The sequence below is a fragment of the Triturus cristatus genome, chromosome 10 (genome assembly GCF_964204655.1).
Source record: "Triturus cristatus chromosome 10, aTriCri1.1, whole genome shotgun sequence".
NCBI classification, from domain to species: Eukaryota; Metazoa; Chordata; class Amphibia; order Caudata; family Salamandridae; genus Triturus; species Triturus cristatus.
In genome coordinates, this window is record NC_140593.1 from 1,135,800,085 (window position 1) to 1,136,376,800 (window position 576,716).

The following is a 576,716-nucleotide window of genomic DNA, read 5'->3' on the forward strand; positions in this document are numbered from 1 at the left end:
AACATATTCCCTCACCTTGGGGGTGGAGTTGGCAGAGGTGGGCACACCTCTGCGTCACTTGGTTTTCCCGCTGGTTCTCCTTCCCAAAGTGGGGGTAGAACCAGTGGGGACCAGTTGCTGAAAGCAGCAAATGGTCTGGAGAGGCTCACAAATGCTTGGCACCTCAACCCAGGATGTGCATTGTTTCAGGCCCCCGAGAGCAGCAGGTTCTCGACCCAGGGGTCCAGAAACATGTCTGGTGGTGGCAGCCTGCGCAGCCACTCAGTCAGGTCACTGGTAGTTGGTCGTTTTTCAGGGGGCATCTCTAAGATGCCCCCTGTGGTGCATTTTACATTAAATCCCACGCTGGCATCAGTTTCTCAGTTTGTGATACCAAACTTCCCAGGCTTCAGTGTAGCCATTAGGGTGCTGTGGAGTTCGTAATGACAACCTCCCAGCACCATATACTCTTAATGCCAGCACTGCACTTACAGGGCCCAGGAATGGACCTGGGCACTGTAGGGGTATAGGGTACCCAGCTAGAGGGGTGACTGAGGTATGCCAGGGCAGTGTGTGTTGTGGGCATGGCACACAGGGATGTGTGCCATGTCGACTATTTTGTTCTGCACCCAGACAATCAGCCTGCAAAGGCAGTGTCTGTGTGTCGGGGTACAGGGCCTCTAAGGGTGGCAAAATAAGTGCTGCAGCCCTTAGGGGCCTTCTCTGGTCATAGTGCCCTGGGTACCTATGGTACCATTTACCAGGGGCTGACATGTGGCCAGAGATGCCAATTATGTTTAGGCTTTAATGCAGTTTTAGGGAAGGAACACAGACCCTGGGTACCTGATTGGCAGGAGCCCAGGGCACACTCAGTCAAAGCACATCAGCAATTCAGCAAAAAGTGGGGGCATACCATGCAAGAAAGAGGGCACTTTCTCAGATTCCTTGAGCTGATGGTTGAGGGCTTTTTCAAGAACTTTGGTGGGGAAGGGAGCATTAAGATGGGGAAGTAGTTGAGGAGTTCGTTAGGGCAGCGGAGGGTTTCTTGAAGAGCGGTCTGGCTTCTGTGTTTACATGCGGTGGAGAAGGTGGCTGTGGAGATTGATGCGTTGAGGATGGTAGTGAGTTGGCTGTTAATATCCTTGCTTCCAAGGTGAAGAGGCAGTGGGGCAGGGGTCCCTGGGTGCTCCAGAGTGGACGAGGTTCATGAGGGCTGTGGTATTCTGTTCTCATGTGGTGAGCGGATGGTTGGGGGTGGCGTCCTTATGAGTTAGGAGCCTGTAGAGGTCGGTGGGTTGGGGTTCAAAGTTCCTATAGATGGTGGATATTGTGTTGTGGAAATGGTTCGCTAGATTGTCGCAGAGTTCCTATGATGGGGACATGGTGTTCTCTATGGCCATTGGGCAGGAGAACTCTGACAATGCTGAAGAGTTCCTTGGTGTGGTTTGTGCTTGCTTCAATGCGGTTTGCTAGGGCATCTTTTTTGCATCTTTGAGGTGTCGGTAGTATTTGTTGAGGGCTGACTTGAAGGTGGCTCGGTCTACAGTGGCTCGGTCTATAGTGTCTCTGCTGGTGTCATCTGCTTTCCAGTTGTGTGCAGGTGCATTTCATAGTCCTGAGTTCAGGTGAGTACTAGCTGACTTGTTTGGTGGATATGCAGGTATTTCCTGGTTCAATGGTGGTGACGTGGGTGGCGCAGTTGTTGATTCAAAGGGTGAGGTTCCAGATTGGCCTGTTCTAGGTTGGTTGTGGGGTAGGCCTGGGCTTGGTGGTGTTGAGAGCGTCCTTCCTTTGGGTCTGTGCCACTTTGCTCCAGAGTTGGGAGGCCGATGTCGCTCATGTGTTGCAGGAGGTTGGCGGAGTGGTCTGCTGGATCGTCAAGTTGGAAGTTGAAGTCTCAGAGGAAGATGTAGTGCTTGAAATCGTTGGCTAGTGGGGCAATGAAGTCTGTGATTGCCTCGCAGAAATTGGGCGTGGTCCTGGGGATCTGTAGGCGAGAGTGACTCTGATGGCTTTGAAGGGAGAGTAAAACAAAAGCTAACATTCTTTGCTTTACTGATCCAGCACAACCTACACTGTTTTTGTCCGATTATGAGGGCACCCTGCAATGAGTGGTGTCTGTAATACATCTATTGGATGGGCTGGAAAAGGATATGCACTGAGGCTTACTTCATTTTATTTTGATCCTCCATTGGATTGCCTATAGGAACAGATGCCCAGACTATGCGTGTGGATTGAAGAATATTTTGAAAAACCTGTACGGCATGCTGGTAAAGCTGCTTTTATCTTCAGCCCACATGACATCAGAAAACCTATAAGACTGCACCTCATTAAACCTTTTAAATGTCCATTTTCTTGTTTTACATTTTCAGATACTACAGATTTGTGGCGGATTGCGCTTAAGCAGTTTTAGCTTTCTATAATTTGTTGAACTCCTGAAAATTTCTATTATAGGATCTTAATAGTCATGAACATTGAATATATAGACCTATGCATGGGGTAACAACACTTTTTCAAGAGTCAGCCTAATTTGACTTTGTAATCTTTTAATAAAGAAAAGCATTTTATTTTCTTATTTATAAATAGGAAATTTTGTATGAAATTGTGCGTCTAGGCATACAAATTCCCTTAGAGGAAAAACTGCATTGTGCCTTTAAAAAAAAAAAAGCACGCCATGGTCTCGGAATGCATGTGACAGTGGGGCATTTTTTTTTCTACTCTGCACAGGCATCCCTGAACACACAGATCTGCCCTCTTTATATATTTTTCACAGAAATTCTAAAGTAAATCAATTTATTGTTTCAGACTACATTGTAAATATTCAGTTGTAATCCAGCATTCTGCGAACAGGTAGGTTGTGGTTTGCAGCTTGTGCTGCTGTTGATCACATGTTGTGTAAACTCGTGCCCGCTAGTACTGGGCCCAGACTATAAAGTTGTTTTTCTTGGAAGAGGAACACACAGTGCTCCAGAACTCGTATTCTATCTCAGTTTGTTTATTTACCCTGTGTGATTAGGATACGTTTCAACTACTGTGCCTCTGCTGCAAAACAAAAATAAACTTTGATGCTGGAGGACCTGAGCACTAATTTGCCAAGACATCCAATATACTGTATTATCAGGGTGTGGGACAGAAGCTCTTTATGAATAGTTAGAGACTGGTTGCTGTGAAGGTGGTCTGAGAATGACCCTGTGTGGGGGGAAATGAACACGAAAACACCATTTAACTTTTGCCTGTGGCTGGATGAGCTTCAGATCTATAACCTCTGAGAGGACAACAAAGAAGTACCTGCTCGGCATGTAACACTTTACATTCAAAGATAATTGTTTGGCATAAAGCAATAGAAGGTGGCTGCATTGTTCAGCATGGAGTGCCAAAACTTCTGTCTGCTGCCGCCACTGAATAGACTGAAGGAGTCTACTTTGACACTTATATAACCAGTGGTAAGTCACAATGGTCCTGTCCGTCAGGGTGCCACTCTATCTCCAATTGAGAAGAATATCCTTCAGTTGATCCCAATGAGCACCAAGTTCCTCTGGTCAACGGTGATGCTACAGCACTTTGAGGCCATTAGGGAGGCCACGCTGTGCATCTCTAGTACTTTTCCAGCTCCTGGATTCACAGGGGCCTCCCTTTGCCCAACGGAGGAGAGCCTCCTTTGCTGTATTCATCAGAGGTGCTGCAGAGGACCTGGATCTACAGCTTCCTCCTGTTGAGGCTCAATCCAATGCACTTACTGACGTTCTACAACCTGGGACTGCTTCTTTGAGCCCTTACTGCTATTCAACGAAGCCACAACTGATACTCATATGAGCACTTGGTCTAATCCTTTATGTTGACCACCAGTGAACGGACAGGTGGCCAGGTCCTTCACTTTGGTGCCTGGTCTAATCCTTTATGTTGACCACCAGTGAACGTACAGGTGGCCAGGTCCTTCACATTGGTGCCTGGCGACCCTAAATTTGATTAGACTCAGCATCCTACTCCTACACTAAATTTGTTCCCTACAACACACACCCCCTGACAAGTAGTCAAAATGAATTGAGAAAACAAACGTTAAATCCGGCCAGCCGAGCCTTGAGGTTGGTCAAAGCACGTTTCCTACTTGGCTGTTTTATGCACTTCTTCTAAGAAATGGTCAGCAAGATCTTGCCAGCAGACCTGGAAGAGTTTCGGATTTCCTTGGCATTGAGTCATCTACCATGGCAAGGATATACCTATATATGTGATTCAGGCTGTGTTAGATACTATCACTTGTTTGAGTGAGCAGTTGGCCATAGTGTGTTACTCTGGCACCACACTTGAGACACAGGTTTTTCTAGAGATGTACAGACATTCCATATAGATATGCATTTTGATGAATCCTGCTTTTTTTTCAATGAGCTGATCTCCCTCTGCAGCACTTCAAGGAAAACCAGGCCATAGTACATTCTGTGGGTCTTTCAACCCTTGCCAGACAGAGGTTTGGTGTATATGCAATTCTAGGAACCCCCCACACCGACCCAGCCACAGTCACTTCACCCCTTTCATGGCCTCATGCAGGGCAGGCAATGTGCAGGTCACCAGGGGCACTGACCTTCCCTGTGCCACTCCCCTGCGGCATAAGCCTACAAACTGCTTTAATTTGCCCTTCGCGTCGCACGCCACCCTGTGGGAGACCGATTCAAAAATGTTCTCCAAAGATGACTAATCGCATCCAACCGACTGGGCCTCCAGATCATCCAGGAGGGCTATCCCCTTCTGATGGATACTTCTAACTGCATATTTCTCACATTGTGGATATCTCCAAGTGCCAGACTGGATCTGAGAAATTCATAGCCCTGCTGCTGCATGACAGCAGGTGGCGCAGTGATTCCACGTTATTGCCATTCTACTTAAGTGATGAATGAAGCTGCATAATAAGTGCCACCCAGGTACTCAAGAAGTTTCTTTCTGCACCTTCAGATGTGGATCCATACTTTTGTTCCTTCTTTTTTAGGGTCAAGCCTGTGCTAGTGCATGCGAGACACTGTTGTATACAGTAAAGAGCTTGGAGCCCGCCCATGCTTACACTTTGTGCACTTTAGCTTTACTCTTCTTTACAGGCTCCTTATTTGGACATTGCAGACAAAACTTAATGTTTGAGGCATGTGAGCTGTAGATCACACACATGCTTTGCATACTCCTGCCATCTAGTGTTGGTTCTGGATGTTTGCTCTTTTTTTTTTCTTCAAAGAAGTCTTTCCAGTCACAGGGTAGGTGACTACTCCTTTCTGTGATAGTGCGCATGGGCATAGACTCCATTGTTAGATTGTTTTTTTCCGCCATCGGGTTCGGACGTGTATTGTTGCGCTCTGGTTCGACACCGTTTCTCGGGTTCCCCTCGGTGCGCAATCCACTTACCCTCGATGGTATTGTTATTCGATCGCGTTTCCCATTTTCCACGTATCGTACAGGGAAAAACTCTTTCGATCAGAAACTTCATGGGATGCCATTAGGCCTAGCCACGTTGGGCAAGCTCGCAGTCGATGGAACGGACTCCATTTAAATGATGTCCTCGGTGCCACGCCAGGAGCCGTGCACCGACTCGCACGAAGTGTGCAACTTGTATCTGTCCCGGAGCACGACTAACAAGACTGTGACGCATGCAAGTCCTTCCTATCCAAGAAGATGCTCCGTGACCGTCGGGCTCGACGTCACGAAATGCAACATCAACAGAGCGGCTCCATTCCGGACCTCTTCAGAGAAGATTCCTAACAAGATGCCGACAACACACAAGGAGCCGAGGGAGAGCACATTTCCCTGACTGATGTCGAGTCAGACATAGATGAAGACATTCCGCAGGTTCAATGTACTGTGAGTACTAACACTCCTGTGCCCCAGACTCTACCTCTGCCCAAGAAAAAGGCTCCGGTCAGGCCTCTGCCTTCAGGCCAAGGTCGGCAAGAGAAGTTTCCAACGCCCCAAATTCAGGCATGGCACCGAAACAGACATTAAAGCCTTCTGGTTCAGGATCGAGTCGGCCCCATTCGGGCACCGAGCCCAAACAATCTGCACTGAAGCACGTTTTGGTAACAATCCCTCCATTACTGAAACCGAAATATTCTCCGGATCTGAACACTTCCACGCCGAAAATATAGGCACCGGAAATATTGTCATCAAAACAAAAAACCACTCCGACTCCGTTAAAGGAGCATAGTTTCGACGTCCCGCCTTTAAACACGGACCTGAAACAAAAGGAACTGGTTATCAATCCCAAAACTGGACATATTTATGTTAAATTGCCCTTGAAACGCAAACCAGATACAGAGCACACTTACCATACAGTCGTTAAGAGGAAACCTGTTGGGACTAACACCTCTCTTCCTCCTCTATCACCGTCTTCCCCACCTGACACAAATTTGTTAACACCCACAAATTCACCAACGCCACAATCACCTGACAACCAGGATGACTGGGATGGGAATGCAGTAGACAATACTCCTGATCCATGGGACAATTATAATACAGATCCTAACACGGATAATGACCCAGACTTGTACCCTACAAAACCCTCTCCAACCTGATAATGTTGGGTACATAGAATGAATAAATAGGGCTGCTAAATATCATGGAGTTCAGCTTCATAAGGAGTCACTTGAGGAAGATTTTCTCTTAAACATTACGTTCTTCCCAGAGATCCACTCATTCACTGATTAAGGTTAAGGGGATGCTTAAGAGTGCGGACGATATTTTTAAAGATCCCATTCGCACAAGAATCCTTACACCAAGGATAGATAAAAAATATAAATATAAATATGCACCACCAGACCCAGCTCATCAAGGGTTAATTACCATTAGATTCCCTTGTGGTTTCTAATGCCCATAAACGGGCTAACTCACAAACCTCGGGGGATGCCCCTCCTCCGGACAAAGAATTTAAATTAATAGATGCCTCTGGGAAAAGAGTGTCTACACAGGCAGCCAATCACTGGCGTATTGCCAATACTCAGGCTCTCTTAGCTAGATACAACTAAGCGCCCTATGATGAATTGGAACAATTACTCCAATTTGTACCTGACAAACACCAGGCTAAAGAACACAACCTGTTTCAGCTAGGGAAACTAATCTCAAACACTTCCATTAGATGCGCTTTAGCTGCGGCTGACATTGTTGCTCGTTCAATCAACATCAGTGTCTTGCTACGTAGGCATGCCTGGCTTCGAATTTCAGGGTTTAAACCCGAAGTCCAGGCTTCTATCTTAAATCTACCTTTTGGTAAAGAGCATCTCTTTGGACCTGTGGTAGACAATTCATTAGAAAAAATGAAGGACACAGACGTTGCGAAATCAATGGGAGCCCTGCAGTCCCCATTCAATTGGGGTTCCTTTCGTCGCCCTTTCTACAGGGGGGTGCTCCACAATCATATCTACAGACAACACCTCAACGTCATATGGAGGCAACAGTCGCCCTCTTCAAGAGGTTACTTTGGAGGCAGATATAGAGGCAATAATGGCAAGGGAAGAGTTAAAGGTTCCACACCCCGCACCTCCTCCTCAACAAATAAACAGTGACTTGCCTCCTCTTCCCCTCCGATCATTCCACAACTGTCGGGGGACGTCTCTCTCAATTCCTTCCCGTCTGGCATACAATAACTTCAGACAGATGGGTCCTAGGAATTATCCAATCTGGTTATTGCCTGGAGCTTACCAACAATCCCCCAAACATTCCTCCATGTTGACACAAAATGTCACCAGAGCATCTACACTGCCTCAAACAGGATGTTCACACTGCTGCAAAAGGGAACTATAGAGCCCGTCCCTTTACAATATCAAGGATCAGGCGTGTAATCCGTATACTTTCTAATACCCAAAAAGGACGTCTCTCTCTGGCCTATACTGGACCTCAGAGTTAAATCAATACATTCACTCAGATCACTTTCACATGGTGACACTTCAACAAGTGCTCCCACTACTACAGCAAGGCGATTTTCTGTCTACTCTAGATTTAAAGGACGCAAACTTCTATATCCCAATACAACACGCTCTTCGCAAATATCTCAGGTTTGTAATAGCGGGAAAACACTACCAGTTCAAAGTGCTTCCATTTGGAGTCACCACTGCTCCCAGAGTATTCAGCAAATGCCTGGCAGTAGTCTCTGCACACCTGCAAAGACAGCAGATTCATATCTTCCCATACTTGAACGACTGGCTCATCAAAGCCAGCACTTACTCAGTGTCTCCAAAACGCTCACATAACACTGCAATGACTGCACAATCTAGGATTTATAAATGTGTTGAAGTACCATCTTCAACCCTCCAACACATAAACATATTTGGGAACACTACTCAAAAAGCTCTAGCCTGACCCAATGCATCCAGAATCTGCAATATCCAGGCTCTAATTCCACAGTATCAGACCAACCTGTCATTACCAGCTCGAGTGTATATGCAACTACTGGGAATGATGGTCTCTTGCATCATGATAGTTCCCCATGCAAGACTTCAAATGCCTCCCCTTCAAGAATGCTTGTCACGTCAGTGGAATCAGTCTCTGGGTTAATTGTCCGATCTAGGGTTGGTAGACGGCCGCACCCATCACTCTGCAGTGGTGGATTCCACAAAACCTATCCAAAGGGTGGCCCTTTATCGACCCACTTCCAAACACCGTGCTAAGAGCAGACGCATCGCTCAGTAGTTGGGGAGCTCATCTCCAGACTCACAACATTCAAGGGTTGTGGAGTCAAAATCAAAAGCAACTTCACATAAATCATCTAGAGCTGCTAGCAGTTTTTCTAGCGCTTAAAGCCTTCCAGACTCACCTTGCAGGCAAAACTGTCCTGATACGCACCGACAACATGACAGCCATGTATTACATACAGAAACAAGGGGGGACACTACTCCCTCCAGATGTCACGCCTTGCACAAGTCATTTGGAGGTGGCCCATACATCACAGATTTGATCTCCTGGCAGAACATCTCCCAGGAGTGAACAATCGTATCGCAGATAACAGATTCATGAGTGGGAACTTCACCCTCAACTTCTCCTCCCATTCTTTCTAATGTGGGGTTTTCCACAGATAGATTTGTTCCCAACACACGATAACGCAAAATGCCCAAACTTCGCCTCCATGTATCCACACCCATTGTCCAAAGGCAATTTACTAGGGGTGAATAGGTCAGGGAAATTTGCCTACGCTTTTCTGCCTCTCCCACTCATTCCGCTAGTGGTTGGGAAGCTCAGGCATACATCCCTCACACTGATCCTAGTAGCTCCCACATGGGCCTGTCAACCTTGGTTCACTACCCTGATGGAGCGCTCAGTAGTCCTCATCAAAAACTACTTCTCACACCCAGTCTCCTCACTCAGATCCATGGAGAGATAAGACCTCCAGATCCCAAACAGCTCCACCTAGCGATCTGGCACCTAAATCATAAGAGTTTGGCTACCTGAACCTTCCGCCAGACTGTATGAATATCATTAAAGAGGCCAGAAGGCCTACTACAAGGGCTTGCTATGCAGCTAAATAGAAGCGGTTTGTTATATATTGTAATAACCATATCCATCCCCTAGATGCCTCCATTCAAAATATCATTTGTTACTTACTACACTTGCAGCAGTCAGGATTAGCCTAAACATCCATACGCTTACATTTCGCTGCAATAACTTCATACTTTCAAAACAGACAGCACCTGTCCCTTTTCAGAGTACCCGTTATTAAGACTTTTATGGAAGGACTCAAAAGAGTTATTCCACCAAGACTTCCACCTGCTCCAGTGTGGAATCTTAGCATTGTCCTTACCAGACTAATGGGTCCACCCTTTGAGCCATTGCACAAATGTGAAATGCAATTTTCCACTTGGAAAGTTGCTATTACATCACTGAGGAGAGTCGGTGAGCTTCAGGCACTAACAATAGAGGAACCATTTTGTCAAGTCCACCAAAACAAAGTGGTCCTTCACACTAATCCCAAATTCCTACCCAAAGTGGTATCTGCCTTTCCTTTCAATCAATCTGTTGAGTTGCCTGGGTTCTTTCCTCAACCGGATTCAGTGGCAGAACGAGCTCGACACACATTAGATGTTAAACGAGCATTATTGTATTACATAGAAAGAACAAAACCTTTCGTAAAATTAAACCGCTCTTTGTGGCTTTTGCTCCACCACACAAAGGCAATCCTATCTCGGGTATTGCTCGGTGGATAGTTAATGTATTTAAACATGTTATGCAAAAGCAAAGAGGACTTTGCTAATACCCCCATTCCACCCGCAAAATAGGGGCAACTATGGCTTCCTTAGGAAACATCCCCATAGCTGACATCTGTAAAGCTGCAACATGGTCTACACTGCACAAATTCACCAAGCACTATTGTGTAGCTGTGTTAGCGAGACAACAACCTAATGTAGGCCAATGTACTTAGGACACTCTTTCAGACAACTGCAACAACTACAGGTTAGCCACCGCTTTGGAAGAATACTGCTGTATAGTCTATGCTAAGCAGTGATCTACAGCTCACATGTCTCGAACGGATACTTACCCAGTAAGCATCTGCTCTTGGCATGTAGAGCTGTAGATTCACATGCGCCCACCTGCCTCCCCGGGTACCTATACCTGTTGCAGTTCTCTTACTTTATAAACATACGTATGGACATCTCTATTCTACTCTTACTAACTCCATTCTCGCCCTCTGCAGGAAAACAATCTAACAATGCAGTTGATGCTCCTGCGCACTATCACCGAAAGGAGTCACCACCTACCTTGTGACTGGAAAGACTTCTTCGAAGAAAAACCATCCGGACCCAACACTAGATGGCAGGAGTATGCAAAGCATGTGAATCTACAGCCCTACATGCCAAGAACAGATGCTTACTGGGTAAGTAACATTTTCCTTCTGGTCATTTTTGTGGTGCAGGGTTCAAGCACAGATTATTTAAAGTTAATCCGTGCCCGTAAGCTGCTCCAGATGTGATTGAGGTGCCTTTTTTTCCACCCTCCTATTCACCCCCTGCCTGCTATGCTCTCCATAGCCCTTGCGCTTTTTTCTTGTTTTTTTAGGGCAGTGAGACATATGTGACTTGTATGTATTTTTGATTCCGGAATATACTAGGCTTGGGACACCCAGTGTACGTCGGACTGATCACTACCGAACTTCTGTCTCGAGCATTGACTTGCTCGCCTACCTCTGCCACTCACTGGCTTTTCTCTGACGCTCACAGGATTGCTTTTCTCTCACTCTTTTTTTCTCATGGCTTGCTTCTCTTCTCATTCACTGTCTCGCTTCTCTGTTTCGCTTTATCCCTCGCTTGTTTTTGTGTCTATTTCATCTCTGCTTCTAGCATTGTGCTTTAGGGTCCTCCAGTAACGCTCTTCAAGCGAGACTCACTAACTTAGAGGTCAGATATACTTGCCATCTTTCTCAGGAACAAAATGTATCTGTGTGTCTTGCTCCTTTTGGAAGGGCCATGTGCTGGTAGATGAAAAATAATTTGCGTAAATTCTTCCATTTTCTTTGGTAAAATGACGTGTTCAAGGCATATGAGTTGCAGATTACACACTGTGCATAGATCGCCATCTGGTGTTGGGCCCGGATGTTGCAGTTGTTTTTCTCTTGGAAAGTCTTTGGAAGTCACGATGTATGTGACTCCTCCTTTGAATCATATTGCGCATGGGCTTCGGCTCCATCCTCAGATAGTTTTTTACTGCCATCGGGCTCGAATGTGTTCTTTGCGCTCCAGTTCGGAACCGTTCCAGTTTTCCTGTTCGGCGCGCAATCCTCCCCCCTTCGACGGTATTGTCTCGATCGCGTTCTCCACACTCGACGCGACTCAACAATCGAAGTCTTCGATTCCGGTCGTCGACTAAGACCTTTGGGCCTACCTGGGCTCCGGTCCTGGCTGATGGAAAGGACGCCATTTAAAAAGTGTCCTCGATGTGGGTCGAAGTTTCCCCACACCGATCTCCATGAGGTGTGCAACCTCTGCCTCTCTCCAGAACACGAGGCAAGGGACTGTCCAGCTTGCGCCTCCTTCCGATCGAAGACTACGATCCGGGACCGACGAGCAAGGAGAACAATGGCTCACTCGTCGACTTCGATCCCCGGCGACATCTTCGAAGAAGGCGTCGATGTTCCGGAACAACAGCACACCGAAGAAGGCCTAGTCAGCACCTCCGAAGGGGACGACTCTGATGTCGACGACATCACTCCGACACAGAGGGGCATGAGTACAGACATAGACCACGACCCCAAACCCCCCTCCACGCTATTGAAAAAGGCTTCGGTCACGCCTTCGGGCCTAGGTATGCACCAAAAGACTGCTTGGCTAATAGCATTATATTGGTTGGACTGCATCGCTTAAACAACTTGAATGTAATGCCTACGCTAATTCACCATGGATTAATATCGCAAACAATTGTTTTAGGGATTATGCTTAATTTAATTATTTTCTCATGTTTACAGTTCGTTTCATTTTGTTTGCAACATGTATTCACAGTTTGTTTGATTTGGTGGGCATCAGGTTCTGTTTATGGGTTATTATTGACACGGGCAATGTATTATGGGACAATGAGGCATCTATCTCTTTGATGAACACACAGAGGGTATGGGAGGTCACGTGGTCATTTGCAATTAGGGAGAACATTAAGAAAATGTGTGTGACAGACGGCTTTAAAATAAGTGCAGTGTAGACGGGAAGTCGATGACTCCCTGAATGCGGAGAACTACGGGCGCACCCGAAACCGTGGGTTACGGATCACGAGGTAAACGCACTAAGTGGGCTTTCTTGGGAAGTTGGTCAAAGCGATGGGTGATTATGTTTGGTTGTTTTCTTTGGTTACATTGTTATGTTACTTTAGTCACAATCACTAGGGGAGAACGGGGGCATGATAAATGTGGGGATCTGTTTTTTTAGTTAAGTCCTGAAGTATTTGTAGATTTTGCTAATGCAGTATGGTTGCTCATGCAGTTTTTTTCGATTTATTGCAGTACCCCTGACGAAGAACTTTTATGGTTCGAAATGCATTGGGTTTTTATAAGGGCCAGCTCGAAGGAATGTTTGAAGCACATGTTCATGTTTAAGCATTCGCAGCATGAGACATTTGAAAATGCTAAATAAAACATTCTAAACCTGTCATCAATGTCTCTGGAGTGACTACAAACGATCGAATAATTTGGGACTTTCAAGTAACGTTGTACTGAGTACTATTGAGTAAACTGGAGCACTTGGATTAAAAAGAAGCGCAGTATTGAGAGGAAAGTTTCCTCAGTGCAGCAGCCGGGGGCGCAACAGTCGCCTCCCTTGGTAGATTGTATCCAAAAGACTGCTTCCCATACCTCGCTTCCGGTTAAGAAGCCCATCAAGCCTTCAGGCAGCTCGGGCTCGAGCCAGCCTACCTTCGGCACCGAAAAAGAAAACGCCCCTTTCCTCATCCGCGCCGAGCTTGACACCGAAGCACTCGGCGCCGAAGACTGGCACTGGCTCCTCGGCACCTTTAACATCCTCAGAGCCGAGCAAGAAGCCGAAAAGCCGCGACTCCCAAACCTCGAAGCCGAAACCCACCTCGGAACCGAGCAAGTCAAGACACTTCTAAACCCCACGGTTCCAAACCAAGAACCAGTGCCGAATCGACGCCTAAAAAACCCCACGGCTCCGACACCATCGGCACCAAAGGATCTGCCCCTTACAGAGGAACTGTTTCGACCCGATCCTTACCAAAAAACCCTCGTAAAGGATCCAAAGACTGGGCATTTGACGCTTAGCACCAGAAAAAGATTACTGGACAAGCCTGCACCAGCTACACCACCAAAAAGGAGAGACTTTGCCACCTCCCCTTTGAGGATTCCTTCACCTCCTCCTCCTCTTCCTCCTCCACCTCCTCCTCCCCCACCCCATCATTCTCCCACACCAGCTCCAGATGAGGATGATGATGATGACATTATCTATGACACAGGGGACCGGGCGGACAACCAACCAACAGGGGATCCTACTCCTACTCCTACAGGCTCCCCAGACCCATGGGACGACTACAACATCTCAGACGTCCCTAACGTCCCGCAGGACGATCTTTACCCTTCCAGACCCTCCCCCAGAGGACACAATGGGCTTTAACCAGCTACTCCATAGGGCTGCCCACTACCACGGGGTTGATCTCCACACAGACCCCGTAGAGGAGGATTTCCTCTTAGATACATTTGACACTGCACAGAGGTCCACCTCAATTCTGCCCATGCTTAAGGGGGTTATTAAGCACGCACCAGAGGTCTTTTAAGACCCGGTTAGGGCCAGGGTCATCAACCCTCGCATTGAGAAAAAATATAAGGCTGCCCCAACAGATCCAACCTACATTAAAGGTCCCGCACCACTAGACTCCCTGGTAGTCTCCACTGCAAGGAAACATGCCAATTCCCAGGCATCAGGTGAGGCTCCACCGCCAGATAAGGAGTCTAAACTCCTAGACGCCTCTGCCAAGCGGCCAACATATGGCGCATTGATAACACCCAAGCGCTCCTAGCCAGATATGACGGCACATTATGATGAGCTGGAATCAATAATGCAACACCTCCCTGACCAATATAAATATAGGGCCAACGAACTAATTCAGGAGGGTAAAACTATCACTAATACCTCCATCCGTTGTGCCCTCGATGCAGCTGACACCGCCTCCAGGGCAATAAATACTCGCGTCCTTCTGCGTAGGCATGCCTGGCTACGCATTTCAGGGTTCAAACCTGAGGTTCAGAGTTCCATCCTCAACCACCCCTTTGATGAGAAACACCTGTTTGGCCCGAATGTTGATGTAGCCCTCGAAAAAATGAAAAAGGACACAGACACGGCAAAAACTATGGGAGCCTTGCAGTCACAAGCTCCCAGGCGCTCCTTTCACTGTTCCTCCTTTAGAACCACCACCAGAGGCTACTCCTTCGACAGCACCTCCACTTCCTACAAGGCCCCTACCCAATCCACCTTCACTAGGGGCTACCAAAGAGGCAGTTACAGGGGTAACAACAACAAAGGCAGAGGCAAAACTAACACCTCCCGCTCTGCCTCCACCCCCACCCAGTGACTTCCCTCCACTCCCCCCAGACTATTCCACTCCAGTCGGGGCAGACTCCACAATTTCCTTCCTGTCTGGGCTACCATCACCTCAGACAAATGGGTGCAACAGATAGTTCTAGACAGTAGCCTGATTGAACTAACATCTACCCCCCCCCCCCCCCCCAACCATTCCACCCAAACAGCGCCCAATGTCACAGGAACATTTGTCACTTTTAAAGCAGGAGGTGATCTCCCTCCTACAAAAAAGTGCAATAGAACCAGTTCCTACCCACCAACAAAACTAGGGAGTTTACTCCCTATATTTTTTCATACCAAAAAGCACGGCTCTCTAAGACCCATTCTGGACATCAGACCCCTAAACCAATACATACACTCAAACCACTTTCACATGGTCACACTCCAGCAGGGGCTTCCTCTGCTCTCCCAGAACGGCTTCCTGGCCACCATAGACCTCAAGGACGCCTATTTCCACATTCCCGTTCACACCGCTCACAGGAAGTTTCTCAGATTCGTAGTGGACGGTCACCACTACCAATTCAAAGTACTCCCCTCCGGAGTCACCACAGCACCACGAGTGTTTACCAAGTGCCTAGCAGTAGTGGCAGCACACCTGAGAAAACAACACATCCACGTCTTCCCATACCTAGACGACTGGCTCATAAAAGCCAGCTCATACAACCAGTGTGTACAACACACTCACGCCACTATCCAACTACTTCACGACCTGGGCTTCACAGTAAACAACGCCAAGTCCCATCTGCCTCCGTCCCACATACAACAATACCTCTGTGCCACCATAGACCTCTCAAGAGCGTTAGCCTACCCCAGTCCCGCCAGGATAGCAAGCATACAGACTCTTCGCGCCAATTTTCAACCACAACACTCTTCCTGCCCGAGTGTTTATGCAACTTATAGGGATGATGGCCTCTTGCATATTCATAGTACCTCATGCAAGACTCCAGATGCGTCCTCTCCAAGAGTGCTTAGCACGCCAATGGAACCAGGCTCAGGGTCCATTATCAGATCTGGTGTTGGTAGACGGTCATGCCCATCGCTCTCTGCAGTGGTGGACCACCAAAAACCTTTCCAAAGGGTGACCGTTCCTAGAGCCGGTTCCTCAAATAGTTCTAACTGCGGACGCATCGCTCTCCGGCTGGGGAGCTCACCTACTACATCACACCATGCAGGGCAGGTGGACACCTCAACAAAAGTTACTCCACATCAACCATCTGGAGTTACTGGCCATATTCCTAGCCCTAAAAGCCTTTCAAACACACGTCTCGGGCAAGGCTGTCTTAGTCCGCACAGACATGACAGCAATGTACTACATCCAAAAACAGGGCAGCACACACTCTCTGCAGCTCTCTCAGCTAGCACAGACCATATGGAGGTGGGCCATACCTCAAAACATTTTTCTCCTAGCCCAACATGTCCCAGGAGTCCAAAACACCATTGCAGATCTGTTGAGCCGTCAAACACAACAGATCCACAAGTGGGAACTTCATCCACAAGTTCTTCAACCATTCTTTCAAATGTGGGGGCAACCACAGATAGATCTCTTCGCCACCCACAAACGCCAAATGCCCAAGCTTTGCTGCCAGATATCCACACCCATTGTCCAAAGGCAATGCGATATGGATGAACTGGTCAGGCAGATTTGCGTACGCTTTTCTGCCTCTCCCACTCATTCATTAGTGGTGCACAAACTACAGCAACATTCCCTAACTCTTATCCTAGTTGCTCCGACTTGGGCCAGACAACCGTGGTACACCACATTGCTGGAACTCTCCGTAGTTCCGCACCAAAAGTTACACCGCTCCACGCCTCTTAAACCAGAACCATGGAGAGATCAGACTTCGGACTCAGCTCAACCTTGCGATCTGGCTCCTGAAATCTTAGAATTTGGTTACCTTAATCTTCCCCCTGACTGTATGAACATCATTAAAGAAGCTAGACGACCTACCACTAGAGCTTGCTATGCAGCCAAGTGGATAAGTTTTGTGATTTATTGTCACAACAATAATGTCAATCCCTTAGATGTGTCTATCCAACACATCATAGGCGACCTACTACACCTACAAAGATGCAACCTAGCCTACACGTCTATTAGACTACACCTTGCTGCCATAGCAGCGTATCTACAAAATAGACAGCATCTATCACTCTTCAGAGTACCTGCCATAAAAGCCTTCATGGAAGGACTTAAGAGAATAATTCCCTCCAGAGTGCCACCCTCACCTGTGTGGAACCTAAACATAGTTCTCACAAGACTAATGGGGCCTCCATTTGAACCTCTACATAAATGTGAGCTTCAATTTTTAACATGGAAAACTGCTTTCCTTGTAGCAATTACTTCGCTCAGAAGGGTCAGTGAGATACAAGCACTCACCATTCAAGAACCTTTTCTGCAAGTGCATCATAAGGTTGTTCTCCGCACTAATCCAAAATTCCTTCCTAAAGTCATTTCTCCCTTTCACCTCAATCAATCTGTGGAACTGCCCGTATTCTTCTCGCAGCCACAAACCATTGCAGAAAGAGCTCTACACACCCTAGACGTCAAAAGAGCTTTACTCTACTACATTGAGAGAACACAACCTTTTCGCAAGACCAAACAACTATTTTCGTCTCTCACCACCACACAAAGGCAATCCCATCTCCAAATCTGGGATAGCTAGGTGGATTGTTAAATGCATACAGATTTGCTACCACAAAGCAAAACGAACGCTATCTGTTCCCCCTAAAGCCCACTCTACGCGTAAGATAGGGGCTTCCGTGGCATTTTTAGGGAACATCCCCTTAGATGATATCTGCAAAGCAGCTACATGGTCTACACCGCACACTTTCACTAAACACTATTGTGTAGATGTGCAAACTAAGCAACAGGCTAGTGTGGGCCAGGCTGTCCTCAAAACACTGTTTCAAACAACTGCAACAGATACTGGTGGTCGCCGCTAGGAGGGGATACTGCTATACAGTCGATGCACAGTGTGTAATCTGCAGCTCATATGCCTCGAACGGAATATGCTACTTACTAGTATGCATCTGTTCTTGGCATGTAGAGCTGCAGCTCTACACACACCCACCCACCTCCCCGGCTACCTTTATCTGTTCCAGTTTTATCTTATTTAGATACAGCACACATGGACATTTTTCCTTTTTCTTAAAAAGCTCCATCATTTCCCCGCTGGCGAAAAAAAAATCTGAGGATGGAGCCGAAGCCCATGCGCAAAATGATCCAAAGGAGGAGTCGCATACCTCGTAACTTCCAAAGACTTTCCAAGAGAAGAACAACTGCAACATCCGGGCCCAACACCAGATGGCGATCTATGCACAGTGTGTATATCTGCAGCTCTACATGCCAAGAACAGATGCATACTGGTAAGTAGCATATTCCTTATCCTTCATACTTGCTATAATCATTTATCATTTTTTACGCAGCTCTCATGTGATTTCTTCATCTGTTTACTTTATTTGGAGTACATTTCAAAATGGAAAACTCATCGATTTCACTGCTTTTCCATTTATTTTTCTTTACTGGCATGTTCATAAAATCACAGCCCATGCTAGTAAAAAAAAACGATCAGGTCACAACTTTAAGGTCAGGGTGAGCGCTTGCTCAACAGGCTCGATCTCACACCTGATAAGGGGGGCTAGTGACAGAACTTCAAACGCGCCTTTGCTTAGACCTCTACTTTGCACTAAGCTCTTTTTTGACCGCAGAAGAGCCCGCAGGATGTTATTTAATCACAGAATCATGGAGTCCAGCCCACCTGCAGCATAGCTCCGGACGTTTTCTAGCTCCATACATGGTTAGTTATCCCAGTACCAGTTTTTTTTATTTTACATTCCGCGGTTTGTAGTGCTAATAGATCAATAGGACCCCAAATCATAGAATGCAAAAAAAAAAAACCTGACACGCAACTAAGGCATGGTCTTGGAAACGTCAGCGCTCTCTACCCAAACATGTAGCATACATATGCTACACATTTTCCATATTTTATCTGGGCACATGTGGTTATGATCTATTCAGTGTTATTGTCATTCTGTTCTAATGAGGTTTTGATATTACCTCACCTATCACATTTAGCTTTTTTTAAATCATGTTAGTGGTGTATTGCAATACATTTTATAGCCCTTTCTACCTCTGTGAAGGCATAAAAGCGTTTTATGGTGAGTACCATGCTACTCCGAAAGCCAAGGTTAGTAATTCATTTGGTGTTTTGTTTATTTGAGTTAGGTATGTGTTTTCAAAATACAACCTTCTATGTATTTACCACTGTTAGTGGTAGCATGAACAGTTAAATGTGATTGCTAGGGGTCAATTTGGGGGTATGTTAGTTTCTGTGAATGATTGGTAGGGTGAAAGGGCAATTTAAAGAAGGATTGGAGTATTGTTAGATTGCAAGCAATCAATTATCACTTTTCAAATAAATGAGGTTTAATGGACAATGGAATAGGATGTGGCCAAATTACAGAAATATAAATGGAATGAAAAATCAGAGGACATGCAGTATTTAGGTTGCAGCCTGTTTGCTAAAGACATATTGGGGACATTCAGAAAGTTGACCTAGGAAGGCATTTTACCCGTTGCTTATCATTGGCTTTGTAGTTTGTAACTCACATTTTCTGGCTTTCTATTTGCTGGCTTTCCTTGCTTTAGGCTGTCCAGATACAGTTCGTCCCACCATTACACATACCTTGTTTACCCTATTCTTCCAAAGAAATCGCTTTCTGTAAACAGGCCTTTGAATCTTGCTCTTATTTGGTCACATTTTCTGTGCATTTAAAGCTGGAGGTCAAATATCAGGCTGTATCTTCCAGGGAACGTGGTGTTTATTTTTCTTTCTCTGACTTCAAAGTGAGAGGATTTATGTGACAATCATGTTGGCTAATGGCCATTTCCATTGAAGCTCTGTTGTCTGTAATTCAGTATGCTACCATACCATGCATGCTCCATTATCCCCCCCCCTACTCTGTACCACTCCATGCCACTACACTACTCTACTCCACACTACACCACTCCATACTGCGCCACTCAGGTCTTATCTGCACCACTCTGGTCTTAGCTGCACCACTCTACTATACGCCAATACACTCTACCCCACACTACTCTACTATGCACCACTGCACTCTTCACTACACTCTACACCACTCCACTCTACCCCACGCTCTGCCACCATCTACTCAACGCCACTGCACTGAGCGTCACTCCACACCACTGCACTCTATGCCAATGCACTCTACACCACTTTACTCAAAACCAATGCACTCTACATTTTACTCTCACTGCACTCTATGCCACCCTATTCTACTCTGCATCACTGTACTTGACGCCACTGCTCTTTACACCAATTTACTACTCTACGCCAATTTCACTCCACTCTACAATACACCACTGCACTCTACAACAGCATACTGTGCAACACTGTGAGGAAATATGAATTTTATGATCCGTTATGTCCCCTATCTTAGACCCCAACGACTCCATGTACATGCTACAAGTACATGTATGTTCCCTCCAGTTCCAGCTATGAGGACGCAAATACATGTGCGTCCAACGTCAACATGCCCTCTTTCAGATCCGCCATGAATGGGTCGAATATTCCATTCCTAAGTATGATTGGCCACCGACTTTATATGGTTCACTTTTCTAGTTTTACAGTTCAGGCGAGTAGGCCCTGAATTCTGTCATCAAGCCTTTTCCTGCTTCTGCCTCTGAAATGCTCCAGCCTGGACCTGCATCCGTGTCCATGAACTTTGTCTTACTCCCTGCGCGGCTAGCGGTGCCTGACGCGGCCGGTTGCCTGCCAAAAACTGTATTCAGCCTTCAAGTTATCTGCTCCGCTCCTCATCCAATGCATTCCTGTCTAGTAGTTTAGGTAAACATCCTTCCAGCTACCGAGCAAAAGGCTCGGCCTCGCTATCTCTATGCAAGTAATTCATAGCCCCTGTCACCATGGAAGATTCCTGCCCCCTCGCATCTCATGTAGACACATAGACGCTCGTACATGCACTAACAGTCAGTATAGAATAGATTTCGTCCGAGAGACCTTTCCTTTTGGATAAACCAGTTCCTTAAACAAAGATATTAGATACAATTTGGGATTAGGTTGACCTGACCCCCCAGACTTCTGTCTCCATATGTAGAGCTAAATGTCAATTCCCCTTCACCCTCTAGTTGCACGTCAATCACACGTCAATCACACGTCATGCGGCTGCGCGCGCATCTCTGCCAAATATTTCTGCTGACACTGCAGGATTCTCTTATGGATCCACCCACTTGTGACATCATTTTAAATGACGTCTCTAGTATACGCCTGTATTTACGCCTATTTTCATTACGTATGTGTATTCTTATCTGTATTATCAGCTGTTACGCCTCCTGCATCTGTCTTAATGCAATGCTTTTCATATATATATTGTTACTTGTCAATAATGTATTGCCTATCCCTTCCTGAACCTTCGTGGTGATGGAATAAGATTGCCTGGTTCGAACTATAATTCCTTTGTAAGGAATAAAGCCCTTTTCAGAACCTCTAATGCCTCGGATTCTGCCTCTTATTTTGACTGAGTTATTCTTACTAGACTTTACCGCATAAAAAATAGTACAGGTAATTTAAATATTTACCACATAAATTGGCGCCCGAATAGGGACACTTTCTCATCTCACGCGCCGGAGGTGCGTTGCAGGCCCGGTCTCCTGCCACAGCCGGACGGACAACAACGCGTACCCGCAGGATTTCCTGTATCTCCCTCCGGCCAAGCGGGGGTGACTGAGGCTGCGATCAACACCCAGACGAGGCGGTGAGAAGTGCGAAGTATCCCGACCAGAGCCTAGCTGAGAGAGCAAGATCCGAGGTATACAGAGGCCCACCAGGTTCCGAAGTTCCGAGTCGAGTCGAGTCCAGTCCGGTCCAGTTCAGTTCAGTTCCGAGGCCTTCCGTTCCGTGCTACCCGGTGAGTACCGTTGCTGGGGAGGCAGTTAGACGTGCACATTAATTTGTGCCGGTCCTGACGGGTTTGGGTACACAGATCCGGTCTGCACTGTTTTAGCAGTGTATCTGTACTGTTTAGCAGTATATCCAGTATGTTCATGTATATAATTCAATATTATCTAGTATTAGTATTATGTCAGTAACTAGTTTTCTTCTAATTATCATTGTTCGTTAAAAGTTAAATGTTAAATGTTAAATGTTTTACTGTGTTCAAAAATTGTGGTATGAATGAGTGTTCATTATTGTGTTTATTGTATTAATTGTGTTCAAGTTCGGTTCAAGTAAGAATCAAGTAGGAAGGTTTAAAGATGCCGTTCTTTTCAAAATTAAGACAGATCAAAACTAGAAAAGGAGTACTCGAAGAAGCTGTTCCCATTCCACCTAGGGACACTCCAGGGTATTTTATGTATCATAAACATGGCCTAGATGCCGTATTATATCTTGACTTATGGGTGGACTACACCAAGGATCTAGCAGAAAGTCAGAGGTGGCCCGCAGCTGGGACATGGGATGCAGATTGCATCATGAGAGTAGAAGAAGAATTATGGAAAAAGAAAGCCAGACAGTCACAGAAAGATGCCATTGAGTTATGGCGTAAAGAATCGCATAGGCGCACAGAGAAAGCGCTCAGACTGGAAGAGAAAAGTAGGGAGAACTCAAATAGAGCCCGAGAAAACGTATTAGTTGAGGAAGGTATCCGAGTAAAAACAGAACAAGTAGACAGACAACGAAATGCTCTTATGAATGGTATGTATCCTCTTTTAGCCGAAGGTTTACCTAAGGCCACCCCGGGAATACCGAAAGATTTGCCACCCCCATTACTCCCGATTAAAGCACATCCCAAGACCGCAAAAGATATTTTCCTTTCCTCCTATTTAGACGATGTAGCTCCGGAATATGTTAATGTTCCACCACACACGCCACCTGTCGATGGTGCTCAACGCCGAGAACAAACGCCCCCAACTCCGCAACCATAAACTCCTCCGCACAATCCCACGGGTCCATCTGTTTCCGCCGCTTTTCCTGCATCCACAGTCTCTACCTTACATCCCACGAATCCTTTCGTGCCTAGCACCTCAGAAGGTGCGACAGCAATTTTTGCCACGCCACCATCACGAAGTAAATCGTCTCTTAGAGATTTAGCAAACCAACGTACACCCCAAATAGCAACGTCCGACATGTTTAAAGAACATCTTGTAGATTGTAGATATGATCCAGTGCCCGGTAAAAATGACAGAATGCTGCTATCATCACTACGTATACGACGAGCTTCAATATATTTAACGACGCTACCAGGAATGATTAAACATTTAGACAATATATATCGCTTTGTCCAAACAGGGCAAGGCCCTGAAAGTATTGACGAAGCCATGGAATACCAGAAAGCGGACATACAGAGACAACTGTTACGTTTCTTCATAAACTGCTTGATCAGAGACAGAGATAGGTCCGAGGTAGACCAGGATGAAATGCAAGTACTTACCCGATGGGGTCAGAATATATCAGAGGGAAAACATGATAAACAGACATGTATAGTAGCTATGTGCCGAAAGATCCGCAAAGAAGTAGAACGAATACATAAAGCCAGATTGGAGGCAGACAAAACCGAATCAGAGGGAGAGGAGGAGGAAGAATCAGAAATGCCCACAGGACAATTAGAAACGATAGCCTATGTAGGTAGGGGAAGACCTTGTAACAATACCAGATACTTTAATGACCCGATACGTCCGATACGTCCAGAATGTAACAGACATTTTCAAGCCCCTATGTTAAATACGAAGTCCCCTGAACACTTATTCCAGGCTGCTGATAAATTACTCCGAGACCGAAGGGGGTATCATATGCTCGATTCTATGGATGAACAAGAATTAGCCAGGTCAGCAGTACAATGGGCTGACAGTTCTGAAAAATACAGTGATGATGCGTTAGCACACGCGTTTTTTAATCTTACCCCAGACGAACAGCGTTTAGCTGGTATATACATGATACAACACCTCGTTATATTATATAGAAGCCAACACTCCGATCCTGGTCCCCTACCTGATATACTGATAGAATTACTCACGAATAAATGGAGAGGTTCAGGTACTGATTTAATTAAGGAAATTCTAGAATATCGACACCAGTACATTGTCTTCGTATGCCCAGAAAATGTTTCAGTTCCCCCCAAGTTGGAAAGAAAAACGTATCACATAGACAGACAGAATCCCTTACGCGAAGTACACCCAATCAGAGGTGAGGACAATATTTTTAAAGTAAGTAGTACCTAGCCATGACAAAGACCCAGCAGGTTTCCACCGTGAGATAAAAGACATGTTACTCATGGGAGAGTATACTTACCCGGACATTATGAAAATATTAAAAGTCCTATTACCCGCCGGTATTTATGAGAAACTCAAAGAAAAGGAATGGGAGGTGGGAGACCAAAAGATAGATTGGACAGCATTAGAAAACGAAGAAAAGGCCCGAGCTGCAGGTTCAGGGCTTGGGGAAAGGACTACAGCATTACCAGGATTATTAGTGCAGGTACTACCACGTTTATTAACTACGAAAAAGGAAGACTGGGGTGCAATCTCAGCCTGTAAACAAAAACAAGATGAAGACACTAGTGATTTCTATTCCCGATTTGAAAAATGTTTTGGTATTAATAGTGGCATAAAAGCAAGTAGTGAGTCATATCCACATCTGTTTGTGACAAAATTAGTTGAAAATTCTCTGCCCCAAGTTAAGAGTAGAGTATTAAAATTTGAGAGTACTTGGCAAGGTAACACACCGTCACAGATGTTACAAATGTTACAATATCATCACAATAGAATTAGAGAAGAACAAGAACATGAACAAAGACGTATGAAAGACACGAAAATGAAAATGCTTGTTGCTCAGTCAGTTCCAGCTGACGGTCATAAAAAGGGTACGACACAGTCAAATGATACAGTAGGTCCTGTTAGAGGGACATGCAACTATTGTAAACAGCCAGGTCATTATATACACGATTGCGCAGTTCTGAAACATAATATCTCTACGGGTATAACGAAAGAGAGACCACGTCCGCCTAGACAGGATCAGATCCAACAACAAGTACCTCAGAATATACAGCCTATGCCAGCTGTACAACAGACCGCACCACAACCACCACAACAACTACAACAGCCACAGCCTATTGCTGCAACACAAAACACGACACAACAGATGTACCAGTATGCACAAAATGACTACCCAGAGTATCAGCGCTACACATGAAATAGCCTAGAGAGGGAAGTTGGCTTACCCCTCATTGAGGTTCCAGTAGATCAAGAGGGTCCTTATGTACAGAGTCAAGTATTGGGGAAAGACAGAAAGTTTCTACTCGATACAGGGGCAAGCAGAACAACTATCAGTCACAGCGAAGTCCCAGGGGCACCCCTCTCAGGCTCACAAAATATTTCCCTTGGTTTTTCAGGAAAGCCTACTATTAACGAAGTATCACAACCCCTTGCATTCACAGTCGGTCCGTTAACACGGACTACAGATCTATTACTTACGAAATCATGTCCAGAAAACTTGTTAGGTATAAAAACATTGAAGGCTCTAGGAGCTGTAATATGTTGTTCTCCGGAAGGAGTACGACTATTTTTGCGTGACTTTAAAGGTCACTACGTGTCTAGAGACATGGATCACCGGTTACAGAATCTACCTGCACATTTATGGGCGCAAGGCCCCACTGATGCAGGTTGTATGCACATTACACCATATCGAGTCACAATCAAAACAGGAGTGGTACTACCACGAATACGACAATACAAGTTACCCCCAGATGCTGTTGTGGCTTTACTGCAAATCATTGACGAGCTCATTGCACAAGGAGTGGTTGTGGAAACCGACTCCAATGTATGTAATTCCCCGATAATTCCGATTCTTAAACGAACTGATCCAAAAGCACCACCAGTATATCGATTAGTTATTGATCTGCGAGAATTAAATAAATGCATTGTACCACAATACCCCGTGGTCCCAGATATCTCTTCATTGCTAACAGCCATAGATTCAGAAGCAACGTTCTTTACTGTAATTGATCTCAAGAACGCTTTCTTTAGCGTCCCAATCGATCCGGAAAGCCAATATTTGTTCGGATTCAGTTTAAATGGACGAAGTTTTAAATTCGCACGCGCACCTCAAGGATTCACAGAAAGCCCCAGCATCTATAGCCAAGCACTGAAAAGAGAACTTGACAGTATCCACATGCCAGCTAACACTGCCCTGCTTCAATACGTCGATGATCTGCTGATCACCGCACGAAGCGAACCTGAATGTGAAAAAGCATCACTGACGGTTTTACATTTCTTAGCCGACAAGGGGCACAAAGTGTCCCCTTCGAAACTGCAATTCTGTGTCCAGCAAGTTGTGTACCTTGGGCACTTGCTGTCCAAGGGGGGAAGACCGCTTACACCCGACCGCATCCAGTTAATTGTTAACATGCCGCCACCCAAGACACAAAAGGAGGTACGGGCATTCATAGGCCTCACTTCGTACTGTAGGCAGTGGATCCCTCAATATGCATTTCTAGCGAAACCACTCATTCAGTTGACAACACAGGAGGCAGCGACATCGACTGTCCTCCCTTGGACTCAGGAACATACACAAGCTTTTGAAAGCTTAAAGAAAGCTTTATGCCAAGCACCTGTTTTAGCAACGCCATGTTACAGCAAACGTTTTACACTTTTTGTTACAGAACGTGAAGGTACTGCTTTGTCAGTACTCACGCAGGAACAGGCAGGATCACACAAGCCATGTGCTTATTTTTCTAGTACATTAGATCCCGTAGCTCAGGCTCTTCCTGCGTGCCTGAAATCAGTCGCAGCAACAGCTTTAGCAATCAGACAAAGCGATGCCATAGTGTTAGGACATCAATTGACAGTACAAGTACCACACGCAGTAGAGGTTCTCTTGAACCGGACCCAAACACAACACTTGACTATAGCAAGACTGACGGGTTATGAATTGACATTGTTCCAGCCACACATAGAAATCAGACGTTGTAGTACATTAAATCCTGCCACACTTTTGCCATTAAGTGGAACAGACCCATTGGCACATGATTGTATTGAAGTTATTACTATTACGACGAAACCCAGACAAGACTTGACAGATATTCCATTATCAGATCCAGACCTGACATTGTATGTAGATGGTTCATGCATGAGAACAAGTACAGGAAAGTTAGTGGCCGCTTATGCAGTCACAACAGACACTGAAATTATTGAAACAAATTGTATCGATACCTTGTCAGCTCAAGCAGCAGAGCTCATCGCTCTGACACAAGCCTGTATTCAAGCCAAAAATAAGAAAGTCAACATATACACAGATTCACGTTATGCATTCGGAGTCGTCCATGACTTCGGCGTGCTTTGGCGAGAGAGAGGTTATTTAACTTCTCACGGTGCCCACATCCAGCACGGTCCCCTTATTCAAGCTCTGTTAGATGCAATACATCTGCCGACTGCAATATCGATTATGAAGTGCAAGGCCCATACGAAAGTGACTGACATTATTTCTCAGGGTAACGACCTAGCTGACAGAACAGCTAAACAGACTGCTCAGAATCAGACTCGTCCAACTGACACGACAAAGACAATAGTTCCGACACCAACACACTGCATAACAGTTAAGGATCCCGCCCTTGATGTAATTGACATACAGACACATGCTACACCAGAAGAAATAAAGAGATGGACTGAATTAGGAGGGATCCAAACGGATCAAGGATGGATGACGAAGGGAAAATCTATATGGTTTCTCCCCGACTCAATGGTTCAGGTCATCATTAACACAATACATAGTCCAGCGCATCTAGGAGAGAAAGCTATGCTAGACAGTATTCAACACATTTGGTTCAATAAACACTTGCGAGCAGCAGCTAAACAGAAAGTACGTACCTGCATGATTTGTTGTCAGTTCAATCCAGGAAAAGGCGTACCTGTAGAACAGGGTGGATTTCAACCCCCCGATCACCCTTTTGAAGTCCTCCAGATGGATTATATCCAGATGGAACAATGTCGAGGATTCCAATATGTCCTCGTAGTTGTATGCGCTCTTTCCCGGTGGACAGAGGCGTATCCCGTCTCAGATTACACTGCCCCGACTACTGCCAAACAGTTAGTCCGAAAATTCTTCCCACGGTATGGTTTGCCCCGTATCGTGTACTCCGATAATGGCCAGCCGTTCTCATCCGAGCTAATGAAACATGTTTCACTTCTGTTAGGCTACCAATGGAAATTCCACTGTGTCCGACATCCCGAGGCAGCAGGTCTCGTGGAGCGACATAATCAAACTCTGAAAATTAGACTGTCCAAAGTATGTAGAGAAAAAGGTGTCGACTGGATAGTAGCTTTACCGGTTGCGCTCTTTTACATGAGAATGGTAGCACACTCTCGAACAGGGCTATCCCCGTATGAGGTGATCTTCGGTAGACCACCAAATATGTGGGGGTCGCCTATACCTCGTAAAATAACTGATGTTGATTGTAATATGCTGACAGATTACCTGGCTTCCTTGATGTCTGCACTACAATCTTGTCGTTCACAGGTAGCTGCAGGTTTTCCCGATAACACTGAGGTGAAGCCCCATGACGTGGTTCCGGGAGATATCGTACTTGTAAGGAACTTCGACAGAAGGAACACGCTCGAGCCTCGCTGGCAGTCGCCTAAACTCGTCTTATTGACCGCAAGGACAGCTGTGAAGATTGAGGGACGTAAAGGGTGGTTGCACTCGAGCCATATCAAAAAATTTCATGGACTATCATCCGACTTAAATTATCAGCCCTGCATTCCCTCACAGACTGACTCAAAACTCCCCCTGGTCGACAAGACAGAAAAGGAAAACTATAAACTGAAACTAAGGTCTAGCAAGTCAGACAATTTGATTGTTTAAGTCCTCTCCAAGGTGAATCGGTTGAATTTGTCTCTGACATGTATCCTCTAGACCGAAATAGAGAGAGAAATAGACAGAAACATGCGTACTGTAAATCACTTCGTAGTCACTGCATAGTGACATTGTTAATTATGTTTTTTCTAAGTCTTCTGATTATTATTTCCAGTATATTATTACACATGTATTACCCTATCTCCAAGCGTGCTTTCCATGCTACTGCCGAACATTCTTTTAGCGAATTACCCCCGCATGAGTTGTCTTATAGATTTGCGCTGCGCAACAACACATTCATTAGTATGTTACATCATTCTCATCAGACCAGCAATGCTACAAATTGTTGGATATGTGGCCGACTCCCTCCCTATCAGAAATACAAGGGAGTTTTGCCCCTCTTTCCGTATCCATTCACACACAATGGCTCCTGTGGAGCATGGTTTAGTTTGATTAATTCCCTAGATTCAAATACAGTAGTTTATCAAGACAACTGGGTATGGGGAAACCTGAACCTAGTTTTACTTAAAGTCTGCTACCCTAACAAGGAGGGACTTCCCAAAAGAACAGGGACTGATCTAGAAAATGAAGTATATGGATTAGGTAACTTTACACTTAATCTTATGATCCTGAATATTGAATCCGAAGCTACACCAATCTTGCCCACTATGTCAGTATTTCCAGTTAGAGGCGAATTATGTGTAAGAAAGAATGGTTCAATACACATGGGCCATAGTAAATGTACCACTGTAATAGAATTCAGTGATAAAGGCAAGTCTACATTTAGAGCTTCTCGTCACTCCTACTTCATCTGTGGTCACACCGCATACATACGCCTACCCCTAGATTGGGATGGTACCTGTTACATTGCATTCCTTCTACCACCTGTTTTCCTAGCCCCGCCTGATTACCATAGGAATACCCATTTAGTACACAATAGACAGCAGAGAGATCTCCCGATTGTCGACTACACCGAAACAGCATGGGAGCAATACACAGATTTCAATAAAGGTTTCTTTCCCTACATAGGTACAGTCACTAATAGTAAGCTGATACGTAGATTAACTAGAACCCTTGAAGCAGTAGTGAATGAAACTACTTCCGCCTTAGGCAACTTAACAGAGGAGCAGTCTGCGATGCGGATTGTTGTTCTTCAAAATCGTCTTGTCCTTGACGTCATTCTGGCCGATAGGGGCGGAGCTTGTAGGGTCATCGGATCAAGTTGCTGTGTTTTCATACCAGAAAACGCGCCGTCAGTATATAAGGCCATAACTCGACTTCATAAGATCGTAAGCCAGATACACCAGAATCCAGGCACCTGGACTTGGTCTGGTTGGTTCTGGAGCGTGTTGTCAGCCTGGGGATGGAGGATCCTATCCTTCCTAGGTATTGGCTTTCTCATACTATTCAGTTGCTGCTTGTGTCTACAATGTGGGCCAGCGATTTGTGGTCTGTGTGCCACATCGTGTATCCCGCCTTCAAATTTTCATTCAAGATCCCGGAAGAAGAAAGAAGAACAAATGATGCTATATGAACAGATTGATGGATTGATAAAGATGGATATTTCATAAGGGTCCGTAGGGGACAAGGAGGGAATGAGGAAATATGAATTTTATGATCAGTTATGTCCCCTATCTTAGACCCCAACGACTCCATGTACATGCTACAAGTACATGTATGTTCCCTCCAGTTCCAGCTATGAGGACGCAAATACATGTGCGTCCAACGTCAACATGCCCTCTTTCAGATCCGCCATGAATGGGTCGAATATTCCATTCCTAAGTATGATTGGCCACCGACTTTATATGGTTCACTTTTCTAGTTTTACAGTTCAGGCGAGTAGGCCCTGAATTCTGTCATCAAGCCTTTTCCTGCTTCTGCCTCTGAAATGCTCCAGCCTGGACCTGCATCCGTGTCCATGAACTTTGTCTTACTCCCTGCGCGGCTAGCGGTGCCTGACGCGGCCGGTTGCCTGCCAAAAACTGTATTCAGCCTTCAAGTTATCTGCTCCGCTCCTCATCCAATGCATTCCTGTCTAGTAGTTTAGGTAAACATCCTTCCAGCTACCGAGCAAAAGGCTCGGCCTCGCTATCTCTATGCAAGTAATTCATAGCCCCTGTCACCATGGAAGATTCCTGCCCCCTCGCATCTCATGTAGACACATAGACGCTCGTACATGCACTAACAGTCAGTATAGAATAGATTTCGTCCGAGAGACCTTTCCTTTTGGATAAACCAGTTCCTTAAACAAAGATATTAGATACAATTTGGGATTAGGTTGACCTGACCCCCCAGACTTCTGTCTCCATATGTAGAGCTAAATGTCAATTCCCCTTCACCCTCTAGTTGCACGTCAATCACACGTCAATCACACGTCATGCGGCTGCGCGCGCATCTCTGCCAAATATTTCTGCTGACACTGCAGGATTCTCTTATGGATCCACCCACTTGTGACATCATTTTAAATGACGTCTCTAGTATACGCCTGTATTTACGCCTATTTTCATTACGTATGTGTATTCTTATCTGTATTATCAGCTGTTACGCCTCCTGCATCTGTCTTAATGCAATGCTTTTCATATATATATTGTTACTTGTCAATAATGTATTGCCTATCCCTTCCTGAACCTTCGTGGTGATGGAATAAGATTGCCTGGTTCGAACTATAATTCCTTTGTAAGGAATAAAGCCCTTTTCAGAACCTCTAATGCCACGGATTCTGCCTCTTATTTTGACTGAGTTATTCTTACTAGACTTTACCGCATAAAAAATAGTACAGGTAATTTAAATATTTACCACTGCACTCTGTCACTCTACGTTATGCCAATAAACTCTACGCCACTCTAATCTGCATCCCTCCACGCTACGCCACTGCACTCTACGCCAAGCTACTCTAATCTACTCTGCACCACTGCACTCTATACTCCTACACTCTACGCCACTTCACTCTACTCCACTAAACTCCACTCTTAGACAATCTACTGTATGCTACTACAGTCTACACCACTCTATTTCACTCTGCACCTCTCTACACTACGCCAGTCTATTCTACACCACCGCTGCACGCCACTGCACTAAACCCCACGGTGTACAATACTTTACTTAAAACCAATGCTCTCCAAGCCACTGCACTCTGCACCACTGCACTGCATGCCACTATATCTACACCACTGCACTCTATGCCACTCTATACCATTGCACTCTACATCAGGGTAGAAGGAAAAAAGCGAAAGAGCAAGCAATTCAAAAGAGACAATGGGGTGGCAAACATTAAAAGAAAAACAAAGAGCTGGATCAAAAAGGAGGGGAAAAGGAGAGAAGAATGAAGAAGAATAACAGAGCATATAAACTTAGAGTGGGATGTGATAGAATTAATGTGGAGCACAGTGGACCATGCTAAATGGGTGGAAAAAATACATCCCAATTTAAGGGAAGTAATGAGAGAAATCAGAAAAAGATAGCAACCAAGGTGAGAGGAGAGGCTGTAGACAAAGGAGAGAAAAGTGAAAGTAATGAAAATAAAAAGAAAGAAGAGGGAAAATACAGAAGTCTTGTGTGCTTTAGGTAAAATGAGTGAGATACATGCAGGGGGTGATGCACCTTATGCAGAGTAGTGTGTGTAATCTACTGCCCTCCGATATTAACCCTGCTTAAATAGTTCAGTGGTTAATATGCTGACTGCAGCCATAAATGTGTAGACTGCAGGTCACTGGTCCTAAAACCCTTTACAAAGCCCGATGGGTTAATGCACATATTGTTGAGCTGTATGTTTCACATCTCCGTCACAGTCTGCAGTCATAGATCGTGTTTAATGCTCCTATTACATATTTCGGCCCTAGTGACAGGCCTTCCTCTTGGGTAGGGCACTTGCAGTGTGAGTTATGTATTAGAAGATTCCTAGGGTCAAAATAATACAGAAAATGTGCATTATTGCAACGCTGTAGAAACCAAGAAAATGCATACTTTATGGTGCACCATGAAAACTAAACAGTGATCATTGTGTGTTGGACAAATCTGTGGTTTCCTGCATGCCAGTGTTTGGGCAAATTTGCAGGACTGTAGCAGGTCTGAGACTGAGGACTAACGTAGACCTAGAGAACAATGTGCAGTGCTGCCAGTGTGCAAGTCTGGCACGTGTGTGTGGGTTTGTGTGTGTGTGTGTGTGTGTGTGTGGTTTAAATCTGTTTTGAATATCGGCCAAAAACCCACTCTGCATTAGAAACTAATGCTATTTAAAAAGGTATCTTCGGTTAAAGGTGATTTGAAAGTTCCTCTGTTTATACCATTTTTTTAAAAAGCGGTGAGGAGCAAATAGTTTTAAATTGTATCATCTGAAAGAAACACGTTGTTAGAAAGTGGCTCTGTATATACTGTTCCTTAATAGGTACAGGGTGTACAGAGTCCACAGTCCCCCAGGGTTTGACAGAGGCTAAAGTTAGATATGACCTTACTCTCTAAAGTGGTAGCTTGGTCGAGCAGTAAGGCAGTATCAGAGGACAGTGTAAAACATTTGTTGTACACACTCAGTCAGCAAATGGTCTCACACACTCAATAACTGAACTCTAGGCCAATGGTTTATATATAAAAAAGATCTGCTTGTTTTATTTTAGAACCAACACTTGGATTTAAAATATACTTTCTCAGAATGAGATGTTTCATATAAATACTTTTGCAATATGCAATTGACTTTTGTAAACAGTTACAAGTGGTGGCAATAGGCAACTCTATTTTAAACACAACAATGCATTGAGCTCAATGGAAAATTCAAGTTATTTGCAACAGATTACTTTTTAGATCACTTTTGGAATCCAGGACTGGATCCTAGATTCAGTCCTGGGTCAGTACTCAAAATCAAGTGATGAAAGTCGACTTAATTACTGTAATGATTGTTAAACAATTTTTAGCTATTTTAAAAGTTTGCACTTAGAAAATATTTCAAAGAAAACAGTCAATGATTCCCTATGTAAGAAAATTCAAGTTGCAGATACAGTTTGTTCTCGTTACTTTTGTAATCCAGTACTGGGTACCTAGACTCAGTACTGGGACCTATATCCAAAACAGGTAAGTAATTACGTTTTCAGATATTATACGATTTTTGAAGAATATTAAAAGATTGCAGAAATTGACACTTAGAAGAAATTTCACAGAAAAACAGTCAATGATTTCCTATGTACGGGTAAGTACAGTTGTAAGTATTTTTCAGAGTCTGTGCTGGGCACCAAGATCCAGCACTGGGAGCTCACCTAAGAGCAGGTGAGTACTTTTGTTTTCGTTACTCGGCTGATTCTTGGTGAATATTTTAAGATTTGAAAAGTCCACACTTAAAAGAAATTTCAGGAAAAAGCCAGTCAATGTTACCCTATGAGGAAAATAGAGTTATCGGTTTAAGGGTAAGTACTCGACTGGCAAAGTTGAGGTTCTGGGCATAGACTCAGGGGTCCCCCAGGGTCAGGTAGGTAAAGTTGGTTCACCCTCAGCGACTCTAGGGCGGCCGGGTGCAGAGAGAGTTAGACCCAATGTTATCCTATGAGGGATAGGGGGGGCCTTGGTTGGTGGCTGCTGACTGGCAAGCCACGCGGCTGTGGGAGCTGGGCTCCTAGTCACTTACTCAGGGCAAGTGGGGAAGTAGATAGGTGTAGAGGTTGCACTGCCAGAGCCACTCGGGCGGCTGGGTGCAGGGTGCTTTTGAGCCTTCAGGAGCTCTATTGATTTCAATGGGAAATCTCTGGTTTAGAATAAGACTGCAAGCTCGGGGACAAAGATTCTTCAGGTGCCACCACCACTTCGATAGATAAGTTGGGTAGTTGGAGGATAGGTAGGTACCCTGGGATTGGGCACAGGGGGCCGCGGGGCGCCGCGTGCAGGGGTGCCTTTTGGTGTTGGGAAATCTTACCCTCTGTTGATTGCGGTAGGGGGGGCACCTTGTTCTGAGGCTACAGGCTTCTTCAGGAGTGTGGAGGGAGGTCCTTGGGTGCCAGACTCGGGGTCACAGTCGCCGTGTGGTCGTCCTCGTGGTCTTTGTTCACTCCGGCACTGGCCAGGCTTGGCTGGTGCAGAGTGTGCTGGGTTTGCCGTTCCGGGCTGCTGCCAGGGATTATAGAGGTAGGTTTTGAGTAGAGCCTCTACTCATGGGAGTCCCAGGGGCTTAGAGCCAAAAGGTAGCCAGGTCCTCCGGGGTTTGTGAGGTTGCTGGCCACAAGAGATGCCGGGTTGGAGCAGGAACAGGTTCGAGGGTCGACAGGCCGGTAGGGCTGGGGCCAAAGCAGTTGGTGTCTTCCTCTTTTTTGCAGCTGCAGGGCAGGTCTTCTTTCTTCTTGCTCTTCTTTGTAGTTTTGAATCTGGAATCTGGGGAAGGAAGGTTCAGGGTGCCCCTAAATACTAGATTTAGGGGTGTTACAGGTAGGTGAAGGGCAGGGACCAATGGGTCCCTGTCCTGGGGTGGGTACACCCCTATCATGCCTCTCTCCTGTGGGAGGGGGGCAGTAGCCTTGTCCAGATAGGGTAGGGCTCCCCATCTTCAAGATGGCGAGAGCCCGGAGATGTGCTTCACCTCGCCTCCCCCACCTGAGGGGTGGGGTTGGCAGGCTGGCACATCCCCTGTCCTTATTTGGGGTTTCCGGCCAAAGCTTCCCGCCAGAGTGGGGGGTTGCAGTGGCCTGGGGAAGCTCACAGAGGCGGCATGCCTTTGAAGCTTCCCCCTGCCCATCCTGGGGGAGGAGTTTTAGCACCTCGCCCAGGATGTGCATTGTTGCAGGCCCAGGAGAGCAGGGGCTCTCCTACCCAGGGGTCCAGCAACATGTCTGCTGGGTGGCAGCTTAGGCAGCCTCAGAGCAGACGTGGATTGTAGGTTAGGTTTAAGGGGGCACCTCTAAGATGCCCTCTGGGGTGCTTGGTACATTAAATCCCACACTGGCATCAGTGTGGGTTTAATGTGCTGAGAAGTTTGATACCAAACTTCTCAGTCTTTAGTGTATCCATTATGGTGCTGTGGAGCTCGTGTTTGACGAGCTTTCAGCACCATGTACTCTTAAATGGCAGCACTGCACTTAGTGCTCAGGAATGGACCTGGGCACTGTAGGGGCACAGGGCTCCTGCTCCTGTGCCCACACCATTGGCATAAGGCACCCAGCTAGAGGGGTGGCTGATGTATGCCATGGCAGTGTAGGTGATGGGCATGGCACACAGGAATGTGTGTCATGTCGACTTTGTTTTTGTCCTGCACCCAAACACTCAGCCTGCAAAGGCAGTGTTTGTGTGTGTAAGGGTACAGGGCCTCTAAGGGTGGCAAAAGGAGTGCTGCAGCCCTTAGAGGCCTTCCCTGGTCACAAGGCCCTGGGTACCTAGGGTACCATTTACCAGGGGCTGACATGTGGCCAGGGTTTGCCGGTTTGGTTTTTATAGAGAAGGAGCATAGGCCCTGGGCACCTGATTGGCAGGAGTCCAGGGCACACTCAGTCAAAGTACATTCAGCAATTTAGCACAAAGTGGGGGCATACCATGCAAGAAAGACGGCACTTTCTCACACACGTCAGTTATCGATTCCTTACCTTAGAATTACCCCCAGGAGACAGGCTGGATCCAGCAAGTTTTTTTGTCAGCAGTACCTCTGCGTGTCGGAAGGTGGCGTCGGTTGGCTCCACATCTGTCGTTGGTATCGTGGTCGCCAGGATGATGTTGCAGCAGCTACTTAGATGCCGCACTCGCGCGCTGACGTCGGTTCTTTTTTTTTTCCGCACCAGCCAGCGCAGATCCGGAGAGAGCGGTACCTCCAGTCACTTTTTGACTGACTTTTTTTAAGCGACTTTTGTCTACGTCTTTTTTTGAGTATACGACACCTGGTGCACGAGGGATGCCTGGTTTCAAGGCATGTGGTTTCTGTCCACGGCTGATGCCAGTTACGGGTCCGCACCGCGTGTGCCTCTGTTGACTGGAGCGTGACCATGACCCCAAGTCGTCGTGCTCCGACTGCCGGTCGATGGCTCCAAAGGCTTTGCAGGAGCGGTCCCGAAAGCTGCTTGAGCGCTGGCAGTCGGCTCCGCGCCGTTCGATGTCCCGGTTGCGAGGGAGGTAGAGGGACCGGTCGCTGAGCCACTCGTCCATGTCATCAATCTTCGTACTCTGGGTCGGGAAAGTCGAAGCACAAAAATAAGTCGAAGAAGCATCGTCGCTCTTCGACTTCTCCCTGTCGGTCGGCTGACGCAACGAGGGATGCGGGTGGTGCACCTCCCGCAGCTCCGTGTGCGGACCCTGAAAAGTTGACTCCAGGCTTCCCTCCCCGGGACTCGGAGCGCCTCCCGCCCAACTTCGTATGTTTTACGAGGCAATGCATGTCATATTTTGGCGGCCCGAACATGCCGGCGTGCCTTCAGGTCCCCCGGACTCGGTTGGGGGGCCTAGGCCTTTTCTGCCGTCCGCTCCGGCCACGGCGCCGCAGGCCCCCCTAGAATCCAGGGCTGAATCCGGAACAGCGCTGGTTGACCTTATTACACCACCGGTGCTGCTTCCTCAGGCACCGCAACCGACGCCAGTCGTGACCCCGGCCTCCATCCTGATGTGGACCCGGAGCCAGACTGGCATCGCCTGACGCCGGATCCGACGCCGAGTGGCATCTGTGTGCCCCTGTTCACTCCTGAGGACGAGAAAGAGGACTGGGAGGGGTCAGGTGATTCTTGAACCGATCAGCTGGAATCTGAGCAGGACTGGGGGATGCCAGTGGTCTTGAAACATCCCCTGACCGTGGCATGTTGTTTCCCCCTACTGTGGCTACGGAGGAGGGAGCGTCGTATGCAGTGGTGTTGCGTAGGGTGGCTGAAGCCCTCAACCTCGAGCTTCCTACAGTGGCGGTCAGGACTAACTCCTGACAGGTGCTTCAGCTGGCATCGAGCTCTTCGGAGCCCCTGCTGCCGTTTAATGAGGCCCTTGCTGATGTCCTTTTGGGCACATGGTCCAGGCCCAACACGGGAGCGCCCGTGGATAGGATGATTGCGCGCTGCCACCGCCTGGCTCTGGGCGACCCCACTTTCCCCTCCCTACACCCCACTGTGGAGAGCTTGGGGGTCCAAGCTTCCACTTCCAAGAGCGAATTCCCTACCGCTCCACCGGAAAGGGAATTCAAGAAGCTGGACCATCTTTAGAAGAAACTTTTCTCTTCCGCCAGCTTGGGACTGCGGTTGGTAAACACTGCATGTCTATTGGGCCGTTATTCCCACTCTGTGTGGGATATGGTTGCGCAGGTGCTGCCTCTTGTGTCCGGAGGAGGCATGGACAGTGCTCTCCCAGGCTGTGGCCACCGGGAGGGATGCGGCTAAGTTTACTACCCCTTGTGGGCTGGACACCGCCGACTCTCTACGCAGGACGATTTCCACGACTGGCTTTTCGGGGTATGTCCAGAACACCTTGATGGACATGCTCTTTGATGGCCGTCGCCTTTTTAGTGACAAAGCGGACAATGCTCTAGAGCGTTTCAAGGACACGTGGGCTAGGGCCAAGTCCTTGGGCCTCTCTAGCCACCCAGCGCAGTCTGCTTTTCGCCCCTTTCGGGGCTACAGAAGGGGTGCTCCACTACATCCCGCCCAAAGCCACATGCCGCAGCAAGTTTCCGAACCTTCGCACGGCCGGGGACGTGGGAACCAATGCCGTAGTGCAGGGGGTGAGCGGGCGGGCCAGTCCACCAACCCCCCCCCCCCCCCTCCCCTCTGCAGCAGCCTCCAAACCCTCCTAGTCCGACCTTTCAGGCCCATCAAACGCCAGTGGGTGGCAGGATCCGCCATCACCTCCCCCATTGGCGCACCATCACGTCAGACAGGTGGGTTTTGCAAATAGTCTGAAGGGGCTACTCCGTCCCCATCGAGGCTACCCCTCCAGCCATGCCACCTCAATACCACCGCATGTCGGAGGATCACCTGGCACTTCTCCAACAGTAAGTTTTGGCTTTCTTGGCCATGGGAGCCATTGAGCGCGTTCCTGCCCCAGAAGTAGGTCGTGGTTGCTATTCCCACTACTTTCTGGTGCCCAAGAAGGTCAAGGGCCTGCATCCTATTTTGGATCTCAGGAACGTCAACCACTTCAAGATTTTGATGCTCACTCAGGTCTTGTCTGCCCTCGATACTGGATGGTAGCGTTGCACTTGTAGGACGCTTATTTTCACATCCCCATCCTGCTGGCCCACTGGCGTTCCCTGCAGTTCACGGTAGGCCCCAAGCATTTTCAGTTTACCGTGTTCCCCTTTAGCCTTACCAGTGCCCCTCGGAATTTCACGAAAGTGATGGCAGTGGTCGCTGCTCATCTGCGCAGATCAGGGGTTTCAGTCTTCCCCCTATCTCGACGACTGGCTGTTGAAGGCGGGCTCGCTCAGGCAGTCTTCTCCCACCTCCAGACTACGGCCAACCTCCTGCATTCGTTTGGGTTCTCCATCAATGTGCCGAAGTCACACCTGATTCCCTCTCAGAAGCTCCTCTTCATCGGAGCGGTTCTAGATGCGGTGCAGTTTCGGGTTTATCCTCCCGAACAGCTAGTCTGGGACATTCGGGCTATGATTCCGTTCTTGGGACACTGACGCTGCTGGGCCTCATGGCCTCCTGCTTATCGATCATGCCAGATGGCATATGCGGGCTCTGCAGTGGGACCTGAAGTTCCAGTGGACGCAGTATCGGGGGAACCTGTCCGACTATGTCCAGATCTCGGTGGGCACTGCACAGGACTTGCAGTGGTGGCTCACGAACCAGCGTTGGGTCAGTGGCAGATCCCTCTTCCCTTCCCCAACCAGACCACACAGTAGTGACGGACGCGTCCCTCCTGGGATGGGGTGGCCATATGGGAGAGGCAGAGATCAGAGGCCTCTGGTCTCAGGCGGAGTCCAAGCTCCATATCAATCTTTTGGAGCTCAGAGTGATCCTACTTGCACTCACAGCATTCCTTCCCTCTGTCAAGGGGAGAGCAGTGCAGGTGTTCAGACAACACCACCACCATGTGGTACTGCAACAAACAGGGCGGGGTGGGGTCGTGGACCCTATGTCAGGAGGCTCTACGTCTCTGGATGTGGCTGGAACGTCAAGGCATTTCCTTGGTGGTTTCAACACCTGGCAGGTACCCTGAACGTCAGGGTGGGCAAACTCAGCCGAAGGTGCATGTTGGATCATGAATGGCGTCTTCACTCTGAGGTGGTGCAAGGTCTCGTTCAGCAGTGGGGAGAACCTTGGTTAGATCTATTCGCCACCGATGAGAATGCGGAATATCAGCAGTTTTGTGCGTTGGAGTTTCCAAGGCAAAAGAAACAGTTGATGGAACGGAATGCTAGAAAATGCAAACAATCTGAAAGAAACACGTTGGTTAGATTCCTCACCTTAGAATATCCCCAGGCGTCAGGCTGGATCCGGAAAGATTTTTGTAGCAATACCCCTTGCGTGTCGCTGGGTGTCGTCTGCGGCTCCGCGTCCGTTGTTGGCGCCGTGCGCCGGAATGACGTCGTCGGAGCACTTAGACGCTGCCCTCGCGCGCTGACGTCAGTTCTTTTTTCCGCGCCAGACAGCGCCGATCCGGGAAGAGCTTACCCCTTAGTCACTTTTTGACTAAACTTTTTGACTCTTTTTGGTCTTCTGTCGACTCTACTCTGGTGCCGGTAGGATGCCTGGGTTTAAAGCCTGTGACTCCTGTCATCGACTGATGTCGGGGACTGATCACCATCGCCTGTGCCTTTACTGCCTGGGGGCCGAACACGACGCGGAGTCGTGCCCCGATTGTCAGGCCTTGACCTCGAAGGCTAGGCGGGAGCTGTCCTGTAAGCTTCTCGAGCTTCGGCATTCGGCTCCGCGCCTCTCACGGTCCCGGTCCAGGAGGAGGTCCAAGGACCGGTCGCGGAGCTGCAGTCACCATCATCGCTCGTCGGGCTCTAAGTCTTCGGGTAAGTCGAAGCGATCAAAGAAGTCCAAGAGGCGACACTGCTCTTCGGACTCCCCTCGCCGGTCGCGCGACTCGGCCGAGGGTCAGGGTGGTCCCACCCCCGCGGCTCCATCGGAGCCGCAGGACCCGCGTCCGTCTCCATACCCGCCGGTCCCTGGGACTGACGCGACTCCGGCGTAAGTCAGTGCCTTCCTCTCGGCCATGAGGGGCCTGGCTCTGCCGTCGACGCCTTCCGGCGCGCCTTCGGGCCCCGCGGGCTTGACTGGGTGACCTCGCGTGCTGGCGGCTCTGGCCCCGGCGCCGACTTCGGTCCCGACGCCGCAGGTCCCCGAGGGATCCAGGCCTGGATCTCTGCCGGCGCCGGTCGACCTCACGACGCCTCCTTCGCCGGCGCCGACACCGGTTCCACCTCCGGCGCCGTCTCCGGACGACGCCGTTCCCCGGTTTAGCCCCTGTCCGGACCCGGGGCCGCACCAGATGCCGATGTTTGAGCGTTTCATCTACCGCCCGGCTCTGATCATTCCTCCTGTTTATCAGGAATCGGATGACGGGCGACTGGGAGGGGTCTGAGGACCCTATGGCCATCCAGGGCCAACTTTCACAGGACTGGGCAGACAAACTGGGGGATGCCAGTGGTCTGGACACTTCACCGGATGCTGGTTTCATGTCTCCTCCGACTGTGGCCTCGGAGGAAGGTGCAGCTTTCTCAATTGTGTTGCGCAAGGCGGCCGAAGCCCTGGGGCTCGAGTTGCCTGCTGTGGCCGTGAGGACTAATATCCTCACAGAGGTGCTTCAACCGTCAGCAAGCTCCACAGAGCCTCTTCTGCAGTTCAATGAGGCCCTCATCGACGTTCTGCAGGGCACTTGGTCCAAGCCCTCCACAGTTCCTCCTGTGGATCGGAACGTGCCCGGCGCCACCACCCTGCTCCGGGCGACCCCAGTTTCCTGTCCCAACACCCCACCCCCGAGAGTCTGGTTATCCAGGCCTCCACTTCCCAATCCTCCTTCCCGTCCGCCCCTCCGGATCGGGAATCCAAGAGGCTGGAACAGTTCGAAAAGAAACTGTTCTCTTCCCTGAGTTTGGGCCTGCGGTCTTTGAACACCGCTTGCCTCTTGGACCGTTTCACCCACTCTCTGTGGGATGCGGTGGAGGACGTGCTGCCCCTGTGTCCGGAGGAGGCCCGGACACGTCTCTCCCAGGCACTTGCTGACGGGCGAGATGCAGCGCGACATGCCATACGGTGTGGACTTGACACCACGGACTCGCTGGGTAGGGCGATTTCCACGCCTGGCTGCGGTCCACGTCTTTTTCGGGGGATGTCCAGAGTACCCTCCTGGATATGTCCTTTGAAGGCACTCGCCTTTTTGGTGAGAAGGCGGATAGTGCGTTGGCTCGTTTTAAGGACTCACGGGCTACGGCCACGTCCTTGGGTCTCTCGGCCCCACGACCGCAAACTTCCGCCTTTCGCCCCTTTCGTGGCCAAGGAAGGGGCGCCTCCTCACGTCCGCCTAGCCACCGGCCGCAGAACCAACCTGCACGTGGTCGCGGACGTGCGTTCCGCCGTGGCGGTACTAGAGGACAACGTGCAGGTCAGTCCACATCCACCCCGGCAGCATCCGCCTCAAAGCCCTCCTAGTCCGAGCTTTCAGGCCTATTCTACACAAGTGGGCGGCAGAGTTCGCCATCACCTGTTCCACTGGCGCTCCATCACTTCGGACAGGTGGGTGCTGCAAATCGTCTGAAGGGGCTACTCCCTCCCCTTCGGGACGACCCCTCCAGCCATGCCACCGTATATCGGAGGATCTCTTGAATCTTCTGCGGGAGGAAGTTACGGCCCTCTTGGCCAAAGAGGCCGTCGAGTGCGTTCCTGGTCCAGAAGTAGGCGGTGGTTGCTATTCCCACTACTTTCTGGTTCCCGAGGCACAGGGGGCCTACGCCCTATCTTGGACTTCAGGAGCGTCAACACCTTCCTCCGGAAGGAACGGTTCAAGATGCTAACTTTAGCTCAGGTTCTGGCTGCCCTGGAGACTGGATGGTAGCGTTGGACTTGCAGGATGCCGATTTTCACATCCCCGTCATGCCGGCCCACCGGCATTACCTGCGGTTCACGGTGGGTCAGGAGCACTTTCAGTTCACCGTGCTCCCTTTCGGCCTCACCAGTGCCCCTCGGGTGTTCGCGAAAGTGATGGCGGTGGTCGCAGCTCATCTGCGCAGATCGGGGGTTCTAGTCTTCCCCTATCTCGACGACTGGCTGTTGAAGGCGGGCTCGCCCCAGCAAGTCGTCTCCCACCTCCAGACTACGGCCGACCTCCTGCATTTGCTGGGGTTCTCCATCAACGTGCCGAAGTCACACCTGAGACCCTCCCAGAAGCTCCTCTTCATTGGAGCGGTTCTCGATTCGGCGCAGTTCCGGGCTTATCCTCCGGAACAGCGGGTCCGGGATATTCAGGCTCTGGTTCCCATCTTTCGGCCTCTATCCTGGGTTTCGGTCAGGTTGGTGCTGCGGCTTCTGGGGCTGATGGCCTCCTGCATCTTGTTGGTGCATTACGCCAGGTGGCGAATGCGGGCTCTGCAGTGGGACCTGAAGTGTCAGTGGGCCCAGCATCGAGGCAACCTGTCCGACCATGTCTTGATCTCGGAGGGCACTGCGAACCAGTTGCAGTGGTGGCTCACGGACCGCGATGGGGTCAGCGGCAGATGCCTCTCCCTACCTCAACCGGAGCACGTAGTAGTGACGGACGCGTCCCTCCTGGGATGGGGGGGCCATATGGGAGAGGCGGAGATCAGAGGACTCTGGTCTCCGGCAGAGGCTCAACTCCATATCAACCTTTTGGAGCTGAGAGCGATCCGGCTTGCACTGAAAGCCTTCCTTCCCTATGTCCGGGGAAGTGTCGTGCAGGTGTTCACGGACAACACCACCGCCATGTGGTATTGCAACAAACAGGGCGGTGTGGGGTCGTGGACCCTTTGTCAGGAGGCTCTGCGCCTCTGGACATGGCTGGAACACCATGGCATCACCCTGGTGGTTCAACATCTGGCGGGCTCTCTGAACGCCAGAGCAGACTAACTCAGCCGCCGGTGCATGATGGATCACGAATGGCGTCTGAACTTGGACATGGCGCAAGGTCTCTTTCTGCAGTGGGGAGAGCCTTGGTTAGATCTATTCGCCACCGAAGAGAACGCGCAATGTCAGCAGTTCTGCGCGTTGGAATTTCCAAGGCAGCACTCGCTCGGAGACGCTTTTCGTCGCGAGTGGAGTTGCGGTCTGTTGTACGCCTTTCCGCCTATACCACTTCTGCCCAGAGTGCTGAAGAAATCAGGCGTGACCGGGCCCAAGTTATCTTAGTGGCTCCGGATTGGGCACGAAGGTTCTGGTATCCCGAGCTACTCAGTATGTCAATCGATCCCCCGATACGACTGCCTCTTCAGGAGGACCTTCTGTCGCAGCAGCAGGGGACGGTCCTCCGCCCAAACCTGTCCAGCCTCCACCTCCATGCGTGGAGATTGAGCGGCGGCAGTTGATGCCATTTTACTTGCCTCCTGAAGTCTGTGATGTCATTCTGGCAGCCAGGCGTCCCTCCACAAAGACAGTATACGCCTGCCGGTGGAACAAATTTGTGGCATGGTGCACAGCAAAGGCTGTGGATCCCCTTTCTGCCGCTCTGAGGTTCTAATCTTTTTTCTTTCTTTGGCCCAGCTGGGCTCTGCTTTGGGCACCTTGAAAGGTTATCTTGCTGCAATCTCTGCCTTCTTACGGCTTCCTGATCAGCCTTCTCTTTTCAGGTCCCCTGTTGTTTCACGTTTTCTCAAAGGCATTACTCACATGTTCCCTCCTGTCCCCTTCGTAATGCCTCAGTGGGACTTGAATCTTGTTCTGACCTTTCTGATGTGCGCTCCTTTTGAGCCTCTTCACAATTGTCCCATACGTCTTCTGACCCTGAAAACTGCTTTCCTGGTAGCTATCACCTCGGCTAGACGGGTGAGTGAGCTCCAGGCTCTGTCATCTAATCCTCCCTTTCTTTCTGTTCATCCGGACAAGGTTGTCCTCCGGACTCGTCCTTTTCTACCAAAAGTGGTGACCCCCTTTCACATCGGGCAATCTGTCACGTTGCCCACTTTCTTTCCGCCTCCTTCAAAAGAGGAAGAGAGCCTCCACCGTCTGGACCCAAAACGGGCGCTGTCCTTTTATTTGGACCACACCAAACATTTCCGGGTGGACGACCAACGTTTTGTTGGATACGTAGGAGCTAAGAAGGGAAAAGCGGTACACAAACAGACCTTCTCACGGTGGGTTGTGTTGTGTATTAAACTTTGTTACTCCTTGGCAAAAAAGGACCCTCCTATTGGGCTGAGGGCCCATTCCATCCGGGCCACAGCGGCTACTACTGCCCTGGGCCGGGGAGTTCCCTTGCAGGACATCTGTCAGGCGGCGACGTGGGCTTCACTGCACACATTTGCCAAGCACTATTGCCTGGACAGCCAAGTCCGGAGAGATGGCTACTTTGGCCGTTCTGTTCTCCAGGACTTTCTGGTGTGATCTTGGTTTGCAGACCCACCACCGGGGTTGGTATTGCTGGGGTATCTATCCTAAGGTGAGGAATCTAACGTGTTTCTTTCAGATGAACAAGTTACTTACCTTCGGTAACGATGTATCTGTAAGAAACATTAGTTAGTTAGATTCCTCACCGACCCACCCATCCTCCCCGTTCTGCGAACTGACATCTAGGGTTAAGGCTATCCTTTTCAGGGCCCTAGATTTTTTGGCACCAGTGTCGGTCTCTTGCATGGCTCTGCGTTCCTGGCGTGGAAAGCTATGTACAAGAACTGACGTCAGCGCGCGAGGGCAGCGTCTAAGTACTCCGATGTCATTCCGGCGCACGACGCCAACGACGGACGCGGAGCCGCAGACGACGCCTAGCGACGCGCAAGGAGTATTGCTACAAAAATCTTTCCGGATCCAGCCTGACGCCTGGGGATATTCTAAGGTGAGGAACCTAACTAACTAATGTTTCTTACAGATGCATCGTTACCGAAGGTAAGTAACTTGATCTTCACCCGCAGTCACAAGGATCTGGGTTTAATCCATCATTCTTTTGCTCACCACACCACCCCAGTTTGGACCCAGCCATATGCAAATCACTCTTGACCCTGTTCCTTGTGGGAACAGTCCAGCCCGAACTGCCAAGGCAGGTCCTCCCTGGACCAGAAACAAGCATCCTGGGACCGGTTTCAGGGCATCACCCTTCTTCAGCCAGGCTAGCTTGAATCCAGTGGTGTAGTGAGCACGGGACCCACGTCTGGGCATACCCTTCCCACTTATGGCGACATAGGCAAAAGAAACAATTGATGTACTGGGGTGAATGTATGACATTGTTCTGCATTCTGTCCATCAATAGTTCTTTTTGCATTTGTCACCCCGAGTGGGACGGGTATGCTCAGACGTGAGTCCCGTGCTCTCCATGCCACTGGAATCAAGCTATCCTGGCTGAAGAGGGGTGGAACCCCGAAACCGGTCCTAGGATGCTTGTTTCCAGTCCAGGGAGGACCTGGCCTGGCAGTTCGGGCTGGACTGTTCCCATTGAGCACAGGGTCAAGACTGATTTGCATATGGCTGGGTCCAAACTGGAATGGCAAGGTGAGCAAAAAAACGATGGATTTAGGCCCAGATCTCTGTACTGGGGTGAATGTATGACATTGTTCTGCATTCTGTCCATCAATAGTTCTTTTTGGAGTTTCCAAGGCGGCACTCGCTAGGCGACGCTTGTCGTCGCGAATCGAGTTGCGGTCTGCTGTACGCCTTTCCGCCTATACCACTTCTGCCCAGAGTGCTGAAGATCAGGCGCGACCGGGCCCAAGTCATTCTTGTGGCACCGGACTGAGCTCGAAGAGTTTGGTATCCCAAGCTACTCAATATGAGCGTGGATCGCTTGATCCGACTGCCTCGTCGGGAGGATCTCCTGTCGCAGCAACAGGGGACGGTCCTCCACCTCCTTGCGTGGAGATCGAGTGGCGACCGCTGATTCCATTTGACCTGCCTCCCGAAGTCTGTAATGTGATTCTGGTAGCCAGGCGTCCCTCCACTAAAACGGTATACGCCTATCGGTGGAAAACTTTTATGGTGTGGTGCACAGCGAAAGCTGTAGATCCTCTTGCTGCCCCTCTTTCTGAGGTCCTATTGTTCCTTCTTTCTTTGGCCCAGCAGCGCTCTGCTTTGGGCACTATCAAGGGCTACCTGTCTGCTCTTTCAGCCTTTCTTAGGTTGCCTGATCAGCCCTCTCTTTTCAAGTCCCCGGTTGTCAATAGATTTCTCAAAGGCATTACTCACCTTTTCCCTCCTATTCCTTTTGTGATGCCTCAATGGGACTTGAACCTGGTTCTCACGTACCTGATGTGCTCTCCATTTGAGTCTCTTCATAACTGTCCTTTGCGGTTATTGACTTTGAAAACTGTCTTTCTGGTGGCCATCAACTCCCCTTGGCGGGTGAGTGAGTTCCAGGCTCTTTCCTGCAAACCTCCTTTCCTGGCGATTCATCCGGACAAGCTTGTGCTTCGACCGCGTCCCTCCTTTCTACCAAAAGTAGTCTCTGCCTTTCATCTCGGGCAGATATATCGTTACACAAGTAAGTAACTTGTGCGTCAGGAGGCCCTCCGCCTCTGTACATGGCTGGAACATCAGGGCATATCCCTGGTGGTTCAACACCTGGCAGGTTCCCTGAACGCCAGGGCGAACGAACTCAGCCGCAGGTGCATGATGGATCACGAATAGCGTCTTCACTCGGAGGTGGTGCAAGGTCTCTTTCGACAGTGCGGCGAGCCTTGGTTAGATCTATTCGGCACCGAAGAGAACGTGCAATGTCAGCCGTTCTGCGAGTTGGAATTTCCAAGGCGGCACTCGCTAGACTACGCTTTTCGTTGCGTGTGGAGTTGCGGTCAGTTGTACGCCTTTCCGCCTATACCAATTCTGCCCAGAGTGCTGAAGAAGATCGGGCGCGACTGGGCCAAAGTCATCCTTGTGGCTCCAGATTGGGCACGAAGAGTTTAGTATCTCAAGCTGCTCAACATGGCCATCGATCCCCCGACCGGCAGCAACAGGGGACGGTCCTCCACCTGAATCTGTCCAGCCTCCACCTCCTTGCGTGGAGATTGAGCGGCGGCAGTTGGCGTCTTTTGACCTGCCTCCCGAGGTTTACGATGTAATCTTGGCAGCCAGGTGTCCCTCCTCTAAGGCGGTATTTGCCTGCCAGTGCAACAAGTTTGTAGCATGGTGCACAGCAAAGGCTGCGGATCCCCTTTCTGCCCCACTTTCTGAGGTTCTCTTGTTCCTTCTCTCTTGAGCCCAGCAGAGCTCTGCTCTGGGCACTATCAAAGGCTACCCTTTGGCCATCTCTGCCTTCCTTAGGCTTCCCGATAAGCCTTCTCTTTTCAAGTCCCCGGATGTTAATCGTTTCTTGAAAGGCATAACTCATCTCTTTCCTCCTATCCGCTTTATGCCTCAGTGGGAGTTGAATGTAGTTCTAACCTTTTTAATGTGCGCTCCCTTTGAGCTTTTTCACAACTGTCCTTTAAGTCTTCTGACGCTTAAAGCTGCTTTCCTGGTAACCATCACATCTGCCAGACGGGTGAGTGAGCCCAGGCCCTTTCCTCCAAGCCTCCTTTCCTTTCTGTCTATCTGAACAAGGTGGTCCTCATGACTCGTCCATCCTTCCTGCCCAAGGTTGTCACTGCCTTTCACATCGAGCAGACCATTACTTTGCCCACCTTCTTTCCACCTCTGCATCCTTCGAAAGAAGAGGAGAGGCTCCACCGTCTGGACCCAAAACGTGCGCTTTCGTTTTATCTGGATCGCACAAAACAGTTCCGGGTGGATGACCAGCTCTTTGGGCTACGTGGGCACCAAAAAAGATCGGGCAGTACACAAGGGGACAATCTCCCGATGGGTCGTTTTGAGTATCAAAACCTGTTATTCTCTGGTGAGGAAGGAACTTCCAGTGGGGCGGCACACCCATTCCACCAGGGCGACGGCAGCAACTACTGCTTTGGGACGTGGAGTTCCTCTGAATGACGTTTGTCTGGCAGCTACGTGGGCTTCGTTGCACACATTTACCTAACACTACTGCCTTGACAATCAAGTCTGGAGAGACAGCTTCTTTGACCGTTCTGTTCTCCAGGACTTCCTGGTGTGATCTTGGTTCGCAGACCCACCTCCGGGGTTGGTATTGCTGGGGTATCTATTCTAAGGTAAGGAATCTATAGCTAACGTGTTTCTTTCAGATGTACAAGTTACTTACCTTTGGTAATGATATATCTGTTAGAAACATTAGTTAGTTATAGATCCCTTACTGCCCCACCCATCCTCCCGTTCTGCGAACTGATTTCTAGTGTTAAGGATGTCCTTTCAGGGCTCTAATTTTGTGCACCAGTAGTCTGTGTCTTCCATGGCTCTGCGTTTCTTGGACGGAAAGTAGTGTACAGGAATGTCAGCGCACGAGGGCGGTGTCTAAGTAGCTGCTGCGACGTCATACCGGCGACCACGACGCCAACGACCGACGTGGAGCTGAACGATGCCACCTTCCGACGCGCAGAGGTACTGCTGACAAATTCCAGTTCCAATCTAATGCCTGGGGGTAATTCTAAGGTAAGGAATCTATAATGTTTCTTAGAGATATATTGTTACCGAAGGTAAGTAACTTGTTCAATTATTCGACCAATATTGACGTAGTGTAAATGTTATTCATTGACAACAGCCTTTCTTAAACATGGGTTGGATTCGCAATAATTATGCATAGTTGTAGCTTTACTGTCCTTTCTAAAGTTCTTCTCTCATGTACTCCTCCCAAACTTCTTATACTACTATGATCTCCATAATCCCTTTGCAGAGACTCTTCCCTCCTCAATCTCTCCTTTTTACTCATCCCAAATCGCATCTTTGTACTATGATCTCTCAAATAACACTTTCTAGACTCTTCCCTCTTCTAACCCTCCATTATCCTGTTACTAACAAATTCACATGCCCACCACTCAAATTAACTCCTATTTTCCTAAACTAATCCACCACTAATCCTTTTGGGTTCTGGAGTAGCGTGCTACTCGTCGAAAAGCACTTTGAAACCTCGACAGGGGTAGTAAGTGGTATATAATACAATTACAATATGCCACTGCACTCTACACCAGTGCATTCTACTACACTCTGCTGCACTGCACTCTGCCACTGACCTCTCTGCCACTCTACTCTGCACCACTACACTCTACCACTCTAATTTACCATGCATCATTGCACTCTACACCACTTCCCTCTACACCTCTCAACTCTATGCCAGTCCGCTCTGCCTCACTCTGCGGTGCTCCACTGCACGGTACACCACTCCAGTCGACTCCACTCTGCACCACTCCACTGTACAACACTGCACTGTACGCCAGTGCACTCTCCTCTGAGAGAATCTACTCTGCCACTGCACTCCGTCACTGCATTCTACTGCACTCTGCACCACTCCACTGGATGCCACTGCACTCTACGCTGTGCCACTGCACTCTACTCAAAATCAATGCGCCCTATGCCACTGCACCTACACCAACTACTTTGTACCACTGCACTTTACACCACTATACTCTACAACATTCTACTCTGTGGCACTGCTCTCTGCACCACTCTTATTATACTCTGTACCACTGTACTCTACGTCAGTGCTCTTACATCAATCTATGCCCCTGCACTCCTCTGCACCACTCCACACTCTATGCCACTACTCTTTAGCCAACTGCGCCACTGCACTCTGTACCACACTGCTCTGCTCTATTCTATGCCACTATAAACCTCTGACTCTACCTTGCACTGCTCCACTCTGCAATACTCTACTCTATGCCATTGCACTCTATGCCACTGCAATCTACCCTGACAGCTCTACTCTTAGGTAGCACCTCCCCAAGCAGGAAACCAATTGTCCAGGCCTCCCTGGCTGGGATCACTCCCAGCTGCAGGAGGTCAGACTTGTGTCGTGGCAGCAGCATCCATTTTGTGATGCTGAGGCTTTGGTCAGAGGCTAACAGTGAAGTATGATTTTAACATGTCTTTCCCTCTAGAAGGGGGGGAATAATATCCTCATGTCCAGAAATGGTATGGGGGTATTATTCCACAGTGTTAGACACCTTACACGACATGTTTCGATAAAGCCAAACCATAGTTACCATAACCGTCTAAGATTATAAGGCACTTTAAGAGTATATGGTAGGCTATATCATAGAACAGCTATAAGGACATGGTTCCGAAAGCTGCAGACAGGCTCAGCTCATGCTAGAGCACCATCTCACATGTTACCAAGCACTCTGCCTCCAGGATTGTTAAGGCCTGCCATAGGAGTGACTGATAGGTACACATGTGTCTATATGTAAGTTAGGTATAGGAATACTACACCTAAGCAAGGGGTGATTACACGACCTTGCCCCAGCTGAGTGATCAGCCAGTTGTGTCAAAATGGAAGGCCAGGCCAGGGGTGGCATAATACATGCTGCAGCCCCTGGTAGGCCTAGGGTACACCTATGCCCTGGGTACCTAGGGTACACTGTACAGGGGCCAATAAGGTGATCCTATCCAAATGGGTTATGCACCTAAAGTACATAGTATTTAATTTAGAGAGAGAACAGCAGGGCTGTGGGTCTGATTAGCAGGCCCACAGCCACATCTAAGTCGAAAACCAGTAAAGCAAAAGCAAAAAGTGGGGGTGAACATAGAAAGCAGACCCTACTCTCCTACAGCTTCCACCTCTCCACTCACCACTCTTGACCAGGGGGCGAGATGGAGAACGTTGCGGACGGCAGTGCCCAGTAACACCAGGACTGGTGTTTTCCATTGGAACTATGACTAGGCCTACTGGGCGGATGCCATAACTGTTTTTTACTTACTGCGGAGCCTGAGCAACCTTGACCGATGCCCGGTGGAGCTGTCCTATGCAGCTATATAGGAGTCTGGCTCTGGTTCACCCTCTCAGCCGTCACCAACCCAGCTGGACATCTGACATTGTTTTTCTGCGTCTCCCTGCTGTGTTTCCTTCCCTCCCCCGCCTCCTCCCAGCTCCACCAGCCCATCTCTGGACTCTAGACTTTTGGTCCCTTCCTGAACTCGTAACATGATGTTTCCTTATGTTAGCGCTAGACCTAGTTTTTTGGCCAATGCCCGGTGAAGCTAACTGATAGCTATAGAGGAGATGGCCGCCTTGGCCGTCACTTTGGGCAGACTTTCCTTCAACTCTCCTTCGCATTCTCCCTCCCACCCCTTTACCCGACCCCCTTTACCCCTCTATGCTCCATTTTCTCGGCCCCTTCATAATGTTCTTCCGTTGAGACCTAGCTATTTGGCCGATGCCCGGTGGAGCTACCTGATAGCTAAAGAGGAGATGGGCTGTGGACTTTCCCCTCGGCCGTCGCCTACCCAGCCGGACTTTCGGAAGACTCTCCCTCGTCTCTCCATCCTATTTCCCGCCTACCCCTTTACCCTACCCCCTCTCCCTTCTTAGCTCCTTTTATCTCATCTTTACGCTCTTGAAATGTTTTTCTAGTAACTGATGTAATTTTGTAACTTTGTGGAACCTTAGACTTTGGAATGCAGGGGTAGTGCTTATATGCGGCTTCATTCAGTCCCTTTTTGGCAAATGAAACCAATGCAGAGCCACATGGGAGTGCTTGAAAAAACTTCTGAAGGTGGGGAATCTGCAGTTAGAGTATCCGCCAGAAAGAGAACTACTGAGGATAAGTAACTGGTACATTGGGCGTATTTGTGGGGGCTCACCCACAGGATGACCCCTCCTTTCAACCCAATCCTGATGGGGCATGTCTTATCATTTGACATCTTTATCGTGCACTGCCCACCATAACGTGCCTACGCACATAGAAGAAGAGGACAACCACTTTCTTGTACAACCATTGTCCAAGGCTGGGCACATGAGCAGTTCCTGCCCATGTGCAAATCTATGCTGCTGTGTGATGCAGAAAATGTCATAGAAAGAGTAGACACTAGCAGGGTAGAGAAGAAATTCATACAGCCCTGCTAGACCCTTTGTGCACACAGAGAGAGCTCTCTCATGCAGAGCAGAGAGGATACTCCACCTCCTGACCAAAGCAGCAAGAGGATTGATGCTGTGGTAACATGCAGTGGTAGTACCATGTCACAACTTGAAATGATGTAACTCGAAAAACTGGGAGTGATGGAATAGAGTCTCAAACACCTACTATAGATGGCAGAGACTATGATTGTAGATAAGGGGGACGCAATTTCCAAGGATAGCATCAGGTGTGCTCTCAAAGCAACGGATACAGCATCTAGGCAAATCCATATCAAGTATCCTATCCTGGCTCCATACTTGGCTGCCCAGGACAACACTGCATCTCAGGAAACAGCATGTTTTAACACCATTGAGTTAAAAGGACATATCGTGTCACAAAGGAGAATCATCAAAACAGGTTGAGGTGAATGGCCTCGAAACAAGGTCTCAATTTCAGACAAGGTGTCAGCTTGGAATGAGGTCCAATCCCACACTTAAGATCGCCTCCAAAACGATAACAGACTTCAAGTGGACTTTCATTCTATAAGCAGTGTGTTGGAGGCTGCAGAAAAATCCCTAAAGGGGCACCAAAAAACGATACGTTCAGTTTCTGAAATTTTGCACTTTAAAAAAAAAATATATATATCTTTTTATTAAATTCAAGCAAATAGATAACATATAGTAATGTAGTTACATATGTACATGATCATATCTCTTCTCACAAAGTATGGTAGGATTCACTCTTTTGTTTATACATGACATAGTAGGGCTACATTCCCATAACTGTTTCCGTGTTTTTTTATTCTGAGGCATCTGAACCAAGGCTGGGCAAGGCTATCTCCCCCAAGGGAGGCGTACAGGGATACCCTCTATATTTATTCCATTTGTCCCATATTTCCCCCCCATTTCTTGGACATCCCCCTACTAATACAGACTGCTTTCTCTGAGACCGTACACCAGTTCATTTCCCGCTTCCATTCTCTTAGGGTTGCCATTTCACTCGACCCCCATCTACAGACAATGTTACGCTTTGCTACCATCGGGCCCAGGGTAACCTAGGTCCGGTCCAACTGCCCCAAGTCAAAGTCCTCCCACACATTCAGCAGACACAACTTTGGGTCCGGTGTTATTCCATTCCTGTTGTCCCTGTCATACAGGAAACCTTGGCTTCCTAGTAGTTTTGGATTCTTTGGCATTCCCAAAGAATATGAAAGAACAACCCTTCCCCCTCACTAGCCACTTCTTTAGGGGATGCTAGGATTTCTAGCCAGTCTTCTTTCTGTAGGTCCCTAATGTCTTGTCCCCAGCGGTCTCTCAATTTCGTCCCGGTGTCGGGCATGTTATTAATAAGCTACTTGTACATCAGGAAAATCGCCCTCCAAGTTGGATGTTCTTCGAGGAGCTGACACTCCAACGGTGAGGATTCAGGTATTTACTCTACCCAGGGAACTACCGCTCTTATGGCGTGCCGAATTTGCAGATAACGGAAGAACTCAGTGGGGGGCCAGTTTATTCGATTGTTGCAGTTGTTCGAACAATTTCATGTCTACTCCTGTGCTTAGGTCTCCCACCCTCAAGATCCCAATTAGGTCCCACTTATATATATATATATTCCTGCGAAATCCCAAAGCATCAACATCCACTGTGGCGCAACACCAGGGCACAGACTCCAAAAGCTGTTATGAAAGTAGTTAGAAGTGTATTCAAGCATCAAGGTCCAAATGACGCTTTTCGGCTGCCAGACATGCACCCTTGATCACATAGTGCACTGTGAAGTCATAGGTGAATTATATACAGGTGAGTGTAGTAGTCTTGTTACTATGTCAACTACAATGAGAAGGCATTTTACTACATTTTGCATGTGTGTTGTTTTACTGCTAGGAGGAAAGCAAAATATCTGTGTCATTGATAGGCATGGAAAAACATAGAGGACAGACTATTAAATTCTGTAGTCAAATATCCTTAAGCAGCGCTGTTTACAAATGAGGATCTCCTTGAATAATGCGAGACACTGGCTAAAGAGTTACCCCCGTTATAGAGAGATAACAAATGAGTATATATACACGCATGAAGGCACAACAGCATGTTAAATGAGTGATGGCAACAAAATGACATGCCAGACTGTCAACAAGTCCACGAGAATTCAAGCCCAAGTGGCCACGGGATGCCGGTGGCAGCCTAAAAGCACAGTGTCAAGTACGCGATGTCGTACACTATTAAAAGACTTAGATAGTCGTGAACATAGGTAAAACTATTCCGTGTAGGAGTACTCTGGGCTGCATTGTATCATATCCTTAATGCCTCAATGCGCAGTGAAGTGTGTATGGTGCCTTAAAAAGTGCTTAGTTGATTGCGAGGATAAGCGACTACTACAGTGAGGTATCTGTATTAAAATTAAAGGGTGAGAGGAGTATGGGGGAGTGCCTTGGAGAGAAAAGAGGAGACATGCGTGATAAGTGCACAATAGTAATGGTGGTGATGTTCATGCATGATAAAAGTCCCCTCCAATCTGTGGTGACAGTGATTTAAAAAGAGAGTCATACTAAATATATGTAATATATATATATATAGAGATGCTCCTAGAGCTGGACAACCTACCCAATGTGTGATGAATGTCATGGCAGTTCACTCAAAATTACAAAATATACAATAAGGTTGCAGACATGTAGAGAACAGACCGATTTCACCATCTTGAAAATACTAAAAGTGCACAAATGCAAAAAGGAAAACATATGTTCTGCTCCACTTATTAATCAGTGGGAATGGGTAAACAATGTGTTACAACTAGTGTAATGCTGCTTAGGTGGCATATTCTCATAAAAAAAATGAAAGTTTGCAAACTGACTTTTTGCACTAATAGGTCAGTTCATAAAATTCCAAATGATGGTGTCCATGCTTAATTTGTAAAAACATATATTGTATTTAGTTTTTCCTTGGGAGCTGTACCAAATATATGTATATATATATATACACACACACACACACACACATCCCCCCACCCCCGCCCCCCCGTCCGTAGCTGGTGAGGTAAGGACAACCTCACAATTATTATCAAAGCAAACTGAATAAAGTACGCCGCACTCTTCCTGGTTTATTATCAACTCTGTTTTAATGACCTTCTCTTTCTCTCCACCTACGCGTTTCGAACTTACACAGTTCCTGATCACGGTACACATATACAAACACATGTGCCAGGGCTCTCATGAGAAGACCACTGAAGCTTACACCACCCATTGCCCTTGCCAGTGACAGTACGAACAAAACTACCAATCATCATGCTCCGAGTGTGATAGTTCTGACTATTCCAGGTCCCTAAAGCACTCCGAATGGTTTTGGGCAGCATGTATTTGTCATTTTTATTCAATGTTGAAGTAATAAATAACTGCTGTCGTGCTAATTTTTAAATTAAACAGCACCACCAACATGTGGCAGGCTTATATAAGTGCCAGTGTTCACATTTAACTGCTGGTGCCATGCGCGGGGGTGACCCACTTGTGGGACACCCCCACGCCACACGGCCACCAGCTGCTGCGTGTGCCCCTTGCCTGCCCTCTGCCTCGCTGCTGCCTCGTTTGCCGGTTGCCGGCTGCCTCCGCTGCGGTTGTTTTTGCTCTTGTTTTGTCGATAATTTGTGCCTGTTTTGTTTTAATTTCATTTTGCCCTTGTTTTGTCGATAATTTGTGCCTGTTTTGTTTTTTCATTTTCCCCGTGTTTTGGTTTTCCTTCCTTGTTGTCTGCCTACCTCGCCGCCCTCCGCCCTCCCTTCCCGCCACCGCCGCTTTTCCCCGCCCCTTTTTCGATTCTGTACCCTCCCCGCTCCCGCCTCCCAGCTGCTCCGCCCACCCGCGCACTTGGCCTTAAATGGCGACCGTGCGACGCAGGTGAGTGTGACCCACTTGTGGGACACCCCCGCGCCACACGGCCACCAGCTGCTGCGTGTGCCCCTTGCCTGCCCTCTGCCTCGCTGCTGCCTCGTTTGCCGGTTGCCGGCTGCCTCCGCTGCGGTTGTTTTTGCTCTTGTTTTGTCGATAATTTGTGCCTGTTTTGTTTTAATTTCATTTTGCCCTTGTTTTGTCGATAATTTGTGCCTGTTTTGTTTTATTTCATTTTCCCCGTGTTTTGGTTTTCCTTCCTTGTTGTCCGCCTACCTCGCCGCCCTCCGCCCTCCCTTCCCGCCACCGCCGCTTTTCCCCGCCCCTTTTTCGATTCTGTACCCTCCCCGCTCCCGCCTCCCAGCTGCTCCGCCCACCCGCGCACTTCGCCTTAAATGGCGACCGTGCGAACGCGCAGCGGGCGCGCCGATTGTGCGCCGAAGGCAAGCCCGTCTGCGCCCGTCCGCGCCTGGACCGCGCCCAGTGCCAGGACCCCTGGCCCACGAGGACCCCGACCGACCCGCCTGACGTACTCCGCCGCCACCCTCACCGCTCTCAACACCGGCCGACTCCCAGATTGCCATCAAGCCACTCCACGACGTACCCACGGACCTTTCAGCTGCCACGCCTGCAAGTTCACCTGCATCCGGACCAGCCTCGCACCAGCACCCGCCAAGTCGAACACCAGCAGCACCCACCTCAAGTGCATCCTGCTCAACACCCGCTCCGTCCACAGACACGCCATCGAACTCTGGAACCTCCTAGACGCCACAGCCCCTGACGTTGCCTTCCTCACGGAGACCTGGATGAACGCCTCTTCAGCTCCCGACATCGCCATCCCAGAGGGCTACAAGATCGTCCGGAGGGACCGAAACGCCAACCAGATGGGAGGAGGCATCGCCATCATCCACAGGAGCACCATCCGTCTCACGACCAGCACCGACAACACCCTGACCAGCGCCGAACACCTGCATTTCCAGATCCACACCAACCCGAACACCACCCTCAGAGGCACCCTGATCTACCGACCCCCTGGACCACGCACGCAATTCAGCGAGGACATCGCCGACTTCGTCAGCCCGCATGCCCTCCCCTCCGCTGACTACATCCTCCTGGGAGACCTCAACTTCCATCTGGAGAACAACAACGACCGCAACACCAGCACCCTGCTCGACAACCTCGCCAACCTGGGACTCAAGCAACTGGTGTCCACCCCCACCCACCTCGCCGGACACACACTCGACGCAGTCTTCTCTTCCAGCACAGACATCGACTTCAGCCACGCCACAGAGCTTCAATGGACGGACCACAGCTGCGTCCACTTCACCTTCAAGAGAACGACGACCCACCAACACCAGCAACAGGCAGCCCGCAGAAGCTGGAACAAGATCACAGCAGACCAGCTCACCACCTCCCTGAGCCAGCACCCACCTGCCAGCTCAGCGAACCCCAGCCAGGCCGCCGACAACCTCACGAAGTGGATCAGCAACTGCGCGGACGAACTCGCCCCACTGAGGACCCCGCCTAGCAGACCCGGCAGCAAGAAGGCCCCATGGTTCACCGACGAACTCAAGAGCTCCAAGAAGAACTGCCGAGCCCTCGAGAAAGTCTGGAGAAGGGAACCGACACCGGACAACAGGACCTCCTTCAAACTTGCCACCCGGAAACACCACCAGCTGATCCGCGCCGCCAAGAAAACCGCATTCAAGGACCGGTTGGACAACAACGCGCACAACTGCAAGGAATTCTTCAACATCGTGAAAGAGCTTTCCAACCCCAGCGCAGGAAACAACGACATCACCCCATCGCAAGACCTCTGCAACTCCCTCGCTTCATACTTCCACAACAAGATCGCGGACATACACAACAGCTTCAACAACCAACCAACGCACACCATGACCGAGCAACCACCCCCCACCACCACCCTCCACGCCTGGACCCCGATCAGCACCGAAGACACCATCCGCACGATGAACTCCATCCACTCCGGATCACCGACCGACCCCTGCCCTCACCACGTCTTCAACAAGGCCGACGCTGTCATCGCACCCCACCTGCGAGACATCATCAACACATCCTTCGACGCCACCATCTTCCCTGAGAGCTGGAAACACGCCGAACTCAGCGCTCTACTCAAGAAACCAACAGCGGACCCCACCGACCTCAAGAATTACCGCCCCATCTCGCTCCTCCCGTTTCCAGCCAAAGTCATCGAGAAGACCGTCAACAAGCAGATGGCCGCCTTCCTCGAGACGAACGGATCCCTCGACCCCTCACAGTCCGGCTTCCGAGCCAACCACAGCACCGAGACCGCCCTCATGGACAATGGAGAAACAGCGGCCCTCATCCTCCTAGACCTCTCCGCGGCATTCGACACGGTCTGCCACCGCACCCTAGTACGGCGCCTCAGCAACATCGGAATCCAGGACAAGGCGCTGGAATGGATCATCTCCTTCCTCGACGGAAGAACACAGAGAGTCCGCCTACCACCGTACAAGTCAGAGGCCTCCGAAGTCATCTGCGGCGTCCCCCAAGGATCATCTCTGAGCCCCACCCTCTTCAACGTCTACATGAGCCCCCTCGCGGCCATCGTACGCAAACACAACCTCAGCATAATCTCCTACGCCGACGACACCCAGCTGATCCTCTCCCTGACCAACGACCCCGCCGCCGCCAGAGCCAACCTGCACGAAGGGATGAAAGAGGTAGCCGAGTGGATGACGACCAGCTGCCTGAAACTGAACTCGGACAAGACGGAGGTCCTCATCCTGGGCTCCTCACCCTCCGCCTGGGACGACTCCTGGTGGCCTCCCGCCCTGGGCACCGCACCCAAACCGACAGACCATGCACGCAACCTGGGCTTCATCCTGGACCCCTCCCTCTCCATGACCAGGCAAGTCAACAACGTCTCCTCGGCGTGCTTCAACATCCTACGCATGCTACGGAAGATCTTCTGGTGGATCCCCACCGAGACCAGGAAGACCGTCACCCAGGCCCTCGTCACCAGCCGACTGGACTACGGCAACGCCCTCTACGCCGGTACCACCGCCAAGCTCCAGAAGAGACTCCAGCGGATCCAGAACGCCTCAGCCAGACTCATCCTCGACATCCCACGAACCAGCCACATCTCCGGACATCTGAGAGACCTTCACTGGCTCCCCGTCAACAAAAGAATCACCTTCCGCCTCCTCACCCACGCACACAAAGCCCTACACGACCAAGGCCCGAGCTACCTCAACAGCCGAGTCAACTTCTACGCTCCCAAACGCCACCTCCGATCAGCCAACCACGCCCTCGCCGCCGTCCCCCGCATCCGAAGAGCGACTACAGGAGGAAGGTCCTTCTCCTACCTGGCCGCCAAGACCTGGAACTCCCTCCCGACCGACCTGCGCCTGACCCAAGACCACCTCTCCTTCAGGAAGAAGCTGAAGACCTGGCTGTTCGAGCAGTAGCTGCAACCCCCCCCCCCCCCCCCCCCCCCCCCCCCAGCGCCTTGAGACCCTACGGGTATGTAGCGCGCTTTATAAGTGTCACTGATTGATTGATTGATTCACCTGCTCAAATTAAGCATTGGATAGTGTGTTGCAATCTGACTTACCTTATCAATATTCATGAGGTAGGTTGCAAATTGCGACTCACTGCAATTGGCGACCATTATACAGTTGGTTGCCTGCTGGATCAGCAGACTACCATTCATTTCTGTGATTGCTTCCCCCCCCCCCCCCATATAAATGCAGTCTATTTTCCTTAAAGGAAATAGGGATGCTTTTTTGTTTTCAAATGTTTGTTTGTTTGCCTCCCCCCCCCCCTCCCCCAAACCTTTTTAGGTCTCACCTAGGCAGCGCTTGTGCTGTCTCTTCAAGACATGCTGTATTCAGGATAAGGACATGAAGCTCTGCCAACTTTCTGCTCATCTTTTTAATTGGCTCCTGTACCTGTCCTTTGTAAATGGTGGATTTTCATTTGTCAGTAGGCTTAGTAGTCCCTCCTTAGTATCACTGTTTCTCTTCTTGTAACCTCCCATAAGGACACGTCCTGTTACATGTGTTGTTACTCGGTAGGCTTTAATTACAGCCTCTGAGCACTATTTTCTTCAATCGCTTTGTTCTGCCTGCTGTTGCAGGCAGGACACACTCTTCCTCAATGCTTATATTTTCATTTATCCAGCGCAGTACACATAATGGCAGCGTGCTTTTATTTTCTTATTTGCTGGCCTAACGCAGCTGTAGGACTTTCTTTTTTGTTTAATTACTTTTGTTATTGCAATTGCTTCAAAAATAAACAAATAGGGGAAAAAATGTACACTTTTTTTCTATCTGTGTACTTTTGAAGCAATCGCTGCATCCACGCTTTAGCTTAAGATGTTGAAAGCTAAAGCACGGGTGCCACAATTGTAACAAAAGTAAATTATTAGAAGAAAAAAAACCTTGCGGACGCCGTTTTCTTCTCTATTTATTTACTTTTCTTATAATCAAGGAACCCGTGCTTTAGCTTTCAGCATCTTAAACTAAAGAGCGGGTGCTGCGATAGTTTCATATGTAAAGAAATAGAAAAAAAAATCCCCCTTTTTTTTTTTTACGCCCAACCATATCTGAATGCAGCAAGTGTCACCGTTAATCCCTTCGCATCTCTTGAATATGTAGAACTATGGGGATGTGTTTATGGTGTAGCTCACACTCCATTCGAGCTGCAAGTAAAATGTCAAAACGAGGAAGATGAAGATTACCACGATGAATCTCAATACTATCAGCAGGGCTATATGGATCCACGTCATCATTACCATCCATATGGTATTTAACCAGAACCATGTCCCAGACACATGGCCCATATTCCACTGTCTCTCATCTAAGATCTACAGGTGCTGTTGGCAGGTTACAGGCAATTGTTTCCGCCGCAAGGGGACCAACCTGACAGACAATTACAGGTACGTCAGTTTTAAAGCCTCCAGTCACACCTACAATTACTCCTCGCCCCTTAGCAACAGACCAAGTCGCAGGGGATACATCTGTTTTGGACGAAGAGAGATAAGCGGGTGAGTTACCGCACCCTATCTCTGCACCATATCCTTCGGAGGATTCTGTCATGCCAACGCCATCCCCTCCTCCAGCACCTGCTACCATATTCTTCCCCAGAGGATGACGGAGGATTTCATAATTTAATGAAGAGGGAAGCCACTGGGTTCCACTTGCCAATGATGGTCAATCAGACCGACTGCTTCTTGTACGATTTCAAAGAGGACACCAGGAAATCGGTAAGCTCCATACCCATTATTGATTACATATGGTAAGAAAGCATTACAATTATGAGTACACCAGTGACCAAACCTTCCGTACTCCCTCACACTGAGAACAAGCATTTGCAATGCACTAGGTCTCACATTTATGAGAGTTTGAGCTATTGGCATTGTAAATGACTGCCTTTTATATATGTGTCTTTTTTTTAAACGGATCAATAAAAGGCATTGTCATTTACAATGCCAATAGCTTAAACTCTCGCAAATGCGAAACCTATTGCATTGCAAATGCAAGCTTTAAAAATTAAAAGAAAGCATTGGGGGAGGGCGTGTCCTGCCTACAGCAGCAGGCAGAACAAAGCTATTTGAGAAAATAGTTCTCGGAGGTTTAATTAAAGCCTACTGAGTAACAACACACGTAACAAGGGGTGTCGCCATGGGAGGTTACAAGATGAGACAAGGCGTTACTAAGAAGGGACTACTAAGCCTTTTGACCAATGATCAGCTACAGTTTACAGAGGACAATGACACAAGCTAATGAAAAACGTGGGTGGAGCTCCAAGTCCCTACCTCAATACAGCATGCCTCGCAGAGCAGCAAATGAGCTGCCCAGACTCGACCTAAAAAGTATAGGGCTCCAGAGTAGTATTCTTCTTGCCTTATAGGACACCCCAAGCCAGATTCAGACATCTCCAGTTGATAAGGAGGGTGTAGGATGGACATTCTTGGAAAGCGCTTTTCTTCTATGGTCACAGTCACGATCAGGGTGGCAAATGCATTAACCATCATCGGCCACACTGACCGCCAGATGTGGTCTGATATGTCAGCTTTAGTGGAACTTATACCAGAGGGCAGAAGACAAGAAGCAAAGAAGATTCTGTTAGAAGTAGAACACGCAGCATCGGAAATCATTGACTATGATCTTGACGTAGCCAACACGGGCTTTCGACAAGTGGCGGGTGCCGCCGTGCTCAGAAGACAGGGATGGTTGAAGGCAACAACTTTTAGACCAGAGGTGCAGACAAAGATCTTGTATATCGCTCCTTCCCAGTCAAGTCATATCGTTTCTGGGATCAACTATAGATACCATCCACTGCAAAGCTTTCCTATCACAAAAAAGGCAAATACGATTGCCACGACTGGCAAGGAATATGTTGAAAAAAGAGGCAGTTTCAGTACGAACATACAAATTGCTCCTTGGAATGTGTTCTTCGGCATTAGATCTAGTGCCACTAGCCAGAATAAGGATGAGGTCTCTTCAAGAACTACAGAAGCAATAGTTACAAACCTCAGGACCCTTAGAGGATGTAATACAGGTCACAACACGCATGACAGAAGCCCTGCAATGGTGGTTTAACACCAAATCTCTCAAAAGGCCTTACTTTCCTCCAAACCATCGCAGATTTCATTCTGACGACAGGCGCTTCAATGGACTGGTGGGGAGGCCATCTGCAGGAGTTACAAATACAGGGCAAATGGTCCACTGCAGCAAGACAACAGCACATAAACAAGCTAGAGCTCAAAGCTATTTTTCTAACTCTTCAGGCTTTTGTGCCAAGGATAGCATGTTCCTCTGTGCTTGTTTGTACGGACAATAAGACCAGCTTGTACAAGGTCAACAAATAAGGGCGAACCAAATCCATAACACTATATACAGGTAGCGCATGAGCTGTGGGACTGGACGACGCATCACGGAATCTTGCTCAGAGCCGAACATGTCCAAAGGCTACACAACACGCTGTCGGATACGTTAAGCAGAGCGCAGTCCAGTTGCCTTGAAAGGGAATTGGTTTAGATCCAGCGCGACAAGGTGTTTTGGATGTGGGGAAAGCCAGCTTTAGACCTCGGTACCATGAGAGAGAATGGCAAATGCCAGTCCTATGCCAGCAGGTTCCCTCTCCCATGGTCATTGGGAAATACCCTTTTAATGCGATGGTCGGGGATATATGCTTACGTTCCCCCATCCCATTAATTTCCAGGGTGCTGACCAAGATGAAAATGGAAGGCTGTCATCTCATCCTGATAGCGGCACAATGGCTCAGGCAGCACCGGTTCCCGAATTATTTTTCTGTTGTATGAATCGAAACCCATAGGCCTACAACCATCTTCATCTCTCCTGACCAGAGACCAGGGCCAAGTATGTCACCCAGACCCTGAGTCTCTTCATTTGCATGCATGGCTCCTGATTTGAAGTTCAGAGACATGAAGATCTCACTGGTGTACAGGGATATCATTGCAAAATCCAAAGCTGGAAGCACTAATGAGATATATTGCCTACAGAGGGAGCGGTTCTGCGGCTGGTGCTAGAGAAACTACTTACACCCATTGCAGGCGTCTCTGGAACAGATTTTGCCATATCTCCTCTCCTTAGCAAGGTCAGGTATCACATCTTGCCTCGATTTCCCGATACAGGAGAGCTCCTCAAGTTCTGTGCCTTCAGTCTAGTAAAGCAATTCATGAAGGGACTCTTCCGTGCCTTTCTTCCGGTGCGAGCACCCCCTTGGGAATGGAAGCTCAACTTGGTCCTCGTGCAACTGATGAAACAGCCATTTGAACCAATTCACAAAGCCGAGCTGAAATTTCTAACTTGGAAAATGGCACTCAATTCCACGAGGAGAGTAAGCGAGATCCAGGCTTTTACCGTCAAAGAACAATTTCTTTATTTCACCGAAAACTATGTGGCCCTACGGACAAACCCAACTTTTATTCCAAAGGTACCAACACAGTTCCACCTTAACGAACCAGTCATACTTCAGTCTTTCTTTCCAAAACCATTTAATCCAGCAGAACAAGCGTTTAACACGCTAGATGTAAAAAGATGTCTCAAATTCTACCTGAAAAGGACTAAAGACATAAGAAAGACTGATCAGCTATTGGTAGCTTACGGACAAGGCTGAGAAGGAACAGCAGTTACGAAGGCCACTGTCACCAGATGGGTCTCTTCAGCTATCCAATTCTGCCATGACAAAGCTAACAAAGCCTTAAAAGCAAGGACACATTCCACTAGGTCAGTGTCAACATCGGCAGGTCTTTTCGCTGGAGTAACAATCTACCCAGCGTGAGGATGCAGCTGTGGGTCAAGCAGTGCTGCGTCATCTCTTCATCTAAGGTGGGCTTCTTTCTAGTAAAGAAGTATATTATACTTCCTACTTTCTTGAAATTGCATAGCATTGCTTAATATTATTTGTCAAGATTGTTTCTAACAAGTTTGAGATAGAAAGTAGCTTATTTCTCTATTGCTATAGCTAAACATTTAATTGAATGCCTCATTAACATAGCATGATATAGGTGCTTCATGTCCTATTTGATACACATGGTAAAGCTTTTAAGTTTGGAAGGGTATTTGCAGTCGTACAAATGTCTCTGTTTTGATGCACTGACTTAAGGTATTTTTGATTTGCACGTCTCCCTACATCCACTACCTACAGTACGATGTTTTGGATACTGCTTGCTGAGGGGGAGGTGTGGCGCAGCGGCCAGGGTGGCTGACTCCAGGGCACAGAGTTCACGGTTCAATCCCCGGTGCCGGCGGCAGCTCTGCTCAGCACCATGTGACTCTGGGCAATAGCTCGCTTAATCTTCCCGACGGTCCCCAGCGCCTTGAGACCCTTAGTGGTGATTAACTTGCGCTTTACAAATACCAGGGTTTTTTTTTTAAATTCTGATTCAAGCATCTGAATCTATGAAAGATACCCCAATACTGGATGAGAAAATATATGAGAACTGCGGTTATCCAGTATTGGTATCTTTCATAGATTCACATGCAACCCACCCTCCTCCCCGTAGAGGCTTCTCTTTTGGCTTTATGGGACTCTTACTTCCCACTTGTGCTTATAAAATCGGAGGGAATCTTCCTCTGGGAGTGTTCTTGCGGGTGCTGAGTTCAACACTGGGTCCTTTTTTAAAAAAAAAAAAAAAAAAAAGGACATAGATGAGCTATCAATAACATGGCCTAGGGCCATTATAGCCCATGATATTTATTAAATACTGCTTGATTATTTTAGTGTGACTCCCATTTCGACAACGGATAATCATTCAAGCATGTGAACATATGAAAGATACCGATACAGGATAACTGCAGCTACAGGTAAGTAACTTTTTTTTAATCTCTTTTGGGTAACCACTCCATGAGAGTGCGAGTTTTCCAGCTGTCTCTACTGTGTACTTCTGTCTGCCCCTCCACTGTGCTCCATGTTGCTCTTGCCCGTGTGCACCTCCCCCACATCCCTAAGTGTTGTGCTTATGTTTGTGTGCTTCTCCCCTCGTATTGCATTCTCACCCATGTGCTCCAGCCTATTCCATTTTCTCTTGGACGTGGTGTTCTGTTTCCCTACGCTCCATGTTGCTCTCTCTGTGTGTCATGTACTTCACCCGCCACCCTCCATGTTGCTTCCAACCCTGTCTTGTATGATTCCTCCCCCCTATTACCCTGCATGTCGCTTCCCCCCGCTCTCCTTGCACCCAATTCAATTAAAAAAAAAAAAACTTTGGCACTACTTTTTTGGTTCTTTCTCAATCCAACTTAGATTGATAAATAAAAAGAACCTGACCCACTAAGCATTTTGCTGCATCATGGAATTGTATTTGGTTTCCTCTTTAGCCATGCTGCACAGCATGGCTAAAATCCATTAGCAAAGTCAATAGTCCACAAAAGTGAGACCTACTGGCTTTGCCAGCTCCTGTTTGTTTTTGATGTTCTTGAAAAATGCGGCTGTCACAAATCTCAAATTAAAGTTAGTATTTTTCCAGTTTCTACTATCTACTTAGGTCTAAATCTGTGGTTATGAAAGCTTTAAATTTCATTATCTGTGGACTATCTGGTCATGGTAAAGAAATGCTTTTAGTGTACCCACTGGGTACTTGCCTTTGGGTGAGGAGAGGGGCTCACTGTGTGCGCATTCTGGGGCATCAGCCTCTGCTCATTCCTGGAATTTTGCATGAATAGTCTTCCTTTTCTCGCTACCATGGAGTCATGACATGGGGTTCCTGCTTTGCCACACTAGTGTGTTTTGGGGCCTGGAGATACAGAACCAAACTTTCAGGAACACTAGAAGGGCTGTGTGTGTCTTGCTTGGCGGTAAGAGTCTTTACAGTAGAGCCTAGAAGGCTCCAATGCTTAGAGACCTCCTCCCAATAAATGTGGGGGCATATTTTACTACCATTTCACACAATGCAGGTGAAGTTGCTGCCCTGCATTGGATAAGAAGAGCGCCAGCAAAACAGTGATATTTTCAAGGATGTTGCGCAGTTCTGCTCTCTCCTAGTGCTGGTGCACTTGTTGCGGCCTGGTGCATCATGCTGCAAGGGTGCCTGTGTTGTGTTCACACTAGATCTTGTGCAGGAAGGGTTACCTTTGAGGCCATTTCCTCTTTGAATGTGTGCTGCAGAATGCAGCTGACATGCAAACCGGAGATAACAAGAAAATATTAGAGGTTTCTCCTTATTACGCCAGCCTCAGATAGGTGCAACATTTTCTGCACAAATCCATGTTGACAAGTCTTTGCGCCTGTTTTGATGCAAAACCATCTTTACAAACATGAAATAACAAGGAAACATATTCCTCCTCAGTACGCCAGTTTCAGGTAGGTGATATATATATATATATATATATATATATCGAAATGAAAGTCCCAAAGCATCCAAAACTCGACGGCGCAACACCAGGGCACAGACTCCACAGGCAATGATATAGTTTGCGTTTATTCACACATCAAGGTCCAAATGACGCGTTTTGGCCGCCAGACATGCGGCCTTGATCACATAGCACGCTAGTGAAAAATGAGTGACTTATATACAACAGTGAAAATTGGGCAGAAAGCATTTTTGCTACACTGGGACCGGAATGACATGGATGTTTGCTTTACTGTAAGCTGTAAGTCAGGCATGTTGTGTCGACATAGTGAAAAGACTCTCATATTGTGAAACTGGCAGTGAAAACGTCATATGAGCAGGACAATTTAAATACTGATCCTGGCATTATGGGGTGTAAATTGTAGCATGTGGCTAAAATCACGCTTTATTAATAAAGGCCTAAGTGACCCTGTTACGGTAGCCTGTGCTGCTACTAGTGTACCCCAGCATGTTCCCGAAGTCAGACATTCACCTGTGACTAACAGCAGATCAAGTGCCCACAGCCGGGATAGTCGCGGGATGCCCGTCGTTTCTATGGGTTGGTACAACCATGGATTGGACAGTATTCCAGGTCGATTATAAAGTGTGTGATTATATTCAAGGTAAATGCTGCCTAATGTGTGTATACGTCAACAAGTGGTGAGAGGAGGAGCGGGAAGTGTGGATGGAGAGTGAATCGTGGTGATTACGGCACCGTTAAGTGTTTAAGTTTGTGCCCAATAAAAAGACGTTTCTAACGAAGTGTGTCTATGAAAGGTGTGTATATTTTTTTAGGTCTCGCCTGACAAAAGCAGCACATGCGCTGCTCCAGCCAGGAGAGCACCTTTTGTAATCAATTCCACGAGGGCTCTCATACACATGTCTGCAATGAACAAAGATGGCTGCTCTCGCCATTTGTCCATTGCAAACAGCATGCGCGTGTCCCTGGAACTGTGGACAGTCCCACGCCATTTTGTTGCCGTAGCAACAAAATGCCGCTTCGCAGGTTTTTTTTTTTTAAATGTCAGTCCCCCTGGGGCACAAGCAGGCATCCACTTCTGTCTTTTTGCTGAGATCAGCTGTCCTCACAGAAGTGGATGCCTGCTTGTGCCCCGGGGTAACTGCAGGGCAGCCGTTAGCATTTGCAATGCAATAGGTCTCGCCTTTATGCGAGTTTGAGCTATTGCCATTGCAAATGACAATGACTTTCATTTATGTTTCAAAAACGAAAACAAGAATAAAAGCCATTGCCATTTGCAATGTCAATAGCTCAAACTTGCGTAAATGCGAGACCTATTGCATTGCAAATGCTTGTTTTTAATAACTACCAGACAGATGTGCTATATAAAAGCGTGCTGTCCAGTTATGCCTCCAGCCGGAGGGTGATGGACAAAAATGTGTGACTAACCAAGTAGGGTTACTTGGGGAATCTAGGGACTGCCATTAGTGCACGAGTCGCTAGATGGCAATATAGGATGCTGGAAAAAAGTTTTATGCTTTTTATATACACACTAAGCTTTTCTCGCAAATGGCATATATGGGAAATAATCTTGACATTCTTACGGTTGCTAGTATGATGCATTGAATAACATTTTTATGATACAATTGACTCATTGTACATAAGTTGCAAGTGTGACAGGAAAACAGTAAAGCTACTATGCACGAATGCTCCTGTTAATCAGATGTCATCCACAAAAAGGAATCAGCAAATGATGTGAATCTCATGTTTGCAGAAGTGGAAAATGTTAACAGAAAATTGTGCAGATCTTCGCTTGTGTTAAACCCTGCAGGTGCCTCAGTGTTGAGTTCTAGTATGTACCTGCTCTCTAGTTGGCGCAGTAACTGCTCCCGGTTACCTCCTCTTCTCAGGGGGGGGGGATGCAGTCAATCACATAGTATTGCAGATGGTTAAGATCATTACTATGTACCTCCTTAAAATGTCTGGCAACTGGGTAGGAGGGATCACTATTGACAATTGCCCTTAGGTGTTGGAGGATGCGTAGGTGTACTAGTAGTTTTGTGCTGCCGATGTATCGCAGGCAGCATTTACATTCAAGTATGTACACCGCAAACTCTGTTCTGCATGTTAGCCTTTGTTTAATGATAGGGGGTTCTTTTCTAAATGTCGCTTCCACCTGCATGATGTTTCTGCCAAACTTGCAGGCCCTGCAACTGTTGCACTTAAAGAAGCTCTTAATGTCATTTAACCAATTAGATCTGGTGGTGATTTCTGGACTGTTCCTTACCAGGGCATCATGCATTGAAAAAGCACGCCTGTAGATGATATCTGGGCGTTGGGCAACCATCGGGCCAAGAATGGGGTCAGATTTGATGATGCCCCAGGGTTTGTTGATCATTGAGCGGATGGTGCGTTCTTCAGAGTTGTGTGTGATGATTAGTCTAGTGCTCACTGTGTTCGGCCTGTCTCCTACAGTATTCTCAGTGGTGTTGACTGGCATGTCCTGCAATGACCTCCCTATATATATACTTTTTTTTTCTTTTTGCACAAACCAGTGTTGACAAGTCTTTGTAAATATGGTCTTTCTTCAAAATAGATGGGTGGATGCAGAATAAGACCTAGCTGATGCAAAGTAGTGTAATTTTGTCTTTCTTTCTTCATAGCCATGCAAATCTGGATTTCCATGGCTTTGCAAATCTCAAAATGAATTGTTTCCTTTGGAACTCGTCGTAGAAACGAAACCCTGACTGTATATGGGAGTGCAGGTAGAAGTGGAAACCGTATAGTTTTTCATAAGCCTGATATAGTCACTACTATAGCAGACATGCGTCTTTAAGTGTGATTGTATATCATGAGGATTTTGTGCCATTCATTGGATTGCTGATACCACTGTTGGGGCATCCATTAGGACACCTGTTGTTGGGAATTATCTTCTTTTAAATAATCCACTAGGATCTGTTACGATCACACTTAGCGTCTTGAGAAATCCGTATTCTGCAAAACACGTCAGCTATAGCAATGACTATATCACACTTAAGAAAAACTGGACTGTTTTGACATGCATGCACCAAGATGCTCCCTAGCCAAACGCCTCCCTGTATGAAGAGAAAACTCTCTGACCAGGAGTCAGCCACCGCTTCAAACTGAAGACAATGGGAGGAAAACATAACAATGAAACCCTCAAAGTCCAGGGACGCCGGAATGTGGGGTCTATGTAGATGGGCCAGAAAGGGCGCTGGTGGAAATGCACCAAAAGCACATTGAAAAACTGGAGGCCAGGAGACGCTATACCGAGAACCACAGGTGTGCTGAAGCCAAAGGGGTGAGCCAGCAATGAAGACTGGGCCTGTCTACAGGCAGAAACACCATGCGCAGATCAATCCGGAAGTGGGAAACAAGGAAAATCCTGCCCTGGATAGAAAAAAACTATTGACACTGCGGCAGAAACCCTTGATGATTTAAGTGGGAACAGAATCCCTCCTGGCCCACTGGGGTCTTCTCTGAGGAGGAGCTTTAAAACTGCAGATAGAGAAGGGCCAGGATAGGTCAACACTTTGGGGCATATTTATGAACCCATTTGCGTCGCTCTTGCACCAAGCCATGGGGTGGCAGCACAAGTTACTGCTTTGCATCACTCTGCACAAGGGAGCTGTATCCATGGGTGTTCATATGCAACATCCATGGATTTTGACTTATTCCCAGATTTACCAGAAGTAGTAGACCTGGGAATGCACCAGAAACCTAAGCAGGGACATATGTTTATTTCTCCTCATTGTTTCCTCTTTCTATGTAAGGGACTGTACGTTAACCTACAACAGAAATTGTTGATGAAACTTTAAGCCTTATGAAATGCACCAGCTCGCATTGTTTTTAACATTCCTAAACATCATTCAGCTTCCTGGACTTTATGGGATCTTCATTGGCTACCATACAAAAAAGAATCAACTTTAAGGCCTTATGTATCGCCTATCGCGCCCTGCACAACTCTGGACCACAATTCTTTGTACAAAGGTTCAACTAGTATAGACCCTCCAAAACACTTTGATCATCTAACACAAAACTCTTGATAGTATCTACCTTTAAGAAAGCACGGTGGGAAAGGTAACAGTTTTGCGATCACCACTGTAAAGATCTGGAACTCCCTTCCTTTTAATCTCAAAGCATCTATAAATTCTTCTTCAGTTCAAGAAATCCCTGAAAATCTGTTTTTTTCAATCAGGAATCTCAGGACTTTTTGCCCCGCTTCTCTGTTCCCTAGCTTTTCTCCAAGGCAGTGCCAAGACACCCTTGGGTATTCGAGCGCTTTACAAAACATATTAACATAACATAACAGACTGGAATCCAAAGGGAAAGACCTGATTCGGGTAATACACCCCATGGATGTATAACCCTGAGAACTACTGATGACAGAACCTGGAGATAAGCATCCATGAAGTCAGTGGTCACCAGGGGAGCCCATCCAGCACCACCAGGGTGATTCACTGTAAGGTCTTAATCTTGAAAGGGAAGTGCTAAATCCAGCATTTAACTCTAATCGATAGTTATTTAATCAACTAGATCCCCTTACTCCCCCAATCACCCCCAGAGCGATGGTTCCCCCTGCGGCTCATCAAACTGGCCTTGAAAGCCCCTCCCATGGTATTTCCGACTCAACACCATTTGGGGTGGAAGCACTTGGATGACACCCCTACCCATGCAGCAAACAATAGAATCAAGCTGTGGCTGAGTACAAAACAAGCAACCTTCAAAATGAAACATGACTTTTCACATGGAGAACACCCAGAGTTCACCCTGGGTACACTGCTCATATTCCTACAGGTAGAGATCATTACACCAGCAGGCTGTGGGTATAAAGGCCAACACTAGACAGTGCTATTAGCTGGACTCTTTACAATAATAATGCACAATGTTGGAATTAAAACTTCATCTGTATGAGCATTACAGTAGACTTAGAAATACATAAAAAGTACAGTAGAAATGTAAACATCACCATTCAAAAAGTTTTTCTTACAGTTGTTAGTAACATAGCACAATGGATGGAATAATGTACAAAATAGCTATCATGAGATGTCATATAGCAAGAAACCTGTCTCAACCAGTAAAATATGAGATATGAACTATATATATATATATATAATACATACAAAAAGAAAGAAATAAAAGGGCATTATACTTGGTCACTGAAGAAAGTAGAGCTTTCAAAGATTGTGTTTGCACATCAGCAAGTACATTGCTCCAGTGTGCTAATAAGTAATAAAATGGAAAGCAGGTGATACTAGCAATGCACTTCCACCTATTTAACAGTGTCCAAAAATGACTAGCTTCGAGGAGACACATTGCAAGAAAATGCCTCTTTGTATGGTCACCCCTAAGTTGGACTGATGCTGCAGGTTTTCCGGCTCTGAAAGTGCACGGAGGCCTGCTAGCCAGACTTCAGTACCTGAGCCCTTACCCTTGAACTGGTATGTCGAATTGGCTCCAACACAGTTGGCCAAGCTAACTTACCTAAAAGTCCCTAGTAAATGGTGCCCAGAGAACCCATTGCATTTAAGTTAGAGGGATCTCCCCCCGCTAACCTCCAGGGCCTGCAGCACTAGTTGTGTCACCATGGGCGTGACATGGGTAAAACGAGGCTCCCAGCCTGCCATTGTAACCTGAAAGAGCAGTTTGAACTGCTGGGCCCGACTTTGCCATTTAAAGTATTGGAAAAGCCAGACTTCGTCTGGTATATGTGTCAGTCACCCCTGTGGTAGGCCTATCAAGTCCTAAGGCAGGGTGCAACATATCCCACTGGCAGAACATGTAGTTTTACATGTTCTGATAGTAGAAATGCTAAACTGTCATTTTTACTGTGCAAAACCTTGGTCGCCCAATTGGCATGTACAGAGTTAGCTGTGGAACGGTGCGGCCAAAGTTGGTCATCCATGGTATCAAACAACTCGTTACATTAAGCCTGACTTAACTCCCAGGTTGAAATTAATGTAAGAAGTTGCAGTATGCAACTTTAGGAAAGTTGCCACTTTGTTGCCTTTAGTCCCCTGTGCCTATACAGATTACACACAGGGTCCTGTCACCAAGGCAGCTTTCTGCCCTCCTGGGAACATGTGCTAATGACTCCTAGGAAAGGATACAATAGGGAACTGCTCTGATAGGGGGTGTCACCTCCTCCTGTGCTTTTAAGGAGAAGCTGCCTTGGACGGGCAAATTGTAACACTTGGGAGAGGGGCTGCTCCACTCTCAAGGCAGACAGGCTGGCACTTGGGACAGGAGAGGGGAGGGAACACCATTTACTTGGTTTTCCAGGGGCGTGTAGACCCCTTGGTAGCTACACCTCTTGGATGGGCTAGGGAGCTCCACATGCCAGGAAGGGGGTCCTGCCATATTGGAAGAGACCAGAATGGTACATCCTGGGATGCCCAGATGCCACACTTTGCAGGAAGTGGTTTTGAGGTGGGAGGAAACCTGGTAGACCATTGGCTACCAACCGCATCCTGCCCAGAGGGCATTTTCGGTGCATAAGTAGGGTACCCTGAACTTAGATCTTGACTAAACTGGAAGAAGGACCAAGAAAGGAGTGCCTTGCTGCACCGTAGAACTGGCAAAGAGAGGCTGCACCATCGTGGACTGCACTTGCTGCAGCACGTGGCTGGCGAAGGAGAGGGACTGTGCCTGCCGAAACCCTACTTAAGGAGAAGTTGTCTCCAGAGCGCAGCCAAAGCCAAGAGACTCCTAGGGCCAGCTGACTTGCCTCCTGTGTGCAGCACAGGGACAGAACAGCTGTAGAAACATGCTGGGACCAGTTGGTGGCCCAAAGTCTTCAGCTCTGCGCTGTGTGGCACCAGGGACCAAGACCCAATGCACAAAGATGCACCAGGCTTGCTGAGCCTGGTAGTGCAGAGCGCCGCTAGGACCTCCAGAGGATGAGTTATTGACCCAAGAAGGATTGGCATGCGACTGCAATACTAGGCAACCGGTCGTCCAGTGGCGTCTGGACTTACACCAGCACCAAGAGGACTTCCAGGATCACCTCATCCCCTTGGTGAAACGAGGAGTAATTGCAGCAAGACCCCCGTCAACGGCATCACATTCACAGCATCCTATGAGCACCTTCAGCATCCCTCCTCCCTTGCATCAGGACCAGTTCTACAGGCAAGCCCTGCAAAGAATAAACGTACCTGAACTGCCTGAAGCCTGCTTCACTTGCAGAGGTAACCGTTTCTGAGGACCATGCAGGCTCCCTGATTGGCTAAAGTGACTTTAAGTGAACGCATTACAGCTAGCTCAAACATTTTGTTGAAAATGCTTCAAAGTGTCAAATTTGTTGAATCTGCCAGTGCTAGTTCACTGTGGAGTGAAATGCTTTGATTTACTATACCTTGTAAGTTGTATATCTCTGGAACCATCCAGTGGATTTTTTGTTGTTGTGGTGTCTAAAAATACAGTCTTATTTTGTTGGATTTGTTTGGGGTCTTGTCGATTTCTTCTTCGATTGTTTTGGTGCTGTTTATATGCTTTACACTTGTTCCTTTGTGTAAGCCTTGCTGCTCAGAGCCACAGCTACCCAGGAATGAGTTGAAGGTTTGACAAACGAAACCTAAGGGTCCTAAAGGGGTTGGTAAGTATATTATATGGTGAAGTCGTACAACCACATCTTATAATACACTCCATTTCCTCACACATGTGATTTATAAGTAGAGAGAAGTTAACATGGTAAAATAATCAGCAGAGCAAGAGGTTATCTCACTCAACAACAATTTATCAAGGTTTGGCAAATTCTACTAACAACTGGAGAAATAAGGCACACAGGTTACTATGTTGATAGAAGTTTCGTGTTGATTGCACCAAATAAACTTTCTCTGATACAGAAAAAGACAGCCATTAGATTCAGAGGGCTTAGGGTGGCTGGTGGTTTCGAGTTGTTTGTTACGGAGGAGGGATCCCCATACATTGCAGACTGATAATGTACATTCTTCCTTCAAATGGAATTGCATTTTAGTTGTTGAAATCTGGGATGTGCCGGAGTGCTTAGCTGTCTCGTAGACAATCTGTTAAGAGTAAGTCATTGAGATATTTTGAGACTGGTCTTTGTACTAAGAAACTTTTCTACTTTTTCACACAAGACAGCTTCCAGGGTCACATAACTTACAACTACGAAATTGAGCCACCAAAGTAAATCTCTTCCCACAATCTGCAGTCCAGCAGCTGAGTATGCCAACCTCCTCATCCAAATCCAGTGTCTCAAATAGAAGACCCATGTCGGTCCGGGCAAGGTACCCGACCACCTTAAGAGAGATGTTCTCCTGTTGCACTGGTGTAGAAGAAAACTCTTCAAACCATTGGTTCTCTCCTCGCTGATTTCCTCTATTTATCTTTCTCCTTCAAGCTTGCAATTGGCTGTAAGGCCTCTTTGATGTTGGCTAACAAGCCTTTTGTGTAGATGTTCTGGTAATGGGCATGCTGATGATGAGGGACATGCTGTAGACATGACAAGCACCCCTGTGCCCGCGCCTTACACCACTCATTGGAGGTCTGGTTTCTGAGCAGAAGGTAGAGAACAAAGCAAGTGTAACCTCCGATCAATAAGAAGAGAATGATGAGAAATCCAAGGAGGAAGACGATTCTTGGGAAGGTCAGGAACAGATGCTAAACAAAGAAAATAAGTGCAAAGTATTTAAAAGGTCATCCCGTCAACAGAAAATCTACAAATACAAACAGCCACACAAGACTGAAATAGAGTAAACAGACAATTGTGGCAGTACAGCATGGGTGTGCTGCTTAAGGTCAGCCATTTCCGTAGTGTGTATATTGCAGATGCTGTTGACAATGGGTAGAAAGCTAGCCAAACAAAGGGATTGTTGCGAGGCTGGTGGCTGCGACATAACAGTTGACACCAGGTGACTGATTTCTTCACCTCCAGGTCAATGGTTAAAGCACTGGTAATAATAACATTTATTACCATCTTTAAATGCTTTTGTTTGGCAAACTAGAATAAATAAATTGATAGCCAACCTCTTAGTTATAAAGTACTAGTTCCTCAGTAGAGAAGCTAAAAATGGAACAAACCACACCACTTAGCTGCTCTGATTGGCTGTGTGGGGACTACTTGGAATGCTCGGGTAGACTTTCAACTCAAGTTTTATCTGCAATAATTTGAGTTAGACAAAGAAGAATAGAAAACCCAGCTGAATGCTCTAGTCAAAGGAGAAATGAAGACCCGATGCTTCATTGCAGCTCTTACAGTACTGCACACATGTAAAAAATCATTTAATTTGCTTTTACAGGGGCAAAAGAATGACATTATCACACTTTACCCCTAGACAGATTTGTGACTTATTTTTTTTAAGAGCTATGCACAACTTTGTACACAATAAAAGGTAAGTATCTTATATGTTTTGTTATACGTTTAGCCATAAGTTTCCATCCTGGATACATCGATAGAACAAGTGAATTTTGCATCCGCTGGGACATGCAATATAGTGTAAAGGAAGTGTCAAAGTTTTTCGGCTATCAAAACAAGTGGAAGGATCCTTCTTCAGGACATGGGGAAACCTTTATTATTAAGCTATTTCAGGTAGTCAGGATCGGATCTAGGAGCATAATTTGTTGATATGATTGTGGGCCAATAAAAATAAAATTTGCCACCCAAAAATAAATATATCTTGATCAGAAAGGGAACCAAATTAATATGGAAGTATCAACATGCACTGCAAGCATATGAACACCTAGAGGATATTCAGCTATTATATCCTGCTCTTCATACGATACCTACTTACGTTCCCACATTCCCACTCGTTCTAGCCTAAATCGATAGTGCAGGGTCTCTGAATCACCTGAATAATGAAAAGCATTTCCACAGCATGCTCCTGTCCTTGTGTGTCCAAGTAACTTCCCATCAACATGTTTGAAAGAAAGACCACCTTCACCAGGAAGTACGTGATGATGCCAGCGAGGTCTGCAGTCATTAGAGTTAATGTGATGAGATAGACGAGGAAATATTTAGCATTGTAAGCGCCAATGCAGTTGTTCACCCAGACACAATGGTGGTCGAATCGATGAACACATCTGTCGCACACACCTGGAGGCAAAAGAAAAAATACATGACATGTTACTCAGACGACAGGTCTTTGGGTAGAGGTATGTTTCCAGTTGAGACTGATGAAGGCTACCATGGAATTTCTTACTCTGGTGAGTAATAAAAGTGATGCCATAAATGCTACAGCCTTGATGTTTAGGAGAAATGTTTGCAAGTTCCTACGCTGATGTTAAGCAAACTTTATTTTGTGTTTTTAAGCAGCAAAATGTTGAGTAAGAATTGCAATGCTGCAGAGGTTCTTGCCATGGGGGACTCGTTGGAACTATACTAAGCAAGTCTACCACGATGAAAAATCAATAGGTAAGTTCCAACTGTATGGAAAAGCTACTGCAATGTTATTACAAGGCTGCCAGTCTTGATTAGACAAAAAGGGATTACAAAATCTTACTTTCCGGAGTATGTTTATTCTATCCACCCTTACCCCTCATATTTTTTGCCTTTGGGTTATACGTGCATTACAAACAGATGATGAAGTACTTCTCGCTGTATATCCCATGGATGAAAGCAGCATTAAAGCATTTGTTTGGTGCACCAGGAACTTTTAACGATGAATTATTCCCTTTCATATAGGTTTGTATCATCTCTGATTTATTATCTGATGTCAAAGAAAAATAATTAAGCCCAAAAGTCTCATAACATCGCTATATGTTAATTTTCGTATCAGACCTTATTCGGGTCATGTCCGTTTCAATCGAAGTAACATGTTGACATGCTGGAGAATGGGGTTATGTATCCCAGGATACTAAGTCTAAAGGTTAGATCCCTACCACTATAACAGAAGGACTTGGTTCAATGTGCTATGTATGATTTACTGCAGACCTTTATTCTGCCGTATTCCACATGAGGATAAGTGTTTTTTGGAAACTAAACAATCCCTTCGTTCTCCAGGGACACAGTGATTATTGGGAAACCCATCTTTTTTGCTCAGGTTATTACACTCAAGAACGTTTGATAATAATGACACAATGTATGTTGAAAAACATTTTTGCTGTGTTTTGCTATTTAGTACATGCATTGTGACCACAAAACATATAGAGCGTTTTGCTATTATCAGAGGGACTATAAATGTGAAAACAACATATTTCCACCATGTTTCCCAGGAATATGTTTCCTAACTCCTACACCCTATTTTTAGCACTGCCCTGAGAGTATAAAGTGAACGAACTTTGGCTGCCTGGAGGAATGTTTCAATGTTGCGCTGCATACCTGATCACAATGTGCTTCTGTTATCAGACACTCAGCTGGATGAGCAGAGGGAGAGCGCCTCTGTTTTCCCAATGAAAGTATGCACTCCGTCAACTGAACTCAGCTTCTGTGTGGGTATCCAATCTCGGTCAAGAAAGGGACACCAACCAGCAGTCTAGAATCTGACTTTTCTCTGGACAGCTCGGGTGCAAAGGCTTCTCTCGCCTGAATGATCAAATCTCAATGTTTATATAACAACCTGACCACTGCTTAAGTCTAGGTAACTATGAGTGAAAAGCAAGGCAGAAACGAGGTGGAAAAATCCAGCTGGAACCAGTGTTCCTAATATGCGTCACCTCTTGCACACACAGTTGCTCTCTAGCTTAACATGGGTACCAGGCGACGTGATGTAGGACATCTTGGCCAGATTTATGTTTCCTATTCTGCTGATAGATAAACGAGAAGAATGCGCATGCATGTTGTGAAGTGTGCAGACCGCTTGTTTGAGGTTGACAATGGAATACAACTCAATCAAGCTAATGCTAAGTGTATTTGAAAAAAATGGAGTCTGGTTCTGGAATCTATATCAATGGGAGGAGATGTTCTTACCTTGGGGCAAACTACTAGCAAAGCCAAAGAAGTATGTACCAGAGGGTGAAGCAGGGGCGGGGTTGGGGCAGTTTTTACTGTGGGTTGTGACAGATGCTCTGCCGGGGAAGGTCTTCCCACAGGATGAAGCAGAGGCAATTGCAGAGAAGTTCTTACCATGGGGTGAAGTAAAAGTAATGCAAGAGAAGATCTTCACATGAGGTGACCTGTAGGCAGTGCCTAAGAAGTTCTTACCACGCAAGTCAGGAGAAGTGCCTTACAATGGTGTTAAGCCAATAGGGTCTCTTATTGGTGAATTCTTCAGACCCCAAAATGGGGATGTTCCTCACCATGGGGTAAAGAAGGAGTTACACATGGAACATTCCCACACTGGTATTAACAGGAATAAACTTTGGAATGCTCCTAACACAATATTACACTGAACGGAATGTCAAATCTTACCACAATGCTTTGAACGAGCTGGTTTTGCAGTCTGGCAAGTGCCACATATTCTGCCCTTATGAAACATGACCCCGTCATATTTGTATACCTGGAGGTAGAATGCTTGGTTGTATGTGGTTATTGTACCTGCAGGGTGAAGAAAACATTGTTTACACATAGCCCTAATAATCTTATCACCTCCCCAGTACAGGCACAGAGAGTGGAGGGAAGGATGCAGGAGACCTTCAAGGGATCAAAACAACAACAGGCTTGAACGGCAGTGCAATCTTTGGAAGACTTTGTCTTAATGGCTATTGCTTACATAGTTTTGGATTTTCTAACAATAAAACCTGGAAAATGGCTGCCCTGCAGCACTGGGTGTCTTTGAGATTATAACTACATCAGCTGCCCCTCTTCATAGATGTTGTGGCAAAGCCATTGCGGAGTTCTATCAGTTGTAAGACCGGACTTCACACAGCAGTGTTAAGATTATTTTATATTTGTAGCATGTGTTGGCTGTAGATACATATGCGAAGCATATCCTGCCATCTAGTTTTGGGCTCTGACAGGTGCAAGTTGTTTTTCTTCGAAGAAGTCTTTGAGTCACAAGGTTTTGTGACTCCTCCGATACCAAATAAAGTGTAGCTGTTCCATCGGTAGGGGTGCTAAAAGTAACCCACTCACCCGAAGTAGAAGAAATAAAGCGGTGAAGGGAGAGTCCTAGGTCTAGAACCCACTAGTCAGAGGCAAGCACATGTCTTGTCTCTTGTTGCCCTCACACACCCCAAAGGATGTCATGCTTCATCATCGGGCAATTGCTCCTCGTCGGGCCGTCGCTGCAATGCCCTACAGGTCCCCCGAAGGGTCACTTTGGCAGAAATCTTTTGTTAGAACAGCCGTCAGATGAGTGCGGGTGTATTGGGGGTGGGGTGGGGGGAAGAGTCCTAAGTGGAGGATGAGAGGGTGCGGGACAAGTTAAAACTGGCTAAGGGATACCAAGAGTCGATTAATTTATTGTGAAGGTACCCTTGTCAGAATAAAAGACCCCGAAGGTCGTGAGTTACTCCAACAGGCGTAATGTGCCCCAGTAACTAAAAGGTCAACATGTTTCGCACTTCACTAGTCATAAAGCTCCGTGGCACTTCATCAGGACCAAAAAAGCCGTGGTGTGACAGTGAAAGTGAGTGAAGGGGTCGAGAAACCCTAATAAATTAGGGCGGGCCAAATCTGTGACTAACTGCAGTAAGGCTAAAACTAAATAGTTAAACCGCTCCTGAAGGAACCTAGGATTAAAGGAGGGAAACAAAAAAACAAAAGACAAACATGAAACACATAGGAGGAGTCATTGTGATCCTCCACAACGAGCATCAGTCAGCGCACATTGTATATAGAAACAACATAGAGCCCGACTACACAACAAACCATACGGCTTACTCCCACAGGGGTGGCTATCGTGGTGGGCAAGGCAAGCTGGCTGTAGGTCATGCCAGGCAGCTGGCAATTGCATAAGCAGTGTATGCCTGCCCCCTCACGATAATGCCCCCAAGCTGTGTGAAGACAAAGAATAATGGTGCCCATACTGTGGGACAAGTAAATGCACTGGTTACACTGACAGCGTGATGCTACACATAAGATCGAACGTGGTTCACTTAGGGCCGCATGGCAACTGGTAGGAGCGTAGGTAGTGAGCCCTTACCTAAAGGTATGAAAAGAGTTGCTCCAGAGGCTAGCTCGTGAGGTCACCTGCACCTTTACGGGCTGTGAAAAATTAAAGAAATTCGAAAGCAAAACACGAGTGAGACAAAATCATACACGCCACATAGCAGCGACTTACTGTGTTTTAGCCTGTCGGCATGGCTGGAGCCCCGGCCACGTAGGAATACTAAGTTTCCGTCGGTGTACTGGCTCTCAGCACCTACCCGCCATCATGCCTGCCTGCATATTGCATGGCCGCGGTCTGGGCACCTAAGATATAGTAGCAGGGCTGGCGATTAAGGGAGGTACCAACTTCCGGGTTGCCTTGTCATGTGGGGCTTAGCTGCACATATGCGAGGATGCAGTGGCCAGGTCGGCGCGTAATGCGCATGTGCGGGGATGTACTGACTTGTACGGCTGGTCTGCCCTTGCGCGTGGGCTAAGAATTGTGAAACGTGCCCCGGGTGGTTGCCATAGAAAGCAGAAAATGTCAACAATCATTCGAAGGCAGGTTGTACGGGTACCTCATCTGGGAGGCAGACAGGAGGTGAGAGCCAAAAGGTGCTCGTCTGCTGATGCACCGGTTTATATGTCAGGGTAACACCAATCTCTGTAGAATGTACACGACTGGGCTCAGGAAGCACCAAGAGTAAAAAAAATTAAAAGATAGTCTGTGTGGCCCGCAGTGGCCTCTAAGTGTGGGAACGACTAGTTCCATATGCATGAAATGCTATGGGCCGAATAGACCCAAAAGGGGTATGATGTGCACGTGCATCAGTGTAACGAGACGAGGTGGAGTCAAGGTATGTGATGGCAGGACCCAACCCCAGGGTGTAAGTGACCCTCATGAGCATATAGCGGTGAAACCAGAGGTCTATTAATGCACAGTGCCCCAACAGGAGAATGGGGTACCAGTCCGCCCTACAAAATACTGCGGGTGTGGCGAGTTCTTTCCAGGTAATGTCATCATTGAGGCCCCATATGTTTGCACGGAGGCGATGAACCCATCGCTGTTCCCATCTGAGGAGTGAGGTATTGCTCCATGCCTGATTCGCCTCAAGAATAGGCCACTGTAACTCCTCACAGGAGTGTCCTTTATCAATGAAGTGTTTGCACATCTTGGTCGCAGTTCGGCCACGGCGGATTGTGCTCTTATGCTCGCTGATCCTAGTTTGTATGGGTAGAGTGGTCATCCCCACATACCTGAGCTTGCAGGGGCATGTGATCATGTACACACAATTCTTGGTGTTGCAATTCGTGTGGGTACGTTGTTCCCAGGAAAAGTCCTCCATCTGTAGGGTCTAGATATGTTTTGTGGAGGCACAGGCGTTGCAAGAGCCACAGGAGTAATGTCCTCCCACCGGTGGCAGATTCCACAGGGTGCTCTCCGGTTGTTTCTTCTTGTGGTGTGGTCGTGTGTTTACCAATTGATCACGTAGGTTGGTTGTCCGCTTAAAAGCAAACCTGGGCTGCTCTATATTCAGAAAGCCGGTATTGAGGATCTTCCAATTTCGTCTGATGATATTCTTGACTTGATTTGACAGCGGGGTGAAGGTGGTGATGTAGGTCATGACGTCGCTGGTCTGGCGCTCTCTGGTTTCCAGCAAGCCCTGGCGGTTGTTGTTTCTTGCCCGTTTCCTAGCCTTATGGATGATATCTCCTGGGTAGTCCCTCTCCCTCAGGTTCTTGGCGAGTATATTAGCTTGTTGGTCAAACTCTAGGATGGTGCTACAGTTGTGCCGGATCCTGAGAAATTGGCCGTAGGGTGAGTTTTTTCTTAGTGCCCTTGGGTGGTAGCTCTTGAAGCTGAGGAGGCTGTTGCAGTCTGTTTCCTTCTTGAATGTCCTTGTGTGCAGGTGTCCATTCTCCAGTGAAATCAGAAGATCCAAGAAGGGGATTTCCTTGTTGGATGACGTTCTGGTAAAGCGCAGGTAGGGGTTCAAGCCGTTGATCCATTCATGGAATTTGATGCAGGTCTCCTCCTTGCCCCTCCAGAGGATGAGGACGTCGTCGATGTAGCTCTTCCACATCAGGAGGTTCTCCTGGAATGGGTTGGTGTCCGTGAAGATATGGGTTGCCTCGAAATGCGCCATGTACAGCCCTGCCAGACTAGGTGCAAACGTACTACCCATAGAAGTACCTTGTACTTGGTGGTAGGTAGTGGTCCTGTACATGAAAAAGTTGTTTTTGAGTGTGATGGTGATGCAGTCCAGAATGAAGTCTGCCGTTGTATTGGTGGGGAGGTCCGCCTCCCGTAGGAGATTGATGTTCGTATACAATGCCTCTACATCGAGTATGAGGAGAAGATTGATTTCCTCAATATTGTAGTCATTGATCTCTTGATTAAGATTGAGGACATCACGCGTGTCCATGAGGTATGCAGGTGTAGCTTGCACAAGAGGTCGTAGGAAAAAGTCACTGAACTGGCTCAAGGGCTCCAGTACGGAGCCAATACCTGAGACGATAGGGCATCCAGGAGAGGGACAATGCACTTATGGATCGTCGGAAGGAGGTAGAAATATGGCCCCTTGGGATTAGTGTTGACCAGAAATGCTGCTTCCTGGGGGGAGATCCAACCCTCAGTGGCCGCCTCATTCACCATGATCCTAATTTGAGTGAGAAGTTGTTCTGTGGGGTCAGTGTCCAACTCCTCATAGTATTGGGTTTTACTCAATTGCCGTGTGCATTCTTGTTTATAGTCAGTAATGTTCAGGCTCACCTTGCCCCCCTTTGTCCGCAGGCTTGATGATGATGCTGTCTTCTTCTTTGAGGGAGGAGATGGACTTAAGGTGCGGGTGACCTCACGCGCTAGCCTATGGAGCAACTCTTTTCATACCTTTAGGTAAGGGCTCACTACCTACGCTCCTACCAGTTGCCACGCGGCACTATGTGAACTACATTCGATCTTATGTGTAGCATCACGCTGTCAGTGTAACCAGTGCATTTCCTTGTCCCACAGTATGGGCCCCATTATTCTTTACGTCTTCACACAGCTTGGGGACATTATCGTTGGGGGCAGGCATATGCCGTATATGCAATTGGCAGCCGCCTGGCACGACCTACAGCCGGCTTGCCTTACCCACCACGATAGCCACCCCTGTGGGAGTAAGCCTTATGGTTTGTTGTGTAGTCGGTCTCGATGTTGTTTCTATATACAATGTGTGCTGACTGATGCGCGTTGTGGAGGCTCACAATGACTCCTCCTATGTGTTTCATGTTTGTCTTTTGTATTTTTGTCTCCCTCTTTCAATCCTAGGTTCCTTCGGGAGCGGTTTAACTATTTAGTTTTAGCCTTACTGTAGTTATTCACAGATTTGGCCCACCCTGATTTAGTAGGGTTTCTCGACCCCTTCACTCACTTTCACTGTCACACCACAGCTTTTTTGGTCCTGATGAAGCACCACGGATCTTTATGACCAGTGAGGCGCGAAACATGTTGACCTTTTAGTTACTGGGGCCTGTTGGAGTAACTCACTACCGTCAGGGTCTTTTACTCTGACAAGGGTACCTTCACAATAAATGAATCGACTCCTGGTATTCCTTAGCCAGTTTTAACTTGTCACGCACCCTCTCACCTTCCACTTAGGACCCCCCCTCCCCCCCCCACCACTCAACACACCCGCACTCATCTGACGGCTGTTCTAACAGAAGATCTCCACCAAAGTGACCCTTCGGAGGACCCGTAGGGCATTGCACGCCGGCCCGACGAGGAGCAATCGCCCGATGATGAAGCATGACATCCTTCGGGTGTGTGAGGGCAACAAGAGACTAGACATGTGCTTGCCTCTGACTAGTGGGTTCTAGACCTAGGACTCTTCCTTCACCGCTTACTTCCTCTACTTCCGGTGAGTGGGTGACTTTTAGCACTCTTACCGTTGGAACAGCTACCCTTTATTTGGTATCATGATAAATATCAGGAGCACGGGTACTGGACCACAACCAGCTCCTATTCCCCCTCTTATTGGTTGACATTGTGACTCCTCCTCCATGTTCCTCGGGTCATTTGTTTGATTGTTTTTTTCTGACATTGGGTTCGGACGTCGATATCCCAGCTCCGGAACCGAGCTCTATTCCAGCACTGAGGCCTTTCTCAGCGACCTGTTTCCTTCAAGAACGGCATATACAATGGCATACATCGGCTGGTGTTACCGAAGTTTTCAATTTGCCCGCCAGGGCTCGGGCCTAGCCTTTCACGTATCTTTTTTCCAGTCACCATGCTCCATACACTCCACGCCTATGAGGGATTGAAAAGACGCCCTTCAGCTTCTGCCCCAAGTGTCACGCCAATTACTCCAGTCAAGACCAACACAGTGTGCGTAATCTCGGTTTGTCTCCACAACACCACAAGAGCTCTTGTGAGGTGTGCCTGGTGTCCGGTTCAAAAAAGAGACTTTGGCAGCGAACAGAACGTTATTGGGTCCACTCCACCATACGACAACACAAGGAAGATACGCCTGACATTTTCGGGGGACAGTCACCAGACGCCGAAGAATTGGAAGATACTGAGGCACAAACGGTGCCAGCAGATGTTTCCATACTGGAAGTAAGCAGTGCCAACAGCTCTGACTCCGACCCCCATCCATATCTACAAGGGCACGCGAGTACATCGGCGAAAGCCTACCAAACCCCCACGCAGACTGGTAAAGCAGCTTTTGGAACTCCACTGCCCCCGGGCCATGGTGGTCTACAACAACAGGCTCAAGAGCGTATCAAACTGACTCTGCCTACAAAACAATCGACAAATGTCGAGAACTTTAAAGCCATAAAATTTTCCTTGGTACCAGCACAGATCTGGCTTGGCATCTCTGAAAAAATACACAGTATCGGGCCTGAAGCAACCTTTGGCACTGAAAGACCCTCAAGCACCACTGGCATCGAAGCACACAGATGAGCAGTCTGCACCGAAACACCATATGCAGAAATTAACAGCAGGGTCGAAAGTCGAGTCGATGTCCAAAGCACCTTCTATGTCGAAACACACTAAGACGGGCCCAGAACCTAAGCAACGGCCAGTTCAGCCCATTTTGGAAAAATTGCAGTACAGACTGGACAAGGGACAAAAGACACTGTTGTTCATCCAGACCCAGGGAAATTAGTGACAAAATCAGTGCCATATATATCCCATACACATACTAAACAGAAAAGAACTTTCAAAGAGGAGATTAGGGGACCAGAACCACCCACAGCTCCCAAGAAGAACAAGCATTGGCATAGCCAATAGGTCTCGCTTTTGGGACCTTATAAGTATTTAGTTATGCAACTGTTGCATGGCTAAACACTTATAAGGTCCCAAAGGCGAGACCTATTAGCTATAACAATACTTGTTTCACTGTGTCGACGAACTAAAGCATTTTCAATATTATGTACAACGTTGCTGCTTTAGCTTAAGCAGCTAACAAACATTGACAAAGCCAATAGTCCTGGCTTGTTTTAGGTGTAATGTTACTTGTATTATATTTTACTTATTTATTTGTTGCAGTTTTATATAGCACAGACTTTACCCAAAGGTGTCAGCGCTCTGTAAAATAGAACAGAGTACGTTACATAAGAGATTTATACAGGGCTTTAAGTGGGATGAAAAAACTGAGGGGTCTCTCAAAGGGGCGTGGCCAATGTAATTAAGGGCATGGCTTAAAAACACGTAAGGTAAATACTTGTATTTTCTGTTTCTGTCATTGCATTCAGATATATGATACAAGTAACATCATACCTACAACTCAGGACTATTGGCTTTGTCAATGGTTGTTAAATGCATTAGATAAATAAGCAGCAACTATGGCTTGTATATAATATTGAAAAATCGTCCACTTAGAGCCCTGGTGACACCACGACAATGTTGCTGCTCCTGAGTTTCAAAAGAGAAGGGAAATCAAGAGAGAAAATGACTCTCTCTAAAGGATTTCCCTTCCCCTACAACGCTCAGCTGGCATGACGTCATGCCGTAACTTCTCCACTAGTGAAAAGTGAGCAGCACATATCGATGTGCCTGCTGTCACTGCAGTCCGAGAAAAAATGGACCGCCTGTGCCAGGGCACAAAACAGAGCCTGATAGAGACCAGTTTCGAGGCCCCCTTTAAAAAACTGCCGGTGCTCAGACCCGCTGAGACCCGGACCACTTAAAGCCCTGGATTTATATATATAACTGGGTGTACTGACAAAAACAGCAAAATACTAGTCGGGCGGCACACTATATGTGTTTATAAGCCACGCCCTAAATTACAAAGGACACGACCCCTTTTCGAGACCCACCATTTTTCCATCCCGCTTAAAGCACTGTCTAAGAAACTGTATGAAACGAAAGAGCAGCATTCATTAAAGCATCTTCAATACGAAAAATGCATGAGCATTTTCGACTGTTTTATGGACAAAACCTCCGTGCCCTTCAAACTTTAAATACCTTGATATAGCCTGCGTCGTTGCACTGTACTTCACTTTGCGGCATTTATATATGCGATTTGTTTATAGCTCGAACGGTCCTAGCCAAAAAGCAGAGGAGACAGATTGTTTGATACCACAGATGCCTAGATACAGTAAAAATATGATTTTGGAAGAAAGTTTGAGATGAGGGAACCCACCACCTTCGCACAAAGCACTGCGGGGCCCCTCAGGATACATCACAGGTGTGGGTGTGCACATGACGTAGGAAGATCTGTGTGGCATCAGGCTAGTTTAATCAGTTGTTTTTTCCGGCACTGAAGTATGCAGCTAAACATATTATATGTCACCCTGGATGTGCCAAGCGCGAGCCCGGCGAAAGGTTAAACCATGAACTGACTGGAGCTCACACAATGTTCTTTAAGAGTTTTTGGAAGCGTGTGAAGAGTTTGAGCTGGGAATTGCTCCTCCAGTATGTCACGTGACGGTCGCAGTGGCAGGGGCTCAACAAACATTTGCAATTGCATCTGTGGCACAAAACACTCCGGAAATACAATGCACAATTTGTAGTTTACAGATCGCCTTAGAAGGTGATCAGAGAGTGTGTGTCTTTAATGAGCAGAGCTATTCGCATTTCATTTCATGATGATTCGCCCATCACGTACATGCCTCTGAAAAAGTCTGCACGGCTGGCTGAATCGGCACCATGTCACACAAGACATCCCCGGTGAGCCCGCTTTTAAACTAACAGCACTTGCAAATTCAAATTTGAGAGGCAATAGTAATTTAAACAAGCATTGGCCACACGGCGAAAGCGAAAGTTATCGCGATCACTCTGAAAGCGAAAGTGATCGTGATGACGCGCTAAAGCACGCTAGAGATGCGCGCGCAGAAGCGGGGGGAGGGGCGGAGATGGTGCTGAAGGCTGGCGCAGGAAAGGCAGATGGCTGGGTGAGAAGGGAGGGGGGAATGCGGGGAGCAGATGTGCGCGTGCACGCCATCGTGCACTGAAGCTTGTAGCCAGCACAAAAATGTGGGTAGCACTTTCGAAACCCACCTACTAAATGTCTCGCCAGACTAGCGCATGCGCTGGGTCAGGCGAGACCTAAAAAGGACATAGGCACAAGCCCTATATGTTCCCCTTCAAATCCTCTACCACCACCCCCTGCTTCACCTACACTGCCATTATCTCAACCTCTGCCAGTGCATTCACACTCCCCTAAACTCCTGCCCTCAGAGCAGCCACATCTCTCTCAGGGGCATTTATCCACAGATGACATAGATCCTGGGGAGGAGGCAACATACTTTCCAGACCCACAAGAGGATCCACATTGCTGCAGATCCAGTAGATGACAGAGACCCAGACCTATAGCCCTCTAAACCATCACCACCTGATATCATCACATCTTACCACAACATCATCAGTAGAGCAGCACATTACCACAAGGTGAAGCTACGTACACTTGAGCAGGATTGTTTGGTGGAAACACTAAAAAGATCACAAAAAACAGCACAGTCCCTTCCCATGTTAAAGGGCATGCCAATATCATCTCAAGAAATTTTTAAACCAGTTAAATCTAGGATTATCACTCCTAGAATAGAGAAAAAATATAAACCATGCCCATTGGACCCAGCATACATCAGAAGTCAGGTCACCCCTGCCTACCTAGCAGTACATCCTAAAAAGAGAGCAAATTCCCCAAGGCACTGAGGATGGCCCGCCCCCCACCCCAGCCAAAGAGTAAAAAACACGATGCAGCAAGTAAACACGTTGCTGCACAAGCAGCCAACCACCTACACATCGCAAACTCTGTTGGTTTACTCTCACACTACAGTCGTGCCCAATAGGAGGAAATGCAGAGGCTAGTACAACACCTCCCAGACCAATACCAACATAGAGGGACTCAGTTGGCATAAGAATGCAGGGCAATATCAAATGCCACCATACAATGTGCACTGGATTATGTGGATACTAGTGTGTGAGAGGTAAATACCAGCATACTCATTAGACGACATGCAAGGCTCGGGGTTTCTGGCTTTAAGCCAGATGTAGAACAGCACCTTTTAACCCTCCCATTTGATGGTCAGAACTTATCTGGATGGACCACAAGTGGATGAAATGCTAGAGAAACTATAGCAGGATACGGACACTGCTAAAGCTATGGGAGCCCTCCAAACTTTTCAACACAGAGGTTCCTTTCGTAGGGGTCAGTATAGAGGGGCAGCAAAAGTGGGTACATCTACCGACTCAGGCAGCGGCCTAAAACAACATGTGTCCTATCAAGAACAATTTAAAGAGCTACATACTGTAGGCCACGGTATAGAAACAATAAAGGTCGAGAGCATGGGTTCACTGCTAAAACTCCTGCACCTCCAAAACACTGACTATCGAAGCCTCCCCCCACAACATATTACACCAGTCGGGGGATGGCTACAACAATACCACCCTCAGTGGACAAACATCACCACAGATTAGTGGGTGTCCTCTATAATCAATGACGGGTATTGTTTCGAACTCAAGGACACACCTCCTACAATACCACCAAGGACACAAAACATGTAGCCCCAAAACAACATCAGGGACACAGGTATACTTACTATATTTCCTCATTCCCAAAAAGGACAAAACTCGATGGTCAATTCTAGACCTAAGACCACTCAACAGTTACATCTCCTCTAAACACTTCCACATGGCAATACTACAAGAAGAGATGCCATTGGTACAACAAGGAGATTTCATGACAGCAGTGGAGCTCAAAGACGCCCATTTCCATATTCCGATACATCCAGCGCACCGCCGCTATCTCCATTTCCAAGTCAATGAGCAGCACTATGGGTTCAAGGTCCTACCATTCGGGGTAACTCTAGCCCCCAGGGTCTTCATCAAATGCCTTGTGGCACATCTCAGAAGGGGAGGCATACATATTTCCCCTATCTAGATGACTGGCTCATCCAAGGTCCAACCAAACAACAGTGTTTTCAGGACACCCAACAAGTGATCAACCTTCTACACAAGTTAGTGTTTTCTCTAAATATACCAAAGTTTCACTTGCATCCGCAACCTCAATAGGTACAACCCTTTCTAGGAGCAACACTGAACTCAGTCACAGCGTATCCCATTCCAGAAAGAGTACAAACATTCAAGCTAGCATTACCTCTATTTCAACCACAAAGTAGTAAAAACAGTCATGGGTTTTCTAGGAATGATGGCATCATGTATAGCCATAGTACCAAATGCTCGCCTACATAAGAGTCCCCTTCAACACACTCTTCAGTCACAATGGTCTCAAGTGGAAGGGCATCGAGAAGATCTAGTGTTGACAGGGCCAGCCACCCATCACTCTCTGCAGTGGTGGAACAGCAACTATCTGTTGCAGGGTCTGCCCCTTCAAAGCCCCAATTCTTCAGTTTACGACAGATGCATCCCTTCCAGGGTGGGGAGCACGTATGCAAAGCCTCACAGTACATGGTCGATGGTCAAAATATCAAAAACAATTTCACATCAATCATCTGGAGCTTCTAGCAATTTAACTAGCTCTGAAATCTTTTCGCAGTTGTTTTCACAAGATAGTACTAATACGTACAGACAACCTGACTGCAATGCACTATGTTGAAAAACAGCATCACAGCTATGCCTCCTAGGGTGGATAACGACTTGCAGATATGCTCAGCAGAACTCACCTACAAGTGCACGAGTGGGAAAACAATATACCACTCCTACTTCAAACAGTGGGGAGCCCCACAGATATACCAATTTGCCACTCACCACAACGCCAAAGCTTTGCCTCCAGGTTTCCTCACCAACCTCCAGAGGCAATGTCCTATGGATTAACTGTTCAGGGATATGAAAACAAGTTACTTACCTGTAACTACAGTTATCCAGTATTGGTATCTTTCATAGATTCACATGCCTGAATCATTCCCCGTCGCTGAGGCGGGAGTCCCCGGTAAATAAAAAAGTAGTGCCAAAATGTTAGTAGTAGTAGTAGGCCCAAAGAAAAGGCCTAAAGCCTGTATCTTAGTAGGCTATCTACCTCATTATGCAAAAGAATTTGGTAACTACCAATCAGACACCAGCACCCTTCTAGAACCCTCTCAGCAGATTTTCGTAGCACAAGTGGGAAGTAAACGTCCCAAAATATATAGAACTGACTCTACGGGGAGGAGGGTGGGTGGAATAACCCACATATATTTACAAAACACTATTGTGTTGATGTCTTATATCTAATTAACAAGCTAGAGTGGGGCAAGCTGTTTTAAGAGCTCTCTTTCGAACATCTACATCAACCAATCTCTAGTCACCGCTTAGGGGAGCATTGCTGTACATTCGATGCTAAGCATATGTATCTACGGCAAACACATGCTAAGAATGGAATATTACCCTGTAAGCATCTATTTGTAGCATGTATTGCCGTGGATTCATATGCACCCACCCTCCGTCACAGAAGCTGTTGGTTGAAGTATATTCTTATCTAACATTATTTACTGTACTTAATTTTACTCACATGTTTATCTTTTCTATCACTATATTGCTCCTTTCCTAAAGCTCGCCCGATGAGCCAAAAACAATCTAACGAAGGAGCAGAGGAACATGTGCATTACACCATGGAGGAGGAGTCAAAATACCTCGTGACTCAGAGATCTTTGAAGAAAATCAACTTCTTTCAAGAAAATCCGAGCACAACACTAGATGGCAGGATATGCTAAGCATATGAATCTACAGCATAACATGCTATGAATAGATGCTTACAGGGTAAGTAACATATTCCTTCCTTCACGACGTCTTAGCTTACCAGGGTCAGTCGTGCAGCAGAGCCAGAAGAAGCCCATGTTGACAGAACCCAGCAAGTAGGGCAGGAGGAGATGGTACCTGCTGAACTCCAGCTCATAGCAGTAGCCATAGATCTCCAGGGTGTATTCGCTGTACACCGCAGCTTCCAAAACGACATGCAGGGCAAGAAAAACCCAGCTTCTGCAGAGCAAGAGAGAGACGTCAAGAGTGAGCTTAACAAGCAGTGTCAACGCCAACAGACAGAACTGGCATTTTGAGTCCTGAATAAAACATAGTAAAAAGCCTGATGTGTCTCTGATAAACTGTGGCTATACTGCTGCTAATTAATTAGTAGTGTCTCTCTCAGTAGCAGACACAGGGTAATTCAGTTTAGGTTCATACAGCGGTATCACTTATAGACCTGCCAGTTTACAGAAATATGGGCGGACTGCTGATGTCAGATGTACAAGATGCAATAGAGATGGGTGGACCTCAGGCACCTGGCCTGGTGGTGTCCAGGTATACAAACTTACTGGCAGAACATTTGCAATGAACTAGGCAGAATGAGGTGTCAGACTAGAGAAGTGCCCGATGCGCGTACTGTTGGGGTATGGTAAGGATGTTCCTGTTGCTATGAGGAAATGCACAGCTCTGGGGCTCCTATTAGCGCATGGATGTCCGGTGATGAGGTGGGGAAGGGACACCCTTTGTTTCACACGTGCATGGACTCAATATATTATCTATTGTAGTAAAGCTGCAGACTGATCTAATACACTCGTACCTTCTAAAGCTAGACCTAAAGACATTTGGTCAAACCTTCAGGAATATCTGCTGTTGAGATCACAAGAGATATCAGGGGCATTGGTGCAGACTATCACGATGACAAATCGGTCATCAAGTGTCTTTTTCTTGTCTTTTTTGCCGATTTTATTGAAGCACTAGACAATAGACTGAGTTGGGTTGAGGCACTTGAAAAGCAGGGGGTGAAGCAAAGAAAAACAATGAAGTTCACTGGTAAAGCTTTACACTAAGATAGCAACAGAAGTACAATGATTTTTGTTGCAATGGGTAAAATGGCATTTTATGCACCCCTGATTGTCTCAGCCCCATATGAGGGTGACATTGTTAATTTGCAGGGGCAGTCTGTGTGAGCCCTGAATAGCCACTTCGATGAGCCTTGCCCTAGCATCCAGTTTCGAAAGGACAGAGTGATGCATTTTAGAATTAAAGTGTACTGGCAGAACTGTGTCGAGATTGCACTATCAAGGTACAAGTTGTAACACCGGTTAATGTTGAGATGCATTAGAATAGCTGTGTGTTGGGCTAAGTACCATGATATTAGGAGAGCCTCTACTGTCTCTGGGTGCTATTCAAGCATGAATTAAGGCGCACTGGCAGAGCTGAGAGCAAGTTTCAGTAATTAAATGCTACATGTGATGCAGATCAGGGTCGAGGTATCTTAGCAGGGCTGTGCATGGACATTGCTATAACCGGGACAACAGACTGTAATGCAGTTCACAAATGAGGTGAGCTGGCACATCTGTGTGGGGCCATTGCAGAGGCTCATTCGCAAGGTATTTTCTGCATGTAGTTGTGTCTTACTCCTATCTTAGGTGTGCATTATGGAATTATTCCTGATTTTCTGGGAGTGATACATGTTTACCTATGGGAGAAAGCTTTGTGAATCAATCTCTGATTCTAAGCACTTTACCTGTACCTTTCCCCTCTTTGAATCCCAAAGGTTGTTTTTTTCTGTGAGTAAGCGTGTCTTCTGTAAATACATGAGTAAATCATACCTAAGGCTGGAGTAAGGCACAACTAACTACGCACAGACAAAGCTTTGTAAAGCAGGCCTTAAACGAGGACAATGGCCATGTTGTATATCTGCACAAAGCCAGCTCGGGGATCTTGCTGGGGGTGCCAAGCCTCCTTGGTGGGAAGCGAGAGAGGTTGTTGGTTCATGGGTTGTACGATAGTCCGGTTGTGCACTTGCACGGCTTACCTACCGAGCATAGAACAATCTGTGCACCTCGCGCTTTACAACCCTCTGCAGCCACTCAGGGACCACGCAGGAACACACCTGTGAACAGAATGAAAACACGTTTGTATGTACTTGTTAAGTATCTCATTCAGGTATGCTTTACACAGGATGTGTATGTAATCCAATGGCAGCTACAAAAGGCATAAATGGTAAGCATGGACACCAGAGCTACCTGATCGAGCGAGTGGCTATTAAATCTGCCTATTGCGGCGGTGAGGGATCAACAAGCCCTGCCTCGCTGCCACTCTTTTCCTCAGTTCTAATAAGGATCCTTTCCCAATACTACTCAGCCATCTTGTCTGTGTTCTTCCTCCCACCATTTCATTAGTATGTGTGACCGCAATCAATGGTGGAACAAGCGCCCTCTTGACTTGCGTCAAACAATGGCTGAAACTGGTTCTAAGAAAAATCTTAAGACCTGGCTTTTCTCTCAGTAATCACTATCTGTAGCTGCTTTCTTTTCACAGACCTTATAGCGCCTGGATACTCTTGAGTGGGCGTGCGGTTTATAAATTCTTTCACAATCACTCTCGCCAGCATGGGCTGAAGTGCCCTTCAGACCTGCATGAAGCATGGTGGGACGATGTCCTTATGCCTAACCTGTAGAGGTCTGTCATGATGTAGAGGCCACAGTCAGAGTGTGAGCAAAACATAACAGACCGGAAGTGCAAGGTAGTCCTCTACCATCTGACCCCTTACTTCTCACACACACCTACCTACACACCCCAGGTGAACACACTGCATCCCCAGCCCTCAAACGTTCCAAGTAGCATGCGGGTGGTCCCCTTGTGTCGAAATACTGCGCCGACTTGAGATTTAGGGCAAGGCCAGGTGCGCCTACTGTGCTCTGAAGTCCTTTATTTGGAAAAGACGCCACAGTAAATTCAATAACTACATTTCCCAGAAGGCTAGGAAAAGAAATAAACAATTAAAACACTTAGAAATCAACCAATACGAACCTCCTTGTAGTACTAAGTCACTCAAATGTAGCCAGCAATTTCTTTTTTCTTGCATCTCGCAGTCAAATTAAATCCTATGCTTTCGTTTCCTATATATTTGTTTAAATTATGTTTCATTAACTAAGGTGGTTACTTTAGTAAGGTTTTGCGTGGCGCAAAGCAACGCAAAAGATTGTTGATTCACTATTAAAAAGGTTTGGAGGTGCAACACAAAATGGTGTAGCGTAGTGCCAGTGTCAGTGCCCCTTGTAGTATATCTAGCCTAGAGGTTTTCTTTGTTCATATTTCAGAAGTTAGTTCTTGGGTGAGCTGTTCAGCATGCATCATTTCTCCTGGTGGCTCTCCCGGCTTCGGAGCTTGTGACAGTCCTGACCGGATCTGCAGTGCTCTGGCATGGTGCCAAGCATGGGTGCATGCATTCAGCCTTTAACTGCTGGAAGCAACATCCCCTTGGGCACACCCAGGCTTCTAGAAGATTGTATCAGTTGTCAATACTACAATCACAGCATAAAAGTTCCACGTCTCTGAAAGTGTGTTGTTGTGGACAGCAGAAGGCGTGGTACCGCCATGAGTGTGTCTACGGATTGTGGCAGAGCGTTGAGATGAAGCTACATGTAACTGGTGGGAGTGGAGTGCGGGTTGTGAGGTAGGTTGTTGACCGCTGCAGAATCATTGGAGTTTGGGGGAGGTCAAGAATGGCAAGTGGCAAAGATGTTTGGGTGGGGTTGCAGTTGCTTAGGTGATGGGTTGAGTGTTGCACACTAGGGCCGAGGGTAGTCTCGGATAAGAGTTGAACAGGAGTGTGGAGGGCTGGTGCAGCTCCTGGAGGAAGGAGTTTGTGTTTACGGGTAATGGGGTTATTGGGCAGCCCAGGAGATGCCACCAGCTGGAAAGATCTAGAGATGGTAGTTGATGCTTCCTGCTCACCAACTTGCATCCTCCCAACAGAAGCCATTCCTGCCTTGGTGGCCCACACATTGCTATAGCAACGCCTGGTCCATCCACAGGACCAACACGACACCCCATGAACCAACCTCTCCTGCGCCTCCTCTCTCGGAGGCCACCAATCATCGCAGTCCAGACTGTGTCTGTTCAGGTGCACAGCGCGAGACTGTTCATGGCAACTTGGGAGCACGAGGCACACTTCAGAAGCACGCGACGAAGTGATCTTTCACGCCTCTCTCGCGCGGCACCCTAATTATATGAAGCACTTTTTTTGTTGCCAGAACATCAAAGCCATGAAAATTCAATAGGAAGAGGACAGAGACAATAATTACTCCCGGCTGTGGCGGCCGCATCTGAGCTACTCGAGGGGATGCCCCTTTGCTTCCACGGCGCGCAGATGTTTATTCCGCAGTTTCCCTCGTCTTCTCTGCGGTGTGGTGGTCGTACAGTGATCCTGAGACACCAGGCCGGACAGTGCAGTGAGGGACAGGAAGCCGCGGTGCAGAGGCGCACGGGCCTCTATCGCCATCTGGTGGTCAGCATGAAGAGGAGTGTGGGCTGGACCCTCACCTGTCAGAACGCAAGAGACGGCTCGGGTGCAGGTAAGGGTCGCATGAACTCTTGGTCAGTGGTTTCAGGAGCACATTGCCACGAGAAGCGGCCTCTGCGCCTGTATCAGATTTCCTAAACTTCCGGCGAACGGACAGGAAGGCGTAGATGAAGTCTCCCATAGGGTAAATATGAATGGGAAAAGTGTTTTGCAACTCAAACTCCTGTGGGCTGTTCTACTTGGCAAGGGGGCATGACTTCTAGCCCCTATGGGTATTTGTATCTAGTTTATGCCAAATAACTGGATCCCCGCCAAGATAAAAGTGTCACTCCCTACTACACAAACCCCCAGATGATGGTGCGGTAACCTAGGGGTCCGAGAGCATGACTTATTCACGAGGTGTCGGCCACCCCCGAATTCAGCTAGATGGTCCATTTGGCCTGGTGCAGCCTTAGGGGGCACGGGCATCAGATTTAGACACTTTGGCACTTGAATTGCTAGTATTTTCTCCAGGGCACATAAAAGGCATGCTAAAACTAATTTAGCAGAAGCCGTATGATCACAAAAGTTTGAATAACTGATGAATTAGATAACTGCTTGCAAGGAGGTGCATCCTGGACAGGGAATGTTATAGGCTTACTTGGTAACACAGGTGATAGTAAGAGGTGTGCTTTTATAGTGCGCCTCACACACGTACTTTACAGACACATCAAGGGCAACGTTATACAATGAGACATCAGGGGACCAGTGTAAGGAACGGGGCATTACCTGAGCAGCTCCCCCTAGTATTCGTCCCGGGAAATTCCGATTTCTCCCTGCCCCCAGGCAGAGCAGAACCACACTGGCCAGAACAAAAACCAAATAAAGGACGAAAAGGCTGAAAAAGTCCATCTCCGGTCCTGAAACGAGAACGGAGAAGAGGGATTAATTTAGCTCAGCAGATGGAGTGTCAGTTCATGGCAAGCATTTCACCCTTCCTGCCAGGCCTGCACCAACCCCTGCCAGGCTCAAGTAATTCCGACTGGTACTTTACCAAAGGTAACCACACCGAGTAGTGGAAGGAAAGTGATTATATGTAACATGTTTGCTTAAATGAACAATGATTGGTTTCAATTCCCTGGTTTGTTCAAAAACATGTTTGTTGAGGTCTACTTGGCATCCTTTATATTGCAAAATACTTACACAAGAACTGTCACAGTGGACGCATGCACTATAATAATGTTACAGGAACAGCTCATGGACATGGGTCACTCAAGAAAGATTCAAGCCAAACAGAATTGACCCCCTAATAAGCCCTCCACTACTGTAGCATTTTAATGAGGGCAACCTCATTGTCGTATTAGATGCGACTGGTAGTCATGCTGGTGCGTAGGGTTTTAGCTGCTGTACTGCACCACCATTTTTCTGGGACCATTGTGGATTTACCAAGCAAACGCCACTCATTCATTTTGGCCGGTCTACAACTGTGCACTCCTTATCCACTTTTCTGACAAACGGAAGAAAATCATAAGTCTAGAGCTCTGGTGACATCAAGATGAATGGTAGTTATTTAATCTGTGGAGCTATATGGCCAACCCTCAAGAAACCAGTGAAGCCACCCCCCCCCTCCCTTTACCCCATAGCAAAAGTGAAATAAAGACAAGAGGGGTAAGAATGGACTGTCAAAACACATGGGAAAATACATTGAAAGAATGCAGGTGATAAAAGAGAATGGTGGAAAAAAGAAAATATCAAACAGCATGCCAGATGAAAAGAATTGGAAGAGAAAACGAAGTTAAAAAGACAGAAGCACTGGCAAAGCCGATAGGTTTTGCATATGCAAGAGCTATTGGCTTTGCCAATCTGTTTTAGTCATGTTCTAGCGTGAATGGAGTGTCAAAGAATGGAGTAGAGTGTCATGGAGGTAGTAGAGTGAAGTAGGATGGAGGGCCATAGCGTGGAGTAGATTGTCATACAGTGGGGGTGACTTAAAGAGGAGTAGAGTGCTGTACAGTGGAGTGGCATAGAGTGGAGCAGAGTATCGTGGAGGGGTGTAGAGTATCATAGGGTGGGGTACAGTGTTGTGGAGTAGAGCGTCGTAGAGTAGCATGACGTAGAGTGTATTAGATTGTCGTGGAGTGGCATTGAATGAAGTAGAGTGTCGTGTAGTAGAGTGGAATGACATTCAGTGGAGTAGTGTGATAAGAGTGTAGTGGTATAAAGTGGAGTAGTGTTGTAGAGCAGAGCGGCATAGAATGGAGTAGTGGAGTGGTGTAAAAGGAGTTGCATAAAGCATCATAGAGTGGAGTAAACAGAGTGGAGAAGCAGAGGACATAAGAGTAGAATAGAGTGGACTGGTTTGTCGTAAGGTACAGTGGAGTGGCATGTCATGGAGCAGCGTGTTGTGGAGTGGCAGAGTGGAGTAGAGTGTTGTACAATGGAGTGGTGCGGATTGGCATAGTGTGGAGTATGCATGGTGTGGTATTGCACTGCAATTACAGGCAACACATTTTCAATTGAAACGACCAATACAATTGCACAGCAATACAGTTTTACTGATAAAACTACACAACTCACATACGATAATCTTTGGGAATGGCATCACCTTGGTGTACTGATTTGTTTTGATCATATTAAAATATTCGTTTCCACCACACTTCAGAATGACAAAAAGTGCTTCATTTGTGCTTTCCTAATTCTGAAATATTTTGAAATATCTGCTCAGTTCATTTACAGACATCTAAATGTTGTTGTGTGCTAGACAAAAGGCTTTCCTTTCACAACCCCAGAAGATTATCACATAAATCCTCTTAGTTTGAAGTCGAAAAGTAAACACCAAACTACCTCGGAAGTTAGAGCCTTACATTTGACCTCTGGCTTTGAATGCACAGCAAATGTGACAAGATAAAAACAAAATGTAAAAGCTTGTTTACAGAACGTGAGCACTCGTGGAAGAATACAAGGAGTCAAGTACACAGGCTATATGCTCTACGCCATGGACTAACTCAAGCAGGACAGCCTAAATCGAATACAGCCTCCAAATAGAAAGCAAGCAACTATGAGTTACAAATCACAAAGCCAATGGTAAGCAATGGGCAGAATAAATTCCAGTAAAGCTTTCAGAATGTCCCAAAGAAGTCTTTAGCAAAATAGACAGCTGTGCTGTCTGGTAGGCTTCGGCCTAAAAAATGGAGATAAAGAAAAATCTAAGAAAGATGGTGAAGGAAAGATACAGAAGAAAGCAAGGAAGAAAGAAGAAAAAAGGGTGCAGAAAAAAAGAAAGCATAGAAGGGAATGAACGAAAGCATAGAAGGGAATGAACAGGGGGTGAAAGTTTAGAAAACGGATCCACGAACTACAAAGAAAACTTGGGAAGATCTTAAAACAAGCATTTGCAATGCAATAGGTCTCGCATTTACGCGTTTGAGCTATTGACCTTGCAAATAACAATGCATTTTATTTTTGTTTTCGTTTTAAAACCATAAATAAAAGCATTGTCATTTACAATGCCAATAGCTTAAACTCGCGTAACTGCGAGACCTATTGCATTGCAAATGCTTGTTCGAGAATGGGAAAAGTCCCTGCATAGGCCGTCTTAAAAGAAACTGCGAGAACGCCTCCAGTAGTCCACGAAAACGAAACTTAATTGATTGACATATATGACGTGAAGCAAAAAGCCAAATATCAGTTTGCACTACGTTGCTATTTTAATGGCGTCAAGGCAGGATTTACGACGTACTAGGCTACTAACAAGAATGTGGAGTCATTCTACTCACAAGAAATTTGTCGAAATAAAGAAGCGCGTGTTCCTTTTGAAATAAACAATTAAGACGCCGAAATCAGCCAGCAGATGTCACTGCAGCATTAAAACAGAAATGGGAAAACGCAGTATTTTGCAGGTGGAACGAGGAACAGTGAGAGATAGTGCGAAAAGAGGTGGATAGAGATTCACATAAGAGGGTATCTAGGGATGTGGAGGAAAAGTAAATTGAACAAGCATTGGCATAGCCAATAGGTCTCGCCTTTGGGACCTTATAAGTGTTTAGCCATGCAACAGTTGCATAACTAAACACTTATAAGGTCCCAAAAGCGAGACCTATTGGCTATGCCAATGCTTGTTTTAACTGCTGCAATCTATTGAAGCCTCACGGAGAACATCAAAGCGGCCGTGAAAGTAATCGCGGTAAAAGCGGCGCGCGCGCACATGCACTGTAGCTCTAGGTTGGCCTGGTAGCACTTTTTGGAGCCATCGCAAAATGTCTCGGCAGACCAGTGCATGCGCTGGGTCAGGCGAGACCTAAAAATGGAAGAGGTTGAGTGGGAGAACAGCTGAGATGAAAGGGAGACCTCTAGGTCCAAGGTGAAGAGACGCTAGCGGAGAGCATTCTAGACATTGTGTGGTCCATAGCATATGATGGTCTCCCTTGGCATAATGTCAGCCTCATGGGCATTATTCTGGCTATACTCCACATAGAGGTGGCCATCACTGGGCTATGACTGGCAAAGTTGCATAAGGTACGCATCCTTGATATGTGGTGGTTACCATTTATATTTGATTGGACTTCTATGCTCCGTGATTGCTATACAAGGGAAGAAGATGTGATGCATTCATGCATCTAAATCCTTGATGAAAATAATTAGGAGGCATGTAGGAACCCAACACACGCTTTAAATACAAAGCTGGTATTTTTGTGACAAATGTATTTATTAAAAAAATGCAAACTTTTGTTCAGGGTATATTAAATTGTTTAATCAAAATGAAAAGCTAGCAATTGTGAACAAAATGTGTGTTTTTTTTGCCAGTATCAAAATGATATTGTTGCATTTGCATAATATATTTAAATATTCTATATCTGAGTTGTTAAATTCATGCTGAGCCGGGGACATATTCCGCTGGTTTTATTTCCTTGGTGCTAGAAGATGCATCTCCCCAGGGCTGATATTTCATTACTCGAGAGAGGCATTTCATCATTCAGATGGATAATCTTTTTATGACACTATCACCAGTACTGTTGTCCAAGGACTTATGCCAATGGACACATTTACTGCCTCAACTCATAACATCTCGGTACCCTGACTGGCAGCTCTGTATCGAACCCTGTAACGTTGGTCTAATCTGGGGGCACAGCTGTGAACATGGCCTCTCCATATTTTTACACAATATTTTATTATCTGAACTGCCTACAATACTTTTGTCTTTTTCGCCAAATTTTACTGAAATGGTCTACAAAATGGTCCATTTTGCTTCCATTTTTTTGGGGGGGGGGAGGGGTAAATCCCTCCCAATAAACCTGGGTAGCTTCAGAGTCATCTAGTATACAATGACAGCACTGGAACATTTCATTAGCGACATCCCAACAACTATCTGTATAATCTAAAATACTTGAAAATTGTGCTGTAAAATTCACTATGTCGACTCATGTTTTCCAAGTTTTCTTTGGCGGTTATCCTCAATAGGCAGCCTTTGATGTTTGGGTTATTTTATTTGCGTTGCATCAGAACATTGTAAAATGCTTTAACTTTGTGGCCAACTTCAATGAAAATTGTGCAGCAAAATGCACAAATGTGTTCTATGTTCAAAATGTTCACACAGACTAAGCCCTCTGAATCCTATCACGGAGGGTAGAACCAGAGTATCGGTTAGGATTTAGTGTATTTTATTTTTTGGGCTAATCCCTTCTATTCCCTCCAAAGATGTGCTAAAGTGAATTAAAAGTAAAATCTGATGCATGTAAGAAGGCAGAAAATAATGGCTCGCTGTTCTTTGCCATGCCCCTCAGCAGTACCCTGCTGGTTCCTCGGAAGCATCGAATGGGCTCACGCCAAGCCATAGTAAACTGCAATGTCCCAGGGATGGGCACCCCGGACATTGCAGGTGCCATCCCTAGGGGGAGGCGGTCCCCAGGGCCATCATTGGCTCCAGGAGGGAGGCCAGGCACCCCCTCCTGTGTTTAATTTAGCCTTGGGGAGGTGGCAGTCCCTGGGGTTGGGTGGGGGATCCGTGTGCCCCCCCCCCCCCATTATTGAAAGTTAAAGCCCTGGAAAGGTAGGGGTCTGCAGGGGGGGGGGGGGGGGCACATGCCACCTCGCATTTATTTTGAATAAAGCCCTGTGGAGGTGGTGGGGTCCGCACCCCCCCCCCCCCATTATTGAAAGTTAAAGCCCCTGGGTAGTAGCATTTCTGGGGCTGCAAGGGTTTTAAGTTTCAAGCCCTGGGGAGGTTGCAGTCCCCAGGGCTGCGTGGGAGGCCATATGCGCCTCCCCCGCATCAGTTTACTTGTTTGCCCCAAGCAGTTGGGGGTCCCCGGGGCAAGGGGGGTGCCGCATGGGCACCCCCACATGATTATAAAACATGCCCCAGAATTTAATCCACCCGGGAGCTTAATGAAAAAAAGCATGGGGCCCGAGCATCTTTTTTTTTGCTGTGGATTCAGAGATCCACCTACGAATCTGCAGCAACATTTTTAAAAAATGCTTTAAAACCCCATATCTGGGAGATCAGGGTATTCCTAACCTACCCTTCTTTATTTTTTATTTTTTTTGTGGGACGTGGCTCAGAGCCAAGTCCCAAGATGGCTGCCAACACTTCCTGGTTGAAGTGTTGGCAGCCAATCAGATTTTAGTAGGATCCGTGAGTGCACTGCAAGGACATGCGTCCCCAGATATCTATATTTTTTCAAAAAACTACTGAACGGATTGACACCAAATCACAAAGAGCATACTTTTTGGACCCACGTCTAGCTTGCTGCCCAATATGGTGTAAATCCGTTTAGTGGTTTGGGCTGTAAGTTACGTTCAAAAAATGAAACATACCCATAGATAAAACATGGGAAAATGCATTTTGGGGGAATCCCCTATTTTCTCCGCCCGCTTAACGGATCACCCCGAAACTTTCAACACAGCAGTTGAGCCAACACATACATAAATCTATATATATATATCCAAACAAAAGTTGCCTTTTTGTGAAGGAGCCCACACAGGTAAGTTTGATTCGCCATACATTTATTGAAAGAACAGCAATGTCCATGCAGTCTCAAAGGCCTCGCCTTCATGAAAGTTTAGCCGACGCGTTTCGTGCAAGTAAGCACTTATTCATGGGCTGTGAGTCGCTTTCAGCAGGAGTCATCCGTTTAACTGCGGCACTAAATATGTACAAGTCTCCCGCCCCAGTGGACGTGGCCACCCTTGTGGCCTGCTGGTACTTGCAGTGCTTCGCTTTTTCCTTCAGTGAGTCGCCTGACTCTTGCTAAAAATAAAGCTAAGAATTGATCCCAACTGGGTCGCGGGGCACAGTCGGACCGCTGGTAATGCTGAATAACATCTTTCAATGGCAAACCCATCCTTCGTGCTACAGCGTCGGTTGGCGTGTTGCAGGGCTGCACATGTGCAGTGGGACGAGAGTATGCACTACGTTGTCCAGAAGGCCACGGGTTTGGCTACGCCCACTGGGGCGGGACTTTTGTTCATCTATAAGTGGTGCAAAGAAATGGAATGGCTGTGCGAGTTTTTACAGAGCCTTTGAATAAGTGTTCAGACACGAAATGCGTCAGGCGCTGAATGGATTCACTGCTTGCTGTGCGGTATTGCTCTCCCTGAACCTGCAATAAAAAGAACTTTGGCAGATACTCACCTGTCGTGTGGCAACTCCTTCACAGGCAACCTTTGGTTTGGATGTTTGGCGGCCTGCCTGAGCCACGGAGAAGCCCCGGTGTTGCTTGCAACACTCCAGCAGTGATGTCAACTGCCGCCACTGCTTATGGGACAAGTAGCCAGTTTGTTGCAGAAACCACGTTTTTGAGATGATTCTTTCCGCGCATCATTAACCCACTGGGGTAAAATATATTTTTTAGATTGGGACACAGCAATGTCAGCTCACTGGAGCGAGAGTATGCACTACGTTGTCCAGAAGGCCACGGGGTTGGCTACGCCCACTGGGGCGGGACTTTTGTTCATCTTTAAGTGGTGCAAAGAAATGATACGGCTGTGCGAGTTTCTACAGAGCCTTTGAAAAAGTGTTGAATGGATTCACTGCTTGCTGTGCTGTATTGCTCTCCCTGAACCTGCAATAAAAAGAACTTTGGCAGATACTCACCTGTCGTGAGGCAACTTCTGCACAGGCAACCTTTGGTTTGGATATATATATATATATATATATATATATATATATATATATATATATATATATATATATACACACATACACACACAGTTGTATGACGTTACAACGCATGCTTTTACCCCGCATGCTATTACAATGCAATTTTTTACTCCGCCTTACTGTCGGGGGTGCGCTGGAGTTTGGAATAGTATAATTTACTATTCCAACTCGTCTGTGCAACAGTAGGGAAGGTGTTGAAGTTAAATCCAACACCTTATACCCCCTACAGCAAGTCATTTTTGTTGTAATGGCATGTGAGGTAAAAGCATGAGTTGTAATGCATTCGTTGTAACGGTTGTTTCCACACACACACACACACACACACACACACACACACACACACACACACACACACACACACACGTTTTACACTTTTTCACACTAGCAATCCTCACTGGGTAGTTATGATGCAGCTGTACTTTCCATTAAAAATGCATTTTGCGATTTGCATATAACTTTGGACCCTCGGACAGATGTGCACTAAATTTGGCAATTGGTTGGCGAAGTCAGTTAAGGTCGTCATGAGAAAAAAACGTTAAAGGGGGAAAAATATATGTTTCCCATTGGAAATGTTGCTCTCGCTTACAGGGGAGGTGGGGAAAATGGAACTATACTTGTCATGAAAGTAAAACTTCACTCAGAAAACAGATTTTGTTGGTTTTGTTTAAATTCGTTGAGTAGCTTTAGTAATATGTGCATTTAAAAAAGTTGCAGAGCAGACTTTAAAATGGTTAACATTTTGTATATCTTGGCCATTTTAATTAAGGGATCGAAATCCATAAATATCCACAAATCCAAAATGTAAAAAGTAAAGGACACCAAACTGGATGATGAAGTCTTTTCTCAGGTCATCCCTTTCGGAGTCAAGTTATAACTGATCCGAGTGCTCTGAATGGCTGGCTGCAAGAGAACAATGTATCTTGCTCTTGCCATTTCTTGATGAGGTGCACAGTCCTGGGAAACAAAACATTCAAAGGCCATTTAAGGGACAGGGTGAGCACACCCTGACCCCAAGCCATGGCGAGGGAACCTCTCATAGTCCCCCACAATATAGCTTGGGGTGAGAATGTGCTTAAATTATGTTAAAAGTTGCAGGTCTGCAGATCCTTTTCGGGACTTCTGGTACCCTGACACCACAAATGGCACCTGTGATCCACTTTACCTTTCAGAGAACCGCAGAAGCCATGTGCCATTGTAGGTGTCAAGGTACTGTGAATCCTGAAAAAGATCCACAGTTTAGACAAGCTTCAAACCCGGGTGCCGCAAACCCACAGCAATGTTCACCAACCCATGTCTCACCATTCAGAGGTTTGCAGGCATGGCTTCAGAACTGCGGACGTCAGGAAGGAGAGGCATGAGTCAGAGAAAATTGCCCATGGCTCTAGGTACTCGGGCATGAAGCTTGCCCTGGGTTTGTGTGTGCGCGAAATAAAAATGTAAATAAAAACAAGGCTTGGCCAATGGCCAACCCCCAACCCCCATGGGCAACAGGGATAGGCCACATGCAGCGGTTTGGACGCAGGGTCTAGCCATCGGTCAGGCCCTGCCACCAACCAAAACCTTGCACCACCAAGTCCGTCCAGCAAGGATTGGCAACTGCGTGCATCATAATAAAACAGGAAATTAACAGAAAGGAAAAAAAAGTTTCAAACGGAGTAATGGTTCAGGCTCAAACTCGCAAAACCAATGAAATTTGCAAGTTACGGTATGCAGTGCACATCATAAAAAGAGCACAAAACAACTGCTTTCAAAACGGCACAGAAAAAAAAGACTGACTAATAATAGCAAAGCCTTGTAGGTAGTGTAAATTATGGCGTGTGCTGTATACCGCAAATAGTGAATTTCTGTGGTTTTGGACATTTCAATCAGAACCATAATTCGGTTTCTAACTTTTTTTTTTTAAATAAATTAATATATCACAGTCCTGAAAAAATTAAAGTGGTACATAAGAGACAGAGTGAGTGCACTCTGATCACCAGGCCATGCTGGAGGCATGGGTATTCAAAAGGGCCCAGTCCCAGATCTCGGATGTGCATGGCTAATGACCATTCACAGCCAAGGGGTTGGCCACCAGCAGTGTGGGTGGATGCAGGACCAGGTTTCTGGCTATCTCTCCAGTGTGCATGGCCGTCTTATGGATGACGGTGCAGAGGCTGGCTGAAAGCCTAGCCTACGGTCAACTCTCAACTACGAAGTTTAAGGTTTGGGAGCTAGTGGAACTTTTATTAAATTTTACTAGTTTTCTCTAAGTTGGAGTGAGATTTTTATTTTGTTATGTTTTTACTTTAACTGTTTTGATACTGCCAAATGCTTTGCCCATTTTCTTTAAGCTAACCCTGTATGTCCTCTACCATAGCTACCAGAGATTAAGCTTTGGTTTAAATTACTGACACCTTTGTGTGGACCAAATAGGTTAGTGATTTTATTTCTTTATGTGTAAAAAAAAAATGTTTTAAAAAATAAGAAAATGTAAAAAAAATATACAAAAGGTTAAATTGACATAGTTAGGTGGTGAAATGAAATAAGTACTGGTGATTAAAAACCACAAAAAAAACACAGAAATTTGTAGGTTATAATTTAGTGAAATACAACTTGCGCCCGGTCATGCACTGCTTGTGACCTTACATATTACATCACTCATGGCATGTTACACTACTGATATCATTGCTGACATCTCAAAATACATAAGGGATGATATCACTAATGACCTCATCCAATGATTGTGTCAGTGTACCACATGCTTTGTGGGCTAGGAGCACTTCATCAAGTTAAAAATGAAATCAAGCCTTTAAAAATGATTGACAGATAATTAACATTAGTTTTGCTACTGTGCAATTGTGATTACATAGATCAACTCACCCACATTTAATAGGTGTCACCCTCTTTTGACTTGTATCCTCTTGCCTAGGAAAATAAATGCCTCTATGTTTTTTTAATAGGATCACATACTTTTTAAAGCTTGGCTACCAACGAAAAAATTGTTAATTCTGCTTATTTGGAACACCCACCAAACCAAGTCATAAGACTCTCAATTTATAATCGAAATGTTGACATGCATGCATTACTCAATGATAAAACACCTTTGGCAAGGCACAACCCTCTATGGTTTATAAAATACATTTCATACTTTGCTGACATGAGGAGAATAGCATACATATTTACAGCAATGCTTAAAATCCCACTGCAAGTTAAAACATGCATAAGGTGATACCCCAGATTGTATGTTCTTGAACATTTTGCAGTTACTCAAAAACTTCAGGGAGATTCACATCCACACAAGAACACCTTTAAAACCCTCACTTAACATACAATTTGTCTGTAGCTCTGTATGACAACTTTTTCACTAGGCCTTGTGGCCAGACATATGCAGATGTGTAATTACATTACTGTTAACATTACAAGTAATATGACTATAGATACAGTATTCTCTGTGTGTGCATGTTGAAATTTGCATTCAAAGATATATGTCAAGTTCTATTATTGTTATAAACATTGTGAGGTAATAAGCATTGCATTTGATATGTGAGTAATGGTTAGCAGAGCTAACCAGAACTAGTGAACTTCAGAGGTTTTTTCTTTTTAATCCATAACAGTAATTGTGCTTTTTATGTGAAATTCCTTTTTTTATGTACACCAAAGTCTTATAAACATTCCTAGTGGTAACTTAACGAAATTCTAACTTTAGGTACATTAACCAAGTGAGTTTTCACCTTCCTAATTCAAAGTGAAGATATCATACGGAAATATGAGATCTCAGGGATTGGGGAGGAAGATCAACGGGGGGTATTAATCCCATATAGATAGGTTTACAAGAATCACCATGGCAGAGAGTGAACTCCCTGGTGAGAAATATCGCTCTTAGCCAGTTCCATACACAACTGCAGAAAACAAATATATGATTTAAAAAGCACTTCCAGTCGCTGCATTGCATTTCCTCAGAACAAACAGCACATCCATACCAAACATTATTTCATAGCAAGTGTGCACTACCACTCCTTAAAACAAATATCAAAGAAATTGATAATTCGCACGCAGTCGAACTAAAACCTGTCAACCCATTAACCCCCAAGGGAGGAGTACTACTGTACTGTGACCCATACAGGCAATGAATATAACCCTTTTTAGGATGGCAATTAACAATAAAGCGCCTAGATTTTGCTATTAACTTCGGAGACCCTTGCGTATTAGAACATGCACATAGACATGTTTAGAACGTGTACCTTAGAGGCTTTCTGGACGATGACCATTGGCCCGCCGTTGGAGCCCCTGCGCCAACCACTTACAGTCACCAGGAAGGAGATACACTGCTACCTTCCACGTGGCATTAGCTTTCCTAGAACCCAACAAATGTCACCTCTTGCTCCTCGCTGTAACGGAGAATCGAACTTCAGCGACTCGCCCTTTTCCCTAACTTGGTGCCTCTCTCCATGTCAAACATAGCAGTGCTGTAGACTTAAACTTCGGAGGACGGCGGCCATGTTAGAATCAGGCGGAAGCAATAGAAATCCAGAGCATTTGAACTAAAAGAAGTGACGTTCCGCCTGACTATAACATGGCGCACCCACAAGGCAGTCAAAGCTACACAGTCCAACAATCTAAATTTCGGCGGAAGACTCCAAAACGTCAAAAATTACTTTATTATACCCTCTGCGGCTTAAAAGTTCCTCGACTAGGATACAAGTTGATGGGGGTCATTACATTTCTCCGAATTTATTTTTCACACGACCTGTCCTGCAATTGCACGGATGCAATCAGTGTTAAATTCTTCGACGAGCTAGACTTTTGTGATTTGGAGCGTGTTGTCGCGGCTTCAACGAGAGAAAGGTTTAGCACTGCACAAGTTTATTTTATTTAATGCGTTTTTATATAGCGCAGACTTTACCCGAAGGTGTCGGAGCGCTTCACAATAGGAGCAGTAATGATACATAAGGAGAAAAATTACAAGTGAGCATGTTACAAAATCAAACGGTACGTTACATGAGGCAATAGTGACAATTGTGCAAGTATCAAGAGCAAACAAAATACAAGAGGTAGCAAACGATACGTTACAAAACGAAAAAGTGACGTGTGCAGGTTAAAAGAGCATACAAAGTACACGTAGAGGTAAAAAAAGAAAAATTGCAATAAATGGCAGACACTCGAAACACTAAAACAAAGGTTACGTTACATGAGGCAGTGGTGGCCGTTGTGCATGTATCAAAAGCACACAATACAAGAGGTAGCAAACAATACGTTACAAAAGGAAAAAGTGACAAGTGTGCATGTTACAAAAGCGTTCAAAATACAAGTACAAGTATAATACTGCAATAAATGGCAGACACTCAAAACACAAAAACACACTGGGAAGGCACTTCTATAGGCATGGAGAACAGAATTTCCTATAATGGAAGGACTTCCTTCAGAAAATAGAGGGCATGAATTAAATTTGGAAGTGTCTTTGGAGGAGGAGAGCTTTGAGGTCAGTTTTGAAGGCTTTGTTGGCAACCGACTTTGGCCGAGAGATCCATTGTTGCACATGGAAAATCTTTATTCCAGGGACCTACAAATTGGAAGCTGGAGTTGGAGGAGCTTAGAAGGGAGGTCAGGAAGGCGCTTCATTGGGAGCAAAGTGAACGACGCAGACAGTCCACCTATGGCGTACACGGAGGGAAACTGTCAATCACTAGTTTGTATGGATTCGTTTTACAAAGTCTGTTCCCAAACACATTTATGAGAGAATGCTATTAAAGGTATTCTAGGTCTATTGGTCACGACACCAGTCTGTGTTTTAATATAGGCACCTGTAATAAATGACTATAAAATCCGTAAGAAAAATCAGGCGATTAATGCACTCAAGTGAACTCCACACAGTTTTGAATCATCATAAAGTAGCTTAGAGGATTAACGCACCAGCTGCAGAGCAGTGCTATGTCTTCACAGTTTGAGGTCTGTATAAGATAGCTGAGCTCGCTGATTTAATGCATTTGTGATAGGGTCCAGCCCTAGTGAAATAGCTTAGAGAATTATACAGTAACTGAAAATTGCAGCACTCAATTTTACAAAGCATACATTTGAAACCCTGCAAATTTAACTTGCTTATTTTGCATGTTCACTCGTGACTTCTGTAAATGAACGCAAGCTAAAAGTAGGAAAGAGAATGATATAACCAGAAGTGTACACAAATAATTGAAAATGTTTCTGGAAGTAGATGGCCACCTGTGTTTAATGGCATGGACTGAATAATTATAACTATAAGGAACGAATGATGAGAGCACACAGCAGCGTCCAGCTGTCCAGTATTTACCAATGACGGATGGTACAGCAGGGACATCTTAAGGATTTTGGGGGCCCGGGGCCAAACGTATTTAGGTGGCCCATGTTCAGAACAGCTTTGAATAATATATTATCAATTGTCAGCTCTTTCATGCCCGGTCACTGACAGTGCACAGACACACTCGTCCAAATTCTAAATGTGTTTACACCGAATATGCAGGGAGAGTGATGTGTGTTTTTAATATTGTTACACAACAGCAGCTCACTAATGTTACTGCAAATAATCTCTGTGATGGCCCACTACCATTTCTCATATGTAAGGCCCTTTTGTGATGGATGTTGCTTTAAACATAAACACAACATTTCTCTGCAAAATGTCTGTAATAGACTCTCACATATCATCCTGATTAAAAATAAAGTTAAATGTATTTGAAACAATCTGTTTAAGAATTAATCAAGGTCCTCAGGGCAAGACACTCGGCAAAGCAGAGCCGGATCTTTCAGGGGCCCCCTGGAAGTCTGGGGCCCTGGGCCAGAGTCCACTTTGCCCATACCTTAAAACGCCTCTGTGGTACAGAAAGTGACAGCGGCCCAGGAATACCGAATGCGTAGGAGATTACTAAAAGTGAACTGCAGCCCCGTACAGAGAGTTTTAGAGGTAGCCGGAAGTGAATTATTGCTCTGTAAGGTGATTAGTAGTTGCCACCTTGAAAGCAAGCCACAGCATTTATGTAATGAATTTTCTCTTATAAGATCTTGTAAATCTGCAGTCTGTATTAGCCCAAAGCAGATAACTGGAGCTCCATTATTTGAATTCAGTGGAGTGACCAGCAAGATACGCTACAGCGGTATACACTGCCAATTTCCCTTCCCCATTGAACATGACGTTCCAGTTAGAGAAAGGGAAGGCACACCACAAGTTGCCAGCTGGTGTATATATTTTTTGGGCAGATATTGTTTACCTGTCTAAGCACAATGCTTTCAACTCAATTGGCCTTCTACTAGAAGCCAACTTTAGCAGTGTTTTAAAACACATGTTGCACAGCAGCAAAAAAAATAAAATGAAAAGCAGTGGGGGGTTGGGACATGAGGGTGGGAAACAAAATAGAGAGCGAGAGGAGGGGTGGGTTAGAAACAGCAGGAAAGCGGGGGGATTAGAGACAAAGGGAAGCGGGAGGTTGGGTTAAGGAGAGCGGGGGAGGGCGTATAGTGAGTTTGAAAAGAACAATGGCAAGAGGGTGAGTTTTAAAAATAACGGAGATCCATTAGGGAGTGGGGGTGAAAGAGATGGCCTAGAAAGTAAAAAAAAGAATTGTACCTGCAAGAGCCTGCAGTGGAAGGACACCGGCCACCAGAAGCAGTACTTGGTCCAGGCTCCATTACAGGTTAAGGAATCGAAGCCCAGGAGGAAGATGAAGGTGAGGAGAAGGCTTTGACCAATAGGAAGCAAGGAAACGAGAGCGACGCAGGGACAAGCTAATGGCGAGTAAAGGTAAGTAATGGGGTAGCTCTAAGCCCTTTCTAAGATTTTTGTTTGTTAAATACAAGAGACTTTGCGCAGGCGAAACCTAAAAATAGACTAATTGTCCTTTAACTGAGGTATTTGGATCTCAGTCCAGGTGGAGAAAAAACCTCCAATGCTTTCCTATGCCCTGTGGTCCAGCTCGTCAATCACTGAATATAGGCTGTCACCATCCCGGACACAGGATGCAGTCAAGATGATTTAAAGTGACAGTCCTGAAATCTGGTTTTGGTATAAGAGTAGCTTTCGCAACGGGACAGTAACTGATTATCGCCCTACTTCTGTAAAGTATATTACTATAAACGCGTGAGCACTGAGACTGTAATCATCCAATAATAAGCACCAGCAAAGCCAATAAGGGCCAATGCTGTATGTGGGTGGGGAGTAGTTTGAAAGCTCATGATGGAGAGACCATGGGGCGCAGGGGTTATCAAGGGAAAGAACACGATGGAGAGAGCAACACGAATCAGAGGGGTACAGGAGGGGAAGAATGTGAGGGATACAGCAACATGGAGCTTGGGGAGAAGTAGACAAGGGAGAGAGCACAAAGAGCCAAGAGTGGGGTGGTTTTCGAGGGAGAGAAGTACATGACTGAGAGACCAACCTGCAAGGCCTGAGACGGTTGCAGGTGAGAAAGTAAATTAGGGAGAGAGCAGCATGGAGCACATGGGGTATTTTCTGGGGCAGGGGGAGAGGGGAGAATCTCATGAGGGAGACAGCAATACATTGCGTGTGGGGGAAGCTCAGGAGAGAGCAGCACCAAACGTGGAGGCAAGGGGTATAGGGGAGGGAAGGCAAACCAAAGAGAGAACTGCATAACACATCCCCACTCGTGGAGTGCCTAACCATAAAGAAAAAAGAGTGCCTTAAAAGTGAGCAGTGGAAGGTGCAAATCAACAAAGCAAACGGATGGTAAAGAGGTTATGCTCCATGGGAGGGATAAACACAAGATGGAACAAGGAAAGCCTTCAAATAAGTAGCAAGCAGATAAGAGTGACAACAAAGCCAACTAATGTTAAGCAGTCAGTGAGCTGTAAATCCAATTTAAATTCTTGGTAATCTCACAATAGTGCTTTTGCAACCAGACACTGCGCAGTCTAGTAGGCGAGACTTAAAAATTAAAGTTCTTGTTTGATGACAGTAAAAATATAGTTGCAGCTGGATCATACTTCTGTCTTTGATGGCAATGCTGGTGATTACATTGTAGGGCAGGCGGCTGTCAACTTTCGGGGGTATGTTTGCTCATTTGCATGAGACTTGATTTTAAGTTAAGGCATATAAGTGAAGGTTATCTGCCTAACAGGCCTAATGAATGAATATAAAGAGTTTTGTAGAGCACGCTTATACCCTGGAATTGGGTGTCCTTGTGCTAAAAGCGGACTAAAGCAAAAGCACAGGAGTTTTATGTTTGAAAGAAGAGACGGGTTTCAAGTGATTTGCAAACAAAAAGCTGCACGGTTAGTTAGGCTATGCAGGGCAAGTGGAAGGTAGAATGGAGTTCCAAACTTTAGCAGGGAAAAATCTGAGTACAAGAAAGAAGTTAGCAGGCTCTTAATGAGTGTGTGGGGAGAGAAAACAATACACCTGCAGACATTAGGAGGTGGTGGAGTGCATAACTTTGTGGCACAGGTAAAAAGACATAAAAGACATGCTATGTGTACATGCAACCAATGCAAGAAGAGCAAATGAGAGGAGATGTGTGTGCTCCTATTAAGCCCTAGTACAAGAGCAGCAGCCTTGTTTTGATTGCGAGGTAACCTAGACATTAAGTAGGTCAGAACACTGAGGTATAGGAAGTTACTGAAACCAGGTGAGATATAATTAAGGCTTGAAATACTGTTTTACAGCAACTAGGAGGAATAGGAAGAACCTTCCTAAGAACCCTGCTTAGGAAAAAGGAAATAGAGGCGACTAAATTTGGTCCTTGAAGGAGAACTGTTTATCAAAAATAATGCTAAAATTACAGGCAGAGGTGGTCGATAGGGGAGGTGATCCAAGTGCAGAAGACCCCACTAATGTTGGTTCTAGAGTGATTCCTTATTGAAGACGCAGCAAATTAGAGTCAAGCCACATAGCAATGGCGCACATACAGTTCTACAATTGGAGTCATAATGACTCTTGGTCTCCATCAAGCCCAAGAATCAGTTAAGTACCATAGGCAAATGTTCCAACGCCCAGTCCTTGAATTAGAAAGGCAAGAGGCACCACATATTTATTGCACAAAGTAGGGATTTGGACAGAGCCTTGGGAAATGCTGCAAGAAATATGTTTGACTGGAGGATGGAAAGGTGCAGTGTAGGAGCAAGTGACACCACCTGACAGTGGTTACTCACAACAAAGTGAACCAAGGTTGCCCTTCAGACAGGCGGACATGACTGTAAGTTGCTCAAGCAGAATTGTATATGAGGCTATCGAAGGCTGATGAGAGTACCATAACATCTTGGCAAACTCTCTACCTCTGTCCAAAGTCATCCAGTCGCAATAAGCAGCAGAAACTGTTCGTCTCAGTTCAATGAGTGAAACAGGTTTAAGGTAGTCTCTGCCGCCAAGAAAGCAGATACTTGTGTTAACCATCCGCTCTTATTATTTTGGCAGAGGAAAGGAGAACAGGGTGAGGTCTATAGAGGGCCATGAAACATAGTTTTTTTAACAATGGAAAAACAGAGCTTGCCTCCTGCAGTATGGGAGCTTCCCCATCGAAAGAAAGGGATCAAAGAGTTTAAGGGAGCTAGCACCGAAGCTAGTTTTCTTTTTTCCACCCTCGTGGAACAGGGTTCAAGTGGGGATCCAGAAGAGATGCTTTTAATTTGACAAAAATATCTTCTTCAAAGATAGTTTTAAAAAAATGAAGGTAACTAAGTAAGTGATCTGCTTGCACTAAAAGGAATAGGATCTAGACCTGTAACTTTCTCAATGTTGGAGTGGAAGGTTTGAAGAAATTTAGGGAAGAAAAAGTTTGACAAATCCAGACAAAGTTGAGGAGAAGACATGGATGACACGCAGGCAATGGGATTGGAGATATTTATGCAGAAAGAAAACTCTTACTTGATGGTACTAGATTCCTCTTCAATTTGTGTTTGATAATAGGCCAATATTTTTGGATACGTCTCTCGTTGCAAGTCTTTAATTCAGTCTGATACCTTCATTTATCTTGAGACGCGTAGGTAGCATGCAACAGTCATTCTGCCTATTTGCGTTTCCTTTTAGCTTTTTTGCGTTCACTCGGGGATCTTTTCTTTGGCGATTACACAATCTGGGAGGAATGGTGGCATCAAGGATGGTAAAGATCCACTTATTAAAATCTCTTAAGTCGGCTCTATGTCCCTGTAAAGGATGATAATCGAAGCTTGTATTAAAGAGGGCACCTGTTTTTGCTGTGGTTTAGACCAGGCCCCCTCCTCCCGCCAAACAGTAGAAGGGAAATTAGTGGAATTGACACATTGCGGGTGGTGAAGAGCAGAATGCACAGATCGATGATCTATCAAAGCTAATTCTTAAATTGAAATAGCAGTGAACAGATTAGGTCAGGATAAAATGAGATGGGACATATAGCCCCTGGATGGGTGGGACGAAGAACCGGTTTAAATTAAGCACATTACAGGAGTCAGTGAAATTCTGAGTGAGTCATCAATCAAGGTGTTAAACCCACTTAACACAAGAACATTATTAAATAACAGACTGACTTATGAAATACAATCAAGGGATGTCTGTGTACAGTTACTCATGGGCCGGAGGTTGATAGGCCAAGATGGTCCTTAATTCTGCATGTAGAAATAGCTTGAAAGTTCAGAGTGAGAAACTAAGCAGAGAAATGTGAGTGAGTGACAAATAAGGTGCTAGATAAAGAATCCTTGCAGACAATTACTATCCCTCCTCCTCCATGTGTGGGTCAGTCTCAGACTAGAACTTTATAACAGGGAGGATTGGCTTCTCACGGTCAGAGCCAGAGGGATCTTTTAACCAAGTTTCTGCGAGAATAACAAATCGACGCTATAATCTAATACGATATTGTGAACTTCAATGGCAGGTTTAATAAGAGCAAGTATTTAATAAGGCACATATGAGGCACACACAATGGCGCTCGATGATGGTGTCTCTCGTTACCAGAGAAAATGAGAAGGTAGAACTGTATAAGAGGAAGGGCAATTCCATTCAACAACAGAAAATAACTTTATTCTGAATAAAGGGCCTTACCTTGCTTCCAGTGCATGTCTAAGATCTAAACGTTGCTCCCGGCTATGAAAGTGAGGTTGGGCTAGTGTCATAGCAGCATGCCCAACCTTTGCTGGGTCAGTGGTGATGGGAGCGCACAGGCCTGCCTTGGTGCACCTTCGGCTTGCCTATCTCTTCTTTTTATATACAGCTTGAGTTGCCAATTTCAAGCACACTTTTCCACTTGTTTCTCTCTCTCTCTCTCTCTCTCTCTCTCTCTCTCTCTCTCTCTCTCTCTCTCTCTCTCTGTCTCTCTCTCTCTCTCTCTCTCTCTCTCTCTCTCTCTCTATATATATATATATATATATATATATATATATGTGTGTGTGTATGTGTGAGTGAGCCGGACGAACCATTGAAGGCTCGAGCCTGGCTCGAGTCAGAATATATATATATATATATATGTGTGTGTGTGTATGTGTGAGTGAGCTGGACGAACCATTGAAGGCTCGAACCTGGCTCGAGTCAGATGGCAAGCTCTGGCTCGGCCCGAAGCCATCTGTGACTCTCGAGCCAAAGGTGAGTCTAGCCGAGAAGCTGTAGCTTCTGCCTCCTTTGCACCCCTGCATCACTCTCATGCATTCTCACATCATTTTCCAAGCCCCTCTGGGAGAAGCAGAGGGCTGGCTAATGCTGTTGGCTATTTACATTTTTGTTTAGAAAATGTGTTTATTTATTTTTCAAGTCAATACAAAAAAATCAACAGTGCAGCATAGCATCGTTCAGCAATTGCACACCACCGGTACGGTATGCACCAAAGCAAGAGCCCCAGGAGAGGAGAGCAGGCCAAGGAGAGGGAGAAGGAAAACGGGGGGGGGGAGGGGGGGGCGGGGGGCAGACATTCAAAGACAACACACCCATCTAGTCATTCTTGATCATGAGGGCTATTTGCATTTTGACCATCAAAATTCAAAAAGCCAGTTATGTCTGAGGCACACTGGGTGGCTTGGGAAGGCCGATGCAATAGTGCACGAGAGGGCTGAAGAGAAAATAGAAAGGAAAGACATTGGGACCTGTTTATGAAGAGGCCACTAGCTGGTGGCATTACCACTGAACCAGTGATCTTAGAGAGAGGCTATAGACAAAGATAGAGGGAGAAAGGCAGAGGGTAGGTAATGGGACACAGGGAGAGAGAGTGGAAGGAAGTGAGAGAAGGAAAGATAAAGGGAACGTTGGAGGAGAGAGAAAGCAAAGGAGGAAAGAGAAAGGTTAAGTGGAGTCAGAGTGAAACAGGTGAGCGAGGGAAAAAGTGGCAGAGAGAGTTAGACAGAGAAATAGGAGGAATATAGCAAGATTGAGGCAGAATGAGAGAAAGAACATTTGCATGATCATTTTCTTGCCAATTCGGCTCGTGTTTTTGCTCTTAGAGCGAAGCTGGACCCTGGCTCGACTCTTTCTATGAATTCCTTGGCTTGGCCACCTTTAAAATGTAATCCGCTTTATTTCTGTTTCAAACCTGCATCACATTTACACACTTCTTTTTTAGTTATGTCCCCATAAGTATAAGCGCTCTATGGTGTTGAATGCTACCTTTGTGTGATAGAAAGGCCACTGTCTTCCTCCTTTTTTCATCCATCTTTTTCCCCTTCGTTTTAGGTCTAGTTTGACAGTGCAGCTGTCACCAGGACTGCGATACTTTTGATGGGACAGTACTGGCTCGTGTTGCCCTGGCTGTATTGCTTTGATCGGGCAGTACTGGCACTTGTTGCCACAGCTGCGATGCTTTTGATAGGACAGTATCGGCACTTGTTGCCCTGGCTGCATTGCTTTGAGTGTGCAGTTCTGGCACTTGTTGCCAGGGCTGCAGTACTTTGATCGGACAGTACTGGCACTTGTTGCAAGGGCTGCATTGCTTTGATCGGTCAGTGCTGGCACTTGTTGCCAGGGCTGCATTGCTTTGATCGGTCAGTACTGGCACTTGTTGCCCTGGCTGTATTGCTTTGAGTGTGCAGTACTGGCACTTGTTGCCACAGCTGCGATGCTTTTGATAGGACAGTACCAGCACTTTTTGCCCTGGCTGCATTGCTTTGAGTGTGCAGTTCTGGCACTTGTTGCCAGGGCTGCAGTACTTTGATCAGACAGTACTGGCACTTGTTGCAAGGGCTGCATTGCTTTGATCGGTCAGTACTGGCACTTGTTGCCAGGGCTGCATTGCTTTGATCGGTCAGTACTGGCACTTGTTGCCAGGGCTGCACTGCTTTGATCTGTCAGTACTGGCACTGGTTGCCAGGGCTGCAGTACTTTGATCGGACAGTACCGGCACTTATTGCCAGGGCTGCATTGCTTTGATTGGTCAGTACTGGCACTTGTTGCCAGGGCTGCATTGCTTTGATCGGTCAGTACTGGCACTTGTTGCCAGGGCTGCACTGCTTTGATCTGTCAGTACTGGCACTTGTTGCCAGGGCTGGGATGCTTTTGATGGGACAGTACTGGCACTTGTTGCCAGGGCTGCATTGGTCTGATCGGACAGTACTGGCACTTGTTGCCAGGGCTGCATTGCTTTGATCGGTCAGTACTGGAACTTGTTGCCTGGGCTGCAATGCTTTTGATGGGACAGTACTGGCACTTGTTGCCAGGGCTGCATTGGTCTGATCGGACAGTACCAGCACTTGTTGCCAGGGCTGCATTGCTTTGATCGGTCAGTACTGGAACTTGTTGCCTGGGCTGCAATGCTTTGATCGGTCAGTACTGGCACTTGTTACCTGAGCCCCACTGCTTTTGATGGGACAGTACCGAACTTGTTGCCAGGGCTGCATTGCTTTGATCGGTCAGTACTGGCACTTGTTGCCAGGGCTGCAGTGCTTTGATCGGACAGTACTGGCACTTGGTGCCAGGGCTGCATTGCTTTGATCGGGTAGTACTGGCGCTTGTTGCCAGGGCTGAATTGCTTTGATCGCGCAGTACTGGCACTTGTTGCCAGGGCTGCAGTGCTTTGATCAGATAGTACTGGCACTTGTTGCCAGCGCTGCATTGCTTTGATTGGTCAGTAGTAGCACTTGTTGCCAGGGCTCCATTGCTTTGATCGGTCAGTACTGGCACTTGTTGCCAGGGCTGCATTGCTTTGATCGGTCAGTACTGGCACTTGTTGCCAGGGCTGCAGTGCTTTGATCGGACAGTACTGGCACTTGGTGCCAGGGCTGCATTGCTTTGATCGGTCAGTACTGGCATTTGTTGCCAGGGCTGCATTGCTTTGATCCGGTAGTACTGGCACTTGTTGCCAGGGCTGCAGTGCTTTGATTGGAGAGTACTGGCACTTGTTGCCAGGGCTGCATTGCTTTGATCGCGCAGTATTGGCACTTGTTGCCAGGGCTGCATTGCTTTGATCAGACAGTACTGGCACTTGTTGCCAGCGCTGCATTGCTTTGATCGGGTAGTACTGGCACTTGTTGCCAGGGCTGCAGTGCTTTGATTGAAGAGTACTGGCACTTGTTGCCAGGGCTGCATTGCTTTGATCGCGCAGTACTGGCACTTGTTGCCAGGGCTGCATTGCTTTGATTGCGCAGTACTGGCACTTGTTGCCACGGCTGCAATGCTTTTGATGGGACAGTACTGGCAGTTGTTACCAGAGCTGCAATGCTTTGATCGGAAGTATTGGGAAATGTTGCCAGGATTGCCATACTTTGGATCAACCGGTACTGGCATGTGTTGCCAGGGCTGCAATGCTTTTGATGGACAGTACTGGCTGTTGTTGCCAGGCCAAGAAAGCTTTGATCGGACAGTACTGGCACTTGTTGCCACGGCTGCGATGCTTTAATCGGTCAGTACTGGCACTTGTTGCCAGGGCTGCATTGCTTTGATCGGGCAGTACTGGCACTTGTTGCCAGGGCTGCACTGCTTTGATCGGGCAGTACTGGCACTTGTTGCCACGGCTGCGATGCTTTGATCGGTCAGTACTGGCACTTGTTGCCAGAGCTGCATTGCTTTGATCGGGCAGTACTGGCACTTGTTGCCAGGGCTGGATTTCTTTGATCGGCCAGTACTGGCACTTGTTGCCAGGGCTGCATTGCTTTGATTGGTCAGTACTGGCACTTGTTACCACGGCTGCGATGCTTTTGATGGGACAGTACTGTCAGTTGTTGCCAGGGCTCCATTGCTTTGATCGGACAGTACTGGAACTTGTTGCCTATGCTGCATTGCTTTGATCGGTCAGTACCAGCACTTGTTGCCAGCGCTGCATTGCTTTGATTGGTCAGTAGTAGCACTTGTTGCCAGGGCTCCATTGCTTTGATCGGACAGTACTGGCACTTGTTGCTAGAGCTGCATTGCTTTGATCGGGCAGTCCTGGCACTTGCTGCCAGGGCTGCATTGCTTTGATCAGACAGTACTGCCACTTGTTGCCAGGGCTGCATTGCTTAGATTGGGCAGTACTGGCACTTGTTGCCAGGGCTGCATTGCTTTAATCGGGCAGTACTGGCACTTGTTGCCAGGGCTGCACTGCTTTGATCGGGCAGTACTGGCACTTGTTGCCACGGCTGCTATGCTTTTGATGCAATAAAACTGTCAGTTGTTACCAGAGCAGCATTGCTTTGATCGGACTCTACAGGCATGTGTAACCAGGGCTGCGATGCTGTTGATAGACAGTACTGGCTGGTGTTGTCAGGGCAGGAATGCTTTGATTGGACAGTACTGATATTTGTTGTCACGGCCGCGGTCGTTACAACGACCGTGTTAGAACTAGGGGTGGGCGGAATTTGCGAAATTTACTTTCGCAAATTATCTCGAAAATGTTAAAAATCTCCGCAAACACGCGGAAATATCGCGAAGATGCGGAAGTTTTTTTCTCGCCCGTTTGCGGTATTTTCTGCATGGTCGCGGCTCGCCAACTTACCCATGTGGTTGCTCGCGGGCGCGGCCATCTTGTTTTCAGTTGTCTCGCGGTGCATGATCGCGAGAAGAAAGACGTGATCGCGTGACAAATGACGTCACTGCGGGCGCGAACTGTCGCGAGACAGCGCAAATGGCTACCAACAATCCAACATCTCATGGAGAACGCGACCGGATCGGGAAAACTTGTCGGCGAACGCGGGGATTCAGGTAAGGCGATCGCGCGCACGCGAGAATGTATTATTTTACAGCGCGAGCAAGAAACAAATTATCGCTAAGCTGCGGAACGCGAAAATGTCAAATTATCGCAATTTCCTGGAACGGAATTTTAGCCCAGGCCTAGTTAGAACGCAATACCTTTACAACGCAAGTCATTAGATCGACTTGCTGTACAGGGCGCACTGGATTTAGGAATAGTATAATTTATTATTCCAACTCCAGCCTGCGCAAAAATAGGAAAGGGGTTGCAATAGTAAATTATAATATTCCTTAGGTTAGAGCGCCCCCTACAGCAAGTCGATCTAATGACTTACGTTGTAAAGGCATCCTTTCTAACAATGCGTCCCCGTTGTAAAGGAATTGCGATGTAATGACTGCGTTGTAAACGCTGTCTCCCGGCACTTGGTGCCTGGGCTGCATTGCTTTGATCAGACACTACTGGCACTTGTTGCCAGGGCTGGCATTGCTTTGTTGCCAGGGCTGCATTGCTTTGATCGGACACTACTGGCACTTGTTGCCAGGGCTGCATTGTTTTGTTGCCAGGGCTGCATTGCTTTGATCAGACACTACTGGCACTTGTTGCCAGGGCTGGCATTGCTTTGTTGCCAGGGCTGCATTGCTTTGATCGGACACTACTGGCACTTGTTGCCAGGGCTGCATTGCTTTGTTGCCAGGGCTGCATTGCTTTGATCAGACACTACTGGCACTTGTTGCCAGGGCTGGCATTGTTTTGTTGCCAGGGCTGCATTGCTTTGATCGGACACTACTGGCACTTGTTGCCAGGGCTGTATTGCTTTGTTGCCAGGGCTGCATTGCTTTCATCAGACACTACTGGCACTTGTTGCCAGGGCTGGCATTGCTTTGTTGCCAGGGCTGCATTGCTTTGATCGGACACTACTGGCACTTGTTGCCAGGGCTGCATTGTTTTGTTGCCAGGGCTGCATTGCTTTGATCAGACACTACTGGCACTTGTTGCCAGGGCTGGCATTGCTTTGTTGCCAGGGCTGCATTGCTTTGATCAGACACTACTGGCACTTGTTGCCAGGGCTGGCATTGCTTTGTTGTCAGGGCTGCATTGCTTTGATCGGACACTACTGGCACTTGTTGCCAGGGCTGCATTGCTTTGTTGCCAGGGCTGCATTGCTTTGATCAGACACTACTGGCACTTGTTGCCAGGGCTGGCATTGTTTTGTTGCCAGGGCTGCATTGCTTTGATCGGACACTACTGGCACTTGTTGCCAGGGCTGTATTGCTTTGTTGCCAGGGCTGCATTGCTTTCATCAGACACTACTGCCACTTGTTGCCAGGGCTGGCATTGCTTTGTTGCCAGGGCTGCATTGCTTTTATCGGACAGTACTGGCACTTGTTGCCAGGGCTGGCATTGCTTTGTTGCCAGGGCTGCATTGCTTTTATCGGACAGAACTGGCACTTGTTGCCAGGGCTGCATTGCTTTGTTGCCAGGGCTGCATTGCTTTGTTGCCAGGGCTGCGTTGCTTTGATCGGACAGTACTGGCACTTGTTGCCAGGATTGGCATTGCTTTGTTGCCAGGGCTGCATTGCTTTGATCGGACAGTACTGGCACTTGTTGCCAGGGCTGCATTGCTTTGTTGCCAGGGCTGCATTGCTTTGTTGCCAGGGCTGCATTGCTTTGTTGCCAGGGCTGCATTGCTTTGATCGGACACTACTGGCACTTGTTGCCAGGGCTGCATTGTTTTGTTGCCAGGGCTGCATTGCTTTGATCAGACACTACTGGCACTTGTTGCCAGGGCTGGCATTGCTTTGTTGCCAGGGCTGCATTGCTTTTATCGGACAGAACTGGCACTTGTTGCCAGGGCTGGCATTGCTTTGTTGCCAGGGCTGCGTTGCTTTGATCGGACAGTACTGGCACTTGTTGCCAGGATTGGCATTGCTTTGTTGCCAGGGCTGCATTGCTTTGATCGGACAGTACTGGCACTTGTTGCCAGGGCTGCATTGCTTTGTTGCCAGGGCTGCATTGCTTTGTTGCCAGGGCTGGCATTGCTTTGTTGCCAGGGCTGCATTGCTTTGATCGGACACTACTGGCACTTGTTGCCAGGGCTGCATTGTTTTGTTGCCAGGGCTGCATTGCTTTGATCAGACACTACTGGCACTTGTTGCCAGGGCTGGCATTGCTTTGTTGCCAGGGCTGCATTGCTTTGATCAGACACTACTGGCACTTGTTGCCAGGGCTGGCATTGCTTTGTTGCCAGGGCTGCATTGCTTTGATCGGACACTACTGGCACTTGTTGCCAGGGCTGCATTGCTTTGTTGCCAGGGCTGCATTGCTTTGATCAGACACTACTGGCACTTGTTGCCAGGGCTGGCATTGTTTTGTTGCCAGGGCTGCATTGCTTTGATCGGACACTACTGGCACTTGTTGCCAGGGCTGTATTGCTTTGTTGCCAGGGCTGCATTGCTTTCATCAGACACTACTGCCACTTGTTGCCAGGGCTGGCATTGCTTTGTTGCCAGGGCTGCATTGCTTTTATCGGACAGTACTGGCACTTGTTGCCAGGGCTGGCATTGCTTTGTTGCCAGGGCTGCATTGCTTTTATCGGACAGAACTGGCACTTGTTGCCAGGGCTGCATTGCTTTGTTGCCAGGGCTGCATTGCTTTGTTGCCAGGGCTGCGTTGCTTTGATCGGACAGTACTGGCACTTGTTGCCAGGATTGGCATTGCTTTGTTGCCAGGGCTGCATTGCTTTGATCGGACAGTACTGGCACTTGTTGCCAGGGCTGCATTGCTTTGTTGCCAGGGCTGCATTGCTTTGTTGCCAGGGCTGCATTGCTTTGTTGCCAGGGCTGCATTGCTTTGTTGCCAGGGCTGCATTGCTTTGTTGCCAGGGCTGCGTTGCTTTGATCGGACAGTACTGGCACTTGTTGCCAGGATTGGCATTGATTTGTTGCCAGGGCTGGCATTGCTTTGATGGGACAGTACTGACACTTGTTGCCAAATGTTTTTGATGGAACGTTACTCACTTGTGTTGCCATGGCTGCGATGCTTGTGATGGGACAGTACTGGCACGTGTTGCCCGGACTGCACTGCCAGTGATCGCACAGTACTGGCACGTGTTGCCCGGACTGCACTGCCAGTGATCGCACAGTACTGGCACGTGTTGCCCGGACTGCACTGCCAGTGATCGCACAGTACTGCAACTTCTGAGCAGAAAACAGGTACTGGGAGATGACACATACCTGCATGTGTGTTTTTGTTTTTCCATTTGAGGGCCTGAGCTGTAACAGTATCGGTGCAGGCCTGTCCGTGAGTGCACCTTCCCCAGGTAGACGTCTTCTCGGGTTTCAGACCTCGCTATAGAAACACCGTGGGGCCGCAAGTAACCGATCCCAGGCGGCCGGGCTCCCATGCTTGGCCAGGCGGCCTTCAGCCTGGTCCGGAGGCGGTGTGGGGCTGCCCGCCGCGCCGACAGGTAAGGCCCGCTCTCTGCTGCCCGGGGCTCATCTCTCCTATAGGCCATGGGGGTGCTCGGCCTGTGATAACCCGGGGTGGGGAGAGGGGAGTAGACTGTCTGCGGTCGGTGTTATGATGAGGATACTTGGACGCTGCTGTACCGTAAGCCTGTCCAGTGTAGCTCCCCCACCAACCCCCAATGGTATCACCCACGGAGTCCGCTCCCAGCTCTCAATACAGGGCTCGACCATCAGTAGGTTCCTGGGTCTCTTGGGGGGAGGGCTACATGCCATTGCCTGTCAGGTGCCCCCACGTCCAGTACGCCCCACCCTCAGAATGAAATGAGGGCCCCCTACCCTCCATGCTTCATGGACATTCATTGGCCTTGGGCTGGATGGGGTCCCTTGAAGGGTGGGGCTGCCGGGGCCCATGTCACGCGTGCCCCCACTTGCCACTTGCAGCTCGGTCACTCTGGAACGTGCTGCTATAGTGGGGCTGTTTTAAGTATGAATGAGATTAAATGCCCCGTCATGCAAAAGGCGTGAAACGTCCTGCGTGGCATGTCAGAATACATACATCGTTTATGACATGTGCCCCATGATCTCTTTTATCCATCATATGTGTTATCCAGTGTACGCGGTGTATACATTGCAAGTGTGCATTCAAAAACGTGCTGGTCTTAGTTTGTGTCTCCTGTGTTGTTCTGGGTATTCGGTGTGTTGTTGTCAGCGGTTGAAGTGAAAGAAATACGGGACCTGTGATGCATGTAATGACGGCGGGTCAAAGATGTGGCTAAAAAACAAAATATTCTGTACGTTTTTTGGTTTTTCGCCGTCAGTTAGCTACAAGTAAAATAACGTTCAGCTTAAATGAAAAAGATTTTTTTTAAATGATGTTACTCAGTGGGAAATTCACTAGAGTACATTATAAAGCCACTATTAGTTAAGGTACTACAGAGGTCTGTGTGTAACCAGAGAACCACAGAATTACATCTTGGTTGGTGCAGTGGAGAATAGTGGCTTGTGTGTTTTTAGTGCTACGAAGTCACAGCCTGTGACAGAAAGCACTGTGAATATGTAAGTCATTATCTTAACCTTCTATTACACAAAGTATAAGGTAGACTGCTGCAATATGTACAAAAAGGTTTAAGATAAAATGGTGCTTCTAAAATATGGATTTTAGGCCCAGACTGTACAGAATGCAATATTTGTACCTAACTGTCCCTTCAACACCTCTTCAGGGATAGTAAGCACTATATCAATACAATTACAATGAAAAGCACGCACTTCACAGCTCAGTTGTTAACTCTTTGAACTACCACTCAAAAAAGAAGAAATATTTGTCATCGCAATACTTCGAGAGATTTTATCAATTCAAGCCCATGTGTGCGTCTATTCACGTGACAGTACTTTATAGTACTGATGGCAATTTTGTTTCACATGGTAACACCCTAAGGCACAGTTTGCATCGATGTGTACCATGGCAATACCCAGGACACAAGTCCTATAAAAAGAAGTGGGGGACTGACAATATGCTAATGACCTCATGACGTCACGTGCTGAACGTGTCCCGGTGTCTGACAATTACACCAGGACACGTTCAGCTTATTTCTGTGGGGCTCAGTTTCTTGGCAGGGGGAACGGCGTCCACCCTGTGAAAAAAGTGGGGGGATGCCGTGTACCTGCGTGTACCCCCGATTCGAGCCCTGGCAATACCGTACGGTGTCAGTGGAGCTACTTGGTGATAACAAGTGGCACTGATGGCCATAGTGTTTGGCATGAGAAAACAAGATGGCATGCATGGCAATACAGTGTGAAGTGAGAATGCAATATGGCACTGACGGCATTAACATGTGCCCCATCCATGTTCCAATTCAAGAATACGCGCTCCTTAAAGAACACTACATCACGACAAAGTAACAGCCCAGTTTTGCCTTAGATAATGTTGGACTGACCTCAGGCACTCTGGGACTGCCAGATGACCGGCTTGAAAGGGCCCGTGTGTGGGCTTGTCTCTTTAGTAGTGTCACACTCCAAGGGACCAATAACAGCCCTTTCAAGTAGGCCCATCTGGCAATACCAGAGTGCCCTACAGACCAATCCAACCCTGCTCTCACAAACCAGCTGTCTGGCAAATCACACATTGGCTCTTTATTTTCCTTTCACCCTGCTCAGCACCCGCTGCCTTTTGTCTAAGTTTGTGCAACACAATTATTGCTAGCAGTCACACGAGTTCCTTATACCAAATGACACTGACGGTAATGCTGTGTGGGTAGGTAATGACATATCTCACTGATGGCAATACGCCTGTGTTAGTAATACAACATAGGCCACTGAGTGCTGGGCAGGTTGGTAATAACCTGTGACGGTAATGATAATACTTTGTGGGCTGTTAATAACATATGACCCTGATGGCAAAACGGTGTGGGTTAGTAATACAGCATAGCAGTGGTGGGGATACTGGGTATGTTGCTTGTACCACGTGGCACAGATGGCAAAAATGTGTAGTACAGGAATCCCATATGGAATGGAAGGCAGTGGTGTGTGGCATGGCAATACCGTAATGCGTGAATCGCATTAACGCTGGCATTGAAGTAGCATATGACGCGGATGACAATAGCATGTGGGATGGGGATAACTTATATACTGATGCCAATACTGTGTGGTTTGTAATATTATACGGCATGGTGACAGTGTTGTACGGCTTGCTATGCCCTGTAGCCCTGACAGCAAAGGTGTGGCACTCAGTGATCCACATGGCCTTACCTCATAGCATTCATGAGAACAATGAGGGGTAGTGATGTCAGTGACGTGCACTCTATAAGACTCCCGTCGACTCTACAAAACCTTTTCTTCAGAGCTTTTTATTGAATTGTAGCATAAATAACAGATAATGTCGAACATTTGTATGCTTGCGAGGCATATATATTGATTAGTAATGTATCTCCTCCCATAAAGAATAGTTCCATCAGCAGAGTTGAGGAGTTCAGTTCTGAAACAATGTCTGAGAAAGTGAAAACTTTATTAGGCACAGATAGCAATGGGTCATAACTTGCAAGCGCTTCGATAGTGTAACACAAAATGTATACTCGTGTACGTTTATGATCTGTAATAAGGTCAGACTCACAGATCAGAACTAACAAACAAGCATGGTTTCACCTTCATAGAACCTTTCAAGCAAAGTAAAAGCAACTGAGGAATAAAGTGTTACTGCGCCTCGCCACAAAGAGCATTTAGTACAAAGAGGCGCTAGACCTGTTCACAACCCTTGGTGGGACAGGAAGAGGAGGCGGTGCTGAAGTTGGTGCTTTAGTGGATATTGGGAAGTGTGGGGAAGAGGAGATCGATAGGAGGGATACGCTATCAAGAGAGGGAAGCTGTCTCGGTTGTCGTGCGTGCAGCCTTTGTACTGGGCTGCATTGATGTCCTGGGTGGATATTGGTTAATTGTTTGTTATGTTATGTTATATTTAATTTATACAGCGCATGGCTACTCGAAAGTGTCCCGGCACTAGCTTCAAAAAAGGAAAACAAGGGAAGTGCTCATCAAAACCAGACTAAAAAAGCAGAGTTTTTAGTTTTTTCTTAAACAGAAGAGGATCTTGGGTGAAGAATCATGGGACTGGACGGCCTGAAAGAAAGGTAGCGATATGGGGGGACGTGCCCCCTGTATACTCAGCTTGAAGGTTGGCATAGAAGTCTCGGACGCCCTGGAAGTTTTCTGCCTGGGAGTAAATGAGAACTCCAGTGAGAACCGGGAGTTCAGTAACAGGAGTCTGAGAGGAGTCATGGGTGGCAAGTCAGGTGAGTAGCCTCCCCGCTCTTGCCCCCTCTGCATGTACACAAGCAATGTATTGCGTATAATTGAAGCGCTGCAGCCTCTCCCACACTATCTCCGTGTGGACTCTGACAGGGAGGAGGACATCCCTACAGGCTGGGTCACTGGCTCACTGCTGCTCCAAAGTTCTAGTGGCGCCTTCTGCCTGCTGGAGTTCTTTGTCTGTTTATGGGCATATGTTGCTTCGTGCAGGCAGTGGCCCCACAGAACCCCTTCGAGGGCATCCCATTCCGCGCAACAAGAGTTGGTAGAACTGGCATTTGCCTCAAAGTAGACGCCTGGCAGGAAATTAGTGATTCCCTAAAAGGGGAATCTTCCTGGGTAATGCCCTGAAGATGCCAAGTAGGAACGGGAGAGAGAAATTGCCCATACTGCAGGGAGGACACTAATGGACTATGGTCCTATATGTACCTACCTAGGTATTTGGAGTTGAAAAATGACCAGAAGAGTCTAGACACACATGGAGCTTGTGTGGAGGTAATAGGAATATAGGCGGGAATCAGGATTATGTTGTCTCCAACAATCAGTTAGCATTCAGTGACGCAGCCAGTCTGCCAGGGAGCGAGCATTGCTAGTTGTGGGGGCTTGTAGAATGAGGGGTATGCGCTGTATAGGTTTATGTCTAGGACTGTGTTGAAATCCCAACCTATTATAAATGGGAGATGGGCCCATGGCACCAAACAACCATAGAGAATAGCAGGGTCTGGGTGCCACTGCACCTGCTGTGCTAAATAGTTACCCCCTTATCCCTGCTGGATTAATGTCTTATATACTAAGAAGCAATCTACACTTTTTTGTCCGGGCCTCACACTGGTTATGTTATGTTGTATACACAGCACCTAAAAGTCATACTCAAGACTCTCCTTTTGCAATAAAAACATTTCTTTGCCTGAAATTACTAGATAGACTATTTTGCTTGGAGCACTGCTGGGCATCGTGGGCAGCACGTGCAGCACACATTCATGGGATGCATCACAGTGGTGTCGCAGGCACTCCACATAAATCACACCAACTCATGCATGGGTTCCAACATATTGTTTTACCTTTCTCATTGTTTCTTATGGCACACCCAGCTGCTGCTAGTAAATAACCTTTTTTAGTATGCAGATTTGTTTTTCCAAGAAGTGTTTATGAGGTTGGTGTCCAGGGTGAATCCAAGTGACGTGGCATGCAGTGAAAGTTGTGGTTCGAAGCTGTCAAGATTCATGTAATTGAGGCAGGTTTGTACTATATCTTGTTTATTGTTCCTGACAAATAACAGGAACTCTGTCTTGGTTGGGATGAGCTGGGGATAGGCCTTGGACATCCAACTCTGAATGGTGTGCAAGCAGTGTTTGAGTCGTTGGATGTCTTAAGCAGATGACATTGTCAAGTACAGATGGGTTTGCTTGTGTTCTGGTTCAGGGAGGACCTGGCTTGGCAATTCGGCCTGGCCATTTACCATTGGAGCAAGGTCAAGACAGATTTGCATATAGCTGGGTCCAAACTGAGGTGGCATGATGTGCTAAATAACAATGAATTGGGTTGCAGGCCAAGTAATTACCAGTGGCTGAGATTAATTGAAGCATCCCCTCTATCACGCTATGTATACTTTCGGCCAGGTGTCTCCAGACAGTCGATTGTGAGCTACCAGTAGTTCATTGCCTCCTACAGAGTAGCTCAGAGCCTAAAATTAATTTTTGGTTAAAGCACAGGGTCACATTTTTTCTTTTAAAGCTAAGGGAAGCTGTGTTTATTTTAAAATATTATCTTCAGGCTGCAGATAGCAGGGCCTGATAATGAGCAGTGCTGGAGTCAGATTTATAACCCAGGGCACAGAGGTGAACAACTGAAGCACTGAGGAATTTAACTCTTAAATAAGTCCGTGTCTACTCAATATTGGAGTATGAGAGTATTAGTTTCTGAATGCTTTTAAATGGTTGAAAATTTAAATGAAAAGTTACCTTCATGATTAAGTTAACTCTTCATTTTAATTTTTCTCCCATTTGAAAAGTGTTGCATTTACAAACAGCAGGCCTTTTGCTCCCATTAGCTAGTAGACACTGTGCAATATTTATAACTGAAAAATACAGTCCTCTTTAGGTCTCGCCTAGGCAGCACTTGCACCGACTCTTTGAGACATGCTGTATTCAGGATAAGGACATTAAGCTCCGTGTTAGACCTGGCATTTCTTGGCGCGGTTACCCCAGACTTTTTGCCTCTACCTCCTCTATTTTTGATGCTGTGATGGATTGCGTTTTACTGGCTTGGATGCTTTGGGCACTTTGCCACTGCTGATCAGTGTCGAAGTGCAAGTGCTCCCTGTATAAAGTGTTATGGTAATTGGTTGTCCATAATTTGTATGTTTGCCTTACTAGTAAAGTCCCTAGTAAAGTGCACTATGTGTGCCAGGGCTGGTAATGCAAATGCTACTCGTGGGCCTGTAGCACTAATTGTGCCACCCACACAAGTAGCCCTAAAGAGAGAACTCAGGCCTGCCACTGCAGTGCCTGCGCGCAGTTTGCAAACTGCTATGTTATCCTGACAAGTGCACCCACCTGCCAGGCCTTACCCTTCCCTTTCCATGCACATCAGACACCCCTATGGGTGATCCAGGGTACCGCCCCCCCCCCCCCCCAGGCAGGGTGTAGTGTCTGTGAAAGGTAGGACATGTACTGACGTGTGTACCATGTCCTGACAGTGAAATACTCTCCATTTCGTTTTTCACTGTTTCAAGGCCATCTTGCCCATAGGACAGAATGGGGGAGGCTGTGTAATATGTTTCCAGCCTATCTTCCCATAGTTTTAAGATGGAGAGGTGAAGTTTATTGTGCTTGAACTCACCATTTAATAACACATCTCTTTTTATGAAGGTGGTTTTTGAATTGTGTGTTTAGAAACCACACTTTTAGAAGTGGCTGTTTTTTTCCCTAACAATTCTGTGTTTCTCTGCCTGGTTGTGGATTGACTGTTTGGATTTGAATGTGATAGGATCTGGGAAATGTCTTGACCCAGGCTGACCTGCATCGGGAGTGTAGGGGGGAGGAGTAGCCCCCTGGAGGTGAAGAGGCCTGGGCTGCTGCCATAAAACATTGGCTCCATCTCCTGCTGAGTGATTGAGGATCCAGACCCCCACTATCAAAGGAAGAAGGTATCACTGGCATGGAGACACCCAAAACTGGTTTGGACAGGTGTCAGTGCCCCCTGAACACAAAGACTTCAAAGACATTTAGGGGTATAACTATGAGAGCTGAAACGCCTGGACTTTAGACTGATCAAGACTGAAAAGGATTGAAACTACTTTGCGGTCAAGAGGAACCTCTGCCAAGGAAGAACAGCTGAAGAGACTGAAGAGAAGGACTGACCCTTGCTGTGTGTTCTGGGGCTGGCCTGCAGTTTGCTGATTTAACTAAGGAGAGGCTAAGGGACTTTGCTGGGTGCTGTGTCCCCCTGCTTGAAAGGACTTTGCTGTGTGCTATGTCCCGAAGTAACATGTCTCCAAGGGCCCGAGGAGAGCTGGCTCCCTGTTGTGGAAACTCAGGAACATAAAAGATTCCAAGTGTGTCTCAGCGACGCTGTGTGTGTGTGCTTTTTGCAGCCTGAGACCTTCGTAAGAACTGCCCTGTGATCGTGTGCACCCAGAGTCCAAGTGAGTCTCAGCGACGCTGTGTGCGTGTGCTTCGTGCAGCCTGAGACCTTCGTGAGGATTGCCATGTGATTGTGTGCACCCGGAATCCAAGTGAGTCTCAGCGACGCTGTGTGCGTGTGCCCCATGACTGCGTATCCCGGAGCTGTCTTGTTCTCTGCTTCGGTCAATAGCGGGACCAGAAGTGCTGCAATTGTCATTGCCGTCGGCCCGGACCGGCATCCCCAGAGGAGCTGTGAGAATTCACCACCGTCAGCCCGAGCCTGCCTTTGCCAAGGAGAGACCTCGAACCATCACCGTCGGGGGTCCGAGTTCCACTGCCCAAGATCAACGAAGTCACATCGGAGGCCCAAGCCACGAGGAGAGGAGAGTGAGATCGTCCCCAGGTAACGCTCAGTGATCGTGTTTCGCCACCTGGGGCGGGGTGCGGGCTACGAGAGAAACGCTCTCGGCCTTTCCCATCTTTCTAGCTCGAGCCTCCGCTCAAGTCCGTATCGCGGCCCTTACTTGCCGAGGAGTGGCAGTACCGGGGCCGGAGTGTGGAGTTGACCACGAGTCAGTAAGAGTGTCAAAGAGACTGTCCAGAGCGCCACGATCGGTGCCGGAGTACATTATTTTTGTATTACGAACTGCCTGATTGTTGCATTATTTTTGCATTACGAACTGCCTGATTGTTGCATTACGAATTGCATTATTTTTGCATTATGAACTGGCTGATTGTTGCATTACGAATTGCATTATTTTTGCATTACAACCTGCCTGATTGTTGGATTATGAATTGCATTATTTTTGCATTACGAACTGCATTATTTTTGCATTACGAACTGCCTAATTGTTGCATTACGATCTGCATTATTTTTATATGACGAAGTGCCTGATTCTTGCATTACAAACTGCATAGCATTGCATTAGGACTGCATTGGATCATCAAGAATTGCTCATTAATACTGCAAGAACCTACAAGGGCTTGCTGGCCTAATAACCGGCAAGGTGAAATATTACAAATACACATATGTTGGATTTTTATCGTGTTGTCACTTCGTATATCTTTTTGTATAAACATAATAATTGTTTTTTATGAAACTCGTGTGGAGTCCATTTGTGGTGTTATCACTGAGTTACTGAGAGCGTGGTTGCAAATACTTTACACATTTGCCTTGGAGATAAGCCTGGCTGCTCGTGCCAAGCTACCGAGGGGGTGACCAGGGGCTATCTGAGTAGGTGACCTTCCTTTCCCTGACTTAGAAGCAAGGGTCCCTATTTGGACTAAGGTACCTACCTCAGCCAACTAGAGACCCTCAGTTCTAACACTCCGTCTATGTACTGCCCATGTATTTTATTGGCTCCTGTTCGTGTTCTTTGGAAACCTTTGTATTTTATTGGTTTAGTTTTGTTAGTAGTCCCTCCTTGTCCCTCTTTAGTACCTCCCTGTATTCTGTTCTTACTTCCCATAAGGACACCCCCTTTTACATGTGTTGTTACTCAATTGGTTTCATATATACTTGGTGAGCACTATTTTGTTAATGCTGTTGCAGACACAACTCTGTGGCCTGCCCATACATGGTATGTGTATTTTTTTGTAATTGGCGCAGCGTACTTTACGCTTAATATGTAATAATGGCGGCCGCACAACCCTATTTAAATTTGCGCGGCTCGCACAACTACATTTGTTAAAAAGTACATGCTTCTCTCAAAAGCGCGGCATACCGCGCTTTATCTTTATTAATGAGTGAGCAACTCGACGTGCCGCATGCTTAATGTTTACTAATGGCGGCCGTGCGACTTTCTTTGCGCGGCTCACACAACTACATTTAAAAAAAAAACATATTGCTTTCAGATGCGCGGCACGCCACACTTTGCTTCATCTTTATTAAAATGTAAGCAGCGCGGTGTGCCGCATGTTTAATCTTTACTAATGGCGGCTGTGCGACTTTCTTTTATTTCGTGCTGCTCGCACAAGTACATTTTGAAAAAATTAATATTTGCTACTCGCGGCAATTTACATCAACATTAATGGCGCCTGCACGCCTTTGTTCCGCAGCTCCCCCAGCTTTTTTATTTACATTGCACTTCATCCTTAAAAATGTCAGCCGCATGCCTTTTATTTTGAGCGGCTCGCCCAAGTAAATATTTTCCAAAAATAAGTGTTTCTCTGCTATAGGGCACGCCACGCATTATATTTGTTAATGGCAACTTTACTAAGCTAGTAAAGGTTGTAGTACTACATGCTATTACTAGGTGTCCTTGTGGTGTTGTAAAGGGACCTCTATTAGCCACATAAGGTACTGCACCCTTAATAAAATTATAAATATTGCAGCTGAAAGTGCATTAAGGGTGCAGTACCTTGTGTGGCTAATAGAGCTACCTTTACAACTTCACAGGTAAACCTAGTAACAGCCTGTGGTACTACACTCTTTCCTTGCTTCGTGAAATTTCTTTTATTACTTAATTTTTTCATTTGCAATGCCATTAGCTCAATCAGTCAATAATTCGAGACCTATTGCATTGCAAATGCTTGTTTTTAAATGGGAGAAATGTAAAGTGAAGAAAAATATTTCTATGAAACATTAAGTCTAGATGTTTTTTTCCACTTTCAATTAAGTCAATTACGTCTTAATGTTTTATGGAGCATGTTTCTTCACTTTAAATCCCTCCCATTAAAACAAATGGCTGTATTTTTCTGTGATAAATATGTCACCATGCCTACAGGCCACTGCGAGCAAGATGCCTGGCGTTTGTAAATGTGACACTTGGAAATGGATTGAATTTAAATGATGAGTTTTGTGGAATACATATACACATGAAGTTAACTCTTTAGTTAATTTTTTTCCCATTTCGAAGTGTCGTCTTTACAAACAGCAGGCATCTTGCTCCCAGTGGGTGGTAGACACTGTGCCATAAATATAACTAAAAAATACAGCCTTTATTTTAAATGGGAGAAATTTAAAGATCTGAAAAATGTTCCATATCAGGGACATTTTTGCAGAACGTTTTCTGCACTTTAAATTTCTCACATTTAAAAAAAATGGTTATGTGTTTGTATTATACATGTAACGGTGCCACATACAATGAAAATGTTATTCCAGCACCAAAAGTACAGACGACACCCATACACATTTATCCCATTCATACACACACATGTTATTACATCCCCAAAAACCACACTCTCACTGACACATAGCAGCCCTGTCATAGTGCCCCTAGTCAAAGTATTTTGTTCAAACCATAGTATCTGCTTCTATGGACACTAGGCTTAAAGTCAGTGGAGTTGTGTGTAAGGGCATCGGGTGACAATGTGTAAGTTGCTAAGCCTTCAGTAGCTCACCATGATTTTCACTGATCAGAAGTAACTCTCACTACAGAAAAGGTTGGAGACCCATGCTTTAGGCTATCTGTGAGCAGGGTACCAAGCTGGCTGCATGTAAAGGTTAAAGGTGACAGGAGACAGCATGGAACCCGAGGGACTCTACAGGTGCTAGGGATCTTTTGTGACCTGGAGTTGCCCATTTGAACAAAGTGGTGTCATCTGGAAAGTCGAGAGGAAAACCAGTGAAGGACATCGTCAGTGGATTCCGTAAGGGACTCCTGGGTGTGTATGGGGAGTGGGGTGGTCAACTGTGTAGAAGGCAGCAGAGAAGTCTAGCGATATCAGGAGTCTGGTTTAATTTAGTTTAATATTCAGATAATGGGATAAAACATTGCACAATTCTCTCATAGGTTGAGGACAAGTCCAACACAGGTAGCTAACACACTAAAGTGGGAGCAAGAGTAGTTAGACTTTGGCATGGTCTTGTACATAGAAAAACAAACAAGAAGTATGAAACTCCAGAAGACACAGCCTAAGCTCAAGCTTTCCCCACCACTTGCAAATCAGACACACCTGTGCAAGTTTTGCTTCCTAGTGAAACAGATACAGAATGGTAGTAGCGGGGCAAGCTTCTTTCTCTCACAGAAGGCACCAAGTGCAAGCTTCTGTTCCCCACAGAACAGATTGAGCAGGTCAGACTAATAGAAGTCTTTATCTTTCACAGAAAATGTACAGTTACGGCATGTGTCACATGTAGGTTACAGACAGATCCCTGAAGTGGGCTCTTAACCCACTGAGATGAATGTATAGGTGGATGACAGAATGAATGTGTGAGTTAGAACACCATTCTTGTGCATCTTGACAGTCCTGCTGCTTTCACTTGAAGACCTGCTGTATGTGTTTATTTTTTCCTTTTCCACTTATTGAAAAGGAGCCATTGTCTAGTAGGTCACTGCTGCTTGTAGTCTAGAGAAGCACACACATGCCAGCCTCTGTGAAAAGGTTTTAAATGAACATGCACCAAGCGCTCCGTAATCCCAGCCTAAGTGCTTCATGTATATTAAGTGTTAGAACATTGGAATGTTGAGCGCTCCATTGAAGACAATGGAGTGCTCCTGGCTTCTAATGGCTGGTAGAAGCCCGGAGCATCAACATTCCAATGTTTATTCACAGCTACAGCTGTGAACAAAGGCCTCATGGGGCCCAAGGAAGGCATCACGGAGCCCGAGGGGATTTCAGCCCCCTCGGGCTTGGAGTGACCTTTGTTTTACTAATTTGAACATTTTGCCCTCCAAGGGCAGAATGTTCTAATAGCCTTAGAGCCCTCTAGAGCGGGCTCTACCTGAAACACTAGAGCTGGCCATTTATGGCCAGTAGAGCCTGCTACAGTGGGCTCTAAGGCTATATTAGAAACTTTATTCAGCAGTGTTCCTTTGAACCTATGCATCATGTAGAGATTCTACTCTCATCAGTTGAGCTGTAGCTGGCGAGAGCAGGATCACGTTTCTTCAGGCTCCAACTATTAAAGTGTTAAAGACTTCAAGAGAGTCCTGACTTCCTTCACCACATTTCACCTGTTCAAAATGTTGAGGACCACCACTGGATTGGACTAACATTTTCTAGCCCTGCCAAGTTTCCCAGCTGCATGCATAACTAGCTGTCCCAGTCCATGTTTTCTGTGCATACTGGGACTTGTAGTCTTGATTATTCCATTAAAAACCTGGGCTGGAGCACCTCTGCGCGCCTGACCTCAAAAACTTAACAGCTGTGGCAAATCCACACCCCCTGAAAGTAACTGAAGTGTGCTACCAAGTTCGGCGAAAAAAACTATACTTGATTAAATGTGCGTCTATTCCTGTATCTGTCAAAATGTATGTATAACGATATTGTTGTAGTCCTTTATTAGGTCTCGGCCTGACGTAGGCAGCGCGCATGCGCTGCCTCGTCATACGAGGCTTTTTGGAATCGATACTATTCCAAAAGCCTCGTCTCAGCTCCGCCTTACGTTTTCATTCGTGTGCGTCGTTGTGCTTCACGAATTATGCCAAAGCCAGTGCAATGATTGCACTGTAGGCATGCCACTCGCTGCTTGTTGCCACCCTGTCTCCTTTGATCCACGCCCAGCGGGATTGGATCTCTTACCACGGCGTGACACCAAAGGTTTAACATTAGCTTGCCGCACTTTTTTTGTGCAAGGCTCGCTAAATTGTCGTTTAGCTTCGGGTTGGGAAAATAAACGTTCCCAAGAAAAATGTATCTTCTCTGCTGTGCTTTTAACTAGAAGGAAAGTCTCTGGTTGAGTAATGTGGGTTGGTTTGATGTTTGGAGCTTTGGACAGCCATGCTGTCGATACAATTTATTTTTTTTGTCACGTATACTGCTCACTTTTTTGGGTGCAAGGTGCACAGAAATCCTTGTGCTTAGATACATTTTTTGATGCTTGTGATGCATTTTGCTGTTGGTAATCGGTGGGCAGCATGTTTGTGAGGGTTTAGTGAGAGAGGTGGCAAGATTTTAGTTCCCTTATGGTAGCTAGGTGAATGGTTGGTTGGCGTTAGCCGTGGCATGATGTACTGGTTTTTAGAGCGCCAGGCTGCGACTTGCAGCCACAGGAGTTTGTTGAGGATGGGATGCTGACTTATTGCTCACAAGGTCGGTTGGCTCAGTCAGGGGCACCTGCGGAAGGGCGGTAAGTCTGGAATCAGCCGGCTGGAAGTGACGCAAGTATCGTGTGCTCCAGATAAAATTCTCTGGAGGTTATCACAGACAGGGCAACTGTTACTCTGCGTGCCCTTCCCTGGTCTCTGCTCCTCGTGTTTGCATATGCGATAGTCGCGGCCTCTGGCTCCAGTGTCCCTTCCTGCACAGATTCGGGCAGTCTCCTGTTGTTGTGCCTGGCCGCCGCTCCTCTTCCTGCCCCAGCTAAGGAAATAGGGGACTTTCCAGTGAACTTAGGGACTGAGGCTGCTTACAGAACGCCCGTGCAGGCGAGGAAAAGGGGGGCATTAGGACGAAACTGAAGGCTGCAGTTCTGACCAGGAGTGGGATAACTTTGACAATGTTTATCTGAAGATGCACATCACCCAGGAAACTCTGGAAACAGCCTACCGCCTAAGAGTCTCTTTCCAAGGCTTTCTATTAAACTAGCGCTGCAAAGTAGCTGTAGCACACATGGCACTCATTAGAGCACCCAAATACATCGACAAATACATGTAATACGGCGTGTTCCTTGAGAAGGGGACGTGCGTTCATAACCTGCAAGGGAGGTGAGTGAAAAGGGGCTTCTACCAGTTAATGCAGCAGTGCACAGCTATCCCTTCAGTCAGGGATGACTCAGCCCACCATTTTCCTGTGGTCAATAAAAATAATAGCCATTAAGCGTAGTATTGGTGCCATTTGGTACAAAAACTGAAGTTTTTACAGACTCCTAGCTGGAACATTTAATCGTCCACTGAAACTGTAAACACAGCTCTTAAGGACTACCTTAGCTATGACTTTTGAGGTGCGCACAGTTGTTTTATGGGGTAGGCTGCATCAAGTTGCTACAGAAAGCCTCCATGAATGTTATGCGTATTCCTGCTGGAGACAAGGTGATTGATTTGGGCACTCTTATTATTATTTTTTTTTAATTTTAATAAAGGGCTAAAATGAACCTCTGCAGCGAAAGGCTCCTTAGTTACATACCCACCTGGTTGCTTCATCATGGTATTTGCTGACATGGCCTCATGTTCGTGTTTATTTTTGGATCAAAACGGACACAGGATGCAGTGACTTTGTTGTATAACCTTCCTACGGATCTCTGCCGATTTTGCCCTGGTGATGGGAAATACAAGCCCAGTACCCATTTATATAGTTGGGTTGTAAGAAGCAATGATTCTAGCCTCTCACAACTAGAGACCAGTTGATTTTTTTTACAGAATTCGCCATTTTCAACAGTGCGGACTGCAACCAAACCTCCTATGTATATAAAAAATATAATTTTATGTTTAACGAGCGACTGATTCATCTTTGATTAAATGGATCAAAAGCAGTATGTACCCGTACAAGAAAATCATTTGGGTCTTCTGCAGCTTTCAATGTTGAGAAAAAGCAATGCGTGTGTGATTCTCCGAGTGAGAAGTGTGGCTTTTAATGACTGACATACCCCAATGCCAGAAAGTTAAAGCGCTTTAACAAAGTCATAGATGCTTTGAACAAATAATCCAGAAAGCCCATAAAATGTTCATATCCTTCAGCCTGCTTCGCTCTGTCGTATGCACTGATTTGTCTCCAGCCCTGTTTTCTTTGCCCTCGCACTGCAACTTCCCTTTAGTATGTCCCAGGTATATCACCTGCTCCAAAAAGCACTTTTTTGTGCTTGATTGCTTTCTCCCCATGCCCCCCCCCCCCCCTGGGCTCCTGTGTTCTTTCAGGACCCACTTGTCCTCTGGAATATGCTCATTTTCTTGGTGTTCTTTGTCAGTGGTCTTTGCATATCTGTCCTCGTCATCATCATCTCTCCCAAATTACATCGGTATACGTCTGTATCTCTTCATGTGATTTCTTAGCCTGACCTTGAAGCCTCTTGGTAGCTTGTATTCTGTGCTGTCTCCAATCCAAGCTCGTCCTTTTGCAGATGAGTTTACCAGACCTGGACACATCACTATAGGCAAGGCCTCACCAGTGAGTGAGCTCGTTTCACTAGCATACATTGTAAAGTGACATTTATCCAGTCCTGCGCCTCTAAAGTTTACAAACACCAGCCAATAAAATTGAACCACAAACGCAGTGCCTGGGGGGGGGGGGGGGGGCTGAGGGGTTGTTGTACTCTGCTGTTCATACAGCCGGTCCCCGCGCTTCTCAGCAGGGATCTTTTACTTTAATGGGACAGTATTGGTACTTCTCAGCAGGGCCCCATGTTCCCTTGGCATTAGTACACCTCTCAGCAGGCATTGTGTCCTTTTAATAGGACAGTATTGCCACAAGACGTTTAGGGGTTCAGAAGATGAGCTTGCTCTTTTACCGGGAAAGTGCTCTTTTGTGTCAGCAGGGCTCCTGTCCCTTTAATAAAACAGTGCCAGCCCTTCTCAGCAGGGTCCCCGTTCTTTTAATTGAATAGTACAATCCCTTTTCAGCAGAATTTCTGTTCTTTTATTGGGGCAGTACCCCATTTCTCCGCAGGACACATTTTCTTTTATGGGGATAGTACTAGAACTTTTCAGCAGGATCCCTTTTTAGGTCTCGGCCTGATGTAGGCAGCGCGCAATCGATACGATTCCAAAAGCCTCGTCCTCACGGACCTTGCAGGAAATTTGCCCATTTTTTTTCAAAAGTGTCAGTAAACACTGAAGAGGGGCACTGGAGCCTGCGCTGATTCAATATGTATTCACTATGTATGCTCCAGTGACCCTGTTCTCTGCTCGCCTCTGTGACGTCACACATGGCGGGAAGCAAAGGCCCTTTAAAAGTCAGCTGTTGTGCTTTCACAGCTGACTTTTACGGGGCATTTGCTTCTTTGTTTGCCCACGACGTCTTCTCCATACCAAGGCTTGATCTCCACTCCAGTTGATCTCCATCTGGCCACAGCTTGCGTATTACAGAACATAAAATATGTTTGTAACAAAAAAGTTATGACAAAAAAAACAAGCATTAAAAATGCAATAGGTCTCACCTTTTATTAAGTTAAAGCAATTTGCTTTACTATACAATACCATTAGCAAAGCAAATGGCTTTAACTTAATCAAAGGCGAGAACAATTGCATTTTACTCACTCTCTACTACTCACTCTCTACTACTCACTCTCTTCTACTCACTCTCTACTACTTTCTACTACTCACTCTACTACTCACTCTCTTCTACTCGCTCTCTACTACTCTCTACTACTCTCTCTACTACTCTCTCTCTCTACTACTCTCGCTCTACTACTCTACTACTCTCCACTACTCACTCTCTACTACTCTCTACTACTTACTCTCTACTACTCACTCTCTACTACTACTCTCTCTACTACTTTCTACCACTCACTCTCTACTCTCTACTACTCACTCTCTACTACTCATTCTCTACCTCTCTCTACCTCTCTATCTCTACCTCTCTACCTCTACCCCTTACCTCTCTACCTCTACCTCTCTACACGCACACATATGCACATATATAGATTAAAATATGTATATATATGCATTTATATATATGTATGTGGATATATATACATAGATACATATATAATCATATATATACATCTGCAAATCTATTAAAATACAAATATAAATGCATGCATACATATACATATAGGCATACATATGCATGTTATGTACATGAAAGTTTGAAAAACACTAATAAAAGCAAAGCTAAAAAGCCACCTAATTACAAACAGAATTGCTTTAATTTAAACAAGGGCGAGACCTATTGCATTTTTGATGCTGGTATGTACTGTTGTTATGTTGGCCTCGTTTATGAAGTCGCTGCAGTTCCAACAAGAAACCACTGGAGGGCAGAGCAGGACATATTTTGTATAGTGCACCGGCTCGCCTCTGTCGGCGCGTGGTCACACAGTGAATACATAGCACTGGAAATACAGCCAGAAATTGTAGTATTATACGACAGGGCCATTATTTCAAATAAAGACACCACTCCTGCAAAGCATAAATGTATTCTTATAAAACTCACAAGGGAGCGATAGCGTAGTAAGGTTTTGCTAAAGGAGAGATAATGCAACACCACGAGACGGTCCTCTTTTGCAAAGTAATATAGTGTTTTTTTTTTTAGATTAATGGCCTGGTGTATTGTAACTTTTATACAGCGGGACCAGTGCTTAGAGGTGTCATGGATGAAGAGGCAGCGCTGCAAAGTTTCCCAAGTCTCAGGGGCCTGGCTTGGTGGGGGGCACTGTAGATTTCCCAACAATCCTTATCACACTGGGACCTCTTGTTAAAAAACATTATATGATATCAGAAGCAGGACATGAGGAGGGGGGGGGGGGGCGGCAAAAGGGGCAGGGGAAAGAGAGAGGAGTGCGGATTGTTAGGGTACTTAAAACACTTTTTTTTTAATCAAAATGTTTTAAAACCTTCAAAACAGACGAGAGAGAGTGTGTGTGTTTTTGTCAGTGTGGACAGGACTATAAGTGGGATGAAACAAGCATTTACAATGCAATGGTCTCGGCATTGTTAAAGTTAGAGCTATTGGCATTGCTCATGACATTTTTGTTTGTTTTTGTTTTTAAAACATTTAAAGAAACGGCATTGTTATTTACCATGTCAATAGCTTAATCTCTCTCAAACGTGAGACCTATTGCATTTGCACCCACACACAGAGCCACCCACACACAGAGCCACCCACCCACATGTCGCACCACATCGCCAAGATCGAGAACGTACCCTTTGATGTCAGCACCCTCCACGAGTCGACCGCCATGGCTGCCCAGCATGGGATGGTGGACAATGGCACGGGCAAGAAGCAGGTGAGACTGGGGCATCTTTGCTGCATATCCTGGAGCAGTCAGTCCAAGCGTGGGGAGGGGAGGTCTATGGCTGGCTGCATTATAGTCCAATGTATCCTCGGCAGGTCCCCTTGCTTGACTGTGCGGTGACCTATTCGATTCCTGGTCGACTTGCTCAGCCTTTTATCCTTTCCAGGCTGATGAAATTAGCATTGAGTTGCGTAATGATAAATGCCAGCGGTAACAAAAAACATTCTATTTTGTTATGGTACTGGAAGGGCTATGATAAAAATGTGAGGATAGCAAGTGACGTATCTGTTCAGATCTTCCCCATGCCTTAAGAGTCTCTCAACTCAAACGGCAGCGAGTGTGAGAATCAGCAGCATCACTAGAATTTTATAGCATACTTTGCCTTTTCATTCCGCATTAAGAAGTCAACCTTGCCGGAGAATTTGGTACTCCCCTGCCGCATTATACCCATGGTGCCGGTTTAACTAATTGGAAGATAAACACTGGAGGATGAGGACTCCGCGCACACATACGCCCGTCAGGCAAATCCTAAGGCATTAAAGGTTGAAACCGGTAGGTGAACAGTCTGAATAACCCAAAACTGCAAAGTGAGAATGGGGCATTCTCCCCATCTCCTACTACGGTGACGCCAGTGAGCGGCAGGCTCCCAAGTACTAATTATCATGGGTGTACACATGCATTAACACCTCGATTCCATGCACTCTGAGAAAAATTAAAACACCAGTATCCACACCACCAGCATTAACCCAGGCCCATCGTTTTAAAGCTAGAACAATATATTAGCGGAGGAAGAACGTATTCATTGCTCTCGTACCTGCCCAGGTCACTGACTCCAAACCGCTCCGGGTAGCAGGCTAGAAGCCACTCGGTGCGCGAACAGGTGACGTCACTGAATGACTGTGCTAGCGTCGCTCGGTTGCCATATTGGATAGGAAATACGAGCTTCCTTACAGTGTTTGGACAATCGCTGGGTGTCATTTTGGAACGGGAAAAAGAGTGGCTCATAAATTCCATTTTTGTGGGTGCCATCTTGGAGCAGGACGTGTTTTTAAATGTAATATCGTGGCGGGACTCGACTGTGAAGCGCGAGCGTGTCCCTCAAACCCCTAAGTGTGTGCTCCTATGCCGTCTTTTTCTCCCAACTTGCATGGTAGCGCCGGCTGCCACTGCTATTGGGGTGCATCCACTGTTAGGCGCACACTGCATCTTTGTGCATCAGCAATCCAGCCTGCGTCGTTTACTTCATCGCAGCTCCGAGCTGCTCGCCTTCTCCCTGCCAAGGATGCCGACAGTCTTGTCGCCCTCGGCTGCAGCAGCTCTGCCGCACGCAATATCAGTCACAGCACAGCATTCTGCGCGGTGCAGCTCTCCGCTGCCTCGTTATTGGTGCAGGGAGTGGAGCAAGATAGGAGCGTTTCCGGAAGGTGTCGGGGGCTGGGGTGCAGACGCCGAGGAATATTCCAGTCTACGGAGGTATATGCTAATATCTGGTGCCGGCCCACGCCCGTTCAAACTGTGGGTTTCGCGCGGCATATGATTAGTAATTAAAGAGGTGAGGCGAGTTTAGTTGTTAGGTCTCGGCTAGCGAAGGCTGCGCTTGCGCAGTCTTGCTCGCGAGAGATAATGACTTGGAGAAGAGGGGCTTGAACCCGCCCCTCTTCTCCCCTGTTCTCCATTGGCTGGCCTCGTAAATGCTGGCCAGCTACTGGAGAAGAGGTCAGTCACTCCGATTAGGCCCCGTCCTTTTCGGATCGGGCGTGTTTTTTGCGAAAAGTCTCAGGGAGGAGACAACAGCAAAACACGCCCCCAAATCCGAAAACGACGCTGCCAAAGGCGGTGGTGTGCTCATCCGCTCCCCCTGCGTCCGGCTGCTGCTCTGGTCTCCTCCCCCTGTCCTAAAAAGTTTGAATGCTGTTGGTGTCTCCGTTCCCTTAGCTGCTTCCTCTCCCCTGCTCTCGGCTGCCTCGTGCTCCCGTGTCCAGTTCCCCCAGCTGCTTCCTCTCCCCTGCTCTCGGCTGCCTCGTGCTCCCGTGTCCAGTTCCCCCAGCTGCTTCCTCTCCCCTGCTCTCGGCTGCCTCGTGCTCCCGTGTCCAGTTCCCCCAGCTGCTTCCTCTCCCCTGCTCTCGGCTGCCTCGTGCTCCCGTGTCCGGCTGCTGCTCTGGTCTCCTCCCCCTGTCCTAAAAAGTTTGAATGCCGTTGGTGTCTCCGTACCCCCAGCTGCTGCCATGAATCAGTGTTAATGGCCCATCAGCGGGAGGCGCCGCTTCGCACAATGTGTACAGCCTGAAAGTCTGACATGTAAAGTTACTTCACTATTGTAACGTTCGGGATCCTGTGGTAATAGTCTTCAGGCGTGTACTCTATATTACTACTTAAATGATTTTTCTTTTGATGTTTGCTCATGTCTTTGATGTGACAACTGATAAAGTTTTTTTTTTAAAAGTATTTCAGCGAGTTACATCGGTTTGGTGAGGGGAGCGAAATGTCCTGTGCATTATTTTTACTCAAAGGGGAGCAATGTGGAAAAAGTCAGACGATCACTGCTACTGAACCGTGAGTCCTGTGGCGGACCAAGCGAGATCTACCCCCACTGAGGAGGGGAGCCGATAGGCACACCCGGGAAGCAGATGATACGATCAAACCAATCCCCGAGCAGTCCCCTCGAAAAACTAAAGTTGCACCCACCTCACTGGCACAGCCCCGTAAGCTCACGAAGAGGGTGTTATTTGAAGGGCAAGATGAACCGTCCAGGTGAGGGCTGGACGGCGGCCTCACCCTTGCTTATTCAAAGTGAACTTCAGATAGCCACAGTAAAGATGTCTATCACAGAGCAGTAAACCACTGGTGCTAGGGGAGGGGAGGGTGGCTCCTCAAGACAAGCGCATGACGAAAGAAGTGGGCCGGATGGCTTTCGGCAAAAAAAGAATACAAACCGCAGATGGAATCCAAGCTAATAAAGGCAAATTTCGAGTCTCTTCTCGCTGCGCCGATCTTTAAGCTGTCGCATTTGGCCCCGCTACCTGAGAAGATGTCGCTCAATTAAAGAGCCAGCGTCCTCGGGCAAAAGTGTTTAACAACCGCTCACAGACAGCATAACAATCGAGTACAGCAGCTATAATCTATATCAAAGTTCCCTTTTCAAACAATCATTATCAACGCCAAGTTTGGCCCTGGCACGGTAGTGCGATTTTTGTTTAGTATTAAGAAAATTTGACACTTCAGAGAGCAGTTTCAGCAGAGAGGACAAAGAAGGAATGGGCATGGAATCCAAATACACAAACTGAAACTTCTCTATCAAGGGGAAACATCACTGCCAAAGTTCAGAGCTTGTGAAAAAGCGAACAGCGAAATCACTTGCTAGTTAATGTTCGGGGGGGGGCGGAATCTTTAAACAGTAGGCAGAGTGGCGCAGATTTCGGGGGTGGGGGGGGCTGAATCTAGGCAGAGTGGAGCTGCGGGGGTTCTTACAAGGGGTGAAGCAACAGCGAGGCCTCATTAACATGCAAATGGTCTTTTTAAAGTCCTGTGAAGTGCTCAGGCGCGGTTTTGTGTCTGGCCGGGGAGCGGTCTCATCCCGGGCTGCCACACACGACAAGGGGGGCGGAAGCCCTTTGAGTTCAATGGGTGTTGCGCGCCTGATCACAGGTAAATGCGGGAGAGAACGGGGCTGTTGAGCAGGGCCGGGCTAGCTTGCCCGGGCATCGGGCGTTTCCTGTAGCAAAAGTGCTTCACAGTTAACCTCCCCCATGACCCTCCAGCTGGTCCGACATAATTGCCAGGCCTACTTTGGGGTTCCAGTTCGGCCCTGTTGTTGAGTATCCTACCCAGGGCTTTAAGTGGGATAAAAAAAAAAAGGGTGGGGGTGTGGGGCGGTGTTGCGCGGGGTCTATACGACTTGTATTTTGCTGTCTCTTTTGTCATTGCATCCAGGCATAATGATACAACAAGTAACATGATACCTACAACAAGTTAGGACTATTGGCTTTGTCAATCGTTGTTAGTTGCATAAGATAAATTAGCAGTAACTGTGGCTTGTATATAATATTGAAAAAGCATCCACTTGAAGCCCTAGTGACACCACGACAATGTTACTGCTCCTGAGTTTCAAAAAGAGACAACAATATAATCATGCAGTGGCTGAACTCGACAGATTAAGAAATATATCCCAAATTATATATAACAGTCGGTAGACGCATGCCTCTACAGTGTTCTCTTATATTTTGAAACCAGAATTGGTCAAGTTCGTATCCTTTCAAAGTTCCCTTTTCAAACAATTATTATCAACGCCAAGTCTGGCCCTGGCACGGTAGTGCGATTTTTGTTTAGTATTAATAAAATTTGACACTTCAGACAGCAGTTTCAGCAGAGAGGACAAAGAAGGAATGGGCATGGGATCCAAATACTAATCCTGCATATTAGTCTGGCCACTGGCATTTTGCGATGCTGCAGCGTTTTCCTCATAATTATGGATTTGCCAAACTTCCCAAATAATGCTCGCATAATAAATCTCGCTTTTGAGAGTGATTAAGCTATTGACATTGTAAATAATGCCGTTTCATTAAATGTTTTAAAAACATAAACAAAAACAAGCATTTACAATGCAACGGTCTCGGCATTGTTAAAGTTAGAGCTATTGGCATTGCTCATGACAATGCCGTTTCTTTAAATGTTTTTTAAAACAAACACATAAACAAAAATAATGTCATGAGCAATGCCAATAGCTCTAACTTTACCAATGCCGAGACCATTGCATTGTAAATGCTTGTTAGTATTACCAATGGAAGTTCTTTTTCTTTAGATTCCAAGTATAACATTGAACAAGTCTTACGTGCTGCCGCAGCGAGCGAGCCCAGCTGCCAGTCGTTGAGGGAATCGCCCTGAACACCACCGCCTTTCTCCGAGCTCAAGCAGAAATGCCTCGGAGAAACGCGGCATTTTCAGATTTGGGGGCGTGTTTTTCTTTCTCTCCTCTTGCCATTGGCTGGAATGTTTACATTCCAGAGGAGAGAAAGAAAGTAAAAAACACGCCCCCGAATCCGAAAAAGACGGGGCTTGTTTGGAGAGACAAAGCTCTTCTCCAATGGCTGACCAGCATTTAAGAAGCCAGCCAATGGAGAAGAGGGGCGGATTCAAGCCCCACTTCTGAAAACATTAAGGGCCTCATGTAGGTAGCTAAATACCGGTCGGTAACGGCCGAAATTCGGTAAATATCCCGTTACCGACCGGTATTTAGGCATTTGCGATGTAGGAGGCATGATTTCAGGATTCGGTAATTTACCGAATCGGTAATGGATCGGTAAAATACCGAATTGGTAAAATACAGATTCGGTAAATTACCGAATCCTGAAATCATATGTAGGGAGCACTCAAAAGAGTGAATATTAGTATTAAGAATTCGGTATTTACCACCAAATACAGGTTGCTGATAAATAACTAATACCTTGCAAACAGCTATAGTTTGCTGATTTAAAAGTACCATGTGGCAGACATACATGCCCTTAGGGCATGTATGTGCGCCACATGTGCACACATGCACGAATCAGGGGTGCAACAGGGTGTCAATGTGACACCCTGCCACCCATGATAATGCCTCCCCTATTACCAATTCGGTATTTACCGAATCGGTAATAGTAACTGGCTTCCCATTCATTCCTATGGGCCTCCAGGCCCATAGGAATGAATGGGAAGGGATGCATTATTACCGATTCGGTAAATACCGATTCATAAATATCGATATTTACCGAATCGGTAATAATTACCGATTATTTACCTACATACTATTTACCGATTCATAAATACCGAATCGGTAAAATTCGGTATTTATGAATCGGTAAATAGTATGTTACCTACATGAGGCCCTAAATCTCGCGAGCGAGACTGCGCAAGCGCAGCCTTCGCTAGCCGAGACCTAAAAACTGGGGGGCTCTCAGAGGGGGCGGTCGATGCATAACATAAATAAGCAACAAGTGTGGCTTCGTTGTACAGCACATTGAAAATGCTTCTGTTCTGAAATGGTGAGACTGTGAAACAACTATGACCAGTCTCTTTGAAGTTACATGAAAGGCAGTAAAGGGTGGCACCGCTGCAGTTAAGATTTTTGTTTTTTTATCCTGAGGGTGAGGGCAAAAATGGAGAGCCCGATAGGGACCCGTCTCAGCACCTGCTTTTTAGAACTGCTAGTGCTGAGCACCAGCAAGACCCAGCCCACTAAAAGCCCCGAGTGTTGGCATGTAAAAATCCCAGGTAAAATCCAACAGACACTGCACTTCTATCCAACTATTTCCAACTATTTACTACAGAATACATTTTTTGGGGGGTAGGGGGGTGTAACACCCCAAATACCCCCCTGGAGCTACGCCCCTGCCAGGTCCATTTGTGATGTCCACATTTCTTTCTTTGACTTCTGGGACTTATAGGCCTTTTCAGGAATAAACAAGACTACAAGTCCCCAAATTTAAAGAAAAAACCTGGTCTGGACCAGCTCATCACACGCATGGACCTGGGAAACTTGGCAGGGCTGAAGAAGTGTGACAGATAGGGACATCCTTTATAGTGTAAGCTGGCAGCTTTGAGCAGCTCTGCAGGTCCCTTTATGGTATTTCTTATAGCCACAGTCCATTAAGCTGCTTACCGCAAAGGGCTGTCCTTTCTGAGATTTGTGTTTACTTTTACAGAGCAGGCTTAGGCTGGAGGGATAGCTGGTCTGGAGATCTTCTGGGATGAACTTCATTCAATCCTCTCTTATATGAATGTCTTTGTGAGATGCCAAGCAGCGTTCATTGCATGAAGTTAGTCAGGACATGGAGTGGGGAGTAAATTAGAGTCCTACGGAGGCCATTAGTATGTGGCAGATTTCTTCCGTTCTTCCATGCCTGTTTAAAAGAGGTTGTGTGGTTTGTTGCTGTGGATTGGTTCAGTATCCCGTGACAGACATGACCTCCAGGGGTTCTGTCTTATGTGAAAGTGCGAGGGCCATGAGGTTTAAGGGAATTATTATGCAGACCGTTTGCACTAGAAATGGCTGCGTGACCGGTTGGTGTTTTAGTATTAGTGAGGGCCAGGAGGGTTTGTACAAACTTACATTACTACCCATATCAGACACAGGTCAGCCCTGGTTAACTTACCATCAGCAGTTTCAAAAGTGTTTGCCAACATGAGTAAAGTGTGCTGGGGGAGGCTGTTCCATATTTCTGTACCTTATATTGTACTTGAAGGAGCGATTACTGTTCAGGATTCTATCTCAGGTTGATGGGATGTGTGGTTACCGTGGAAATGGCCACATTTGCACCTCTTTTTGAGCTGTAAGGGCCCCAGGGCTCTTTGAATCTTGGCTAGTAGTGAGTTCCAGAGCTTGGTGGCTTGCATTGAGAAAATGGTGCCTACCATGGATTTCTTATATTAAGGTGGTGTGATGATTCATAGTGTAAGCCTGGAGGGCAGTGTCCTATGTTGTTGATATTGCTTGAATCTAACTTAAAGAGAAATAGGCACTGTGGCTTCAGAGGCTCTGTGGACGATGCAAGTATCTTAAACATTGCTCATCTAGCTACAGGCAGCCAGTGGAGTGCTTGATAAACTGATGTCAAGTGTTCTCTGAAGTGGAAAAAGAACAATTGATGGACAGAATGCAGAACAATGTCATACATTCACCCCAGTCTAAACTGGGGTGGCATGGTGAGCAAAACAATGATGGATTTAACCCAGATCACTTGACTGGGGGTGAATGTTTTGATCTGTTCTGCATTCCGTCCATCAATTGTGTGTATTTTGCTTTCTCTGAAGTGGAGGCAGAGAAGGAATCTTGCAGAAGTGTTTTGCATTAGTTGTATTTTGCTTATGATGAAACTGAGAGTGCTGAGATTTAGGCTGTTGACATAGCCGAGCTTGGAGATTACAAGTGTGAGGATCGCTTAAAGCTTTCGTTGGTATCCAAGGTATGGGAAGATGTGACACGTTTTCTTTGTATCAAATACACTCTTTGTGAACATGTGGTATCAATGAAAGGTTTGCATCCATGGTTACCCCTAAGTTTCCGACTTCTCTTGATATTGTTGGAGGGGCCTCGAGTTCCTTGGGTCATATGGCAGTAGGCTGGTATTTTTTGTCATTGTCTGCAGCCCATGATCTCTCTCTTTGCAGTTTTGAGTTTTAGGCGGTCACTCGTCATCCATGTGGTTAAGGGACAGAGGTAGTTTGAAGTTAAATAGCTACAGAAGTGTGTACTCCATGCTGCCAACACTTAGCCAGTCAGTTATTGAACAGCTGCAAGCATATATTGTGCCTGTGAGTGGTCTTTCGCCATAAGCTTTCTTTGGCATACTATGCCTGGGTGCTCTTTGGAATGGGGGGGCACTGATGGCGGGGCCCAGTCTCCTGGTCTACAGTAAGGCATGCAACATTGAAGTTTTAATATCGACCTGCACTTATGTGTACGAAGAGACAGATAAGAAATAGTGGTCAAAAATTGCACATTGACTGTGACTTCTCTGATTTTGCAATGTGACTTATGTACTAATAGGTCACAACAAAGATCCAGTCATCGGGTCACAGAATGATCTGCAAATTGAATATTAATTAGGCAGATTGCAATTTGTGACCCTCTGTGATTGGCTACAAACACAGTGGTTGTGGCCTGCGAGAACTGCAGACCTACATCCCTGCGCTTGCATTTCCAAACTAGTAAAGCAGCCTGAGTCAATTAAAGGAACTTGTGCTGCTTTAAAGAACATACGCTCCCCATTGGGCAAATCATCTAGGAGCAGACAATGGTCTCCTTGGAGACCGCCCACCACACTATCCAAAGGCAAAGCTATCTAAATGGGACAGCTTCCCCTTAGTGAATTGGTTACTACCTACTTACTTTGAAGTGTCGTTAACATCACTAGTTTATTGACTGCAGTTCAGGCACAACCCATTAATACATCTCATTGCAATTCACAATTAGGAAGGGGCGCCCCTTTTACAGCCATTCCTAATTGCAGTTCAGAATAAATCTGTAAAGGAATCTTGCAAATTTGAAAGGGCTTTCGGATTTGCAAAATGGCGCCCGTAAATAACAAAATGTCATTTTGAATTCGCAAACGCTGTCATTTCGTGCATCGCAGGGTTTGCAGCCGCAAAATGGCTTAGTACATCTGGTCCAAAACTCCCAACTGGGAGAGGAGAGGTCATGCTGACCCACTGGTGGGACTGCTCTCACCCTGGTGACCTTACAGGCGAGGTTCCCTGTCACGGTTCGTCTGCACCAGTACAACTGATCCCTGCAATCCCCTAATACCTTTAAATCCTTTTTGAGCATGTGTGTCTGTCCACATCAAGTGTCTATGAGCGAGCTGGGATCATCTCTGTTCTACACCACACACCTATGGAGGAAGTTTTGTACGGAGAGTGCACTATAATATTGTGCAAGAATGCGCCAGCATCCCGGCAAGGAGTTTGGCTAACCACGCCATAGATGGACGGAGATCCGCTGCCTTCGTAATATTTATTTCTTCTTCTCACCCGGGTCTTGGCTTCGCTTATACACATTGAAAACATGAAGTGAAATCCCGCGTGGGAGCGTCATCCGAGGGATGCTCTCGAGAGATTTCGAGGGCACTCGGCGTCTGTCGGTCGCAAGATGGCGAGCAGAAAAGACGCGACAAGGCGAAAGTTCACGAAGGTCCAAAGAGAAATGCCATCTAAGCACCAGAAGCAATCTCCTCATTCTGCCCTGGCCCGAGGTTTCTGTAAGTTTAGCTGTTCCTGATAGTAGACATGTATTACCCAGATGGATTGTTGTATTATTGGTTTGTGTTGGTACAGCGCACACTCTGCCATTGGTTTCATAGCTTCTTCGAAAGTCTGGAGGTAACTTTACAAATGGTTTTGTGGTTTTCCTCCCTGACCAGAGCCTGACTGGGGTAGTGAAGACATGCTGTTAGTGAATGGGCCTGTTGCTACGAGTGCTTAATTTGTAAAAGAATAAGTGCAGGGCCCAATGTTATGCTCAGAAGTCCGTGGCTGGCACTATCGAAGGCTGGTGTGCCAAACACCAAGGATGTGTAGTGCTGATCCCACCTCATGCTTCTTCAATCCACCCCCAGATGCCCCTGCTTCTTTCTCATTCTTGCAGGTTCTTCATCCTTGTTTCTCCCTTTATTATTATTATTATTATTATTATTATTATGTGTTCTTATATAGCGCTCAACTTACCCTTGGGCATCTTGGCGCTTGCATTGGGAACCCGTCCTGGTTTTTCCCTGTGAGATAACCCATACTGGGCATCCCCAAGGTGAAAGCCAGGCATCCCGCCGCGGGGGGGCCGTTGTGGAGATTAAGCAAGCTTGTTGCCCAGAGCTGCATAGTGTGAACTCGTGCTTAGAGTGGGCACCGAAGCGAGAATTATCGAGTCCGTGGACAATTGGGCTCCGGACCCTGCCGCGTCGGGAATTGAACCCTGGTCCCGGGTCTGACCTCTGCTTCAGGGTATGCCTTCTCTAACCAGTGAGGTACACTTCTCTTTATCACAGTGTTTCCATATTTCTCTTCCTCCTTCTTGCTTTCTTTTATGTTTTTCTCTTTCTTGCTGTGGATCAAAGTCTGTTGAGGAAAAATGTGTGCTGGTGTGTCCCACCTGCAACGACAGGATCCAACGAGAGCACTATTTGCTAAGTGAGATGAGCGCGTTTGCTTCATTGGGGTTTGGATGTCTGTTCTTGGTGATTGATGGAAGGGACTGGAGGGCTGCACCGAAGGGTCGCTGCATCTTCTCGAACCTTATCCGGCGCATTGCCCGTAATAACGCGTGCTGCAGGATGCCATAATTCCCAGTGAACGCATATTTGGGCTCTGTTGGATGTGTTATTTGGATTCTAGAGAGGTGTGCTGGCTGCAATGGGGGCACTCTTAAAAGAGGGACTTCTTAGTCCTTGGGCTCGTTGAGCGCTAAGCCTTGAGGATAAGACCTGCTTGGCAGGTTTGGAGTCCCATAGGAGACGTTGAGGGGGTGGTCGCATTATTGCGGAAGTTGAGCTCGTTCTCAGACTGGAGTTGTCTCGGCTAGTATGTCTTCCATGCCTCCAGAGATGGGAAAGAGTCCCTAGAATCAAGAGGTTTTTCGAGAAGTTTACGCCCATAAAAGGTCGTTAGAGGTGGACAAATGCAAACATTTTCATGAGATGTTAATGATTGGTGAGAGACAGCTGATATACTCACAGCCCTACTGAACTGTCAAGCTTGTCAGGGGAATGTCCTACTTTCCCTCTAAGCCGGTCTGATACTGACTACTCTTTCTTTAAGGGTTCATCCAATAAAACGACTGCGACCCACTTCTTTTTACTCAGTATTGCACCACCACCAATTCCTATTAGCATTTATCAAAAGGTAAAATAATGTCTATAGGGAAAGCTGTATAAAGTAATAAAAGTGGTAGAACCCTCAACAATCATGATTCCAGGATGTCGCTTTGTTTGACGACATCTTGTTGAGGGTTGAGACCCATTCTGACATCATTCACTGGAAAACCCTGTTAAAGTGGCAGCCATCCTGGAGAGAGAAAAAACACAGGCTTCCATACCTAGTCATGCTTCTCTAACAATCACCAGCAACAGGCGTTCTAGGATGTTGCTTTGTTTGATGACGTGTGCTGAGGTTCTGACATATGTTGTGGCATCATTCACCTCCTAGCACCAGTACGATTATGTTTGCTACAAAGTCAGTGTGGGGCAGATGCTCTCTGAAGGGATTGACATTAGACCCCAAAAAAGATTTACAGAGCAAAACCCTCCTGTCCTGTGTACAATACAGAAAACACTGACTATTTTTGAGGTCTTAAAGCGGAATGACTACAAACTCAATGATTTTATTCTGTATTCTCAAATCAAGAGATAGTTTTTCTTAAGCCAACACGTGTTTTACAACAACAATGATGCTTCATCAGGGCCATGAGGTTTATTTTATGTACAGATGCCAATTTGGACGAGATTAGCACAATGTTTTAAAGATATAGGGACAGATGTACGACCCGTTTGTACATGCAAAAACATCATGGGCCATGTACAAAGCCTATTTAGCGAGTTGCAATTTATTTGCAACTCGCTTAATAGGTTTTGCAACTCGCTATTTGGAAGGGGCGTTCCCTTACAAATAGCGAGTCTCATGCCTAAATACTAATGTTTTGCAATCGCAATTGCGGTTGCAATGCACTTGCAATTACAACTTACTTCAAGTAGGCGGTAATGCATTCAAAATTATTTTTCAGGGGCAGGCAGTGGTCCCAGGGACCACTGCCTGCTCTTACAAAATGAAAGGAAAACGTTTCATTTTTTTTTTAATGCATCCCGTTTTCCTTTAAGGAAAACGGGCTGTATTAAAAAGAAAATACTGCTTTATTTAAAAGCAGTCCCAGGTATGGTGGTCTGCTGAGCCCAGCAGGCCACCATCCCTGGGAGGGCTGGCATTCCCAATGGGTTCGCAAATTGCGATAGGCTCATTAATATTAATGAGCCTCGCAATTTGTGACCCCATTGGGAATCGCAAACAGTGTTAAACACACTGTTGTACATTTGATTTTGCAACTCCGAATTTGCGAATCGCAGTTTGTCGCAAATTGCGAGGCACAAAATCAAATGGTCGTACATCTGGCCCATAGTGATCAATGATGTATTCTTCATATGTTTCACGAATACTATTTATAAAGTGTGTTTTATGTTCTATTGTTCACAGCGGCGTAGCAAGGTCAGGTGGTACCCGTTGCGGAACATTTCTCGTCACCCCCGCCTTGACAAAATGGCAAAAATATGTGTTTAGAACACACATATTTGCCATTTTGTCTCCCCCTCAGTGATGACACCTGGGGCGGCCCGCACCCACTGCACCACCCTCCCTACGCCCCTGATTGTTCATCCGAAGTGTTATATTCACACAGTTTATCAGCATGATGGCCGATAGCCAGACTACGTCGGGGATCTGTAAAAACCAGACACCCCCAACGTAGTCAAGCTATTGCCCATTGGCATTTGTACATAAAATATACTTCATGGCCAGGAACAATTCTGTTTGGGGGTTGAGACCCATTTCATCACCGTTTCCCAAAGACTAGGGTGACCACGTGCCCCGAATTTGCCAGGACAGTCCCGGTTTTCTCCCAGCTGTCCCGGTAGATTTCAGGAAATGATGCTCATGTCCTGGTTTTAGAGAAGGTCGGCTGAAAATGGTGGGAGGTATCCAGGGCTTTAAGTGGGCCGCGTCTCACCGGTGCTGAGCACCGGCAATTTTTTGAACAGCGCCTCGAAACTGGTCTCTATCGGGCTCTGTTTTCTGCTCTGGCACAGGCGGTCTGTTTTTTTTCGAACTACAGTGACAGCAGGCACATCGATGTGCACGTGCTCACACTGCTCACTTCTCACTAGTGGAGAAGTTACGGCATGACATCATGCCAGATGGGCGTTGCAGGTAAAGGGAAATCCTTTAAAGAGAGTAATTTTCTCTCCGGATTGCCCTTCTCTTTTTGAAACACAGGAGCAGCAGGGCCGGACTGGCCATAATGGGCACCGGGCATTTCCCCGGTGGGCTGCCAGGGTTGGGGGCCGGTTTTGGGCCCCTGGGGGCCGATTTAGTTATAGGGCCATTTTTGCAGCATAGCTGCAATATCGGCCGCTGTAACGAAATAGGCTGAAACTGGCCCTGGTAAACAGCTCGGCCGCACCCCCAAACCCCTTGGGGGTTGGCCAAGCACTTTGACAGGGCCGGTTTTGGGTCCAAGTCCGGCCCTAAGGAGCAGCAACATTATTGTGGTGTAACCAGGGCTTTGAGTGGAAACTTTTTCAATATTATATACAAGCCATAGTTGCTGCTTATTTATCTTATGCAACTAACAACCATTGACAAAGCCAATAGTCCTGACTTGTTGTAGGTATGATGTTACTTGTATCACATATCTGGATGCAATGACAGAAACAACCAAAATACAAGTTGGGCGGCACACTATGCTAAGCACAGATTTTTAGCTTGCTTGTTTCCAAGGCACACCCTTAATTACATTGGCCATGCCCCTTTAAGAGACCCCCCAGTTTTTTCATCCCACTTAAAGCCCAGTAGGTATGTTTTTATGTTTTGCAAAGCAGGTATAGTTAGCAGCTGGTATAAGAAAGCAATTTAATTAACAGACATGCTGCTGGCTTTAAAATGGCATGTTATGTATGTTCTTACTGTCTCTTCTGTACTTCTCTGTTAAGGAGCACTGTCATTCTGGGCGCTGGGTTGAAGTAAAAATGTAGTCCTTCTATTCTTGGGAAATGTCCCGGTTTTTGGCTTTAAAATTTACATTTACAACAGGTACAGTCTGGACTGTTCGGCCTCCTTTGCAGTGCTGCAAATAGATGTATTTGGAGAGGTTTGAAGATGCTGGCTTTTGAAAATAGGAAAAGGAGAGTTTGCTAATACGGTGGTGCATTTAAGTGTTTGTCCAGCAGAGGCGTTGTTGGGGTACTGACGTCTTTCTTCTCTGCATACCCGAGTCCTCCTTACGTCCCTTCCTTTCGGGCATCCATAGGTGAAAGGTACAGGGGAAGAGCTTTTCTATCAGTAATGAACAAGGTCACGACTGACACCTGCTGGCAGAGTGACAGACTGCATGGGCTCTATCTGTGCGGTTTTCCACTTCTATGTGAATAAATGTATTTAAAAGAACCGCGCCAGGGAACATGTACCGATGCTGCAAGCATGGGAACAAAGTGAAGTACAGTCTGTACCCCTGCTGTGGACTGAAGCCATTTCTGGTCCGCTTCACGTGTCACTCACTCTTTAGCCCAGTTTTCAGTGCACTTGCTGTCACTCTTATAATGCAGAAAAACATTTTACCAGGCAAGGGAAATGATTCATAATGAAACAGACAATAAAAGGCAGCAACTTCATTGAATCATTCAAATACTTCGTTTTTTTAGGTAACTTATTTTATATGCTGTGCTTTATACCGCAAGTCTGCCAGGTGACCTCTAAGCGCTGTATATAAAAGTTGACATATTTATTGATGATCAATTTTCCAACCCGGGTAGGGTGGAAGGCCGAGTTCCCTTACTAGACCCACACGTGTGGCCCTCACAGAGATGATGCTAGCTGCGTTTCTCAAAGGTGAGTGTTTAGCTCACTGAGCTGTGCAGTGGTCCACGAGCCACGCACTTAACACCCAGCTCATCTCAGCTCACCCAGCTTAGATGCGACCCTTGCAGTGTGAACCAGCCCAGTGCACCTGCCAGCCTGCAGCTCGAAGGTGAGTGTTTAGCTCACTGAGCTGTGCAGTGGCGCACGAGCCACGCACTTAACACCCAGCTCATCTCAGCTCACCCAGCTTAGATGCGACCCTTGCAGTGTGAACCAGCCCAGTGCACCTGCCAGCCTGCAGTGAGTGGTCTCAGAGAGCTCGGGTCACGACCCCGCTCTGGGGCACGAGGCCCCAGCTTGCCTCTCACTCCAGGGGTTATCTATCGCCTCAGTACTTGTCCATATGTACAGGTAGGGTTGCCACCCGGCTGGGGTTTTTTACAGGCCTGACCTGCATCTTTAAGTCCAGACAGGTGAAAATATTAGGAAAAGTAGTGGAATCCGCTATTTTCCCCATCAGAAAGAGACATTAGCTTAAAACAGCAAATACACGAAGAAAAGAGTTGCAAGTATTTGAGAGCTATCTAAATGTTTCAGAACGGTTATCAGAGAAAACAGGGATAACTGCCATGTCGCCAACGAATCCTGACAATTTTACAAAAAGTATTTATCTATAAGAAAGAGGTGCCCTTGGCTATTGTAGAATAGCAAAAAGTAAACAAGTGGACTGTATTTGTTTCTAAGAAAGGTAGTAGCTCCATATACAGGCCCCATAGGGTCCTGACTCGAGAACTACATTTTGAGCTGGGCACGTGTCAGCCATCTTAAGGTCAGGCTGCTTCATCTAAAGCCGCAGCTCGTGCCGAGGGGGGCAAGCCGGCAGATGTCCAGGGAGAGATGAGCCGGAGCTGATCTAGGGTGTCTGGCTTGGCTCGCAGAGCCAAAGCACGAGTCGAGCCACCAGAGGATTCGACCTGGAAATGATACTGATGCAGCAAACACACACATGCCAGTGCACCTGGTTCAGGCAGAGCACTCCAATATTTTAAGTCCAAAACAGCTTTATTTTAGCTGTGCTCCCGCCTTAAATATGTCAGTGGAGAAAATAAATTCCCCCGATTTTTTCCCAATACCTTCTGCTTTCCTGTTTGCAAAGGTTGCTATGTATTTAAATGTGATGTAGGCATATTATTAACACTGTTTCAGATTAAAAATAGGTTATTAGTTGATCATTTGAGCTTCAGTTTAGTACATTAGATGCATCACTGCATTGACATCTGTGAAAAGTGATAGTTTTTAAACATGACCTTTTACCCTGCGCAAGGCCAAGCAGCACACCCCAAGTGAACCAAGCGATATCCGTCTGTCATGTGCATTGCATATATGGCCAGGGCTGCGGCATGTGGAGCAACGTCATTGCCTGATAAAAATACAAGAGTCTGGTTTCCATTTAGTGCATATCCTGAACCAGATTCCTTCAAGGTGGTGTCAGATTTCGCATTCAATAACAATGAGCTTCAGGGGAAGTAAAGTGATTTATGTGTTTTACACAATTTGCGACTCAAATCCCCAGAAGTCGTCATCAAACAAAGGAACATTCTAGAATGCTTATGGTTGGTGATTGTTAGCAAGACCGGGTGAAGAGAACTGTTCTTTTCGCTTCGCAGGATTTAATCTGCGGGCCCAAACCAACCACCTAGCTGTTCGTAAATATCCGAAGACCTGGCTGTCTTCTGCTGTACAGCCAGGTAACCCTCATGAAACTTTAAGATTTAGTAGATTAAATAAATAAATAAGGTATTATCAGGCTCTGGCTCTGGCTCACAGACTTTAATGATGTCTTTAAAATATCGCCCTAACCAAAATCTGAGGTGTACTGAGCCAGTGAGGCTAATCTTACTGAGGCCCCCCAAAGCAAGGCCTTGTGGTGAGACTTTCACAGATGAGTGCAAACTTTGACTATCACAAGAGCAAACAGCATCGCAGTTATTATTGCCAATGACAGCAAGGTTTATATACTCCTATATTATATAGCGCAATGCAGAATATGGACTGGAACAGCATTTATTGTGCGCGAGCCACGATGGTTTTGAAAAAGTACAATTATTCTGTAAGGGCTGGATGTTGAGTGAGATGTAGGGTCTGGGATTCAAATGGTAATGGCTGCCTCAAGTCCACCCTCTCCCTACTTGTGTATCTTAGGCTCTGCACTACTTTGACAACATACCCTGTACACAGGGCTTTAAGTGGGATGAAAAAACTGGGGGGTCTCTCAAAGGGGCGTGGTCAATGTAATTAAGGGCATGGCTTAAAACACGTAAGCTAAAAATCTGTGTTTAGCATAGTGTGCCACCCGACTTGTATTTTGCTGTTCCTGTCATTGCGTCCAGGTATATGATACAACAAGTCACATCATACCTACAAGTCAGGACTATTGGCTTTGTCAATGGTTGTTAGTTGCATAAGATAAATAAGCAACAACTATGGCTTGTATATAATATTCAAAAAGCTTCCAGTAAAGCCCTAGTGACACCACGACAATGTTGTTGCTCCCGAGTTTCAAAAAGGGAAGGGAAATCCAAAGAGAAAACTACTCTCTTTAAAGGATTTCCCTTCCTCTACAACGCTCACCACGCGCACATCTATGTGCCTGCTGTCACTGCACTACGGGAAAAAAACGGACCGCCTGTCCCAGGACACAAAACAGAGCCCGATAGAGACCCGTTTCGAGGCCCCCTTAAAACAAATGCCGGTGCTCAGCACCGGTGAGACCCGGCCCACTTAAAGCCCTGCCTGTACAGTTAAGCTACGGGAGATCACTAGGACGTTGATACATCAGTGTCAGGAGTAATGGAAGCGACCTCCTGCGCCTTTTAATCTCTGATGCCATCACTTGATTGACCACTTGTCTTACCTTTTGCCCCTCAACAACCTCCTATCTGTTGGTGATTGGGTGGCGTAGAAAAAAGGAACATGGCTGGTAGAATTCTGTTTACTGTCTGTTATTGCCGCTCCCTTCTTGGTCCCTGAGAGCCCAAGAGTAGTAAAACGAGTTTCAGGAGTAAAATACCAAAGGGCAAGCCAGGGGTAGCAGCTGTGAGTACCTGGAGGTGGGGGGGGAGCCATCCTCTCCCTAAGTGAACAGAGAGGGGCAATGCTGCTTTGGAGGGGCAGAGGAGGCGTACAGGACCTGGAACGGGGCTGGAGGGGGCCCAATGTCACACTGAAATTCCTCCAGACACGTTTTCCCAATCAACCACTGACCACGCACCAGCCTTTGGCTTCTACAATCCAGGGCGCTGCCAGGTACCATCCCTGCACAGTCACCATCTAAGGTGAACATTTACAACAGGAGCAAGTTCTCCAACACAGCAGTGGAGCAGCAGCCGCGATCAGAGAAGAAAGCTACTGTGCACACCACCAAAGCCACCATAACACACACACACCAGCCCAAAGTAAGAGAGAACAGTGCGAAGGAGCCCCCTAGACCATGAGGAAACACAGGCCGTCTGCACAGAGGGATGTCTCATCGCTTGGAAGAGTACTATTGTGCTTTATAAAAGAGTAACACGTGCAACTAATGTAGGACAAAAAAAGAAACGTAACCGGGGATGGGGGGGGGGAGTGCAATTTATGTGATAGTGGACACTTGGCACCAGTTCTTCAAAAAAGACCAGTGGCGCCTTTTTGCCCACCATTGAAGAGCAGAATTTGTGTGTTGGGTCCGCCATCTTGCCACCTCCTGGTCCCACCAGGTAGAAACGTTGCTTGCACATGTAAAGTTGGGCCTGAGGCCCACATCATACAAATGATGGACACAGACATCACAAGAGTTAGTGTAATAAATAGCCACGAGCACATGCACCCGGGCCCTTTTATTGGCGGGGCCACATCACTCGTGGCACCCGTGATGGATGGGTGTGGGATGCAAGTGTGTCCAGCCCTCAAGGAAGTGGCTGGAAGAACGGCTTCCTGCAGAGCACTAGAACGTGTCCCTCAGGACACTACAGCACAGAGAAGGCTGGCTCCTGAGATGGGAGACCCCTCCGCGCGCGACATTTTGCTCCAGTAGCCCTGTAAATGCTGTTGGGTCCTGGCGAGTTCTGTAAAACAGGATGTAATTTGGAAAGCATAGGATGGAGGCGCACAGGGGGTAACCTTTTATAGGGGACGGTGAGTGCGGGGGTGTGGTCTTACAGCATCAGAGCAGTGCTGTTCTGCTCCTGGCCGTCCGTGCCCGCCCGGGGGCAACCTCTACCTCCTCTTTGAAGACACCGGGGTGCCTCTAATTAGCGGCGCCGCTGCCTCAGCGCGGGCCCCAGGGCCGCTTCTGGGAAGAGGGAGACGGAACTGGAGCAGGAAGCAGCGCGTGGCCCCGCGCTAACCTTGTGATGCTGTGAGAGATACAGAGACGTGACGTGTGGCTGCGAGCAAGGACGGCGGGGCTTGGAATGTGCATTCACTACGGGAGGGGGTGGTGGGGAGAAAGAGACATGAAGGAAGGGTAAGATTGCATGGACGCAAGGGGGAGTGGAGAAGAGCAGGTGGAGAGTATCATGAAGGAAAATGAAGCACGTGGGAGGGAACAGAGAGTAGGGTCGGAGGGAGAGAAGGTCGGGGGAAGGGAAGGAAAGAATCAAAAGAGGTACAAGAGGAAGGGATAGAAGAAAAGAAAGAAGACAAAGGAAAGAAGAAAGTGAGGGAACAGAAAGGAGGGAAGGTGCGAAAGGAGGGAGAGTGGAGCTGGGTGCAGGGGAAAGATGGGAGATCAAAAGAGGGGGAAAAGGAAATACGGTTGGAAGGAATGGGAAGGCATTGTGGGCGAGGATGTAAGGGAGTTGGGAAGGAACAAGACGGACTGGAGACACTGAACAGGGGTGCAGTTGAGATAGAAAAGGACAGGGGAGGAGAAATGGAAAGAATGAAGGGTGCTAAGAGAAGGGAAGGGGAAAGTAAGGGAAATAGAGCAAGGGATACACAGAGAGAAAGGCAAGGGGAGATGGAAGGAAGGAGGCAAGAGAAAAGAACACAAGAAAGGGCCAGAGGGAAGGGGAGAGAAACCGTGGAAAAGGAGGAAAGGGTGAAGTAAAACTATATTGGGGAGGGAAGAACAGAGGGAGTGGAAGAAGGAAGGAAATGTCAGACAAAGGAAAGAGGAAGTAGGAAAAAAGGGAAAGGGGAACACCAAGAAAAGATCATTTAATGCAAGACAAAATAAACAGAAAGGGATGGAAGGAAAAGGAAGACCGTGGTTTATATTGAAACATAATAAAATAGAAAGGCAGCCATAAGAAAACATAAACTGTAAAACACAAACAGAAAAAACATAGATTGGTCATGAAATACGTCATGACGTAATTCATGAGATAACAAAGACTTGTTTTGTGAAGGAATGTGCACCTTCCTGCCCAAAAACTATCCTCTGAGGCATTTTCCTCTTCCTGCAAAATGCAGCACACATAGAAAGAGGAAGTAGCAAGGAGAAACAAAGATATTTCTCCTCGTTACGCCTCACCCGGGAAGGTTTAGCATTTTGGCACATTCCCATGTCTACCACTTTTCGTTAATCTGAGAATGCATCAAAATCCATGGAAGTTGCATGGGGAACACCCACGCAACGTCCATGGAACACCGCCCTGGTGCAGAGTAGCGCAACGCAGTGGTCATCGCAACATTGCGTTACTCTGGTTTATGAAACCACTCAGGGCCACATAAAGTGGTTTTGCGTGAGTTCATACATTGCATTTTGAGCTTGCGTGGAGCATGCACCAAGTTGTGTGGTGCAAGTGCGACACATTCCCACTCGCAAGTATGCCGCTAAATATGCCCCAAACAATATAGTAATTACCATACATTAATATCTTCCTGCAAAAAATATTGAACTGTTTGAAATTCCCAATTGCTGCCAAAGTCACTTTCCATTTGGTGTAAGGCTGGGATAATATATTCATCCATCAGTCCTTTAATTATTCAGGGTCAGTCTGGAAGTGGGTCGAGGCGCAGGTCGAAAATGTATTAGGGAGATGTTTGTGCATGGTATGTGATTTGGCAGATAATGTTTTTCTAAGATTGTGCAGTCAGTATTACTTCAGTGTAGACTTTCAGATGCAAACAGTGCGAGGAATCCATGATCCCTCCCTCACTTTCCAGCTCCAGGAGAAAAATGAAGAGGCAGTGTTTGCCAGATTTGTCTGTAGGACGTGCCAGAATATATATTACAAATTAGTGGTGGACATGTTTTTTTCAGATAAAAATGTTCCAATGGTGCTCTTTCTCAGCTGCTGAGATTTGCGAATGAATCTATATGAAAGTTTGAAAGAAGTGAGAAACGTTTAACTGAGAAAGTCAAAGTGACAATCTTGCAGTGAAAAAAATATATACCTGAAATGGAAAGTGGAAAGCGTTTGAAAGCATATATCCCTAATGTGTTTTTCTCCATTAAAAAGTAATACCACGCTAATTCTAATTACTTTGGTTTCCTCCAAATTCTAAATGTAACCCATAAGGGAGACCCCATACACCTGAACAACATCCCTCAGTTAATAACTTTCCCTTACTGTGAGAAAATGGGGGTCTGTTGCAGTACTCCACCCCCCTACATTTTGCCTGACATTTGATGCAACTTTGACTGTAGAGTACTGGGGCCCTGCTGTCCAGGTTCCCAGTACCATTGTTACTTTCCTAAAAACATATCCACAATTGGTACGTCTGCCCCCTGTAAGTCCCTAGTAAGTGGTACCCTGGGTACTTAGGGCCTGGAAGCTGAAGAGGGTCCCTGAGACCCCTCACAGGACCATGTCACTGTCCTTGCAGCTTGCATGCCTCTGCGAGGTGAAAAAAACGACAAAGTCGACATGGCACCTTGCCTGCGTGCCATGCCAGCGAGCGCTGCCTGAAGGTATAGGTAAGTCACCCCTCTGGCAGGCCTTACAGCCCTAAGGCAGGGTGCACTATACCATAGGTGAGGGCATATCTGCATGAGTAGATAGGCCGGTTTTGCACTGATGCTGCAATATTGGCCCCCAGTCTCAAAATCAGCAGTGCTGGGTGCCGGTTTTGTTAAATAGCAGTGTTTCATGCTTTGCCCTAGGGCTGCTTTGCTTTTCCAGTACGGCCTCGATAAGGAGAACATGGGCTGGAAACTTGATAACATGATTTTTCCAGCACCATGATGGCTCCACTGAAACCAGGAGTGTTTGGTATCAAACAACTCCTCGTAATAAATCCAAGCTGATGCCAGTGTGAGAATTATTAACCCATGTACTCAGAGGGTACCTCAGAGGTGCCCCCTGAAAACCTACTGGCCCTGATGTCGTCACTGACTGACTATAGGCAGCCTGCCACACACAGGCATGTTTCTGGACCCCTGGGTGGACAGCCTCTTCTCTCTGAGGTGAGAAACAATGCACATCCTGGTCGGAGGTGTCACACCTCCTCCCCTAGGATGGGCACAGTGCTCAAAGGGGAAGCTTCAAAGGCCTGACGTCTTTGGTAATACGACCCCAGCCTCTGCTGCTAGTAGCAGCTGGCAGCCCCCAGTTTCCACCCCCACTTTGGGCGGGTGAACTTGGAAAGACTAGGAGGTGTGCCCACCTTTGCCAACTCCACCCCTCGGGTGGAGGAGGTGAAGCTAAGCACACTTTTCAGTCCCCTCCATTTTGAAAATGAGGGGACTCCTCCAATCAGGGCTATGACTACGTCACTTCCTCAAGTGGGTTGTATAATAGAGGGTGTAGTCTCCCCAGGTGAGGTGCCCATTGGCCCTACCTGTTACTCCCCTAAAGCCCCCTAATACTAGTATTTAAAAGGCTTCGTCAGACCTTGAAACTAGATACCTGTGACCTAAGAAGAAGGACGAAGAAGACTCTGTGCAGCGAAGCCTGAATATGACTACTGACTTAGCCCCAGCCCTACTGGCCTGTCTCCAGCTTCTAAGACCCTGCGAGAAGACGGTGCCTGGCATGCATCCAGTGACTTCCAGAAACCCAAGGAAGACTGCCTGAACTTTGACAAAGACCAGAATTCCAGAGGACGGCGGTTCTGTCCCCAAGAAACCAACACAAAGGACTCCGGTGCCCTCCCAGACTTGCCCACTCTGCACCGATGTCTCCAGCCCGTGTCCAGGTGTACCACTGACCCAGAAAAGGTTCCCCAGAAATCCTGACCTCAAGTCCAGCATTGGCTGTCTTCTCCTAGACTCCACGTCGACGCCTGCATCCTGAATCCAGAGGCTCCCCCTGACCACTACCAGCTCCAGTAAGAATTCTCTGACATCTAAAGGCACCCCTGCACCCGAAGCCCCATGGCCTAGTAGAGCTGAACCGATGGTGCCCCTATGATCCCCTAAATCTCTACTTACCTCTGCTGTCATTGGTCCCCTTCCTGCAACCTCCGGTGCAACACCTGTAGCCTGTTTGTTTGAAACAAGTTCTCCATTGAAAAGCATTTGGTGCCCGACACTGATCTTGCACCCTGCACCCGGCCGCCCCGTGCGCCTGGTGGTGTATGTTTCGTGCTGCTTTGTGCCCCCCTGTGCTTGCTCTAACCCAAAAAAGCTTGACCCCTGCAACCAATTTACGTACCTGCAAGCAGTGTGGCTTTGTGCACCCCGAGCCTCAATTGAAGCGCATTGGGCCGAACTCCGATTTTGACCTCAGCATCCAGCCACCCCTGTGCTGCTGCTGGTGCAGTTTTAGTACTCACCTGACCCTTGCCCCTTGCTGACCTTTGGTCCCAAAGACTGAAACAGTAAGTTGGGTACTTACCTGTATAACCGCATTATTGTTTTCCTCCATAGGATAACATTGAACTGTTCAGAAATTGCACTGTCAACTTTTTAAAGTGAAAAGTATTTTTATTTTAAAACGTACTTACCTTATTGTGAAGATCTTGGTCTTAAAATAAAACTTGAACTAAGCTTATTTTTCTAAAATTGGTGTGAATCCCCTTTTTGAGTCGTGTGTCAGTTATTGGTCAATGTTGTGCAATAAGTGTCTTACACTCCTCTGTGTTGGGCCTAAGGCTACTTGCTCACACTACCACTAATAGAGCACTTTGGGTTTTACATTGAACACTTCTGGGTTGTCTCTGGACACTGTGCACGGTATAACCACCTAGTGGTATACCATATACAGAGGGCTCTCTGTCGGAGATCTTTTATCGGAGTAGCCGTAGTTGTGCATGCGGGTGTGTGGGGATAGATGGTGACGTGGTGAGGCTAAAAAGACCCTCTGGTACCCCAAACAGATTTATTAGTGGGTCCGTCGGGTCTGGGTAAAATCCAACGGGGAATAGTACCTAAATAGCACTGTAATGAGTAGGGGAAAAAAAGGTTGGTAATCCCACTGCTCTCAACCCGTGTGTAGTGAGAGTGAGGATGTGAAGAGGGTGGTCAACATGTTTCGCGCTGCCCGTGGTCCCTAGTGGATCCTTAGCGCTTCGTCAGGACCTTAGTGAGGAAGAGGAAAAATTGGGATTCGGGAACAGAAATATCCTATAATCCCATTTCAAAATGAGGGAAACACGTATTATTCGTGTCCCATATGTCGAACCTAGAGGGAAAAGAGAAAAAGAAGCACAATGAGAGGGTCATCGCTATATCCAGGGTCATGGTGCAAGTCACCAGTGTGGAGAGCGGAGAGCGGACCGGCTCAAAGTCATGCTGGGGAAGTGGTTGTACCTAATGCCAGGGAAAGAAGGGGGGTCGGGGTGAGTACAACCAGGCCATCATTGGGGCATGAACAAGATAAACTTAAGCTCTGTGAACTATGCAGGTGTGATGGTCATGCACGTCTGCTGAGATGGAGTACATAGCACATGGGTGACAGGAAGTGAGACGCATTGCAGTGCTATAATCGTGCGTGGTAGTGATGGATGGTGGCCATACCATCGTGCAAATGACATGGAGCAAGGTAATCTATGCAGTTATATGTATAGCGTTATAAAAACAACATCAGATTGGCTGGGAGTGTCACAGTGCCAAAGGTGCGACCGCCAAAGAAATACTGGTGCGGGTGTAATATGTCTCTATGGCAAGAGGTTAGTAGAGGTAGACAATGTCCGCGCCAAGTGTGCCGGTTCTAGGTGGCCGTGTCAATGTAACAAAATGACGCTGAAGAAATGTGGAGATGGTGGAGGAGACAGAAATCATAGGATTTATGTGGGTCCAGACTGTACCGGGATAGACCGACTGGGGCAGGGGCACCAGCTAGAGAAAAACCGTTTGTTAAGCCGAAAGTCGATCTGTAACTATGTCATATCAAACGAGGGAAACAGACACTTAAATATAGAATTGGAACATAAGTCATCTGAAGATACATAAACTCCAGAAGGATGTCAAACGGTTTGATAAGGAGAAGATCTACCCTTACACCAAGGAAGATTACGTCTTCCAAACCGTTGAAACATCGGACGATGCTAGCAGTAATCATTCATCTGGATCCCACTCTACCAATAGCAACTCGAGCTATGAGAATAGGCAACCAAGGTACCGTGGAGGGTATAGACATCCGTCCCAACCTCCCCCTTTATTTCAAGGCTTCCCGGGCCTCCCGTACCAACCACCCATGTATCAAGGACCCTGGATGGGCCCACAACCAGTGTGGAACCCTCCCTTAGGACCCAATCCACCCATGCCTCAATACCACCAATTCCAGAACCCCCCTTTACTGAACAGAGGGAGGGGCAGAGGAAGAGGCAGAAGAAGAACAGGACCCAAAACTGTTCAGTGGCAAGATCAGGAACAGATGATCCTCAGGAGCAAATCCTCCAGATCCTTGTAGTGAACCTGTCCACCAGAGTGTTGACAATGGACGAACAGAGACTTCTGGAAAAAGGCCTCGGTTTCGTCCCCACCCCTAAAGAAGACGATTTCAGACTCCACCAGGAACTCCACCAATTCTTCAGGAAGGTGCGCCTTAAGGCATTTTTCGAGGGTAAACCCGAAACACCAACGGTAGGGACTGGCCTGAAGAACAAATCCAAGTTCACCCCCACCTCGGCCATGACATCCAACGAAGTTCTCACCTTTGAACAGGCGGTTCTGAAAGATGTCTCCAATGTAACCACTCACCACCATTTTGATAACCTTTCCAAAGAAGAACGACACATCCTTACCAAGTTTACAGACGACCAGACCATCATTCTTAAACCTGCAGATAAGGGTGGTGCCATCGTTATCCTTGACAGAGGGATCTACGAAGCGGAATGCGAACGCCAACTCTCAAATACCAGATATTATCAACAAATCAACGTGGACCCCACAAAGCGTCTAATGACCAAAATACACAGCCTGACCATCGAAGCTGAAGCAGAAGATTGGATTTCACATGATGAAGCCGTGTTCCTGAACCAAACCAATCCCCGGACACCGTATTTCTACTGCCTTCCGAAAATCCATAAAGGCATTAATCCTCCCCCAGGCCGCCCCATCGTCTCAGGGATTAACTCCCTATTGGAACCACTGAGCAAATTCTGTGATTTTTTCCTACGACCCCTCGTTACCAAAACCCCTACCTACTTGAGAGACACCATGGAAGTTCTCAATCTGATACAACAGTTTGAATCCCCTGAAACTATCGATCTTCTTGTCACCCTTGATGTAGAAGCATTGTACACCAACATACCCCAGGGCGCCACTCTGACCGTCCTGGAAGATGCTCTACACAGTCTGGATCCCTGGCCATTTGTTACTCCGATACCCTTCATTTGTGAATGTGCCCAACTTGCACTCAAAGAGAATTTCTTTGAGTTCAACAACAAACTCTACCATCAAATACAAGGCACATGTATGGGGAGTACATTTGCGCCGAGCCTGGCTTGTCTCTATATGGCCAGGTTGGAGGAGGAAAAAATCCAAAATCCATCCAACCCCTTCCAAGACAACATCCTTCTTTGGCGCCGATACATCGACGACATCCTTGTCTTTTGGAGAGGGAGTGCTGACGAATGCGCAGCTTTCTTCACCTGGATGAATACGATCAACCCCTTCCTCAAATTCACGGGTACCCATTCACAAGAGTCCATTCCCTTCCTGGACCTTTCCATATCCCTCAAAAATGGCGGTTTACTAACAACGAATTACAAAAAACCCACTGATAGGAATAGTCTCCTACTCTATCAGAGCCACCATCCTAAAGCCTTGAGGGATAACCTCCCTGTGGGACAGTTTCTGCGACTGAGAAGGAATTGTAACACCCTCACTGAGTTCGAAGCCCAAGCAGCCATCCTTAAAAAGAACTTAGTTGCCAGAAAGTACCCCACCAGCATTATAAAAACAGCGCACAAAAGGGCTAGGAATAATCATCGCGATGCCTTGTTGGAAACCAAAGCGAGACCAGAGAATACTGCCCTGACGTGCGTCACTTCTTTCACCCCTCTCTCTAATAATATCCAGAGGATAGTGAAAAGACACTGGAAAATACTGAAAACGGGCACTTTTGAACCGGGTCCTCTTCCCCTTTTTGCGTTTAAACGCACCCAGAATTTGAGAGACATTCTAGTACATACCCGTCCTAGAAATAATGCTAAACCATCAGAGACCCTTTGGTCCTTACCTCCAGTTGTAGGTCATTACCCATGCGGTTCATGTACCTCCTGTCCCCAAACCAAACCCATGAAATAGCTGGATCTGGGACTACCGTGACCATGGCAGTTGAAACGTCATACGAACTGCAATTCCAAAAACTGCATTTATTTACTCACCTGCCCCTGCGGACTCCGATACATAGGCATGACCACAAGACCTGTCAAAACCCGTATCGGGGAACATAAGAGTACGATACGGTGCAAAAGAACTCAGACCAAGCTGCAGAATCACTTCCTGGAACTCAACCACCCCCCTGACAGTCTCAGCTGGACTGTGATTGACCACAATCCTTTATGGACACCGGAAACCCTGTTCAAAACTGAACAACGCTGGGTCTTCAGACTCCGATCCAATGTCACTGGTCTCAACGACGATATCCCATGGAGTTCCCTCCTCCCATGATACCCGGTAGAGCATCCCACATCCTGCCTTCCACTCCATGCATTACATTGACCCCCAACCTGACCAGGGCTGTACCTCTTTCCAGCCACCCGCCTCCAATTTATGGTAGCGAATCTTAGATTGACCGGAGACATTCACAGCAGACACTTGCCATGCTTATCATCCCTACAACTTATTACGATATGTTCACAATATGCGTGTTTGTGACTAATTTAGACTCGCAGTCTGATAACCCTTAGTTATGCCCATCCCTTGGTGGGGCCCAGTATGTCTTCCCCACCCTGTGTGCCCCCGTCACACACACACCCATTGCAGTGCTGGCTTCTGGACGCAACTATTACGGCACCTACACATTCCGCCTTTGGGTAACTCTCAGTCGGGTCACCACAGAGCCTCACCACATGGCACACCGAGACCAGCCCCACTAGTCTCCTGCTTCCAGCCTCCTCTTGATAACTACCCAGACCAGGATTTTAGCAGACTAAAACACTCATAAATCCTACTATGGACCTGTTCCATCATGGCTGCCCCCAGGTACACGATAGCCTGATGCGGGGATGCAATATAGTCTCACTTTGTGATACACTAAGACTAGCCTCACCAGTCTCTTTTTATGCAGTTATCCATACCAGGACACAAGTATATTGGAACAATCTGACATATTCATAAGTGTGATACGGACCTGTTTCATCATGGCTGCCCCCAGATACATGATAGCCTGGTACTGGGATGAGGACGCGATTTTTCGTCCAGAATTTTTAATAACTCTCAGTTGGACTTGCAATACAGTCTCACTTTATGACACACTAAGACTAACTTCACTAGTCTCTTTTTATCTAGTTATCCATACCAGGACACAAGTATATTTGAACTATCTGACATATTCATAAGTGTGATACGGACCTGTTCCATCATGGCCGCCACCACCAGGGACACGATAGTCTCTCTTTAGTCTCCTACACAGACTACCCTGACTCACTTCCGGGACTACAATTATCCAATCAACTCCCCGCATATAATGAGCTTCCACACGACACAGGCTACCGGCGACCCTGGAGGCACCCTAGGTTTACGGACCAGTATTCCCCGGGGCTCATGTAAGTACTGGCAGAACCCTGCTGCCACCCCTAGGCTTGTTTAGCTTCCTGCTTATGTATCCAATCAAATGACTTATGTTCCAATTCTATATTTAAGTGTCTGTTTCCCTCGTTTGATATGACATAGTTACAGATTGACTTTCGGCTTAACAAACGGTTTTTCTCTAGCTGGTGCCCCTGCCCCAGTTGGTCTATCCCGGTACAGTCTGGACCCACATAAATGCGGGTATGATTTCTGTCTCCTCCACCATCTCCACATTTCTTCAGCGTCATTTTGTTACATTGACACAGCCACCTAGAACCGGCACACTTGGCACGGACATTGTCTACCTCTACTAACCTCTTGCCATAGAGACATATTACGCCCGCACCAGTATTTCTTTGGCGGTCACACCTTTGGCACTGTGACACTCCCAGCCAATCTGACGTTGTTTTTATAACGCTATACATATAACTGCATAGATTACCTTGCTCCATGTCATTTGCACGATGATATGGCCACCATCCATCACTACCACGCACGATTATAGCACTGCAATGCGTCTCACTTCCTGTCACCCATGTGCTATGTACTCCATCTCAGCAGACGTGCATGACCATCACACCTGCATAGTTCACAGAGCTTAAGTTTATCTTGTTCATGCCCCAACGATGGCCTGGTTGTACTCACCCCGACCCCCCTTCTTTCCCTGGCATTAGGTACAACCACTTCCCCAGCATGACTTTGAGCCGGTCCGCTCTCCGCTCTCCACACTGGTGACTTGCACCATGACCCTGGATATAGCGATGACCCTCTCATTGTGCTTCTTTTTCTCTTTTCCCTCTAGGTTCGACATATGGGACACGAATAATACGTGTTTCCCTCATTTTGAAATGGGATTATAGGATATTTCTGTTCCCGAATCCCGATTTTTCCTCTTCCTCACTAAGGTCCTGACGAAGCGCTAAGGATCCACTAGGCACCACGGGCAGCGCGAAACATGTTGACCACCCTCTTCACATCCTCACTCTCACTACACACGGGTTGAGAGCAGTGGGATTGCCAACCTTTTTTTCCCCTACTCATTACAGTGCTATTTAGGTACTATTCCCCGTTAGATTTTACCCAGACTCGACGGACCCACTAATAAATCTGTTTGGGGTACCAGAGGGTCTTTTTAGCCTCACCACGTCACCATCTATCCCCACACACCCACATGCACAACTACGGCTACTCCAATAAAAGATCTCTGACAGAGAGCCCTCTTGAAGGGCCCGTGAGGGACTGCAGCGCCACCCCCACGAGGAGCTTCGCCCTATGATGATGCTTTGCACCCGCAAGGGTGTGTGAGGGCACTTCGAACACCGTCCAGGAGTATCTGGTCTACATCACATCCACACTCAAGAACCTTTTCCTCACATTCCCTGTTGCTCTGTTTCTTACCTTTCAGGCAGTAGACCATACCGGCACTGTCTTTCTTAGGAACTGTTACCTCTTTGTCTGTGTAGTTATTGTAGGAGCACTGGTACAGGACCTTCTCTATAATTCTTGCTCCTTGTCCCCCCTTAGTGTGTTTACATACCATATACAGAGCCAGCTTCCTACACTTACCCTAAACCTAACATAAAGCATTTCTCTTACCCAATTCCACACACATAACCCTTTTCTTATTCCCAACCCTAAACCACTCCTATACCCTTACTTTCACGTTGCCTCTATACTTAACATTTACCAAAGGTAAAGTCCGAAACTTAATCCTAGCTCTACACCTATTCTTAGGCTTCAATCTGTCTTTTTCCTGTAATTCTGGCCTTTCCCCATAAAGTTCTGTACCCTATGCCTAACCCCCATGCTTTATGTTACATTAACTCCTGCATTTGAATTTTTAATCAAACTTTTTATTGTTTTTAGGTTAAAGTTTTCAGTCTTTACTGTTTGCTCAGTTTTTCTTTTTCACTTTTTTCTCACTTGTGACTGACAAGAGTTCTAGAGAAATTTTACATGCATTATCAAGCGCCTGCTTCTCATTCTTGTGCAATGCAAAGTCCTTTCTGGAGCTGCAGTGCTTGGGGTTTTTCCATTAAGAAAGGTGTGCCAAAGTTTGAATATGCCCGATGAGCAATGCAGAGTAAATCTTTAGTGTGAGCTGTCACTCCACAGGTAACCTATGAAGGTTACATATCACAGAGGTAGATTATTGTGTCTTGGAGGATTTGTTATTACACACTGTTGAGCTTTGAAGTGTTTTTGTCCTTTTTAATTAGTTGTGTGGAATGCGCAGGTAAAATCTATTTTCTAAGCAGATTCGGGGCCTCAAGACTTTTACATACATGCCAACATTTTTTAATAGGAAAGTGGAAGATTTTAGAAAAATAACTGGGAGATTGTTTTTCTCCCATTGACTTCTATCGAGGCCTGAATCGGGTCCACTGTCCTGTATAGAACTTGGTGTGCTGCTGCAGGATCGGATATCAGAAACGCAGATACATGTTTTTTTCCCTTACCCGTCAGGGGCATGGAGAAATTGCAGGCAGTGAATACTATGAGTCTCACTAGACCAGTCCCAACTGCAGCCCGCTGAGGAATCAGGTTTTTGAATGCCGGAATCGGGAGGCGGGAGACTAGCCTTGAAATCAGTAGTCTCCCGCCTGAATCGTGAGGGTTGGAGTGTATGCTTTTATCGCTCACATTCTATAGAGATTGGTCGATACCTACACCCAGCCTTTCTCCACCTTAGGTCAGGCAGAGCAGCCTCCAACGCTGGGACCGAACTGACCTGGGATCTGGGACTGCTTTTCTGTGGGATCTTGTTCAGTTGCTAATTGTGATAAATCCGACTGTGAGGCTATGAGGGAAGAGGTTATAGGGCCTTATTTAGACTTTAGTATATAAACAAATTGTTCTATTGGATAACTCAATAATTACTCATATAGAGAGTTAGCATAGAAGAAAAACATGGAGTGATATAGTCCAACCCATACATAGTTCCATGTACAGTCCTAATGAAGACCCGCTATGATGTAGAGAAAGCAGACGCCTCCTAAGACCAATCAATTCCCGGATTCTGGGCAGTGGACTGATGTACTTGGCACATCAATGAAGAACTATAGTTTTGAATAACATGGACATGTGGATTGAAAATCATCAACCGTTTTTTGTACAATTGTTTGAGCCCTATTCTCTCGATGCACTGCACAAGCACTTTCTTTCACCTATCACATATGGAGCAACTTCAATGCTTAATTCTTGGAAATAGATGTTGCAGTATTAAACAAATATATATATAATCTTTATGTTAACTCTCTAAACCACTGGATTCAAGCTAGCCTGGCTGATGAAGGGTGATGCCCTGAAACCGGTCTCAGGATGCTTGTATCCGGTCCAGTGAGGAACTGGCTTGGCAGTTCGGGCTGGACTGTTCCCACAAGGAACAAGGTCAAGACTGATTTGCATATGGCTGGGTCCAAACTGGGGTGGTGTGGTGAGCAAAAGAATTTAACCCAAATCCTTGTGACTGTGGGTGAATGTTTGCATTGTCCAACATTCCGTCCATCAATTGTTTCTTTTGCATATTAACTAATAGGGCACATTTTTGGTGTCTCCTTACCCTGGTGCATTGTGTGCAGACTATTACCCATGCAGGCACCCTTGCACCATGGTGCAAAAGTACCTGCTTACAGACAGGATTGTTTTTGTGCAGGAAGAATTACCATCCTGCACAAAAACCAATCCTTAAAGGCATTTTTCTCTTTCTATGCATTCTGCATGGAGTTTCTTGCTTTCTTACTGTTTGTCCCAGTACTCTTGAAGAGAATGCAGGGTTTTTATTTTAAATATTTCTGGAGTCAGTTGTTTCGGTTTTGTTTATTTTCAAGAATTGTAGGATGGAAGCTTTTTACAGGTTATTTGGGGGGTTTCCTAAGGACAGATTGATAAACTGCTACATGAACAGTGCAGCTTGGAGTTTTTTGGCTAAATGTTTGAACATGGTTTGTGACGTTAGGTCCTAGGGTGAACACATTTGTAGTATTTTCTTTTGTGTGTCTAGAAGTGTGAAATGGGTCACTGTATTTGTTTTTAAATGCAATTGAAAGTGTTTATGTATTGAAATAGACATTGTTCCATAATGTTCTTTGTGAACTCACTTCCATTTCTGTCCATTTTCTTCTCAGTTTTGACCATGCCGGCTACCAATGAGGGCTGGCCTGATGCCTTTGGATTCCGGATCAGTGGATATGGACCTTGCTACATCCTGGCAGTCGAGGAGGGCAGCAGTGCCCATGCGGCTGGGTTGCAGCCTGGCGATCAGATCCTGGAGATTGAGGGTCACAACGTCTCATCGCTGCCCAGCGAAGCCCTGGTGAACCTGGCTCGGGAGTGTGCGGACGTGCCACCCAGCATCGGCGTGGTGTCCCGGATCCAGCAGCTTGAGATCCTGCCGGATGCATCTGGTCACTTTGGATTTAGCCTAAGTGGAGATAGCCCCCTCCAGGTGGAGACGGTCACCCCGGAGTCTCCTGCTTCGGACAGTGGGATCAGGCCAGGAGACTACGTGCTGGAGGTGAACGGTGTCCCAGTTAAGCACCTTGAGGCAGCAGTGTCCATGATCAAGGCTTCCCAGATTGGGACCCTGAGGTTGGGTCTGTTGAACCGGAAGCAGAAAAGAAGCAACAGTAGCGTCCGGGAGTATGTACAGAGCACTGAGGCGGTGCACCAGGAACGGAGGAGCAAGGCCCAGGAATTCAACAGGAAGGTAAGTGTCAACACCCTTTGCCTACGTGTAACCACTGAGAAGAAGAATGATCAGTCAATCATCAGAACCCGTGAAGGTCTCAGTCTCAGCAGAGGACAACCTGTGCCAGGACTGAGGTGCATCTGCAGAGCTCGAACATCATCTCAGTGTGGAATGCCAGGGCTGAGGAAAGTCAGGCTCTGCAAGTGAAGAGATAGTTACAGTGACAGACCTGAGGGTTTCCCTTTAGAATGCTTACACACACTGCTGAGGGGCAGAGATGAGGATAGTGGGTGGGGCATGGGTATATATAGGAGGGACAATAAGTGCCCTCAAGAGGCCGCAGAGACCTTAACCGGGTGCTAGATGTGTGAGGGGTTTATGTCTCTGCTTGAGGCTCAGAACCTCTGTGTGCAGGAAAGGTAGGGCAGAGTCCTCGGAGGGCGCTGCCATGAGGTAATGGCAGAATCTTGGCACTACATACTACACTGTCACTAAACCTCTGTGTCATAAAAACATGATTCAGTATATAAAAGCGAGCACTTTGTTATATACCGATCTCAAAAGCAAACAAATAAGCAACAACTATACCCAACAATCACAGTTCTACAAAACCACTGCCCTCCAGCCCAATGTGTAGGGCTGATGGAGAGCAAGTGGAGGCCCCTCAAAATGGAGGTGTCTTCCGGAAAGGGTGACGTGGTACAAATATAATCCATATATGGGTATATCATATGCAAAACAATTTTCATTTCTGTAGCCCATACAGGGGAAGGGCGAGCACTAAGTCACAAAACTATATTTTGTTTTGTAAATTTTGGTTATTTTGCTCATAAAATTTAAACAATCAACAAAAATGCTTTAAAATAAAAATAACCTGGACATTTTCTCCAAGTGTTCTCGTTCTGCTCCCAAGTCTCCCAAATCTATGCACGAGTTGTTCATTCAGACCAGGTTATTTCCTGTGTATTCTGGGACTTGTAGTCCTCACTTTATATTGGGCTAAACATGACTACAAGAAGTGGTGTAGCAAGGGAACTATGGTTCCCAATGTAAGTAATGAAAATGGGCCCGTATTGTCAGCATAAACTTGAGCAATAATTGGTTTTCAGTGGGTCCCTAACTCTACTGGCCCCCGGCGCCACTGCACCTGCTGCACCACTGAGAGCTAAGCCCATGACTACAAGTCCCAGAATGCAAATCAGAAAAACAATCCTTAATGAGCTACACATGCTTGGCCTTAGAAAACATGACAGGTCTGTTCATTTAAATAAGTGACACCTTTAGCTTCTCTCATCCGTAATATTCCAAATAATTAATTGGGTACGTATTAAACCCAGCTGGCGCCTAAACGCATACGTGTGTCATGTCTTTCATACGAAAAAATGAAGTTTGGCTTAAGTATGGTATGCTCTGGTGACGGAGCACGAGTCCTCTTTGGGGTCCATGGCAGGGCGCCAGGTGGAAGGATGCCCACCCCGGGTCGCAGGATCACCCAGCCCCATCACTAGAGCGGCCCTGTCCCTCAGAGGGAGCTGGTGACGTTTCTGAGAATGTTCTGAGGCTGGGAGCCACTCGCCCAGACTTGATGACTCTGTAATTAGTAGGAGAGAGTGGGCTACGCTGCAGAAGGAACAAGGAAGCAGGGAGGAGGTAATTATGGGATGTCAGACGTTCGCAGAGGACTCCCTCCGCGCTGTGCTTTCCCTGACAGCGCACAGGGGGAGAGAGAGATTAGTCAGGGTCTGGTAGTCTTCCAGGGTAAAGAAAGCTCTATGCATCCAGGCTGTTGTATTATGGGCCCAGCTTGCGCTGCCGGACCCGGCCCAAACTACCTCTGAGCCGCACAGAAGCCCCTGAACTCGAATGACCCTCCATGAGACAACTCCTGCTCAGAAGCCAGAGCTGTGATGGTGGCCCATGTTTTGGTTTGGTAAACTTTATTCGATAAAAAGTCATCATAAAAGTATACAGATTTACAATTCAATACAATACGATAATACAGATAAAAACATAAACCCACCAATACTAAAATACAGACAGCAACCACTATCGCTTTTACTAGTTTGGTGAAGGGGACAAAGGAACACAGTCAATGTCATAGAAGCTTACTGCCAAAGGCCTTCCAGTAGTTAGATAGAATGAGGGAGGGCCTTGACACGCCTCATACGAGTCAACCATGCACTGCCCAAGAACTTGGCAACTCTACACACCATGGCAGTGGAAGTCGTGTCGGTGCAAAGAATCCGCAGGGCCATTTTGTGACATCTGAGGCCCAGCCCCTTGCATAATGGCTTTAACCATGTTCTTCTGGCTACCCTATACGCTGGACAGGCAAAAAAGAAATGCGCTACAGACTCATTCGGGGCTGCGCAACCTGGACAAGCCTTAGATGGGGCACCTTGTTTATTCCACCTCAAGGTAAAGTCATTCACCGGGAGAATCCCGAACCTAACCTTTAAGTAAAGTGATCTGTCCAGGGGTTTCTCTATGAAATCCAAGAACGGTTCAAATCTCCTTGACCATTTGAACGTCATAAACCGCTCAGTTAGGGAACCTCCTGCACCTCTACAAAAGGTCTCCTTCTGAACCCAGTCCCAGTACAGCTGTTTAATCACTAGCTTGGGTGGTGGTATTTGGCTCTTCCATGAGTCGCTCAAACCCAGTAGAACAACCATCTGCCTCAGATTATTCAACCATTTGATCCGATTACCAGTATCAAGCAAGATAAGTTCATCTAAAACAGCTGCGTACTTTTCTAACTCCCTGGTCCTTCACAAGCGAACCCAAAAGAGTAATGGGCGCAGGCGCACTAGATCATTGAAGGGGCGTCTGCCCATATCTAACCGTAGGGGAGTTAATGTGGCGGAGACAGGAAGGGCAACCAGATCTCTCAAAAACTTATTTTCAGACATGATTAGCTCAGGAGTACTCTCGAACCCCCATAATTCGGAGCCATATAGGGCGGAAGGTAATACTTGGCCCTCATAAATTGCGAGAGTCGGTGCCACAGGCTTGCTCATGGACTCTCGATGTTCTCTCAGGACCGCCCCTGAGACTCTTTTATGGTTTAACAGCATTTTGGCCAAGTGGTCTTTCCAACTCATCCGACTATTAACCCTAACTCCCAAATAATCGAAAGAGTCTACCAACTCCAAAGGCTCACCATTAAGCGAGAGATTGTTCCTAAACCTAGTAGATGACGATAAGGCCATGAGCTTTGTTTTAGAGGTATTGATGGTAAGACCTCTGTCGATACAGAGCGCGCTAAAGCGGTTTAGGAGCTTTTGGAGGCCTGAAGGGGACTTAGAGATCAGAATGGTATCATCCGCGAAGAGGAGTGTAGGGGTTTTTTCACCTGCCAGGGATGGCGCATCGGCCGGGTCCTCTCTCAGATGGTCCACCACACCATTCACAAAGAGAGAAAACTGCGTTGGTGCCATGACACATCCCTGGCGTACTCCCCTCTTCACGGGTATCCTCTCTGTCAGTTGTCCTTGAGTGCCCCATCTAATCCTCGCATAATTCCCCTCGTGAAGTTTCACAATGAAGCCTAAGAGTGATCCTGGGATGCCCATATTCTTTAAAACTTCCCACAGCCTTTCCCGAGGGACCAGGTCGAACGCCATCCTGAGGTCTATGAAAGCTAGGTATAAACTACCTTTACTGATGGTCACTGTCTTCCAATAGATCGCAAGGAGGCGGAAGACCTGGTCCATCGTGCCCACCTTTTGACGGAACCCGGCTTGTAAGTGAGACAAGATGTGTTCCTCCTCCATCCATACACCCACCCTCATGATAATGACTCTGCCAACCACCTTTTGGATCACGTCAATCAGACTGATCGGTCTGTAGTTGGCAGGGTCGTCTCTGGCGCCCTTTTTAAACACAGTAATCACTTCGGCTCCCTTCCATGAGTCTGGCACGGGGAATCCCCTGGTGATCAAATTCATTATTTGGGCAATGAGTTTGGCCCACATTACGGGTTCTTCCAGAAGGAGATCTCCTGGGATCCCGTCAGAGCCGGCAGCTTTCTTCGGGCGTCAAGTGTCTAATGGCCAGGACCACCTCGGAAGACAAAAACGGTTCTTCAAACAGCAAAGGGGAAGGAACCATGGATGCCGAATCGGGGGGAGGAGGATGGACCGCTTCTATCCCACCATACAGTGCAGAAAAATGGCAATGCCATTGCTGGCGGCCCATGTCACATCTCACACCGTTAGCATGTCCTGGATTTTTTGCCAACACCACATTTATGCTTTGATTGTTGTTTGTTTTGTGACACTGACATAATGTTTGTATTGTATAAAGTGTATAGTCATCAATGACTATTTATAATGTTCAATCAATGCTTCTGGCTGATGCCCGGTGGAGCTACTGGATAGCTAAAGAGGAGATAAGTCGTGGTCTTCCCCTCGGCTGTCACCTACCCAGCCAGTCCTTGGACAGACATCCTTCATCTCTCTGTCGTACCTCCCTCCTTCCCCTTCACCCTACCCCTCTACGCTCCATTCATCCTCTCTTCTATGATTTTAAATGTTGGTTTGTGGAGACCTAGCTTTCTGGCTGATGCCCGGTGGGGCTACTGATAGCTAAAGAGGAGATGGGTTGTGTACTTCCCCCTCAGCTGTCACCTACCCAGCCAGTCCTTGGACAGACCTTCCTTCGTCTCTCTGGCGTACCTCCCTCCTTCCCCTTCACCCTACCCCTCTATGCTCCATTCATCCTGTCCTCTATGATCTCTAAACCTTGTTCTGGGGAGACCTAGCTATTTGGCTGATGCCCGGAGGAGCTACCTGATAGCTATTGAGGAGATGGGCTGTTGACTTCCCCCTCGGCTGTCACCCACCCAGCCGGACCTTGGGCAGAATTTTCCCTTTGGCTCTCCGTCGTATCTCCCCACTACCCCGTTACCCTACCCGTTACACGTCTATGCTCAAAGATCTTTATATATTTCCGACAACTGATGTAACCTGTAACTGATGTAAATTTGGAACACTGTGGAATTCATGTAAAGCGCTCTGATACCTTCGGGTCTAATCTGTTTTTATTCCTGAACGCTGAGGCCTGAGCAACACGGCTGATGCCCGGTGGAGCTGCTAGACAGCTAAAAAGGAGATTGGCCCTGTTATCCCCCTCGACCGTCACCTACCCAGCCAGACATTGGATATAGTTCCCCCTCGTCTCCCTGCTATGCTCTTGTAACTGATGTAACGTGTAACGCAATAATCCTAAATGTAAAGCGCTCTGATACCCCCTGGGGTCTGGTTCGCGCTATATAAAACATTAAACAAACAAACATTGCATTCAGGGACTTATAGTTTTGTAAGCATGACTATGGTGGCTAGCAGTCAAAACCAGCAGCTTTCCCTTTCATACCCCCACATCGTCCTTACTACCCATGGTCTTGGGGTTCATGTACAGGTAGCAGGAAGAGAAAGTAGCAAGTTACCAGAACCCTCTCTGCTTTCTGTAGTTTTCACTCCTTGTCCTTCTTCCAGACACTCAGGAGCAAACATGAGTCTCTTGGGACATGGGGTTAACCTTGTTATGTCATCAGGGGTGAAAGAGTCACTGGTGTGACTTCTGCTGCCCTGGCATTCTGATGACTGAATGTGTGGGCTGCTAAACACCAACATACAACATACTGTTGCTAAAAAGCCAAGACTTGCTGGAGGTGTTGCATGTCACATGGAACATGGGACCCTCAATAGTTATATTAAGCAGACTGGCTGATGGGGGAAGTGTAGAGGAAGTGTAAATTATGTTTCTAGCAGGGCTGCAACAAGGTGGGGAGCAGTGACTCCTGTTTGTCTAAAGCCCCATTCTGTAGAGCCTCACACCACCACTAAATGTATTTATATATTACATAAGGAAGCCCTACCTGTTTAGGTATGGCGTTAGATTTTTTTTAACAACAAATTTGTATTTGTTTTTTTTTCAATGAATCTGGCCGAAGCCCCACATTGGCATAAACGAATAAGTGGACAGTATATAGAGCCGAATCTATTACCACAATAGTAATCAACACCTGCCGAACATACAGGGAAAAAAAAATAAAAAACTAAAATTAAAAATAAATAAAAAACACACAGTTTGCAGACAGCGGTCAAATCATCCAATACAGTACATGATGCAGCATGTTCCGTAGAGTCATCCCAAAGAAATAATAACGTATTTAGACCCAATGGTTGGAGGCGTTGCAGGACGGGGGTCAGGGATGGCGTTAGATTTTTATTGAAATTATATATATATTTCAGCCAAAAAGCGTCCACAATTGAAGGCGCACACAGCTTCAGGTGATTCCTGCTCGAACAGGATTCTTTATTCAGGCAAACCAGCGTTTACAGTCAGGTAATGTTACATCCAGCCCAACGCGTTTCGGAGACTCTTCTCTCCTTGTTCACGGGCTACAATTGGTCAGATACGTGTAAAGAACAAGTCTCTGATTGGCCTACTATCGCCCTCAATGGACCTTGTATTTCAATGCTTTATCAGACTTGGAGTCTCTCCGTTAAAATATTACCCCAATGGGTTCTGACTCATTGCATTTTAAGTTAGTGCTCTCGATAGAGCCCCCCCGCACTGCATCGCTGGTTCTATTTTAGTCAACCTGTTTGCTCTATAAATCGATGACAGTGTATCCGTCTTCACAGCCCGCTTTTCCTTGGAGCGCGTGCCCTCCGACAATCGGCGCATGACGTGCCTGCAAGTGCACTCCATGCCCCCAGACCCAGGGGCGAATTTACAGCTGCTCTCCAGCCCTTAATCGGCAGGGCCTTCTGCCCACCTGCTGGGGCCGATGGCAGCCGAAGAGACTGGGTGACTCTTGGTGGGACATTGAAGTACAGTGAAGGGACCTTGCGAGGCTTCAGGGCAGCCTCTTCACCATCCAACAGCCCCGAATCTGTGGAGGCTGCCGACCTGCGACCCGGAGGGCACTCCGTACGAACCGTTGCCCCACAAAGACTAACCAACTAGCAGGAGCAGTAATTACCGCGAAGGGCAGACGCTGGTCAATCCGCAACCTGTGGGCTTGTACACCCGCTCATGAAAGAGGCCCCCCTCCCCAGGTCAACAAGCGCTTGCCATGATGTATTTGCTCGGCTTTCTCGCCTGCTAAAAGGTTTCTGGTCTTTATGGGGCCATGTGTTTGGCCCCATAAAGATAAGAAACCTTTTGCGACGAACGCAAAGCAGGCGAGGCCGTCCAAATGGGACAGCCGAAAAAGCCGAGCGAATACGTCACAAGGAGCTCTTTTCCAATGGCTGGCCACCGTTTAGCATAAACGGTGATGCCAGCCAATAGAAAAGAGGGGCGGGGCTTAATGCCCTTTACTAAAAAATCCCCATATCATTAAATCTCGCCAGCGAGACTGCGCTTGCGCGCAGCCTACACCAGGCGAGACCTAAAAAGCAGGTGCTGAAACGGGTCTCTATCAGGCTCTCCATTTTTGCCCTCACCCTCAGGGTGGAAAAAAAATATTAACTCTGCAGCAGTTCCACCCTTTACTGCCTGTGATGTAACTTCAAAGAGACTCCTTACAGTTCTTTCACAGTCTCATCATTTCAGAAATGAAGCATTTTCAATATGCTATACTATGAAGCCATGTTTGTTGCTCATTTATGTTATGCAACTAACAACCATTGACAAAGCCAATAGTCCTGGCTTGTTGAAGGTGTAATGTTACTACTTGTATTATATATCTGGATGCAATGACAGAAGCAGCAGAATACCTCTCCAGCGGCACACTATGCTAAGCACAGATTTTTAGCTCACTTTTTAAGCCACGCCCCTTTGAGGGACCCCCCAGTTTTTTTCATCCCACTTAAAGCCCTGGGTTTAACACATCCATGGTCCATAATACTGCACGTTTTCCTCTAGCGAGAGCCTCGAAAGGCCAGATGGGTGTTACAGCGAGATCGTGGTGGTCTTTTTAGAACATTATTTTCCCGTGACATCGCGACACTCGCTGACGCAGAACCCTTATCTTTGTTCTCCCGGTTTAACTCCGTGAACGGCTTTCTGTGCTAAAATGATCTTTTTTCAGTGGCTGCACGCGTCAAGTCACACGTTGGGTGTGAATCTTGCAGCTGAGCTGTGAATCATCACATTTCTGCTGTAACAATGGCTCTCGGTGCGACTCCGCCCTCGCAGTTCGGGCCCCCAGGGTTTGTTACCTCTGTGGGCAATGACGGCCGCTGCGCGCGCCCCATCCCTGCAGTGAGGGCCCTATGAGGCACAGACCATGGGGAGGTGGGGGGGGGGGGGGGGGGCTGCGCGCGATGTATATAATATTAGACGTTCTCCAGCAGTGGTCGCTTCAGGCAGCTTCCACGCTGTGTCCCGGCGAAGGGCCTTGTTTGACGCTCCGAGTTTCTTTGGAGACGACATGAACATTTTTCACAGAAACGCTGCAAAAAACGAGGGGTCACTTTCTCACTCAACAGAAGTACACCGAGAATCAGATATTCTCATTATTACGGCAGTGACGCACCCTAAGCTCATTCTAATTCAATGTTATAGCCCCACTGCTTAGACAGTGCAGTAACGGCTGGTGAAGGCCTGGCCTGAGGGATAGAATGTCGTAAAAGAAACCGTGAGTGGGGCACAGAAAGACAAGCATTGGACTGTTGGAGAAGAAACCTGTACCAGTCATTATTGGACCTTTGCAGCTACGTTATCGTCAGTGGAACTCTCAGCATTCGAGTGCTCTAATCTAGCATTATAGCCAGAGGGCTTTATTGGTTGTTAAAGGTCCTGAACCTGTTATAAGGAGGGAGAGGGCGCCTATCAACACATGTCTAAAGGTACGATGGAATTTCAACCACTGAGGGCTGATTTTTTTATTTTTTATTAAAAAATATGGAAATAGAAAGACAAGAACTGGAATGTTGGAGCAGAAGGCCTTTACCAGCCATTATTGGCCCACGCCCACTTCGTTTTCTTCAGTGGAGCTCGCAACAGTGGGGCAGATTTATATCAGACTTGCGCCACTTTTACGCCGCCGTTGCGTCACTTTTGTGACGCAGCGGCGGCGTAAACCCTGCGCCATGTTGCGCCCCATTTACATCGTGACGTATCTATGGAGATGCGTCACGGTGTAAAGCCCTGCGCCACATGAAACCTGCGTCAGGTTTCATGTGGGCGTTTCAACTCAGGGGGGGCGTTCCGTCGCAGGAACGCCCCTGAAAAGTGACTCAGTGAAATCTATAAGATTTCACTGAGTCACTTTCCCAATGCTGATGCGTCAAAACCCTGCGCCTGCTTGCAGCAGGCGTAAGGCTTGATGCACCATGTTAGGGATAGGAAAGGTTGGAACAGTGCTGGAGTTGCGTCGCGTCACGTATCTGCTTGTCCTTGCGCTACGATGCGCCGCATTGTAAATGCGGCGCATCTGCGGTGGCGCAAGGGCAAACTTGCGTGACGCATCTTCCCTGACGCATCCCTGCTGATTTGCAGGGATGCGCCAGGGAACATAAATCTGCCCCCTAGTTTTCAAATTAAATTTAGTGGTCTACCATTCTAGTAAGTGGAAGGACAGCTTTAAGTGGTGCCATATAAACTGGGGATAACCCACTGCGTTTAACATCTCTCTGTTCACTCCTGATCTTTTACCTTATCGAGCTATCGAACTATTGATCAACTAATTGATAAATCTATCTGTTTAACTATGTGTATATCTATGAGGGCAGACAGAAAAGGCTGCCTGCAAACACACTGTTCTGGATCGCCTATAACGGAACTGTTCACAAATGGGGTTAATGACTGATGGATATCATATGGGCCTTGGGCGCTTCTAGGCCAATTGGACTCTAACTTCCCAGTCTTCAAAACAGCCAGACTTTTACTTACGTGAAGCGCTCCAAAGTATATGAAGGGCAACATGCAGTGCTATAGAACATTCTTCAATAAATACATCTCTCTTCTCTACTCTTTCATTCTCCCAAGAGCAAGGTCTGAATCAGACCCCCCTGTTCATCCTAGTGCTGCGGGAACCTTCCAGGCGCAGGCGCTGACACTAAATGAATCACCAATCCGCGCCCTTGCAGTGTGGGCTGCTGTACTTCACCAGCTACCTGCAGCTCAAGAACTAGGTTAGAATTCCTCTTGACAGCTCATTTAAAAATAAACTCAATCTGGGGCAGGTATCAGGAGGGAAATGTGTCTCTGTGTCTGCACTCAAACTCCCCTCTCCCTGTGTTCCAGATTTCAGTACTGACTCCTGGGGCCGGTCTCACTGAGGAAGTGTATGTTTCCTTTGGGAGCCGGGCACACGTGTATTCGGGCAAATGGTTCGAAATGCACAAGGTGCCTTCGTTGGCGAGCATCAGGGGATGCAAATACGAACAGCACCTTTGTTGCCACATCCTGAAGTTGAAGAGACCACCTACAAGTTTCAAGGATGAGACTCCACGTGTTACCTTCTGATCATGTGCACTTGGTCTGGGGAGAAAACTTTATTTTATATTTTATTCAACCCTAAGGTATTAGTACACTTTACACAGACTGATGTTCACATACAGAAGAACATGTTGTGAGAACTACTTCAAGAAACGTTCAATTTGTAAGGCGTCAGAACAATTTGATTAGGGATAAGGGAGATTTTGGAGCATAAAATAAGATCTGAGTGTAGTTTATGTGTAATCGCAACAGCTGAACTTTTATTTTAGATGTTTTTTTAAAAGACAGTAGATTTGGCTGGGTCGTTGTGTCCATCGAGAGAGCGATGCAGATGGATAATGCTGCTCCAGAGAAGGCCTGGATTTGTGCAAGGGGGATCTTAAACTGTGGGATGCACACCAGAACTCACATCACCCACCATGCTGAATCCATCATTGGCACAGATATGCAGTCTAACAAGAGCAAGATGTGGCAGGAGTCATGAGTTATGGACTGAGTGTTTTTTCTATCAGCATCTGGGGATGGTGTAGAACAGCCTGACCTGCCACTGACTCTACTCTGGTCCTACAGGTGTTGGTTTTAGAATCTCCTGATTTCCCTATGGGCCACTCATTCTTTGTAAAGCAGCAGGCCGAAGGCCAGGGCACCTCTCATTACAAAACTATGCACTGTTATTGGGTACCCTTCGGACAACATCGCTTTGTACCACATGGGGGTCACTTCTTGCTGAATGGTTAGTGTATTCAATATATTGGCCCAGCTACTTCTTTGTTCTGTATGTCATGTAATAACATGAACAAGCTAATTATGGTCCCCTGGGCAGCCACCCCTTCAAACATGTGGAATGGGTTCTCAGTTTCTGGAAGCATTAGGAGGCCGTATAAATGGTGCAAGTACTTAGAACACATTCTCGCTCCTTCTTCAGGTGGATGCGGTCCTCGGGGACCAGCCGGACGTCAAAGAGAAGGTCTTCACTGTCCTGAAACAGTACGCAGCGGAGAGACGGGTGGAATACCTTGCCTACGCGCTGCCCATGATCCTCTGCCAGGAATCCCAGCAGTCGCTGATCGATGACATCAGGTAGGCGGAGCCCAGCAGATAGAGCGTGCACTGTTGCAAATCAGGTCAAAGTTTTTTTGTTCGAACAATTCTTCCCAAAACTAGAGATTATAATATAGCAATGAAGTGGGGAAAAATATAATGTTCAGAGAAAGGGTATTGTATGTGTTTAATTAAATTCTGCCTATCAAAAGGAGAACATATATATGGAGATTACTCTGGCACATGGAGTCCATCAGATTTAGTGAAATTGGCCTTATGTTTTTTAGGGCTGGAGAAGGTTTAAGGATGGCAAAACATGTGCATTAAAGTCTTAAAGAAACAGTGCTGCTTTAAAAAAAAAATCCCTGTTGGGAGTTTATACGGGGGAGAAGATGGTGGTTCCCCGGACCACGCACCACTTGTTCTCCCCAGGGTCACCTGACATGATTTCCAAAGGGTCCAACGTGAACAGATTCCAATTTGCAAATCTGTTACCATGCCCTTTGAAGAGTGGGTAACTTTACAATGGTTGCAAACCATTGATACGTAGCATTCTGCATTGTAATTAGGATGGGATGCCCTTTATTGCCCCTTAATTGCGAATTAGAATGGGACGATAAATCCCTTTGCGAGTGGGAAATGCTTTTTTACACTCAAAGTGTGGTTAGAACATAGCAAAAAGTCATTTTTTGGTTGCAAACCCTGTGATTTTTGGTGTTATTTAAACTGTTTTTAAGTATTTTGGCGAGTTAGAGAAAGCTTCGCTCGATTTTCAGGCGAGATCATTGTATTGTATTGTGCTGTATTATTTTGTTGCATGTGTGTAGTGCGCATTCCCATGAAAAGGCCCTGAAGCTCTTCAAGGTTGTTAAGAGGCGCCTCCATTTATTGCTCATGCTTGGGAGAGTGTGGGTTTATACACTGGTCTATATGTGGGAAGTACTTGCGTGTGCATGGCGTTTGAAGGGATTCTGCAAACGTATTGTGGTGCACATATTGTAGCACGCAAGCATGGAGTGGAGGGGAGCGGTGTGAGAGAGATAGCAGTACATTTGTGTAGAGTCACCATCTTTGAGTGGGAGCCTACCCTGTTAGTGGTGCATGGCTGGGGGATTGTGGGTTTGTACTGTAGCCTGTGTGACAATTGTTGGTATTGTACGTGAGGTTCATAGGTAGGGGTGATCCAACTCAGATGCTACAAACCGGTGGCTGAGTTTAATCATGCATCGACACAGAGAGATGTGAGAGTGTTAGCATCCAGTTTAAATGTACGAACCAGGGCAAGATCGCTGCCAGGAAGCAATGTCAGTGTTGAGAACTTCAGCGAAACAGATTGCAGAGGCCCAAAGCATGAGAGGCACATTGCAGCAATGGGCAGGAATGTGCACAAGCGGTCTTCTAAAATAAAAACCCCTAAGCAGGCGAGCTACAAGAGACTCACAGTGTGAAATGGGGGATCCCCTGATGGCTACCCATTGACTCCGTAAAGTAGATACTGTAAGCCGCGAAACAAAGCCATCCTCCAGAAATTCCAGGATCTTACCTCCTTCACAGGAAGAGCGATACAAAATGTTAACAGTCAGCTTGGGCTGTCCTACATATCACTCCTCCTACCTCGTCATGTCCGGTGCTGCACCTATGCTGTTTGTGACATTGCATGGGTGCCCTCTGTGTCCCATTCTTCTGGGATGTTCCCTATTTCGTTACTCCCTCATGGGCTGCAGGGGCTGATGGGGGTGCCTTAACTCCTTGGAGTCTGCTAGTGTTCTTATCCACTCAGCCCAGTCCAAAATCTCCTCCTTTGCTTTTTCATACCTTCTGGTGGCCCTCACACGTGCCTCCTCTGCCGGGGTCCACTCCAGAGTATTTGTTTTTTTAGCTCATGTCACTTTGCTTTCTAGCACATATAGTCCTGCATTTATAGTGTAAAGAAGTTAAGGCACAATTACCACACTTAAACACAGAAGTGGCTGAACAACTTGCACATGAGATTGGCCAACACATCTCCATGGTTGGTTATCTGGTACGACATTGCTTATATTAATATATAATGTATGTGATGTGAAAATGTAATCATTCTCCATATGAGACCTCTAATTTTGATGCAGTAGCTATTCTAGTTGCAATTCACCAAAATGTTAGTGTTAGCAGAAGTGAAATAATGCCTTCTTTGTCCATATGATGACATCACAGGAAGTGGCATCATGAGAACATTCAGCCTAATATCACCGGATGTGATGCCAAATAACATTGCATGCTGATGCCTACACATAAACTGATATCATTTAAGTGCTAATGTATGTGGTATCTTTGTAGCGCAAACCTAGCAGAAGGGCAACAGAGCACTGCAGAGGGTCAAAAGCAAAGATACAAGTATTTGGAGGGGTAAATGGGTTCTTCGAGTAGAAGTGGACTGTTACTGCATGGTGATGTAACATTCTATCCCGCGATCTTTGAAACAGCATCCGGTGAGGGGTTCTTCGATATACATGCATGTCTGTTGACAAGTACTAGGGAGGCACATTGAGCGAGTTGTAGTGATTTCTGCTTGTGTTGTGGGCACTTGTTTTCTGCGCATGTGATTCTGCTCAATATGTAATTGTAATTCCATTTATATAGCGCTTACTACCCCAGGCGTAGCATTGAAGCACTTTACACCGAGCAGCACGCTACTCCAGAACCCAAGGTTAGTGGTTAGTCCAGTATTATTGCTATTGTCGGCTGCTGGGATTAGTCCTGTGCACTCAAGTAAACAATTCCATGCATCCACTTCAGTTTCTTTACGGTGGAGTAAATGAATCGCAGTTAGTTGTGATTGTTAGTGTGGGAGCAGAGTATGTGTGAGCTCATGTACATGGTTGGCGGGATAGACCTGGAGGAGATTAGGCATTGCTAGGGTGCAGGGGTATGACTTTCAGAGGAAGGAGGAGAGGTTGTGATCTTTTACATAGGTTGTGAGTAATTTGCAGAAATACAATAATAGAGATTAAGGCAGACACGCTTGTGACAGTGTAGGTTGTGTTCACGGAGAGCAGGCATGGGATGTTGTGCTGCAATATTGATTACAAAGTAGAAACAACTGCGGTAGGAGGGAACTTTGTTTTGAAACCTGTCCGTGCATTGCTAATCAGTGCACTTAAAGTCGCATATATTGATGTTAAAATGAGGATTGTTAAAATCGAGTACAAATGTCCAACGTCTGGTCAGATATTCATCAGCATATTGGAATCTATTAGGGCTCATGTCTCCAGGTTTTTCATGCACCAAACTGGAATGCGAAGCGCAGCTGCAACATCATCAAACTAAAACTGCATGATGATTTATTCATTTACTTATTTATATTTGAAAGTTTTTATAAAGTGCAAACATGACCCGTCAGGGTATCAGAGTGCTGTACACAAAGCATGCAAGATGAACAGAAAAAGGTAGTCGATAAACATGTAGGTAGTGAGGTCAGTAGAAACGCGAGAAAAGAACAACCCATGTAATAGAAGGTATAAATACCCAAGATGTGCAAGAATCCCCACATTTAAACAAAAATATGAAAAATAGATTTAGCTCTGCACCGCGTGTTAAACAACGTTTATCGGTCTTTTTGAAAATGAGAAAGAAAAATGATACCCTTTTCAATGGGGTGTTTATTGGCATAGCTTTATTTTTTTTATCCATAAACGCCTTGCTTAAAACGCGCAAGGGAATGCATGAAGCCGGCTCGCCAGGAGCGACAGCGGCAGTGCCAGCAGTACCAAAGGGCAAGCAACACCTCGCTGATAGGACCCGAAGGTGGCCTACTACTATACTCTGAGAGGAAAGGTTCTCGGTCTTAGGGATTTATGGAACTGCGGGAAGCATAATGATCAACAAACCTTGGTGCCTCCACCAGGACTTGTACTGAACATCAGTGGTGTATCCGCTGTGGCCCGGAGACCCCTGGGGGTCCGCGACTACTTCAAAAATTAAATAATATTAACAGAATAATAAAGTGTATATAAATAAATAAGCTAAATGTACAACTGAAACTTTTTAAACGTACTGTAAATGTGAAGGCATTTGAAATTGGAGGCTAGAAATGAAATTAGTATCCTCCAATTGATCCGTAGAGCAGTGCAGGTGCATCAAACAGAATAAAGCATGGACAATGAGCGGCCTCAATTGAATTCAGAAAAGCTCCAACCTTTATATTAAAATGTTGAATTTTTATTTATATATGTTTGCACATTAAAGAAAATGTGTCATCATTGTGTATCTGTTTGATGAATGCTTTTTTCTGCATTTTTATGTATTGTTTTGATTTTCAAATCATCGACAATGATCAAGCCGGGGTCCCAGGTTTCCAGTAACTCAGTGGGGGGTCCCCGGATTCCAATAATGATTCAGTGGTGGTCCCCGGGTTCCAGTAATGAGTAATTTGGGGTCTCCAGAAGTCAAAAGGTTGAGAACCACTGGAGTACATGAACTGTGTTTTGATCCAACAAACACATACTCTTCATTGGTCTTTGGTGTTGGACTGCAGTTCTACAGGAGCGGGAGTTGGTGAGTCCCACTCAGGACCACCAGAATACCAGAATACCTCTAGAACATACATGTAAAACAGTCACAAGGGGACTTTTTATTTGAGCTCATTGTGCCATCTCACCAGCACCTTCTGGGCAAGTAGGACTTGGGAGTAAGTTCCACAAGACCTATTTGGTGCCGCAGTAGGCTATCCTTTTCCTAGTTTCAGCAGATTCTCTTGCTGGGTTCCTTCTCTGTCTCAAGTGAATCAAGATCATTAGAGGCTTTTAATTCTAACTATAAGCATGACTGACCTCCCTCTACCCCAACTACTGTGACTATCAAAAGGAATGGACTCCCAGGATTCTCGGTCTGGGACATCTGTGAGTTATAATAGCCTCAAATTGGACCGTACTCACCTCAAACAAAGGTGGTTGCAGATGGAGTCCACCGGCACTCATTTTTGGGTACCAGCCGTTACTTTTCCTTATCAGACTTTGACCCAGAGCAACAGCAAGAGAGACAAAAACACACAAGGGGGAAAAAAGGAGGAAGAGAAAGACGAAAAAACAACAAAGGGAGAACATAGGAACCTTCTAAAATGAAGTAAAGGGGCAAAGACTGTCTGTTGGTGGATTAAAGAGGTATGACGTGGAATCAAGACTTTGCAGCCTTTGTACTCGGAACATTGACATTCTAAAGCGCCAGGCATGGGTTTATAAGCAACACATTGGGCCCTGGCACTTATTCTTTTACAAATGAAGCAATTGATAGGAGCCAACCCAGTTGCCCTAACCGCCGCTCAGGAATTGTGGCCCCACATAGTGACTCACAAATATTGTCCACTTACTGTTCCTAATGTTCTCATCTGGCATCGGTTGCACTGTGGTGCAAACCATATCTATACCACCAGAATGGTCTGTGGTCCTCGAGACCAGGTGAAGACACCAACCTCTAGCAGCTCAGGATAGGTCAAGTGCTCAGCATGACTGCCGCAAAGTCCTTCCATGGCCCTGTGGATCTTTCATAGACCAGGCTCCTCAGTGTCTAATACCTCTGGAGATGCTGGAAGGGACTAGTATCTGATGAGGCTGTCGGGTGTGTCTCTTACCTGACTTGTCCTTGGCGTGCTGCGGGGGAGGAGCGCCCTGAACATAAAAGCGGCGCTGTTGAACAGGGAGCCGATTGCAGTTCTGGTTGTTTACGGCTTGCGGTTTCCTGCAGTCGCGTCACCTACTTTGCTTCCAGGTTACCCTCGCGGCTTGCAGCGTCCTTCATTGGCTCCTCCATCAGTCCGGATTCTTCTTCATGTTACCTCTTCCTTGGGGGGGCCTGAATTTACAGATTCTCTGGCTGTGATCCTTCGTTTCTGCACCTACAAAAAAAGAAAAGGACAAAATAATGTATTCCTCACCTGATCCAAGTTGGGTAACGCGCCTCTGCGCTCCTACAAATTGCATATTTGACTTATACTGATACCCTGTTCTTTTTTTCTGTATTAAGCGAGTGCCATAAGATGGGCCAGATAGACTTGCCACCTACAGTGCAGGCGCCAGTGAACATTTGTTTTTTCTTTTCCTTCCTGTCGGAGTGAGGGTCGGAAACAGAAGCGAGGAGGCCGTATAGGGTGAATAGTGCAAGGCTTTTATTGCGGGGGACTAACAACTCGTAGAGATGAAAAGGATGTGGTTCTAGACAGTTCGAACAAAGTCCACGACACACAAGGGCTTGTATGAGACAGTATGAAGGATTCGCTGGTGCGGTCTTCCCGTGTCTGGTTCAGGTAGGTTTGTCAGGTGGTCGATGCAGTTCCTGGTACTTCGTGTTAACGGGGTGGTCCTCGGAGTACGCTCAAACAAAACAAAACAAAAAACAACGGTCACCGACCACGTCTCGTTTGTATCGTTATTAAAGCCGCCACCACACCGCGTGTGATATAATCAAAAATATACGTGAAAGGAGTTGTTCTGGCAGGGTTGGGAAACATAAACAAACCCCAGGGGTGGGAGATACATTTCTGATAGGGTTGTGTTCTCTCTCTCTCTCTCTGATTGACTGGAGGTCTTTCTATCCTCACATGGTAGTTGTGCAAAGGTGAATGGCAGAAAAACAACAGGAAAAAGGGAATACCCGAGAGAGAGCCTTCTCCTCTATTTTTCCTGTGTCACCAACCCGCTTACCCGCCCCCCCTTCCCCGCAGTCACTCCCGTGGCTCCCTGAACGTACCGCGGTCTGCCACAACTCTCCTGAGTTGTGGCGGCTCGTGCGTGTCCTCTGGGCTCCACCACTCCTCGCTCCATGTGTCGGGACCTTCCGGGTCTTCGGGTGGGCCCTTCTCGTTGGCGTCCTTGGTTCCTCCGGCGTCTGCTCCCGTCTCCAGCTTCCCTTCAGCGAACGCCCCATTGGATCCGTCTTGCGGGCTTTTCTGCTGCTCTTGACCTTCGTTGCAGGTGCCCCATTGGTTGAGCTGTCGAGTCCCGCCGCTTCCGGGTGAAACGCCTTCCGGGTCGCGTCTGGAATGCTGTGGGGCAGGGAAAAAAGGCTTAGTTATCGGACACCAAGTCGCCTCGGTTTCATCGCCCTCATCACAGGGTCGGTAAGGAATCCAACCAGGCATTTTATCATCGCGTTGTTCACCCGTATACTCCTGCTCCTTCTCACACTTCCCCTCTTCTTGTTTCCCCAATGAGCAATCAAAGATAGCTTTTGTGCTATCTTACCTAAGAGGTACGGCGGCTAGATGGTCCATTCCATTAGCGGAACGAAACAGTACCCTATTGTATGACAATGCCGCATTTAAAGCTGAATTGAAAAGACTGTTTGACCGCCACTCCTTCATGCAATCCGTGGACACAGAGTTGCTTCATTTACGACAAGGTAGCAAGGACATTATGACTTGCGTTTCCACCTTCAATCGGCTTGTGGCAGAAGCTAACCGGCCAGAAAGATAACATTCTTCTCTGTTTTTCCTGGGGGATGAGAGATGAGATAAAAGATTTATTAGCTCAGGTGGTAGAACCTCTTGATTAATGTAGTGAACTAATAGACCTAGAAGTAAAATTGGACCATCACCTTACTGAAAGACGTCAAGATAGGGGCCATTCTGACACCAAGGTGTTAATGTATAGAGAGACAAAAACGGACCCAGAGCAACAAATGGATGAACCAGAACCAATGCAGATAGGCAGTTTAAAAGGCCCATTGAGTGAGGAAGAACGAAAGAGACAACATGATATGAAACTGTGTTTATACTATGGTACAAAGGGTCACTTTTTGAATGAATGCACTCTGAAGCCTAAAAGAAGAGGGGAGTCAGAAAACTAATCAACCCGAGACCTGGTGACAAAAGTGTTTCGGTTGGTATAAATCCTAAAGTCTCAGAAACTTTGGCTCAGATCACATCTAAGCATATATCTTGGCATTTTTACATCCATACACAGTTGTCTTGGGAAGAACATTCTACATATTTACAAGTGCTACTGTGAACTTTATGGATATAGCTGTAGCCGCTCAATACGGTATGCCTACTTCAACCAAGGATGAGGCAGACAAAGTCAAGACCATTAATGGGAGCGCCTTGATGTCTGCGCCCATCATACATTCTACTTGGGATTTGTTGATGAACATCCAGGGGCAACACAAAGAAACGGTGTTTTGATTTTATTCAGGCCCGCAATTCCAGGCTATACTGGGGATACCCTGGCTAGAAAAGCACAACCCTGATATTGGTTGGGCTAAGCATACCTTGTCATTTCAATCTGTTGTTTGCATCAAGCATTGCCTATCCGGCATTCATGAGACTGGTCTCCAAAGTGAGACAACCGCTATTGCAGAAGTTGCTACCCCGACTATGCCTGCATGCTATCAGGATCTCGCAGATGTGTTTGATAAAAAGAAGGACTCAATACTGCCCCCTCACAGGCCATACGATTGTCAGATAGACCTTATACCAGAGGCTCAGATACCTTGCAGAGAAGGAGAATCTGCATATCTGTGATTATGTGATTGAAATGCTTCAAATATGCTTTATAAGACCTTCACGCTCTCCTGCCTCTTCTCCTCTGTTCTTCGTGCAAAACAGAGGGGAGACCTTTGCACATGTATTTACTAGCGTGCCCTCAACAATGTAACTATTAAAAACCGTTACCCTTTGCCTTTGATACCATCATTGTTAGATCAAGTCAAAAGTGCCAGAGAATTTACTAAACTGGTTCCAAGGGGGGTGTGGGGGGGGGGCGTATCATCTGGTACGCGTTAGGGAAGGAGACAAATGGAAGACTGCCTTCCATACGAAATTCGGTTACTACGAATACTTGATTATGCCCTTTGGTCTCTCCAATGCCCCTGCTGTGTTCCAGTTTTTTACTAATGAGGCCCTGAGAGAATATTTGGATAAATGTGCAGTGGCATATATCAATGACATTTTAATATACTCTCTCCACTATGCAAGAACACGAAAAACAAGTCAGAGCAACCCTACTAAGATTGAGGGAACATTGTTTTTTAAGTTGGAGAAATGCAAATTCCATGTAATCAGGTTGTCTTTTTTGTGCTATATTTTGTCTGCACAAGGGGTTGGCATGGATCCCCAAAAGGTGTTTGCCATCACACAGTGGAAGTCCCCTTTGTCAGTGAAGGAAGTCCAGAGTTTCCTAGGGTTTACCAACTTCTACCACAGGTATATAGATAATATTTCTACCTTGGCCTTACCCATGACTCGGTTGTTACAGAAAGGTATGGTGTTTCAGTGGACTGAAGAAGCTGAGACAGCCTTTCAATGTCTAAAAGAGGCTTTTATCAATGCCCTCATATTACACCATCCAAATCCCACTCAACCCTTTATCGTTGAAGCTGATGCCTCCCAAGTTGCTATTGGGGGTATTATCTCAGAGGGATAAGGATATAGGGAAACTACATCCAGTAGCATACTTTGCTCATGAGCTGAGTCTGGCTGAAGTCTATTATACAGTGGGGGACAAGGAGTTACTGGCCATTAAAAGGGCTTTTGAAGAGTGGAGGCATTATTTGATGGGTACCTTACATACTGTCACAGTTCTAACACACCACCAAAACTTGAAGTTTTGGAAATCAGCACGAGCCTTGTCCATACGGCAATTACGATGGACTCAATTGTTCAATGACTGTGACTTCATTATTCAGTTCCAATCGGGATGGCAACATGGTAAAGCTGATGTCCTCTCCTTCCTGGGTTATGAGACACAAGAAATCCTCACAGAACACCCACACATAATTCCTTTAGACCGTATTCTAGGGGCCCTGTTTTCAGAAGAGCAGTTCACAGATGAGATATCACCAACCCAGAAACCCAAGGAGGCAGAATCCATAGCCCATAGTCAGAATGGTCAAAACGAACATGACCTGGTCTATATTCAGGGTGGGTTGTTCATTCCCACTAGCAGGTTCCAATAACAGGCTTTAGACTGGAGTCATACTCAAGTGCTAGCGGGATAGTCTGGGGCAAAGAAAAGCCTTACTTAAGGGATACTTCTGGTGGCCACTTGCAACAGACGCAAAAGAATACATTCACAAATGTAGTATCTGTGCCGAAAGCAAAAGCTAACAACTAGCACCTGCTGGGTTACTGATCCCATTACCCACTCCTCCTGCCCTTTGGCATACAATCTCTGTGGACCTTATAGGGGAATTGCCCAAAACTGAACGAGAATGCACTACAATTTTAGTTGTTGTAGATTTGTTAACCAAGATGGCCCATTTTAATGCTATGAAAGGGTTACCCACTTCTAAAGTTCTTGATGAAGCCTTTTTACAAAATATAGTATGTCTCCTTGGTCTTCCTTCCCGGATTGTATCTGATCGTGATTCCCAGTTTGTCTCTAAGTTTGGAGGGCTTTAGGTGACACATTACAGATTGATTTCAGTTTGTCTTCAAGCCATCATCCCCAGACAGATGGGCAATCAGAAAGAGTTAATCAGTGTCTTGGACAGTATTTGCGGTACCAACTCCCACATAATGTGGTAGATTGGGATGTGTAGCTTTGGGCTGCAGAATTTGCATAAACCAATGTAATTCAATCCTCTATCTACTGTTCACCTTTTTTCTGTAACTATGTTTTCCATCCCTGTATTTTACTGCTCCCTTCTTCACTCACACCCGGGGTATCTACTGTACAGGACTTTGTTGATATCTTGCAGGAAATACAGCAATCAGGTCAGGACAATGTCGATCAAGCAAAGGAAATCTATAAAAGACATGCAGATCAACACTGCCAACCCACTCCTGACTACAACATAGTTGACAAGGCATGGCTGTCTTCACGTCACATAGTCTTGACAGCATAGTTCATAAACGAAAGAGGGGATTTCCCCAGGTATTTAGCATCATATATATGTTACAGGGATGTAGAATTCCTATAGCCAGACACCCAGGACATGTTGTTTGGGGTCAAGGGCAACACGTTTTTATGTGTATTTTGTCCTTGGGACAAGTAGGCCCAACCCCCTGCAGCACAGACCCTTTGGCTGCCAGTTTGCAGTACCACATTACGGATCAGGAAAGGGCACTGTCTGCTTTTAAGGTAATATTTTTGACCATATGTTAATGCTATTCAAACTTGTATTTATGGTTCTTTAATTGAAAACCTTTATTATTAGGGTGCACGCTAAGTAAATGTTGTAAGCTCTGACTGCACTAGTGACAGTGGTTCCTGTATAAAAATGTGTACACACGTTTTCAATGTTTAGCAATATGAGGCTATGTATAATGCTCCCAGAATGCTCTCTGATTTCATGCAAAAATTTGCAGAAGCTTGAAAGCAAGATTGATGATTCTTTGCTTTCAAAATAAAATGTTGATAAACAAATTAAAGAAGGAAAGAAAATAGTTCGCTAAACTACTGTAACATTTCAGGTACCAATTCTTTGCAGCATCAAACATGTGTTGATGCATGCTAGAATATCCCAAAAATATTCATAGTGGAAAATCAGTGTAACCAGTTCAATAAGATTATGGGAAACAAAAATAAACAAGCACTGGCAAAGCCAGTAGGTCTGAAATTGGTGGTCAGCTTTTTAGTTTTGTCAATGTGTGACTTGTTTTGGCATGGTTTTTATAAAACCTATTGGTGTGGGAGCTGCCGGACCCTCACCATTATAACAAACATTGGCAAAAGCAAAAATTGTTTTTGGTCTCAAAAATCACACACTGCCAAAGTACTTTCTGGCACTGAACAAAACTACTTTGTGTGCCGATATGCTCCTTGTGAAAGAGCAGAATGCGGTCATTCACAGTGAAGCCAGCCATTACACAGAGAGAGAGAGACAGCAGAATTTTAATAAACGCAAAAGGTCATGGTCAACGCCAGACCAAATTAGGGGCCCAATTATTAAACAAAGTATCAAAAGTGCACCCATGGTATATGTCCTTGCATTAAGTGCAGCTATGTGGCGTTCATGAATTCCCAAGAATTTACAGAAGTAGGACAAGAAATAGTACTCCTAGAAAATATTTGTGAACTGCATTTTAGCATGAGCAAATATGCATGTGTAGATTTGCTCATGCGAAAATCTGAGTGTTTGCAAGTTCACTTTCCCTCCAACCACTTTTTTCCCCAACTCTGGAAGAAAGTTTACTTCTGCCATTGTCAGGAGTAAATTCCAACATTTCTCAGTTGGGTAAAAGATTAAAGAAGAGTTGTTGAAAACCCTTAAAACAAGCAAGTTAGTAGGTTTGCACATTCTCAAAAGGGAATTCAAACCCTGGAACTATTGCTTACCACTACCTTCAGCCCCAGTATGTAGATCTGTGGAAACATGGCAACATAGGGGGATTGCAAGTATTCAAACACTGCTATGGTATGAGCCCTGGCATAATCAGAGAGGCTATATCAAAGCTCTTATATAATAAGATTGCTGCCATATTTGTCGCCGCACTACATGGCACCAAAGGGACAAATGGATTTTGTTACAGGACAAGTAGATTTATGAAGCAACCTGCCCCATGGACTGTAGGAAGGTGGAATCTGACTGCATGGTTGCCCCCACTTTTATCCTGGTGTTTTGATGGTTTTTGACTTAGTTTGGCTGGGAACCTGCTATTCAGGTCCCCAGCCTATCTGCTTTCTAATATAAATTGAGTGCATGTACTTTAGGTACATTTCAGATTGGATCTGGAGTGCCCTTATAAGTCTCTATTATATGGTATACTATGTACCCAGGGCATAAGTACCCCAGAGGCCAACCAGGGGCTGAAACATGTATTATGCCACCCCTGGAAAGCCACCCAAAATGATACCACAGGTCTGCTACTGCAGCCTGGGTAAGGTGGTGCATGCACCCCTTACTGTGATATAGGTTACCTATATCACTATATATATACACAGATATAAACCTATATGTCACTCCTATGGCAGGCCTTATCAATCCTGAAGGCAGAGTGCTTGGTTCTCATGTGAGAGGGTGCCCCTGCATGAGCAGAGCCCCTCTGCAGCATTCGGAAACCCTTCCCTGCTGCTGTTTGTAGTGCAGCCTGACCATATACTCTTAAGTGCATTATAACCAAACGGTAAATGCTAACTTTGGACTGGCTGCACGGAAACATGTCGTGTTTGGTGTCAAACACCTTGGAATCGTACCCCCACACCAGTAACTGGTGTGAGAGTATGATCCCACCCCTCTAGAGGGAGAGACATGGCAGCACTGGTATACCCGGTAGAAACTTAATAGAGCCCTGGAATCACAAAATGGATGCTGCAGCCACAGACACGGGTCTAGCCTCCTGCTGCTGACCAAAACTCCGGCAGGGGAGGCCTGGACAATAGGTTTCCTGTCACAGGGAGGTGTAACCACCTCCCAGACAGGCGTATGAGTATTGGGGCTGAGTGGGAGCACTCTCTGAGTGCTTTGAAGTCCTGCACTGGGGGCACATTTGGTGTCCCTGTGCATGGTCCAGCTCAAACCGGTTCATGGGCTACCATCCCCTGTTCTGGCGTCAAACTGGACAAAGGAAATGGGTGTAGCCACCCCTCTTTCAGAACCCTCCCATAGGTGGGTCCCCAGAGCTAGTCCAACCCCTTCCTTAGTTATAAGTAAGGAACCTCTGTAACCAGAACTTTAGATTACCCTGGACGAAACTCTGAAGCCGAATCCTGGACCTTCGACGCTCTGCTCAAGACCAGAGGACTGAAGAAATCTCCCTTGGGGTCAAGGAGTGACTCCCCTGCTTGGCAGGTACCAACGAAGCAATATGCCAGTCTGCATTATCGAAGCTCCCACCGGACTCCGAAGTATTTGCAGACCAGGAAGAGGATTTCCAGACATCTCAGAGACCGACCTGAGTCCCCAGCAAAGCTGAGACCCGCAGCCCTCGTGAGTAGCGTGGAGCCAGAACTCCTGGTCACCGTGCATTTCACCTCTTTCACCTGACATCGGTGGGCATCTGTCCATCGCCTTCCTGGTCACTGGCTAGTGACCCAGACTCTGTCCCCTCTGCTTTCAGGTTCTTCTCATCTTCGATCCAGGCTTGGATCTCTTCGGACACTTCGCATCTTCACGGCAGCAGCACTTCTTCGCCAGCTCCCATTGAAATCGACGACGTGACCCGACACCAAAAGACACCTATGCACCCGACTTCCCTGGGTGAGGTAACACGAGTACTCCGGTGTTCCCGTGGGTGCTAGCCCTAGAACTTCCTAAGTCCAAAAAGGTTTGGTCCTGACTCATTTGTAAGTGTCCCTAATCTTTAAAAATCTAACTGCGACTTTCCCCATAGAAGCTAACAGGAGCTCGCGGCTGTGTTCACACACTGCACACAGCCCCCGTGGGTCCCCTGTGTCACTACCTTGGGTGGTTCCTTGGGGTCCCAGCGATTCTACAGGCTCTAGGTCTTGTGTCTAGTTAAGTTGTGGTTCTTATACCACTATTTTAGTATATGGTTTGGCTCGCCCCTAGGGCCTGATGTATATTTGTGCTATTTTACTGTGATTATTGAAGTGTAACTTATATGTTTTGACCTTTAGTCTCATAAAGAGACTAGGAGGGTGTGTTTAGTAATAAATACATATATTTTATATATATACCTGGTGTGGATATCTTTCATTTAGGAACTCAAGAGATTATAGACTGGTAAAACAAGCTGCTTTACATTCCTTCAAGACTTAGCCTGAAGGCTGCTCTCCATAGCTACCACTAGGATAGCTTTCAATAAAGGCTGTCTTTAACCTATAACCAATGAGGGGTTGTTTGGACTGATACAAGGTGCACACTATAACAGCATATATCAGGCCAACTTCTCACATGGACAAGTAGATATTTTATTAAATTCCACACCCCTGCCTTACAAGTATTTGTAATGATGCCGTGTTCTTTTGTTCTGTATACAGGGAGTGCCATAAGATGGGTGCAGGTAGACTTCTCACCTACAGTGCAGACGCCAGTGGACTTTTGTTCTTTCCTTTCCCTTCCTCTCTTTCCCTTTGAACGAGATAGGCTTTGACTTATTTTGGTCTTTTCCTGTGATGGGAAGGTGGGGACCTCACATTTTACTCTCCTCTCGCTCCTGCAGAAAATCAGGTGAGACTCTGACAGAGGCTCGCCTCCCGGAGACTCTCAGTCATCTACTGACCAATCATTCTAACAAAAGTTTAACTCAATTAAAGTTGAATAGATCCTCCCCACTCCAAACAATGAGAAGCATTCTGTTGAAATGACCCTCATATCCCAATGGAATCTCTTCTCTATGAATTAACAAACCACATAAATGTACAGCTTTACACCCTGATATCAGGACTACAATATAATCCATACAAAACTCAATAAAAACCCCTTCAAATGTATAGAGATGTCTCTTAGCTTTCAAATTCCTTGCTCCCATCAGCATTTAATACTAGAGGAACACTCATTACATGCACAAAACATGAGACATGACAAAGAAACTCCAGGAACCACATGAAGCATTAACATAAAATGTCCATCAACCTCATGTAGCAAATTTAAAATAACTCCCCAGGCAGAACATCACCCCCACACACATATCTATGAGATATCACGTTGCTTGCATTCACACTAGTCACTACCTGACCTATGCAATAGAACACATTGAATTCAACATCACTCGCTTGTAAAGAACACATATGAGACATACCACATAGTCAACAAAACACACACACAGCTGCACCTTAAGAGATGTTTAATGGCCATCCAACCCATCTAAGAGCTCCATGAGAAAATTCCCTATGGCCACTTCTTTTCCGCTCTTAAACTATACATACTCAGCTAAATGAACAAGACACTGACACCCAATAACCCTACATGACTACTGAGGATCCTCCTGTAATTAAACACAATACTCAAGCTACACATCGCACAATGGACTCGCACAGTCTTAGAGATGGTTAATACCTATACTGACAGCACACAGTGCTTTAAGGGCACACTAGAGGCAGATGTGTGTTTTACATATGTGGATAAACATAATATACAGACAACCTGGCCTGGCCCATTCCAACCCTCCTGTTACTAGGGGAAGCTACCAGTTATCACACTGCTCTAGACTTTGCGTGACACTACCATTGAATGGACTCAAAAAGAGGCAACATGAGCAAGCCTGAAGGCCACTCTTACCCCCTGAATATCACGTATACCATTAGGCCTGTCAAAGCATGCCATCTACCACTGACTGTGTAATGAAGGACAAGTGCAACATTGAACCCCCCCTCTTAGAAAGGCTTTAAAAGTACTCTGTATTCATTTGTTGGTGTCTTGACTTTGTCGCTGTTCCATTTTCAAAGCTCGATGACCAGCTTACATATGACCCTACATTGTGCTCATTAAAGGGAAAACAGCTGTCCGTGTCAGAGAAAACAAATTTCCTATTGGGGCCACCATTTGTTTGGGTCTGGGGAAAGGGTCTGTCATATATAAAGATCTGCATTGATTCTACGGGCATGGATACCTGCTCTGCCATCGATTACCTATTCTTCCAGCCAGTGCTTGCAATGGAAGAATAGAAGTGGCAGTACTCACTATCCCGGAGTAACTCTTTGCTACTGAGAAGCAGCTCAGTGATACCCGTATGAGTCTTGATTCTGGGCATGAAGTGGCACTGATTCTCTTAGATCTCTCTGCTGCTTTTGACATGCTCTCCCAGGGGGCCTGTCCTGGACTGGCTTGCCGCCTTCCTTTCTGTCCAGACGCAGGCTGTCATCCTTCCTCCTTTTCAATCAGATTATAAACTCATTACTTGTTGGATTCCTCACTGTTCTTCTCTTAGCCTGGCAGTATTTAAAGGGACCATCCAGAGTAGAGAAAAAAACCCAGCTCTTTTTACCACGTCCTCCATCGCGAACAATCAACAAAAGACATTCTAGAATGTTGCTTTGTTTGATGACGTGTGCCGAGGGGCTGACATATGTTGCATACGTGCCAACATTTTACAAGTCAAAAGTGGGAGATCTTGAAAAGCAAATCGGAGAGAAGGGATTTTCTCAGTTGAAATACATTGGATCAGAGTAAATTTCAGGAAGGAGACAGGTAAAAGAAAGTCATTTTTGCCTTCAAAAATCGGGAGTCTCCCACCTGAATCGGGTCTGTTGACGTATGTCTGTTGTGACGTCATTCAGTAGACCATTCTTTTAATCTTTTTGTGGCCCTCTTGAATCTTCATGTGGCCCTTTTCGCTTGTCTGATTCACTCCTTTAATTTCACTTTTTTTCTCTTACGCTGACAAAACTCGGCTAATCTTGGCGCTCAATAGGGACATTATGTTCTTTCTATGTTATTTCAAAACCTGTAGGTCAGGGGTCTCCAACGAGTAGCTCGGGAGCTACTGGTAGCTCGCCAGTACCTTCAATGTAGCTCTCTGAGGTGAAGTCAAGCCCAGTATCAATTTCAGAGTAGGTGTCTATTAAAGAAGGCAGCACTGATCATCTCAAGACCCTAAGAGTGACAGCCATACAAATGTATCACAGTACCTCAGTACTCAAACACACACTGTGCCAGCTTATAGGACCTGCTACATGACAGTTTGAATCCAATCTCAATATAATTAAAGCCACAAGGAGATTGACCATGTTGCAGTCCCTCCTTTATCAGTCACAACATGTGTGTGAACAGTGTACCATCAAAAAAGTATGGCAGCAGTAGCCTGAGCTGTAATCAGTGCTGACCCACCAAAGTGCGGGACTGCAGGAGTCAGAGTGAAAATGTGTCAGTTAGATGCATGATCAGCTCAAGACCTGAGGAGAACAGGGTATGATCCAGACCAGAGAAATTAAGAGATTCATTAACATTTATGTGTGTGCCCATAAACACTATTGCTTCCTGAAACTATGCCTGGTGCCAAGAACCGCCAAATATATATGCTAGCCCATCATAAGAGTGTTATATTTGGCATAATTGTGTCCATTCCTGACATAATAGTGCCAATTGCATAATTATGGTCATCCTTGACTATTTTAGTATTTGTGGTCTAGTTGTGGTATGCTGGCAGCCATCATAGACCTACTCTGAGCATGACTGGCCAATATGTACCTATTCCTGGCATATTAATGGTCATGACTGATATGTGGTCTTATCCTTCTGGTTTCCAGCCTTGGCACAACTGTGACCCTAGTGTCGATGTTTCGACCCTGGTGCAATGAGGGTAATTTATATCCTCTGCAGGCGGGTATTCCTCTGGGGCTCTATCCTGACTGTACCCCACCCTAGGTTGCCTCCCCTCCCCCCGTCCTGAGGAAGACCCGCCTACAGAGGATATAAATTACCCTCATTGCACCAGGGTCGAAACGTCGACACTCCCCCCAGTGGGCCTGTACCTGATATCATCCCAGCCCTGCCTTTTCACAGATGAATGTTCTCTGTGCGTCATCGGAAAATCATGAAATTAATATTTGTAAATCCATAAGGGACAGTCCTATCTGTAAAACTGGTGCCACTATGAACCACGACCAGTTTTACTAAGGATACCAGAATGTGTAATTGATTGGTTATTGAATCTGCCTTTTGAATTCCTCTCCTTTATATCTGTCCTAACTCACGAGCACTTTCCTTTTTCACACTCCCCTTGGAGCAACCTCTTTCTCTATTTGGAGCATTGAATATGGTGATCTGTTATAAAAGCAACTAAATAATAAACAGTCACTATTGGAGGGATATTTTGTGCCTTTGTGTCTTTTGAAGATATACTTGTTTGCGTTGTAAAGAAAATGGTGGTACATTAATGATACAATGCTAATTCTATATGTACCGGAATGCCCTTTGACTAATGAATGTTTTTCATAACTGAATTGTAGCTTTAAAGAAGTCTAGGACCATTGTTTCCTATACCAATGGTGAGCATCCATGGCATATGACTGTAATACCTGAGAATTCAAAGTAGTCTGTCCGTATGAGGCATTTGTACATGGGAGTACATGATGATAATGACAAGCTGATGTTTTGAGACTGCATTTCTCAAAAACTGAAAACTGATATTTTAAAGACAGTTTTAGTTTTCAAAAATGGTGTTTCTTCTGGAAAACTGAGTTTGTTTGCTCACAATGGAAAATAGTATTAGATAGAAAAATGTGCATTTTCCGAAACTGGTGAATGATAATTCAAGCTGAGCTGGGGAGACATACTGCTGTGCTTATGTCCTTTGTGCCACTCGGCATGTCAAGATTTGAATGTTACTTCACAAGTCAAGGGGAAGCATTTAATATTGAAAAACCTTTTCCCAGCATTTCTGCTGGTAACCGCACTTGGTACACTTGGGTGGTAACTACTGAAAATCTTGCTTTGGGTTGCCATAGTGTACTCACTATTTTACAGTTATACCATTTTCTAGTAGCTCGGGAAGATCTTTCCTTGAGCAGAAGTAGCTCTCACTACAGAAAAGGTTGGAGACCCCTGCTGTAGGTTAACCATTGCTTGTTGGATGAATGCCGACTATCTGCCCCTCAATTCCACAAAGACAGAGGTTTTCAAGTTTAGCCATCTAGCCGCTAGGAACTGTAACTAGTGGCTTAATACGCTGGGATCTTCTCCCATTCCTGTTTCTGCAGAACATATTCTAAAAGTCTCTCGTTTCTTCCTATTCCTTTTTGCAGAACAGTACACATTTCACTTTGTTGTTGGAGTGTACTTCGATTTGGAAATTGTTTTCTGGATTCTAGATGCATATGTTGTGTTAATTCTTTTTTTTAGGGTGTGGGAACGGCTGGAAGGGATGAATCCTGTAGGTAGGGTCGACCATTAGATTAATTCCCTCTGGTGAAAGTGGTGCGGTGGTTCTGGCCATGGCCACTGCCTTTCTGGCCCCAAAGGCCCAAAGAGTACCCAAAGGGTCAAAGATTCGTTTCCACAAAGAGCCACTGTTTGCTTCAGCGTCCCTGTGCTCTGGACGCCCTGAATCTTCCAGCCAAGAGGTTTGGTATTCATATGACCTGCTCTCAGCCAATCACAACGAAGCACTTGACTGGGAAGAGTCCTCCCGGCTTTGGACCTTAACATCATCCTTCCATGTGGACACAAAACTTACGTCATCGGCTTGGCCTACCTCTCTAGCCATGCTCCTGCCCGGTGCCACCTTCAAATAGTGGAAGGGGCGCCATTAGTCACTCCATGGGCAGGAGCCAGACTGATGAGTCCATCGTCGATGTTGGAGGAAGGACGTGACATTATCAGGAGGGGCTTGCTGCGCGGTAGCATTTAAGGCCTCGGAAGGCGGTATTGGCCTCTTTTTCTCCCCATTCTGCACAAACAGCACACCGGAGAACGAAACACCCACCCGTCGCCTCCAGAAAGGCGGAATTTTGAGCAGCATAAAAAGGGGGCTACCCCAAATATTTGGATTGAGTTACTGGACTGACCCCTTGGAGTGGTGTTGATTCGTGTGGGCACTGGGCTGGCGGGGGGGGGGGGGGCTGACCTGCTGGTGGTCCTGGACCTTTCTGCCCTAATACCTGATGCCTGCAATTGAACATTGTGGGGGCTTCACCTCGTGACTAATCGTTATGCGGTGCCCTGGCGTATGTGTGGGTATGGAAATTAGGATATTGCCCAAAACCCTCTGTGAGATGCAGGGGAAGTTGTCACTATGTATGCTTGCCAATGATCTCTCTGATGCTCTTGGAGGAGTGAATGGGCGGCGTATATGGAAAGGGTGTAACAAGGAACAGTGGTTCCTGTGGACAATGTATATAATGTATAGTAATTTATAGAACAATGGCAATAAACATGGATAAGGAGATGTCAGAGAGAGACACAACAACCTCATACAACAAGACACTGCTGAATGTAAACAGTTTATACAAATACACTCTCTTTACCCATGTTTATTGCCATTGTGCTATAGATTACTATATATTATATACATTGTCCACAGAAACCACTGTTCCTTGTTACATAATAGATACCGCGGTTCCATGTGAGTAGGGTGGCCCTTGTTTCCTTAATTGCGGTATATGGAGTGGGGCCTTCAGGCACAATCCATACAGGAAATGTATCGCTGCAATGAAAAGTGGAGACAGTGGTTGCTTTGCTTGAGCAATCCGTGCGCTGTTTGCTGATATGGTGCCCTGTATTATAATGAGCAACGCCTACTTTCTTATTTTTCTATTCCTCGCTGATACGGTGTGAACGAAAGGCTGCACCTTGGTTGAACCATTAGAAGTGAAAATTAAATATTTGTTTGATTATGGTTATGTATATATATTGTGCTATGATATTTATTTTCTTGTACTTCTGCTTTTAAGGCTATATTAGCCGAAATAAAGTTCAAACAAACAAACAAACATACATCACAAGAAGAAAAGAGTAAAGTGGGCCAGAACAAGGAACACGTAACACCAAATCACAGGCAGTGATAGGCACAGGCACGACAGACAAGGGAGCCACAAAGCACAGCCATGACGGACCAAACAGGGGCAGCAGCGGCCCCATTGCAAGCAGCAGTGGCAGCTCCAGCAACGCCGGTGCATTTTCAAGTGAGCGCGCTACCGCCGTTCAGCGAACTAATTGACCCTGCCACTGCATCCCCAAGGTGGAACGTGTGGGTTGGCCGGCTGGACAATTATTTCACTGCCACCAGAGAAACGGATGGTGCCGTCAAGAGGTCACTGCTGCTACATTTCCAGGGGATGAGATATACAAGCTCTTCAAGCACCTACCGAACACGGGAGCCCCCACAGATTACGACGCACGCGGTGAGGGCACTCAATGCCCACTTTGACCCGCAACTAAACCCCGATTATGAACGTTTTAAACTGCGGCAGGCCTGTCAAAGAGAAGGAGAGTCAATGGATGCGTTCCACGCACGCTTGAGAGAGTTAGCCAGCACGTGCATGGAGGATGGTCCAGTCAAGGAAGTGCGCGCACAGCTTATCCAAGGGTGCCGAAACAAGACACTGAGAACGCTCATCCTCCGACAACCCAGAATCTCGTTGGAAGAAATGCTTGTCCTGGCACGGTCACATGACCTGTCCAAGGTCCTGTCTACAGCGATGGAAGCGGCGCTCATGCCCACAGCAAGCTCTGCAGTAGCCATCAAGACAGAACGGGTAGATGCAGCATACACCCCAGGGCGTAGCAGCAGAGGGGGGTGGCCCACAAGGAGACCCCGGCAGTCGCAGTGCGGATATTGCGGCAAAGAAGAGCACGCCCCGAACGAGTGCCTGGCTCGAGGAAAGATTTGTTCAAAGCGCGGGATTCCAAATCACTTGTGTATGCCGAGGGGGCATGCGGGGCAGAGGAAGCGCTGGATGACCACCGACCAAAGCAGTGAGACACCTCTCGCTTGAAGAACCCGACTCGGCATGAACGCTGAAGGTGTCCCCGCAGCACAGAGGATACCTCGAAGACCCATCCACTGACAAAGAGGAGGAATGCCTCCTCATATCATTTGCAAGCGACCTAAAACGGAGGCGACGCCCTCAACCGACATGTGCAATTGAGATCGCAGGATCCCCCGTCACAGCCCTAATTGACACCGGAGCCTCGGTCAATGTGATAGGGAGCCAACACTACAAGAGACTAAACCCAAGACCCCAACTCACACCGTCTAAGGTAAAAATTCTAACGTATGGTAGTCAGACGCCCCTGCCACTAAAAGGGAAAATGACAGTACAAGTGAAGTCAGAAAGTCATGAAGTGACAACTACGTTCCACGTTTTCGACAAAGAGGCAGATATCCTGGTGGGGAGTCACACTGCGGAAGACCTAAGCATAGTGATGTTTGCAAATGCAGTAAGAGTACTCCAAACAGAAGACATCCTGGAACTATTTCCACAGTTGTTCAAAGGGCTAGGGAGCATGAAACGACCTCTGGTGCGACTGCACATCCACACGTCGGTGAAGCCCGTGGCCCTACTGCACAGATGCCTCCCATTCCATCTACGGCCATTGGTGGAGCAAGAGTTAGTCAAACTTGAACAACAAGGGGTGATAGAGAAAGTGACCGGACCCACCCCCTGGGTGTCACCCATGGTCATCGCTGAGAAGCCGAAACAGCCAGGGCATATCAGGCTCTGTATAGACATGCGCATGCCTAACCAGGCAATACGTCGGGAGAGGCATTTAACACCAACCGTAGATGACATCCTCGCAGACCTCAATGGGTCCCGATGGTTCTCCAATTTGGACCTCAACGCAGGATACCACCAGTTAAGATTGGCTGGGGAAAGCAGATACATAACTACTTTTTCGACACACCTGGAGCTCAGACGATACAAAAGACTAAATTTCGGAATATCCTCGGTTGCCGAGATCTTCCAAAACGCAATCCGGGAGGTCCTGTCAGGGCTTCAAGGGGTGTTAAATGTCAGTGATGACATCTTAATTAATTCAGCAACTCTGGAAGACCATCACCGGCAGCTCAGAGCCACGCTCCATTGCCTCGCAGAACACAGGGTGACTCTACACAAAGAGAAGTGCCAGTTTTTCAAAAAGACCATCGAATTCTTTGGATACGTGTTCAGCCAAGAAGGTGTTAAAGTGGACCCCTGGAAGTCGCAAGCGATTCAGGTAGCTCCAGCCCCCACCACGGCATCAGAAGTCCGAAGTTTTCTAGGTATGGCAACATACTGTGGGAGATTCATACCCAACCTCGCAACCGTCGCTGAGCCATTACGAAACCTGATGAAGAAAGACAGCATGTGGAAGTGGAGCCCGGAAGAACAAGAAGCCTTCAGCAAGGTTAAAATCCACATTACTGTCAAAGACGACTATGGCATACTTCGACACTAAGCGACCAACTGAACTAATAGTAGACGCCAGCCCTATAGGCCTTGGAGCGCTGCTGTCCCAGGAAACAAACCCAGGAACATGGGTTCCACTAGCGTTCGCCAGGACATCTCTGATGACAACGGAGACAAGATATTCCCAAATTGAACGGGAAGCACTGGCCATCACGTGGGCCTGCAACCATTTTCACCTGTATCTTAGCGGACACCCGTTCCGTGTGGTAATGGATCACCAGCCCCTTGTCCCGCTATTCAAAGGAACTGCACCTCATCCACCGCCGCGGATCGAACGGTGGGCGATCCAACTCCAGCATTACCACTTTGATCTAGTTTACAGGCCTGGTGCCAAAAATCCAGCAGACTTCTTGTCACGCCACCCAGCTGTTACCCCTGAAGAAACCCACGACCAAGAGCAACTAACAGAGGAATTTGTCAACATGGTCACCCAGTGGGCGTGCCCACGAGCCCTAACTCTGTCAGAAATTGAAACGCACACCCAGTCCGACAAGGTTCTGAAGAAGGTGCTGGAAGCGATACAAAAAGGATCGTGGGCAGGGTTTCTCCAGGACGTCAGTGGATGGACCGAAACGGACCGAGCTCGCCTTGGGAAGGTGTGGCGAGTCCATGAAGAGCTGAGCGCCGCAGCAGGCGGAGTGGTGTTAAGAGGCTCGCGCATTGTCATGCCCCTAACCCTCCAGGACCAAGTAACTGCCCTAGCCCACGAGGGTCACCAAGGCACCAGGAGGATGAAAGCCAGGTTGAGGGAGAAGATCTGGTTCCCAAATCTAGAAGAAATCGTAGAAGAGTTTGTGTGCAGGTGCCGGGCATGTCAGTTGACAGGATGCTCGGATGCTCCAGCCCCGGTGATCACCGGCGCCGTCACGCTGGTCATGGCTCAGTCTTGACTTTGGGAGCTTCCCCGATGGGCGAGTGACAGCTGTCCTGATAGATGGATACACAAAATATCCAGTGGTGGAAGTACTACCGTTAACTGCGTTCGACCACCTACTACTAATGCTGGACAAGACACTTGCACTCTTTGGACTACCGCATGTGGTCAAAACGGACAATGGACCCCCATTCCAAGGGCACGAGTTCAAGGATTTTCTGGGGGGCTTAGGCGTCAAACATCACCGCATCACGCCGCAGTGGCCGCAAGCAAACGGAGAGGCCGAAAGGTTCATGCGGACATTGAACAAGATGCTACGAATATCTGCGGCTGAACAGTCCAACCCGTAAGTCGCGCTCCAAAGGTTCCTGCGGGAATACCGGAGCACTCCGCACTGTACCACTCAAAGGTCTCCGTGGTCACTGATGCTAGCTGGGCAACGGCGGGACAACATTCCCGTAGCAGATAACTGGGAGCCTGAACCGTACGATCCCGTGGGCACGCAGACAAGGAGAACAGCCAATAATGAAAAGGCGAGTAGGAGGAGACGATCACAAGTTCGGTCGATGACACCAGGCTGCGTGGTGCTAGTAAGGAATCGTCGTTGCGGAGGGAAATTCCGCACACATTATGAACCAGAACTATGGGTAGTCTAGAGCGTGAAGGGCACGGCAGTAACAGCCGAAAGAGATGGGGAAGTCATCACTCAAAACATCTCATGGTTCAAGAAGGTGCCTGACTCAAGAGGAGGTCCTTCAGAAGCCATGGTCAGCTAGGCGGAAGCCCAAGCGCGATAAGCAACCCGAGTACGAACGGAGCAGGTCAGGAGAGTTCCAGGGATCTTAGTTCAGAGGAAAGATCGACGGTGGAAGAACCAACAAACCCAAGAGATGACAACCAACGACATCGGTACAACCTAAGGCCCCATCCGAAGCCCAATCAAAGGCTTACTGACTATGTGTGTTAATTTCATTTTGTTTATTCAGACTGATTTGGGATGGGCTGTAGCGGTCTAGTGGTTAGCCGCGTAGATCCAAAGAGACCCCAACCCGGAACCGGACACCAACATTGTATCACCTTCTGGCCAGGCGTGGCCAGAAAGCTTTAAATAAAGGGACCGGAGTCGCTCTGGACTTCCGGTCCATACCAGTGGCCCATGTGTCCTTGTCTATCGTTTAACAAGCTGTAACTACGTAACTAGCTATACGAGTGGCCTTTACCCTGGTTCTACGACCCAACATAGCCCATCACCATTTCGTGTAGCAAAAGTCTGCGCGTTTCTGTTCTAGCCTATTAGTCTGTCCTCGCTCAACTGAAAATGTTGTGAAGCCCAGTGCCAGCGCATAGACCCGGTAACCACGAGTAGTAAGAGGTTGGGTATCAACCCATGAGCCCTTGTACCCTCTACACCAAGATGTTAGTAGGTTACTATCAACCTAAAGGCTTGGGGAGCATAAGTAGCATCATGCACCCTTTGCCCCCTGTGACATCACTGAGTTGTCTTCTCCCCGTACCTTTAGTACCTCGAAGCCTTCTATTTGCTGCTTAGAGGTTAATGGAAAGGTAAGGAGTGAAAACTAAAGAAAGTAAACATGGAGATAGGTTCTGTCGACTTTCTTCAAAGGTCCTGAGAACAGGGACGCAATGGCAGAGCCGGAGACACGAAAAGCGAAGCCAGGAGTGGCAAGTGCTTCCCATTGGACACCTAATCAGAATCCTTGTTAGTGTCAACATGTCCGCCCCTGCAGCTGACACCCTCAGCCTGCAGGATGTTTGTCCTACCGCACTCCCTGTGCAGCACACAACGCCTGGCGCCGAGGTGTCGTTGCTGGCCTGCTGGCCTGCTGGCCGGAGCATCTCCGCGGGGCTGTCTGTCCTACTTAAGCAGAATCCCGGGGCCAATCTCCTGAATTCGGAAGTCTGCGCGGGGGCTGGAGACCTGCCTCCCTGCTCCTGTTCCAATACTCATTTCTCAGGGGCCGATTCGAAAGGCTTTTCTTCCTGGAAATCTGAAAGCACACGAGACTGAAGTCACAATTATTCACAGAAACATGTTAGTGAATCGGAACGCACTCGTTGACAACCCCAGGCACATTTTTCATTTTTCCAGGGATTTATAATTGCTTGTTGAGAATGAAGACCTGCTCTGCTTCGGTTTGGGGATAATCCGGCCAGCGTGCTGCCCGCTGCGGTGGGATTAGGGCTCGGGCTGGGTCGCTGATGGGAATGGGAGAACCCATCTGGCCCCTGTGCTGAGCCGCTTTGCTGCTCTCTCCTGTCACAGGCAGTGGGGGATGGGCAGGAGCGTCTCTATGACAACAGGTCTTGAGTCAGAGTCTCACCCCATCCACAGCCCCACGAGGCAGGGGTGTTCCTTAAAATGACTGTCCACTGCATCCGTCCTACCGTCCCAAAGTGGCCATGGTTGTCTCTCAGTCTCCTCTGCTCTGACAGTGAACTCAGTCCCCCTGCCAGAAGGATGCAAGGAACCAATACTTCAGTCTGGTTTATATAAATTGCTCCTAATCTTGAAAAGGAAGCCCGGTTTCCAACTTTTAAAGGCAAATGCAGTCCACCATTTTCCCAAGTGGGGGTTGTTGAAAGAGTTATATAGTACATGCGGAAGAATTGGTACAAACCTCCGCATAGTTAGGGTGACACAGGGACATCTTGGCTGCATTTGCTTAGAAGTGACCTTTTTAAATAGAACATTATGTCATTGGTTTCTTGCTGGCATTATTTGTTGTATTATTTTTATTCTGGAGTTGAAAGGGATTCCATCTTCTGCTTATTTTCCCGTTTTATTTTCCTTCCCTTCATATCCTTCTCTACCCTTGCGACAGTGCCCCACACTTAGCACAGGGCTGTGTAGGGTCAGAGATAAGCTCTGCGTCCTTCACCCATCTCGCTCCAAAGGGGTTTTGATCAAGGGCAGGCCCATTAGCGTACAGATGGTCCACCAGTCGGCCTATGAATACCCAAGGCTTTTGTCATGCGCTGGTCTTGCGTCTTCGTTAATCTAATTCAGGTCATGTGGTGGCTGGCATAAAACAACATTGACAGCATGGTCCTTAAAGAACACAGCTTTTTACTGTAGCCGTGGAATGCCATATCTATGAGAGTCGTCTCCTGTGGCACAGCTGGTTGGCACTTAATTGTACAAGAGCAAGTTCACCTCCAGTGTGCTGAGGGTGTCTGGGACTTACAGCGCATTCTCAACATCATCATAGTATATACTTGGTACTTCCACTTGGTTGTTGAGGTCCAGGAACTGTCAATCAATCAATCAACTTGGATTTGTAGAGCGCAGCTAATCACCTGCGAGGGTATCCAGGCGCTAGGCTCTAGATGCTAAGGTGGGATGTAACTGTGTAACTATGTTCTGAAACAATGTTCTTCCTCATGTAAAGCGCTCTGATACCTCCGGGTCTAGCCAGCGCTATATAAAACTTTTCAAATAAATAAGTAACAGGCGCCGCTCATATGAACTCACACTCATCTGACGTGGGGGTATATTTACAATAAATCTGCTGCCGCTAACAGAGTGAGGTATATTAATTTCTGCATACAATATCAAAGCAGTCTGATGAAGCCAGGACAATGTATAGTTACGTCTCGGTCACTCAAGAAAAGCAAAGCACACACGTCCTCATTGATATTACAACATCGGCTCACTCTTGTACGGTGATTACGTACCTTAGTGGAAATGTATCCTCTCACTAGGGCTGTGGCACCTCCACCCTTTCCTGTGGTAATGCAGAAGTGTCTTAGAGGATCCCCGGGATGGCAGACAGTAGTAAGGCATCACCGAAACCTTGTGGGTTAGGGCCCATTCCTCCAAAGTCAGATAGGTTCCAATCTGCTGTTGGGTTACACTTCCAGAACAGTGTTGGAAAACTAGTTCACGCCTAACAGATGGAGGAATCTCGGATAAAGCCCACCCCCGGCCTAAAGTGCAGAGGCCCCACCAGTCCTACCTCATCCAATGGAGCTGGTACCCCACACTATGGTCCAGATCCTTCAGCTTCTCTCCGTTTCCTGTACTCCGATCATTGTAAAGATGGGTTTGGAAGAAGATGGCCCCAGGGCATTGTGCCAGATCATTTGGCACTTGGATCCCTTAGGACCCGTACCACCCTGCCAAGATCTGGGCCCCCTGAAGGCAAACCTTTTGTTCCTTACCTCTTATACCAAGTTAGCAGCATGGTGAAGGAAAAGCCCAGCTCACCTGTACGTTCTTCGCCATGGGTGGAGGCTTTAGGGCGGTGCGACCTGTGCCACTGCACCGATCACCAAGTTTGCATGGCTGCCATTTGCTCTGTTTCTGAATCAGTGCCGTTGTCTGTCTTTCGTTTCCATGACATTGGCAGTTCTGGTAATCGAATACAGACAACGGCACTCACATGGTCACAGATGGCACTCAGTAGGATACAAATTGTTTTATGTTAGCATCCGTCTGGCCAGCAAGCTACATCTTATGTGGCTTATGCACTGCAATGAGTGTCTTGGTCCCTCACTCTCCTCCTTCCTTCACAGACCTCCTCCAAGCCGAAGGTGCCAGCTACATGCTTCGTACAGTTCCCATCCCCCGGCCACTCGGCTTCGAACCACAGATAAACGCCGTGCCCAGAACCCACACTAGCAGAGCAGAGAGCACAGCACTGGCACTAGATCAGGGGAGGCAACTGTGGCTGAGGTGGAGCACATACGGTTAAATCATGACTAGTGCTGAGTACACCGTTGCTCTGACAAGTCGTCTGTCCTTTGTTATTCCCCTGGCAGCATTGATGGCACACGTGAAAAGCATGAGAGTGTTTGTAGTGTGCCTTACTGACCACGGCACTGGCAGAGCCATAAGCCCAAGAACCATCAAGCACAGATACAAATGCACTACTCCTTCATACGGGGGAGCCCTGCATGCATAGTGGTACTTCTTGGGGGGCTGCAATTTACAGCGAATGCCGCAGATCAAAGTGGCAACTGAAAAACAAGCACTGGCATAGCCAATAGGTCTCGCCGTTGGGACCTTATAAGTGTTTAGCCATGCAACAGTTGCATAACTAAACACTTATAAGGTCCCAAAAGCGAGACCTATTGGCTATGCCAATGCTTGTTTTAACTGCTGCAATCTATTGAAGCCTCACGGAGAACATCAAAGCGGCCATGCGGCCGCGAATGTGATCGCGATCAAACATCAAAGCGGCCGCGAAAGTGAAAGTAATCGCGGTAAAGCACGACGCGCGCGCCCGCGCACATGCACTGTAGCTCTAGGCTGGTCTAGTAGCACTTTTTGGAGCCTACTCAAAATGTCTCGCCAGACCAGCGCATGCGCTGGGTCAGGCGAGACCTAACCAGGTGTCCTGACGTGCATTTTGGTCTTTTGGAATACAGCAGTTGTGCATCGATGAACATTAAGGGAATACTTTACTGCGTTGACTGCCCTTTGTTTCCGACTCTTCCCCAGCCCACCTGCAAACCGCCCCATTTCCCTGCAAAGCAGCAATGTGTGCACTCTGTCAATATGGGCTTGCAGTGCTGCTGACTTCCTGAGTGATACGCGCTGGGAATTATGGTTTATTGAGTGAAGGCAAGTGAAGTTAAAAATAAGTCCCTACTGCGGCCCATTGCAGCAGAGTAAAGCATTGTAAGGCCTAGATGTAGCTGTTTATGTTTATTTGTGGTGTGTAATTAGACAAAGGGAACTCCTTTTGAAGTTGTGTGGTTGAGTGTGCTATGATGTGCCCTTATGTAATGTATTCCATCTTTCTTGTGTGTGTGACTCTATGATTATGCAAATCAGTGTTTATGTATGTTTATGAGGCACGTGTCTGTATGTAGAAATTATATCTGAGTGCACTGTATGCCTATAAATCGGTGTGCACCGCCAGTTCGTTTGTTCAGAGGCTTACAAAACTCATCTGAGTTGATGGTGTTTATGAAAACGTTGAAAACGTCACTCCCTACTGGATCTGACAGAAGACTATAATCTGTAGTGCTTGAATGCTCGTTTGGAGGCTTCTGTGCTATACATGCTTAAGATTACGGCTGACGGCGAAGTATATACTAAACGCCTGGCTGTGTTCAATACTGTACCAGTGCATCAGAATAGGCCTCTGTGTATGACTGTATGCTTGTCCGCGAGTGCATGCCTCTGGGTGAGATTTCTGGTGTGAGTGCTTGCTTGCGTGGGCCATTGATTTTCATTGCAGTTTCATGTGTGTACACACGTAATTCTCCTGTTTAGTGCATAGCACTATGTGTAGAGAACTTTCCCAGATTACCTTCTTTCATTTCTTAATGCAAAGATAATGAGGATGGGGGAGTGATTTGCCACAGTTGTGCCATTCATTGTCTCTTTATATTATGTGTGAGCGATGTTATGCTTTGACACCCTACATTGCTGTGAGTAGTGCTAAATGTGTGAGAGGGTCAAGGAAGTGATATGGGGCACCGTTGGTGAATGGCCGTGAAGGGATCCTTGGAGAAGAAGGTCATGGGGGTGCCAACAAAGATTGTTGCACAGGACTTCATCAATGCCAATGTATGTGCAAGGAGGGTTTCTAGAGCAAGCAGTGTTAACTGCAGGCAGAGGGGCAGGGGTGGCTCCTCCATTAGGGCGGAGGAGCGTCGCCCCACTGCTTTCCCCAGGGCTGACCAAACCAGTCATACGCACTCTGCATTTTCTCCATGTAGCCTACATCGAGAAATTGTCCTCCCCATAGATGCCTGTGTGGTCAGCATCCCAGCCAATCACAACGCTGCCATTGCAGCTTTGTGATTGACTTAGGGGAGGAGAGGGAGGCTGTCTGCTCTGCCTGCTTCCTGTTCCAGGAAAAGGTTGGACCCAGACGGGAGCTGGAGCGGGACCCGGAAAGGTACGTTTATTATTATTATTTTTTTAATTAACCCCCCCTCCCCCGTGTGACCCCCCCACCCGCGAGTCAAGCCGGCCGCGACTGCAGAGGGGAGAAGGGCATTCCGAGGAGCAGATACAGATTGCGTCTTCATGGGATGCCCCAAAGTGCAGGTAAAGCACTAAGGGCTTCAGATCTGGGAGGAGATGGAACATCTGCTGCAAAGTGGCTGATTCTCAGTTCTTCCAGCCTCACGGTTACTCTGCTTCATCAGAAGCTGAGTCTGCCAAGGCTGGGCCTCAGTCAGCACCAACATTAGAAAACCTTCCCTAGTGGCTCTTCGCCACAGGCAACGATCTCTAAAGCAATGGAAGGCCTGATCCTTGGGATGGGCCTTCTGGTTGTTTTTTAGGTCTCGCCTGACCCAGCGTTTGCGCTGGTCTGGGCAGACTTATTGAGAGGGCTCCAAAAAGTGCTACCAGGCCAGCCTAGAGCTACAGTGCATGTGCGCGGGCGCGCGCCGCGCTTTATCGCGATTACTTTCACTTTCGCGGCCGCACGGCCGCTTTGATGTTTGATCGCGATCACTTTCACTTTCGCGGCCACACCGCCGCTTGGCATAGCCAATAGGTCTCGCTTTTGGGACCTTATAAGTATTTAGTTATGCAACTGTTGCATGGCTAAACACTTATAAGGTCTCAATAGGCGAGACCTATTGGCTATGCCAATGCTTGTCTTAAATGTGACTGCCAGGACATAGATCACATTCAGAAAAGGGAAAATGCAGAAATATCACCCACACATGGGGAGGGAATTTCTTTTTTGTTGTGGGAAATTGAACTCTGATTTGGAGGTTTGACTCTCTGTCATTTCATTTTTGTGGTGTTGGAAAGTATTCCCCGACCATAGGGTTGGGGAATTTGAAATCTGGTGTGCTGACAAGCAGAGGCATGGTCTTCATTACACCAAAGGATAGGCAGCTTGTCCACTGGAGTCTAAATGGCCACCAAACTCTTGAGAGAGCGAGAGATAGACAAAGAGAGAGATAGAGAGAGAGACAAAGAGTGAGGGAGACAGAGAGAGAGGTAGGGAGAGAGATAGAGAGAGAGATAGAGAGAGAGAGAGAGCGAGAGAGGGATGGAGGGAGGGAGTTAGAAAGCGATAGAGAGAGGGAGAGGGAGGGAGAGAGGGAGTGGAAGAAAGAGAGACAAAGAGAGAGAAGAGAGATAGAGACAACGAGAGAGATAGAGACAAAGAGAGAGAGATAGAGAGAGACAAAGAGAGAGAGATAAAGAGAGACGAAAGAGAGAGGGAGATGGAGAGGGAGACAGAGAGAGAGAGAGAGAGAGAGAGAGAGACAAAGAGAGAACGATAGAGAGAGACAAATAGAGAGAGGGAGATGGAAAGAGAGGAAGGGAGAGAGACAAAGAGAGAGGGATGGAGAGAGACAAAGAGAGGGAGATGGAGAGAGAGGGGGAGAGAGGGAGGGAGAGAGAGAGAGAGACAAAGAGAGAGAGGGAGATGTAGAGAGAGAGGGAGGACGAGAGAGAGAGGCAAAGAGAGAGAGAGAGACAGAGAAAGAGAGTGAGATGGAAAGAGAGATGGAGAGAGAGCGAGAGACAAAGAGAGAGATAGAGAGAGATAGAGAGAGAGGGCTAGAGAGAGGGAGACAAAGGGAGATAGAGCGAGACAAAGAGAGGGAGCGATAGAGAGAGATGAAAGAGAGGGTGAGAGAGAGAGAGACAAAGACAGAGAGATAGAGAGACAAAGAGAGATAGAGAGGGCGAGAGAGAGAGAGAGAGTTTGAGAGCGAGGGAGAGAGAGCGAGAGAGACAAAGAGAGAGAGATATAGAGAGAGAGAGGGAGAGAGAGAGGGGGAAAGAGAGAGAGACAAAGAGAGATAGAGAGGGCGAGAGAGAGAGTTTGAGAGAGAGGGAGAGAGAGCGAGAGAGACAAAGAGAGAGAGAGATATGGAGAGAGAGAGAGAGAGAGAGGGAGAGAGAGAGAGGGAGAGAGAGAGAGACAAAAAAAGAGAGAGAGAGATTGGTATGCTCAACTAGGTGATATCACTGGCCCTGACATATTGGTGGTAATTATTGTCCTAATATAGACATCCATGAGATGATGGTGGCCACATCTGATTTAATACTGCCACTTGCCCACTGGCGGTGACTACTGGCATGTTATAGGCATACATGGCATGATGATGCCCACCCCAGGTATATGCAGGTCCTGGTATAATTGTTGTAATTCTTAGTATGTTGTGGACCTCCACAGCATTATGATGCTCACCTCTGGTGTAATGGTGGCACTGGCCTATTGGTAGCAGTTCTTGTCATATTGTGGGTGTTGACAGAATGAGAGTGCCAGTGTCTAGTATGAGGTTGTTCCTTGCATAATGGTGGTCATTCTTGGTATATTGTAAGCTACAATTGCATGATGGTGCCCAGATCTTGCATAATACTGACACTGGCATAGTAGTTGTAATTCTTGCATATGATGGCCATCCCTGGCATGATTGGAGATACGGGGGCATCCAAGAAAGCATTTATCCATGTACGACAGCAAGGCATGTGACTACTTGTTCAGAGAGAAAAACTGATCTTTTATTAAGGTTAATGTTAAAAATGTTTATAAAGTGGGCTTTTACCCAAAAGTGGGTGTCTTGGCGCTAGTGGCAAGAACTCCCAAAATTGTCAATAATCAGACTACAAAAGCGAACCCATCTTTTAAGGGGCTCCAACCAACTGGTCCAAGGTGAAAAAACAGGTTTTTACATCCTTTCTAAATTTTTGGTACAAAAATATTTACTAAAATTAAAATGCTGGAATTTACAGAGAAAAATAATATTTCTTTATGCAAATGATAGACTTTGTTTTGGGAAATTGAGTTTATTTTTCCACAGTGAAAATGTGATATTTGATAACAAAATGTGTATATTTGTAAAAGGCAGTGGTGTAACGAAACATGAGGGGAGCCCTGCTGCAAAGTACACGGAGGGGCCTGCTTCCGAACTTACTCAGGAGCTCTCAGGCCAGGGTACTATGTTGAGGGGGCCCCTGGAGCTCGAGGGCTGCCCCACACTCCGGGGGCCTTTGTTAAGCCACTGGTAAAAGGTAGCATTCTTATGTTTGGGTACACTGATTAAAATGTCCAAATATATATTTAAAGCTCATGTTGGAGTGATAATCAGTACTGCTGCCTGAGACACAAGCTACCAGATGGGGTGCTCATCCTAGGTTGAGATGCATGACAGATTTTCCGGAGAACCACTATTTTCATTCTTTGCATTTAGTATCTTTGTATGTAGTAGGCTGTCACCTTTGGATGATTTTGCATGCATTTTATAGAGACTCATTTACATGTGATTTCAGTGTTGCCATGTGCCACACATCCCATGCTAGCGGTAAGAAAAGGCTGTGCTCTCAGGGCCCAGCTGAGGGACGGAGTGACCCGCATGATGATAGTGGTGGTGGAGGGGACGGAGCTTGGGGGGGTGGGAGCGGTTTGACGAGACCAGCACGGTCGTCCTTGTATGATTGGTGAATGTCTCGGATACTTCACTCTGGATTAGGCTTGTGACATCACTGTTTATGGTGCATCATCTTTCTGGGCTATTGATGTTTGTGCTTTCAGGGGGAAATGATGTTCCTTAATGTCTGGTGGCCGCAGATGCTTTTTACAGCCTCTGCCAGTAAGGCTCATTACTGTCATAGACAGGTAATAGTACTGATGATCATCACTGTCTGGGTCATGTCCTAAGCAACTAAGAAGAATAAAAGGCTGTGACCCATACACTGTGGGCTGATCATATGAAGCATCAGGCGGGAGACTCCCCATTTTTTAAACCCCAAATGGCTTTATTGTAGGTGTCTCCAGCCTAAAATCTCCTTTACTTCAATGTAAGTCAACGGGAAAAATAATTTCCCCAATCTTGTGTTTAGAATCTCCCAATCACCACGTTCAAAATGTTGGCCTCTACATGTGACCTGACTTGGAACATGGAATAACCTCAGAGTATCTCATGTCAGGTGTGAGTAGTAAATCTAATCTTGCTTATGGTAATTCTAGTTTTTAGTATTCACAGTATAAGTACAAAGCCTCACGTACACAAGTTCACAGACTAAAACTAGTCTAGTTGTATCGTTTAGCAAGGAGCAGGGGTAAAGCTTAAGGGGTTACGTGACCTGGACAGGACCCTTTATTCAGTGTTCCAGAGGTAGGACAGGACCATTTATTCAGTGTTCCTGAGGTAGGACAGGACCCTTTATTCAGTGTTCCTGAGGTAGGACAGGACCCTTTATTCAGTGTTCCAGAGGTAGAACAGGACCCTTTATTCAGTGTTCCTGAGGTAGGACAGGACCCTTTATTCCGTGTTCCAGAGGTAGAACAGGACCCTTTATTCAGTGTTCCTGAGGTAGGACAGGACCATTTATTCAGTGTTCCAGAGGTAGGACAGGACCCTTTATTCAGTGTTCCTGAGGTAGGACAGGACCCTTTATTCATTGTTGCAGAGGTAGGACAGGACCCTTTATTCAGTGTTCCAGAGGTAGGACAGGACCCTTTATTCAGTGTTCCAGAGGTAGGACAGGACCCTTTATTCAGTGTTCCTGAGGTAGGACAGGACCCTTTATTCAGTGTTCCTGAGGTAGGACAGGACCCTTTATTCATTGTTGCAGAGGTAGGAAAGGACCCTTTATTCAGTGTTCCAGAGGTAGGACAGGACCCTTTATTCAGTGTTCCAGAGGTAGGACAGGACCCTTTATTCAGTGTTCCAGAGGTAGGACAGGACCCTTTATTCAGTGTTCCAGAGGTAGGACAGGACCCTTTATTCAGTGTTCCTGAGGTAGGACAGGACCCTTTATTCATTGTTGCAGAGGTAGGACAGGACCCTTTATTCAGTGTTCCAGAGGTAGGACAGGACCCTTTATTCAGTGTTCCAGAGGTAGGACAGGACCCTTTATTCAGTGTTCCAGAGGTAGGACAGGACCCTTTATTCAGTGTTCCAGAGGTAGGACAGGACCCTTTATTCAGTGTCCCAGGGGTAGGACAGGACCCTCCTTTATTCAGTGTTCCAGGGGTAGGACAGGACCCTTTATTCAGTGTTCCTGAGGTAGGACAGGACCCTTTATTCAGTTTTCCAGAGGTAGAACAGGACCCTTTATTCAGTGTTCCTGAGGTAGGACAGGACCCTTTATTCAGTGTTCCAGAGGTAGGACAGGACCCTTTATTCAGTGTTCCTGAGGTAGGACAGGACCCTTTATTCAGTGTTCCTGAGGTAGGACAGGACCCTCATTTATTCAGTGTTCCAGGGGTAGGACAGGACCCTTTATTCAGTGTTCCTGAGGTAGGACAGGACCCTCCTTTATTCAGTGTTCCAGAGGTAGGACAGGACCCTTTATTCAGTGTTCCTGAGGTAGGACAGGACCCTTTATTCAGTGTTCCTGAGGTAGGACAGGACCCTTTATTCATTGTTGCAGAGGTAGGACAGGACCATTTATTCAGTGTTCCAGAGGTAGGACAGGACCCTTTATTCAGTGTTCCAGAGGTAGGACAGGACCCTTTATTCAGTGTTCCAGAGGTAGGACAGGACCCTCCTTTATTCAGTGTTCCAGGGGTAGGACAGGACCCTTTATTCAGTGTTCCTGAGGTAGGACAGGACCCTTTATTCAGTTTTCCAGAGGTAGAACAGGACCCTTTATTCAGTTTTCCAGAGGTAGAACAGGACCCTTTATTCAGTGTTCCTGAGGTAGGACAGGACCCTTTATTCAGTGTTCCAGAGGTAGGACAGGACCCTTTATTCAGTGTTCCAGAGGTAGGACAGGACCCTTTATTCAGTGTTCCTGAGGTAGGACAGGACCCTTTATTCAGTGTTCCTGAGGTAGGACAGGACACTCCTTTATTCAGTGTTCCAGGGGTAGGACAGGACCCTTTATTCAGTGTTCCTGAGGTAGGACAGGACCCTTTATTCAGTGTTCCAGGGGTAGGACAGGACCGTCCTTTATTCAGTGTTCCAGGGGTAGGACAGGACCCTTTATTCAGTGTTCCTGAGGTAGGACAGGACCCTTTATTCAGTTTTCCAGAGGTAGAACAGGACCCTTTATTCAGTGTTCCTGAGGTAGGACAGGACCCTTTATTCAGTGTTCCAGAGGTAGGACAGGACCCTTTATTCAGTGTTCCAGAGGTAGGACAGGACCCTTTATTCAGTGTTCCTGAGGTAGGACAGGACCCTTTATTCATTGTTGCAGAGGTAGGACAGGACCCTTTATTCAGTGTTCCTGAGGTAGGACAGGACCCTTTATTCATTGTTGCAGAGGTAGGACAGGACCCTTTATTCGGTGTTCCAGAGGTAGGACAGGACCCTTTATTCGGTGTTCCAGAGGTAGGACAGGACCCTTTATTCAGTGTTCCAGAGGTAGGACAGGACCCTTTATTCAGTGTTCCAGAGGTAGGACAGGACCCTATATTCAGTGTTCCAGAGGTAGGACAGGACCCTTTATTCAGTGTTCCTGAGGTAGGACAGGACCCTTTATTCAGTGTTCCTGAGGTAGGACAGGACCCTTTATTCATTGTTGCAGAGGTAGGACAGGACCCTTTATTCAGTGTTCCAGAGGTAGGACAGGACCCTTTATTCAGTGTTCCAGGGGTAGGACAGGAACCTCCTTTATTCAGTGTTCCAGGGGTAGGACAGGACCCTTTATTCAGTGTTCCTGAGGTAGGACAGGACCCTTTATTCAGTTTTCCAGAGGTAGAACAGGACCCTTTATTCAGTGTTCCTGAGGTAGGACAGGACCCTTTATTCAGTGTTCCAGAGGTAGGACAGGACCCTTTATTCAGTGTTCCAGAGGTAGGACAGGACCCTTTATTCAGTGTTCCAGAGGTAGGACAGGACCCTTTATTCAGTGTTCCTGAGGTAGGACAGGACCCTTTATTCAGTGTTCCTGAGGTAAGACTGCCTATCATCAGGTGGCAACACCCCTAATGCCACCAGATAATTGTAGGAATAGTACGATAGAGACAGGCAGTGTCTGTTTTTTTTCTCTGTTTTTTGGGGGTTAATAAATGCCCAAAGAGTTCTCTGTATCTTTGATTTGCTTTTATTGAGAGCATCATGATTTAGAGCCTGATGTGAAAGGTAATACAGCCGACACGTGTTTCGCCACTTTGGGGCGAAACACATGTCGGCTGTATTTCCTTTCACGGAAAAACTCCAGGCACAAGTCTAGAGAGTGCTTCACAGCAGCTGTTTTCTTTAGTTGCTGGCGAAAAACTGTCACAAACGAGGCATGTAAATTTCACAAGTAGGCTGGCTGAAAACAGAAATATTACACGTATTGATATTGAAAATTTGGCAGCTATGTGATTTTTGCAGTACGTTTGCATCACTTTTAGGCATAATTGTAGAGTTCACACATTTAATGGAAATATTGAGTAAATAAATATCAAGATCAGAGGTGCAGTTGGAAATCCGGGAATACCCCCGAGGTTGGGGTCAGGACTTGGGCTGCATTTCTGCTTTACTCGATGGTAACGCATACTCGATTCAGACAGGAAATCCCATTTTTTTAAGCCAATAATAGCTTTAATTTTTTCTATCTCCCGCCTAAAAGTGGCTCTGCTTCAATATACGTCAATGGGGGAAATACATTCCCCGTTTTTAGGTCTCGCCTAGCTATTGCGTTTACGCAATCGCTATGCGAGACTCTAATAAGAGGGGCATTTCAAAGTGCTCCCAAAAGTGGATTGCATGGCGAGCACGCGCACAATCACGTGCATCGTGCCGCAATGCAATCCGTTTGGGGATGCGCTTCAGCCCACTGGCGCGTGCACGTGTAGCCACAGCCTCGGCATCATACTTCAAAGGGTCCGCTCCCCCGCCTGGAATGCGCTCCCAGCCCCCGCCACAGCATGCCGAGAGATTGTTTCCTCATGGCGCCTCTCACAACTGTCCCTCCCCCACCACAGGGCTAGTCTCACGGACGCATTGCCATCCATTGATTTCACTTTCATGCCCGTGTTCTCTTTGCCTTTCAGCACACAGCCCGCCTTCCCCCCTTCATGATTTCTTGCAGCTTTGCCCAGATCTGAGTCTCAAATAATAAGTTTGCCCTGCACGCTTTCTGCGCTTACAAAGTTAACATATGCCGCGCTCATTCCCTTTTCATCCTTCTAAGGTCGATAACATTAGCTCCATTAATTCTGCGTCTAAGGATTTAAATAACCATATGTTTTCTTGCAACTTTAGGCGCTTCACACACACAGCCCCACTGCTCACACACACAGGCATCAAGGCAGCAACCGAATGCTCTGAGCCCCACCAGTGTTTGCCACACACACATGCCTCTCGCATCTCGTGTTTTCTTCCAGCTTTGGCCCGTGTTCTGTTTGCCTTTCAGCACTCAGCTTCCCCGTAACCACCATTTAACTAACATCCTGCCACACTCATTCCATTTTCATCCTCGCTTTCACGCCCGTGTTCTCTTTGCCTTTCAGCACACAGCTTCTCCATAGCCACCATTTAACGACCATCCTGCCACACTCATTCCATTTTCATCCTCGCTTTCACTTTCATGCCTGTGTTCTCTTTGCCTTTCAGCACACAGCTTCTCCGTAGCCACCATTTAACGACCATCCTGCCGTAAACACCATTTAACTACCATCCTTTTAGTTAAAATAAAAGAATTGCCTCTAAGGGTTTAAGGAACCATAGAAATACAAGGCAAGGCAACATACACTCCGAATGCCACTCAGAGCCACATAATTACATGCCACATAACTACAATGCACTCAATACAACAGACACTCCAAAAACCAATCAGTGCCACATAGTTACACACCACATAATTACACAGCGCTCAATGCCACATACACTTCAAATACCACTCAGCACCACATAATTACACACCATATAATTACACTACACTCAATGCCACATGCACTCCAAATAACGCTCAGTGCCAATTAATTACAATGCAAGCAATGCAAGATACACTCAAAATAACACTCAATGCCACATAATTACACGCCACTAAAATCAACATACACTCCACACAAAACCACTCAGTGCTACATAATTATATTCTACATAATTACACTCTATCTATCTATCTATCTATCTATCTATCTATCTATCTATCTATCTATCTATCTATCTATCTATCTATCTATATTATCTATTTCTCTTATCTATCTCTCTTATCTATCTATCTATCTATCTATCTATCTATCGGACTATTGCACTCTATCTATCTATCGATCGCATCACCACAGCATCACTTAGCACCATCACAGCATCACTCAAGGGCACCACTACATCACTATGCGCTACCACAGCATCAATTAACGCCACAGCATCACTCGACACCACCACAACATCACTCACCGCCACCACAGTATCAATCTGTACAACCATTCAACAACAACTGTCTCTAATACGTTCTCTCAATATTTAGGCTTTATTACAAATGGCACAAAAAAAATGATAATATTTAACTTCTGTTCTTGGATTTTAGGCGCAATTAAATACACTAAACATAATCTTCACAAGAGTTATTAACAAAAGTTTAAACGATTACCCTTATAATTTACATTAACTTTTATTTAAGTATTAATTATTTGCAAAAATTAAAAGCCATTGTTATTTGTAATATCAATACATCTAAGTCACGTAAATACAACACATATTTCATTACAAATGCTATAGGTGTCACATTTGCAACAGTTAAAACTATTGACATTGTACATGAGAAAGCTAGTAATTTCAATATTTTCAATACCAACACATAAATAAAAAATTAGTCAATTTACAATACAAAAAGCTCAAACTTTCCTAATGCGAGACCTATTGGATTGCAAATGCTTGTTTTTCTTTTTAATACGAAATCGCCCACTTTTCACTTCTGAAATGTTTCGATACACTAATGCTTGCCCTCCACACGGAAAATATTCTTTTAGCTCTGGCGCCACATATACTGGCAGCCTTGACTTTCCAGGTGGAGGACGCAAAGACCTCCAGACCGCACAGCAGCGCGCCGCGCGTCTCCGCTTCCTGCTTCCGGTCCTCTTCCTGCTGCCGCTGGTCTGGGCTCGTGGCAGAGAGATGAGAGCAGCTGTGACGTACTGCTGTGGCAGAGCTTCCTCTGTCTCTCAGTGGTGCTGCTTACAGTCACCTGTTTGTTATTTTATATTTATTTTGGCAGTGCAGTTACCAGCTCATGCAGTACTGCACAGCTGGATGTGGCGTAAAGGTCAGAGCCGCCGTTTTTGGAGCTGGGAAACCAGCTTCAAGCCTCGGGTGTCGGCTCAACATCATGTGATTCTGGGCAAATCCCTTAATCTCCCTGTGCCTACAAAAAATGAATGGGTCCTTGTGTAAGGTAACTGGTGCTCATTTGAAGCGCTCCAATACTATGGTGACCAAACGTTCTGGATTTCCCCGGACGGTCCTGGTTTTTGGAGAAGTGTCCCGACACTTTTCTCCAAATTGAAGAAATGTCCAGGTTTTTGGGTAGTTCCTGGGGTATTTAAAGAAATGTCCCGGTTTTTAAGGAAGGGTCGGGTGAACCTGCACGTTAATCACAGTGTTGTGCAGGCTCACATTTCGACAGGCCCTCCTAGAAACGGCGACAGAAGTTAAATTCTTTAAACTCTCCTGCTGTGCTGCTTTGCCTCATTTAAGCAGCACAGCAGGACTTAATGAGGTGTGAATCAGGGCTTCAGAGGCCATAGGGCAAGGCCAGGCCCACCAGCAGCTGGACCCTGGAGCTCTTCGTTGAAAGTAATGGGAATTAAAAATAAATAAAAAAGAACACACACACACACATATATATATTTATCCATTTGTCTCCGTTCACTCACCGGACCATGGAAGTGAGTGCAATATTCTTTATTCGGTGCAAATCAAGTCGGCATAACGCATTTCAGCTCTCTCGGGAGCCTTGATCACATGACACAGTTCTGCATTACCATTGATCTTTTAAAGTGACCAGTGCAAGTGTAATTGACTTCACATGTGCAAAATACGCCATAGACATAGAAGAGTTATATATGTAGTTTTTTCAATTGTATTTTTGTCTTTTTGTCTCTCGATTGTAGTTTTCTACTTTTTTCCAATTCAAGGACATACAATTTTTTACGATACAAAGTTTGACAAAAATTATATCAATAAATTAATTGTTACATATAACCAAACCTGAATGCGATATTACATCATGGCATTAGGCAATGAACTTTAAATAAGCATCCTATCCTTTTCCGTTTTTCTTATAAATAATGTCTAGCGTATACACATATTAGTGATAATAAAATGTTCTTGTGTTAAAGTGCAAAGTGCATATCAACTATACCCTAAGTGTATGTGAAGGTTGACAAAAGTCCCATTTATCTGTATGAATACAGTTATATTTATATTGTTTTGGGCACATGGTAATATTGGAGCCCCAATATACTGCGCTAGGGTACAAGCCCCTTGTGTGTTTATACTGTGTGGGTTTACGGGGTATATGGCAATTGGATATCATTTATTGATTTAACTGGGAAGGAACCACCCAAGGTAGTGACACAGGGGGCCCACGGGGGACGCGTGCAGTGTGAGAACACAGCCGCGAGCTCCGTACAATCCTATGGGAAAGTTGCAGTTGGAATTTTAAAGATTAAGGACACTTAGGAGAGGACTTGGAGCAAACCCTTTTAGTCTTAGAAGGTTCTAAGGCTAGCGCCCATGTGAGCACCGGAGTACTCGTGTTACCTAACCCAGGGAAGCCGGGTGCATAGGTGTCAAATGGTGTTGGGAATCTTCGCTGTTTTCAATGGTGAGTTGCTGCAAAGTGCTGCTGCCGTGGAAAGGAAAAGTGTCCGGTGTGATCCAAGCCTGGATCGAAGATGAGATGAACCTGAAAGCAGAGGGGATAGACTCTCGGTCACTTGCCAGTGACCGATGTCGGGTGTGCGATGAGGTGAAGCTTGACTCCACTGCCACGGGGACCAGGAGATGTTGATGATGACCACAGTCTGCAGGCGAGCTGTCCCACGAAGGATGTCGAGTGCTGGGGGGTCGGTATCTGGATTGGAGACCAACAAGCCTTGGCAACGGCAACCAATGCTGTGAGAGTAAAAAGGCTTCGGTGTGGACCAGCAAGGTCCTGTGGACTCCCCAAGCGATGGAGAGTCAGGGCACGTCTGGGGCAACCAGGTAAGCCCACTAAAAGTTAAAGTACCCTTCTCAGGGACCCACAAGTTGACAGACAAGGGATCGCAAAGGGACCTCGAGAGGAATCACTCAATACCAGCCCACAGGACACTCGAGGAGTGTAGGCCAGTAATCTTCAGTGGAATCACTGCTCGGGTCTGGACTACAAGTAGCCCAAAGCACAGCCTCAGGGATCGCCAAAAAGAATATGCTGCTGCAAATGTTCACGGTGTCCAGGGGTTCGGGTTGCACGGTCCCCACGAGGGCTTTGGATCTCAGGTTTGCTGAGAGCACGGATCGGCCTTGGGAAAGCTTGGAAACCCACCTCCTGTGTTTCAAAATCTTTGGAGTCCTTCAGGAGCTGCGCCGTTGCAAACCATACAGATGCGTCTTTGGTGCCTGCCTTGCAGGGGAGTAACTCCTTTACTCCAAGGGAGATTCTTCGGTTAGACCATATAGTTTCCGTAACCATTAAATAGAGAATGAGGTTACTATAATGGCTTTTAATCTCACTTATTCACTTTGGGCCCCACTTAGTTAGAAGTGCATCCCTGTCGTCAGGTGTATGCCCGCCCTCCATCAAACCAAGTTTTTAGAGGGCGAGGACTGGCCGATGATGAAGCATGACACCAGGTGGTGTGTGAGGCCAGTCCGTAATTTTTTGTGAGATGTCCACAGTCACATAACACTACCCAGCTTTTCTTTAGGTCATTCGGATAGGAGCGGCCCCATTTGTGTATATCAGATTCTTCGGTCATCCAACGTCGTGTAGATAGTTGAAGTTCTGGGATTCTGTAGCTTGTAGTTTTGTCAGGTAAATCTAAAGTCCTGTAGCCAGGGGTTCTTACTTTACACCCAAGGAAGGGGTGGGACAAACTCTGGGGACCCACCTATGGGAGGGTCGGGACAGAGGGGTGGCTACACCCATGTCCTTTGTCCAGTTTCGCGCCAGAGCAAGGGGCTGGTAGCCCCTGCAACTGGTTTGAGCTGGACTATGCACAGAGACACTAAATGTGCCCCCAGTGCAGACTTCAAAGCACTCTCAGAGTGCACCCACAAAGCCCCAAAACACTAAAGCCTGTCTGGGAGGTGGTCACATGTCCCTGTGACAGGAAACTTATTATTCAGCTGTCCCCTGCCAGAGTTTCAGCCAGCAGCAGGAGGGCAGTCTTGTGTCTGTGGCTGGCAGCATCCATTTTGTGATGCCAGGGCTTGCAAAGCTGGTACCGGGTGTACCAGTGCTGTCATATTTCTCCCTCTAATAGGGTGGAATCCTACCTCCCACACCAGTTACTGGTGTGGAGGTATGATTCCAAGGTGTTTGACACCAAACACGACATGTTTCCGTGCAGCCATTCTGAAGTTAGCATTTACCGCGAGGATATAATGCACTTAAGAGTATAAGTTCTGGCTGCATCACAAACAACCCTGGAATAGAGGTTCCGAAGGCTGCAGAGGGGCTCTGCTCATGCATGGGCACCCTCTCACATAAAACCCAGCACCCTGCCTTCTGGATAGATAAGGCCTGCCATAGGGGTGACTGATAGGTATATATGTGCAGTGATATGGATAGATATAGTGAACCTATATCTAAGTAAGGGGTGCATGCACCACCTTACACAGGCTGCAGTAGCAGACCTGTGGTGTCATTTTGAATGGTCTCAGAAATGGGGTGTCATAATACATGCTGCAGCCCCTGAGAGGCCTCTGGGGTACCTATGCCCTGGGTATATAGGATACCATATACTAGGGACTTATAAGGGTACCCCAGAATCCAATCTGTGGTGTACCTAAGGTACATGCAATTCAGTTTAGAGAGAAAACAGCTAGGCTGGGGTCCTGGATAGCAGGATCCCAGCCAGTTTAAGTCGAAAAACAGTGAAGCATCAGCAAAAGGTGGGGGTAACTATAAGAAGCAGATCCTACTCTCCTACATTAAACACTTGCTTAAGATAGGTGGTAAATGTGAGTGCAAATGCAAATCTCACTGAAAAGGGAAAGCTGTCTGGAATCCCATGGGATCAGCGTAGTTATTTCCCATTCCTCGGGGGTAAACGCCTAATTGCTGGAACCATGCTTTACCTCTCTTCTCTGACTGTGTCTCAGCAACATATCCCTCCCCAAAGCAAGTCCTTCTCTCTTCCCCTGTATCCACCTCTGATTTTGTGATTCAGCTCTTATGCAGCCTGACATTATCATCTTCCTATTTCCAGCAGGTCCCTGGTCTCCGACCCTATCCCTGATTCCTATCTACCTTATTTTTTCATTCATTTTGACACACAATTAGAAATGTCCATATCTTTTCTGCTGTAATGATTGTTTTGTCTGGTCAAGATATTTTGTTGCTATTTGTTATATAATTCAATAAAAAAACTTGATAAAAAAAATCCTAATTGCGGAAATGCCACGAGACAATTCTGGACGGTGTTGATAATTTTGGACATAGGCTCTGGAAGTAGAGGAGCAGGGGATGATGCAGCACCCATAAAATCCATGCTGGAGTTCAGAAGGTGAATGAGTAAATAAGAGTCATGTACATTTTGGGCCTAGTTAGGATGCCGGTCAGATCGCCACCGACAGGCCGTCCATGGCGGTCCGATCGACATCCAGCAGAGTGATCCGACTGCCGCATTATAATGTGGTTGGTCGGACCGCATCAGTCGGAAGGACTGACAAACGCTTCCGACGGGCTGAAGGAGTCCGTTGGCCCTTTGGTCGAATCGTATTCCCTACAATAGGGGCGGTGCCTGCTCAGGCACTGCCATAGGGATTACGATGTCCCTCTCTGACAGCCTTTCCATGACGGACCGACTGCCATGGAAAGGCTGATGGAAAGGGACTTTAGAGGCCTCTAGCAGGGCTCCCCTGCCCCGTGAGCCTCCGCTATGAGGTCTGGGGGGCACCTGTGATGCCGCCCCAAACATCCATGCACCTTGTGCCAGGCACCACATGGTGCCTGGCACACGGATGTTTGCAAACATGCCCCTTTCTCTTGTGGATTTTGCTGCTACCTTTTTCCAGGCCGCAGCACAAGCCACAGTAGAAAAGGGCATGTTTATGGACGCCTACACGGTGGTCGCATCGTAATATGTCAGATGGAACCGCCAACTACTAGTCGGATGGTTACCATCCTGCAATGATCGCCATCGTAATCGGGCCCTTTGTTTTTAACTTGTCACATTTGCTGTGTGTTCAAAGACAGAGGTTCAATGGCAGGCTATGTCTTTTGACAAATGGCTGCTTATTCTTTTAACATGAAATCTGGTGTTTACTTTTCTTTCTCCAACTTCAAGGTAAGAGGATTTTGGAAAGTGAGCTATGTGACAATCTTGCATGGAGTGTGAAAGGAAAGGAAGTAGGATGTCATTTTTATTCTAACACATAACATTTAAATACTTGTAAATGAACTATACAAATATTTAATCTTTTAAGAAAGCACATGAGGCACATTCCTTTTTCCTAGCTCTGGAGTGTGATGGAAACAAAGATGTTCATACGATCAAAACAAATCAAGACACTTTTCTTGGTGACGCACCATTGATAAATGTTCACTCAAACCTCATTTTCACACGTTGTTTGTCCACTATATAGTTTTAACAGTAAACCTGCATATCTATGAACATTTAGTGCCAATTTCAATTGAAAATGTGCTGCTTGTAAATGATAGTGGCTCCCACACCATGCTTTAGTAATATATTTGCAATAGTGTGCTCCAAAGTCCACCACCGGCTACATACTGCACCCGTACCGCTCTCTTGCTGAATGCTTGTGGCTACACTTGTTCCTAGTGTAATGACTGGATTTCTCACAGTTCCCATGACTTCAGTGATGTTACATTGATGGCAGCACCTCCACTCTGAAAATTGTCCAGCACCACTGATTCTGTCTGCCCACAATATCCCCATGAAATTCAGTATTACTCGTCATCGAGCCCTAAGCATCTCTGTGTCCATTAAAATAACTTGTACCTGCGGCGTGCGTAGGACAAACAGTTCTGTTTTGTGAAATCTAAAATTGGCCTTATCCTTATCATCCCACATGCTGTACCTTAGCCGTGTATCTTTTCCTTAAAAATAGCTTTCTCTAATGTGCTACTTCAAATCTATATGTGCTAAGTAAATGGAGATTCCTCGGATATGCACTCTCAGCAAATCTAAAAACAATTAAATAGACAAGGTCCAAGCACTTATTTGCTGTTCATGCAACAAAGTGTCTTAGCTAAAAGCATCATGAATTTAAAGTGATTTTAGTCCCTAATGGCTGCTTTATAGTTCAAACCCCAGACTAAAACCAAGATATTGGTGGTTCTCCTAGGAAGAAGCAATTCTCTAATTCAGAATAAATCATAGTAGATTTTTTGGATGAAAGTTAGAAAATATCTAGCTACCAAAGACGCGGGCGACTCACTACAATTTCCCACAAGGGTCACTGTAGGGAAACCCTGCAGAACCACTGCTAGGTAGAACGTGCATGTGATTACTCAGTCAGTAGCATAGCAGGGATGCGAGGAGTCTTGATGCAACCAAGGAATATGTCCCCTATCCCTGGTTAGCGGTAATAGCGATTACAGAGCTGTTTGTTTCATTGTATTCTGCCACTTGATGCGCTTCGTTTATAAGAGACGGTGCAAAATTATAATGATAGCAGTGATGTTTTACTGTCTTTTTTGTTTTTGGCAGTGGTTTATGGGGTCCAGAGGCAGGGTTGGATTGGGATTAAAAATCGGCTCAAGCACGCAAAAAAAGTGGTCCACATTTGCATATTCACTTTCCGCAAAACACTGCTTCGGCGAAGTTTTATAAAAAGAAGGGTGTGTCTCTGACAGAGGCATGTTTTCTTAACTTTACTTAGATTTAAAAGAAAGGACGGATTAGTTCACACTTGTGAAACACACTGAAAACAAGTGAGGCCACGTCTGCTTAGGCCCCCAGCCCCGCTCAATATGCATAAATTAATGGGCCGGCCCAGCGAGAGAAAGGGAGTGACACCTCTGCCGTTTGATAAAAGGGAGGTAATGGACGCCCATTTCCCTCCCGAAAGGCCACTCAGGCACCCACTGGGCCGCTTGCGGCATCCGAACAACACAGACACCGCCCAAATCGGCCCCCAGGCTGCCCAAAAAAGCAGCCTACAGCTGGAACTCAGATGCCGGCCCCTCGACCATTGCCCGAGTGCCCGCCTTACCAATCCGACTCTGTCCAGAAGGAATCTCACACTGCAAATTGAGTCTCCTGATGGGAACCCATTACTGTACCCTAATAGAGTATATGGGGGTCTCACCACCCTTTAGTTTTGAGGGTGTAGCACCCTTGCCCTGCCCATGGAGGGAGCTAGCATTTTTTAGTTTTTGTGACTCAAGGGGGCCTCGGGAGCTAACCTCCCATGGCAGAATAAATACCCAGAATCCTGGTTAGTGGCAAACACTAGCACCCTCGCTTTTGATAGTGCTCGACTGCATGGACCAGGGAAAAGCCTAAAGGGCTGCACACTTGGCAACTTCACAAGGGTGTGAAGGGTTTCATAATCAAAAACTGTCTGCTGGCAAAATTTCAAACAAAAATAGTTACGTGGTTTATTTTTTATTCAAAAAATGTTTTGTGACACAATTCTCCTGCACAAGAAGTAGGTTTTACAGTTCTGTTTATCCCTCAAATTTGACTTCTTTGGGGATTTTTTCACAAGCTATATTTTGTTGCATAAATTAAAAAAACTTAGCCACATCGGTGATGAAGTTTTATTTTGCACACCCCAAGTTATACAGAAAAATGCAGAACTTTAAGAACAAAAATACAAAGAAAAGCACAGGACTGAGTGAAGCATGCACAACGACAGGGAACAACTTAATATGTGTTGAATTAAATGCAGTGTCTCCGAAGGGCAAGTAATGTCTGACACACGTTTTAATCTGTTCAATCCGGATCAAGCCTTTAACAGTGTAAAATATGTTGTAAATGTTTTAGAGTGACAGATTCGGAGAAGGTGTACAGGGTACGCGTTAAAGTGATCAGCTTATTGGCCATGTTTTACAGTTGTAGGTGCTGAGTTTGCTGAAGTTTCTGTGCGCAGATTGCAGGGAAATTACATTTGTGTGGACTGTGTCAGTGAGACAGGTGTCAAGAGCTCCACGAGCTGTCAATCTATGATGACACAATGTGGGTTGTAGACTGTGCCGTGTTCTCCTGTGCACATTTGTTCTAAATATTTTATTATTTTCATAAAGATAGAGTGGCACAGCAGGTGTGAAATACAGATATACATGGAGCCTATCAAATGTGCTTACGTCGTCAAAATAAACACTGCATCCATCTCCCTGTGCAGAAGGGTTATGGGTGAACAGAGTCTATCGAAAGGGCAACGATAAACCTATGTAAATATATGTCTCAAGCCAATGTTCTAGTTCCCTAATCAATCAATCAGGCGTTTGTTGAGCGCGACTACTCACCCGTAAGGGTCTCAAGGCGCTGGGGGTCGGGGTGAGGTGGTGGGGTGCAGGTTCCAGTCCATCAAGGAGGGGGTCTGTCGAAGAGCCAGGTTTTGAGGTTTCTTGCGAAGTTGTCTGTCTGAGGTGGAGCGGGAGGGCGTTCCAGGCTCTGGCCGCGAGGAAGGAGAAGGAGCTGCCTCCCGATCTGGTCTTTCTGGTGCGGGGGACCACTGCGTAGGAGAGCTGGGCTGATCGTAGGGTCCTTTGGGGTGCGTGGAATTTGAGTCGGCTATTCAGGTATGCTGGTCCGGTGTTGTGGGGGGCCTTCTGTGCGTGGGTGAGCATCTTGAAGGTGACTCTAGCCTTGATGGGGAGCCAGTGGAATGTGTGCAGGTGCTGGGAGATGTGGCAGTGTCTTGGCAGGGTGAGGACCAGTCTTGCGGCGGCGTTCTGGATGTTCTGTAGTTTGCGGTGAGTTTTTTGTTTATTCCGTGTGGAGTGCGTTGCTGTAGTCTAGTCTGCTAGTGACCAGGGCATGAGTGACTGTTTTTCTGTGTTCGAGGGGGATCCATTTGAAGATCTTACATAGGAGACGGAGGGTGTGGAAGCAGGAGGACGAGACGGAGTTGATCTGGTGGTCCATTTGGAGCTCGGAGTCCAGAATGATTCCCAGGTTGTGTGCGTGGTCCCTGGGGGTGGGCAGGCTTCCGAGGGCGGGGGGCCACCAGGTGTCATTCCAGGCGTCAGGGTGTGGGCCCATGATGAGTACTTCTGTTTTGTTGGTGTTTAGTTGTAGGCAGCTGTTTTTCATCCATTTGGCGACGGCTTCCATACCTTCCCGAAAGTTGTGTCTGGCGGTGTTGGGTTCGTTGGATAGGGAGAGGATGAGTTGGGTGTCGTCTGCGTATGACACACTGTTGAGTCCGTATGTTTTGACGATGGGAGCGAGCGGAGCCATGTAGACGTTGAAGAGCATAGGGTTGAGGGAAGACCCCTGGGGGACTCCGCAGGTGGTTGGTGTAGGGACCATGAGGAAAGTGGGGAGTCTGACCCGCTGCGTCCTGCCAGAGAGGAATAAGCGGATCCAATCAAGGGCCTTGTCCTGGATCCCTGCATCATGGAGTCTGCGTATTTGGGTGCGTGTCGAATGGCGCTGAGAGGTCGAGGAGGATGCGGGCTACTGTTTCTCCTTTGTCCAGTAGGGTGCAGATGTCGTCTGTTGCGGCGAGGAGGGTGGTTTCCGTACAATTTCAAATGTTAGAGGGGTTACAATAGGCACCTACAATACAGATAAGGAAGGTAAAGAATAGAAGAGAGGAGAGCTAGGAAGAACGGGGGAGAAGGAACCACCATGTGGTTATCAAACAACGCGATAAGAGTGAATGCGACAGCGTATGTCTGTGGAGGGTACAGAGTGGGCTAGGGGCCATCAGCTGATGGCCATAAAATGATCATGTGTATACCATATTGATTGAGCAGCGTCAGGATTCCCCGTAGAGTTTGATAAACTTTTATGCATACTTCTAAGATAAGTAACCCATGCCCACCATGTGTGGGTCTGGTGGCTTAATGGACTAATGCATCCAATGCAGGGGCCTGTGTTCGACCTCATGGTCACAGGTTCAAATCCTGGTTGGTCCACTCCACCTCTCATCCTTTCTGAGGTTGATAAAATGAGTACCGTTGGGTAACAATAAACATTTGTTATTCTGCGCCAAGATACCCCGTTGAAGGTGAACGTGCGCTTTACAAATACACGTTATTTTATGTGTGGTATGAAACGATATTTAGCCCCTTCCATTCCAATCAAATCACATTAATTGCCACTGTGAGTAAAAGATCTAGAAGAGTTAAGTCTTTGTCAGTCAGGTCCAGTGGAGAATTGGTAGCGTGTGGTCCTAATAATATAAAGGGTAAAGTTAGCAAGAAATTTGCATTAAAAATAGCTTTGAGTTGTTTATTTATAACGTCCCAGTATGAGTAAAACCATTTACTTGAAAGAAACCTGTTCCGAGTCGACTTTGGCTGCTCCACAAGACCAGCAAGAGTGGGCGTCAGTCTGTTTCACTTTGAATAGTCTGGACGGGGTCCAATATAGGAAATGAGTCGCAGAAAATCTTGTCTGGGATAGGGATTGGATCAGTTAATTCTGAAGGAGGTTAGCGGAGATTTTAGGCTAGGCGGCCTCCGGTAAGGGGGGTGCATTCGTAAGTTGAAAGTGTTTGGACCACCGCTTTTGAATGGGCGAGACAAAGTTGGATTCTGTGCTAAATAACACTTTGTATATTTTAGATTCCAGGTGGCCACCCTTGCTGGCTTGTTGAATGAAATAGATCAAAGATGGAGGTGGGAGAGGTCCAAGTTTGGAGAGTCAAGATTTGATTTTTTTTAAATCATGAAAATCCATGGTGGAGAGGGAGTGTTTAACCTGCAGAGAAGCGATGGTAGGGGGCTCACCGTTAACAAAGAGATGAGATACCAGACTGATGCCTTTCGCTGCCTATTTGGGGCTTATAGTGGCTGAGTTCACCATTTCTGTTTTTTATTATTCCACAGTGATAGGGCCAGAGAGTTGTCAATATTAGAGGATAGATTTTTTTCTAGCAAAAATAGAGCTTGGATCGTGTCCAGAATAATACATCTAGAATGGGGCAGAATGCGGTTAGACATTGTAGCGTTACAATTAGTGAATATGATGAGAGGCAATAGAGTTTGACTGTTTGCCATGGGGCTAACACAGAGGGGTCACTATCAAACCAACGGGCGCCATGTGCAGCAATAAATGCCGTCTGATAGTTATACCAATTAGGAAGGCCACACACCCCCATTACATATGGAAATCTAAGCTTTTTGAGGCCTAATCTGGGCTTCTTTTTTGAAACTCCTCAGCACTTCTGCTTCACAAAGCTCTAGAACAGAGTTCTTCAAACTGAGAGGTGGGTCCACGGGGTGGGGGCGGGTGCTGAATTGATCTCAGGGGGGAGTCAGGCACTGGCAAACAGGAGCATCCTGCTGAAAACAGTGCTTTGTTTTTAGTTAAAGAACAGACAGGCAGTGAGCCACTCTCCAATGGGTCATCAGTAACACCTTTTGTTACTCATGTTGTGGCTTGAGGTAGGTGTCAAGGAGAAGACACTCCAAGTAATCCTCAAAGTGACCCTCCCCCCCATTTCCAATGAAGAATCATGCTATGGATACTTGTACACTTTGGCAAGACTAGATAGCCCATACCATGTTGACAATCATGTATTTACTTTAATTTCATGGTTAAACTCTTTTTTTATTGAATTTCAAAGAAGCTTTACACATACACCACCTACAACCAGTGGCCAGTGGGGAATACTTGTTATCAAGCGTTAGTTTACATAACAGATAACATGTACATACTTCCCAGTTACTCCCCCCAACCCAAGGGAAGCTAGCTAGGAATGAGCTGAGATGAATTTTAAAGACCTGAGAGCTTAGATGACAGCGCTCATTGTTGTTATTCTAGTCTAGGTCCCAGTTCTCGTCCAGGTGCTTTTTCATTATTTTGTTTTAGTGTGATGCACAGTACTCTTAAGTACTTAGGACATGTGAGTTCTCTAAATTCTTCAGATAAGAACTTAGGACTTGATTATTGGTTTGTCGGACTGAGTAGTGTCTGTCAGAGTGGTGGCGGGCATTACCTTTCCCACCCTGACGGACTTCCGTCTGCTAAATTTAGAGATGACCGCTGTCACAGAGATTCTATTCACTGCACAGAAAGTTTGGTGGACAACTGTCATCAGTTTTGACAGCGGTCTACTAAAAATTTTACATTTTTTTGTTTTTCAGAAACAAACTTCCAAAGCAGGAGTTTATTTTTAAAAATAAAAATAACTAAAGATCCCCAGACACTGGGAGTTTTCTCCCATGGTGTGGGGGGTCATTCTTTTTTTCCCTGACCTTCATTGCCTAATTTGTCCCGGCGGACAGGAAACAAATACATTGCAGCATCTGCCCTAAATATGGTGGTTGGTATAATGGCCTTCCTCTGATGGTCCAATGGACCTTAAGTATTCTGTCGATGGAGCCAACATGGGCTCCATGGACTGAATACTTAAGGTCCACCTGTCTCTAAATGAGGTGGGCAGACTCAGGGTTTGATTGACAGGATACTCTGTCGTGTTTGCGACGGTCTACACTGCACACCAAACTATAAATCGAGTCCTTAGTAAGTTGGGCTCATATATTAACAAACACCTCTACCCTATCATCTATTGTAGCCGCAATCTTTTCCATCCCAAGAATTTCCCAGCGTCGGTGTATGGAGATTCTGTACTCAGGAGTTTTATCCATTCCTTAAAGGGTGGTAATGAGTTGCTTTGCGGACAGAGAGGTGAAGCTATTTGTTTCCCCATCAGTGAGCGCAATGGGTATATTTGTTGTTTGGACGCACCCCGTATTATATAGGCGGGGATCTATGTGTTAAAAATTGTATCAATGCCATCTAATATCTTGTCCCAGTACTCACTTAACTTCGGGAAGTGGTACAGCAGATGCAGTGGCAGGCCTGGGTTGTCCCATCCTCACTAACACTGATCTGTCTGGAGTCTAGACTTTTAATCTAACAGGGGGACATACCCAAACAAGATGATTTCCACTTTGTTTCTTTGCTGTGCATGCTTCGAGTAGTGGTCCGAGCTATTTAATGTACCTCATCCCATTCGTAAAAGGTGAGTAGACTACCAAGTTTTTTATTCTGATGTTTTCTGTCGTGGTATTTTATTGTAGTGAGTATCATACACTAGAAACTTGTAAGTCTCCGGCACGAGCCTTTTATTGTCCTGTATTGAGATGAGACATTTTTTCAGATTTTTTAAGTGGTCTACTGCCATGTGGCTGCTTTGACTTATTTGTGACCCAATGTCATATTTGGAAGTATATCAGACTTTCGGTTTCCAATAGGCTGTCATATTTCTTAAGTTGATCAAATGGTATCACTCCTGTGACATCAAAGAAAGAGATGATATTTTTGCACTCTCGCTCTCTCTGTCCTGTACAAAGTACAGCTTTGCGGCAGAGTTGAGGCGCTTGACTGCTGACTCTTTGTAGTGACTACAGGTGGGGGTGCCGGAGAAGGAAGAGGTGGTACCTGGGCAGTTTGGGTGATGCTGGACTTAGTGGTAAAGAAAGACAACACTGGTATGATGTGAATGGGAGCAAGGAGGAGAGACTATAAAGTGGTGACAAAAAAAGATAAAATACTGAAAAAGAGGAAAATAATATCAATATCCTACCAATTAATACAGCAACTGAAACACAAGTTAATAACGGTTCCCTGAAAGTACCGTGCTGATAGGATCATCTAGATATACAGTCCGTGATAAACTCAATATGCTTCACATAACAGCCTACCAGTCGAATATTTTCTCCGCCAAATACAAGGTCTTGTGATTCTGGCACAACTACTCTGGGCATTACCTTTACTGCTCACTCACCCAGCGCTTTGTCTGCCCTTAGTATGTATGCATGTGGTATTTCTGAATGTATGACGTTACAATGCAGTTTTTACATCGCAACATCCTTTACAACGCATTCTTTTACATCACATTTTTAGAAACTACCTTTATAACGCATTCCATTACAACGCATTATACCTTTACAACGCATACCATTACATCGCATTTAAGGTAAGTGTTGGATAGTATAGGTGTAATAAATACTATTGTAACTCCAGTGAGTGCAACAGTAGGGTAAGTGTTGGATAGTGTAAGGGTACCATGCGTTGTAATGGTATGCATTGTAATGACTTGCGAGGTAATGCCTGCGTTGTAGTGACATGCGTTGTAATGACATGCATTGTAGTGACTTGTGATGTAATGGCTGCGTTGTAATGACATGCGATGTAAAGGATGTTGCGATGTAATGACTGCTATGTAAAGGTAGTGCGATGTAATGACTGCGTTGTAAAGGTTGTTTCCCGGTATTTTTATAGCACAAACCTAACCAAAAGGCAGAGGAGTACTTTACATGGTCAAAGACAAGCATAAAGTCAACAATTGAGGAGAGAGGTAGCTGGACTGCCGATGGTTAATGCTTTGCAATGCTGAGGCTGTTCGGTTTGGATGTAAGGAAGTTTTTCCAGGTTCTGGGTGCAAATATGGAAAAGGTCTTAAAACCTCTTCACAAGGCTCTTAGTTTGTGCCGATCCAATACAAGGAACATTGAAACGTATCTCTCGTTAAGCGCTTCAATGGAGTTCGTAAGTAATTTGATGATGAACCAAGGTCCATAGGTACTTATGAATGTTGGCATGGACAGAGAATGGGAAAAAACCTCTTTCATACATCAGGCTCTGAGTGCAGTCAATCACACATTTAGCGTTGTTACAAAGGCTGAATGTGTTCCGACCTTGGATCCTAGAACACCCTCTAATGTGTGATGTTATCATTAAAGTCTGAATGTATTTACATTGGTGGGTGGGTGGATACCTACCAGCACTAGGACATGAGGATCTTCCTAACTCGCAGCTATTGCCTTGTCCTTTGTCTGTCTAGAGGACACACACACACAGATTTCCTCTAGGTTGTCTTTCCAAAATGTTGAGAAAAAGCCTGCAAAGATGTCCTACTTCTAAAACGAAAACCCACTTTATAAGGACTTGCTTTTATTCTGTGGTGGAATACACATCCCGGACCTGTTCAAACCAGTTCTCATGACTACTTTGGTGGAAAACCTGCGAAATAGCTCTATTATTCAATAAGCAGGTGCCAAAAAATTGAAAACTGCATAAACTGTGATTGGAACTGAAACCTTTACAGTTGGCCAGAGAAAATAAATTCTGAATGATTGTAGGCAGTTCTTTGAAGACTGCAAGCAGTCTGGCCTATGTGGACATTTGGTGACTTTCTGAGTGTGCTGTGTGTCTTCCCAAGACTGGGGACAAGCCTGTAGACCATCTTTCTAGGATCTGCTGCTCTATCTGCCTGCTGGCTTGGGGAAATGCCATTGACAGAGAGAGGCTTTGAGGAAGTTTCACTTACAGCTGCCCATCAACCATTTCACCAGAGACAGATGAGAGCTGCCCAGCGACGACCAAGTGCAGGTCCACGACCCCAGGAGCGGTGACTATCTGGCGGACATGCTCGAGGGTCATGAGTGGGCCACCTGCACCCTTGCTTCCCATCCCCATCACCAACTAACCTCCCTCTGGCGTGGCGCCGAGTACAGGCTGCCACACCAGATGAGGCCTTCAGGGCTGGTAGAGGGTCACGGGAGGAGGTAACTGGTCAGTGCCGGTTGCTGGACTCCGAGAGAGCCCACATTCGTCCAACATTGATAACAATGTTTTGAAAATGGGCTAATTTCTCATAAGTAACCAGGAAACCCTTAAAATACAGCCCACGATGGGCCATTAGACCACAGTACCCTGTGAGTCTGGACTGCCGTACCCCCGGGGCAACTGCATAGGCCCATATTAAACATGCTGCTCTCCCTAGTACTGCTCCGGGAGCTATCCGTGGTCCTGAACTGTCATAGGCTAACACTGCCCTACTACATAGCGTATCCAATGCAGAGGTCCACAGAAACATACCACATCACTGCCTTTAAAGCCGTCTGCAAATCTAATCGACGAGACTCTAGGCTTTAATGTATAGTCTCGAATATATCTTGATCGGTTAGGGCAAGAGGATTTAATTCTTGGCCTTCATTTCTATTTTTACTGTGCTGTAATTCCATGTATATAGCTCTTTATATTTTTGACGAGGCGCTAAGCTTCTCCAGCCGGATGCGAGCGCACGTCACGTGAGCCCATCTAGCGTCCACGTGTTTTCCCACTAGCATTCCCTATGCACCTTCGCCTTTCTACCGCCGAGGAAACTACATTCATTCAGTTTAAAACTTTGTTCAGACCCCCAGACTTGTCAGCTCGCCCCGTGTCATCAGGAGCCATTGAATCGAATCTAGGCTGTTTTAGACAAGGTGCTCACCTGGTATGCTGGGACCTGTAAGATCCCTTTGTCCATTATAAGTAGGGGCCTACAAGTCCCAGCATGCAGTTGCACCGTGTCAATTATCAGATGGGGGACTACAAGTCCCAGCATGCAAAGATCTGTTGACTAGATAGACAGTTCTCTCTGTGATGACGACACGGGGCTATTAAGCTTTTTCTGGAAACCGATTTGATTTCGTTATTGGATGAAGCGAATCAGCATCCACACCAGTGAAGCCTCGAAGCGCCAAGAAGCATTGCTATTTGCGAGTGCGGCTCATGAAACTGTTATTGATGTTTGAAAGTGCAAGACTCTTCGGTGACTAAGAAATGTGCTCCTGTCCGCCTGGCGCAGGCACAGCACCCCATAACTGACACCAAACCGGCTAAGATCTGCATTCACACAAGGTAGGCCGGACAAGCCTGCTCCGTATGCAGGTGAAACAGCTGAGCGGGATTATAGGCCAGATGTATCGAAGGGTTTTGCCCATTCTGTGTCTATGGGAAAATGTGTTAATGCATATGGCCCTATGTTGTGTATGTTACAGGCACCTGTGTGTGCCTACAGGTCACAAATCTAAAACCTGATGAGGTAACACCTAGACTTTCATTCTGCTGATGTCGAAAAAACAAAAGCATCACTGAATTAGGAAAAAACTCGCACAACTTTGGATGCCAGAACTAGGCAAACAGGTGCCTTTGTTAATACGTCCTCCGGTACACACTGTGACGTGCCTGTGAACGGTCAGGGGAACGTCACAAACGTGCTTCTAATACGAACGCACGCAAAACCAGCGGCTGCAATGCCCAGGTGGGGGGGCCCTGTGGGTGGGCCGCTACGGGATGTGATGTCCGCGTGGATGAGATGTCGGACTCCGCGTGGATGTGATATGCTGTTCCGGTGTTTGGGATGCTCTGCGTCTGCGTAGTAAATCCCCGCGGAAAGATCCTGCGGAACTCTGCGATGGGTGTGATGCCCTCGTGGATGAGACGTCCCTGTGGGATACCCCGATGGGTGAGATGTCCCTGTGGGTCGGATTTCATGTGGCATGGGATTCCTCGATGGGTGAGATGTCCCTGCGAGAAGCCTTTGCTGGATGCCCCGTTTGTGGAATGCCCCCTGGGTAAGATGCCCCCTGTGGGTAGAATGCCCTTGGAATGACCAGAAGGACTGAATGCCTCTTTGGCGAGTGGCTCCTGTGGGTGAGATGGGAGTAGGGTATCCCTGTGAGGGGGGATTATCGGGTACTCTATGGGGAAGGACTATCCATAGGGTATGTGTGGAATGTCGACGATGGTGACATGTCCCTTGTGAGATGTTCTTTGTGTGAGATGCTGCTCCAGATGTGATGTCTCAGGCGGTGGGATGTGGGAGTCCTTGGGGTGGAATGCCCTTATGTTTTAGACTCTCCTGGGGTGGAATGTATCTGTGTGTGAGATGCCCCTGTGAGATGTTCTGTGTGTGAGGTGCTCCTGTACGTGTGACGTCTCTATGGGTGGAGTGCTGAATCCCCTGAGGATGGTATGTCCTTGGGGTGGAATGCCCTTATGTTTTAGAGTCTTGGTGTGTGGTATATGTGTGCGAGATGTGCCTGTAGTGGGATGTCCCTGTGAGATGTTCTGTGTGTGAGGTGCTCCTGAGTGTGGTATGCCCTTGGGGTAGAATGCCCCAGTACTTTAGACTCTCTTGGGGTGGGGTGTATCTGTGTGTGAGATGTGCCAGTAGTGGGATACCCCTGTGAGATGTTCTGTGTGTGAGATGCCCCTGTGAGGTGTTCTGTGTGTGAGGTGCTCCTGTACGTGTGACGTCTCTATGGGTGGGGTGCTGAATCCCCCTGAGGATGGTATGTCCTTGGGGTGGAATGCCCTTATGTTTTAGATTCTCGGGGTGTGGGGTGTATCTGTGTGTGAGATGTGCCTGCAGTGGGATGTCCCTGTGAGATGTTCTGTGTGTGAGGTGCTCCTGAGTGTGGTATGCCCTTGGGGTAGAATGCCCCAGTACTTTAGACTCTCTTGGGGTGGGGTGCATTTGTGTGTGAGATGTGCCTGTAGTGGGATACCCCTGTGAGATGTTCTGTGTGTGAGGTGCTCCTGTACGTGTGACGTCTCTATGGGTGGGGACTGAATCCCCCTAAGGATGGTATGTCCTTGGGGTGGAATGCCCTTATGTTTTAGATTCTCGAGGTGCGGGGTGTATCTGTGTGTGAGATGTTCCTGTAGTGGGATGCCCCTGTGAGATGCTCTGTGTGTGAGGTGCTCCTGCAGGCGTGACGTCGCTTTGGGTTGGATGCTCAATGTCCCTGAGTGTGGGATGCCCTTGAGGTGGAATGCCCCTGTGCTTTAGATTCTCGGGGTGTGTGGTATATGTGTGTGAGATGTTCCTGTAGTGGGATGCCCCTGTGAGATGTTCTGTGTGTTAGGTGTTCCTGCAGGCGTGACGTCGCTTTGGGTGGGATGCTCAATGTCCCTGAGTGTGGGATGCCCTTGAGGTGGAATGCCCCTGTGCTTTAGATTCTCGGGGTGTGTGGTATATGTGTGTGAGATGTTCCTGTAGTGGGATGCCCCTGTGAGATGTTCTGTGTGTTAGGTGTTCCTGCAGGCGTGACGTCGCTTTGGGTGGGATGCTCAATGTCCCTGAGTGTGGGATGCCCTTGAGGTGGAATGCCCCTGTGCTTTAGATTCTCGGGGTGTGTGGTATATGTGTGTGAGATGTTCCTATAGTGGGATGCCCCTGTGAGATGTTCTGTGTGTGAGGTGCTCCTGCAGGCGTGACGTCGCTTTGGGTGGGATGCTCAATGTTCCTGAGTGTGGGATGCCCTTGAGGTGGAATGCCGCTGTGCTTTAGATTCTCGGGGTGTGTGGTATATGTGTGTGAGATGTTCCTGTAGTGGGATGCCCCTGTGAGATGTTCTGTGTGTTAGGTGTTCCTGCAGGCGTGACGTCGCTTTGGGTGGGATGCTCAATGTCCCTGAGTGTGGGATGCCCTTGAGGTGGAATGCCCCTGTGCTTTAGATTCTCGGGGTGTGTGGTATATGTGTGTGAGATGTTCCTATAGTGGGATGCCCCTGTGAGATGTTCTGTGTGTGAGGTGCTCCTGCAGGCGTGACGTCGCTTTGGGTGGGATGCTCAATGTTCCTGAGTGTGGGATGCCTTTGAGGTGGAATGCCCCTGTGCTTTAGATTCTCGTGGTGTGGGTGTATCTGTGTGTGAGATACTATTGGTGTGGGATGCCTCTTTAAGATATTCCTTATTTGAGGTGCTCCTCATGGCTGTTGGATGCGTCTGAGGGCGGGATACCCTTGGGGTGAAATGCCCCTGTGCTGGAATGCCCATGTGCTTTAGATTTTCTTGGGTGGGTTGTATGTGAGATGCCCTTAGTGTTGGATGCCCCCTTGAGATATTCTTTATCTGAGGCGCTCCTCGTGGATGTTGGAAACATCTGAGGGTGGGATGCCCTTGGAGTGAATTGCCCCTGTGCTGGAATGCCCAAGTGCTTTAGATTTTCTTGGGTGGGTTGTATGTGAGATGCCCTTAGTGTTGGATGCCCCCTTGAGATATTCTTTATCTGAGGCGCTCCTCGTGGATGTTGGATACATCTGAGGGTGGGATGCCCCTGTGCTTTAGATGCTCTTGGCTGCGGTGTATGGGTGTGTGAGATGTGCCTAGGTGGACTGCCCATATACAATGTTTAGTGTGCCTGATGTTCCAGCTGGTGCCCTATCCTGGTAGGGAAGATTGACCTATTGATGGGATGCCCTGGTTAGATGCTTGACTCGGTGTGATGCCCCGGCGGATGGTGGCGCTATTGAGATGCTCAAGTTGCAGGTGAGAGGCTCCTGTGGGTGGGAAACCCCGGTGGCTGGGATGCATCAGTGGGTTAATGCCCTGGTGAGTTGCTCCTGTTGTGGGCGTGTGGTTCCTGCCCATGGGGGGAGGTATCCATGTGAGCTGCTTCGTGGGTGGATTTGATTTGCTTGTTAGTGTGGTGCTCTTGTGGAATGTTTTGTGTGGAATGACCCAGTGGATGGGATGCTCCGGTGGTTGGGTGGGATGCCTCTATGGGTGGATGCCCTATGCGTGAGGCGGTCTTGTAGAAGGATTTGGTGGGTGTATTGATCCTGTGGGTGGGATGCCTCTGTGGGTGGAGCCCTGTGCGTGAGGTGGCCTTGTAGAAGGCTTTGATGGGTGAGATGATCCTGTGGGTGGGATGTTATTGTGAGTATGATGCCTCAGTGGGTGGATGGGCTTGTGAGATGTTGCTTTGGTGGACACGTGGTTCTTACTATTGGTTTACCCCTGGGGCCAGGAGTCAATGTGAGTCTGTGAGTGGTTTAGTGGAAGACTTTGGTGGGTGGGATGATCCAGTGGGTGGAATGTTCTGTTGAGAGGGATGCCTAAGTAGTGGATACACTTGTGAAATGCTCCTTTGGTGGATGAGTGGTTCCTACTTTCGGGATGTCCCTGGGGCCAGGTGTCCGCATGAGATGCTTCATTGGTGGATTTGATATGCCTGTGGGAGAGTGGTCTTGTGGAAGACTTTGGTGGGTGGAATGCTCCTGTCGGTGGCTGGGATGCCTTGGTGGAGGTGAATGCCCTTATGAGGTGCTTCTGCTGTAGACGAGTGGTTCCTGTTAGCGGGAGGCTGTGGGGCGAGGTGTCCATGCAGGATGCTTCGTGGGTGGATTTGATTTGGCTGTGGGTAGGGAGGTCTTGTGGAATGCTTGAGTTGGATGTTCCATTGGGTGGGTGCGCTTGTGAGATGATCATGTGGTGGACGAATGGTTCCTGCGTGCGAGAAGCCGGTAGGACATATGCATATGTGGGATGTCCCTTGGGGAGAAATTTACCTCTCGGTGGGGTTTCTTGCGGGATGCTATAGGAGTGGGGAAGGATGCCTCTGTGTGTTGATTCCTGGGTGGAGTACATTAGCGTGGGGGCCGGATCATAACATCCAAGATGGTATCTTGCAGGCCCTGGGTGTTCAGCTGGAATAGGCTGTCCTCCTCTCACCAGGGAGAGATGCCCCTGGTTCTTCTGCTTTGGAATGCCCCTGTGGATGGACTGCCCAACCTTGGGGTTTGATTTATTTTGAGTGAAATGCTCCTGTGGGTGGAATATCGTGGATGCCCGGGTGGGTGTGATACCCCTGTGGGTTAGATGTTCCTGTGAGAATGCTCCAGTGAGTGTGATACCCCTATGGGTTAGATGTACTCGAGAGAATGCTCTGGTGGGTGTGATGCCCCTGTGGGTTAAATGTTCTCGAGAGGATGCGCTGGTGGGTGTGATGCCCCTGTGGGTTAGATGTTTGAGTGAGGATGCTCTGGTGGATGTGATGCCCCTGTGGGTTAGATGTTCTCGTGAGGATGCTTTGGTGAGTGTGATGCCCCTGTGGGTTAGATGTACACGAGAGGTAGCTCTGGAGGGTGTGACACCTCTGTGGGTTAGAAGTTCCCGTGAGGATGCCCAGGTGGGTCTGATACCCCTGTGGGGTAGATGTTCCCGTGAGGATGCTCTGGTGAGAGAGATCTCCCTGTGGGTTAGATGTTCTCGAAAGGATGCCCAGGTGGGTGTGATGACCCTGTGGGTTAGATGTTCCAGTGAGGATGCTCTGGTCGGTGTGATGCCTCTGTGGGTTAGATATTCCTGTGAGGATTCTCTAGTGGGTGTGATGCCCCTGTGGGTTAGATGTTCTTGCAAGGATGCTCTGGTGGGTGTGATGCTCCTGTGGGTTAGATGTTCTCGAGAGGATGCTCTGGTGGGTGTGATGCCCCTGTTGGTTAGATGTTCTCGAGAGGATGCTCTGGTGGGTGAGATGCCCCTGTGGGTTAGATGTTCTCGCGAGGATGCTCTGGTGGGTGTGATGCCCCTGTGGGTTAGACGTTCTCGAGAGAATGCTCTGGTGGGTGTGATGCTTCTGTGGGTTAGATGTTCTCGAGAGGATTCTCTGGTGGGTGTGATGCCCCTGTGGGTTAGACGTTCTCGAGAGAATGCTCTGGTGGGTGTGATGCTTCTGTGGGTTAGATGTTCTCGAGAGGATTCTCTGGTGGGTGGGATGCCCCTGTGGGTTAGACGTTCTCGAGAGAATGCTCTGGTGGGTGTGATGCTTCTGTGGGTTAGATGTTCTTGTAAGGATGCTCTGGTGGGTGTGATGCCCCTGTGGGTTAGATGTTCTTGAGAGGATGCTCTGGTGGGTGTGATGCCCCAGTGGGTTAGATGTTCTTGAGAGGATGCTCTGGTGGGTGTGATGCCCCTGTGGGTTAGATGTTCTTGAGAGGATGCTCTGGTGGGTGTGATGCCCCTGTGGGTTAGATGTTCTCGAGAGAATGCTCTGGTGGGTGGGATGCCCCTGTGGGTTAGATGTTCTCGAGAGAATGCTCTGGTGGGTGTGATGTCCCTGTGGGTTAGATGTTCTCGCGAGGATGCTCTGGTGGGTGTGATGCCCCTGTTGGTTAGATGTTCTCGAGAGGATGCTCTGGTGGGTGAGATGCCCCTGTGGGTTAGATGTTCTCGCGAGGATGCTCTGGTGGGTGTGATGCCCCTGTTGGTTAGATGTTCTCGAGAGGATGCTCTGGTGGGTGTGATGCCCCTGTGGGTTAAATGCTCTTGAGAGGATGCTCTGGTGGGTGTGATGCCCCTGTTGGTTAGATGTTCTCGAGAGGATGCTCTGGTGGGAGTGATGTCCCTGTGGGTTAAATGCTCTTGAGAGGATGCTCTGGTGGGTGTGATGTCCCTGTGGGTTAAATGCTCTTGAGAGGATGCTCTGGTGGGTGTGATGCCCCTGTGGGTTAGATGTCCTCGAGAGGATGCTCTGGTGGGTGTGATGTCCCTGTGGGTTAGATGTCCTCGAGAGGATGCTCTGGTGGGTGTGATGCCCCTGTGGGTTAGATGTCCTCGAGAGGATGCTCTGGTGGGTGTGATGCCCCTGTGGGTTAGATGTTCTTGTAAGGATGCTCTGGTGGGTGTGATGCCCCTGTGGGTTAGATGTTCTCGAGAGAATGCTCTGGTGGGTGTGATGTCCCTGTGGGTTAAATGTTCTCGAGAGAATGCTCTGGTGGGTGTGATGCCCCTGTGGGTTAGATGTTCTCGCGAGGATGCTCTGGTGGGTGTGATGCCCCTGTGGGTTAGATGTTCTTGAGAGGATGCTCTGGTGGGTGTGATGCCCCTGTGGGTTAGATGTCCTCGAGAGGATGCTCTGGTGGGTGTGATGTCCCTGTGGGTTAGATGTCCTCGAGAGGATGCTCTGGTGGGTGTGATGCCCCTGTGGGTTAGATGTCCTCGAGAGGATGCTCTGGTGGGTGTGATGCCCCTGTGGGTTAGATGTTCTTGTAAGGATGCTCTGGTGGGTGTGATGCCCCTGTGGGTTAGATGTTCTCGAGAGAATGCTCTGGTGGGTGTGATGTCCCTGTGGGTTAAATGTTCTCGAGAGAATGCTCTGGTGGGTGTGATGCCCCTGTGGGTTAGATGTTCTCGCGAGGATGCTCTGGTGGGTGTGATGCCCCTGTGGGTTAGATGTTCTCGAGAGAATGCTCTGGTGGGTGTGATGTCCCTGTGGGTTAAATGTTCTTGAGAGGATGCTCTGGTGGGAGTGATGTCCCTGTGGGTTAAATGTTCTCGAGAGGATGCTCTGGTGGGTGTGATGTCCCTGTGGGTTAGATGTTCTCGAGAGAATGCTTTGGTGGGTGTGATGCCCCTGAGGGTAGAATGTCCGCGAGGGATGCCCCATGGTTGGGATGCACTTGTGGGGTGCTTCTCTGGTGGGCAAGAGGTTACTGTGGGTGTGTTACCCAGAGTGCTGTAAGATCGATGTAGATAAGATGTCCGTATCAGTGGGGTGTCCCTGGTGGATTTCAAGGTGGTTGTGATGCCCATGTGGGTAAGATGTCGGAGTTAGTTGGATGTCTCTCTGGGATACTAGGAGGTTGTAATACCCATGAGCGGGGTGCCCAAGTGGGTGGGATACTTTTAAGGCGTTCTCTTGTAGGCGAGAGGTCTCTGTGGTTGGAACACTCCTGTGGCAGTTGCCTCTTTGTGATGTGCCTTTGAGTGAAATGTCTCTGTTGTGGGGTATCTTGTGGGGTGGATGGTGGATGGGACGCGCAGTGTGTGGGATTCGCTTGTGAGGAGCTCCTCTGGTGGGTGAGAGTTGCTTCCTTAGGATCCTCTCTTATGGCGGGCGCCTCTGTGGGAAGTTCCTGGTGGTGGGTGTTGTGCGGTGCTCCCGTGGGGGTGAGAGGTGTATGTGAGCGGGACGCCCCTAGGGCCTCTTTGGGAAGTTCCTGGTTGTGGGTGTTCTTGTGCGGGGCTCTCGTGGGGGTGAGAGGTGTGTATGTGCGCGGGACGCCCCTAGGGCGGGCACCTCTGTGGGTTGTGCCCATTGGTGGGTGTTGTTGTGCGGTGCTCCCGAGGGGGTGAGCGGTGGCTGTGAGTGGGACGCCCCTAAGGCGTGCACCTCAGTGGGTTGTGCCCATTGGTGGGCTTCTTGTGCGGGGCTGCCGTGGGGGTGAGTGGTGTCTTTGAGTGAGGTGCCCCTAGGACAGACGCCTCTGTAGGATGGGCCCGTTTATAGTTGTTCTTGTGCGGGATTCTCGTGGGGGTTAGCGGTGTCTGTGAGCGGAACGCCCCTAGGGCGGGCGCCTCTGTAGGATGTGCCCATTGGTAGGGGTTCTTTTGTGATGCTCCCGTGGGGGTGAGTGGTGTTTGTGAGTGGGATGCCCCTAGGGTGGGCGCCTCTGTGAGAAGTTCCTGGTTGTGGGTGTCCTTGTGTGGGGTTCCCGTGGGGTTGAGCGGTGTCTGTGAACGGGACGCCCCTAGGGCGGGCGCCTCTGTGGGTTGTGCCCATTGGTGGGTATTTTTTGGCGGGGCTGTTGTGGGGGTGAGCGGTGTCTGTGAGTGAGGTGCCCCTAGGACGTACGCCTCTGTAGAATGAGCCCGTTAGTAGGGGTTCTTGTGCGGGGTTCTCGTGGGGGTGAGCGGTGTCTGAATGGGATGCCGCTTGGACGGGTGCCTCTGTAGGATGTGCTCATTGGTAGGGGTTCTTGTGCGGGGTTCTCGTGGGGGTGAGCGGTGTATGTGAGTCGGACCGTGGACGCCCCTAGGACGGACGCCTCTGTAGGATGTGCCCATTGGTAGAGGTTCTTGTGCGGGGTTCTCATGGGGGTGAGCGGTTTCTGTGAATGGGACGCCCCTAGGGCGGGCGCCTCTGTGGGTTGTGCCCATTGGCAGGGGTTCTTTTGCGAGGCTCCCGTGGGGGTGAACGGTGTCTGTGAGTGGGATGCCGTAGGCCGCCTCTGTGAGATGCTGCGGAGGTGGGATGCGCGCGTGGGTGGCATGGTCTTGTGCGATGCTCTCGTGTGGGTGGGTGAGTGGTGTCTGTGAGTGGGTGCCCCTAGGGCGGGCGCCTCTGTGAGATGCTCCGGAGGTGGGATGTGCCCGTTGGTGGGATGCTCTTGGCGCCCGCGCTGTCCCTTCAGGATGATGGCTCTCAGCTGGCATAGCCCGTACTCTTCTCGCATCAGGACCAGATGCGCCTGCTGTCTAAGCTGCATCTCTCTCCGTTTCTCTCCCAGCCCTGCTCTCTGATTGGACGCCGCCCTAGTTCTGAATGTAGATTTCCTTGGATAGCCCCCTCTTGCGCCCCCGCCTGCTTCCAACAACAGACAGTTGAACAGTTCTCAGAAGGAGTGCGTTGCTGCTGGTGTGGAAACTCTCACCATCCCGGATGCCAGCAAAGTCCGCGTCACTGGCCGTATGTGCTGTGCCAACCCGTTCTCCCCACCGAGACTTCTGCTGCCATATCTCCCGTGCCCTTCCCCCGGTCACTGGCATCTCCATAGATGCACTAAAAGTTTGACCCCATCTTGTGCCCGCTGCCCCTTCCCCGGCTTCGGGAGTGGCTGGCAGGATGAACCCGCGTCGCCCCCTTGTCTCCGTGGCCTGCATGTCTACCCCCCGCTTCCAAGGAGCCCCTGGACTGTGAGCTCCGAGCGATGGTGTGGAAGGAGGGCACCCACCGAGCCTGAAGGATGAGCTGCTTTGGGTAAGTCAGTCTCGATCACTCGCAATCAGAGGGGCAAGGCAGGAGGGAGGGCCGCTCAAGCGCCTACGGTAGACCCGTGGGTGCAGCGCATGCTGCAGAGATCTGGGTGTAACCTGCGGGGCATATGTTTGAAACCGAACCTATATACTCAGCATTTCATCATATGGATAAATGAGTACTATCTGAGATGGGTTATATTGGCATGCTGTGCGTCCAAGGGCATCTAGGTGCGGGTGGTGTATTGTGTAAACGGACGGCAGACAGCCCTTGCTTGCGGTGTCATGCGTTTGTGTTTTTACATCGATAGTATGTGCACATTGCACCCATCTATAAATGTACAAATGCAACTTTTTTATAGGGGACCCCGTGACGCCAGAAGCCAATATTAACGCCTCCTCTTGAGGGCACATGGAAACGAAGTGATTAGTTCAGAATCGCGCAATGTGTTTGGGGGGCGGGGAAGGGGGGGGGGGGGGCAGGTTAAAAAAACACACAGATTTCCTTTATACACAACGGATACTTTAGCCACAAGATCACATTCCCTCCCCAAATACATATGCAAGGGGATATGTATTCTTCCTAGGACATCTCCTGCATTAGAACAGTCCTACCCAATATAATACACCATTCCACCACTAGCCCACATCTTTTCAAAGAGACCACATCGGGGCTAGACCACATGTCCGCCACCAGGCCACCCTCCTCCACCAGGCTACATCTCCTCCACCAGACCACATCTCCACCATCAGACCACATCTCCTCCACCAGACCACACCTCGTCCACCAGACCATGTCTCCTCCACCAGACCACACCTCGTCCACCAGACCACGTCTCCACCAGGCTACGTCTCCTCCACCAGACCACACCTCCTCCACCAGACCACATCTCCTCCACCAGGCCACATCTCCTCCACCAGGCCACATCTCCTCCACCAGGCCACATCTCCTCCACCAGGCCACATCTCCTCCACCAGACCACATCTTCTCCACCAGACCACATCTCCTCCACCAGGCCACATCTTCTCCACCAGACCACATCTCCTCCACCAGGCTACATCTCCTCCACCTGATCACATCTCCTCCACCAGACCAGACCTCCTCCACCAGACCAGACCTCCTCCACCAGACCACACATCCTCCACCAGACCACATATCCTCCACCAGACCACATCTCCTCCACCAGACCACATCTCCTCCACCAGGCCACATCTTCTACACCAGACCACATCTCCTCCACCAGGCCACATCTCCTCTACCTGATCACATCTCCTCCACCAGACCACATCTCCTCCACCAGGCCACATCTCCTCCACCAGGCCACATCTCCTCCACCAGACCACATCTCCTCCACCAGGCCACATCTTCTCCACCAGGCCACATCTTCTCCACCAGGCCACATCTTCTCCACCAGGCCACATCTTCTCCACCAGACCACAACTCCTCCACCAGACCACATCTTCTCCTCTACCAGACCACATCTTCTCCTCCACCAGTCCACATCTCCTCCACCAGACCACATCTCCTCAACCAGACCACTGTCCTGCAGACCACATCTCTTCCAAGAGACCACTTCTTCACTACACCACATCTTTTCCACCAGACCATCTCCTCCAGCAGACTGCATCTCCTCCACCTGACTGCATCTCCCCACTAGACCACATCTCTTTCAATAGAGCACATCACACCAGACTACATTTGCTCCTCCAGACCGCATCTCCTCCTGCAGACCACATCTCCTCGCCCAGGCACATCCGCATACTAGAGTGCATCTAAAGTAAACTATGCCTCCAGTTCTAGGCCCCATTTCCACCAGAGCACCTCTCCTTTTTTCTAGCACACGACCTCCCTTATTCCACAGCAACAACCATTACCACCGCTCCCCTCACTTTCATAGCACCTTTACTCCCCATACATTCACCTGTCGGGGCTCTGCCACCGTATTGGCTGATAATGGACTTTGAACCGTGTAACAGCCACATGCAGACAAAGGTGAGTAAAGATCATGTTGGAGTAAGTGTAGGGAGAAGTGACAGTGCCGAACTCTTGGTTACATCAACAAAGCAATAACATCCCCTCAACCACATATCCTGTATGTCTGTGCTTGTTTTTGGCTGTATAGTGTACTGTTGCTGCCTTTGCCAATGGTGTGTGCTTTAAAACATTTAAAATGAAGCAGACTGCTTTTCTACCATCATGTATGTGGTATTTCTATAGCGTGAATCTAGCCAAAAGACAGCGCAGTGCTGTGCACGGTTAAAGACAAGCAGAAAGTCAATGAGTCACTTGGGAGGGGGCTGTGATGTATCTGGATAATGCATGTGGCGGAGCGTTCTTTAAAGAGGCCAGTCTTTATCACCTGAATTGGAGCAGTGTTGAGGCTTTCTAGGGGAATATGGGGATGTTGTTCCTTACCCTGGGAGCATAGATGGGAAAGGCCTGCTGTCTTGTTTATTTTTTTTCTTTCTTTTTTTGTTTACACTTCTTATTCTGAAGTCTCTTTCTGGATGAAACATTTTGACTTTCTTCAGGAGAGCGAGCTGGCAGCTGACTGTGTTTGCTTTTTTGTGGCATTGTGTTCTTTAAGAGTGAGGTTAGTGTCTAGCGTTGATCCAAGTGACTTGGCGTTCGATGAAAGTTATGGTCTGTAGCTGTCAGCGGTGTCATGTGATTGAGCCAGTTTGTACTATATCTTGTTTATTGTTCTTGGCAAATAACACCACTTCTTTCTTGGTTGGGTTGGGCTTCAAGTAGGCACTGAACATCCAGGTCTGGATGATGTGGAAGCAGTGGTTGAGGCAGTGGATGTCTGAAGTAGGGGAGATATTCATGTAGAGTTGGGTATCATCAGCATATTGAGGAATCTTAATGCTGTTGTCTGGGAATAGAGCACCAAGTGGCTCCATGTAAAGACCGAAAATGACGGAAGACAGTACGCAACCCTGGGGTACTCAATAGGAAATAGGGACTTTTTGTGACCTGAAGGTGCCCCTGTGAACAAAGTGGTGTCGGTTGGAAAGGTAGGAGAAGAACCAGTGAAAGACATAGCCGGTGAATCCTATTTGAGACTCCATGGTGTGTATGAGAGTGAGATGGTCAGCTGAGTCGAAGGCAGCTGAGAGGCCCATCAATATCAGGAGGCAGGGGACAACTTCATCTGTGGTCAAGAGGGCATTGCCTATGGTGTGTAAGGTGGCATCTTCATGCTGCAGCGTGATCTGAAGGCAGACTGATAGGAATGCCAGAGTTGGTTAGCCTTGGAGTTGAACATAGATTGCGAATGGCGGGTGAGTGATGGGACAATAATTGGCAAGATCATCTCGGTCTAGTGTTTGCTTCTTTAGGAGTGGGAAGTTCTGGCCTGACTTGAGAGCTTCTGGGAAGAGCTTTGAGTGAGGGAAGCACTGATAGCGGTAAATATGTGTAACAAGAGAGTCCCCAGAGAGAGCGTTGATGAAGGACGATGGGAAGACATCAAATTAATTAGAAGTAACTTTGAAGAAGTTGAGTATGTCAAGGGGATCTGAGAGAAAAAGGTCCTTGAAGGCTGACCATTACAGGACTCCATGGGAAAGAGTGGGTGTAAGAGATGAAGCAAGCGTGGTGTCATCAATGTGCTGTTGGATCTTCTGTCTATCACAAGACCAAATCTCCACCCACCTGTGCCTTCTGCACAGTACCTTGTGGTTCTTGGGGATTACAGATTCAAATCCAGAAAGGGAAGACTCCGATCCCCATCTTTCTGAGGTTGCTACAGTGGCAGTCATCGAGTTGGGTACTAGTACCATATCGCCAATACGTTAGCAATGTTGCTGTTATTGCTTAGATTAACTTCTATACTATATAAAACATACATAAATACATTCTGTAGACAGGCTCTGCTTGTCCCCCCCCATTTCAGAAAATGTGATTATGCCTGTTGATCCTTGAGCATAACTTTTGTTCTTCTGTTTGCTACTTATATTCTAGAATTGACTTCACATTGTTGGATTAAATGAAGCTTGAGCATTTCCTCTCATCAAAAGCACGTAACATCTCAGTGTCTGACCAAATGCCTATCGAGATGTAATAGGCCCTATGCAGAAAAGCAAGAGAGATTACACTTCAAAAACAAACTCTGTGTTGTTTGGACGGCTCTGCATTTAGAAGCAAAGTCAGAACTGAGATACTAGATTACTTAAATGCAAACTCTGGAGCATTGCGAAAATCTCCATATTGTGGAACAGTCTGAGGAATTACAGAGAAACTGAGACAGAACACAAACAAAACTTTAATGATCTATCCGTTAGCAAAAAGCTTGAGCTATGTAAGCTTGAGCTAAACAGAGTTTTAATCAACCATTAATTAAGTTAATAGGTGAGCTGTTTGTACTGCTTGCTATTGGTCTTGCCAGTGCTTCTTTTTGTACTAAAGATCAAACACAGACAAAAGCTTCTGAAAAATGGATGCTACTGAAAAGAGTGTTAACTTCTTTTATGTGCTATCAATTTTTCAGATGCTTTATAAGCACTTGCTCCCCAGTACTGATTCACTGCTCACTGACTGATTATAACCATGGTGGCCATCTTGGAATGGTAAAACAATTATACAGGTTACTTTTTTGTAGTTTCCCTCTGTTTGTTTTTGAGGGGTGAACTTAAAAGAATAGGCCACAGCATATGGTGAGAAAGACCAGTGGCCTTATGTTGGGTTGTTTTGCTAAAATTAGGCAGATGGTATATTGCACCATGTATATGAGTAGATATATGTTAAAGATTTTTACATTTTAGTATTCTTTCATTCATTAGGATATAAGAGGACAGCTGTGATTCACATAACTCTTTAAAAAAGTGAAAAATAACACTTGCCTTTTATTCATATTAAGCAAAAATAAACATTTCTAAAAGATTGATTTTCAACTTTCTGTTGGTTTTCCCCAGCTGATAGATATTTAGGGTCCTGTTGTAAGCTTTTTGGTGGGAGGGGAGTTTCCATTGTAATGGACTATTACTGAAGGCCTTCCCATAGGCATACTATGGGGATAGCGGATGGCAGTGCTGCTGGTGGTTGTTTTTGGTATCCCTGATGCATCAAATGAAGGATAGAGGAAAACATCATTTTGTTGTTGTTGTCTGAAGTTCATTTTAGGGCGCTGTACTTAGAAGGATAGACCTCAGCCTACTGTAATACTGTTTACCCTTATTATGCGCATACATGTGTGGGGGTTGTTTACACCTGGATTTATCCAGTGTTAACCTGTGTGGTATTTCCAAGTCCAATATGATATTTAGTAAGGCTGGAAAAATATGTTTCTTTAAATAAGTGAAATGTTTTCAATCTATGGTAATTCAAGTACCGCTCCTTTACCGCTTATGGAGGCACTCTAAAGGAAGCCACAAGCTGAGCAGTTTTGAGGTTAACCCAGTTCTCCCTGCTGACATGCTGTGGAATATTATGCAAGATACACTTCAATAGCATCTGCCTCGTACTTATTAATTTTTAGTTCAAAAGGAATAGTTTTCTACGTGTGCCATTATGTGAATATTCCAATTAACAAGGGTTATTATTGAAGCCAAGAGAAACAGCTCAATGTGTGTGGTGTGTGCAAAAAGAATGGTTAATGTTATTATATTACATATGCCACTGTAATATCCCTATTAAAAGCAGGCTTAATTTACTTACTATAAACTAGATGATATTAGAAAGGACCACGGACATTACAGTAAGGACTGGGTGTTTTCCCCCGCGAGCGAATCCACATTTTAGAGCATCTGCATCCATATATCGCAAAATGATGAACAAAGGCGCCAAAAACAAGTAATATTCTGCAGTTATCCAAGGACCGCTGCAAAACTGCAGTCCCCAACTTGCCATGTTGGCAGTATCTGTCAGATCCGTGCAGATTGGCTGTTGGACTGTCTTAACCCAGAGCCGCATTCTCATTGGTTGAAAGGTTGGCATATACGATTTGTGAAAGAGCATGCTTTGTCAGCAATTCTGATTGGTCACTCTTTTCACCAATACTTCTATTTCTATATCAGTTTCTTTATAAAACGCACAGTGGTGGCCCGTTGGCATCCTCCATTATCGGACTCATCTGCTGCTCTTAACATAACCATACTTTAAGCTGCTTCCGAAATCTAAGACCTTTAGTTTAAGAACACAGGTCAGATAAGCAAAGGAGCAACGTCCTTGACGGACCTGGTGAAATGTAGACACCTGAAGAAAAAAGGCCCCAGGAGATCGAAGAGAACTAGATGGATAGTAGCAATGAAAAAGATGACAAATGAAACAAACAATGGCCTAGCCAATAGGTCTCAGCTTTGAGACATATTGGCACCTATTAGTTTTGCCAATACCTTTCAGCGATGCTGTACACCATTGGCAAGAGATGGCTAAATAAATATGTTTTAAAAAGTTGCACAGCCATGGCTAGCATTGTGATCTAGTAGGCACATGCATGTGTCACCTCACATGCATGTGTCACCTCACATGCATGTCTATGAAATGACGTGGACACAATGTTTTTTATTTACAGATCCAAGAAAAATATATATGAAATTGAAGTAGTGCAAAAGAGCTTTTTAAGGTGGATGGGCCACCATCAATATTTTGCCTGGCCCTGCAAAACAAAAGAGTGATTGGGAGTGGAGGGAGTAATGGGCAGCGGGCGGGTGTGGAAAGCAACATAGAGTGTGTATGGGTGATGGGAAAAGCAATATGGAGGTTGAGGGAGAAGCACACGAAAGGAGAATGCAACACATAGATCAGGAGAGTTTGGCAAGGAAGCACATGACACAGCTTGCAGCACACAAGGAAGACTGCAGCACTGGATGGCGGGTATTTATTTGGGGGGAGCACAAGAGAGACAGAGCTGGAAAATACATGCACTCTCATGCAGTGCTATGCAAAACACAAAAAGTGGTTCCCTAAACGTGAGCAGTAGTAGGATGGAAGCCAGTCAGTCACAGAAATGGTAAAGAGGACATGTTCCAGGGGAGGGACAAACACAAGATGGACAAGCTGGGGCAACAAAAGTAATTGATTAAGAAGAAGACAAATGAGAGTGACAATAAAGCCAACCAATGGTAAGCCCACAAAAGGTCTTTTGTAGCTTTGACCTAAAAAGGACCTGAGCTGTTGGGAGCTTTTAAACAAGATCCTTTTATTAACTGGCAGACAATGCAACATCCAGATTGAAACCGAGGCACATTCAGTAGCTGACAGGTGGCACAGTTTTAAATAAGGCTAGGCCACGGTGATAGGACCATTCTGATTGGCTGATCCGCTGTGCAATACCCCTGCTTTTTTTTTTAATGTATTTTGCAATTAAGGGATTCTCGTGCAGGCTGCACACAAGCTCGGTTCTGTGTTCAGTTAGTGAGGTCTTTCCTTTTCTTCCATCCCCACACTGAAGATATTTTGGTTGGTTTCCCAAACGAATTCCTCCCAAGAGGTGTACAATAAAATGTGTGGATTTTGCCCTGTTTGCATTTCAGCAAACTATTTGGCTAACTCCTTGTCACAACTGGTCCCAGCTTACATGAGCATACATCTCTGTGCTAGTTTATTGTATTGTATTGTAATTGCATTTATATAGCGCTTACTACCCCTGACGAGGTGTCGAAGCACTTTTTCAGCGAGTAGCACGCTACTCCGGAACCCAAGAAGGATCAGTGTTGAATTAGTATAGTGAAAATATGAAAGTAATTTGAGTGGTGGATAGGTTAGTCAGTTATTTGGATTCAGAAGGATGGCGGAGAGATAGAAGAGGGAAAAAGGTTTGCATTTATATAGCGCTTGTTACTCCTGATGGGGTGTATCTTTTAGTAACTGAAAGTGAGATGCTTGGGTGGCAGTGGCTCGGTTTACTTTCGTTGATCTTGTGGTTGAAAACAACTGGTCAATCAAAGAAAAAAAGGCTCCTGGTCTCATGGAGACACTGCTATGAATTGACGCAGTCTTGGGGGAGGAGAGTTCCACTGCAAGCCATAGGCCATTTGCACTTATTTGTGTTAAAAAATCAAGGTTCGCTTTTGACGCCTCTGAATCTCCAGTCTTCGTTCCACAACAAATGGGAGCCGAGTAGTGCTGGTGGGTTCAAAAGGTGCTAGAGGCAAGAGATCCTACAGCTGCTAACTGTCACCTCCTACCGGTGTGTAAATGCAGAAAGGAACACTCTAGCAGCTGGAGCAATATATTAACCCTGTATCCTAGGCACCTGGGCAGCTTATGTGAAATGACAATGGTTCATGTGAGGAAGTATTAAGCCTAAACTCCTTTGGTTTGACAAATTATTAATTTTCACAATCGTAGAGATACAGTTAAATGTATTTACTCTAGAATCCTTCAGAATTTACAAACATAAGAACAAGTTAGGCTGTAGGTGCTCCAGCAAATGGCGCTGAGAATGCAGGTTCTGGCACAAGTGAAACAAGCATTGGCATAGCCAATAGGTCTCGCCTTTGGGACATTATAAGTGTTTAGCCATGCAACAGTTAGTGTTGTTGCACCAAGGAAATTGTGCTGCATAACTAAATACTTAGAAGGTCCCAAAAGCGAGACCTATTGGCTATGCCAATGCTTGTCTGTTTAGTTGTCCGGTGTGAGGCACCGCAGTGAGGCAGAGCGAGGTGGACCTGTTAATCGTTCTGTAGCTCACTGACATTTGGCTTGGAGTTTCAGTTTTTGGATTGTGAAAAATAAGACGTGCAGATTAGAAAGCACATCCATGGGAGGAGGCGTGTGTTGCTACAAGAAAGGGGCGGCAGGAAGGTTTGCTCATAATATTGTATGCGTTTTAAATCTCCCACCAGAAACATCACTCTATCTGTCTTTCTAAAATCCGCCATTTTATAGCACACGTAGCTGAAATGATTTTGAAACAGCAACAAAAACTCAGCCCTGTGGAGTAAGCAGCAGATCTTGACATGGAACTGCAGCAATTTCCTTTATTATCAAACAGAACCTCGTTTAACCTTTCTCGTCGCTGAATTACCCAGCGGCACAGAAACTGTCCAAAGACTGCCACCTGCTGGTGACATGAATGCAGATCACATGAACACCATGATGGACGTGCTGCTGAGCGCGACTGCCTTGAAGCTGTCTCTTTGACACACGCAGTAGAAATCGGCTTGTGTGATACGACATGAAAGAAAACACTGAAAGACCTGACTGTGCTACTGCTTGCACCGAGACTTCAACGCGCCTCTCCGCTCGACGGGGCGCCTTTCACAATACTTAACAAGCATTGGTCGCGGGGAATGCAAAGCGGGAGAGCGAGGCGGAGGGAGTTGTGTGCACGCGCACGCGTGCCGGCAAACTCGCGAGTGGTGGGCGCGCAGCAGCGCCCAAAGTGAAAGTAATCAGAAAGCTGGCAGCTGTGCATGTTCACTCTTGCGTGAACGCAAGCATTAGGCCAGCAAAAGCCGGTGGGAAGCACTTTTAAAACACATTTACTAAAAGTCGAGCAACCGCGCATGCGCTGCTGTAGGCTCGACCTAAAAATGATGCACTGGTGTTGTATACAAAACAGCAATAAACAACATTGTGAACCCATTACTGCTGCAATTTTTTCACCATGACTCAAATTTGGTGTATGAGCACAAAAATACAAAGAATAACAATCCACTAGTGAAAATGTCAACGTTTTGACTCCTAAAGTTTCATCCTGGGGTCTTCATCAGGACAAAGGGTGGTAGCACTGATGATATTTGATAATCCGAATCAAACCTTCTCAAAACATAGGTCCCCAATATCAGGACTCAAAATCAAATCCGCTACTGCAATTTCATAGTATTGCAAGAGTTACGTTAATCCTCTCAAGACATTGTCAATATGTTAGTATTTCTACAGCCGGTATTACTTTGAAACTGAATGAGAGAAACTTTTTGAATGGAGCGGGTTTGATTCTGATTCCATACATTGAGAGATCTACGTTTTAAGAAGGTTTATTTGGGTTATCAAATAGTATCGGTGCTACCACCCTTTGTCTTGATAAAGACACCAAGTTTAAACTTTAGGGGTCAAAATATTGACATTTTCAATAATAGAAACCAGGGGTGAGACAAACCCAACAAAAGAAAGTCATGCCATTCAATAAGAATCCAGAAAATGAGAGTGGCAATAGAGTCAATTAATACTAAGCAAATGATGGGCTCTAAGCCCTCTTTATGTTTTTGTGTGATCCACAAGCGGCTGTGACCTACCAGACAACTAAAAGCTATCTAACGGGTGAGACCTGAAATTGGCCCCTAGAAAAACTAAATCTGAAAACATACATGAAATTAAGCAGGAATGAAAACAGAGGCTGGCCAGCCAGCCCTTGCTCTGCAGTGGGCTACTATTTACAAGGAGGTGCACACGGGAGCAAGCAAAGATGCAAAACCGAGAATGCTATAAATGTGTAACAAACATCGGAAGGTATAACAGCACCAATGTCCTGATAACTGCTCTGCACAGGTTTACCTGGCCTGCCTTGGCATAGGAATGAGGTTCCTTGCTGTCATTGCATACTCAACAAAATAAAAACCTAACCTGGGGGGATGGTGCTCGCTGGGTGGAAATGGTGTTGAATGCAGATGGTTTTGGCCTGAGATGGTATGAGGAAGAGATAAAGTTAGGCGGAGATGGTTTCGGATTCAGAGGTTATTGTATTGAAAGAATATTGGGTTGAGATTGCGTAAGGTGGGGAAAGTGTTGGATTGAGATGGTGTTATGTGGATTGAGATGGTGTTATGTGGATTGAGATAGTGTTGGGCAGAGAAGGTCTTAAGAAGAGATGGCATTGGATTGTAAATGGTGATGATGTAGATGGGGTTAGATGGAGATTTGAATTTGTATTTATAAAGCACACTACCACCCGTAGGCCTCCTGGCAGCATTGAAGACTTAAACAGAGAACAGTGGATAGGTGACCACGGAAATAGCCCGTATTTAGAACTTTACTGAAAATAAGATAATTAGACATATCTTGGAGACGGTGGGTTAATTTGGTCCACGTTGGTGGGGTTGAACCGAGATGGCCCTTCCTCAAAGGCACATTTTCTGAAATCGGTGATGACAGGATGGATAGTAGAAACTTTTAGAGTATAGCCTGCTAATGGGAGTGCATTTAATTATTCTCTTAGACATTCATTTTGGAGTTTTGGTGTAAAGGGATTTCAAGAATTAATTTTGGCTCGAAAGAGTGCTGGACTGAGAGTGCGATGAGTCAAGATGGTGAGAAGTAGAGATTTTGTAGATTGAGAGAGTATTAGGTGGAAATGGTGCTGGATTGAGATGGTGGTAGGTGGGTACGCCGTTGAGTGAAGATGGTGTTAGGTGGGAATGGTGCTGGATTGAGATGGTGGTAGGTGGGTACGCCGTTGAGTGAAGATGTTGTTAGGTGGGAATGGTGCTGGATTGAGATGGTGGTAGGTGGGTACGCCGTTGAGTGAAGATGTTGTTAGGTGGGAATGGTGCTGGATTGAGATGGTGGTAGGTGGGTACGCCGTTGGGTGAAGATGGTGTTAGGTGGGAATGGTGCTGGATTGAGATGGTGGTAGGTGGGTATGCCGTTGAGTGAAGATGGTGTTAGGTGGAAATGGTGCTGGATTGAGATGGTGGTAGGTGGGTTCGCCATTGAGTGAAGATGATGTTAGGTGGGAATGGTGCTGGATTGAGATGGTGGTAGGTGGGTACGCCGTTGAGTGAAGATGATGTTAGGTGGGAATGGTGCTGGATTGAGATGGTGGTAGGTGGGTATGCCGTTGAGTGAAGATGGTGTTAGGTGGGAATGGTGCTGGATTGAGATGGTGGTAGGTGGGTACGCCGTTGAGTTTAAGATGGTGTTAGGTGGGAATGGTGCTGGATTGAGATGGTGGTAGGTGGGTACGCCGTTGAGTGAAGATGGTGTTAGGTGGGAATGGTGTTGGAGTGGGATGCTGTTAGATTAAGACGGTGGTGAGTGGGGATGTTGTTGAATGATAATGCTATTTGGTGGGGGTGGGGGTGGTGGACTGAGATGCTGTTTGTTAGATTAAGACGGTGTTGAGTGGAGATGGTGTTGGGTGGGGGTGGTGTTGGTGTTGCATTGAGATGGTGTTAGATTAAGATGGAGTTGAGTGGAGATGGTGTTTAGAGATGTGGTTGGGCGGAGTTTTCTGTTGGACTGAGATGGTATTAGATTAAGACAGTGTTGGGTGGAGATGCTGTTGGGTGTGGGTGATGTTGGACTCAGATGGTATTAGATTAAGACAGTGTTGGGTGGAGATGCTGTTGGGTGCGGGTGGTGTTGGACTGAGATGGTGTTGCATTAAGACAGCGTTATGTGGAGATGATGTTGGAGTCCAGGGATGGTGTGTTCTGGGCGACGATGGTGTTAGGTGCAGATGGAGTTGGGTTGTGATAGCTTTGCACGGATTTGTCATTTTGCCGATACTGACTCTGGTACATGGGGGCACATCCCTTATAAGGCCTGGCCAGCATTGGCCATTGGTTACCCCACCCAAGCACCGGATCCTGCCAGGTTTTAATGCTTTTCATGATTATGCCGCGAGCCTTCGGAGTGCATCTTTGCTGCTGAAAGATGCTGCGCTCCAGTGACGTGCAGCCTCTGTCAGAGCGCAGAGATCTTACACCTCGAAGTGAAGCAGCACTGAGGGCCGAGCGCGAGCTAAATGTGGAAGCAGAGGCGAGGGGAGGGGCTGTCGGGGGCTCTGGAGGAGCTCCGGTTAATCCCGACGGGATCCTCGGATTACCTCTTTAATCGATTCTAGTGCAGACAGGCGGCAGGATACGTTCCCAATGTGGGGGGAGGGGCGTCTCCTGCTGTAGAAGTGCAGATCTATCCTTGGCAGAGACAGACTTCCCAAGGTCAGAACTCTTCCTCCTGCGACCCTGACCACACCCCCACCCCACTGCCCACTGTTTGCATGGCAGGGTGACCTGGAGGCCCAACCTCAACCCACTACCCACTGTTCGCCTGCCATGGTGCCCGGGACGGAGACCTTGAGAATACTCACCCATCTGGACAGCACCCAGTACCCTCCAGCACCCAGGGAGGCCTGGACAGAGAGCAAAGTAGCACCCAGGGGTCCTGGACAAGGAGCAAAGTAGCACCTAGGGGGTCTGGACAGGGAGCGAGCCGCACCCAGGGAGGCCTGGACAGGGAGCCTGCAGCACCCAGGGGTCCTGGACAAGGAGCAAAGTAGCACCTAGGGGGTCTGGACAGGGAGCGAGCCGCACCCAGGGAGGCCTGGACAGGGAGCCTGCAGCACCCAGGGAGGTCTGGACAGGGAGAAAAGTAGCACCCAGGGGGTCTGGACAGGGAGCGAGCCGCACCCAGGGAGGTCTGGACAGGGAGAAAAGTAGCACCCAGGGAGGCCTGGACAGGGAGCCTGCCGCACCCAGGGAGGCCTGGACAGGGAGCCTGCAGCACCCAGGGAGGTCTGTACAGGAAGCGAGCCGCACCCAGGGAGGTCTGGACAGGGAGAAAAGTAGCACCCAGGGAGGCCTGGACAGGGAGCCTGCTGCACCCAGGGAGGCCTGGACAGGGAGCGAGCTGCACCCAGGGAGGTCTGGACAGGGAGCCTGCCGTACCCAGGGAGGCCTGGACAGGGAGCAAGTCACGCACAGGGAGGTGTGGGCAGGGAGCAAGGCACACCCAGGGAGGTGTGGACAGGGAGCAAGGCGCACCCAGGGAGGTCTGGACAGGGAACAAGGCGCACCCAGGGAGGTCTGGACAGGGATCGAGCCACCCTCAGGGAGGCCTGGACAGGGAGCAAGGAGCACCCAGGGAGGTCTGGACAGGGAGAAAGTCGCACCCAGGGAGGCCAGGACAGCGAGCCTGCCACACCCAGGGAGGTCTACACAGGTAGAAAAGTAGCACCCAGGGAGATCTGGACAGGGAGCCTGCCGCACCCAGGGAGGTCTAGACAGGTAGCAAAGCGCAACCAGGGAGACCTGGACAGGTAGTAAGGCGCACCCAGGGAGGCCTGGGCAGGGAGCAAAGTAGCACCCAGGGAGGACTGGACAGGGAGCCTGCCGCACCCAGGGAGGCCTGGACAGGGAGCCTGCTACACCCAGGGAGGCCTAGACAGGGAGTCTGTTGCACCCAGGGAGGCCAGGACAGAGAGCCTGCCGCACCCAGGGAGGCCTGGACAGGGAGCCTGCTGCACCCAGGGAGGCCTGGACAGGGAGCGAGCCGCACCCAGGGAGGTCTGGACAGGGAGCCTGCCGTACCCAGGGAGGCCTGGACAGGGAGCAAGTCACGCACAGGGAGGTGTGGGCAGGGAGCAAGGCGCACCCAGGGAGGTGTGGACAGGGAGCAGGCGCACCCAGGGAGGTCTGGACAGGGAACAAGGCGCACCCAGGGAGGTCTGGACAGGGAGCGAGCCACCCTCAGGGAGGCCTGGACAGGGAGCAAGGAGCACCCAGGGAGGTCTGGACAGGGAGAAAGTCGTACCCAGGGAGGCCTGGACAGGGAGCCTGCCACACTCAGGGAGGTCTGGACACGAAGAAAAGTAGCACCCAGGGAGGCCTGGACAGGGAGCCTGCCGCAGCCAGGGAGGTCTGGACAGGGAGCAAGGCGCACCCAGGGAGGTCTGGACAGGGAGCCTGCCGCCCTCAGGGAGGCCTGGACAGGGAGCAAGGAGCACCCAGGGAGGTCTGGACAGGGAGAAAGTCGTACCCAGGGAGGCCTGGACAGGGAGCCTGCCACACTCAGGGAGGTCTGGACACGGAGAAAAGTAGCACCCAGGGAGGCCTGGACAGGGAGCCTGCCGCAGCCAGGGAGGTCTGGACAGGGAACAAGGCGCACCCAGGGAGGCCTGGACAGGGAGCCTGCCGCCCCCAGGGAGGCCTGAACAGGGAGCGAGCCGCCCTCAGTGAGGCCTGGACAGGGAGCAAGGCGCACCCAGGGAGGTCTGGACAGAGAGAAAGTCGCACCCAGGGAGGCCTGGACAGCGAGCCTGCCATACCCAGGGAGGTCTACACAGGTAGAAAAGTAGCACCCAGGGAGATCTGGACAGGGAGCCTGCCGCACCCAGGGAGGTCTGGACAGGTAGCAAGGCGCACCCAGGGAGACCTGGACAGGTAGCAAGGCGCACCCAGGGAGGCCTGGACAGGGAGCTAGGTGCGCCCAGGGAGGTTTGGGCAGGGAAAAAGTCACACCCAGGGAGGCCTGGCCAGGGAGCCTGCCGCAGCCAGGGAGGCCTGGACAGGGAGCAAGACGCACCCAGGGTGGTCTGAAAAGGGAGCCTGCTGCCCACAGGGAGGCCTGGAGAGGGAGCAAGTCGCCCCCAGGGAGGCCTGGACATGGAGCCTGCCGCACCCAGGGAGGCCTGGACAGGGAGCCTGCAGCACCCAAGAAGGCATGGACAGGGAGCCTGCTGCACCCAGGGAGGTCTGGACACAGGGAGGTCTGGACAGGGTGCGAGCTGCACCGAGGGAGGTCTGGACAGGGAGCAAGTCACACCCAGGGAGGTCTGGACAGGAAGCAAGGCGCACCCAGGGAGATCTGGACAGGGAGCAAGGCGCACCCAGAGTGGCCTGGACAGGGAGCATGTCTCGAGTGGACACCCAGGGAGGCTTGTGAAGGGGCCATCTCTCGAATGTGCATCTAAGGTGGCCTGGACAGCGGTATGTCACAAGAGAATGCACAGAACTACTTGGGCAGGCAACATCACGCGAGTTTCACAGAGCATGACGTGGAAGAAGTATTTTGAGAGGGCTGCCACACAATTACCCGGACAGAGACTATTTCCAACGTGCTCGCACGCGCTGTCCGGGACAGGGTACTTTTTGAGAACGCTCACTCAGGAAGTCTATGACATCTGATATTTGGAGCACGCGCACCAAGGGGGGGCCTGGACACAGGTATTTTGTGAGCACTTAGTGGCGGCTGGGGGATTTTGAAAGTGGTGAGCCGAAAAATTGTATTGTAGGACAGCGAGCGTGCGAAGCGCGCGAGCCTGACCTGAGAAAGGAGGGTGCGGGGGTTTTCCCCCCGCAAGCACATTTTGCACAAAATGGATTAAAATGGTGGCTTTTTACGCTGCATATTTACTGCAAATTGTTGCAAAAACAGAATCCAAATATAGCATTTTAAAGCACAAGTGTGAAGAAAACATTAGATACATCAAAAATGTGCCCAATCCTCTAACTGGTCTGCTTGCAAAATGACACCCAAGCCAAGCACACACAACCAATAGAAACAAGCCCTTTAAGTGTTTTCTACCTGCAACACATCTCTGCCTCTTTACTGTATTGGTTGAGGAAGTCATCAAGGCTCACACCATTGGTAACACCGTATATTGTAAATACTTTAAAAATTAGATGGCGATTGGCGAAAGAGATCCATCCCAGGATTGCAGTTCAGCCTTGAGTTTTTTTAAGATTAGCCGGACAAAGAAATTATATTTCAGAAAACTGTGTTTAGTTAGTAAAATATAGCATATATATACTATAAATGTACACAGACAGAAGGTCCACATAACAGAAATTGAGGTGCAAAACATACAAACCTGACGACAAGATTTTGGATGGAAAGCAGAGATATACTGAAAGTGACAGACATGGTTTATAAAGTGTTTCAAAAATTACAATAGAGAAAAAGGAGTTAACAAAATAAGTTTCATTTTAAACTGGAACATAAATAATAAAACCTATATAAATGTAGAGCATAACAAGGAAAAAAATCAAAATCAGAACAAAGTAGTTTGCATTTAGGGCCTCGTATTTGAGGTTTTTGCTGTAGGGCAGCACAGTAGTCCTTCCTGCTGCGCTGCCCTGCGGCAAAAGAAATGGGCATGAATGCACTGTATCTATCAGATACGGCGCATTCCTGTCTCTGCACCCGCACACAATGAGCTGCCGTGCGCCAATGCAAACACCGTTGCACCATGGTGCAAGGGTGCCTGCGTTGTGGGCAATCACAAGAGGCTTTTTCCTCTTTCTCTGTGTGCTGCAGAAGGCAACACACATAGAAAAAAGAAAAACGAGGAGGAATAAAGATATTTCCCATAAAAAAGGCAGAAACCTAAACTTTTTTGTATAATTTAGTGTGTCGTTTTAAGTGGGACGGGAATGCCCATATGTGGGTCCAATGCTCACTGTCCACTGGAACCAACCTGTACCTGGCTGAAGAGCCCTAATCAGGGCAACAGCGGTCCTACGTTGTTTGTGTTCCAGTTCAGGGAGGACCTGACCTGGTACTTCTGACTGGACTATTCTCATTGGAACAGGGTCAAGACTGATTTGCAAATATCTGGGTCCAGACTGAGGTGGCATAATGGGTAAAAACCGGTGGACTGAAGTGCAGCCCAGAGTGATTGCCAGTGGCTGAGATTAATTCAAGCATTCAATACATCACCTTGTTGTTGCATACTACTGATGTGGACACTGGGGCAAACAAGCTGTCGGGAAGTGTAGAGATTGAGCTACACAAATGAGGTTGGTGCATAGTCAGTGCACACTATGAAGGAATGCCTTTCGAAGGAAAAATAAGGAAGCCAGACATCTGATCTATCCTGAATGTGGGCCCTGCACAGACTGCTCTTGCCCCCTCATTAAAATAAGGCCAGGTCCACTAGCAGTATAAGATTTAGCTCACATTTCATACAATGGCTTTGTCTTTAACTGATGTGCTTTCCCGTAACGCAAGGGTGACCTGTCAGAGTTTACTACTGTGCAAAGGAGAGCACATATTTTTTCCACAGCTGAGCAAACTACTATCTCGGTCTCCACCAAGTGTTCACAATTGATGGTGTGCTTGGGTGCTGCCCGAGAAAATGCTCCTGAAATATTAATCTATTGTGGCCCCAGATGGGTCCAACAAAGGTACATGAGGACTGGACCATTCAGGTTTATAAATAATCCCCTTCTAATTTATATACATTTATCCCAAGTGAATAACCTGAAGATATAGCATGGATTTGCCCTTGTGAGCCCAAGATGAACACCACTGCTGCAGGCCGAGGCAATGGGGATGTGCTGGTCTGGGGTACTAACAGTTGGGACTACAGCGTGTTGCATCATGCAGACCAAACTTACTTTATCTAGGGCGGCAAAGTCCCTGCACCAGGCCTTCAGTTTCTCATTACAACAATCGCCCACAAAACGATCAATGCTGCCTTATGCCCGTGTACCAAAAGTCAGTCACCCCCGCCATGCAGTGCTGCTGGATCCGCTGCTGCCTGGCTTCTGTTCTGATAGAGGGCCCCCAACAACTACCGCCAAGGCCCACTGCACGGAAACAAAGTCACTCAACCCCCCCCAGCCTGGCGTGACGTCAGTCAGTATTTGTAATTATCGCAGCAAAGCTGCCTAACCAGGCAGCAGACGCACTGTGACGCAGTGACAAAAACACTAAAATAAAGTTACAACAAGTTAACAGTGCCCCTTTTTCGCAGCAAACTAGCCCAAGCAGGCAGCAGAATGAGCAGACGCAGTGACAAAAAAACACTAAAATAAAGTTACAAGTTAAAACACAACAGTGCCCCTATTGCATGCTTACACTACAAATCCCATTTGGCTTCATATATTATGGATTAAAATATAATACATCAGGCAATTGGAATCTGCTGGTTTATTTTCCATTTCTTGTTGCGAGGATTTATTTCTCGCAGTTAATGGCATGGAGGAGAAGGGCTTCATTAACTAAGGCCTCGACCTCGAGGAGATGAGAGCAGACATTTTCAGAAAATCAAGTTGAAGGGTACTGTGGGGGGCTCAACGGATCTGGAAAGAGATTTCACAGAGTCACACAGAGGGCTCTGTTGAGTTGACTGCTGTTAGGCCCCTTTGTGAAATGCTGCGGCGCCGAGCGAGGTATGTGGCCTTGCCCTTTGCCACACATGGTGCTGGCGCTGTATGTTCCTGCACATGCATGACCCCCCTATAAATATTTAATTAGGACTAGGAGGATGTTGTGGGGGTGGGTCGCGACTCCAGGACCCCACAATATTACTATAACAAGGACAGCATCTGTAGTCCTTCATTTCACTCGTTCACGCATTCATTCCTAAAACCCGTGGCCCACCCTGCTCCGGAGTCACGCGCGGGGTGAATGTGTATGAAACCTGCTTCCGAGGAGCCGGCCTTCTTAATATTCCTTCCTTTGATTTCTCAGAAAAAAAGAAACCCTGGAAGTGGTTTATTGCCTGCTGGAAAGACTCAGAAATGCGGTATTTCAATCTTTCTTGTGCTTTCTGTCCAATGTCTTCAGCTATATGTTTGTCACTGTCTCTCATTTTAATACTGTGAAGTGCTCAAGCATAAAAAGACAGCATGGGGACGGGATTACTGCGTACAATGAATTAACTGTGCACTTAAAAAGCTCACCATGTACAGTTACGTATATTATATGGAAAACTCTCGGAGCCCTGTGATCCTCGCTGTTATGTGGCACTGTTACGTTGTATGCTGCCAACAATCAAAATGACACCTCAATAATATGATCAACGAACGCATCCTCTCACTGTACACTATTCTTATGCAACCTAGTGAACGCATGTGAAGCATGTGTTTGGAGGGTCGAGTTAATATTCATTTGACGATTCAACCTGTGCCCGAGGAACTCCTCCCTTGGCACTGCTTCATCCCAGAGGCCATCGCGTTGGACACAATTATTAAAGTTGTAAAGAAGACAAAACCCGCTCTGCATTTTATAAATTGAATTAAGGTCCTGTGAGAGACTGCGGAAATCTGAGCAGTTAGGTGTGGCAGAGGGGGAAGGGGGGGCTTCTTCTCTCAAACAGGGTCTGCGATCCGTTCACGCGCACAGCCCTTTTATCATACACTAGCGTTTTACACACTCTTTATTTCCAAATCAAAAGAGAGGCACACTTACTCACGAGACTCGCTTACACTTGCCTTGTCCAGTGGCAGACAGCTTTGTCACTGTTCTTCAATCTCGAGTCGGGCTCCTCGTCGTGACTCGTGGCCAGGACTGCAGGCTGTAGTAATGTAGTCAAGAAGTGTGCAGACACAGACTGCAGACAGCGTGACAACAGCCAGTACAGCACGCACGCAGCACAAGCCATCCACGACGATGAAGCCAAGGCCCAAAACTGGAAAATACCGCTCTTTGGACTCCTCCCCCAGACCCCAGCAAACCCATCACTTGCAAAACAACAAGCAAGTGTTGCTGGGTCTCCTGGAAGAGGCAAAGGCCACTGCCACACCCCCATACATGGCACACCTCTAACCCTGCCGGACAGCCCCGCCCCCAGCCATTGGAATGAATGGAGGGCCTCCAACTCCTCCCTGGGCTAAGCTAATAACGCCCAAAATCCAAATTCCATTCTGGCAGTGAGACACAGATCCTGCCCACTTGTGTTACGTCACAGCCCTGCTTTCTGGCTCCAGGTCGAAGAAATCTTCGCCCAGCCGAAAGCATGCACAGAGCAAGGGCTATCCTCCCCCATCCCCTTAAAGAAAACCACAGATTTGCCCATGTTTGTCACGAGCACGAGCAGCCACTCCAGTACAATTTATTGCTAGCTGCTCAGTGTTGCAGGCAATTTCTTTTTGTCCCCCAGGTTGGCAGGGAGACGCCCATCTCGCCCGTGTACACCAGCCGCCCCTGTGAGCACTGACACAGGAGTGCTTGGACGGGGCTATCTGGGCTGGCCTTCACTCAGCTAGTGTCCTGGGCGAACCCAAACCTGGTGCCATGCGTGATCCTCCTCCCCTCTGCAGTGTGTGTGTGTGCTCCCACCCGCTCTTTTCTAAACGCTGCGTATAACAGGAGCTACTTGATTAATAGAAAATAGCTCAGCTGCTGCAGTATTCTTTTTCTGCCTGACACTATCGTACCCACTGTGTAAGAGTGACAGAAATAATGGTTGCCATCTGCGGCTGCCCAAGGACCCCGCAGGGGGCCACTAAAGAGGGCAGCCCTCTAGTGCCACCGGGGCACCCCACACCCCCCCTTATGGGCAGGGACTCAGGGAGGAGTCCCCCTCCCCCAGCTTTGTTGCGGCACGCTAGGCGAGAGTCACTTCCTGTGCGCGAGGACAGGGGGAGGTGTATATATGCCTCCCCCACCATCTGGACGTCCTCTTTTGCGCGCTGGACATGCCGTCTGAAGGGTTGTTCGATCGTCACCATATGGTCGTGCTCACGGGAGCTGCTCAACCGCAATTGCACGGTGAGTGCATTCCATGGTCCTCCCCCCGCCCGATCTCTCCATGTGGGGTTGGAGCTAGGGCAGGGTGGCCCGGCCAAGGTAGCGGGCCGCCTGGGAAGGGGGGGTTTGGGGCAGCTCCCAAGTGTGCACGGGCGTCTCCGCCTGCCACGCCGTCTGTTGGTCATGCGGTTGGTTGCTGCTGCCTTGGTGCCCTTAGGTCGTGCTTCGGTGTTTGGAAGCGAGGTTAGTGCTATTGAATACTCACCCTACCCACATCCTTCCCCTTTGAGTCCCAGCACGCCGGCCATGGCCCGCGTGGGACCCCGTCCCAGTAGCAATTTAGCTGGCCCGACTCTGCAAGTGGCCCGCCGGGTGTGCCCGCGGGCGGGGTTGTGGGGAGGGACGGGGGCAGGGTTGGGGGCGGGTTCATGCTGCACGGCCTTACGCTGTGCAGCTTTGTCCCAAACCAAGGAGTTTGTGCTCCTCTTGCTCCATCTAGGTACGGCTCCTCCCAGCACCCGCAAGGCCATAGAGGCCACCCGGCACAGGGCAGCAGGGTGGGTCCGATTTGGAGGTCATGCCGTCTCACATCTTCTCCCGCTTCGATTCCGCCGGTGAGCCGTCGGGTCGGGAACCTCCTCAACCACTTCCACGCTTTAATTATACAAGGCATCGGTGCTAATACCCTCTTTGTCCACCTGCTGGGCACGCTCACACCGTTATGTATATTACTGGTTTCAGACCACACACCATTGCCTCGCTGTCATGCAGAACTTACAGCAGTCCGGGAATGGAATGTGACTGGGGGAAAAAAGTGGTAAAGGGGGGATGCCACTTTTTTTCAACTTTCACTGTCACTTAAACCTTATCTCTTTCCTCCTCTTTGGCCCTGCTGTGAAATTGTTTATTTTGCATTTGGAACCCTAAGTGGGATGGGCATGCCCAGACGTGGGTCCCGTGCTCACCACTGGATTCAAGCTATCCTGGCTGATAAGGAGTGATGCTCCGAAACAGGATCCAGGGTGCTTGTTTCTGGTCCAGTGAGGACCTGGCTTGGCAGTTGGGGCTGGACTGTTCCCATAAGGAACAAGGTCAAGACTGATTTGCATATGGCTGGGTCCGAACTGGGGTGGCGAAGTGAACTAAAGAACGATGGATTAAACCCAGATCCATGTGACTGGGGGTGAATGTTTGAATTGTCAAGCATTCCGTCCATCAATTTGTTTATTTTGCAGTGATCTCGGTGGTGGCCCTTTTGTCTTCACAGGCCAGGTTATGCTGACACCCTCAGAGCAGTGACCATCCTATGATCATATTTCCCTGCTTCACTTATGCCCCACTAAGGCACTAGTCCAAAGAACAACAGTGGGGGACTAATTATTATAGACAATGAGGGCCACGCTGAGTAATATCACAAGAAGTGATGTCAGCAGGTTTGATGCCATCCAATATACCTCACTTTAAAGGGAACGGTCTAATTTTTCCCTCCTCTCAGCGCTCAGCCACCTGACATGATAGCCCTACTTTCAATCAAGGCGACATTTGCAGCCTCAAAGGGGGCTCTCTATCAGTTTGAACTGGTGCAGTACCAATGTTAGTGCACATTCAAAACCTTTTCAGAGAAGCTGGCAGGGGCGTGCCTGACTTGCATATGCTTCCATGTCACATATGATACCTACGTCTATTTAATTGGATTGTAGCCATGAAAGGCCCGAAGTGAGCATGCTCCTAATGACAGATGAGGGATTGAAAGAGTAGAGTCCACCTCTCCCTGACCTTCTCTCTGCACAGGAACATGATGGGTCAGGGGAGGGTGCCAACCTTTCTGCCTCCCTGGCCTTCGAGCAGCAAGGTGACTGTTACCAGTTACTGGGGCACTTCACCCACTTGTTCTCACTCACCCGAGCATCACACATCTGTGCGACCATGATATTGACACCAGAGACAGTCTCCCTGTAAAGAACAAGCTTTAAGGTTGTCAAACTTGGTGTGAGCCAGTATCAAGGAAGGAGTCTCGAAGATGTTAGCCTTAGGGGTGATTGAGCCCGCTTTTCAAGAAGCTTTTGATTCCCTCAAGGAAGCCATGTGCAGAGCACTGGTGCTCAGGGCCGCTGATTTCTCCAAGGAGTTCACTGTGCAGATGGACTCTACAGAGCATGGCATAGGGGCAGTCTTAGCGCAGCTGAATGAGGAGGGCCTAGACCAGCCAATAACCTTCCTTAGCAGGAGGCTACTTCCACAGGAACAGAGGTGAAGTGCCATTGAAAGAGAAGCTTTTGCTGTGGTGTGGGCACTGAAGATGTTGAGACCATACCTGTTTGGGACTCACTTCCTAGTTCAGACCGACCACATGTCCCTCAGATTGCTCATACAGACGAGGGGGAAGAATCCTAAACTCTTGAGTTTGTCCCTCTCACTACAGGGAATGGACTTTATGGTGGAGCATCGCCCGGGGGCAGACCATGCCACTGCTGACGATCTCTCCCTGGGGTTGGGTAGCTCTCCCCACTTTCAGCTGCGGGCACACATGTTAGACTTGACAGCCTTGGGAGGGTCTTCCCACAACTTTTTTCGTTGTCTCCCTCCCTTTTCGGAACCCATTTTTGCTGGCTCCTAAACTCTGCGGTTTTAGCGCTGCTAATCAGTGCTAAAGTGCTTGTACTCTCGCCCCTAAAACATGGTAACCGTGGATTGTACCCAACTCACATTTAATTTACTTATAAGTCACTAGTAACATGCACTACAGGTCCCCAGGGCCTGTAAATCAAATGCTACTAGTGGGCCCGATGCACTGATTGTGACACCCACATAAGTAGCCCCCTAACCATGTCTCAGGCCTGCTGTGGCAGGGTCCGCGCATGCAGTTCACTGTCACTGTGACTTGGCAGGTGAGACTACCTGCCAAGCCCTAAACTCCCGCTTTTCTTACATATATGTCACCCCTAAGGATGGCCCTTGGCAACCCAGAGGGCAGGGTGCTATGTAAGAAAAGGGAAGGACATGTGCTTGTATACTTTACATATTCTGGTAGGGAAAAACAGCCTATTCCGTTTTTCAGTACCGTGAGGCCTACTCCCCTCATAGACTAACATTGAGAATTAATTTATGTGCTTCTAAGAAACAATTCCTGATCCCAGGTGAGTAGCTTTATCGTGTTTGGCATGGGTAGAATAGTAGTGATAAAACTGCTTTGCTGGTAAGGTTGGATTTAACTATGGTAGTGCAGAAATGCCACTTTCAGACATTGGGCATTTTTCTGCCCTTAATTTTGCTATATGTGACCTCCAGCCTGTCTCCGATACCCATCTGGATGGAGTGACAGGTCCCATTTGTGCATTCCTCCCCAACAGCCATAAACCCAGGAAGGCCAGGGGTGGCTGAACACCCCTCTGCATAAATCTGCTTTCCAATGGCTGGCTTTGGCAGACTGGAGGGAAGGGGGCTCACTCCGGGACATCAAGGAGTAATGACCTGACCCCCCCACACAAATGGCTGGTGATCCCTATAGATAATTTGGCAGGCAGGACTGGCTTGAAAGGGGTGCCCGTGCTCTTCAAAGCCACTCTTTGAAGTTTCCCCCACATCAAAAGCACACTTGGGTATAAGTACTGGGTCTCTGACCCTCCTAAATCAGACACTTCCGGACCTACACCAAATCTCTGTCAGAAGAACTGCGAAGCTGCTCAGAGGACTCAACTGGACTGTTTTTCTAGAAGGACTGCTTTCCTGCTTGTTGCTTTTCTGCCTGCACCTCCCGACTCTGGAGGGAGGGCAGAGGCCAGCTCTCCTTACATCAAAGTGATCTCCAATGGCTTGTTAGCTTGCCTTCTGTTTCTGAAGTCTCAGGGACACAAAAGACTTCCTGCAGTTCTGCTGGTGCTGCTGGACTCTGCCTTCTTTGTTCTACCCTTACCTGAGGTATTCCCTCCAAGTTCTGGGCCTCAGAAGTGGGTTCTGCAGCTGAGTCTCTGCCATGTCCGATGTGCAGCGAAGTGAAGCCTCATCCCACAGTCGACAACTTTCCGAACCGACGCCAGACAATGCAAAGCCTCGCCGCACAACCTCCTAGAACTGATGCCAGACGACTCAAAGCTTAGCCACACAGACTGCGCCCAGGATTCAAGGTACTATATTCAGCATGCTCACGTAGGTTCCTGTAGCCGGCCTGTGCTCCATTGCGGTCAGCCTGAACTTTGGATTTGCAATGGTCCCTCGCGACCTAAAGCAAACTTTCAGCACTACCTGCCTCTAAGCGCTTTCTTGCATTTATTTCTTCAACATTCCATATCTTGACTTCTACTTGGATTTTGATCATTTTAGTCTTGTTTTCCTCAGATAAATAGTCTCTATATTTCTAAAACTGTTGTGTAGTGTTTAGTGGTGTATTTACTGTGTTGTTGTATGAGTTATTGTACAAATAAATTCTTAACACAATGCCTCCTGCTTTGTGCCAAACTACCAGAGGGTGAGCTCAGGGTACTTTAGAAATGTGTTATGACTTACCCCTACTAGAATTGTGGTCCCTACATGGAAAGGGCGCATACCTCTGTCAACTAGAGACTCAATTTCAAATACTTATTATGATTCAGTTTGTATCACAATTTTGACACAAAAATAGACATATCCTATAGAAGTGAAGAATATGATGTGGTTGTCTCATCACTTCCTGTGACGTCCCTTTGTATCGTCTATGCTAATTAGCCTCTCCCTAACCTGCCCATTTTGTAGGAATTCATTGCTGTTCTTGTACCATTGGACATCGGGGACAAAGATCTGGTTACCCTGTTGGCCTTACATGGTGTCTGGCCTAGTTGACCATCATGCATTACACTTGTTGTGTCACAAAAGCAAAATGAAACAAACACAGCACAGCCAATAGGTCTGCACTTAATGTTATAACGCATACAGACCAAGGCATGCAGAAATGATGCCTCCATGTGATACTACGTTGAAGCCAGACCTATTGGCTTTGACAATTGTTGATAGTGGTGGTATTTATGTAGGTGGTAGTATTGATGGTTGTACTGGTTATGTTGGTATTAGTTGTATTTGTGGTGGCAGTAGTTTTGGGGGTGGCATTGGAAAGTGGTGTAGGTGGAAGTGGTGTTCCTGTTGTGGTATTAGTGGTGGCGTTGGTGGTGTCGTGCATTATATTGGTAGTGGCATAAATGATGGTATGGTATTAGTGATTGTGGTGGTGATGTGATATTGGTGGTGGTTGGGTCTTGGCGATGAGATAAACAAAAAGCAATTACCAAGCCATGTTACGATCAGGATTCCACTCACAATATGTCATGACAAAAGCATTCAAAAAATGCTCGAGCTGCATAAAAGGATGTTTTAGGCTGGATTTAACACATGTGTAAGATAAATATTAATTGTGTTTTTAGTCTGGTTATTGATTGTTTAAGCACACTCCACAGGATGCAGAATAATACACCTAACAGGCAGTGAGAGAGAGCTAATCCTCTTAGCTGGTGAAAGATGTGATTGATAATGGCTCAAGCCTATTGCTGGAAAAGGCTGATCTTTATAACTAATGGCGCCGCCCTGAAGCTAACTCTATGTATATTGAAAGTAATATGTCTTGTAGTCAGCTATGCGGCCAGCACAGATCTAACAAGCACTGGAAAATCCAGTAGGTTTCTCCTTAAAAGGCAAGGACTGGCCTATTTGGCTGTGTTAATGGTTCTTTGGTTGCAGAATGCTGCAGCACATCTGTGTGCATCTGTCATGATGCACACACGCGCACGATGGCTTGAGGTAGGTGTCTGGGATTCTGGAAGGCCCTCTCCAGGGCGCTGAAGCCAGTGGCTTGAGATATGTGTTTGTGCTTTAAAGAGGCCCTCTCCACGGCGCTGATGGCAATGGTGCGGGATAGGTGCATGGGCTTCTGGGAGGCTCTCTCCAGTGCCCTGAAGGCAGTGGCTTGAGGTTGGTGCAAGGGCTTCTGGGAGGCTCGCTCCAGGGCCCTGAAGGCAGTGGCATGAGATTGGTGCATGGACTTCTTAGAGGCCCTCTCCAGGGCGCTGAAGGCAGTGGATTGAGATAGGTGCATGGGTTTTTAGCAAGCTCTGTCCAGGGTGCTGAAGGCAGTGGCTTGAGGTAGGTGCCTGGGCTTCTGGAAGGCTCTCTCCAGGACGCTGAAGGCAGTGGCTGAGATTGGTGCTTGGGCTCCCGGGGGGCCCTCTCCAGGGTACTGAAGGCAGTGGCTTGAGATTGGTGCTTGGGCTCCCGGGGGGGCCTCTCCAGGGTACTGAAGGCAGTGGCTTGAGATTGGTGCTTGGGCTCCCGGGGGGCCCTCTCCAGGGTGCTGAAGGCAGTGGCTTGAGATTGGTGCTTGGGCTTCTGGAAGGCTCTGACCAGGGAACTGGCGGTAGTAACCTGAGATCAGTAGCGGAGAAACACGATCGAATTTCCTCCCTCCATCGATAAGTCATGCTGGGGCAGAAAGCAATGATTTTCACATGCTGTGGCCTATGTTTGTATGCTGCGAAAACAACGTTGCAGCCATCCCTCGGGCACAATGATATGATACCCTGCAGCCGTCGGAAGACAGCATTTCTAGATTTCACATGCAAATATGAAAAAGATGACTGCATTTTTTTCTTCTTTTGCATGCTTTTGGTTTCTGCCAGTCTGTTGCTAGTGAAACCTTTTGCAGTAATCCTGTGATGTAATGTGAAGTACCCCTTTTCTTTAGATCTGCACTAGTGGTAGAAAGGTGTGATACCAGTGATTGCACGCATTCCTCGTTCCGTGCGCACAGCAGTGGGATAACACGAACGATTGAAGCGCTTCTTGAAAACAATACGCCCGTTTTTCTAACAAGCGTGATTTTATGTACCGTGGAATAAAGCCCGTTGTGTAAATGTATATTTTTTCTTTTTTTTTCTCTTTGCGGGGAAAACATATTTCCTCGTGGAGAAAGTCCTACCCCCCCCCCCCCCCCGCCACGTGTGTGTGTGTGGGGGGGGGGGAGGGGGGATGAGATCCACTCTCCTTACCACCCTAGATGTGGAGATATTTCAGCCCTCATTGGCTGGAGTAAATGCCCGACTATTCCAAGATGGAAAGTCTGGGTCGGAATTTGTGAACACCCACAGACATACGTTTGTGAACATTCATAAACGTCCAAAAAGCAGCATGCATTGGAACGCCCAGTCCCCATCACTAGCGCTGCAGATAGCACTGTGGACTTCTATGCACTCTTGGGGTATTTTTGCAGTATTCGTGCGTTTTCGACTGAAAATACGTTTGAAAATCAGTCCCATTGTTTTCACATATAGGTTTATGCTGCAGGGGCCTCGGTGCACGGGAGGCGTGTGCCCCTACCCTTACCACCTCTCTATCTCTGCTTACCCTTGTGACATCACAAGCCCCCCATCCTTGCCATCTCTCTGTCTGTGCTTACCTCTTGTGACATCACAATCCCTGCTGTGCCACGGAGTGTCCACACGCTTGGGCCGGAGGACTCGGGCCAGTTGCTGCCGTCCCCTGCCGGAAGATGGCCTCCAAGGCGCACCTTTGATGTGGGAACAATGAGACATTCAAACATCTACCTCCCTGGCATCAATCTTCTGGTATGACAATGGCGCTGACTGTGTGCTAGACCCTTCCAGCTTAGAAGGAAGCCATCTTCCCCTAATAAGAGGCCAGCTGTGGACGAGAGTGGGGATCCTGGGACACACTTATGAATCTGGACTGTGCACCAAGTGTAGTGAGTATATTGAGGGGCGGAAGCGCAGGCCTGTGTCGTGAGTCTTAGTCCCACTGACCGAGGCGCCTGGATGGTTGTGCCAGGCCTGCACGGTCTTAGACGAACGAACCACTGTGCACTGTTCCTGAGCTCTGCACAAAAGTCACGTAATTTCGGTTGAACTCAGTTTTTAAGAGGCACAATGAGAGCTGTCATTTATTTCTACCTTTGGGCATCAAAGTTAGAGTACCTGGGTTGGTTGAGTACCTTGCTCTGTTTGCCTGTTGCTAAGCAACGCCATTGCTCTATAGAGGCAGGTGCTGCAGTCCCGGACTTGTTTATCGGTTGCTTAGCAACGCCTCAAGGGCCTAACCAGAAGATTATATCAAGTGCTGTAACAGGTAGGAAGCAATCCTCCTTTGTAGTGAGTGGTGGGAGAAGGGATGAGGCCATCTTGGGTAGGTGTCCCATAGGGACCTGGGTGCTGCCTATATCTATTTTAGTGGGTGTTTCTCATCGTTCAATGTGCTGACAAAGAGTTGTTTGAGGCAGAGCAGAGGGGCTTTGTGATGGACTCTACGCTCTAGGCCTGGAGATGGAGACCTAGGGTTAAGCCTTGATTTCGGGTTATACTAGTTTATTGGTAGATTAATACCTTTGGGCCAGTAATGAAGACAGGGAGAGAGCAGGACAGCGCGGTATCTACAAGGATATGACAGGGCTAGTCTCTCTCCTAGCAACGGCACACTTTAGGCTCCATTGCACCATGAACACACCCTTGCACCACAGTTCAAGGGCATCTATGTGATTGCTACCACAGGTTTGTACTGGAAGGATACCCTTCCAGTGCAAATTACCATGCCCATAAACTTTACAACTATTCCCACTTTGTATGTGTGCTGACCAATGCAACGCCCACCCAAAGTTTGTAATGTTTGGAGACATTTGACCAATGCTCCAACTTTACACCTGCCTTGAGGTGACATCATTTGCTGGACTCAAATCTACCTGTTTTAGTAGAAATGGATTCGCTTCAAAACCCATGGGTGGGTGTTTGGGAATGCTTATGTACCACCCATGGGATGCCCCTGGAACAAATTAATACAAAGTGCTACTTGGCATTCCTTTGGGCCTACTTTCCAGTGCTACACAAGATTTGTGCTAAAAAGTAAATCCCAAAACAGCACGTTGCACCAATTTGCATAATGAGGGTGATTCTGAACTGGCACAAATGATAAGTAAATCTGGGCTTTTATATCCAGGCCGTGAAAGTACACGGTTGGCGTGCTAACACCAATCCTCCCAATGCATTGTGGTATATGCTGTAAGTATTTATACTCACAGTGCTGTGGTTTTCCCCCCATCAAATATTAGTGCACCTAGAGTTTGTCACCCTATGATGTGTTGACAACTTTAGAAACAGAGCAAAGAGGCTGTGGGGTGGGCTCTATGGTCTAAATCTGGAAGTGGGCACCTAGGGTCACCCAGTGATTTTCATGTTGTTCTATTTCATTGGTACATTAATACCTTGGGCCAGTTACTAAGACGATTGTGTGATGCTATTCCACATGCGCTTAGCACGCATGCCTTCTGAATGCCGTCATTAGTATGAACGCGTCTTTAGCACGCCTTCCTTCAGCACACAAGTCATTATAACAACTTGCCTTAGGGGGGCATCGTTTTATTTACCATTCCAACTCCAGTCTGCGCAACAGTAGGGAAGGTGTTGGTCTTTAAATTCAACATCATACCACCAATGCACCCCCCGCCTCCAAGCAAGTCATTGTAACGACTTGCGTGCTGAATAAATGCGTGCTAAAGACACGTTTGTGATTCCGGCTTCGTCCTAAAGGACGTTTCCCTACTAAGACATGACCATGTTGCTGCATTGCACAACGAAGAGAGCAGGATAGCGCCTTATCTACAAGAATATAGCGCTGTTACTTGCATACTTCAGGCAGCCTTGCGCCACACACGCAGGGTGTCTATCTGATTGCTAACAAAGACTTTGGCTGCCTGATCCATATAGTGTTGCTTCCTGATAAAGATATTCTTGAGGTCCTGAGCAACAGCCCCTGGGAGTAAACGAGCTATTAACTGAGTTAGCTATGAGAGGGGCTAAAGCATGCAATGCCATTCTAATGATATTAATATTTCAGATGTGGCTAATAGAGGCTGACAAATTCTCTGATTTGACAGTGTAGACAGTGGAGTTTCCTGAGATTCATGAGTGAGGAGAAGACAAGGAGCTTGTCACTATTCAAGGTCAAGCTAATCCGCTGAGGAGAAGGATGCATGGAGCACGGCGATTTTACCATCACATCATCACAGAACTGTTGAGGAGGAAGAGTTTTTTAGATGAGTTTCCATAGACCTTGATATGAGCTTGAGAGTGGGGTTTCCTTGCTAGCTGAAGACTCGCTTACAGTCACGGCTGGGGATGTGGCATGGGGCTCAATCTTTGTGGCAGCGTGACGTCTGTCACTGGGTCTGCCTTTGTATATCTACGGAGCCATTTCCTGGGTTCTGTAGTGACAGATGTAACTTTACTTATAGCAGACGGTACAACATGCTGCAGCACGCCTGGTGCTAGAGCTACCTCGTCGATCTTCTGCGTCAGCATCTCTCAAGGTACTACATTGGCAGCCGATTCATAAAAGAACACTATTTACCATCATGCTTATCACCGTCAGAGCAACCATAGCATCAGGTGCTACTTAGCAGCCAGGTTCACTTCATACGTTATTTCGCGTCTGCTCTGATCTTCATTAGCAAACCTCCTCCCTCCGCCCCTTTTAGATGTAAAACTAAAGGTGAACAATCTGTAGCTGTCCTCAAAGGAAAAGCCTGGGACTTGCGTCCAATCCATCATAGACTTTCTCATTCAGAACTCGCCTTTAGGAAATTGTTGAAAACTTGAATATTTGCAGCCCGAGACTCCTTGTGCCTCTCGCTTATTTGATCTCTGCAACTGTCTGCAGCAGCTTGGAGCCTCTTTTTCTCCCTTTCGCATGGAGCGATAGTGCACTTTACACATTTTCTATACATATACATACATACATACATATTTATGCTTTTGTCTCACAGGTGTATGTGGTCTCTTCTCCCATTTTCATCATGTCAGTTGTGGAGATGTGGGCAGACCACCAGACAAAATGAGGGAAAGCCTTGATCAAGTCATCTGTCTTTGATTTACTAAGATACTTATCAATTCTTTGCAATGGTGGCAATTTGTGAGCTAAATCCCCCTTTAATGTTAATGTGGTTGAGAACATAGATCACAAAAAATGCTTGTTGGTAGTGCAGTGGTTAGGTAACTGGGAAATAAAAGAGATCAAGACTGCTATCTACGCCCTTAAGTGTGTCTTCTGTATTGCCTTTTTGGTTTTTTTAAACTGTGTATCATCACGTGGAATGTACCAGTTGCCATTTTGGCATTTTTATTTAAAGATTAACTTATTGTTCCAAGATCACCGATGGCTATTTTTAAAAGTTAAGACTGTATGAGAGTGCAGAAAGAAAGAAGCAAGCATCCTGGTAGCAGTGTGCAGTATTAATTTACTAAAAATAACAATGGTTAAAGTGATGTTCAAGTTAGGTGTTTGCATAAGACACAAGCCAACTTTAAAAAAAGCAAAACCACTCAAATATGGCAGTTATAGGTTAGTGAACTAACTATAACGTCTGCCCCCATCATGCACTGCTAATGACCTCACATGTTTTATCACTAATGACATGGTGTGTTCACCCTACCCCCTATATTTTTGGGTTCCAGGATATCTCACTAGCAACGTTCACTGTTACATGCTTTGCGCCTTTGTTTGTTGTGTTCTGAGGTCTCTACCTGATGTGTTATGCTCCGAACCTTTTTTGTGCAGTGCTGCTCTGTTTAAGGCTAGAGTGGGGGGGATCAGTGGCTCTGCGCTGTGGAAAGGCGGTGGCCGCGACCTGGATTTTTGCCTCAGTGGCCTGCCTGTTATTCTTTCTTTTGGTGGCGTTATTTATAGTGGTTCCACTGCGCCTGTAGCACACCTGCCATTCTTTTTTTGTATTTACTTGAGGGCTTGGGGAAGGGTGCCTGCCGCGACTTCCCTTCTCCACTGCTGAATTACCCAGCATTTCACCATCTGCATCTGCCTTGATGTTTTATGGCACTGTGGACTGCAGGAGGTGAAATGTCTTGCATGGATATGTATGCAACTGGACGTACCATGTCCCTGAGTCGTATAACGGTTGCCACAATATATTGTTCATGTCGTGGCCAGCCATTCATCATTGACTATTCCAATTTAATTTTTTAATTGGCCAATCAGAGTTTATCTGGACACCAACAGTCCAGATATACCTAACTTTCATCCCTTCATGGACATCCAGGCCCTTCTTTAAATGCTATTTCTCAAAAACAGAGCAAACGCTGAGAGCCTACCTAGCATGGCAATTGCACATCTCACAGGTGTTTGGCAACCCAATTTAAGTCAGGTAAACAAATAGCTGAAATATTGCGCTCGATATACGCAACTTCCCAGTTTGTGCGCCCAGGAACTGGGAAAACACGTGCCACAAGAGCGTTTTCGCCCAATTCAAGGAAAGATGTGCAAATTGTAACCTAGTAAATACCACAGTTACCATGTTGGATTGTGGGGCACTGGTAATGAGGCCCTAAGAGCTTGCAGGCAGCACCATTTGTGTCGACTCTCTCTAAATACCTATCAGTAGCAGTGAAGTATGAGTTGTGTCAAAGACATGGCGACCGTGTACATAAGTACTGTGGTAGTTAAGTAATTTGTGTGCATTATTGTTAGTGGCTGTTATTGATTCATGCAATAGTATTTCAGCAATTACTTTGCTAAACAGCTCATGTTTGGGATTGTTTCTGGTATTATAGTTGGTTTGATGAGACTCAAGTAAAGAATCAGGCCGAGGGTCTGCTTAGTGCATTTAGTGGCGCAGTCTACCAGCTTGGTTTTTATTTGTTGTGCTGGGTGGTACATATGTCCAAAGGTGAGTGGGCCAGGTGGAACAATGAACCGGGGCAGAGGTATTTGCCTTCTGGAGGTTATGAAAGATGTTTATCAACCGTGAGAAAGTGTAAGGGCATAATTGGGGGTATAAGTGTTACGATTCCGTTCCCCAGTTCAACTGTCCTCAGGATTCTGGCGATGCAATAGGGGTTCCACCTCTCGACACCCCCAACTCCTGCATTGATGGCACGGAAGGTTAGGGTGATCAAGTGAGGGAAGGGAAGGAAGGGAACAGCAGGGAGTAGAACCTGTAAAGGAAAGACAACCTACAAACACGAAACAATAATAAAGAAATGTCAGGTAAGACTACTCTCTTACATTCTCACTAATGGCTACGCTCTTTAATTCTCACTGCCAAGAAGGATCCCTTCTTGGAATATAAGCTCATACAACCATAAGTAATACTAAGAACACCAATCTGTATTCTGTTTCACATATATATAATGTCACTTAGCACAGCCCACTTCATCACACACATTCATCTATGGCATGACTGTAATTGAGGTAAAATAAATAGTGCCCCTTCCCCTGCGTGGATCATTAATGTCGTGAACATGCTGCCTAATAAACTTAGGATAAACGGTTTGCTGCGTTCATTGGCCTCACACAGCGTTTTTTGAACAGGTTCAGAAACAACACCCCCCTAGAATTCGTGATTCCAAAACAAAGGTCTTCTGAATACGGTTACGTCACCGCGGGAGAAAGGTGCCTTGAAATGAAAGGAAACGGCCTTCGCCTACACACTCCCTTGAACAATGTCTCAGACCAGGCGTGTAGGTAGGCAAACTTTCACTCCTACACCATAGAACAAATGGGGGAACGGGAGCCTCGGGAAAGGAACGGAATGGGTAACGAGACACTCCCCCGCCGAATGCGAGGACACACACTTATCTGATTTTCCCCGCCGGGAGCTCCAGGACCCTGGTGGCACCGACGTTTTCTTTTACTTCAGGAACGAGGCTTCGGAAGTGCACCGGCAAGGCAACAGAGACTGGAACCAGCTTAGTCTCTCACCGCAACGGAGAACCGGCGACGGGCTCTCTTTCCACTCGGGATCTGGAACGGCTCGCAATCCGGAATTACGCACGACGTCCTGTGCGGGCGTCGATCCTCATGAACACGCGACTCCTCCCCCATCCGGTCCTTGCGCATTATGGGGTTTGTAGGCCAAGCAGGCGCGCACAACCCGATCCCTTACAATAAGTGTGCGGAATGCCACTTGTTTGTCCTCCCTCACAGAAGTGGGCACTAACTCCTACTGTACAACCAGTGAGCTACAGGGAGGGGGGCATCCTGGGTAGCAGTGTCTTTGCAACTTAATTTCAATGTGATATAGTAGAGCTAGACAATTTTTTATTCAACCAGGTCAAAGTGGGCGGGATCTGTGGGGCCCGACGTGCTAATACTTGTTTTTAATATAACAAAAACAGTTTGCCTACTTCTAGTTAAAAGACAACCGTCCTAGGGCCTTTTTGCCCTGGTGTGTGCTTCCTGAAAGAACTGTAAATGTAAGTGTAAAGGTTGCTAGGAAACCTGTATGGGCTTTAATTGGTGCAGTCCTTTGAAGCTTCCTAGTGACAAAGATTTATTATTTTTGGGAGGTATTGTAAGGGTGTTTTTAGGTGAGCTGTGGAGTGCATTTAATGAGCACTTCTAAAAATTGTTCACACGAGGTACAGTTTGCGTATTACTAAATTCGTTCTTTTGGAAGCACTTTTTTATCTCTAAACTAAAACTTTATGAGCATTTTGTGGCAGCCTATCTTATACTGTGCGTGGTGCAAGTTTTATGAATTACTTGTATGTTCACAGTGCTTCCTCTCACAGGACGAGACCTCACAACACAAAAAATACACAAGTCACTCACTATTCCCCACTGCACCAACCAGGATTCAATTATGTGGGTCTGTGGTTACACATACACACTTACACACACACACACACACTTTAGTTGTGATTGTATTAACCAATAGAGGTTTCAGAACATCAATAGCCCATTCCCACTCTTTTGATTAACTGGCATTTTTTTTTCATTTGAGGAGAGGGATATTTTATATGCAGTTACCTGAATGTGTAAGACCAACAAAAGTGTTGCCCTGTCCCACACCAACAGACCCCGCCCCCATTTACGCTCAGGCTTACAGTTTCCATAGTTTTTTAATGCACTTTGACTGCTGCTTTCAACCCATGTTATAGGGAAGCACATCTGGGGAGAATCTGCCTTTTGTGTGTGTGTGTGTGTGTGTGTGTGTGGGGGGATCTTATTGCACCTACCAAAGACTGACTTAAAACGCCAATATCAGGCAGGACCCCTCCCCCCCTCCCCTCGACACACAGCTGTCCAGGAAGTACCGTTCTTCCCAGCTAATGAGTGACAGGGCTAGTCTGGCTGCCAGTGGATAATCAGAACAGTTTAACAAGGCCATGTTCTCATTGGTTGAAAGTGTCTCCAGTTGGAATTGCAGTGGTCAGTGAGTCAGGGAGGCTCAGGCGGCTGAAAACAGCGACTCCCCCCACCCCCCACCTTTTATCTAGTTCATCTGCAGACCCGATCAGAGTGGTTTTTAAAACCAAATTGTGCTCTACAGGCACAGTACAAACTGTCCTATCTCGACAATTTCGTGTAACATTTTTTGCACACCCGTACCTGTGGTGATGGCAGGAGCCCCAGAGATAGGGTCACCACAGCTGCCAAGGTTTTAGATTGCCACATGTGACATTGTCATCATTTCAGTGTAATTATGAGTGACATTTCAACGACTATGAGTGACACTTTTTTTACGCGAGCAAAATCAAGCAATGAAGATGAGGGGAACATAAATATCAGAAATTGCACCCCTTTGAGCAAGGAGAAACTCTAAGTTAACTGCTGAAAAGCGTAAGAAACAATTGTTCAACGGCTTTTATTCATCAGACTCTAGCCAAAATTGCAGAAAATAGATAAAACGGTCTGGAAGATGTTCATGATTTAATTGTAATCAGCTGAGTGACTTGCAACTTTACTGGACTACCGTGAGCAACATGAGCCGTAAACACGGCTGCATTGGAAAGCTGAAATGGGAGGCACTCATTTAGGTAACAGTTAGGCAGGCTTAAAGTAAATTTAATTTTTGAGTCGGATTATGATTTGAAAAGGTCTGTGCCACCTCGAACTGTGCGGTGGTCGCATTCACTGCTATACCTGCCAATAGACCAGCCTGAGGCAGGAGACTCCAGCTTTGTTTTAACTGCCTCCCGCTTCCCCGCTGCTGGCCCCAGGACAGCCCCACTCCAACACCCAGGCCTGGCCTGACCGCTCGCTGGCTCAATGGTTAGAGCGGCAGACCCTGATGCAGAGGTCTGGCCCGGGACCAGGGTTCAATTCCCGCCTTGGCGGGTCTTGGGCTCATAATTCCTCGGACCTGATTTCTCGCCTCGGTGCCTATTCTAATCATGGGTCCCACGCTGCAACTCTGGGCAATAGCTTGCTTAATCTCCACAACGGCCCCAACAGCGCTGGGATGCCTGGATTCACCCTGGGGATGCCCAGGAGTGGACATTTCACAGGGAAAAGCCAGGAAGGGTTCCCTAGCGGTATGAGTACAGCACCAGGAAACCCCGGAATGGGGTAGCTGTGTGCTATATAAGTACAAACACATTTACATTTACTGTCCCACAATGGTATGGTCCTGTTTATGGGATTGAGTCGCCCACTGTGCTCCCGACTGTCCCAGCCCCGCCAGCCTCACACAGATCCAGGACACCAAGGCTTTGGAGTGGAGTGGGGCAGAGCTGGACTTGGTCTCATCTTTGCTCTGCCTCTCCCCATCCCAGAGTGCACAGCTTCTTGCCACCTCTCAAAGCTGCCATGTGTGGAGGGGTGCAGCTTCAACTGGGACAGTGAACCATGGCCAAGCGGGCAAGCGTGCTGTGACTGCTACCATTACAGACCACAATTCTGCCTCGACAGGGAGCAGGTGACGTGCACGAAAACTTGATTATTTGCGTGCAGTCTACCCGCAGCGCCCGGGCATCATGCGGCACCTGTGATCATGCCGCCGCGCGGCCATGATGCTGCCTGTGCTGACTGACCCTGTCTGTGACTGTCTCAGCAGGCAGGGTCGCTGTGCCGGCGCGTCCCGCCGCGGCCGGGGTTTTATTATAAATTATTGCCCCTCCTGCAGTGCACAGGCAGCAGCGCACTCTCTCTCAGACAATCTAAAGTAGTAAGACTTACTGAGGGACGCCGCGCGGACCGACACGACACAGCAACTCGTCCAGTCGAGTCCCCCACTTCTGGTCACCGACCTCTCCTGTTCCAGGAGGACGTAAGGTCACAGATCCCCCCACTGACTCACAGTGTGACTGACAGCCGCGCGCCACAGCCGGTGCGGCAGCGGGCGGGAATTTCAGGCAGCAGGGCAGATATTGTTACATTGTAGCAAGCACTGAGTCTGAGAGGCGCAGAGCAGATCTTTAACTGTTGAGAGGCTGCTGCCGGCATTGAGTAAAGTTGTCTGCTGCGGGCCGGGGCGCACACATGGGTGTCAGAGGCGCTGGCGCGCGCTAGCACCAAAGTGGGCAGCCATGCTGTCAGTGGCAAAATGCGTGACGATGCATTTCAGTGCGGTGATGCGGGAACACCACACTGAAATGCGTTAGCGTCACGCCTGATGCGTGATACTTGGCAGGTCTGGGTCACCAGGTTGTCAGAATGAAAAACCGGGACACAGCCATAGAAATAGGACTATGTCTTATCCGGGGCTGGATTCTGGTCACAAAAAGAACAAGATAGATAGATAGATAGATAGATAGATAGATAGATAGATAGATAGAGATATATATATATATATATATATATATATATATATATATATATATATTATGCACACACACCTATACACCTCTTTTGGAGTCTTGGATGCGACCCAGGAGCAGGTTGCTTATGATCCTGGTTTAGGGTGGTGGAACATTTATTCACCCCTCATTAAATCCTGCTGTGCTGCCTGAGACTGAGGCGAGGCAGCACAGCAGGCGTCTTTTTAAACAACTGAACTTCTTTTAGAGGTGTGAAGAGTGCGAGCTTTTTAACAGCTCAACTTTTGTAACCGGTGTGAAGAAAGGGTGGAAGGAAATGTGAGCCTGCACCACGATGATTCATGTGGGCACTCACCCGACCCTCACTCAAAGCCAGGACATAGCTTCGTTTCACCAAAAAGTGTCGGGACGCTGGGACAGTCCCTGAAAACCCGGAACTGTCCGGGCAAATACAGGACGTCTGGTCACTCTACCTAGAGATTCTGCTCAATCTGCAGGGGACCTTTGTATCATGGATGACGTCATAGTCTAGAGATATATGTGCAACCGGCGCCCTTCGCCGATTTCACATAGCACTTATTGCATGCACGTGCATTGTTCTGGTAGGGGAGGGGCTCATTCAGGAGGGGTGTTCGACGCTCAAGCACTGATGCAATTAATGGGATAATTGTTCCGCAAATACTTGAAAATGAACCCAGGCTTTTACAGTTAACCTGTGACATGCAAATGAGCCGGCAAATTAAGCCTCTTGTTCAGTAATCAGGGACTATTGTCTGGAAATGTCAATGCTGTAGATGTCTAAGTGAGTGTGTATGGCGTGGGGGTGGTAGCGGGTGGGATGGTGACAGCCCCGGGAAATTCGAGAACTTTCTGAATACATGTTGAAGCATTTTTATCTGTAAACTCCTGAAATGGATATTTTCACCTTAGCCGGGGTGGCCTAATCATGGTCATTCCTGTTTGTTACCCACCCAACAGGCCACACACAGTTCAGCTAATAGTGTCTGCATAAATGGGGAGTGTAGGAAAGAAACAAGGCTGCATACATTGAACAAGAAAAGGTGGCGCCTGTGCAGGGGGAAGACGGTAAGTGGCCGCGCCCCTCGAAATCAACAAAAGGAGGCAAACAATGGAAAACACACATAAGAAGGAGATGCGTCATTGTGAGGTATATTCCCTTAAAAAGTGAAAATGTGAAGCATATCACACCCTCCATCAAAAACACAAAGAACAAGCCAGTGGTTGAAGGTGGCAGATCTAAAGTCCACTCTATGTATATTGTCAACAACAGGTCCCGCAGGTGACTGCGTTACCAAGCCAGACTTAAAAAAACACACAGTAGAACTAATTGTCCTCCTTGAAAACAACTCCAGGCAGGAGAAAGAACGTGAGTTATGGGAATTCCTGAGCTTGAACATCGTCCGGTGGAAAGTTTATGCTGGGAGGAAATGACATCAGCACTGTTTCCGGACGATTGCATAGTACTACCCTTCTCTGTCACTAGTAGATGGACTAAGCTGGCACCTTGCCTCTCAGTTTCAAGTCCTACCAACAGGTTCTGGACACTTCCTTCTCAGTAGCCATGCTTTAACATGCATGAGATTCATCACATTAGGATATGTAACAGTATTTCCTTGTTACCCTGGCTAAGCTTAATACAGGTTATAACCCAGAAGATGAAGAAATGGGATAACTCATGAACAGTGCGCTACTCTCGATCTGGTACTCTCTCGCCTTGGTTATTGCAACCTCCAATGTACTGGTCTCCAGAAGAATATTCTGGACAAAACATGAGGAGATGGAGCAAGGGTCATCTGTGGTCTTGTTTTTAAAGACAACATCACTCCCACCATTTGATCACTACGGTTAGAAATGGGGTTTCTGGTTGGCTAGGGTATGCACATAAGCCAGGCAGCACCCATCACTCTAGTCGCAGCAAGTAACTTACACACCACAGACAACCTGTGCTCACCCTCTGGTAGCTTGGTGCAGAGCAGGCAGGTTTATCATCAGAGGCAAAGTGTAAAGCACAAAACACAGCACCAAATGCACCACTCAATTCATATAATACAAATAAGTCCAAGTCTTCAAAGTAGTACGTATTCCAAAGGGTTCTTCTTTATTGTTCAATTTAAAATGTGAATTTTTTGACAACAGCAAAAGCAGCCGACGCGTTTCGTCCAACTTTGGACTTCTTCAGGGCTGCAACAAATTTATGTACACAAAAACACAAAAAATAAGTGACATACATAAAGACAAAAACACAAGTAGCACATACAGTACATCTATAGATATTAAAAAACATGTTGAACTGGAGCATATTAATATCAACTAGTAACAGGCTCATATGAGCACATCTTAAAACGGCTAAAAAGGCTACAACGGTAAACTACAATATTACAGTGAACAACTGTATACATTGAAATATCAAATCAATGTTGCAGTGAGACATAGGGGCACTCCTCAACATATGTCACATGTTTAGTATGACCCTAAAATATCATAAGGGGAACTAAGGACTGAAGAAGAAATAAAGGTGAAAAGACGAGAAAGAAGGAGAGACGTCACCCAAGTGAGATAAGGAGAAAGCAGTCAAGTAAAGGGAAACCAGCTGGTGATGATAAAACCAAGAAATAGCAGCGAGACGAAGACAGCGTCTTTAGCAAGACAAATGCTCAATCTGTACCCACCTAAAATCGTAGGTTGAAAAATCAGCACATATGGTTCTGGTTGGCTCAAATAGAAAGTCTAACACAAACCAGTCGGATACGGTATATCCTTGGTGTAAGAACACAATCCCGTAATATTGTAGTTTACCGTTTGTACTGCTCGATTTTCCCGGCTCTCTTGTGATTAAGGGGACTAATGTGACTTCAGTCTCTTTCCATCCAAGTCTAAGGGTTAGAGTAGTGTATAGAGCCTATTTATTAGGCACTTCGACATGATCCTGTGTTCTTCCCCATAGATTAGGGTTTGCACATATATCCTAGAGGATAGATCCGTTAGTATTAGGGGTAATCTGTTCTATAGTGAGGGTATTTCATGGAGTCGTGCTGAATCCAGGCCTGGTAGGCCTTAAACGGGAGAGACTCCATCTTTCTTTCCTCTCCGGCAGCTTGGAAAGTTTCTAGGTCGAGGGTGATGTTTTAGTTACGAGGTGTTATTCGCTTGGAGAGAACCGGTTCAGGCCGGCCCTTATCGAAGTATTGTATTTTTCTTCATGCCGAAGACACTACATCAGGCCGGCCGGCTGGGAACGTGTCCTTGGTACGGGGAGGTACAAGAATTTGGTGGGCGGCAGGTTACGGGCTGGAATGTTCCATGAGAAAATGCACCTCTATATTAGTGAAAGTCTGAGGCAGATACTTGCACTTGCTTTTTAGTCCGTAGGCGGCACCTGGCCGTTAAGCAGTAAAGCTACTACTTATTCCAGGGAAGACAGATGACAAACTCGAAGGTGGAGAAAAAACCGAGAGATAGATATTCTTCCAACAGAATAGCCAAAGAAAAGAGAGTAGCCGATGAGGAAGAGGTCCCAGTGACTCGGAGAAGGAGAAGGGAGTAGATCCGTGACTGCGGAGGTGTGACTTCCAGGCAAAGCCGAGGCACAGACGAGAAGGGAACCTAGATGACCACTGAGTGCAGGCTACATACAACCAAGGTGATGTCAACCCCTTTATTATTAGAGTGTACAACTTAATCTATCACTTTTCTTTGCAGGTCATATGTAATATGTATTATGTTTTGTGAGCGTGTATGTAGTAACTAAATAAAGTATCCAGTTTGTAGTGAATCAACATGTGCTGCGTGTTCTTGTATAAGAGGGTAGCCTATTCTTCTAGTCAGCTGTGACTTGATATGAACAGATGTTAATCCTGATCAGGTAAGTGGTAGCTGAATAAGGGAGAAAGGAGCCCCTCGAACTGGGGAACAGGTTGTGCTCAACTAGTAGTCTTTGTGTGATCTGATACATAGTAACACTGGTTCCCTTGTTGTATGTCGTGGTAATTATAGGATGAACTTGTGCTAAGGCTGCCGTCTGGGTAGGAAGTCCTGGGTCCGTTTGGGACCGCGAGGCTTAGGCTGCCGTCTGGGTAGGAAGTCCTGGGTCCGTTTGGGACCGCGAGGCTGAGGCTGCCGTCTGGGCAGGAAGTCCTGGGTCCGTTTGGGACCGCGAGGCTAAGGCTGCCGTCTGGGTAGGAAGTCCTGGGTCCGTTTGGGACCGCGAGGCTGAGGCTGCCGTCTGGGCAGGAAGTCCTGGGTCCGTTTGGGACCGCGAGGCTAAGGCTGCCGTCTGGGCAGGAAGTCCTGGGTCCGTTTGGGACCGCGAGGCTGAGGCTGCCGTCTGGGTAGGAAGTCCTGGGTCCGTTTGGGACCGCGAGGCTAAGGCTGCCGTCTGGGCAGGAAGTCCTGGGTCCGTTTGGGACCGCGAGGCTGAGGCTGCCGTCTGGGCAGGAAGTCCTGGGTCCATTTGGGACCGCGAGGCCGCCACTTGTATTATAAGAGGTCTTGATATATATATATATATATATATATATATATATATATATATGTGTATATATATATATATATAATAGGAATTCCCTGTCCTTAGGTGGTATGTATATATATATGTGGTTTCTTAGGTGTGGATAGGCCCTAGGGAGGGGGTAACGTTCTGGCTGGGTTAGAGAGGCTCTGTTGAGCGGGTTCTATCTGATCCAAAAAAAAACAAGCAGAACACCGTTGTAGCCTTTTTAGCCGTTTTAAGATGTGCTCATATGAGCCTGTTACTAGTTGATATTAATATGCTCCAGTTCAACATGTTTTTTAATATCTATAGATGTACTGTATGTGCTACTTGTGTTTTTGTCTTTATGTATGTCACTTATTTTTTGTGTTTTTGTGTACATAAATTTGTTGCAGCCCTGAAGAAGTCCAAAGTTGGACGAAACGCGTCGGCTGCTTTTGCTGTTGTCAAAAAATTCACATTTTAAATTGAACAATAAAGAAGAACCCTTTGGAATACGTACTACTTTGAAGACTTGGACTTATTTGTATTATATGAATTGAGTGGTGCATTTGGTGCTGTGTTTTGTCATTTATATATTCCAAGTATTGGAACGGCATTGTGCTGGCGGGTGCTAACCAATAGTGCACACTCCTGGTGAATAAATAATTTTTTCACCTTATTATTATATTGAGTCACTCTTAAATCCGGTGCTGTCTCAGTGGGATTCCGCTAGCCCTGTGGTTTTTACTTATGCAAAGTGTAAAGCGTTTGCTCAACACACTCACACAATAACACAATGAATACACCACCTAAAAAGACTCCACACGGGATTATATAAAAACATATATAGTATATTGTACATGAAACAGGACCAAAATGACATGAATCATAAATACTCTGCCTACTATACAAATACTGAGATACTACTTGTTATTCAGGACAATGCAAGAATCAAAATGACATATATCATAACATCAGTGCATTTAATGCCAGTTTACGTTAGGGAAAAGCACATGAATTATCACTTATCGCCATCAAACCATAAATACTTTGCAGGTAAGGCTGACTGTTTAGAGGCAACAACATGAAATCCACATGTAACCATAAAAGCATACGGACCTGCACCTCTGCACTCCTACTAGCAGGATTACGGTAGATTTGTGAGCCTCATTAAAAATGACTGTATTTATAACCAAGGCCTAGGCTGAAGGAGCCCCTGCATGCCTACTCAATATGATACAGTAATTCAGGCCGATTCTCTAAATGCGGAAGTTTCTGATCATGGGCCTCTGTCGACAACTTACCTGTCATGCTACAATCCAGCATGTATCCCCAAAGTACGTAACCGTGGGGGGGGGGGGGGTGCACTGCATTCATCAGCAGGTAGACCTTGCTTGGTCTCCACGTTCAAAGTAGTCAGAAGCAGCTTCCCGCCATTGAGCGGTGCAGCTGCCAACATGCAATGAAGCTCAGCCCCCTCCCAAGAACAGGGCCACCGCGAAGGAGCGCAGGATGGCCCCAGTTAACCCCACAGTACCTTTTGGGGCAACGAGGCCCAGCCCACGGAATCCTCTGCAGGCAATGTCGGCGGGTCTCAGGGGCAGAACCTGCGTTTAGAGCTCAGATGCAGCACACGCTCCAAACAAGGAGGCGGGGTCGGCCAGCTCTGTCGTAGGCGGTGTATCCTGCGTTGACCGCCACCTTAACTTGTCTTCTGAAAGGGGCCGCACTGGGAGGCCCTGTGGTGTTCGTCTTTCATGGCAATGATTGGATTCACAAGTGGGGGGCTAAGGCTACTGGCGACTCCCAGTTTTAGGGCGATCAGTACGCGAACAGAGCCAAGTCTTTGACACACGCTGCTCTGCAAAAAGCCCTCAACACACACTGATTAAGAAGGTTCTGATGGCCGGACTCACAAGTCCCACAGTCGATTTTTAGGTTGGTTAGAGGAATCCTTATAAATCCCTGACACCCTCACAAGAACAGGCAGGGGGCAAGCCAACCAGTCACTGGAGAGCACTGGGACACACCCAGAAAGTAGGCAGGCAGCAGGCAAGCACATAAAGCAGGATGCAAAGTGGCACATCCTTCTGCAGTCCAGAAATCAGCAGGCAGCAGGCCAACACAGCAAAGCAAACAGTTCAAATGGCGGTTCCTCCTGGCAGCACAGTAGTTCTGTGGCAATGTGAAGCATGTAGAGTCAGCATTGTCTGGTTACAAGTCCACGCAGTGTCTAAAAACATTGGGTTAGAGCCCCTGTATTTACACTCAAAATTGTCTTTGATCAAGTGGTAACCTCAAAGAAACCCCTTTCAACCCAGCCCTGGCTTTAGATGACCAGAAAGGGGTAAATCAGCCCTTTGTGTGAGGACAGTACACAACCTAAACAAATGTATATTGTGTGAACGACCTCTCCGACCCAAGGAAGACTATCAGAATGCTGATGTATCCCCTGTCACACCCAGCCCTTCCTGTGTGGTGATAGTCTAGAAAGTATGCACCACGTGTAGCTGTCACCCTAGCTCAGACTTATATTGGCGTCAGTCTGCAAAGCACAAAGAGTCATAAGCACAGAGAAATACCCACTTTCTAAAAGTAGAACTTCTAATGTAAAATCCAACTGCACCAGTAAGCAGGATTTATCACCACTATTCTAAACATACCAAACATGGCAACGCCTCTCCTTTCTGATCAGGAATTACCACTTAAAAGTATATAAGGGAATTCACAATGCTAGCCTATGAGAGGAGTAGGCCTCGCAGCAGTGAGAAACAAAATAGGCTGTTTGTCACTACCAGTACATACCTCACCTGAAGGCACATGTCCTATCTTTTACGTACACAGCACCCTGCCAATAGGGCTACTACCTAGGGCCTACCTTAGGGGTGACCTATGTGGAATAAAAGTGGAGTTTAAGGCTGGGAAAGTACTTTTAAATGCCAAGTCAAAGTGGCAGTAAACTGTGCACACAGGCCCAGGGGTGGCAGGCCTTGGACAGGTTTGAAAGGCTAGTTCTGGGGGTGGCACAAGCAGTGCTGCAGGCCAACTAGTAGCATTTAATTTACAGGCCCTGGGTATATGGTATACCACTTTATAAGATATTCACAAGTAAATCAAATATGTCAAACAGGTGTAAACCAATCATACCATGTTTAGAGGAGAGAGCACATGCACTTTAGCACTGATTAGCAGTGGTAAAGTGCCCTGGGTCCTAAAGCCAACAAAAAGAAGGCCAGAAAAATAGGCAGAGGAAGGCCAAACTTTGGGGATAAACCTGCAGGAAGGGCCAGGTCCAACAACTACATTGACTTCCTATCAAAGAGAGATCACACTTAGAAAATACTGTGTATCATTCACCGGGCTGCTTATGGTTGTGCTCCAGGTTATCTGTCCAAACTCTTTCAGCCCCACCATCTATTCAGGCACTTGAACTCATCGTCTGCTAATGTGCTGGCAGCATAGCCACTTAAACTTAAAACGTTCGGAGACAGATCTTTCTGTGTTCAGAGTACCCTCCTTTGGAATGCCCTTCCTCAGGACCTGAGAATGGGAAAAGACTTCTCGAAGTTCAGACGAAGCTCTAGATGTACCTCTTCTGGTCTACGTATGTTCTCAGCCTTCTGCTTGACTGTCACCATGTATTTTCTCCTGTCCCTTGCCAAACACCTTCGGCTGGTTTCGGTGTGTAGCATTCCAATATTAAGGCCATCCGCCATTCGGAGAGGACATAGTCATTGCATTAGTGATATCATTTTTGCATCATCTTCATCTGAATCTCTTTCTTAATGCTGTTGTGAGGATGTGTCTCCTTTTCCACCAATTCTAAAAATATGTTCAATTTAGAGATCAGGGGGCAGAGGTACTTATCACTGAATTTGAGTTTGTGACCCCAAAAACGTTTTTCCAAATATACTAAACACATTTTAGGTGTTGATTACATTTTACTGACTCCTAAAGCTGGTTTAAATGGATAACAAATCACTATTTGGAAAGAACTTTTTTACGCATCCCTTCCGAATATATATAAATGGTTTAGGGCGGAAATAGCGGTCGTACGCCACTAAAAAGTAACCAACCCCTCTAATTGGGGGTGGTAACTCATCCACAGAAGGGAAGTTGGTCCCCTTTGGACCCACTACCCTTTGTAAATGTTTAAAAACATTTCAGGGGGAGCAGGCTCTGGTCCAGGGAAGAACAGCCAACTCTAAAAAAAGCGTTACAAAAAGGAAACTTTTTTTTATATAAAGCCTCCCTGTTTCCTTTCAAAACAGCCTGCTTCACCCCCAAAAAAGTTTATTTACTTAAAGGCAATCACAGACATGGTGGTCTGCTCACCCTTGCCGTTCACTATCTCTGTCATAATTACCAAGTGAGTCACAATTTGCTGCCTACCTCATTAATAATGACATGACATTTTGGGAACTGACCTATTGGTACATAACTCGATTTACAAAATTCAACACTGGTCACAAACCTACGTGTAACAAATTTCAACCAGTTTTTATGACAAGTTAATAGTACATCTGGCCCTCAGTCCTTTAAAATCTATGCATGAGTTAGCCAGCTAAAGTGCACACATCCCTAGACGTGCCAATTATAGCGGACCCTTTTGTTTCTATGCCATTTACTGTGAGATTCTCATCAATTTGTATCCAGATTTAATTATTTCCCTTTTGGGTATTTATCCACGTTTAGTTTTGATCGTGAACCCATTTAATTTTGTTCGACAACCCATACATTTGAGATCGCTTTTTTCCACATTTCTTTATATGAAAAATGTAGACGTGCTTGGATGTCTGGGGTGTTTTTGTGCTATAGTACGGCCTTGATTGTGAGTCGCTTATAAACAGCCGCGGCCCGTACAGGCAAGAGCGGTGAGGCGGGAATGGCCGGGTGGGGTGGCGGGGGTATTTTGACAGACGATGCCAAAGGAAAATTAATTATTTATTTCATTTTCGCTCGTGGTCGTCTGTCGAATCACCCCTAACCCGGCCCCAACGCTGTTGTTTGCACAGGCCACGGCTGCTCATAAAACATGGAATCCTACGTGGGTTTGTGGACAGATTGCAATTATACAAGGTACAGTGTCTATCACAGCGGGTGCCAAGAAGTCCGAATCCCCTGTTACAAATTTGGAGGTCAAACCTAAAGGAATTTAATGGGCGAAAAAGGATGAAATATCAGTGCTTGTGAATTTTGATGCTGAAAACACCAACATCTGCATACTGTCTCACAATCGTCGTGGGCGGACCTCAGAATGGACAATAATTATCACACCTATAAATTCCGAAAGGCGATGTATCACAATTTATCGGATACAATAATGATCACTCTGTACACAGGGGCACCCGGTTTAGGTATTCCATAAAATACATTATATTTTTTATCTTTAGGCTTGTTCAGGATGCATCAGGACATTTACTGAATTTCTATAGCACACTGAAATGCTCCACAGCTGTGCAGGCTAACTCAGGCAGTCCTCAGTATGCAGGCAGACTGCTCATGGTGGTGAGAAAGTGCAGGGGCGTAGCTTGGTCAGTATGATTGGGGGAAGGGGGGCAGGAGCTTCAGCTTTCCCAACAATCATGCTGGGACCTCTTGTAAAAAACACATTATATGAGAAGCAGTACTGGGGGGGGGGGGGGTCAAGGTGCAGTGGAAAGAGAGAGGTGTGTAGATTGTTAGAGGTACTTAAAACACAATATTTTTCTAGCTAATCAACATTTTGTAAGGCTTTCAAAACATAGATGAGTGTGTGTGTATGTGTGTGTCTGAGTGTGTGTGTATGTGTGTGTCTGTGTGTGTGTGTAAGTGTGTGTGTAAGTAAAAGCCCAGAAAGCAAATTTTAAGAACTCCCGAGAAAGTGGTTTAATGAATCCAATGCTAAACCCCTTATCCATCTTTATTCCCGGACAGGAACGCAGGTAGCCACAGTGGAAGACTATTATTTTTTTATATAAATAGTTCTCAACCCACATTTCCAAACAAACCGATCATTTTTCTTGCCCAGGAGGATAAAGGGGAGTGTGGCTAGGAATGACTGCAGAGTGTATATCTTGGCTTTATTTATCCACTATATGCTGTCAGTATAGCCAATCCTGGACTTTGGAAGGCTTGGTGACGTCATGGACAGATAACCAAAATGAATGTTTTCTTTTTTTTTGTTAAAGAGATGGATTTTGTCTACATTTAAGTGTAATAATCAGTGAAAACAGAAAACTGGGAGACTTTGTCATAACGCATAACTTGGCTTGTCAGCCTTTTATGGTATTCACACTGGAGAGACAATCTTTTAGAGTGCGTACATTAGTATGCAAGTCTTTTAAAATATATACACTAGAGGACCATGGTGGCATTATGCACGCCTTAGAGTGACAGCATCTCAGAATGTATACATTATGATGTTGATCATATAAAATGAACACAATGGTGACAGTATGTTATAAAGAGCACATTAAGCTATCTGTTGGCTTTCAGATACATATTAGCATATAAGTATCATGACATGCATATGTGAGATCGAAAAAGTTTGGTCCATGTTAAAGTTCAACATTGTATAGAAGATCTACTATTGTCTTCAAATTTGAACAGCAGTTAGGCCTGTATTACAAGGTCCACAACGACACCTTTATGCTTCAGTTTAGTTATTAGAGCTGAAATGTGGAATGCCACATAGGAAAATAAGTTACTTACCGGTAAATGCGGTTATCCAGTATTGGTATCTTTCATAGATTCACATGCTTGAATTATTCCCAGTCGTCGAGATGGGAGTTCCACTTTCAATCAATCAATCAATCCGGGATTTGTGAAGCGCGCTACTCACCCGTGAGCCAGGTCTTGAGGCTCTTCCTGAAGGTGTGCAGAGTGGAGCAACGTCTGATGTTGAGTGGGAGCTCATTCCGAGTCTTTGCCGCCGGCTCTTCCACCCGCTCTGGCTCTGCGGATGCGGAGGGTTTCGGCGAGGTTGGCGGAGCTGAGGTTTCTGTTGGGTGCATGGAAGGAGACTCTTTTGTTAACGTATTGGGGCTGATGTTGTGGAGGGATTTGTAGGAGTGAGTGAGTTGCTTGAAGGATACTCTCTTCTTGACAGGGAGCCAGTGGAGGTCTCGTAGGTGTGGGGTGATGTGTTCATGTCGTGGGATGCCGAGGACGAATCTGGCAGGGGTGTTCTGGATGGTCTGGAGTTTTCGGAGCAGGGATTTGTTGATTCCGGCATAGAGGGCATTCCCGTAGTCCAGTCTACCAGTTATGAGTGCGTGGGTGACGGTCTTTCTAGATTCGGAGGGGATCCACTTAAAGGTTTTGCGAAGGATGCAGACGGTGTTGTCATGGTGAGGGAGGAGTCGAGTATGATGCCAAAGTCCGGGGCATGGTCTGTAAGAGTGGGGGGGGGGGGTTGCTGAGGGTGGTGGCCACCAGGTGTTGTCCCATGCTGAGGGGGTGGGTCCAAGGATTTCTGTCTTCTCCGAGTTGAACTTCAGACAGCTGCTGCTCATCCAGGATGCAACGCTCTTCCTTCCTTCCTGGAAGCTTAAGTCTGGTGGTGTTGGGTTGCTTCATGAGGGAGAGGATGAGCTGGGTGTTGTCGGTGTAGGATACTATGCTGAGTCCGTGCTGTCTGATGATGGCGGCAAGGGTGGCCATGTAGATTTTGAAGAGTGTGGGGCTGAGCGATGATCCTTGGGGTACTCCGCAGTTGATCTCTGTGGGTTCGGAGAGGAAAGGCGGGAGTCTGATTCTTTGGGTTCAGCCGGTGAGGAAAGAATGGATCCAGTCGAGGGCAGTTCCCTGTATGCCGGCGTCGTGGAGTCTGGCAGTGGGACTGCGGTGGGAGATGGTGTCGAAGGCTGCAGAGAGGTCAAGAAGGATGAGGGCCACCGTGTGACCCAGGTTGAGGAGGGTGCGGATGTCATCTGTGGCGGTGAGAAGGGAGGTCTCGGTGCTGTGGCTGCTGCGGAATTCGGAAAGGAAAGAGTCGAGGATGGAGTTGGGTACAATGAAGTTACTGAGCTGGATGTTGACGATCTTCTCAATGACTTTAGTGGCGAAAGGGAGTAGAGAGATGGGTCTGTAGTTTTCGTGGTCCGTAGGATCTGCGGAGGGCTTCTTGAGGAGGGGCTTGACTAATGCGCGTTTCCAGTCATCAGAGAAAGTGCCGATTTCAAGGTGGCGTTGATGGTGCGTCGTAGCTCGGGTGCTATGGCGGCGGCTCTGTGGAAGATGTGTGGCGGGTAGGGGTCCGTGAGGGCTCCGGAGAGAATTCTCTTCATGGTCATGGCGGTTTCTTTGGTGGTGATTGGGGTGCAGGCAGAGATGGTAGGCTGGCTGAAGTTCCTGGAGGTAGTTGTGGTTTCGCCGTCTGCTGTCTGTTCATTGAAATTGTCGTAGAGGGACTTGATCTTGAGGTGGTAGTAGGACCCAGGTTTGAGGCTTCGCTGGGGGGTTGGTGAATTCCTGGATGATGTAGAAGAGTTCCTTCGAGTTGCTGGAGTTGGCGAGGATCTTGCCCTGGATGAAGGTCCTTTTGGTAGATCTGATGCGTATTCTGTCATGGCGTTCTTAAAGGTGGTCCGAGCTTCTGGGGTTTTGGTGATTCTCCATACTTTAACATAACTTAAGCAGTATTTAAATACTGCCATAGGCTATAATGGCACTGAGCCATGTTTTAAGTAGCCTATCTGTGTCCTTTTGAAAAAAGGACCAAATGTTGAATGCAGCCAATCAGCTGCTAGCACCCTCTAGAACTCTTCTAGCAGAGGCAGTTTCCCTCAGATTTTCTAAGCACAAGTGAGAAGTGAGTATCTCATTAAACAATATAGAAAAAGCCTCTACGGAGGAGGCCGGGTGCATGTGAATCTATGAAAGTTACCAATACTGGATAACTGTAGTTACAGGTAAGTAACTTATTTTCATATCCAGTATTGGGGTGTTTTTCATAGATTCACATGCTTGAATCAAAATAGCAAGCAGTAACATTTAAATATTTTCTTGTCGATTGTGGATGGTGGGAGACCTGTAAAGTATACTGTCCCCCCAAAATTTGATATAATACAATAGATATATTTAAAGATGTATATGTGTCTCCCTTTTTCTTTTTTTTCATTAAAGGACAGAAGAGAACAAATGAACAGAACTTATTTGTAAGAAAAGGTTAACTTATCTCTCATATACTCAAATTTTCATGTACAGAGTAGCAACGACAGGCGAGAAAAAATAGGGTAACACATAATACACACTATTCAGTTATATTTTACATAATCATGAACATGTAAGAATATTAATCACAATGAGAACAAAAGACCCTTTATACGAACTAGAAAGAGGCCTGCCTTAATGAAAGAGGTGACGAAGCACCGCCTGGCCTACAGCTGCGTCTGCATCTTGTGCGTATTCCAGGTAATAGTGCTTCGTGAAGATATTAAGTGGTCCTCCAGGTTGCAGCATGACAAATCTTTTCCAGAGTCACTCCTGTGAAGAGGGCCGCTGACGTGGCTACTGCTCTGGTGAAGGTTGCTTTTGTTTTCTTTCCAAAGGTTTGTTAGCTTTGATGTGACAGAACTGTATCGCTGCCGATATCCATCTTGTGATAGTGGCCTTCGTTATTGCAGTCCCTTCTCTGCCTTGGCCGTAGGCCACTAAACATTGATCAGTTTTCCGAATGTCCTTTGTTCTCTGAAGGTAGATCTTAAGGCAAAGCTTAACATCAAGCGTATGTAGTCCTTGCTCTGCAGGCGTTAATGGTTGTGTGAAGAAGGAACTGAGTATGACCGGCTCATTAAGGTGGAATTGAGATGGTACTTTAGGAATAAATATAGGATTTGTCCTTAAAATCATAGCATCTTCCTTGAACAGTAGAACAGGCTTCTTGATGGTGAACATTTGAATTTCACTCACCCTTCTGGCTGAGGTGAAGACCAGCAGAAAAGCAACTTTCCATGTCAGGAACTTTAACTCAGTTTTATGAATTGGTTTGAATGGTTGTTTCATGAGTTGTGCAAGGACCACATTGAAATTTCATTCCGGGGGAGGTGCTTGCACCGGAGGAAAAGTGCAGAAAAGACCCTTCATAAATTGCTTGACCAAGCTTAAGGCACATAGAGAGGGGGCACTGGAAGCTCTTCTATACCGAGAGATGGGGGTTATATGCACTTTGACTGAGGCGAAAGCTTAACCAAATTTTGCCAAGGAGAGGAGATATGGCAAAATCTGTTGTAGAGGTGCTTGAAATGGATGCAGGCCATTTCATTGGCACCAAACACAGAACCATTACCATTTCAGCTTTTACGTTTTGTAGATACTTTCCGTTCTAGATTTTTAGAGGATGTCTCTACATTCCTGAAAAATGTTCATGTCCCAAAATTCCAGGAACTCAGGAGCCAGGCATGCAAATGCAGAGACTCAGGGTTCAGATGGCACACCTGTCGATTATCCCTGGTCAGAAGGGATGGGGATGGCTGCAGATGTATGGATCTGGCTTCTGAAAGATGAAGGAGTTCCAGGAACCAGTGTTGCCTGGGCCACCTAGGCACAATGAGTATTGGGCTGCAACTCTCCCGCTTAATTTTAGTCAAAACTCTGGGGATCAATGGGATGGGGGGAATGGCATAGGCATATATCCCTGACCATCGCATCGAAAGGGCATTGCCCTCAGACCCTGGAGGGGGGGGGGGGAACCTACTGGCACAGGACTGGCATTTGGCATTGATGTCTGGAGCAAACAAGTCCAGTGCTGGTTTCCCCCGTAGAGCAAATACTCCATCCAGTTGGGATTGGCTGAGTTCCCATTCCTGACAATTGTCTGTAGCTCTTCTGAGAGCATCCGCTAGCGTTTTGTGCAAGCCTGGAATGTACTCAGCCCTGAGAGAGATTCCATGCTCTGTTGTCCAGTTCCATAGTTCTTGCACTTCTTGTGAAAGCGTGCAAGATTTGGTTACCCCTTGTTTGTTTATGTAGAATATACTGGTCGTATTGTTCATACGGACCAGTACAGAGGCTCCTGTTATCCCTGGTAGAAAGGCTTGTAAAGAGAAAAATATAGCCTTTAACTCCAGGCCGTTGGTATGCCTTTGCTTTTGCGAATTGGACCATTTCCCTTGGATTTGGAGGTTCTGCAAGTGACTTCCCCAGCCTTCCATGGAGGCATCTGTTGTCAGAATGTAGTCTAGAATCTCTTGCAGGAAAGTTAGTCCTTTCAAAAGATTTGGTCTGTGACACCACTATCGCATTTGCTGTTGTCATGGCCAGGGGGATTTGAATGATATCTTCGAAGTATCCCGATGTTTGCAGCCATTGTCTCTGAAGCTCTTCCTGAAGAGGTCTCATCTGGAGCCTGGCTAAGGGTACTAGGTCTATTGCTGAAGAGCACATTCCTAGGAGCGACTTATACCTTCCCACTGAAACGGACTTTCTTCTGAAGATGTCCATAGCCAACTGCCATAGACATGTCTGTCGTTCATCCGATAGGAAGGCTTTGCATTGGATTGTATCCAAACTGGCTCCCAGAAAGGGTGTTATTTGACTGGGAATAAATGAAACGTCTTGATGTTCACGGTCAGCCCTATCTTGCTAAATAGCTGGAGACAAGTATTTGTGGTTCTGGCTGCTTGGCTTGCTGTTGGTGCCTTCAGAAGCCAGTCGTCAAAGAAGGGGAATACTTGGTGACCTTGAAAGTGTAAGGCCGCTGCCACTGGCAATGTGGTATTTTGTAAATATTCTGGTTGCTGACTTAAGGCCAAAAGGGAGATCCTTGAATGGGTAGTGGGTACCTTCTACCCTAAACCTGATGAATTTTCGATGTTTCCGATGGATATGGGATGTGGAAATATGCATCTTCCAGATCGAGTGAGGTCATAAAGTCTCTTTTGTTGAGGCAATGCAGGATCTCTGCTAAAGTTACCACCCTAAAAATTTGCTTTCTAAGGTACTTTTTGAGCTTTATGAGATCCAGTATTGGTCTCCATTCCCTGACTTCTTCATTATTAAGAAAAAATAGGAGAGGAAACCTTGACCCCTCTGTAGAGTTGGAACGTATTTGATCACACCTTTTAAGAGCATGATCTTTACTTCCTTGTGCAATAAGTGAAGACAAGAGGGAGGGACTCCCTTGGTGGAGTGGTTAGAGGTTTGTTCTTGAACTACAGAGTATGACCAAAGGGCCTTAGATCCAATACCCATTGGTCTGTCTTTATGCTCTCCCATTGCTGGTAGAAATTGCAAATCTTCGCACTCATGGGAGGGGTATAGCGGGGGAGCTGGTATCCGGTGTTGATCATTGTTTCCTTCTGTTGTCTCAACCTTGGGACGGTGTTCTCTTGCATCCCCCTTGAGAGAAACCAGCCATAGAAGACTGACGGTAGTTGGGAAGCTGATAGGACTGCGAGTATTGCGCCTGATAGGGCTAGTATCGCTGTGCCCTCTGAAAACCACCTCTGTATGTGGGAAACCCGCATCATTTTGTTCCTTTGAAAGACATCTTTCTACACTGGAGGCTGCCTAATGACTTTGCTGTGTCAGTGTCAGTTTTTATGGAGAGCAGCACCTCATCAATGTGTTTGCCAAATAAAGAATCTCCGTTGAATATCATATCCAAGATCTATATTTGTACTTCAGGTCTGAAGGTGATGGCCTTCAACCATCCATGACGCCTCAACACTGCTGCGCATGCCAGTTGTCAGAAGCCTGTATTATCTCTATCCATAGCACAGTCAATGGTTTCAGAGGCTGCTCCTTCACTCTCTAGAAGGATCTTTCTCACCTTTTGATTCCTATCTTCAGAGATGAGGTCTAATAAAGATGCCATATCCGACCATATCTGTTGATGGTAACGGTCAATGATAGCCAGAGCATTAAGCGCCCGCATGGTAATTGCAGCCATGGTGGAAATGCGCTGACCCATGATATCCAGTCTATGCCTTTCCTTATCAGGGGGAGTCGAGATCATGGTGGCCCGATTTTTCAATCTTCTTTGCGTCGCCTGAGAAATGACGGAATCCAGCCTCCGGCGACCCATCCGGCAAGAAGAGGAATCCACAGGGGACCCGTACGTTTTATCCATCCGAGTGAGCGCTGGCAATATCATGGTCAGCGACTTCATTATTTTGACTCCCTCCTGCCAAACATAATCTATTATGGGGATTGTACGAATAGATTTCCTGGCCTCCTCTTTGAAATCAAACAGAAACCAATCTGTATGTTTCACAGCCATGGGAAGATGGAATCTGGTGGACGCTCTCTCCATCAAGTTGTGGAAGCCCCCGATGTCTTCTGGAGGTGAGTCTGATGGGGGATGCGGCGGCGGAGAGGTAGTTGGAATAATATAATCGTCCCAAGGATCTGCAGGTGGTCGAGGATCAGGGATTTCTCCTTCTTCTCTCACATTATCTGAAGAAGATGGGTTCTCCTGGTCAGGTGCCTGTATTGGAGGGTGCGGCACTGCAGGTGTTGGTCGAGGTACAGTTGGCGTTCTTGGGGGCTGCGGCAGATGTAGTGGTGGCTCAATCTGGACATCGTGAGGTAGAATTCTCGGCCTATAGTCTGCTAACATAGTTTGGAGGTCTTGGATTAGAGACAATGGTAAATGCGCCATTTCTCTAGGACAAGGCTCAGGAGGGTAGCCATAAGGTTGCTTATGGCGCGGTGGAACTAGATATGGCTGACGGTATTGTTGTTTGGCTTCATAATCATCTTCTTCGTCGTCCTGGCATTTCACATGAAATTTGGATGGGCTTTGCACCACCCCATATACTCCATCGTCATTCTCATCCTCATCTTCCGACTGTTGGAAGTCTAATAGGTGTGAAGGAAGCAACAGGGAAACCTTAGTAAAGGATGATACATCTGGGTGGAGAAAGGTCTTTGTAATCCAGGTAATATTCACCGTTGTCGACGACGGTGGCGTCAACAGTACCATCACCACTGAAGGAGTATTCGTCGTCAACGGCGCTGTCATCACCGGTGTTACCATCGATGATGTCATTGTTGACAGTGACGTCCTAGGTTGATCCGACATCGACAGGCTTGCTGACGGCATGCTTGTCGACGGGGTACTTGTCGACTGGGTACTTGTCGACGGGGTGCTCGTCCACTGTGCCTTCATGGACTTCATCGACGGAATCTTCCTCAATGAGATGCACATCAACGGGAGAGATGTGGATGAGAATTTCACCGACGGTATGGGGCCTGGGATGGCCACTGTTGTCGTCGTTCCTACAGTCGACGGTGCTGAAGACGTGACTGTAGTACTTGTTGTCATTAACGATCTAGGAGTTGTGTTCTTCGACAATGATTTTCTGTCCTCGTATCTCACAGAATCCATGGAAGAGGCTCTATGATGCTCTTTCTCCTTTCTCACAGGAGTGGTGGGAACAGATGACACAGGCTCTGAGGAGACTTTATGGTGCTTCTCCTTTTTAGAGATCTTACTCTCCTGGGAGGGTCTGTGGTGTTCCTGCCCTCTCCAGGGTTGTCTTCCTGGGATCTGGATCTCTTGTGAGACCTGGATGAGCCATCACTGTCCTCATCTGATGACTTTTGTTGCTTAGTGGATTGGAGCCACAAAAGCAGCCTCCCCTCTTTATCCCTCAGAGTTTTTTTATGAAAATGTACAACAGACTTTGCATTGTCTTACCTCATGAGTGGGGTGGAGGCAATAAATACAGTATTTGTGTGGATCGTCCACATGAACTCCTTTCCTGTCACTGGTCTTACATAGGAAGAAAAGGACTTTTTTATCTGACATGTTGGTGAATATCAATTTTCAGGAAAAAATTCCAGAAGCTTGAATGAAGAAACTGAGTAGACCTCAGGAAGACTCCCTTCACCTACGACGCGCAGTGAAAATCTGAGGGAAAATGCCTCTGCTAGGAGAGTTCTAGAGGGTTCTAGCAGCTGATTGGCTGCATTCAACATTTGCTCCTTTTTTAAAAAGGACATAAGCTTTTTAAAACATGGCTCAGGGCCATTGTATCCTATGGCATTATTTAAATACTGCTTGATTATGTTACCATGAAACTCCCATCTCGACTACAGGAAATGATTCAAGCATGTGAATCTATGAAAGATATCCCAAAACTGGATAAGTAATGGTGTTTCTGCACACTGATTACTACATTTTATTCCCCACTTGTGGATAGACTTTCACTTGGACATGTCTAGGTCAAAACTGGTGAGCAAGGTATTGCAGCAGATTTTCCACAAATCATGTAATCTCAATGTGGCCGATAACGATAATTTCTCATCAGTTTAAGGCATTCACTGTTGTTAGATTATATTATGTATGTGTTATTTATTAATTAAATAGAGTCAATAACAGTGCGGTATGCATAAAAGAGAGAGGCAGCAAGTGAGTGGAAGTGTGAATAAGGAGCAAGGACCAGATGTACAAAGCATTTTTATGGCCGCAAACTGCCCACTTCTCAGAAAATGTATTTAAAAAGATCTGCAGAGTACAGACAGTCAGACTACTTGATTATCATTTTTAGTTCTACAAGGAAAGTTTTTAATTCATTAAAACCTAATTTAGTTTAGTGGATTAAGTTAGTGATAGGTTCTGCCTACCAATCATCGGGTAAGGAATTTCCAGATTCTGTTCAAGCTCGTTCTACAGGGGAATGCCTGCATCTTAGGTGGTGTGGCCTGGTATCTCCTTGTTAGACATTTGCAGAGAGGCCACATGGTCTCCGCCTTCAATCTTCTAGCTCTCATTACAAACTGAATCTTGCTTTGGATAAAAAGATTCCCTTTTGTATTGTGGGCATGTTGAATCAAAACCCTCTCCAATTTTCTTTATGGTTATTCTCTTTAAACACTACATTTTTCTGTACATGTACCTACATTTTGGTGATTGGAATAAATGTGTTGCATAGCGTTTTTATATTACTGGGTGTTAGAAATGTGCAGTTTCTGCAGGGTCACTCCAGATTTTCGCCTTCTGTAGCTGAACCTATTTTTGTTAGCATTGGGACTCTGTGTGTGCACTTTACTCCTGCTAATCAGTGGTGAAAGGTTTAAGTTCGCCCTTTTAAATGTGGTAACACTGTCATACACCCAATTGGTATATTTAATATACGTATAAGTCTCTAGCATATGGTACTATATCTATCTATCTATCTATCTATCTATCTATCTATCTATCTATCTATCTATCTATCTATCTATCTATCTATCTATCTATCTATCTATCTATCTATCTATCTATCTATCTATCTATCTAGATAGATAGATAGATAGATAGATAGATAGATAGATAGATAGATAGATAGATAGATAGATAGATAGATAGATAGATAGATAGATAGATAGATAGATAGATACATACATACATACATACATACATACATACATACATACATACATATAGAGCCTGTAAATTAAATGCTACAAGTGGGCTGCAGCATTCAGTGCTGCACCCACTAAAGTAGTCCTGAAAACATGCCTCACGCCTCCCATTGCAGACTGTAGTGCAATTTAATCTGCCCTTTTGCCCTGGCAAAATAAACCTTTTCCAACCTTAAATCGTCCGTTTTAATACTTATAAATTACCCCAAGGGCATGCCCTAAATGCCCATAGGTCATGGTGCATGATATATAAAAAGTAGAACATGTGTGATTAAGGTTTACATGTCCTGGCAGTGAAAAATCTCTAAAATGTTTTTCACTGTAGCAAGGCTGGCTCTCCCGTACAAAAGCGCTGGGTTAAATAATAACACCTTGCAATACATAATTACAGTTTAGGACTAGTTAGAAAAAGTATTTAAAGACTCATTGTAATTGGAATTTAAAATCCAACCTATGGTCAAATCCAATTTTAAATTACTATGTTGAAGACGCCACTTTTAGAAAGTTGGCATTTTCATGCCTAAGTCAAATGGCTTGCTTCCAGGGTCACCTGACTGTTAATGTCTCTCCTGTGGTGTGATGTGTTTTGCCCCCAGAAAATGGACAAAGTACCTGGGTGTGGGGAGGTGTGGGTCTTCCTGACAGGATGGCTGAGGAGGGGATGTGTTCCTGCCCTGATTGCACTTCAAAGAGTAGCCTGGCTTCAGTAGAGGCCTACCCTGATTCTGGCAGATCCAGCTCACACCTTGGCTTGTCTGACATTGGTTTCACTTGACAGCTGGGAGCCAACACCAGGGGAAGAGAGAAAAACAGACCAGAACCAGTTTTAGAGTTAGACATGGGAATGTCCACTATCCACAGACTGACAAAGAGCGTCCCCAGAACCTGAAACCAGGACACTCCTGGACCTTCGAAAATTCAGAAGAAGTATTGCCCTGCTGTCAGGAATGACACTCAGGACCCCAGAAGTGGCTCAACGGGTCATTTAGATGATCTCTTGTTACAGCTACAGAGCCACAATAAGCTTCCTGGGGCCCTTTCTGCTTTCCAACTGACCAAAACCAAATGGACCTTTCCTGGTCCCCTCTGCTGGCCTCTGTGGGAGTGTGTCTTGCGCCCAAGTCCTCAAGGTCCTGGACCCTTGGTTGGAATCAGAGTGCACTTCTCCCTCTTAACTGAAGGTTTCACATGATCTGATGCAGAACCTCGCAGAGCTGTGCAGCTTTTAATCAAATGCTTCTCTGGATCCGATGCTGAGCCAGGCAGAACTTCGCAGACCACGCTACTTAAATCCCACCCCTTAGAGCCATGCAGCTCCTATTTAAAGGCTTCATCGGATCTAACACCCACACAGAGCCCTGCGGAGCCACGCCGTGCAGCTTCCAAATGAAAGTTTCACCAAAACCAACACCGAGTGACGCAAAGTAATGACGAGCAGGCCCGCACCAAAATCAGAAGGTAAAATCTCCAGCGGGATGAACTTGGTCGTCTATTCGACCAGCCCTGCAGTGCAGTCGGCCTGAACTTGTGACTTTGCCGCGGTCCAGAAAGACCAGATACCCACTGTTTGCACTTTGCGCTGCTTGGTGCTATTTTTACTTTTAAAAACTCATAACTCCGGTTCTACTGAACTTATTTTTGTAGTTTTGGTGTTATTTTATGCAATCAAAAATCCTCTATTTTGCCACAATGGTTTGCGTTTTTTCTTTTGTTGTCTTGTCACTTTATTACTGTTTGAGTGCTACATAAATACACTTTACCTCTAAGTTAAGTCTAACTACTTTTGTGACAAGCGACCAGAGCGTTAAGCACAGGTTTATTGAGTTACTTTTGTGGTTCACCCTGACAAGGTTTGTGACCAGTCTTTGAAGGGGGTTCTCACCTCCTTCAACAAATAATCCAATTTCTTACATTTCATTCTATATTTAATTAAATAATGATGAAGAAAACAGCTTGGGCATATCCTCACCATAGAAAGGAATGGAATGAGGAAGGATATGAGGATGTAATGTTTTTGTTACTAACTGGTAATTCTCTTTACCCCGATTAATCCTTCCATTACCCATTACTTATGTCGTCCTCCCCATTTTCGCCTTCATCACTGTTTTTTGGGCTCAAAAGAAAGCAGGGAGTGGGTAGGGTTGGGTATTGTTAAAAGGCTATTCCTCTAAAGAAGTGTTAAAAGAAAAAGGTTTTGTGGTGGAAATAGGGAGCTAAGGACCCACCTTAAACTCACAATAATAAGTAATGGGACGAGAAAGGATTAATCGGAATATTGAGAATTACCAGTAAGTAATATAAATATTATCTCACATCTCCCTTAGGACTCAAAATCTCTGCACACAGAATGCAATCTGGGTCAGCCTCATTTATTGGAATATGTTATGTTTGTCTCTGCTGGCTGTACACAGAGCCTCTCTGATCTGTCCATCACTTCTGCTTCAGAAGACAAGCCGAGCGCAAATACCAGTGATGGCGCAGAATGATGCGACTGCTTGGATGCTGGCAGGCACCCATCGAACTATGGACCTTGCCGGCTTTATCAGCTCCATTGAAGGGATTTCATCTGCTTATCTGCAGTTAGGGCCTATCTTACTCAATGGGGTGTGGGAAGGAAGGACAATCTCTGCTTTCCTGAAAATCACTGGTGTAGCCATATAAAAAAAAGGTGATACACTGAGCAGGGAATTGAACGTATTGGGGATGAGGGGTGATAGGGGCGCCAGTGAGAACGGACGATATTCTGTAAAGTGAATAATATTCTGTGTATCATTAATGTACAGAAAAACATAATTAGATACTTATTTCAGTTATGTTGGTAGATTACTGAAAGCAGATCAAGTCAATATCATCAGTTAATTACACTCACGCAGGGCCACTGAAATTATGCAATTCTGTGGCCACATAATCACGGGTTGACCACAGTTGCATCAAAATTTGACATTTGCTGCCCAACATTCCTTACAGATTTCAACATAGAAGTGTTATGTTAATAGGTGAAATGGATCAGAGCCCTTAAAACACATTGTGTCAGGCCATTTGTAAAGGTGAACTGTCCACCTTTCTGGTGATGATTCATGCGTTCACTTGTTACACTGCTGCTAATAAGGTAAAGAGTTTGCTCAAACAATACTAATGGAGAAGCTCTCACTATCTACTCACCATCCACAACCCCTACCTCACTCATGCATTTTTTCCTCAAGCTCTCAATGCAGGCCAGATCCTCCCACTTCAGAAGAAACCACACTAGAACCTGATGACCACACCAACTTCTGGCCCATCACTCACCTAGCCTTCATCGTCAAGATCATTGAGAAAGCAATTAATGCATAATTCCAAGATCAAATCAGCACCGATGATCTCCTGCGTGACTATCAATCTACATTCAGTTCACGCCGCAGGCTAGAGACAGCTCCATCAAAGATCATAGACAACACTCACCCGACTGCATTTTAAAAATGGCCTCAGCTGCCTGATATCACTGCACCTCTCAGCAGTCTTCATCACTGTCGACAACCACACCCTGAAGTCTTTTATCGGATTGAGTGCAAGCGTCCTTCACTGGTTCTTCTTCCCTCTATCCAAATGACACTAATTCGTTCATATGGGGGCCTCATGGTGCCAGATGGTCCTGATCCATCTGTGGCGATCCCAAGGGTTTCATCTTGTTCTCTGTCATCTTCAACCTCTACTGGGGGCTACCTGAGGGTCTACTGACAAAATGACATATAAAAATTCTCCAGTACACCAGCAACACACATCTATAATTGAAAGTCTCCTCTGCTCTAGATATCTAATCCAACCAAGACAGAATTCCTGCTATTTGCCAAGTACATCAAACTACAACTAGTCAAACCTGGTACAAAGACATGAACCTGAGTGGATTTGAACCCCAGTTTTCATCCAGCACCAAGTCACTCGGATTTACCCTGGACACCCATCTCGCCCTCAAGGCACACATGCCAGCAAGACCTTGACGGCCTGGTGCCGGGTCTCGCTGCTTTGGAAAGTGAAGTCATTCCTCCCATAAAGCAACTTCAGAACAGTTTCATACATGTGCATCTAGATGATTCTAATTCCCTACTCCACGGCGTTCCAGACTCCACACTCGACCCGCAGAGGCATCATACATGTTGCAGGATGTCCTACCATGATGGTGCTCCAGTGGCTCCCATAGCTGTCCCCTCACTATCCTTATAACCAACGGCATAATTTTCAAAGCCATCACGACAGGCAGCATCACCCATTCAGCTGCCAAGCTCACCTTATCTGATAGCTGTAGACACATAAGCAGCCAGGACACCATCAGAATGGAGATGCAAAAGTGCAAAAAACAAAAACAAGGCAAGAGGTCTTCTCCGTGGCTTGGGAATGACATTCCCGTACCCATCAGGACTACCCCAACCATGCTCCCATTTAGGAAAGGGGTGAAGATGCATTAACAGTCTACAAACTTGCTATCACTCATCTCACGCATCAACTGTCTTTGTCTTTGACCTGCTATAGTGCGCTGCTGACTTTTGACTAGGTGCATGCTATTTAAAGACTACAAAAATACCTACATAAATGTGCATTAAAATGATAGCATAGCCAAATAATACTCCCACAAAATATTCTGCTTTACGTCACACTATTTGCCTTTTCGCATAACATAATTTAGTCAACCCTTCAGCATAATTTGGTCCTCCATTGCTTTAGAATTCCAGTGGCGCTGCCCAGGCCCACTGCATGAGAAATGAATTAGAGGATGTGTTACTAACTCAGAAAACCATAGCTGGCCAAATGCAGTTCTTTTTAGGTTTCGTTTCATTACAACATGCCTTCAGACTTCATTTCAAAACCTGTATTTCACAAGAATAATGTTATACCCACAATTTACTTTCCATAATTCCCAGCATTAACATTATGGGCCCGATTACGATGTCGGGCAGACTGCCACAGACAGGCCCTCGGTGGCGGTCCACCTGACAGACACGCCATCGGTCTGACCGCCGATAACAATGCAGGTGGTCGGACTGCAGAAGTCGGGGGGGGGGTTGGGGGAGACTGTCACCTCTGACAGGATCTAAGGCACAAGTAGTGCCCCCACGCACATCCATGCATCGTGTGCCACATGGTGCATGGATGTGCACAAAGTGCTCTTTTACACTGCAGCATGTGCTGTGGCCCTTTTCCTGCCTGGGCATGCAGCACATGCCGCAATGTAAAAGAGCGCTTTTTCGACCGCCAGCACGGCAGGCAGATCCTGATTCGGTGGTCTGACCACCGACTGCTTGTCGGGTGGTCTCCAGCCCGCCGTGATAGCGGTTCGACCACCCGGCATTATAATGATGCCCTTTGCTTATGAGTTACACAATCAAGCAATAAGAAGCCCAGAAACAAGTATAGTATACTACAATGTGCAACAATATTGTGACGTGATCTTTTTGATAGACAGATATATAATTATGTTTGCCTTCTGTTGCTCTTACTACAGCAGTGGTTGCCATTTTTAGGTGGAGCCTACCAGACAACCCAAGGTGTCAGGTTGTAAAAAACCTATTGTGGATTTTCCCCAAACTTGCAGGTATATTGCTAATGTTTGATTGGCTGGCTTCCATCCTTCCGCTGTTCACTTGAATCGAGCTACTTTTATCTTTTTTACCTAAACACCTCATAAGAGTGCATGTGTTCGCCAACTTTCTCCTTCTCTCAACTGTGTGCTGCCCCAAGTGCCCGCCCCATCCTCTGTGCTTCTCTCTCGTGCACTTCTCCCCTCCCCACCACTCGCTGTGTTGTTCTTGCATTCATGTGCTTCTTCCCCACTCCACGCTTTGCTGTCACTTTTGTATGCTTCTTGCTCTCTCTTGTGCGTCCCGCATCTTAGACTGGTAAACAAAAAAAATGTAAGCGAATGGCACCCGCGTCATTCCGTCTACGCACAAATGCTCTCTATGGCATGCATGTGCGTATGTCATCATGCATGTGCACCGGTGGAATAATGTGACCAGCGGTTGTGACATTGTGTCTTTTTTATTTATTTAATTTTTGTGTTGCTCTACAGGTGTTGGGGAAAAAAACACTGTGGAGCTTCACCAAAAAGCATTGGCAAAGTCAATGGGTCCCTAAGGCTCTCTTTGCCATGATCAGTAATTGGTAAACAGCAGCCATGCACTGGCCCTGCCTAAAGCTCCAGATGTTGGTGACCGAGAATTGCAGTGTGCAGCTGCTGGCTTGTGGCAGTCTACCTAGTACGCTTGCAGTCCTGAGTGGCAGCAGGAAAGTTACCCCACTCCCGCCCACAGTCGCTAAAGCTGGCCTATTTTCTTTCCTTTTTATGGCAGCTGCCGCCAGACAATTATGCGAGAACCATTAGGAGAGAACCTTTGGCTCCACCCACATGTTGGGAATCAGGAGAACCAGTTTTGATTGGGAAGAAATTGCGTTTCCACAAAAATGTGCTTGCCCTCCACACAGCTGTGATCATTTTGTTTATTTATCCAGATGCCTGACCTTGAACTTTCAGAGGCACATATTAAATTTCAATTCTAGTGATGTGTCTTAGATAACTAGATCATGTCTGTTGTCTTTCTCTGGCAGAAGCACAGATGGGAGGAGGGCAGTCATTAACCGAGATGTTTTTTAGGTCTGGCTTAAGAATGCAACTGTCTCCTGACATTTTACCCTCTACCAATATTATTCTACAGTGTTTTGCTTCCACTCAAACACATATCTATTCTCATGCTATTTACTTGTATTTTTTCACATTTCCATAAACAGTCTTTGAAATCCTGGCCTATTGGCATTGCCTGGAGTTGTTTAAATCTATTTAAAGCTAAATTAAAATTATGCACAGTGGCAAGATAACAAGCTTCAGAACCTGACACAACCCTAGCTGAGATGTCCCTGCAGGGATTAACCAATGTCCTGCATGTTATATGCTCCTCCCTGCAGAAGGCTATGTCCTGCATGTTACACGCTGCTCCCTGAAGATGGTATGGCAGAGCATATAAACTCTCTTACATACATGTGATTATCATGCAGGTGCAGTAAGAAGATGGGTGAAATATTCTTTAGTTAAGGAAATTCCCTGATGCAACATTTATTTTATTAATTTTGCTTAGTTTTCGTGAGCAGGAAGAATCCTTCACAGGTGTCACGGCCATATCAAAGTTGCTGAATCTTAATTACCCTGTGATGGGCGCGTGCATTCCGCACTTTGTTCTAGTTATGGGTCTCGCAGGACTGTCCTTCTGTTTCAGTGTGGATGGAGAGAGAGGCGTTGCAGATTCATCTCAGTACCTTCACACTTAGAAGTGTGAAGAAGAAAAAGGAATGGTGCTAGAGCAGGGTGGGATATCCTGTGTCACAGGTGTCAATTAATGCACTGGGAAAGCAGCTGCTGTCCCTGGCTTGTCCTTGCCAGTCCCTGTTTTCAAGGGTTACAGAGGCACTGGCAGGAACATAAAGTGAACGCGACTACAAAAGCCAAATTTGTGAACTTTCTACTCCCTGTCTCCCCACTCCCCTTTCAACAGCAAACTGTGGACAGTTCAGGAACAGGGGGTTGTTAAGTCGTGAAGAAGGTACTTCAGTGACACCAGGAAGCAGACAGGTAGAGGAGGGTGCCTTCTTTATTGACAACTTAAACTCCTAGGTACAAAACTCTAATCGGGGCTTCATCCTCCTATTAACTGTAACGATCTCAAGGCTTCCACTCCACACTTATCAACCCTCCATCACATCATCATTCACTCCCGGCATTCCAGACACCGGCTCAGACAAACAAAAACTGAGGACACAGAATACAACACACCTCTCTTTCTTACAAACTACAAAACAAGCAGTCATTCATTTGCAGAAACTGTACTGGGGCAATCATTCGGAATCTACAAACCTTCAACTCGGGAAAGTCACCCATTCACCCAACCCTGACACACTCTCCAACACTCTCATAGTCACACAGAGAGCCCAAATAACAGCCAGAGTAAATCCAAGGTGGGTCAATGAAACCATTGCTAGCACACAAGGTAGGAAGCTCCCCACACCTGACTTGAAACAGAAATAAAAGCTTAACAACAGTCCAATGCCTGCAAGTATTGAGACTTCCTCGGGCAGGAGGCCCAGCAACCACGTCTCCACACACAGAATCCACAATACAACATTATAATAGCAGGACATAGAGTTGCAGGATACCAGTCATGCACAAAACCCTTACACTCCTGCAAGTGTTTTTCCGTCATCTCCAAGCCTGCACAGTCAAAGCACAAAATAACACAAATAGGAAGTGTAATCAAACTTTATCTCAAATTCAACTACTCCCAATAGCAGACTGAAGCATATGATATTTCACCATTGCAATCACATGCATACATTAGCACCATCTGACATACGCATCATATTCACACATCGATCACTAAATTGTTTTTTTTTGTTTTTTTGCCGTGTATCTATGTACTAAGTTTTATACCCTATAGACTTTACCAACCTCATTTTCTATCTTCTCAGATGGACTCTAGACATTCTTTAGCTTGTATTTCAGACATGAAAATGCATGTCTGACCTTTATTAATTACTTTTAGTGTAGCTGGGTTTAACAAAAAAGCCTGTGCGCCCTTGTTCTGAAAAGGGGTTAGAAGAAACTGGCGCAGCTGCCATCTTTTTTCAACGGTGTTGTGACAAAAGTCAGGTCTTACAAAAAAATGCACCCCTTTTCCCTGCCGTTTCCTATCTGGTCGAGCCAGATCATACAAAGCCTGACGTGCTAGAAAGTTGTTTAAACAAATCAGGATCACCCTTGGCCTAGTCTCTGTTTGACCTCTTTTAGCAGTCAGCTGTTTAAACGGGAACCGGTGAGCCCTCTGGATCTCAATCGACCAGTCCCATATTGTCAAATCAGGGAAGGCTTCTGTGAAAAGATCAATCAAAAATTTGTGGGCATCTGAACCCTCAATACCTTTGGGGATACCCAATACTCTAAGATTATTGCAATGTAATCGATTCTCTAGGTCAACCAGTTTCACCTGAGTATCGTCTCTGTGAGAAGTCATAGCATCTCAGAGTGGTTTTTTGTACTTCCATTTCATCTTCTAAAACTAATATTCGGCCCTCCGCCTCGTTCATTCTGACAGTAAATTCATTACAGGTTTTTGCTATCCTTCTGACGGTATTTTGGAGCTTCCGTCAAGCTGTATGTGTCTTAAGATTTTCCGTATGGGTTTCAAGTCTGTGATGTACTATAGATTGATAATTTGCAGCCAAAGATATTACTTCCGGTTTACCACCAACAGCACCCCTAGATTGATCCTCGACTTCTGTACCAGTAGACGTGGTTTCAGAAGACAAAGAGATCTCCCACATCAGGCTCTTAGCTGTCACAGGATGGTGCGCCTTCTCCTTCTCCTTGTTTGCCAATTGATTTTGCACCATAGTAATCTCCGAACTTGCTTAATCCACATTTGAAGTATTAGATTCACTCCACAGACTGATTACTGATCCCTCCAGAGATCCAGATCTTGGCCCCCCATCTTGCTCATCCTCTGATGTGTCAGATGGTTCTGAGAGTGAATAAAACTTCTCACCCGAATCGCTCTCTCTACTAACCTTTACTGCACTTTCTGAATCCTCCCCTTCCCTCATATCATGTACCGTAGAGAGATCCACTAATGAAGCATCTTGAGCATATTCTGGTTCTAGGGCTGCAACACCGTGCCTAGCCTCTACTATGCTCTGTTGTGGCACAGGAGCAGCCTGACCCGGAGTCAAACCTTTTTCCTTGTCAGATTGTACAATGTCTTTTTGCCTCCCCACCTCATCCAAATTGTTCATGTGTACTGAGGTATCAGCTGGTGTAGTCATGTTATCAATGATATTGGTGACTACTGCTGCAGCCCCCGCTTGCACCATTTTGCCTTTAGCACCATTAATATTCCCTAGTTTTTCCTTCTTTGCAAACATTTGAGGGACTCTTTATTTTTTTGTGGAATCCACCATGTACCCGTCCCCCTGTGTAAGGCTGTCCAAGTCACCTACTGCGCCCTCCAGAGCCACTTTCATGCTGCTTCCTGCTTTCAGCATAGCCTCTGTTCTGCTCCCAGCTTGGAGCTCCGACAATCCCAGACTCTTTCCACCACGGGCTGATTTTGGGGGCATGATAACGTAGCTACAATCGTGCAGTTCGATTAGAAATAATAAAGATTTCACCCTTTGCTTTATTTGTTTCAGCAGTCACCAAATTATAATGCCAGATCTTATCACTAAATCGCTAGTCCTGAATTACCTCAGCAAGTTAAATGATCGTATTTGTCCTTTTATCGACCGGTTTCAACTTCAGCTACTTCAACTTCAATTTCAACTACAGCGTGGTAGCGTGATACACTCTCTGTGTTATCTGTCATCAAGAGAGCCCCCTTTAAGCAATACGCTTACCGGCTTAGTTTTATCCACCTTTATCCAGCGCAATACCTCTGCGAGTCCACAGATATCCAGCGTTTCAATATGCTCTCCATTTGCAACCTTCACCCTTCCATAGTTGCTTCGGCAATCTGCTTGCTCTACACACCGTGACTCTTGCAGCCGCGACTAACAACGTACCGTGTCTCTCAGTACCGGGTATGCCTGCCAGCCTACCAGCAATTCTCCCAACCCTCCGCCTGCACAGGTGCGCGGTTAGGTAGGCGGGTTGATCCCGGAACTATCGTTGCGGTCGCATACGCAGATGATATTGCGATAGTTACAGCAGAACCTTGAGAGGCTAGTAAAGAGATTGAAAATATGGCAAAAAATTTGGGGCGAAATCCGATATCTCTTAAATAAAGCAAAAACACAAATAGTATGCTCCTCTCAATGTTTGTTTCAAGACCCTCGGGTAACTAAGACAGCCATGTATTTAGGAGTTAAAATAACAGCAGAAATAAATGGACTATGGGCAGTTAATATTGACCCAGTGCTGGAAATAATAAAAGAGAGAGCTTAGACGAATGGATCATCTGCATCTTACACTAATTGGCAGAATCAATGAGGTTAAAATGAAGGTATTCCCCAAGATTTTATATTTAGTCCGGGCGATACCGCTGGAACTAGCTGCTACCAAAATACATAAAATTGAGGGTATGCTTTCTAAATTCATTTGGGGTTACCAAAAGGTACGGTGTGCCTATAAATATCTGACTTTACCAAAAGAATGGGGTGGTTGGGGAGCCCCCAATATACAGCTATATTATTGGGCTACTGCCTTAGAACAATTTGGAATCTTTTACTTTATCCAAAAGGGAGAGGTGGGACGGTCGGGAATACCTACCATCTATCAGCTTGCTATGGGGATGCGGCTGAGGGATTATTTCAGCGACAAAGCGATCCAAATTATCATAAAAAAACTCTATACAAATGCATTGAGAGTGCGTTGAAGATCTGGAAAAAAGTGGAAAAAATCTGCCAAATTAGCAGATATAATAAACATACATCACTTTGGCACTCCAGTATTCTATGATGGTATGGCTAAGAAGTGGGAGCAAGCGGGAATCGTGTTACTGGCAGATTTATATTCTAATGAAGAAAGAAAAGCTTTTCTAGAATTAGTTCAAGGGTTTGGTATACATAGGAACTCATGTTTTAAATACCTGCAAATACAGAACCGCATAAAAGGGCTTCCTAAAGGCCTTATCAGAATGGAGTCAATCCCTCTACTAAACATTATCAAAAACTCAGAATGTAAAATTAAAGATTTTTATCAAGAACTACTAAGATTGATCCCAGATGATATGGCCAAAACTGAATCAAAGTGGGTTGGCAAGCTTGGGGATGGGGAGGTGGATATAGACATGGTTTTAGAGATTGGGATAAAGGTTTTTATGTCAGCAAATCTCAAAGCTCAACAGTACAAAACTAGACCTGGGCTAAATTTCCGTTCTGCTCGCAGAAATTGCGATAATTTGACATTTTCGCGTTCCGCGGCGAGCGCGAAAATGTCAAAATTTCCGCATTCCGCAGTTTAGCGATAATTTGGTTCTTGCTCGCGCTGTAAAATAATACATTCTCGCGCGCGCGCGATCGCCTTACCTGAATCCCTGCGTTCGCCGACAAGTTTTCCCGATCCGGTCACGTTCTCCACAAGATGTTGGATTGTTGGTAGCCATTTGCGCTGTCTCGCGACAGTTCGCGCCCGCAGTAACGTCATGCGTCGCGCGATCACGTCTTTCTTCCCGCGATCATGCACCGCGAGAAGAGTGAAAACAAGATGGCCGCGCCCGCAAGCAACCGCATGGGTAAGTTGGCGAGCCGCGAACACGCAGAAAATACCGCGAACAGGCGGGAAAAAAACTTCCGCATCTTCACGATATTTCCGCGTGTTTGCGGAGATTTTAAACATTTTCGCGATAATTGGCGAAAGTCGCTTACGCAAATTCCGCCTACCCCTATACAAAACCCTATATAATCTCTATTATACACCTGCAAAATTGATCGAGTTGGGAAAGAGACTGACGGATAAATGCCCGAGATGCCAGCTAGGCCCGGCAGATAGTTTTATTCTTGTGAAAAGCTGGGTCTGCTAAAAGAGGGAGGTATTGAATAAGGAGATAAAAATCACCCCAACTTTGATGCTATTAGGTTAAGACATCCGGGCCAAACTCGATCTGGAGGGGAGGGACTTTGTGTTTTTATCATTGGCAGTAGCACACCTGCTGGTCGCTACCGCATGGAAGGATAGTGAGCCCCCCACATATTTCAATGGTTATACAGATTCTTATATGTTGGTCGTCAGGAAATCTCTCTGTATAAATGTAAAGGTTTAAAGACTATGAGAAAAGGCATAAATATATAGGAACCTCTGCTAGCATGGATGGAAAGAAATGATAGGCAAGGAATTGGATAAATATTTGTGAAGACGGTATAATCAGGAAATAAAGCAACATGACATATGAATGTTTAAAATTTCTGTAAAAATTAAATTATGTTACTCTGGTCATTACGGTATTCGAAACAGCAAATGTAATAATAACATAATGTATGCATAAAATGTCTGATTTCAATAAAACAAAAATCACTAAATTGTTCAGGTAACACTAATATGTTAACCATATGCAACTGCCATATGTACACAAATCAAATCCAGACCCATACACTATTTCCATACTTATACAACAATAGAAATCTACTCCTGTATGCTATCTCCTTGTGTACAACACACAAATGTGAACCAGCACTCAATCTCCATATGTACAGAAGAGATATCTGATCCTGTAAGCAATCTCTGTGCTTGCACATGTGGAAGAGAAACTGAACACAATCTCCATATGCACATCACATCACATCTAAAACCACACGAATTAACTCACGGAAATCCAGACGGAACTGTCTATAAACCTCAACCATACTAGTCAGGACTTGTAAGCGTCTCCATACATACACGTACACAAATAGAAAAACAATCAAGACCTAACCACAACATGCAGGGACGCACTATCCATCCACACAGCCTGCCTCACAACCTGGAACATGCAACCATATTATTCTTCATACAACTCAGAAAGAATACAAACAACACAAAATACTTGAATTCTAAAAAGGTCCAATACAGGCAAGCAAACATGAATTATCACATTCCTACATCATACGACTTCCAGCAAGATATACATTTAACTATGCTGCAACACATACTAAGGATCTCAAGAAGGAAGGTCCTTGCCCTGCCAGGTACTTCTAAAATATCTTTCTTACTGTATGTCAACTATAACCTAGAAACAGTATCATTAAGCAATTGTATAAAGTGGTGTACCACTCCCCATTTTTATGCACAAGTGTGTCACTTTCCACATATTTCTCCACTCAGACATATATGCAGAGCAAAACATTTCCCAAAACAACATTTTAATGCCCAAGCATTTTCCACCACTGTATTTTTTTTATTTTTATTGAACAATCATTAAGTGACAGTGACGTTATACCTTGTCGCACATCCGGTATAAGGAAGGAGAAGCAGACAGCAGCAGCCTTCGACAGAGACCAACCGAATAAACAACTTATCTGAGCGAATTGCGACATAGAGGTTTCACAGGACAGCAGTATCGTGATAATTACTTCATTTCATCACAACATCCACAGTACCAGTAAGGGGTTCACACAGCCCCCTCTGTATTCATTCCAGCTGCCGCTTATTTTGTTCCACTTATTCGGGCACCCCTACCCAAGTATACCATTCTTTCCGCCAGCATGCACCAGTCCACACCTTTCTTCCAGTCTCTTGAGCTTGAACCCAATGCACCCCTCCACATGCAAGCTGTATTCCGCTTGGCCACCGTTAGTCCCAAGGTGTCCCAAAGCCAGTTCATGCGGGTAAGGTCCAGTCCCCCCACACATTAAACTGGCATAATTTGGGGGATATTTTCAGAACACCTCCCACCTCCAAGCTGAGACAATTGGGCACCCTTTCCAATAGTCCTGAAGCATGGCACAGCTCCAAATCTTGTGGGAAAAAAGAACCCTCTTGGCCACATTCCCTAGGGCACCCAGCATGGTCGGACTTGCCCATTTTTACCAGGGTAGTGCATTATTATTATTAATCAATTTGCGATAGCTAATTGAGATAGCATGTCGTGGCATATAGTCATGCAACATTATGTTCGTCCCCTAGGAATTGCTCTCTGATGTGCTCTTCTGACCTGCAAGTAGCGGAAGGGTTCGGTGAGAGCCAACTGCACCACTGTCTTTTCTAATATGAGCATTTAAACAATCTTAATAACGAAATCTGACTCAACTACTTCATCCTTGAGTTTAGTGCATAGTACTAGTTAGAGCACAAACAAAATACGAACATGTTCTCATAATTCCGTTTTTCTCAGAGGAAACCCAGATGTCTTCTCCAAACTGCGGTCTTCGGAAGATCAGAAAGGAACCAGTCCCAGTCGTTCTTCTTCAGTTCTATCTGACAGCTGGCAGCTTTTCCCTCTTTCATGCACTGACGAAATTCTGAATATGGAATTCCTTGGGTGCTGCGAATGAGGCAGGAGTCTGACATCCTTATGGTCAATGCCGCCAGGCGCCAGTACATTAATACGAGATCGCAGATACTCTGGTGATGACAAGCACCACCGATCCTGACAGCGACTCCCGAGGTCACCTCGACATGGACACGGCCACGTGCACTGCCTCGTGCTCCATACATCTGTTGGGTAGGTGGGTGCCAGGCTGTCCTCACGGCACCTGGCTGGTCATTCAAAACTAGACAAAGACAAATGGCTGTTGTCACTACTGATCAAATGCAAAAAATGTGCCCCAAATTGGAAGATATTGAAGACAAAAACCACATTTTCCATTGCTGAGTACTGGTGGACATCCAGGGACCTCACAAAATCTTGAATGTTGTTAGTACCTTTAACTCCTGTTGGTCGGTCCTCATCGGTCTGGACCCCGAAATGTACCAAAATTAAATCTTCTACCACTTCCGCCACCTACGTGCGTTTGAGCCTTCATCTCAAGAAGGAACTGCAGTCCCTGCGCACTAGTCAGCTTTTCCCTCTTGTTCAGCCTCTGTCCTCCTCACTAATCCACCACAGTTACTTCTTAAAATGTTCAGCAAGTATCTGTCTTTTGCCCAACGACTGCCACTTCTCCTTGCACCTCCACCGGTGCAGATCTGTAGTGCTTCCTGCACAGGATCCAACCCCAATGCGTCACTGCACCGTTTTCAATCCTCTGCCCACCCTCTTTCCTTGGCTGACCCTGCCCAGGAGCACACACGCACTGATACCAGTTGCCGGCGGACTTGATCTTTCTGGTCTTGGGACCTTCTTGCGTCTCATAGCTTGCCTCCTCCATCAGGAATGTTTTCATAGCTTCCCAAGAGCTCTTCTGCATTGCCACATGGGCTCTTCTAATATCTTGTCACTGAGTTGTTAAGTCTTGAGGGAGCTTCTCCAAGAATCAGACAGGAGCCTCTTAGTTGCAGAATAGTGTCTTAGCTCTGGTTAGGGCTTCGTCCTCCCCCCACCGGTAACCATCTCCAGAAGAATAAACACACACACTCCATTTCTTCATTATTCACTCTCAGCATTGCAGTCACCGGCTCAGACCTACCTACAGGGAATGTGGATAGAGGGGTTCTTTTCTGTCTGGTGTCACGTTTTGTCTGATTCAAAAAATAAAAAAAAAAGTCAACGTATGGGCAGAGATTTACATCTCGGACTGAACATACTTTGACTCTTTTTTTCTTTTTAATTCTAGCACCTTGACACAACATTGTTCAATATAGCTACTGTATACTGGTGCAATGGTGCTCTTACTTTGTTTTTTGGCCTAACTATTGATTAAGCCCTGGCCATGTTTGTTTGTCTATGCCGGAGTTTCTTTTAACCCTATTTTTCGACACTACCCCACATTCCTTTGTGTTTTTTATGATGTAAAATGAAATGTTTATTCTCCCATAAGAATTATGACACAGCCTTTATTATATCTCTGTGTTGATTTGTTCTACTTATCTATGTTGAAAGGGAGCACTGTTCCTTTATAATTACTCATACCCAAGGTCCCTCTTAGACCCATTGGGTTCACTTGTCTCCTGAAATCATACTTTTACTCTATTCACAGATATTCCAGCAGTATACTTGGAAAGGTGCACCAGGCTCAGGTTTCCAGCTGTACAACTGGGAATGTCATCTGACATTTCCATTGGGCTCCTATTCGCACATTGGGAAAAGTACACAATGTGTACAACTCACCGTACAACTTGCCACAACAAAGTTAAACCCACTGAGCAAATGCACATTTTTCTGCACAGAGAAAACATTTTTTTCCTATTGAGAAAGCCTTTCTCCTCCTCCCCAACCAAATATGCAGGTGATTTTGTTCTCCTCACAATGGAAAGGGACTTATTCCTGCCCTTGTGTGGAGTAAACCCCCAGCCATTTGTAGGGTGGAAAGAGGCTGGATCGGAGTTTGTGAATGCCCACAAATGCACATGAGATGATTTCGATCCTAAACATATGACTGCGGTTGAAAATAGGGCTCAGAATAGCCAGTGCTTCAATAGAAGGACTAGGTTTTTGGACTCTTTATTGCCTGGGGACAGACATGAAGCAAAGTACTTTTATGTCTTTCAGTAGCCTGCCATAGCGACTTCTCTTTTCTCTCTCTCTCTCTCACACACACTCTTTCTCTCTATTCTATCTGCCTCCATCGCTCCTCTATGTCCTTTCGTCGTTGCCGTATGTCATCCGCACTCTGGCCCTGATTTTAGATCTTGGCGGATGGGTTACTCTGTCACAATCATGATGGATGTTCCGTCCGCCAAACTATAATTCCCATAGGATATAACGGGATTTATATCTCGGCGGAAGGGATATCCGTCACTGTTGTGATGGAGTAACCCGCCCGCAAAGATCTAAATTAGGCCCTCTGTCTCCATACACCATTCCAAACGTAGATCTTCTCGTGTAGATCGTCTTGTAATATCCTTGAAGTATATTTTGCTGCATCTGACACTGACTACGTGCAGCCGGCTGTGCATGCAAAATAACCCCTTTAATACAGAGCTATGCATGCGGTATCGCCCCTTTAATAAAGAGCTATGCATGTGGCATCGACCCTTTAATAAAGAGCTATGCATGTGGCATCGACCCTTTAATACAGAGCCTTGCACGAGGTATCGCCCCTTTAATACAGGGCTATGCATGCGGTATCACCCCTTTAATACAGAGCTATGCATGCGGTATCACCCCTTTAATACAGAGCTATGCATGCGGTATCGCCCCTTTAAAACAGAGCTTTGCACGTGGTATCGCCCCTTTAATACAGAGCTATGTAGGCGGTATCACCCCTTTAATACAGGGCTATGCATGCGGTATCACCCCTTTAATACATAGCTATGCACGCAGTATCACCCCTTTAAAACAGAGCTGTGAACGCTGTATCACCCTTTAATACAGAGCTATGCACGCAGTATCAGCCCTTTAAAACAGAGCTGTGAACGCTGTATCACCCCTTTAATACAGAGCTATGCACGCGGTATCACCCCTTTAATACAGAGCTATGCACGCAGTATCACCCCTTTAATACATAGCTATGCATGCAGTATCACCCCTTTAAAACAGAGGTGTGAACGCTGTATCACCCTTTAATACAGAGCTATGCACGCGGTATCACCCCTTTAATACAGAGCTATGCACGCAGTATCACCCCTTTAATACATAGCTATGCACGCAGTATCACCCCTTTAAAACAGAGCTGTGAACGCTGTATCACCCTTTAACACAGAGCTATGCAGGCGGTATCACCCCTTTAATACAGAGCTATGCACGCGGTATCACCCCTTTAATACAGAGCTATGCATGCGGTATCACCCTTTAATATAGACCTGTGTATGCAGTATCACCCCTTTAATACAGAGCTATGCAAGCGGTATCACCCATTAATACAGAACTGTGCATGCAGTATCACCCCTTTAATACAGAGCTTTGCACGCGGTATTGCCCCTTTGATACAGAGCTATGCACGCAGTATCACCCCTTTAAAACAGAGCTGTGAACGCTGTATCACCCTTTAATACAGAGTTATGCACGCGGTATCACCCCTTTAATACAGAGCTATGCACACGGTATCGCCCTTTAATACAGAGCTATGCACGCGGTATCGCCCTTTAATACAGAGCTATGCACGTGGTATCGCCCTTTAATACAGAGCTATGCACGCGGTATCGCCCCTTTAATACAGAGCTATGCACGCGGTATCGCCCTTTAATACAGAGCTATGCACACGGTATCGCCCTTTAATACAGAGCTATGCACGCGGTATCGCCCTTTAATACAGAGCTATGCACGCGGTATCACCCCTTTAATACAGAGCTATGCACGCTGTATCGCCCTTTAATACAGAGCTATGCACGCGGTATCGCCCTTTAAATCAGAGCTATGCACGCGGTATCACCCTTTAATACAGAGCTATGCACGCTGTATCACCCTTTAATACTGAGCTATGCACGCGGTATCACCCCTTTAATACAGAGCTATGCACGCGGTATCGCCCTTTAATACAGAGCTATGCACGCGGTATCGCCCTTTAATACAGAGCTATGCACACGGTATCGCCCTTTAATACAGAGCTATGCACGCGGTATCACCCTTTAATACAGAGCTATGAACGCGGTATCACCCCTATGCATGCAGTCTATGGTAATTTTGAAGCAAACATGCTTTATGAGTAACTGAAAATGCTGGCACTTCTCGCTCTTACAACACCATATACTTTCTCTAATCCATTACATTTAGAGGTGTGGGGAATTCGCGTGATTTACTTTTGTGTAGTTACACAAAAATTCAGAAAACGTATACAAAATGCAAATCCGTCATAAAAATAGCAAAAAACAGAAGTGCCATGAATGACAAAACTCCGGCGGTCTGGTTCTTTGCATTGTGCCTGTGCTATATGTATGCAGTGAACGGCAGCATAATTAAGCAATGTGGCTTAATTTCGGGAATCTCTCGCAATAAGTGCAACTGAAAATTCCTAAAATTATACAAGCATCGTTTACATTTTGCTCGGCCCAATTACAATGGAAGCTTAGAGCCTCTCCCTTGCTCTTCCCAAAATGTTCCACCTCTTCTGAACTTTCTAAAATTGTAATGTTAGAAGATATTGATTCACCGGCCAGATGGCTCATGAAATGCCAACTTCTTCCTTCTTCACCAGATTGTGCGCGCTCCCTGCTTCCAGAGCAGCAAGTGGCAGCAGGGGGCGCTGCTTCATCATGGCAGGTGGTAGAGCGGCTCAGTGGGTGGACCTCTGTATCTTTCAGTATTTCTCCTTGATTAAGCTTGGAGAGAATTTCCCCTTAGAACTTGTGCAATCAATGTCCGGGGTACGCTGGCAGCAGGGGGGGCAGCATCAGGGGGACCTGCTGTGCTCCACTGTGCTGTACTGCCAGGCAGCCTGGGAATACATCGACTTGCACAGCACTCCTGCAAGAACTGCTGCTGTCCATTTTTATTTTTGTGCATTTTAATTTAGTTTTTTTTTAATGGAAAACTTCAACATCTTTTTGCAACTTTGGAACACTTTCATTAACAGAGATGAGATGGAAAATATACAGAGGAGCAGTGGTCGAAGTGGGTGGGATCGGTAGGGCACAGCGTGCCTCTACTTCTTTAATTCTATAGATTACGTTCCCCTACTTTTCTTATTTTAAACATGCGTTCCAGGACGGCAGAAATAGCCTAGGCCTACAGATAAGGCTGGGCGTTCGTGTCCCTCTGGGGACGGGTGGGTGGTCAGAGAAGGAAATGGACTCTGGACCAGATGTACGACCATTTTTTGCATGCGCAAGCGGGTTTGCGAACCCGTTTGCACATGCAAAAATAGCATGGAGAATGTACAAACCCCATTTTGCGAGTCACAATTTTTTGCGACTCGCAAAATGGGCTTTTGCGACTCGCTTTTAGGAAGGGGCGTTCGCTTCCTAATAGTGAGCGCAACCCTATGAAAGAATGTTTTGTTTCCACAATTGCAGGCACAAAACACTCGCAAATTACCACCCTCTTCAAGAGGGTGGTAATGGGGTGGCAAAAGGGAAGGGGTCCCCAGGGGACCCCTTCCCTTTGCAACGCAGGGGAAAATATTTTTTAAGGGCAGGCAGAGGTCCCAGGGAACACTGGCTGCTCTTAAAAAATGAAACTAAAACGGGAAAACTGGCTGCATTAAAAATCAACTGCTTTATTTAAAAGCAGTCCCAGACATGGTGGTCTGCTGAACCCAGCAGGCCACCATACCTGGGAGGGCCAGCCATTCCCAATGGGGTCGAAAAATTTCGAGAGGCTCATTAATATTCATGATCCTCTCTATTTGCGACCCCATTGGGAATCGCTAACAGTGTGAAATACACTGTTGTACATTGGTAATAGTGCCTCGCAAATTGCGAGTCGCAAAAGACTCTTAATTTGCGAGGCGCTATTTCCACGGTCGTACATCTGGCCCTCTGTCTTTTCCTTCTTCCCAGGGAAGACAAGGACAGTGTCCACTTCTGCTCTGCGGCCGGCAGTCCCCCCCCTCGCTTTCATCCACTTATTCCCTCTCTTTCTTTCTAGCTCCTCCTCACTTTTTGAAAATGGTGACTTCAAGAAACAGTTCTCTTTCCTCCTTTCATTTATTTGGTCCCCTGTGAAATGAATCCCAAAAAGAAAAAACTCTTTTGCTGAAAATTTCCTCTTTTTCTGACATTTTTCTATTCCAAAGTGCAGCCTCTTGAAATAAAAGGTTCAACATATGAAAAATAAATAAATAACTAAATAAAGTAAGACAGAGGGGTCGTAAATTGGCCAGATTGATTTTATTCACACCTAAACACATTAGCGCCACGTTACAGAGTTTGCCAGTGAAGCGCTACTTTTTTTTCCTTGTCTTTCTTTAAACAGCATCGTTTTCCCTGGAATGGGAAGTGCACCAGTACTGGAGGTACTGCAATGCTGATTGATGGGTGGATTGGAAAACAAAATGTGTACCGCGGCTCTGTGTTCACGGAGGTGGTCTTTCTAAACCATACTGCTTAGGTTTTGTAACGCTATAAGCAATGGACATTGAAATGGGTCCCTTTTGGGCCCTGTAGTCATGTCCCTAACTTTTCAGGCAAAAGCACTCACTGATTTCTGAGTAGTGAGTGTAAAAGGGTTAAGGTAACCATGTTGTTCCGCTTACATTTCACATGCTTTACTTAATCTTGCATTCCCTGAGTGTTTGCTTTTTCCAGGATGTTGGTACTTTGTTTTTTAGCAGCATATTTCTTTTACCTAGTGCGTAATTTGAATTGAGTCACATCCAGGTGTTTATAGCGGGGCACAATTGGGTTGTAGCTGAAGGCAGTGCGAGTTTCTCTCAGTGGGGCAGTATGGTGTTCAATGGGGGAGAGGATGTAGCACTATGGTCAGAGCTGCCGAATTTGGAACTGTGGAACCCGGTTCAGCATTTATGACCAGTCCACAGACCACTTTCATGCGGAGCACATTCCCATACTAGACCTTAGAAGTATGGGTTAACCTTGAAGGCCTGTCCACCACAATCCATACTGAAGTTCACCTCCAGTCTTGCGGGCAGGCCTATGAAGCAGCATACCCTAGAGCAACAAGGACTCTGTCACTGAGGACACGGGACCCTTGAGAAGGGCCTGCTCTAGGGCGGTGCGACAGTTGTGACTGCACCGGGCGCTGACTTTGGGTGGTGGCTTCATGTTTGCAAGTATATTATGGTTTTAAAAGCACTTGCTGCCTCCTTCCTGGCCTCCAGCAATTTTTGGCAATGATAAAAATGTCATGATAGCTCCGATGATTAATTTTCTTCCTAGAGAGAGATCTGAGTTTTGTCTAGTGGAAGTTTTGACTCATAAAAAGGTAGCACAGAGGGTTAATGTGCCTGCTGCAAAGAACATGTACCATGCAGATCACAAAGTGCACACAATGTAAATAGGTCAGTGGGTTACTGCTTTTGTCAGAGAGATCCTTTTGTTACTTGTAGTTTATAAGTTAAAATCCTAACATAGAACAGTGAGCTATTAACTTTCATCTAAGAGCTGCATGCAAACTGCAAGGTATAAACTAGAGTGTTATGTTTATTCCCCCCAAGTCTTTGATTAACCTAATGTTGCAAAAAGTGTTCATTTGGATATAAATCAATTCTGACTAGTAAAGAGAACCCCCAACCATGGTATTACATTTAAAATTCTGAGTTAGTGTTTCTCCAGACCAATCACCATTAAACTATATTGCCTACTAGTATGGTTGTCATGTGACTCCTACACCTTGTAGTCTTTTGTCTTATATAACATTTCCTATATAGTGATTTACACATGTATAGTTGATTGCCTCAGTATAATGTGTGTGATGTAAAGTGCTCCGACACTACACTGGTATGAGTGGCGCTGTAAATCAACTAAATGCATCTCAGAGAGGGTGTGGTTATGGAGACTTGAGGGGCACTGTTAAAGGGTGGTAGAGAGGGAATCTGTGGCGAAGGCGGTTATTGGGGGGCACCGACAAACAATGCTGCACATGGCGCCACCAGCGCTAAAGCAGGCCCTGCCTTTGAGGCCATCTGCCTCACCCATTGGTACCTCCATTGGCCTTGTTTCAGCAGGAGCTGCAACTCGCCCGGGATCGGCACACCAAACTAAGTTCGCAAACTTCACAGTCTCTCTGCTTCATGCACAAGCACTTTTAACATGTGCTGCCTGCTTTGGGGCCACTGGAATTATGCAGCCAAGGAAAACGAATTATGCCTAAGTGTTGACAAAATTATGCAGCAAAAAAATGCTGCAGTATAATGCAGTATATTTTCTGATACTGTATTATTTTGACACTTTTACTCCTACTAACAGTCTCTATAAAGATCAGTCAACCTTGGGAAAGGGGCCTCCACTTCACAGCAACGCAAGTCACATATTTTTGTAACTTTTGATCCGTTTGAGCTGCAAACAATTTATTAGTTAAAATTGTCAGATTATGCAGCAGATGTTGTATTATGTGGCAAATATATGTTATAGAAAACATTTGCAAAGTAGGATATTTTGCCATTCATGTTTGAACTGCTCTTGTGGAAAAAGGTAGGAGAAGTGCTGACGACAGAAACTCCATTGAGACAAATGGCTCGTGCTTCCACTTTTAAGCGTATTTTGGACATTCTGTGATTGCAAACATATCTCAGTTTGTGAATTTATATTAATGTCAATAACTCATATTAAACCTTACAAAATCATGTGTATCCAGTGGTTGAATGAAAATACATAATAAGCTGTAACTGGTCAGTGAAATGCCAAACAAATACTAAAAATTGGAATGTTTTGCGCATTCTGGCCACACGTCTGACTCCGCCCACTGATTCAATCCTTGAGTTATTTCCACCCACTGATTCTCCGCCCACAGTTCCCCTACTTTTTCCCCCCCACTTCGACCACTGCAGAGGAGAATCAATACTTCACAGAGTGTAGTGAAGCCTCTACTGCAAATCCGGTCTACAGACCTGGTGAAGTCAGTTGGACCATGTCACAAGAGCATTTATGAGTATGAGAAGTAGTACTACACGAGTACTTTTTTACGTACTCTTACATACAACTGTGAACTGGCCTAAAACCTCCAACTTTCTATTCGGAAACATACAAAGAGGGCACAGTCCCTTCTATTTCTACGTGAAAATGCCATGAATATTCCAATTTTAGATGTTTTGTGGCCAATTCTGAAAGGCACGTAAGAGTGCGTAGAGCTACTTCCCATACCCATGAATGTTTTTGTGAATCAGCCCCCATATGTTCTGTTTTTATTCCTTCTATTGTAGAAGGTCCTCCTCGCATAATGTTCTTGCTTAGTGTGGTGGCGGGTGGGTGTGCAGTGGGGCTCTTACCGGAGGCACCTGGCAAGCTATTTCAGTTTTGAGGATAATTTGTGAGATATGGTGTGCACCCTTTACTTAAAAAACATCAAGATTGTAATGATCATTACTTGGGCGAGTGCAGTTCTACTACCCACTAAAACACTCCGGTTCTTATTTAGATTTGGTAGAAAAGCATTACAATTCAGTGAATGTGACTACAACAGCTGAATCAGGCTTATTCCTACAGACACGCCTCAGAAGGTTTGTGGGTGTTACCGTCCCTTGACCATCATGTAAAGGGGCTCACCCAGGTCCTTGCCAGGAGTGAATGACCATGTATGTCAAGGGTCGGAAACCATTCGAGGAAGGTTTATGAATGGCCACAAATAAATGTGTGTGTGTTCACCTAGTGTCATGGCGTACCACGCCTTAAAATGGCAGTCCTCACCCTCGTGTGGATTTACTCAAGGAGAGTATCACAGAAGCGTGAGGTAACCCAAAGTGTGATTACAATTGATTTTCAAATGCAGGTCATTCTTTTGTAAATTCCTTGAACCCATAAATCTAGCCAATTGTATTTGTGACATAGGTTTGCAGGGAAAATGGATTTGTGAACTGTGTCTAATTGCTTTAGCTTTGGTCGACCTCTTTTCACCAATATCGTGAAAAAGTTGTGTGCTGGTGAACAGTTTTCTTTTATGCTGATTCTGTTTTTAATCTTAGACTGAGGATGTATTTTATTATTAGTATAGCACACACTGCTTTTGGTTGGGCACTGAATTTCTTTCATTGGTCCAGGGGTGACTTTCCAAACGATTCCAAGGTTTCCGACAAAGACCGGAGTCACGTCTGGCTTGTAAAGCTGTGATATCAGTAGTGTGAATGGGTGAGCTCTGATGTTGGGTTAATGTGTCAACTTCAGTGAGCTGTGGATGGAGGAGTCCAGTGGGCTGTCCCAAACAGCTTACATAATAGTATGTTAATAAAATGTAGAAAGCACACCTAGACCAATGGTTTCTTGGCCCTGGTATGACCTATATAACTGTCTAATACCTGAAAGGAGGCGATGCATTAGAATGCTCGACTCTGCAGCTAAGGTTTTAGATCCCATCTAAAAATGCATAGACAGCCATTTGCTCTCAAGTAATCTGGCATAGAGTTCCAGAGTCTGGCAGCACCGACAGAGAAGCTCAAACCACCAATTCTGTCTTTGGCGAATTTGAGGATAATCAGGAGGTTCCCCTTTGAGGATCACAGAACTTTAGGTAGACTGATAAACCTTAATCCGATTCGGTATAAACCAAGGATATTATCAATACCTTGCTCTATAAACCTTGGGTTCTGAAAAGGATACTGTCACTGATAGGAAGCCAATGTAGTGACCGGGGAAGGAGACGTGCAAGGCTGAATCTGGGAGCTTCCAGTACAAGATGTGCAGCCTGGTTCTGGGTCACCTGTATCCTTTGGAGTAGGTACTCAAATAGGCCCAAATAAATGGGAAAGGCATAATCTAATTTATCTAAAATATGGCCAATCTCCCCATCCTCTTTGAGGGAAAGCACGACTTTATGCATCCTCTAGGAAGGTAGGCATTCCCACTGCCCTGCAGACGTGTATGAGGCAGTATGCGAGAGTGAGTGCCTTTGGGGGCTGTTAGAGACCATTATTAGAGATATGTGCTTGTGTGTGTGTTTCGGGCTCCTGTAATGCGCATGTTACTCAGTGCTCCCGGCTCGCGTGCATGCAGAGGAGGTTGGGAAACTGGTAGATAACACAAGCTTTTGGATGTGTGCCCTGTTATGCAAATGTGTTATGTAAATGCTAGTTATTAATAATGTAATTAATAATTTTGTAAAAATAGCTGTTGTGTTGAATTGGCAAGAAGAAGAAGCAGCAGACAGCTGAGCTGGCAGATGGCAGGGGGAGACTTGCAGGGACCGACATGAATGCGTGAAGGTGACGTGGCGGCTTGCGCATGAGCGCGAGGGCTTCAGGTCCACCAGCGTGTCCCAGTCACCGTCACCCCCCTGCTGTGTGAGTCTGAGTCCGCGGCAGGGGCGGGCTGAGATGCTGGAGCTGGCTGCCTAATGAATTCCCCTCGCACAGACCTGCACACGCTGAGCATCAGCTGGGAAAAGGGTCTGTGAGAGGTCAGTATCTGTTCCCAAGGTGACAGGAGGAGGGACTGCAGCACAGTAGGTATCCTGCACAAGACAGCTTTACAAACATGGTTTTACCTGTACATGCTAGCTAGGATGTGGGCCCGTTTGGAAAAGTGGCCCTAAACTAGTTGCAGCAAGGCAGGATGAACCTTGGGATAGCTGTGCGAGTTGTCCTTTGTCCTATCTTCTCTTGTCCTGTTCTGCCCCAGGCCATCCTGTCCTATCATGTCACATCCTTCCTGTTGTGTCCTGTCCAGTCCAATTCTGTGCCATTGCATGCCATCCTAAAGCCTGCAATCCAAGTAGCCGACTCGGACATTACCTCTGCCATCCTGACGGACTATCGCCCATCAAATTTAGAGATTACCTTCAGCCCAGTGGTCATCTCTGTACATTCAAAGGAACCTCCTTGATGGTGGCTCCTTCAGTGAACGCAAAGTTTGGTGGATGGCCACTGTTGGTTAAAATGGCCATCCACCAAACATTTGCTTTATTTATTTGTTTTTAAAAACTAGAAACAAATCACCCCTCACACCGTGGAAGTTCTCGGGGTCATTATAATTTTTTCCTGTTCCTCTGGTGGTGGCAGACATTAAAAAAGGAATTATACGGTCAACCCTCAATATGTCGGGCGGTGTAACATCCTTGTTCTGATGGCCCCTCCTCCATCGGGCTCTTGGAGGAAGTTTTTCTTCTATGGATCCAAGAGGGTCTACTTCGATGGAGAAGTTAAGGTACGCCCTTGTCTAAATGAGGCGGTAGGACAGTGGGTTTGGCGTTCTGGGTACTCGATTATGTTTGCGACAGCGAACCCTCTCTGCCAAATTCTAAATTTTACCTTAAGTCTATTGTAGACATAGCCCCAAACATTTTGAGATTAACTCACAAAACATCCTTTGTTGATACTTTGTCACTTCCCTGTAATCACAAACACCAGATTCCCTTATCCGCATGAGTGGCAGCTCTTCTCAAGTCTCTCTATCAAGTGGAAATGAAAAGTATGCAGAACTTGTCCTCGGTGTATTAGTCTTCAAAAGGCCAGTTAAGATCCTCTGCACATTCCCCTCTGTGCTAGTTCTGATGTTTCTGTGATGGCCAGGCTTCCCATGGTAAACTGGCGTCTCTCCTTTGAGGCTGCCAGCTTAGTGATGAGTATCTGTGGGAAGCAAATCTGACCGAGGATCTCCCTCTAGTGAATGTAAGTGTGGGCTAAATGAATCGTTACACCTGTAAAGCTGGGTGAAGTTTGGGGACTTTACACTTTGTGAACTGCTAAAGCAAGTTTCACCTTTCCGATTTCATTCCCGCAGAGATGGATGTCTTGTCGAACATTGATGAGACATCTGGCTGCAGGGAACTGTGATTCCCAGCTTTAACTCAGGACCTCCTTGCCCTGAGTGGCAGCAGGGAAACTCAATAGCTGTCACTTGGCAGCCTCATCACTTCCATTCCCTGCTGTTGGAATCCCATTCTGGGACATCTGCTACTGGGATGTGTGTGGTGCTGCCAAAAAAAAGGTGAGCAGCTACTGTGTACAATGCGTGCAGCCTGCTCCAGTAGCAAGAAGGTTCCTTATGTAGCACAAGTCTTCTTTTTCACTCCCTGTTTTTTTATAAACTCTGCCAGCTTTGGGATTGGCTAAGCTCAGCAAAGTTTTAAAAAATGCTGCAAGTTGCCAGTTCTAGCATATCACAATCTCGGTCTGTTCTAATATTGGGGTTTTCCATATATTTGCGTCCCAGGAATTCATATAAAGCTTTCTGTTTGTGTCATAGTTTTTTTCAATCAATGTACAGAGGTGGGAGGTGGCAAGACAGAACATATCATTTGATAATTCCAGCCATTCTCCCTTCTTATTAAGAATCACCGCCATTCGCTGACTGATTGTAGGAGTCACATTCTTCCCAATGCTTATTGATTAAATTCTTCTGAGAAATGGATCTTCTTGCAGCCTATATCACATTTCTGACTACGGTGCATCAAGCGGGACCGGGAAATCGCCACATCCGGCTTCCAATAAAGAACATTGACTCGCCAATTCAATCGAAGAGTCCTCAGGCAGTCTAAAGGATGACCATCTGCCCACCGTACTGATCTCTACCTGTCTGTCAGGGATCTCTGTGCAGTGAAGGGATCCACTGCGGCTCTCTTCACAGTGCTGAAGGTTTGCCGAGAGGGCAAACTTGTTGTATTGCAAAAGCAAACACTCAGAGCAGGCAGTTTTTTCTCAGTACAAAAAACAAATGGCCCCGATGAGCAGTGAGGCTTCTCGATACAAGTGTGAGCCATTCGACATTTTCTGCATCCACCATGAATTGTTTGCTCATACAGGCTGGGAAAATTAGTCATGGCTGCCCTTCCCTCAATATGGTGGCATGACCATCAGTGTGATCTGGGGGTCCCTTGAAGATGGGCTGCCGAGTCAGAGATTTACATCTGTTGAGGCAGCACATGCTCTGCCGGGTTGCTGCTGGTGCTACCACCACTCTGAACAGAGGAGGAGTACCATGAGTTTGATGAGAAAAAGCACTGGTGATTTACAGCAGTGGTATGGCTTCGACAAACACTAAATATGGCTTTCAGGTGATCCAGCTCTCTGTTCCTCAGAGGTAGTGGCCTGCCCTTTTAGGGGATTTCAACAAAGAAAGAGCAAAAGCCCGTACTGTGGGATTCTATTTGAGAAAACACTAATCCTCCTGTGAGGAACCAAAGTGTAGGAGACTACACAAGCAAACCTTGCCACAAACAATAGGTCTGGGTTTAATGTGCTAACACATGAAACTTAGCAAATTAGAGTGAGGCACATGGGAGTGGGCAGAGAGGGAGGGCTATAGTTGTAAAGTAGTCCCCCAAGCAGTTTAAGGTAAACACTCACGTGTAGATGTTAGGATACACCAAAAGAGCCGATTGCATTCGTTGAGAGAAGAGTACTCCACTGGGTTGAGTCGAGACATGAGTGACAAAGTTTCAATCCGATGGTGGAAAGAAGCTGGTTAAGGAAAGCCAATAGCAGCAAGTGGTGGACCCAAAGCCCATTTTTGTATATTTTATGCAAAAGTTCTGTTTGATACCCAGACCTAAAAATGGAAAAAATAACTGGTAAGAAAAGAGGTGAGGAGCTCACACCAGCTGGTTCCCAGAAGAGGCCCTCACAGGTTCCAAAGTTCATGGTAGCCCCACCCCATACCTATAATGCTAACCTTTCAGCTGTTGTTAGCTGCTCAAATGTCACAGCAGTGAACAACAAATGTTGTTTATTCACTGTTGTGATGTCACTAGGAAAATACTACCTACTTCCCCAGTCTTACTTATCGGACTATCTGAAGACTCCTTCCTGACTTTATATAAGTCCATGCAGCGAGGTCTAATTAAATGTAATTACAAATTAAAGACATGCAAAAGGAGTAAATTGATAAAGTTGTGCAAAATCTAATTACTTCTTGTATGATAGTGAGTGATGGATTATACTATTCTGTAATGAATTCATAGTGTGAAGCTTTTTATTACTGTGTTGAAAAAAAAATAATACATTTTTCCAAACGTGCATTTGCAAGCATTGTTTATACATATGGATGTGGGGATACTTTATGCCTTGCCAGTAGAGATTAACTCCAAAGAGTGAGCGAATGGTGTCCCTACTTAACCTTTGGTAGATGCCCCCTGACTTCCCTGTTGATTAGTGGTGCCCTGTAGTTGTTATTTTAAAGGGGATGCATGAACTTGGCTCTTCACTTTCACACTGGGAGCAGAGATCAGAGCTTTTGTTGGGAATAGGAAGGAAAAGCCCAGAATGTGCCAGGGCAGGAGGGTGGCACAGATTGCCAGGTATTTTCTATAAAATATATTTGTGTGATGGAGGAAAGGTTTAAATTGAGAGTGGTAGAGGCGAGTGTCAGGATGTGAAGTATTTCAGCTTCAACATTTGGGTCGAGGCGGGGATGACATTGCCAAGGGAAAGGGGAAAGGTGGCAGAGTGCAAAGTATTTTAAAAATAAATTCAGGACATAGTGTTGTAGGTTCTACCAAGGGCGGTTGGGAGACTGACAGGACTGGTACTTTATCCCATTCTGTTTTTTAAAGGAGAGGGGCGCCCAACCAGCGGAAGGTGTATATTGTTTTAATGTACAGCTGTGTTGGGGCAGATGGAGGTAGGTAAAGCTATGCTGTGCATGGCGCTACCTTCACTTATGTGGCGCTGATCAGTAGGATGAGCTGCACGGGGGGTGAGATGAATACACAGCATAACACTGGGGTGAAGTTTTTCATCTCGTAGTTACAGTTTCACTGTTGTTGTCTCTGATATTACTCAGACCCCCTCGGTGGAAAGTTACTTTATTATGTTCCACTCTGTGTTTTCAATTCTACATGTGACATTTTCTAGTTATACCTTTTTTCTTACTTTGCCTATACTGAGGTTCCATAGCATTAGCGTTAAACTATTTTTGATACTCTAATCACGCCTTTGTATCCTTAGGTTGCCCACTTTCTTCTCTCTCCCCAGGCCCCAAAGGTTAACTTTCTCTTCCACCACGTGCTTCGGGAGTACCTCCCACTTTTGGTGGGACAGTGAGAGGCAGCGCAGGTCTGGATGGGAAATGCATTTCTACATTCAATAATACAGTGCTTACAATTAGACGAGATTCTTGCACATAACCACACGACTGAACAAAGGTTTCTTTTACAGAATCTATCTTAAATATTGCTAGTGAAAACAACGCTAGCTAGATCCCATGGTATGCAATATGTCATGTGTTTTTTTGTATAGGGGATACACGTTGGTCACAGCTTAAGCAAACTTTGACCAATCTAATAGCTGTACAGTGAAAGGCTTTTTTGCACGTCTGTGTAGACGTGAGGGCGACAGTAGTACCTACTTTAGTGATTTGGTGATCCTGTTTGGGTTCCAGACTAGCGTGCTACTCACCGAAAAGCGCTTCAGCACTTCATCAGGGTAACAAGTGCTATATAAATGCAAACATTTTCCTTCTTCTATCCTTCTCAATCCAAATAACAGACTAACATATCCACTGCTCAAATTACTTTCTTATTTCACTATACTAATTCACCACTAATCCTTTATAGGTTCCGAAGTAGCGTGCTACTTGCTGAAAAAGCAATTTGACACCTTGTCAGGGCTAGTAAGCGCTATATAACTGCAATTCCAATACAATACAATCTGCACCTCTGGGGGTGATTGATACTGGCGTGCAAACAAAAAAGGATAGAGGTGGGGGAACAGCTCGTGAGAACTCCAAGCCTGCCCAACGAAGTGCAACCCCCGAACCAGGACCAAAAGGGTACAGCGACCCGGCCCCCTCCCCTGCTCTTCTTGTAGACACAGGATGTGGAACCTTGGCCTCAGATACAGCCTTCGTATTTCCAGACTCATCCAATATCAGCACAGTCTGACCCTTATGTATGAAGCTACGTGGGGGCGGGGACACCAGATTCTGCTCATCCAACAGACACCTACAGAGCAAAAAAATGATTACCCTGTCTTTGCTACGTGGAGCACAGCCAGGCGGCTCTACTACAGCAATGTCTACACCGCTGCCCTTGAGTTCACAAGAATCACGACTACATAGATGGTGTGCAGCGCATGGGCGTGACCTCCTAGAGTCCACCATTGGCTGAGAAGGCCTGTCTAAAGGTAGTGACCGCCAATCCAAAAACAGCTTAGAGCCAGGATTCCAACCCTGATTGCTTGGTAATTAAGAAGTAACAAACACCATCTGTCCCACTATGGAATGACTCCAAGAGATCTTACTTCGCCTCAAACCGGTAAACAGACTGAATGAAAGCAATGGCTGTACAGCAGACCTGTGTGGAGTTTTCATTATGCCTTCATAAGCCTGCCTTTCACCTTACTTGAAATATGCAAAATTTTCACCATTTCTCATAGATAAAAATTTGGTGTGATTTTTGCCCGCAAGAGACTGGTTCGAGCAGAAAATGTCTTGCTGAAAGACATTTTTGCTCAAACCTGTCTCTTTCCAATTCTTGAATGTCTTTTTTTGTGCGAGATATGCCGTTTCCTAGAAGAGGCACATGATCCTGGCCAAAATGTGTATATGTACCTGACGTCATTTCAGTTTTCTCAAAAGCTTGTGACGTTTCCGGAAAAACATCAAGCAGATTCAGCACAGCCTTATAATATATACTATGCTTGTGCTGTAATGCAAAGAGGCATAACTGCTCTACAGTGCAGAGGCACGTTGTAAAACTTCTAGTACATTCAATATTTTCTGGACCATGAAGACTGAATATCCCACAACTCACACCAGTATATTTCTTTATTTTTACTATTTATAGTACACTGTCTTGACCCTCTATTAAGGTGACAAGGTACTTTACAAAATTTCACAAACACAGCGTACCAGCGGTTTATGCCTATAACTCGGGTTTAAGGTCTTTAGCAACAGGCAGAGACCTCAGTAGCAGGCTATAAGGCTACATTAGAAGATAGAAATGTTGGGCACTCCATTGAAGACAACGGAATAACCCAGGCCATAGGCCTTCAGCTCAGCTAAGCTGATGTGTATTATGTCTGCTTCTCCCTGTTTAATTTAGAACATTAAACTCTGTGTATGGAATATTCCAATAGCCTTGTAGTCCTTATGCATTGGGCTGCACTGGGCATGAAATCACTCTCCCTTTTTGTTGACATTTACCTACAACTTGGGTCTATAACTTAGGTTCATGTCCTTCAACAACCAGCATAGCGCCTGGCAGCGGGCAATAAGGCTATAGTAAATGTCAGTATTGGTTTGAGGTCAGATATGTGACTATGAAGTTCCTTAAAGCCAGTCATGTTTACTTGGTCTCACAGTAGCAGGAGCCTAGGAAATGGCTGGTTAGGATGGTTTGAATTTTGTAGCCGTACATTAGTTGGGTGGGAGTTCCAAATGTCTGTGTCGTTGCAGAAGAATGATCATTTTATAGTTGGTCTTTTCTTGTACTTGGGAATTTCAAGTCATAGGCATGATATTCCTCTCAGCTCTGTTTCCTCCATCGAAGGCGAGTTTGTGTACCAGGTAATTGGAGATGCTTGTACTTAGTGCCTTGTAGATGATGCAGGAATATTTGTGTGTGCTTCGTGCCTCTGGGTCTAGGTCAGGACTGGCTTAATGTGATCAAATTTCTTTGTTCGGGATATGAGTTGAACCCCAGGGTTCAGGGGTGCTTTAAGAGGCGCAAGTCGGTCTTTAGGGGCACCATTAAGTAGGGGATATCCATGTTTTCTTCTTGAGATGCCCATAGCTTGAATTAAGCCCTTTAGCTCAGGTCTATTGAGAAAGTGTCTGACATGCCATATGTCTCTCAATGAAACCCAGGAATTTAGTGAAGGTTGAGAGCTTAGGAGTGATAATTATTTTGGTCAGATGTTTTCCCTCAGTAAGTTAGAAACTGACAGCTTTGTTTAGGAGGCAGGATAAGCCGATACTAAAAATAAAGCATGAATTACACAAGCAATAACGTTGATGGTAGTAGAAATAGGAGGTCCACAGTGGGCCTAATTCTGTTACGTTTTCTGTATACTTCATAAATGTGGTTTGGTGGGGTGGGTGGCCAAGGCAAAACATCGAAGCCACGTTGTTCATGGGCTTCCTCTGGATGTACGACAATCTGATGGCTACATCATCGGAGAGTAGTAAACCACACTGATGACTGGCCTGAAAGAAAACAGTGGGCGAGAGCAAACTAAATGCTGACTCCTGTTGTATCTGTAGATCATTCAAGGTGTAACGGGCATCAAGAAGATGGCACTGCCTCCCCACCTGAGCGAAGGCACCTCTCTCTGTATTAGACTGTACCCAAGATGAATATACATGGAGATTTTGAAACACAGTGATCGACTGAGGTCCTGCCACTGTAGTTCACGAGGTGTCCGCAGGGCTACATCTTCCTGTGTGGATGCTTTCAGGACTGTGCTTCAGACTCCATTTTATATAGTGGTGAGGTGTGAAGAAACACAGAGACCATTTATACTGCCCTAGTCGAAAGTGGGGTAAAGTGAGCCCTGCCTGCTGAGATAAGCTGCATCAGGTTTTGGGGCACTCAAGACATGAGTTGGCTTTTTTGTCCTACTAAGAAGCATAAGTGGACAAAGTATTGAGAAGATGTGAAGATGGAGCGACTTACGATGTCAAAGAGGAGCCAGAACTCTTACTAGTATGCCCAGGGTTCTTTCGCTTCACGGTAACAACAACATGTCCTGAGTCTCAAGAATATAAATTCGTGCACATCTTGGGTAAAAGTGTAGAACCTAGTGTTAATAATACTGAGCCAGGTACAGAGACGGTAGGTGTTCTAGGGAAGGCATAAGTACATATTTAACATTAACTTATGAAAAGAGATGTAAAAGAACATATGGTCCAGGACTAGACAGGCAAAGGATCCGTCAATAACCATCACCGGGGGAGGTGTGCATGGAAAAGGAAGCATGGGTAGGGTGCAGTCTAAACCAAGTCGGCAGGGGTTGAGGAAAGTCGTCAGAGCATATTTATCGGGGAGTAAAAACTGGATGGGACGAAGAGGAGGTGATGGCTGCGATCTTATGTCTCAATGCACTACCAATGGCTGCGTTAGACTGTGTCAGTCAGTCTGAAAAGAGACCTGGTCGAGAAAGACATGCTTCATGGAGTGTTCAAGAAACAGGGTTCCAGGAAAGCTGCAGCCTCAACAGCCAGGGCCCAGTACTAATAAGGAGTGTGCTGTATCAGACGGCTGCTGGTGCCGTCCCACAGGCCCAGAGGTTGTGCAGTCCTGGAATGAAGGGGTTCCATCTGTGGGCGAAGATGTCTAGCTGATTCTTGATCTTATAATCACTTGTTCACAGGACACGACATGCAATATGTCCGACAGGCATTTGTCCAGTCAGAGTGGACTGTTGTCGCCAATGACGGACTATGCGGAGTTTAGTTACTGCAAGGGATATCGTTAACTATCGGTGTTCATGACATGTCAAGCTAGAGACCCCGGTAAGCAGTACGGGGTATTGGAGCATCATGGGCTGATGAGATCAACGACCATATATGTGACCAGTAAACAACCATTGTAGGGAAGTGCCACAAAATGTGAACTAGCATCAACAGTTTGAATGAGGAAGCAAACCCGCCCTGTGCAGGGAGTAGGATTTCTAAACTATAGGCAAATACCTGATGTGAAAGAGATGGAATATGCAATATGGCACAGAGATAGGAGGTCAAACCGAGATTGCTATCAGAGGACATCTACAAGGGCTACGACAAGCAACGACTAGGGCTGGTGAGAAGAGCGGTTGATGCATTACTGTGGCTGAATCCCTGGAGGCAACAGAACGCGACTGGTGAAGCCTTGGAGGCTACACGAAGAGGGTGATTAATATGAATAATCTGAAATAAAAAGCCCCTGAGAGTCCCCAAACAACTGCCTATCTGCAGTTGAGGAAGGCCACAAAAGCCACCAACGCCCCTCATCACACCCTTCCCTCCTTTGCACATGTTCATTCGGCTGCACTTTCCTATTTTTCTACCCTCAGTTGTCACTCACTATCCTCCCGTTCTCGGTTGCCACTGTTTGACTCTTCATCCTCGTGCCCCACTTATTCTTCCTTACTCCGTGAGAGCTTCCACCTCGTGTTTGCAAAATGTACCCCCATACGTCATCATGAGCTACCTGCTCAAGTCTCCCTCCTGCTCTCTTAATCTCTCCTTCCTTCCCCTCGTTTGGCTCTCTCTATCCACCCTTACAACTCCTTGCCCATAATCATCGACCTGGCCTCTCTTTGCATGTGCCCACAGTAAACCCAGGCATGGGTGCCAAACACCCTACCTAATCTGAGTGGTGAAGCTACCAACTTGGGGGGCTGGGTGTGGGTGCCCTCGAATCCAGCACTCCCGGGTGGGCTCTGCTGCAATGTTTTGTTTCGAATTCTGTTTCTCTCATATATCAGCGTATTGCCTCCTGGCTATTTTCATCACAGCGTCTCAATTGTGGGGTTTTTGTGCAGGTCACCAGACGTCCACTTTCTTGACTTGATTATAATACAGCCCGCATTTGATTAAAAATAAAGCAACAAAAATCCAGCTTGGAGAGCCTGTGTCACAGTGAAGCCGGAGTAAGTGGCATTAAACAGATTTTGAAGAAAGACCTTATGCCAGCTGCAGGCATGACCTTTAAAACCACTCACTAAAGCATTTCATTAAAAAAATAAGTAGGTAAACTTCTAAATAAAAATGATCTTTAAAAACTAGAATAAAATGTAAGGCATGGGCTGGTCTCCTATGCCAAGTGTGATTGCGAGGCTAGAGCAAGAACAAAGAGTTGATTGCCATGTGTCCACCATACTTGAACTGGGTGATCATTATCCGCCCCCATCTGACATATGGACCGCAGCCCCCGGGGGCTGATGAGCAGAGGCCGCTTCACCAACTCCAAGCGTCATGGTTTGTAAGCGATAAGTAAAGTTCTGCATGGACTAGATGTCCTTCCAATCTGTTGGCACCACTGGTCTTGCATTCTGGGACTACACTGAGGGGCAGCAAAACCACTCCATAGAACTTCTGCGAGTCCAGTCTGTTGGCACAACTGGTCTTGCACTCTGATCACTCTGAGGGACAGCAAGACCACTCGATAGAACTTCTGCCAGTCCATTCTGTTGGCACCACTGGTCTTGCACTCTGGGATTACACTGAGGCGCAGCAAGACCCCTCCATAGAACTTCTGCGAGTCCAGTCTGTTGGCACAACTGGTCTTGCACTCTGATCACTCTGAGGGACAGCAAGACCACTCCATAGAACTTCTGTGAGTCCAGTCTGTTGGCACAACTGGTCTTGTACTCTGATCACTCTGAGGGACAGCAAGACCACTCGATAGAACTTCTGCGAGTCCAGTCTGTTGGCACAACTGGTCTTGCACTCTGATCACTCTGAGGGACAGCAAGACCACTCCATAGAACTTCTGCGAGTCCAGTCTGTTGGCACAACTGGTCTTGCACTCTGATCACTCTGAGGGACAGCAAGACCACTCCATAGAACTTCTGCGAGTCCAGTCTGTTGGCACAACTGGTCTTGTACTCTGATCACTCTGAGGGACAGCAAGACCACTCGATAGAACTTCTGCCAGGGGAGTACATTGTTTGAGCTGGAGTTGTGTTCTGAGATTTATTTACAGAAGTTCGGGTAACTTTTTATAAAAGGAGATGGAGTTCCCGAAGCAGATATTGATGATAAGAAATGGAGATACATTATTGGAATGTCAGTTTTGAGAAGCGAAGGATGCCTTTCAAAAGTACAAGTACCTTTTCCAAGTGACATTGGTTTTTAGAAGCGGAGGATAAGTATTGAAGTTTGGTTTTCATAGCTGGAAGTTGATTTTCAGAAGAAGTCAATTTTCAGAAGTTAAGGTTGAGTTTCAGAAATGGAGCTCAATTTTCCAAGGTACAAGATGGTTGAAGATGAAGTCTTAGATTTTGTAGTGGATATTTATTTTGAATGGAGATTATATTTCAGAGATTGTGATTCGTGTTTGTGTGTGAAGGCTCATTGTAAGAGTGGGGGTTGAAGTTAACTGGATTCTACAGGTTTGGGGTGCATTTCGAGAAATTGAGTTTGATTTTCCAAAGTGGTTTTGAAATTTTGGAAATCAAGGCTGATTTTCACAAAGGTTTAGATTTTTTTTTTAATTGCACAGGAAACAGCTCATGTGAAACTACAGCGCCAATATATTTTGGGGTCATTAGATTGGTTTACTGCCTGCCAGATACAAGAAGCAGCTAAGAGGAACATCTGTAGCGAACAGCTAGGGCGCCACACCATTGGTTATGGAAGTTGAACTACATAACTGCTGTTTGTACGTTTACTGACTATACATGGATTTGCAAGAAACAATTATTTTTGAGAGGAATAGCGTTGGCCCTGTTACATGATTAGAGTAGCCAAGAATGGAGAGAGTCGTCATCTTCTCGTAGATTGTAACAGATGCTCTTGAGGAACACGACGCAATCCGTCCAATGACAGCCCTCGCTTTGGCATATAGTACTACTGCCGCAACAGTGTTGCTTTCATATTTCTCATAGCAGCGTAGTTGTAGGGTGGCTACAGACAGGTTCATTGCACAACCGTCTCACTGTATTCCATCCGTATGTTTCTCAGGATTTTCATTCCCAGAAAGCACCGGCAACGCTTCGATGATGTGGTGTCACAGGGTCTCATCAGCAAGATGTGCCGCACGAGGAGCGAGAGCAGCGCTCGAATGCGCAGGAGCCGGAGTGAGGACCATCATGAGCGGCTGCTGGTCTCCACGCGGGCCAGCTCGGTACCAGGGTGCCAGGACGAGGTGGTGGTGGGGAAAGGACTACGGAAGACAACCTCCCTAATAGCAAGCAACGTGGGATCAGGAAAGGCGCGCAGGTATGTCTGTTCTACTTGTGTGTGTGTAAAGTACACAGCTATAGCTGTGAAAGTCACCACTTTCTGAAGACGGCGCAAAGCAGGGTGTCCACTGCATGACACTTCACTGAGGCCAAACCTGTACCGCTTATCACTCAACTGGTAGGCAGTCCGTACCTATTCCCGTGGGGCTGGAAATGTTTCCTTATCCCTGTCCTAACAGGAAACCCTTAGTTTTATTTCTTTGTTTCTCGCTTATTCAGAGTATTGTTATAGGGCGGACCTAGTACCAAAGGACAAGAGTGGGCTTTGCAGATCTTAAGGAGTTCATCTTTGATTGAAGAACACGATGCAATGATACAAAACATAAATGGCAGGTGGAGTTCCCAGGGGGCAGGTGGGATCAACAGGATAGAGTGCTGAGCTCTGGCGACGGCCCGAGCGTGGGAGGCGCTGGTGGTGGAATTTCAGGGGCTGATGTCTGACACAGGGGAAGCAGGGAGCACGTCTGACAGGCAGGAGGACACGGTGGGTGGGGAGTAGGGGAGGAATACTGGTGAGCACTGGACAATTTAGAAGTAGCGGGATGTGTGGGAAAGCCTGGGTTTCCTAGGGGCGGTTGAGCACCCGTACATGACTCATAGTCGGGGAAGGGTACGCAAGGAGAGGGGACGACAGAGGGGGGCACACTGACATGGGGTGGGAGAGGGAGGGCGGGAGGGTCCACATGGGAAGGATGATTAAGCTCCTGGATGTTTGGTAGAAATGATAAATGTACGGTTCTCCTTTCGACGGTGGAGGTAGAGGGGCATGTATTGAGTTGTTGTTTTGAAAACAATAAAAATTGTTTAAAAAAAAAACAGGATAGAGTGCTTCTGACATATGCAGAGGCGGGGTCTGGGAGTTGTAGCATACCGTGACCAGTAAGAGGGTTCAGTGAGTTGAACATTCATCGCTAACCTTTGCTGTAAAGTGTCGGTATAGAGTTTGAACCCTGAGATGTGTCGGTAAAGAGTTTGAAACCTGAGATGTGTTGGTAAAACGTTTGAGCCCTGAAAGGCTAACGTGGCCTTTTATCCTTAAGATGCCAGTAAATTGAGTACGAGTGGATGTAGTAATAGTAACAGCTGTTATTGACCTCGTTTAGACATGTGAAGGAGGCTCACTGTCCTGGTTTTGTCATTGTGGCTTTTTATTGAAATGTGCTCCATTGTTCAAAGGTATGTGACGTGCCAAGTTTCCCGTAGCAGTATTACCTAACTGAAACCCAGTCTCTTGCGTTATCTGCCTCATAAGAATAAACAGCTGACTCAGGCATTCTGAGATTTAAACCGCTGACTCACTTCTGCGTTAGGTTAAATTGCTATCCCAATCATAAAGACCTAAGCCTGGCCAGCATGTGTCATGACTCAAGACACCAAGCTATGAAAGCAATGAGTATCCTCTGTGACCCTTTAACCCGGCAGGAGATTGAACGGTGACAGGAAGAAGCAACCACGAGAAGTAGGGGTTAGAGACAAGAGAGAGAAACCGTATTCTCAGGTGCTGAGTCATGGGCGTCTCTCCAGCACAATGAATGGCTTTAGTTCAGTGGGATGTAGGTCGTCACTCTAGATGAGGTACAATAGATTATGGACCAGTGCTTCGACGTGGAACATTACTAAGCAGCACTAATGCACCTCACCAGTCTTCGAAGGGAGCAGCTGCAGACTGAATACCTGGAGCCTGTCCAGAATCTGTAGAAGCGCGGGAGACCGACAGCAAGAGATGGTGGACCTGGTAAAAGGAGCCAGGTCTCCAAACAGCAATACATTCTTTCTGATTGGAGATTATATTTCAGAGATTGTGATTAATGTTTGTGTGTGAAGGCTCATTCAAAGAGTGGACGTTGAAGGTCACGAGGACTCAACAGATTCGGGGTGCATTTCGAGAAATGGGGCCTGATTTTGAAAGGTGGTTTTGACATTTTGGAAATGAAGGCAGATTTTCACAAAGAGTTTGGATTTTTTAAATTGTGAAACGTAAGTTACAGGGAACTGGTAGGGAGAGTACCAATGGAACCGAGAGGAAGAACTAAACAAAAGTACAGGCCACGGATGCCAGGTGTGAGCTGTAGAGCACGAGTGTAAAGCGTTGCCAAGCGTGTAAGACATGGTGACCTTTTTGTCCTGCAAGTACCCAAAGTATCCTAGATGTGTGTCTGTCGGTCAACCTGGAAACAGAACCTACCATGTGGGGGTTATTGGTCTAAATTCTGATGAGTTTGGTAACCTGCCGCCTCCCTCTCTTCCAAGCCCTCCTGGCCTACCTCCTTATAGGTGTGTCAATATCTATTTGTGATGTTATGAGAGATGGCCAGACTTTGGGCTGCTTTTGTACCAGAGCCTTTAACCCAATTCCTCTCAGCACTGCTCTCAAACATCTACTTACCTGAAGAGGACATGAATGCTCTCTCCTGTCGCTGCTGTCCCCCATGTGCTGCACCGTGCGCACATGGGGGACATATTATGCGCATCTTTTTGAAATGTATTCTTTGTTAATTTTATTGTTGTTATATGCCATGCACAAATGGTGCCCTTCGGGCACCATTTGCACACGGGGTGGCACCATGCGCACATGGGGGACATATTATGCGCATCTTTTTGAAATGTATTCTTTGTTAATTTGCTATGTGTAATATGCCATGCACGAATGGTGCCCTTCGGGCACCATTTGCATACGGGGTGGGGAGAATGTGGCTAATTTTTTTTTTTTATAATTTTTACCGTACGCGTACGGTAAGCGTAATCTGCGAATTTCCGAAAAAAAAGATTTATTTTTTTTTGGGCTTGAGGGTTGTTTGGGGACCCCTATATCAATGCTGGGTGGTTAGGATGTGACGAAACTGCCTCTTTAGCCATTTTTTGGCTTCGTTTTTGCTGCCCAACTCAGAGAGCGAGAGAGAAAATGGCGGCCGCCGCTTCCTGGTTTCGACCGATTCGAATGTTTACTAAGATCTAAGAGCCAATCAGAATCGTGCTCGCGCACGCCACCGTACGCCTACGGTAAGCGCACCGTAAGCGCACCGTAAGCTGGCTCAGATATATTATTGATTTAAAGGCTATTTTCTCAGAATCTACTGAACAGATTTACACCAAACCTACAAAAGGCACTTCCTTGACCTGAGGACTAGCTCTCTGCCAAATTTCAAGTAATTCTGTTCAGCCGTTCGGGCTGTAGCTGTGTCTAAAGGTCCTATGGAAAAATGCATGCGAAAAACGCGTTTTGGGACCCCCCTTTTATCTCAGCCCCCGCTTGACGAATCCCCCCGAGACTTTCAGGGTAGGAGCGGAGCGGAGCGCCCCACCTATTTTGAAAAATTCGCGAGGATTCGTCGACCGGCGCCAAAGTTATTCAAAATAGAATGTTGCGGATTTCCTATGGAAACGTGGTCCTAACTATAACTACCTACTTAGGTAATATATATATATATATATATATATATATATATATATATATATATATATATATATATATATATATATATATATATGAAACCGAAACACAGCGCGAACGCCGTAAATAGCCTTCCCCCTACTCACTTGCGATGGTGGTCCGCAGCGAGGTGGCTATCCTCCTTAAATCAACACGAACGCTGTACTCCGACAACTCCTTTGACAAACAGCGGCCACGGACACCAGTAAGCTTCAATACAATCTTTTATTTGTGCAATGTAGCAACGACAACTCAACGCGTTTCGGGATGACCCTTGCTCACGAGTGAAATGCAAGCCATCAAGGAAGTGTTTTTTAAACATATCATGTGACCACACTATCAATAAACATAGAAGACATACTTAGCGGTTTTCGTTCCCTCACGATACCGCTGTTTTTTTCTTTTAAATAACTTTAACCAAACTGTCAACATTGCTGTAAATACATATATGAGTCACAGACCTCTTAATCAAATGGTTTAAGAAACGTTACTGAAAGCAATTTTCAATTATTAACATTTCCGGTTTAGCCCCAGTGGGCAATTAACAAATGATCTACAAATTGTAATCAAAATTTCGTACTAATTAATCAGCAACAAACTTAAAGAAAATTGATTCCTGCCCCAGTGGGCATAACGACCCAATCATATTCATCACAAATTGAAACAGTGACAATGGTTCCTCAAATTGAACGTAATCTGAAGCCTTTGGTTCTTCCGCACTTCTCTAGTTCATCATGCCCTTGAATATCTACCAAGTGAAAAAAACATGTCTGTAAAATCTTATTCTGTAGTGTTGTTTCACAATTACACTTCCTGGTTTCTTGGCATTTGAATAAATCAATTTAAAAACAACTATTATATAAAACATACAAAAGGTTGCCTATAAAAACAGTTTGACAACGTCAAAACAGCTCGACGACAATAAGATATTGTGCACACATTTTATTAACCCAAATGGGCGGCCAATTCTTCGTCACAGTTGTGGCCCAAAGGGGTCAGAGTTCTGTATTGAATTATGAGTTTGGATTCTAGACGCCTAAGATCCTGAACTCTATTGCCTCCTCTTTCATTCAATCTGACTGAGTCCAGGACACAGAAGCTGAGTAGATCGCTGTTTTGACTGTGATGACTTGTGAAATGGCGTGCTATGGGATACTGTTTGTCGCCATGTTTTATTGCCCGTAAATGCTCAAGGATCCTGATCTTGGCCTTGTGGATAGTACTCCCTATGTATGCCTTTTTGCATGGACAAAATAAAGCATAAACTGCAAACTCAGTGTTGCATGTAGTGTGCTTCAAAATTTTGTAAGGTTTAGCTTCTGGAGAGAGTATACAATCTTTGTGATTTTTGCTGTGTTTACATGCTTTGCATCTTCTACATGTGTAAAAGCCTTGTACTCCTAGGGTGTTAACTTTGCTGGGTTCAATCGCTCTACAGAGTGTGTCCTTCAATGATTTGGCCTTCCTAAAAGTTATCTGTGGAATAGCTTCTACACTGTTTGTTAGGTCTTTATCTGTGTGTAGTACTGGCCAGAATTTAGTTAGGCTTTTTCGGACCTCTTGAGCTTGATTATGGTAGGTGGTAATGAACCTAATTTTGTCAATCTCCTTAGCTTTATCATTGGCTTTATCAAATAACAGTGACTCTCTTGATCTCTTAGCTACTTCTATTTTAGCTTTATTGATCACCGTCTCAGTGTATCCTCTTTCCAAAAATCTTTTTGTCATTACCTCTTCTTCTATTTTGAAACTCTCAACTGAGCTGCAATTGCGTTTTGCTCGCAATAGTTCACCTAGGGGAATACTGCCAAGTAACGATTTTGGGTGGCAGCTACGGGCATGGAGAAGACTATTTCCTGCAGTTTTTTTCCTATAGAGGGAACTTTTTAAGCCCTCATTGTGGATGGTAAGGGCAAGGTCAAGAAATTCAATGTTCGTCTTTGACCATTGACTAGTGAAATGGAGATTGAAAGTGTTAACATTAAGGCTTTTAACGAACTCATTAGCTTCAATCTCATTACCATTCCAGATGCAAAAAATATCGTCAATATATCTTCTCCACTTTATCACCTTGTCTTTAAACATCTCATGTTCTCTGACCACTTTCTCCTCCCAGTACCCCAAATAGAGACCCGCAAAGCAAGGAGCAAAGCAGGTCCCCATTGAAGTACCGAGGGACTGTTTAAAAATTTTGCCATCAAATGTGAAAAAGTTCTGTTTCAGACAGGAAGACATCATATCCACTAACATTTCGGTGTGATGAAAGTAAGAGATAGATCTTTCGTTAAGGTAGTGTCTGCATGCTAAAAGTCCCATTTCATGCGGTATGCATGTGTAGAGACTTGTGACATCCAATGAAAGGAGGGAATATCCATCCTTCCATTCGGTATTTTCTAGCTCTCTCAGAAAATGACTCGTGTCCTTAATGTAGGATGGAAGATTTGCAACATATGTTTGTAGAAAAAAATCCACATATTTTGAAGTATTTTCCATGCAGCTCCCTCTTGAAGACACAATGGGTCTTCCCGGGGGAGCAGCTGGATTTTTGTGGATTTTGGGGAGTAGGTACAGGGCAGGCAATTTTGGATATTTACAGTTTAGAAAGTCATACTCATTTTTATCTAAAATGCCTTCGGTTTTCCATTTCAAAAGACTCGCCTGAAATATTCTGATAGAATGCTCGTATTCCATCCTATTGCTTCTTTGATACTTCTCTGTATCAGATAGTTGTTGTATGCCCTCTCTAGTATAATTCTGCCTTGATTGTACCACTACATTCCCTCCCTTGTCAGACTTTTTTATCACAATGGAGTTATCATTTTTCAAGTTGTTAATTCCTTCTCTTTGTGCTGCAGTGATATTATTCCACCCATACCATTTTTTCTTCGTGAGCTTAATTAGTTCTTGCGTGACTCCTTTTTCAAACACCTCAATTGCATCGTTCTTAATTTGCGGTAGAAAAATGGATTTCGGTTTGAAATTATTTTTAACATTGAGGTTAAGGATGGTATTGTCATTTAAAACATCAGAAAATGGGTTGTCGTCATCGTTTACCTCACCTGCCAATACTCTGGCGGTGTGGAGCAGCTCAATATCATTAATACTTACAGTGCTAGGTGTGTCACCGTCGGTTTCTCTTTCAATGCCCACTTTGGTTGCATACCATTTTTTTATTCGAAGTTTTCTCGTGAAATAAAAAAGATCTATTCGACTTTGGGTGTAATTAAAATCATTGGATGGGCAGAAAGTCAGTCCTAGAGACAACAGTTCCAACTCAGAATCGCTGAGCACTCTATCCGATAGATTAATGACAGTTTTTTTATCCATTATTTCGTTTTGCTTTGGCCCCTTGTACGACTTCCCACTGGGCTCACCGATTTTCCTTGTGTAGTTTTGTTCCCTCTTCTTGCGCCTCTGCTTCCTCTTCCACGACCTCGTGTGAATCCTTGTTTGTTGTTGACTTGTCTTCCTTTCGCCATAAGATTGAATTCTGTTAAAATGCTGGTTTTTACCCCATCAAAGTTAGAAATGTTTGAAACTTCGCTACTACTAACGCTTCCATCTGTTGTAGTTTCAATTTCTACTTGTTCTTCTAGATTCTCAGTCACTTTACCAGTATTAACGGCCGTTAGGTTGGGTGCGGGAGGATTTTTTCGAAGCTGATCATATTTTTTAGCAAAAGTCAGGATCTGTCCCTTTTGATAATCAACCAAATCTCTTTGGAATTTCCTCTGTTTTTTAAGTTTGATGTCATCCTCGATTTTTTCAAGACTCCTTTCAATTTTCTCCATTTCTTTGTTGAACTCTTCTTGTCCACACAGGGCTTTGATCTGTTCTGTCAGGCTATCGATGGTTTCTGCCAGTCTTTCACAGTCTCTCTTTGCATATTTAACTAGCAACACTAGCATGTTGATCGAACAATTGTGGTTGTTGCTGGCCCAGTCATTGACCAAATCGGGATCTGGATCATTAAAAGTGGGTGTAATGAAGATGCGTAATCCTCTTGGGATTCTCCCAACATCGATGTATTTCTGCAAGGTGGTAGCTTCCCACCATTTGTTTTGCTCCGTCTTAAGAGCTCTCCATAATTGGTCCCACAATTGTCGTTTGCCTGGTGCTAGTGTGCTGTTACTTGTTGATGGCACTGTTTCAACTGCCTCGATTGTCTCAACGTTGTCAAACATTTTACACGCTGCCTCGGTCCGTTTGACATTTCTGGTCGTTGCCATTTTTGCTCTATGAATTCACCGCTTGATAAGCGGGATTGTATATTGCTAGGAAATGTTGTTTGGCTTTCTCCAAATCACTTCCTCCCATCAGCGCGTTTTAAACTCACTCATACGACATTATCAAGACTATCTCCTACCAGGAATGAAACTCTAAGGTTCTTCAACCACAGTTTCTTGGTCTTATTCAGTCTTCGACAGTAATGCCTGAGTGAGAAACTGCGCGGGTAGGGGGGTAGAAACAACGAAACCGAAACACAGCGCGAACGCCGTAAATAGCCTTCCCCCTACTCACTTGCGATGGTGGTCCGCAGCGAGGTGGCTATCCTCCTTAAATCAACACGAACGCTGTACTCCGACAACTCCTTTGACAAACAGCGGCCACGGACACCAGTAAGCTTCAATACAATCTTTTATTTGTGCAATGTAGCAACGACAACTCAACGCGTTTCGGGATGACCCTTGCTCACGAGTGAAATGCAAGCCATCAAGGAAGTGTTTTTTAAACATATCATGTGACCACACTATCAATAAACATAGAAGACATACTTAGCGGTTTTCGTTCCCTCACGATACCGCTGTGGGAACGAAAACCGCTAAGTATGTCTTCTATGTTTATTGATAGTGTGGTCACATGATATGTTTAAAAAACACTTCCTTGATGGCTTGCATTTCACTCGTGAGCAAGGGTCATCCCGAAACGCGTTGAGTTGTCGTTGCTACATTGCACAAATAAAAGATTGTATTGAAGCTTACTGGTGTCCGTGGCCGCTGTTTGTCAAAGGAGTTGTCGGAGTACAGCGTTCGTGTTGATTTAAGGAGGATAGCCACCTCGCTGCGGACCACCATTGCAAGTGAGTAGGGGGAAGGCTATTTACGGCGTTCGCGCTGTGTTTCGGTTTCGTTGTTTCTACCCCCCTACCCGCGCAGTTTCTCACTCAGGCATTACTGTCGAAGACTGAATAAGACCAAGAAACTGTGGTTGAAGAACCTTAGAGTTTCATTCCTGGTAGGAGATAGTCTTGATAATGTCGTATGAGTGAGTTTAAAACGCGCTGATGGGAGGAAGTGATTTGGAGAAAGCCAAACAACATTTCCTAGCAATATACAATCCCGCTTATCAAGCGGTGAATTCATAGAGCAAAAATGGCAATGACCAGAAATGTCAAACGGACCGAGGCAGCGTGTAAAATGTTTGACAACGTTGAGACAATCGAGGCAGTTGAAACAGTGCCATCAACAAGTAACAGCACACTAGCACCAGGCAAACGACAATTGTGGGACCAATTATGGAGAGCTCTTAAGACGGAGCAAAACAAATGGTGGGAAGCTACCACCTTGCAGAAATACATCGATGTTGGGAGAATCCCAAGAGGATTACGCATCTTCATTACACCCACTTTTAATGATCCAGATCCCGATTTGGTCAATGACTGGGCCAGCAACAACCACAATTGTTCGATCAACATGCTAGTGTTGCTAGTTAAATATGCAAAGAGAGACTGTGAAAGACTGGCAGAAACCATCGATAGCCTGACAGAACAGATCAAAGCCCTGTGTGGACAAGAAGAGTTCAACAAAGAAATGGAGAAAATTGAAAGGAGTCTTGAAAAAATCGAGGATGACATCAAACTTAAAAAACAGAGGAAATTCCAAAGAGATTTGGTTGATTATCAAAAGGGACAGATCCTGACTTTTGCTAAAAAATATGATCAGCTTCGAAAAAATCCTCCCGCACCCAACCTAACGGCCGTTAATACTGGTAAAGTGACTGAGAATCTAGAAGAACAAGTAGAAATTGAAACTACAACAGATGGAAGCGTTAGTAGTAGCGAAGTTTCAAACATTTCTAACTTTGATGGGGTAAAAACCAGCATTTTAACAGAATTCAATCTTATGGCGAAAGGAAGACAAGTCAACAACAAACAAGGATTCACACGAGGTCGTGGAAGAGGAAGCAGAGGCGCAAGAAGAGGGAACAAAACTACACAAGGAAAATCGGTGAGCCCAGTGGGAAGTCGTACAAGGGGCCAAAGCAAAACGAAATAATGGATAAAAAAACTGTCATTAATCTATCGGATAGAGTGCTCAACGATTCTGAGTTGGAACTGTTGTCTCTAGGACTGACTTTCTGCCCATCCAATGATTTTAATTACACCCAAAGTCGAATAGATCTTTTTTATTTCACGAGAAAACTTCGAATAAAAAAATGGTATGCAACCAAAGTGGGCATTGAAAGAGAAACCGACGGTGACACACCTAGCACTGTAAGTATTAATGATATTGAGCTGCTCCACACCGCCAGAGTATTGGCAGGTGAGGTAAACGATGACGACAACCCATTTTCTGATGTTTTAAATGACAATACCATCCTTAACCTCAATGTTAAAAATAATTTCAAACCGAAATCCATTTTTCTACCGCAAATTAAGAAAGATGCAATTGAGGTGTTTGAAAAAGGAGTCACGCAAGAACTAATTAAGCTCACGAAGAAAAAATGGTATGGGTGGAATAATATCACTGCAGCACAAAGAGAAGGAATTAACAACTTGAAAAATGATAACTACATTGTGATAAAAAAGTCTGACAAGGGAGGGAATGTAGTGGTACAATCAAGGCAGAATTATACTAGAGAGGGCATACAACAACTATCTGATACAGAGAAGTATCAAAGAAGCAATAGGATGGAATACGAGCATTCTATCAGAATATTTCAGGCGAGTCTTTTGAAATGGAAAACCGAAGGCATTTTAGATAAAAATGAGTATGACTTTCTAAACTGTAAATATCCAAAATTGCCTGCCCTGTACCTACTCCCCAAAATCCACAAAAATCCAGCTGCTCCCCCGGGAAGACTCATTGTGTCTTCAAGAGGGAGCTGCATGGAAAATACTTCAAAATATGTGGATTTTTTTCTACAAACATATGTTGCAAATCTTCCATCCTACATTAAGGACACGAGTCATTTTCTGAGAGAGCTAGAAAATACCGAATGGAAGGATGGATATTCCCTCCTTTCATTGGATGTCACAAGTCTCTACACATGCATACCGCATGAAATGGGACTTTTAGCATGCAGACACTACCTTAACGAAAGATCTATCTCTTACTTTCATCACACCGAAATGTTAGTGGATATGATGTCTTCCTGTCTGAAACAGAACTTTTTCACATTTGATGGCAAAATTTTTAAACAGTCCCTCGGTACTTCAATGGGGACCTGCTTTGCTCCTTGCTTTGCGGGTCTCTATTTGGGGTACTGGGAGGAGAAAGTGGTCAGAGAACATGAGATGTTTAAAGACAAGGTGATAAAGTGGAGAAGATATATTGACGATATTTTTTGCATCTGGAATGGTAATGAGATTGAAGCTAATGAGTTCGTTAAAAGCCTTAATGTTAACACTTTCAATCTCCATTTCACTAGTCAATGGTCAAAGACGAACATTGAATTTCTTGACCTTGCCCTTACCATCCACAATGAGGGCTTAAAAAGTTCCCTCTATAGGAAAAAAACTGCAGGAAATAGTCTTCTCCATGCCCGTAGCTGCCACCCAAAATCGTTACTTGGCAGTATTCCCCTAGGTGAACTATTGCGAGCAAAACGCAATTGCAGCTCAGTTGAGAGTTTCAAAATAGAAGAAGAGGTAATGACAAAAAGATTTGATCAATAAAGCTAAAATAGAAGTAGCTAAGAGATCAAGAGTCACTGTTATTTGATAAAGCCAATGATAAAGCTAAGGAGATTGACAAAATTAGGTTCATTACCACCTACCATAATCAAGCTCAAGAGGTCCGAAAAAGCCTAACTAAATTCTGGCCAGTACTACACACAGATAAAGACCTAACAAACAGTGTAGAAGCTATTCCACAGATAACTTTTAGGAAGGCCAAATCATTGAAGGACACACTCTGTAGAGCGATTGAACCCAGCAAAGTTAACACCCTAGGAGTACAAGGCTTTTACACATGTAGAAGATGCAAAGCATGTAAACACAGCAAAAATCACAAAGATTGTATACTCTCTCCAGAAGCTAAACCTTACAAAATTTTGAAGCACACTACATGCAACACTGAGTTTGCAGTTTATGCTTTATTTTGTCCATGCAAAAAGGCATACATAGGGAGTACTATCCACAAGGCCAAGATCAGGATCCTTGAGCATTTACGGGCAATAAAACATGGCGACAAACAGTATCCCATAGCACGCCATTTCACAAGTCATCACAGTCAAAACAGCGATCTACTCAGCTTCTGTGTCCTGGACTCAGTCAGATTGAATGAAAGAGGAGGCAATAGAGTTCAGGATCTTAGGCGTCTAGAATCCAAACTCATAATTCAATACAGAACTCTGACCCCTTTGGGCCACAACTGTGACGAAGAATTGGCCGCCCATTTGGGTTAATAAAATGTGTGCACAATATCTTATTGTCGTCGAGCTGTTTTGACGTTGTCAAACTGTTTTTATAGGCAACCTTTTGTATGTTTTATATAATAGTTGTTTTTAAATTGATTTATTCAAATGCCAAGAAACCAGGAAGTGTAATTGTGAAACAACACTACAGAATAAGATTTTACAGACATGTTTTTTTCACTTGCTAGATATTCAAGGGCATGATGAACTAGAGAAGTGCGGAAGAACCAAAGGCTTCAGATTACGTTCAATTTGAGGAACCATTGTCACTGTTTCAATTTGTGATGAATATGATTGGGTCGTTATGCCCACTGGGGCAGGAATCAATTTTCTTTAAGTTTGTTGCTGATTAATTAGTACGAAATTTTGATTACAATTTGTAGATCATTTGTTAATTGCCCACTGGGGCTAAACCGGAAATGTTAATAATTGAAAATTGCTTTCAGTAACGTTTCTTAAACCATTTGATTAAGAGGTCTGTGACTCATATATGTATTTACAGCAATGTTGACAGTTTGGTTAAAGTTATTTAAAAGAAAAAAACAGCGGTATCGTGAGGGAACGAAAACCGCTAAGTATGTCTTCTATGTTTATTGATAGTGTGGTCACATGATATGTTTAAAAAACACTTCCTTGATGGCTTGCATTTCACTCGTGAGCAAGGGTCATCCCGAAACGCGTTGAGTTGTCGTTGCTACATTGCACAAATAAAAGATTGTATTGAAGCTTACTGGTGTCCGTGGCCGCTGTTTGTCAAAGGAGTTGTCGGAGTACAGCGTTCGTGTTGATATATATATATATATATATATATATATATTCATGTCATCAAGGCCTGTGTGAGCTGAAACGTGTAATGGCTGACATCAAATAAACATTTATGCACTTACTTTGTGGTCCGTGCTCTGGTTTTGCCACAGAAATCGAGACGGTGGTGGAGGATATACATATATATATATATATGTATATTTATATATATATTTCTCTTTAACTTGTTCCTGGATGGCTATCAGTTGCATTGGACTACTGTCAAGAACCTTGGAATTATTTTTAATTGCAATCTGTATTTTACTCCACAAGCTGATGGCTGTTTGATGTTGTGCCGTTTTTCTTTAAGTAGGGGAGGGCGAGGAATTTCAATGTTCTTGTAACAAAAAATGTCCTCGCCCTCCCCCACTTAAAGAAAATCAACACAGCATCAAACAGCCATGATTGGAAGATGTTGGCTGCTTTACATGGAGTGAGATGGAATCAAAAGCATGTATGACAGTAAGTTAACTTTGATAACAGGAATAATTCTTCAGCAACTCTCACTGGGCTTTGCTGAAAATGATTCTGCAAAAGAAGGAGCCAACAGTTTGGAATCTTAGAGCACTTCTGGCAAGGGTTATCAGTAATACTCATTTGATTTTACTGATCGTTTTTATAAAAATTAGTTTTCTTCCCATTGATTTAAAAAAAAAAGAGAAATACCAAAGTAATGTCTTTTTGATGCACTTCCGACATATTAGTAAAAGCTGCTAGGTTTTTAAGGATACGCGTTATGGAGTGCTTAGACATACACCCTCAAATACTTTATGCCAGAATAAGCCATGTGGCCAGTTCAAGCGTTTCTGGTCTTCTTTTTTTAAAATTCTTTTTATTAAACAATTACTCGATCCACCATTACAGTCAAAAGCAAAGAGCAGATGTGTTTTGGCAACATCAAAAACAAGGTGCACAATATTGCATGCATATGACAGGGCTCAGAGTTCAAGCACCAGATGCACCTTTCAGTTGTTCTCCTGACGTTCAGAAATGATCCACCAAATACAAATCTCGTCTGATTTAGAATTATTCACCTCAACCATGCCTGAGGTGAAATTACTTAGAATGAATTACAGTTTAGAGTATTTCCAGGGAAATACTCAACATCTGACTTGATTTTACTATTCACTAAAGCAACAAGCTCAGCCCAAGTCAAATGGATTGTATTTTAGAAATTGTCAATAAGGGGGTCTGAATGTTCCTCCCTAAAAGAGTGATTCCAACTAAGGGGCAACAATCAGTAGAGTTTTAACCGCAATCATATATCATGGCCATCCTTGTGCTAAAGAGTATTGTTCATCAGAGAGACCGAATATTGTCCGGCAGTAGTACGGAACACTTGGACATTGATACTGTATATTAGCAATGAGTGTTAGAGAACAATTCACATGAGTGCCCCAAAATAAAGCCCAGGATTGTCAAATAGCACTGCCCGTCAACTCAACTGAATATTATCCGTCAGTGGAACAGTAAATTAGCCAACTGGATACTTCTGATATTCCCCTGAAAGGCGTATAATAGGTCTCCTCAATGCCACATACTTTTTATCATTAGTGTTACCAAATATTAATATACTAATACTCTTGAAGTACCGAAGCCGCCAATGATACCTCTTTTCTCCAGTCCTCACAAACAACTCTATTCTCTACTCTGGGTGGAGACTCCTGAGCATGCAGTCTGCCCACAGCCTCTCCAGAGTGGGTTGGCATATGTGTTGTTGTGCACTGTTCTTGAAGCTCGTGGCCTTTGTTGTGTGTTTCCACACCACTGTGTGCTGACCTGTTGCACATGGTATGCAGGGTTCAAGTTGTACATTGTCTTTGCTTTGCTAAATTTCCCTTTCCTTCTTTCTGTTCTTTCTAATTAGGACTGTCCGGATTTATAAAGGAAGCAAGAGCTTTGGCTTCACGCTACGAGGTCACGCACCGGTGTGGATTGAGGCTGTCCTTCCTGGTAAGATGCTCAACTACCCTCACCTCCCACAGTGAGGGTGTATGGAGGTACAATCACTTTGCTTGAAGTTGTTGGGTTTCTTGATTGTACCTCTCTGGCAGTAGACACATCAGACTGGCCATGCTGTCCAACTCATACTTTTTGGGAATGGCTCTATGACTATCTGTCAGTTTGTTTAAAAGGATTGTATGTTTTTTATGTGTTTTTACTTTTCTCTAGAATAAATATATTTCTCCCACCTCTGCTAATGAGTAATTAATAAAAACCAGTTCCTGCTGTTTGATCCAAACACCCCCAATGATTTCCCTAAACTTTGGCAGTACAGTGTAGAGATCCTAATATGCCCCTTTTCATATATCTGTATAGCCAGCCCCTGTTATTCTAACCCACACGAGTGTTTACATCTAGTCAGTTTCTATTGACAATGTTGTCTAGACCTCAAACTTTTCCTCTCTTCATGCCAAACTTGCGGGCAATACTACTTGCACTTGTTATGAGTCTCCAGATGGTTCTCATAAAGTTCCTTCTCGCTCCCATGTTGTGGATGTGTTAACTAAAAACTACACTCAGATTCTCTGGTAGAGGGGGCAAGATTCATGATCGCATGGACCTGATGTCCTGCTCACTTCTGCTTCTCTCACAATGATGTGGACAGAGTACATTGCATTTTGCTCTTTTTTTGAAGAGGAATACTTGAGGCGGTACAAGGCTTCTGCGTGAGATAACAAATCCCTCTGAAAACTGAATCCCTTAAGTTTTTAATATACAGAAAAAAATATATATATAAAAAAAGAGAGATGTGGGAAAATCCGAAATCACATCTTTATCAGTTCACAGGTAGATACATTGTTTAAACTCTTTTATTAACAATATCTGGCTTGTGATGAGCCGAATGGCACACTTTGTTGCTTTTTTTGGATATGGAACTAGCAGCAATTTTGTAGGAAGACTCCAGTTTCCCATCAAGACAGATACAAAGGGATGGGGAATAGAGGCTGGCATTAGATTTCGGCTTTTAGGTGTAGCCTTCTGCACCATCAAGGGCCACAGACATATCGTGCAGGTTTTTCAGAATCAGTAAAGTAAATCCAAGTGAATAGACATGTCTGCGTCCAACAATTTCAAGATGTTTTGCAAGGCAACTATTAGCAGAAAACATAGAAGTCAAGATGTATTGGAAAATGAGTTGTTTTCACTCTTTTAGGAAATATGTAGAATTATCCAGAAGGCTAAAGGTCATTGAAACATTGGCGGGTTATTCCAGATGAGGGTGTATCTGGACTCAAATTTCTCCTGACCTCACTGCAAGCCTGAATGTAAAGTTTATCAGATGACTTAGATAGGCAAACTTCATCACTATACTAGGCACTCACATATTGCCTCGGGATTTTCCATGCAAGATTTTCTGCACAAGAAAATCTTATTTAAACCCTACGCATACCTACAAAGAGTAAGTCTTATAACCACAGTTTGAACGACTTGCAGTTTCTTTTTGCCAGACTAATAAACATACGAATGCTTTAATCGAGCCACCCATTGACAAAGTTGTTCCTACTATTGTTTGACCATCTTCTTGGGAGATCAAGGTCCACATTTTTCTCAGACGAGCGAGCTGAAAGTTGAAGCATTTCACAATGACAATCATGGGGTGTCATGAGTGTTCGACAATTGGTTTTCTAACCCAATGGACATGACTTGAACCAAGTTTTTTTATTTTTTATTCTTTTAATCAGAATATACTTTCCTTAGAAGAGAGAAGGTGGTTTGTAGCAAGAATGAATGTTGTAGAACGTTTTGTTCCCACATAAAATAATACTAAGTATATTTCGTACCCTGCTCATAGTCATCTTGCTCTCATCTGCAGCTAGATTTTAGCGATTGAAGGCACAATGGGTACACTCTGGGAACCTGCTCCAGCCTTGGATGAAGATTTGAATGTGGTACACGTAGGACTGTCAACTCTTCTTAAACTGGAGATTGGGTTTAGAAGGGAGATAAGGAGCACGTGGCAGAGATGAGAAAGGAGTTGTGGTAACTAATTCTGTTCTGCCATCCAGAAAGGACAGTAACCATTGTTGGACACCTAAATGTCGCCAACGAAGTCCTCCTACAGTTGTCAGAGTAATAAACAATCCATGATGAGGCCTCGAAAAGGACCACCATGAATAGCACATGGTGGGTCCTGGCTCACTCTGGCAGAAATATTCATCCTAAATCCCGACAACACAGTCGCTGGATGTTCTTAATGCAGAACAGCAAGTTTCTTTGGGGTTTTCAGAAATTATCTAACAACTGTCTTCTCTAAGGCTGCAAAGAAGAGCAGAATCGTAGGTGGATATTAAACAGCTGTAATGTAGAGATTCAATGAGGTTTTTTAAGAAGGCGTGTACGCCTCCCAAACTTCCAAGGTTGTGGAAATCTAGCTTTTTGGGGAGACTGATTGACGTTTTCTCAAAGGGGAGGGCCTACAATCTTTCATAAACCAAACTGAAAATAAGGTTTGCAGAGGATTCTCTACCACAGGGGATAGATACATCAGTTGCTCATCCTCATCCCCATAAGCTTAACCAAGGAGTCGGGTTCCACTAGTTCTCAGGATACGTAGGACTTCCAGGCGTACAGAAACAGGTCTCATAATACACAAGTTGAGATCACCAATACAAACTGACCTCCTCCAGTTCACATATGACAACACTAATGGCCTTCACTATGGCACCACTGACAAACAACTTTTTTATTCTTGGGATTATGAAGTAAGAACGAGAAGAATGTCATAAAAAGGAGGAAAATGGTATAGGATAAATGTATTTGAAAAATCAGAAATAAAAGAATTGACTGGCTGACCACTAATAATGATCTTATACATGCTGGAAACACAACACGCCAAATGCGTCGTTGGGGTTGTGTGTCTTACCAGCACACAGAAAAGCAGGTCTACTCATGTGTAGAGACAGACACATGCATTCACAGCACACAGAAGACTGACATGCTAACTCAGACACTCACAGTACAGAGATAACTACCATGCCAATCTACCCAGTACATACACATATATAGGTGTAGGGTGTTTCTGTACCAAAGTCACAACCTATCCCCAGGATGAATACTCGTACCTTCCAGTTTTAAATTACTAATGGATGATTTAGAGTTTGTTGGAGAGGATACTCCATCGCAACAGCTACCAAGTACTCTCAGCCAGACTGAAGGACAAGCATACCTTAAGTATATCAGTGGTGGAGCTTACTATGGCTCAGACACTGATGTACTCTTCACTCTGATGACTTGATGGAGTATGGATGTTAGAGGGTCACATATAACACCATCTGCCCGATTAAGAGTGGGCAGTTTTATTTGTTTTTTTCTGTTCTTTACCGCCTTGTGAGCGACAGTAAAAGAAAATAATGAACTCCCCACACACATTGCGGAAACGGAAGCATCAGGAAAGAGAACTTATGGCCTACTCAAGTCAGGCTTAGTGGATATAGAGGCAGAGCAGAAAGTGTCTTTCAGTTCATGGAAAGCAGTGTGGAGGTAGTAAAATTTACTGCTCACTCAGCCAAGTTGTTGATAGTGGCCCAGAATCTCTGTAGCTGGGGTTGAAATGACACTATATCTTGGAACAAATCTTGAGTAATGTCTAGGTTTGACGACTAACCCACAGAAGTGATCAAGAATCATAAGGGGAGCCCACAGTACAATGATCTACCTTTCCCGGCATATATCCGTCCTTCCAGTTAGAGTACTTCCTCCAAAGCCATAAACCATCTCAATGACTTGTGAGCCACTCCGCTTCAAAGAGACGCTCCCGCCTGTGCATGACGTGATCCTGATTGTCCCCTGAAGTGCAAGCAAATACAGCACTGGAATCTATCTACAACATGGGATTCTCTACATTTCCTTAGATGACATGTTTTGAATATATTCTGAGATGATCATTCTCTGTCAAGTGTGAGCTTGAGCGAGGATCATCCATTGCTGACCGTATAATAACCACTCATAACCGTGGTTTAGCCACTAAAATAAAATCTTCTGCTGATGATCTTATATGCCTGGCCACCTTCAGAAGCCGTGTACTCATGATCTATATATCACTAGGTTAATTCCACAGCATCTATATGATACCTTTTGTCTGTTTCTTGTAACCAGGCAGCCCAGCAGAAATGTCTGGCCTGAAAGCCGGGGATCGGATCTTATTCCTCAATGGTCTTGACATGAGGTGCGTATCTGCTACTTATAACTAACTCTTGCTGCCTTGCTCTCTTTCTGTTTTATACCAGCCATTTTACACTTCCTGTCTTCTCTCACTCCTTCTCTTACTTTTGTTGGCACTTTCCTTTATGTTCCCATCTCTCACTACATTTTTCCCTGATGGATTATTCTTTTTCCTGTAGGAACTGCTCTCATGAGAAGGTGGTGTCCATGCTTCAAGGGAGCGGTGCGATGCCCACTCTGGTGGTAGAAGAAGGGTTCATCAGCTTCTCTGAAGGTGAGCCTCTATTGTCATCCAAGCCTCCCTCACACATCCTCTGATATACCTCGTACCTGGCCCACAAGCAGTCAGCAGATTAATCTTGGTCCTGCCCTGCAGCACCCCCACTATTCCAGTGCATATAGACACAATCAGCTCTGCCCTCTCCCTGCCAATCATTCAGGTTCTTAGGAAAGAGGAGGATGATCACTGTCAGAAGTGGTGAAAGGAGAATTATAATAGGAGACTGAGGGCAGAGTGGGAGAGAGGTCGTCTGGGCGCTTGTGTGGAAGTGGGAACACTTGTAAATTGTAGCTTTATGACAGTTCCTTCTCTAAGTACTGTTCAACTGTTTCCAAGGATGAGGATAACTACAACAGTTGGATTTTCAGTAAAGCAGCAAAATGGTGGAATATGTTTTGGTCTATAATTTCAATACCAGTAAATCCCTTATGTTGTGCCTATGGAGGCTAACCTACACCCTTCCATAGTACTTGGGTAAATAAGGACATGAACAAGCCCTATTTTATCATGAGGCCACAGCCTGAGACCAGATTCAATCTTTTTTGGGGACATCAGGGAAATGCAGACACTTGTCCTGTGCTAACTGTGACAATGGACTCGTTGATGAGGCCCAACAAGGCTGAATTCGCCCTGGGGTTGCTTTTGTTCTTGCCCAGGTGGTACTTGGCATTACTATTCATGTTGGACCAAGACTGATTTGTTTTGAGTAGCACAATAAGCAAAAAACTATGGAATGGAATGTGGCCTCGAGTATGTACCAATGGTGAGATGGATTCTATCCATCACTTGTTTTCCTTATTAAGAAGGGCTGAAAGTCTAGCTTTTGTGTCTTAGTCCAGACTCCCAGGTAAGGAATTGAGAGTGGGAAGTGGGTTTAAGAAACTGACCTAGGCTAGACAAGGAAAGGGTAACAAGGAGCTAGAGTGGGCGTTAGCGACGGCAAGGGCATGGGAAGCGTTGGTAGTGGAGCTCCAGGGGCTGATGTCTGAGGCAGAGGAAGAAGGGAGCGCTTCGGATCGGCAAGAGGCGAGGGGACCTGGGGATTGAGTTGGGAAGGGGATGGGGGCGGCCCCCAGACACATACCAGAGGCCTGGACACGAGGGACGATTTGCTTACATAGAGAGGAGGTGAGCGACTGCAATTGAACTCCAGGGTCGGGGGGGCACGTCAAGGGTGAAATGGGGACAGGGGCGCACTGACATAGGGGGGGGAGGGGGGGGACGAGTTGGGATTGGGAGGGGGGCTGCTTTTACGGCACGTGGGACCCAGTGATGTAATGAACAGTTGTTGTTGATTTGGAAACTAATAAAAAATGTTTCAACAAAAAAAAAAAAAAGAAGCTAGAGTGGGCAAAACATGAAGGGCGTGAGTGTGGCCTGGGCATCTTATAAAGAGGTTTGGCATAGTTATGCTAATGCAACATCACAAAATAAAATGATGGATGGAGTGTTGAGACTTTTCAAACACTCACCTCCAGTCACAGATCTGGGTTTCATTCATCGCTATTTTGCTTGCCACGTCACCCCAGTTTGGACCTAGCCATATGAAAATCAGCCTTGACCCTGCTGCCCATGGGAACAGTCCAGCACGTACTGCCAGGCCAGGTCCTCCCTGGACCAGAAACAAGCATCCTAGGACCGGCTTTTAGGTGTATAACTGATCATCAGCCAGGCTAGCTTCAATCCAGTGGTGCAGCGAGCAAGGGATCCATATCAGGGTGCTTGTTTCCGGTCCAGGGAGGACCGGGCCTGGTAGTTCGCGCTGGACTGTTCCCATGAGGAGCAGGGTCAAGACTGATTTGCACATGGCAGGGCCCAAACTGGGGTGGCATAGTGACCAAAAGAACAATGGATTAAAGTCAAATCTCTTGACTGCAAGTGATTGGTTGGAAAGCTTTAGCACTCCATTCATCAGTTTGTTGTGTTTGCTATGTTAGCTTTAAGTGGCCAAGAGTATTCAGAGAAGTGGGTTGCTTGCTCACAGTGCCACTGGATTCAAACTAGCCTGGCTGGTAAGGGGTGATACCCTGAAACCAGTCCCAAGGTGCTTGGCTCAGGTCCAGGGAGGACCTGGCCTGGCAGTTCAGGCTGGACTGTTCCCATGGAGCGCAGGTTCAAGACTGATTTGCATATGGCTGGGTCAAACTGGAGTGCCGTGGCAAGAAAAATAACGATGGATTAAACCCAGATCTGTGACTGAAGGGTGAGTGTTTGAAAAGTTTCATCTCTCAATCCATCATTTTATTTTGTTATATTGCTATGTGTGCCCTAAGTGGCTAAGGGTATGCCCATTCCTGGGTCCCTTGCTTGCAGCGCCACTGGATTCGAGCTAGCCTGGCTGATGAGGGGTGATAGCCCAAAACCAGCCCTAGGATGCTTGTTTCTGGTCCAGGGAGGACCTTACCTGGCTGGACTCTTCCCATGGGGAGCAGGGTCAGGACTGATTTGCATATGGCTGAGTCCAAACGGGTGGCATAGTGAGCAAAAGAATAACGGATTCAACCCAGATTTCTTGACTGGGGTGAGTGGTTGAAAAGTTTCAGCACTCTCTCCATTATCTTGTTATGTTTACTGTGTTTGCACTAAATGGCCAGAGCTATGCCCAGAGGTTGGTCCCTCGCTGGCTGTGCCGCTTGATTCAAGCTAGCCTGGCTGATGAGGGAGTGATACCCCGAAACCAGTTCCAGGGTGCTTGTTTCTGGTCCAGGGAGGACCTGGTCTGGCAGTTCTATCTGGACTGTTCCCATAAGGAGCAGGGTCAAGACTGATTTGCATATTGCTGGGTCCAAACTCAGTCGGCATAGTGAGCAAAAGAACGATGGATTCAACCCAGATCTCTTGACAGGGGGTGAGTGGTTGAAAAGTATTAGCACTCCTTCCATCATCTTGTTGTGTTTGCAAAGTTATGCTACTGGTCTCACATACACTCCATTGTCACATGCTTGCAAAGCTAAGGGTTTTAACAGGATGCTTTTTGATATCCTTTTAACTGAAAGGCACATTGCTTATATTGCAATGCATAAAACCAATCCAGCTTTCTTGTCTGTAGTAGAGTCAGTTCACAAAATGTAAAAGTGCATGGATGTGTGGCTGGCAGAGCGTGTGCAGTTTAGTAAGATTTTAGATCCCAACCAACTTCCCATCCCCCGCATCTCCAGACAAAGCAAAGATCTTCCCTCCACTTATCTGCTGGCATTTGACATGCTAATTTCTGCTATTAACCATCATGTTTTGCAGCTGGTTGAGTGTGATTTATAGGCTATTCATCCTTGCCTACTGTACCCATCACAGGAGCAAGGAGACACATAGGTAAGTGGGTTAGTGAGTTAATCACCCTTGGCTGCTGGTCTGAGGCTCACCGCCGTCTGCACTGACCAAAGTCTGCACTGACCGAAATTTATTGCCAGCTCATGATTTGTTTGGTTGCCTAGGTGACATGGGTAGGCGACCTCGGCTCAGCTCACTGTGAGCAAGTATCACTCCACTAAACAGTATCCTGACAATGGCACGGCTTGGCATCCTTCATGGCACCCCTCCGGTGCACAGAAAAGAGTGGCAACAGGATCAACCAACAGATCTGAACGTGGCATCAATATTGCACTAGGGTGCCCGCTCTCCAGTGCAGTTTTGATGAGCATCCGTTGGCTCTGAGCAGTTTGAAGAGGCTTGGTGACTGCTTGCAGTCTATAGTGTTCTCAACTCAAGGACTTTTACTTATGGTAAAATTCCCCAGAGTGCCCAGGCACCATTCAGATGATTGTATAGAACTTGAACCCTGATAAAGGATAAGAAATGTTATACTTTCTCTGAATCAGTCCTCAACCTCCTTGCTATTGCAATTGACTCAGATGGACAAAGCCCCTTGGCAATCGTATGTTCCAAAACAATTTCAACTCTTTTCGCCTGCCAGACTCTGTGCTGCCATCTGGGAGGCTTTTACTTGACCCCTGCTTCACACTTTCACCAACAATGATGGTGTGGAGTCTCTCACGCACTTGGGGTATGCACTCTCCATCTTGTTTGGTGGCAACGCTTCTGTTCATTTTAGTAGGTCACCAGCTACCACTTGTGTCTTGTGGATCTAGTCGATCCCAGATGGGTGGAATGGTCAGGACTCCCACCAGTCTTCATTTCTGATTTCACTAATGTCCCTTTATCACTGGTAGGAATTCTTGTGCATGGTGGGGGTACCAGGAATGCACCATTATGGATAAATAGTGGATAAATAGTTTCTTGCCTCGTGAATCGTGATGCTATTCAACCCCTGCAGAGCGGTCCAGTAGGTGTAACTATTAATACATACTTACTCCTTGCAATATGGAGAGGGGGCCCTTTAAGATAACCTAGGCATGATCGTTTTACATCCTTAAAAACACTGTGGTATCCAAGAGCAGTGTTTTGATACTGCCTTATTGTAATTTTTGGGCCTGAGACCAATAGCAAGAGCATGCACCATCCAGAACTCAGTTTGCACTATCAAGGTTAGAGGGTGCTTCCATTGATCACAAGGGATTTCAGTGACTTACTGTTTGCAGGTAACCTTTTGTGGGTGAGAGCGTCCCCGATATGTTTGTGTTTATTACTCTCTCACCTCGATAAATCCTCAGTCGTTTGGGAATGCGATGAGGGAACTAGAAAGTCCATCACCCCTTGTCAGTTGAGAATAATTGTTGATGATATTTTAAAACCCATCACTGTCATGTCAAGTGGATTCCCTCAACGAGAGATTTGCTTGTGGATTCATCAATATCCCTCCAAAATGCACCTTTTAGGTTTCTTCGACACAGGAGTGTCGAGGGCTGTGATGCAACAGCTTGTGCACACAGGAATATGTTATAAGGCAGAGGAAGAGAGGGTTGGCAGAAGATCATAGAAAGGATCAATATGGTAATGAACAATGAGCTCAACATTATACCTATAATAACAGTTCACTGCCTACAGTGCTTAATGTGTGCTGATGGTTACAGGTGGTTTGTACCAGCACTTGTTTGGGGACTAGAACCTATTTTTTCCTCATCAGACTTTAATTCAGAGGGAGAGATAGAAAGGCACAAAAAGGAGAAGGAAGGCGGAAGAGACAAAGGAAGAAAGCAAGGATGAAAAAGGACCCACCTCTACCCCATGGAAATAAACTTCTTGAGCTAGAGGGATTTGTGTTGCCATATAGCATGGGTGAAAGGTCGTCGGATCCAAACAAGAGCCCTCTGCTGACGCTGGTGACTGCTGCATTTCCGGAAGACCAATGCTTCCTGATTTTGATTTCACTGTATGCATTTTTCTTCACGGCCATAATGGACCATAGCTTCCTTCTTTATGCTCCTTTTGATTGGTTCACTTGTATCTTTCTACTGCTCACATTTTGGGAACTACATTTTTCTTTTACATTAAGCACTCACTGAGAGTGCATGCGTTTTCTTTCTCGCTAACTCATGTGGTGCGTCCGCTCTCCCAACCTCCCCCTTGCTGTGTTTCTCCCCTGTCACCTCCCAGCTTGCCTGTAAAACCACAGCAACAGGCATCTTTCTACTGTGGTATGACTAAAAAGCAGACTTTAAGGGTTGTTTTTGTTTTATCAATTGCATTCCACATATTGCATGAAAACACATACTTTGCCACACAAAGACATTTATGGTGCTGGGGGAAGGGCCCTCTGCTGCACTCACTCAACATGTGTCTGAGGCAGAAGGTGTACTTAGCATGACATGTCTCCATGAAGCGCAAAAGTATGCTCCCTGGGCTACTAGTGGGACAAATGTCTGCCTAAATGCTGTGGAAAGTAAATTAGGACTTGGCAGGAGTTTCCTTTTACACTGTGACACTTTTTAAATGTTGTTTAGAGTTTCCTGAGTGAAAAGTATTTGAAAAATAAACCAAGCCATTTGTAAAGATTGAAAATTGAATTCAATGTACAGTTTTGACACACCATAAGAAATGTGTTTGCTTATCCCTCCAGTATTTTGAACTTTGTTTTCTTTTACTTTTTTTAACAATAGTTTACAGACAAACATAGCCAGGAGCTCACCACTCACATGACCAAGCAACGCCTATTGGCTATGCCAATGCTTGCTGTTCTTCATTCTACATTTCTTGTTTTACTTGTGTATGGAATATGTGTTGTTTTAGGGTCCGTCCTTATTTTTTGTATTTTCACTATGGGCCCAGTCCCTTAGTGTTGTTTAATCAATTCTTGGAATTTTTCTTCTGATACAGTTTTTATCATCAATTTGACTTTTGTGTCAAGTTATTTCGTCCACTTCTTTCCTCCAAATTAGTATTTGAGGAACTAAGCGTTCTCTAAGATGTCAAAGTACTGTGAGAATGGGGTGTCTGCATCTCTCGTATTTGTTGATTATTGTTCTTTATGTTCAATGCAGACCCCGATGGGAAAGATCCGCTGAACCCCTCGTCCGCTCTTACATCTGTACAGTGGGTGGCAGAGATCCTGCCTTCAAGCATCAAGCTACAAGGAAGATCATTTAACCAGCAGCTGGACCATCTACTCACCCCGCCTGAGCGCTACACCATCTGCAAAGCCCTGGAGGCGTTCTTCCAGCATAGGTAATGCAGACCAAACTCCTCTTAGTGTGTTGTTCAAAGTATCCAAACGACCAACTTGTGATTTTCAAAGCACCTACAGCATCTATTGTCTACTAGAAACTATTTACCGTATGGGCATACCATATGATATACAAAGCATTCATACGCTCCTCCTCACCCATGCATTTACAAAACTCCTAATCAGCAATATAAATAAACCTACTTCTGATGTTATTAGTAATTTAAATGCAAAACTGGTGTTCTACAATATTGTCTAAGATATTCAAAGTCCATGAACGACTGAGGTCAGTCTATGAAGTACTTTGTTGGTGATTCATCAGTAAATCTATTTAATCTGTTGTTCACATCTTGTAATTAATTAGTCATCTATTGCCTTCCAAACATCACACATCCATGACTTATGCAATTTTGCATGCCTTCCACGGTCATATTAATCCACCTTACCGCATGCCCAATCCACAGAATTAGGCCAACTCACATTCCCACAGATCCGCCCTGTCTGGCAGTCCACTGTTACTGTATAAAAACCAGGATACAATGACCCTATTCATTGTAGTAAGTGCGATCTAGAATCACAGCCCTCTTTGGACTAGACATCACACTGTGTGTTGGATTGTATAGGCCTTAGACATTTACGTGGGGCTGTGAAGCACTTATCCACACAGTCAGCACACTACACCATATGTGTGTGAGTGAAGAGTGTTGTCTTTGTTTTGAGTCTGTGTGGGAAGTGTTTCCATGTCATGCGTGATGACCACTGTGGCGCTCTTATCATGCTACTCGACGTTGAGCTTTGACATGTGACGGATAAAGGGGTGTGAGAAACAGACATGCATTTCTATAGCTTTATAGTTTATAGTTTGTGGTACATTGCCAGCACCTATTAGCCATGCAGGTCTCTTTACTGTGTTGGATTTTTTTTTGTTCTTAATCCCATTCCCTATGCTGGTCGTAGGAAGCTGCATTGCATAGTTGGGTAAATTCTCCCATCACCATGTAAAACTTGCGAGTTGTCAGGCAAACACTGCTTCTCTAAGACCCCTAAGTAGTGCCGGATGGAGATGGAAGGTGCTTCAGAATATGGGTTACGGGTTAACAGAACGAGCACACCACCTGGATCACGAAATCACTTAGTAAAGCTCCCAACCAAAAGTATTTTAGGATTAAAATAAGGCCAAAATGAAAAAAGTGGATCAGTCACTGCAAAGTTATAGATTGCCCAAGTGACCGTTCCATTCCACATTGCTTCGCAATTCTGCATGGACAGTCGATGAAAGTTCCTGCACAGCACTCATAAGTGGACACTGGATGCTTCTTCCCCTCCAGTCACAAGCATGACTCCCAGCAACAAGATGCCTTTAGTCTTCAGTCATGCCGGAGGGGTTGGATGAGAGTCAGTCACCTTAGGCAGGCAGACATACTTCATAGATTCCAAACTTCACATTGTCCATGTGAGAGTGCCTCTGGCTTGCATCCCCATGGCAGACAGGGTCTCTCTAGTCTTCTTGAGTCTGCCTAAACCAATAGACAGTGCTCCCCCTTCTCAGCTACCAGTTGAGTCCTTGGTGTTGATACCAATATCCTCGCCCTCTGGAGAGTCTTGTCTCAAGATGCAGGTTTATAGTGAGTGTAAGTTAGCTTTGTCAGTCACTTTCCAGTTCCAATGAAGAATCTTCACCAAGTCCAATGCCAGATTAGTTACAACTGGTCAAATGGTATGTTCCTCAAAAAGCGTTTGGGTCTTGTTGTTTTTACTCTATGGTCGGATTTCCAGATGTGCCCTGTCTCTTGGGAGCCTCACAAGTCTAAGCTTTGAGGCAACAGTCCACCCAACCTCTCACTGCTTGCCTCAGGGTAGAGGGCCTATGTTGTAGTCTTGCCAGTGACTGGTAGCAGAAGTATGCCTGTGTCTGATACAGCTCTTCTCTCAGAAACACCATCAGATATATGCCCATCAGTGGTGGTTGGGGGCGGGGGTGCACGCTCAGATATATGCCCATCAGTGGTGGTTGGGGGCGGGGGTGCACGCTCAGATATATGCCTATCAGTGGTGGTTGGTTGCGGGGGTGCACGCGCCTGTTCTTACTGCACTATCCATAGACTAATGTACAAAGTCTCCAGCAACTCAAACAAAGTCAAGTCACCACCCAAAATCACTGGTTTTGTACACGAGATACCAAGGGTATTTTTTTTTCTAAGAATTGTATTTCTTTTTGTTGTTTGAAAGAAATACATTAAAGGTTCTCGTCTCATAAATGAATACAGCACGAATACAGTTGGTCATTCACATTGCTCCGCTCTTTCTCACATAAATCCCGATGCTGCCAAATAATTATTTCAAGGCCTGAAATCTAGCAGGCAAGAATGTGTTCCTATCTGTGGGCTTAGGCTGCTGGGAATCTAATGACTTAGAGCCTCATTTAGAGCTGGATGGTAATGCAAAAGCCGGTGGTTTTTCTGAGACTGCTAAACCCAGTAGAAACAACTGGCAGAATCTAGCGCCATATGTACAAAAGCATTTTGGAGTTTGGAAACAGCCAAATTCACAGAACAGGGCCGTCACCGACCACAAAAATGCTTTTCCGTATGTACTGAGCACAATCTATGATTGGTAACATGTTACGGAATCGTGATTTGTGTTTAGCGATTTGGTAGTTGGAAGGGGCGTGTTTAGGGCATCCCTTCCAAATACAGAATTGCATTGCTATGTATGAATGTTTTACGACCGAATTATAGTTGCAAAACATAATTTTGTTTTACCAACATCTTAAGGGTGATGGTAACCATTTGCAATTGGGAAGGGGTCCTCACAGAACCCCTTCCCCTTTGTGAATATTGAAACTGATATTTTTGAAGAGCAACGATTAATTTTGTTTTTTAAAGCGCAACCCATTTTCCTTTAACCCCTTCAGCGCGGCGCGGATTTCCGCGCCACGCTGAAGGTTCTGAGCGCGGGCGGGGCCATGACGGAACGGTTCCGTCATAAGCACAGCCCAACCGACGTGCATGACGGAACCGTTCCGTCATCGGCGTCGAAGGGGTTAAGGAAAACGGGCTGCATTTAAAAAAAAAAAAGTTGCTTTATTGAAAAGCAATCACAGACATGGTGGTCTGCTGACCCCAGCTGGCCACCATCCCTGTGATGGCAGCGATTCCTAATTGGTCGCAAACAGCGACGTACCTCACTAATATTCATGAGGTAGGTCTAATTGCGACCCCGTTCGGATTTGCTAAATGAAACTCGGTGGATTTCATACATTAGGAATAACAATTTCCTAATTACGATTAGAAGAGAATCGTAATTAGATCATCTCTAGCCCTAAAATCTGTAGATATGGCCCCATATGCACTATAGCATTAGTATTGTGGAGGAAATTCCACCAATAGTTAGTCCTCAAGATATAGTCCTTCTTATAGTCCCACAGATTTTAACCCTCAAGGTTTGTGTCAGGATTTTATTTTTTTACAGGGACAATCCAGCAGTATAAAATGTGGGGTTGTAAGGTGGTCAATAGCAACCTGTGGCACTGGGTACTCGGTCAGTGGTGGAAGGTTGGCCTCAAAACCCAAACTGCACAAGAAGAAGACTTTAATAACAGCGTAGCTATACAGATATTAGTAGATAAAAATAGGAAGCAAACACTGTCAATCTTGCAAATCAATATGCTAGACACTACCTCATTTCAGTCAGGAAACTGGACACCCTTCAAGAATAAATATTCACCCTTCAAGGGAAACATACGGCTCACAATCACTGCCTGTTTGGAAATGATGTGCAGTTTCTGATGCATTTGAGAACATGGAGCACAACGACCTTCCTGCTTAAAGGATAACCCCATAAAAGCTGTTTGCCATCGCTTGCTGAGTGAGAGGTGAATTACAAAGAACCCACAATGAAAATAGTGCAATATGTTGGGAGGGAAAACAATATTCCATCATGGCAAAATTAAGGGATCAGTGGTTGCGGCTATTTTGAGACCCAAGAGTCAAAGCAAGACGTGCACTAGTGACAGAATTTGGTACTTAGGGGTGGGGGGAGACTGCTGTCTGACCCTAGGGTGCCATCTGGATGAGTTTTCACTCCGCTCCCTCCCTGCACTTGGAGATAGGTGAATTTTGAGTAGGCCTCTCTGGTGAGGAGTAGACAGTACTTCATTTGTGTTGTTGCCGGTGAGTACCACTAGCACTTAATTTAGGGGGCCTGTCACTCTGTATCCTCCCCTACTGTTTCAGCATGGTCTGCAGGCTTTAAGTTATAAAGTGCAGTGCCGCCCTTCTTTTATTTCCTACAAATGTTAGTAGGAATAGAAGAAGGGCAGCCAATACAGAGAACCTTTGCCATTCGGTGTACTGTTAGTCCTTTTCCCACACAATGGAAATAAAAGGACAGTGGTTGTTCATGCCGAACAGGGATCATGCTACACTCCAGTCAAGCTGTCAGTCATATCGTTGTCAGAAGCGGTTTTGGGCTTCAGGTTGGGTGAGCTGGGGCAGCTGCTGCCAGGATCAACAAGCATTGGCATAGCCAATAGGTCTCACCTTTGGGACCTTTTAAGTGTTTTGCTTGAGCTATGGGGGGGGGGGGGGGGCGGGGAAGGTAAACAAAGCACCACAGACTGAACGTAAATCAAACAGCTGCCAGGCTTTACGATGAAATTATTACAATTTATTGCACAGGGAGGTCGGTGTTGCCAGCCCGGGGTGCTGTGTGCTCCAGATTTGGAACAACAAAGGAAGGTCCCACGGCTGTGCTCTGAAAGGACCATTTGGCAGTTACACAGCCTCCACCACACGCAACCACACAGAGGCAGACACACATGCTGAGAGGCAGCCGCAAACGCACACTCATTCACTCATTCACAATCTCACTGAGACACGCAGATACACAGGCAGACAGAATTACAGACACGCAGAGAACCAAGTTGGCTAACTTAAAGAAGTCTGGTGCTGCATCATAATGAAATAACTAACAGGGTTCCTAAATATGCAACTCTAGAATTGCGACTCCAAGAAACAGTTCAGGGTTCTTAAAACAATCATCAAGTCACATAATAATAGAAGTGAAAAAGAGCCCAAAGAAAAGATTCGAAAAGGGAATAGCAGGGATTATGCCCAGTAGCACGCTCAAAGGAAAGTCAACCCAATGAAGAGAAATAGACAAGGAGCTTGTTTTAAGGTAAACACCAGCACTCACGTCGGGACAGGAGCGCAACTAGAGCCAAATTGGGGGATTCTTCCAGCAATAGGCAGAGTGGAGATGCCGGGTCTCTAAAAAGGGGCACAAAAACAACAGCTCCTCATTTACAAGCAAATGGTCTTTTAAAGACCTGTGAAGTACTGGGATGGGGCTGTGTGTGTGCCCCGGAAGCTGTCTCAGCCTGGGCTGCCACACATGGGGGGAGGATGGTTGGGGGTGGGGGATCAGCTGAGGCTGAAAACAAAGCAACAACTTCACCGCTAAAGGAAATCAGGCGGAAAATATTTAAAAAACACTTGATCTGTGTTTTCGGCTCTTATTATAAATGTGCTATTTCTTTTAGTCACTGTGATGCCCATTTAACTAATAGAGTATACAAATTTTATGAACACCAAATGCCCCGAACACCACATTTGTGGCTTTGTTGTGTGTTTATGTGAACAATTTCTAAAAATAACATGAAAGAAACAAAGATCATGCCTGTGGTATGCTGTTTGATTGTCAACATATGGAAAAAAATATAATTGCGGTGACACTCTTGAGAAAAACAGTGTGAACCCGGCTTCCCTGCCATTTTCAGACTCAAATATTTCTTTAAAATACATACGGTACAGGATGAAAGGCGGTAGATCTGCTCTGTGATTGGCTAAATTATGGTGGATGTCACATTTTAGGGCAGGATGATATGGCTCTGCACATCCGTGAAACCTCAGCCATTACCCCTGGTGAAACCGGGAAGGTAGCAACCTGTGTGGCCTCTGCAGCAACCGTGATCATTTATCTGCGGCGTCGCCTGAGAAAATCTGAGGCGCGGCGCGCGCGCAGACTGGATTTGATGACGATCACACTGTTCTCCCGTATCTAGGGCACGCCGTGCCTCACCTTTGTTACAAAAACATGCCCGCGAGTGGTGCGCGAGAGCGCGCGCACTCGCGCTTGTGTGAGGGAGCAGCCCATCTGTTTTCAATTATCGCGCCTGCGTCTGGGCACGATAATTGGAAACAGATGTCGCCCGTGCGGGTAACCGCACTGGTTAGGCCCTGGGCGGAGCAAAGGCGGGACATGCACCCGCCTTTGCCAAATTGCGTGCTGTCTTTTTTGAAAGACAGCACGCAGAGCTCAATTAAAATAAGCAGAGCAGGCTGCAATCTTTTTCAGGGCACCATGCTTACTCCTAACCCTAATAGCCCACTCTTTAGCACAGTGAAAAATGGTGAGTAAGTCAGTTAGTTGACTAAGGGCTGATAGTGGTGCAGGATTGCTATGTGTGATTAAGATATATACCACAGGCTACAGATGACATGTTTTTGATTCCCATGACTCTCCTAGGAACATTGACACTCTAATAGTGGATGTGTACCCAGTACTGGACACCCCCGCCAAGCAGATCATCTGGCAATTCATCTACCAGCTGCTGACTTATGAAGAACAAGAGCACTGCCAACAGAAGATTGCACGGTTCCTCGGCTACAAGGCTGCTGCAGGTGAGAAACTTCACAGGCCACCTACTTATTTTCTTTATTTTTTTATAACTTCTATATAAGATCAGATCTATATTCTGCATCATAGATACTCACCAACAGCACTAGCGACCTGCACCATGAACTCTTCAGTATAACCAATAGAAATGTACATAGCTCATAGTTTAGATTTAGAGAACCGCATGCCCAACTGGATTCGGCTCTCAAAAAACGTCGATGAATACCCATGCACTGGAAGATCCTAAATGCACAACTCACTCAACCAGCCAAACTACCCCACCCATTTAACTATCCCACACACTGTCATCTTCTCCACTGGCTGTCCAACCTACCTTTCACATTAACGTCTGTGGACGTACAGTAACAAAATGACCAAGCTCATGGTTACTCTGTCCCGCGGTATGAGAGGATACTGACCCGCAGCATCAGAAGACAAAGGGCTGGATGGCTCCTTGTTCCACTTGCTAGGACGGTTACCATTGCTTATATGAAACCAAACAATATGTCTTCTCGGCAGGACCTGTGAGATGCTCCTGACAGATTGGCTTGGAGTTTGCACTAATTTCCATGTTTCTTTCAGATGCATCAGAACCAGAACCAGAGGTGCCACCACGGAACTCTGTGAGAGTTTCCTCAATGTACCAGGGGAGTGTTCGGGCAAGAGGCACTGAAGATGAGGAACCAGGTAGCCGTCTACTTTATTTTCCCACCCCACTTGCTCTCAAAGCTCTACACCGTAACTTTGCTTCAAAATTCCACTGGAAGTATTTCAAGCTAATGGCAGATGTGCAGTCTGCCCCATTCCATCTAGAACAGCCTCATGTAAATACATAGGAAAGGAAATGCACTGCTGAAGCTTTGTTAAAGTGAATGGAGACACAAAGGTCTGGTGTACTTTGCAGGCCACCAAACCTCACTTGCAGCCCTTCACGTGTGTGCACACCTCCAAATCCATGGCCATAAATAGTGTGAATTGTCTCTTAGCACCATTATGGATTGGTACGTCCAAAACAGGGCCAAGACCTGGCCTGGTGGCAGCACTTATGCTACGTAGGAAAGTGCTACTGCGACCCGGTCATATGACACATCTGTCCCAAGGATCGTTAGTAATCACTAAAGCACAGAAGTATACGACGTAGCTACTCTCATTTCTGCAAGAGCCCTGCACTCACAGCCTGCAGCTCTACCTGAATCTTGTCCATGAAATGCACTTCCTGGTGCGTCCAGTACTATGAACTATAGGCTGCCAAGACCTAGCTAGGACCCCAACCCTCACCTATCTTCTTATAAGGTTGCCCCATGCTTCGGCAACTGGGCTTTTTTGCTATGTTCTAGGCCTGCTATTGTTTTGCAACTAATTTCACCTCCATTAAAAGAACCCTGGATACATCTACATTTTGTGCTGTCCTATTCTATTTTTGTATTTTTAAGCATACGCTCTTATGATAAGAGTGAGTTTCAATCAAACATCCCTTTCTTGACTCCAGATGTATCTCCATGGCTGCTTTACGTTCTCACCACATTCTTTCCCCATTCATAAAATACCTACAAACTAGCACAGCTCTCAGACAGGCTCGGGGCCTAGATCATGAGATATGATGTTACAAAAATAATAACAATAAAGATCATCTTTTCCCTCTTTCCTCACAGGTAACAGAGACTCGGGGGACGCTCCTTCTCGGCTCAGCTCAGGAGAGAGGCAGGCAGGCGATGGCACATCACTTCCAGAGACGCCAAACCCCAAAATGGTTCGAGACTTCAGTATTACACTCTGGGGAAGAGGGCGTGGTATGCCAGGGAGAAGCATAGAAAACAGTGGGCAGAGTTCCGGGTACAACCAGATACAGCACCGTACTTTGCAATGCACATAACCCCTTCCCCTGGAATGTTCCTAATGGTAATTTTAGCAGAAAGGGTTACTGCGGTGCCGCACAAGGAAGCAGTTTGCAAAGCATCACAGAAAGTGGGTGAAGCTGAGATTGGACCTGAGAGTGCATGAGTGGGCCTAATTACTGTATTGAATATCTATCTTAGATCAAAGGCATTGCAAAAATTAATATAGCATTAGGACCCACTTCAGAGGGCTATACCGGTTGTTAAAATCCCTAAACCTGAGCTACACACAAGCTATAAGGCGAATGGAAGATTCCACCCAACAAGGGTAGAATGTTCTATATTAGAAATAAAAAACAGGAACATTGGAATTTTAGAGCAGAAGATCTATACAAGCCAGTAATAGCCTTTTGCACTAAAGTGTCTTCGAAGGAGCTCTCAGAACTCCAATGTTCTGATTAAGAGTTATTTCCCACAGGCTGTTCATTAACCTCCTTGTAGATATGAGCTCAGGTCGCAGGTGAGGATGCTTACAGAAGGGAGTTATTGCCCTGCAGGTGACGGCAATAAGGTTATTAGCTCCCAGCACATGCACACACAATATGGAGCTGTGCAGGAGCAGTGGGCTCACCCTCTCTCAGCTCCTCCTGTGCCTCTTTTCAATGAGCTGCAGTCCACAGACTGCTCTCTGGGTGCCTTCTCTTGCTTCCAGTGAAGGGAACCCCAATAAGCCAATAGAAATGTAAAAAAAGAAAGAAAAGTTTGCTCAGAAGAGGCAGATAAGCAATGTAAGAGCTTGGAGCCATCTTTACCATTCAAAGTATCGGGCAAGGCTGCTCATATTCTCATAACGCTTCCATGTTACCCACATTACGGACGCTGGCAGCTGTCAGCCACAAAAGGCTACCTTGATGGGCTTGTAATATTACATAGAGCCAGCAAAGGGGGGGCCCACTTATTGGCTGACCAGCTCCCAACATTTTAGTCAAAGCGCTGATTGCTGGAATAATTGAACAACATATGCCACTGTTAGTTATTATATGATTCTGGAAGCCTTACATTTACAAACAATCTTACATTTAAAAAATTATATAAATGGAATATAGAAACCATATTAATACATTTCTGAATCTAAAAACTAAAATAAAAAAGCTATACTTTAAGATAAATGTAAAAACAATAAGCATAATATGAACATAATTTAAAAAATCGAACATGAATAATAAAACACAAAATAATAATTAAGAATTAAATACTACACACTGAAAGTTATAATACAATAAACAGTGCAGTAAAATTATTCTAATTAAAAAAAAAATGTTTTAAAGAAACAATTACTCCAAAAACCAAAAAGGAACAAAAACAATTAACAAAATTTAAAATAAAAAATAGGATTTGGAAGGCTCAGATTAACTATTCCCACTCCAGTCTCCGCAACAGTTAACAAACCCAGCCCCTCACATGCAATGAGGAGCAGGGCATGAAGCAGGGCAATAGAAGTTTGGGTTAAACATTTACTTTTCTCTTTGCAGATGTCCGCGGTGTACGCAGAACTGGAGAACCGCTTCACCAACAGTTCATTCAGAAAAAAAGAGTACGGATCCCAGCTGGGGAGTGCACCTGTGTCACCGGCGGACTTGGTCAATGCAACAGGTAGAGGTCTGGTGTCTGGTCTAGGAGGAAGCAGCTATATTCTGAGGATTTTCAGAGCCCTAAGCAGAATAATATATTGTGGTTATTCCCTATGCCAAGTTCCATCGCTAAATGATGAACACACTGCAGGCCCCGTAAATACCATACTCAGTGGCATTGGTTATTACTGGTTGCGCAATTTACCCAGAAAATTATTGGAATCTTGTAATAAGCCCTAAGAAGTTGAACAGTGACAGTCAGGCTGGATGTGAGATTTGAAGAGAGGGATTACAGATTACAATTTGGCTGCCTCTCGGCACAACAGGAGCAGAGTCGAATCAATCAGCTTCACAAAAAGCTTTGGTTACACTTGTAAAATAAAAATAAGATTCCTTTTACTGCAAAAAGGAAAATTATTGCTACTGTGAAACAGTTGTAAAAAGTAGCAGAATTACAAAGTAGTAAAAACAAAAGTAGTGAAACTCAGTTCCCGTTAGTTCCTACTCTCTTCGTCCACCACTGTTTAGAGTTCAATGTATATTACGAACCCACTTGCCAAGTGCCTTGCAGACTTTTCTGAAAAAGCAGCCTGTGGTCTACCCATAAACACATACTAGCACACTTCTATACAGAGCTAAGTCTATCTGTGATTCTGATTGGAGAAATGTTTGGGTTAAAGTTATTGATAGTTAAAAACAATTATTAGGGATGATTTGTGAAGTGCTGGACTTGAACCTAGCAGCAGTTTGATTGTCAATCCCTCTCATAGTAAAATCCAGTTGGGTTTTCAGATTGACCAAAATAAACGTAAACTATCTCCACTGAAATTCATAACACGCAGTCTAACAGATCCATCACCTGGGTGAAGGGCTGCACAGAAGCAGAAGGCTTTAAGTCACAGGACAATGGACCCGTTCTGATGGCTGTTTAAACATTTCTGATACACTTCTGTACCCTGATCCTTTTGAAATAGGAAATGGTGTGAAAGTGAGAGTGGGATATTTGGTTCTGTTCTACACCATGAGGGTTAGCCTGGAGTGTAAATATTCTAAGTGTAATTGAAGGTTCTGTGCTCCTATATCTAGGCCTTTTTTAGGTCTCCCCTACGCAGCGTGCATGCGCTGCATAGGAAAGAGACCTTTAGCCGTCGATTCCCTTTTTGAGGCACAAACGTGCACGCGTTGCATTGCTTTGAATGGCAACGCATGCACGTTTGGCGATTACCTTGCGGGAGCGAGCGCCGCCATCTGGTAGGAATTTTCGCGCTCGCTCCCGAAGGTAAACTCTGCCTGATCTCGGCGGCACTCCCCCCCCCCCCCCCCCCACTCCACCCCCTACTTGTTTAACTTTGAGCGCGAGGCGCACGCGCGGCCAATGCTTGTTAAAAATGTATTTCCGGATTTTGCCAACTCAGGTCAGCAGTGCTCATTGGATATATAAGGCCGCACTCACAAATCGTGCAATGCAGAGCCCTCTTGCACACGCACATGGATCAGATTTATTATGCACCAACCAGGGTTTCCCTATTGCCAACAGGGGCGCAATTAAAAATAGTGCAGGATGTGCATTTGCCCCGGGGCCTCGTGAGTCCGAGAGGGCCACTCTTAGTATTTTTTCAATTTTAAAGTAGGAGATCGGTGTCGGGCAATTACTTTTCTTTATTGGGGCTCAGGGCTCCCTTGCTACGCCACTAACTTTGGAGTTGCCTCTAGCGAACAGGATGCTTAACCAGGCACTCGCCAGGCACAGCGTGATTAGCTCAGTTCTAGCCCCCACGGCGTAGCACCGAACTTGGTAAATATAATCTGACTGAAACAGCGGCGAAGGCTCCCGCCCTACTACTAACACATTCGGTGCGGGGGATCCTGAGACCGGAGTGCCTGGGTTAGAACTCCTCATCACTGCAAATACCTCTGCATAGACCTAAAGCCCCCGATGGACCCGGTCAGCGAGTGGCAAGCAACATCTGATTGCTCAATTAATTGTGTACTCACTAAACCTTTGCACCGGGTATATATATTTGTACCATTCCTTGAACCGTTTCTGTGCCCAGAGCATGGCGTACCGGAGCGGTACAGCGATGCAGGGTGGGTATCATTTTGGGGCATGCAACTGCACAAGAGAAGTGCATTTTTTATCTGGAAACATGAGCTCCTGCCCCTTCAGGCAAAGCTCAGGGAGCTCTTGGTAAGATTTATTTTTCAGTGCGCTGCTGAATGCGAGATTTGATTCTGTTTTCCATCAAGATGTTTTCATATTAATGTAATGTTCCAGTTTCTTCTCCTCCCAGCTTCTCTTTATTCCACCTTTCCCTCTTAGTACTCTTCTTCCCACTGCCACAGCGCTGCTCACCCTGCCTGTCCAGCCCCATTTATGACGGTATTTGATTTCACTCGATACCGTCTACTGACCGCATCGAGTATCTCCCGGTATATTTAATGCTCTTTCATTACCCATATTCTCAGTTCATCACATTGACGTATCTGGGGGGGCCTATTCACAAAGGCAGTTTGGAGTATGTTACGTAGTCCTCGGTTCTGCTATACATGTGTTGCTTCCAACGTGTTCTGGAGCCCTGGCCAGTCCAAGGGCGGTCAGTGACCCATCCGGTTAGTGTGCGTGGTCGTGGCAGTCACTGTGCATGTCCTGCTTGTCACTACGCATTACCCAGGGGGCACAAGGTGTGGTCTCGTGCCTCCTGTGGCCACCCTGGTGTTAGTCAGACCTGCTAAATGTTTTTGTAATCCACATTAGACCTCTCCACCCCTTGTAGTGGTTGACCCTCTCAGATCTGCAAGTGCGCCCAGATGGAGGGCACTTTGTGATGCTATAACAGCGGTTGCCGCTAATAACGTAACACGCTGTTGTCTAACGGGTACTAAGTTAATTAAATGTAGTTAAAGTATTGAGGGTTTGCAGCGTGTTTCTAAAGAACATTTTTTTCTGCTTGAATATTTCCGTGTGCAGGTTCAATGGGAAACCACCCTGGGTGACTCATTTTTGTTTTCAGAAGCACAGCCAAATTAACCTCCGTTCTTGCAGCTAGGTGCATTTTTATGGCGCAAGCATCTCTTCCTGTGAACTGATAATGTACGCCAAATAGTGAAGTGTGTGAGGGAGTTTGCTGGTGATTGAACCCTGCACGCCTCCTTTTAGCAGACTTTGCGTGCATCGTTGTCCTGCCCTGGCTGCCCCTCCGATGGGATTCCCAGACAGGTGTAGGTGTCCGTTTATGTGCGTTTGACAGTGAAAAGAAACTTTCCGATCCGATATCAAAGGTCAGTCCGTACTGGGTGAAGCCGGGGAGTAAGAACGGCGTTCAGTTTTTTTCCTGCTCTTGATGGGCCTAGACAAGGTTTGTCCATACCGTCCATTTCGTCTGTAATATTGCAAATAATTAAGCAGCAATGCCTTTTATTTATGTTTTAAAAAGCAAAACAAAAATAAAAGGCATTGTCATTTACAATGCCAATAGCTCAAACTCTCGTAAATGCGAGACCTATTGCATTGCAAATGCTTGTGTTTCATTTGAAGTGACGGTCTTCTTTCAGGCATATGGGCACATTAAAGGGTTTTGCAGCTTGTTTTAGGAAATTATACTATTTTGATGGATTGAAGAAGAACATCCAAAAATGCATTTATCACCCTTTATTTTTTTTTTGTTTGGGTTTGTTCACAAGCTTGGAGGAGAATACAGGAATTGCCAAGGTCCTTTAGGCAGTGAGTTACAAAACAATTCATTAGCTCTAATTTGATAGCTCCTATTCAGAATTACTTTACAAATAGAGGTGTTAAAAGCTGATCGTTGCCTCCTGCCCCTCAAACCTGGAATTGCTGGTGCTGTTTTAAATGTCTGCAGATTGGCCCTGGCCCCATGTCAGACAGGAGTATCCTAAATGTGAAAGGAATTTCATTTATATGGTAAAAAAAAACCAGTGCCCAAAGATTGGGGGCAGGGCATGTTGTTGAGTGGAGGATGTTATCAGTATAGGAAGACTAGAAGAGATGTAGAATGTGAGAGATGTGTCCTGTATGGGAAGATGTAATCTATGCAAAGAGGCACTGTTGATGATAGGAGGCGTGTCTTGTATGAGAAGCTATAATCTATGCGAAGAGGCGTTCTCTATGGTAGGTGGTGTGTCCTGTATGAGAAGATGTAATCCATGCAAAGAGGTACTATGAAGGGTAAGTGGCGTGGCCTGTAACAGAAGTAATCTATGTGTATGGATGGTGAGTCCTATGTGAGAAAAAGCGGAATCTGCGTGGAGGCCTAGCAATAACGAGGAATGCAGTCTATCAGAAGAACTGTGGTAGAGCGGCTAGGGGAGGAGAGGCAGTCTGTGTGAGACGTGGGCTCTATGACAGAAAGTATAGTCTATAGAAGATGAGATACATAGAAGAAGGTATGGCTTGTATGAGAAGCAGTCCACGAAAGGAGGGCTGGGCGTGTTGTCTAGTGGAGGATGTTCTTCGTATGGAAGACCAGAGCAGATGTAGAATGTAAGAGAAGATATGTTCTGTATGGGAAGATGTATAATATGCAAACTGGCATTGTTGATGTTAGGAGGTGTGTCCTGCATGAGAAGATGTAATCTATGTACGCAGGCATTATCTATGGCACAAGGTGTGTCCTGTTTGAGAAGATAAAATCTAAGAGCGGAGGCATTCTCTATGTTAGCAAGTGTGTCCTCTATGAGAAGATGTAATCCATGGGATGAGGCACCATCTATGGTTGGTGTGGCCTATATGAGAAAAAGGGGAACCTGTGAGACCTATCAATAAAATGTCTATTGGAAGAGCTGTGGTCTTTATAAGAAGGTGGCCAGGGTAGGAAATGCAGTTTGCGTGAAACCATGGGATATAGGAAAGAAAGTATGGTCTATAGAAGATGGGATACATAGAAGGAGGTATGACTTGTATGAGAAGCAGTCTATGGATGAGAAGATATCTCTAAGGGAGAAAGTGTTGTCTACTGGAGGTGTGAATATAAGGAGAAGACACGGTCTATGAGAAGAAGTAGTGGTCTATGGGAGGAGAGGTACTCTGTGGGAGGAGGCGGGCTTGTTTGAGAAGAAGCAATCTATAGAAGGATATGGTTCCAGGATGAAAAGTTGACTATTGTAGCTGTGATCTTTGGGAGGGAGTGAAGTCTAAGGGTAGTGGTGTAGCTTGTATGAGGAGAAGTCATCTGAGGAGGAGGTGTTGTCTATAGGAGGATGTGTGATCTTTGGGGAGAAGTGTGAGCTGCACGATAGAAAGTGTATTAGAGAGAACAGTTGATGACTATGAGATAAATTGTGCTCTAAAGAGAAAACTGATGTCGTCTGAATGGTCTGTGTGGTATAAAATGAGGACTGTTTAGAGGTTGGCGTTGTAGTCTGGCTGTCAGTACAATCAAGTCAAACATTCCATATAGTAAACATTTTGTCTTTATAACAGAAAATGCAAGATGTTGCATATTATTATTCAGATTCCCTGGAACTCTGTTAAAAGGCTCTAAATTATGTATTTTACTCTCTGATACCCATTTAAAATAGCATGAACGATAAATGAATGATGTCAGGAAAGTACCTTAGTGAAAATTCAACTGTTTAAATATAAAATTACCTAATTGAAAATTGGTTAGTATTTTACTGCTAAATCAACATTGAAAATGAAAGAAAGATGCAAGGACTTCATTTTCCCTAATGCTAAGGGTCCATAGTTCGGGCAGTCTTCCTGAAGACAGACACCTGTTGAAAGTTCTTTTCTGCTTTATTTGAGCATTAACACTGTATATGTGTGTTATTTATTTATTCTTCATATATCTTATCAAGACTCAGGACAAAGGATGGCAGAGCAATTTACAGAAGGGCGTATACGTTTGACATGAGAATAGGAGTTTAAGTCTTGAAAAAGATGCTGATATCTATGTAGTGCAGGTTTGGGAAGTCCTGATACAATAGATGAGTACAGGGGGTCATTGGCCAAAACTACGAAAAAGCGCCCGAGGACAGAGTTCCTGACCAGTTCAAGAGAATGCCGGTCTAAAATGACTTTTGACATACATGTTTGAATCTGGAGCCCTGCTGAATGCGCGAGACCTGCTGCCTGGTCGGGGGTCGTCATTGGTGCTCTCCCTACCTCATCGCAATCCTGTTGTTCCTCTCCTGGGCTGCTACGCTGACATCGCCGCAACGCAACGCCATCTCGCGGCCTGGAAAGCGGAGCGCACTACAGCTCCCAGCTGCCCTAGCGACCCTTGACGCTACCTGCGCGCCCGGAGGCGCTCAAAAGGACGCTGTTCTCTCGGGAGAGCGGGAAGTTTGAATCTGGAGCCCTGCTGAATGCGCGAGACCTGCTGCCTGGTCGGGGGTCGTCATTGGTGCTCTCCCTACCTCATCGCAATCCTGTTGTTCCTCTCCTGGGCTGCTACGCTGACATCGCCGCAACGCAACGCCATCTCGCGGCCTGGAAAGCGGAGCGCACTACAGCTCCCAGCTGCCCTAGCGACCTGTGACGCTACCTGCGCGCCCGGAGGCGCTCAAAAGGACGCTGTTCTCTCGGGAGAGCGGGAAGTTTGAATCTGGAGCCTTGCTGAATGCGCGAGACCTGCTGCCTGGTCGGGGGTCGTCATTGGTGCTCTCCCTACCTCATCGCAATCCTGTTGTTCCTCTCCTGGGCTGCTATGCTGACATCGCCGCAACACAACGCCCTCTCGCGGCCTGGAAAGCGGAGTGCACTACAGCTCCCAGCTGCCCTAGCGACCCGTGACGCTACCTGCGCGCCCGGAGGCGCTCAAAAGGACGCTGTTCTCTCGGGAGAGCGGGAAGTTTGAATCTGGAGCCCTGCTGAATGCGCGAGACCTGCTGCCTGGTCGGGGGTTGTCATTGGTGTTCTCCCTACCTCATCGCAATCCTGTTGTTCCTCTCCTGGGCAGCTACGCTGACATCGCCGCAACACAACGCCATCTCGCGGCCTGGAAAGCGGAGCGCACTACAGCTCCCAGCTGCCCTAGCGACCCGTGACGCTACCTGCGCGCCCGGAGGCGCTCAAAAGGACGCTGTTCTCTCGGGAGAGCGGGAAGTTTGAATCTGGAGCCCTGCTGAATGCGCGAGACCTGCTGCCTGGTCGGGGGTCGTCATTGGTGCTCTCCCTACCTCATCGCAATCCTGTTGTTCCTCTCCTGGGCTGCTACGCTGACATCGCCGCAACGCCATCTCGCGGCCTGGAAAGCGGAGCGCACTACAGCTCCCAGCTGCCCTAGCGACCCGTGACGCTACCTGCGCGCCCGGAGGCGCTCAAAAGGACGCTGTTCTCCCGCGTCGCGGGACGCGCGCGGGCAGACGCCGGGCTAAGCCCGGGCAAAGGGCGGGCCCTCTTAGGCCCTCAGAGGCTGTTAGAGGTTGGGTTGGGACTGCCCTCTGCGAAGTGACTGCTGTTGGATTGAACACCCATCCTCGGGACTGCACAGGTGATTGTGAGGGGGAGTATATAGCACGAGTTATCGTGCCAAATACTATTTGGTAGGATTGTGCTTTGTACTGCTCGGTGGAAGCATGTCGAAAGGGTCTTCTAAAGCATGCACAAGGGTTGCGGGCATGGGGACTTTGGACAGTTATTTAAAACAGGCAGAATCTGCCATTGTGAAAGAGATCGCTTCGGTCGAACGAAGACTGTCTTTGGACCCCATTAGATTATCTGTTCCTTTATCACCCGCTGTGGTCTGTTCATCAGAAAACGTCCCTTTGGACGGTGTGCACCCGCTTGAGAACATGAATGGCTCTTGTATTAATGTTAGTCCTACAATTGTGTCACCCTCCTCAATCATAGTGAGTCCTGCACAACCCTCACTGGTTGTTCGCCCTAGACAATTAAGGATTAGGCCTAATCTGAATGTTGGTGGTGGTAAAATTGCCACGGGGAAAAGAAAGGCAAAGGATAACCCTCAGGGTAGTAGAAAACCGGCAAAGTTATCTAAATCTAGCAATCCCGCTCCTGGATTGAACAAAGTCAATATTGAGGCTCCCCGTTCAGTTAGCGAGACTCTGGGAGAGGCAGGGAACGTTTGCGCTAAATCAGCTACTGATAGTACTACCGATAGAAATAGCGAAAAATCTATGTCAGACCTTATAAATATCCTTGATGAGCACCTTAAATTATTTACTGCTCCTTTATTGGTCACCTTGAGGCGCATTGAGGAGCGGCTGAATATAATTGAGTCACACCTCACTTCTAAGGTTTCTATTCCTGGCCCTAGTACCCGGGCAATTAACTCTCTTAGTTCAGTTACTGCCTCGGTCAATAACTTGCTGGATACCATAATTACTGCACCCCAACAACCAGTACCTCACTGTACCACCTCGGCCACTGGTGTAAACCTACCGCCCCTAGCTTTAAATCCTACGGGTACAATTCAAGGGGTGGTTTCGGGTTCTCAGAATATTGAAGGGAGGCCCGGCTTTTTAGCTAACTATGATAAGAGGGACTCCCTACACCTACCTGTTGAGGCTTGTCCATACACTATTATTTTAGCTAATGTCCCAAAATTGGAAGGGGATAAAAGAGAACACTGGACTTCCCTGAAAAACAAGGCCATCCACTTCTTATCTAATAAAACTGTCTTGGGACAACATCTTGCCAACAATTTTATGATGATTAGAAGGGTCCTGTGGGTGGGCAGGACAAACAAGAGTCTGGCGGGTGATTGTATTGTCGTAAATTTCAGATCTCCAAGGTTGGTTGAGGATATACTGAAACAGGCTGGGACAGTGAGAATTCAGACGGATTTTGTTAACGTCCTTCCCCTGGGCTTCTTTTATCCTCCATTTCATGCTGGGCCGTTATTTAGTGACCCCCCTAGGGGTATTGGTTTTAACAACTATGCTGTCCCTATTTCTAACAGATTTGACGCTCTTTCAAACCTAGATGATAATGAATGACTAGGGACATTGGCAGAGCGCAATACTCTAGATAGTTGGGTAGCTGGCCGTGATGAAAACATATTGCAACCATTGGATGACAGTCATGTCGCATCTACTCCTGGTTTATTGGGCAATCTATTTAGATTGGTCAGTTGGAATATAGCTGGCCTGAAAAACAAAATTGATGACCCAGCTTGGCGAACACTTATAGGTTTAGGACACATTATTAGTTTACAAGAAACATGGGACATAGAGAATACCCTGTCCATCGATGGGTACAGGAGTTTTTTTGTTCCAGCCGTACCATCAAATGCGGGGAGGGCAAAGGGTGGGTTGGCTACCTTAATCTCCGCTAGTATACCGGGTCAACAGACCCAAATAGATACAGGTTCACGGAACAGTTTGGCTGTACAAATCTCCCTGTTAGAGGGAGGTGTTTTTTTAATCGTAAATTTTTACAATTCCTTTGACAGAGTCACCACAACTGATCATCTCTTAGCTTTAACACGCTTTTTGGCGGCTTACAAGGACGCTAACCAAAATGACTGTTTTTTTATAATTTTGGGTGATTTTAATATCCACGGCTGTTCAGACAACTGTTTGTCTTCTGATCCTCTAGGTCCGTCTGCACAAGGTGATGCTCATTTTGAGCATTCTGCTCAGGGAGACTGTCTTGAGTCAATCTTAGCAGATTATGGTCTTATACTCCCTTCTTTGACGTCTGAGGAAATTCCTACTTTTAAAGGGAATGGCAAACATTCTGTCATTGATTACATTTTTATTAGCTTTGCACTTGGTGATATGATTCACGGTTATAAGGCGATTTGGTCACATTTCAGTGACCATAACCCTGTGGTCCTTAGCATTTCGGACACTTTTATCACCCCTACTAAAACTTTGGGAAGGACGGACAAATCTAATATCCGCCCCGCTGATCAGAATCGCAGGATTAGATGGAACAAAATAATTCCGGAGGACTTTCATTCTAATCTAAGAAGGAAGGTGGGTCCTGAGATAAATACTTGTTTGGATTTGGACGCCGGTAATAAGGAAGTTTTAGAGGCTTACTCGGCAATCTGTTCCCAAATCTCTGCGGACCTTAGTTGCCCTGCTAAGGGTAATGATAATATCGATTTAGGTTGGTTTGATAGAAATTGCTCCTTGGCCAACAGAAGGCTGAAGGCCGCCCTAAGCTGTAAACCTATCAATAGGGCGATTATTGCCACGCTTAGGAAAGAATATGATAAAGCCTTGAAAACTAGAAAGCAAAAGATTAGAGAGGATGCATGGGTTGAACTAGCTTCCGTGGATGTTCTTAGAAATAGTGCAAAGTTTTGGTCTGTGGTGAATAAACCTTATTTTCGCGACGCTTGTAACGGCCAATTAGATTGTGGCATAGGGGAAGACTTGTGGTGTACCCATTTTAAGTCAGTCTATGAAGGGGTAAGAAACGGGGTGTCGACCTCGTCGTCCCATACTGCAAACCAATATACTTTATCGGTTACTAAGACCGAGGTAGTCGAGGCCATTGAAAAGATGACAAGTAATAAGGCCCCGGGCCCGGATGGTGTTCCGGTTGACCTTTATAAATCTGACCTTGAGACTTGGTCTTTGGTTTTAATGAATGTTTTTAATAGGGTTTGTGTCTCAGGCATCCCGGACACCTGGTCCGAATCCGTGATTATACCCATTTTTAAAAAAGGTTGCAGGGGGGACCCCAGTTGTTACCGCCCTATCTCCCTTATTGATTCTGCAGTTAAAGTCCTAGGGCGTGTAGTTTTGGGGAAACTATCAGCGTGGTTGGAGGTTAACGAGACCCTTTCATGTTTACAATATGGGTTCAGAGCAGGTCGGGGTACTATAGACCAAAGTCTGAACCTATATTTATTAATAGGCAAATACACTATTGCCAAAAAAGGGAAGTTATATCTTGCCTTTATGGACCTGTCCTCGGCATTCGACCGTGTGAACCGGTCGAAGCTGTGGGATTTGCTCCTTAAGTGCGGCATTGACGAAAACATTGTATTTTTCCTGGCTGATTTACATAGGGATCTCTCCGCCACCCTTAGATACGATCGCCTGGGTAATTGCACTGGTAGGATTGGAATCTCGAATGGTGTTAGACAGGGCTGTATTTTAGCCCCCCTGCTTTTTACCTTATACATCAATGATTTAGGTGCTGTTTTAACTAGGTTGTGCAAGGACATTCCAAGAGCTGGCAAGTTTTCTATTCCGGCATTATTATACGCCGATGATGCCGCCTTGTTAGCACGTACACCTGTGGGTTTGCAACGTTTGTTGGACTCATTTGCAAATTTTATGAAAGCACTCGATCTTAGTGTGAATTTTTCGAAATCACATGTCATGATTATGGGTTGTAAAGCAAAAAAAGTTAAGACCTTGTACTGCGAAGGGCATGTTTTATCCCGCGTTAGCAGATTTCCCTACTTGGGGGTTATCTTTGATGATAAGTTCAATTGGTCTCCGCAATTGGCAGCTAAGCGCAATGTATTTGTTAGGTCTACTTTAGCTGTCTTGGACTTTGCTCGCAAATTGGGGGTGAAGCCCATACAGGCCATTTTGAACATATATGTTGCTAAATGCCTTTCTATAGCAATGTATGGGGCTGATCTATGGGGAATTAAAGATGTTAAAATTCTTCAAATAGTTGAAGATACATTTTTAAAATCCATCTTATGTCTACCTCAGTCAACCCCTGCTTTTATTGTTCATCAGGAATGCGGGATAGATTATTTAGTGGACCGTATTGCTCTAGCTCCATTGTTAAAATGGATTACAATTTGGTTAAACCCAGATTTGGAATTAAATCATGTGATTTTAAAGGATTGTTTATCTCTTGAGTATGGCAGCTCCATTCCTTGGATAAATTATATTAAGAACTTATCCAGAGAATTAGGTCGTCCAGAATTATTCGATCTACCTGGCAACTTAACTAAGGGGGACCTAAAATGGGTGAAAGCTGAATATAAACAGCGGATAATTTTAGAAAGGGAAGAAAAGGAGCTACTTAAACCTTCAGTTAGGGCTCATCAGTTGGTAATTACTTCCAACAGTATTGAACCCTACTTGGTCACTGTTAACAATATGAACCATCGTTTTTTATTGACCAAGTTTAGACTGAACAAATTCCATCTTTTGCTCACCGATTCCCCAGGGTGGTCAAGGGAGAGGGACTTGGGAATCTGTTCTTGTGACGGATTTTCCCTCAAAGACACGGTGCACTTTGTCTTCTTCTGCAAATACCTGTCCCCTATTCGCAAAAAATTTATTATCCACCTTAGTAAGGACAAAGGATTTAGGCAGGTTAAACCTGCCCTTTTATATTTACAATTGCTGGGTTCCACATGGGAGATTTTTAATATTGCCAATTTTTTAGCAATCTCAATGAGATTAAGGAAGAAAATTTCTTGGATATAATAATTAATCGGGTAACTCATGAATTGAAACCAAGTGTCTTGTATGCCTTTTTAACTCAATTGTAGTGTTCATTGTCAATGTTATTTATATTGTATGTTTTTTATATTTATATGCTTTTATGGTTTTTGTTATGAACCGAATAAAGTAATTTTGACTGACTGACTGACTGACTGAGTACAGGTACCAAAATAAAGTGTAGTTTCAATTCTCTCAGCACCATTTGCTTCTTTTCTTTGACATTATTGAGAAACAAGCCCAGGGTCATATTTCAGTGGAAATCCTACACTACAGGTTTAGTCATTTTGTAATACAAACTCATGTAACTTCTACAGTATTGTCCTTTTCCTTTCCCACAGGATGGAGGAAGTCTGGGATGACCATCTCATGGCAGACGGACCCACCTCCAGTCCCCCCATGTCCTTATCACTTACGGAGTAGTCCCTCTCCTGGAAGCACGGATTCAAATCCTTACGTCAGTCTGGACAACAGTCGGGCGCCATCCCCCACGCACACTGAATATGCCAGCAGCCCCCTCTCTCAACGCAAGAAGCTGTTCACCTTCTCCAGACCGCCACGAAGCCGCGATACGGACCGGTTTCTGGATGCCTTGAGTGAGCAACTGGGCCACAGAGTGACCATAGTGGACGAGTTCATGGCCCCTGAAAACGACTATGAGGAAGTAAGAACGGGTTTAGTGTTGAGCTTAGGGTAGGGAGTTTGAAGGAACTTCCCCGGTTATAAGCTAAGGGGTAAATTGTAAACACTGCAGAAATCAGATTTACGAGTTGTGTGATAATTATTACACCCCACAGTTTTTCACTGGAAGGGTCTGATTACAACTGTCTCGTAAAATTGTGATCCCTGTGTAAACACCTGTTTGCATGGGAATCGCAGTTATACAGGTAAGATATTTGCTGCACTTGGTAATTACCGGGTGCCATACATTTTGCACCCTACAATAAAGTACAGCACCTGTAGGCATTTAACAGGGGGGAAACTCCAAACCTGCTGGAATTTAACAGGGGAAAAAGGCCCAGTATTTGCTGGGGCATGCAGATTTTGGTGCGCCGCATGTTATTCCCCCCAAATTAGACTAGGTTCTGTCCATCGTACCCAATACATTTTTAACCCAGGGGTATCAGGTTTTTATCAGGTGTGATAAATTCCAATGACCCCTTTGGGGCCCTTGTAATGGTATTTATTGGCTTTGTGAATCCCCCACACTATGCCACACATCTTGTTACCAGGACCCTATGAGTTGTAGGGATGTCAGAGTTTCATTATTGCAGCTTCGTGTGATAAGTATATTGGCTCCATCTTCCCAGAAACACAAGCACTTCCTTCTAGAATATTTCCCGAAGAACAATGATATACAAAGGAAAACGTTCGCCAAGACTGTTTGTTGATAATGGTGGTAACACTGGAAAATAGTTCCCTTTTTGATGATAAAAGTAATGGTTTAGGCTGGCCGCTTCTTCAACAAACACCAGACTCAGGAAGGATTTTATTCCTAACTACGGCCAGACGTGTTCATTATTTAACCAAGAGGCGTGCCTAGAGCTAAGCAATACGACTTGCTTTCGAGAGGGAAGGAACAAAACATACATTTAACACAAATTAAAGACATTTTATAATAAAAGATAACATTTCCAAACAAATAGTTCTAGATGCAAATATACGAAGGGAGAAGTTTGTTGACCGAGATACACTCATGTACCTTTCATCATGCCCCTTCTGACAGCGGTGGGGGGGGGGGGGAATATATATGGTTAACAGATGGCTCCATGTCATTAGCAACACCATTTAATCATTTTTCATTTAACAATCCAGGGCATTCTGCGAGATGTAGTACAGTTTCACCTCATTTGAAACACCTGCACTTGTGGCATGGAGCAATCTGATAGCCATGCAAACTGTTGAAGGCAAAACTTTAATGTTCTCTACAGGACTGGAGCCTTTCCATTGGGTGACATCTCATACTGTGTAGTGGCTTTGCTCCATTACCTTTCTAATGTGGTGCCTTATGATCACAGCATTTGGGCATGCTCCTTTTTTTGGCTAACCTTTGTCTCTGATTTCCTGAATTTAACTTTCTAATGGATACTTTCCTCTATTCTCTTGTGTTCCCTTCTCTTGCACCAGATGAGCTTCCAAGATGACCAGGGTAGTGTTCATACCAACGAGATGAGTAGTGCTAGTGAATACGTCAGCAGCAGCGATGACGGAAGCTCCCTTACGTACTCCTCAATGTCAGACAACATCCCGCCCCCACCTATGAGTCCGCCTCCCCCACCACCTTTACAGTTCCATGCACACAAGCCAGTGACATTGACTCTCGATGCCAGTGGAAATCCCCACCTCCGGCATGTAGGGCCCGCAGAAGGCCACTCTCAGACTGCGTTGTCACTAACTCCACCTCCTCCGCCTCCACCGTTGCCTCCAGTGCCCTGCGCACCACCTCTTCTGCACCGTGGACCGCATCGCAGGAGTGAGTCCAGCCACATGAGTGTGAAACGACTGAGATGGGAACAAGTGGAGAACTCGGAAGGCACCATATGGGGTCAGGTGAGATGACGCAGAAATACCACTTTGGTGCAACCACAAGCCAACCACTAAGCAGTGGTTGCAACCCTTAGGCATTGCGCCAGAAAATGTTGGTAAATGATCAGCACATTAAACCCGTTAACATTAGTTCTAAAGTTGTGCATTACAGGATCTCAGGCACCACTTAAACAATCTGGGGCAGATTTACAAGAAAGTGACTCAGTGCGTTCCCCAAGCCATTTGGCTGCGCCGCACTGAGTCACTTTCAAAGCATAGGGATGCGCCATATTTACAACAATATGTTGCATCTCTGTGCTTCCCCCTGTGCTGGCGCACAAATTGCTGCCATGTGCCCGCGCAGGTACCCTTACACCATGGTGCAAGGATGCCTGCGAGGTGGGGAGATAGTTTTTGTTCAGGAAGAGTCCCCTTCCTGCACAAAAACAATCTGAAATGCCGTTTTTCAACAACGGCATTGTTTCAATGATTGTTTATGTGCAGGAAGGGAACCCTTCCTGAACAAAAACAATAATTAGAGGTGATTTTATCTTTCTATGTGTGCTGCAGAATGCAGCATGCATAACGAGGAAAAGAAAACTAGGAGAAATGAAAACATTTCTCCTCGTTGCGCCTCCCTACGCCTCCCCTGGGGAGGCGTAGCATTCACACGCATTTCCATATTTACGATTCCTCATAAATCTGAAAATGTGTCTGGTTCCATGGGTGTTGCGTGGGAACACCCACAGCAACACCCATGGAACGCCCCTTTCATGCAAAGTGCTGTGTGTAAAGGCAAAAAGTCACGCAGAGTGGCTTTTCCTGTCCTTGTAAATATGGAGCAGGAAAATACGCCACCAGTACGTCACAAAAAGTGAGCATGTTCTCTTAAGTTTTACATGTCTTGGTGGCGAAAAACTCTTAAATTCGTTTTTCAGTACTCTCATGTTTGTTGAGAGACAAACATGGCCTGGTGTCTACGCTGTGATCTATCGCCATTCTTTAGTTTCCCCTTGTGGGAATGACAACTTCACTGATTCTTTAGAAGTGTCTTTCATGGTACTGGCTCTGCTTGCCCTCCCAGGTCTGTTATCCATCTTAGAGGTGATCTATTTCTCAGCAGGGTCACACTCCTAAGTGGTTCAGTTCCTTCCGGACAGATGCTAGTCAAAGATTACTGTCTCTATTAATAATCACCCTCAACGAGACCAGCAGCTTGTTTTACATTCCCAGCCTGTGGTGTAGGTGAATGTTATCATAACGATCCATGTAGAACTAGACAGATGGTACAGTAGAAATAGAACTCCTAGCCACCAATCCTACCCCTGGCCTAGGAATATTTAGCAGTGCAGAGCATGACCAACTACTGCGTATTCATGTAAGGGGGTTTGCGCTGCCCAGGATGTGCGCTTCACAGTGGAACCCTCCTTTAAGCAATGCAAGTGCCATTAGCAAATAGGTTTTCTTGGGTGGAACCCCGAGTGCATGCATGTGCTGTCTTACACTGCAGCTTGACAGATAGCTGTACCATACCCATAGGAGATGCTATAGGTATAAATGGAAATGCTTTCAGTATCTATGAGCCTCTGTGGCATGCTTTGGGTATCGTTAGGTCTACTCCATTGTGAATGGAAATAAATGCAGGGAAGCAAGACTGAGATAATTGTCTGGGGTTCCAGTATCTTGACCATGCCCCTAAGTCAAGAGTATGACATTTCAGGTATTGCGGAAAGTGAAGTTGTGATGGAGGCTTACAGCCATATTTTGTTTTATCTTTAAATACTCGAAAACGTGATAATGTTTCTTGGCAAAATAGGCAATATAATCAACCGTGCAATTTGAGGCGTCAAGAAACAAATATAGAAAGTATTATAACCTCTCTATTAAACTGTTGGAAAACATTATTTACATAAATGTATACTGGGCTACTTGTAATATTTTGTTAAATGTAATAGAGCCTTAGAGCCCGCCCTAGCTGGCTCTATAGGCCATTAAAGGTCCGCTCCACCTTTTCGGCGAGGGCCTTTAACAAGGGGGTGGGCCTTAAATGGCCGTTAGAGCCTGCTATGGAGAGCACTAAGGCAGAATGTTCTAATTTGTAAAACAAAGGCCTCATGGAGCTCGTGGGCGTTGAAATCCCCTCGGGCTCCGTGACGCCTTCCCTCTGGCGCCTTGAGGTCTTTGTTCACAGCAACATCTGTGACCAAACATTAGAATGTTGATGCTCCGGGCTTCTACCAGCCATTAAAAGCCCGGAGCACTCCATTGTCTTCAATGAAGCTCCCAACATTCCAATGTTCTAATGGTGATTATAAACTGCTGAAGATAAAACTTTCAGAGGTCGGAATGGGATTTTGGAGGTTCAGTTGTAATGAACATAGGTTCACATTTCCCCTCCTCACTCGCCTTTGTTATTGAAAGTTAATGTGTAGGGTGAGAGAACTCAAAATACCTTCCCTCTTTCGCCCTCTTCTGCAGCTCGGAGAAGACTCGGAATACGACAAGCTGAGTGACATGGTCAAGTACCTTGACCTGGAACTTCACTTTGGAACACAGAAACCTACAAGTAAGTGAGCATGATACAGACAGACACCTGGACATTTGTGAAACATTCCCAGTACAAGTTGAGGTACCTGCACATGGGTCTTTATTGGTTATGATGAGTGCTAGTAACTTAATGTGTGAGTGTGTGTCTAGTGTGTATATTAGTGCAAAGATTTGGGGGAGGGTGTGTGTGTGTGTGTGTGTGTGTGTCCAATAGGGAAAGTTCTACCATACTTACAACGATTCAAGATTCTAACCTGGTGGTGGCAATTATTTACGAGGCTAGGTTACTGCTTCACAATCAGTTTTTCCATCCTTTCAAACAGATAATGGTCACAACAGCATGTTAATAATATCCATTTATTTCACCCTGAGTTTCCTTGGTGTGATACTGAAAACGGAAACTGGCACTTTTTACACCTGATTTTTTTCTACCGATCGCCAAAATATCTACTCCCCAGGTCTCTCCTACAATAAGCCTAAAATCACAATTTTTAACACCCCTACACCCACTCCCACTTACCCAATACAATATCTCTCCAATCTCTTATGAATATTAGAAATATAGCTCATATATATGATTCATGGGATAAATGCATACTATGGTTTTTGACCAAGGAGGGATTCCAGATTAATTCTACCTTTGTTTAGTAACTTTCTCCAAAGTCTCATGCCGGACTCCTAAGTGAACATGCCCTTAAATGATGGTCCCAAAGATCTGGGTTTTTAAACTTAAAAAAAACATAAAAGAAAATAATAGTTGGTATACAAATTCAAAATGTCTAAACTCATACATTACAAAAATTATGCAAATCAATTCACATGTATACACCATTTAAGACACTAATAACTAGTATTTTCCATGTACTGTACATTCCACATTTTTACTTTATTCATAAGTCTGAATGGAGAAGGACACTAAGCCATTATAACTCTCAACCACTGCCAGCTGTTCGATTTGCAAAAGTTTCAAACATCCCATTGCCAATATTGCCACCTCGAACGAATGTGACATTGGCCCAAATAGAATACAATTCTAATTGCCTGACTTGCCAGTCCCTGGTGCATGCTCCTAATGTATGACAGTACTAAATCAGTTTCAAAAAAGTGTAATTAAGTGCTGTTTATCTGTGGTTGTTTTCAGAATGAAATCTCTCTGGATAGCTAAAATCCAGTTTCTTGACGGCTCTATCTGCCCCATGACTCATTTTTGAATGGCACAATAGTCTGTAAAATATATATATATATATATGTATACAGAAAAGCATATTGCATATTTATTTATCCTCCAATCTTGTTTTAATTCAGAATCTATTTGGGAAATTGTGTTAATCGCTAGACTATATACTAGGAAGTTAACTTGGTGTTGGGGGTTCCATATTATACAGGATACACAAATAACGCTTTCCAGTGTATCTGCAAAATTTGTGTGATTCTGTGACTGTCCAATTGTATTTTGCCTGGCATTTAATAGACCCCTTGACGGATCTCGGTTAGTTTGTTCTCTCTTTTCCTCTTGTTTTTTTCATAAGAGGAGACTAGAACATGTGCAAATAATTATCTTTTTTTCCATCTCTTGGACATATCATTCGAACTCTCAGTTCTAAAAAGGCCTAAAAAGGCTGTTTAGGCACCGCGAATGTGCACAATTGACATGTAGCACAGGATTAGCAACAGTATCCTTATAAAGAAACCTTCACACGTAAAATGACATAGCATCTCTAAATCTGATCAATAATATCATATTATCAAAATGACCCTAGAATGCATAGGAGTATGCACGCACCATCTCTTACCAGCACACATAACTTGACAAAAGAGGGAGCACATGTGACCTCATTGTCATGTCTTTGATAGACTCTGTTATTGAGTACACATGTATTCTACTCCAGGCACATCTAGATCATTGTGAACCACATCTCCACGTGATCCATAAACTGGAAGCCCTTTATACAGAAACAATACTGATCTCTCAGTTCTTCCATCATATTCCATAGAAAAGCAGAGTTACAACATATCGAGTAACACGTCTAGGATAGCTATCGGTTGTGCTGTCCCCTTCCCAGGGTTTACAGTCTACTTGTTGATTGCATCTCTGGCATCTTTTATGCCTGGGTGTGAGATTTTAATGTGAGTGTAATGGGAAACAAAAAAGGATTCATATCATTAGATACAAGCTCTAAGGAAGCCCCTTTGTGCTTATGATTGGTGGCGTCAAAGCTGGTCTGTTTATTGAGCTGGGTGTTATAGGGAGGAAGTAGTTGCTGGTTACTAGCACATGGCCTTTACATTATTAAATACCTCACCATCAATTACCAATACGTCATACCATAGTTCTAATTTCTTATGTACTATTAATTTTAAGTCTGGGAGAGTAGTTGTATCAAAAACAATATCATTGTTTGTTTTCCAGTTGGGGGAGTGCTGTCTTCGCTATGCCAGAGTGCAATATTTCCCCCATTTCTGGGGATTTTATACCCACAAAAACGTCTTTGCTCAAATTCACAAGTACTTATTTCTGCTTTCTGGAGATATTATAAATAATTTTACTTTTTTCTCATCTCATCTTTGGTAAATCTTTAGTTAAAAACAGTTCAAAACAGTCAAAAGCATTATCAGGTGGTAATTGTAAAAAATGGTTTAATGTGTGGTGTAACCCTGCACTAACACTTATTTCCAATAGGAAGAGTCGCAATTTCTAAGGCCGTTCATATCACTCACCATTTCCCCCAATTTAGATGCTAACACTGGTAAATCCCTCTCTAAGGAACTGCCTTGTGGGATATTACAAAAATATATAGATAGCTGGTCCTTTGTGCCAAATTGGCATAAACAGTTTGTAATTGAGCGAAGCCAAAACTCATACAGAGGGCAAACAGAATACATTTTCGAACACTTTAATCTCAGTTTGATTCAGTTACAAAGTATGATAAATTGATAAGTCATGTTGTCACTGTTGCATTTCCTGTCTCCTCTATATCTGGAGCGCGTCTGCCTTTATATCCAATGGCCCTAGCTCTGGGGCGGTGTGCTGAGACCCCCACTGAGGGCCCGCCGTGTGCAAGGTAGAGCAGGAAGTAACCCCCCTAGCAGTGTTGTCCTTAGCAGAAGCTGAACTGGCATCACTGCTGCCCATGGAGGTGGCCCATCGTAGACTCCCTTCGCCCTTGTGGGGCACAACTGTTCGTTTGCCCTTGGCGACCTACAATGTCCATTGAAGCCCCAGCCCCTCAAAGGAAGTTTCAGGAACAGCTGGCCTACAGTCCTAGCAGACGTCTGTCCCCAGACATCCACAGCACAGCACAGCACAGGGCAGGTCAAAGGTCAACCTACCTAAAGAATATGCAGGGAGGTGGCCAGCTGCACTGCAGTGTCCTTTGGGCTCAAAACTCATGAATGGAGTAGCTTGAATTATTCCAGGTTTGGATGCTATGTCCCTTGGTCCTCTCTTCCCGTCCACACCTTCTTCCCCCTTCTCTATTGTATCTTATTCTTCACGTCTGGCTCGGTTTCTCCTCCTTTCATCATACCGGGCTGTGCTCATGATCCTTCCACACGCGCATCATCTTACAGGATAATATCTACAAATGACATTTCACTATTCTCGGTGATTTTTAGTTTTAACGTGTGCTGTGTTTCCGGATTCATGTGTGTGTATTGCTTTATTTCGAATTGTCCTATTTCTGCCCCATCCTTTGGTATCCTGCTGTTTACGATAAAATGACTAGTGTGCTTTAAACCTACATGAGGGAGCAGAACCGAGGGGGCGGCCAATCCAAACCCCAAAAGAGGCCTCGCCAGTGGTGGCTGGTGACATTTGAAAGTGGTGGGGCGTAAAAAAAGGGTCTAAATGTGTTTTGTGTCATAGCGAGCCTGATTGACTAAAGGGGAACTGCAGGACCCTCACGCCAAGGAAATTTTGAAGAACAAAAAAAAAAGGCCCAAAGGATGCAGGTTAAACCACATTTCAGAAAGCAAGAATATTTATAAAAGTAGGTAGGATATGTAGACTTGAAATAATTAAACACATTTAAAACTGTCCCATATCGTGCTTCATTCCTGCTTGCACCCGTGCCATCCATTTAGCCTGACTGCATTATTTTAAAAGAATAGGGAACATTGGCGTTAGCCGCCTGACCTTATTGCCAAAGAAAGATGAACTATATGTCACCTCAGGTCTCCAGTAGGGCCAAAGATTGGGTGGCGAAAACAGTGACCAAGTCTCCATAACCACACTCTCTCAGATGCATTGAATTAGTTATATAGCGCCACTCATACCAGTGCAGGGTGTCTGAGCACTTTGCATCACACGCATATTACACACAGACATTCAATCATACATGTGTAAATCACTGTGTAGGAAATGTTACGTAAGCCAAAGGACTAAAAGTGTAGGAGTCACATGTCATCCATACTGGTAGGCAGCATAGTTTAAGAGTGCTTGGTGTGGAGAAGCACAAACTCAGAGTCGAAAAAGAAACAGCATAGTTGGGAGTTTTCTTTAATAATAAGAATCGATTTCTAGCCAAATTAACCCTTTTTGCAACATTGATCAATGTTCTGTACTTTGCAGCGTGTATGCAGTTCTAGGATGAAAGTTAATACCTCACTATTCTATATTAGGACTAAGGACTTTAAATTATACATTGCAAGTAACCTGCTGATCTGTTTACATCTGTAATCTACATGGTACACGTTCTCTGCAGCAGGCATATTAACCCTCTGCACTAACTTCACCTAAGTCAAAACCACAACTATACAAAATGCTGATCTCTCTCTCCAGGAAGATAATTAATCACACGAGTTATCTTGACATTTATGTGAGGCCTGGTAATTGCGGGGTGAAAGAAACGCTGCAGCAGGTGCTTCAAAGGCATAATAAACTTTCAAACACGGCGCCCCCAGGATTCCAGCACCCGGTGCGGTGGCACCGATCGCACCGCACTAAAGCCGGCCCTGACTGGCATTGATACGGCACCGGAGGGTCTAAAATAGTAATGAATGTACATAACTATTTTAGGCCTAAGGAGGGCCTAAAATAGTTTTGTACATTCATAACTTCACAGTAACGGCCGGCATGATGGGGGTGGGGGTCGTCACGGGGGGTGGAGGCGGGTGGGTAAATGAAAGAATATTATAAAACACTTACCATCCTCGTCCTGCAACATCTTCTGGGTGCGTTCCAACTCCCGCTCCGTCCTGCAACACCGCAGCTTCTGGATGCGTCCAAACTGCCGCTCCCGCCGTCCTGAAGCTCTCGTCGTCATGTCGTCATGAATGAAAGGCAGCCTCCCTCCCTCCGCTCTGCCAATCACAACGCTGAGGCGCAGTAGAGAGCGCCCCAGCCGGGACCATTTTCGCTATGTAGAGTGGGCGCCGTGGGCGGTGCTGCTCGAGGGCATGGGGGGAGTGGCTTGCCCAGTGTTGTGCATACGGACTGTTTGATCGGCCCCAGGGCCGGCCAAACAGTCCCTATGCACAACACTGGGCAAGCCACTCCCCCCTGCCCTCAAGCAGGACCGCCCACCCCCGATCAGGCACTTCTGCTTTCTCGCAGTGCGAGAAGGCAGAAACATAAATGGTAGTTATTACCATTTATGTTTCTGCCTTCTCGCACTGCGAGAAAGCAGGGGGGCGGCGCCCAAACGCCCGTATGGAGGAGCCGCCACTGGGCCTCGCTCTGTTTGTGTACGTGGAGCAGTGCATCGAAGCACAGCAGAGGCTCTTGAGGCAGTACAGGGCAAGGAACGATCAGAGGGCGCCCCCTGGTGGAGACGGAAGGAAGTGGTGCTTTTCATAAACAATTGCTGGCCCTTGTCTGAAACTTGTCCCAGGTGGGGCCACGTTTCACCTCTGCTGACGATTGAGAAGTCGCACAAAACCACGTCCCAGCAAGGTGCTACCAGTATAGCCCCTTCCTGGTGGCTCACACCTTCAACAGTCTTACACATTGTATACTACAAGGCTCTGCGTAGCTTCTCGCCCCTGGATAATTCTTTTCGTTTCTCTTCCAGAGCCATCGTCGCGCCCGGAGTCTTTGAAGAAGAAAGACGCGGTGGAAATACTGTCTCACAAGAAAGCTTACAACACGTGTAAGTAACTACTGTGAAGTGAAAGACGACTATATCACCACCCAGGACACAAGTCCTAAAAAAAGAAGTGGGGGGACTCACCAGGTTACGAAGTATGCAAGTAACATTATGACGCGTGCCATCACGGCGCATGATGTCACGACGCGCGACATTGCACGTGACATTACACATGACATCACAGGGAGTGACCTCACAGGAAGTGACATCACAAGAAGTGACATCAGATATTAAGACCGCACACATGTTTATCAGGTATATCATGAGTACATTTAAGCTCATTATAAGATTTTACAAATGAGATTTGACTTTGGCGTTGTGCCACAAAAAGTGCCACAATTCCGACGCAAAATCTGGGCCTCAACTAATACAGTTTTTTTTTAACCCTGCCACAAAGAAATTAGCAGCAAGGAGAAGCATGGTAGTAGATCTGTTATGCATAATCGGTTGCAAAGTCGTAATTTTTAAATATTTGATTGGGTTAAGGCATCTGCTGTGAAGGTGCCCAGTAAATCTCAGGGAATAATAATAATGGTGAGATAACTCTGGTGGTTAATGCACTTGCTGGAGAGATCTGTGTTTTGGAAAGTCCCAGATTTGAATCAAAGTTCATTAGAGAAGGTAAATGTGTCTCCTGCAAAGCACATCATCTAACACGCAGATGACACATTTTTATTTTATGTAGATAGTAAAGTGGGTCACTGCTTTTAACACAGAGATCCTTTTGTTACCTGCAGTTCATAAATTGTAATCCTCCTAAAAGACCACAGTGAGGTATGAAGGATATGACTCCTACACCTTGTAACCCTCACTGTCTCATGTAACTCCTCTTGTATTTTTTGTCAATGTGTATGTTATGTAAAGAGCTCAGACACCCTGCCTTGGGTTGCACAGCGCCGTAAAAGAAATAAAATGCTGCTATTGAAATTGTTATTTGTGTAAATACTGGGACAGACAAACACACCTGACATTCTTACAGTGCATGCATCTCTTACATACAGGGACTGAACAAAGGTACACGCTGCCTCTCTTAAGTACTTGTGAAGAGATAACAAGCTGTGTGCCTTTGTTTCTTTCCCCTCTGTGGCATTTGCTTTTAAGTGTGAGTTGCCAGGCCGCCTCCAGTCAGGATATTCAAACAAAATGAGGCCTGATGGCCCCTTAACATTGGCCCAGCTGGAGGTGATAAAAAAAAAATCCCTCGCTTCCTGCACATGGCTGCTGGAAATGGAAAGCAGACAACAATCAAGCGCTGCTGAAGTGTCCCGGTATCTGAAAATTACACCAGGACATGTTCAGCATATTTCTGTGGGGCCCAACTTCTTGGCAGGGGGTAACGGCGTCCACCCTGTGATAAGAGTGGGTGGACCCCGTGTACCTACGTTTACCCCAGGCTTGTGCCCTGTCACCACCTCTAACATCGCAGGGCTCCAACACCCCTTGACTCACTTCCGGTTGCCCCTCCCTCTCACCTTTATGTGAATACACTAATTAGCTCATTTGTTTCCCATGGGGGACGTGATGTGACAAAATTGTTGTGAATCTTTAGATAAGCGTGGCCCAGGTGCCATGGCATAACCAGGAGATGGTACGTCTGTACTGAAGAATCTGTAGGACATCCCCAGACATTAGAACTTTTCCTACCCTCCTGAAAGCACACCTCTTCCCAGAGCGTCATTATCTGATCCTCCCAGCCCCCAGGTTCACATACCCCGGGCCCTCAGTCTTCTGTTCAGCTCTCGGCTGCTCCCAGTTATATTCACATATGTAAATACACCATCATAGGAACTGTTTAACCTACACTGCTCAGCCTCTCAGGCGCTATGCGGTCCTGGTTTGTACTTTGACGTGCTATTAGAGTTTCAAAAAATCACTGCACAAGTCAACCATTCAGGACAAGTTAATTTATGTAACACACACATTCCATCCCAGCATGCAATCGACCCATGAAGCATTCCTACCGAGAACTCTCATTAGACTCGAGCAATGGATAACCATACACCCCAGCCAAAAGAAACAAACTCTAAAGTCTGTTAATACCAGGCGCGCAGCGCCCATTGGGCTCAAAGGGCTTCAGCCCTCCCCCCGTCGTGTGTAGCCGCCAGGGCTGAGACAGCGTCCCGGGCACACACACAGCCGCACCCGAGTACTTCTCAGGTCTTTAAAAGACCATTTATTTGCTAACGAGGCTTGGTTGTGTTTTCACCCCTTCTTAGTGCCCCTGCATCTCCACTCTGTATATTGCTGGAAGAATCAGCCCCCCCGAAATTTTTAGTAGCCCCCCTCCGAAATTTGACTCTAGTTGTGCTTTTGTTTAATGCACACATCCATACACACAGTGCACTGCAGACACACACGACAGCATCTAGCCGTCTGCTACCCAATGCAAACTATAATAAATAATCTTACTGAACAATATAACAGCCACCCCAAACCACCTGGAACTGGTCAAAGAATGCCAGAACCACAATAGGTGCCCAGACCGGGAAAGTGCTTGGGGGCCATAGAAGTGGTGGAAATGTGCTATGCGAATGCTTGCAAAACCATATCATGGAATACATGAAGTAAGCATTAAGCCGCCGAAGGTCAAATTCCACCACCGAAGTTCTCGTCTCGTGAGCTCCTGAGCTACCATCATTTGAAGGTTGCCTTGTTATCATCATTCAATGTTTCTTCCGAGTCCAAGTCTGAAAACATAATGAAACATACTTCACAGGAAACAGACCTATAACTAGAACACATACAATTCATCCAAAAATGGATTTTAATCAATGGCATGCAGGTGTTTAAAAATGTTACTATGAATTGACCCTGCAGACATTAATCAACAACATGTAAGGAATTCACGCTTATTTGTCGCCCAGTTTTTGACACTGAATTAATAACAGTACAAGCAGATTACCACTAACGGGTACTTTTCCAACAGTAACTCACACTCTCAGAACAGCATGTTACTAGGAACACAGAGTTCCAGGCCTAGGTGTCCATATAAGATCCCAGTTCATCCTGGGAAGCTTAGTTCTCGTTCACCACAGTTGAATGGATTTGGCTAATGAAAAATAAACCAACGAACTGTGTTATGGAGCCCTGCGTGATATGGAGCCATCTGCTAATGTTATGTTTATGCCCTGGAATAAAAAGGTAGTTCAATATCTACATGCCTCTCACTTGTTGACTGAAGCAGCACACCAGAGTTTCAAGGGAACTGCTTTGCAGCCCTTACAGAGCATTCGTATTTCCAGACATATGCATGAATGCACACCTTTTACACACAGATAAAAAGGAAGGACACACCTCTGAAACAACATTGGAGCCAGGCAACACAAACAAACAGATTTTGGGAACGTAAATAAACTCTTTCGGGTGTTTGGAAGGAATCAAACTTTTTTACAGTAAATGTTGTCCTCACAGGAACATTTGAGAACCTTCGCGATATCCCTAGCATTTTAGACAAAGGACATTGGGTAGGGGGTGATTGCCTGTTCAAGAGCGGGAGGGGATAAGAAGATGCGGGTGAGTTATTTGGTCTTGTGTTGAACTGTGGCAAATGTAGGAAAGGCCCACCATTTCTCTCAAATGCAGACAAACATGGAGATGGGCACAGACTCGGAAGTGGCAGTCTAGGAGATAGCCATCGTTTCTGCAGAATGCTTCTTTGCATTCATAGGGGAAGACCACAGGTGCCCATAAGCCGTCCTGCCCTGTAACTCACCAGGATTCATTTCAATGAGTGGGTTCCTGAAACAAATTCACCTGTTTCACTCATTGTGCACCCCTCTGCTTTCCCCACTAAATCCCCAGACATCACATCACATCCCCAACAGCACCTCATGTTGTCTGCACTGCTGTACCCTTTCAATTGCCCTGTGTACCGTCATTTACGCTTCACTTTGATACAAGTACACACTACAGACCAAGGAACTGCTGAGTTTTAAAGAGGGAACCCTAAAATTGAGCGGTAAGAGAAGATATTCAGTCCAAGTGACAAGGCTGCTGTCTAAGTGTTCAGTTGTGTTATGTTATAAAATGTGCTTGTTGATTCATTTTGTTTTCGTTGTCCTCAAAATCCTTAAAATAGCTCAACTCCCCCTCCACTGTCTGTATCCAACGTCTTGAATGTCTAGACTTGAACGTCTTGATTCTGTGAGGCTATCTCTCCAAAGCACTGTTCCGCAAAGCGCCAAAAGAGAAATGGGATCTAGGCTAAACACGCGAATGGAAAAGTAAGGCAAGCATTGAGGTGAAAGAATAAATTCAAATCAATTCACTTGAAGATGCACACGTACTATTTGGAGGTGAATATGTTTAAAAGAATGTATCTGAATGATCATAAATGTAAAAAAATATTTGTATACATTTTTTAATGTTAATCATGTTCGTTAACATAGTGCTGCCTTGTGTTACCTTCCATTGGGGACGCGTTACATGGGTGGAGTATTCCCTTGCATTCTCTCATGTAATCTGATGCAAACCCTTATTTACCAAAGTCAGTAAACATGGGTTTGAGCCAAAATGGTGCGCCTACCCGAGACTGGCATAACAAGGCAAAATTCTGCAGCACACCTACAAACAGGAATAAGCCTCAAAGGATATTTTTTGTAGGAAGGTTTTCCTACACAAAAACTATTGTGACAATAACAGAGGCACCCTTGTGTTCTAGTGCAAGGCTGCCTGCGTTGGCCAGGAGATCGGAACTGTGCCTTATCTTTGTAAATATGGCACATTTCTGCCCTCTCCCTTACACGCAACGCAGCACAGCAACTTCCCTTGATGTACAGCGTTGTGTGGAACATTAGAAAATATGCCCCTGTGTATGGTACAAGGCTTTTCTCAGTCTCAAGGCCGTCATTAAAAAGAGTAATGCAAGGTTAGCATGGCAGCGGTGTTGACTTGCCTTGCACGTGAGTACTGTCCGCTATCAGAGATCTGTATTACCAATTACTCAAAGGTTGCAGACATCTTATATATCATCCGGTAATGCACGATTGCTCATCAGCAACTGCAACCAATGCCAAATGTTGGATGTAACTTTTGTACTTACCGCTACAACTCGACTGTGAAAAGTGACCTGTCACCATTCTCTGGATCCCCTGGCTTCCTTGCAGTGGGTCCCAGTACATGGAATGCTGTGACACTCACTTTTGCAGTAACCAGAGTAAAAAGAGACCGCCAACCATGTTTCTGATTGGCATTAGGGCCAACCTCAGATGGATGTCTAATGGAAAGGTTCAAAATGCGAGTAAATTGGATAAAGGGTCTCAAAATTCTAAATTTAGAATTAGAAGACTAAGAATAAGAAAATCACAAAGGATTATTGAGTATTGGGATTACTAAAAATGATCACAATTGCAAATGGTGAGTCTGAATTCCCAACATCTGGAGACTTGCAGTGAAATTAGCCCTGCACAAGAATTTAACTTGGATACAAATGATCCACAAATAGAAATTTACAGCCGACCTCCTTTCCAATTGTTTGCTAGTTAAGTGGAATTTCCTGAACCCTCTTTCCCATTAGCTTTTTTATCCAAACCCTCTTCCTTCCCTTTCATGATTCGCCATCCTCTTATCCCCGTCTCCCACTCTGTTATTTTTGATTTTCAAATACATGATGGGTACCACAGGTCCCTCTACTATCTCCCTCCCACTTTTGTTTAATATTTATATTTTATACTTGAATTTTTTTAATCTTTTGACTTAAACAACTTTTGTCCTTCTTTATCAGCATTCTCCCACTCAACCACGTTAGCCCCAGTTACTCCCCTGTGCCCCAGTTAATTCCACTGTTCCACAGCAGCCGCTTACCCTTTTTAGGTCAAAGCCTAGCAGACAGCAGAGCTGTCTGGTTTGCTAACGACATCTTGGGATCATTCGGAAAGCTGCCCTGGGAAGGCCTTCCGCCCATTGCTTACCACTGGCTTTGTGCTTTGTGCTTTGTAATTTACATTTGCTTGCTTTCTATTTGCAGTCTCTATTTCTTTTAATCTGACCAGCTTGAGTTTGTCCCTTCCAATGCCCAAACCCTATTTCAATCTTGTTCTTATCTTGTAACATTTGCTCTGCAGTCATAGACAGATGTCAAATGTTAGGCTCTGTCTTCCGAGTGAGCTTGATGTTTACTTTTCTTTCTTTGACTTCAAAGTGAGAGGATTTATGGGACAATCATACTGGCTCCTGCTGGTGTGCTTAATGAAGGTTGTACAATGGTATTTTTTTTCTAGCACACTATAACATTTAAATGTAAATGAACTCTGCAGATATTTCAGAATATGTCAGAATTAGAAGAGCACATTTTTAGTAATCTGAAGTGTGGTGAGAAACATATTTTAATGCGATCAAAACATATGTGATGACATTTCCACACATTATTGTTTGTGTGCTGTATACCTTTATCTGTATGTCTGTGCAAACTTAATGGTCATTTCAATTGAAGATGTGTTGTCTGTAATGGAAGTTCACTACCACACCATGGATAATTCACTGTACCCCACTTACCTCTACTCTGCTGCATGACTCCACACTATGCCTTTCCACACCACTCCACTTCCCTCTATGCCTCTCTACTCTACACCCATCCAACTCTACTCTGCACCATAGCACTCTTCACCACTGCACTTTACACCACTCAACTCTGCGCCACTCCACTGTATGCTACTCTACTCTGCAACACCGCACTCTATGCCACTGCAACCTACAACAATGCACCACACTCTGTACCACTCCACTCTACATCAGTGCACTCTATGCCAATTCACTCTACGCTAATCTAATCTGCACTCTATGCCATTACTCCACCATACACCACTCCACTTTACTCTGTACCACTCTATACCACTGCACTCTACACTGCACCACTGCACTCTATTCTCCAGCACTGCACTCTACTCTCCAGCAATCTACTCTGTAACACTACACTCTCTGCCACTCTTCTCAGATCACTGCACTCTACTGTGCACCACTCCACGCCACTCTACTGCACTGTAGGCCACTACACTGTACGCCACTCTACCCTGTATCCTTTATTTTTCTGTTTCCCGGCGCACCGCGTCTCCCCCTCGCCGCCCGTTTCCCGCCGCCGCGTCCCGTAGCTCCGCCCCCCTCGCACCCCATTGGCCGCCCCGCTCCCACCTCCCAGCTGCTCCTCCCTCCCTCTCCCACTCATATGGAGGCCGCGCAGCGGTAGAGAGAGCGACCTCTGACCCTGTTTACCAGGCAGGTCGCTCCCCTCACCGCCACGCAGCCCCCTGTGTGACCGCTGACCGCTGCTGTATTCTTCTGCCTGCGTTCGAGTGTCAGTGCCCTCCTTCTCTTCTGTTCCCTCGAGTGAGTGCCTAGATTCGCCCCCAGTGTACCAGTGTCTGTTTGCTGCCTGGATTGTACCTCCTTCTCTTCTGTTCCCACGAGCGAGTGCCTGTATTTCGCCCCCATCATAAACTGTGTCTTTTGCTGCCTTGAATTGTTCCCCTCACAGTTTTTTGGCCCAGATTGTGATCCTTTATTTTTCTGTTTCCCTGCGCACCGCGTCTCCCCCTCGCCGCCCGTTTCCCGCCGGCGCGTCCCGTAGCTCCGCCCCCCTCACACCCCATTGGCCGCCCCGCTCCCACCTCCCAGCTGCTCCTCCCTCCCTCTCCCACTCATATGGAGGCTGCGCAGCGGGCGCGCGCTGCGGGCGCGCCAAAGGCAAGCCCGTCTGCGCCCGTCCGCGCCTGGACCGCGCCCAGCGCCAGACCCCCTGGCCCCCGCAGACGCCAGCCCACCCGCCGGACCTACGACGCCGCCACCCTCATCGCACTCAACACCAGCCGGATCCCCGGCTGCTACCGAGCCACCCCAAGACGCACCCATGGACCCTTCACCTGCCAATCCTGCAAGTTCTCAAGCATCCGGACCTGTACCGCACCCGCCAAGCCGAGCACCAGCAGCAACCACCTGAAGTGCATCCTGCTCAACACCCGCTCTGTCCACAGACATGCCGTGGAACTCTGGAACCTGCTCGACACCACATCTCCAGACGTCGCCTTCCTCACGGAAACATGGATGAACGCCTCCTCAGCACCCGACATCGCCATCGCCATCGCCATCCCGGACGGATACAAGATCACCCGGAGGGACCGCGTCAATCAGACAGGAGGAGGCATCGCCATCATCCACAAGAACACCATCCGCATCACGACCAACTCCGACGACACCCTCACAGCCGCCGAACATCTTCACTTCCAGATACACACCGACCCCAAGACCACACTGAGAGGCACCCTCATCTACAGACCCCCAGGACCCCGCACTCAATTCAGCGAAGACATCGCAGACTTCATCAGCCCACACGCCCTCCCCTCCGCTGACTACATCCTCCTAGAGGACCTCAACTTCCACCTGGAGAACAACGACAACAACACCACCACCCTGCTGGACAACCTCGCCAACCTTGGACTCAAGCAACTGGTGAACACCCCCACCCACTACGCCGGACACACGCTTGACCCAGTCTTCTCCTCCAGCAAGTACATCTCCTTCAACCACGCCACCGGACTCCACTGGACAGACCACAGCTGCGTCCACTTCAGCTTCAGAAGAACCACGACTCACCACCACCCGCAACAGGTTCCCCGCAGGAGCTGGAACAAGATCACCACCGACCAGCTCACCACATCACTGAGCCAGAACCCTCCCGCCAGCTCAACGGACCCCAACCAAGCAGCCAACAACCTCACTAAGTGGATCACCAACTGCGCTGACGACCTCGCACCTCTGAAAAACCATTCCAGCAGGCCCGGCAGCAAGAAAGCCTCCTGGTTCAACGACGACCTCAAGAACTCCAAGAAGAACTGCCGTACCTTCGAGAAAGCCTGGCGAAAAAACCCTACAACAGACAACTTGACCGCCCTCAAGCACGCCTCCCACAAACACCACCAGCTGATTCACACCACCAAGAGGACAGCATTCAAGGAACGATTAGACAACAACGCACACAACAGCAAGGAACTCTTCAGCATCGTCAAAGAGCTCTCCAACCCCAGCGCCGGAAATAATGACATCACTCCCTCACAAGACCTCTGCGACTCACTCGCCTCGTTCTTTCACCGCAAGATCGCCGAGATACACAACAGCTTCGGCGCACAGACCACGCACCCAACCACCGAACCAACGCCTCCCACCACCACCCTCTGCGCCTGGACCCCGGTCAGCACCGAAGACACCATCCACACGATGAACACCATACACTCCGGATCACCAACCGACCCATGCCCCCACCACGTCTTCAACAAGGCCGACTCCGTCATCGCACCCCAACTCCGGGACATCATCAACTGCTCCTTCAACACCGCCACCTTCCCGGAGAGCTGGAAGCATGCCGAACTCAGCGCCCTCCTGAAGAAACCATCAGCAGACCCCTCCGACCTCAAGAACTACCGCCCCATCTCGCTCCTCCCTTTTCCTGCCAAAGTCATCGAGAAGACCGTCAACAAACAGCTTGCCGCCTTCCTCGAGACAAACGGATCCCTCGACCACTCGCAGTCCGGCTTCCGAGCCAACCACAGCACCGAGACCGCCCTCATCGCAGCCACTGACGACATCCGAGCCCTGCTCGACAACGGGGAAACAGCGGCCCTCATCCTCCTGGACCTATCCGCAGCGTTCGATACTGTCTGCCACCGCACCCTAGTGCAGCGCCTCAGCAACATCGGAATCCAAGAGAAGGCACTAGATTGGATCATCTCATTCCTCGCCGGAAGAACCCAGAGAGTCCGCCTCCCCCTGTTCAGATCCGAGGCCACCGAAGTCATCTGCGGCGTACCACAAGGATCATCACTCAGCCCCACCCTCTTCAACGTCTACATGAGCCCCCTCGCAGCCATCGCACGTCAACACAACCTCAACATCATCTCCTACGCCGACGACACCCAGCTGATCCTCTCCCTCACCAACGACCCAGCCACCGCCAGAACCAACCTACACGAAGGGATGAAAGACGTAGCCGAGTGGATGATGAGCAGCCGCCTGAAACTGAACTCAGACAAGACGGAAGTCCTCATCCTTGGATCATCACCCTCTGCCTGGGACGACTCCTGGTGGCCCCCTGCCCTGGGCAGCGCACCCAAACCAACGGACCACGCACGCAACCTGGGCTTCATCTTGGACTCCTCCCTCTCGATGACCAGACAAGTCAACGCCGTCTCATCATCATGTTTCAACATCCTACGCATGCTCCGAAAGATCTTCCGATGGATCCCCACCGAAACCAGAAAGACGGTCACCCAGGCTCTCGTCACCAGCCGACTGGACTACGGAAACACCCTCTACACCGGAACCACTGCCAAACTACAGAAAAGACTCCAACGCATCCAGAACGCCTCCGCACGACTCATCCTGGACATCCCCCGACACAGCCACATCTGAGAGACCTGCACTGGCTCTCCGTCAGCAAAAGAATCACGTACCGACTCCTCACCCACGCACACAAGGCCCTCCACGACCTGGGCCCCAGGTACCTCAACAACCGCCTGACCTTCTACACTCCCACCCGCCAGCTACGATCGACCAGCCACGCCCTCGCCGCCGTTCCACGCATTCGAAGAGCCACCATGGGAGGAAGATCCTTCTCCTACCTGGCAGCCAAGACTTGGAACTCCCTCCCCATCCACCTCCGTCTGACCCAAGACCACCTCTCCTTCAGGAAGCAACTCAAGACCTGGCTGTTCGAGCAGTAGCGGTCCCCCCTCCACCTAGCGCCTTGAGACCCTCCGGGTGAGTAGCACGCTATACAAATTTCTTGATTGATTGATTGATTGTATCACTCCACTCTATGCCAATGCACTCTAATCCACTTTACTCAAAACCAACATACTCTACAACAATCTGCTCTGAATCACCGCTCTCTACACCACTATACAATACTCTATGGCACTGCACTCTGCTCTGCACCATTGCACTCTATGTCACTTAACTCTGCACCAGTGCACTCTACAACTCTACTGTGCAACACTGCGCTCTCTGCCACTGAGCTCTACTCTGCTCCACTTTACTCTATGCAACTCCACACCAATGCACTCTATGCCACGCTATTGTGTACCACTCCACCCTGACAATGCACTCTATGCCACTTCACTCTACACCTCTCTACTCTACTCTGCACCATTCTATGTCAGTACACCATCCCTCAATCTACTAATCACCACTGCATTCTACATCACTCCACTGTACACCACTCATCACTATGTTACTCTATTCTATGCCACCACACTCTGCAACACTGCACTCTACGAAAGTGCTCTCTACCTTACTATTTTATGCCACTCCACTCTACCCTCCACTCTACCCTGCACCACTTCACTCTACCCTGCACCACTTCACTCTACGCCATTTCACTCTACTCTAAAACAATATACTGTACACCACTTCACTCGGGGGCGGCACTCTACTCCACTCTGTGCCACTCAACGTCACTACACTCTACGCTGCCCCACTCTACGTCACTCTACTATGCATCCCTCTACGTCACTCTACTCTGCACCCCTCTAGTCTAAACCATTGTACCCTATGCCAATGCACTCAACACCACTTAACTCAAAACCAATGCACGCTACACCAACTACTATGCACCACTCCACTCTGCGCGACTATCCTCTACAACACTCTATGCCACTGCAGTGTACGTCACTCTACACCTTGGCATTCTACGTCACTGCACACAATGCCACTCTAATCTACTCTGCACCACTGCTCTCTGCACCACTCTACGTCACTGCACTTTATGATACTCTACTCTGCAAGACTACACTCTCTGCCACTGAATTCAACACCACTCTACCTTGCACCTCTGCACTTTACGCTACTTTACACCAGTGTTCTACATCACTGCACTCTAAGCCACTCTGTTCTACTCCGCACTACTGTTCTTTACTCCACTGCTCTCTGCAGTACTCTACACCACTACACTCTAAGGCACTGCACTCTACTCTGCACACTCAACTTTATGCTACTCTCCTGCACTTTACGCAAATGCTCTGTATGCCACTACACTCTGCATCGCTGCCTCTAATCTAATCTGCACCACTGCACTCCAGGCCACTGCATTCAACACCACTCTACTCTATACCTATGCACTCTATCCTGCACTACTACACGCCAATTCACTCTGCTCTGAAACAATCTACTCTACGCCACTGCACTCTACGCCACTGCACTCTACGGCACTGCAACATACGCCACTGCAGTCTACTCTGCACCACTCTTCTCCATGCCGTTACTGCACTCTATGACCATGTACTCTACACTGCTTTACTCAAAACCAATGCACACTATGCCACTCTACAACACTACTCCACTCTACGACGTTCTGTGCAACTCTCTCTATGCCACGACATTCCACTTTAGTCCACTCTACTCTACAACACACTACTCCACTCTATTCCACTGCACTAGTCCACTCAATGCCACTCAACTCTATAACACTCTACTCCATGCTATGCCATTCCACTCTCCTACACTGCTCCACTTCATCCCACTCCACTCCAGGGCTTGAAAATCATAATATTTTACTAGACCCGCAGGTCTAGTAACTTGAATACACTACTCGACCTAACTGTAATGTACTTGACCCACGAACTGGTCTCATAGATTGTCACACAGTTCACTTTACAAAATCCTCGAACTTCAGTCACAGAAAGAAAAGTAAATATAGGAACACAAACTGACGTTTGACCTCTGTCTCTGAAAGTGAAGAAATGTGACAAGATAACAAGATTTAAAGGCATTTTAATTGTTCAGTCACTTTGTGAGCAAGCAGAACACCTGTTGTCAGCTGCCAGAACGGGTGAGTAGGTCCTTAAAATAGTTCTTCCTGTTTAAATCTGGCTCGATATTGCGATATTTCAAGGCCTGCACTCTACGACAATCTATACCACTGTACAACACTCTTTTTCACTCTAAGCAGCATCCTCTCTGCTCTACAACACTTCACTACACACTATGCCCCTCCATTCTGCGACACTCAACTCCCTCCACAACGATCCACAACTCTCTACACCACTCCACACAACTCCATGACACTCCCTTTCACTACACTCAATGGCACTCAACTCTACTCCACTCCACAACAGCCACTCCATAACACTCCACTCTACTTCTCTTTAGGACACTCTACGCCACTCTCCTTTACTACACTAACTTTTAGCCATGCTGAACAGTGCTGGTGTACAACATGGTTAAAACATATTGGCAAATCCAATAGCTCTTGTATAGGCCAGACCTATTGGATTTGTGAATGCGTGTTTCTTCTGCCACTGCAGATTGCAGCAGAAATAGAAAATGGACCACAGCAAACTTTATTTTCTTTTTTCACTCACTTTTTTCAATAGTCTTTTTTTACACCCACTTCTAATTTACTTTTTTTCCAGAAAATACAGAACTCAAGCCTGTGAGCAAGACTTACATATCTGAAGGTCGCCTTGGGCTCTCACTCACTCAGAGCAGGCTAAATTTAACACCCTGTCAGAAGACTAGACTTTGAACTCTAAGGGCAGCTCCATTCAGAGCTCTGTTGTGTGTCGCATCCCACACACAGAGAGCCTCCTACAGAATCTTTCTTTTGATGGAAGGAGCTACCTTGGACTCAACAGAGTATGTCTCCATACAGATCTGCTACTTTTGTAAGCCATGAGCAAGGCTTTGTTGTTATATTTAGTTTACCTTTATTTTGATTGCTTAAACTTTTAGGGCCTAATGCATGAACACATTTTCCAATAGACACAGAATGGGCAAAACCCTTTGATGCGTCTGGCCCTTATTATCTTAAGAGCTATTAACGGATGCTAATTTTAGGAATTACAGGGAGGTGCTGTTTTACCCTGGTTAAAACTCAACTGAGTTTCACAAGTGAGGTTTATGTCACACGCCAACCTCTGGTTTGTAGGCATTGACAGCTAAACATAAAAATAAAAAGATTGAAACCATAACAGCTAGAGGTACCTGAAATGTTTGTGGGCCGCCCATGTTAAAGAAACTGCCTCTTGCATTCAAATCACTGTTGTTGCGTTCGGATTTGTAGCTTCGCACTCGGGTAAAAAATCTACCTGAAATGCCACTTGTGTTCCAAAATTATCGAACGGGAACATCTTGCTTTAAACTTTCTCCGCGAAATCATGCGATGTGCAGTAAGGACGTAATCTCGATAATGTTGCGTTTTATTAGGAGAAATTACCAAAATTATGCCAATTACGCCGTCGTAAATAAATATTTTGCCCAGGCCTAGAAATAATGCCGGCAGCTCAGTGCAAACTTTATTTACACAAAACTTCATGCCTGGTATTTGCACCCAAGGACCCGCACAGTGTCACAGGATTCTATATCATATCCGTGAATCTTTTGTTTTGTGTGGTTTTTTTTTCTCCATATTGATTATTCACCAAAATGACTGGATGAAAAAAACAACTCTATTATTGCTAGGCACAGTGCTACAATTCTAGATATTTCTAATGTATAGTTTCACGTTTACAGTTGGAAGGTCCTTCTGTGCTGTCTATATAGCTAGGAAAACAGCTGCTTACTAGCGCAGCTGTACATGACGGAACCGTAATTAAGAGGACAATACCAATCGTGATGAATAAGCCACTATCAGCAACTGATTAATTTAAAGCCCCCACACTTATGCCACTTTTAATGAAGAGCCAGCTGGTGAAGTGAGAGAATCCCAACAAAGTTAACGTCATCGGCTCACATGCCAGGCATTTCCGTTATTTATTCTCTGTACCTCACCCACTGCATACTCTTTGGAACAGAACGTCAAACCTAGGCTGCTTGACACAGTACGCTGAGAACACAGGCTTTATTGATTGACAGTGCAGTGACCCAATCAAAAGAAAGGATGCAAACTCGTGCAATTTAGGAACAAAGGGCCACATGTACGTAGCTTTTTTCTTGTTGGAAAATGACCCGATTCGCAGAATCGGGCCATTTGCGACAGGATAAAAGCCTTTTTGTATGTACAGAACCCTCTTTTGCAATTCGTTAACTTATTTACTGAATCGCAAAATGGGTTCGCGATTTGGAATTAGGAAGAGGAGTGTTAAGGGCGTCCCTTCCTAATAGCGACTCGCAGTGGTATGTAAGAATGTTTTGCAACTAAAATACAATCACAAAACATTCACATTTTACCACCACCTTGAAGTTGGTGGTAACCCATTTCCAAACAGGAAGGGGGTCCCCTACCCCTTTGTGAATGTATGCGAAAACATTTTTTAAGAGCAGGCAGTGGTCCCAATGACCACTACCTACTCTTAAAAAAGGAAAAGAAAACGTTTCATTTTTGGTTTAGAAACGCATCCCATTTTCCTTTAAGTAAAATGGGCAGCATTAAAAATAAATAAAAGTTATTTTATTTAGAAGCAAACACAGACATGGGGATCTGTTGTCCCCACCAGCAGGCCACCAGCCCTGTGATTTTAGCGATTTCCTGGGTTGCAAATTGCGACATGCCTCATGAGTATTAATGTGGTAGGTCAGTTAGAATCACTAAATGTGTCAAAGACAGTAGTACATAGCTGTTTGCGATTTCCTAATAGCGAATCCCAAACATTCGCTATTAGGAAATCGCAAAATGAAATCTATGTTCGTGTGGCTGTCAGTGATAAATATGGAGGAGAAACCGCCAGTGTAATTTTCCCCACTCTAGATACAATAGAGTCAAAGAAATTCCACCAGTGGATTCTACTCTGGATTGTTATGTTATACAGATTTGTATAGCGTGCTAATCACTCATAAGGGTATCCAGGTACTTTGCAGTTGGGTAGGTGGGGGACTCCTTAGAGCTTCTTGCGGAACCCAAGAAGCGATTTGGAGGCCCTAATGTTGTTCCATGCTTTCAGCGAGATGTAAGAAAAGGCGCAACCTCCTTCTCTGCTTTTGTGTATGCAGGGTGCATGTGCAAGTGAGAGTCCTGCTGAGTGGAGGTGTCTGGAGGGTAGGTGGATGTATATACTGCTGCATGTTGTGTAATACTTTGTATGTGTGCATGAGGAGTTTGATTTCAGTGCCTTTGTGTATGGGGAAGCAGTGGAGTTCTCTGAGGTGAGTGATGTGGGTGCAGCTTAGTAGGTTGAGGATGAGTCTTGCTGCTGCATTCTCGATGATTTGGAGTCTGTTCAGGAGCTGAATAGGGGTTCCAACGTAAAGTGTTTCCGTAGTCGAGTCTGCTGATGATGTGTGCCTGTGTGATGGTTTTCCTTATGTTTTCCGATAGCCACATGAAGATTTTTTGCAGCGTCCTCAGGATGTGGAAGCAGGTGGAGGTGACTTAGTTAACCTGAGCTGTCATGTGAAGTTTGTTGTCTAAAATTATCCCTAGATTTCTCGCCTGGCTGGCGGTGTGGGTCCTAGCTCTGCTGGATACCAGGTGGAGTCCCACGAAGAGGTCTTCTTTCCGAAGATCACAGCTTTGTTGTTGTTCCTTTCAAAACCAGAGGATTTTCCATTACCATCCAACTCTAAATATGCCCCATGAAAATATTTTGTATTTAAACAAGGAAATCGATTCACGGCTTCATTAGGGAGAGCCTGTCTGTGCCTAACAAGGCTCTGATGGTATCCATACACAGTTCACTCAATGTGGTGCCATACCCCACCCCCACCCTTGACCACTAATGAACACACTTCATTTAGCCCCTGTTTACATCTTCTCCATGTTGAGGTCCAACTTCCTGCAAGTCAGGAATTGGCCAAAACGTCATGCCTCATATGTTCTGATGCACTTTGGTATTAATGTGTTTTCTATGCCATAAAATAAGATGCTGATGGTTTCTCGTCACTTCAATCCCCATCTCACCCACAGCCATTCTAATCGCACATCTGAAGCTCTCCCACCTGGAGCTGCGCCGCTTGCTGATGACTATGGAAAGTGAGCGCCTCGAGCCATCTCATCTCAAGCAGCTCCTACTCTATGCGCCAGACGAGGACGAGACCCAGCGGTACCAGCAGTACCAGGACTGTCCCAGCAAGCTGAGCGAGCCTGACCAGTTTGTGCTGCAAGTATGTTTGCCTTCTGCTGGTGCGGTGGACAGGACACCGGACATCGTATGACTAGTTTACATACCGCTAATTCATACTTCGATTCCACATCCCATGCCCCACCACTGCATTTAATAGGAAATGAGATCAGGAATGTGGTTGAGGAGGTAATGTGTATTCATTGCGCTGAACCAGCTGGTGGCATCCTCTCTAGTTAATTCTCACATGTATTTTGGTCATTTTTGCTAGATTCTGTAGTTATCAGATGCTGTCTTGGTTCTACGAGTGCTGACTAACTATTTTAGTCCCAGAATATTTGGGGAAGGTGCGGTGTTTTATACAGTAGTTCATGGAGATGAGATACTATTTGATTTCCATTTCTAGAGTAGAGGGTCTACTTTAATGCTGGCCCATGCAACATACTCTAAACGGTCCGGGAAGGGGGGGGGGGCATATCCTTACCTGATTTTCAGTTCTCCAGGATTGGGGTGTCTTTCATAGATTCACATGCTTGAATATTCCCAGCCGTCGAAGTGGGAGTCCCACAGTACATAACATAGCAATGTAGTAATAACATGAGCCAATATAGGCATAAAAGAAAGTAAAACCATAGAGTTTTTATGGATAGACAACTTGTCACTTCTATAACATATTACTGTCATTATGTTTTAGTACAAATTCCAGCCAACCAGGCGTCCGCACCCTCTTAGAATGTTCTCCTCAGAGGCTCAGGCCCTCAGAATTTCGTAGCACAAGAGTGATATAGAGTCAAGCAGAAAAAAGAGCCACTGAGGGGAGGAGGGTGGGTCGCATGTGAATCTATGAAAGACACCGATACTGGAGAATCACAGTTTACAGGTAAGTAAACTTTTATTCTTCTCCAGTATTGGGGTGTTTTTCATAGATTCACATGCTTGATTTTCTACCGCACGTCGTGTGAAGGGAGTCTCCCTGAGCTAAGCTCAGTTGTCTTCTCATTTCTTCTCAGAAAGTTAGCTTTATGATGTCTACTACCAAGAAATCCCTCTTCAGACCTTGTGGAAACTGTGGTAAACAGAGACTTCATTCTGACGACCCTCATAAAAAATGCATATATTGCCTATATCCTGAACATCAGGTAAAGGATTGTAAGATATGTAGAACCTTCTCTCAGAAGACTCTAAAGGTCAGAGAAGGGCGTCTCCTTCTGTGGCTACAGAAGTTGAAGACTTCAGAGAACCCTCTCTCAGATGTGGAGAATGTGTCATCAATAAAGACATCTTCATCCTTGAAAAGAACCAGTCACTATCAAAAGGTTTCTCCAAAACCTAAAGTGGTGAAGAAACATCATGTGGATAAGCCCAGTATCCAACCTTCAACTTCAAAAGGGGTGATTTCTTCCCCTCTGAGTCTTTCTGCACCTTCTACGCCCCCGAGATCGGATTCTCAGGCGTCAAAGAATCCATCTGTGCAGTTTTTACGTCAAGATCTACCTATCTCGTAGACAAGCTCATCATCGCTTCCTCCGTCGACGAGAGCTGTTGTCGTCACGTCTACGACTTCAATTTCTGTGTCTATGAAGCCAGCTATGATCCTGTCGTCGGCATCTTCATCGTCTACGTAGGTATCTGTTAAGGTGAGACCTATTTCGTCTACAATGCCTTTGACTTCTTCGTTGACGACGGCAAGCAAACCTAGGAAAAAGCATTCGTCGACGGTGGCTTTGTCGTCGACGGTGGCTTTGTCGTCGACGGTGGCCTCATCGTCGACGGTGGCTTCGTCGTCGACTGTGGCTTCGTCGTCGACTGTGGCTTCGTCGTCGACGGTGTCTCAACAACAACGTTTATCGTCGACGGTAACGGCTACAACTGCATCCATGGATCTAGTACCATTGAAGGCTTCAAGTTCTTTGCTTCAACGGCGACATTCCTCTTTGGATACCCTAATGCCAATTCAAGCTCCTTCTCAACCTCCAGCTGAATTATTTTCTTCGGACGATGAGGAATCTGAGGATGACAGATTTCGGGCTGCTCGCAGTCCCTCTGAACTTCTTATAAAATGTCAGGACTCTGATGATGATGACCTAAAAGAAGAGTTTTCTACTTGTGACACACAACCTGCACAGGAACTTCCTATGGCACAGATGCCTTTAAGTCTTATTTCCAACCTCCTGTTCATGTTGGATGATTACTACCGCCGTTTTCCACGTTCAGTACAGACTTCCCCAACGCCGCAAGTACCTCCACAACCTCTTCCTACTTGAGAATCAGTTGCCACACCTACGTCGGCGACCAGAATTCAACATCACGATGTTCCTCAAATCAAAGAGGAGGACAATGACGACGAGAATGATGAAGGTGACAAGGAAGAAGGTGAGCTGGAGGACGGATCCCTTCTTTCTGAATGGGACAACTATCAAATTCAAACACCGTCTCCCGCTGCTCCAGCTCCTCTGGATTCTCCACCAGTCGACATTGGTGGTTTTCATTTACTCATGGAAAGAGCAGCAAAAAGATTCCACCTTCCTATGACCACCAGAGAGGAAGATTGTTTCCTGTACGGTAGCTCATTGCTGTTAGGGGTGAATCAAGCGGAGGCCTCTAGGCTCCAAAGAGTACAAAACGCCGCGGCACGAGCCATTGTGGGCCTTCCCAGACATTGTTCAGTGTCTGGTACCATCACGGCCTTGCACTGGCTCCCGGTTAGACAGCGAATTAAGTTCAAGGCGCTGTGCCTGGCCTTTAAAATTCTGAAATCTTCTTCCCCGCCGGCACTTGCTCCTCTTCTTACGCCCTATATGCCTTCGAGATCCTTGAGATCGGAGGGGCTTCATCTGGCCATCTGTCCACGCTTCAAGCTGAGCAGAATGGGTGGCCGCTCCTTTAGGGTACTAGCGGCAGGCTTATGGAATTCGCTCCCTGTACACATTCGAGCTCTTGAAGATCTGCTCACCTTCAGGCAGGCGATTAAAACCTTCCTGTTCCCGGTATCTAGTTAATTTCTTTTCTTTTATTGTGTGTTATGTTATAGCATCTGTCAAAGCGCCAGGACGCCCCTTTGCTGGGGCAGCTGTGCGCTATAAAAATACCAAATAACATAACATAACATAACTGTATGATTTTAAAGATCAGCCTCAAAAACAAGTCCGTTCTATTCCCATTATAGATTTTATTTGGCAAGAAGGCCTCAAGCTCATGCAAAATCCTAATTCTATTCCAGCTGTTCTACCGAGGCTGGATAAGAAATACAAAGCCCCTGCAAATTCACCTGCTTGTCTCATTTCGCAACCAAGCCTGATTCCATTATTACTCAGGCAGCACAGCGTAAATCCAGAAACCCATCATCTCCATTATCTGCACCGCCAGACCGAGAGGGTAGACGCCTTGATGGTATTGGCAAGAAGTTTTCCACTATGGCGGCAACTACAGTTCGTGCGGCCAATTCTTTAGCTATCTTGGGCCGTTTTGACCGCCAAATGTGGTTTGACATATCATCACTTGTAGATCTAATACCAGAGGCGTCTAAAGCAGAGGCATTAAAAATTCTTCAAGAAGGAGAAAGAATTTCCTCGGAAATTATTGATTGTGCTATTGATGTGTCTTCCACTGGTTTCCGTCTTTTGGCTGGTGCAGCAGTCCTCAGGTGTCAGGGCTGGCTAAAGGCCACGTCCTTCCGTCAAGAGGTACAGACAAAAATACTGGACATGCCTTACGACGGTGAATCATTGTTTGACCAGCATATCGACGATGCCCATCAAACAATTAAAAAGGACACCGACACTGCCCGTGCTCTCGGAACTACAATTTAAAAAGCAGCCTTTTCGAGGCGCAAGAGGTCGTGGCTCCTCTTCTTCCTTTCGAGGAAACTCCAATCAATACAGACAAGGACAACACCGCTACTCCTCCCAGAATCAGCAATCGTATAGACAACAGCATTCTTCGACCTACAGACAATACAGAGGTAAATCCTCTTACAGAGGAATGGATTCCTCCAAAAAACAATGACTTTCACCATTCACCGTCCCAGAGTCCTCCCGCTTTTTCAAGAGTTGGAGGTCGAATCGCCCACTTCTACTCCAAATGGTCACCAATTACTACCGATCAATGGGTTCTGGATATTGTGAGCAGGGGACACGCATTGGAATTTGTAAATATTCCTCCCAATTCTCCATCAAAAGGTCCCCCTCCTGCTCACCTAAAGGAACTTTTAAATCAACAAAAAATATTATTAAGAAAGGGCGCGATCGAAGTGGTGCAAAAACTACAGAAGAGCAGGGGATTTTATTCAAGGTTCTTCCTCATACAGAAAAAGTCGGGAGAATGGCGCCCCATCTTGGACCTACGTGCCCTGAACAAATACATCAAAAAACAAACTTTGCGCATGTTGTCCCTGCAAGAAGTACTTCCTTTTCTATCCCAAGCAGAGTATATGACAACTTTGGATCTTCAAGATGCTTATTTTCATCTTCCCATACTGCCGAGGCACAGAAAATTTCTTCCGCTCCCCGAGTGTTTACAAAAGTCCTTGCACCGGTGGCAGCTTACCTTCGCCTACAAGGAGTGCAAATCTTTCCATACTTAGACGACTGCCTGCTGAAGGCAAGGTCGTTCGAACAGGCATCCAAACAAACTCTTTTCTGCAGGTCCCTCTTCCAATCCCTGGGCCTCACATTCAACATGGACAAGTCTCAATTTCTCCCAGCTCAAAACAGACTGTTCTTGGGAGCCATTCTAGACACCAAGCAAGCAAAAACTTTAGTGTTGCACGAAAGACCTCTACGCCTTCGCAATCTAGCAACTTCCATCCGTCTAAAAGAGTCTGTTTCTGTCCGACAGTTGAAATCTTTCCTAGGAATGTTGTCCTCCTGCATTCCTCTAGTCCCTCACTGCCGCCTGAAAATGATACCTATCCAGGAGGAAGTGGACAGACAATGGGCTCAAGTCTCGGCATCTTTCAGCGATATAGTCAAGGTCACACCTCGACTAAAAAGAGCTCTTTTGTGGTGGACTCTCGAAGAAAATGTTTCTTCAGGTCGTCCATTCCTGATGTACACTCCAAATTTCACTCTCACGACAGACGCATCTCTCGAGGGTTGGGGCGCACACTTGCAAGGACTAACTGCAAAAGGCAAGTGGATCTTTCAACAAAAGACATGGCACATCAACCTGCTGGAGTTACTGGCCATTTTTCTGGCTCTGAAGCTTTTTGCAGCATCATACGAGGAGCCTCGGTGTTGATCCGAACGGACAACACAACGTGCATGCACTACATCAACAAACAGGGAGGCACAAGGTCCGTCTTGCTGTCCCTTTAGGCTCAACAAATTTGGGATTGGGCGTTTCAACAAAACATCGTCCTCACAGCAGTGCATGTTCCGAGAGCGTCAATCAATCTTGCGGATTCCCTAAGCAGATCATCCACAACCAATCACGAGTGGGAATTACATCAACCCACTCTGGATCACATTTTTCGGTTATGGGGTTCCCCGAATCTGGATCTGTTCGCAACACATCTGAACCGCAAATGCCTGTCCTACGCAAGTTGGCTTCCCCAACCAAAGTCATGCGGGAATGCCTTTGTGATGAACTGGTCGAAAATATATGCCTACGCTTTTCCACCAATACCTCTAGGCCCCAAAGTTCTGCGAAAAATGAGGAAAGAACCCTGTCACATTATTCTAATAGCCCCCCGGTGGCCTCGACAAATCTGGTTCACGGAACTCCTGCTCCTGTCTCAGTGCGACCCGATCATTCTACGCCATCTTCCAAATCTTCTGACCATGGAACATGGCCAAATTTGTCATCCCGATCCAGCATCTCTACGTTTAGCGACTTGGAACCTGAGCACTATGAATTTGTAAATTTGGACATTCCTTTAGACTGTAGAGAGGTCTTGGCTAAGGCTAGAGCACCTTCAACTGTGAAAACATATAAACTCAAATGGAAAAGATTCTGTCTATGGTGCAATGAAGCTCAAGTACATCCTATCCATTCCAAGCCAGAACAACTCTTGCCTTTCTTTTTACACCTGGCAAAATCAGGCCTCTCGTACACTACCCTTAAAGTTTTTCTAGCAGCAATCTCACGATTCCGCCAAGATGGCTCCAACTCGCTTTACTCGTCAAGAGTAATTCAACAATTTTTCAGGAGACTTTTTCGAATGTTTCCTCCAATTCGTTGACCAACTCCACCTTGGCATTTGAACATTGTATTGGCACAGCTCATGAAACCCCCGTTTGAGCCGATCCATAAGCTCGATCTCAAATACGTTACTTGGAAGACTTCTCTACTCCTGGCTCTTACTTCCTCTCGCTGGGTCAGTGACTTACAGGCGTTTACTTCTAAACTGCCTTTTCTTCAATTCACCAAAGACTTGCTCAGCACCAATCCGGCCTTTATCCCCAAGGAGCCATTGGATTTCCACCTCAATGAACCAGTTATTTTAAAAACATTTTTCCCTAATCCTCAAACTCCTGCAGAGATGATGCTTCATTCTTTAGACGTCAAGAGATGTCTGAAATTTTACCTTCAAAAAACAGCTACTATTCGTAAAAATTACCAACTTTTTGTGGCCTACGGACAGATGCGAAAGGGTCATCCGGTCACCAAACAAACAATAGCACGCTGGATATCTACTGCAATTGCCTTTTGCCATCAAGAAGCTGGAAAACCACTTACGGCAACTGTTCGAGCACATTCTACCCGGAAGGTTTCTTCTTCCACTGCGCTATTTGCTGGGGTGCCTCTTCAACACATCTGCAGAGCTGCAACATGGTCCAGCAGACACACCTTTACAAGACACTACCGTCTGGATGCTGCTGACAACACTGACACAGCTGTGGGACAGGCAGTCCTTCATAATCTTTTTAAACAAGGTGAGCCTCTGATGCTTCCCTCCTCCTGTATACAAGGTACTTTTGTTGTTTTATATATATAAATATATATATATATATGTTTATATTTATATACCTATAGTCTTTTGAACTGGGTTTTGTGGTTGCTTTGATTCTTATGTACCTTGTATTGTTCTGATATCACTACTCACTACTCTTATTCAAGCATGTGAATCTATGAAAGACACCCCAATACTGGAGAAGAACAAAAGTTAATTACCTGTAAACTGTGGTTCTCCAGTATTGGTGTCTTTCATAGATTCACATGGGACCCACCCTCCTCCCCTCAGAGGCTCTTTTTTCTACTTGACTCTATATCACTCTTGTGCTATGAAAATCTGAGGGCCTGAGCCTCTGAGGAGAACATTCTAAGAGGGTGCGGACGCCTGGTTGGCTAGAATTTGTACTAAAACATAATGACAGTAATATGTTATAGAAGTGACAAGTTGTCTATCCATAAAAACTCTATGGTCTTACTTTCTTTTATGCCTATATTGGCTTATGTTATTACTACATTGCTATGTTATGTACCGTGGGACTCCCACTTCGATGACGGGGATTATTCAAGCATTTGAATCTATGAAAGACAACAATACTGGAGAACCACAGTTTACAGGTAAGTAACTTTTGTTCTTAACCACTGACTATGTAAATGAGTTTGTAAATATTTTGTTTGTAAATACATTTGTTATATTTTTGTTAAAGATCCTGACAATCTGGCATGGATGTGACCCTTCGGGATCCATGTTATACACCTGTGAAATAGCATTAGAGGGTTTTAAGTTAGCCTCTCCCTTAAGGCCGCTGCTGGCCCGAGGCAAAAAAAACTAGGCATACCCATGAACAAGTATTTTCCCTAACAGAAGTTTAGCTGGAATCTGGAGTTTGGACACTGCTGCAATTTATATTGCAAGGTCCACTGGTTCAAGGCTTGCTTGTGGGCGCTGTGCGGCTGGTGGTTTGAGGGGCTATGAGAGATGCAAGGATTAGGAGCTAACGTTTCACAGTTCAGGGGAATCCAAACTGGATCCAGGAGGGTCGGATCCATGTTTCATAGCTGGGGTATCCACTGTCTTTTTAATTGAGTTCCATTTTTAATTAATCACATGTGAATTTATTTAATTAGAAATCCTGACAAAGTGGCATGAATCCAGCCTTTCTGGACCTAAGTTGGTCAACCCTGCAACAGCTTATGTCCTTTCTCCTATTTTTCAGATGCTTTCGGTCCCAGAGTATAAAATGAGGTTACGCAGCCTCTACTTCAAGACCACCTTACAGGAGAAGATGGAGGAGATCAAGACTAGTTATGAGTGCATCCACCAGGCCTCCACAGAGCTAAAGAACAGCAACAAGATTGCAAAAATTCTAGAGGTGAGAAAAGCTGTCAGTAAACACACACACACACACTCTCTCTCCCCCACCTCTCCAAATAACCTTTATTCTTCATTTAGGAAGAGCAAGTAAGAATGATGCATAGTCCAATTGGAAGGGCACTAATTTAGAAAGAGGTGTTTTCTGTGCAAGGGAAGAAGGCTAATATTAGGAGGTGTGACCTATGACAGGAGGTATCATTTAGCAATAGTGAGCATGGAATATTGAAGGAAGAGTGGTCTAGTGTTAGGTTCTGTGGTGCAGTGCAAAGACGTTTGATGTGCTGGGTGATGTTTTATCTATGGGACTCATGGTAGGAGTATTCTTCTGGTATACAGTATGTTTGAGAGAGATGTGGTCAGCTGTTCTTTTTGTGACTGTTGTGGTGTTAATGGCAGGCATTGTGATAGGTGAGAAGGTGTGGTGTGTTGGTGGTTTCTTTGCAGCAAGTGTGGTCTGAAGATAAGGTAAGAGGGTAGGGCTGTCACAGGAGCAATTGATGTGAACTGGAGAAGGGTGTGATTTAAAAACATGGTGTATGGCTTTAGGCGTGATCATATAGTAATATCACAGGGAAGGTTGTCATTCAGTCAGAAGATGTGTGGGCTGGTGTGGTGTGGGCTGGTGCTCCAAAAGGTAAGATCTAGAGTAAATAAGTTGTAATGAGTTAGAGTTATTGGCAGTGGTTATATACATATGTTCAGACATTAACCACCTGGAGGCATTTAGCGCTAAACATAGACAGTGGCTGATCCGAACACCCACAAGATGGCTGCTGCAGACTTCTTTAACTTCATTTGCCTCTGTCAGTATCTGCTGCACCAGGTGTCCTGCCTTGCAACGTTCTCTTATTGAGTTCTTGTTAAGAATAGGTTGGATTTAAATATGTCTATCCCAGATGTGTTTCTATATCACTCACCATACTGATATCTTCATAGGTAAAAGTTGTACTTTAGCAAACTGTCCAAATAAATGTAATAAATAAAAAATAAAAAAATTACCAAAAGTTAATCAGTCAGCAAGGTGGTTAATTTCATGTCCATCTTGCTGCATAACAGGTCCCTAGTACTTGTCCACTCTTGATCCAAGTCACAGAATCTCACGGCACAAAGTCAGGAGCTCCCTGATGCACCCTCTACCAGAGGACCTATTTTGGCCAGGGCAGAGCAGGAGCACACACTTAACAATGGCATAATGCAAAATGACAGGGCACCCCTGCAGAATGTGATGAGGGTTCCCTGGGTCTCCGATATCTCACAGGTACTCATTTGTCTTGGGCTGAATAAGGGTCCTCTGTAGATTCGGTGGCCTGTGTTACGAGGCAAAGTTAGAGATCACCAACCCGACCAACTTTTTGCCAGTAGGCCCCTATGGGCTTTCAGCTGCTTCTTGGACAGGCTGTAGGGCTTCAGGGATAAAAGTAACATGAAGAAACCAAAAGGGGGTCAAGTGGTCTCACTGCAGAGATCCAGGAAGCATCTAGGAAACTACAAATAACATCAGAGCTCATTAAAAGGCTGGGGATCGACCCCAGGCCCATGTCCAGCTGGACCAGCATTAGGTGGGAGTATGGAAGAAAATTGGCGAAGAAGAAAGAGCTTCCTGGGGATAGAACAACAGGTTATTTGTGTTTGTGTAGGGACTGAGCAATCCATCCAGGAAGGAACATTGTTCAGGGAATTCTCTTCTGCATGTATATATTAACAATAATTTTAAGGACAGCTACAATCCTTCACCGTCACTTGTCCCACACTCAAGTAGCATCCATGGTCTCTGGTAAAAACAGGAAGAAAGTACTTGTCATCTGATCGACTCCTAGCACTTGTATGCTTCTGCCTCTTCATGCAGTGTCAGCCGCAGGCATTCAGTTCATGGGCAGAACATCTACAACCCGAGTAGCACCAGCACACAAGTTTGCAGGGCAAAATGTGTACAGTAGTTTCAGAAATTACTGTCCAAAAGGGGCCAGAATATATCCTGATTTTCAGGAACTGGGCACAAGCTCAACTTTGAAGTACATTCTGGGTATGAAAATTTTTCAGTGGCCTAATGGATGGAAAAGGTAGATATGCTTACTTTTTCACAGAGTGGCACAGCAGACCAATTTTAGCCAGAGCTGGATGTTGATTCCAACCCTGAGATGGCAAGGAGGAATGCTGCACAATAGCCTCTACCCAGGGCAATATTTAGAGACAGGGCACAAGAAACACATGCGACCTTCCTGAGCCCTAGAGGGACCATGGTAACCTAATCCAAAATATAAGGAGACCGAAGGAAGCGGCAACTCCATTTGGTACATACACCCTCATACATACAGTGTCTAGTAAAAGCTTAAGTTTAGAGGTGGTCTCAGTGGATTTACACACGGACAGGCTTCACTCTCGCTATTTCTGGTCAATACAGCCATGAACCAGGTGGTCACTCATTTGTTATGGTGGGCTACTACCTATGAAGATGATATGAGGGTGGCTGTAAGTGCTTTTCAATCAGGCAGAATCAATGCCTTCCTGGTGGCAACTTGGAACAGTCGCATGGGTTATCTCTGTTCAGAGGCCACAAGGTATAAAAGTTACAACTATAGAAACTTTAAGAGGAAAAGAAAAAATGTAGCAGAACAGAACATCTGGAACATGGATCACTAAACCTTTGTCCTCAAGGGGAAATTTTGACGCACTGGATGAAATTAGTGGCTCTTCTACGGAACAGTTGCTAAAATCTGTAACCTTTCAGCCAATGTATTTCAAGGAACGTGTTCTTTGTTTTGATTTACTAAATATTTTCTTTTTTTTTTAAATCGTGAAGCATTAGGGTTGTCAGAACCCCTTTCAGTGGGCCATGGGGCTTGCAGGGGCTACTGGGCACAACCATGGTGGTTGCGGCCTTTTACTCCTGATGTCCCTTGGCCCGACCTACTGGACCAAGTAAATCTTCTGCAGCTAACTCTCAGTGGTAGCTGTGGTTGAGCAGTCAAGATTCCCTCAAAGGAGGGGGGTATGTACAGACAGATCAGTGATCACAAATCATAACTCAAAGTGCAGACAGCACGAACAATAAACCAATGTCCAGCCAAATAATTTTATAAGAGAAGGTAGTATTTAATTTCTAACTTCACACATGCAAAGGAATACAACACAATCACCCTTGAGGCTGTGATCTAGTAGTTGTCAAGCAAATTATTGTCCCATCCTCCTTCGTGTAATCTGTGTTATTCCCCATTCACTGGTGGCCGCATCAGGGAATGCAAACAATTGGGCCACACTCAAGAGATCATGTTTGATCGTTGGAGTTTCAGTCAAAAGTGTCTATGGTGCCATACCCCTCTGGACCTCGCTTCTAAGCTCTCCTCTTCCTCGGAAGACACACTGGTCTTGGTGAGCAGGCAGGCGATGGTGCTCCAGGGCAGGTGGTGTTGGTGTCCTTCGGTAATGCCCCCTCATCCAGCAGGGAGACTAGCAGGCCTTGGACCTTAGTCCTTGTCAGACAGAAGTCTTGCCAAGCTTCGCCTCCTCACACCGCGCATCTGGATGCTTGGCAGATGACAAGTTTTTGGACACTTCTTGTAGGCCTTTTCCAGGCACCAAAAGTAATTTAGGGTCTGGGTCTTTGAAGTTTAATGTTGGGGTTCTGCTTCTTTAGAAGTGGGCACTTCTCCTTTTTATCTTCCTTCATGATGTAGGTCTGTCACAGCATGCACGACTCCGAAGCTGTTTGTCCCCAACACAATTCATGGGAGTGACCAGGGTTTACACCTGGATGGCACAGTGACATGCACATCAAAGGGTTAATCCCACATTCCAAGTCCTACTCTTTATAATTCTCTTATCAGCCCCAGCTCCCTTTCGGAGATGTGTCCAGGCTCCCTCCTGGTGATCTATCACTGACTCAAAGAGCAGTCTATTGAGACGTAAAGGAAGTCTGTTCCTTTTCTTCAGTGTGTCCTTACCCAGCTCACATGAATGCAGCAAAACACTAATCTGTCTGGGAGGATCCCTCTTCTCCACATGTCTTATGTCTTCTCCGGCCATGCCTGGGTGTCCCAAAATGGAAACCAAGGTCCTCCATACACTGTACCATTGCAGGCACACTCACTCCGTGTACATTCATAACACATTTTCTGCTCAGCACTAATACATCAATGCATTGTACCCTCATGTACACGTGCATTCAGTACATAAACACTAATTCTGCATGCATGGTTTAGCACTGAAGCTTTTCTAATTGTAACCAGGCTGTTATTTCAAAACACATCTACTGCCAGCACACACACATGCTATGTGAGCACTGCACAACTCTTCACCTTTCATTTATTGTACTTCACACAAGCACACATACACTCAACACATGCGGTCCCAGCACACGCACTGAACAGCATTACATGTCTCATGTAATGTATTCCTCTCAGGCATACATACACTTGGTACATGTATTATTCACACTTGAATCACACCATACTGCTCTATCCCTGTTCTGTACTTTTCCGAGGCACACATACATCCAGCAAAGAGTCACTACCCCTGCGCTATGCATTAGCACACATTTACCTGATGTAGGCCAGAGGTCAGTTAATCAACAGCAGCAGAACTTTGAAAAAGGGGAGTGAGCCTGTAGGCCTCACCCCAGTGACACAGGGTAAAAAGGACCTGATCAGTAATACTGATCACCACATGGTATTCTGCAACCACCGCTCTTGTTCTGCTTATCTCCTGGCGGAGGCAGTAGTCTTTCACCACTATGAGCAGTGACGGCCCGTGTAGGGCGTTTTACTGGGGCGGTGACGTGGCGCAGAGGAGGGGCAGGGTGGGGGGTTGCAAAATGCGGCAAACGGCCGTTTTAATAATTTTTTTCGTAACTTACCTGAACTCGCCGTATGCCACATTTTGCAACCCCCCACCCTGCCCCTCCTCTGCGCCACGTCACCGCCCCGGTAAAACGCCCTACACGAGCCGTCAATGACTATGAGGTTAGCTCTTTGGGTGCCCCTCTCAGTCCAACAAGACAGCAATACGTTAGACAGGTCTTTGTCATGGTGCATGCATGATCCGTGTTAGCCTTTGACAAAAAAACAGCATTAGGGAAACAGACAAATGTACAGTAGGGCACTCAGGGCAAGGGTACACGTCAATGCACCTTGGAAAGGCTGAGCTCGTCTCATATGCACAATGTATCTGTTACTGTACGGCTGTATAATTCCCACCCATAACCTTGTGAAATAATCCCAATGCATGCACCTTGCTCCTGACCTGCACCTTTGTATTGTTCCATCATTGAGAGCCACTCATTGCTTTCCCAGTGCAGCGCAACAAACTTAAACCCCCCCAAACACCATCTTTGTTGTTGTGGTATATGAATAAGGTTGAACAGTGCCCTCCCGCTCCCACCCCCAATCTGCCGTCCAACCTTTAGTGCTGCACGTGGCAGATCGGTGTTCCGACAGCTAATGTGTGAACAAAGAAATTTACACATTAACTCTGTGTAGTAGCTAAAACATAGCGCTAACTTACAAAAATGTGACACCTAGTTAGCCAAATTACAGCCGGCAGGTGAATATTAACTAACTGTTAATTGAAAGATCCATGGCTAGAAAAAAAGTCTAAGAACGATATTGATGGAAAAGTACTACACCATGACGCACGACCAACATCCAGGTGTTAATCAGGCAGTTACACAATTTTATTTCATGTCACAAAGGAAGTTGGACAGCTTAGTGTAATTTCTAAGCCAAATTCCCAACCTTTCCTCCGAAACATATTTAGAGACTCCCATTCACACAACTGTTGTTTATTGTAATTATAGATTTCCACTGGAGTAAAATGGAAGTGTCTGGAACACCTTGAAGGTGCATTTGAGCACATCTTAGTGGCATAGTTCAAAGATGAGCCCGTCTTCTTCAAATGTGTTCCTTTACAAGTCTTGGAGCGTAGGGTGTAAATTGGCAGGTGTATGACCGAGATGCTCACAGGCATCTCCCAATCTGCTTAGTGACACTATGTAGAGTCACAACAAGATTCCCTTTTCCCCGAATTTGAACAAGAAAAACTGATGCTGTACTCAAACTAGCAGACCAGATACAACAAATCCGTGATCAAAGCTACGATTACTAAATTTCCTGGTTGCTAAATTATAAGACATAAATATCAAAAACACAGTGTTAAGAAAAGCAATATAAAAAAAATATGAAAAAAGAATGCTCAGTAAAAATCAATATTTATAAAAAAAACATTTTGACACAATTATCACAAATGATTTACTATACTGCATTATTTGTGCATAAATTTAAAAACATTCATCAATATTTCAACATTTTGATAAAATACATTGTTTATAAAGAACAAACTGTCAACGCGGCGTTTCGGTGTTAAGGTGTTTCGTCACCTTCTTCCGGACAATAGTTCTTAGAAACAAGAAGCATTCCTTTTTTTACAAACTTCAAATCCACATTTTAGCAACTCAGAAACTTATCCTTAAAAAGCTAATCCATGGTAATTTATACCATATGATTATTGCTGCTAGTTTAAAAAAAAAAAAGATGTTAAGGTAACCGCACCATGCAGTAAACTGCCTAAAAAATGGACAGATCCCTCCAGACCAATGAGGGTAAACATGACTTCAGCATACTTTTAGTAATAATACTGTGACCTCGGTCGTTTTGTAGGACTATCAGAGGGGATGAATCTCCCATATGTCATCTTTCTACGTCTTGAGGACACTCTAGTTGATTTTAGAAACTGGGGTATAAGACTTGAGTCAATTCCTATGATTCTTCAGTGATACTATATCCAAGGTGGACAAACAAGGGTCTGGTATTTATGAACCCACCTGTATGGTCTATGTTTCTTAATTTCTAAAGGCCCGTGCTGCTGAAATGTCGTTCTCCTTGACAAAATCGGCGCTGTATTTGATTCTATAGACAGTATATAAAAAATATATAGTACGGCTTTAATAATAGGGTCATCTTGATCCTGCATATGTTGGCGCCTTTGAAAATGAAAATGGATTATCCCACCTGTACGATTTGCGTACGATTAGTTATGCGCAAATAATGCAGTATAGTAAATCATTTGTGATAATTGTGTCAATTTTTTTTTTTTATAAATATTGATTTTTACTGAGCATTCTTATTTCATATTGTTTTTATACAGCTTTTCTAAACACTGTGTTTTTGATATTTATGTTTTGTAATTTAGCAACCTGGAAATTTAGTAATCGTAGCGTTGATCACGGATTTCTTGTATCTGGTCTGCTAGTTTGGGTACAGCATCAGTTTTTCTTGTTCAAAATCAGGGAAAAGGGAACCTTGTTGTTTCTACAGATATACCCATCCCTTTTCCAAGTATCAGGGTAACTCCCTTACATTTTGACACTATGTGCAGTCAGTCACATGATAGATGACATAGTTCCTAAATGCACCAACAGTAACTTCAGTGCTGGAACCTGTGGATTTGCTGTCCAAGAGAAAATAACCAGTGTAAGCTTGAATCTTAGAGAGAAAGAGGCAATTGGTCTACAAGGCCTTCAGCCTTCCCTTACTAACCATCACTCTGCAACCTGCCAGTATGTGGTGCACAAGTGTGACATCTGGGAAACTAAGCAGAGTCACATGCAGGATGGACATACTGTCTGGAGCTAGGCTGGTTCATGTCAAACAGCTCCCCTCTTAACTTCTGCCTAAGGATGATGTGTCAGCCTACCATGTTGCAGAACCAGGCCTGTTGCTGGGTAGCCCACTGTCACAGGTTACTGCATCTTATTTCCCAAGAGTGCATCATGCAAGTTGATGTTAGAAGCCTTACCAGCACCAGATATTCTAGTACTGAGACAAGGACAAAATGTCATATTCGCCTACACATGACTTGCAGCAACTGTCCAGTATTGGGACCTCACTTGCACATAACTCTTCTGATGCACCCTAGGTGCTGCCTGCCACAGCGCATCATATTCATATTCTGCACACCCCCACACACACATGCTGCTCTTCCAGACACTTCAGTGTTAACATGTAGAACCTCATCTGTACCACTACTGTTTCTTCACAGGAATGTCAACCTGTTTATCTTAGTTCTGGCCTGCCATGCAACCTGTTGCTGCATTACTAAATCATCGCCACACAGTGCTGTCCTTGTACCTAATTCTTGTTCTTGAATAACACGTTCTGCTCAGGGACACCTGAAACCACTCTGATAACCTTCAAGAGCCTGAGCTATTCCAGAAATATTGAACGGCAAATAGGATTTGTGACTCTGAGCGACAACTTTGTCTTTCTCCTCAGTTTGTTCTGGCCATGGGGAACTACTTGAATAATGGGCAACCGAAGACCAACAAGACGACAGGGTTCAAGATCAATTTCCTGACGGAGGTAAGACCACCCCAGGTGGCCAGTTTCTATCACTGTTGAATGCGACCTGTACTCGTCACAGATTCCGGTTTACCTGTGTTTTTTGTCTCATAATTGATTCTCATATAAAGCAGACAATGGCCCATAGGGATTCCTGTGTCTAGAAATGCATGTCTCAGGTGGTTGATGGAGATATGTGGAACCTTCACTTCTAGGAATGCATGACATAGAGGGACCTCTTCTCGAGCAATGCATAGCTCAGTGACTTGATCCCAAGCAAGCGGAACATTCATCTCTATAACTGAATAATTCAGGGAATGGTATAGTTATATGGAACTCTAAACATTACTACAGCAAGCCTGATGGCATTGGTACAAGGATATGAAAACCTTCACATCTAGGCCTGCATGGCTTAGGAGTTGGGACAGATATAAAACCTTCTACCTTTAGGACTTCGTGGTCCAGAAAGTTTGTACAACAACACAGATACCTTTTAACTTTAGTACTTGATGTTTCAGAGGGTTGTTACACGAATATAGATTCATCACCTTTAGGATTATCTGGCTTGGGGTGAACAGGAATATAAATATAAATCCTTCATCTGTACGACCAGTGGTACAGAAAGTTTGTAGAAAACAGACACCTTTACCTTTATTACTGGATATTTCAGGGGACTGGTAAAGGGATATAGAACCATCACATCTAGGACTGCGCAGCTTATCAGTGGGTACAGGAATATAAAGTCTTCACCTCTAAAATGTTATGCTTTAGTAGTTAGTAAAGTAGTGCAGAAACTCTACTACTACAACTGCGTATAGGAAAATAGAAACCATCACCTCTAGGACTGCATGTCTCTGGGGCTGGTACAGGGATATAGAAACCATGACCTCCCGGACTGAATAACTTGAGGGTTATTACATGGATATAAAGCATTTACCTATATAACTGTTTGGCTTAGGTGCCAGAAGAGAGATATGGAAGCCTTCACTGCTAAAACAAAAATGAGTATGTGATTATGGAAACCTTCCCCTCTGGAACTGAATGTTTCAGGGGCTGTTACAGGGACATACAAATATGCACCTGTAGGATTGTATACTTATGGGGTGTATATACAGAAATGGAAAACCTTCACCTCTAAGAGTGCATTGCTTAGGGACTGTTTCAGGAATATAAAACCTTCACCTGTAGAAGTCTGTGGTTTGGGAAGTTAGTACAGGGGTATGGAAACCACCCCCTAAAAGCTACTTGCTTTGGGGGCCATCAGGGCTGTTATAGGGATATAGAACCGTCACCACTAGTTTTGGACACCTCCGTTGTTTGGTCAACCCTGGTTGGCAAAGGGGGTTGATGGTGGGAGAAAATACCTTTGACCTCTTTGGATAAGATTCCATGGGGTGGGTCAGCAATATCGAACATTGTAGCTAGAGGACTGAAACACTCACTCGGTTAGGCAATTTGAAACTTTGACTTGTCAGGTTTCGTACTGGGATTTATATCTCCCCACTTCTATAGGTGGCTGGCACGAGGGTGTGATACTTAGCTAAATAACCTTTCACCTTTTACACTGGCTAGTTCAAGGGTTTAGGTTTTTCATGGAATCATATGTAGGGTTTTCACGGCAAAGACGTGACATTTTAGAGGGTTTGTAAAGGAACACATAGCCATTCACCTGTAGGAATAAATGGCTCTGGGTAATGGTGCTTGACCACAGAGCTCTAAAATTCTACGCCTGTTTAGTCCACAGTAAAAATGCATAAAAACCCTTTGGCACAAGTAATTATGGCACATTTGTATTATTAATTTGTTCATAAATACATTTATAGAGTGTTCAAACACTGGTGTATTAAGCACTAAGCAAAATGACAAACAATAAACAATGTGGTTATTGGAAAAGAGACTGAAGGAGATGGGTTTCACTAATGTATTGAACACTGTAAAGTTTCTTTGCTCTAAGAGGGAGAGAGTTCCATCTTTTGTGGCTCAGAGAATGGATTTTTTTCTCCCACAATCCTTCTGTTAACATTTGGTACATAAATGGAGTGTTGGCTGAAACAAGGGCTGACCCTGACCCTAGTTGTAACAGAGGTTGGATAGGGCTTTACTGTGAATCCGCGTGTGAATCCAGTCAGAAGTTTAAAGTTGATACTGGATGCGACTGGGAGCAAGCTCAGCTTTCTAAGTGCAAGAGTTATGTGGACCTATTTGTGTGTTTGAGCCACAGTTCTAGCAGCTACATTTTGTGTCTTTTGAATTCGGATTTGGAATTTTTAGCAAGGCTCCCACGTGAAGGGAGAAGCAGTAGTTGATTTGGACTCCACTAGGACGTGGGCCATGGTTGCCTGATGATATTCATAAAGGAAAGGAAGATCTTTCTCAATACCCTGAGCAGATTCCATGACTAGGGATCTCCTTGACCAGATGAGTCTAGATCTAAGTAGTTACTGGACCAGATGGTGCCTTTGGTCTTCTCTTTCATGGTGACTTAGCTGTTAAAATAGCATGAAGAGGTTTGACCTTTTACTATGTGATAATTAAGAGTTGACATAATTGCGTAGGTTTTTTGCTCACGTGGCACTGAGAATTTCCACAAGATGTATGGGTTTTACACGTTACATGAGTGGGCAATTTCACAAGTCTCTGTGAAAATCAAGACTCTTGCAATAGTGCATGAGATGCCCATTTTTGCCATCTTTTCATATGAATATCTTTCGATCACAATCGTCCATCTTTGCAAGATATTTTTGCTTGAACCAACTCAGTGTAAATGAAAGAAAGAGACACAATTATGCCAGGCTACAGGTTGCCTTATGATTGCGCTTTACACTTACAAAGTATAAATATTCTGGTGGAAGAATGCAATGTCTGACCTTTACTTCATCCTGTTTGTTTCATCTGACATTTATGTTCCCGCCACTATTTCAATAGTTCATTTGCTTCATCTCCTTTTACTGAGTTACACCATCACTTTAGCCAAAGGATTAGGCAAATTACAATTAAGGCGATTTTATGAATATTTAGCATTAGGATAAATATTTTAAATAATTTATATCAATGTGGTATTGTTTAATTTAGCATTACAGTTACCAATACTGTAACTAATTGAAAACATAGTTAAGTAACATTATTTAAGGGTTAGGATAAGTTAACTATTAATTGAATAATATATAATTAGGGTTTCCGGTTTGATGGTATTTATTTTTTTAACATTTTCATTGGTATTTATCCATCTTTATCTTTTGGCCATCTTACTGGCATTTAACCATATTCATTTAGTGTTCCGATAATAAATGGAGCTGTAAAATGGTATATTTCCATGTTTATTCAACTCTTGTACGTGCACTCATAAATGGATGCCTATCAGGGTTCAGTAAATTACGCAGCTACGTATAACAAAACACTACACTCACAGGTACATATTAGCGTTATAATACAAATATATGTTTTTTAACTCCCCACGCTGTCTATCTGCTCAGCAATTGCCTGGAAATCATGAAAGACTGCATGGAGAGTCTCTCACATGAAGCACCATTTTAAGTATGTTTCCGCTTTTAAAAATAACTACAGACAGGAAACACAATACAGACAGGAAACACATTGTTTTCTGTCTGAGTTTACCTGTAAAAATCTGTAAAACCGAAAAACTGGAAGACATATATAATTTAAATTAATTACTTAACATACAGAGTTAGGTATATGATTAAAATAGTATTCAAATAATTTAAGACAAGAACATTATAAATAAATGCAGTGAAAAATTAGCATGTGAGGTCGAATTAGGCCCATAAGTATTTTAATTTAATTTGGGATTACGGTAATTGTTTAGTTTCAATGTACACTAATTTCAAATGACTGGAATTTAGGTAAGTGCAAGGTGACGGTTATCATTAGGATTATAAAACAGTTTATTAATTGAATTAAACAGATGCACAAATTACTATTATTAGTATTAATTAATTATAAAAAACTTAAATTTGATCAATGTAATTTAGTGCAAAGCTGTGAGTAGGTGTAGAGTTAGACTAAGGCAATTTAGTATTTTAGGTAATAAATACACCTAACTTAATTCAGTAAAGTAGTATTAAGGAAATCCAATGTAATTTAAGGAAACTATCATCATTATGGTAAAGCATAGGCTCAGGGAGATGAGATGAAAGGAAGGCAGGCATAACAAAAGGGAAGGACACAAGATTAAGTAAAGGTAATTTCATTGTTATGGATACACAGGACAAAATACTAATGGGGACCCGAAGATATTTACTTGATTTTAATTTGACAATCATGAGCTTGGATTTCATCTGTGTTTAGGCTGAGTCCATTTTCTCACATCCAGCGTTTTATTTAATTGAAGATTTGGGTATATCTGGCAGAGTCTAATATTTACTGACAACTAAAAGAGAAGCTCCATATTGTAGGTGTAAGATTGAAAATTCATGGCCTGTTCGTGTCCGGCATCATGGAGGGGCTTTACATGGATGTTAGATAGATGCAGGAGAAAGCAATGTACCATACGAGACACCCCACCATGCCCGAGTGAAAAAATATTTTGTTTTATCACACAGAAAGTTCCGCTTGAAATATTTTGAACCAGTGCTTGGCCTGCTTGGACTCACCTACTTCTTCAGGGGCTCTTTGACAATAAATAAATGGTCAACAGTGATAATAGATATGATGTCTGGTAGTATAGATAAAACTATTTTGTTATGCACGATGTAAAGAAATAATTTTTTTCTTATAATCAATGAGGCTGTTTTGGTTCCCAGGTTTTATCTTGAACATCCTTCCAATCAGAGATTACCTCTCAATGTTATCTAGCAGCTGAGAAATTGCAGATGTTTAGTTTGAGCCTACCAGACATGGCAAACTGTCTGCTTGTGAAAGATCTATTGTAAGCTTACAGTGGGCTAAGAGCCTGCCCATTGCTTACCTTGGGTTGGCTTTATTGTCACTCTCATTTGTTTGCTTCTTATTTGACAGCTTGTCTTCCTGTTCTTGTGTTTTTCTCACCCCTCGGAGCATAAACTCTTTATGATCCCTTTGGTTGGCAAACTTGTATCCTAACACTGCTCACCTTTAAGGAACTGCTTTTATCTTTATCATTTACACTCCATAAGAATAAATGTGCTTTCGAGCTCTCTCCCTCATACGCTGCTTCACCCCTCAAATAACACCCACTATGTTGCCTGCCACACCTCCCAAATTGTCTGTAGAAGTACAGTAAGGGGGAAATTTTGGCTGAAAAGCAGGCTTTAAGGGTTGTTTTTGTTTTATCTTGCAGTCACATATTCAGTGTTAGCACAAGTTTTGACACATTAAGGGCCACATGTATCAAGCATTTTTGTGTTCACAAACGGCCCATTTGCAAACACAAAAAAGCTTTTCTCATGTATCAAACCCTATTTTGCGATTCAGTAACCTGTTACCGAATCGCAAAATGGGTTTGAGAATCGCAATTTGGAAGAGGTATGTGTAGGGCATCCCTTACAAAAAGCGAATCCTAATGGTATGTATGAATGTCTTGTGACCGTGAATGCAGTTGCAAAATGTTTGCATTTTACACCCTACTTCAAGTAGGTGGTAACCCATTTGCAAAATCAAAGGGGTCCCTAAAGGACCCCTTACCCTTTGGGAATGGCAGCAAAAATGTTTTTTTAGAGCAGGCAGTGGTCCCACGGACCACTGCCTGCTCTTACAAGATGAAAAGAAAACTTTAAATTTTTGTTTTTTAAATGCAGCTCGTTTTCCTTTGAGGACAATGGGCTGCATTTAAAAAAAATGCTGCTTTATTTGAAGGCAATCACGGACTAGGTAGTCTGTTGAGTCCAGCAGGCCACCATCCCTGTGATATTTAGTGATTCCTAGGAGGTCGCAAATTGCGCCCTACCTCATTAATATTCATGAGGTAGGTAATTTGCGACCCCTAGGGATCGCAGAAAGTGTTCAACACACTTTCATACATGCCGTTTTGCGATTTCCTAATTGTGAATCACAAGGATTCGCAATTAGGGAATCGCAAAACGGTTCCTACGTACATCTGGCCCAGAGGCTTTTGTGGCTCTGGGGTAAGATCCATCTGCTGCACTCACTCAGCTAGCAGAAGGTCTTCTTGGCATAATACTTCTGGAGGTCAATAAATCTACCCCGGGCTAGTGCAGAGGACCAAATGGTTAAATCCTGTGGAGAGTAAATTAAGCCTTGGGAGGTGTTCCCTTTTACCTTTTGATGTTTCCTTATTATTTTTAATATTCTGTTCAGTTTCCTGAGTGAAAAGGTTTTGAGATATCATAAGATAAGTGCTTCATTTTTCTTTAGTATTTTGAATTTTTTTTTTGTTTTACTTTTTTCACACAATGCGTTACAGACAAACGTCAAAGCCAAGAGCTCGGAACTCACACTATAAAGGCAAGACCTGTTGTGTTTGCCAATGTTTGTTTTAGAATTGTGGCCGTAGAGGAATATAAGACATTCGTCCAACATTGACAGGATTGTTAGTATTTAGTGAAGGTGTTTTTAGCAGTAAGTTAACTTGTATCCTTTTAGACAGTCGAGAAAGAGCCACCCGGCATTGGGTATATTGTATGTCTCAGTTCCGGCCACAGCATTGGAGTGCTGTTTCTTCTCTAATTACATAAAAGAAGGGGTTCCTATCTTTCCATGTTTAACTACTATGTTAAAGGGGTTTGTTTTTTCAGTTTCTACTCCAGGGAGGTATATTTATTTAGTTTTTATCTCTGCCCTTGCTGGAGGGGGATTGCCCCACGCTTCTTGTATTTGAGCCTCTTGTATAGTGGCTCTGTTCATGTTCCATGGATGCTCTCATAATGCTTCGTTAATGAGAAGGCAGTTGTCCTTGGCTGTTCTCCGGCAGTTCTTGTGTACAATCCTCAGTTTTTTGCACTCTTCTCCCTTTTCTAGTAGAGAGTTCTGATGCAGTCATTCAGTCAAACGGCTCTTCAGTGAAATAATGAACACAGATCTAATTTTGTTTTCTTGCACTCAATGTTTCCCTGCTATCTGGCTTCCTACTTCTTCTTAGGCTCCGGTCGATGGGATGGGACAAGCCATCAGTCTGATCTCCCGGATTATACAAGGAAAGGATACTCATATGTTCCTCCCAGACTCTGAGTTCATGCTTGTCTTGCTATTTTCTCCTGGCCCAACACACCCTTTATAATTGGCCCTGCTGCACTTGACAACCCCAGGTCCAGCTGTTGATTAAACAGTTCCTCCACTTCTTATAGTCCATGGGCCCATATGTTATCACAGCACCTCTGAGGCCTGGCTGCATATGAGCTTTCCTTAGAAAGTCCAATGACACAAACAGGGAATGGATCTGTGGGTTTTTATATACCTCTATGGCACAAGACCGCGACAGAGTGAATTCCTGTCTTGACGGTATACTGAATAATCTGACACCGTCACAGAGAAACACTCTCACTAACAAATGGATTGTGACAAGGACTGATATACAGATACAGGCTCTGTACCCTAGCTTTCTCTGATTTCAGACAATTAGTAGTGCATCTTTTTCCTTTGTCCGTCTCTTGAAAGATTTTCTCCTGATTGTATGCTTGGAGCCTGGCATATTCTGTAAATGGTGTACTATACTCAAATTGTGCTACTTTGAGTTGTGGGCAGCGCCCATCCGCTTGTCTCAAACCAGCTGTTAACTCATCTGACTTCCCCATTACCATTTTACAGTTGAACACCACGAAAACAGCAGATGGGAAATCCACCTTTCTTCACATCCTCGCCATGTCTCTGAGCCAACACTTTCCAGAACTGCTGAGCTTTGCCAAGGATCTTCCGACTGTGCCCCTCGCTGCCAAAGGTAAATAACTGTCTACTAGTGATCCTGACAGTCTCCGCATCACCTGTTGTAAAGTGTTGAAGTTGAAATGTGTGCAACAAGAGGAATTTATTGAAGTGTTCCCTAAGTGCAGGATGGCTTTTGACAGAGGCGTCAATGCTTTCTAAGAACAAATGCCAAAGTATATATTTCCACACCCTCACAACTGCCTAAGTAGCCATCAGCACCCGAGGACGAAAGTGTAGGCTTAACTGATACAGTAGAGTGTTCTTTTGCTCAAGAAGGCTTGTGTCATTGTCTTCGAACATTACAATGTCCCTGTACAAAGAGCAGCAGGGGCTGTCTTGGAACAATCACAGTGATTGGGACTAAATGCTGATGTCGTTTCAAAGTAACATGTCATTTTCTTACAGCAGGGCTAAGGGTAATCATGATGATAGTACCATGCAAATCTAATGAACACTTCTTCCCAGAGATTCCTTATCTTTGAAGTTTTTCTACACTCCAGGATGGATCTGGAAAATGTTTGCAGCAACATCACTCATTTCTGAATGCACCTGGAAGTGGCATTGCGGAACAAAAAGAGGTCCACTCGATTCACAACTTCTGTTTGTATTTTCAGCTTACCACAGATGCAAGTTCCCATTGAAGTTTAACATTTTTTCACCAATTATGGGAGGATTTTCCTCAGTAATTGTTTTTTAGTCAGTGTCACATCTCTCAAGAAAAAATAGTCCTAGAACTTACAGGGTTATCATCACATGATCAATCTTCTTTCATTGGTCACAAAGGCTACAACGCCTTTGAATTACCCATAGCAATCAAAGAGGTTAAATAGATTTTTTTACACAGATTACAACCTGTGGAAATGTGGATATAGTTGATTTTACCGTTTACATGTGATGGTCAACTCTGTCGGATTCGTATGAGCAACAAATGTGAAATCAGTAACAAAACACAATATTTTAATGTGGTCCAGGCTCTTCATTAAACTCTGTTCCACTTTCTCTCATAAAGAACCCCATACATGCCTCAGATCAACTCCACAAGCAGAAAAGCAACTATGTTGACTTTATCCTTAGCAACATCAATTGAAGGCAGGTTGAAAAGCAACCAGGTCTTCAGTGCACACATTTGCTAGACATTGCTGATTGAATTCAGGTGTCATACGAAAGCCCATTTACATGGGTATTTCAACAGAATGTTTTGTAGCCATTAGCAGTGCAAGGTATTTACCATTCGTAGTGCTTTTACTACTGGATAATTTATCGTCCCACAGGTGCCTCATCATCCCCCCTTTCACAGAAAGAGATTGATCACTTGATAATACTTTTTGTACTTATTAAATTGCAAGTCAGATGTCTTTTTATCCTTTTCTCTCTGTGGTGCAGAAATTAGGGGCAGTACAAAACATAATCATGGGTGGCGCCTTTATAGACCTTAAACATCACTTCTAGGTTTGGCCCTACCTAGCACCCCATTGTAGAGACTGCTGTAGAAATATTGTAACTGCAGTCTGTAAACTGGGTAGACTACAAAGATGAGGAACCTATGGGAAGGCAAAGGAAGTATCCAAATGGCTGAAACCTTGCCAAAGGTAAGTAGCTTGATGTTTGCTTTATGTAAAAGGTGATGCATTTCTCTAAAAGTGATTCTACCTCCTGCTCCAAATAGGTGGTTATATTTCACCAATGTAGTCTCAGCTAGATAAGAGCCAGAGTGATTGTATTTCAAAATAAACCTGTGCAAAATCATTTATTGTGTTGTGTTGTGTAACAGAAAGTAAAATCGCATGGAAAACCCATAGAATAGATTTATATTAATTTCCTATTGGACAATAGTAATAGTTTGGCAAGGAATTCCCTGTTGGCTGTTGTAATATCCCACTACTGTAGTAGGTCACACTGAATTCTTATAGGAACTCATCAAAGAAAGCTATAAAACTATCCTCGGGAGACTTTTCCTGTGCATTGCTTCCTTCAAGAACCTCATCAGAATCCTCTAGGAATCACACAAAAACCACTAGGAGTAAAGCATACAGAAAGGTAGAGGTCTGAGATTGTGTGAACCTGTGCAGAGCAATCATCCTACATTATTTTATATTTCCACTTGACCCGGGTTATCTTTACTCATACTTTAACTTGAGCAAAATTGGAATGTGTCCAATCTCTTGTTATGTTGCAAGATCTCGCACTGATACTAGGTTTACTTAGGCTAGGTTTAAGGGGCTAGGTGGTGTTACATACTCAATGAGGAAATGGATGAGATCAAGTTCGATGCCAAGGTCCCCTTGTGTTGACAGTCGTTTTTGGTTTTATCTTCCTACAGTTAATCAAAGGATGCTCACAACAGACCTTATTGAGCTGCACAGCACGATGCAGGACATCCGGAGCTGCTGCCAGAGCACGCCTGCCACCCCAAAGGACAGGTTCGCCATTGTGATGAGTGTATCCTTCCCAGAAATGTGCTTACATGTGACAAAGACAATGAGCTGAGCAGGGAAAGAGGTCACAAAAAGTACCCCTTGTAAAAACATACCTAACCATTTGGCACCAGAGACTGCCCCCTGTGCCGGGACAATTTAGCCTCTGCCCAAATTCAGCCTTTCCTGATATGTCAGTACACACATTTTTTCCAAACAAGAATCTTTGCAACAACATCAATCTGAAATTATGCTTCAATAATGTTGTGTCCCTCTTGGTCAGACTCTCCGTCACCCTCTCCTGTTGTACGATCCAGCATGCCTGCTTTGTAGTGCCAACACAACTGTGTGCTTCTATGCCAAAACTAATTTGCCATTTTATGCAAACAATAAATACCTAGAATCACCTGCAAACCTCAAATTTAGCTGCAAAAATAACATTTTCCTCACATTTTAGGTCAATTTGAGGTTTGCAGGGGGTTCTAGGTTGGAAAACGTTGGGGGATCCATGCAAGTCACACCTCCCTGGACTCCCCCGGGAGTCTAGTTTTCAGTACCGGGGAGGAGTGCGGTACACAGCTAGGTGATCCCGTGGAGAACGCACCTTGATGAAAGTTTGACTACAGGGGTTCTCCTTTACTCCCCCTCCCATGGAGTATATGGAGTTTAGGCTGTAGGGTACTTTTCTGACCCATATACACACAGCAGAGAGTGACCATGGTCTCTCCACCGCTGATTCCATTTAACCAATATTTTGGTAAGAGTGGAGCCTGGTTCTTGGTAATAAACTAAGGTCCTGATGAATGCCGAGTACCTCTGTTGACATTAGGCAGAAACATATCGACCCACTTTCAGACCAATGACTACACGGCGAGGGGATAATAATTTTTCCCAATTGCGCTGTACACTTGTTTTTATAAACCATATAGTTTCCTTAACCATTAAATAGAGAATGAGGTTACTATAATGGCTTTTAATTTCACTTATTCACTTTGGGCCCCACTTAGTTAGAAGTGCATCCCTGTCGTCAGGTGTAGGCCCGCCCTCTCTCAAACCAAGTTTTTAGAGGGCGAGGACTGGCTGATGATGAAGCATGACACCAGGTGGTGTGTGAGGCCAGTCCGTAATTTTTAGTGAGATGTCCACAGTCCTATAAAACTACTCAGTTGTTTTCTAGGTCATTCTGATAGGAGCGGCCCCATTTGTGTATATCTAGTTTTCAGTAATGTCTGGGTTTGGTAGGTTTCCCTAGATAGTCGCCGAGCCCGAGACCAAAAACGCAGGTGCTCCCTTGCAAAACCAAGTTGCTCTGTGATAGATGATTTTGATGTCATCACAATACGTTTTGGGCCCTTTCCTGCCATGGGTACTTAGCCCACCCACACAAGTGAGGTATTATTTTTATCGGGAGTCCCGGGGGGAACACTGGGCCACTGGTCCCACAACCTTCCCACACAGAAATGTGATGAAAATGTGATTTTTGTTCAGCTAAATTTGAGGTTTGCAGGGGATTTTAGGTAGGAAAATGTTGGGGCATCCACACAAGTCACGTCTCCCTGGACTCCCCCAGGTGTTTAGATCTCAGAAATGTGTAAATTTGGTTAAATCCCTCTGCTGTAAACAACGAGGGATTTAGTGCGCGTGTGCTCATGACAGAATGGTTCCGTCATGAGCACACGAGCACTGATGCTCATGACAGAACCATTACGTCATGAGCACCGAAGTGGTTAAACCCCTCTTGCTCCTCCCTATTCCCATCCCTTTAGTAGTAAGTTAGTCTCTCTTTGCACCCACTTCCATGTGTCCGTCCCACATTTAAAATTAAAATCTATATTTACATGTGGGGAGACTCTGCAGTTGGGGCCGAGAACTCCACCCACATAAGTACTGGCAAAATGTACACTTTGTAGTACGTTTTATCATACAATTTGTAGCATTACAAATGTAACACAAAGTGCAATTTGAGAAACAGGCCCCAGGTTTTTTAGAAGCAGCTTCCCATTGTGTTCCAATAAACAACAAAAGAGCTAACAGTTGTATTAAAGACAAAAGTGAGGCACTCCAGAATGCATGCCATTTTGTGGGAATAGGAGCTGTCAAATTTAAAGCATTTCTTGCAAAGCAGGCTGCACTAAGTGAGTATTGAGATGTTAATGTAGGCATGAAACCAAATGAATGAAGCCAAAGGGTTATAAATGTCAGGAGAGTAATTTGAGGCATACATTATTTTTTAGGGGCTAAACATATTTAAAGATAAACAGGCAGCACTTAATTTGTGAAAGAATAAGTGCTGTTGCCCTTGTCAGAAGGCCACTACAGCTTGCACCCCCCATTGCAACTCCCAGCGTTGCCAATATCAGTACCAACACAACGACTAACCGCCGTACTCCCCCAAGTGTGACACATCACACCATTCCAGTCTCCAAACCTATAAGAATGGCTTCAGAGGCAGGTATTAGTCATTTTTAAGAAATATTGAATTATTGAATCTGTTGCAGTGCACTTCTCTAGATTAGTCAATCGGTGCCCCCATGTGGCAGAGTGTCATAAGTTTCAGTGTTGACAATTAAATGCCAGTACCGATCACTGAAAACCACTGGCTCAAATTAAGCCCCGCAAAGAGTTCTGCATAAGTACAGCATCCACTTTCCATATATGTTCCTCATCCTACCCATCTTCTCAGTCACTTAACAGCCTCATAACTTTAAAACAGTAAACATTTGGTAGACAAATAATATAGATCTATCTATCTATCTATCTATCTATCTATCTATCAATCTATATATATATATATATATATATATATATATATATATATATATATATGCATTTTTTGTGTTGCTAATAACTTTTGCACTGTTTGACAAATCTCCATGAAACGTTCCGAAAAAATGATTTGTTGCCTAGTTTGTTAACAGCAAAATCAATCATAAACTAGTTTATTTTTCATCAATATAAAAATTTGTTTTTTATGTTAGAAAAGATTTTTAGCAAAATTAAATATATATATATATATATATATATATATATATATATATATATATATACACAGTTTATTTTTCATCAATATACATATTTGCATTTTATGTTAGAAAAGATTTTTTAGCACAATTATATAAATATATTACATATATATATTATATGTATATATACGCATAGATTTTGAATGCTCCACATAAGTACAGAACATACATAAACAAAACAAAAGACATAACTACATTACGTGTTTGAAAGAACAGTTATATCCAATCATACTATACAAAAAAACAAACATGTCAAAACATTAAACATAAATAAATCATGATAATTGTTCCATATTGTGATTCAAATTATCATACAGCTTTGAAACTTCTTATATCCTTTTTAAAAATTTGTGAAGCAGAATATATATACACAGAATTACGCCGACGCACGTTTCGGAAGTTAGAAACTGATTGAAGACGATATTGCAACCCTCATCAGGGCGCTGTCTGTGTTGAGTGATAAGTGGCAACTGCCATCCGTTCTGAATTTATTAGGGAAATAGAGGGGGCTCACAAAAGATTTCAAATACTGGTCTGCATAGATCTATTATATAATCATTATCACCAATCTATGGAGGGTATGAAAAACAGAACCAAGCTCAGGATTAGAACTGGAATAATAGGTTTCCCATCAAAAATACAGAATTATAAAGGCGTCATCATATGCAGTCCCAAGGGAGACCGAGGGCACTACAATGAATCAAAAATCAAAAGAGGTAACCATGGTGATGTAGTAGAGCCCTTGTTCTCATAGTTCAAAGCATGACCCAGTAAAGCTCATAAAATGCGAAGAAATCTTTCAGGATGCAGAATCGCGTTCCAATCTCAAAAGTTATGTTTAATGTTTTGACATGTTTGTTTTCTGTAGAGTATGATTGGATATAACTGTTCTTTCAAACATGTAATGTAGTTATGTCTTTTGTTTTGTTTATGTATGTTCTGTACTTATGTGGAGCTCACAAAATTGAACTGGTCTGACTTATGCTTCATTAATATTGTAAATGTATTGGCTCTGTATTGATCGAATTGGAGAAGTTTATGTTTGTTTTTGATGTTAGTATCCTTCCCTGGATTCTTCTCCATACATATGTACGTTTTTTCAGGGACCCTCTTCTGTATTTGAATAGTCGCCTAGTTTGTGCATGAAAAGTTTCGGGGTGATCTGTCAAGCGGGAGCTGAGAAAAAAGTGGGGTGCCAAAACGCAAAATCACCATGGATTTTTAATAGACTTCTTGAGGCAGGGCTACAGTAAAAAGTGCTGAACAGAATGACACCAAATTTGGCAGGAAGATATATCTTGGTCCGCAGATTGTGCTTTTTGTGATATCATGTAGATTTGTTCTATAGATTTTGAGAAATTAATGTACAAAATATTTTTATATCTGCATAGTTGGTTTCAAGGGACTCTCGTGAGTCTTACGAACCAAATTTAAAAAAAGAGCATTCTGATTGGCCCATGAAGCTTTTTTTTCCCTTGGGCAATCTCACTTCTGTGGGAGCGTTCGCTCTGATTGGCTGCCAGCAACATGAGAAAAATGTTGCTGGATGCCATAACAGGACTCGAGGACTTAGTCCCCTGTCCTGAACTTTGAAAAAAATTCATACATGGGGGCAGTTTAGGGATACCCCGCCCCCCCCAACCCCGTGAGGGGGTGGGTCCCAAAATGTAAAACAAACCTGTAATTTTGCAGGAGTCCTATGGGATTGCGGCAAAAAAATACACAAAATGGCGTCAGGGGGTTGCATTGTTTAATTAACAGACGGGGAGCACGGCCCACATACATTAACTTCTTCAGACCCGAGAACTTCAACGTCCACTGCTTAAATTTATAAATATAGGGAGGGGGCACGTGGCCCCCCTTCCCAAGCCATATTCAGCCCTGGGGACCTCATTCCCTAGGGTCGTCAATTTTTTAAAAAAGGTAGGGAAGCCAAGTGGCCCAATTCCTCAGTCTTTAAAGGTCCTGGGGTCTCAATCCCCATGGGCCAGCTGACTTGCTGTGTCCCATGGAGCCCACCTCTTGGACAAAGTGATTTCCCTGCCCACACCAGCTTAGGAAGGGACTTGTGTCTGCTGCTGTCTGGTGGGAGCATTTTCGAATCTCCCGCCAAACGGGACGAAACACATAGTCTACTCCCAGCGGGCGGGAGCTTTAAAAATGCTCCAGCAGACTTGTATTCTGTTTTCCTGCCCGCAGCAGAAGATATTGCTCCCACTTGGAAAGAGCAGCTTAAATAGCTGCTCCCTGTGGATAGGAGCAATGCCGGCTCCCCCAGCACATGGGGAGCCAGCTGGGGCCACGAGGGCTCCCCTGCAGCACCCAATGCGGACCGCAGCCATGATGCGAGCAGAGAATATACATGTAATTCTCTGCCTGCACTTTCCCAGGCAGGGAACACAGCTTTTCACCTGTCTGGGTGGGATCAGCTCCCACCCAGATGGGAGTAAACAGATGGAGATCACTCCCACCCAGTATGTGTGTTGGCAGGAAAGCCAGTGGGGGCTGCAGGGGCCTTGAGCTTCCCCTGTGCAGCCCTTAATGATTCATTATGTTCTGGGTGCCCTACGTGCACACTGGGACACATGAAAAAATAAAGGCCCAGGAGTCGGCATTAGCTGCGGGAGCCTTGGGGCTCCTTTGTGCCCCTTCACTGATTCATTAAGTTGTGGGTGCCCTGGGTGGGTAAACACAAAAAAAAAATGCTGGCTCCCACCAGCACCTACTATGGGTGATTGCTGGTGGGCGGGCAGAGACTGTGGGGGCCTTGGGCATCCCATAGCCCCCTGCAATTCATTATATTGTGGGTGCCCCAAGTGGCCACCAGTGTGCCCATATAAAAATAAAGGCCAGCTCCCACAGCACTGCTGGCCGGGGATCTGGTAGGGGCCCTGGGGGCCCCAAAGTTAATTTAAAGTGTGGGTGCCCCAGGTGGGACTGGCACACCCAGACATAAAAACACAAAAATACACCAATAAATCAGTGGCAGGAGCAGCTCATTTAGTATTCACTGCTCCAGCAAGGAGTGCTCCAGAATGCCCTTTAATGGCTTTATAGTTTAATTAAATTTTGTCCTGATGATGCCCCAAGAAGGGGCAGGGACATCACCAGGCATTTTTATCATGTTGTGGAGGGCTGCGGAGAGTGCAGCAGCCCCACAGCAACATTTAAAAATAAAAATAAAAGTAAGTTTCCTAGGTCCTTGAATCCATGACCCCAGGAGGGCGTGCCATATTTTTTAAAGCACTCTGAGCTGGAGCTGTATGCTCTTCAGCTGGAGTACAGGGAACTTTGGTGGTTGGTTCTATAGCTGCAATTGTTGGCCTGAATTTGTTTTTTAAAGATTGAAAAGCATGTTTAATACTTTAAAAAAAAAAAAACATCTTTAAAAAATTTAAATTGGGACAATAACTTTTATTTAACATTACAATGTATTATTTTATGAAATATACGTTTGATTATTTTTATTTGTGACTTTTTGACAAAGACAATTAGTCTGCTTTATACATGTTGATGTGCTGATCCTTTGATAAAGGCAATAGGCCCGCGTTTTATATTTTGGTGTTCGGACCGTTTGACAAACTCAGTAGGTCATTCACAAATTCAGTCAGTCTGTCTTACTTATAATGACACACTTTATGTTATATCACATAGTCAGCTGTGCATGACAATGGGGATTGGGTGAAGGTGCCCAACCCAATGCCACCCACAGCCAAAGGCCATACTCAGCAGAAATTTGGCTGCCCAACCCCACACATGGAAATGGACATATTAATGCACATTAAAAAAAATAGAAATTCTTTGAAAAAACAAAGGTTAAAGTGACTTTATAGTTATGAATTGTAGTAATATATTACTTTATATTAAACATTTTTTTTTTAATTTACAAAAAAAGTAAAGGTTAAAGGGATGTTCTAAATAGGTGAAAATGTCAGTTAAAATATAACGTTTAAAAAGAAAAACACTGAAATTTACCAGTTATAGTCATCTCAAGTAACTATAACTTGTGCCCTAAATAAACTAGAAATCATGCCCTTCCCTTAGCTTACATTTGAAACACCCTAGAAATTCTCTGAAAAAAAAACAAAGGTAACAGGACATTATAGTTAAGTGTTGAAATAAGGTAAAAATTAATGTTTAAAAACTAAAAAAACTTCTGAAATTTACCACTGAAAGTCTACTGAGCGAACTATATTTTGTGAACTCGCCTAGCAACCCTTATGCCCTTACATATTGCATCATTCATCAAGTCAAATGACATAATTGATGACATCATAAACTCATTTTGATACATCCTATAAACCATGGGTGCTCGCAAATATTTTCCAGGAGGCAAAAAAATGTAATTTGTGGTGTGACCGAGGGCCACATTGATGCCAGCAGGGTGGCAGTCCGGCGGGGTGTAAGGTGTGCATGGGGATAGCGGAGCATGTACATCCAAAGACTGAATTGCATATTGTGAATCCTGAAAATTTGGGATCAATCTCGACTTCCCCACTTGATCAAATTATGTGATCTTTGGCCAACTGTTTGATTTGACTTTGTCTACTTTTTCTTCGTTATCACATATAAAAGGAACCTGAAATATATGACTTCAGGAAACATGCCTCACAAAAAAATGCTCTTGTGACTTATTTAACAAACTAATTTTTTGTCCATGTATAATAGCACCCCAGGTTTCTCATAGGGTGCACATAACAACTAGCTTGCCTCTTTGTTCACTATTCACATTGTTGCCAGGGTGGGAGGGAAGCATGAATGTTTCTAAATTCATATTTGGAAACTATCACTTAAAAAAAACCATACTTCTCAATTAGGGCTCCCGGTTTTATGGTATTTATTTTTTTGACATTTCCGTCTGTATTTATCCATATTTATTTTTTGGCAACTTTATCTGTATTTATCCATATTTATTACGGGTTTTGTGAAAAAAGTTCAACTGAAACGGGTATATTTCCACATTTATTTTACCAGTAACTATGCAGTAATGCTTGAATGCCTGCCAGGTTTCAGTGATATGAACACCCGCAGAAGATAAATCAATGCACATGCATAAATATATGCACATTTCAGTATCAGCCTTGTGCATATCTAATGCTGTTTAAGCCTCTTTACTAAAATTCCTTTTTTTGACACCCCTTGCCTATCAATCCACACAGTTATTGACATGGCAGTCATGGCAAAGTGTATTTAGGATCACTCAAAAAGCACCCAATTTCCGTTTTTATCCACATTTAAAAACAAGCATTGGCATAGCCAATAGGTCTCGCCTTTGGGACCTTATAAGTGTTTAGCCATGCAACAGTTGCATAACTAAATACTTATAAGGTCCCAAAAGCGAGGCCTATTGGCTATGCCAAGCGGCCGCGAAAGTGAAAGTGATCGCGGTAAAGAGCGGCACGCGCGCCTGCGCACATGCACTGTAGCTCCAGGCTGGCCTGGTAGCACTTTTTGGAGCCCTCTCAATAAGTCTTGCCAGACCAGCGCATGCGCTGGGTCAGGCGAGACCTAATAAATACAGACAAGAAAATAAATAGTTTCTGTCTGTATTTATCTGTAAAAATCAGTAAAAACGGAAATCAGGGAGCCTTATTCTCAATACACTGATATAATCTGATGTTCTAAGATGAAACACTTCTGCATGTTAATGAAATATATTTTTTCCATTTTGCTTGGCCATTTATTTAAGATATTTCTCAATGTTAGTGCTGAGTCAAGAAAACAGCAGCCCAGTGCTGCTATTGACCAGGGGGCTGCATGTAAAGATCATGAGGGCCGCAAGTGGCCCAAAGTCGTACTTTGAGTATCACTGCTGCAAATATTAGTTTATATCTTTTTTTAGCACCTAACAATAGCATCACGCCAACCTTTGTTTGTTTCATATTTCATACCCAAACACACCCACACATATATTACAGATTTTTACTTGCTAACAACTTTGCCACCGTTTGATAAATCTCCAAGAAAATTTGCAGACCTATTCTTTTTTCTACATTGGCTGATGATGCAAAGTTTTGTGGTGATTACTTAAGGGGGTGCAAAGAAAAAAGGAGGGATACCCAAAAAACATATTTACACCAATGCCTTTTTCGTAGACTTTTTAGTGGCTTCAAAATGGTTGAATGGATTTACATGAAATTTGGTAGGAATATAGATTGTGGTGGGGAAACAGTCTTTTTTGCATCCGATCTGAAATTGTTTAGTTGTCTTTAAGTGATAAGGGACAAAAAGGTAGTGATATATCGGGCTGTGGTATATTGCTGTAACTTTGCGGCATACTGCAGTACATGGCGATCACAAAACACAATATTATTGGTTAATGAAAGCTCTGGCAAAATAAAAAAAATCAGCCATTTGTTTGGACCACTCTTTGTCTTTGTTCTGTATTTTAACATAAATATAGCTTATTAATGTTTTTGTAATGTATAGGAAGAAATTAGACAGTTTAGTAACCTCTGCTAGAGCCTGGGGAAAATATTTTAATTGATTTATATATTTTTTTAAAAGTTTACGGTGTACCGCCATACTTTCACAAAAGTGCCTAGAAAGTATTGCAGTTCTTATTAAATTAAAAAAAAATATATATGACAAAATTAAACTTAGACATAATATTGGGTGGCTTTAAAAGAGCCTTTAAGAAAAAAAAAATGTATCTAAGTTTGTCAAAAATAAACCACACAAATTCAATGAAAAAAAACAAAGGTTTAAGATAAGTTCTAGTTAGGGAAACGTAATTTATTATTTCTCGAAACTTACTATAACTTGCATCTCTCCCTACAGTATTGTCAACTTGTTTGCCTGACTAAATTAACTATAACTCAGCCCTCTACCATGCACACTCGTCGTAAATTATATAACTTGAGATGTCATGAGTGTTGTTATGAATGCTATCATTTAATATGCTATAAGTCAATCAATCAATCAATCAATCAAGACATTTATAGAGCGCACTACTCACCCGTAGGGTCTCAAGGCGCTGGGGGGAGGGGGGGTGCCGTTACTGCTCGAACAGCCAGGTCTTCAGCTTCTTCCTGAAGGAGAGGTGGTCTTGGGTCAGGCGCAGGTCGGTCGGGAGGGAGTTCCAGGTCTTGGCGGCCAGGTAGGAGAAGGACCTTCCTCCTGTTGTTGCTCTTCGGATGCGGGGGACGGCGGCGAGGGCGTGGTTGGCTGATCGGAGGTGGCGTTTGGGAGCGTAGAAGTTGATTCGGTTGTTGAGGTAGCTCGGGCCTTGGTCGTGTAGGGCTTTGTGTGCGTGGGTGAGGAGGCGGAAGGTGATCCTTTTGTTGACGGGGAGCCAATGCAGGTCTCTCAGATGTCCGGAGATGTGGCTGGTTCGTGGGATGTCGAGGATGAGTCTGGCTGAGGCGTTCTGGATCCGCTGGAGTCTCTTCTGGAGCTTGGCGGTGGTACCGGCGTAGAGGGCGTTGCCGTAGTCCAGTCGACTGGTGACGAGGGCCTGGGTGACGGTCTTCCTGGTCTCGGTGGGGATCCACCAGAAGATCTTCCGTAGCATGCGTAGGATGTTGAAGCACGCCGAGGATACGGCGTTGACTTGCCTGGTCATGGAGAGGGAGGAGTCCAGGATGAAGCCCAGGTTGCGCGCGTGGTCTGTTGGTTTGGGTGCGGAGCCCAGGGCGGGAGGCCACCAGGAGTCGTCCCAGGCGGAGGGCGAGGAGCCCAGGATGAGGACCTCCGTCTTGTCTGAGTTCAGCTTCAGGCGGCTGGTCGTCATCCACTCGGCTACATCTTTCATCCCTTTGTGCAGATTGGCTCTGGCGGCGGCGGGGTCGTTGGTCAGGGAGAGGATCAGCTGGGTGTCGTCGGCGTAGGATATTATGTTGAGGTTGTGTTTGCGTGCGATGGCCGCGAGGGGGCTCATGTAGACGTTGAAGAGGGTGGGGCTCAGGGAGGATCCTTGAGGGACGCCGCAGATGACTTCGGAGGCTTTTGACTTGTACGGTGGTAGGCGGACTCTCTGTGTTCTTCCGTCGAGGAAGGAGATGATCCATTCCAGTGCCTTCTCCTGGATTCCGACGTAGCTGAGGCGCTGTACTAGGGTGCGGTGGCAGACAGTGTCGAATGCCGCGGAGAGGTCTAGGAGGATGAGGGCCGCTGTGTCTCCGTTGTCCATCAGGGCTCGGATGTCGTCGGTGGCAGCGATGAGGGCGGTCTCGGTGCTGTGGTTGGCTCGGAAGCCAGACTGTGAGGGGTCGAGGGATCCATTCGTCTCAAGGAAGGCGGCCAGCTGCTTGTTGACGGTCTTCTCGATGACTTTGGCTGGAAACGGGAGGAGCGAGATGGGGCGGTAATTCTTGAGTTCGGTGGGGTCCGCTGTGGGTTTCTTGAGTAGAGCGCTGAGTTCGGCGTGCTTCCAGCTCTCAGGGAAGGTGGCGGTGTCGAAGGAGGTGTTGATAATGTCCCGTAGGTGGGGTGCGATGACAGCGTCGGCCTTGTTGAAGACGTGGTGAGGGCAAGGGTCGGTCGGAGATCCGGAGTGGACGGTGTTCATCATGCGGATGGTGTCTTCGGTGCTGATCGGGGTCCAGGTGCGGAGGGTGGTGGTGGGGGGCGGTGGTTCGGTCGTGGTGTGCGTTGGTTGGGTGCTGAAGCTGTTGTGTATGTCTGCGATCTTGTTGTGGAAGTATGAGGCGGAGGAGTTGCAGAGGTCTTGCGATGGGGTGATGTCGTTGTTTCCTGCGCTGGGGTTGGATAGCTCTTTCACGATGTTGAAGAGTTCCTTGCAGTTGTGTGCGTTGTTGTCTAGCCTGTCCTTGAATGCGGTTTTCTTGGCGGCGCGGATCAGCTGGTGGTGCTTCCGGGTGGCCAGCTTGAAGGTGGTCATGTTGTCCGGTGTTGGTTCCCTTCTCCAGACTTTCTCGAGGGTTCGGCAGTTCTTCTTGGAGCTCTTGAGTTCGTCGGTGAACCATGGGGCTTTCTTGCTGCCGGGTCTGCTGGGCGGGGTCCTCAGTGGGGCGAGTTCGTCCGCGCAGTTGCTGATCCACTTCGTGAGGTTGTCGGCGGCCTGGCTGGGGTTCGCTGAGCTGGCAGGAGGGTGTTGGCTCAGGGAGGTGACGAGCTGGTCGGCTGTGATCTTGTTCCAGCTTCTGCGGGCAACCTGTTGCTGGCGGTGGTGGGTCGTCGTTCTTTTGAAGGTGAAGTGGACACAGCTGTGGTCCGTCCACTGAAGCTCTGTGGCGTGGCTGAAGGCGATGTCTGTGCTGGATGAGAAGACTGCGTCGAGTGTGTGTCCGGCGAGGTGGGTGGGGGTGGATACCAGCTGCTTGAGTCCAAGATTGGCGAGGTTGTCGAGCAGGGTGCTGGTGTAATGTAATGTGATGTAATATGATAGGGTATAAGCAGTGCATGGGGAAGGCGCGAGCTATAGTTAATTTAGCCTGGCTATCAAGTTGACAAGTCTGCAAAGAAAACACCATCTTGTGCATCTTGCATATGGCATCCAAAATGGACAGCCATGGAGACCTGGCTACACGCACAAGCCTATATTTTTAGGTATCAGATTGACTAATGAGGACCACTTTTATTTTGGTGCCTGGGCCTATTTTCTGTCCCAGTCCGACCCTGTCTGCTGCCACCATCTGCCATGTGTGCACTCGCCTCTCTGGTTGGGGGCTCAGAATAATTATGTTGTATCTTCTTTAAGCACTGCTAGACTTTACTATCAAACGTTTCTTGATAAAAAGTGGATGATCTCCAAGCAGACTTCCAGATTGTTGAGTAGGTCCGAAAAGGAAACTGGGCTGGGTGGCACAGTGGTCCTATGCAATGCAGAGGGATTTTTCCCCAACACTCTGTTTGAAGACAAACTTGTCCCTGAACCTGTTTCTTAGTGCCATGCGAACCTGACTTCTGATCGTCTATCTTTGCCAACATGACACAGTCCATTTTTCCATTGCCTGCAATCACTCTAACACAGTCCCCTTCTCCATGCCAACATCAGTGGCCATTGATGTCAAGTGCAGATTATCTTTTTGACCGACAGCAGCGTGTCTCTGTTCCCAACAGCAAGCTGCCTTCCTTGCCAACAGCAGTCTATATCCCTTTAAACCCTTGCCAGCTTTCCTATTTGTACTGACATCTTTAATAATGTGTTTTTTTGGTGAACGGGCAGTAGCATTACAATGCCTGTCAGTTAGATGAATCTGATTTGGTATGGCTTGCTCAGTCCTAGCCATCTTAGGTATCCCTCAGGATGGGCATAGACCTTCCTGAAGTGACCTCTTTGTGCTCCTGTAGAACTCCCCCAGGCTTTATTTCTGTACCCACCCCCTTCCTGTCTTGTGCTTCTTCCCAGTGATTAATTTGTAAAACGTTAGATGCATGCACCCAAAGTTTTCTTTAGGAGCCCACCACTAAGGCTGCTGAATGCCAGGGTTGCCCAATACTAAGACTGACTGGTCCTAATTCCACCCCATGCCTCTCTCTAACACCATCCTACACTTCCTGTTTCTTTTCTAATTTCTCCAAGTTCATTTTCATTTCTGCTTTCCCCCTTTCTTACAGTTTTTCTGTCCTTCTTCTTCCTCCTTCTTGCTTCCTTTTGTGTGTTTCGCTCACCATCTGGGTAAAAATCTTATGATGAAAAATGTGTTTTGTTCTCCATAACTGATAGCTGGTGCCCATCACCTGCAACCATGGGCACAAATTGAGCACTGCTTCCACTCCCTCCTTGTGTGTGCATCTCTTTACCTCACTGCACTTTCACCCTTAGTTCCTTCAGAATCCCCCCCTCCAGCCATGCTGTGTATCCTCTTTCCACCCTTACATTTACCAAACTCCACCTTACTCTCTGTTACTGTGCAGGGAAGACGTAGACATTGCCCATTGAACTGCTGGAGGTATGGCCTCTGTGATGTATCACAAATTTGGCTTCATTTTAAGAGCTCATACGGAGCAGATCAATCGCAGATGTCTTCCTATGCATAACACAGCCATATCCCAGCAGGTGACAATGTCCCCATGGATTTGATCATCCCCCTCATCTATGTAAAGCTTTACAAGTCTCTTCCTTATATGGCTTCAAGGAAGACCCGTGGAGGTCCTGTACCTTTACCCCGGTTGTAATGCTGCTTGGCACACAGTGACATTGTAAAAAGTAGAAAGTGGTTGCTGCCACGGTTTATTGCATGACTTTTATGTCCCATGAAGATACAGGTGGAAATGTAAAAGGTTAGTGATGAACTGATATGTAACACACTCACCGCAACCAATGGCATAGTTCGCCACAGAAGTCACACCAAACCAGTCTACATAGTGTAACATACTGTATGCAAATGTACACACCTAACATGATGAACCATCTTCATTAGTGGAGTGAACAGAGGTGGATCCGCTTACCTCCACCCTTTCACTATCCTAGAAGCTGTACATACTGATTATACAGTTCACGGTATTCCACACTTTCCTTAACCTTTGGTACTCAGTCTTTCCTGGAGAATGCTTATCCGAGCATCCAGGCGCTGGACTCACTTCAACAGAAATCCATGGAGGAGTTCAGTAAAGTCTCATCATTCTTTGGTGAAGACCCAAAAGTCACCACAACTGAAACCTTTTTTGGTATTTTTGCCGAATTCAAGAATAAGTTTGAGGTAAGATGAACATTAGTTGGGAGAGCACGGAGGGTGGTATTTTTCCATGTTCCAGAATCATTGTGTCAGTGGATGGGCACCTCCAGGAGTCAGAGGAAAACTGTGACTGTTTACCAAGCCATAGATATAGGTTCCGTTGCACCGAGTGCCCCAGATTAGACCTGCAGGAGAAGGTAGATAACTGGGGGAGGGGAGGGGGGCAATGTATAATGTAGCCGTAACCTACACCTCTGTAAGACTACCCGAGATGCTCAGGATGCATGTGTCCCTCTGCCTTGAATGTTACAGTTAAGTGCTGTGATTGTCAAGCATGACTGTGATGCTAACATGCACTATTCTGTATTCAGCTCGTGGTAACCCTCTTCATCATGTCACCTCTGTATGCTGTATATGCTCCCCTCCTTCTCCTTTGCATATTATCATTTTGAAGCTGTCATTGGAGAGTATGACGTTTGAAATGCCAATATAGTTTTTTTTTTTTTAAATGTGAGGCATAGGAGGACAGAAAGAACAGCAAGATAGATTTTTAATTGTTGCCACTTCCAAACCCTGTTGTGCAAGGATAGTCAAACTGGGAGACATCGGAAATGTGATATTTAAATAGAGATTGAGACTTTCCGACTTGCCCCATTCAATGAACATGTTCCACCAACCTGCATAGATAAGCTTAGCAGTAGGCTCCTGGCCGCAAAGATGATATCTGTGACTTCATCAGGAGGAGAAAGGGACTCTAGCTAGCACTGCTCAATCAGTCGATGCAGCCACAGTATTTGGAGATTGGGGTGGAGAACCAGAGCATTCTGCTGCGGGAGCAGGTCTGCTTTGTACAGGAGAGGAGACAGAGAAGAATACTCTGCCTGATTGGCAGCCAGTGCAATTCTCTCAAAGCACTCGACGCCGAAGATCTACGAGGTCTATTTAGAGCAGGTTTAGCAGACGCCACATGAAGTCTGTGTAGTCTGTTAATCAAATACTCTGGAGCTCCCAGTAACAAAGCCTTACAGTAGTCCAATCTCCTGAGTATAAGACTATGTACAATAAGCGATTTGGCTTGGACAGGTAGTAAAGGGGGCACTTTCCTAAGGCCCAGTAGCAGTGCATAGCCGGTGCCAGTCACTTTTATAACATGATTTTCCAGAGATAACGTGTAATCAAAAATGAGCCCAAGATTGCGGATGGCATCAGCTGGACTAACCACCTCTTCTGTGGGGAGAGTCCATAGATTTTGGGGGAGTTCCATAGGAAATTCTGTTTTGTCCCCGTCTAACTTAAGGGAGTTCAAGTTCATCCAATTGGCAATATTTACCATACACTTCTGAAAGGCCTCTACTTCATCATGTTGCCACCCTTGATGGACAGGATCAACTGGGTGTCAGCTACATAGTTGACCAGATTGACACCATACTCCTTTTTCAGAGAGATTTGTGGACTTATGTGGACATTAAATAAGACAGGACTGAGTGCAGAGCCCTGAGGGACTCCCTGACCCAGGCTTTTACATTTTGAGCAGTAAAGGGGAGCACTATACACTTCACTCCAATTGTGACTTGTCTGGATAGTGTGTTCCTTTGATTGACAGTATCAAAGGCCACCGACAAGTCAAGCATGCTATGACTGTCGGCTGTGAGCAAGGGACTCACGTCTGGGCATACCCATTCCACTTAGGGTGAAAAGTGCTACGCAAACAAATGGACGGAATGCTGAATAAATCATACATTCACCCCCCAGTCAAGAGATCTGGGTTAAATCCATTGTTCTTTTGCTCACCATGCCACCCCATTTTAGACCCAGCCAGAGGCCAATCAGTCTTCACCCTGTGCCTCATGGGGACAGTCCAGACCGAACTGCCAAGCCAGGTCCTCCCTGGACCGGAAACAAGCATCCTGGAACCGGTTTCTGGGTATTAACCTTCATCAGCCAGGCTAGCTTGCATCCAGTGGCACAGTGAGCAAGGGACCCACAACTGGGCATACCCATCCAACTTAGAGTGTAGCACCTTTCACCCTAAGTGGGATGGGTATGCCCAGACGTGGGTCCCTTGCTCACTGTGCCACTGGATTCAAGCTAGCCTGGCTGAGGAAGGGTAATACCCAGAAGCCGGCCCAGGATGCTTGTTTCCAGTCCAGGGAGGACCTGGCTTGGCAGTTCAGTCTGGACTGCACCCATGAGGCACAGGGTCAAGACTGATTTGCATATGGCTGGGTCTAAACTGGGGTGACATGGTGAGCAAAAGAACAATGGATTTAACCCAGATCTCTTGACTGGGGGTGAATGTATGATATATTCAGCATTCCGTCCATTATTTGTTTGCGTAGCACATATTTTTCTTGAGGCACCGCCTCTATGATCCCTTAGCTCAACAGGGCAAGAACTTCCATATCCAAAATTAGTACCATTAGGCATGTCGCCATGGAAGGAGGTCTTTCTGGAGGAAAGGGCAAGAAGATACGGGCATAGCTCTTGCACATTACGTGGATGACCCAACGATCTGTCATTTTACTCTCCCAATTAATACAAAATGGGGAATCCTATAATTCACACTGAAAGATAATATTTTGAGGGGTGATTTGGAAATGTTTTGAGGCAGCAGGAACGACAGAGGATGGCAGGAACTGGATATACTGCTGGTTATGTCATGCTCAAGTCATGCCATTCCCCAGATGGAGCGGTATAACTCAGGTGGAGTCTAGAAAGGCTGAGAAGTCCGCCTCTGCCAGGAGTAACCATGAAACGGTTTATATAGTTGGTGGAATAGTCAATCCATGGAGAGAAGACACAGCGTGGAAGTTGCATCTCCTCTATTTTTTAAGCTCTCCATGCTTGAGTCGGCTTTCTCTCAGAACAGCCTCTCATCATTGCAGTGCATGTCCATGAATGCAGCTTGGACATCTCTGGAGAAGCCAGTGGAACACAAACAAAGGTTCTGCTGCAGAGTGACAGCCATACCCATGGATCAAGCAACAGAATCCTTAAGAGACCAGGCTGCAATTCAAGATGTATGTGGATGCATTTTGTCTGCTTTTTCCCAAGTCTGTAATAATCTTTTCATGTGGTTTAGTAAGCTGATTGCTGAAAGCTTTGCCAATTCCCACAAGGCATGAACAAATAATTCTAGGAGGCGGGTGGCATTAAAATTGCACAGGTCTAGGCTGCCAGAAAAAAACACTTTTCGTCACATAGAGTCAAATGTCTTTCATTCTCTATCAGGAGGCGTAATGTCAATGGCATTGGAGTTTAGTTTTAAAGAAGACATTTGGAAAACCATATGTTCCAGTGATGGGCAAGAGGATAAAAAGTGTGGGTCACCTGAAGCAGACTGGCTATCTGTCTGTGGACTGTTGGGCTTCCAAAGTGACCACTGGGCTCAAACAGGGTTTCCGGTGTGAGGCCATGTCAGAATCTAAAAGAGCCTCATTGAATGGAAGCAAAGGCTCTGCCACTGAGGAGGGTTGCAAGATGTTCACAAACATTTTTGACTTTTCCTCCATAGAGAGCAAAGACAATTCTACAGCTTCAGCTATTTTCTCTACTACAGGAGAGATAACAGCTGAATAGAGGAACGTTGCCTTTACAGGCTTTGACTTCTTCTTAGTCCCCAAGGTTGGAGCTTTTGTAGGCATTAAGGGTGGGGTCTTAGCCGCTAGAGTCATCAAGCCCACAAGAACATTGCACCCGTGGGGTACAGCCCAAACTATGCAGGGGCCATCTTGAAAAGATCCGACATAGCAAGCTGGAAAGCCTTAACCTGCGTGGGTCAGCCAATTGACCCAGGAACTCTGGTCTCATTTTTTTCAACATTGGGATGTTGTCCAACACTGAGGAATAGTTTGGCATCATGGGAACAGTGCCGGGACTCCAAACGGTTCCAGGAGTGGGACCATTTTCATGAGGCAGAAGAGGAATTTTCCTCCCTATGCAGCTTTTTTTTGTGGGAAGATTTTTTGGAAGATCGTTCTGTTACAGGTGGTGTACCTGCAGGTGAAGTAGGTTGCTTAGTTCTGTGGCCCATGTCAATGTGGCATGGAAACACAGGAACTGATTCCACCATGCCTGTTGACGTCTAATATAGTCTTCTACCCTCATCTCCAAATGCGGAGTCACAGTTGATGCCACATGGGTCACCTTCCGCCTCAGTGGAGATGTTGTTGCGGAAAAGATTGAAGCATGGACGGATAATTTGTAAGATTAGGAATCTGCGGGAAGATGTAGCCTCAAAGTAACAGTTCACTTTATTATCTTTCTGTGAAGCTCCTGCATATCTCTCCAGTTTTTAATTGTTTAACTTTATCGGAAACATAATTTAAAAGATTACAGAGGTTTTAACCTTTAAAAATTATTTCAATGTCTTGAAAGAAATGTGCATTTAGATATACTTTTCCCCAAAATTAATATTTTCTCTTCGTAAATTGATTTAGGATGCTATACATGTGGGGGTAGTCATTGTTTGTGAATTCCATTAATCTAGTAGAGAGGTATGATAAAAGGTTCAAAAGTTCAAAATGTATTACCATTGTAGTGGCATTACCACTAACATGTGCATGAAACGTATATTCACAATAAATCACAAAAGGGAACACTTTAACAAGTTATAGACTTTACTGTTACTATAAAATTGAACATATAAAATATCCTGGAACTAAATACTGATTTAAAAAAAATAATTTAAGACTATGTAGCAGGCTGATAATTATTCAAATTGTGCAGAGTTCGCAACTGTGCACATTGTTTAGGCAGTACTTACAGAGTCAATGGGTATATTTAATAGAAAAGATTTGTTAACGATTACCAGGTGGGTCCTTACAAGTGAAAATAAAATCAACATGAATCTCCACCTAAGCAAATCAAAGACCAACAAAACAAGTGATTGTTAGCAATATTTTTATAGTGTCCCTCATATTTTTATGGTTTTCTCCCAAAACCTTAGATAATCTCTAATAAATTCTATTGGAGTCTTTCCAGAGTTATAGTTGGATGGCCTCCTTAATCATATAAATAGAATTCTGCGTAAAGATGGCCTTCAAGAAGTTTCCTCAGCTTCATGAGGAGGGGTTCCCTGCCTCTGGAAGGTGGGAGAAGCTTCTAGAAATTCCCTTAGAAGTCACCAGGCATCCTGCCTTCCCTGCCCTGACTCCAGATTAACTACAGGTGGTATGCAGTCCTTTGCGTGGAGGAAGGAGACAGCCTATTCAAGTGTAAGTAGGGCTGGGTCCAGCTTCTCTCTCCCATCCTGCCAGTGATGGCCCATCCAGGCACACCTAAGCTCTCTATTGTGTGTGGCTGTCTAGGAGGAATCACAAAACTCAACACTTAACTACACCCAGTCATGTGATCCAGAGACAGGCTACAGGCACTAAATGGCTCAGGCAGGAAAGTGCTAACTTTCTAAAAGTGGCATGTTCAAAACTGTAACTTAAAACCTGCCTTAGCCATATGTTAGGATTTTTCATTAAAATTCCAAAGACACCAAACATGAACTGCCTATCTGCTCCCATTTGGAAATTACAGCTTATTAAATGTAATAAGGTAACTCCAATGGTATCCTATGGGAGAAGAAGGCCTTGCAGTAGTGAAAAATTAATGTAAGAGTTTTTCACTACCAGGACATATAAAACAGAAAAGCATATGCCACACCTTTTAAATACACAGCACCCTGCCATCTGAACTTTCCAGGGCCTAACCTAGGTGTGACTTAATGTATTAAAAAGGAAGGTTTGGGCCTGGCAAAAGGTTTATTTTGCCATGTTGAAATGGCAGTTTAAAACCTGCACACACAGTCTGCATTGGCAGGTCTCAGACATATTTAAATGGCTAGTTAAGTAGATGGCGCAATAAGTGCTGCAGGCCCACTTGTAGCATTTAATTTACAGGCCCTGTGCACATGTAGTACCGCTTTACTAGGGACTTATAAGTAGATTAAATTTGCAGATTGGTGGTAAGCCAATGTTACCATGTTTTAAAGAATGTGCACTTCAGCACTTGTTAGCAGTGGTAATGTGTGCAGAGTCCTAAGACAATCAAAAATTGAGATCAGCAAAAATAGGAGGAAGGAAAAAAGTTTGGGGGAAGACTACCCTAAAGCTGACAGGTCTAATAGAGTCTCTTTCCACTTGGCTGAAGATTACACTGTAGTCTACAAAACAAGTGTACAGCTTTGACTCTTTTTTTGTGAGGGTTGACTTAGCTAGTAAGTGTTGGAAGGTTTATGTCTACATTGATCTACAATCTAATATTTTCAGGAATTTTCTTCTTTGAGCACAACAGATAGTGTAAGATGCATGTGCTTTTAAATAAATGTGTTACTATGAACCAATTTAGGACTTTATGACAGCATTCTACGTGTCTTCATTTAATGACTGGTTGATTTATCTCTCTTGTGGTAATTTTCTATTATTGAAAAGCACTGATTGCTGTTTTACTGCAATTATCTATGTGTCAATCAAAACCATAAATGAAGTTAATAAAAAAGGCAACAGGTGAGTAACTTTCCCACTGCTATGGGCTACTTTAGTGTAGCTGTATGGAAGAGGTATTGTGGTTACTTTCTAGTGACTACTGGTGAGGTTTCTGATCTCTGCACTGTCCACTAATGGCTTCTGTGAATCTTCTTTTTCAGAGGGCGATAAGTGACATCCAATCTAGTGAAAGCCTGCGGACTCCCCACGTGACATCTCCACTCGCCTGGTGATACCCTTGGTTCAACATAAATGCCAGGCCTTTCCTGCCAACTAAGTGCAATTTGTTTTTCTCCTTGAAATCATTTCCAAGGAGAGACATTCACTCCACAGAGTACAGCGGATGGAGCATGTGCCGACCATGGGATGCATTGGATATTTTGGCGCTTTAAGACTTCATACTGTACTAGATCAATTTCCCATGTAGAAACCTTTACTGGCATCACTCTGTCAGGTGGATGTCTGGAATCTCAGAAGGCACGATAACTCATTATCTCCAAAAACACAACATCTTTCAGTTGACCTAAGCAGGTGAACAATCCAAATAAATAACTTGGTCTGTGACCTCTTGGCCCACCTCAGATTCACTATGATTTGTCTTTCGGTGGTGCTCTGGCTCTTTGTCTTTTCCTACCTGCCTTTGTTGGAATGAGGACCTTTTGGCTGCCCCTTTAAGGACTTTGACTAGGGCAGGTGAACAACTCTGTGGAGGATAACCACACTTCACATATCCAGTCATCTGGCACCACCAGTACCTGTATGATCACACCTTGCCTGGAACCTTACTTCCTGCATCAGGCAGTCAGCAAGGCCTTAGATATATTCATGGCAAATTGTACAAAATCTATGAACTAACCTACACTACAGATATACGCTAGCAGAGTGAAGGGAGGCTCCCCATCCCACATAACAAGAGTAGACAGATTCCTTCCTAGAATCAATGATGTTGCATATTTCACCCCATGCTGTATGTGAGTGGAAAGTTAACTGTGTTTGGCCCAGTGAGGAAAAAAGAGTGCTAGGTCATCCTCTCAGCACTCATTATGTGAGGAGTGATACTATAAGTAGTAACTACCTGAGGGGAGAAGAAATACCTTCTGTTATTCCACCTGCTCCTACTTTCTTCTTGTATATGGTGGGAGAAGGTGCTTGTGATAATGCAAGCCTATCAATGGTACCTCTGTCAAGAGACTGGTGGCGGCTTATCACTGCTGCCAGTGTAGGAAATGGAGGACCAGTCCCAGTCCCACTGCTCATGGGAGAGAGATGCCAGCATAGTCCATAAATAGTACAAGAGGAGAGACATGCAAGCCAGCCTGAGCTAATATTGGGTAAGAGGCAACATCATCTTCATGTGCAACATAAGGTCATCCTGTGGAATGAAGAGACAACGTCATGTCATCATATAAATTGTGTGGTGGGGAAAACCATTCTATGCCTGCTGATAGTGTTAAGGAGCAGAGAGGTTCCCATCATGATAGTGTGAAAGGAGTGAGTGGATCCTATCATGAGATTGTGAAGGGATAGAGATGTTCCCATTATGCTAGTGTGAAAGGAGAAAAGATATATTATAGTGGGGGGGGGGCGGCAAGGGTTCCTTTCATCACTGATGGCTTGTGGAGATTCAAGACCTTATTACATGAGTGGTAGGATAAAATAAAGTTTCCTATCACTATTAATTGTATGATGAGGCAGCAGCCTTTGTATCTCATTTAACAGAAATAAAAGAGCAGTTACTGTCAACACCTCCTCATCGTCTGCAATAGGAGGATGTTGCAATACCTTTTCATCATCACCAGTAGGAGAGCATCATATTACAGCTGATAAATTGAATAGTAGGAGGCCTGCAAGCTGCTGCTAACTGTGAGAGGAGAAAGTGACTACTTTAATGGCACAGGTAATCTTATCAAAAGAGACAATTGTTCTAATGCTGGTACATTTTTGATGTGGTCCATGACTTTCCCATCACCACTACAGTGTCATCCATCCTAATCTCAGACATCGGCAGAAAATTACAGGAACATAGTCCATTCACCTATAATAAGAGGAAATCCTTTTCCAGAAGAGCAGAGCCTGTGAAGTAATTGAACATACAACCTTCAGACATTCGATTGAGAGTCAGGGGTCTCTGCTACGGTGCCTCAGTTTAATTATGAGAGACCACTTATCGAAGGAAGAAAAGCTCTCACACCTCATGTATTTATTGAAGGTTTGAATCAAATTATCATATCCAACTTTCTTCAGTTGTCAAACAACGTGTAAGTGCCAGTTGTACACAGTGAACTACTACAGCCCCCCATGTGTATGTCTGGAAAACAATATAAATCAGTTTCCTTTTTAAGCTTTGAACAAGCTCTGTATTTGCTGTAGAACCTATTGGATTTCTGATAAAAGATAAAACAGTGTATACTCTGGTTTCTGAAATTATGAGTGCAATGTGGCAGTGAGAATGGATGTGTTATTTTAAGGTATACTCCTACATTGATCTGTAGACTGCTGACTTACTAAGAGGCATGGACCACTGGCCTGGCTGCTATAGTCTAGACCAATAATCATGGGTACATTTTTTGTTTGGCAAAGCAAATCACTCAACGAATCTACAATTTTCAGGATTCCTTCACTAGTCCACAGAGAGGAATCAGTGGGGAGGTGAGTGATCTGTATTCCTAGTTTTTTGTTTTTGCTTTGAGAGGCACCCTCAATGTGCAGCACATCAGTCAATGCAAAATTACCATGTTTAACCCTTTCCACAGCCGGGATGTAGTTCTCCTTATGATACAGTACAGGGAAAATTTAAAATGTTTATTAAACTTTATAATAAATTAGTAAAAATATGCTCATGTTAAATAATGTAAATTAATTGTATGTTTTTATTTGAAAGTAGAACAAAATGTAAAAAAATGCCACAGTAGTTGCTAAAGTAAAACATTTTTTTATTATGCATTCATAATTATTACATGTAATGTATAGAATTAATTAAAAGTAATTTAATGATATTTTAATGAACAATCAAAGCTACACAAATTCAAACCAGGTTGATAAAATATTTTATGGTTAAAGAACAAAAATGTTTTATTTTTAGAATTTTTACATTTATATTTATGTGTATGTTTAACTATTTTAAATAATTTAATTTAACATTATTTCCTATGGGGTTTTATTAAAGTCCCTACTTTCATTACTTTCTATTGGAGTGTCCTGCAGTATCAGTTGTTGGCCACGTGTGGTGCTGGACTTACTGTTGTTTCTATTTTTGCAGTAGTAACTTACACTTGTACATTTGTCACCTCCCCCTTTTCCAGGGGCTGAAGACATGTAAGTCAACACCTTTGAGTAACTTTATTCTCAAATTGTGTGAAAAGTAGTAAAGTTACTCAAAAGTGTAAGATTAAATTACTTACGGGAATTTACTAGTAAGGTACTTTAGTGATTAGCCCTAGTTGTGTTTACTGGTCATCTAGAAGGGTTTCCCAACATCAGTAAAGCAGAAGATAAACCGCTGTGATACACAATATCCTTTTACATACTGTGCAGTCATTCAGCTATAGTATCCTATTGTTAAAAAACTGAAATGCAGAGAAATGTTATGTGGTCCAACAAAACATTTCAGTTTCACCTTTATAGTGGACATGCATTGTGGGACTGTGCACATTACTGGGGCCTGTGTCGCTCCTTTGGGTGCATTTCAGAGGAGATTAATTATATACTTTAGCGTGTCTATTCTTATTTAAGTACTACAATATTTGTACATTCTATTGTACATGCGAAAAGGAACATCCATTTTACACAGCATCAATCTCTCTTAGCATGTTGTATCTCTAACTGACATAGTTGTGGAAACTCATGTTCTGCAAGGATAAGGCTTCAGTATCCTGTTGACTTTCTGATCCACCTGCTACAAGACAAGCCCTGTACATTTTTTAATTAGTCCCCACCCCGTCATTTCAATTGCTATCAATTCCACCATCTCTCCCTTTTTGGCCATTCCTTAAGTCGCTTAATAGTACAATTTCTACATCACTGCCTGTTTCTCCCTCTCTTACTTCGCAATTTCATCCTTTCACCAAAATCACACCCATGTCTACATTTACATCACTCCTTCTTCCTTAATCCTAGCCTCCTCTATTCTTTTATCTACATGTGATTGTCCATATCCCTTCAGCTCTCAACTGTCCAATGCTCTACCTGCCAATTCTGATTTTCTTAAAGACACCCAACTAGTTAGTTTTTTTATAGTATTTAATCAGCAAAATATATTACCCCACTAACCAGTGGATTGTGCAGTATGCCATCTTGTAAATGGAGAATGAATTTATCCGTATGAACTCCAAGCTGATCATGAAGCACATAGTGAATGTGGCCAAGTTTGGACTACCTAGTACTCACTCTGCTATCATGAGTCCAAAGTTAAGTGGTGGTGAGAGACGGGAGCTCCAAGACACTTGTAAATTATTGAACAGTGTGAAGTGAAGCCATAGTGCATATCTAAATTGTAAGGTGTAGAACTGATTGTAGAAGGTGTATTTACTTTGAAGGACTCACCTTCAGACAGCTGTAGTTGTCTGCCAGATATGATCAATACCTACAGCGGTCAAAGTTTTAGCAACTTTGCGCACTAGCTCAATAGTTTTTATCCAGTCACCCCTATTTATTACGCTCAACTGTCAGTGGTCTACCGATATAAGGCCACCCTAAACTCAAAATATACACTATGAAAGGAACGCAACAGTCATCAATAACATTAATCAATCAATTATTGTACATTGTATTGGGTCATCCAGTCAACAGGCCAATGATTTCCAATTTTCGATGTTGAAAAGTCTTTTATTCTCAAGTTGGCGACCGCATAGGACGTGCCTTGCGATCGCTCCGGCCCGCCGAGACCTAAAGCCTAACTACAGCACCCTATCCAGAGCTCTGACGGGCGGCGGACTCCGGTAATGTTCAACTGACCTGGGTGATTGCCTCTGGTGGACCCGAGTAGCCGCTACATTCCTGCTACACGCTGTGCTGCGCTGTGGGTCTGCGCCCACGTGGTGTGGCCTGATGATCAACGGCCGAGGCCCGTAGTGGAGCGCCCCGCTGAGCCCAGCAGACCAACAGGGGCCTTGCTGACTGGTCTTCCGCTCCCCGTGGACTCCAGGTACCCGCTGCACCGCCTCCCAGGGTGCTCCCCCAGCGGCCTTCCAGACATGGCATCCCGCCATCGGTGCCTTGCTTCCCCCGGGGAGTATTGTCTGCTCCTGAGCCTTGCCGGAGTGGGATTGCTGCAGGGAGCGGCTGCGGTGGACCCGGGGATTGAGCGGAGCCCTCCCACCGTCATCTTGGTTAATCGGCGCTGGTCCGCTTCGGGCAGGGATCGGCGCCTGCGGCCGATGCCTCGCGACTGCTGGGGAAGCGGGTGCGCCACCTTCTTGCTGAGGCCCTATCGGGGTCGAGTCCTGCGCCCGGGTCCACATCCTGGCGGCGCGGCCCGTGCGGTGCACGGCGGCCTTCTTTCCTCCTCAGAGGCGTGCTTTCCCTTTTGCAGACCCATTTCGGGGCCGGATCGAGACCCGCGGACCGCCGAATTGTGCAGCGGGAGGGGCACCCGCAAATGTAGCTTGATATTGCCTGGGGTGGGATTTACCCCCGGGCCCACTACTTGACGGTGCAGTTCTGTCCCGCTGGTGACCTCCCTCCTGCACGTCCTGACCACCTCTGCCCGGACATAGCCCTGATGGCAGCCCTGAGTAATACTACAAAGATCTCGCATCCGTTATTGGAGGGACCCTATCCACTCCCTGTGTCCACAGTTGTGGCTCTTGTCACTAGCGGCTGCCCAGGTGTTGTTGACCCCTCCAGGGGGTGAGATAAGCCCCCCTCCGAGTCGCGATTGTCTGTCGCAACTTACTGGGTCCTGGACACCACACTAGGCTCAATCGGCGCTGATGACCTTGGGGCACTACAGAGGAACCCGATTGTGTGCCTGGCCACTGCACTCCACCATACATCCCGCAGGCCTACAGGTGCGTTCCGTAAGCCCCTCCCGCCAGATTGACCCCAGTGCCAGGGAACACATTCTTCTAATGGTCCAGGCCTGGCCAAGCAAACCCCGGTACATGGCCCACATGTCACTGGCAGCCCTGTACGGCCTGCTGCATCACTTGGTGACAGAGTCCCCCCACGTCAAGCCTTCCGGGCAGCGGACCTCCATGGCGGCGGGACGACCGAGAAAAGACCGATCGGTCAGAGACATGATACAGCCCAAAGGGGCGACGGAGGGAGCAGACACACCAGCCACAAAGGCCTTTATGACCTCGCTCTTTTCAGCGCTCAAGGAGGACCTCCAGGAGCTCAAGGTCCAACATGGCCGTGATGAGGAAATTGAGGGGTTACAACAGGAAATTAATCTCCTCAAAGAACAGCACCTCGAGCTACAGGGACAGGCGGAGGACCTTGAGAACCACTCCCGCCGCAACAATGTTCGCATCCGTGGAGTGAAGCAGGGAGTGGAAGAAGGCGACATCGGTGGATTTGTACAAGCCCTGTTTCGTCATATTTTAGGCTCGGACCATACCACCGAGATCCAAATTGACAGAGTGCATTGAGTGGGCCTCCCTCGCCGAGCTGCGGCGCCGCCCCCGGATATCCTGGCATGTGTCCACAACTTCCAATTGAAGGAGCTTATTCTCTGCAAAGCTAGAGACTCACACCCACTGCAATTTCGCGGCCTTGCTCTGATACTCTATCAGGACCCCCGTTATCAGTCACCCTGTTTAAACGGCGAGAATTCAGGCCCATTACACAACACCTGCGGGAGAAAGGGATCCCCTATGCCTGGGGCATGGCATCCCTTCCGTATCATCTTTAAATTTGATGGGAAACTGCGCCAGCTGCGATCTCTCCAAGAAGCCTCAGATCTTTTGGGCCTCCGGCCACACCTTGCCCACAGAAAACGTCTACGCCCCGCGGCGACAGGCCGGATCGTTGGCACACCGTGAGCAAGCCTTCCTCACCGTCTCATGGGCCGGATGCGGCCACTCGAGCAAAGGAGAGGGCCAATGTCCTGGCCTCGCTGACAAATAGCCCAGCTAATACCTCCCCTGCCTGACTCTATGATATAGCACGTTGATGGGACCCTTCTCTCGAGCGGGCCAGAGGATCGGCACCTCTCCACTTACATGGACTTGGTTCTTCACCATTTCCTCGAACTGTATCCTTTTGACGGACATGAGTCACTCCCGCACTGTTGCGGGCTATCTCCTTTTTGACAGTGATCGGCCGACCCCAGCGCGGCCGGATACAGGCTTTGTTTTTGCAGAGGTTTAGTCTTTGGGGTTTTGTTACCTGTTTTGGGGTAGGGTGGGTTGTCTCCTCAGTGAGTTTCTTTGTCACTTATGCGCAAAGTGCCTCTGCACGTTTGTCTATCCTCCTCTCCCATGTTCTTGATGCTGTTTCACCCCCGAGGGAGGGAATGCTCCCCTCTAGCGCTTCTCTAACTTACACTCCCCCACCTGGAGCTTAAAATCACTAGCCTCAATGCCCGGGGTCTTAACAACCCAGTTAAACTGAGGGCGATATTATCCCTCCTAGAAAATTCTGGGGGCGACATATGCCTCATCCAAGAAACCCACCTGCTACAAATTGACACTCACCGTATGTTTCATGGCCATTTCCCTCACCAGCACATGTCCTTTACCAATAACAAACTGGGTGGGGTTGCCATACTAATAGCTAGGCACTTTAAGGGCTCAGTATTGTGGAGCGTCGCATAGATCAAAGGGCGTCCCTTGGCTCTGCGGCTCCAAGTCGGTACCTCCACATGCACGATTGCCTCCATTTACTCCCCCAATGAATGCCCAGAGAAGTTCTTGATAGATGCCTGCTCCGAGGTTTTGCAATCTCCCGATGCTGTAGTGATAATAGGCGGTGACCTCAACCTGGTGATGAATGGTGAAGTGGACCGCTCTGGTTCTCGCTCAGGGTGCGCGGGCGCCCTCACAGCGACAGGTAAGGACTGGTTGTGGGAGGCAGGGATTAGGGACGCCTGGCGTTGTCTACACCCAACTGAAAGGGACTTTTCTTACTACTCGGCTGCGCACAAGACGTATGCTCGTCTTAACAATTTCCTAGTTACTCCAGCTGCCTGGCCCTTAATTACGTGTTTCACTATCGAGGCTAGGGCTCTCTCGGACCACGTGCATATTACCCTATCCCTGAGCTTCCCTGCTGAACGTTCTGCCACTACCCCGCGCTGGCGCCTGCGAGACTCACTACTTAGATCTCCTAATGTAGTTGCGGACACTAGGCGATGCATCTTGGACTATATCGCGATTAATGATTGTGAAGATACACAGCTCTCCGCGGTCTGGGAGGCGCTTAAACTGGTGGTGCGAGGGGCTCTCATTGCGAAGGCGGCCTTCGAGAATAAAACTAGGGAGACGAAATGCGCGGATCTGGAGGCGTCAGTAAAGGAACTTGAAGCCATACACAAATGCACCGGCGCCCCCGAGTTTGGCGGCAATTGGAGAAGGAGAGACTCCAGCTCCGACGCCTAGACCTAGACCGAGCAGAACACGCGGTGGTTCATCTGAAGTACAAATACTTTGCGGGCTCCAACAAAGGAGGCCGCATGCTAGCGCATTGTCTTCGTAGCCAACAGGAAGCCCATTCGGTGGCGACACTCCACGACGGTTGCCAACGATCTATCTCCGGTACTCGCCCAGCCGCATAGAAGAAGTGATTTCTGCAATCGCGTGGCTGAAGTTACAGAAGGCTCCAGGGCCTGATGGATTTAGTGCCCTTTTTTATAAAATTTATTGCGTCAAACTCGCCCCGCTGTTAACCCGTTTATTTAACTCGTTCGCGGACACCGGGTCCCTCACCCCATCCATGCTGCAAGCTTCTATTTTGGTCATCCTCAAGCCGGGCAAAGATCCGGAACTTTGCAGTTCCTATCGTCCAATCTCACTGTTGAACATAGATGCCAAAATTTTTCTAGCATCTTGGCGTACAGACTTAACCCTCATATGCCGGGTCTTGTAGACCCGGACCAATCCGGTTTCATCTTAGGATGGCAATGTGGGGAAAATACCAAACGGATATGTCACCTGATTGATAGATTGCACAGGTCAAAAGAAGAAGCCCTTCTGTTGGCAATCGACGCGTAGAAGGCATTCGACCGTGTGCATTGGCCGTATCTCTTTGCGACACTCGAGCATTTTGGATTGGGGCCGAGGTTCCGGAACTGGATTGGGAGTATTTATACCACGCCCCAGGCATCGGTACGGGTCAATTGAGTCCTCTCTGACCACTTTGACGTAGGGTGCGGTACAAGACAGGGCTTCCCCCTCTCGCCCCTACTTTTCGCCCTCTATATGGAGCCACTAGCCCAACGACTCCGCCCAACGACTCCGCACGTGGCATCCCCTTCGGCCTGGACCACCACCTTATTAGCTAATACGCGGACGACCTCATTTTCTCGGTGGCCCATCCGCTGACCTCTCTGCCGGCTATTGTGGATGACCTTCAGACGTTTAGTCAGTTCTCCGGATTTAAAATCAACATGATGAAATCACAAGTACTCAATCTCACTGCGGCTCCGCAGACGGTGAGAACACTCCGCAATAGCTTTACCTTTGAGTAGGTGACAGAAGGCATTACCTACCTCGGGCTGGTCCTCCACAGAAGCTTGGCGCGGATGTATGACGTTACAACGCACACTTTTACAACGCATGCACTTACAACGCATTTTTTACAACGCATAATCCATTACAACGCATGACATTACAACGCATGACACTACAACGCATTTTTAAAAAATACCTTTACAACGCATTTCCATTACAACGCATACTACCTTTACAACGCATACCATTACAACGCATAATATTAAATTGCATTTAAGGTAAGTATCAGATAGTATAGGGGTAAAAGTTACTTTTCTAACTCCAGGGGGTGCAACAGTAGGGTAAGTGTTGGATAGTATAGGGGTAAAAATTACTATTCTAACTCCAGGGGGTGCAACAGTGGGGTAAGTGTTGGATAGTATAGGGGTAAAAATTACTATTTTAACTCCAGGGGGTGCAACAGTAGGGTAAGTGTTGGATAGTATAGGGGTAAAAATTACTATTCTAACTCCAGGGGGTGCAACAGTAGGGTAATTGTTGGATAGTATAGGGGTAAAAATTACTATTCTAACTCCAGGGGGTGCAACAGTAGGGTAAGTGTTGGATAGTATAGGGGTAAAAATTACTATTCTAACTCCAGGGGGTGCAACAGTAGGGTAAGTGTTGGATAGTATAGGGGTAAAAATTACTATTCTAACTCCAGGGGGTGCAACAGTAGGGTAAGTGTTGGATAGTATAGGGGTAAAAATTACTATTCTAACTCCAGGGGGTGCATCAGTAGGGTAAGTGTTGGATAGTATAGGGGTAAAAATTACTATTCTAACTCCAGGGGGTGCATCAGTAGGGTAAGTGTTGGATAGTATAGGGGTAAAAATTACTATTCTAACTCCAGGGGGTGCAACAGTAGGGTAAGTGTTGGATAGTGTAGTGTAATATTATGCGTTGTAATGGTATGCGTTGTAATGGTAGTATGCGTTGTAATGGAATGCGTTGTAAAGGTAGTTTTTAAAAATGCGTTGTAGTGTCATGCGTTGTAATGTCATGCGTTGTAATGGATTATGCGTTGTAAAAAATGCGTTGTAAAGGTAGTGCGTTGTAAAAGTTGCGTTGTAAAGGTTGTTCCCCGCTTGGCGCAGACAGCAGAGCGAAATTACTCGACCCTCCTGAAACGGATCTGCGCAGATATGACTCGTTGGCACCGCCTTCCTCTGACTTGGTTCGCGAGACTATCTGCGGTTAAAATGAACTTACTGCCACGGGCCCTGTATTTATTCCAAACACTGCCACTAGAACCCCCCTGCACATCTTACGTACGTCAGATGCAATCGGCATTTGAGGGATTTGTTTGGGGCCCAACTGCACCGCGTCTGCCGAAAACTCAGCTTCAACGTCCCAAGAAATTTGGTGCCCTAGCCTTCCCTAATCTTACTCAATATTTCCACGCTTCGCAGTTGCGGTTCTTAGTAGAGTGGAACCGCCCCATGACAGAGAAATATTGGGTCTTCATGGACCAGACGGTAGCGGGCCACCATATTTGGCGCGACGTATGGATGCCGAGACCGGACCGTGCTAGGGGCCTCTTTTCCTCCCCTGTTACGCGCCCAATATTGCTGGCTTGGGACAAAGTCTCCCGTAGGGCAAACCTGACCACATTTCCCTCTCCCATGACGCCGCTCTTCATGAACCCTGCCTTCCAGCCGGGAATGAATAACGGCGCTGCTTCACGATGGATTGAAGGGAGCTGTAAACGATCGGGGCACCTTTTCGATCATAGAGGCCTTATCCCCTTTAGGGAACTTCAATCGGACTACAACCTGTCCACGACCGACCAGTACTTGCATTCCCAGATGACTCACTGGCTCTCAGACTCTGCAACACGCTCCTTAGCATTTCGCCCGTGGTTACCATTCGAGAAATGGCTAATGTTCGAGAAAGACGACAAACACCTTATCTCGGAAATGTACTCCTTCCTCTCCTCCGCCCTCCCTCGACATCACACTGCGGGTCAGAAGCGATGGGAGGTAGAACTAGAACGCGAGCTATCAGATAAGGAGTGGGAGGATATTTTTTACAGGGCGCATCACACTACGTTTTCCTCGAGCCACACAAAGACTGCCTTTAAGATCGCGTCATATTGGTATTATACCCCCGCAAGGCTAGCTAAATGGCAACCCCAATGCGAGGGCCTCTGCTGGCGGGGATGCGCTAACCCAGGGACATTGATTAATTTGCTTTGGCACTGCCCCAAACTGACCCGATACTGGGAACAGATCCTGGATGATATTGATGCTGCCTTTAATACCTTCATCCCCCGGCTCCCGGCATACACACTTTTAGGCCTCCCAAACGCACTCACCTTTCCTCTGCGCTCGCTTACGGGGAGACAAATGGCGCTTGCGCTGAACGCTGCATTAAGGGTCATTTTGGCAAGGTGGAAATCAGACCGGATCCCGGAGCATATACACTGGGTGCACCAACTTTGGAACCGCCTGGCAATGGAGAAGCTCTCTATGACAGCGGCTGGGAAGAGTGAAGCCTTCGCCAAAACTTGGGCCCCCTTTCTCACTATTCTCACTACAGAATTCCGAGAATTGTCTTGCCCACAATACCTCCGCATTCTGAAACTGATCCCTGATGACGTCTCTGTCCTCCCTTAAGAGCACGCGACACACGCCCCTTGCCACTTCCCATGGCGATAGGCCTCGAATAACACCCAGGACCACGCGCTGTCAATTCCCCTTCCCCTTTTCGGTTAGCTCACTGAGGAGATGGGGCGAGGGGTGGGTGAGGGCTTAAATTGTTTTTTTTTATAGTTTCTATTTGTTTGTTTTTTGTTCTGTTTTCGGTTTATACATGGCCTATTCCAAAGTGCCTGCAGCCCTTATAGGTTCATCTCACAGCTCCAGAGCCACCTTGTTTCTCGCCTGCTTTATAGACTGCCTTCAACACTGGTTACTGCTTACTACATTCTTTCAGACGCGGCCGGCCCTGTTGGGTTGTAGACGGCTTGCTGTGTTTAACGTCCGGAATTCATACTCACATCATACCTTGATTTGCATATCCTGACTATGCTTGGCCAGCCCATTGGGTTGTAGGCACCTCAAATTGGTTCTCTGCACTATATGCCAGCAATAAAAACGATTTAATACTAAAAGTTCATTCAATGATATCCATATTCTTCATTAAGTCGCAGATCAATCCATCAATTCTTTATAATCATTAATTTTTAACAGACATAGCCTACGCGTTTCGTCCTGACACAGGACTTCATCAGAGCTGTAAAAAATCAAAATATATACTCTCATCAGTGTCCTCATACATAAAGTCAAACCAATATTCATATGCTATTATTCATGTAACTCACCCCATTCACGCCTGCCTATCTCCATTCTAAACCATATATAAACCATATAACTGGATGGAAAAACAAGCTGAAACACACATTTTTACCCCTACACAAATATATTTGAACCTTTCTTAACTGCGCAGATGTACACAATTTGGCTCATGATTTTAATGCATAATCAACCTCATCCTGGTGATGAGTGCACATCCTCGTCCTATAAACTTCCAATCTTTCTTATTTACATCTTGAAACTCTATTAAATGTACTCCATTCGCCATTTAATTGCAATGCTACCCCATTACTCTATTTATGGATTATACCTTATATTTAGTGATGGTTAGTGGTAGTGCTTTTCATTCTCGCAATCACTTATTATCATTAGATCCAACTTCTTTTTGTATCTTATATTCAATCCTCTTTCTTCCTACTTATTAAAAACAGATTTTGGTTGAAATAACAATTCGCCCAATTCATTATACTATGTTATCCAGTAGAGAACTACGTACCAATATTGATCGTTTCACATCTAGTTTCTTATCACAGAGATTTTAAGATGGCAAAAATAATTCTTTTTTCATTCTGTAAAGTATAATGTATGATTATCAACAAGATCTAGGTGTCTATATCCCCAAATTTATCAGTCATTGCCCTCTCATTCATTGATGATTGGGAATATATTATATTGTGCTTAAAACCTGTGACTAAATATTCAATACCTAGTATCTGGTTAGAATCAGCAATCTTAATCAATACACCGCTGATGCTATCTAATCATTGTACGATTTTCATCTTTATTCCTAATTAATAAACTCGACAATTATTGCAATTATACCTAAGTAAATGTAGTTAATTTAGACTTCAAGTGAACACCCACCTACCGCTATAAGTCTCCTTTGGGTTGTCCACCTCGATTTATATTCTATTCACCCTCGATCATGATTCATAAATAGCTGATGTGTTTCATTCCGATATTGTTGATAGATCAAAAATTACTATAAAAAACAGAATAACATACACCTAAATCCAACTCAAATTTTCCTTCCCTTTCTGAACATCCCCTTTCTAACCATATAGTCTCACCGTTATCTAAGTCCAAGCGTTCAACGTCGACTAGGACATTGGCATTACCTAAGAGACTTCCAGGCGCTACCTTAGAATTACCCCCAGGCATCAGACTGAATTCAGAATTTTTTTAATGAGCAGTAACCCTGTGTGCCGGTAGGTGGCTTCTTTCAGCTCTGTGTGGTGTCGCTGGCATCGTCCAAGCCAGAAGTGACGTGTGTGGTGCCCTTGTAGGTGCCACACCAGCGTGTTGACATTAGTTATTTTTTTCCTGCGCAAATCAGCACAGATCCGGAGAAGAGCTCCCCCTCAGTCATTTTTTGACTAAACTTTTTTCGACTTTTATCAAAGTCTTTTTGGGGGATTTTCCTTCTGGTGTGGCAGGGGTGTCATCAAAGAAGGCTGGATTCAAGCCTTGCAGTGCCTGTCACAATGTCAGTGACGGACGCGCACCTTGTATGATTCTGCACCATTTGCTGTGCCATGAACCCAAAAGCCTTGAGGGAGTGATCCCTCAAGCTTCTGGTGGCTTGACGTGCAACGCCGAGACGATCGAGGTCCCTGCTGAGAGGAAGGTCCAGAGAGTGGTTTGTGAATCAGAGATCCTCGTCTCACTCTAAGTTGTCAGGTCACCCGGGTAAGTCACACCACCAAAAGAAGAAGAATTCGAAGAGATCTTCGACTTCTCCACATCTGTTGACTGACAAGATGAGGGAGCGTCCACATTAGAGGCCTGACTCTGCAGTTGAGCCAGTGCCTGGGCCGTATCCACACCTCCCAGAGTTTTTGGGAGCCTAAGCGACCCCTGCCCACCTCAAAAACAAAATTCTATGAGGCTATGTGCCTCATATTTGGGCGGCCAATTCCCTCTGGCGTGCCTTCAGGCCCCAAGAATTCAGCAGGGGCTCCATCTGGTTCCGCGCTGGCGGCTTCAGCCCCGGCATCAGTTGGGCACCAAGAATCAATTCCTGGATATGGACCGATGCCGGTCGTGCCACTTCGACCTCTCCCGGCGCTGGTTCCGATGTTGATGCTCCCAGTGCCGCCGCCGTCCACCGTCTGCACCATCCCCATTCTAATCCTCAACTATGACATGGAGCCAGAGGGGCACCGTCACTGACTGGAGCCATGCCTTCCAGGTCGGAGCCTGAGTGTTATTCCTATGGGCTAGGACTCAGGAGGAATGGAAGGGGGTCACTGGACCCTGAGAAATACCAGCATTATGACATCTTGGACGGCTGTGAGGATCTCGGTGAACCTATTTAGCAAAAAAGGACACTTGAGTATGACTAGGTTTCACAATTTTTTGTTTTCTCTTTGTCCGTCTAGTCACTCTTTGGCACACAAATAAAGTTACGGGATGTTCTCACACAACTGCCAGGTGTCATGCTTCATCATTGGACAACCCCATTATCTCCAAAACCTTGGTTTGATGGAGAGCGGGCCTACATCCTGGAGTTAGGAAGGCACTTTTCTAACCGAGGATCCAAAAAACAAATTAAAAACTGATGTGGTTAGCCAGTATGGCTTTTACCTTGGAGGGTACTACTTGATATTAAAAACTGTGATTGGAGTATAGGGAAATAAGTACCCCAAACCCACTAAAATGTCGACATGTTTCTGCCAAGGCAGCTCCTAAGAGTCTACGGCATTCGTCAGGGCATTTGTGGGATGCTTTAGAAGTATACACCATTTGTATACACTAATCGAAATGAATGAATACTTGCTACTAGCGTTGCTCACAGGTTCTCTGGTCACCTATAATAAAATAGAATAACGTGTCACAATATATATAAACAGACAAACAGGGACATGACGTCCACCATACCCAATTCATGAAACTACATGCAGTATGAATGTGGTACTGTACATGTGTATAACACACCCATACAGTAATTGTGTACTGTCACTCAGTGAGAGCTTCTCACACAACTCTTACTCTTACTAAGGATCATCTGAACCCCATGGAAGAAGAAGCCCCAGGAACCCCTGAGGTCACACACCAGGTAGTAAAAAGGAATGGTGTACGAAGTTCTGCAGTAAAGTTTCAAGAGAAAAGTTATTAAACACTTCTATGTCCCCACTTACTACACCAAAGTGCGTTCCTCTCAGTCCAACTGCGGCTCTTAGCTCTTCCTTCTGGCAATAGAAGATGGCATTACACATTTCCGTTTTATATAATGTGTTATCCACACGTGTTTGTAATCACTTTTAATTAAAGGCGGGTGTCTCAGCCTCGTGTTTATGCTTATCAGTGCCAGCTGCTATCCCCGTGCGGTGCGCCTAGGAGACTATGATTGGTATGCCTTGGAAATGTAGTTTTTTACATGTAGGCATGGTGAGAATACTCACTCACGAATGCTCCGAATATTGTTTGGGAAGAAACATGCCAGAGTGTGCCATGTGAACGTGTATGCCCCAAATGTTCCTTAGGCTAAAACCAGTGTCCTTTTGGGATGCAGTTCACTAAATGTGACCCCGGGGTGATTTCCCTAGTGTACATGTGTATTGCTTTGCCCTCCCAAATAATAGAAAATCCTGCACCCCCACACGGAGGCACGCACACTGCAAAGCAATAAAAACACCTGGAAAGGGATTTCACTCTCATAAAACGAGGTACATCAAAAGACAGTTTTCAGAATAAAGCATGGGGTTTTATTGGTGCAACACTCTCTAACAAAAAGGCTTTCCCAGATGTAAAATCAACAACATTCAAATATATATATGTGTGTATATATATATGTGTGTGTGTGTGTTTGTATGTATATATATATATATATTATCTACTGGCGGTCGCCAGTACATAGTTATAGTTACAACCTAGTTTCCATAGGAAATCTCAAAATTCTATTTTGAATAACTTTGGCGCCGTTTGACGAATCCTCGCGAAATTTTCAAAACTAATGGGGCGCTCTGTTCAGCTCCTACCCTGAAAGTCTCGGGGTGATTCGTCAAGCGGGGGCCGAGAAAAAGGGGGGGTCCCAAAACGCGTTTTCCCCATGCATTTTTCCATAGGACCTTTAGTCGCAGCTACAGCCCGAACGGCTGAACAGAATTACGTGAAATTTGGCAGAGAGGTAGCCATAAGGTCAAGGAAGTGCCTTTTGCAGGTCTGGTGTAAATCTGTTCAGTATTTCCTGAGAAAATAGCATTTAAAAGCATATCAATATCTATACGCGCGCACCGTGCGCGCACTGTGCGCGCACCCTGCCGTGCGCGAGCGCAATTCCGATTGTCGGCCTCCATTTTGTCTCTCGCAGTCTGAGGGGGTGAAAAAAAAAGGTGGAGAACGTGAAAAGGGGGCAGAGTGGACAGTTCCTGACCCCTAGCCTTGGTCAGGGGGTCACAGAAGGACCCCCAAGACCAAAAAAAAAATTATTATTTTTTTTTTAAATTGCGAGGTGCGCGCACGGTGCGCGCACGGCGAACCGTGGATGCTCGGTGCGCGCACGGTGAAAAACCTGAAAAAAAAAATAAAAATAAATACATAACTTAGCATTTAAAAAACCGTACAAATTCACTGAAAAAAACATAGGTTTCACACACGTTATAGTTACGAATTAGCATTTAAAAAACCTTGCAAATTCACTTAAAAAACCATAGGTTTCACACATGTTATAGTTAGCTGGACATTTCACTCGTACAAAACCAATGAAATTCCCCCGTTATAGTTACTGCAGGCAACTATAACTCACGCGACCGCAATCCTCTGCTGATGACGTCAGATATTACATCACTGATGACATATGTGTCTTTTTGAAAAATAAATATTTGTAATATATGTATAGCTAAAGATTAATGGAAGAAGACATGGGTAAATAAGTGTCTAAATACAGTGATGTAATATCTGACGTCATCAGCAGAGGATTGCGGTCGCGTGAGTTATAGTTTTCTGCACTAACTATAACGGGGGAATTTCATTGATTTTTTACGAGTGAAATGTCCAGCTAACTATAAAATGTGTGAAACCTATGGTTTTTTAAGTGAATATATATATATATATATATATATATATGTCCAGCTCTAGAATCTTCACTCATCGAATGAAGGGGACCGCACACAGCAAGGTTTCTCGGTAATATTTTATTTCATAACCGAGATAGCAGCAGGACGCGTTTCGGCGTTCGCGCCTTTTTCGACTTGTATTACAAGGTGCAGTTAGTTCGAGTATGTATATATCCGGGTCACTGATTCTAGTTCCGGTTCACTGACCATGGACAAAGAAAAAAGACTTAACAGTATTTCTCGGTCCGATTACAATTACGAAGAAATAGTAATCTTATCACCTAATCACATTCACATTTCATGTAATTTAGTCCAAACGATATTTACATTTCATGTTAAATTCATCAGTGAGAATATAAACAAACAGAATGTAATCATGACAGATAATCGTATCTATGGCAATCAAAGTATATCTTGTGTGAGTGGCCTTCAAATCTTAAAAGAACCAAAACATAATTGAGCTCTATATGAGCAAAATCGACCAACGATCATTTCTGAGGCAGTAGTTAGCATCTTGCATAGATAGCCTTATTAAATTTAAAGCAGCCAAAACAAAACAAAATTGAGCCCTGTATGGGCATTAATTACAGCGTAGCAAAAATAATGATAATTGATGAGTCCCCAAATGTCCGAATATCTGTACGCTACCCTAGATGACATGCCAGTTCTTCCTCTGTATTAAGACCATAAGGAGTGGTAGTTTGAAGGTCAATAATAAAACGGGATTCTAATCTTCTCAATCTAAGTTCCCGATTTCCTATACGGTCACTAATTGCAACGTGGTCCAGACAAAAAAATGCTAGTAAATTTCTATCACTATTGTGATATTGGGCAAAATGTCTAGCCACGGGATATGAGGGATCTTGTTTTTCGATGGCTCGTGCATGTTCTAGGATGCGTTTTTTAGTGGGGTGAATCGTGCTGCCAATATATTGCTTGGGGCAGGGACATGTAAGGCAGTATACACAGAATGGTGTGTTGCAAGTTAAAAATTTGTTGATGTGTCTGGGTTTCTTCATTCCAGGAACATTGTATGCTAACACTTTTTTTGCTGTGCCTACACGCCTTGCATTTAAGACAAGGAAAAAAGCCGGTGACATTGCTGATACGTTGAATGAACGGTGTAGGTTCATAATGACTTTGGACCAGTTTATCTTTTAGAGATCTACTCCTCCTGAATGTTATTTGTGGATAAGCTGGTAGGGAATCACCAATAACTCCATCTGATTTCAGGATATGCCAGTTTCGACAGAGAATCTTTCTCAGGGTGTTAGTCTCATTGGAAAAGGTTGTGATAAACCTGCAAGTATCTTGTTCCGTCTTTTCACTTATATGATGGGTACCCAATAGAGATTGCCTGGGAATTCTGTTAACCTTGCTTAAGGTTTTTATTAGTAGATTGGGGCAATAACCTCGTAATCTAAATCTTTCAATGGCAGCAGATGCTTCATACTGGAAGTCTATTTCACGAGAACAATTTCTTTTTAGACGCAGTAATTCTCCATAAGGAATACTATTTTTTTGTGATTTTTGGTGACTGCTGTGTGCTTCCAGTACTGAATTCCCTGCAGTCTCCTTTCTAAAAAGAGTTGTACATATTCTCCCATCTTGGACAAAAACCTTACGATCTAAAAAGGGAACTTGTTGCGTGCTGAGCTGTCCACTTAGATGGAGATTCATATATATATATGTGTGCAAGCAATAATAACACACTTATAAGTAAGCAAATACAACTGTTAAATGCATGGAATAAAATACAAGTAGACAATAATACTGGACGTCCACTGCAAGAAATCAGACATATATACACTAAATACATCAGATGTCAGCAAAAGTGTCAGTCAGGTGGTCACTTTGGGGTCCCATACCCTCACGGCCCCACTCAGACAAAGGCAACCACACGCAGGGCAAGGACATCAGGTACACCAACACGTCGCAATATGATCTAAAAAAAAAACAAGCTGGCCAGGGGCCAGTTTCTTCAATATGCCAACCTTTTGGACAAAGCTAAGGCGACGTGGCTCACATACCCAAACATCTCACCAACAATGCAAACTTTGGACATAATGCTTACTTGCGGCTCAGGCCGTCGGCTTATTTCCCTTATCTGTAGTGCAATGAGATCGGATGCAGTGGGCCCTCCCCCTAGGCCCCATTCAGCCTGGGCCGGGGAGCTGTTAGACCCCTTGTCTGAGTCAAAGTGGAAGGCGATGAAGTCCCTCACATGCACAGTGTCCTGCAATGCGTGCTTTAAGCTGATACATTTCAACTTTTTACATCACACATACATGACCCCGATGGGCCTGAGCCGCATTGATCCCTCACGCTCGGATGTATGCCCACGCTGTGGTGTCACAAGGACAGACTTCCTGCACCTGGCCTGGGGCTGTCCCGAGGTACACTGCTTCTGGAACAGGGTAGTGGAGACGATAAAAAGAGGCACAGGTTTTTAGGTGCAGACATCCTGCTACATTGTCTACTTGGCCATGTTACAAAACCTAAAAAACGCAAATTGGAGTATAAATTGCTACAACTCCTCTTGGTTCTGGCTAAGCACAGGGTGGCAATAACCTGGATTGGGACCCGCTCCCCCTCCCTGGTTGCCTGGATGAGGGATGTGCGTGAGTGGTCCTTGGCTGAGGAGATACACATGAAGGCTAGTAGAAGGGACGAGAAGCTGGAGGAGGACCTCAGGTCTTGGAGGGAGTTGTGAAGGTGCCTCTCCTCAGGCTAAACAAAATATCTATATAAACTGAGGTAGGGATTCACAATTTCTTTTTTTTTTTGCTAAACAAATTTTTATTTTTGTATAGGCATCAAGATCAAAAAGGACATACAGCAATTTGAGCAACTTGGCATCAACCAGACCTGTCACATAATCTTTAAGAATCAGCCGCATGAGCATTCTCTCCCACCCCCCCCCTTTCTGTTACCGCCCTACGTAAACCCCCCCCTAAACAAAGCCTCCAAGCCATTTCCCCCATATTTTACGAAACCTTTTGGGGCAACCCCGTGCAGCGTACAGTGTCCGTTCCTGTGCAGCGCACTAGTCCACCCCTCTCCTCGATTTGTCTCCTCTGGGTGGGTCAACCTGCTTCCAGGCGGCCGCAATATCTCTCTTGGCCACCACCAGAGCCGTAGTTAGGAAATATTGCTAATTACGGGAGCCATCCAGCCCATCCGTTATTCCCAACAGCGCTAACCGAGGGTCATGGGGGACCTCACACGCCAGAACTTCAGTTAATTCAGTTTCAATCTCGACCCAGAAGCTCTCCAGGCGAGGGCAAGACCAGACCATATGAAAGAAATCTGCCGGTTCTACCCCACACCGAGCGCATGATGCCACTTGGCACAGACCCGCTCGAAACAGACGTTCCCGGGTCAGGTATGCAGTGTGGAGATAATAAAGCTGGATAAGCCGCAATCGAGCCGATGCGGTGATCGTCCTGGCGCCATAAGGGCGTCCCTCCAATCAATGTCATCCAGAGGACCCACCCAGGCCTCCCACCGCTGCTTCAGCCCACTCCACTCCATCGGGGTATTATTGACCAGGGATCGATAAATACGGGATATGCCCCCCCTCCCAAGACATCCCAGCATCAACTGAGCCTCAGGCGGGCTATGGTCGGGGAGTTTGGAGTCCAGGGGGACGTGAGATTAGAGCGCATGGCGCAGCTGGAGATACCTATAGAATTGCGAGGAATGTAAAGAAAACCGACTCCGGAGCTCTTGAAAGGAACACATGTGGCTTCCCCGCCAGACGTCACCCAGGCAGGAGATCCTCAAAAGGTCCCAGGTGCGAAAGCCGTCGAGCCCCGATACCTCCCGCAGCCAAGTACCATGCCAGAGCGGTGTAACCCGGGTCAGTACCTTCGACCAACGGGTGTGCCGTAGGGCCGCTCGCCACGCCAGAAAGGGAGCCCGCACGACCTCCGGAAGCGATCGAGGGTCCGTCGCTCCATAGAGCATATTTTGAATAGAAGGGAACCCGGTGATCTGCACCTCTAGTCTGTAAGCCGGATCATCCCACCCACCCAGTCATGGACGACCAGCAGCCGCGTAGCGAGATAGTACAGGTAAAGATTAGTCATGCTCAGGCCGCCGTCATAGGAAGGAACTCGACAGCGGTCTAAAGCCAGCCGGGGCCTACTTCCACCCCAAAGAAATGTAGTCGCGGTCTTGTCCAGATCCCGAAACCAAGAGCTGGGAAAGGAGCAGGGCGTATTTTGTAGCATGTAGAGAAACCGTGGGAGGATCATCATCATCTTATAAAGAGCAATCCTTCCCAACGGGTTCAACGGGCGTGACTGCCATTTTATCATGTCTGATCTGGCCTTATTGACAACGGGGGCCACGTTGAGAGCCCAGCAGAGTTCCGGGAGAAGGGTAACCCAGATCCCCAGGTATATAAAGGACAGTCTTCGGATGGGAATGTCAGACTGCCAATCAAAACACTCCCTAGAAGGGTGTAACGGAACCAGTACAGATTTCCCGGAGTTCAGACGGAGACCAGATGCCTGTCCGAACCGGTGAAGAGTCCGGCGTACCCGAGGACCCGAGACAGCCGGATCCGAGAGATAAAGAATGACATCGTCCGCATATAAAGCAATTTTATCAGGGACCATACCCGGCCAGTCCCAGCCACAGAAAGCAGGATCTGCCCAGATGAGCACGGCCAGGGACTCCATCGCCAGGGCGAAGAGGAGAGGCGAGAGCGGGCAGCCCTGCCGCGTCCCCCGTCCTATGGAAAACGCGCGGGACAAAGTCCCATTAACCAGTACTCGAGCCCGTGGGTCCGTGTACAGAACCCGAACCATGGCGCGAAACTGGGGGCCGAACCCCATACGCTCCAAGGTTTCTCCAAGGTATTCCCACCCCACCGAATCAAAGGCCTTCTCAAAGTCAACCAGTAGAAGGGCCAGATAAGGAGAAAGGCGCTCTCGGTGGGCCAGAGCAAGATGTAAGCGCCGCAGGCAATGCCTGGTTCCTCGGTTCGGCATAAACCCACATTGGTCCGGGTGGACCAGCGAGACAAGAAGCGGGCGCAGCCGCTGCGCAAGGATGGTAGCGTATATTATAAGCTCGGTGTTGATGAGAGATATCGGCCGATAGTCTGAGCAGGACTGTGATGGGGGTTGAGTCTTCGGAAGGACGACTATAGTGGCGGTATCTGTTTCCCGCGGAATGAACCCTTCTCCACCACCTCTGCAAAGAGATCCAGAAGTCGCAGGGCCAGGGTTTCACGGAAATGGGCGTAATACTCCTGCGGGAAGCCGTCCGGTCCCGGGGTTTTCCCAGGCGCCAAATGGCCGATTGCCGTCTCAACCTCCCGCAGGGTAAGGGGCAGGTCCAAGGTCTCGCAGGCCTCCTGTCCCAACCGCTCAAGGGCCGCCCCACTCCCCCTCATCAGTTCCGCAAGGGAGATCCCCGGTGCCCGCGCCCGGTATAGTTGGGAGTAGTAGTCCGCAAAGGTTTGAGCTATTGCCACCGAAAACGTGCGGGTCCCACCCGCGGAGTCTGTGATGGCAGAAATCACCCGACCTGCACGAGGGTAGGTAGCCAGCCGGTGAAGAAGCGTACCGTTCTTATCCCTCCACCCGTAAACCCGGGCCACCGAGGAACACCAAAGAGTCCTCGCCGCCTCCAGAGAGTGTGTGCGTATTTCTTCTCGGAGAAAGGCCAGCCGTCGCGCCCGTGTGGCGTCTCCCAACGCGTCCTGGTCTCGCTCGAGCTCCAGGGCCTGCGCTTCACAAGCTGTAAGCTGCTGGAGTTGGCGTTGACGCTGCTGCTGCAGATGCCCCTTTGCAACCCCTCTAATAGTCGCCTTGCCGGCCTCCCAGAGGACGGCCGAGGAAGAGACGGAGCCCACATTGTGAAAGTAGTACTCCGTAATCCCACTCTCCACCACCTTCCGAAAGGCTTTGTCCTGAAGGAACCAGGCATTCAAACGCCACGTCGGACGGGCGGAAAAGGGAGGTGGACCAAGAGCAAGGAACACTGGCGAGTAGTCAGAAAGGCCCCTCGGAAGAATGCGGGCATCACAAACCCCTGCACAGTCTGTAGAGGGGACAAAAATTAGGTCAATCCGGGCGTGGGAATGGTGCGCCGCCGAAGTGTGGGTATATTGGTGATCGCGTGGGTGCCAAACCCTCCAGACGTCACACAAGCCCTGGGCTTCAGCCCAACACGATAGCTGTTTCGCGCGAGCGGTTCTGGTAAGGGAGACCGGGCCCGCGAGTCCAGATGGGGTGTGTAGACAGCGTTGAAGTCTCCGCCGATGACAAGCGACCCCGTCGGGAGTTTGGTGAGGAGATCCGCGGTGTAAGAGAGAGCAGTCTGCAACAGGGACGGCGCTGCATAGAGGGACAGCAGTGTAAGCGGCCGCCCCTCAAGTGTGCCACATACCGTAACTGCCATGCCCTGGGGGTCTAGATGCACCTGCGTCAGTACAAAGGGAAAGGAGCGTTTAAGCAGGATAGCCACCCCCCGGGAGCCCCTAGCGAAGCCTGAGTGCCAGACCCTATTGTATCCGTAACGGGCGAGAAAAGGACATTTATTACCCATAAGGTGGGTCTCTTGAAGAAGGAGCACGTCAATCTCCGCACGCTGCGCATATTTGAGGACCGCCATACGCTTGAAGCGATCCAACAGGCCATTAACGTTCCAGGACAAGACGTGCACGGTAGCCTTAGGCATGGGTGTGTACGCCATAGGAGCAAGCAGGGGCATGCATGACAGGAGTTGGAATAGGTGGCCGCGAATGGGAACCGTGGGTGAGTCGGGAAGCGCGCATGGAGCCAGCACCCAGCGGGCACCGTGCCCATACCGGGGCCAATGAGTGCGTGGGCAGGAGAGCTCCCTGGAGGGAGGGGCATGAAGAGATCGGACAGGAGATCAGGTCAAACGTTACATGATGCCTTAGAACCACAACAGCGAGGATTGCACCCTCTAGCAACAAAAACCTCTCTAGGAGGAAGAAACAACCCCAACACCGCACCCGCCACCCTATACTTCGAAAACAGAAGCATCTGTCGCCCTAACAGTGTGTAACAAAAACCAAGCTAAAACGCTCGGGCCTGAGTGCCAGTGGACCCCTTAAGAAATCAGAGCAGACCCAATACTTCCGCCCTGGCCGAGAGCAACAAGTGTGTAGGAGCACTGAGGCCCGATTTCTAAGTCCTACAACCAGGAAGCACATCGCAGTCTCCCCTCCCCGACAAAAGATTACAAGCAGTAAATGGAAGTCAAATGGTAGGGCTGCGGGAAAGGTCCGAAGTGTCCATTTGTGGAGCAGGCTGGGTCGCAGAGTCCGCCCGCCGGGGGGACACGGCCCGCCGCCCGGCGGCAGCAGGACTGGCGGGCGCCACCGAGGAGGCAGAGGAGGCCCCGGATGCCCGGCGCGGCCGCCCCCCCCGGAGCGCGTGACAATCACCTCCTCCCCCGCGCGCCTCAGGGGCAGCGTGCGCCGTCTTCATCAGGATCTGGAAGATCGGGGCGCCTCTCGACCCCCCCCCCCGCCCCTCCACCGGTAATCCCCGGCCAGCATGGTGCAGGGGACATTCCTCTGTTAGCCAAGTCCAGGCTGCTCGTGGCGTGTCAAAGAAGAAGGTCTTATGCTGACAAATGACTCGGACGCGGGCTGGGAACTGCAGCTGATATTGGAGGCCCATGGATCGCATCTTCTGCTTTACCTCCATATAGGAGCGCCGGAGCTCCTGGACCTCTCGGGGGTAGTCCAGGAATATCATTATAGTGTGATTTGGGTATTGGAGAGTCGCAGAGCGCCTGGCCTCCCGTAGGATCGCATCTCTGTCTCTGAAATTCAGGATCTTCAGGATAAAGGGACGGGGGGGCGCCCCTGGGGGTCTGGGAGCCAGGGAGCGATGGGCCCTCTCCACCACGAAACATGCCGAGAGGCTGTCTGCCGGCATCCAGGATTTAAACCAACGCTCCAAGAAATCATCCGCACGGCCCGCCTCGGCTCCCTCCGGGAAAACCACCAGGCGGAGGTTACAGCGATGGGCACGATTTTCAGCGTCCTCAACCCGGCGGTGCAGTTCCTTAGAATGGGTGGTCAGTTCACGCACCTGGTCTTGCAGCTGGTGGATATCGTCTTCAGCTGTCGAAATTCTAGATTCAGCTTCAGAGATGCGGGCGGTGGCGTTACGCAGGTCTTGTCGAAGAAGGGCCATGTCAACCTTCACCTCTCCCACCATACCCTCCAGGGAGGAGCGGGACGCCGTGATGGCCTGCAAGATGGCAGCAAGGTCCATGCTAGGGGTTTGAGCCACCTCCCCGGCGGGGCTCGGCCCCCCTCTCGGCGGTCGTGAATTTGTCCATCTTGGTCTGGGTGGCCGCGGGCATCGGCCTGGAAGCCCTGTCTTTACCCATGACAGCGGCACCGCAGGCACCGGGGGCACTTCGCCCAGTCAACGGGCAACGGAACCAACCTCAGCGATTCTGCAAGGACTCGGGAGGCGAATGGCAAGAGGGAGAAAGCACGGGCAGGACACCTCGCTGGACCAGAAGGCCACTCGCCGCAAGCCCCCCGGTGTAGCACCTTGCTTATTCCCCGATCCGGCATCGGACGAGCCTTTAAGCGCTGCTGCTCGCCCTCAGCCCCGGATCCTCCCTAAAGGGGCACCACTCTCCACCACGTGCCGCAGCTGGGGTCAGGCCTCTGCACACCAGCCAAAGTCCCAGGGCACCCGTCCGATCAAGCGGATTAGGGAGGATCGGCGGGGTCCGGCGCCTGGAGCTTCACAGCGAAGCGGCCATGCTGGTCAGGCGCCACCTAGCGCGCCGATTCACAATTTCTTAATCCCATATACGCCTCTCTTTACCATTTATAAAGTAGTAACCTCCAGCTTTTTTTTACCTTCAATTTAAAGAAACAGAGTTGTTTTTTTACAGAAACAAAATAGTTTTTTTACAAATGGAAGTCCCCACTTTTTTCACCCCTGGCCAAATTACAGGAGGAATAATGTGGTACGTGCACAGAAATTTGTAAACATCACTATCAAAAAAATTTGAGAAAGCAAGATGACCCCTCACGTGCGCACCACCAATCGGGCTCACTGGTTGGTACTCACCAGCTGTGCCCACTTTTATCATCATTGGTAGTCATCTTACTTTATAAAATAAAATATAGTGTCCAAAACAAGCAAAAAGAAAATTGTGTTGTGAAAAGTGGTGAATTAATCACATCCCACGATGCGACCAAGTGAATCTAAAATTGAAGAAAGTTGCACTTTTCTCGATGCCAACTTTATTATTCCTTGTGCACTTTATTCAAATTAAAATAAGGTTGCCTATTGTGCATATCGTTATACTGAGCCAACATGTTTCATTGCCATAATCATATTGGGCAATTTCTTCAGGGCAAACAGAGTCGCCTGGCACCAGTAATGGACACTTAAATGGCTTTTTTCCGGGGACTGCCAAATGTAAAAACATAAAACACACACAACCCGTTAGTCTCATTCAACTTTCTGAAATGATCTGTAACATATTACTCAAAACAAGGGGTTCATACTACCCTCAATGAGCCGCCATGCCTCGTACCAGCTCTTTTCCGTAGGTCACACACACACCATCTATGAGTCCTCTCAGTGGATTGACACTCAACTGTAATGCCAATCTGTAGAGTAATACAAATGTCATTATTCACACGTGCGCTTAGGTAATTCATGGTGCTATCTTTTCACACTAGAACCTGCGTGACTACGGCATTATTTAAGACAACCGGTGTCAATCTCCACTCCCAAGTTCATAGTTATTACATGAACCTCTCCAAACACTATACACGCATTCACACGTAATCCGCTGTTCTCCAATCATTTCTTATCGTTCAACGAATCGACGCTTTTTAAAAAAAAACAATCCGGATTCACCTTCTCATCCCACAACTCACGTACTCTTACCACCCGGGGCCTCACGGAGCACTTTGTCTCGACCGTTTCATACTCCCGGTCAGACGCCTCGTATTTAAAGCTCTTGTGGGATACTCCGATCACGTGAGACCGCTGAAAGAATCACCGCCATCTTGGATAGGGGCTTAACTATGGCTAAAACGTCCAAATCTTGTGTTACTCAATCGTAAATACGGTGAATACCGTCTTCACACACATCATTTTTAATATGCAATTACTTAATGCATATAACGATTTAAAAGCACATAATCCATTTTTATTTTGTATTTTTTATTTATTTCTCTATTTCTTTTATTGCCTTTGAACAGTCCAAGGGTTTTTCAAATTCTTATACAACGAAAGGCAACTAGAGGCCAAAATTTCACAGGAATTACATCTTTCTTTCCTGTCCTTTCACTGGGGCCTACTAGCAAAACGGAAGCCCATTCTTAATCGCACCTCATATGTAGCACCTCAAGTCATATATTAACTCATTTCCAACGCTCTAGGTCCTGTCCTAATTCATGTTAGTAAGCTACCCATTTTCTCAATAATAAACAAAAGGGAATTCAAGGGACATCATGTCATACATGCAATTCTCACGCAAACAATTTTTTTCTTAACGGGGAACGTCATGTAATTCTGTGGGCATAGACGCTGGCAACGATTGTTTCTTTAAATTGAAGGTAAAAAAGCTGGAGGTTACTACCTCATAAATGGTAAAGAGAGGCATATATGGGATTAAGAAATTGTGAATCCCTACCTCAGCTTATATAGATATTTTGTTTAGCCTGAGGAGAGGCACCTTCACAAGACCAGGTCTATTTTGTATTTACATTGATAATTGAGTGGAGGGCGACCTGGTCTTTTCTTTCCCTCTGCAGCTCCTTGTTGTATGTATATTTAGGACGGCGGATCAGCCGGGAGAGCGTGTTTTAGATTAAGGTACACGCACTATTCCCGTTTTTCTCCCTCCTTTTTCTCTTTTGCTCCCTTCCGTTGGGTAGGTTTGAATCCACGTACGATATAGTTCATAGTGAGAATTATCCGGTCAGATGGATAGAAATTGCTTGGCTTTTTCGGATGATCAAATTGCAGCAATTTTGGCAGGTCCTTCTTTGTTCCCCGATGCCCCTTTATTGAGTGTTACATCAGCAAGGGAGGAATGGGAAAAGCTAAGTACAATTAAGAAAAAACAGGTCAGAATAGCGCTCCATCGGGCGCTTATGACTGAATATTTGAGAGCAGGAGCAGCCCCCGCAAGTCTTTTGGTGAGAATCAAACCAAAGAATTTTTTAGAAGACAAGAAATTTAGACTGGATTGGAGCTATATAGCCAACAAATGTACACGTGATTGGCTAATTCTTATAATTAACACCGTAAAGCGGTTGAGAGAAGAATTACTTAAAGAAATTCTGGATTTAGAAGTGAGTATTAAACAAGATACTACTCTCCCTGACACCAAAGAGCAACTTTTAAGAATCCAAGAGGATCTTAGTGATTATAAGAATTATATGATCAACCAAAATATAAAGGGGTGAAAACGTAACCTTGATCGTTTCTCCCACGAGTGGGCTTTCCCCTATGTGAAGGAAAAGTATTACCAACCGGGCCCAGAACAACAACACTCAGTAGGGAGGGCAAGGGGTGGAAGACAACAATACAGGCGTACACCTAACAACTGGACCTTCGATAATACTTCTAGTGAAGAGGAAGAAGGGGGTCAGCAAACAAATCCCAGTAGAGTGAGGTTCAATCAGTAAGAGAAGAGTAATGAAGACTTAGGTGCCCTACTCATCTTTTTTAGGACAAGGGAAAAGGGGCAACAGAGGGGGTGGCCAGATGGGCAGAGGCCGCGGACGGGGCAATCAAAATCAGCCATGGCAAACACACTCCCCCAGGATAACTCGCAGTCGTGGGCGGAATCAAATATAAATAACATAGTGGTATATTTGTCAGATCATACCCTAACCATGAGTGAGGCAAGGGTATTAAATAAAGGACTTGGGTTTGTTCCCACGTCGACCCATGATGCTTTTAAATGTAGAGTGGAATTTCATGAGACAATGCGAAAGGTGAAACTCAAAAAGTTCTTTGCAAACAAACCACAGGACACGCCCTTCCTGTTTAACACCACATTAAAGAAACCTTCTCAGTTTTGCCCTCCAGCTACAACAATAGGACCAGAAGTGGTAGTTTTCGAAAATAGGGTGTTACAGGATATCACTACATTTGAACAAGGTGGTACGTCTCAGAAATTCAGTAATATGAGCCGTGAAGATTGGGATGCAGTCAAAAGTTTGCAGAACAACCGTCTCCTTACCATAAAAACAGCCGACAAGGGTGGGGCGGTAGTTGTTATGAACTCCATTGACTATGGTACCGAAGTAACCAGATTATTGGGGATGCGTAAAAATTACCACCCCCTTAATCACGACCCGGTCAATGAATTATAGGAGATTATTAAGAAGATGGTAGGTACCGCAAAAGAAAATAAATGGATAACAGCAAAAGAAGCAGAGTTCATGGTCAATAATAAGCCCAGGACCCCTGCTTTCTATATCCTAACAAAAAAACATAAGCAGCAACGTCCCCCCCCTGGTCGGCCAATTGTGTCAGGGATCCAATCTGTTTTGGAACCCCTGTCACAGTTTGCCGACTATTTCCTTAGGGAATCAGTAATAAAACAACAATCTTTTGTAAAAGACACCACAGAGATTTTGAATATTTTGAAAGATTTGTATTTTGATCCGGGTTGTGAATTTCTGGTTACCATCGACATAGAATCACTCTACACTTGTATACCCCAGGATGCCGCGCTGGTGGCAGCAGCGCGGGCACTGGGGGAACAAGAGTGGTTCTATGATGCACCGCAGTTTTTTATACTGCAGTGCATAGAACTTGCTTTGACCCGCAACTATTTCAGCTACTAGACAAGTTGTATCTGCAAACCACAGGAACTTCGAGGGGCTCTACTATGGCGCCCAGTCTGGCCTGCATCTATGTCGGCCAGTTTGAAGAACACGTCATTTACCATCGGTCTAATCCCTTCCAGAGGAATTTGCGCATCTGGAAGCGGAATATAGACGACGTGTTCTGTATTTGGTCTGGAGGAGAGAACACTCTATTGGATTTCCTTAATTGGCTTAATCAACAAGATGTCAGTTTAAGATTCACATGGACGTATAGTAGCCAAAAGGCGGTGTATTTGGATTTGGATATCCATGTAGAAGGCTATACATTATGTACTGGAGTTCATCAGAAACCTACTGATAGGAACTCTCTCCTGTTATACCAATCATACCACCCAAGGGCTCTAAAAGATAATCTGCCGGTGGGACAGTTCTTGCGGTACAGGAGGAATTGTTCTTCTACTGTTACCTACCTTGAACAATCAGAGGAACTTTGTGAAAAACTCAGGAAGAGGCATTATCCCCAGAAGGTAATCAGAGAAGCTAAGAAAAGGGCCTTAAACACTCCACGTAGTGTGCTATTAGAGAAGAATGAGAAAGTGAAAGATGAATGCGTCCCAGTGGTAATGACGTTTGATCCTTTGGCCACCCGGATCCGACAATCAATAAGTAAACATTGGTCATTGTTGTCCACCAAAGATTTTAAAATGCCACCCCCCGAGATTTGCTTTTAAAAGGTCAAGCAACTTGAAGCATAAACTAGTTCATACACGGGCAGTATCACCACAGAAATCAAGAGACAACAGTCCCCCCTGGAAACTATCCCTGTGGGACTTGTTCGGTGTGTGGGCTGACTAAGAAGACATCGAGTGTAGTCCTGAATTCAGGTAGAACATGGCATCTGACACGGTTCAGCAACTGTAATACCATGAACGTGGTGTATAGGTTGACATACCAGTGTGGTCTTCACTATATAGGACTTACTACTAGAAAGATCATAGTCAGAGTGCAGGAACACCTTAGCACCATTAGAAAAGGGAGTTAACCACTAAATTAGTACAGCACTGTCATGAGCTGAAACATACATTTACGTGGGTAGTACTAGAGAAAATAGTAGGGGATCCGCAGAACATCGAGGGTCTACTAGCTTCAAAAGAGGCACGCTGGATTTTTCAAGAGAAAAGTGATCAAATCGGGCTAAATGACTTTATTGAATGGAATAGGGTCAAATAGTATGTGTTGGGGAACTAGATGCTGGGCAGAATGATAAAGCTTTGGTGTCTTTGAGTGGAATATGAGAAATGCTTTTTGATTCTCTGTTATCACGTTTGATAATGAGCGCGTTCTGCTCTAATGTCCACAATATGGGGTTTTTGTGGCAATCTCTTAGACTATAATATAAGAAATGCTTCTCAATTGTATGTCGATTGGTGTGACAACAATCGTTACCAGCGTCTATGCCCACAGAATTACATGACGTTCCCCGTAAAGAAAAAAAATTGTTTGCGGGAGAATTGCATGTATGACATGATGTCCCTTGAATTCCCTTTTGTTTATTATTGAGAAAATGGGTAGCTTGACTCCCTTGTGAGTATTAATCAGCATGGATTTATCCCGGGGAGGGGTACGACTCACCATACCCGTAAGGTTATTACACTTTTTGATGCCATGGAGGTTTCAGGAGACCCGATGGCTGTAATGTTATTAGATGCAGAAAAAGCATTCGATCGGGTCTCCTGGAACTATTTGTGGTACACCTTGAGAAGAGTAGGGTTCAAAGACGGTTATATTAAGGCAATCCAAGCGTTATACAGAGCCCCAAGCGCTGCGATCCGGATCAACTCAGGCTTAACTAAGTCTTTTCAAATTAAGAGAGGTACCAGGCAGGGCTGCCCTTGCTCTACGCTTTTATTTGCGATGTATATTGACCCCCTGGTTCGAAGACTAGAGAGCTGTGATATGATTCGCCCAGTATGCACGCCCATGGGACATAGCAAGGTCCTCGCATATGCGGATGATGTGGCAGTGATTACATCCAATCCCACAGAAGCTATAGCGCAGGTTGAAATCGAGGCCATCAGATTTGGACAAATATCGGGCTACAAAATGAATGCCAATGAGACTCAGATAATTAAGAATAAGCATGTAGACTGCCTTGATTATCGGGTGGTGCAGGATGCGGTGTACTTGGGGGTAACTATCTCTTCTGATTTAGATACATTGGTAGTGAAAAATACGACACCAGTTTTTCTTAAGGCAAGAAAGGATCTAGATAGGTTTGAGAATCTTCACCTTTCCATTGTGGGGCGCACCAATATTATAAAGATGTTGATTTTACCTAAGTTTTTATATCTCTTCAGGGCAATACCATTATTATTTGAAACAAAATGGTTTAAGGAATGTGAACATATGATTAATAGATTTATCTGGGCGAAGGGAAAAACAAGGAGAGCTCTTAGGTTCATGGCACTGCCCCGTGATAGGGGAGGTTGGTCCCTTCCGGACCTAAAACTATATTATTGGGCAGCGGCCCTACAAAATATGCTGGGCCTGATAGGAGGGGCAGAGGTCGAAGGACAGGACAAGCTTGGCACGTTGGCAATTTATGGCTTAGTCATGGGGGTAGAAGCTGAGAACATATTTTTAAAACAAACCGATTTTTGTTACTTTAAAAGGACGCGATTTAAGACGGTTTTAGTAGCTTATAATATATGGAAAGCATTCTCAAAAAGTTTTGGTTTAGGCAAATATAATGCATACACTAGAATGAGCATGAACCCTACTTTCCCAGTAGATATTTTTTCGGGATGGGTTTTTGGAGAATGGGGAAGAAAGGGGATAAGGATGCTGGGAGACATAAGGACCACACAAGGGGTCTTGCAATTCTCGGATATACAGGCAAACTATGGAATTGAGACGAGACATTTTTTTAAGTTTTTGCAAATAAGAAGCTATATCGAAACAAAGCGGGGGGGTCCAGCCGGGTTTTGCAGTATTCCAATTATGGATTTAATACAAGCAGAGTCAGACTGCACGATCCGGAGGTTTTACTCAGAATTGATAAAGGCTAAACAAGACGATATGGATAGAATGGCGCAGAAATGGGGGAGGAAGTTGGATATAATAGAAGAGTGTTTTCATGTGTCACTAGAGCTGGGACAGAGTATTCTATGTTCGGCACCCCTACAGGCGCAGCATTACAAAACTATTTATCATCTCTACTACACTCCGGCGAGAATTGCTCAGTGGGGAGGAATCTCGGGAATTAGATGTCCGAGATGCGGAAGTTCAGAGGCTGATTTGACTCATATGCTTGCAACATGTACCCATTTGCAATCTACCCAAAAGAATATCGAGGAATTTCTATCTAGAGTTTTAGCTGTAGAAATAATTTTGTCTCCATCGATAATTCTCCTTGGGGTTAACCATAATGACATACACATGAAGGGGGGATACTTTTTATTCGTTGCAATGGCAGTATTAAGACTATGTATAACTTCAGCCTGGCTAGATCCTATACCCCCATCGTACCATCAATACTTTGCGCGATTATTGGCAATATATAATTTAGAGAACGCTATATATGCTAGAAAAGGGAAAAGAGGGAGAAAATTAGGAAGAAAAATTTGGGACTCACTGAAGAAATGGAAAGAGGATCCTACCTGACTCCCTATTGAAGTTTTGAAGTAATGAGAGTATTTTATAAAGACATTGTGTATGGTAATAATATTTTTTTTTCCTGTTTATTGTTCTGTATATTATTTCATTTTCAAATGTGTTGTGCCCTGTTTATACTTATCAGAAACTCATAAATAAAATTAAAAAAAAAAAAAAAAGAGAAAATGGGTAGCTTGCTAACATGAATTAGGACAGGACCTAGAGCGTTGGAAATGAGTTAATATATGACTTGAGGTGCTACATATGAGGTGCGATTAAGAATGGGCTTCCGTTGTGCTATTAGGCCCCAGTGAAAGGACAGGAAAGAAAGATCTAATTCCTGTGAAATTTTGGCCTCTAGTTGCCTTTAGTTGTATAAGAATTTGAAAAACCCTTGGACTGTTCAAAGGCAATAAAAGAAATACAGAAATAAATAAAAAAATACAAAATAAAAATGGATTATGTGCTTTTAAATCATTATATGCATTAAGTAATTGCATATTAAGAATGATGTGCGTGAAGACAGTATTCACCGTATTTACGATTATCACAAGATTTGGACGTTTTAGCCATAGTTAAACCCCTATCCAAGATGGCGGTGATTCTTTCAGCGGTCTCACGTGATCGGAGTATCCCGCGAGAGCTTTAAATATGAGGCGTCTGACCAGGAGTATGAAACGGTCGAGACAAAGTGCTCCGTGAGGCCCCGGGCGGTAAGAGTACGTGAGTCGTGGGATGAGAATGTGAATCCGGATTTTGTTTTTTTTTAGAAAAGCGGCGATACGTTGAACGATAAGAAATGATTGGAGAACAGCGGATTACGTGTGAATGCGTGTATAGTGTTTAGAGAGGTTCATGTAATAACTATGAACTTGGGAGTGGAGATTGACACCGGTTGTCTTAAATAATGCCGTAGTCACGCAGGTTCTAGTGTGAAAAGATAGCACCATGAATTACCTAAGATCAAGTGTGAATAATGACATTTGTATTACTCTACAGATTGGCATTACAGTTGAGTATCAATCCACTGAGCGGACTCATAGATGGAGCCTTGTGTGTGACCTAAAAAGAGCTGGTACGAGGCATGGCGGCTCATTGAGGGTAGTATGAACCCTTTGTTTTGAGTAATATGTTACAGATCATTTCAGAAAGTTGAATGAGACTAACGGGTTGTGTGTGTTTTATGCTTTTACATTTGGCAATCCCCGGAAAAAAGCCATTTAAGTGTCCATTACTGGTGCCAGGCAACTCTGTTTGCCCTGAAGAAATTGCCCAAAATGATTATGGCAATGAAACATGTTGGCTCAGTATAACGGTATGCACAATAGGCAACCTTATTTTAATTTGAATAGAGTACACAAGGAATAATACAGTTGGCATCGAGAAAAGTGCAACTTTCTTCAATTTTAGATTCACTTGGTCGCATCGTGGAATGTGATTAATTCAACACTTTTCACAACACAATTTTCTTTTTGCTTGTTTTGGACACTATATTTTATTTTATAAAGTTAGATGACTACCAATGATGATAAAAGTGGGCACAGCTGGTGAGTACCAACCAGCGAGCCCGATTGGTGGTGCGCACGTGAGGGGTCATCTTGCTTTCTCAAATTTTTTTGATAGTGATGTTTAAAAATTTCTGTGCACGTGCCACATTATTCCTCCTGTAATTTGGCCAGGGGTGAAAAAAGTGGGGACTTCTATTTAAAAAAAAACAATTTTGTTTCTGTAAAAAAACAACTCTGTTTCGTTAAATTGAAGGTAAAAAAGCTGGAGGTTACTACCTCATAAATGGTAAAGAGAGGCGTATCTGGGATTAAGAAATTGTGAATCCCTACCTCAGTTTATATAGATATTTTGTTTAGCCTGAGGAGAGGCACCTTCACAAGACCAGGTCTATTTTGTATTTACATTGATAATTGAGTGGAGGGCGACCTGGTCTTTTCTTTCCCTCTGCAGCTCCTTGTTGTATGGATACTTGGAGGCAGTTGTGTCATGAGTTTCTGAATCCTGTGGGACGCTTGAGTGATCAGCATGGCTCTGACACTAGAGGCTGTACAACCGAGGAGGATGCCTATTGAGGTGTCCATATTCTTATATATTCTTATAGTAGGCTAATGCTGTCTAATGTCTGGTAAAGTAGATTACAATCATGTACCATGTTTTGATCTTGCTTGCTGTTGTCGATCTCACCCAGCTGTACTCTTATTACTGACAATCTCGGACTCTATTGGTTGTGCTGTTATGAAAAACTAAAATATAGGTTTAAAAAAAATAAGAAGCAAGCATCACTCTTCTTGCAAAAAATATTTTGCAGAAGACACGTTCTCTTTTTTCTGTTTTGGGTCCGATGACAAAGTTTTATCTTTTCCGTCTGGACGGTTCTCAGCTGGTTCTGGGGAATTAGCTGAGAATTCTACCCACACTTTGGCTTCTGTGTTCTTGGTAGTGGAGTCAAACTCTCCTTCCCCTTGATCAGTAAGAAGGACTGGGGCAGTCCCCTTCCTATCTCTCCATACACTACTGAGCAAGTACATCTTTGACCATTTGGCCTGGGCCCAAGGCAATCCATCTGCGCTAGTAATTTTCCTTTCTCCAACTGACCCCTCACCTACTGTGGAACTGGTCTGTCCTGTGCATGCTGACAAATAGGATTCACAGTTCTAAGTAAGTCTACGGGAATATGCATTCCTTCATTCTCTGCCCACCTATTAGTAGTATCTTTCTGTCCCAGGTGTCCATATTTCAGGTGTCCCAACTTAGTAATTCCCACCAATTTAGAATTCCTTGTTGTCACCTCTGCCCTCAAGATTTAAGCTTTTTCATCTGTAAGAAAATGAAAGTGTCTGTCTAGTAAATGTATGGGATAATGAGTATCTACATGATAAACAGCAGCTGTGCTTTGCAGTAACATTTCCAAAATCTCTTGCCACAACTACTTTTTCCACTTCACTGGGGAATCATATGTCTCAGACACCTCCAACACCACCCCTGGTTTTCTACTGGGACCTGCATCAGATGTTTATGCAAAACTGCAGATTCTGCCTGTATGTGGACCACTTGATCACATTTGCTTCTTGTGCATTACCTGTTCTGTAGAACTCAAGGGAATTCATCATTCATTGCATTAGAAAAATTTCAAAATTCAAAATCACATTGTGCCTTATTTTCATCTGCCCAGTGTCTGTCAGCGTGCAAAAACTCAAAGTGGTACACTGCTCCTGAACTGTCACATGTAACACAATGTCTACTTTCTGTATTAACCACATGTCTGAAACACATTTTATAACCTCTTTTGCAGATTCAAAAGCACATTGCTGCGTCTCTCCCCACTCAGTCATGTTTAAAATAGCATTTTTCATAATTTCTTTTTCCAGCCTGACTTGTAACTGCAACCAACAATCGCTAGTTCTACAAGGCTGATTTTTTTATCTTCTCTGTAATTTCAAAAATATTCCTGTACATTACAGTCAAGGCTAAGTGCATAACACTGTGCTAAATTTTCGTCATTCAACATCACTTCAGAGGCTTCTAATTCAAACAAACTAACAAGCCATGTTATCAAATCCTCCTCCGAATTCTGCTGAAATCTGTCCAAAATGCCCTTAATTTCTGGCTGAGGAAAGTCCTCCAAAGAATTAATTAAAACCTCCTGTGGGCATTGTAAATTAACCTGCAGCTCTCCTTCAATCACGTTCTTTGTCGGCGATTCACTCTGACTATCTAAACAGTCTGGTAATACAAACTGCGTCATACACACAGTTTCTTGATCTTGGGTTGTCTGGTACATCTGCAACTTTTATTTTCAATGATCTATTTTCCTACATTAATTTATCAGAATTCTCTTGAACTTCAACCAACCGCTTTTGTATTTCATTACGTTCTCTTTCTAGCTGCGCACATTTTTCATACATACGGCGAACAGCATTCAAAATGACACCGCTTTTTCTCTCTGAAACAGCAAGTCATTTTCCCTCTTCAAAAGAAACATTTTGCAAACATTTAGGTATCCGTGCTTGCCCCTCATCTGTTAAAGATGCATTAGAGGCAACTCCCCACTCCAATAACTCAGTTGGCATCTGGAAATCTGCAACTGAAAACACTGACATTTTAGAAAACATTTTTCCCCTTTTAATTTCGTATCCTGCAAAGTAACGCCAAAATGTATTGCTTCGCCCTACCAAATAATAGAAAATACTGCACCCCCACAAGGAGGCACGCACACAGCGCAGCAATAAAAACACCTGGAAAAGGATTTCACTCTCATAAAATGAGGCACATCAAAAGAATGTTTTCAGAATAAAGCATTGGGTTTTATTTGTGCAACACTCTAACAAAAAGGCTTTCCCAGATGTCGAATGAACAACATTCAAATGTATCTAGAGATATATATATATATATATATATGTGCAAGCAATAATAACACACTTATAAGTAAGCAAATACAACTGTTAAATTCATGGAATAAAATATATGAAATACAATACAAGCAGATACAATACTGGACGTTCACTGCAAGAAATCAGAAAGATATATATACACTAAATAGATCAGATGATTATAACCACTGGGACTTGAATGTGCACACAGCCACACTCACACTTCGCAAAGTCAATAATCAAAAGAAAACACTTCACTTCACTCTCTGCATTATTACCAACTCGGCTGGAGGAGCCCTTGACAGCCAGACAGAAGCTTCGATCGGGACCCTGAAAAGTTCCATGTGGCAACACGACTGTTCCACAGCGAACTCTCATCTGGGCGCCAAGATTTCCCACCTTAAATACTCTTTACTCAACCTGAGGAGAAGGTTCTAGAAGCTTAGACACTTTCTTCTGTTACGAAAGCCAAGTTGACCATACTGGTCTGTGTCAGGGTCAAGACATAAGCTGGCCAGGCCCCTGTATTTTGACTCTGAGACAGAGCTGTACATTCCATACATTTTTCTGGCAACAACAATCTCTGCTCCGAAAGTTACCAAGCACGCATCCCACACATTATCTCAGTGAAGCTTATGAAAGTCTCCAAAAGTACAGAAAACAATCTCCAAAAGGACAGAAAACAACCTGGAATGTGAATAGCCTAAACAACTTGAGTGAACTGGGGGCCTGCCTGTGTGCGCAAAGTTCAAGCTAGACAGAGTCAGAATTCAAGATGGCATGAGGGCATGTCAAAGCCAATAGTAAGAACTTCATAATACTTCCCAATGTACAACACAATGCACATTTGTGCACCACTGCCTATATCACTACACACTTCATTTCCCAATGTAGAACATAATGCACATTTGAGCACCACTGCATAGAACACTACACTTCAAGACTGAGAAGTACATTTCACACCATTCTCTCTCATGCTTTCTAATGCACATGCCACATGTTCTGTTGCTGGCAAGGCTGTTCTACTCTGTGAAAGCACTCTCACTCTGCAGCTACAAGGATACACAAAAGAAATGTTCAAGGGAAAGTGCACATGCAAGAACAATGACGTGGTACATTCAAGAAACACCTAAAGTCAATTAAAACAATGGTAGTCAAAGGTCATCACGTGGTCCCAATGTATGGGGGTGCCTCTGGCACTACAATGTGTGCCATGTGATGTACAGGCAGAAGCTCCTGGGAGACGTAGTGTTGAACATAACAGGTGCTCGATTTATTCTGCATAACTGCCCCATTATTTCCCCTGCTGGCTCCTTCATGTCTAAGGGATTTAAGAAAGCATAACTATAGTGAACGGAAAGGGACTACAAGTGAACTGTACGATTGCCTGATCTTAACTTGGAGGTCTACATAAATGTCCATGGGCAATGTGGTCCTGGGCTGTTGTGGAAGGTTAGGGTACTTATTCCACTTATACTTGTTCAGTTTTTAATACCAAGTGGTTCCCTGCAAAGTAAAATCCATACTGGGTAACCACATTGGTTTTTAATTTGTTTTATAGATCCGCGGTTAGAAAAGTGCTTCCTTGACCGCACATGAGAGTTCCGGGTGGACCAACAACTCTACGTGAGGTATGTTGGAGAGAAAAGGGACGTGCTGTGCAGAAGCGGAACATCTCCAGATGGATCGTGCTGTGTATGAAGATCTGCTACGTATTGGGTAAGAGGCAACCCCCTGAGGGTTTGTGTGCTCATCCTACCACAGCAAAAGCTGTGACCACTGCGAAAAAACACAGAGTTCCAGTCTAGAAAATCTGCCAGGCAGCAAAATGGGCCTCTTTGGTCCGTCGCGATGGGCCTTTTGCTTGCTCGAACTTTCAGGACTTCCTCATCTAAAATTGGTCCCCAGACCCAACTCTGGGGATGGTATTGCTTGGCTATCTATTCTAAGGTAAGGAATCTGTGGCTAGAAGTCTCTATCAGATGAACAAGTTACTTACCTTTTGTAATACCTGATCTGGTAGAGACTCTAGCTTGCCACAGATTCATTACCGACCCATCCATCCTCCCCACTCTGTGAACAGATTTCTAAGGACAGGGCTGTTACTCTTTCAGGGCCCTCGTTTTTTCCACACCAGTGCTTAGCGTTCTTCGTGGTTCCACGCTCCAGGTGTGGAAAGTTGCAAAAAGAATCTGATTTCAGTGTGCTGGGGTGGCTTCAGGTGCAGGTGATGTCGATGATGCCATGTGGAGCCGAACATCCCTACCTACCGGCGTGCATGGGTACCTATCACGAAAAATAAATTGGATCCAGTCTAATGCCCGGAGATAATTCCAAAGTAAGGAACCTGCGGCTAGGTATAGTCTCTACCAGATAAGGCGTTACCAAAGGTAAGTAACTTGTTCTTTAGGTCTCACTACCAGACTGCAACAGCTGCCTGGTTGTTAAAGACTTAGGCCCTTATTACGTTGTTGTGTGGACTCACGTCCACCAGACGCCGTTGCGGAATTGGGACTGACCAACCTCCGGTTGGCGGTCGCAACCGCAGCATTACAATGCGAGAGAACATGGTGCTGTCACATACTCCCATATGTCTAGGGGAGCTTGTGCTGTGGCCGTAAACCGGCCGTAGCACATGTTCCAATAGACAAATGGGAGGATTTGTTCATCCCTGCATCGCGTGGCAGGCACCACAGGGTGCCTGCCACACGGTGCAGGGATTAACAGGGGGCACGGCCCCCAATCGGAGGCCGCAGGATGAAGGGGACCCTGCTGGGGTCCCCCAATGTTACTTTCCGACAGGGTTTCCATGTCGGAAAACCCGACATGGAAAGCCTGTCGGAAACCAACATTGTAATCCCTCTGGCGGAAACGCCATCCATAGGGATTACAGTCAGGCCCCCGACTGGCCGACAGGCTCCTTGAGCCTGTCTGAATCCAGCCGGAATGACCAGCCAGTTTCACTGTCGACCGACAGCATCGTAATGGGGCAGTCGAAACTGAAACCCACGATGGGACCCGATTGTAATGAGGCCCTTAACATGGACTCAGAGTGGACTTACAGCCTGCCTATTTTTTACTGTTGGTTTGTTTTATGGTCTCTCGTTTGTTTGCTCCTCATTCGATGGCTTGCCTTCCTCTTTTGTGTTTGTCCCATCCCTGTAGCATAACCTCTTTATGATCCTTCCGATTTGCTTTTATCTACGGCTCACCTTTAGTAATTTAGGAAACTGCTTTTTTTACATGCAGAACTTCATGAAAGTGTTCTGTTTTCTAGCTCTCTTCCTCGTGTCCTGCTTCCACCTCGAAAATACCCACTCCATGCTGTGTTGCTCCCCACCTTTATCAGCTCAGCTTGCCTGTAAAAGTACATAAACGGGGATATTTTGCTCGGGGTGTAACTGAAGAGCAGACTTTGAGAGTTGAAGATGTTTATCTCATGTATTCCACATAATGCAATAAAGCACACGTTTTGGCACATAAAGACTTTTATGGCGCTAGAGGAATGGCCTTCTGCTGCAGTCAACTGGCATCTCTGGCAGAAGGTGTGCTTAGCATGATACTTGGAGGACAATAATTCTGCTCCCTGGGCTACTACAGAGGCCCAATTGGCTGAATCTTGTGGAAAGTAAATTAGGCCTTGGCAAGTGCTTTCCTTTACATTCTGACACTTTATTATTTTTACTTTGAAGGAAAAAAAAGATAAAAAACCACTTACCTTTTAAATGGGCGCCGTCTCTCCATCGCGTTGCTGAACCAGAAAGCACCCAGGCTCCCCATAGCCGATCACAACGCTGCAATGCAGCATTGTGATTAGTCTGAGACAGGGAACCTGTGCATGTTCCTCACCAGGCTGTGCATTACAGCCTGGTGGGGAAGATGGAAAGTGTGCATGACTCTTTGGCCGGCCCATTACGGCCAAACAGTCATGCCCACTTGGATGTGCAAACCACTGCTCTAGCTGTGACCCCAGCCCCACACCGCCCTAACCCAGCCCTGTAGCAAAGAAAAATTAAATGATAATAACAAGGTTATTATCATTTTTTTTTTCCTGCTCTACGAGCAGTTGGGCGACGCTCCTCCACCTTGGTGGAAGAGCCGCACCTGTTCGGCACTTGCTTTATAAAGATGAGGCCTTTTGTCTTTGCTAATGCTTACTTTATTTTAGTTCTGCCTGCAGCAGATTTTTCCAGTTGTACAAAATAGAATGTGCTCTACAGGCAAACTAAAAGATTTTACTAATTCTGAAATCTAGTGGAAGTTTTTGCTTGACCATACAGTGTTCCAAATCCATGTGAAACTGAATTATTGGAATAAGGAATACAGAAGCGGGGGTGTGGCTTGGTAGCCAACAATGGCGGATGCTAGAGGCTCCACACCGACCATACATTTATCCGACTATAAGGCTGATTCCTGACTTCGGAAGCTTTCGCTGAAGCGACAGCTGGATTCCCGGAGGTCTGCTGCCTCTGACGAGGCTTTCTGGAGGCTGTGCCACCATGCCTAATTGGCCGTATTGGGCCCTGTACGAGGCCGCGGCTGGGCCCGGAGAGTGGCGCCTTGACTGTCTCGGTGCCAAGTGAGGCTGTAGCTGCAACGCGGCACCTGAGAGGCTTGCGCCCGCTGAGCCTTGTGTTCGTCCTGAGTGGATGGCGGGCGTCCCCCAGCGGAGGAATGAGAGCCCACGATAGCCCGGAGGCAGCCCCTCTGAGTTGGTGTGGTGTGGGGGCGGCAGGCGGCTGGGGTGCGGCTGGTGCTGAAAGCGGCTGGGGCTCCTTCCCCCCTCTCGAGGCCGGCTGCTGAGATGAGAGTGGACCTGGGGGGGTGCCTCACCTACAGTGGTGTAAAGAAAGCTTCCCCCCACATCCCCCCCGGGGTGTACCCGGCGCAGCTACTGGCTTCTCGAGGGTTGGCCTGACTGCGACACGATTGAGAGGACGGATGGCGGTGCAGGGCTGAGAGACACGGTGAGCTGGTGAACCTTTGGCGGGCCTTGCGCCGAACTGAGTATCGATGGCGACCCCTGGCCCAGACTCAATCTCTGTGGGGACCCCCTGGCTGAGGAGGATTGTTACTGGACGCATCTCCAGGCCTCTTGTTGGTGAGGGGCCTTACGATGCTCTACCCCGGGCTTACGCTGCGGCAGATGAGAATGCTACAGAGAGTGCTGTGCTGAGTGGCGCCCAGAGGGCCCTTGGGTGTGTCTCCTGGAGACTGCGGGGGCCTCCCCCCCCCCGAACCCGCTCTGGCAGCCTGGCTGAGGGCTGTAGTGAAGAACTGGTGTGGCCTTGCAGACCAGAGTGGTGATTCCAGTGGTGCGGGGCGCACCTAGTCCACTGTATGGGAGAGCCCTGAAAAGGCGGCTGATTGAGGGGGGGGGGGTCTTTCCCTGGGCCCCCCCGTCATTCACATGGCATGGCCCCACCTTGCTATGGTCCATTAGCACTGGGCATCCCTGTTGTTTGAGCATGGCCCGTCCTTCGTGCAAGTAAACCACGTGCAGGAGGGGACGTCAGGCCTAATGGGAACTGCCTGCCGCCTCTTTTGAGGCCTTTCCTAGTGTCACTGCGGAGCAGGGTCTGCAGCAAGAGGGCTTCTGAGACTGCGCTGCAACACCTATGTGCCAGGGCGATAACAATGGGCAAAACGAGAGCGAAAACACTGGGAGCCGCTCCGGAGCAGGCGGGGGATCAGCGAGAGCAGGCCCAGACTACCTTAGAGGCGCCGCACCTTGAAGACCACATACAACAAAGAGCAGCTGGCCCGGATTCTGGAGGCAATCTCTGACACGAAGGAGACACTACACCAAGATATAAGGACTGTATCAGTGGGACTGGGACTTTAACGTGCCGAACACCAGAAACTCAGTGACTGGGTGAAAGTGGTGGAGTCTTCCCTTGAGGAGCTGACCAGTAGGACGACCTGCTAGTTTATCTCTGTGACACTGCTCGGGGAACGGAAATGGCCTTGCAGTGCTTTGGGGCATTCGGGGACCTGTCAGGTCTGTGGGTTAATAAGCACAAAATGTGTTTGTTCCCGGTGGCTGGTCCATTGGCACGCCCTTTGGCAGTACCCGATGATATTACCTGGGAATCAGACACTTTTAAATATCTGGGGGACCAGATCTTCCACTCATTAGAGAACTTGAAAGATGGAAACCGGGGCAAAGCACTGCAATTCCGCTGATCCAGTGCCCAGTTCTGAGGCATGTTACGCCTCCCCATAATGACCAGAGCATCACTGGCAAAAATGGTTATGCTCCCCGTGTATTATATTACTTTGCTAATATGCCGGTGTTAATGCCCGCGACCTGGTTCCGTAACTTAGATTCTCTGTTGCGAGATCTAGTCTGGGGCGATGGTAGGCGTAGAGTGTCGCTCCGGATATTGAGACTCCCCTTAGATGCAGGAGGCTTGGGAGTTCCGGACTTTGCACTTTATCAGTTAGCTGCCCAAATGCAATGGTTGGCTCAGTGGCTGGAGGGGGTGAACGTGGATGGGACTTTCCTGGTGGAACCTGGCCAGAGCCCCTGCCTGCTGCTGGCAAAAGTTCTGGTGTCAAAAAACAGGGTTCCCTATACATCACTCTTGCAGACAACGGCACTGCAATGCTGGAAACGTAGCATCAAGAAAATACCCGTTACCCCGAAATATTCACCAGAGCTGCTGTTGGTACCGCAACAGATTGTAACTGTAGAGCAGATGGCACCTTGGGCGGCGGTGGGTCTTGATAATATGGGAGATTGTTACCACGAGAAGCACCTGCTTCCCTTCTCGGAATTGGTGGAGAGTTGCGGCCTGCCATCGGGCCAGTTTCTAGTTTATGAGGCTTTACAGCGGACGTTAGCGAGGCTGTGGGGCCGGAATTGAGAAGAACTGGAAACACATGGTGTACTGCACTCGCTGATCACCTTGGGCACTGCAAGACACCAAATCAAATGGTTCTATGCGTGCCTACGTGCCTACGTGAAACCTCGCTGGCCCCTCTGCAGCAGTTCTGGGGGAGATGGGATGGGAACCTGTGGAGGGATCTCACAGATGTAGAATGGATAAGAGTCTTGGAATCCCCCAAGAAAATATCTCGCAACACACGACTGAAGTACGTTCAGTTTAACTATGTACACATGACTTACTTGACACCACATAGGATCTTTGTTGCCTTTGGGGGTGAACCGCGGCGATGCCCGCGATGCCCCATGGAAGATGTAGACTTCCTACATATGACTTGGGAGTGTGAGATCACACAGATATTTTGGCGTGAAGTCCTCTCCCAACTTAATAATACATTGGGGCGAGCACTAAACCACACTGCAGAAATTTGTTTGCTTGGGATCTTCCCTAGACCTCCTACACACAAGGTGGGCAATAGGTTCATTGATCAGGCGCTTGTACTGGCCAGAAGGCGTATAGCAATCACGTGGAAAGCAGCCATGGGGCTACAGGTAACCGTGTGGTGGAGGGAAATGACCAAATGGTCCGGAGCGGAACAGAGAGCGCTGCGTAGAGAGGAACTGAGGGGGGTGCGCCAGCTCCCCTTAGCGGAACAAAGGAGGAATGTTTTGCGTGGTTGGGAACATCCGAGCACCCCAGATAGCACTGAGGGAGAAGGGGACTCACAGCTTAACATAAAGTAGTGAATTGGTCATGCTGGAGAGCAATGGGTTACACAACCGGGGGATCCTGTGGCCCCCTTCCCCCTCTGTACACTGGGGAAAGAAGATGGGTGTTGGCTGGGACTACGACCGAGGCGCGATTGGACGCACACAGAAGCCCTGTGGCGGTTGGGGGCTTTTGGTGTTCCTCCCACTCCCTCCCTTGCTTGTCTTATTTGAGTTCTTCTGTGTTCCCCCCCCCCCCCACTTTCGGCTGGTTTTACGACACGTACGTAGTCCTATTCAGGGATAGAGCCACACTGGACCTTGGCAGGCAGATTGAAACTTTGCTTTTTGTTTTCACCCCTTGTTTGATAAGATTTATGCATATAGGATGTTACGATGGCACAGCACTGCATACATAGGCATGGATACCCCCAGTGGCGAATGCAATCATACCATTTCATGCAGCTATACAGAATTGGGGACAGTTATTCTTAGGATAGACTCTGCAATGGTTGGAAAGTACAATGTTAATTGGTGGGAACACCGCTTGTAGTATCCCCTTCTGAAGATGCACCTGAGACATTGAGGGTTTAATGAATGTACTGGACTCTGTGATACCCCCCTTGTAAGAGACTGTATATGCATCAGGAATGAGCGATAACTGTATGCCAACAACTGTTTAATGAAATGCTAATAAAAATATGTTTAAAAAAAAAAAGGAATACAGAAGCAAAAAAAGCTCAGCAATCTGATGATAATGCCAGCACAAAATGACGCTGTGTAAATGAGAAACAATGCTTCTCAGGTGTAAAAACACACAGAAGTGGGGATTACATGGAGGTAAAGGACTGGGTGTCTCCAGGGTGTTGCGCAATGCAAACAATACAGCAGTTTTGAAATAGAAAGCATTATAGTGAAACATAATAGGCCTATAACATAGCGAAGCGGTGACGGAAAGTTTGGATTTTGTTAAAGACACAAAGGGGTGAATTGTATACTCCTTAATCTTGTACGTGCTAATAAATTGTTTTTCAAATTGGACTTCACACCACACCTGTACCATTTCTATGCTGCAGCTGACAGATGTTAGTATTACCCAATTAATGGCAATCAATTTACTAACCTAACTTGAATGCTGAGCCTGCCTTGATGGGATTGGAACGTATAAATAGATGACTGCAGATAGCAATAGCATATCAATCTTGCTGAGCCATACTTGAAGATAATAAAATAGCAGCCAACTTAACTACAACAGGACAATAGTCCCAGAATCCTTGTGACGGGAATAAACTCTAGGGAGTCAGAAGAACCAAACAGTGATGTCATTGCTCAGTCTGCAAGTCCTCTTTTCTTGGCCGATAGGTTGATGTGTCTCAGTGTTAAAGAAGTTGCATTAGTAACATGCCCAAAAGTAACAGAAAAAACACACTTCCACTGTCAGACCACATTCGGGGAGCCACAGGGCAGAAAGAATATACTGGCCAACAAACCGTCACTGTTGCTTCTTCCTACCATACCATACCATAAGTTTCTTTATTTGGCACACAGCCATAAAAGTACTTAAAAACATGATTTAATCAAATCAATTGTTACAAGACATAAATAAAATAATACAACCATCTCAGCATACAATTTAGCAACTAATTTACATACAAAATATGTGCAAATCAAGCGATAATAAAAGCAGGTTCTCTCGACTGCAAACATTTGGACCTTTGTCTCCACATACAGAGCAAACAACGTGAGACCGCAAACACTATGGATTGCCTTGCATCGCTTCTCAACATCTTTATTGCTATTCTGTAGTCTCGTATGCCCAAAAGCCGACATATTGGACGTATCCATTTTTTCCCGATATCCTAGGTAAGCTGGGCAACAGAGCAAGACATGTTCGATGGTCTCAGTGATTCCAGCACAAAGAGGACAGGCTCCTTCCAGATCCCTATTTGCTCGCTGCCATTTGGAAGTAGAGGAGCATAGAGGAAGAGTCCCATAATGCAATTTGAAATATAATGACTTAGCTAAAAGGGGCTCGACCTTATCAAGAAAGGATTCCAATTTAAGAAATGCAGCAGCTAGGGAACCTGCTCCCACTTGCCCAATGTATGTGGATGTCTTATACTGTCAGTACAAGCACTTTAAGGCAATCCTGGATGCCCTGCTAAGGTCTGCTGGAGTGGTCCAAAGATTTGCACAGCCTAATTGGCTGAACGTTTGCTTGATATACCTGACCCATGGTATTTTTGAGGCACCAGGCGACCTAAGTACATCCTCTAAACCCTGCTGATAGACTAATAACTCAGGTGTCACCCAAATTCTGCGCAAATACAGTAGTGGTCTAAGCCCTATTTTGTCGCTGAGTGCTCTTTGTCCCAAGTCTAAATGCAAGGGAATGTGCGTGGTACTGACAGGGAGGCGGGTCAGCGAGCACATAAAACAGTTTTCAACGTTGTCCAATAAGGTGCAATCCTTGTGGCCCCAAAGTTCCGCACCATACGAAGCAGCCCCCACAGTTGCATGTTATAAGTGTGCAGGGCTGGAGAAATAGGGAGACCTTTGTTTTGCAGACACAAGCCTTGGTTTCACAGCAGCTCTTTGAGTACTCTTTGGAGCACTGCCTTCCAGTCAAGAGAAACTTGGAAATGGAAAAAGGGATCATTTGGTTTCCACTTTTATACTTGTTTGCAAACAAGGGATGTGGATTCACTGCCTATGGTCATGAAACTGGTTTAGGGTGGTTCCCTTTTAAATGTAAGGTTTTGGTGGTAGTATAGATAGAGCCTTAGAGTAAGGTGATAGATTTCACAACAAGTAGTAATGATGCTGGCTCCAAGAAGAAGGATCCTAAACACACAAAACCAAGTTTAAAGTTTCTGAACCTCACTGTCATCATCTTTCCTGAAGTAGCAATCAGGGACAGACAACAGGACAGGCCCTGCCTAGAAACTTCCTCACCCTGAATCTGCTGACTCATTCCCTCTGCCCTACGATCCTACAAATAACAGTGCTAGGGGAAAATCTAATCATCAGTGCTCCGCTAAAATGTCCTCATTGAATTTCTATGGGTCACCCTCTCTCCATCCTCCTTCACTTCAGTGTCTGTTTTCAAACCTCGAGCCACGGAACGTAAGCAATACATTTCCCCTCTTTGAAGAAGTTTTCCTCATCCATCCTATTGTGCCATGTGAAGCCACACACATCCAAAAGGGTTCCCACATGTCCCAGCAATTCTACTCACATCTCATAGCTACCATATGTGTGCCACATAACTACTTGCATACACTTGTCTGACAGTGGCAAAGAGAGAGTTTGGACGTTACACAGAAGCGTAACTTTACACGAGTGGAACTGGTAGACCCTAACCCTCTCTGGCACAGAAAAAAAGTCTGCTCAGGACTATTAATTAACGAAAATCGGTATGGTGTCAGAAGCGCTTCATGTGAACAACACAGGACATGGACAGAAACCCTCTGTTGACAAAAGAGGGTGTGCTTTATCCATTCCTCAAGATTACATCAAGTTCTGGAGCTTGGCCCTATCACGGACAGGCCTAAGCATCGGCGCACAAGCTACGCAACCGTGTGAGCTGGGCCAGAAAAAAGTCGGATTCCAGTGCATAATGGAGTTGGGTCTCTCAGAGCTGAGATACCTACCTCTATACCACACAAAGGACATTCCGGTCCGAAAACCATGCTTCCTTTTACTTATTTTCCTCAATTTGTGGCAGGCACCAATATGACTGGGGCTAAAAAGAATGCAAAGAATAGTCTTAGATTCTCACATGGATAGGTTCACTTTTGTGTCTTTAATCAAATTTGAACTCTGTCATCTCTTAAGTAAACTCTGTAGAACAAGAGGCTTCTTTCATGCTTTTATATCATACTCACTACTGCCAATAAAGGATAGCTGGTCTGTTTGCAATAAAGGCTTTGAAAAGTGGAATCTTTAACTCAATCTTCTGATCTAAGAACGTCCTCAAGCTTACAACCAAACCTAAAACCAGTAGAGGACAATGCCGTGTACCTGACTGGGCACCAGCCTACCAAATTCATGATCTCCTTCACCGTTTAGGAAAAAGTTGAAGAAGACACCAAAATGTGTGGTTTTCTAATTTAAATAATCAGAAATGAATGCTCTCATATCAAATGTTCAAGCTACATATTTAAAGTTCTAACCACACCCATTCTGGATTAATTAGCGCAATAATGGCACTCAATGCTTAGCAAATAAGTCTTAGGGTTCTCTCTCCCAATTTTGAGTTGGGCGGACTTATAGGTTTACACCAACAGGGTAAAATTTACTCTGTCAGCATAAACCTTCCTCTGGCAGCCAGACAGAGTGGAGGCAGTCAGGGAAGAATATAACACAATCCGTCCTATTTAGGGGGTGTGGCATCTATGTACTTTTTCTTGTCTGTCACCACCAGATAAAACTTGACGATGAGGGACAGGATAAAAAACAAGCATTTACAATGCAATGGTCTCGCCTTTTGCATAAGTTGGAGCTATTGGTATTGTAAATGACAAACTTTTATTTATGGGTTGGTTTTGAAAACAGATAAATAAATGGCATAGTCATTTACAATACCAATAGCTTTAGCTCTCGCAAAGGCGAGACCTATTGCATTTATGCACACACACACACACACAGAGCCACACACACACCGAGCCCCACACACACAATCCTTTGGTGAATATGTAGTGTTGGAAGGGGTCCACAGGGGGCACAGCGGCGGGGAAATGAGTGGGACAGAGGGCAAAAGGGGCACAAAAGGTAAAAAAACGAGTGGCGCAGAAGGGCACAGAAAAACGAGAGGAACAGAGGGCAGAAAGGAACAAAAAAGAGGGAAAACAAGTGGAACAGAGGACAGAAAGGCACAAACAAAGAGGGAAAACGAGTGGCGCAGAAGGGTACAAAAACGAGAGGAGCAGAGGGCAGAAAGGCACAAAACACGAGGGAAGAACGAGTGGCGCAGAGGGCAGAAAGGAACAAAAAAAGAGGGGAAACGAGTGGAACAGAGGACAGAAAGGCAGAAAAAAGAGGGAAAAACGAGTGGCAAAGGGCAGAAGGGCACAAAAGAGTCACACACCGAGCCACACACACACAATCCTTTGGTGAATATGTAGTGTTGGAAGGGGTTCACAGCGGCGGGGAAACGAGTGGGACAGAGGGCAAAAGGGGCACAAAAGGGAAAAAAAACGAGGGGCAGAAAAAAACGAGAGGAACAGAGGGCAGAAAGGCACAAAAGACGAGGGAAGAACGAGTGGCACAGAGGGCAGAAGGGCACAAAAAAACGAGTGGAACAGAGGGGACAAAAAAACTAGAGGAACAGAGGGCAGAAAGGCACACAACAAGAGGGAAACTAGTGGAACAGAGGGCAGAAAGGCACAAAAAGAAGTGGCGCAGAAGGGCACAAAAGACGAGCGGAGCAGAGGGCAGAACGGCACAAATAACCTGCCTCGGTGATAATCTAGCTGGGCGTGCGGGGGATGGTCCTCTCGTTCTCCGGATGAAGCTGAAGCGCCAGTTACAGGACATGCAGCCGGCCCCCTACTCCGCGGCCCTGTAGAAAACAGCGCGTGCAAGAGATGCCATGAGCGAAAGACTCGCCACGGCGTGCGCGCAACAGTCACCCAGTCTGTGCGCGTGCACCCGCCCTGTCTCCCTAATGAACGCACTTGGAAGGCAAGGCATGACAGGCAGAGCTCTGGCAGCATGTACGGCAAAGTCAAGAGTCCCAGCAGCGGCGTGCCGTCCGACAGCCAGGCCCGCGAAAAGTGAGTGTAGAATGGGAGGGCGGCTCTCTGTGTGCTGACATTGTTAATACTGTGTCCAGGGAATGCGGCAAATGTGCAGTGCACCACGGCTAGGAGACCAGTAGCACACTGAGCTTTAACTCCGCACCTTACTGCAACCCCTGCCGCGTACAGCCACCGTCCCAACATTTACCCTGCTGCATCCTCCGCTTCAGCCTGCCCCTGCTTAAACATTTTTACGAGAACCTTGACCCTGTATCAGCCTTGTCACTACTCCATTACTGTTCTGACCAAGCTCCTGAGTCCTGTCAATGCGCCATGGCCATTTCATGACCCTGCTCCGCCTCCAGCTATAACCATTAACCAGCCCAGTTCCGCCCAACCTTGGCCCGCCACCACGGAGATCTGATACCTGCTTCAGGCAGACTCTTCTCTCCTGACACACTGCCCCCATCCGACATATATCAATCATCCTGCTTACTTTTCCCGCCATGTGTTCTAGCTCGTGACATTAACCGGTAGCCCTGACCCAACAGCTTCCGGTCTCTTGTACCACTGAAACTGCTGGTGTTAATTTGGTACTAATGCTATGTTGATTCTGTCGAGATTCTGGTGGTATCCTTACCGTTCAGTCTGGTCCCTGCTGCTTTTCTCTTACTGCTAGTGCTCTCAAGCGTCCTGTCCGGGCAGACTCCATGCTCTTTCTTACTTTACGGACCATATCTCTCTACTCTGACCCAGCTGACCCGAAGTGTGAGATCTGTGGCACGTCAAACACACTTCCTCCTGTCAGCTCTGCTACTCACCCAGGATGCTGCAGGCACTGTGCACAGGTACATGCTGTCCAGTACTGAAATTCAAAGTTGCCCAGTATTTCGGTAATATTTTAGTTGTCAGTGTGTTATGTCCCGTACATTTAATTGCAGAATTATGATATATCCCTTTGTAACATTTTATTTTTGGTAAAAATGTGTTGTCATTGTGATAAGAATCTGCACTGTTAACGTGAAGACACTAAGGGTGAATTCAAGTCCTGAACAGGAGGGTACATACAGAGTTTCGTAGTGCGTGAGAGATTACCTCATTCAGCCAAGGTGGTTTTTTTTTACATTCTCGCAATTGTAGCCCTCTTTATTCAATTTCATTACAAAATCTGAATTGCAAATCCCAGAATGCGGAACGTATAGTCAAATACAACTTTCAAGTGCAACTCGGCATTTACCAAGCGCGCGCCTCCCGCTGAAAGTTAAAAAAACAAGCCCGGCGGTCGGCGGAGCGTGGCGCGCGCGCGCTTGGGGGCGTGTGCGTCTGCGCTTCTCAGAAGCGCGTCCACAGACCCCGATCGCTGCGCGTGCCCCGGTCTGTCTCCCTTGAGAGGCATCAGGGCAACAATAGTTCTCGTTGGCGGCAGCGCTTCGCGCTGCAACGCCAGCGAGACCTAAAACAAGCATTTGCAATGCCATAGGTCTCGCATTAGGAAAGTTTGAGCTATTGGTATTGTAAATGCCAAATTTTGTATTTATGTGTTGGTTTTGAAAATAGCTAAATTAATAGCTTTGTCATTTACAATTCCAATAGTTTTAACTTTCGCAAATGTGACACCTATAGCATTTGTAAGGCAATATGTGTTGTATTTACGTGACTTAGATGTATTGATATTACAAATAACAATGGCTTTTAATTTTTTTAAATAATTAATACTTAAATAAAAGTTATTGTAATTTATAATGGCAATAGCTTAAACTTTTGTAAATAACTTTTGTGAAGATTAGATTTAGTGTATTTTATTGTGACGAAAATCAAAGCACAGAAGTGAAATATTAACATCTTTTTGTGACATATGTAATAAAGCTTGAAACATTGAGAGAACATATTTGAACCAGTTGTTGTTGAATGGTTGCAGAGATTGATGCTGTGGTGGCGCTGAGTGATGTTGTGGTGGCGACGAGTGATGCTGTGGCGTTCAGTGATGCTGTGGTAGCGCAGAGGGGGGTGAGGGGGTGTGCAGGTCGGTGAGCTGAATGCGTGTACCAGTAGAAGGAGAGCGCAGCGCGTGCGCGCCACAGCATTTCCAGACCGCAACCTCCACGTGAAATCTGTTGATTTGTTAAATAAAATTACACAAAAAATAAGCACCAAAATACATAGCACCGACAAACATTGACTGAAAACCAAATGAAATGCTAAAAATGCATTTTGAAAACGTTTTGTTCCTGTAACATTTGTAACTTATTTTAACAAGTGAAAATGCACCTACTGACATCGTACAAAATAGGGGGCAGTGTGTATGAGGGTAGTGTGTGAGGGGGCATTGTAGGAGGGCAAAGTGTGAGTGTGTAAGGGTTCGGGATGTGTGTGTGTGCGGGGTGTAAGGGTGCAGTGTGTGTGGCATAAAGTAGTGTAAGTGGGTAATGTGTGAGGGTGCAGAGTGTATAGGGGCAGTGTGAGAGGGTGCAGAGTGTGAGGAGGGGTGCAGAGTGTGAGGGGGTGCAGTGTGTGAGCTGGCAGTTTGTGGAGTCTGTGTGTAGGGCAGTGTGTGAGGTGGAAGTTTGTAATGTAGATAGGGCAGTGTGTGAGGTGGCAGTTTGTGGTGGCTAATGTGTGTAGGGCCGTGTGTGAGGTGGCATTTTGTGGGGTCTAATGTGTGTAGGGTCAGTGTGAGTGGTCTGTGTGGAGGGGTCAGTGTGAGTGGTCTGTGTGGAGGGGTAAGTGTGAGTGGTCTGTGTGGAGGGATAAGTGTGAGTGGTATGTGTGAGGGGGGCAGTGTGTGTGGTCTGTGTGAGGGGGGCAGTGTGTGTGGTCTGTGTGAGGGGGGCAGTGTGTGTGGTCTGTGTGAGGGGGCATTGTGTGTGGACTGTGTGAGAGGGGGGCAGTTGGTTGTTTATTGACTGGTCAATAAACTATTTCTATTTTCTGTAAAGGCTGTATTAGTATTGAAAACAAATACACAATCTGACACTGGCTCACGTAAATGACTGCAGTGCCTTTGAAGTAAACTGTATTCTTATATATTTGAGGGTGAGGGGGTGCAGAGTTTGAGGGGGCTAATGTTTGCTAGGGCAGTGTGAGTTGGCATTTTGTGGGGTCTAACGTGTGTAGTGCAGTGTGTAAGGGTGTGGTGTGAGTGTGCAGTCTGTGTGTTTTGAAAGTATTTTTCATTCACGTTTCATGTGAGGTTTGTGACTTGTAAGTAAAGTGTATTTGTATTGTAAACTCTTTTCTTTTGAAAAAACGCACAGTGTGACACTGGCTCACGTAAATCACTGCAGTGACTTAGAAGTAAACTGTATTCGTATTTATTTAAAGTACTGTCTTTTTAATTGTACGCAAAAAAAAAAAAAAACACACGGGCTCATGTAAATTACTCCAGTGCCTTCAGGGCTGTGAATACTCACACTAAAAGTACAAACAAAAGCGGAGATGAAAGGAAGGGTGGGAGGGACTTTGTCGACAGAGCATATGGGAGGGTGAGGGGGTGTGCAGGACGGTGAGCTAAATGCGTGCCAGTAGAAGGAGAGCGCGGCACATGCGCGCCACAGCATTTCCAGACCGCAACCTCCACGTGAATATTGATTTGTTAATTAAAATTACACAAGAATCAAGCACCAAATACATGTTATGTTATGTTAATTTGTAAAGCGCGCAGCTACTCGAAAGTGTCCCGGCGCTGTATAGCGCTGGGGAACCCATCCTGGCTTTCCCTGTGAGATGGTCCCTACTGGGCATCTCCAAGGTGAAGACAGGCATCCCCGACGCTGATGAGTCCGTCGGTGGAGATTAAGCAAGCTATTGCCCAGAGTTGCTGAGTGGGATCAATGGATAGAGTGGGCACCGAGGCGAGAATTATCGAGTCCGCTGACTTTGGCCCAAGACTCTGCCACGACGGGAATCAAACCCTGGTCCCGGGCCGACTTCTGCCTCCGGGTCTGCCGCCTCTAACCAGTGAGCCACACCACTCCACAAATATACATAGCACCGACAAACATTGACTGACAACCAAAAAAAATGCTTAAAATGCGTTTTGGAAAGGTTTTGTTCCTGTAACGTTCGTGACTTTTTATTAAAAAGTGAAAATGCACCTACTAACATCGTACAAAATAGGGGGCAGTGTGTAAGAGGGCAGTGTGTGGGGGGGGGCAGTGTGTGAGGGGGCATTGTATGAGGGCAAATTGTGAGTGTGTAAGGGTGCGGGCTGTGTGTGTGTGTGTGTGCGGGGTGTAAGGGTGCAGTGTGTGTGTGTGTGGCCAAAAGTAGTGTAAGTGGGTAATGTGTGAGGGTGCAGAGTGTATAGGGGCAGTGTGTCAGTGTGAGGGGGTGCAGAGTGTGAGGAGGTGCAGAGTGTGAGGGGGGTACAGAGTAAGGGGGGTGCAGAGTGTGCAGTGTGGGGGGGTGCATAGTGTGAGGAGGCAGTGTGTGTGGTCTGTGTGAGAGTGGAGCAGTATGTGTGGTCTGCGTGAGAGGGGGCAGTGTGTGGGCTGTGTGCGAGGGGGGCAGTGTGTGAAGGACCAGTTGCAGACGACTTGCGAGGGCAGACCTCAAGACACAGAGATGTGCAACAGAATAAAAGTGCTGTTAGTGGAGAGAGTGATCTTCATCAGAATGTAAGCAGGAAAGCAAAGAATGAAAGTCATACAAAAGCATACGTGTTTGGGTGCTTAAAGTAAAATAATGAAACACACATTCAAAAGTAAATAAATATAAGAGATGAATGCAAAGCACAGAGGCAGGAGGTCAAGTAGTAAGTCACACAGAGCCGAGTTTCCAGTAAAGTTGCGAGAAAGAGAAGGCGGGGCGGAACTACACGGAAGGGGAGAGACGCGTGTGCGGAGAGGAGCCTGTGAGAATGCACGGCGGAGATCAAAGAAAAGGCATGCGACCATATGGAGAGTGAGGGGGTGTGCAGCCTGGTGAGCTGAATGTGTGTGGCAACAGAGGGAGAGCGCAGCGCGCGCGAAGTGTCTGGTAGAAAATGGAAGCTGTAAAGAAATGCGCGTGATTGTGGCAGTTGTTGACAATGGGTGTGATTGTGTTCACATGAACTGTACGCGATCCGCAGCTAAGTAGACTTTTTGGACTGCTTACTATTATCTCGCCTATCCATCCCTGCGGGATAGAATAGGCGAGACCTAAAAAAGGACTTATTGACCTACCCATGCATGTCCATAGCAAAGTGTAGAGCTCTGCAAATTAGATATGATTTACACGCATGTGCAGTCCTCCAAAGCACAATATGGGACAAAGGTGTAATATACAATTACTAATAAAGAGCACAAGTAACCATTCTCTAAAAGCAACAAAAATAGACAATTTATTTGAAAATTAAAATGGAAAAGTGTGATAAATATTCAGAAGTCAGATCCTACAAAAAGAAAGAAAAATTGTTGACATAGGACTCACTGAGTGGACATGAAAAGGTGAAAATAGGTTTTAATGACCCTCCTACGCCCCTCACACATACAAATGCGCAATGTATTTATCAAAGCTGTATTTCTGACACGGTTTGACAATTCTGGAACAGTGCAGTCTCTTTCGTTACAATGTATTTCGTTTTTAACGGAAAAAATATATAAAGGATAGATACTATTCCTAAAACTGCCGACAACGGGACATATTATGCAATGACTTAAATACGGTCATCTTTTTGGCACACCTGCATCACCTTCCAAAAACTTTAATGGGGCCACCCTCTTAAATCTACGACTTCGCCCCGATGTGCAAGCCAACAAGTTATGTTATAGCTCTCACCTAAAAATAAAGAAAGCGAAACTGCAAGCCCCATAATGCAAGACAAAATGATATCAGTAAAAAAGCCTGGGCATCGGGATGTGTCACGTGATCATGAGAGCTCGGGGGGCAGTACAGAAGGAGTAGGATGAGACTGGATTAGAAACCAAATTAAGTTGGATAGATAATGGGGTAGAGAGAGGTAGCAGAATGCTCAAGTGGACACGAAAATAGAAAGCAAAGGGATGTTGTGAAAAGAACGGGGATGGAAGGTTGTTCGGGGAAGCAGAACAGGGTGCGGTGACGCACACATGGAGGCAGCCAGAAGGTAGACCAGCAGGAGAACCGCGGCGGAGAGCCTGCTCTAACCAGACGCCAGAAGAGGCTGAGCTGAGACCGCGCAGCAAAGGGATTGACGAGAATAATGCAGGGGGGAAATAAGGACGAGCGAGAACAAGTCAAGGAAAACAAATGCCTGCTTTCGGGACAGAGCAGGGCTGGAAGCGCCTCAAAAAACGACGGGGCGGAGCCAGAGTCGGCTCACAGCCGAGGAGAAGTGAAGGGGTCTCGGGCAGAGATTGTTGGACACTGCCAAGGAGGCCGGACATTCGGGGGAGAGGTTTGGAGGAAGGCTCCTCGGAGGTAAACAAACCTGCTGCCGCTGTCCGCCATGTCTGGTAGGGCTCTGGGGGTCTCCGAGCTACGTCCAGTCGCACAGGCCTCGGCAACAGAACAGCGCCAACGCGGCCACGCACGGGAAAACGGCCGAAAATAATACAAGCCCCCGGGAGGCCCACTCTCCGGGCGTGGTCTGGCTTCCTCATAACCCCGTAGTCACGAAAAATCTCCTCGGATGAATATAGGAAGGAAGGAGACTGCGCGTTTTCTCCTGTGCAAAACGAATGGAGGCAAGTTGCTTTGTGAGAGGGAGAATAGAATTAAACAAGCCCGGCGGTCGGCGGAGCGTGGCGCGCGCGCTTGGGGGCGTGTGCGTCTGCGCTTCTCAGAAGCGCGTCCACAGACCCCGATCGCTGCGCGTGCCCCGGTCTGTCTCCCTTGGGAGGCAACTAGGCAACAATAGTAATCGTTGGCGGCAGCGCTTCGCGCTGCAACGCCAGCGAGACCTAATAATGATTCTCACACCATGGGAAAAATCTCCCATGGTGTGGGGGCCACTGATTTTTTTTTATTTAAAAAAAATAATAATAAACTCCTGGTTTGGGAGTTTAACCTCTTCAGTGCCCCGCCCTTTCCCCGCCCTGTGCCGGGCGTTGCATTAGCGGGCGGGGTTCATGACGAGATAGTCTCGTCATGGGCACAGCGCAACCGTGCTCCATGACAAGACTATCTCGTCATGGGCACTGAAGGGGTTAAAACAAAAAAATTAAGTTTGGAATAATTTGAGGGCCTAATGTAATGTTTGATGGTGTCATACATCAAACTTTTCCAACACTGACAGTAACTGCTGTGAAGATGGTTCCTGCCAATATAAATAGATGACCAACAGGCCATCTGACATTTTTCAATTTGGCGGATGGAGTAGAGTTAGGGTGGCAGACGTAAAGTCTTCCATCACCCTGTCTGACTTACCCAGTCCATAAACCCTAAATCAGGCCCTTAGTTCTCCATGAAGCTGGAAAAATTAAACCATCTCAAAGTTGAGAATTTACTACATATAGATCAAATGCAGTGGCTTTAGGAACCGTTTTAAAAGATGTTAATTGGTGCGTGGCCAAGATGGTGGACAAGTTAGATGTCTGTCCCCGTCTCTCCGTCCCAAGCCCCATACAGAGCTCCAATTGTCCAGCTGAGAGAACTAGAGGGGTTCTGGGGGCCACAGACGGGATGCATTCATAAGCGAGTTGGAGAAACTGCTGCACCTGCTCAATACCCTATGACGAGAGGCCGCTTCTTAGTACGGTTCGCATGCGGCAAGAGGGCTGTGGCTGTCTCGTATCAACTGCGGAGAGCCGGACCTTGACCTGGGCAGCAGGATAGAGGCCGCACGAATTCGAGCCCCCTGCTGGCCGTCCACCAGCTTTACTGTGGGGTACCATGGCCGCGAGCACAACAGCTACAACCGCGATGAGCCTGGCCAGCTCTTGGAGACCATGGCGTGCGTCCTTTGAGGGGCTCTACACCACCCGCAAAACTGAACCCCGCAGCCATCCTGCTCTGCTGCTGCAGACTGTGGGAAGCCGCACCTGGGAGGAACAGCGCTGACAGAGAGGTGAGGACTGGGAAGCCCTATGGGACCGACTAGTCGGACACATCCTGTGCAGGGCCCGGGGGATGCTGCTACCGGCTTTCTCTCCAGCCCCTGGGCTTCAGCGGTGGTGGAGCCGGGACGCTGCTTAATCAACTGAGGGGGACCGTGTGGAGACAAGCCCCTACACATAATCTCCCACACAAAAGTGACTTTTTCCACACTGCGCTGCTTCACTCATAGAGCCCCAACGCTCAGAGCCCAGGCCTCCTGAGACTCCAGCAGTCAGATGGCAGCACTTGGCTGATCCCCTGGGGCACCTTAGCAAAACCCGACACTGCCAACCGGTGGCACTTCACGCAGACATAGTAGGAGGTGCTGGTGGATGAGCGCTGATCCACCCATCACTGTGGACGTTTCTTTGGGACCCCCCGATGAGCTGAAGTTAGCCCTCCGCAGCAATAAAACTATCCCATTACTGACAACTGCATTTTTGGGCAAGCTAGCCCAGAGACTCACGCCAATAAGATTGATCTATTCACTGTGTGCCAGATGCACACCATTGCGCTCCCTCAGCATCAACCACAGAGACATATTAAACCTTTTTCTGTGAACGCACCCGGGTCTGAGGGGTGGTGACGATGGCATTAGCCCTTGGCTAGTGAATCCATGCAAGTCGACCAGGGAATATAGGGCAGTTCACACGCAGACCTCACCTGCCTCACACTCCAGGCTCCTTGTAGTGCGTGGATAGCTAGCTAAATCCCTTTACATGACTCATATTTCCACACCTCAGTAGCATATGGAGTAGATGGTTGGGGCAGAGGAGGGGCTTGGAAGTACTCCCTTGTACCCAGGGGCTATGGCAGTGGCCCAGGCAAAAAAATATCGTACTTTAAAAGACCTGATAACCAAGCCTTCGGACGCCGTGGCGGGAGACCGCCTCTAAACCTCTGTCTGGGGACATCATCATGATGGTGACAGCACAGAGGAACCAGTGCAACACTCCTTCCTCAAGGCCCTGTTCGAATCTTAGCAAGATGATCGGCAAGCAGTCAAACATGACCTCTCAAATGACATGAAAGAGGTCGGACGGGATCTCAACGCAGTTGGGGAAACGTGTTTCAGCTATTGAGGACAATGAGCACAGCCGCAAGGAGAAGGTGGAACATCTACAACAAGAAATCATTCACCTTTGAGAACAGCAAATTAATCTGCAAGCACACGCTGAAGATTTGGAAAAAAGATTGCGGCTGAACAATATTTGCATTAAAGCAGTACTGTTGAAGGCAGAAGGCTCAGACATTAGCCTTCATATTAGGGATCTTTTTCTTCACATTCTAGAGGAATCGTCAGACTTCAAGATTAAAATCAACCGAGTGCACAGAGATGGCCTACCAAGAACGGACTTGGCACCCCCGGCCGACATCTTAGCATGTATCCATGACTATCAGTTAAAAGAAAACATCCTGAGAAAGGCCCGCAAGAAACATCCAGTGCACTTTAGGGGAAACACACCGAAGCTTTATGAGGATCTGGCGGTGATTATGCTACAGAAACGATGTACCTTTCGGCCAGTGACTTCCCCCCTGTGGAACATTGGAGTGACCTATTGTTGGGGACATCCATTCAGGCTTATCTTTCGCCTAGATAGCAAGCTACACCAAAAGTGATCATTGGAGGAAATCTAACGGATTCTTGGTGTCAACGAATCCACTGTCGGTGAACAACAGATGAACTCCCTTGACTGTCAGGTGTGCCGACGCTCTCGTTGGCAACGGTGTAAAACAACGGGGGACATGTGTCCTAATCCAGAGACAATTGCAATGGATCAAAAAGCAATACTGGAATCGCTGTGAAACGGGCTAGCCAAGGTGGAAGACCTGTGATGTTGCTGGGCACATGGCATCTAAACCCATTTTTGAGGTGGTGGGGCGTGGAGATGGGGACTGGTGGCCACAATACAGACTCACTGTCACTGTTTTATGAAGGACCTGTAAGTTTGATCTGACAGTTTCTGACTTGATATACCTAGCTTTTATGTTACTATTTGTTGTTAGTTCTGTTATTTGGGATATGTACTGCCTTTCAATGCAAGCTCACTGCAGACCAGTTATACCTCCACAAGGGCCAGGTGGGAACGGAGAAGAACACATTACAATTACAATTGGGATGCTGAGCATCTGCGCACTCCTGGCGCACCTCTGGCCCATATGCCCCATACTTCAGTACGGGTCCTCACATTAAATGTGGAGGGCCTTCATAACCTAGTCAAACGTCGGGCAGTCTTATCCTATCTCGAGTTTTCAGGGGCTGACATCTGCTTACTCCAAGAGACCCATCTCTTGACTAGTGACTGCCATTGGCTCTGATCCCGGGCCTTCCCTCACCAGTTCCTATACTCTGCAGCCACCAAGTCAGCAGGAGTGGCCATATTAATCTCCCAATCCTTCCCAGATAAAATAAGGTCTAAAGTTGCAGACTCAAAAGGTAGGCTCATTGCATACAACATAACCATTTGTGACCGATCGTTGCTAGTGTTCTCCATTTACACCCATAATGAGGGACAAGAATAGTTTCTACGTAAGCAGTTTCAGAGGTACTGTCCACTCCAGAACGGTGGATCTTTATGGGAGACGAGCTCAATCTAGTGTTTAATATTGATATGGCTAGAACAGCTCCCAGACACGGCTAAACTGGGGAACTGTCTCGGGAGGGGTGCCAGATGGCTGTAGGACATGGGGTTAGAGCTCTCTGGCGGGAACTTCATCCGCACGTCTTGACTATTTTGTCTGGAGGAAAGACTTGTGACTTTTGACTGTTGCTTCTGAAATACACCCAGCTGCCCATTTGGACCAGCAGCAGTTTCCCTCACCATAGAGCTCGCCCCGTTGGAGCGACCCACACAACCCTGGAGGCTACGTGAGACCCTTCTACTTCACACTAAAGTAGTGACACAGATTAACCAGGCCCTACAAACTTTCTTAGAACTAAACGATACTCCAGACGTTTCTATTACCACACTCTGAAACCCAGAAATACATCATAAGGGGGAATTGATAGCTATCTCCGCTGCAGACAACTGTATTCCTCAAGAAAAGAGGGATTGTTTATCCTACCAGGTGAAGGAGTTAGAACGCATCCAACAACGCATGGGCCCCCCGAGAGTTTAGCGCCAGTTAAAGGCAGCTCACTTCCAATTAGCGGGTTTATATTTAGACAACGCTAAATATGCTGCACCTTGATTACTGCTTTCCTTTTATATAGGGGGATAAATGTGGGTGTCTTTTAGCAATTAAGTTACGAGCTCAAAGACAGGTGACCGGGGTTCATTCTTTACGAGATGGCAGTGAGATATTACATGGCAAAATCTATAGCCTCCGCGTTTAGTGATTTTTACAAAGAACTCTACACTGGACAATCCCTAGACACAGAAAAACCATCCACATATCTGCAAAAGGCAAGTACGACCAGAAGCTGTCGCTCGTATTGCGAAGTGGTGGGGCGGGTGGAGTGGTAATACAAAACTTAAAAAGACAATTATTAATATATAAAATTGCACCTACATGCTCAGACGGTAGCTCTCTGGACATCCAGGAACTGCTGCACACTATGCAGGCTCTCAGATGCCAATCCCAGCGCTGCTTTCATGCTGGGAATACTCTTGGGATTGGTCTGAGCGCCCTGGTTCGGCCCTCAGACAGGGACTGGGAGCCTGTGTTGGTTCTCTACCCGGCTGTACAACATAGCTCGGTAGGAGAAAGGCTTAGTGTGCATCACTCTCCCCTCCTCCCTGGTGCTGCAGCGTCAGTATGGATGACCCCACCCCTCCCTCGGCTCGCAGCCTGCAGGATGAAAAATGAAAGGATAACCAAATTGTTTTATTATCAATTTATTTTTGTCATTTGCCTCTGCTGGCTTTAAGCAGGGGAGGGGGCAACGCGCCTCCGCCATTACGGAGGAACTGCCCCTGAGCACGACACAACTCTCTCAGAAACAGGCAAACTGCATTGAACTGCCTTATCTGTCCAGAAGAGTTCATCACCACCATCTCTCGCCAAAAAGGATTAGTTACTTACCTGTAATCCTAGTTCTCATCCAGGGGTATACTCGTCAAAGTCATAATCTATGAATAATCCCCGCCCACGTGCGGGATCCCGGAGCATATAGAAAATACATATATATATATATACATATATATGCATATGTGAAAACATATACATGCAGCCTAAAATGTTTCAAACATGGCAATGCTGAAATTACATAGGTTTGCATTGTAGTACCCCCTAACCCATGAGGAAAAAAGGAAGCACTAAGCCAATTGTCACACAACAATGCTTTATTGCCATAAAGCAAACTTGTAATTGCAGGCATTTGCCTGTAGGCTGCAGTAGAGTATCAAGAAACAAAGAAAAACTGACACCTTGCCTTTAAGGCATTAGAGTAGGGGGACCGTGCCTTTAAGACCTGCAGGAGACCCCTTGCTCCCATGATGCACCACAGGTGACAGTTAGGTCAGTTCTTTTTGACGGTGCACTCGCAACTGAGTAGATCTGCAATCAATAAACAATGACTTGAGGAAAATGCTCGTCCGGGGAGGTGGGTGGGACGCTTACGACTGATGAGTATACCCCTGGATGAGAACGAGGATTACAGGTAAGTACCTAATCCTTCTCATCCAGGGGATACTCATCAATAGTCATAATCTATGAATAGAGTAGCAAACCCATACCCAAAATCTCGCGGACGAGCAATAAAGCATCTAGAACATGCAGTAAAATCACATTAGCATAGCAGTTATGCAAACAAATTCCTCAAAGAGGCCTGCCCCACCTGGGCGTCAGCCTGTGCGTCTGAATCTAGGCAATAATGGCGTGTAAAAGTATGTATGGAGCGCCATGTAGCCGCTTTGCAAATTTCAGACATGGGAACGTTGCGAAGGAGAGCTACAGTAGACGCTTTCCCTCTAGTAGAGTGTGCTCTTGGTCTAACCTGTAGAACCTTGATAAGCCAAGGCTATACATGAAACAATCCATCTAGAAATGGACCTCTTGGAGGCAGCCAGCCCGGTATTTGTTGGACCGTAATTGACAAAGAGCCTGTCAGACTTTCTAAGCGAAAGGGTTTTAGCAAGATAAAATTTCAATACCCTCCGGAGGTTCAGAGAATGTAAAGCTCTCTCCGGAGGAGTGGTTGGCTGAGGAAAGAAAGTGGACAGCGTGATAACCTGATTAATGTGGAAATCCAAGACCACCTTGGGCAGGAAGCTCGGATGAGTACGTAGCACCACTCTATTGGTATGGAACACAGTATAAGGTTCCTTGCAGCAGAGGGCCTGAATTTCACTTACCCTGCGGGCAGAAGTGATGGCTACTAAGAAGGCAGCCTTCCAGGTCAGATGCTGCAAGGATGCCTTATGAATAGGCTCGAAAGGAGCTCCCATCAACTTAGAGAGAACAATGTTGAGTTCCCAGGGAGGGGAAGGAGACCTCACTGGTGGAAATACTTTCTTAAGCCCTTCTAGGAAATCTTTGACTACCGGCATCTGGAAGAATGAGGCCTGGGTAGGAGATTTTCTATAAGCTGTGATAGCAGCTAAGTGGACTCTGATAGATGTATACTTCAGACCCGTCTTTGCTAAGTGTAATAAGTAGGGGAGAATAACCTGTTCCTGACCCTGGATTGGATCAAGGGCGTTATCTCTACACCAAATGTAGAACCTCTTCCACTTGAAGGCATAAGACTTCCTAGTGGAGGGCCTTTTTGCTTCTCGCAGAATGTTCATACAGTCCGCCGGAAGATCTAAATGTCCGTACTGGATGAGTTCAGGAGCCATGCCGTCAAGCGAAGAGAGGGGAGGTTGGGATGGAACACTCTCCCCTGGCTCTTGGTCAGTAAGTTCGGCAGGCAAGGCAATCTCCGGTGTGGCACCTCTGACAGCTGGAGTAGATCTGGGTACCACCACTGGCGGGGCCACTCCGGAGCTATAAGGATCATCCGCGTTCTGGTCCTGTAAAATTTCTGTATCACCGCTGGGATGAGAGGGAGAGGAGGAAAAGCATACAGCAATGTCCGCGACCAGCTGATCAACAGTGCGTTCCCCTGAGATCCCTGTTGGGGAAACCTGGAGGCGAAGACAGGGCATTTCTTGTTTGCCGCGTCTGCGAAAAGGTCGATGTCCGGTACTCCCCACTGCCGGAAGACCTCTTGGGCGACGTCTTCGTTGAGCACCCAGTCGTGTGCTTCGACGAAGTCTCTGCTGAGGCCGTCTGCCTGCACGTTCAGGGTCCCTGGCAGGTGAACAGCGATGATCGAAAGGCCTCTCGCCAGTAGCCAACGCCAAATGGACTGAGCTTCCAGAGATAGGACTCGTGATCTGGTGCCTCCTTGCTTGTTCAGATAGAACATAGTTGTCGTGTTGTCTGTCTGAATCTGAACGTGGCTGGTTTGGAGAGACGGGTACAGGAATTTGAGAGCCAGATGGACTGCTCGTAGCTCTAAGAAGTTTATGTGATAACTCTGTTCGGTATTGGACCAGAGACCTTGTACCTGAAGCTGGTCCATATGAGCATCCCAGCCCTGCATGGAGGCACCTGTGACCACTGTCTGTGTCGGAGGCGACTGATGGAAGGGGACGCCGTGAAGCAGATGGGAGAGTTTCATCCACCATCTGATGGAGTCTTTGGCGGCTTGGTGAAGAGAGATCAGATCTTCCCAGCGACCGGACCTCTGCGACCACTGATCCTCTAGCTCTTGTTGAAGAGGACGCATGTGAAGACGTGCATTGGGTACAATGTAAATGCACGAAGCCATCGACCCCAGAAGTGACGACACTTGCCTGGCTGTGGGGAATGCAGTGTCGAGAAGAGCGTGGCATTTCTGAAGCATGGATAATAACCACTCCTCCGAAGGACACACGCTTGCCTTTGCAGAGTCCAGAGAGGCGCCCAGGTAATGAATCCGCTGAGTGGGATTGAGGACCGACTTTTTGTAGTTGACCTGTAAGCCCAGCGACTGAAGCAGATTGAGGCAGAACGAGAGATGGCTCTGGAGTCGAACAGGAGTGGAACTCTTCAGGAGCCAGTCGTCTAGATAGGGATAGACAAATATCTTCCGTTTGCGGAGGAAGGCAGCTACCACCGCCATACACTTGGAGAATGTCCGTGGGGCGGATTTGAGGCCAAACGGCAGAACTCTGTACTGGTAGAGCTGACGAGAGATCTGAAACCTGAGGAATTTTCAATGTTTCACTGAGACAGGGATATGGAAATAGGCATCCTGTAGGTCGATGGCACACATCCAGTCTCCCTGGTGAAGATGCGGAAAGATTTGATGCAGGGCTAGCATTCTGAACTTTTCCCTCTTGACAAATCCGTTGAGCAGACGCAGATCGAGAATGGGTCTGTACTCTTTGACTACTCATCGTTTTTGAACTAGAAGATACCGGGAGTATACTCCTTGATTTCTTTGCAGGGGAGGTACTTCCTCTATGGCGTTCTTGGAGAGGAGAGTAGCTACTTCGTCCAGTAAAAGCCGATTTTGAATTTGAGGAAGGTGCTGCATCCGTGGAGATACTTGCGGAGGAGGAGACTTGAACCTCAGCAAGTAGCCATGCTGTACAATATTCAGTACCCATTTGTCTCTTGTAATGGCTTCCCACTCTTCCAGGTGAAAACTGATACTTCCTCCTACCGGAGTGGCGAACGGGCGTGGAGGAAGTAAGATCTCACTGTTCGGTGGAGGACTGTTGCTGCTTGGCATTTCCTCTACCTCTGCCACGACCCCTTTGTTGGAACTAGGGCCTCTGTTGGTTCTGAGAGGACCATTGGGGTGTTTGAACGCGCTGATGAAAAGCGCGCTTGTCGCCCTGACGAAAACGCCTCCGATATTCCTTGCGCTTTTCCAGACCAACAGCTTTAACGGTGTCCATCTCTGTTTTCATCTTGTTCATTTGGTCATCAGCGTGAGCACCAAACAAGGATGACCCGTTAAAAGGCAAATTAAGAATCTTCTTTTGAGCATCAGGCTTGAGGCCCGTTAGCCGCAGCCAGGCTGAGCGCCGAGAGCATACGCCATGAGAGTAGCCTTGTGCGGCGAGGTCCGAAGCATCCGCAGCCGCACTTATGATCTGATTGGCTACAAGCCCACCTTCAAGGAGAATTTCATTGAAATCCTGTCTGTCTTCCCTTGGCAGTTTATCTGCAAATCTGGAGAGGGAATCCCAAAGTGCGCGATCATAACGCCCCGGAAGGGCTGAAGCACTAGCCACCTTCATGTATGAAGCAGAAGTGTTGCACATCTTCCTGCCAAACGAATCCATTTGCTTACTGTCTTTTTCCGGGGGAACAGAAGAAGAGACAGACGCAGAATGGGACTTCATGGCAGCCGCCACAACAACTGAGTCCGCTGGCGGGTCCGCTCTTAGAAATAAGGGATCCTCGGCCGGGGCCTTATATTTCTTAGTGATTCTTGAAGGCACAGAGCCCACCGTAGCCGGAGTAAGAAATGTGGCCATAGCTGGCTCCAACAGTCCTGGCACCAATGGCAGCAAAGGTCTGGGTGCTGAACGGTGATGTAACGTATCAAATATAATTGATGTGGGAGCCAGAGGGGTGTGCATCGTGATGTTCAATTTCTGCGCACCTCTGCCCAGAACGTCAGAGAAAGTAGCGATGTCATCAATAGGGGACACTCGTGATGGAGTGTGGAGGAAAAGGTCGGAGAATAGTCCCGGACCGAGGACCTTGTGGAGGACGACCAGGTGGGTGATCTAGTGCGTCGCCTCTTGTGGGGACGATCACTGTGATGAGCCCTGGACCGTGATCTGTGTTTAGAAGGAGATCTTGGCCTTCTGTGAGAGGAAGGACGATCCCTGGGTCGTGACCGGCGTGGAGAAGGTGACTTTGGTCTACCAGGAGGAGACTTGCTTCTACGCGGAGAAAGCCTGGAGGGAGAGTACGTGCTGGAATAGTCCGAGCCCGGACTTCTGCAGTCACCTGTACCCACATTCTCCAACCAGCGAGGTGAAAGACCAAACTTCTCTGGTGTCTTGGGTGATTTCTCCGGAGAGATCTGCACGATATGAAGACCTGGAGATGATGAGCGATCTCCTGACGATCTAGATCTGGCTCTAACCCTCTCCGTGGCCACTGCAGGTCTATCCTTCGACGTCGAACGTCTCGACGTCGATGATGTTTGTGTCACCATCGGTGCCGATTGCTGGGAATACCGCTCCGCCCTCGACGCCGATCGCCTACGGCGTTGTGGTGACTTTGACGTCGACCTTCACCGTCGAGATGGCGACTTTGACGTCGACCTTCGCCGGCGGTCCGGTGTTCCATGACGTCGAGTTGAAGTTGATCTTCTCGACGTCGAATGCCTTGACGTCGATCGACCCACTCGCGGCGAGACATATGTCGTCGCAGCTCTCGAGGGCGGCGGAGAATATCTCGACATCGACGGAAGCCTCGCCGTCGGCAGAGACTGTCCGGATATCATCGGACTAACAGCCTTCGAGCCCGAAGGGCTGTGCCTCGACGCCGACTTACTTGTATGCGGCGGAGAATCTTGACGTCGAGATGAATCTCTTGACGCAGAAGTCGTCCTGGATTTTTTAGACAGTACCTTCGACGTCGACGGCGAATCTCCTGGAACCTTGGTCTTCCTGGGGTCAGGAGAGGTGGTATGTCGCCGTTTCTGAGGTCGTCTAGCTGAAGAAGGTGGTTTTAAGGATGAATGGTCGCCTTCACGACGGCTTCTTTCCTTTTCCAGCTGGGCATGCAGCTTAATGCGCTCTCTATCGCGCAGAGTGCGCCTGGAAAACTTCTGGCAGTGGGGACACCGGTCAGGATTGTGTGAAGTTGGCAAACACACAATACACACAGAGTGTGGATTCGCCAGTCCCATCTTATTGCCACAGGAAGGGCATTTCCTGAATAAAGCAGGCATTCTGACTGGAAATAAATTGAAATTATTCAGGAAACCAGCAGAATAAGCTTTCAGGAGCCAGAAAATGTCGAATTTTCTGAAAAAATCTGAATTACTAAACTTTTAGTCAAAAAACTGAAGAGCTCAAGCCCCAGGATCCTCATAGAAGGAGCCGCAAAAAAGAACTGACCTAACTGTCACCTGTGGTGCATCATGGGAGCAAGGGGTCTCCTGCAGGTCTTAAAGGCACGGTCCCCCTACTCTAATGCCTTAAAGGCAAGGTGTCAGTTTTTCTTTGTTTCTTGATACTCTACTGCAGCCTACAGGCAAATGCCTGCAATTACAAGTTTGCTTTATGGCAATAAAGCATTGTTGTGTGACAATTGGCTTAGTGCTTCCTTTTTTCCTCATGGGTTAGGGGGTACTACAATGCAAACCTATGTAATTTCAGCATTGCCATGTTTGAAACATTTTAGGCTGCATGTATATGTTTTCACATATGCATATATATGTATATATATGTATTTTCTATATGCTCCGGGATCCCGCACGTGGGCGGGGATTATTCATAGATTATGACTATTGATGAGTATCCCCTGGATGAGAACCTCTAAAATCGCCAGGACTCTATGGGTTCCCGGCTATGTTTTACAAAACGTACTGCTACATCGGACTGGGATCCATCCCCCACTTCGATGCTAACACAAGCCATAGTGGTTATCCCGAAGCCTGGGCAGGACAAGTGGCAATGCAGTTCATATCGCCCAATAGCTCTTCTAAGCATAGATATAAAACTTTTTACCAGCATATTAGCTACCAGACGGGGCCCTCACATGCCGAATATGGTCGACCCTGACCAAGCAGGGTTCATCTCCCAAAGACAGTGCAGCGACACTAAGTGTATTCTGTGTAGGAGAGTAGGGTCTGCTTTCTATGTTCACCCCCACTTTTTGCTTTTGCTTTACTGGTTTTCGACTTAGATGTGGCTGTGGGCCTGCTAATCAGACCCACAGCCCTGCTGTTCTCTCTCTAAATTGATACTATGTACTTTAGGTGCATAACCCATTTGGATAGGATCACCTTATTGGCCCCTGTACAGTGTACCTTAGGTACCCAGGGCATAGGTGTACCTTAGGCCTACCAGGGGCTGCAGCATGTATTATGCCACCCATGGCCTGGCCTTCCATTATGACACAACTGGCTGATCACTCAGCTGGGGCAAGGTCGTGTAAAGACTCCTTGCTTAGGTTTAGTATTCCTATACCTAACTTACATATAGACACATGTGTACCTATCAGCCACTCCTATGGCAGGCCTTAACAATCCTGGAGGCAGAGTGCTTGGTAACATGTGAGATGGTGCTCTAGCATGAGCTGAGCCTGTCTGCAGCTTTCGGAACCATGTCCTTATAGCTGTTCTATGATATAGCCTACCATATACTCTTAAAGTGCCTTATAATCTTAAACGGTTATGGTAACTATAGTTTGGCTTTATCAAAACATGTTGTGTAAGGTGTCTAACACTTTGGAATAATACCCCCATCCCATTTCTGGGGATTAGGATATTATCCCTCCCTTCTAGAGGGAGAAGACATGTTGTAACCTACTTACCCGGTTAAAGTTAACCAGAGCCCCAGCATCACAAAATGGATGCTGCTGCCACAGACACGAGTCTGACCTCCTGCTGCTGGGAGTGATCCCGGCAAGGGAGGCTTGGACAATAGGTTTCCTGCCTTGGGAGGTGCGAGCACCACCCCAGACAGGCCTTAGTGTATTGGGGCGGGATGAAAAGAATGAGACATGCCTGGGGCACACAAGGTGTCCCGTGCATAGTCCAGTTCAAACCGGTGCTGGGGCACTCCAGCCCCAGTCCTGGCGCAAAACTGGACAAAGGGAAGGGGGTGTAACCACCCCCCTCCCAGGTCCCACCCATAAGGCGTGACCTAGCAGGCAACCCAGCCCCCCAGATTAGTATAAGAGTGGTAGCTGGGCCCCAGGAGATTAGATTATCCTGAACCTGCAACTTGAACAGAAACTCCAGACCTTCGACATTCGACGAAAGAAGAAGACTGAAGAATCTCCCTTGTGGCCAAGGAGTGGCTTCCCTGTGCAAACAGGCACCATCAAGAGACTACCCTTTGCTTTGCTGAAGTTCTACGAGGAACCGACTGCAGAGCCTGACCAGAGCCTTGACTTCCAGACTTCTCCGACCCTGATCCACATCCACAGCCGAGCTGAGATCTGTGGAGGCGACGAGAGATGTGGGACCGGCTACCTGGGAAAAGTGGCGAGTATCTTCCAGCGCAGCTTCTGAGGCACCCTCGAAGTTGTGCACCGGGGATTGAGAAGCCCCAACCCCAAGCACCATCTGCACCGAAGATCAGCCCCCCACACTCCACGAGTCCTGCGTGGGGCCCTTCTGCATTTTCCTGCTTGCCGCGTCTGTCCGGTTGCTTGCCCGTTGGCTAGCGGCCTTTGTGACGACACACCTTGAAATCTTCACTGCGGGTTTGGCTCCTCCAGACTGGCTCCCGCTTCTTTGCAAAAGAGAAGCACCCCAGACCTTCCTGGTCTGCACCAGAAGCAAGTCCTCCGTTCTTCGTGGGTTCCGCTTGCCAAGGCTTGGTGAGTCCTAGTTCGACTTCGACGCCGCCAACAGCAAGAGCCTTCGTGGGACAGCTCGCCTCCTGGTCCTGGTCGTCCTCGACGTCTCCTGGTACCCGTGGCTGCAGCGACAAGCTTCACCTTTCACCTGCAATCTTCACGACATCCCCTGGTTCCTTCCTGGTTCCACGTGGTCACTGGCTAGTGACCTTGACTCTGTCCCTTCTGCTTGCAGGTATCCTCTCTTCTTGATCCCAGCCTTGGGATCCACCGGACACTCTTCACTGACTGCCTGTCAGCAACTTTCCTTCAGGCATCCATAGAAGTCCACGACGAAACCCGACGCAAGTTCACACCTATGCACCCGCAGCCCGTGGGCTAGGTAACTTGGGTACTTCGGTGCTCACAAGGGTAGTGACTATCCTAGGGTCTAGTTTCCGAGTCTCGACTCTCTAGCTGCTTCAGAAGTGTCCTTAAACTGTTAATTTCTAACTGCTAGTAATTCTATTGACTTTTACGCATTACGCGTGAGTGTTTCCACTCTGCACCTGAATCCCGTGGGCCTCCCACTTCCTAACTGTTGCTAGTGTAGTGTAGCCCCAGCAATTCCCTAGGCCTAGGCCAATCCTATTTCCGTGACAGTGGTCCTTATACCACTTCTTTAGTATATGGTTTGCGTGGCCCCTAGGGCCTAACTGTATTACTTACCTGTGTGACTTAATGTATGCTTAAATAAGACTGTGTTGTACTTACCTCTAATCTCATAAAGAGTGCTGAGGGTTTGACTAGAATAAATACACTTTATTTTATATATATATCTGTTGTGGTGTCCTTTCATTTTGGTATTCAAGGGATTATATATGGTATCACAGCTGGCTTCACATACCATTCAGAGTTTAGCCTAAGACTGCTCTTGTCCATGCTACCACTAGGATAGCTGGTCTATAAGGTTGACTTTACAACCAATCACCATAAGGGTTGTTTGGACTGATATAAGGTGTACACTAGAACTAGTGACATCATACATCAGGCCAACTTCTCACATTGGTGAGCAGCGGTTGGGATCTGAGCTTGCTGTTGTAATACCATTGTAATCTTGAGATACTAAATTGAAAGATCACACAGATATTGTTTAGGTACATATAACATAGATTATAATACTTAAGTCCTACTGGACTTAGTGGTTGTAGGTTAAAGGGAGTAACACACCCTGACTACAACTACCAGAGAGGATTAGTAGAAACAACTAGTGTAGGTAGGTGCACACACCACACCCTCACTAGATCATGTCTCTGGGAGGAGATCAAGTAGATGCTCTCTCAGGAGGGGCAGGTCTGAAGAAGACCCCCTCTAGATATGATACCCTAACTTTTCAGGAGATGAGACAATTGTGTACCTCCAGAAAGTTAAAACAGGGTGCAAACCCTACCCTCCTTCAGCTAGTACAACTCCTAGAGGAGTATGATACTTTTAGGGCCTCACAGGCCAGTACCCTAGGTACAAAGGAGGGTCTACCCACCACAGATGAGTCAGAAGGGACTTCAGATGAAGAGGTAGACAGCCAGGGCCAAGTAGGAAGGCTTAGCCAGGCTAACCTAAGCTTACATGGGAGTTTGCATGGGGTCCCCCCATACAGACCCCCAAGTGGGCTTACCCAGAGAAGCAGGAGAGACAGATCCCCTTCAAGGGAATCTATCCACTCCCATGTCTCTAGCATCTCTAATGCTTCCTCTCACAGGGGAATGACTTCCCCTGAGAGAAAGGAGCATGAAGCCAGAATGAGGGAAGCTAATCTGAGGATTCAGAGGGAAGAACTTGCCCTTGCCAAGGAGAAGCTTGCTCTGGCTAGAGAGCAAAAGTTAAGTGGGTCAGAACCCACTGGTGGCAGCAATATCCCTAAGGATAGAGACAGGCACTATGATAATAGAAACCTGAGCAAGATTGTCCCTCCCTACAAGTGTGGGGATGACATCCACAAATGGATAACTGCTTTGGAGAGAGCTTGCAAAGTACAGCAGGTACCCCAAAGTCAGTGGGCAGCTATCTTGTGGCTCTCCTTCTCTGAGAAGGGTAGAGACAAGCTCCTCACAGTTAGTGATGAGGATGCAGACAATTACACTGTCCTGAAGAGTGCTCTAATTGATGGGTTTGGCCTAACCACTGAACAATACAGGTTGTTGTTCAGGGATACCCAGAAGACACAGACTCAGGACTGGACTGACTTTGTAGATTGTGCCACTAAGGCTCTGGAAGGCTGGCTAGTGGGATGTAAGGTTAAGGACTATACAGGATTGTATAATTTGATCATGAGAGAACAAATCCTTAACAACTGTCAAAACCAGCTACTGCATCAACACCTGATTGATTCTGATCTGACTTCTCCCCAAGAATTGGGAAAGAAGGCAGATAGATTGGTCAGGACTAGAGTTAAGCAGAAAAACCAGAACCAGGGCGGTGATCGAAAAAGGCAGACCAGAAGGGTAATGATCAGAAACAAAAAGACCAGAAGTCTTCACCAGGCACCCAAAAGGCTCAGGGGGAGGGTGGTCCCAAAAAGGATAAAAAGAAAGATGGCCAAAAGAAACCATGGTGCAACTATTGTAAGTCCAACTCACATTGGTTTAGTGAACGCACCAAAAAGGATAAGCCCCCAGCCACCATTGCCCCTAAGGCAACTGTACCCCCTAGTCCAGCTGTAAGTGGTGGTTCCCAGCAAAAGGGTGTAGTAGGGTTAACCCTGGGAACTGAGGAGGATTCTGGCCTAGTCAGGATACCTACTCAGGCTGTTCTGATCTGTGATGGGGACTTAGCTTTGTCCTCTACTGTAGGCCCCAGTAACCTGGGCAAGTACAGACAGACTCCTTTTATCAACCAGAGAATGGCTCAGGCCTACAGGGACACTGGGGCTAGTGTCACAATGGTGACACCTGCCTTTGTGGACCCTGGACAGATCATACTAGGTGAGAATTACCTAGTGACCAACGCTAGCAATGCCACTACCTCCCATAGTGTGGCTATTGTTAACTTCTCCTGGGGAGGGGTAACTGGCCTCAAGAAAGTTGTTGTTAGTTCAGACCTTCCTGTAGAGTGTTTACTGGGCAATGATCTTGAAACTTCAGTTTGGTCTGAAGTGGAGTATAGGACCCATGCAGAAATGCTGGGGATAGATGCACATGTCCTTGCTGTGACCAGGTCACAGGCCAAAAAGAGCACCACTGAACAAGTGCTGGATCCTGAAACTATGGACCAGTCACAACCCAAGAAAAAGAGCAGTAGGGTTAAGGCTGTGCCTTCCCCCCTGCCTCAGGTGGTGGATCAGCCCTCCCAGGAGGATAATTCTGAGAGCCCTGAAGGAACTGTCCTAGAAGAACTTGAACCTGATCAGGTTGAGTTTCTTGGGACAGGGGGACCTTCAAGGGCAGATCTGAGGCAGGCTCAATTAGACTGCCCCTCTCTTGAACCCCTCAGACAGCAGGCTGCTGCTGAGGCTGCAGGGAATGCTCAAGGTACCCATAGAGTGTATTGGGATGAAGGGCTACTGTATTCAGAGGCTAGAGACCCCAAGGCTGGTGCATCCAGGAGGTTGGTCATACCACTGAAGTTCAGAGGCTTCCTTCTTACCTTGGCCCATGATATTCCCCTTGCAGGACACTTAGGCCAGAACAAGACTTGGGACAGGCTTGTCCCTCACTTTCACTGGCCCCATATGTCAGAAGATACCAAGGAGTTTTGTCGCTCCTGTGTCACCTGCCAAGCCAGTGGCAAATCAGGTGGCACCACAAAGGCCCCCCTCATACCACTACCTGTGGTGGGGGTTCCCTTTGAAAGAGTGGGCATAGATATTGTAGGACCAATGGACCCACAAACAGCATCTGGGCACAGATTCATACTGGTGATAGTGGACCATGCCACCAGGTATCCAGAAGCTATTCCCCTGAGGACCACAACAGCTCCTGTTGTGGCAAGGGCCCTGCTTGGAGAATTCTCCAGAGTGGGCTTTCCAAAGGAGGTCATTTCTGACAGAGGTGCCAACTTCATGTCAGGATACTTGACTGCAATGTGGAAGGTGTGTGGTGTGAACTACAAGTTCACCACACCCTATCACCCACAGTGCAATGGGCTTGTTGAGAGATTCAACAAGACCCTAAAGGGAATGATAAAAGGTTTACCAGACAAGCTTAGGCGAAGATGGGACATCCTTTTACCCTGCCTTCCGTTTGCTTACAGAGAGGTCCCACAAAAGGGGGTTGGCTACAGCCCTTTTGAGCTTTTGTTTGGGCATCCTGTAAGAGGACCCCTATGTTTAGTAAGGGAAGGATGGGAGAGACCTCTCAGACAACCCAAACTTGATATAGTGGATTATGTACTTGGTCTCCGCTCCAGGATGGCAGAGTATATGAAGAAGGCTTCTAAAAACCTTGAGGCAAGCCAAGAACTCCAAAAAGCTTGGCATGACCAAAAGGCTGTGCTGACTGTTTACCAGCCAGGGCAGAAAGTGTGGGTGTTGGAGCCAGTGGCCCCAGCAGCCCTCCAAGACAAATGGTCTGGACCCCACACTATTGTTGAGAAAAAGGGAGAAGTCACCTACTTGGTGGACCTTGGGACTCCCAGAAGCCCCCACAGGGTGCTTCATGTCAACAGATTGAAGGCATATGTTGACAGGGCAGACATGGGCTTACTCATGGCTACAGATGAGGGGCAGGAGGAAGAGAGTGACCCTCTCCCAGACATGTTGACTCAGAACCCTGATTATGGCTCAGTTGATGGTGTGGTCTTTTCTGACAGCCTCACTGTCCATTAGCAACAGGACTGCAGACAGGTTCTGCAATCCTACAGACATATGTTCTCTCTGACCCCAAGTCAGACAAACTGGTGCACCCATGAGGTGGACACTGGTGACAGTCTGCCTGTGAAGAGTAAAATCTACAGGCAACCTGACCATGTCAGGGACTGCATAAAAGTTGAGGTACAAAAGATGTTGGAGCTGGGAGTCATTGAACCTTCAGAGAGCCCTTGGGCTAGTCCTGTAGTCCTTGTGCCAAAACCTCACAACGAAGATGGTAAGAGAGAGATGAGGTTTTGCGTGGATTACAGAGGTCTCAATGCTGTCACTAGGACAGATGCCCACCCAATACCTAGGGCAGATGAGCTCATTGACAGACTGGCAGCTGCTAAGTTTTGAGCACATTTGACCTGACAGCAGGCTACTGGCAAATCAGACTAGCTGAGAATGCAAAGGCCAAAACTGCTTTCTCGACCCCAGGAGGACATTATCAATTTGTGGTAATGCCCTTTGGTTTGAAGAATGCACCTGCCACTTTCCAAAGGCTGGTGAATCAAGTCCTTACTGGGTTGGATGATTATTGTGCAGCTTATCTTGATGATATTGCTGTCTTTAGCTCCACCTGGGAGGATCACCTGGTCCACCTGAGGAATGTTTTAGAGGCCCTGCAAAAGGCAGGCCTCACTATCAAGGCCACTGAGTGCCAGATAGGGCAGAGCAAGGTTGTATACCTGGGCCACCTAGTTGGTGGGGGTCAGGTTCAACCACTGGAGAGCAAGATCCAGACCATAAAGGACTGGACTCCTCCAACTACCCAGACTCAGGTCAGAGCTTTCTTGGGCCTGACTGGGTACTACAGAAAGTTCGTTAAGAACTATGGGTCCATTGTGACACCACTTAATGACTTGACCTCCAAGAAAATGCCAAAGAAAGTTCAGTGGACAGTCAGCTGTCAAAAAGCATTTGATGACCTGAAGCAGGCCATGTGCAGTGCACCTATTCTGAAAAGTCCAGACTACTCCAAAGAGTTCATTGTCCAGACAGATGCTTCTGAGTTAGGTGTGGGAGCTGTTCTTTCACAACTTATATAGATGGTCAAGACCAGCCCATTGCTTTTATAAGTAGAAGGCTGACCCCTAGAGAGAAACGTTGGTCAGCTATTGAGAGGGAGGCCTTTGCTGTGGTTTGGGCCCTGAAGAAGCTGAGGCCATACTTGTTTGGCACTCACTTCAAGATTCAGACAGACCATAAGCCCCTCTTGTGGCTAAATCAGATGAAGGGTGAAAATCCCAAACTTCTTAGGTGGTCCATTTCCCTACAGGGGATGGACTTCACAGTGGAACATAGACCTGGGACTGACCATGCCAATGCAGATGGACTCTCCAGATATTTCCACTTAGAACATGAAGACTCAACTGGTCAAGGTTAGTTTAATGTCCCTGAGTTTGGGGGGGGGGTTGTGTAGGAGAGTAGGGTCTGCTTTCTATGTTCACCCCCACTTTTTGCTTTTGCTTTACTGGTTTTCGACTTAGATGTGGCTGTGGGCCTGCTAATCAGACCCACAGCCCTGCTGTTCTCTCTCTAAATTGATACTATGTACTTTAGGTGCATAACCCATTTGGATAGGATCACCTTATTGGCCCCTGTACAGTGTACCTTAGGTACCCAGGGCATAGGTGTACCTTAGGCCTACCAGGGGCAGCAGCATGTATTATGCCACCCCTGGCTTGGCCTTCCATTATGACACAACTGGCTGATCACTCAGCTGGGGCAAGGTCGTGTAATCACTCCTTGCTTAGGTTTAGTATTCCTATACCTAACTTACATATAGACACATGTGTACCTATCAACCACTCCTATGGCAGGCCTTAACAATTCTGGAGGCAGAGTGCTTGGTAACATGTGAGATGGTGCTCTAGCATGAGCTGAGCCTGTCTGCAGCTTTCGGAACCATGTCCTTATAGCTGTTCTATGATATAGCCTACCATATACTCTTAAAGTGCCTTATAATCTTAAACGGTTATGGTAACTATGGTTTGGCTTTATCAAAACATGTCGTGTAAGGTGTCTAACACTTTGGAATAATACCCCCATCCCATTTCTGGGGATGAGGATATTATCCCTCCCTTCTAGAGGGAGAAGACATGTTGTAACCTACTTACCCGGTTAAAGTTAACCAGAGCCCCAGCATCACAAAATGGATGCTGCTGCCACAGACACGAGTCAGACCTCCTGCTGCTGGGAGTGATCCCGGCAAGGGAGGCTTGGACAATAGGTTTCCTGCCTTGGGAGGTGCGAGCACCACCCCAGACAGGCCTTAGTGTATTGGGGCAGGGAGGGATGAAAACAATGAGACATGCCTGGGGCACACAAGGTGACCCGTGCATAGTCCAGTTCAAACCGGTGCTGGGGCACTCCAGCCCCAGTCCTGGCGCGAAACTGGACAAAGGGAAGGGGGTGTAACCACCCCCCTCCCAGGTCCCACCCATAAGGCGTGACCTAGCAGGCAACCCAGCCCCCCAGATTAGTATAAGAGTGGTAGCTGGGCCCCAGGAGATTAGATTATCCTGAACCTGCAACTTGAACAGAAACTCTGGACCTTCGACATTCGACGAAAGAAGAAGACTGAAGAATCTCCCTTGTGGCCAAGGAGTGGCTACCCTGTGCAAACAGGCACCATCAAGAGACTACCCTTTGCTTTGCTGAAGTTCTACGAGGGACCGACTGCAGAGCCCGACCAGAGCCTTGACTTACAGACTTCTCCGACCCTGATCCACATCCACAGCCGAGCTGAGATCCGTGGAGGCGACGAGAGACGTGGGACCGGCTACCTGGGAAAAGTGGCGAGTATCTTCCAGCACAGCTTCTGAGGCACCCTCGAAGTTGTGCACCGGGGATTGAGAAGCCCCAACCCCAAGCACCATCTGCACCGAAGATCAGCCCCCCACACTCCACGAGTCCTGCGTGGGGCCCTTCTGCATTTTCCTGCTTGCCGCGTCTGTCCGGTTGCTTGCCCGTTGGCTAGCGGCCTTTGTGACGACACACCTTGAAATCTTCACTGCGGGTTTGGCTCCTCCAGACTGGCTCCCGCTTCTTTGCAAAAGAGAAGCACCCCAGACCTTCCTGGTCTGCACCAGAAGCAAGTCCTCCGTTCTTCGTGGGTTCCGCTTGCCAAGGCTTGGTGAGTCCTAGTTCGACTTCGACGCCGCCAACAGCAAGAGCCTTCGTGGGACAGCTCGCCTCCTGGTCCTGGTCGTCCTCGACGTCTCCTGGTACCCGTGGCTGCAGCGACAAGCTTCACCTTTCACCTGCAATCTTCACGACATCCCCTGGTTCCTTCCTGGTTCCACGTGGTCACTTGCTAGTGACCTTGACTCTGTCCCTTCTGCTTGCAGGTATCCTCTCTTCTTGATCCCAGCCTTGGGATCCACCGGACACTCTTCACTGACTGCCTGTCAACAACTTTCCTTCAGGCATCCATAGAAGTCCACGATGAAACCCGACGCAAGTTCACACCTATGCACCCGCAGCCCGTGGGCTAGATAACTTGGGTACTTCGGTGCTCACAAGGGTAGTGACTATCCTAGGGTCTAGTTTCCGAGTCTCGACTCTCTAGCTGCTTCAGAAGTGTCCTTAAACTGTTAATTTCTAACTGCTAGTAATTCTATTGACTTTTACGCATTACGCGTGAGTGTATCCACTCTGCACCTGAATCCCGTGGGCCTCCCACTTCCTAACTGTTGCTAGTGTAGTGTAGCCCCAGCGATTCCCTAGGCCTAGGCCAATCCTATTTCCGTGACAGTGGTCCTTATACCACTTCTTTATTATATGGTTTGCGTGGCCCCTAGGGCCTAACTGTATTACTTACCTGTGTGACTTAATGTATGCTTAAATAAGACTGTGTTGTACTTACCTCTAATCTCATAAAGAGTGCTGAGGGTTTGACTAGAATTAATACACTTTATTTTATATATATATCTGTTGTGGTGTCCTTTCATTTGGTATTCAAGGGATTATATATGGTATCACAGCTGGCTTCACATGCCATTCAGAGTTTAGCCTAAGACTGCTCTTGTCCATGCTACCACTAGGATAGCTGGTCTATAAGGTTGGCTTTACAACCAATCCCCATAAGGGTTGTTTGGACTGATATAAGGTGTACACTAGAACTAGTGACATCATACATCAGGCCAACTTCTCACATTCTGCATATCATAGATAAAGCAAAATGTTCAAACAGGGAAACAATGCTACTAACAATTGACACCGAGAAGGCTTTTGATAGGGTACATTAGCCATACCTAGAAGCGACACTATCACACTTCGGAATCGGAGAGAGATCTAGCGCATGGGTCTTAAGCTGCTATAGTCACCCCAGCACAACAGTTAGAGTGAACGGCAAAACAATGGTGCCCTTTCCCATTAGCAATGGCACACAGCAGGGGTGCCCTTTATCATCCCAGTTCTTTGCTCTTTATATGGAACCTATAGTCAATGGGAGCAAGATAATCCCAATATTACTGGGGTTACTTTCGGTGGGGAACAACACACAATCAGTTTATACGTGGACCATGTCCTAGTGTCACTGGACAACTGACCATTGCCCTCCCGGCTTTCTTGACCGAGTTGACCGCTTTTGGTAAGGCAGCAGGATTCTGAGTCAATGTCAGTAAATCACAGGCCCTTAATCTTTCACTGCCCCGACTTTAGTGACACAACTCAAAACACAATACCCGATTCAATGGGCACATCTATTCCATACCTCGGGATCCAATAAGCTTCCTCAATTCAAACAACTGCCACACTTAACTACAGCTCCCTGCTTTGTCAACTCAGAGATAACTTATCTCACTAGAAACATCTATGACTCTCATGGCTCGTCCTGAAAATTACCGCTCTGCCTAGAGTTCTATATCTTTTCCAGACCCTCTCAGTGACACCCCCTACAGGGATGATACAAACCTTGCAGAAGGAAATGAATCAATTTGGCTGGATGGACAGCAGACCATGTATGCGAAAAGACCTGAGCTACCAACCCGGATGCAGGAGGCCTCGGTTTACCAAACCTCCAGCAATACTATCAGGCGGCGCAGTTGCGCTACCTGGTGGAGTGGAATAGAGACGAATCAGAGAAACGTTGGCTTTTCCAAGATAAAGTGATAGCAGGAATACATCTTTGGAAGGTCCCCTTCTTTAAGAGAACACACCGACCAAGGAGCGTCTACCTATCCCCTATCACTCAGGCGACACTGGAGGCCTCGGATCAAGTTTTGGTCCAACAAGGCCTAACATCGTTCCTCTCTTTGTTGACACCACTATTTGATAACACTGATTTCTCCCCAGGCATGGATGCAGGGGCTTTTGCCTCATGGAGACAGTTGAGATGCCACTCGTGGTTCACATGTTTGATGAGGAGGAAGGAATAATTTGTTTTGCACAGTTAAGCTCTTCTTATACATTACCAGAGTCAAAGAGAATGCACTATATAAGTAATACACCACTTGCTTATGCACCCAGTCGATTGCTCTGGAGTACAACGACATCTTAAGTCCATATGAGAAATGGCTGGTAACTAAAACATCTGATAGGATGGATTATCACCGAATTGTACACCTTCCTCTGTCAATCCTTTCAGCCCTTGTCAAACGCAGTCCAGAAATGGATTAGGTCTGCAGTTGGCATTGAGTGAATAGGGTGAGATCTATCATAGAGCACGACACACAGCATGCAATACTGCTAGCACAGAAACCGCCACTGAGATAACTACTTATTGGTATCTCACATTGGTGCCTTTACATAAAGGTATCAAAGAAAGGAGTCCAGACTGCTAGTGGGGGTGTGGCTCTCAGGGCACACTTCTGCACCTGCTTTGGGATTGCCCTAAAATAATGGAATATTGGACCTAAATTCTAAATGACATAGACTCACACTTCGACATGCAACTCCCCAGATTCCCCAATTACATGATTCTAGGGTAAACTAATCCACTTACCTTTCCATTAAAATCCCAACAGGGGAAGCAGATAGGACTAGCTGTAGGAGCTGCACATCAGAATATTATTGCGCACCGTGGAACGAGCCGCATACCTACACACCAGGGATGGCTTCACTGTTTATGGCACATATTAGGAATGAAAAAGATCACGTTATCCCTTACAGCTCAGAAAGTCTCATTTGGGAGCTCTGGCGACCAGTCAGTGCCCTCCTCTCAAAGGAATTCCGGGACCTCACTTTCCCATGTATTTACGGATACTCAGTTTGACTGAAGTTACCCCCTCTGTCCCTTCGGAGGATTCTAATTAGGCAAACTGTCCATGGTCATCTTTGCCGCAGTCGTAATCATTTCTTTCACTGAGTACTAAAGGGGTTGGGTGAGGGAGGGGTCTTTAGCTGAGAGGGATTGTTTTGTTAATTTTTATAATTGACACAACTATATAAGACTAAAGCTGAGCACTGCGACGCTCTTGTTGTTGCTACATGTGATACCATATGAACCATAGAGATTTGAACCATAAAAGATGTTAGGTGTGGAAGCATTGTATGCTGAGAAAACATGCATTAAGGGAAAGGAAAATGTTTATTTAATTTATTTATGGATTGTTTTATCGGATCATCTAGCCAACTGGAACAAATGTTTTGGACTGGGGTAACATCCCACTGAGAAGCAATGGGTTTGTGTACCTGTTGTTTGCACTCTTGGGGCACTTTGGTATTACTGAAGGGGCTGCAGACACTTGCATAGCCCTTTATGCAATGTAGGCTGCTCTGGTGAAAAATGTGCACCAGCATAATCGGTATTGGTGATCACCCATTTGTATGGGTTGGTGGCCCCAGGCAAATGAGGGAAAACTACTATTGTGCCCATGTCAAATTACTATTTGACGCACAATGTAGAACACACTGTCAGTAGGCACACTAATTGTACGTCTCAAGGGCTGTAGCAAATAGCAAGTGTGCGCACCAAATGTGACCCTTGGGAGGAGAAAAAGAGAGGTCCCAAGAACTCTTTGACATCACGCTGCAGGAGGATACAGTGGATAATTGAACCCACTTACAGAGGATACCCTGCCGCCCTTTGAAAGTGAGGCTGGGTCTAGGCCAGCATTGAAAGGCAGACCATACAGTGTGCCTTTCACGAATGTGCTGTTCACAGTGTAGGCATGGGTTTAAGTGTGCACTGCTAACAGAGCACTGGCTATAATAGGGCATACTGTTCCAGTCTGCACCCAGTGCACTGTGTGCCACACTGCAGAGTGTGACAGTGTGCCCTCTTTGAAATACGGCCCCAAGTTGTCTTTCCACCTACTCTAACATATGCTGCAAATGTAGAAGAATTACAGTTGTTCACAGTAAGATATCATTTACATGGTCATTGAGGTAACATAAAACATCTAGAATAAATGTGGCATCTGCAAAAACCCACGTCTTGTAGGATTTGATATACATGGAGCCCTGGAAGTTTGAAGGAACAGAGCAACTATCTCAGAATGGACAGGAACTTTCCAGGCAGGACTTCAAGACATAAGAACTAGAGTCTCAAAAAGAAATGATGTTGTGACTTTACCCAGGGCATTTAGTAGAGACTGAGTGAACAAAGGAAAGCGGACTGCCAAGTTTATCAGTGATTCTAGAACAACTGGAAACCATGCCTTAGATCTTCTAAGAAGAGTTAAAAGTGGTGAGGTCTCTTGCCTGTGTGCCAGATTTAGCACTAAAAGATTACCACAAAAGGTGGAAAAGCATCAATTATCCCATCAGATCAGTTGTGTGGGAACCCATCCATGGCAAAGACTCAGAAGTTGCCTTTAGTTGAGAAGAAAAGTATGCACTGTGAATTCCGATGAGATTAAACATAGTCTATAAAGACTTGATCCTCGTAATTGTTCAATTTCTAAACAAGTTATTAATGATGGTGACAAAAGTTGAATTGGATGTTATATCCCGGGTTGCCAATATGCCAGCACATTTTTCCCCAGATCCGTCCATGCACCAAAATCCGGTGTCAACAGTGGAATTGCCAAAAAGCTTTGATCAGTTACGCTGGTAATCTAGATCGAGTTTTCACTTGATGACTGATGTAAGACATTGCAAGGGACAAAATGTATCTATAGAAGAAACAAATATTGCACCATTTGATTTTTAGAACAGTGGAGCATTAAGGTGCCTGCAAGCAACTCTAGACAGTTCAGGTGCAATGTGACCATCTGCCAACACCTTGTTCCACCAGCCAGGAACTGGCCTGGGAGTGCCCGATCCTGATATAACTACATTTGGGTGAGTACCAAAATAACTTTAGCATTCCATGTGTCTAGGTGGTCCTACCACCGGATTAACTCTAAGCACGCTTCTACAGATAAAGGATCTGTTAAAAGGATCATTTTAAAAAATGTATTTGATCTATTTTGGGGGGAGGTGTTATATAGCACTCTATCACTCTGAATGGAGTCTTTTGACGCTGATAGCAGAGTAGGAGAAAGACGTCTGAATGACACTAGATGTTATTAATAAAAACCCAGGTTTTCAAAGCGTTCATAAATTTTAGTAAGGTGGTCTGGAAATGTATTTCTAGAAGAATGGAATTTTAGGTTGGTGGCCCAACTGTCCAATTTCTAGTATTTAAAGAAGGTGCAATAAACTTGGCTTTATTGGCGGCTCAAGTTACGGAAGGGAACTTATTTTTTTAATTTGCTGATAAAAAAATTGGGACTAACTTATTGAAGACATTATACATCATGATGTTATACATCATGTAGGTGTTTTTTTTATTGGTAACCATGCAGTTTTTTAATACAATTGGAGACTGATTCGATACTTTTAGCACAAGATGGTTCTCACTGGAGTATTGTGACTTTTTTGTAGGTGGTTGATCCATTTAGCAGGCAGCCCTCGATTTACTGAAGTGGATTAATCCTGTTGTGACTGGGGAAAAGCATTCACAGACAATCATATGTGCGAAGCACAAAAATGGAAAAATACGTCTCAGGATGCAAATGTTGAAAAAGCAGGATTGTGTGTCTTTTGAGATTTGCAGATGTAAATTTTGGGAAGCGTCAAGATGTTTGCCAAAATTACAAACTGACTTGACTGGCTGATGACAGTCTCCCAGTTGGGATGGTCAAAGTGCCTTATCATATATATTGGGATTGTTGATAACTGGCAAAATCTCTGCTTTGGTAGGACTGAGCTTTCAATAATTTGTTTTCATTCACTCAGAGATTGCTTCCAAGAAAGTGGGTTGATCTGAAAGGGAGATTCAACTTTCATTTTTCATGCTGACGATTATTTATGTAATATGAGCTTATAGGTATGTAGTCATATTCTGGTGATTGCAGAGTTTTGCTATAGGTTGGACATATTTGTTGAAACATAAGAGCAACAGGGAAGAGCTCTTAAGGTCTCCACGATTTCAAAGGGAGGACTAGCGAGGGAAATGGGCCACCTGTATTATTCGGGTCCTGCCACACAAAAAAGCCAGGATAGAGATTATGTTTTGTGTGACACGACAGAGCAATATCCGATGGTCTTCAGTATCAAAGGCAGTGGAGAGATCTAGGAGGATGGCAACTACAGATCCTCCGATGTCCATGATCATTCTGAGTTTCGTTCAGCAGCCTGGATGAAACCCTGCTTGGCTGAACTACATGTATTTTGTAAACTTAAGAGTACTTTAGCATTGAATCTTTTTCACAGATTCACATGTTTGAATATTCCCTGCCTTCCTCCTGGGAATCCTTGTTAGCCAATGTTATAAAAACAGTGCATGCACACATATGCACAATCGATAACACTGAGAGCAGCCAGGGACAGGTTGTAGTTTGTCCGACTCTTTTTGTAACCCAAACTCCAGCCAATGAGGTGGAAGAACACTCCGCTCCACTTCACTGCCCAAGAGGCTCCAAATGTCAGATTTCATGCTACTCGTCTAGTGAGGAATCTGAAGAGCTCTTCTCAATTTTTTAAACATTTCTCCAAATTTCTACACACTTAAATCATTTTCCTCCACCAGCTGCAGCAATTATACTGTAACCTGTAGTTGTTCCTCCACCACGCTAACTAGTTCAACAACTTCAGCAGCCACCAATAGATTGCAAGGTGGTTTACGGACGATCCGCTATTCTAGCTAGGTGTCCCACTGATATGTGATATAGCTGGGAAAAATCTATGTATTCTTTTACGACAAAATCTTGGGCTCTGGAGATTAAAGAATTAACCTTCTCAGAATAGACTCTGGAAAGACCCTGCCATTTGATAACAGAATCCGGGAATCTCAGGGATTATATTGCTAATTACAATTAGTTTCTCAAGGTGGTACATTCTTGATAGATCATGTTTGTGTGTAAATGTGTATATATATATATATTATATATCTATCGTTTAAAACCTCACTTCTAAGCATTCTAAATAACAGGTGTTACTATTATCCAGAGTAATGGTACTCATCTCATTGTCCTTGGAAAGATGGGGGACCAAGCCTGCCTTGGTGTGATTGAAGCTCAAGACCCTGAGATTACTTCTGAATTTGTTAAGCAGCAGGATGTCACCAAAAGTGACCTGATTGAGCAGACCTTCATATTGGAAGTGAAGGAACATTCTAAGTTTCATGCATATCCAAACTGATAGATTAAGCGTCCTTTAAATTCAATCATGCCATTCAGTGTCCTGCGAATGTCTTGCCTTGAGGCTGAATGACTGTTTGTGTTATGAAATGGTGATTGAGGAAATTAACATTAGAACTGCAGACTTATTAATGGGCTCAGTTTGTTGCTTTACTTTTTGCTGAAGATAGAGAAATATCAAAGTTTATTTAGAGCTTAGTCGATTGAACCAAAATTTTACCCAAACATGCTACAATTTCTTACACACAATATGTCTGTGCTTAAAAAATTGTCAATTAAAATGCATACAATAAAATACAAATATTAATATTAACAGGTTAAAATCTGAATGCCTTCACACTTAAAAATTATTTGCAAAATACACTTCAAATACCACCCCAATAAACAAGAGAAAAACCAACATTATATTTCCCATTCTTGGAGAGAATCTTTCCTTTCCCCCAACTCCTTACACGTGCTTACAGCTGCTAAAAATCTACTATGGAACAAGCAACATCTAAGGCTCTCATATCGTATAAGAATGTTATAGCTTCTGACCTCTTTCTTATATCATATTCATTTACAATATGCATTATCAGTTGCCACCTGAAGTTAACAAAATCTAGGCAATCTATTGAAATATCCCTACTGGAGGTTTTTATTTCTAACTCACAGAAGCGTTTCACATCCATCATTCTCCCACTAGCAAAAGAATAGGAAAACTACAGATTTAGCCCCACCTGATATTTCGTAATCTGTTCACCAAACTTGATTTGGGAGTTCCGAGAGATACAGGAAGTATGTAGCTCCCTGCCAAGAATTTCTTCAATACTGTGTCGCACTATTTGCGTTATGCTAGCTCAGATCCTTATCTATAGACTCTATGGCAGCCTTTTCCTTTAGGTCCTTTTCACTGTAGTTCATTAAAAACTCACTGCTAATCTTTTTTAACATTGAACAGACAAACCAATTCATGTAACTGGCACCTAGTATCTCTTGCCTAGTCCAATTCACTGTGGCAAATTTATTTCATACAAAGCAAGGATACTTTATCAATTGAGCTTACTTGCAATCTTTCCACAACTGTATAGTTATATTGGCTGAGATATTATTCCAGGAGGTTAAGCCAAGTTCTATATGAATAGCTTGTATTATCGAGGATGGGGAAAGACTTAAGAGATTTTTTAAGCAACTGCCCTCTGTTTTATTCCAGTCACGGCATAAGCTTAGGCAAATGATTCCTGTGCTATAAAGCATTCGAGGCGGTACTGTAGCCACATAAGCCACAATCACCGCGATTAATCAAAGCAAATTCCTATCAACTAAATCGAAAGCTGGATGAAAATCAACAAAACAGCAAAACAGATTTCCTCTTGTTTGTATTGCTTTCTGTCCCATAGCCAAAAGACTAAAACAATGGTCTAAGATGGAATGTTCGCACTTAAATCCACCCTGCTCAATTGGTATTAGGCGCTTATCCTCGATCCAATTCTTCAAATACAGGAGGATTTGCTAGGCAAATATTTTAGCTCCTTGATCAATTAAACTAAATTTGTAATAATTTTTGGGTTTGAAGGGGTAATTTTCTTTTTTTTTTACGTTGGTTTGCTTATAACATCCTTCCAACACTCTGAAAATGTCCACTTATTCAAAATCAATTTAAAGTAACAGGAAAAAAACTGGTCAACCAGTCAGGGTTAGATTTGACTATAATAGCCATAACATGATCAGGACCCACAGCTCTGGTAAGATTATACCAACTATTACCTTTTTTAGTGCTGACAGGGAAGTATAATATAAAGGATCTTCATCTGGATCAACCCGATCTCCAAAAATTGCCAAATCTTCGGCTGTATACAACTCCAGTAAGAAACCACTTCAGGCTTCTTCCGAGATTTTGAGGGTTAAAACATTCCTTACTTTTGTTTACTCCTTCCTTTACAAGCTCCCACATTTTTTTCAAATCCTTTGGCGCTATTACAGTCAACATCCTATCCCAATTTCTTCTATATTACTCCATCCTTCTTAATTTTGCATACTCCATTTTAGTTTTCTGAATAATCACTTCCCTTGCCGGATTTGTTTCTGCCCCCTTATATTTCTTTAGTTTTCTAAGCAGTTTTTTCAGATCTTGGCACTGAGAATCAAACCGGCCAATATGTGGTGTCTTAATATCAATTATACAAGCTGGTTGTAATTTCCTCTTTAGTGAAAGGTGGCATTCAGCCTCCTTACTTACTACCCTATTTTATACCAACCCAGTATATCTTTACCTTCAATATTAGTATTTCCCAGATCTACAGTCAGTTAAAAATTAGTTAGTAAGGCAAGGTGCGACTTACTTATATGGCTAATCAACCGTCTTTTATACTCACTTCCAAGAGAATTACTTGATCTCAATTCAAGATCCCAAGTTTTATCCCCATATATAAGGGCCAATGGTAACTCCCTCTCACCCGAAAAATCGGAAAATCGTTACAAAGATCATTGACCCATAACTGAATGAAAACTTAATCAATGTGACCTTGTAAATTTCCTATGGGAAACGTTTTACTAGCCGGTATATCGGCTGGAGATGTGCAAATTAAACAACAAATCATAATTATGCTATAACTTGTTGCATCTTTTTGGCCTCTTTCCGCGAAGGACAATAAGAACACTTGGCCATTGGTATATTGTAGACCTCCAGCATATCTACCTGAACTATATCTGTCCGAGCTCGATTTAGACGCATATTAAAGTCCTCCTTGATCATAACCAGGGCTTGTTCACTAATCACACACAAATAGCAGATATCTTCTCAGACCCATGTTAACTGATCGCTACTTGATTGCTTATCAAGCCAGTCTCTATATATACATTTACCACTAAAAACAGTTCATAATTATCAGTATTGGCATAATATGTCATCGTCAATTGCAACCACTCATATTTTGTTTTTACTCTTGTCATTTGTTTGGCAATTTGTGTGGAAACAAGCGTTATTAAACCCCTAGTCAGACACCCTGGGCCTTTATACTGAGCAAATAGCCAGGTCTCCTATAAGCAAACGTTTGAATTTCCTTGTAACATTTTGTTCCAGAAATCTTTATCCATCAGTCTCTATAGTCCATGTATACCCCATAAAATTATCCCTAGGCTATCTGGCATACTCCTTGCCTTTTCATTGATACGGAGATAAGAACCATCCTCCACATGGTCACTCTCAAATCAGGAAAATCTATTACTCAGCCTAATAGTGTGTGCTGAACTTTTAATATTTCTATGCCGGATGCTACCTTTGATGCTGCCTTGGTAAAAACCTTCCACCCTTTGTTGGGCTGCTCTGCCGCTCTCAGGTGATCTATGAAAATGAACACTACTTAGCCCTGCATTACGGTTCCGAAATTATCAACAAAATATTCAGAGAAAAGAGCATGGAACAAGATAGAAGCAGAGGAGTTACACCAACTGTTAACCTCAACTACTACCTTAACACCTAGTAATCTGGACGAGGCAACTAGATCATACACTAAATGGTTAGAAGCAGCAGGGAATATGTTAGCACCTAAGAAAATGCCTTCACCATAACAGACAGCAGCCGTCCTCCCCCTGGTATTCTCAGGAGCTTAGGAACCAAAACTTGGCCTGTAAACTCCTGGAAAGAAAATGGAGAAAGGAATACAAGGAAAAGGATAAAAAGGAATATAAAGTAAGCCTTGTATATTACAAACAGCTGCTTCAAAGTACAAAACAAGAGTATTTTACTAATAGAATCAAAGTCGCCAAAAACTCGCCGAAAGAGCTTTTTAAAATAGTTAATTCCTTAGCCCACCCATGCTCTCCCTCTATTCAAGCTAGTCAAGAGCTGTGTAATAAAATTGCCAAATTATTTTTCGATAAAGTTAATGGTATTTTCCTAACTTTTTCGCACTTCTCATCCAAAATAATGATCGATTTGGCAACGGATCAGATGAAAGCAAAATTTGATGCCCCATGATTAGACAGTTTTGCCTTTTTAACGGAGTCAGACACTCTCAATCTATTGGTGAAAGTGAAGTCAGGCTCCCCATATGATCCTTGTCCGAGTTCGGTAGTAAAACTAGCTGCAGAGCCAGTGTCACGAAAACTGACTTCCATCATTAATACAATGTACTTAGAAGGATACTTTCCCAAAGACTGGAAACATGCATCAATTTTGCCCCTGCTGAAGAAACCCAGCCTGGACGCTAATGATCCAAATAATTTTAGACCTATATCTAAACTACTACTCCCAGCAAAAATTATAGATAGAAACATGAATGCTGAACTCAACAAATTTCTGCATGATTCTCATGCGCTTAACCCAACTCAGTATGGGTTTAGAGAGGGCCACAGTACGGAAACGGCACTCCTCAAGTCCACAGAAGAGATCAGGACCATTCTGGACCAATCAATCACAGTATTTATAAAGCGCGCTACACACCCGTGAGGGTCTCAAGGCGCTGAAGGGAGGGGTGGGGTCCGCTGCTACTGCTCGAAGAGCCAGGTCTTGAGGAGCCTCCTGAAGGTGAGCAGGTCCTGGGTCTGTCGCAGGTGGGTGGGGAGGGAGTTCCAGGTCTTGGCCGCGATGTAGGTGAAGGATCTGCCTCCGGCGGTGGTGCGTTGGATTCGGGGGACGGCGGCAAGGGCGAGTCTTGCGGAGCGGAGCTGGCGGGTGGGGGTGTAGAAGTTGAGTCTGCTGTTCAAGTATGTTGGTCCGGAGTTATGGAGTGCTTTGTGTGCGTGGGTGAGGAGTTTGAAGATGATCCTCTTGTTGACGGGGAGCCAGTGCAGGTCTCTTAGGTGGGGGGTGATTTGGGTGGGAGGTTGAAGATCAGGCGGGCTGAGGCGTTCTGGATGCGTTGTAGTCGCTGTTTGGTTGGGATTCCAGCGTAGAGTGTGTTGCCGTAGTCCAGCCGGCTGCTGACGAGGGCTTGGGTCACCGTTCTTCTGGTTTGGATCGGGATCCACTTGTAGATCCTGCGAAGCATGCGGAGGGTGTTGAAGCAGGAGGAGGAGACGGCGTTGACCTGCTTGGACATGGAGAGGGAGGAGTCGAGGATGAATCCCAAGTTGCGTGCGTGGTCTGTGGGTGTCGGTGCTGTTCCTAGCGTAGTTGGCCACCAGGAGTCGTCCCAGGCGGAGGGGGTAGGGCCGAGGATGAGGACTTCCGTCTTATCTGAATTCAGCTTCAGGCGGCAATTCCTCATCCACTCGGCGACGGCCTTCATACCCTCGTGTAGGTTGGTTTTGGCGGTGTGCGGGTCCTTGGTGAGGGAGAGGATGAGCTGGGTATCGTCGGCGTAGGAGATGATGTTCAGGTTGTGTTGGCGGGCCACTTGTGCGAGGGGGGCCATGTAGGTGTTGAATAGTGTCGGACTGAGGGATGAGCCCTGGGGAATGCCGCAGATGAGGTTGGTTGCTTCGGCTCTGTAGGGTGGGAGGCGGACTCTCTGGGTTCTGCCAGTGAGGAAGGAGGAGGTTCAGTCCAGTGCTTTGTCCCGAATTCCGGCTTCTTGGAGGCGTGTCCTTAGTGTGCGGTGGCAGACTGTGTCGAAGGCGGCTGATAGGTCCAGGAGGATGAGGGCAGAGGTTTCGCCGTTGTCTAGTTGGCGTCGGATGTCGTCTGTGGTGGCGATGAGGGCTGTCTCGGTGCTGTGGTTCCGTCTGAATCCGGATTGCGACGGATCTAGAAGATTGTTGTCTTCGAGGTGGCGGGTCAGCTGTATGTTGGCGATCTTCTCGATGACTTTCGCTGGGAAGGGGAGCAAGGAGATGGGCCTGTAGTTCTTGAGGTCTTTGGGGTCCACCTTGGGCTTCTTGAGGAGGGCGTTGATTTCGGCGTGTTTCCAGCTTTCCGGGAATGTCGCTGAGTCGAAGGAGATCTTGATGACCTTCCGTAGTTGGGGTGCGATGGTAGCGTCTGCTTTGTTGAACAAGAGGTGTGGGCAGGAGTCTGCTGGCGATCCTGAGTGGATGGAGTTCATAGTCTTGCGTGTGTCAGTGTTGCTAACGTGGGCCCAGGAGGTTAGCCGGTTGGTGTTGTTCGGGATGGGGTCTGCCATGGCCCGGCCGGGCGACACGTTGAAACTGTCGTGGATGTCGATGATTTTGCGGTGAAAGAAGGTGGCTAGGGAGTCGCACAGTTCTTGTGTGGGCGGGATGTCGTTGGTGTTGGCGCTGGGGTTGGAGAGTTCTTTCATGATGGTAAAGAGTTCTTTGCAGTCGTGTGCGTTGTTGTCGAGGCGGGTTTTGAAGGAGGACCTTTTGGCTGTTCTGATGAGTTGGTGATGTCTGCGAGTGGCGTCTTTGAGGGCAGTGTGGTTGTCAGATGTGCGGTCGTGGAGCCATGCTTTTTCTAGCTTCCGGCCTGCGCGTTTGGAGGCCCGGAGTTCCTCGGTGTACCAGGCGGCTTTCTTGACGGGGTGGTTGATGGGAGGTTTCTTAAGTGTTGGCGCAGTCTTCGATCCATTGTCTGAGGTTCCGGGCGGCGGCGTCTGGGTCGGTGGGGTTGCTGGGTGGGTTCAGGGCGAGGGCTGAGGTTAGCTGATCCTCGGTGACTTTGCCCCAGCAGCGACGGGGCAGCTGTTGGGTGCGGTGGTGCGTGGTTGCCTTTTTGAATGTGAAGTGGATGCAGCGGTGGTCGGTCCAGTAGAGTTCGGTGGTGTGGTTGAAGACGACGTGGGTGCTTGTGGAGAAGATGGGGCCGAGCGTGTGGCCGGCGGCGTGGGTGGGTACGGTGACGAGTTGTTGAAATCCGAGGTTGGCGAGGTTGGCGATCAAGGTGGCGGTGTTGGTGTCGTCGTGGTTCCCGAGATAGTAGTATAGGTCCCCGAGGAGGATGTAGTCCGTGGAGGGGAGTGCGTGGGTGCTGGCGAGGTCGGCGATGGCGTCGTTGAACGGGGCCCTGGGTCCTGGAGGTCTGTAAACGAGTGTTCCTCTGAGGGTGGTGTTGGGGTCGGTGTGGATCCGGAAGTGGAGGTGTTCGGCGGAGTTGAGAGGGGCGAAGGTGTGGACCTGAAGTGTGGATTTGTGGACGATGGCTATTCCTCCTCCGATTCCGTGGGTGCGGTCTTTGCGGGATATCTTGTATCCGTCTGGGATGGCTATGGCGATGTCCAGTGCCGAGGAGTCGTTCCACCAGGTCTCGGTCAGGAAGGCTACGTCTAGAGCCGTAGTGTCGAGGTGGTCCCAAAGCTCGATGGCGTGTTTGCGTGCGGAGCGGGTGTTCAGGGGTATGCAGCGGAGGTGGTTGGGTCCGGTCCTTGGATGCTTGGTGGTTCTGTCGCAGGAGAAGTTGCAGGTGTGGCAGGAGAAGGGTCCATGAGTCCGTTTCGGGGCGGCCTGGAAGCAGCAGCGGTCTCGGCCGGTGTTGAGAGCGAGGAGGGTGTTGGCATCGTATCGCAGTCTGGCGTTGCGGGGGGCCCGGGATCCAGGGGTCCTGGCTCTGGGCGTGGTCCAGGCGCAGACGGGCTTGCCTTTGGGCTGTGCGCGGCGTCCTCCATAAAAAGCTAAGTGGTAGGGAGAGCAACTGGGAGGCGGGAGCGGGGAGGCCAATGGGTGGGCACAGAAGGCAAAGGTGGGCAGGGCCGCAGGGGGGCAGCGGCAGGAAAGCGGGAAACAGAAGGAAAAGTGGGCAGGCCGCAGGGGGGCAGCGGCGGGAAGCGGGGATCAGGGGAGGCAAGGAGCGAGAAAGCTGGAGCACAAGGAGCGCAACAGGGACTGAAAACATGCACAAGTTAGGGCAAAAGGAAGACAAACGGACAGTGAAAAATACTATTGATTCGGCAAACATAGTGCAGGCAGCACAGGGGGCACACCAGGGGCATACTCACTACGGCGGCGGCAGCGGGAGGAGTGGAGACACGCACTCAGGAGGAGCCGTGCGTCGTTGGGAGTGATCCAATCTGCGAGCAGGTCAGAGTCACACCCACTTCCGCGCGGCGTCCTCCAGAAAAGGACAAGTGGGTGGGAGGAGCAGCTCGGAGGCGGGAGCGGGGAGGCCAATGGGTGGGTACAGAAGGCAAAGGTGGGCGGGCCGCAGGGGGGCAGCGGCAGGGAAGTGGGAAACAGAAGGAAAAGTGGGCGGGCCGCAGGGGGCCAGCGGCGGGAAGCGGGGATCAGGGGAGGCAAGGAGCGAGAAGGCTGGAGCGCAAGGAGCGCAACAGGGACTGAAAACAAGCACAAGTTAGGGCAAAAGGAAGATAAACGGACAAACAGTGAAAAATATTATTGATTCTGCAAACACAGTGCAGACAGCACAGGGGGCACACCAGGGGCGTACTCACTACGGCGGCGGCAGCGGGAGGAGAGGAGAAACGCACTCAGGAGGAGCCGTGTGGCGTGGGGAGTGATCCGACCTGCAACCAAGGAGGGAAGGCCGTACTGATCATGTTAGACTTATCTGCAGCATTCAACACGGTCCATCATGCTTTGCTGATGGACCGATTGGATGAGATAGGAGTCAAGGGCACTGCCTGGAAACTTCTTAAATCCTTTCTTTCTGACAGAATGCAAACGGTGGCCCTGGACGAATTTGAAGCAGAATCATTCTCTCTACCCTGTGGTGTGCCGCAAGGGTCATCACTGAGGCCGACACTTTTCAGTGTTTATG

At 46.2% G+C, this 576,716-nt stretch overlaps 3 protein-coding genes across 5 annotated transcripts in view; 2 read left to right on the plus strand and 1 right to left on the minus strand.

The window, feature by feature from the left end:
- E4F1 (E4F transcription factor 1) overlaps nucleotides 1-3,058 on the plus strand; it is a 422,222-nt gene extending 419,164 nt beyond the window's left edge. Inside the window, exon 14 of the mRNA XM_085629438.1 lies at nucleotides 1-3,058. This exon is cut by the window's left edge and continues 1,571 nt beyond it. The gene's annotated coding sequence lies outside the window, so the exon portion shown is untranslated.
- A 72,240-nt stretch (nucleotides 3,059-75,298) lies between these two features.
- On the minus strand, nucleotides 75,299-109,755 carry ZDHHC4 (zDHHC palmitoyltransferase 4). Of its 2 annotated transcripts, none has more exons than XM_085629439.1 (7): nucleotides 109,488-109,755; nucleotides 97,899-98,029; nucleotides 94,642-94,715; nucleotides 92,658-92,836; nucleotides 79,816-79,941; nucleotides 77,318-77,562; nucleotides 75,299-76,130 (listed from the first exon to the last, which is right to left on the minus strand). In XM_085629439.1, exons 2-7 carry the CDS (start codon nucleotides 98,019-98,021, stop codon nucleotides 75,849-75,851), a joined length of 1,029 nt encoding a protein of 342 aa, XP_085485565.1. In that variant the 5' UTR covers nucleotides 98,022-98,029; nucleotides 109,488-109,755; the 3' UTR covers nucleotides 75,299-75,848. The 2 variants fall into 2 exon arrangements, with proteins under 2 accessions (XP_085485565.1, XP_085485566.1); XM_085629440.1 differs by having other exon boundaries at nucleotides 109,622-109,743.
- A 67,509-nt stretch (nucleotides 109,756-177,264) lies between these two features.
- GRID2IP (Grid2 interacting protein) lies at nucleotides 177,265-482,906 on the plus strand. 2 transcript variants are annotated; one of them, XM_085629441.1, is made up of 22 exons: nucleotides 177,265-177,837; nucleotides 189,146-189,300; nucleotides 355,334-355,591; nucleotides 370,353-370,438; nucleotides 374,585-374,654; nucleotides 374,830-374,924; nucleotides 381,305-381,488; nucleotides 388,015-388,169; nucleotides 388,747-388,851; nucleotides 389,817-389,914; nucleotides 391,532-391,652; nucleotides 404,329-404,651; nucleotides 406,115-406,537; nucleotides 408,992-409,079; nucleotides 415,072-415,149; nucleotides 431,969-432,165; nucleotides 440,231-440,386; nucleotides 448,653-448,739; nucleotides 456,417-456,546; nucleotides 458,854-458,972; nucleotides 473,412-473,576; nucleotides 480,190-482,906. In XM_085629441.1, exons 1-22 carry the CDS (start codon nucleotides 177,265-177,267, stop codon nucleotides 480,259-480,261), a joined length of 3,738 nt encoding a protein of 1,245 aa, XP_085485567.1. In that variant the 3' UTR covers nucleotides 480,262-482,906. The 2 variants fall into 2 exon arrangements, with proteins under 2 accessions (XP_085485567.1, XP_085485568.1); XM_085629442.1 differs by lacking the exons at nucleotides 177,265-177,837; nucleotides 189,146-189,300 and adding an exon at nucleotides 256,921-257,292.
- Nucleotides 482,907-576,716: the final 93,810 nt, after the last annotated feature.

Coding starts and splice junctions, on each gene's coding strand:
- ZDHHC4 (XM_085629439.1), bottom strand. CDS start 98,021: ATGGACTTTTTCAGCCTTTTCGTCCTTTATTTGGTTTTTGTTCTGGCC. Junction 94,716..97,898: donor TACTAGGGGGAGCTGCTCAG/GTAATGCCCCGT, acceptor TTCTGTTCACAG/GTGTGTTCCTGCGTGGTCCC. Junction 79,942..92,657: donor CTGCTGCACGACTGACCCTG/GTAAGCTAAGAC, acceptor TTCACCCTGCAG/GTACAATAACCACATACAAC.
- GRID2IP (XM_085629441.1), top strand. CDS start 177,265: ATGCCGGCTACCAATGAGGGCTGGCCTGATGCCTTTGGATTCCGGATC. Junction 177,838..189,145: donor CCCAGGAATTCAACAGGAAG/GTAAGTGTCAAC, acceptor CTCCTTCTTCAG/GTGGATGCGGTCCTCGGGGA. Junction 388,852..389,816: donor CACTGAAGATGAGGAACCAG/GTAGCCGTCTAC, acceptor CTTTCCTCACAG/GTAACAGAGACTCGGGGGAC.